Below are 576,716 nucleotides of genomic sequence, written 5' to 3'. Positions count from 1 at the left end.
GAACACTCCAACCAACAGCAGCCAAGTATATTTTCTTTTCTAGTACACACGGAACATTCTCTAGAATAGACCACATATTAGGTCATAAAGAAAGCCTTAGCAGAATCCAAAACATTGAAATATTACAAAGCATATTCTCCAACCATAAGGCCATAAAAGTGGAAAACAATAACGGGGAAAAGAAATCAAACACTTGGAAACTGAAAAATACCCTGCTCAAAAAAGACTGGATTAGAGAAGACATTAAAGATGCAATAAAGAAATTCAGAGAATCCAATGAGAATGAAAACACTGCCTATAAGAATCTTTGGGACATAGCAAAAACAGCGCTCAGAGGTCAATTTATATCAATAAATGCACACCTCCGAAGAGAAGAAAGGGCCGAAATCAAAGAATTATCCCTACAACTTGAACAAATAGAAAGAGCGCAATAAAAGAAACCCACAGGCACCAGAATAAAACAAATAATAAAAATTAGAGCTGAACTAAATGAAATAGAAAACAGAAAAAACAATTGAAAGAATTAACAGGGCCAAAAGCGGGTCCTTTTGAAAAAGTCAAGAAAATTGATAAAACTCTGGCCAAACTGACAAAAGAAAAACAGGAGAGGAAGCAAAAACCCAAATAAGAAATGAGATGGGCAATATTACAACAGACCCAACTGAAATTTAAAAAAATCACATCAGATTACTAAGAAAAATTGTACTCTAAGAAATTTGAAAACCTAGAAAAAATGGATGATTCCCTAGAAAAACACTATCTACCTAAACTAACACAATCAGAAATAGAACAACTAAATCAACCCGTGGCAAAAGAAGAGATTGAAAAAGAAATTGAAATACTCCCAACAACAACAACAAAAAAGCCTGGCCCAGAGGGCTTCACTGCAGAGTTGTACAAACTTTCAGAGAAGAGTTAACACCACTACTACTAAAGGTATTTCAGAGCACAGAAAAGGAAGGAATACTCCCAGACTCATTCTATGAAGCCAGCATATCCCTGATATCAAAACCAGGTAAAGACACCACAAAAAAAGACAATCATAGTCCTATAATCCTCATGAATTTAGATGCAAAAATCCTCAACAAAATTCTAGCCAATAGAATTCAACAACATATCAAAAAAATAATTCACCAAGAACAAGTGGGACTCATACCAGGTTGCAGGGATGGTTCAATATTAGAAAAACAATTAATATAATCCATCATATGAATTAAAAAAAAAAAAGAATCACATGATTTTATCAATTGATGCAGAAAAGGCATTTGACTGAGTTCAACATCCATTCATGATAAAAACTCTCAGCAAAATAGGGATAGAAGGAAAATTCCTCATCATAATAAAGGGCATTTCTACAAAGCCAATAGCCAACATCATCCTAAATGGAGAGAGCCTGAAAGAATTCCCCTTTAGATTGGGAACCAGATGCCCTTTATCACTGCTCTTATTCAACATTGTGCTAGAGGTCCTAGCCAGAGCAATTAGTATACATAAAGAAGTAAAGGGCATTCGGATTGGCAAGGAAGAAGTAAAATTATCTCTATTTGCAGATGACATGATCTTATACACAGAAAATCCTAAGGGATCCTCAAGAAAACTTCTGAAACTAATAGAAGAGTTTAGCAGAGTATCAGGATGCAAGATAAACGTACAAAAATCAGTTCGTTTCCTCTACACCAACAAAAAGAACATCGAAGAGGAAGTCACCAAATCAATACCATTTACAGTAGCCCCCAAGAAGATAAAATACATAGGAATAAATCTTACCAGAAATGTAAAAGACCTACACAAAGAAAGATACAAGACACTATTATAAGAAACCAAATGAGAGTTTCATAAGTGGAAAAACATACCTTACTCATGGATAGGAAGACTTAATATTGTAAAAATGCCTATTCTATCAAAAGTGATCTATAGATACAATGCAATTCCAATTCAAATTCCAAAGAATTTTTTTAATGAGATAGAAAAAGAAATTATAAACTTCACGTGGAAGGGAAAGAGGCCCCAGATAAGTAAAGCATTATTGAAAAAGAAGAACAAAGTGGGAGGCCTCACAATACCTGATTTTAGAACCTATTATACTGCCACAGTAGTCAAAACAGCTTGGTATTGGTACAACAACAGATACATAGACCAATGGAACAAAATTGATAATTCAGACATAAATCCATCCACCTATGAGCAGCTGATATTTGACAAAGGCCCAAAGTCTGTTAAATGGGGAAAAGACAGTCTTTTAACAAATGTTGTTGGCATAACTAGATATCTATCTGTAAAAAAATGAAACAAGACCCATACCTCACACTATGCACAGAAACTAACTTAAAAAGGATTGAAGGCCTAATTATAAAATCTAAAACCTTAAAGATCATGGAAGAAAAAAATAGGGATGATGCTAGGAGCCCTAATACATGGCATAAACATTATACAAATCATTACAAACAATGCACAAATACCAGAAGAGAAACTAAATAACCAAGAGCATCTAAATAAATAAAAAAAAAATATCAAACACATATGCTTATCCAAAGACTTCATCAAGAGAATAAAAAGATTACCTACAGAGTGGGAAAAAGCTTTTAGCTATGACATTTCCAAGTATCTAAATGATACTTCAAAAACTCAACAACAAAAGACAAATAACCCAATTAAAAAATGGGCAAAGGATATGAACACTGCAGATGACATTCAGGTAGCTAACAAATACATGAGGAAATGCTCTCGATCATTAACCATTAGAGAAATGCAAGTCAAAACTGCAATGAGATTCCATTTCATTCCAACAAGGCCGGCATTAATCCAAAAAAACACAAAATAATAAATGTTGGAGAGGTTGTGGAGAGACTAGAACACTTATACACTTCTGGTGGGAATGTCAAATGGTACAACCACTTTGGAAATCTATTAGGTGCATAGAAATAGGACTGCCATAGGAACCAGCAGCCCACTCCCTGGAATTATCTTATAGAAATAAGAGCATTTTCATGAACAGATGTATGTACACCCATGTTCATTACAACACTGTTTACAATAACAAAAAGATGAAAGTCACCAAGATGCCCATCAATGGATGAATGGATAAATAAGTTATGGTATGTTCACACAATGGAATACTATGCATCGATAAAAGAACAGCGATGAATCTGTGAAACATTTCATAACGTGGAGGAATCTGGAAGGCATTATGCTGAGTGAAATTAGTCAATTATTGAAAAATATTTGAAACAGAAGAAAATATTCTTTGATGGTTACTAGAGTGGGGAGGGAGGGAGAGGAGTATTCATTAATTAGATAGTAGACAAGAACTATTTTATGTATAGGAAAAGACAACACACAATACAGGACAGGTCAGCACAACTGGACTAAACCGAAAGTAAAGAAGTTTCCTGAATTAACCGAATGATTGGAAAGCCAGCATAGCAGGGGCAGGGGTTTGGGGACCATGGTGTCAGGGGACATCTAGGTCAATTTGCAAAATAAAATCTCTTAAGAAAACTTTCTTCATCCCACTTTGGAGAGTGGCGGCTAGGGTCTTAGAAGCTAGCAAGCAGCCATTTAAGATGCATCAGTTGGTCTCAACCCACATGGAGCAAAGGAGAATGAAGAACACCAAAGACACAAGTAATTATGATTCCAAAGGACAGAATTGGCTACATAAGTCAGAGACTGTATCAGCCTGAGACCAGAAGAACAAGATGGTGCCCAGTTATAGCCTATGACTGCTATGACAGGGAAGACAACAGAGAATCCCTGAGGGAGCAGGAGAGCAGTGGGATGCAGACCCCAAATTCTCCTAAAAAAGACCAGACTTCATGTCTGACTGAGACTAGAAGGACCTCAGAGATCATGGTCCCCAGTCCTTCTGTTAGCCCAAGACATGAACCATTCCAAAAGCCAACTATTCAGACAGGGATCATACCAGAGCATTGGATAGAAAATGATACTGGTGAGAAGTGAACTTCTTGGATCAAGTAGACTCATGAGACTATGTGGCAGCTCCTGTCTGGAGTGGGGAATGAGAAGGCAGAGGCGGACAGGAACTGGCTGAATGGGCACAGAAATACAGGGTGGAGAAAAGGAGTGTGCTGTCTCGTTACGGGGAGAGCAACTAGGAGTATATGTCAAGGTGTATATAAATTTTTGTATGACAGACTGACTTGATTTGCAAACTCACTTAAAATTACAAAAAAAAAAAAAAAACCTCAAAAACAAACAAAACTTATTATAAGCACTCATGATGGGTGATAGATGACAGTGTTCAAAGCTTTGGGCAAATCTGTATTTGTCATTGTGTCCATGTCCAGACTCACTGCTGCCCCCTTGGCCTTCACGTGAACAATGTTGTCAGGTTGATCAGCAAACAAGGGAATGCCCACCATAGGGATCCCGTGGTAGATAGCCTCACAGATGCCATTGGTCCCACCATGAGTTATAAAAGCTTTGGTCTTTGGATGACTTAGGAATGTGAGAAATTTGGCAAAACTGTTCATTATAATTCTTGGGAATAAAATGAGAAATGGGAAGTATAAGGAACTCAATGAGACAGTGATTTCTAAGAAACAGAGTATCTTGCCCATACAACTATATTTAAATTGTTTTTAGATTTCCGAGCAGGAAGCAAATAGGTGTACTGGAGTACTGATTGAGGGCTTCATGGGAGAAATGCTGTGTGTGGAGACTTGAAAAATGGATAGAAGATTGCCAGACGGAGGAATTGAAGGAGAATATTCTGGATAAAAGTAAAAACATGAGCAAAAGAAGGGGGACACATCAGAGCATATTCTTAGAGAAACTGTGAGAAAAAGATTGAGTCTGATATGTAGGGTGTGCAAAGCAGGAAGAAGTGTGATGATGGTTCTGCTAGACTCAGAAGAAGGGAAGGTGATCCTTTATCATGAAACATTTCATCAGTTCATGATAAAGATTTAGGATATTTTCCTATAGAAAATGGAGAGTCACTGGCTCTAAGGGATTGGCTGTTATTGTTTGTCTGCATTTAAACTATCTCTGAAGCAGTGGAAAGGATAGGTATGAGGTGGGAGTACTAGGGAAAAGAGCAACGCTCACGGAGGCTATTATAAAATTCCAAAAAAGAGGTGATTACCTCCGAAATAACAGATATCTTGCTTCTGGTGTTTAAGGATTATGATTGTGTATAATAAAATGCCAGTTATTATATTTCATCTGTTTTTTTCACTAGAAATTATGCTTCATATTTGAGTTTTTCAATAATAAATGCTGGAAAATTGATTTCCTGTTGAACTATTATCCCTCTGATTGGTTGTTACTCGTATTTTCAGTAATTGTTCTCTAACATAACCAAAGAGGTCAGTCTGGGAGACCCACATATAGAGTCGAGTATTGGGTCCTAGGATCTGATTTCTTGCCATCAAATCACCACAACACCAATTAAGATGAAGAAAATCCTTTATTCCATGAATATAACTTCAAAATTATGTTGTTGCTATTGTTAGATGTCGTCCAGTCAGTTCCAACTAGTAGCGAACCTATGCACAACAGACAAAACACTGCCTAGTCCTGAGCCATCCTCACAAATTTTGTTATGCTCGAGCACATTGTTGCAGCCATTGTGTCAGTCCAACTCACTGAGGGTCTTTCTCTTTTTCACTCATTCTCTACTTTACCAAGCATAATGTCTTTTTCCAGGGATTGAACCCTACTGATAACCTGTCCAAAGTATGTGAGACATAGTCTCGTCATCCTTGCTTCAAAGGAGCATCCTGGTTTTACTCCTTCCAAGCAGATTTGTTGGTTGTTCTTTTGGCAGATCATGATATATTCAATATTCTTTGCCAACACTGCAATTCAAAGACATCAATTCTTCTTCATTCTTCTTTATTCATTGTCCAGCTTTCACATGCATATGAGGTGACTGAAAACACCATGCCTTTGGTCAGGTGCACCTTAGTCTTCGAAATGACAACTTTGATTTTCAACACTTTAAAAAGATCTTTTGCTGCAGATTTGCCCAATGCAATTCTCTTGTTTTTTTTTTTTTCCTTTTTATTGTGCGTTAGGTGAAAGTTTACAGCTCAAGTTAATTTCTCGTACAAAAATGTATACACATGTTATGTAACACCAGTTGCAATCCCTGTAATGTGATGGCACAATCCCCCTTTCCACACTGGATTCCCAGTGTCTGTCCAACCAGCTTTTGTCCCTTCCTGCCTTCTCATCCTGCCTCCAGACAGGAGCCATCCATTTGGTCTCATACATCTGCTTGAACTAAGAAGTACACTGTTTGCCAACATCATTTTATGTTTTATAGTCCAGTCTAATCTTTGTCTGAAGAGTGGACTTTGGGAATGGTTTTAGTTCTGGGTTAACAGTGTCTTGGGACCACTGCTTCGAGGGTTCCGCCAGTCTTAGTCAGACCATTAAGTCATCTGTTTACACGAATTTGTGTTCTGCTCCACACTTTTTTCCTGCTCCTTCAGGGACCCTCTGTTGTGTTCCCTGTCAGGGCTGTCCTTGGTGGTAGTGGGGCACCACCTAGTTCTTCTGGTCTCTGGCTGATGAAGCCTCTGTTTTATGTGGCCCTTTTGTCTGTTGGGCTAATATTTTCCTTGTGTCTTTGGTGTTCTTCATTCTTTTATGCTCCAGGTGGGTTGGAAGCAATTGATGCATCTTAAATGGCTGCACAGTTGATTCGAAGACCCCAGGTGCCCCTCACCAAAGTAGGATGTAGGACGTTTTCTTTATGAACTATCTCAAGCCAGTTGAGCTAGATGTCCCCTGAGTCGATGGTCCCCAGCCTTCAGCCCAGTAATTCTGTCCTCCAGGGAGTTTGTATGTGTCCATGAAGCTTCTATGACCTTGACTTGGTCAAGTTGTGCTGACTCCCTTGGTATTGTGTACTGTCTTACCCTTCAACAAAGTTACCACTCATCTATTGTCTAGTAAGTGTTTTTCCTTCCCCATTCCTTCCCTCCCTCTTACCCATCAAAGAGTGATTCTTTTTGTTTGTAAACCTATCCACGAATTTTTATAATAGTGGTCTGAAATAGTATTTATCCTCTTGTGATAGGCTTATTTCACTAAGCATAATGTTCTCAAGTTTCATAAATGTTTTGAGACTTTTGGCAGATTTATCATTGTTCTTTATTGTTGCATAGCATTTCATTGTGTGTTTGTATCATAGTTTGTTTATCCATTCATTTGTTGATGGGCATATAGGTGGTAATGCTGTAAGGAACATGGGAGTGCATATGTCTGTTCATGTGTCTGCTCTTATTTCTGTAGGAAATATTCTTAGTAGGAAGGCTGTTGGGTGGTATGGTATTTATATTTCCAGCTTTTTAAGGAAGCAGCATGTCATTTGCCAAAATGGTTTTACCATTTTCCATTCCCACCAGCAGTGCATAAGAGTTCAAATTTGTTGGATTATAGTTTTTCATAGTTCTCTTTATGATCCCTCTTACTTCAGTTGGGTCTGTTGTAATATCCCCCATTTCATTTCTTATTTGGGCTTTTTCTTTCTCTCTTGCTTCTCTTTTGTCAGTTTGGCCAATGGTTTGTTGATTTTGTTGATCCTTTCAATGAATCAGTTTTTGGTTTTGTTGGTTCTTTGTATTATTTTTCAGTTCTCTAGATCAATTATCTCTGCTGTGATCTTTATTATTTCCTTTCTTCTGGTGGCTGTGGGCTTCTGCTGTTTTCTTTCTATTCGAGTTCTATAGCTAATGTTTCCATTTTTCCCTTTCTTCTTTTTTCATGTGTGCATCTACTCCTCTAAATTGACCTCTGAGCCCTGCCTTTGCTATGTTCCTTAGGTTTTGCTATGATCTATTTTCATTCTCATTTAGATCTTGGAATTTTCTGACTCTAACTTTGATTTCTTCTATTACACAGTGGTTTTTCAGCAAGATTTGATTCAGTTTCCTTGTGCGTGATTGTTTTTTCCTGGCTCTCCCTGTTATTTATTTCTACTTTTACAGTGTTGTGATATGAGAAGATGAATTGCATTATCTCAATGTTTTGGATTTGTCCAGGGTTGCTTTGTGGCCTAAGTTATGGTCAATTCTGGAGAACATTCCATGTGCATTGGCAAAGAATGTGCAATTTGCTGAGGTTGGGTGGAATGTTCTATATGCGTCAAGCTGATTGATTATGGCCTTTAGATCTTCTGTGCCTTTGTTGAGTTTCTTTTTAGATGTTCTGTCTTTTACCGAGAGTGGCAGGTTGAAGATTCCTACTATTATTGTGGAACTTTCAGTTTCTCTTTTTACTGTGTTAGAGTTTGTTTTATGTAGTTTGGAGCCCTGTCGTTGGGTGTGTAGATATTTATTTTTGTTATATCCTTATGGTGGATTGTCTCTTTCATCATTATATGAAGTCCTTTCTTGTCTTTTATGGTGGCTTTTCTTTTAAAGTCTATTTTATCTGAGATTAACGTTCCCAGTCCTGCTCTATTTTGGTTGCTGTCTGCTTTATATATATATATATATATATATATATATATACACGTATGAGGAAACCCTGGTGATGTAGTGGTTAAGTGCTAAGGCTGCTAACCAAAGAGTCAGCGCTTCGAATCTGCCAGGTGCTCCTTGGAAACTCTATGGGGCAGTTCTAGTCTGTTCTATGGGGTCTCTATGAGTTGGAATCTACTAGATGGCACTGGGTTTGGTTTTTAGGGATGTACTTACGTATTTTTTTTAATCTTTTGATTTTTAATAAGTTTATGTCTATTTTTCTAAGGCATGTCTCTTGTAGATGTCATGTTCCTGGGTCATTTTTTTTTTCCAGACATTCTTTCATTCTCCATCTCTTTATAGGCATATATAACCTGTATATATTCAGTGTGATTATTGATAGGTGTGAGTTTATCACTATCATTTTGTAGTGCTTCTTTTGTGGTGCTGATGTTTTCTTTGTTCCCCTTACTATCTTCAGTTGAATTCCTTTTGTTTCTGGATTTCTCTTTTATTTCTTTGGTATTTGTAGATTTTGTGTTTAATGAGACTGTATGACACTGAAGTAGCTGGCTGATGAGTGCAGCATGGACCCGGGGAGTTTGTGTGACAGTGGCTGTCTAGCCAAGCAGTCCTGTTAAGGAGGGATGGGGGCAGTGCACATGGCTAGGTGGGAAGGAGAAAGGAAGGAAGGAAGGGAGAGAGAGAGAGAAGGAACAGCAAAGAAAAAAAATGGCACTGTGAGAGCCAGGTGGTGGGCTTTGCACAGAACCAAAGAGGCTGGACTGGTGGCTCTCTACCTGAATAGTGCGGTACAGCCCTTCAAGAAGGAGCAAGGACTAGACACAGGGCTGGCTGGCCAGGAGAAAGGGAAGGAAGGAATGCAGAGTGAGAAAACAAACAAAAAATGTCCAAACAAAAACAAGAACCAAAAAAAAAAAAAAAAATGGTGCTGAATTTACTTGCCTGTGAGTGCAGGGTGCACCTAGGTGGCAGTGCACTGCTGTTTCTCTGGCTGAGTGGTGGTTGCCCGTAGGAAAGCAGTGGAGGCCAAGTAGAGGGAAGAAGTGCTACTATTTTCTGATAATGCCTGCAGTCAATATCGTGCCTTCAGGAATCCTGCAAGTAAGGGGAGCAAATGACAGGACAGGATCCAATGATTCCTGTACCTGGCTGCAACGTCATTATAATACCAAAACTTCACGCTGCAACTATTATATATGTGTATTTCTCATCACAAAGTTACTGCTAACATAGTTATCAGTTAAAAAGACCTTGTATTATTTTTACATCTAACACCAGAATTTTTGTTGTCAAACTTAAATTTGCGATCAATTGGAGCTATCATAATAGTTTACCTTCCTGCAGAGAATTTCCATAATCAGTCCCTTTACACAGTTGAACAGAGTAGTGAAGTAGTTGCTCACCATGAAGATACTTTATCTACATTTTGTGGAATCTGGGCAAAGTCGGATGCAAACATATGGACTCTTTCTTCTGTGATGTTACTGATCATTGACCCAAGAGAAAACATGAAACGCCATATTTTCCAGAGCTCTGGACAAACTCTTCTATTTCCTGTGAAGAAAGAAGTTTCTTCATCATGAAACAGCAACAAAATATTGAACAGTATTTATTGATTTGGTGACAAACAAGAGAAAAAGTCAAGTAGTGACAACCAAAACAAAACCTGTTGCCATAGCGTTGATTCTGACTCATGACAATCCTATGTGTTACAGGGTAGAACTGATTACCATATGATTTTTTAGCTGTAATCTTTATGGAAGTATCTATTAACCTTTCTTCTGAGTTCCATTGGTAGGCCAGATCTGTCAATATTTTGTTTTGTAGGTTTGTGCCACACAGGGTTCTTCAAGTATTGATAGAGAGAAATTATTAGAAGAGTGGCTGCTTCTTAACAAAAATAATCAGTCAGTTCCTTTGGAAGGAGATGAGTGTTAGGAGATCTGTGGGCTCTATTATGTATATTTGTGTAAACGTGTATAAGTGTTATGTGTGCTGGAAGCAAGAAATGAAATTAGGCTATTACACAGTAGTGAAAGGGACACTCAATTCTTCAATTACAGTTATTACTAATATAAATCCTTGGAAGGAAGTACCACAGCAAGATCTCAACTCAGCTTAATTCTGTATAGTTATATTTCTCCTGGAGTTCCAGAAAAACATGTTGCTGTCGAGTCAATTCTGACTCATAACAACCCTATAGTCAAATGAGTACAGTGCTCAGGTGCTAACCAAAAGATTAAAGTTGAAGTCCACCTAGAGATGCAAGAAAAGAAAGGCACAGAGGTCTATTTCTGAAAGATCAGTCAATGAAAACTCTACAGAGCACAGCTCTATTCTGATCACACGGGGTCACCCAGAGTTGGAATCGATACGACAGCACATGTTTGGTTATAGTTCTACTAAATCACATGTATTCATTCCAGCAGGTTTTCTGGAGAGTCCTTTCAGTTGGGAGTTACTGGAATTTTACATCCTGACAATGAACACTAAGGAAAACTTAGTTCTATTGGGGCTTATTGTATATCACCTTTATGTCTCACTTTAAACTTTCTCATAGTTTCCCAAATATCCCCCTAATATGCTCCCTAATGTGCAGAGGTTAAGAATTGCTAACATTCAAAATATTTTTGAGTTTGAAATGTCTGTGAAATAGTCATGCTCACTTACAATCAATGAATATACGTTTATAGTTACCTATTGAAATGCCCGTATTGTTTCTGCAATTTAAATAACAATTAGTATAAATACATTATTTTAACTATTATGCTACAATTCATTCTTCCTTTCCTCACCTTCCTAAGACTGTCATTTTCCTTTAATATGAATGGGAAAATTTTTTACAAATACAGTTAAATTGCATAAAATATTCATTAATCTTACTGAAGGCTTCGGATCCTACAAAGATATTATATATAGCTTAAATACTTTGCACTCAGAATAAATATTAAGTTTTAATCCTTGAATAGAATCTCAATTTTATGTGGTTGCCAATAAGATAGTAGACAAAATGGATCTCAATAGACTATAAAGTAGCACAGTAAAGAATGCTTACTTTTTAGTTATCTCTTAAAGGTGTATTACTAACTTAAAATAGATTCTTGCTTTCCTTCATAAGGTATATTTACTGTATGCTGACAGAATTTTTTTGTAATTTCAAATTAAGGGAAATTTCAGATACAATTGATAGAAATTATTTGATCTTTACTATGTATGCAGAATTTATTTCCCTTGTTACGTGGAATCCCAGGACACATAATTGTGTTCACGAGGAATTGTACACAGATGAAGAGGCAGTTGTTTGGACAGAACAAAGGGCTACTGCATGGTATCAGTCAGGAAAGGTGTGCATCAGGGTTGTATCCTTTCATTCTACCTATTCAGTCTGTACACTGAGCAAATAATCCGAGAAGCTGGACTATATGAAGAAGAACTGGGCATCAGGATTGGAGGAAGACTCATTAACAACCTGTGTTATGCAGATAACACAACATTGCTTGCTGAAAGTGAAGAGAACTTGAGTCACTTACTGAGGAAGATCAAAGACCACAGCCTACAGTATGGATTACACCTCAACATAAAGAAAACAAAAATCGTCACAACTGGACCAATGAGCAACATCATGATAAATGGAGAAAAGATTGAATTTATCAAGGATTTCGTTTTACTTGGAATCACAGTCAACACCCATGGAACCAGCAGTCAAGAAATCAAAAGACACTTTGATTGCATTGGGCAAATGTGCTGCAAAGCGCCTCTTTAAAGTTTTGAAAGCAAAAACATCACCTTGAAGACTAAAGTGTGCCTGATCCAAATCATGGTATTTTCAGGGGTATCATGTGAAAGCTTGACAATGAATAAGGAAGAACGAGACGAATTGACATCTTTGAATTGTGATGTTGGTGAAGAATATTAAATATATCATGGACTGCCAAAAGAATGAACAAGTCTGTCTTGGGAGAGGTACAACCAGAATGTTCACTAAAATCAAGGATGAAGAGACCACATCTTACATACTTTGGATATGTTGTCGGAGCGATGAGTCCTTGGAGAAGGACATAATGCTTGGTAAAGCATAGAGTCAGCTGAAAGGAGGAAGACCCTCAACAAGATGGATTGACACAGTGGCTACAACAAAGGTCGCAAACATAACAATGATTGTGAACATTGCGCAGGACTGGACAGTGTTTTCTGTTGGAACCACCTGGATGGCACCTAATAACCACAATAAAGTTGTAAAGGTAGCAGCTGCAGAAATGCAGATAACTGGAATTTGAACTCCCCAGTCAATTAATCCTACCATAGACATGGAAACACAGTCCCCAGAAGTACTCAGTCTAGTCCCTTAACACTCGGTTTTCCAACTAAACTTTGAGGTTTTTGTGAGTATGGCTCAATTTCTTGTATCAACTACTACATTTGGTTCAAGTTAAGAGCTGAATAATATGTTATTATTAAACAAAACTATTTGCAATTGACAACTGAAAACATTCTCATAAAGTATGGTAACAGAGAAAGGCACTCACTCCGAATTTAATACAGACTAACACCTCGCATGCCAACCCCCAACAACATGATAAGCCTGTAAGACGGATGATTTGTAAGCGCTTAGTGAAGAAATGTGTATTAGAAACCTCAAGCTTCACTACACAAAAGTTAGGCAGGATTTCATGATTTTGATTATGACTATTTGGTTAGCAGATTAATAAGTTATTGTAGGCACAAACTATAAGTTTTTGCATCTGGGATAGAGCCAGTATATCCCTCAACTGAGAAAGAATCGTCAGAAGTTAATAAGGAAACATATTTAACTAATAAATAAGAATAGTGAGCTAAGGAGAAGTGGTTTTTTCAATGCTACATACATAGTTTGCGCCCAGGTGGCACGATGCTTATGAGAGCCACTGCTAACCAAAAAGTCAGCTGGAAATCCAGCAGCTGCTCTTTGGAAATCCTATGGGGCAGTTCTTCTCTGTCCTATGAGTTGGAATCGACTGGACGGCAACTTGTTTTGGTTACAAAAACAGTTATGCTCGAAGGAGTGTGCCACTCTTCAATCTACGTGTCTATGACCATCCAGCCATTCACTGAGGTTTATAATGACATTTTAAAAAATAAAAATTACAATAAAATAGATAGGTAATTAAAGAAATTCTAAGTGTCTTAATTTTTGAGTTTCTGACTTTCTGGAGTCTGTTTTGATGTACCACCGGCTTCTTCCAACTGATTCTAAAAGAGGCCTCTCTATAATATTTGTGACACGGACAGGTCATTTCATATTTTCATTTCTTCTTTCACTAACAAAAAAGAAATTCATCTCTCTTTTTATTTACACAAACTCACCTTCGAAGACACAGGAAAAGTTAGGAATTCATTATATCAACTAAGAACATGACTTACCTAGTACTTTACTGTAAAACTGATCCCACTTCTCATTAAACGTCTGGAACCAACAGTCAGAATAAAGCTCATATATCATATTTTTTACCCTCTCCAAGACTGTCATTGGATCATGTTGTTCTGATATAACCATAGGTACATAGGAAGCAGGGATTAAAGTCCTCCCCTATACTTTTCAATTGTGTTGCCAGATGTGAACAAGATACTATACAAAAAGGGTATTTTATGTAGTTCAGCCAGCAACTCACCACAAGGACCAATGACATCTGCAAAAATGACATCAAACCTTGATTGTTGTAAATTCCTCTTTAGTTTCATGTTGAAAACTATGTCTTTACAGAGCCTTTGAATAAATAATATTCCCAAGAGATTTCTTGTGCTGCTGAAAAATATATTCAAAATGTATTTTTGGCAGATTATATGTCCATTTCCTGATCCATTTGCATGAAAATAAATTCAAAATCATCTTTAGTAAAAGAAGTAGGATAAACTTCAAATTTAATAGCAGGTTGTGTGTTAGGGACACTAAGAATGGAAGCTGAATATGTTAGAACAGTTACCTCACGGCCCCTCTGAATAAGTTCATCCAGTATTTTCTTTATATTGATCCAATATCTGTATTCTCTTGGCCACACAAGCACTTTTCCAGAAGTTTCAAGCTAAAGTAACAACTCACTTTTATTAGCAGAACTGAAATCCATTTCATAGACATTCTGTTTAAATGAATTCTTCTTTTTCAATTTCTGCTCCCTCTGACATTGCTCATGCATATGTCCCAGGAGAAATCAATCTCTTACAGGTCAAAATAAATATATTATATGAATAGTCAGAGCATGCCAAGTGGAAAAAGCAAAGAATAGATGACCCTGTGTTATTATGAGTGTACTTAATGTCCATTTTATCACGAATGCTATCACACAGCTAAGAGCCGATGACCTAACATTTGGGTGTCACCTTTGTTATATAGTAGATTTTAGAATAGTGTTGAGAACAGTGGCAAATGTGAAGCCTCTTGTGACTGTAGTCTCCTTGATACAAGAACTTAAGACAAAGTAATTATATTCTTCTGTCAGTATATTTATGAATATCATGTTTCATAGCTTTTTGTGTCTGGTAAAATCTTTATTAACACATCCCAAACAATTTATCAATTTGAAGTGTACCATTCAGTGACTGTTAGTATACACACAGAGTTGTGCAGCCACGACCATGATCATTTTAGAACATTTTAATCACTCCAAAAAAAGAAACTCTGTGTCCGTTACCCATCGCCCCTCAGTCTTCCCATTCTCTGTCTAACCCCAGTCCTAGAAAACTGCTAATCTACTTTTTGTATCTATAGTTTTCCTATTCAGGACATTTCATATAAATGAAATCATATAATATGTGTTTTTTTTTTTTTGTGACTAGCTTCTTTCACTTAGCATAATATTCAAGACTTATATATGTTATATTAAATGTAGGACATTATCTATTATTATTGCTAAATAATATTCCATTGTATGGATATACCACTTTTGCTCATCCATTCATCAATTGATAGACACTTGGGTTGTTTCAACTTTTTGACTATTATACTGTTTATGAATAACGCTGTTTATGAACATTCATTTGCAAGCTTTGTGTGGGCATGTGTTCATTTCTCTTGGAAACATACATAGAGGTAGAATGCCTTGATAATATAACTCTGTGTTCAACCTTACACCAGACTGCTTTCCCAAAAAGGCATGTATAAGTGTTCCAATTTATCCACATTATTTTTTTCCTAATGCTAATTCTTTTTAATAATATTTATTTTTGCTGAAAATACAGACAGAAAAAATATACACCCATTCAACAATTTCTACTTGTCATTCTTTCCGTTGTCATTATTTCACTATCTCTTCCCAAATCATTTCACCACCATCAACTTACATACTCTACATTCTTGACAACACTTAATTTTGTCTTGATTATAGTCAACCAAGTGAGTATGAAGTCATATGTCATTGTGCTTCTTACTTATATATATATATACATTTTTTAATAATTTTTATTGTGCTTTAATTGAAAGTTTACAAATCAAGTCAGTCTCTCACATACAAACATATACACCTTACTACATACTCCCATCTATTCTCCCCCTAATGAGTCAGCCTGCTCCCTCCTTCCAGCTTGTCCTTTCGTGACCGTTTTGCCAGTTTCTAACCCCCTCTACCCTCCCATATCCCCTCCAGACAGGAGATGCCAACATAGTCTCAAGTGTCCACCTGATGCAAGTAGCTCACTCCTCATCATGATCTCTCTCCAACCCATTGTCCAGTTCAATCCATGTCTGATGAGTTGATTTCCGGAATGGTTCCTGTCCTGGGCCAAAAGAAGGTTTGAGGACTGTGATCACCAAGATTCTTCTAGCCTTAGACCATTAAGTCTGGTTTTTTTATGAGAATTTGGGGTCTGCATCCCACCATTCTCCTGCTCCCTCAGGGGTTCTCTGTTGTGCTCCCTGTCAGGGCAGTCATCGGTTGTGGCTGGGCACCATCTAGTTCTTCGGCTCTCAGGATGATATAGTCTCTAGTTCATGCAGCCCTTTCTGTCTCTTGGGCTCATAATTACCTTGTGACCTTGGTGTTCTTCATTTTCCTTTGATCCAGGTGGGTCGAGACTCATTGATGCATCTTAGATGCCCAATTATTAGCTTTTAAGACCTCAGACACCACACTTCAAAGTGGGATGCAGAATGTTTTCTTAATAGAATTGGTTTTGCCAATTGACTTAGAAGTCCCCTTAAGCCATAGTCCCCAAACCCCCACTCTTGCTCCGCTAACCTTTGAAGCATTCAGTTTATTCAGGAAACTTCTTTGCTTTTGGTTGTGTTTGGTCTAGTCCAGTTGTGCTGACCTTCCCTGTATTGAATATTGTCCTTCCCTTCACCTAAAGTAGTTCTTATCTACTATCTAATCAGTAAATAACCCTCTCCTACTCTCCCTCCGTACCCACTCTCCTAACCACAAAAGAATGTGTTCTTTTCAGTTTAATCTATTTCTCAAGATCTTATAATAGTGGTCTTAGACAATATTTGTCCTTTTGCAACTAACTAATTTCACTCAGCATAATGCCTTCCAGGTTCCTCCATGTTATAAAATGTTTTACAAATTCATCACTGTTCTTTATCGATGTGTAGTATTCCATTGTGTGAATATACCATAGTTTATTTATCCATTCGTCTGTTGATGGACACCTTGGTTGCTTCCAGCTTTTTGCTATTGTTAACAGTGCTGCAATAAACGTGGGTGTGCATATATCTGTTCATGTAAAAGCTCTTATTTCTCTAGGATATATTCCAAGGAGTGGGATTTCTAGGTCATACGGTAGTTCTATTTCTAGCTTTTTTTTTTTTAATTAATTTTTATTAAGCTTCAAGTGAACATTTACCATTCCAATCAGTCTGTCACATGTAGGTTTACATACATCTTCCTCCCTTCTCCCAATTGCTCTCCCCCTATTGAGTCAGCCCTTTCAGTCTCTCATTTCGTGCCAATTTTGCCATCTTCCCTCTGTCTCTATCTTCCCATCCCCCCTCCAGTCAAGAGTTGCCAACACACTCTCCAGTGTCCACCTAATTTAATTGGCTCACTCTTCCTCAGCATCTCTCTCCCCCCCACTGACCAGTCCTTTTCATGCCTGATGAGTTGTCTTCGGGGATGGTTCCTGTCCTGTAGCCATCAGAAGTTCTGGGGAGCATTGTCTCTGGGATTACTCTAGTCGCATTCATATCATTAGGTATGGTCTTTTTATGAGAATTTGGGGTCTGTATCCCATTGGCCTCCTGCTCCCTCAGGAGTTCTCTGTTGTGCTCCCTAGCAGGGCAGACATCGATTGTGGCCAGGCACCAACTAGTTCTTCTGGTCTCAGGATAATATAGGTCTCTGGTACATGTGGCCCTTTCTGTCTCTTGGGTTCTTAGTTGTCGTGTGGCCTTGGTGTTCTTCCTTTGCCTTTGCTCCAGGTGGGTTGAGACCAATTGATGTATCTTAGATGGCCGCTTGTTGGCATTTAGGACCCCGGGTGCCACAATTCAAAGTGGGATGCAGAATGTTTTCATAATAGAATTATTTTGCCCGTTGACTTAGAAGTCTCCTCAAACCATGTTCCCCAGACCCCAGCCCCTGCTCCACTGACCTTTGAAGCTTTCATTTTATCCCGGAAACCTCTTTGCTTTTAGTCCAGTCCAATTAGGCTGACCTTCCTTGTATTGTGTGTTGTCTTTCCCTTCACCCAAAGCAGTTCTTATCTACTGATTGATCAATAAAAAACCCTCTCCCTCCCTCCCTTCCCCCTTTGTAACCACAAAAGTATGTCTTCTTCTCCGTTTTTTCTATTTCTCAAGATCTTATAATAGTGGTCTTATACAATATTTGTCTTTTTGCCTCTGACTCATTTCGCTCAGCATAATGTCTTCCAGATTCCTCCATGTTATGAAATGTTTCAGAGATTCGTCACTGTTCTTTATCGATGTGTAGTATTCCATTGTGTGAATATACCACAATTTATTTACCCATTCATCCGTTGACGGACATCTTGTTTGCTTCCAGCTTTTTGCTATTGTAAACAGAGCTGCAATAAACATGGGTGTGCATATGGCTGTTTGTGTGAAGGCTCTTGTATCTCTAGGGTATATTCCGAGGAGTGGGATTTCTGGGTTGTATGGTAGTTCTATTTCTAACTGTTTAAGATAACGCCAGATGGATTTCCAAAGTGGTTGTACCATTTTACATTCCCACCAGCAGTGTATGAGAGTTCCAGTCTCTCCGCAGCCTCTCCAACATTTATTATTTTGTGTTTTTTGGATTAATGCCAGTCTAGTTGGTGTGAGATGGAATCTCATCGTAGTTTTAATTTGTATTTCTCTAATGGCTAATGATCGGGAGCATTTTCTCATGTATCTGTTGGCTGCCCGAATATCTTCTTTAGTGAAATGTGTGTTCATATCCTTTGCCCACTTCTTGATTGGGTTACTTGTCTTTTTGTGGTTGAGTTTTGACAGAATCATGTAGATTTTAGAGATCAGGCGCTGGTCGGAGATGTCATAGCCGAATATTCTTTCCCAGTCTGTAGGTGGTCTTTTTACTCTTTTGGTGAAGTCTTTAGATGAGCATCGGTGTTTGATTTTTAGGAGGTCCCAGTTATCTGGTTTCTCTTCAACATTTTTGGTAATGTTTTCTATTCTGTTTATACCTTGTATTAGGGCTCCTAAGGTTGTCCCTATTTTTTCTTCCATGATCTTTATAGTTTTAGTCTTTATTTTTAGGTTTTTGATCCACTTCGAGTTAGTTTGTGTGCATGGTGTGAGGTATGGGTCCTGTTTCATTCTTTTGCATATGGATATCAAGTTATGCCAGCACCATTTGTTAAAAAGACTGTCATTTCCCCAATTGACAGACACTGGTCCTTTGTCAAATATCAGCTGCTCATACGTGGATGGATTTATATCTGGCTTCTCAATTCTGTTCCATTGGTCTATGTGCCTGTTGTTGTACCAGTGCCAGGCTGTTTTGACTACTGTAGCTGTATAATAGGTTCTGAAATCAGGTAGAGTGAGGCCTCCCACTTTCTTCTTCTTTTTAAGTAATGCTTTGCTTATCCGGGGGTTCTTTCCCTTCCATATGAAATTAGTGATTTGTTTCTCTATCCCCTTAAAATATGACATTGGTATTTGGATTGGAAGTGCGTTATATGTATAGATGGCTTTTGGTAGAATAGACATTTTTACTATATTAAGTCTTCCTATCCATGAGCAGGGTATGTTCTTCCACTTAAGTATGTCCTTTTGAATTTCTTGTAGCAGAGTTTTATAGTTTTCTTTGTATAGGTCTTTTACATCCTTGGTAAGATTTATTCCTAAGTATTTTATCTTCTTGGGGGCTACTGTGAATGGTATTGATTTGGTGATTTCCTCTTCGGTGTTCTTTTTGTTGATGTAGAGGAATCCAAGTGATTTTTGTATGTTTATTTTATAACCTGAGACTCTGCCAAACTCTTCTATTAGTTTCAGTAGTTTTCTGGAGGATTCCTTAGGGTTTTCCATGTATACAATCATGTCATCTGCAAATAGTGATAGCTTTAGTTCCTCCTTGCCAATCTGGATACACTTTATTTCTTTGTCTAGCCTAATTGCCCTGGCTAGGACTTCAAGTACGATGTTGAATAAGAGTGGTGATAAAGGGCATCCTTGTCTGGTTCCCGTTCTCAGGGGAAATGCTTTCAGGTTCTCTCCATTTAGAGTGATATTGGCTGTTGGCTTTGCATAGATGCCCTTTATTATGTTGAGGAATTTTCCTTCAATTCCTATTTTGGTAAGAGTTTTTATCACGAATGGGTGTTGAACTTTGTCAAATGCCTTTTCTGCATCTATTGATAAGATCATGTGGTTATTATCTTTTTTTTTATTTATGTGATGGATTACATTAATGGTTTTTCTGATATTAAACCAGCCTTGCATACCTGGTATAAATCCCACTTGATCAGGGTGAATTATTTTTTTGATGTGTTGTTGGATTCTATTGGCTAGAATTTTGTTGAGGATTTTTGCATCTATGTTCGTGAGGGATATGGATATAGGTCTAAAATTTTCTTTTTTTGTAATGTCTTTACCTGGTTTTGGTATCAGGGAGATGGTAGCTTCATAGAATGAGTTGGGTAGTATTCCGTCTTTTTCTATGCTTTGAAATACCTTCAGTAGTAGTGGTGTTAAGTCTTCTGTGAAGGTTTGGTAGAACTCTGCAGTGAAGCCATCTGGGCCAGGACTTTTTTTGTTGGAAGTTTTTTGATTACCGTTTCAATCTCTTTTTTTGTTATGGGTCTATTTAGTTGTTCTACTTCTGATTGTGTTAGTTTAGGTAGGTAGTATTTTTCCAAGAATTCATCCATTTCTTCTAGGTTTTCAAATTTGTTAGAGTACAATTTTTTGTAGTAATCTGAAATGATTCTTTTAATTTCATTTGGTTCTGTTGTGATGTGGTCCTTCTCGTTTCTTATTTGGGTTATTTGTTTCCTTTCCTGGTTTTCTTTAGTCAGCCTGGCCAATGGTTTATCAATTTTGTTAATTTTTTCAAAAAAACAGCTTTTGGCTTTGTTAATTTTTTCAATTGTTTTTCTGTTCTCTAATTCATTTAGTTCAGCTCTGATTTTTATTATTTGTTTTCTTCTGGTGCCTGATGGGTTCTTTTGTTGCTCACTTTCTATTTGTTCAAGTTGTCGGGACAGTTCTCTGATTTTGTCTCTTTCTTCTTTTTGTATGTTTGCATTTATCGATATAAATTGGCCTCTGAGCACTGCTTTTGCTGTGTCCCAGAGGTTTTGATAAGAAGTATTTTCATTCTCGTTGCTTTCTATGAATTTCCTTATTCCCTCCTTCATGTCTTCTATAACCCAGTCTTTTTTCAGGAGGGTATTGTTGATTTTCCAAGTATTTGATTTCTTTTCCCTAGTTTTTCTGTCATTGATTTCTAGCTTCATTGCCTTGTGGTCTGAGAAGATGCTTTGTAATATTTCGATGTTTTGGATTCTACCAAGATTTGTTTTGTGACCTAATATGTGGTCTATTCTAGAGAATGTTCCATGTGCACTAGAAAAAAAGTATATTTTGCAGCAGTTGGGTGGAGAGTTCTGTATAAGTCTATGAGGTCAAGTTGGTTGATTGTTGTAAGTCGGTCTTCCGTGTCTCTATTGAGCTTCTTACTGGATGTCCTGTCCTTCTCCGAAAGTGGTGTGTTGAAGTCTCCTACTATAAATGTGGAGGTGTCTATCTCGCTTTTCAATTCTGTTAAAATTTGATTTATGTATCTTGCAGCCCTGTCATTGGGTGCATAAATATTTAATATGGTTATGTCTTCCTGATCAATTGTCCCTTTTATCATTATATAGTGTCCTTCTTTATCCTTTGTGGTGGATTTAAGTCTAAAGTCTATTTTGTCAGAAATTAATATTGCTACTCCTCTTCTTTTTTGCTTATTGTTTGCTTGATATATTTTTTTCCATCCATTGAGTTTTAGTTTGTTTGTGTCTCTAAGTCTAAGGTGTGTCTCTTGTAGGCAGCATACAGATGGATTGTGTTTCTTTATCCAGACCGTGACTCTCTGTCTCTTCATTGGTGCATTTAGTCCATTTACATTCAGTGTAATTATAGATAAATAAGTTTTTAGTGCTGTCATTTTGATGCCTTTTCATGTGTGTTGTTGGTCATTTCATTTTTCCACATACTTTTTTGTGCTGAGACATTTTTCTTAGTCGATTGTGAGATCCTCATTTTCATAATGTTTAACTTTATGTTTGTTGAGTCGTTACGTTTTTCTTGAGTTATGGAATTGATATTCCTTTTTGTGGTTACCTTATTATTTACCCCTATTTTTCTAAGTAAAAACCTAACTTGTATCGTTCTATAGCGCCGTGTATCACTCTCCATCTGGCAGTTCAATGCCTCCTATATTTAGTCCCTCTTTTTGATTATTGTGATCGTTTATCTATTGATTTCCATGATTTCCTGTTATGTGTTTTATTTTGTTTATTTATTTATTTTTTAGGATTAATCTTGCTTTGTTTTTGTGCTTTCCCTATTTGAGTTGCATTGATATCAGGACATTCTGTTTTGTGACCTTGTATTGTGCTGGTACCTGATATTATTGGTCATCATGCCAAACAATCTCCTTAAGCATTTTTTGCAGTCTTGGTTTAGTTTTTGCAAATTCTCTAAACTTATGTTTATCTGTAAATATCTTAATTTCTCCTTCATATTTCAGAGAGAGTTTTGCTGGATATATGAACCTTGGTTGGCAGTTTTTCTCTTTCAGTGCTCTGTATACGTCGTCCCATTTCCTTCTTGCTTGCGTGGTTTCTGCTGAGTAGTCTGAACTTATTGATTCTCCCTTGAAGGAAACCTTTCTTTTCTCCCTGGCTGCTTTTAAAATTTTCTGTTTGTCTTTGGTTTTGGCAAGTTTGATGATAATATGTCTTGGTGTTTTTCTTTTTGGATCAATCTTAAATGGGGTTCGATGAGCATCTTGGATAGATATCCTTTCGTCTTTCATGATGTCAGGGAAGTTTTCTGTCAGGAGTTCTTCAACTATTTTCTCTGTGTTTTCTGTCCCCCCTCCCTGTTCTGGGACTCCAATCACTCGCAAGTTATCCTTTTTGTTAGAGTCCCACATGATTCTTAGGGTTTCCTCATTTTTTTTAATTCTTTTATCTGATTTTTTTTCAGCTATGTTGGAGTTGATTCCCTGGTCCTCCAGAAGTCCCAGTCTACATTCTAATTGCTCGAGTCTGCTCCTCTGACTTTCTATTGCTTTGTCTAATTCTGTATTTTATTGTTAATCTTTTGGATTTCTACATGCTGTCTCTCTATGGATTCTTGCAACTTATTAATTTTTCCACTATGTTCTTGAATAATCTTTTTGAGTTCTTCAACAGTTTTATCAGTGTGTTCCTTGGCTTTTTCTGCAGTTATCCTAATTTCATTTGTGATATCTTTAAGCATTCTGTAAATTAGTTTTTTATATTCTGTATCTGATAATTCCAGGATTGTATCTTCATTTGGGAAAGATTTTGATTCTTTTGTTTGGGGGGTTGGAGAAGCTGTCATGGTCTGTTTCTTTATGGGGTTTGATATGGACTGCTGTCTCTGAGCCATCACTGGGAAACTAGATTTTCCAGGTAATCAGCTAAAAAAAAATGCAGTCAGATCCCTATCTGAATTCTCCTTCTGGCTCAGGGTATTCGGATGTTAATGGAGCCGCCTGGGAAGGGTGGGGGAGGGATCAGAGAGCTAGGCGTGTAGCACCACAGAATATAGAGCTGATCCCTGTGTTCAAGCTCCGCCCCCTTCCACCAGAATCCCGGCAGGACGACTCCCCGGCTGGGACGCTACTCTCCCCGCTCCAAGATCTGTCACTTCCTCCCGGGGATTTCTCCCTCCGGTGTGCCGCACCGCTCACGCTAACTGGGTGGGCGTGGCCCTCACGAACAGCTGGGCTCGCCCCCGGGGTCTATTCAGGGGAATGCGCTCACACCCCGCCCACTCTCGCCAGGATCCCAGCGGGACGGCTCCCCGGCTGGGACGCTGCTCTCCCCGCTCCAAGACCTGTCACTTCCTCCCAGGGATTTCTCCCTCCGTTGCGCCGCACCGTTCACGGAACTGGGTGGGCGTGACCCTCACGAACGTCTGGGCGCCCTCCCCTGGGGTCGCTTTAGGGAAATATGGCTGATCCCCAAGCTCGCGCCTTGCCCGCTTCCCGCCAAACTCCTGGCGGGACGGCTCCCCGGCTGGGATGCTGCTCTCACCGCTCCAAGATCAGTCATTGCCTCCCAGGTGCTTCTCCCACCAGCTGCGCCGCTACGCCGCCCGTGCCAACCAGCTAGACTCCCTCCCAGGATGGGTTCGGGGGGGTAGGGCTGGGCCCCTTGTCTGTGCCATCTGCCCCCCTGGGCTCTGCCCCAGCCCGGGCTCCAAAGGTGACCTGCCTGGTACGCTGGCTCTTAGTTCTGAAAACGATCGGTCTGCCTGTATTTGTTCGTTCTCCGTCTCTAAATCTGTGTTTGTTGTTCAGAGTTCGTAGATTGTTATGTATGTGATCGATTCACTTGTTTTTCCGAGTCTTTGTTGCAAGAGGGATCCGCGGTAGCGTCAACCTAGTGAGCCATCTTGGCCCCGCCCTCCTATTTCTAGCTTTTTAAGGAAATGTCAGATCGATTTCCAAAGTGGTTGTACCATTTTACATTCCCACCAGTAGTGTATAAGTGTTGCAATCTCTCCACAGCTTCTTCAACATTTATTATTTTGTGTTTTTTGGATTAATGCCAGCCTTGTTGGAGTGAGATGGAATCTCATCGTAGTTCTAATTTGCATTTTTCTAATGGCTAATGATCGAGGGCATTTCCTCATGTATCTGTTAGCATCCTGAATATCTTCTTTAGTGAAGTGCGTGTTCATATCCTCTGCCCAATTTTTAATTGAATTCTTTGTCTTTTTGTGTTTGAGTTTTAGCAGAATCATATAGATTTTAGAGATCAGGCATTGGTCAGAGATGTCATAGCAGAAATTTTTTTCCCAGACTGTAGGTGGTCTTTTTATCCTTTTGATGAAATCTTTAGATTTTGGCTCTTCTTTATGTATGTGTGCATTTATCGATATAAATTGACTTGTGAGCACTGCTTTTGCTGTGTCCCAGAGCTTTTGATAGGAAGTGTTTTCATTCTTGTTGCATTCTATGAATTTCTTTATTCCCTCCTTAATGTCTTCTATAACCCAGTCTTATCTGAGCAGGGTATTGTTCAGTTTCCAGGTATTTCCTTTCTTTTCCCTGATTTTTCTGTTACTGATTTCTAATTTTATGGCCTTACGGTCTGAGAAGATGCTTTGTAATATTTTGATGTTTTGGATTCTGCAAAGGTTTGTTTTATGACCTAATATGTGATGTATTTTAGAGAATGTTCCATGCGCACTAGAAAAAAAAAGTATACTTTGCAGCTGTTGGGTGGAGTGATCTGTATAAGTCTATGAGGTCAAGTTGGTTGATTGTAGCAATTAGGTCTTCCGTGTCTCTGTTGAGCTTCTTCCTGGAAGTCCTATCCTTCTGCAAAAGTGGTGTGTTGAAGGCTCCCACTATAATTGTGGAGGTGTCTATCTCACTTTTCAGTTCTGTTAAAGTTTGTTTTACGTATCTTGCAGCCATGTCATTGGGTGCACAAATATTTAATATGGTTATATCTTCCTAGTAAGTTTTTCCTTTAATCATTGTTTAGTATCCTTCTTTATCCTTTGTGGTGGACTTAACTTTCAAGCCTATTTAGTCAGAAAATAATCTTGCCACTCCTGCTCATTTTGATTGTTGTTTGTTTGATGTATTTTTTCCATACTTTGAGTTTTAGTTTATGTCTCTAAGTCTAAGGTGTGTCTCTTGTAAGCAGCATATAGATGGATTGTGTTTTTTTATCCAGTCTGAGGCTCTCTGTCTCTTTATCGGTGCATTTAGTGCATTTACATTCAGTGTAATTATAGATAAGTTTTGATGCCTTTTTGTGTGTGTTGTTGACAATTTCATTTTTCCACTTACTTTTTTGTGCTGAGTTTTTCTTCGTAAACTTTGTGTTCATCATTTTCATAGTAGTTGAATTTACATTTCCTGAGTCATTATGTTTTTCTTGGTTTTTACTTTGAAGTGTGGAATTGTTAGACCTCTTTGTGGTTACCTTAATATTTACCCTTTTTTTTCTAAGTAATAACCTAACTTGTATAGTCGTATATCGCCTTGTTTTCCTCTCCATATGGAAGATCTATGCTTCCTGTATTTAGTCCCTCTTTTTTGATTATGGTAATCTTTTATATAACGAATTCAATAGTTTAATGTTTTGGGCCTTTTTTTCCTCTTTTAAATTAATCTCATTTTGTTTTTGTGATTTCCCCATTTGAGTTGATATCAGGGTGCTCTGTTCTGTGACCTTGTGTTGTGTTAGTGTCTGATATTATTGATTTTCTGACCAAAGAATTTCCTTTAATAATTCTTGTAGCTTTGGTTTGGTTTTTGCAAATTCTCTAAGCTTGTGTTTATTTGCAAATGTTTTAATTTCACCTTCATATTTGAGAGAGAGTTTTGCTGGATATATGATCTTTGGCTGGCAGTTTTTCTCCTTCAGTGCTCTATATATGTCATCCCATTGCCTTCTTGCCTGCATGGTTTCTGCTGAGTAGTCTGAACTTATTCTTATTGATTCTTCTTTCTAGGTGACTTTTCTTTTACCCCTGGCTGCTTTTAACATTTTCTCTTTATCTTTGGTTTTGGCAAGTTTGATGATGATATGTCTTGGTGATTTTCTTTTTGGATCAATCTTAAATGGGGTTTGATGAGCATCTTGGATAGATATCCTTTCATCTTTCACGATGCCAGGGAATTTTTCTGCCAACAGATCTTCAACTATTCTCTGTATTTTCTGTTATTCCTCCCTGTTATGGAACTCTAATCACAGAGAAGTTATTCTTCTTGTTAGAGTTCCACATGATTCTTAGGGTTTCTTCATGTTTTTTAGTTCTTTTATCTGATTTTTCAACTATATTGGTGTCAATTACCTTATCCTCCATCTCTCCCACTCTGCATTCCAATTCCTTGATTCTGCTCCTCTGACTTCCTATTGAGTTGTCTAATTCTGTAATTTTACTGTCAATCTTTTGGATTTCTGAATGCTGTCTCTGTATAGATTTTTACAGCTTCTTAATTTTTCCACTATGTTCTTGAATATCTTTTTGATTTCTTCAACTGCTTTATTAGTGTGTTCCTTGGCTTTTTCTGTAGATTGCCTTATTGCATTTCTGAGGTCATCCCTGATGTCTTGAAGCATTCTGTATATTAGTTTTTTATATTCTGCATCTGGCAATTCCAGGATTGTATATTCATTTGGGAAAGAATTTGATTCTTTAGCGTGGCGATTTGTAGAAGCAATCATGTTCTGCCTCTTTATGTGATTTGATATTATCTGCTGTCTCCGAGCCATCTATTAGATACTGTAATGATTTACTTTATTTTTGCTCACTGAGTCTTATCTTCTTGTTTTGTTTTGTTTCAATATACCCAGATGGGCTACTAGATTGCTCTGTCTTGATTGTTGTAGCCTTTGAATCACTAATGTTCTATTACCAGATGGTTTGAGCTGCTAACAGATATTTAAGCCTAAAAGTTCTTTCGCTATTCTTGAATAGAATCAGCTTGGGTGTCCTGATTTTGGATCACCAAGTGTGTGGTTTAGGCTAGCACCTATTAACGTAGAAGAGTAGTGGTGATAGTTATATTCACCAGATTCTAGTAGCAGCAGGGGGTCACACTCCACGGAGGACAGGATGCTGACAGCCTTCCCCCACGTGCCAATGAGGTAGGTGTGCCTCTATTCCTAGAGCACGTTGGTGGGTGGGCTCTGCAGCTGTACCTTAGGCACCCAATGCTTGTACCTCTAAAGATTGGTAGGCGTCACTATCCTCAGACCCCTTTAGCAGGTGGCTAGGTAGTTTGGGTGTAGCTTCAGCCCTCAGTTCCCTGCTGTGGATCAGTGAGGGCTCTGTTTAATAGGTAGAGAGGTATCGGACATGGAGAACTTGTATTTCCACTGTTCAGCTAAAACAATTACAGTCAGATCTCTATCAGAATTGCCTTTGCATTATAGCCAGCTTGTTGCCTGTAGGAATGAAAGCCAAAGACTGTGGATCTCTTATGCTTGGCTGGAGCTGGTTGTGTATTTTTATTCCAGTTTAGGGAAGTCAGGAAGGATTTTTCTCCTCTGGGTTGTTAATTGCTGCTTCTCTCAGGCCAGGAGAGTGGTTTAGGAAACCTCCCCCCAACCCCCCCAGAGCACTTCACTCCCTTGCCCAGGAAATTCCAACGCTAATGAAGCTGCCTGGGGCAGGGAGGAGAGCGATCAGATACATAGGAGAGAGTAGCTTAGCAATATAGACAAAGTTATCTTGCTTGGTGGTGACTGTTTTATTTGAGATTCCAGAGGGGTGTGTAGCCTGTGTGCCCTGGCTCGGTTGAGATTGCCCCCAAGGTTCAGGCCTGCATCCCCTGCTTGTGCCCTCTCAGGAAGCTGTGATCAGATCTTCTGCTCCTACTCCAAAGCCCAACGCCAAGGTTTTCTGGCTGGGATGCTGGCTTCAGGCTCTGAAAACAGTCCCTGGTTCCCTGTGGTTGCTCATTCTCTTGTCAGCCGCGTCAGTGTGCAGCCTGCTTGCGCTGGCTGAGTCTCTACCGAGGTTACTCCAGGGGCTTAGGAAATAGGGCTGTGTGCTGTGCTTACCCCATCTCAGTAAGCCACAATCAGCCTCACCACTCTGGCACCAGTCAACCACGAGCGCTTAAGGCTGTGGCACAGGACACCGGTTCCAGAAGTGGTTGCTGCTTCAGGGCGCAACTTTTTGGTCCACAGTCACTCAGGTCAATTCCTTAGTTCTGCGTTTGATGGTCAGGGTTTGTAGATTGTCATGTATGTGATCTGTTCACTTGTTTTTCCAAGTCTTTGTTGCAAGAGAGATCTGTGGTAGTTCTACCTAGTCAGCCATCTTGGCCCCACCCCTTAAATTTCTTTGATGATGAAGGATGGTGAGCTTTTTTTCATGTTCTCTTTGATCATTTTATATTTTCTTCAGAGAAATGTCTATTCAGATTATTTGTCCATTTTTTCTTTAGGTTATTTGTTTTTTTATTACTGAGTTGTAAATGAGTCGTTCTATGCACATTCATAATAAAAGTCCATTATCAGGTACATGATTTGCAAATGTTTTCTGCCATTTAGAGTGTTGTATTTTCACTTTCTTGATGATAATCTTTGAAGCACAAGTGTTTAATTTTGATCCACGGATTGAGGTAGAAATTCAGCTTCATTTAGTTGTATGTGAATAATCAGTTTCCCAGTACCACTTGTGAAAAATACTATTCTTTTCCCATTGAGTTGTTCCAGTATTCTTGTTGAAAATCAATTGGCCATAAATGTGTGGGTATATTTCTGCAATCATGATTCTATTCCATCATCTATAAATCTACCAGTTTGCCTGTACCACACTGTCATGATTACTGTAGATGGGCAGGTTTTGGATCAGAAAGTGTAAGTCTTTCAACTTTGTGTTTTCTTTTACAAGATTCTTTTGGCCATTTTGGATTCCTGAATTTTTATACTTTTATACAAGTTTACTTATATTTTTATTTTCCAAAGAAAGATTATCATATTATTTTTTAAACATTAAGTTTATGTCTTAAGTTACATTTGCTTATTAGTGAATTTTGTCAGTTCTTGAATGTTATTGGACATTTTTAAAAATAATTTTTATTGTACTTTAAGTGAACGTTTACAAATCAATTCAGTCTCTCTCACAAAAACCCATACACATCTTGCTACACACTCCCAATTACTCTCCCCCTAATGGGACAGCCTGCTCTCTCCCTCCACTCTCTCTTTTTGTGTCCTTTTTACCAGCTTCTAACCCCCTCCACCCTCACATTTCCCCTCCAGGTAGGAGATGCCAACATAGTCTCAAGTGTCCACCTGATCCAAGAAGCTCACTCCTCACCAGTATTCCTCTCCAAGCCATTGTCCAGTCCAATCCATGTCTGAAAAGTTGGCTTCGGGAATCTTTCCTGTCCTGGGGCAACAGAAGGTCTGGGGGCCATGACGACTGGGGTCCTTTCAGTCTCAGTCAGACCATTAAGTCTGGTCTTATGAGAATTTGGGGTCTGCATCCCACTGCTCTCCTGCTCCCTCAGGGATTCTCTGCTGTGTTCCCTGTCAGGGCAGTCATCAGTTGTAGCCAGGCACCATCTAGTTCTTCTGGTCTCAGGATGATGTAGTCTCTAGTTCACGCAGCCCTTTCTGTCTCTTGGGCTCGTAAATACCTTGTGTCCTTGGTGTTCTTCATTCTCCTTAGATCCAGGTGGATTGAGACCAATTGATGTATCTTAGATGGCTGCTTGCTAGCATTTAAGACCTCAGATGTCAGTCTTCAAAGTGGGATGCAGAATGTTTTCTTAATAGATTTTATTATGCCAATTGACTTAGATGTCCCCTGAAACCAGGGGTTATTGGACATTTTTACTTCTGTCACTGCCTATTCATATCCTTCATTTATTAATATTGGACTGTTTCTTGTTTAAGATTTGTAGTTTTTGCTAGACAATGCATAACACTCCTTTTTCTGTCAAATGTGTTGCAAGTTAGTTTGTGGAAATTTAACTCGGATTTTTATGTATGATTTAACAATATTACCTTCTGTGGCACTATATTCTGTTTTTTCTTTAAAATGTGTCAATTATCTAGATGAGTTGTATTGAAAAGTCTATTGTAAGCATTTCCGATCATTTCCCTAACATCAAAATTTCATTTAATTTTATATTTGTTCCTAATGGCTAGTGATTGCAAGCGTTTCCTCATATGTCTGTTAGCTCCTTGAACATCTTTGGTGAGGTATCTGTTCAAGCCCTTTGTTCATTTTTTAACTGGAGTATTTATCTTTTTTTTTTTTTTTTTTTTTTGCAGAGGTGTACTTCCTATAGATTTTAGAGAACAAAGCTCGGATATTTTATAGTCAATTTTTTTTTCTAATTCTGTAGGTTCTGTTTTTACTCTTTTGGTGAAGTCTTTTGATGAGCAAAAGCATTTAATTTTCAGAAGAAACCTTTATCTATCTTACCTTCTGGTGTGTGTGTGCTGTTAATTAACTTTTTTTATCCTGTTTATGTCTTATATTAGGGCCCCTAGTGTTGACTCAGTTTTTTCTTCCACGATATTTATAATTTTTGATGTTTTATTTAGGTCTTTGATCTATTTTGAATTAGTTTTTGTGTGTGGTGTGAGTTATGGGTCTTGTTTCATTTTTTTTTTCCAGACGGACATCCAGTTTTGCTGACACGATTTGTCAAACAGACTGTTTTTCCCAATTTAAGAAACTTTGGGCCTTAGCCAAAATCAGGTGGCTGTAGGTAGATCAATATACATCTTGGTTCTCAATTCTGTTTCATAGGACACTGTGTCTGTTGTTGTGCCAGCACCAGTCTGTTTTAACTACTCTAGCTGTATAGTAGGTTCTGAGATCAAGTAGTGTGACACTTCCTACTTTGTTCTTCCTTTTCTATAAGGATTTACTTATCTGGGGTCTCTTTCCTTTCCACATAAACTTAGTGACTAGTTTTTCCATCTCGTTAAAGAATGTTATTGGTATTTAGATCAGGACTGCATATTTTTTGTAGATTTCTTTTAGTAGAAATGACATTTTCACAATGTTGAGTCTACCTATCCATGAGCATGGGTATGTTTTTCCACTTATCTAGGCCTCTTGGTTTCTTGGAATAGTGATTTGCAGATTTCTTTGTAAAGGTCTTTACATCTGTGTTCATTTATTCCTAAGTGTCTTATTTTTTTTAGGGGCTGTCATAAACAATATTGCTTCCCTGGTTTCCTTTTTGTAGTTGTCTTTATTGGTGTATCGGAATCCAACTGAGTTTTCTACGTTTATCTTGTATCCTACCACTCTGGAGAATATTTTATTAGTTCCAGTGTCATGGATTGAATTGTGTCCCCCCAAAATAAGTGTCAACTTGGCTAGGTCGTGATTCCCAATATTGTGTGGTTGTCCTCCATTTTGTGAGTTTCCTATGTGTTATAAAGTATAATTTCTGCCTGTGGTTAAAGAGGAAACCCTACTGGTGCAGAGGTTAAATGCTATGGCTCTGAACCAAAAGGTAACCAGTTCGAATCCACCAGGTGCTCCTTGGAAACTCTATGGGGTAGTTCTACTCTGTCATATGGGGTCACTAGAGTCAGGATCCACTCAACGGCAAGGGATTTCATTCACAAGATTACATAGTATCTTAAGGCACTCTCGTTTGAGATATCAAAAAAGAAGGGAGCATAGAGACAGGGGAAATTCATATCACCAAGAAAGTAGTGCTGGGAGTAGAGCAAATCCTTTGGACCTGAGGTTCCTGCGCTAAGATGCTCCCAGACCAACGAAAGACTGATGCATGACACGGGCCTTACTCCACAGCCGGCAGGGAGAGAAAGCCTTCCCTTGTAACTGGCACCCTGAATTTGGACTACTAGCTTACTGGACTGTGAGAGAATAAATTTCTCTTTGTTGAAGCCATCCACTTGTGGTATTTCTGTTTAAGCAGCACTAGATGACTAAGACAGAATTAATCTCATTTGATTGTTGTGATGGTGTCAACTTAGCTTGGCTATGATTCTTGGTGTTTTGACAGTCATATAGTGTTGTGGTCACTTCCCTATTGAGATTGGATATATAGATTACTCCCATGATGGGATTTGCTGTGAGTGGTACAAGCAGGGGTGGGACCTATGGCAGCTCACCAACCCCTCAGCCTTCATCGCTGCACCCTCTGCTGCCTAGACATTCCTGGTCTCCTTGCTGGTGCTTCTTTTTGCTTGAAATCCTACAGCTGGTTTCTGTTCATCTGATCTCTGGTTCTTGAGACATGAGCTAGCAGCTTATCTGAGGTCTTGCCTGCCGATCTTGAGATTTGTTGATCTCCACAACATGTGAGCAGCAGCCCTGCTCTACTGCCTGTTGTTATTGGGTTTACCAGCCCCTGCAGCTATGTGAATTAGGAGAAGTCTCTTCCCTGCTCCATGGACTTGGGACATTCCAGCTTATAAAAACTGTGAGAGCTGTTTCCTTGATATAAATCTCTCTCTCTCTCTCTCTATTTATATGCTTTACTGGGTTTTGCTTCTCTAGAGAGCCCAGCCTAATACATTTGGTACCAAGAGTGGGGTGGTTCTAGAGAAAAAAAAAATTGTAAGGCTGAATTTTCTAAATTGATTAACAGGAGTGATTATTCTTAAGGATGTTGACAACTCTGCTTCCAGTAGTAAAGAGGGCACTGCTAATCCATGGTGTAAGGTGACAATTCAAATATGCAAACTATCACCACCTATATAGATCAGGTATTGGTGAAAGATGAGGTTCTGGGTGATTGCATGGATGATAGCTTTCTACAATTTTCTCAGAATTAGAAGTATGAAAAAGCTAGTTGCTTGGTCCAGCATTCACTAGATAAACAGGTGAAAGAATGAAATGAGCTCAGGGCTTCAGAGTCAAACTCAAGCAACACATAAACAACTTCAAATTTTCCACTTGTACCTTGAAAAAAGCCTTATTTCTTGTTGTAACAGAACTGATATTGCCAAAAACCAAACCCAGAGTCTTATTGTAAGAGTGGCTGAATTACAACACCAGCTCAACTGCCTTCGAAAGGCATTGATTGAGAAGAATTGGGAACCCAAAAGCTGAGATGGGGACATATGGGCAGATAATCAGGAAAGTGGAGACACTGAGTCTCTGAATTCCATTGAATCACTCTTACCAACACAACCATTAGCCCCTACACTCCCATCTAATGAGATTAACCCAGCTGTAACAAAAGTGTCTTTTCCTGAGTCATTGCTTTGGACATCGCCTGAGGCAGATGCTTTACATGACAATGTTGAATGTTCTCAAAACTTTTCCCCATTGATTTGGCTTCTAGATCTATAACTAGACTTAAGTCCCAGCGAGCTCCAAAAGGCGAAGTACAAAGTGTAACACAGGAGGAGGTATGCTACACAGTGAAAGAACTGCTTGACTTCTCTAATATGTACAAACAGAAACCAGGGGAATATGTATGGGAATGACTAATAAGGGTATGAGATCATGGTGCAAGGAATATAAAGATGGATCAGTCTGAGTTTACTGGTATGGGCTCATGAAGCACAGATTCTTTTTCAATGTTTTAGCTCTAGAAGTTAGGAAAGGATTTAATAGTTTATTTGGTTGGGTTGCTCAACCATGGATTATGTGATGGCCTACACTAAATCAAGGTGAAGTACCAGACCTCCCTTGGTGTACTGTAGAAGAAGGTATCCAAAGGCTTAGGGAAATTAGCATGCTAGAGTGGATTTATCAGGTTTGACCCACAAAACCAGATATGAAGTGACCAGAGGACATACCTATTACCACAATGATGAGGAAAAAAAAAATGTGTGAAGGGAACCTCAGCATCCTTGAAGAATGCTGTGATTGCTATTTTATGTAAGGCAGATATGACAGTGGGAATTGCCCTAACTGTATTAAGACACCTAACTACAATGGGGCTGATAGGAGCCCATGGTGGTAGGGGCCAAGTGACAGCACTCAGTAGTCAAAGACAAGATGGGCATGGTTACCACAATGGACAGCAGAGTCAAAGTAGTAATCATAACAATCCAACTCATATGGAACTATGGCATTGACTACTTCGTCATAGTGTCCCTAGGAGTGAAATATATAGGAAGCCTATTAAATATTTATCTAATCTGTACAAGTAGATGAATTCTAGGTCAAGAGAATAACAGTCTAACTTGAATCACCAGGATAGAGAGTCACAGTCCTGTAATCAATTCCCAGACTTGAGCCAGTTTACAAACTCACAACCATTGATTGGAGGAGAGGCTGGGTCCTCTTGAGGAAGGACTCCGATACACTGCCAAAAACTCAAGCTGTTGGTGTTTCTCCCAGCCTCCCCAAAGGGATCTACAGCCTTTTACAAGAGTGACTGTTCATTGGGGAAAAGGAAACAATCGGACTTTTCTGAGATTATTGGATACTGGCTCTGAACTGACACTCTTTCCAGGAGAAACAAAACATCATCATGGCCCACCAGTCAGAGTGGGGGCATATGGACGGCAGGCTATTAACGGAGCCTTGGCTCATGTCCATTTCACAGTAGGTGCAGTGTGTTCCCAAACCCATCCTGTAGTAATTTCCCCAGTTCCAGATTGCATAACTGGAATATATACACTCAGCAACCTGCAGAACCTGCACCCCCATTGGATCTCAGCCAAATGGATTAAGGGCTATTATGTTAGTAAAAGCCAAGCGGAAGCCATTAGAACTGCCCCTACCTAGAAAAGAGTAAACCAAAATATATACTGCATTCCTGGAGGGATTGTAGAGATTACTGTCACCAACAAGGATGCAGGGGTGATGATTCCCACCACATCCCCATTCAACTAGCCTATATGGCCTGTGGGGGGAGGGGGGAACACATGGATCTTGGAGAATGACAGTGGATTATTAAAAACTTAACCAGAAGATGACTCCAATTGCAATTGCTATCCAGGGGTAGTCTCCTTGATTAAATTAATATATCCCCAGGTGCCTGATATTCAGCAATTGATATGGCTAATGACTTTTTCTCCATACCTATTTTGAAGGACCATCAGAAGCAGTTTGGCTTTAGCTGGCAAGGCAAGCAATATACCTTCAGTCGCCTACATCAGAGCTACCTCAAATCTCCAGGCCTATGTCATCTTTATGTCCACAGGGACCTTGATCTCCTTTCCCTTCCACTAGACATTACACTGGTCCACTGCATTGATGACATTATGCTGTTTGGACCGAGTTAGGAAGAAGTGTCAATGACTCTGAAACTACTGGTAAAATGTTTGCATGCTGTGGTGTGGGAAATTAATCCCACAAATTTTCAGACACCTTCCACCTCAGTGAAATTTCTCGTGGGTCAGTGGTGTGGGGCATGTAGATATAGTCCTTCTAAAGTGAACGAAAAGTTATTGCATCTGTCTACTTCCACAACTAAAAAGAAGGCACAACACTTAGCGGGCCTCCTTGGATTTTGCAGGCAGCATATTCCTCTTCGGGTATGCTATTTTGACCTATTTACAAAGTGAATTGAACAGCTGTTAGTTTTGATTGGACACCAGAACAAGAGAAGGCTCTGCAACAGGTTTAGGCTGCTGTGCAAGCTGCTATGCCACTTGCACCATATGATGTGCCTGATTCAATGGTGCTTGAAGTGTACCTGACAGATAGCTATGTTGTTTGCGGTCTTTGGAAGGCACCTATTGGTGAATCACAGTCCCAAAACCCGTTGCTGTTGAGTCGATTCCAACTCATAGCGACCCTATAGGGCAGAGTAGAACTGCCCTATAGAGTTTCCAAGGAGCACCTGGTGGATACCGACTGCTGACCTTTTGGTTAGAAGCCGTAGCACTTAACCTCTATGCTACCAGGGTTTCCAAATCAAAGCACAGATCCTTAGAATTTTGGAGTAAAGAACTGTCAACCTCTGCAGATAACTACTTTCTTTTTGAGAAACAGCTTTAAGCTCCTTACTGGGGCTTGGTAGAGACTGAACACTTAATCGTGGAGCACCAAGTTACCAAGCAGCCTGAGGTTCCCATCACGAATTGGGTGCTGTCTGACCCACAGAATCATAAATCGTACACAGCAGCACTCCACCATTAAATCGAAGTGATATATATGAGACCTGACCTGAGCAGGACTTGAAGACTCAAGTAAGTTGCATGAAGAAGTGGCCTAAATGTCCATGGTCTCTACTCCTGTCACATTATCTTCTATCTCCCAGTCTACATCTATGGCCTGATGGGAGATTTCCTTATGATCGGTTGTTTGAAGAAGAGAAATCTCGTGTCTGGTTTACAGACGGTTCTGCGTGAAATGCAGGCACCACTCAAAAGTGGACAGCAGTAGCACTACATGCCCTTTCTGGGATATCCCTGAAGGACAGTGGTGAAAGGAAATCCTCTCAATAGGCAGAACTTTGCGCAGTGCACCTCGTTGTTCACTTTGCTTGGAAGGAGAAATGGCCAGATGTGCAATTGTATACCGACTCATGGACTGTAGTCAATAGTTTGACTGGATGGTCAGGGACTTGGTAGGAACATGATTTAAAAATTGGAGACAAGGATTTGTGATGAAGAAGTATGTAGATAGGCCTCTCTGAACGGGCCAAAGAAGTGGAGGTATTTATGTCTCATGTGAATGCTCACCAAAAGGTGACCTCAGCAGAGGACAATTTTAACAATCAAGTGGCTGGGATGACATGTTCTGTGGAAACCACTCATCCTCTTTCCCCTACTACCCCCATCATTGTTCAATGAGCTCATGAACAAAGTGGCCACGCTAGCAGGGATGGAGATTATGCTTGGGCCCAGCAACATGGACTTCCACTCATCATGGCTTCTTGGCTACGGCTACTGAGGGGTGCCGAGTCGGCCAGCAGTAGAGACCAACACAGAGTTCTCGATATGACACCATCCCTCGAGGTAGCCAGGAAGCAACCTGGTAGCAAATAGATTACACTGGACCATTTTGATCATGGAAAGGGCAGCATTTTGTTCTTACTGGAATGGACACTTACTCTGGATATGGATTTGCCTTCCCTGCATGCAATGCTTCTGCCAAAACTACCATTCATGGACTTACAGAATGCCTTATCCACCATCATGGTATCCCGCACAGCATTGTCTCAGATCAAAGAACTCACTTCACAGCAAACGAAGTGTGGCAGTGGGCCCATGCTCATGGGTCTATGCTCATGGAATTCATTGGTCTTACCATGTTTCCCATCATTCTGAAACAGCTGGCTATATAGAACGATGGGATGACCTCCTAAATACACAATTATAACACCAGCTAGGTGCAATACCTTGCAGGGTTGGGACAATGTGCTCCAGGAGGTTATATATGCTGTAAACCAGTGTCCATAATATGGTGTTGTATCTCTCATAGCCAGGATTCATTGATCCAGGAATCACGAGGGGGACACGAGAGTGGCACCTAGTGAGCCCCTCACAAGATTTTTGCTTCCTGTCCCCGCAACTTTATGCTCTGTAGGTCTAGAGGTCTTACTTCCAAACGGAGGAATGCTCCCACCTGGAGACACCTCACTGATTCCCTTGAATGAGAAGCTAAGAATGTCACGTGACCACGGTGTGCTCCTTTTGCCTTGGAGTCAACAGGCAAAGGAGGTAGTTGCCATACTGGCTGGTGTGACTTATCCTGATAACCAAGAGGACATTGGATTGACATTACATAATGGAGGTAAAAAAAGAGCATGTCTGGAATGCAGGAGATTCCTTAGTGCATGTCTTAGTACTACCATGCCCTGTGATTAAAATCCTTGGAAAATTACAGCAACCCAATTACTGACATGACTACTAATGGCCCAGATGCTTCAGGAATGGAGGTGTGGGTCACCTCACCAGGCAAAGAACCATGAGCAGCTGAGGTGCTTGCTGATGGCAAAGGGAATACAGAATCGGTGTTGAAAGAAGGTAAGTCTAAATAACAGTTATGGCAATGTGACCAGCTTTAGAAATGAAGACTATAATCGCTATGAGTATTTTTGCTTTGTATGTATGTGTGCATCAAATATTTTTTTTTCTTCACTAATAAAATATAAGATATAAACACGGCTATTGCATTTTCAGTTTTATATGTGTTCACTGCATCTTGTTGGGCCCAAGTATGACTTTGTAATTGTCTTTATTCAGAGATTATATATGGTCGGGGAGAGCTGTACAGGTAACAAGTTGACAAGAGGTGGACTATGATGGTTAAGATTGTGTGTCAGCTTGGCTGGCCCATAATTCTCCTGTTTTGGCAGTCATATAGTGTTGTGATTACTTCCCTGTTGAGATTTGATATATGATCACCCCCACGATGCGATCTGTTGTGAGTAATAATGGCAGGGGCTGGGCCTGTGGTACCTCACTGCCCCCTCAACCTTCATCTCTCCACCCTCCGCTGCCTAGTCCTTCCTGCTCTCCTGATACTGCAAATGGCTCCTGTCCCTCTAACCTCCAGTTCTTGGGACTTGAGCTAGCAGCTTACCTGTGTTCTTTCCTGCTTATCTTGAGATTTGTAGATCTGTACAACCTGTGAGCAACCGTTCAGATCTCCATCCTGCTGATCTTGGGTTCGCTAGCCCCTGTGGCTATGTGAATCAGGAGAAATTTCTTTCCTGCTCTTTGAACGTGGGACGTTATAATCTCTAATAACTGAGTGAGCCATTTCCTTGATAGAAATCTTTCTCTCTAAGTATATCCATATGCTTTACTGGTTTTGCTTCTCTGGAGAACCTAGCCCGTGATGTATTATTTTTTGTTCATGATTCTGCATTATCCTGACTAGAATTTTGTTGAGAATTTTTGAAGATATATTCATGAGAGACACTGGCTCGTAATGTTTTTCTTTTCTTTTTTTTGTGGTGTCTTTGCTTGGTTTTGGTATGAGGGTTACGCTGGATTCATAGAATGAAATTGGAGGTATTCCTTGATTTTCTATATTCTGAAATTATTTGTGTAGTACTGGTCTGTGTTCTTCTCTGAGTGTTTGGTGGAATTCTCCAGTGAAGCCCTCTGGGCCAGGCTTTTTTTTTTGGTGGGATTTTTTTTTTTTTTTAATTGAAAAATCTCTTATTTTGTTAGTGCTCTGTTCAAGTTTCTACCTCAGTTTGCGTTAGTTTAGGTAGGTAGTGTTTTTCTAGAAATTTGCCCATATTCTCCAAGTTTTCAAATTTATTGGAGTTTATTTTTTCTCAGTATTCTGTTATAATCCATTTTCTTTCAGTTGGGTCTGTTGTAATGTTTGCCATTTCATTTCTTTATGGATTATTTTCTTCCACTGTTTTTCCTTTATCAGTTTGTTCAATGGTTTGTGATTTTGTTGATCTTTTCAAAGAACCAGCATTTCATTATGTTGATTTTTTCTCTATTGTTTATTTCATTTACTTCTGCTCTGGTCTTTATTACTTCCTTTCCTCTGGTGGCTGTGGGCTTCTTTTGCTGTTCTTTTTCTATTTGTATGAATTGTGGCTAACATTTTGATTCTGGCCCTTCCTTCTTTTTTAAAGTGTGCGTCTATTGCTATAAATTGGCTTCTGAGCTCTGCCTTTGCTGTGTCCCAAAAGTTTTGATATGCTATGTTTTCTTTCTCATTTGATTCCAGAAATTTTTTCATTCCATCTTTGGTTTTATCTACTACCCAGTGGTTTTTAAGTACGTTGATATTCAGTTTCCATGTGTTTGATTTTTTCCCTTGCTTTTGGTCTTTCTATTATTAATTTCTACTTTTATGGCATTTCAATCACTGAAGACTTTTTGTACTTTCTCAATCTTTTGGATTTTGTTGAGGGTTGCTTTGTGGTCTATTCTGGGGAATGTTCCATGTGCATTGGAAAATAATATATACTTTACTGCTTTTGGGTGGAGCATTCTAAATATGTGTATGAGGTCAAGGTGGTTGATTATGAGCTTTAGATCTTTTTTTATCTTTGCTGAGTTTCTAGATATTCTGCCCTTTACTGAGAGTGGTGTGTTGAAATCTCCTACTGTTATTGTGGAACTGTCATTTTTTTTTCAGTGCTGTTAGCACTTGTTTTATGTATTTTGGAGACTTGTCACTGGGGGCATATATATATATATATATATATATATATATTATGGTTATGTCCTCATGATGGATTGTCCCTTTGTTCATTACATAATGTCCTTCCATGTCTTTTATGGTAGATTTTGAGGTAAAGTCTATTTTATCTGATATTTGTTTTACCAGTCCTGCTTTTTTTTTTTTTTGGTTGCTGTTTCCTTCGTATATTTTTGTCATCTTTTGATTTCTAATATATTTATATCTTTGTGTGAAAGGTGTGTCTCTTCTAGGCAGCACACTGATGGGTCATGTTTTAAAGTCCATTCTGTCACTTTCTGTCTTTTTACTAGTGCATTTAAGCCATTTACATTCACTGTGATTATTGATAGGTATGATTTTATTGATGTGAGATGGGTCTGGAGACAGTAGGGAAGGGTCTAGGGTCCACTCCAGCTTCTCTTGGGGTTGCGGGTGGCAGGGAAGAGGAAGGAGTTAGGAAGAGGGGAGAAGAAAGAGGGTAGAAGGGACTTTATGGAGGATGGAAATGGTATGTGTTGGTAGTTAGTTCTCAGTGATCGTGGTTGCCGGGATGGAATAGTTGTAGCTGGTGTTCAAAAGAGGGGTAGAGGTTGTAGGAGCCTGCTCCTGTGGTTACTGGGAGAGGGAGTCTGAGGTCCTCCTTGAGTTACAGCCAGTGAATGTGGTCTTCTTAGCCCTGGATGCATGCGCACTATGTCTTTTTCTCCTATTAGGAGTTCTTTGGAAGTGTCTTTCCGTGCGTAGGGTTGTTGTTTTACTCCATGATGGCCACACTGAGACATGTCACTAGGCCTGGAACCTCCACTCTGTATCCGTATTTCATCCTTGGTTTCTATCAGTTTTTCACTCCCCTCAGTGACTTCCAATCTAATATTTTATCTCTTCAATCCAGAATTGAAATTCGATCTGTTTTACTTGGTGTTTTGGGTCTCTGTTGCAGTGCGATGTCTTCGTGGGTCTGACTATTCTGCCATCTTGGCACTACCTCAAAATCTGCTGGCTTTGATTTAGGCTCAGAACAAGAGAAGGCTCTGGAACAGGTTCAGGCTGCTGTGCAAGCTGTCCTTCCACTTAGGCCACATGATCTGGCTGAAGCGTCAGTGGAAAATAGAGATATGTTTTGGAGTTTTTTAGGCTGTTACTGGTGTATCACAGTGTTGACCTTAAGGATTTTGGAACAAATCCCTGCCATCCTCTGCAGATAACTGTTCTCCTTTTGAGAAACAGCTTTTGGCTTGTTGCTGTGCCTTAGTAGAGACTGAATGCCTAACTATGGGCCACCAAGTCACTGCATGGACTGAGCTGCATATCATGAACTGGGTATTGTCTGACTCATGATGTCACAAATTTGGACATGCACAGCAGCACTCCATCATTAAATGGAATTAGTATACATGAGATGGGGCTCCAGCAGGACCTGAAGGCACAAGTGAGTTACCTGAGGAAGTGACTTAAATGCCCATGGTCTCCATTCCTGTCACATTGCCTTCTCCCTCCCTGTCTACAAGTATGCCCTGATAGGGAGTTCTTTATGAACAGCTTACTAAGGAAGAGAAAACTGGTGCCAAGTTTACAGATGATTCTGCATGATATGCAGGCACCACTCAAATGTAGACAGTAGCAGCACTGAAGCCCCTTTCTGGGACCTCTGTGAAGGACAGTGGGGAAGGCAAATCCTTCCAATGGAGAGAACTTCAAGTACTGCACCTGGTTGTTCACTCTACTTGGAAGGAGACATGACCAGGTGTGTGACTGTATACTGATTTCATGGCTGATGGCCAAAGATTTGGCTTGATGGTCAGGGACTTGGAGAGACTGCGATTGGAAAATTGGTGACAAGCGGGAATGGAGAAGAAGCATTTGGGTTGATCTCTCTGGAAGGGCTAAAGAAGTGAAAACATTTGTATCTCCTATGAATGACCACCAAAGGGTGACCTTGGCAGTGGAGAACTTTAACAATCAGTTGGATCATGCATTCTGTGGAAACCAGCTGTCGCCATTCCACAGCCACTCCATAGGCTAATGAACGATGTGATTATGGTGGCTGGGAAGGAGGTTATACACGTGTTCAATTTTGCATTTTTAAAAACTATGGTGGTCTTCACAAGGCCGGTATGTGCATACTCAAGGTGGGAGAAAAACATTTGTTTTCAAAATGTCCCATTACAGTGTCTTTGAAATAGCTCCTCTGCCCTTATCCATTCCTGTGGTTCAGAATGAATACGTTTCCTTTGTAGTTATATTTGGGGTGTGAACTTAGAAGATCCATACAAATTGTCTCTAAGAGTTTACAATTCTGTGATATGAAGTTGTTTAGGTGCTTCCTAGATTATCATGTAAACTGAGAGGATTTGAAAATGGAATACAGTAGCATCACTTAATGTACATATTACACGGAAAGAATTGAATGAATGGTAAGGAATGTTAAATTTTAATACCATAATAAAAATTTATCTATTTGATATACTAAAATGCTTGCCGTTGGAACAGTGCATTTAAAGAATCAATAATACCACGAAGTAGACAGGTAAGTTGGTTTCACCCTTGCTTGGTTTTGAATTACATCTTTGGAACTAGTTTATGAATTACCTGGATTTAATTTCACAAAGCTTTTTCCTATCAGATGATTTTCAGAAGTTTGCTGAGATGCATTTTAAATTGGGGGAAGCATTTTATTAAAATCAGGTTTTCTTTGTATCTTATCATCTGTGAATAGGGATAGTTTTACTCCTTCCTTACCAGTCTGTAGTTGTTGTTGTTAGGTGCCATTGAGTCTGTTCAGGCTCATAGAGACCCTATGAACAACAGAATGAAATACTTCCCAGTCCTGCACCATCATCACAGTCATTGTTATGGTTGTTGCCATTGTTGCAGCCACTGTGTCAATCCATCTCATTAATGGTCTTCCTATTTTGTGCTGCCCCTCTACTTTACCAAGCGTGATGTCCTTGTCCAGGGACTGGTCCAAAGTGTGTAAACTGAAGTTCACCATCCTTGTTTGTAATGAGTCTTCTAGCTGTATTTCTTCCAAGACAGATCTGTCTGTTCTTCTGACAGTCCATGATATATCCAATATTCTTTGCCAGCATCATAATACAAAAGCATCAATTCTTCTTTGGTCTTCCTTATTCATTGATCAGTTTTCACATGCATATGGGGCCATTGATCACTTCACGGCTTAGGTCAAGCACACCTTAGTCCTTAAAGTCCTTCTGTGGGTGTATTTTTAGTTATGTTTGGTTATCTTTTTATGCCATTTATTATGGCGCCATCATTGTCCCTATTTTTCTTCAGTACTATTTATAGTTTTTAGTTTTATATTTAGGTCTTTGATCAATTTTGAGTTAGTTTTTGTGTATGGTGTGAGTTATGAATCCTGTTTCATTTTTCTATAGGTAAATATTCAATTTTGCCAGCATCATTTGTTGGAGAGATAGTATCTTCCACATTCAATAACCTTTAGCCCTTTTTCAAATTTCGGCTGTACATAAGTGGATGGATTTACATCTGTATTCTCAATTCTGTTCCATTTGTCTACGTGTCCTTCATTGTTCCAGTACCAAGCTGTTTTAACTACGCTGGTTGTATAGTAGGCACTGAGATCAGGTAATGTGAGGCCTCCTTTGTTCTCCTATTTTAGTAAAGCTTTGCTTATTTAGGGACCCTTCCCCTTCCATATAAAGTTATTGATTAAATTTTTCCATCTCCATGAAGAATGCTATTGGGATTTAGATCCGGATTGCCTTATATCTATATATCACTTTTGGTAGTATTGACATTTTCACAATGTTATGTCTTCCTGTGCAAGAACATAGTATGTTTTTCCATTTATGTAGTCTCTTTTGGTTTCTTGAATTATTGTTTTGTGGTTTTCTTTGTATAAGCCTTTTTTATTCCTGGTTTGATTTATTGCTGAGTATTTTATCTTTTGGGGTCTATTTTAAATGATACTGTTTTCCTGATTTCCTTTTCATAGTTCTCTTAGTTGATGAATATGAATCCAACTGATTTTCGTGTGTTAATCTTGTATCCTGCCACTTTACAGAATGCTTCTATTAGTTCCAATAGCTTTCTTGTGGAGTCCTTAGTATTTTCTATGTATAGGACCGTATCGTTTGTGAATAGGGTTACCTTTACTTTTTCCTTACCAGTGCAGATGCTTTCAGGTTCTTTCCATTGAGGGTAATGTTGGCTGTTTTCACTAAAATCCTTTTATTATGTTGAGGTATTTCCCTGCTATTCCTATTTTGCTGAGAGTTTTTATCAGGAATGGGTGTTGGATTTTATCAAATGCCTTTTCATTATGAATTGATATGATCATGTGACTCTTTCCTTTGTTTTACTTATGTGGTGGGTTATATTGTTTGATTTTCTAGTGCTGAACCAAACTTCCGTGCCCGGTATGAATCCCACATGGCAGTGGTGTATTATTCTTTTTATGTGATGTTGAATTCTATTGACTAGAATACTGTTGAGAATTTTTGCATCTATTGTCATGAAGGATATTGGTTTGTAGTTTTCTTTTTCAGTGCTGTCCTTGCCTGGCTTTGGTGTTAGGGTTATGCTGGATTCATACAATGAATTTGGGAGTATTCTTCCCTTTTCTATGTTCTGAAATAGTCTGAGTAGAAGTGATGTCAACAATTCTTGGAATTTTTGGTTGACTTCTCCAGTCAAGCCCCCTGGACCAGGGCTTTTTCTTAGAAGTGTATTTTTATTTTTTTGACCCCTACAATTTCTTCCTTTCTAAGGGTCTGTTGAAATTTTCTACCCCAGTTTGTGTTAATTTAGGTAGGTAGTGAGTTTCTAGAAATTTGCCCATTTCTTTTAGGTTTTCATATTTGTTGGAGCACTGTTTTTCTTAGTATTCTGTTACAATCCTTTGTATTTCAGGTGTTTTTTTTGTAATGTCGCTCATATTATTTCTTTTTTAGGTTATTTGCATTTTCTCCTGTTTTTCTTCTGTCAATTTGGCCAGTGGTTTGTCAATTTCATTAATCCTATCAAAAAAGCAGCCTTTAGTCTTCTTGATTCTTTCTATAATTTTTTTGTTCTCTCTTTTGTTTTTTTCTCCTCTAATTTTTATTATTAATTTTTTTTTTTGTAGTGACTGGGCTTAATTGCTGCTCAGTTTCTAATTGTTCAAGTTTTAGGCTTAATGTTTTGATTTTTGTCCTTTCTTCATTTTTGATGTGTGCACTTATTCCTATAAATTACCTTTGAAAGCTAATGTGCTCTTTTCCAAATGTTTTGGTATGTCGTGTTTTCATTCTCATTTGATTTTAGGAATTTTTAATTTCATCTTTGTTTTCTTCTCTTACCTTGCGGCTCTTAAGCAGGATGTTTTTTAGTTTCCATTTATTAGTTTTTTTTTTTTTTTCTCACTCTTCCTGTTATTGATTTCTTCTTTTATAACCTTATGGTCAGTGAAGATGCTTTCCATTATTTTGATGTTTGCATTTGTCGATGCTTGCTTTGTGACCTAAAATGTGGTCTCTTCTGGAGAATGCCCCATGGGCATTGGAGAAGAATGTGTACTTCTCCGCATTTGAGTGATATGGTCTGAATGTGTCTGTGAAGTTAGTTGATTCTGGTATTAAGATCGTCTGTCTTTGTTGAGTTTCTTTCTAGGTGTTTTATCCTTTACTGAAAGTACTATTATTATGGAAGTGTCTATTTCTTTTTTCAGTGTTGTTGGAGTTTTATTTAATTTTATTTTTTTAATGTATTTTGGAGCTCTCTTTTTGGGTGCATATAAATTTATTATGGTTATATCCTCTTTGTGGTTTGACCCCTTAATCATTATATAATGTTCTTCCTTTTATACTAATTTTGCTTTAAAATCTGTTTTATCAGAGATTAATATGTCACTCCTGCTCTTTTTTGGTTACTGCTTGCTTGGTATTTCTTTTTCCACTCTTTAAGTTTTAGTTTTTTTATATCTTTGGGCTAAGGTATATCTTGTGGACAGAATATTGATGATCATATTTTTAATCGATTCTGTCACTCTGTATCTCTTTATTTGTGCATTTAGGCCATTTATATTCCATGTAATTATTGATATGCATGAATTTATTGCTGTCATTTTCTTAGCATTTTTGTGTGTGTGTGTGTGCAATGTTAACTGTTTCTTCATTCCACTTAATTTTCTGTGCTGATTTTTTTTTTTTTTTGTGGCTTATCTTTTCATTTCCTTCATTGGTTTTGCTTTTCTGTGTGCTGAATCTTCAAGATTTTCTTCTTTTATATGTTGATGAGTAGATTTGTCAAATTTATTTTTGTGGTTACCCTGAAATTTACATTTGTCTCCCTAAGTTTAAAGTAGTAATTTATGTCTTGTGTCACCTTGATTTCCTCCCCACATGGTATCTCTAAACCTATACCCTTTTTTCCTTCCTTACATTTTGAAGGGGGTCATCAGTTATAGATTGACAGTTCTGGTTCCCTGTTTTCCATCTTTTAGCTCTATTTTATTTTGAGAATTCTTTGTCTTGGTTGATATCCCAAGGTATTGTCATGCACTTTGTTTGGATTTTACAAATTCCTTTAATTTCTGTTTCTCTGGAAATGTCCTAATTTAGCCATCATATTTGAGGGATAATTTTGCTGGGTATATAATTCTTGTCTGTTTTTTTTTTTTTCCCCCCTTAGTTTTATCAATGTCTCTTTGTAGGGAATCTTTCATTTTTTTCCAAGCTGCTTTCAGGATTCTTTCTTTATCTTTGGCTTTGGAGAGTTTCATTTTGATGTATCTCAATGTTGTATTAGGATCTACCCTGTATGGGGTTCATTGTGCTTCTGGTACAGTTATCTTCTCATCTTTCATTTTGTTAAGGATGTTTTCTGTCAGCATATATTCAACAATTTTTTCTGTGCTTTTTGTTGACTCCTCCCCTTCTGTGTTTCCAGTCACACATAAGCCATTCCTCTTGATGGTGTCTTAGGCTTTCTTCATTATTTTTTTTAATTATTCCTTGAACAGGTTAGTATCAAGCAATTGGTCTTCCGTTCTCTGACTTTGTCTTAAATTGTTTCAAGTCTACTGCTATGACTTTCTGTTGAGTTGTCAATTTCTGCAACTTTATTGTAAATATTCTGGATTTTTAGTTGGTCTTCCTGTGTTGTTTCCATCTTTGTCATTTTGTTCTTGTATTGTTTTCCTGAATCCTTCTAGTGATTTGTCTGCGTTTGCTTTGGTTTTGTCTGTGTTTTTCATAGTTTTGTCTTTGTTTCCCTTGATTTCATTGAGAACCCTATACTTAAGGTTTTTAAATTCCTTATCAGGAAGCTCCATTACGTTTTCTTCTTCGGAGAGGATTTCTGGTTCTTTATTATGGTCTTTTTCTGGGTCCATCTTACCCTGCCTTCTTAGGTGGTATTCTATGGTCTGTTACTCCAAGAAAGACATTAAGGGATTATTGTATTTATTTTTAGTTTGTGTAATTTTTTGTTGGTTCCTGTTGCTTTTGTTGGGTGTTTCTTGGCAGGTGAGGCTGTAGTGGTGCTCTGGTTGCTGGATTGGTGTGCTAGAGCCCTCTCTACATGTGTTAGGGTGAGTGTATTGGTAAGTTGATGTGGGAGCTCTGGTCCCGGTTTACTAATGCTACAGGACAGCTGAGTGTGTGTTGGTTGGGCTTTGGCTTTTGTCTGTCTTCAGCATCACGGTCAAGAGTGGAAAATGAAGCTCTCTGTGCAGATGGAGCAGCTGATGTGGTGGGTGGGGTGGGCAAGTGGTGGTGTGCTTGCTACCTCTCCCTGTTTGAAAGGGGGGTGTGGGTGGTAGAGGCATTCACAAAAGTTCTTTACCTTCACCTCCTCCTGGGCAGGGGGAGGGAGGAAGTAACAGCAGGTGTATGTTCACTCAGTCTCACTACATCTGTGTGTCTTGGTCTGGAAGCAGGAGGAAGGTTTAGTGGATGGTTATGCAGGCACTCACTCATCTTCTGCCCTACACTGGGCAGGGGAAGAAGGAAAGGGCCTTAGGTTGAATGCTTGTGTAGTTGTAGCTCCTCTGCCCCTTGATGGGTGGGTTAAAGAATGGATTCGGGCCTTGCAGATTCAAGCACATTGATGTTACTTCCTGTCAGGTGAATGGAAGGAGGAAATGGCTGTGGGGGTTAGGGAATGGAGTTGAGCTTGGCAGATGCACACATGGAAGTGTTGCCTTGCATCAGGTGATGGGAGGGAGAAATTCACTGCAGGTGGGTATGTGTACAGTAACATCTCTGCCCCTTGTGGGGTGGGTTAAGGGGATGGAGTAGAGCCTGGCAGATTCATTCTCTATGGTGCCAACTCATGGCAGGTGGGGGGAGGGAGAAAGCTCAGCTTAAGGGACAGGGCTACATCTAGCAGGTACACAACCATAGGTGCTTCTTATTGTCAGGTGAGTGAAGGGAGGAAGGGTTGCTGGCAGATGCACAGGCAGTCACGTTTCTTTTCCCCTCATTGGCCAGGTTAATGGGTGTATGCTCACCTGGCAGTGCACACAGTGGTGACCCCTCACATCAGTTTGTGGAGGGGAGAGGAAGGAAGGAGCTGTGTTGTGATGTGGGTACAGTGACAGTTCCTCTACCCTCACTGGGTGGATTAAGGGAGAGAGTTGAGCCTAATAGATGAGAGCACAGTAATGCAATTTGCATCAGGTGGAGGGAGGGAGGAAGGGACTATAGGGGATGCAAACATAGTCACAGATCTTCTACCTTTCATTGGGAGGGTGAAGGGATGCAGTCGCACATGGTATACACACACTCAGAGGTGCTGCCTCATGCAAGTTGGGGGAAGGAAGAGGGAGAGGCAGATGAGCTCTGTCACTGTCCTGCTGCTGCTGCCCTCCACTGAGCCCTTGGGTGGGAGGGTAGGTGACAGATGGGCATATGCATGGGGACATGCGTACTTAAACTCTTTGGGTGGGCAAGGGGAAGTAGGGAATTGGGTTGGGTGACGTAGGGGTAAGAGTATAGGCCCGTGTTATGATCCCCCAATCAGGCAATGTGGTTGAGGTAGGGGACTCTCTACAGCCTCTGATGAGGATGGAGTGTGGGGGAGTGTGTTCCTCCAGCTTGGATATGTCATGCTATGGTACCTTGTGTCCACTGCATCCAGAAAGTGGGATGGGTCGTATTTTAATGGCAGAGTTTCTTGGCGGGGCTGCCCAGGGATCTGTTGATTGAGAGAGCTTCTGCTGACAGTCCATAAGTCCACTGTCTCATGCATGCACTCGCCCCTCAGTTCAAGGGCCATCACTCCTGAATATCTCCAGTTCTTGATCTGGCACCCTCCCTTTCTCTGCTACTTTCCAAGTGTGTCTATAGAGGTTTCCTGTCTCTTTTGGTAAAGTTGTGAAGTTGCCTTTCTGTTTTCTTCATCCAAGGTAGATGCTGGCTTTCTCCTAATTCAGCTGCAGCAAGCTAGAATGACTGGCTCAGCCTCTCTGCTCTGTGTTACTCCTGTTTCATAGGTTTCCTTATTCCTTCCAACTGGTGTTTGGTTCAGTCCTTAGACTTTCTTCATTGATATTCAGGATTTGTGGATTGTTAACTGCATCTGTGTTGCTTGGTTTTTTGTGTCTTTGGTTCAGGAGGATGCTGTGGTGTTTGTGGCAAAGTCACCATCTTGCCTCTGCCTCCTGGTAGATTCTTATCGAAGTCGTTCTCTTTTTTTTTTCTTAGCCCCCTTTTCCAGGAATGGAACAGCCTCCACATGATCCATAGTATCAGGTTCATGCTCCACCTCTTCAAGCCCATCCCTCTTATTCAAGTCATCACCCAGTACCACATGAGCCAAGAGATAAATGAGTAGTAAGTGCTTGAGCAGGCAAAAGTGTGAGGGAACTACTTATATAATTTAAATGTAGGAAAGCTCAGATTATGTTGAGTGGTGGACAATTTCATATCTTAATTCAGGCTGTTTTGGAGTAATTTACAACTTGTTTTTATTTAAAATGCTGGATCATGTCCCTTTGGATTATTTAGATAGACTATATTCGTTTTCCTGATCAAATGACAAACTTACTGCTTAAATTTAGGCAATTTATATAATTCCTATATATAACTCCTAGGTAAAGCTACATATATACTACCTACCATATTTTCTTTCTCTATTTTCTTCTCAAGTTACACATTCTCCTCATTTATCGACTACTGCATATCTGACTTTTTCCCTTTATGACAATAGTAAGAAATCTGATTATTTTGGGCATTAATGACATATGTCTGGCAGTAACAAAGGAGATGTGTGAGGTCAGGGTAACATCAGATTCATTGGTTAAAGTTATAGGTCAGCTTGGCTGGGTCACAATTCTCAGTGGTTTGGCAGTAACATAATGATGTAATATGGCAGTTATGTAATTATGTGGTTTGAACATTATGTATTCATGTAATCTGGCAGTTAATTGTAACAAAATAATGTAGCACTTATGTAATGATGTAGTCACCAGCCATTTTGTGATTTAATGTGGTTGCCCTCCATTTGTGCATTCACCAATTTTGCTTAATGATCTGGTCTTTAGAAACTTACCATGTCGATAAGTGAGGAGAGGGTGTATAATTATGTAATTAATATTGCTAATGGGTATTTTTAAGCTTTTTATATATTTTGACTCAGTTTACTTTCCTAGGGTAGATGATTCACATTGTTTGTTGACAAGTATTTTCCCAACTCATTTATTTATTCATATTTTTATGAAATTTTTTTGTAACTGGTAAACAACATGAATTTTTTCACCTCTCCTCTGCCTTTGGTTCTTATAATGATGCTAGGAAATGACAAACTGATGTTAAGAAATACAACAATCACTAGTCCGTGGTTTCTTGGTGTTAATCATACTAGTACAACAGAGTTTTTTAATTTTTTTTTAAATAGTACTTTATTTTAAATAGTTGAAACACTTTCCAGTTCTGCACCATTCTCACAACCATTGTTAAGCTTGAGCCCATTGTTGTAGCCACTTTATCCATCCGCCTTCTTGTGGGTCTTCCTCTCTTTTGCTGACCCACTTCTTTACCAAGCATGATGTCCTTCTCCAGGGACTGGTCCTTCCTGATAATGTGTCCAAAATATGTGAGGTGAAATATCCCCAACCTCATTTTTTTTCACATCTAAGGAGCATTCTGGCTATACTTCTTCCAAGACAAGCTTGTTCATTTTATTCAATATTCTTCACCAACACCATAATTCGAAGACGCCTTTCTTCTTTAGGCTTTATTCATTGTTCAGCTTTTGCATGCATATGAGGTAACTGAAATGCAACAGCTTGAGTCAGGTGCAACTTTGCCCTCAAAATCTCAAAGAAGAGATCTTTTGAGTCAGATTTGGTCAATGTAATACACCTTTGCCTTCCTGACTGCTGCTTCCTAAGTGTTGGTTGTGGATCCAAGTAAAATGAAACCCTTGACAACTTTAATATTTTCTCCATTATCACAATTTTGCTTATGAGTCAGTAACACTTACAGAAATTATAGAATAGTTCTACCCTGTCCTATACTGTAGCTATGAGTTGGAATTGTCCCTCTGGCAAGATGGGGGTTTATGTTAATGGGAGAGGAACAAATTGGAAAACCAGAGTGAGAATCATTGCACAACTTAAAGAATATAGTCGGTGTCACTGAATTGTAGGTGTAGAAAGTGTTGAAATGGTGTACTGTTGTGTGTATTCTAAACAATAACAACAAAAAAAATTAAAGGAAAAGGTAATACATGTTCTCTGAACACGTAATAAAAAATTAATAACAACATAAAGTAAATACGGTAGCCTCAATTTCCAATTATTTCCAGTGGGAACATGTCACCAGTTTGATGTTCATTATTACAAACTCTTTCCTCTATGTTTATGTAGTCTAATTTGTACACAATGTTTTAAAATTATTGATTTAGATAAATGTGGTTTATATATATATTTCTGCAATTTTTTTTTTGTACTCGATCATGTGTCAGGAACATATTTCTGAATCAATGCTCTTTGGCCTGGCTTTTCATCTTTTTAGTGCATCAATCTTTTCGTATGTACAGATGTACCAGAATGTCTTTATACAATCATTTATACTTGGACAGTTAGAGAGTTCCTAAAGTTTATTACTGCAACAGGTCCGCCGAGCTAGCCTCTATTCAAAAGGTCAGCAGTTCGAATCCACCAGCTGCTCCTTGAGAACCCTGTGGGGCAGTCTCGTCTGTCGTATACAGACACTATTAGTCAGAGCCAACTTGACGGCAAAGGGTTCGGTTTTTGGTTTTACATATATGACTATGAATTTTTTGTTCTGATAGGCGTTGTCAGTGTTCTCTACTAATCTGTATGTTATCTTTTAACTTTTTTTATGGCATCTTCCATATAAAAATTTAAATTTTTATACTGTTAAATTTTATACTGTTTTATAGTTAAATCTGTTAATTATTTATGGATTCTTAGTTTTGGGCCGTTTTATTCCCAAGATTCTAAAACATGTTCTTCTATATATATATATTTTTTAACAACTAAAGGTTTATTTTTTGGATTTAACTCTGGAATTCAATCTGAAATTTGTTTTTGTGACAATATGACATGGGGACCTCATTGTATAATTTTCCCTATACTATGTATGAATGAGTAATTGTGTCTAAATGATTTTAAATGTCCCCTTAATCATAAACTGAATTTCTACATACATCAGATCAATTTACCTGGACCTGTTTTGGATTCTAGCCTGTTCACTGATCTACACATCTGTTTCTACACCAGTGCCACAGTGTTTTAATAACTGAGACCCACTCTAATGTTTATTCTTTGTTTCAATTTTTTCTTATTGCTATGCATTTACTGTTCCAAAATATCCTGGTATAATATTTGTGTCTCTCCACAATATTTTCAGGATATTGAAATAAATGTACTGAATTCCTAGAGTTATTTAAAGACTATATTTTACTGTTGAGATTATTCACCAAGGTGCATAGCAGGTCTTTCTATCTTATCATGTCTTTTTTTATATTCTTTACTAAATGTTAATATTTTTATTTCTATAGGATTTAAAATTTTCTTGTTAAGATTAGGTTTATTTTATGATGTCTGTTGCTATTGTGATAAAATCTATAATGTATTTTATGATCGATTTTTACTGACAGAAAATCCATTGCTTTCTAATATTGCTATATTTGAACTTCTTACAGAACTTTTTAATAGTATATTATAATTTTTCAGTTACTACCTTAAAATTATCTCAGTAGACAACCATATTACACACAAGTGATGACAAATTCATTTCCTATGTTCTAAACTGTATTCTTTTCAGATGATTTTCTTGACTTACTGAATCCACGAGGACTTAGAGAACAATGCTGAATAGTAAACTTGACAGCTAAACATTGTTGTCAGTCTCTTGACTTTCATGATAAGTCATTAGAAAAAAGAAAACACAACTTAGCAAAATGTAAGTAATTCATACATGTGATTGAAAAGATCAATTACTATGTATGTGCTTTTGAGTTCAAAAACACAAATCTCCTTCTGACCTCAGCCTTATTTAATCATTTTTGTTTTTGTTTCTTTTGATGTTGATCACATTATACACTTTAGGTAAACAAATCAAGATAACCTGCCTTACATATGTGTATGTGTTTGTATATGGAGAGAGAAATGAAAGGATACACATGAGGTAATCAATACCAGTCATTGGATGGTGGGGTCCAGCCGTATGCTGGTTGGCCAGGAAATTGGAGGTAGGCCAAAAGACTGGTTGATTTAAAAAAGATAAAAGCATATTTGGTAGAATTATGATATCTCATTTATGTAAAATTAAATATCTGTGTGTATGCTGCAACAATGGGCTCAAAGATAGCAACAATTACGAGAACGGCACAGGACTGGGCAGTGATTCGTTCTGTTGTGAATAGGGTCACGATGAGTAGAAACCAACTCAATGGCACCTAACAACAACAATAACTACAAATATATTCACACAGAAAGATGTTATATGATATTATAATTATTACACAGTTAAGGGAGTTTACTGTGGATAGGTGGAAATTTAGGTGACATTATACTTTTTTGTATTCTCTAAATTATTACCTAGAATATGAATTATTTATATAATTGAAATAGGTGCAAAAGTAATTTTCAATGTAAAAGAAAAACAGACATAAACTTGGTAGTTGACATTTGACTCTGTCACAGTCTGATTTTTGCTATGATAAACTGTATATAACTTTTGTTCCCTATTAGATTTTAAGATCTTTGAGAGTAGATTCAATATCTTATTAATATTCACCATAATGCCTGACATGGTATGCTATACATAGCTGATAAGCTGCCTGTTATTGGATAAATGAATATTGAATAAGACTGGCTAAATAAAGTTGAAAAAGATTCAAAGCTCATTGCTTATTGATTCAGTAGGAAAACAGGAATCTTAGGTGTTATCTCATGATCTTGACCAAATTATTTGCAATGGGCAAATTAGTTTTCCAATTCTTGAACAAACTTAGATTCTGAAAGTAGGAACTCATGTAAAACTAGAGAAGGTTCTGGGTAGATTTGCTAAGAAAAGCTATTACACAGTTACTAGAGGCTCTTTTTAACTTGTTTCTACCTATCTTGTCTAGAAATAAATTCTGAGATTGGGTTCTGCTCCTGCGCTGGCAATCATTTTGTCTTTGTTTTTGGCACCAATATTTACCACTGCCTTATAAATTCTTCTATGTGTCACTTGGAATTACATTTTCTAGACTCTTTGTTTTAGGATCCTTCATGTGAGTCACCTTCTGTCAGTGAGATGCACTCTTTTAGGATTTAGACAGCACAAGAGAGAAAGAAGTCCTATTATCTTTCATCTAGCAGTAGTGGGAAGATGAACGGGCTTTAGCAGGTATGAGGTTTCCTAATGGCATGTGGCCTTTTCCATGACAACCACCCAAGGCTTTGGAGAAGCTGTGAAGCTTGATGGTGGAATCCTATGATTTCCTGATATAAACAGCAATTTAAGCACTACCCTGATTTTTTGAATCATGGGCAAATCTGAAACAGGTGATGATCCTTCTGGACTTTTGCTCTTCTAACACGCTGGAAAATGGTATTGTAAGCAACGAATTATTTGGTCTAAATTTGTTTTCCTGACTGAAACTTGAGTGATAGTGCCTCCAATAGGAATCACCTAAAGGCTCTAGGAATCATCAGATAATTGATTAAAATATAAAAGTTATTTACTAATATCTTACATTAGAGACCTCCTGATTACATGTCATACATCTCAAGCTTCTTTGCTTATAATTGTTTTCCTGGTTTTTATCTCCCATTCTGTACTTCATTGCAATATTTGTGGTCTTGTTCAATGCATTTGCACTGATTTTTATTTCATTCTATCCTGACCTTTGCACCCTGCACGTCCTCACTAGTATTGATCTACCCATCTCTGAAAGCTTATCTTCTTTAACCTAAGTTTTTTGATCAACTTTTTCCAAGCATACCTTACCTTTATTTATCTCGTTCATTTGCCAGTCATTTTGAGCCACTGTCATCCATGACATGGGATTCTAGACTTTTACAAATAAGAAATTTGCATTTTTAACCTACTTACACCATATAAGAGTCAGCAGAAGTCACCAAAATAAAACTTGACTTGGACAGAGAACAAAACACCTGAATGGATAATAAAGAGAAAATGATGGTTAACCAGGTTAATAATGAGGGATTTTCGAATTAAATCAATTAAATTTTCATATAGTTTTAATTGGTAAAATTAATACCCAGGATACAAAAACCCCATTGCTGTCCAATTGATTACAACTCATAACAATCCTATAGGACAGAGAAGAACTGCTCCATCAGGTTTCCGGTGAGCAAGTGGTGGATTTGAACTGCCAATCTTTTAGTCAGCGGCAGAACTCTTAACCACTATGCCACCAGGGCTCCACCCACCATAGGGGTGGCATCAAATCATTGGTCACTTCACTTCTGGTTTGCTGGGAGATGGTATAACACCAGCAGAATGGACTCTCTTGAACCAAGACTGATCTAGCTACTACTGTCACCCAAAATCCAACCTACCATTATTCTGATAATACATTTGGGAACCAGGGGTGGGACTTCAGACCCAACGGACCTACGATGACCTAACCTTTGTCATTAGGCTATTACTTGATCTTTATATACCTGTCATGGATTGGATTGTATCTATCCCCCAAAAATATGTGTATCAGTTTGGCTAGGCCATGATTCCCAGTATTCTGTGATTGTCCACCATTTTGTCATCTGATGTGATTTTCTTATGTATTGCAAATCCTACCTCTATGATGTTGATGAGATGGGATTAGCAGCAGTTATGTTAATAAGGCAGTAACCACTCTACAAGATTGGATTGTGTTTTGAGTAGATTTCTTTTGAGATATAAACTCAGAAGTGAGTAGAGAGATCTGAAGACCTCATACCACAAAGAAAGCAGTTCCAAGAGCAGAACACGTACTTTGGAGCCAGGGTTTCTTCATGGAAAAGCTCTTAGACCAACAGAAGATGGTGACAAGGACCTTCCTCCAGAGGCAACAGAGAGAGAAAGCCTTCCCTGGAGCCTGTATCCTGAATTTGGAATTCTAGTCTTCTAGGCTGCAAGGGAACAAATTTCTATTTTTCAAAGCCATCCACTTGTGGTATTTCTGTTATAGTGGCAGTAAATAACTAAGACAGAGAGTTTGGTACCAAGAGTGGGGTGATACTCTGACAGATACCTAAAATGTAGAAGTGGTTTTGAAATTGTGAATGGAGAGAGGCTGGAAGAGTTTTAAAATATCCAATAGTAAAAGCCCAGATTGCTTTGAAGAGAATGTTGGTGGAATTATGGACATCAGACAATTCTGGTGAGAACTCAGAAGGAAATAAGGAGTACTGTTTCACTGATTAAGATGCAGATGGCAAGAAACGGCATTAGAGAGCCAGCAGCAACAGAAACAGGAGACCAGTAAGAGACAACACTGTAGCTGACCCACGGAGCTAGAAAGCTGAGTGGTAGAGCTCAGGGGGCTTCCTGGTGGGGTGGGGTGCCTCCAGGCACTTTTTGGTAGAGCTACTGGGCTTTGGAACACTTGCCCCAAAGGGCAAATGCAGGCATCAAGCCTGAGGGCCGAGAGGCCAAGAAATTGGGAATCAGAAGCTGAAGAGACAAGATACACAGGAAGCCGAGCTGCCTCAGTCTCAAAGCGTATGGCCATGACGTCTGGGGTTTCAGAAGGGTGGAGCCATGGCCTCTGGTATTCCTAACAGTGGTGTCACCACTCAGATGGACTAGGAGAATGATGTGCCTAAAGCAGAGAGAGCACAGTTGCCATTCCAGTGGGCCTGGAAGGGAGAGCTGAAGCCCAGACAGGGGCCTCTATTCAGAATCCAGAGACTCTGGCCAATACCTAGAGTCTGGAGGGCAGGGCCATTGTGTAATTGGTCTCAGAAAACAGAGGATTATTTCCAGAGGCTTGAGGAGTAATGTAATATGTTCTGCTGACTTGCTTGGTACCTGTTATCCCTTCCTTCCCTCCAATATCTCTCATTTGTAATTGAAATGTCTAGCTTGTGACTGTTTTACCATTGTACATTGGAATCAGATAGCTTTTATCCTATATTTCACCAATGAAGAGGAATTTCTGGTTTTCGGAGTTCGAATTGTTTTGACTTTTAGTATGATATGATGGGTTAAATGTGTTTTACATGTGGCAAGAATATGAATTTTGGGGGCCAAAGGGTGTAATGTCATGGATTGAATTGTGTCTCCTAAAAATATGTGTATCTTTTTTGCTAGGCCATGATTCCCAGTGTTGTATATTTGTCCACCATTTTGTCATCTGATGTTATTTTCCTTTGTGTTATAAATCCTGTCTCTATGATGTTGACGAGATGGGATTAGTAGTAGTCTTGTTAATGAAATAGGACTCAATTTACAAGATTGGATTGTGTCTTTAGCCAATCTCTTTTGAGATATAAAGAGAGAAATGAGTAGAGAGACATGGGGACTTCATACCACTAACAAGGCAACACCGGGAGCAGAGCAGGTCTTTTGGATCCAGGGTTCCTGCATGGAGAAGCTCCTAGACCAAGGAAGATTGATGACAAAGACCTTCCTACAGAGCCAACAGAGAGAGAAAGACTTCTCCTGCAGCTGGTGCCCCGAATATGCACTTCTAGCCTTTTAAACTGTGAGAAAATGATTTTCTCTTTGTTAAAGCCATCTACTTATGATATTTCAGTTATAGTGATACCAGATAACTAAGACAATACCCTACTTTCACACATTTTGTTTTCTAAAGAAAGCCATGCCTCTCACACTTCTGAATCTTATCTTGATGCAGTGCCCAAAGGCAAACAACTTTTGGGATGTCAGCACAAGAGAAAAATTTAAATATTACCAGCTATGACAGTTTTTGAGTTATTGACTCTTAGCTCCAAACTCAGCTTTATGTTATTGAAGCGACTAGCAATGGGTTCATATATTGTTCTATATACATTAAGAACAGTATAGTAGTTTAACATAATTCTAATTACTCAATGAGTTGAATTGATCTAAATTATTCATTGCTTGTCTTAAAAATGACTTTTTTCAAAAATTCTTCCCAGGTAAGCGACATATGTAAATATAGGCATAGGTATAGTCATAGATAAAATGAGCCCTGGTGGTGCAACAGTAATTCACTTGGCTGCTAACCAAAAGGTTAGCACTTTGTACCCACCTAACAGTTCCCCAGGAGAAAGACCTGGTGATCTGCTCCTGTAAAGTTTATAGCCTAGAAAACCTTGAAAAGCAGTCTATAACATGGGGTCTCTATGAATCAAAATCAACTCAAAGAGCACTAAGAAAAATAACAATAGGTATTGATAGAGATAAATATAGAAAAATTCATATTAGATGATTGCTCTTTAAGTTCTATAGTCAGGATTCAATCAAGCAGGGAGAAAAAATCAAGTAAACATTCCCGTTAAAAAATGTTGCTTTCAGATGGCTTATTTTCTTCTGGTTATTCTGTATATTGTACACTAATGTCTATAACAAAATTAAGGCAAAACTGATTGGCCATGCAAAAGACACTGAAAGGAGTAATTTCATAAGACAAAATTATTGAAAAAAAGTATAAATTTAAGTGCAATTAAGAAAATACCCCAGCTTAAGTTCTGTTTAAAATAAACTAAAACTTCTTTATAACTATGTTTACTACACTGAAAGTGAGATGGTAGTTAGGTACTCCTCCTAATTACAAGATACTTTAGAAATGAAAGCAAACTTCTGCTTCTAGGCAAGGTGGAGAAGTAGGAAGTGGATGTACCCTTCTTCCGGAAACAAAGTACTGGACCAAATGTATGAAACAATGTCTTTGGAGAAATTGAAAATTGGGCAACAAAAGGACTGTAAACCCTGAGATGTAGGAAACAAACAAGTTGAATCTTATGACAGCCCCAGTTTACTGCCTTGAGAGAATCCCTATGCCATACTCAGGAAGAAAAACCCAGGCACAGATTGGAGGACACTCTGAATTAAGAAGATGGAACTGGAGGTCCAGGGAGACAAAGGCAAATAGAGAAAACTTCGAAGCCTACAGAAAGGACTCCTGGAGACTGTAGCTGAATAATGATATGTATTTGCAGGGGCAAATTACCCAGTAAACAAGTTAAACACGGGCTTACTTGTGCTTACTTACTAATCTGTAGGGTAAATCATGTGAAATTGTTCTTGATAGATTAGTAAATAGCACAAGTAAGCCTGTATTTAACTTGATTGCTGGGCAGTCTGTCCCCTTCAAGACTGTAATTTGAAAAGGGTCTTTGATTCAGTAGGAAGATGCTGTAGCTTTGGTAGAGACAGATGCCAGACATACCTACAAACAGAATCTTTGATGGTGAAAAAGTGGGAAAGTTTTCACTACAGGTGATCTGGTAAGCAAATTAAGCAACATGCTTACTTTGCCTACTGGGTAATCTGCCTCTGTGAATATGCATATGAGGCAACTCGCACAGGTTGGGGAAATCCCATTGGAAGAATAGGGAATAGTATCAGGTACACATACAGGGCTGGAGTAAGTGCCTATTCTCTTTAGCTAGATTGGAAAATCTCATTATTCACAAGCATTGGAGAGATTCCTCAGAAGGGTTTTACCTCAATAATGGGGAATAATTAGCTGTAGACTGAGCACAAAACCTAAATGTATGAAACTGTTATTTAGTAACTTAACTGTGACCTAGAAAAAAACTCAAGAATATTTATAGAAATATGAAAGTATACAGTGCCCAACAAAGAGAAATTCATAACACCTGCCATCCATTCAAAGGTAATTGAGCAGCATGTGACACACACAAGAATGAAATAATGAAAAGAAAACTCAATTGGTTAAAAACAATCTAGAAATGACACAGGTGTTGGAATTGCTGATAAAGACATTAAAACAGTCCTTATAAGTGTATTTGATATACTTAAAAAGTGGAGACACAATGAATATTTTTTAAAAATCCCAAATTGAACTTCTAGAGATGAAAAGTACAATACCTGAGATAAAAATATGCAGTTGAGTTTAATCATAAATCAGATATTGCAGACAGATTAATGCATTGAAGACAGCAATAGATGCTATACAAATACAATACTGAAAAAAGTAAATAAACTGAGTATCTGTGACCTATAGACAACTTCATGCCACCTAAGAGAGATGTAACTGGAGTCTCAGAAGGAGAGGAGGAGCAGAAAAAATACTTAAGAAATAATGGCCAAACATTTTCCATATTTAATTAAAATTATAAATCCACAAAACCAACAACACAGAAGTAAGAAAAATATGAGTGGGGGGAAAAAAAACGACACCAAGGTGATTCATTATTTTATTGCCCACAACCAATGATAAAGAAAAAAATAGTAGAAGCAGCCCAAGGGGGAAAGAAAAGACAGATTATATATAGAAGAACAAAGATAAGGATGACAGCAGATTTCCTAGGAAAAATAGAGTACAATTCAAGTGCTAATGAAAAGTGATGGATTTATTTCCCTTAAGTCCAGTCTTTTTTCTTACTGTATTATTGCGAAATGTGTCTTAATTTAAAGGAAGATTTGAAGTTCTATTTATCTCCAAACCTTCCACTAAAGGCTTTCCACCAAAGGCTTTTCTTGGTTTGTAATTGAGCCGGTTATTGCCCTTGTATTCTATGGCTTCGGGCCCCCCCAAAACACACTTTGCATTTAGGTCTCTGTGTGCTCAGTGTATTAAAGTCCAATATTTCTTAAGATGAAGTCACAGTGTCTTAGAAATAACATTAGTTATGTAGATTTTGATGTTTTATTATACTTATTTCTCCATGTTTTCAATGTCAGAAATATTGTCTTAATTATTTGTACAATCTGGCACAACAGTGAATTCCCTAAAAGACGGTTTTGGAAAAAATCTAAAGAAGGCTTATGGCTATTCCATGATCTATGCTTTTGCAAACAAGTGGGAAAATATTGAACAATTCTGAGGCAGGCCAGATGGAATTGTGATAGCCACTTACGCCAAATGAGGTGAGTTTACTGGACTGACAAATGCAGGCCTGACTTCCTCTTTTGTTTCCTGGTAATGGACTCCTCCATCACCATCAGCCTGAAAAAAAAAAGGAAAGTAAATATTCAGTGCAGTCATCTATTTCTAGTATATTGAAGTGGATATTTGGGACAAACAAAAAGAAGCTCTGTAGAATTCAGTTTTAATTAGAATGTATTAAGATGGTGGGCTTACAATTGGAATTTCTTCCTGCAGTTTTGGTTGATGGTTATAAAAATGTTTCCTCTGCCACAGGTACCACCTGGATTAGTAAGATTGTGAACATGCTTCTAAATGATGGAGATCTTGTAAACTGTAAGCAAGAATGTATTTCTGCTAACGTTCCATGCATGAAGAAAGCAAGAAGTCATTAAAAAGACAAGAAAGAAAGAAAAGACCAAAATGGATGTCAGAAGACGCTCTGAAACTTGCTCCTGAACATCAAGCAGCAAAAGCAAAAGGAGAAATGATGAAGTAAAAGTACTCAACAGATTTCAAAGGATTGCTCTGGAAGACAAAGTAAAGTATTATAATGACATGTGCAAAGAGCTGGAGATAGAAAACCAAAAGGGAAAAACATGCTCTGCATTTCTCAAGCTGAAAGAGCTGAAGCAAAAATTCAAGCTGTATGAGCTCCCGTCTGGAGAAGAGATGAGAGGGCAGAAAGGGTCAGAAGCTGGCAGAATGGACACAAAAACAGAGAGTGGAGGGAAGGATTGTGCTGTCTCTTTAGAGAGAGAGCAACAAGGACTATATAGCAAGGTATATATAAGTTTTTGTATGAGAGACTAACTTTTTTGTAAACTTTCACTTAAAGCACAATAAAAATTAAAAAAAAAAAAACAGAATGTTGCTGGTGTAACTTGTATGAACTTCCTACTTATAAAAGCGTTAAAAGTAATCTTTCCCCTCACCCTCGATGAACAGTCTTGGTGCCTGCAGCCCTGACTGACTCCTTTCCTTGTGCAACAAAATAAAAGTACCTTTCCACTCTTGAAAAATTTCAACCTTGAGTTGCAGTAGTGAAGGATTCTATGAGGAAAACATTAAATAATGCAGGAAGCATCAAAAGAAGATGGATGAAATACAGAGAGTCATTATACCAAAAAGAATTCGTCGATGCTCAACCATTTCAAGAGGTGTTAATGCCAGCCTTGTTGGGGTGAGATGGTATCTCTTTGTAGTTTTGATTTGTATTTCTCTAATATCTGATTGTCTTAGTCATCTAGTGCTGCTATAACGGAAATACCATAGGTGGATAGGTTTAACAAAGTGAAGTTTATTCTCTCACAGTCCAGTAAGCTAGAAGTCTGAATTCTGGTTGCCAACTCCAGAGGAAGGCTTTCTCTCTCTTTTGGCTCTGGAGGAAGGTCCCTGTCATCAGTCTTGCCTTGGCCTGAGAGCATCTCAGTGCAGTAACCTCTGGTCCAAAAGATGTGCTCTGCTCCTAGCACTGTTTTCTTGGTGGTGTTGAGGTTCCCATGTCTCTCTGCTCACTTGTCTCTTTATATCTCGAAATAGATTGGCTTAAAACAAGTCTAATCTTGTAGAGCTCATCAATATAAGTGTTGCTAATCCATCTTATTATTATTTTTTTTAATCCATCTTATTACATCATAGTGATGAGATTTACAACACAAAGGGAAATCACATCAAAAGATAAAATGACAATCATATAATCATACAAGGGAATCATGACCTAGCCAACTTAAAAGATGTTTTGGGGAGACAAAATTCAATCCATGATGCTAATGATCATGAGCATTTCCTCACATATCTGATAGCTGCCTGAACGTCTTCTTTGTGAAGTGCTTGTTTACATCCTTTGCCCATTTTTAATTGGGTTATTTGTCTTTTTGTTGTTGAGTTTGTGCAGTGTTGTGTAGATTTTAGAGATCAAATGCTGGTCAGAATTGTCAAAACCAAAATCTTTTTCCGAGTCTGCAGTTTGCCTTTTTAGTCTTTTGTTGAAGTCTTTGGATGAGCATAGGTGCTTGATTTTTAGGCACTCCCAGTTATCTAGTCTCTCTTCTGGTATTGGTTCATTGTTAGTAATGTTTTGTATACTGTTTATGCCATGTATTAGGGCTCCTAGCATTGTCCCTATTTCTTTTTCCATGATCTTTGTAACTTTAGATTTGATCATTAGGTTTCTGGTCCATTTTGAGTTAGTTTTTGTGCATGGTGTGAGGTATGGGACTGGTTTCATTTTTTTTTTTTGCTCTGTTTTGGCTATTTCCTTGATATATTTTTTCTATCCTTTGATCTTTAATATATTTATATCTTTGTGTCTAAGGTGTGTCTCTTATAGACAGCAGATTGGTGGGACTTTTTTTTTAATTCATTCTGTCATTCTCTGGGTGCATTTAAGTAATTTACATTCAGTGTGATTATAGGTATGAGTGTGTTCATTGTTGTGGAGAGGTCTGGAGATGGTGGGGAAGGGCCTGGGGTCTGGACTACTTCCCTTGGGGCCATGGGTGACAGGGATGAGGAGAGGCTAAGAATCGGGGGAGAAGGCAGAGGCACAGGGGACTTACACAGGAGGGCAATAATGTGGGTGGGTACTCTCGTTCCCTGCAGTCATGGTTGCCAGGGTGGGGACAGTTGCAGCTGGTGTTCACCAGAGGGGTAAGGGTTGTAGGATAATTCTCCTGGAGGAGTCTGTGCTCTTCCTTGAGGTACAGCCAGTAAATGTGGTCTTACTTAGCCCTGGATGTGTCTGCACTATACCTTTTCCCCTACAGGGAGTTCTGTAGAGGTGTTTTTCCGTGTGCAGGGTTATTGGTTTTATTCCAAGACAACCATACTGAGACATGCACCTTGGCCAGGAAAGTCTATTTTGTATCTCTATTTCATCCCTGATATCTGTTTCTTCTCCTCAGGGACTTCCGAACTTATACTTTATCCCTTCATTTAAGGTTCAGGGTTCCAGGATTGACATCTGTATCTGTTTTACTCGGTCATTTGGGTCTCTATTGCAGTGGGATGTCTTAGTGCTTCTGATTAGTCTGCCATCTTGGCTCTACCTCAAAATCTGTGGGTTTTGAGTGGGACTCAGAACAAGAGAAGGCTCTGAAACAGGTTCAGGCTGCCATGCAAGCCATCCTGCCCCTTAGGTCACATGATCTGGCTGATCCAGTGGGAGTTCACATGTTAGTGGCAGGTAGAGTTACATTTTGTAGTTTTTTAGGCCTCTATTGGTGAATCACAGTGCAGACCCTTAGGATTTTGGAGCAAATCCCCACCATCCTCTGCAGATAACTATTCTCCTTTTTAGAAATAGATTTTAGCTTGTTACAGTGCCTTAGTACAGCCTGAATGCCTAACCATGGGCCACCAAGTCACCACGCTGTATATCATCAATTGGGTGTTGTTTGACCCGTGAACTGCCTATCATGAACTGGGTATTGTCTGACCCATGAAGTGATAATTTTGGATGTGTACAGGAGCACTCCATCATGAAATGGAAGTGGTATACATGAGATTGGGCTCTAGCAGGACCTGAAGGCACAAGTAAGTTGCATGAGGAAGTGTCTTAAATGCCCATGGTCTCCATTGCTGTCATGGTACCTTCCTTCCCTTCCCCCCCAGTCTGCAAGAATGGACTGATGGGGAGTTCATTACGATCCGTTGACTGAAGAAGAGAATACTTGTGCCTGGTTTATAGACAGTTCCACATGCTATGCAAGCACCACTCAAATATGTCTAGTGGCAGCACTGGAGCCCCTATCTGGGACCTCCCTGAAGGAGAGTGTTGAAGGTAAATTCTTCCAATGGAGAAAACTTGGAGTAATGTACCTGGTTGTTCACTTTCCTTGAAGGAGAAGTGGCCAGATGTGAGATTATATACTGATTTCATGGGTGATGGCCACAGATTAGTTGAATGGTCAGGGACTTGGAAAGAACAAGATCAGAAAACTGGTGACAAACAGGTATGGAGAAGAGAAATTTGGATAGACCTCTCTGAAATGGCCAAAGAATTGAAAATATTTGTATCCTATGTGAATGATCACCAAAGGGTCACCTTGCAGAGGATGACTTTAACAATCAATTAGATTGGATCATACTTTCTGTGGAAACCCATTGTCTGGTTTCCTCAGCCACTCCTGTCGTTGCCCATAAGCTAGTGAACAATGTGGTCATAGTGGCTGGGATGGACGTTATGCATGGGCTCAGCAACATATATAACCACTCACCAAGACCAACCTGGCTACAGCCACTGCTGAGCTCCCAATCTACCAGCAGCAGAAACCAACACTGAGTCCCTCATAAGGCACTATTTCCTGAGGCAATCAGCCCACAACCTGGTGGCATGTTGCTTATATTTAGACCTCTTCCGTCTTGAAAAGGGCAGCGTTTCTTTCTTGCTGGGACAGACACTCTAGATACAGAATTGCCTTCTCTGCCTGCTATGCGTCTGCCAAAACTACTGTGTTTGGATTCACAGAATGTCTTATCCACCATCATGGTATCCTATACAGTATTGCTTTGGATCAAAGGATTCATTTTACAGCAAATGAAGCGTGGCAGTTGGCCCATGCTCTTAGGATTCAGTGGTCTTACCATGTTCCCTATTATCCTGAAGCAGCTGACTTCATAGAACAATAAAAAGACCTCTTAAAGACACAATTATTGTGCCAGCTATTTGGTAATACTTTGTGGGGTTGTACCATTGTTCTCTAGGGGGCTGTATCTGCTCTAAACCAATATTCAGTATATGGTGTTCTTTCTCCCATAACCAAGATTTGCAAGTCCAGGAATGCAGGGGTGGAAATGGAAGTGGCACCACTCACTCTTACCCCAAGTAACCCACTCACAAGATATTTGCTTCTTTTCTCAGTGATCCTATGTACCACAGGTCCCAAAGGTAGGAATGCTCCTAGCAGGAGACACAAAACTGATTCCATTTAACTGGAAGAATGCCACCTGGCTACTTTGGGCTTCACATGACTCTGGATCAACAAGCAGAGAACCAAAACCAAACCAAACCCACTGCCGTCAAGTCGATTCCGACTCATAGCGACCCTACAGGACAGAGTAGAACTCCCCCATAGAGTTTCCAAGGAGCACCTGGCAGATTTGAACTGTCTACCTCTTGGTTAGGAGCCATAGCACTTAACCACTACACCACAAAGGGTTTCCACAAGCAGAGAAGGGAGATACTATTTTGGGTGGTGTGAATGACCCTGATTTCCAGGTGGAAATGCGTAAATATTACACATTGGTGGTAAAAAAGAATATGTCTGGAATACAGAAGATCACTTAGGCTATCTCTTAGTGCCAATATGCACTGTGATTAAAGGCAATGGAAAACTACCGCCACCCAATTCTGATATGACTAATAATGGTCCACACTGTTCAGGAATGAAGGTGTGGCTCACCCCTCCAGGCATGTGGAAGTTATTGAACAATATCATTAATATCACATGTAAGTAAAAATTTACTGAAAATAATTCAAAAACAGCTACAGCAGTACATCCACAGGTATGTGCCAGAAATTCAAACCAGATTCAGAAGACGATGCAGAACAAGGAATATCATTGTTGATATCAGATGGATCCTGGGTAAAAGCAGAGAATATCAGAAAGATATTTACCTGTGTTTTATTGACTATGCAAAGGCTTTCGAATGTGTGGATTATAACAAATTATGGATAACATTGAGAAGCACAAGAATTCCAGAACACTTGATCACACTCATTCTGAACCTGCACATAGATCAAGAGGTAGTTGTTCAAATAGAACGAGGGGATACTACCCACTTAAAGTTAGTAAAGTTGTGTGTCAGGGTTGTATCCTTTCACCATACTTAATGTTTATGCTAAGCAAATAATTCCAGGAACTGCATTATATGAAGAAGAACATGGCATATGGATAGGAGGAAGACTCCTTAACAACCTTTGATATGCAGATGACACAACCTTCCTTCCTGAAAATGAAGAGGACATGAAGCACTTAGTGATTTAAATCAAACACTATAGCCTCAAGTATGCATTATACTTCAACATAAAGAAAACAAAAATCCTCACAACTGTACCCGTAAGCACCATTATGATAAATGTAAAATATGAAGTTGTCAAGCACTTCAGTCTACTTGGATTCACAATCAATGCCCGTAGAAGTAAAATAAAAAATAGCAGTTAACAAATCAAAGGACACATTGTATTAGGCAAATTTGCTGCAAGAGACCCCTTTAAGGTGTTAAAATGCAAGGTTGTGACCCTGAAGACTAATGCACACCTGACCCAAGCCATGGTGTTTTCAATCACATCATATGCATGTGAAAGCTGGATGATGAATACAGAAGACTGAAGTAGAATTTACGCCTTGAATTATGGTGTTGCTGAAGAATATTGAACATACTATGAACTGCGAAATGAATGAACAAATCTGTCCTGAAAGAAATATACCTAGAGTGCTCCTTAGAAGCAAGGATGGCGAGACTTCATCTAACATACTTGAGGCAGTTATCAGTAGGGATCCGTCCCTGGAGAAGGCCATCATGTTTAGTAAGGTAGACGGTCAGCAAAAAAGAGGTGTACTCTTGACAATATTGACATGGGCTTAAGCATAACAACGATTGTGAGGATGGCTCAGGACTAGTGTCTTGTTCTTTTGCGCAGAGGTTTGCTAATGTAAGTTGTAATCGACTTGATGACACCTAACAACAGCCACACAATGTGCAAAGCATTGTGTTTAGGTATATGGTGAAAGAAATGTACATCACGCCTGTCCTTGTGTGCTTACAATTTAGTGGAATAGCATCAACCTCATTAGAAGTGCTGAGAAGAAAAATTTACATAACACCTGAAGATGTTAGCACACCTGACAAAAAGTCAATCTCCTTGTAGGCAAGTGGATTCCGACTCATAGTGACTCCACAGAGCAGAATAGAACTGCCTCTATAGAGTTTCCAATAAATGGCTGGTGGATTCAAACTGCTGACATTTTGGTTAGCAGCCTGAGCTCTTAACCACTGCACCCCCAGTCTCCAAGGATAGTATATGCATTGCCCTTTGCTGTGAATTTGATTACAATTCATAGTGGCCCTATAGGACAGAGTAGAACTGTCCCATAGAGTTTCCAGGGATCACATGGAGTATTTGAACTCCTGATATTTTCTTCAGCAGCCATAGCGCTGAACCACTATGCTACCAGGGTTTCTGAAAGTTGGCATAGTGCCTGCTGATACATGTAAAATTATCTCTGAATTAAAATAAGCTTAATTAAGTTCTGATTTTTCCTAATTATTATTTTCTTTCTTTAAGAAAATGGAATGTTCTTAGAGGATATATACCTCAAAAAAAAAAAAAAAAAAAAGAAAAGAAAAAAACCAAACCTATTAAAAAAAAAAACAAACCTATTACTGTCCTGTTAATTCTGACTCAAAGCGACCCTATAGGTCAGAGTAGAACTGCCCCATAGAGTTTCCAAGGAGCGCCTGGTGGATATGAACTGCCAACCTTTGGTTAGCAGCCATAGCACCTAACCATTATGCAACCAGGGTTTCCAGATATACATATACATGCATATATATGTATTTGCTTCCCCTGCACTTAAAAAAAATTTTTTTTTAATTGTATGTTAGGTGAGGGATAACATTGCATATTCGCTTCCCATTTGATAGTTTGTACATAAGTATTCCAAGACATTGATTTCATTCCCCACAATGTGTCAGCCCCCTCCCCGTTTCCATTCATGTTCCCCCATTTCTTTTTGTTGTGATGTTCAACCCTTCCTTCCTTTTCATCTTTGCTTTTGATCTCCTATAGGTGGTTCTAAGGAGCGCTTTCGCCTTGGGTGTTATTGTTTACATTATAGGCCTATCTATGATTTGGCTGATAGGTGGTCTCTGGGAATGGTTTCAGTTCTAGTTCAGAAGGGTGTCTGTCTCAGGGACATAGTCTCTGGGATTCCTCCAGTCTCTGTTGGAAATGTGATTTTTTTACAGTTTTTCTCCACCTCTTTCGGGAACCCTGTGTTATAATCCCTGTGAGAACAGTAGGCAGTGGTAGCTGGGCACCGTCTTGTTCTTCTAGTCTCAGGGTCCTGTAGGTTGTGGTTCATGTGGTCCATTAGTCTTTTAGATTAATTGCTCTCTTGAGTCTTTGGTCTTTGGTTTTCTTCACTCTCCTTCTCTCAGGACAGTAAGAGACCAATGGTTGTATCTAAGCTGGCCACTCACAAGCTTTTAAGACCTCAAAAGCTTCTCACCAAAGCAGGATACAGAAATTTGTTTTAATGAGCTATGTTATGCCAATTGACATAGATGTCCCCTGAGACTACATTCCTTCACCTTAAGCCTAGGGACTTCATCCCACAATGTGTTTGATTGTGTCTAAGAAGTTGCCCCGACTGTGGCCCTTGTGTGTTCTACAGTTATGTATGTAGAAATAGCCATCACCAAACCTATATCTGCAGGTAGGTGTGTTCCCTTACACCTCTTGACATACCTATCTACCTAAGTATCAATTTGTGAATTAGTGTTTGTTAATACTATTGCTGCAGGATTCTCTATGCTATAGCAATCACCGATTACCATTGTTGTCTTTTGTACTTACATTCCTCTCAGTGTCCTCCTATACCTTAGTCATGTTTTTCTGACTTCCTCCATAATGTGTATTTCCTTTTCTTTCACCAATACTAATATGTGTCATCTATCTGTCTGGTAATTTTCTCTCCCTGTCTGTCCCGTTCCTGGCAACCATCAAAGAATTTTTTTCGTTTGTTTTTCTTCGGTGTATACCTTTTCTTGTTTCTTTACAAAAGTGGTCTCATATGCTATTTGTCCTTTTGTGATTGACTTATTTCACATAGCATAAAACCAAAAAAATTAAAAACAAACAAACCCATTGCTGTCAAGTCCATTCTGACTCATAGCAACTCTATAATGCCCTCCAAATTCAACCATGTTGTGAGATGTTTTGTAGATTTGTCATTATACTTTATTTTTTTTGTAGTATCCCATTGTTGTGTACATACCACAGTTTGTTAATTCATTCATCTGTTGATGGATGCTTGTTTTCATCTTTTTACTATTGTCAATAATGTTGCAGTGAACATGAGTATGCATATATCTATTCATTTAATGGTTCTTATTTCTCTTGGGTATATTCCTAGGAGAGGGATCGCTGGATCATATGGTATTTCTTATTTCTAGCTTCTTGAGGAAGCACCATAATTTTTCCATAGTGGTTATATCATTTTATATTCCCACCAGCAGTGTATAAGATTTCTAATTTCCCCACAATCTCTTCAACATTTATTTTCTGTTTTTTGATTAGTGTCAGTAGTTTTGGAGTGCCATGGTATCTCACTGTAGTTTTGATTTGCATCCCTCTATTTTTACAGGGTTGCTATGAGTTGGAATCAACTCCAAGGCAAAAGGTTTGGTTATTTTTTGTTTTAATGGCTAACGATTGGGAGCATTTCTTCATGTGCTTGTCAGCATCCTGAATGCATTCTTTGGAGAAGTGTCTGTTCAAATTCTTTGCTCATTTTTTAATTGGATTGTTTGTCTTTTTGTCTTTGAGTTGTTGAAATTTTTTATAAATTTTGTAGATTAGACCCTTGTCAGATATGTCATAGCCAAAATTAATTTCTCCAGTCTGTAGGTACTCTTCTTAATCTTTTGGAGAAGTCTTTCAATAAGCATGTTTAATTTTTAGGAGATATCATTAATCTAGTTCATCTTCTGCTATTTGTGCATTTTTAGTTATGTTTTGTATTTTCTTTATGCCATATATTAGGGTCATATCCCTACTGTTTCTTCCATGATCTTTATAGTTTTAGGTTTTATAGTTAGGATTTTGGTACATTTTGAGTTAGTTTTTGTGTATGATGTGAGATATGAGCATTGTTTTATTTTTTTTTTACAAATTGACATCCAGTTTTGCCAGCACAATTTGTCAAAGAGACTGTCTTTTCCCCATTAATGGACTCTGACCCATTGTCAAAGGTCAGCTGTCCACAGGTCAATGGATTTACACCTGGGATCTAAATTCTATTTCGTTTGTCTCTTGTACCAGTACCAGGCTTTCTTGACTACCGTGACTGTGTAGTAGCTTCTGAGATCACGTAGTGTGAGGCTTCTTACTTTTTTCTTCTTCAGTAATGCTTAAGTTCTCTGGAGTGTCTTCCCTTTTCATATAAAATGAGTGATTAGTTTTTCTATCTCATTAAAAAATGCTATTGGAATTTGGATGGGGATGGCATTAGAGTCACATTTCATTTAGAGTAGTATTGTCATTTTCACAATGTGTCTTCCTGTCCATGAGCATCTTATGTTCTTCCATTTTTGTTTGTCCCTTGGTTTCTTGGAGTAGTATTTTATAGTTCTCTTTGTATAGGTCTTTTATATGCTGGTTAGATTTATTCCCAAGTATTTTATCTCTTGAGGGGTTATAGTTCATTTTGGAAACCCTGGTGGCATAGTGGTTAATAGCTACAACTGCTAACCAAAAGGTCAGCAGTTCAAATTCACCAGGCACTCCTTGGAAACCCTATGGGGAAGTTCTACTCTGTCTTTTAGGGACTCTATCAGAATTGACTCAACAGCAATGGGTTATTATACTTAATGTTATTGTTTTTCTAACACCCTTTATGAGCACAATTTAGTGTTCTGGATTTCTCATTCTTTGCAATGTTACCCATAATTTGTTATGATTCACACAGTCAAATACCTTCCCATAGTCAATAAAACACAGGTAAACATCTTTCTGGTATTATCTGCTTTCAGCAAGGATCTACCTGACATCAGGAATGATATCCCTTGTTTGATGTCCTTTTCTGAATCTGGTTTGAATTTCTGGTAGTTTCCTGTCAATGTACTGCCGTAGCGGTTTTTGAATGATCTTCAGCAAAAGTTTACCTGTGCATTGTGTTAATGATATTGTTCTAAAATTTCAGCAATCTGTTGGATCACCTTTCTTTGAAATGGGTAAAAATATGGATCTCTTTTAGCCTGTTTTCCAGGTAGCTGTCTTTCAAATTTCTTGACATGGATTAGTGAACACATCCAGTGTTGCATCTGTTTGTTGAAACATCTCAAATGGTGGTCCATCAATTTCTGAAGCCTTGTTTTTTGCCAGTGCCTTCAGCCCAGCTTGGGGCTCTTCCTTTAGTACCATTGGTTCCTGATCATATGTTACCTCTTGAAATGGTTAAACATTGACCAATTCTTTTTGCTACGGTGACTTTGTGTATTCCTTCCACCTTCTTTTGATATGTCCTGTGTCATTTAATATTTTCCTTGTGGAATCCTTCAATATTCAACTTGAGGCTTTACTTTTTTCTCCAGTTCCTTCAACTTGAGTAATGCATAGGTGTTTTTTCAAATTTGGTTTATATTTCCAGGTCTTTGTACATTTCATTATAAAATTTTATTTTATCTTCTCGAGCCACTACTTGAAATCTTTTGCTCAGCTCTTTTACGTCATCGTTTCTTCATTTTGCTTCAGCTAGTGTACGTTCTGGATCAAATTTCAGAGTCTCTTTTGACATTCCTTAGGCCTTTTCTTTCTTTCTTGTCTTTTTAATGACCTCTTACTTTCTTCATGTCATTCCACAACTTGTCTGGTCCTCAGTCACTTGTATTCAATACATCAAATGTATTCTTGAGATGGTCCCTAAATTCAGGTGGGATAAGCTCATGTTCATAATTTGAATTTGTAGAGTTGTTCCAATTTTCTTCAAATTCAACTTGAACTTGCATATGAGCAATTGATGGTCTGTTCCACAGTCGGTCCTCGGCTGACTGGTGATATTGTGCTTTTCTATCGTCTCTTTCCACAGTGTATTTCGTTTGATTCCTGTGTATTCCACCTGGTGTGGTCCATACGTATAGTCACTCTTTTTGTTGTTAAATGGTATTTGTAATGAAGAAGTTGTTAGTCTTGCAAAATTCTATCATGTGATCTTTGGCTTTGTTTCTATCACTCAAGCCATATTTTCCTACTACTGATCCTTCTTTTTTTTTTTTTTCCAACTTTAGCATTCCAATCACCAGTAATTATCAAATCATCTTGCTTACATGTTTTATCAATTTCAGATGGAACAAGTTGGTAAATATCTTCAATTTGTTCATATTTGGCCTTCATGTTTGATACGTGACTTTGAATAATAGTCATATTAACTGGTCTTCCTTGTAAGTGTGTGGATATTATGCTGTCACTGACAGTGATGTGCTTCAGGATATATCTTGATATGCCCTTTTTGACGATTAGTGCAACACTATTCCTCTTCAATTTGTCATTCCTGGCATAGTAGGCCTTGTGATTTTTTGATTCAAAATGGCCAGTCCAACCAGGCCATTTCAGCTCACAAAGTCCTAGGATATTGATCTTTATGCATTTCATTTCATTTTTGTTCACTCCCAATTTTCCTAGCGTCTTACTCCCCACATTCCATGTTCCCATTATTAATGGATGTTTGCCACTCTTTTTTCTCATTTTGAGACATGCCACACCAGCAAATGAAGGTCCTGAAAGCTTGAATTCATCCACATCATTAAGATCAAGTCTACTTTGAGGGGACAGTTCTCCTCTAGTTTTATTTTGAGTACCTTCCAAATTGGGTGGCTCATCTTCCAACATTACATCAGACGATGTTCTGCTGCTATTCGTAAGGTTTTCACTGGCCAGTTTTTTTAGAAGTAGGATCCCAGATCTGTCTTCCAAGTCTATTTTAGTCTAGAAGCTCTGCTGAAACCTATTCACCTAGAATGACCCTGCTGGTATTTGTAATATGGGTGACAAAGCTTCCAGTATCACAGCAACCTGCAATCCACCACAGTATAACAAACTGACAGACATGTGGTGACCTTACCAATTTGGATGCCTTTTATTTCTTTTTCATGCCTTATTGCTCTAGCAAGGACTTGCAGCACAATGTGTAACAAGAGTGGTAATAAAAGGTATCCTTGTCTGATTTCTATTCTCAAGGGGAATGCTTTCAGTCACTTATAGTATATTTTTAGGCATTAGAGATAGTTGAAGTATTAATTCCCAAGAAATAAAAACTCAAGTTTAAGAAGTTTCATTGCAAGGTGAGGTAAGAAACTTAGGCATTAGTGAGTTTATATTAAGAAGACCTGATTGTTCAATGGGTTAAGTGTTTGGCTGCTAACCAAAAGGTGGGTTGTTCAAACCCACCAGTTGCTCTGTATGAGAAAGGTGTGGCAGTCTGCTTCTGTAAAGATTGCTATTGTTGTTAGCTGCCCTTGAGTTCTTTCTGACTCACAGAAACCCAATATACAACAGAACAAAACACTTCCTGGTTCTGCACCATCCTCACAATTGTTGCTAAGCTTGAGCCCATCATTTTAGTCACTGTGTCCATCCATCTCCCTGAGGGTCTTCCTCTCTTTTGGTGACCTGCTACTTAACAAGTATGATGTCTTTCTCCAGGGACATGTCCCTCCTGTTAACGTCCAAAGTTTGTCAGTTGATATCTTGCTATTCTCCCATTTAAGGAGCATTCTGGCTGTACTTCTTCCAAGACAGATTTGTTTGTTCTTCTGACAGTCCACGGTACATTCAATATTCTTCACCAAGACATCATAATTCAAAGGGATCATTCTTCTTCTGTCTTCCTTATTCATTGTTCTGCTTTTGCATGCATAGGAGACTATTGAAATACCGTGGTTTGGGTAAGGTGCACCTTGGTCTTCAAAGTGATATATTTGCTTTTTAACACTTAAAAGAGGTCCTTTGCAGCAAGTTTGCTCAAGGCAATACACTGTTTGATGTCTTGACTGCTGCTTCCATGGATGTTGGTTGAGGATCTAAGTAAAATGAAATCCTTGACAACTTCAATGTTTTCTCCATTTACCATGCTGTTGCTTATTGTTCAGTAAAGATTACAGTCTTGAAAACTATGGGTTGGTTCTATCCTGTCTTATAGGGTAGCTATGATTCAGAATCAACCCGACAACATTGGAGGGGATCTATGTTAATGGGGGAGTTTCTTAGTTATCTAGTGCTGCTATAACAGAAATGCCACAAGTGGATGACTTTAACAAAGAGAAATTTATTTTTTCACAGTCTAGTAGGTTAGTAGGCTAGAAGTCCAAAATTAGGGCATCAGCTCCAGGGGAAGGCTTTATCTCTCTGTTGCCTCTGGACAAAGGTTCTTGTAATCAATCTTCCCCTGGACTAGGAGATTTCTCATGCAGGAACTACAGGTACAAACAATGCGTTCTGCTCCCATCACTGATTTTTTGGTGGCATGAGGTCCCCTAGTCTCTCTGGTTGCTCATCTTTTTTGTATCCTAAAAGAAACTGACTCAAGACACAATCTAATCCTACAGATTGAGTCCTGCCTCATCAACACAACTGCTGCCCATCCCTCCTCATTAACATCATAAAGACAGGATTTACAACATATAGAAAAATCATATCAGATGACATAATGTTGGCCAATCACACAATACTGGAAATCATGGCCCAGCCAAATTTCTACACACACTTTTATGGTACACAATTCAGTCTAAGACAGGAAGGAACAAACTGGAAAAAGAGAGTGAGAATGGTTGCACAACTCTGAAGAAGGTGATCTGTGTCACTGAATTGTAGTTGTAGAAACTGCTGAAATGGTGTAAGGTTGTGTCTATTTTAAACAACAGCAACAGAAAATAAATTTTTTAAAAGTCAACATATATATGCAGATATTTAATTTTACCTAAACAAAGTATCATAATTCTATCAAATGCACTTTTTAAAAAATTACCTACTCTTTAGGCTTACCTCCAATTTCCTCCCTCCTCCTGTCCAACCAGCATGCAGTAGCACCTTAGAGTGACTGGAATTACCTCATTTGTATCCTTTCATTTCTTTCTCCATATGAAAAGACATAGGCATACGTGAGGTTCGTTATCACAATTTGTTTAACTGAAGTGTATGATGTGATTAACATCAGAAGAAATCAAAATTAAAATGATTAAATAAGGCTGAGGTCAGAAGGAGGTATTGGTTTTCAACTAAAAATACATACTTACTAATGTATTTGTTTAAGCACATGTTTGAATTACTTAAATTTGCTGAGGTTTGTTCTTTTTCCTAATGACTCATTATCATGAAAGTCCAGAACGTGACAACACTGTTTAGTTGACTGTCTTACTTTTCAGTATTGTATTGAAAGTACTGGCCAATTCCAAAGTCAAGAAATATATGAGAAAAGAATAAAATCTCGAACACAGGAGAATTTGTCATCACATGTGGATAATGTGGTTGTCTATTGAGAAAATTTAAAAGTAGCAACTGAAAAATTATAATATTCTATTAAAAGTTCTGTAAGAAGTTCAAATACAATAATATTGGAAGTCAATGGATTTCCTAAATGTCAGCAAAAATTAATCATAAAATATTATAGATTTTATCACAATAGCAACAGACATCATAAAATAAACAATCTTAAGAAACATTTAAATCCTATAGAAATAAATTTTTTTTTTATAGAAATAAAAATATTAACATATACGAAAAGGTTGTCAACCAAGTTAATAATGAGGGATTTGGCAATTGAATCTATGTGATACATTTTCATATACTTTGAACTGAAAAAAATAATACCACCATACAAAAAACCACTGGTGTCCTGTGCACTCCAACTCGTAGTGATCCTATAAGACAGAGTAGAACTGCTCCATAGGGCTTCCAGAGAGCAGCTGGTGGATTCAAACTGCCAACCTTTTCATTAGCAGCTGAACTCTTAACCACTATGCCACCAGGGCTCCACCCACCATAGGGATGACACCAAATCATTGGTCACTCTAGCTCTGGTTTGCTCAGTGTATGAACAGAGTGGTGATGGGATAGTATGAACAGAATGTACTCTCTTGGACCAAGACTGATCTAGCTACTATTGTCACCCAAACGCCAACCTATTATTATTATGATTATATATCTGGGGTCCACAGGTGGGACTGTAGACCCATGGGCCTACTATCAGCTAACCTTTTTCAGGAATGTATTACTTGATTTCTGTATACTCCACTTTCACACACTTTGTTTTCAAAGGGAAGCTATGCTTCTCACTCATCTGAACCTCACCATAATGCTGTGACCAAGGCACAAAAGTTTTTAAGATGTCAGTACATGAGAAAAATTTAAATATTGTCTGCTGTGCCAGTTTTGAGGTTATTGCATCTCAGCTCCAAATTCAGCATTATGCTGTTTAATTTGACCCTCAAAACATTTCTCTTTGCAAGTTTATTAAATGTTAAGCTTTATCAAGAGAAAGCACTGGAATGACATATTCTTGACAAGTTCCTTCCCCTCTTTATTATCTTTATTGAATGATGACTGTGATTATTGTTGGGTTTTAAGAATAAACATGAAACTTGTGATTAGTAAATTTGTATGACATATTCTTTAATAAATATTGCATTTTACGTAGAAATTAATTCAGGAAACCCTTGATCGTACTGTCGGTCTCCAACATAGACAGACTCAGTTTCCTGAATTCTTTTGAAGATTAAGGGCATAATCATTGATTTTTGTCTCCAACTACTGTGATGCTTGCCTATCCCTGTCTTTAAACAATAGATTTGAAATAAACAATACTAGCACAGAGATGGTAAAGGTGATGAACGTTACCTTCATTCTGTGATTCTAGCTGACTACTTGAAGTTTTTTTTTTGCGTTAGAATTTTTTTGACTGCTGAGAAATTTGAAAGCTGCTGGGACAATCCTGGGGAAACAACTACATGGAAAATACTGTAATTCATGGAATTTAATATATTGTGGGATTTTTATGACTTTCTGCCAAATGTACTGTCATGTTTATGGCTTTTCCTAACTATATGTATGTTGCTTTATGCCAAAAAAAAACTGTCAAAATTAAGATGGATAAAAGGAAACTTTAATCATCTATGAGTAGATATAGATTGATATATCTGGTATGTGGTCTAAGAATTGCAAGGAGAATCAATGTGGGCAGAGTCATTAACAAATGTGCCCAAGTTACTTCTTGAAAGCAGAAATAGATAGGAATGTAGCATAGGTAGTATACGTTGAGCTACATTATTGTCTCAGACTAATGTGCAGGCATAAGGTATGCTCCCACTTAAAAACAAAAAAGAAACCAACATTAATGTAATGAAAAATCATTAATGCATTACTTTTTTCTCTTTTGCAATGTGCTACTTATTTTTTTTCTTTGTAATGGCATGATTCAAAGTTTAATGAAAGATATAAGTTTAATAAAAGAAAATATTCATTGACCATTATTATCATAATTAATTTCATTTTCCTGTCCATTATTTTCATTTACTATTATTACTGAAAATATCTTTGTTACATAGAAACCAAAGCCCAAACCTAACTAGTTGCCATAGAGTAGAATCCAACTCACTGAGGCCCCAGATATGCAGAGTACTCCACAGAGTTTTCGAGGCTGTGATCTTTCAGAAACATTGCCAAATATTTCCTCCAAGACACCTCTAGATGGTTTCAAACCACAAACCTCTTAGTACTGAAATGCTTAATTGTGTCGTCCAGGGACCCCTAGCTTGTCATAGAAAAATTTTGTAAAAATTTTCAGGTATCAAAAATGCTAAATATGACTTTATTTCACCCAAATGTTTAAAATTCTCTTATCTGGCAGAAGAAATCACAAAGAAATGTTTTTTCTTCTCCTCTGTGGTTTGTTTGTTCTGCGTCCAAAGGTTCTGATTACTGATATTCAAAGAGAAGTTTGGAGACATTTTTTGCCATTTCAAATACTTTCTAATGGAAAGGTTGTAAAAATTGTTGCACATACAAAACATGGCTCTTTATTCTACCTGCAATTTACTTTTTCAATGGGATTGAGGGAAGAATCTATATAAAAGATTTGTATAGACTTCTGGTTTTTCTATCCTAAGTATCCTAGTTATTACAGTATGTGAATTGACAAGCTAAGGCCAAAACTGAGAGATCTTATTACAGGATGTTTTAACATTATAATCCAGAGGCATTGGACTAAACTTGTTGGGCCTCACCTATCATTCCTAATAAAGGGAACTACTCTCTCCTTTTATTTTGTGCCTTACTATCCAACTACAAAGGGTCATTCAATAAAGGGAGATCAATAACTCAAATATATTGAAGGCTGGTGGGGAAAATATCTTTAGACTTTCTATCTAAAGACTTCACAGACTTGCACAATTTTAAATAGGAAGCCAGTTGAAACCACTCAGACCTTCTGAAAGAAAAAAAATTTCATGAAGAAATACTTTATGGTTCATGAGGGATACATGTATTTCATATGAATGCACATTATATGTGCAGAAAATATTTCTGAAAATTCACAATGAAAATATCAGCATTCCTGATCTTTTCAAATGAATAACTTGAGGCTCAAGTGAGTTTTAGTTTGTGTCTCAGTTATGAAATTATACATAGGACATCACCAAAGTAGAATTTTTTCTGGATTTACAAAATAAAAATAATACCTTGAATATAATCCAGCTGATGAATGGAACTGCCCATTTAAAGAGGAATATTGAGGAGAAATTTATCAAAAAACACACAAGATTATTCTTCCTTAGGGAAGAATGGATTAACTAACATCTTAACAATTAATCAAGGGTGAAATTTCTGAGGAATGCAGAAAAGGCTCAGCTCTTGCAAAATGTGGGGGAGAATCTTTCTACAAGTTGAACCACAATGGTTGAGTTAAATGTAATGCTCTCGCTTATCATGCCTATTCGTCTTAGGCCTTAAAGAGGCCTACTCCTTCTTTTTCTTCTTTCCTGTCTTAAAAAACTTATGATAACCAAACAAGCAACACTTTAGGACAAGAGAAGTAACAATTGCCACACAAGCCAGTAGAAATCCAATCACATCTAAAGAGTGGTACTGGTACCAGGTGAGGCTGAGGGTGGCTGGACGAAGATGCTTGGCTCCTTTGTGGCACATGACAAACTTTATCTAGAAGATGGCTCAGTCCATGGGCTTAACATGTTGATGATGATGAATGACTGGTAACCTCACAGCATTCTCTTTATAACTGAAGAAAAATCAGACAGACGTCAACTTAGAGAATAAATCAGAATAGATAAATCCGTGAAATTTTCATGCAGGTGGTACAAATGTGTGCCACAGTAGACTGGAAGAAAAATATATTATTTTCCTCTGAGGTGATTTTAGAGATTTTAGTCTACGGGCTAGAATTTGCTAAATATATATGATTTCAATGTGAAAAAAATAAAGAAGTTTGGGGAGGATGTGTATTTTTAGGGCAGAGATTTGAAAGAGCTAAGTTTAAAGCAAAAAATGAAAAAGAAAAGAAAACAAAAAGACCATCATGTGGGAGAGGAGAGTTTGAATTATCCAGTAAGAAATTTTTAATGGACCAAGTGTACAAGATTAAAAATAGCACCATTATCCAGAAAGAGGAGGCAGGTATATCATGAGGTCCAGGCACATGCCCAGGCAGGACTGAGCAGGAGTTAGTGTTGGCCAGGAATTGGTATTGACCTTATGTCAGTGTTTGAGCAGTTAAATGAGTGAAAGTGGGTTGTCTAGGTTTCAATCTTGATTCTGACATGCACTTGCTGCCTGTTTTATACAAGTTACTTATTCTCTTTGATCCTCAGTTGTCTCTCTCTTAAAATGAAATAGACGGGATCAGTGTCTTTTTTATCTGATTATTGTGAAGAATAATGGATTGAGTCTCAGAATACTTAGAACTGTTTCTATCATGTAGTACACACGCAGTAAATGTTTGCTATCAGTATTTTTGTTTTTCCTGTTAGTATTGTTATTTTATATGTTGGATAGTGCTCAACATTTCACTTCGAATATTGCAGTTGTATTTGGTTGTATCTCTGTTGAAAATCATTATGATCACGGGAGAAGTGTGAATAAAGGCTTATGGTTTATGAACTCTGAATCCCAAACTGCTATGACATGACACTGTAGAAACAGCAAAACAGGTAACTTGCAAAAGCCACCCACCTGTATGCTTTAGGGAACAGGGACATGCTTGCCTCAGAGACACTGGGGGGATGGTTCTTAACCCCCTGTCTTGTTCAGAGCATGACCCTCAGCTTCAACCAGATACTGGTACCTACACCAAACACCCTTTCCCCTCTAAGACTGCAGGACAGAGCCTGTGCCACACACTTGATGTCCAGCTACCCAGACATCTGAGATGAAACCACACAAGAAAAGTGAATGTACTCATAAGCTCACAAACCTGGTAACAGCTGTAGCCATCTGGTGACAGGATGTCAGAGCTCCAAAGGTGAAAATAATCAAGCTAGCTCACTCAAGCAACCCATTTGGGTATATCAAAACAAAACAAAGCAAGAAACTAGGATACAGAAAGCAAACATAGACTAATACAATAACTTATGGATGGCTCGGAGACAACAGTTAATATCAAATCACATAAAGAAAGAGACGATGATTGCTTCAACAAGCTCTCAAAGGAGAGAACCAAAGGATCTTCTGGATGAAGGTGCCTTCCTGGAATTATCGGATGCAAAATTCAAAAGACTAATATACAGAACTCTTCAAGACATCAGGAAGGACATCATGCAATATGCAGAACAAGCCAAGGAACACACAGATAGAACAGTTGAAGAAATTAAAAAGGTTATTCGAGAACATAATGAAAAAGTTAATAAGGTACAAGAATCCATGGAGAGACAGCAATCAGAAATTCAGATGATTAACTATGAAATTACAGAATGAGACAACTCAATAGAAAGTCAGAGGAGCAGAATCAAGCAAGTGGAAGGCAGAATTTCTGAACTTGAAGGTAAAGCACTTGGCACTAATACATTTGAAGAAAAATCAGATAAAGGAATTAAAAAAAATGAAGACACAATAATGATGTGGTACTCTATCAATAGAAATAAACTCTGAGTGATTGGAGTACCAGAACAGAAAGGGATAACAGAAGATACAGAGAAAATTGTTGAAGATTTGTTGGCAGAAAACTTCCTTGATATCATGAAATATGAGAAGATATCTATATAACATGCTCATCAAACTCCACATGAGGTAGATGTTAAAAGAAAGTCGCTAAGAAATATTATAGACAAACTTTCCAAAACCAAAGATAAAGAGAGAATTGTAAGAGCAGCGAGGGGTAAACAAAAAGTCATTTGCAGAAAAGTCATTTGCAAAAAAGACAATAAAAATAAGCTGGGGCTACTTGGCAGAAACCGTGTAGGCAAGAAGACAATGGGGTGACTTATATAAAAAATTGAAGGAAAAAAATTGACAGCCAAGAATCTTATATCCAGCAAAACTGTCTCTCAAATATGAAGGTGAAATTAAGACATTTCCAGATAAACAGAGGATTAGGGAATTCATAAAAATTGAACCAAAACTACAAGAAATATTAAAGGGAGTTCTTTCGTTAGAGAATCAATAATATCAGGTATCCAAGATTCGAACAATGCACAGTATAATCAGATGTCAGCCCAAACAGGAAAATCACAAATTAAATCAAAAAAATAAAATGCTCAAAACAGGGATACAACAATGTCTTTATGGAAAAGAAGACAACATTAAAATAATAAAGAGGGACTAAGAAATGTAGTCATAGATCTTTAATATGGAGAGGAAGACAAGGCCATATAAAGAAATAAAAGTTAGGTTTAAACCTAGAAAAAAGGGGTAAACATTAAGGTAACCACATAGGAGACCAACTATCCTACTCATAAAAAGAAAATACAAGAAAATTATAGACACTCAGCAGAAAAACAACAATGCGTAAGAGGAAAAGACAATATACAAAGATAAACTACTCAGCACAAAAAATTAAGTGGGAAAAAGAAACTGTCAAAAACACACAAAAAAAAGACATCTAAATGGCAGCATGACACTCATACCTATCCATAATTATGTTGGATGTTCACGGACTAAATGCACTGGTAAAGAGACAGAGAGTGGGAGAATGGATAAAAAAAAGTGATCTCTCTATATGCTGCCTAGAAGAGACATGCCTTTGACTTAGAGAAACAAACAAAAACTCAAAGGATGGAAAAAAATATATCAAGCAAACAACAATCAAAAAAGAGCAGGAGTGGCAATATTAATTTCTGACAGAATAGACTTTAAATTTAAATCCATCACAAAGGATAAGGAAGAACACTATAAAATGATTAAAGGGACAATATACAAGGAGGATATAACCATATTCAGTATTTATGCACCCAATGACAGGGCCGTAAGATACATAAAACAAACGCTAACAGCATTGAAAAGTGAGATAGCTCCACAATTATAGTAGGAAGCTTCAACATAACACTTTCGATGATGGACAGAAAATCCAGATAGAAGCTTAATAAAGACATGGATGATCTAAATGCCACAATCAACCATCTCAACCTTGTAGACATGTATGGAACACTCCACCCTACAGCAGCCAAGTATACTTTCTTTTCTAGTGCACATGGAGCATTCTCTAGAATAGACCACATGCTAGGTCATAAAGCAAGCATTAGCAGAATCCAAAACATTGAAATATTACAAAGCATCTTTCTCTTACCACAAGGCCATAAAAGTGGAAATCAATAACAGAAAAACCAGGGAAAAGAAATCAAGCACTTGGAAACTGAACAATACCCTGCAGAAAAAAAGACTGTGTTATACAAGACATTAAGGATGGGTTAAGGAAATTCATAAAATCCAATGAGAATGAAAACACTTCCTACAGAACCATTGGGATACAGCCAAAGCAATTCTCCGAGGTGAATTTTTATCAATAAATGCACACATACAAAAAGAAGAAAGGGCCAAAATAAAGAAATATCCCTACAACTTGAAAAAACAGAAAGAGAGCACCAAAAGAAACCCTCAGGCACCAAAAGAAAACAAATAATAAAAATTAGAGCAGAACTAAATGAAATAAAAAAAAAAAAAAATGAAATAGAAAACAGAAAAACAATCAAAAGGGTTAACAAGACCAAAAGCTGGTTTTTTGAAAAAAATTAACAAAATTGATAAACCGTTGGCCAAACTGACAAAAGAAAAAGCAGGAAAGGAAGCAAATAACCTGAATAAGAAATGAGATGGGCAATATTAAAACAGACCTAACTGAAATTAAAAGAATCATATGAGATTACTACAAAAAACTGTACTCTAAAAGTTTGTAAACCTAGAATAAATGTATGAATTCCTAGAAACACACTACCTACCTAAACTAACACAAACAGAGGTAGAACACTTAATAGATGCATAACAAAAAAAGAGATTGAAAAGTTAATCAAAAAACTCTCAACAAAAAAAAAAAAGCCCTGGCTCTGATGGCTTCCCTATAGAATTCTACCAAACATTCAGAGAAGAATTAACACCACTACTGCTAAAGGTATTGCAGAACACAGAAAAGGGCAGAATACTCCCAAACTCAATGTCAGCATATCCTTAATACCAAAACCAGATAAAGACACCACAAAAAAAAAAAGAAAATTATAGACCTATATCCATTATGAACTTAGATGCACAAATCCTAAATGGAGAGAGTCAGAAAGCATTCCTCTTGAGAATGGAAACCAGACAAGGAGGCCCTTTATCACCACCCTTATTTAACATTGGGCTGAAGGTCCTAGCTAGAGCAATTAGGCTAAATATAGAAATAAAGGGCATCCAGATTGGTAAGGAAGGAATAAAAGTATCTCTATTTGCAGATGACATGATCTTATATACAGAAAAACCTAAGGAATCCTCAAAAAAACTACTGAAACTAATGAACGAGTTCATCAGTGTATCAAGATACAAGATAAATATACAAAAAATCAGTTGGATTCCTCCACAGCAAAATAAAGAACATAGAAGAGGAAATCACGAAATCAGAATCAATTACAGTAGCCCCCAAGAAGATAAAATACAGAGGTGTAAAAGACCTATACAAAAAAAAAGCTACGAGACTCTACTGCAAGAGACCCAAAGAAACCTGTATAAGTGGAAAAACATACCTTGCTCATGGATAGGAAGACTTAACATTGTAAAAATGTCTATTCTACTAAAAGCCATCTATAAATATAATGCAATTCCGATCCAAATTCTAATGACATTTTTAAATGAGATGGAGAAACAAATCACCAACTTCATATGGAAGGGAAAAAGGCCCTGGATAAGTAAAAAAAAAAAAAAAAAATTTTTTTTGATAAGTAAAGCATTACCGAAAAAGAAGAAGAAAGTGGGAGGCCACACTCTACCTAATTTCAGAAACTATTATACTGCCACAGAAGTCAAAACAGCCTGGTACTGGTACAATAACAGATACATAGACCAATGGAACAGAATTGCGAACCCAGATATAAACCCATCCACATATGAGCAGCTGAACTTTGACAAAGGCCCAAGTCAGTTAAATGGGGAAAAGGCAGCCTTTTAAACAAATAGTGCTGGCATAACTGTATATGCATCTGCAAAAAAACGAAACAAGACCCTTACCTCACACCATGCTCAAAAACTAAATCAAAATAGATCAAAGACCTAAGTATAAAATCTAAAACGATAAAGATCACGGAAGAAAAAATAGGGACAATGTTAGAAGCCCTAATACATGGCATAAACATTATATAGAACATTACTAACAATGCAGAAGAGAAACCAGATAACTGGGAACTCTTAAAAATCAAACACCTATGCTCGTCCAAAGACTCCACTAAAGAAGTAAAATGATTACCTATAGACTGGTAAAAAGTTTTTAGCTATAACATTTCTGATTAGTGTCTCTAAAATTTATATGATACTGTAAAAACTCAATTACAAAAAGACAAATAACCCAATTAAAAAATGGGCAATGGGTATAATAGACACTTCACTAAAGAAGGCATTCAGGTAGCTAACACATACATGAGGAAATGCTCTCGATCATTAGCCATTAGAGAAAAGCAAATCAAAACTACACTGAGAATCCATCTCACTCCAACAAGGCTGGCATTAATCCAAAAAACACAAAATAACAAATGTTGGAGAAGTTGTGCAGAAGCTAGAAGATTCATACTCTGCTGGTGGGAATGTAAAATGATATAACCACTTTGGGATTGATTTGGCGCTTCCTTAAGAAACTAGAAATAGAACTGCCATACGATCCAGCAATCCCACTCCTTGGAATGTAACCTAGAGATATAAGAGCCTTTACATTAACAGATATATGCACACCCATGTTCATTGCAGCAGTGTTCACAATAGCAAAAAAATAGAGGCAACCAATGTGCCCATCAATGGATGAATGGATAAATAAATTATGGCAAATTAACGCAAAGGAATATTATGCACCGATAAAGAACAATGATGAATCTGAAACATTTCATAACATGGAGGAATCTGGAAGGCGTTATATTGAGTGAAATTAGTCAGTTGCAAAAGGACAAATACCGTATAAGACCACTATTATAAGAACTCAACAAATACTTTAAACAGAGAAGAGAATATTCTTTGATAGTTATGAGAAGGAGGGAGGGAGGGAAAGGGATTTTCACTAATTAGATAGTAGATAAGAACTATTTTAGGTGAAGGGAAAGACAACACACAATACAGGAGAGGTCAGCACAAGCGGACTAAACCAAAAGCAGTTTCCTGATTAAACAACATTTTGAAGGCCAGTGTAGCAGGGGTAGGGATTTGGGGACCATGGTTTCAGGTGACATCTAAGTCAGTTGGCATAATAAAATCTATTAAGAGAACATTCTGCATCCCACTTTGGAGAGTGGTGTCTGGGTTCTTAAACGCTAGCAAGCGGCCATCTAAGATGCATCAATTGTTCTCATGCCACCTGGAGCAAAGGAGAATGAAGAACACCAAAGATACGAGGTAATTATGAGCCCAAGAGGCAGAAAGGGCCACATAAAGCACAGACTACATTAGCCTGAGACCAGAAGAACTAGATGGTGCCCGGCTATAACCAATGAGTGCCCTGACAGGGAATACAACAGAGAACCCCTGAGGGAGCAGGAGAGCAGTGGGATGCAGACCCCAGATTCTCGTAAAAAGACCAGACTTAATGGTCTGACTGAGACTAAAATGACCCCAGAGGTCATGGTCGCCAGACCTTCTGTTAGCCCAAGACAGGAACCATTCCCAAAGCCGACTCTTCACACAGGGATTGGGCTGGACTATGAGATAGGCAATGACACTGTTAAAGAATGAGCTTCTTGGATCAAGTAGACACATGAGACTATGTTGGCATCTCCTGTCTGAAGGGGAGATGAGAGGGTAGAGGGGGAAAGAAGCTGGCCGAATGGACATGAAAAGACAGAGTGGAGGGAAGGAGTGTGCTGTCTCATTAGGGGAAAAACAATTAGGAGTATATAGCAAGGTATTTATAAATTTTTGTATGACAGTCCACCTTGATTTGTAAACTTTCACTTAAAGCACAATAAAAATTAAAGAAACCAAATAATGTATTGCATTGGAGGAATTTGTTGCAAAAGATCTCTTTAAAGTGTCGAAAAACAAAAACATCACTTTGAAGACTAAGTTGTGCCTCATCCAAGCCATGGTATTTTCAATCGCCTCATATGCATGCAAAAACTATACAATGAATAAGGAAGACCGAATAAAGAATTGATGCCTTTCATTTATGGTATTGGCGAAGAATATTGAATATACCATGGACTGCCAGAAGAACAAACAAATCTGTCTTGGAAGAAGTACAGCCTGATTGCTCCTTAGAAGTGTGTATGGCGAAATTTCATCTCATATACTTTGGACAGGTTATCAGGAGGGACCAGTCCCTGGAGAAGGACATCATGCTTGGTAAATAAAAGGGTCAGTGAAAAATAGCAATATCCTCAATGAGATGGACTGACTCAGCGACTGCAACACTGGGCTCCAACATAGCAATGATTGTGAGGATGGAGCAGGATCAGGCAGTGTTTCCTTCTGTTGTGCAAAGGATAGCTATGAGTTGGAGCTGACTCTACAAAACCGGATGACAATTCCAACATGTGTCTTTCAAGTCAATTTTTCATTTTATACTTCTTCCAAATAAGACAAAAATAATCATAAACAGAAGAACTAAGGCTTTGCATACATTTATGGTGGCAATGGTTTTGGTTTCTGTCTTAGTCATCTAGTGCTGCTATAACAGAAATACCACAAGTGGATGGCTTTATCAAAGAGAAATTTATTCTCTCACAGTCTAAGACGTTACAAGTTCAAATTCAGGGTGTCAGCTCCAGGGAACGGCTTTCTTTGTTGCCTCTGGAGGAAAGTTTCCTTGTCATAAACCTTCCCCTGATTGAGAAGGTTCCCAGGCACAGGAACCCCAGGTCCAAAGGATATGCTCTTCTTTTGTCACCTCTTTCTTTGTGGAATGAGGTCCCCGCTCTCTGTTAGCTTAGAGATAAAAGGTGGTGCAGGCCACACCCAGAGAATCGCCCTTTACATTGGATCAGGGACGTGACGTGGTAAGGGTGTTACAGTCCCACCCTAGTCCTTTTCAAAATAAAATAACAATCTCACCCTAATCCTCTCTAACATAAAATTACAATCACAGATTACAGGACAACAACAAAATACGGGGAATCACAGCCCAGTCAAATTGATACATACATTTTTGGGTCAGGTGCACCTTAGTGTTCAAGGTGACATCTTTGCTTTTCAACACTTTTAAGAGGTCTTTTGCAGCAGATTTGCCCAACCCAATGCATCTTTTTTCTTTTTCTTTTTTTATTGTGCCTTAGGTGGCTGTTTACAGCTCAAGTTAATTTCTCATAGAAAAATCAATACACATATTGATACGTTACACTAGTTGCAATCTGTATAATTCCACCCCAGATTTCCCATGTCCATCCAACCAGCTCTTGTCCCTTCCTGCCTTCTCATCCTACCTCTGGACAGGAGCCATCCACTTGGTCTCTTGTATCTGCTTGAACTAAGAAGTGCACTGTTCACCAGTATTATTTTATGTTTTATAGTCTTGTCTAATCTTTGTCTGAAGAGTGGACTTTGGGAATGGTTTTAGTTCTGGGTTAACAGAGTGCCTGGGGGCCATGGCTTCGAGGGTTCCTCCAGTCTCAGTAAGACCCTTAAGTTGTCTACTTACAGGAATTCGAGCTCTGCTTCAAATATTTTTCCAACTCCTTCACGGACTCTCTGCTATGTTCCCAGTCAGGGTGTTTGTTGGTCGTAGCCGGGCACCCTCTAATTCTTCTGGTCTCGGGCTGACGAAGTCTCTGGTTTATGTGGCTCTTTTGTCTGTTGGGCTCATGTTTTCCTTGTGTCTTTGGTGTTCTTCATTCTCCTTTGCCCCAGCTGGGTTGGGGTCTGTTGAAGCATCTTAGGTGGTTGCTTGCAAGCCTCTAAGAACCCAAAGCCACTCACCAAAGTAGGATGTAGACCATTTTTTTTTATAAATTGCCTTATGCCAGTTGAGGTAGATATGCCCCAAAACTATGATACCCAGTCCTCAACCCAGTAATTCGGTCCTCCAGGAAGTTTGGTTATGTCTATAAAGCTTCCATGACCTTGACTTGGTCAAGATGTGCTGATTCCCCTGGTATTGTGTACCGTCTTACCCTTCACCAAAGTTACCACTTATCTACTTTCTAGTTAGTGTTTATCCCTTCCCATTCCTTTGCTCCTCCTTAACCATCAAAGATTGTTTCTTTTTCCATGTAAACCTTTCCATGATGTTTGTATAATAGTGGTCTCAAATAGTATTTGTCTGCTCATGATTGTCTTATTTCACTTAGCATAATGTCCTCCAGATTCCTACATGTTGTGAGATGTTTTGCAGATTTATCATTGTTCTTTATTGTTGCATAACATTCCACTGTGTGTATGTACCATAGTGTGTTCATCCATTCATCTGTTAATGGGTACATACATCGTAACATTGCAATGAACATGGGTGTGCCTATGTCTATTCAAGTGACAGCTCTTATTTCTGTTGGATAGTGGGGTTGTTCGATGGTATGGTATTTGTATTTCTAGGTCTTTAAGGAAGCTCCATATAGTTTCCCAAAATGGTTGTATCATTTTACATTGCCATCAGCAGTGTATAAGAGTTCAAATTCGCTGGATTACAGTTTTTCGTGGCGTTCTTTTATATTCCATTTTATTTCAGTTGGGTCTGTTTTAGTGTCCCCCATTTCATTTCTTATTTGGGCTGTTTACTTCCTCTCATTTTTCTTTTGTCTGTTTGGCCAATGGTTTGTTGATTTTGTTGATCCTTTCAAAGAACCAATTTTTGGTTTTGTTGATTCTTGGTATTGTTTTTTATTCTCTATATCAATTATTTCTGCTCTGATCTTTATTATTTCCTTTCTTCTGGTGGCTGCAGGCTTCTTTTGCTGTTTTCTATTTGTTCAAGTTGTATAGCTAACATTTTGATTTTTTCCATTTCTTCTTTTTTCATGTGTGCATCTACTCCTATAAATTGACCTCTGAGCAGTGCCTTTGCTGTGTCCCAAAATTTTTGCTATAATCTATTTTCATTCTTGTTTGATTCTAGGAATTTTTGATTCCATCTTTGTTTTCTTCTATTACCTAGTGGTTTTTCAGCAAGATGTTATTCAGTTTCCTTGTATGTGATTTTTTTTTTCCTGGCTCTTCCTGTTGTTAATTTCTACTTTTATGGTATTGAGATCAGAGACGATGATTTGTATTATCTCAATGTTTTGGATTTTGTTGAAGGTTGCTTTGTGGTCTAAAATATGGTCAATTTTGTAGAACGTTCCATGGGTGTTGGAAAAGAATGTGTACTTTGCTGCTGTTGGATGGAGTGTTCTGTGTATGTCTACAAGGTCCAGTTGATTGATTGTGGCCTTTACATCTTCTGTATCTTTGTTCAGTTTATTTCTTGATTTTCTGCCTTTTACCGAGAGTGGTGTGTTGAAGTCTCCTACTATTATTGAGAAGCTGTCAATTTTTCTTTTTAGTATGTTAGAGTTTGTTTTACATATTTTGAAGCCCTGTTGTTGGATGCATAGATATTTATTTTTGCTTATATCCTTATGGTAGATTGTCTGTTGCAATAATGTATAACATCCTTTCTTGTCTTTTATGATGGCTTTTGTTTTAAAGACTATTTTTATCTAAGATTAAGATTGCCAGTTCTACTCTTTTTTGGTTGCTCTTTGCTTTATATATATATACACACACACATATATATGTTTATATATTTAGCCTTTGATTATTAATATATTTATGTCTTCATGTCTAAGGTGTGTGTCTTGTAGACGGCGTATACCTGGGTCACGTTTTTTAATCCATTCTGTCACTCTCTGTCTCTTTACTGGTGCATTTAAGTCATTTATACCTAGTGTGATTATTGACAAGGGTGAGTTTATTGCTGTCATTTTATAGGGCTTTTTTTGTGTGTGTGGTGCTATTGTTTTCTTTGTTCCCCTTACTGTCCTGAGCTGAATTCCTTTGATTTCTGGATTTTTCTTTTACTTCTTTAATTTTAGTAGATTTTGTGTTTACTGAGATTTCATGTTTTTTTGCTTTATTTTTATGAGCAGATTTCTTAACCTACCTTTCTAAGTTTAAACCAGTCTTTTATTACTTGAATTGACTTCCTCTCCATTTGAAAGTTCTATATGTGCACCACTTGTTCTCTTTTTCATTGTTCTGATGTTGTTGTCATTTACAGATTGACCACTCTGTTTCCATGTTGTAAATATTTTAGTTTTGTTGTATTCTTGAGAGTTCATTACCCAGGTTGCTGTCTGACTGATGCTGTCCCATGTCCTAGATTCAAGTTGTTGTCTACTGTTGTTGATTCTCTAACTGAAGGAGTCCCTTTAACAATTCCTTTGAGTTTGGTTTGGTTTTTACATATTCCCTTAATTTCTGCTTTACTGGAATTGTCCTAAATTTGCCATCAGCTAGGTCAGTCACTCAGCTATAGTGTAACAGGGAATATCCAGCAAGTGAGGCTGGGAAGGGATGAGTCATTTATGGTTTAGGGCCCAAGGTTGGGGTGAATATGCTGGTGCCCCTCAGGCACACAGTGCTCAGCACACAGTGTACATAGGCAGCAAAGATTTTAGAGATCAGGTGCTAATTGGAAATTTCATAGCTAAAACCTTTTTCCCAGTTTGTAGGTAGGTAATCTGTTCAATCTTTCAGTGAAGTCTTTGGATGAGTATAGGTGTTTGATTTTTAGGAGCTCCCAGTTATCTAGTTTCTTTTCTGCATTTTTCATAATGTTTTGTATACCGTTTATGCCCTGTATTAGGGTTTCTAACGTTGTCCCTACTTTTTCTTCCATGATTTTTATCGTTTTAGATTTTACATTTAGGTCTTTGATCCATTTTGAGCTCGTTTTTCTGCATAGAGTGAGGTATGGGTCTTGTTTCATTTTTTTGCATATGTATATCCAGTTATGCCAGCGCCATTTGTGAAAAAGGCTCTCTTTTCACCCATTTAACTGTTTTGGGGCCTTTGTCAAATATCAACTACTCGCATGTGGATGGATTTATGCCTGGATTCTCAATTCTGTTCCACTGGTCTGTGTGTCTATTGTTGTACCAATACTAGGCTGTTTTGACTTCTGTGGCGGTATAATAGGTTCTTGAGGTAGAGTGAGGCCTCCCACTTTGTTCTTCTTTTTCAGTAATGCTTTACTTATCTGGGGCCTCTTTCCCTTCCATATGAAGTTGGTGATTTGTTTTTCCATCTCATTAAAAAATGTCTTTAGAATTTGGATTGGAATTGCATTGTATTTACAGATAGTTTTTAGTAGAATAGACATTTTTACAATGTTAAGTCTTCCTATCCATGAGCGAGGTATGTTTTTCCACTTAACGTAGGTTTCTTTTGGTTTCTTGCAGTAGTGTCTTGTAGTTTTCTTTGTATAGGTCTTTTACATCTCTGGTAAGATTTATTCCTAAGTATTTTACCTTCTTGGGGGCTACTGTGAATGGTATTGATTTGGTGATTTCCCCTTCCATGTTCTTTTTATATGTTTATCTTGTATCCTGATACTCTGCTGAACTCTTCTATTACTTTTAGTAGCTTTCTTGAGTGTTCCTTAGGGTTTTCTATGTATAAGATCATGTCATCTGCAAATAGAGATAATTTTACTTCTGCCTTGCCAATCTGGATGCCCTTTATTTTTTTATCTAGCCTAAGTGCTCTGAGTAGGACCTCCGGCACAATGTTGGATAACAGTGGTGATAAAGGGCATCCTTGTCTTGTTCCCGAAGTCAAGGGGAATGCTTTCAGGCTCTCTCCATTTCGGATGATGTTGGCTATTGGCCCTTTATTACACTGAGGAATTTTCCTTCTATTTCTATTTGGCTGAGAGTTTTTATCTTGACTAGGTTTTCTACTTTGTCATATACCTTTTCTGTGTCAATTGATAAAATCGTGTGATTCTCGTCTTCTGTTTTATTTATGTGACAGGTTGCATTAATTGTTTTTCTAATGTTGAACCATGCCTGCATACCTGGCTTGAATCCCACTTGGTCATGGTGAATTATTATTTTTTTTTTTTGATATGTTATTGAATTCTGTTGGCTAGAATTTTGTTGAGGATGTTTACATCTAAGTACATGAGGGATACAGGTCTGTAATTTTCTTTTTGGTGGCCTTTTTACCTCATTTTGGTATCAGGGATATGGAGGCCTCACAGAATGAGTTCGGGAGTATTACGTCCAGTTCTACACTCTGAAATACCTTTAGTAGTACTGGTGTCCCCCATGGGTGACCCTGCTGGTATGTGAATACCCATGGCATATCTTCCAGCATCACAGCAACAGGCAAGCCCCCAGAGTATGACAAATAGACAGATTAGGAAGAAGGACCCTGAAGTCTACTTCTGAAAAGCTTTACGCAGTGAAAACCTTATGAATAGCAGCAGAACATTGTCTGATACACTGCTGGAAGATGAGCCTCCCAGGTTGGAAGGCATAGAAAACATAACTGGGGAAGAGCTGCCTCCTCAAAGTAGAGTTGATCTTAATGGCATGGATGTAGTAAAGCTTTTGGGACCTTCGTTTGCTGATGTCGAGTGACCCAAAATGAGAAGAAACAGCTGCAAACATCCATTAATAATCAGAACCTGGAATGTACAAAGTATGAGTCTAGGAAAATTGGAAATCATCTAAAATGAAATGGAACACATAAACATAGATATACTAGGAATTAGTGAGCTGAAATGGACAGGTATTGGCAATTTCGAATCAGACAATCATATAGTCTACTATGCTGGGAATGACAACTTGAAGAGGAATGGTTTTCCATTCAACGTCAAAAAGAACATTTCAAGTTCTATCCTGAAGTACAATGCTGTCAGTGATAGGATAATATCCATATGCCTACAAGGAAGACCAGTTAATATGGCTATTATTCAAATTTAAGCACCAATCACTAGGGCCAAAGATGAAGAAAAAGAAGATTTTTATCAGCTGCTGCAATCCAAAATTGGTTGAACATGCAATCAAGATGCATTGATAATTACTGGCAATTGGAATGCGAAAGTTGGAAACAAAAAAGAAGGGTCCGTCATTGGAAAAAAATGGCCTTGGTGATAGAAACAATGCCGGAGATTGACTGATAGAAGTTTGCATGACCAACGACTTCTTCATTGCAAATACCTTCTTTCACCAACATAAATGACGACTATACAAATGGACTTCACCAGACGGAACACACAGAAATCAAATTGACTACATCTGTGGAAAGAGGCAATGGAAAAGCTCAATATCATCAGTCAGAACAAGGCCAGGGGCCGACTATGGAACAGACCATCAATTTCTCATATGCAAGTTCAAACTGAAACTGAAGAAAATCAGAGCAAGTCCACGAGAGCCAAAATATGACCTTGAGTTTTTCCCACCTGAATTTAGAGACCATCTGAAAAATAGATTTGACTCCTTGAACTCCAGTGACTGAAGACCAGACGAGATCTGGGATGCCATCAAGGACATCACACATGAAGAAATCAAGAGGTCATTGAAAAGACAGGAAAGAAAGGAAAGACCAAGATGGATGTGAGAGGAGACTCTGAAACTTGCCCTTGAGCGTTGAGCAGCTAAAGCAAAAGGAAGAACTGATGAAGTAAAAGAACTGAACAGAAGATTTCAAAGGGTGTCTCAAGAAGACAAAGTATTATAATGGCATGTGCAAAGAGCTAGAGATGGAAATCCAAAAGGGAAGGATATGCTTGGCATTTCTCAAGTTGAAAGAACTGAAGAAAAAATTCAAGCCTTGAGTTGCACTAGTGAAGGACTCCATGAGCAAAATATTAAATGAAGCAGAAAGCATCAAAAGAAGATGGAAAGAATACACAGAGTCATTATACCAAAAAGAATTAGTCGATGTTCAACCATTTCAAGAGGTGGCATAGGATTAGAAACCGATGGTACTGAAGGAAGAGGTCCAAGCTGCTGTGAAGACATTGGTGTAAAACAAGGCTCCAGGAATTGATGGAATATCAATTGAGATGTTTCAACAAACAAATGAAGCACTGGAGGTGCTCACTTGTCTATGCCAAGACATATGGAAGACAGCTTCCTGGCCAACTGACTGGAAGAGATCCATATTTATGCCTATTCCCAAGAAAGGTCATCCAATCAAATGTGGAAATTATAGAACAATATCATTAATTTCACAGGAAAGCAAAATCTTCTGAAGATCATTAAAAAATGGCTGCAGGAGTATATCGACAAGGAACTGCCAGAAATTCAGGCAGGTTTCAGAAGAGGACGTGGAACCAGGGATATCATTGCTGATGTCAGATGGATCCTGGCTGAAAGCAGAGAATAGCAGAAGGATGTTTACCTGTGTTTTATTGACTATGCAAAAGCATTCGACTCTGTGGTTCATAAGAAACTATGGATAACACTGAGAAGAATGGGAATTCCAGAAGACTTAATTGTGCTCATGAGGGACCTTTACATAGATCTAGAGGCAGTTGTTGGGACAGAACAATGGGATACTGATTGGCTTAAAGTCAGAAAAGGTGTGCGTCAGGTTGTATTCTTTCACCATACCTATTTAATCTGTATGCTGAGCAAATAATACTAGAAGGTGGACTATATGAAGAAGAACGGGGCATCAGGATTGGAGGAATATTGATTAACAACCTGCATTGTGCAGATGACATAACCTTGCTTGCTGAAAGTGAAGAGGACTTGAAGCACTTGCTAATGAAGATCAAAGACCACAGCCTTCAGTGTGGATTGCACCTCAACATAAAGAAAACAGAAATCCTCATCATGATAAATGGAGAAAAGATTGAAGTTGTCAAGGATTTCATTTTACTTGGATCCACAATCAACAGCCATGGAAGCAGCAGTCGAGAAATCAAGAGAAGCATTGCATTTGGTAAATCTGCTACAAAGGACCTCTTCAAAGTGTTGAAGAGCAAAGATGTCACTCTGAAAACTAAGGTGCGCCTGACCCAAGCCGTGGTATTTTCAGTTGCCTCATATGCATGTGAAAGCTGGACAATGAATAAGGAAGACCAAAGGAGAACTGATGCCTTTGAATTGTGGTGTTGGCAAAGAATATTGAACATACCGTGTATGGACTGCCAAAAGAATGAACAAATCTGTCTTGGAAGAAGTACAAGCAGAATGCTGCTTAGAGGCAAGGATGGTGTCTTACATCCTTTGGACATGTTGTCAGGAGGGATCACTCCCTGGAGAAAGACATCATGCTTGGCAGAGTACAGGGTCAGCGGAAAAGAGGGAGACCCTCAACGAGGTGGTTTGACACAGCAGCTGCAACAATGAGCTCAAGTGTAACAGCAATTGTAAGGACAGCCCAGGACCCAGTAGTGTTTCAGTCTGTTGTGCATAGGGTCGCTATGGGTTGGAACTGACTCGATGGCACCTAAGAACAACAACAGTAATGGTGTTAACTATTCCCTGAAATTTCGGTAGAACTCTGCCCTGAATTGTCCTGGGCAGGGCTTTTTTTTTATTGGGAGTTTTTTGATTACCTTTTCAATATCTTCTTTTGTTATGCGTCTATTTAGTTCTTCTGCTTCCATTTGTGTTAGTTCAGGTAGGTCGTGTGTTTCTAGGATTCATCCATTTCTTCTAGGTTTTCAAATTTGTTACAGTACAACTTTTCATAGTAATCTGATATGATGATTCTTTTAATTTCAGTTGGGTCTGTTGTAATATCGCCCATCTCATTTCTTATTTAGGTTATTTGCTTCCTCTCCTGTTTTTCTTTTGTCGGTTTGGCCAACGGTTTATCAATTTTTTTATTTTTTTAAAGAACCAGCTTTTGGTCTTGTTAATTCTTTCAATTCTTTTTCGTTTTCTATTTCACTTTATTCTGCTCTAATTTTTAGTGTTTGTTTTCATGTGTTGCCTGAGGGTTTCTTTTGACGCTCTTTTTCTATTTGATCAAGTTGTAGGGATTATTCTTTGGTTTCGGCCCTTTCTTCTTTTTGGATTTGTACATTTATTGATATAAATTGGCCTCTGAGCGCCACTTTCACTGTGTCCCAAATGTTCTGTTAGGAAGTGTTTTCATTCTCACTGGATTCTATGGATTTCTTTATTCCATTCTTAATGTTTCCTATATGCAGTCTTTTCTGAGCAGGGTATTTTTCAGCTTCCAAGTGTTTGATTATTTTCCCTGCTTTTCCTGTTATTGATTTTCACTTTTATGGCCTTATGGTCAGAGAAGATGCTTTGTAATATTCCAATGTTTTTGATTCTGCTAAGGCTTGCTCTATGACCTAATATGTGGCCTATTCTACAGAATGTTCCATGTGTACTAGAAAAAGAAAGTACAGTTGGTTGCTGTTGGTTGGAGTGTTCTGTATATGTCTATGAGGTCAAGTTGGTTGATTGGGACTTTTAGATCTTCTGTGTCTTTATTGAGCTTCTATCTGGATGTCCTGTCCTTCACCGAAAGTGGTGTGTTGAAGTCTCCTGCTATTATTGTGGAACTGTCTATCTCACTTTTCAATGCTGATAGAGTTTGTTTTATGTATCTTGTAGCCCTGTCATTGGGTGCATAAATATTTAATATGGTTATAGCTTCTTGGTATATTGTCCCTTTAATTATTATATAGTGTCCTTCCTTATCTTTTATGATGGATTTAACTTTAAAGTTTATTTTGTCAGAAAATGATATTGCCACTCCTGCTCTTTTTTGATTGTTGTTTGCTTGATATGTATTTTTCCATCCTTTGAGTTTTAGTTTGTTTTTGTCTCTAAATTCTTTTTTGTCTCTGAATTCTGAGATGGGGTTCTCTGTCTGTCTTGGAAGTTATCTGGTCTTCATTTTTGGCACTAGCATTGACCACTGTCTTCTATGTTCTCCCATGTTTCACTTGGGATTAAATTTTCTAGGGTCCTTGCTTTAGGGTCCTGGGTATGAGTCATAGTCTGTCAATGAGATGCACTCTTTTAGGATTGGGAAAATACAATAGAGAAAGAAGACATGTTATTCTTCATTGAGCAGTAGTGGGAAGATGAATGAGCTTTAGCAGACATGATGTTTTGCTATGCTACGTGGCATTTTCCCCAAGAATCACCCCGAGGCTGTGGAACAGCTGTGAACCATGATGGGGTTTCGTGACCTAAGCATCAGTAGTAGGAATATCCTAAATTCTGAACAGCAGGCAAACCCAAAATATGTGATGATCTTTCCAGACTTTTGTTCTAGCACACTGGAAAATGGTATTGTAAGCATCTAATTACTTATTTTAAATTTGTTCCTCTGGGTGAAACTTGACTGATAATCCCTCCTCTAGGAATCACCTGAAGGCTCTAGGAGTTGCCACATAATGGTTTAGTATATAAGTTGTTTGCTGACATCTTACATTAAGGCCCTCCTAACAACCTGCTATACTTCTAAAGCTCCTTTGCTTCTAAATGTTTTCCTGGTTTTAATCTTCCATTCTGTACTTCACTGCTGTATTTTTTACTTTAATCACCATGTTTGCCATGACTTTTATTTCATTGTATCCTGACTCCTGCAACCTGCATGTCCTCACTATAACTGATCTACTCATCTCTAAAATCTTATCTTCTGTGACCTCAGATTTTTAATATTTTTCCAGAGTTTACCTTACCTTTATTGATCTTGTGTCTTTGCCAGTCATTTTGAGCCACTGTTGTCCATGACCTGGGCTTCTAGGGTTTTACAAATAACAAATTTGCCTTTTGTAACCTCTGGACACCAAATAAGAGTCAGCAGAAAAACACCAAAATAAAACTGGAGTTCATACAGGACATAGAATAAAACACCTGAGTGGATAATAAACATACAAAAAAAAAAAAAAAAGATCAAGCAGTTTAATAGTGAAGGATTTCCCAATTAAACAAACGAGATACATTTCCATGCACCTTGAATTGGTAAAAATTATTACCCACCATAGGGAGGATGCTAAATCGTTGGTCACTGCAGTGCTGTTGCTGGATGCATGAACAGAGTGGTGATGGGATTGCCCAACAGAATGGACTGTAATGAGCCAAGTGATCTAGCTACTGCTGCCACCCACAATCCAATCTGCTAGTATTCTGATTATACATTTGGGGAACAGGGAATTGACCACGGGTGGGACTGCAGGCCTAACAGACCTTCTATAAGCTGACTTTTGTCAGGAATCTGTTACTTGATTTCTGTACACCCCACTTTCACATATTTGTTTCCAAAAGTAAACCATGCTTCTCACTCATCTGAATCTTATCAAAAGGCAGTGCTCAAAGGCACAAAAGCTTTTGGGATGTCAATACATGAGAAAAATTTGAATATCGTCTGCTGTGCTAGTTTTCGAGTTACTGTATCTCAGCTCCAAATTCAGCTCTTTGCTATTGATTCTGGACCTTCTAAACATTCTTCTTTGCTAGCTGGTTGGATGGTAAGCTTTATCAAAAAAAAAGCACCAGAATGACACATCATTTACAAAGTCCTTCCCTGCTTTATTATTATTACTGAGTAACGGCTGTGATTATTGCTGAATTTTGAGATTAAATATGAAAGTTCTGATTAGTATATTTGTATTACATGTCTTTAATAAATATTTCATTTTACATAGAAATTAATTCAGAAAACTCCTAATTATAATGTCAGTCTCCAACATAGGAATACTCAGCTCATTTTGTTCTTTTCAAGATTAAGTTCATAATCATTGATTTTTGTCTCCATCCACTGTGGTACTTCCATATGCCTGCCATTAAACATTAGATGGAAATAAGCAAAAGTAGCGCACAGATGGTAAAGGTGAAGAAAGTTGCTTTAATTCTGTCATTCTGTGTGTGGGATTTTTTTGGTTTTTACTATGAAATTGCAAAGGATCTTTCAATAAAGGGAAAACAATAACTCAAGCATATTCAAGGGCAGTGTGGAAAATATTTTTACTCTTTCCAATCAAAGACTTCATAGTATTACATACTTTTAGGAAGGAAACCACTTAAAACCACTCAGAATTTCTGAAAGAAAGAAAAATTTCAGGAAGAAATACTTTATGGTTCATGAGGCATACATATATTTGTATGAATGCACATCATTTATATAGAAAATGCTTCTGAAAATGCACAGTGAAAACATCAAGCTTCCTGATCTTTTACCATCAACAGGTTGCAGTTCCAGTGAGTTTCATGTTGTTTTCCGGTTATAAAAATGTGCATAACTCATCACAAACATAGAATTGTTTCACAATTTACCAGATGAGAATAATACCTTGAATATAATCCACCTGATGGCTGGAACTATTTCAAGAGGAATACTGAGTAGAAATTTATTTAAAATCACTCAAGATTATTCTTCCTTAGGGAAGAATTAACAAACACCAACCAGAACAATAAACCAAGAGTAACATATCTTCGGAAATCAGAAAAGGCTCAGCTCTTACAAAATATGGAGCAGAATCTTTCCACAACTTGAACCGTAATGGTTGAATGAAATATAATGCTCTCACTTATCATGCCTGTTAGTCTTTTGCTTAAAGAGGCCTACTCCCTCTTTTTCTTCTTTCCCATCTTAAAAAACTTTTGAAAACCAAACCAACAACATTTTATGACAAGAAAACTAACAATTGCCACACAAGCCAGTAGAAACCCAATCACATCCAAAGAGTGGTACTGGTACCAGGTGAGGCTGAGGGCAGCTGGGCGAAGGTGTTTGGCTCCTTTGTGGCGCATGACAAACTCGATCCAGAAGGTGGCTCTATCCAGGGGCTTAACAGGCTGATCATGCTGAATGGCTGATAACCTCATAGCGTTCGCTTTATAGCTGAAGAAAAATCAAATAGACACCAACTTAGAGAATAAATCAGAAAAGATCAGTAAGTAAAATTTTCATGAAGGTTGTAAAAATATGTGACTCGCAAGATCGGAAGAAAAATGCATTATTTTCCTCTGAGATGATGATAGACATTTTAGTATATGGGCTAGAATTTGTTGAATGCATATTATTTCAGGATGTAAAGAAAGAAAGAAGTTGGGGTAGGCCATGTATTTTTAAGATAGAGAATGGAAAGTGCTAAGTCTTAAGGACAAAAAAATTAAAAGAAAAGAAAAAATCATCATCTGAGTGTGCAGAGTTTGAATTATCCAGTGAGGAATTGTTAATGAATCTGGTGTACAAGGTTCAAAATAATATCATTATCTGAATACTGGAGGCAGATCCATGATGAGGTCCAGGGACATGTCCAGGCAAGGCTGGTCAGGAATTGGTATTGACTTTATATCAGTCATTGAGTGGTTAAAAGGGTGAAAGTGACTTGCCTCAGTTTGAACCCTGATTCTGAAACTCACTAGCTGTCTGCTTTCTGCAGTTATTTATTCTTTTTGTGCCCCAGTTGTCTCTTTGTGCCTCAGTTGTTTCTTTGCTAAAATGAACTAGCTGTGGATAGTGTTTTTTTAATCTGACTATTGTGAAGAATAATGGACGGAGTTTTAGAATACTTAGATTGTTCCAAACATATAGTAGACTCTCAGTAAATGTTTGCTATTATTATTGTTGTTGTTCTTGTTAGTTTTGTTATTTTAGAATCTGGAGAGTCCTCAACATTTCACTTTGAGGCATTGCAATTATATTTGTTTCATTCTTTTGCAAATGATTATGGTCAAGCAAGAAGAGTTGAAAAAAGGCATATGGTTTATGAACTCTGAATCCCAAAGTGCTATAGTATGACACTGTCTTCCTTTCATGTACTTAGCACATGTTATCAGAAGGGAAGTGTCCCTGGAGCAGGACGTCATGTTAGGTAGAGGGTCAGCAAAAAAGAGGAAGACCATCAGCGAGATGAGTTGATGCGGTGGCTGCAGCAATGGACTCTCACAGAGTGATGATTGTGGGGATGGTGCAGGACCGGGCAGTGTTTCTTTCTGTTGTACACAGGATTGCTATAAGTCGGAAGGGACACGGTGACACTTAACCACCACATTACAGTATTTATCTTCCAAATCAATTCCTTTTTAATTTTAAAACTCTTCCAAATATAATCAAGCTAATCACACTCAAAAGAACTAAGACTTTTCATACATTTATGACAGCAATGGGTTTGGTTTGATATCCTCATTTTTCATGGTTTCAATTGCATAAATTTTCAGCCCTAGTTGTTTAACGAAACCCTGGTGGTTAAGTGCTACTGCTGCTAACCAAAAGGCCTGCAGTTGGAATCTACCAGGCTCTCCCAGGAAACAATATGGGGCAGTTCTACTCTGTCCTATACGGTCAGTATGAGTCGGAATCGACTCCGTGGCAATGGGTTTGTTTGGTTTGGTTTTAGTTGTTTACCATTTCTGGTAATGGGATCTAAATATTAGGGTAGACATTTTGGAAAGCATTAAATGTAAAAGAAATTTGAGATTGATTATCTCTTGCTCATTTACTTAAAACAGTTTAGAAGAGTTTAAAAAGAATTAATGAGCCTCATACTGAGAGAAAGTTACAGGGCCTTGCAGAGTCCTATTGTTTTAACATTCATGGTCCCTTTTCAACTTTGTTCTCACCTTGTAATTCTTCCAGGTCCAACTTCAGTAATTCTTCTCATCCTCCTTACTGGCTTTTCAAAACTTCATCCTTGTTCTCAAACCTCTCATTGTCCTCAAACCTCTTACATATTATTTCTCCAGCATTGCCCTCCACGCCAAAAATAAACAACCGATTAAAACTACTCACGATGGGTCATAGATGACTGTCTTCAAAGCATTGAGCAAATCTGTACTTGTCATTGTGTCCATGTCCAGACTCACTGCTGCCCCCTTGACCTTCATGTGAGCAATGTTGTCAGGTTGATCAGCAAACAAGGGAATGCCCACCATAGGGACCCCATGGTAGATAGCCTCATAGATGCCATTGGCTCCACCATGAGTTATAAAAGCTTTGGTCTTTGGGTGACCTAGGAAGGGGTGAAATTTAGCAAAATTATTCATTATAATTCTTAGAAATAAAATGAGAAATATAGGGAGCTCAATGAGGCAGTGTTTTCTAAGAAACAGATGATCATGCCCATGAAACTCTGTTTAAATTTTTTTTAGATCTCTGAGCAGGAAGCAACTAGGCCTACTGAAATAGTAAATGAGGGCTTCATGAAAGAAATGATGTGTGCCTGGACACTTGAAAAGTGAATAGAAGATTGTCAGGTGTACAAGCTGAAGGAGAATATTCTGGATAAAAGTAACAAATGAACAAAAGAAGAGGACACATTAGAGTATATTGTCTTAGAGAAACAGTGAGAAAAAAGATGGAGTCTGATATGTGGCGTGTTCAAGGCAGGAGGAAGTGTGATGATGATGGTGCTGGACTCAGAAGAAGGGATGGTGATCCTTTATCATGAAACATTTCATCACTTCATGATAAAGATTGTGGATATTTTCCTATACAAAATGGGGGTGGGGATCACTGGTTGTAAAGGAGGTGCTCTTACCGTTAAGAAGCATTTGAAATACCGCTTCAGCAATGGAAAGAATAGGTATGAGGTGAGAGTATTAGGATGATGATACAGGAGGCTATTAAAAATCTTGTTTGAGTTGGGATTACATGTGAAATATAGATACATAAATTTAAATTTTTTTTTTTTTTACTTCTGGCCAAAAGGATTATGACTGTATATTATAAAATGCCAATTATTATATTTCATCTTTTCCCTCTAAAACTAGAAAATAAATATACAGAACTTATGCTTTAGTTTTTAAATTCTTCTATAATAACTGCTCAAGAATTGATTTTCTGTTTAACTTGTATCCCTCTGATTAGCTGTTACCCGTATTTTCATTATTTGTTCTCTGGTCTTACCAAGAAGGTCATTCTGGGGAATCCACTTGAAGAGTCGAGTATTGGGTCCTAAGGTATCTGGTTTCTTGCCATCAAATCGCCACAGCACCTATGAAGATGAAGAAAATACTTTATTCCATGAATAGAACTGAAAAGTTATAGCAAGTTAGAATTCTGTAAACATGAAAAGATCATCTAGCCAAACCCCTTCCTATGACAAAGGAACTGAGAACAAGAGATGCTAGAAATCAGAACTACTAAAACACCGAAGTAAGTAGGAATACTCAGGTTGAAGGAACTTATTTTTATATCAAAAAACAACACAAAGTTGAAGGAACTTATTTTTATATAAAAAAATAGCATCAGGTAATTCTCTAATAAGTAATTATGATGTTTCTCCCACGGTAGCTAAAAACATTGAGATTAGAAATGACAAATTCAAGCATCTGGGCATTGTTAAGCACTCATATATCTACTGTAAAAAACAGTGTGCATTCCCAATGATATACATATTTATGTTCTCATATCTATGTGTTACCCTGGCTTTCATTTCCTAAATTTCATTTTAACCTGTTTCTTTCTTATTTTTTGAATGACACGGAAGGGAGTTAACTTATGTTCACTTATTCCAGACTTTCAGAAGTAGATTGCTGGATCCTTGTTCCTAGTCTGTCTTAGTCTGGAAGTTCAGCTGAAAACTGTCTGCCATGCCTGACTCTGCTGGTATCTGAATATCGGTGGCGTAGCTTCCAGCATCACAGCAACACTCAAACCTCACAGTAGGACACACTGACAGACAAGTGGGGGACTATCATAATAGTTACAGAAAATTTCCATAATCATTAGACCCTGTACAGAGTTGAACAGACTAGCAAAGTAGTTGGTCACCATGATGGCACTTTATCTAACCTTTTGTGGAATCTGGGCAAGGGCTGATGCAATCGTATTGGCCCTTTCTTCTGTGATGTTACTGACCATTGACCCAAGAGTAAACACCACAACACCGTGTTTTTCAGAGCTCTGGACAAACTCTTCTATTTCCTGTGAAGACAGCATTTGCTTCATCATGAAACAGCAACGAAATATTGAACAACATTTAAAGATTTGGCCACAAACAACTTAAGAGAGAAAGTCAAGAACTGACAACTAAAACCAAACCCACTGCTGTAGAATCAATTCTGACTCGTGAACAAATCTCCACAGAATTTCTATTTCCACGGTAACATTTAAGGACGCATTTCTTCAGACTGGGATCTCCAGACCTTTCTTCCGTGGTGCCACTGTGAAGATTGGAACTGTGAAGGTGGAACCATTTGTGCTACCCAGGGATTTTCATTGACAGAGACAAATTATTAGAATAGCGGCTGCTTTTTTACAACACTAATCAGTCAGTTTGGAAGGCGATGTGTGATATGAGATCTATTGCCTTTATTAGGTATATTTGCGTAAATGTGGGAGGGGATGGGGTGTGATATAAGCATGAAATGAAATTAAGCAGTTACACAGTAGTGAGGAGGACACTCCCTCTTCATTTACAGTTATTAATTACTAGTATATATTCTTGGAAGGAGACACAATAGCAGGATCTTAACTCAGATTTAATTGTATGTAGTTCTATTTCTACTGCGGCACCAGATCAGTACAAATAATTGCTGTGCTTGGCTGCCAACCAATGTTTGGAAGTTCAAATCCATCTTGAGGTGCCCCAAAAGAAAGTCATGGTGATCTACTTTTGAAAAATCAGCCAATGAAAACTGTATGGCGCGTAGTTCTACTCTGATACACATGAGGACACCAGGAGTTGGAATCAACTAGACTGCACCTGTTTGGTTATAGTTCTACCAAAATCACATGTGTTTATTCCAGAAGGTTTTCTGGAGAGAGCTCTCAGTTGGTAGTTGTTAGTATTTTACTTCATGACTATGAACCCTAATGAAAAATTAGTTATGGTGGGGGATGATTGTATATTTCTCTCAGTTACATAACCCTTTATTCACACCTTAAACTTTCTCGTGGTTTCCCAAATATTCCTCTAATATACCATTTAATGCCCAGAGGTTAAGATTCTCTAACATTCAAAACAACTTTGAGATTAGAATTGCTTTGAAATAGTCATAAAATTTCCATTTTTAATCCATAAATACACATTTGTAATTACGTATCAGAATGTCCATATTTCTTGGTTTCTTCCTTGTGGTATTTCTTGACCTGAAGTCATATTATGAAACCGATGTACCTGTTGAATGTGCTGTGCAGAACTGTGGCTAAAAGAGGCCTTCATTATCATCTCACTGTGTCGTGGGGAGAGCACCGTCTCCCCAGTGGGAGAGGTACACCTGGTCTTTCTCCAGAAGGGATCTGGTCACCCACTTGAGCAGCTCACTTGGAACTGTATAGAGTTTCTGGTGAAGACATGTTCATCTGGAATTGTTTGAGAATTATTCTGACTTGTGCTCCCTTTGCTGTGCAAAATGGACCCTGATAGTTTTGTAGTAATACAATTTTTCTTTATAGATTAATCACTTACTTGAACTGGTTTGTTCCAAATTCTGTGATATCTTAATAAAAATAATACAAACACATTGCAAAACATTTTGGGTAAGAATGGAAAATGTAAAAAAGAAAGTTTCACCCATAAATTCCATCCTGAAAGTGTTTAAACTCTGTTCCCATTCATTCTAGTGTTTACATGATCCATATGCAGAAATGTATTTAAAAAAAAAACAAAAACCTGTTGCCGTAAAGTCAATTCCACTCATAGACACCATATTGGACAGAGTAGAAATGCCCCATAGAGTTTCCAAGGAGCGCCTAGTAGATTCAAACTGCCAATCTTTTGGTTAGCAGCCATAGCTCTTAACCACTATACCACTAGAGTTTCTGATGTATACATACGACATATATTTAGAAAACTGTAATCCCACTGTGTATACCTTTTTTGTATAATAAATTTGGCCTCAAATTGTTTTTAACAATTTGCCTCTTCATTTCCAACTCATATAATGATTGCTTTTGTGTAATCAAGCATTCTTTGATGAAGTGATTGCAATAGTGTGGATACACATCAGTTATTTAACCTCTCATAAATGTTGGAATTTAAATTATTGTCAATGTTTACTTTATAAATTACACTGCCATACAGATTGATTCTGCACCACTTATTTATTTATTTATTTTTGTCTGTGTAGGTTCATATAAGTATACAATGAGGTCCAAGGTTATAATTATTTGTAGATCTTTTGATGCATTTTGCCAAATGCTTTCTTTTCTTGATAAAAACTCAAATAAACTGAAAGTCTAACAATTAATGGAAAAGCAAGTGATATGGGGGACTTTTTATAATAATGAATAACAGTCTTCACATTATTGACTTTGATTCAAATCTTGTTTCTATGATGTCAATAACAACCACTGTAAATATTTATTTTAACTCTCACACTATTATTCATCCTCTCTTTCCTCCTCTCTTTCCTTCTGCTACTAAGACTGTCATTTTCCTTTAATATGAATGGGAAAATTCTCCATTAATAAGGTTAGACGGCAGAAAGTTATTAAACTTCCTGCAGCATTTGCACCCTTTGAAAGACATTATATGTATATAGTCTAAACAATTTACACTCAGAATAACTATTGAGTTTTAATCCTTGAAGAGGATTTCAGTTTCATGTTGCTGCCAATAAGAAGAGAGACTAAACAGATCTTTTAATAGATTATATACTAGTGCAATAAAGAATGCTTGTTTTTATTTATGTCTTAAAGCTGTAGGAGTAATTTAAAATCGATTCTTATTGTCCTTCATAAGGAATATTACCCTATATGCTGACAGAATTATTTTGTAAGTTCAGACTAATGGAAATTTTCAGATACAAGTAGCAGAAATTCTTTAGTCTTTATTATGTGTACAGAACTTTTTGTGTTCATTACATGCACAGGATACATTTTCTGTGTTCATTCTATCAGGCAGCTATGCTACAGACACGCATATACTCAAAGGGGAGCTGTGGTGCTGCAATGGCTAAATGTATGGCTGTTAAACAAAAGATCAGCAGTTGGAATTCACCAGCCCATCCTTGGAAATCCTGTGGAGTGAGTTTTTTTTTTTTTTTTCATACTCAAAGGGAGTTTTACTGTGATTTCCTGCAGGGTTGGTATACAGTAGAAAACAATTCATCTGGTAGGATAAACCATCCCTTTTATTCTCAAAGATGTTAAACTGTGAGGCTTCAAATGGTGAATGGTTTCAATGCTGTAAACTAAGGCTGCAAGCAAGCACACTGGGCTTTGGCTGCAAATATTGTTGGGAACACCCATTTATATTCGCCCATTTATAATGGTTAGGAATGGTCTTCCCCTTAGCTATAAAACAGATGAAGAGCCTAAATCCTTAAAACAAAATTTAAGCATTTTCACCTGCTCATCTGGTTGCTAAGACGTATACCTCCACTTGTAAAAACCTCAGAGGATATCTGCTCTTTAGGACTTTGCTAGAGAATATAATTTTGATCTACCAGAAAACCAGTTCCTATTAAATGAGAAGTATAAAGTGCCTGACACATATGAAATGATTAATAGTATTAGTAATAGTAACAAAAATAGCAATAATTACAATAGCTAATATTACTTTTGGATTACTTTGTGCCAGAGGCATTTGGAGTGTTTTATATATATTAACAAATATTTTCTTACAACAATCATATGAGGTTGGTAGTATTATAGGAATAGTGTTCACTCTATGACCATTCCAGTTTCACATCATCTGGTGCCTGATTGCCTGAAACAATCTCCTAAAAGGTCTACCATTCTAGTCTTGCTTTTTCAGAATCCAATCCAGTAACTGCATCTTGAGGGCTCTTTTGTAAAAGAAACCTGCTCATATCTCTCTCTGGCTTAATTCTTTCCACTGGCTCCCCAATCCCCTTAATAGATGCTTCAAACTCCTTCTGGATCCAACTAAGTTCTTCCACATCATCTGCCTCTTTACACCTCCTCTTCCTGCTCATTAGGAGATCTTGGGGACTGCCATTACTACTATAGCTGCTTTCATTTTGTCTTCTTTTTTCCCCCACCTTCTCTACCTATTCCTGCACACCCTTCACCTTAATTACCAATGACTCTGGTTTACTTTGTATGATCCCTGCTGGGTGTTCCCTTACCATTGTGGTCTTTCCTTACTATAACACTTTTCATGCTGTATGTTTACTACTTGCTTCGGTTCTATTTTTCCAACTGGAATATAAGATGTGTGTGTGTGAGGTGGGGCATGGGAGGGGGCAGGGACCATGTCTGTTTAGTTTCTGTTTATGTCAAACCAGCACTAGTTTACCTAGAATATGGTCGTCACTCTAAAAATAACCTCTCAGTGAATGACTGATACTTTCTTATGTGCTAAATAAAGAAGTCTTTAATTTGTTAGACTATTCTCAAAGTCTTATAGGTATTCCCCTTATTTCTGTCATGGTAATGATATTCAGATACTTCTGGTGGCATGGAAATATATGAATTTCTAATTTGTAGTTCACTTTAGCACACTTTTCACATCTTTCTTACTTAGACATTCTGAATGAAGAAAGTAGCATCATTTCAATTGAAAATACTAAACCAAGTGTAATAAGTTTACCTTAGGCAAGGGATTGGCAGGTTTGCAGTGGAGCCCTCCAACAAATTGAAAATGTGGCAAAAAAGGGCGAGGAAATTGAAAATCCCAATAGTTTCGAACGAGCCATATTTCAGCTTTCCCCATTGTCTCAGATAATGTAGTTGGTCTTCCTGCAAAGAAAAGAGAAAACAAAAAGTAGAGGAAACTTGAAAAAATTGACATCTGAATGTCCAAGTAATCTTCTGAGGGAAGCTTGCAAGAGTTGGCTAAAGATGCCTAAAAGTGTGAGAAAAAGAGGAGCCTTAAATTTCTAATGTCACATCAATACTTCCACCACCATAAACAGTTATTGAACCTAAGCCACTGTAGAATTAAATATGTATTTACATTATCTAAAGTTGCAAATGTAACAGGTCTACAGATGCAAACAACTGGAATTTGAACTCCCCAATCAATTAAGCCTCCCATAGCCACGGGAACACCTTTCCCAGAAGTACTCAGTCTAGTTTCTACAAATTAACAAACCAATCCTTGATATTCAGTTTCCCAACTAAAATTTGAGGTTTTTGTGAGTGTGGCTCAATTCCTTGTACCAACTAGGGCATTCAGTTCAAGTGAAGAGCTGAATTATATTCCATTATTAAGTAATACTATATGCAAGTAAATGCTGTAAATTTTCAAAAAATTATGAAGATAAATGTGCTCACTGTGGATTTTTTTAAAAAGAGAGAAATAGTTTACAAAAAATTCAGACTAATAACTTATATGCCAACCCCTCCATAACGTCAGAGACATGTAGGATAGATGATTTGTAAACAGTTAGTGAAGAAATGTGAAATCATTAGAAACCTCAGGGTCCACTAGGCACAACTTATATAGAATTAGACTATTTTGCTTATGGCTATTTGGCTAGCAGATTAATAAAATATTGTAGAAACAAATTATAAGTTTCGAATCTGGCTTAAAGCCAGTATATCTTTCAACTGAGAAGGAATCCTGAGAAGTTACTATGGAAAAATATTCTAGTTAATAAATAACAAAACTGAGCTACACAGGTATTTTTCCCAATGCTACATACATAGTTATGCTAGAAATATGTATCACTCTTCAATCGGCATGTCTGTTCATCCAGACATTCATGGAAATGCAAAATGAATTTTTTAAAGATAAAAACTACAATAAAATGGGTATGTAAATGATTAAAGAAATTCCAAGTGTCTTCATTTGGGCATTTCTGATTCTCGGGAGTCCCCTGTCCTAGAGATTAGCTACTGGGTTTTTGTAACTGATTCTGTAATAGAAGGTTCTCTATAAATATTTGTCAGTTAGATCATTTCATATTTTCATTTCATCTTTTACTTACAAAAAAAAAATTCCTCTGACTTTTTGTTTACACAAACACACCTTCAAAGGCACAGGAAAAGTTAGGACTTCCTTCGACCAACTAAAAACATAACTTACCTAGTGTTTCACTGTAAAACTGATTCCACTTCTTCTCATTAAATGTCTGGAACCAAAAGTCAAAATAAAGCACATATATCATATTTTTTACCCTCTCCATGAATGTCATTCGATCAGGTAATTCTGACATAACAATAGGTACGTAAGAAGGAGGGGATAAAAGTCCTCCACTGTACTTTTCAATTGTGTAGCCAAAAGTGAACCGGACACTATACACAAGGGGTATTTTAAGTAGCTCCGCCAACAGCTCACCACAAGGGCCAATAGCATCTGCAAGAACAACATCAAACCTTGATTCTTGTAGTTTCATCATAAGTTTCTTGTTAAAAACTACATCTTTACAAAGCCTTTCAAGGCAGTCAGAATATTCCCAAAAGATTTCTTGTAATACTGAAAAATATGTCCAAAATGTATCCTTTGGCATATCGTATGTCCATTTCCTGATCGCGTTCATGATAAGAAACTCAAAATCATCTTTAGTAAGAGATGTAGGATACACTTCAAATTTAATAGCAGATGGTTTGCTGGGATCAATAAGAATGGAAGCTGAAGATGTTAGAACAGTCACCTCATGACCCCTCTGAATAAGTTCATCCAGTATTGTCTTTATGTTCATCCAATGACTATATTCTGTTGGCCACACCAGCACTTTTCCACAAGTTCCACAGCTAAAGCAACAACTCAGTGGTATCAGCAGAAGAACTGAAATCCATTTTGTAGACATCTTGGTTAAATGAATATCTTTCTTTCAAAAAAATCTGTTCCCTTCTGCCATTGCTCATGCTTATATCCCAGGAGAAATCAATCAAGAAGTTAAAATATAACCCTTACACGTCAAAGTAAACACATAACATGAATAGTCAGAGCATGTGGATGCCAAGTGGAAAAAGCAAAGTGTAGATGACCTGTGGTTGCCTGAGGGTACTTAAGGTCCCTTTTATCATCAGTGTTATTACACAGCTAAGAATGGGTGACCTAATATTTCAGAGTTACGCATGTTATATGATTGATTTTAGAATAGTGTTAAGACCATTGGTGAGTGTGAGGCCACTTGTGATTGCAATCTCTTTGACACAGAACTAAAGACAAAGTAAGTACACATTTGCATCAACATTTTTTTGGATATCATGATTCAAGACTTTTTGTGTCTGGTAAAATCTTTATTGACATATAATTCACAAAGCAAACAATTCTTCAATTTTAATGTGTACCAATCTATGGTTTTTAGTACATGCACAGAGTTGTACAACCATCACCATGATTAATGTTAGAAAATTTTTGTCACTCCACATAGAAATCCTGTGCCCTTTGCCAATCACCCCTCACTCTTACCATCCTTTCCCTCCACATGTGTTCATGCATGAAGGTTCCATTTTCTCCACATTCTTTTTAAAAATATTTATTTTTCTGCTTCACCACCAGGGTTTCTGGAGAAAATATAGACACAGCAAATCATACACACATTCACAACTTATACATGTACAATACAGTGATCTTGGTTACATTGTGTCATCACTCTTGCTATCTCTACCCAAATTAATTTACCACTATCAGCTTGGATTCTCCACTTTCTTGACACTTTCCATTATTTGTCTTGATTATAGTCAACTAGGTGAGTGTGAAGTTGTATTTCCTAGTGATTTTACTTACACATTTTTGATGATGAATGGTAATGATTCTGTTTCATGTGTTCATTGGCCACTTGTACGCTTTCTTTGGGGAAATGTCTAGTCAGATTATTTGTCCATTTTTTCTTTTGGCTATTTGTCTTTATTATCAAGTTGTAAGTTATATATTCCTTTCAGAAGTCCCTTATCAGATACATGATTTGCAAATACTTCCCGCCTTTGAAGGGGTGTGCTTTCACTTTCTTGATTTTACTCTTTGAAACAACATGTTTAATTTTGATATATGGGTTGAGATAGGCAGTTGAACTTCATTATTTTGCAAGTAGATATTCAGGTTTCCGATCCCCCTTGTTAAAAAGACCGTTCTTTCCACACATTGAATTATTTTGGTACTCTTGTTGAAAAAAAAATTGACCATAAACATGTGGCTCTGTTTCTGCATTCTCTGTTCTAGTTCATAATCTGTACATCTGTGTATCCCTGTACCACATCGTCTTGATTAATAACTGTAGATTTGAAGGGTTTTGAAATTAGAAAATGTAACCATTTCAACTTTGTGTTTTCTTTTCAAGGTTGTTTTGGCCATTTTAGATCCCTTGAATTTCTATATGCTTATACAAGTTTACATACATTTCATTTTTTTCAAGAAAAAGATTATCATAGTATTGAAAATATTTCTGAAACTTTTTTTTACAAAGCAATATGATCTAGACAACATTCAGCAATATTGCCTGTAACCAACCTGCCTATTCTCTTTAAGGACTATATAATTTATCCCTTTCATTAGAGGCAAATGTGTTCTCTGATTGATACCCATTTAGGTACTGTAGGGAGCATCTTGCCATACATCTCATATATAATCATGTTCAAGTATTTCTGCAGCACAAGTTCCTACATGTAGAATTACTGGGTCAAACTAATTTCATTTGGACTGATTATTCCGTATTATACTCCTTCAAACATAGTTTTCTCAGATTCTTGTTTCACAAATCTCTGTGAAATTATTGTCTTAATTTTCATTTCCCTAATTATTATGGATGGAAAACCAAAACAGAAGAACACGCTGAGCATTTCTCAAGCTGGAAGAACCAAAGAAAAAATTCAAGCCTCGAGTTGTAATATTGAAGGATTCTATGGGGAAAATATTTTTTATGGGGAAAATATTACATGACTCAGGAAGCACCAAGTGAAGATGAAAGGAATACACACAGTCTCTATACCAAAAAGAATTGGTCGACATTAAACCTTTTCAGGAGGTACCATATGAGCAGGAACCAATGGTACTGAAGGAAGAATTCCAAGCTGCACTGAAGGCATTGGAGAAAAACAAGGCTCCAGGAATTGATGAAATACCGTTTGAGATGTTTCAACAAATGGATGCAGTGCTGAAAGCACTCACTTGGTCCATACCAATAAATGTGGAAGACAGCTTCCTGGCCAAATGACTAAAAGAGATCTACATTTATGCCTATTCCCAAGAAAAGTGATCCCACCAAATGTCGATATTACTGAACAATATCATTAATATCACTTGAAAGTAAAATTTTGCCGAAGATCATTCAAAAGCGACTGCAGTAGTATATCAACAGGAAACTACAAGAAATTCAGGCAGGATACAGAAGAGAATGTGGAACTAGGGATATCATAGCTGATATCAGATGGATTCTGGCTGAAAGCCAAGAATGCCAGAAAAATGTCTACCTGTGTTTTATTGACTATGCAAAGGCATTCTACTCTGTGGATCATAACAAATTATGATTAACATTGTGAAGACTGGGAATTCCCGAACACTTAATTGTGCTCATTAGGAAGCTGTACATAGATGAAGAGGCAGTCTTTCGAACAGAACAAGAGGATACTGCGTGGTTTAAAGTCAGGAAAGGTGTAGATTAGGGTTCTATTTTCTCACCATACCTGTTCAAACTGTATGCTCAGCAAATATTCTGAGGAGTTGGACTATTTGAAGAAGATCAGGGCATCAGCATTGGAGGAAGAGTCATTAACAACCTGTGTTATGCAGATGACACACCCTTGCTTGCTGAAAGTGAAGAGGACTTGAAGCACTTACTAATGAAGATCAAAGACCACAGCCTTCAGTATGTATTACACCTCAACATAAAGAAAAAAAAAAAAATCCTCACAACTGGACCAATAAGCTAATCGTTGCCAACCCTGAAAATAAATAAATCTTACCTTCATTTTGTAGATTGGGATTAAGATTCAGAAGCTGAAGGCCTATTCAAAGACACAAAGCAAGTGACTGGCAACAGTCAAATGGGCCTCGGTTTGCCCAACTCTACTCATTTGGCCTAGAGAAAATCCACTGTGGGCCAGATCCGAAGTCAAAAAAAATGTCCATTGTTTATCTTATTCAAGTAAAAGAGTTTACAGTTTGTAAGAAAATTTTTCTTTAAAGAAACATCTTGTAAAAATCTCAAGTTCCTCGTGCTAGAAAAATGTCAGAGAACGATGGACTGAGAAACAACATGAAAATAATGCAGCTTTGAAATACAGTCTAGTTATATCAGGGAAGTAGGTGTAACCAATTCAGGAACAAGCAGGGTATTAGTCCTAAATTAGCATTTACTCCTTGTAACCAGTGTGTGATGACAACTGCAGAATTCTGTGAGGAGAGGGCTAGGGGGTGGGGATGGGATGAAGGACTTAAGATAACCAATGTACCAGATACACTGAGACATGATTTAACAATTGTATTTACCTGAAAATATAAAAATTAGTATATAAAAGCCTTTAAAACTACACAGGAAAGAAACAATCAATTTTACATGGTTATAAATTTTAGTTTATATAACACCTCGAGTTCCCTACCCAAGTTGTGGCTAAGCCAATGAACCACAGGCTGTAATTTAAAATGTCTAAAATTGAATTTAAAGAAGGTTAATGAAACAGAAGAAAAAAGTGATAAAGAATGCCCCTCTTAGGAAGAATTAACTGACTTATCTGCCAGTAAAACTGAATGTTTCTTTTAATGTGAAAAGGCTATTTCTTTCATTTGTCCCACTTCAAGGATGTCCAGCTCTATCTGGGCCACTTTGGAGCCCAGCTACTAAAATATGTGTAGTAAGATATTCTACATTCTGGAAAGTGCCTTAGGGTGTTACGTGCTGTTGCATGCACTGCACATGTGTTTGTATGTGCCTGTGTGTGTGTCTGTACGTGCTTATGTAGGGGTGGAGGGAGGATAGAATCAGAAAAGTGAGGACTTATAACAGTGACCTTCTTTCCTTATGTGGCTTACACTTTCTTAAGAAGACCCCCAATCCTAAAGACTTCCTTTGAAATGAGACAAAGTGAAAGCAATCACTGAAAGTCTGAGAGATTGTGTATGGTATAAAGAATAACACTGAATTTCCTGAGGTAAAATTGTAATAATGCAAAAGACATTTAAATTACAAACATATTTTCAACACAGACTTCATTATAAGAAGTATAATACTCTGTGGATGCAAGACAGAAACTTCCAGAAAAGGGAAAAAAAAAAAAGCAAATTTTACCTCACAGATAATTCCCTTCTTCACTTCTTATTTTTAGTCATTAGTGTTGCTGCTGAAAGGAACCCAGGACCCAGCAGTAATACCAGAAGGGCAGACCAATGGATATTCAGATAGGCTTACTCCTGTGGCTGGGAAAAAACAAGTTAATGATTAGATCTGAACTTTGTAGTTAATGGCTTTACAGTTAGATATAAAACATTCGGTATCTTACAGTTAAGACATAAAAAGTTTGAAACTCACACACACATACACAGAGTTAGGCCCTGCTGTTTTAATGCCTGGTAGAGCCAGGAAATACTGAGAAGAAAATGGATTAGGTTGGCAGCCACAGATTACTCTGAGGATTTCCATAAGTTTCAGAGGATCCAAGAGAAATGCATATTGGAAAGAAACTTGCAGGGTCAGTGCTGTGTCAGCCTAATCATTTCCACAACCTCTCAGCTTGTTGTATGGGGAGTCACATATACATGGAATTGGAGTAAAGAAGCTACCAGTGTGTGGGAGAAAAAGAGCTGGCCCAGAAAACACCCCCTACCCTCCAGTCCCCCTACCTCAGGACCCTGTTAGATTCTCTTAGGTCCCAATTGCTCAAATCAATCCTTTTGCCAAGGGCACATATCTCAAATTGAGGTACAGCTATAACCACAAGCCCTAGGCCAGGGGATTATATCTGTTCAGGCCTGTGGAAGTCAGAAAGCCAAGGTGACAGCTAGTACATCCTCTTAGACCATTGGTTTCACTTGTAAATTTTTAGGGAAGCGTTTAAATCATGTCTGTGTGTTTAAAAGACGTTGCCAACAGATTTCTAATTTTGTCAGCCAGTATTGTTGTTGCTTTTATTTTTTTATTTGTGTGGGGAAAAACTATGTGAACCTGGCATAGTTGTCTTTTGTTGTGGTTATGAGTGGTCATTGACACAATAGCCAAAACAAGGACTCAAATAGACCAACGACCATGAAAATGGTGTAGGAACGGGCAGTGTTTTGTTATACTTAAGGTTGCGATGAACAGACTCAATTGCAATGAAAAACAATGACATAGCGGAGTCATAATCTTTATAAATGAATCAGACACACAGATCTGGAGACCATTGGAACCCATTACATTAATGCCAATATGATTTTCTTGTGCAGAGGTTCTGGGCTCTGTGATTTTTCCCCCCCTCACTTCCCTCTTCAGATTTGGAAAAGTCCCTTCTCTGAATACTGACATTCTAGTACACCTCTTGAATGAAGAAAAAGGATGCTGACTGTGAGGGGACATGATTGGATAAAGTAATATCTGAAAGAAATAAAAATTCTTGATATAAGGAATTAAATGGAAATATCCAAAAGTTGGTGAACAGAATCTGCATATTCCTTCCTTAGGTATCGTCATAAGCAAAGAAATCTACTTGCTCAGTACTAGTTCAAAATCCCTTGACGGCAACAACTTTGACTTATTCTTTTTCATAAAGTTAATGCCTTGAAAGTTTCCACTTAGGACACTGGGGGTTTTTTGCTGCAATGTGTGCGAATAGCATCTCTTGGGATTGTAAAGTGTACAACATGTACAACTCTACCTGCTGGTGCTGTATACTAGCACTGAGTTTAGCCCTTAGAATACACTTAATTAAGTTGCGATACATGAAACGCTTTGAGATTTATGTTAATAAGGTATATTGATAGGCATTTTTAGTCCTAGGTATAGAATACAGATTAATTTTATTTAGTTAGGTGTGCCTGACAAGTGTTGTTAGATACTGTCTAGTCAATTTTGATTCACAGTGACCCCTGTGACAGAGTAGAACTGCCCCATAGGTTTTCCTAGGCTACAATCTTTATAACGTATTTTGCTAAGCCTTTTCCCACGGAGTGGCAGAGTGGGTTCAAACTGCCAAACTTTCGATGAGCAATCAAGTGCTTAACAATTACAGCACCAGGACTCCGACCCTGATAAGCACTAGCTAACACATGATTAGTCTTGCAAACTCATAATTCGTAGTCATTACTTTTAACTAAAGTCCAGGTGATCAGCCTTCAACAGGAACATGTAAAGTAGTGATATCATGAACTTCACTGTCAGGAAGATACATCTGAGTTCAAATTCAGGTTTTCCAACTTATTCATTGAGTAAACATTGCTAGTGCCAAAATGAGCATGAATACTAAAGTCTCATGTACAACCAAACCACACTCACTGCCACTGAGTCAATTCCAACTCAGAGTGACCCTGTAAGACCCAGTAGAACTGCCCCATAGGGTTTCCAAGACTGTAAAGCTTTCTGGAATCAGATTGCCGCATCTTCCTCACATGGAGTGGCTTGTGGCTTCGATTCACTGACCCTGGGGTTAGCAGCCAAGCACTTTAACCACTGTGCCGCTAGGGTTCTTCATATATAACCACCGTCTACCAAAAACATTGGTGTTGTCTTCCTCAAGGAAGGGAGGTTTTTCGTTTAGGTAAGGCAAGGTTCTTGGGGCTGAAGACATGGGTACATGTTCTCTTTTTTCCTTACTGAATAATAGACAGTGATAGCTTTGTGCCAAAATTGTAATAGCTTTGGGTGCTCTCAAAAAAAAAAAAAACAACAACAAAAACACCATTGCCATAGAGTCAGTTCTGACTCACAACGATCCCATGTCTTACAAAGTAAAACTGAGCTCCATGGGGCATTCGTGCCTGTAATGTTTATGGAAGCAGATTGTCAGACCTTTCAAGGTGCTGCTAGGTGAGTTTGAACCATCAATCTTCTGATCAGTCACTGAGCGCAAACCATTTGTGTCACCCAGGGACCTTTGTGGTGTTATAAGAGTGCCTTATTTTTTCACCTGTGAAAGAAAGAATCCCTGCTTGAGAAGAGCTTTTTGTATATGCCATTGGCCTCTATCCTGCCCCTGGAGAAGGAAACATCAGAGTCTACTGCCTGCACACACACACTCACACCATCCCTTTCTAGGCGGCAAAAGAGAACAGGAAGTTGCTTTGCTGGGAATCAGACAGACCAACACACATACTCTGACTCACAAAAATACAGGAAGAGTGACCCATTCCTGTTCACCATTAGAGTTAACGGGCTAGAGGTGTGAGATCATCCCTTTTCTTTATGCTGAAGTGAGTGAAGAAGCAAGTGGAGATGCAAGTTGGGTTTTTCTTCCTTTTAGTAGTTTTGGGAAAGGTGTGTTGTCGCTTCTACTGCCCATACTTCTGCCTGTGATTTCCATTTCCTTCAAAAGAAAAAAAAGTTGTCTTAGGGAGTTTACCTTTGGCCTGTGACCTGATAAGCTGTCTCATCAAAAAGTAAAAATGATAATTTCTATAAGCATATAATTTGTCCTTTTTTACCCCTGACCTTTAGCCCATCATTCCTCCCTCCCTCCCTGAACTCTGCAGCATTGCAAATACTGGCCCTTATTTCATCTTCATCCAATATCATCCTGAGGAAGTGTCTGATTGGACAAGGATCCATGTTAAATACATTGCTTGGTGTAAGTTTTGAAAAAAAGAACGATTAATGGTTTTTTTTTTTTTTTTTTTTAGATAGTGTATATTTCTTTGTCCCTACCTCGACTAAAAAACAAAACAAAACAAAAAACAGCCTTTGTCATCAGGTCATTCCAACTGTTAACAACCCTATAGCATAGTGTAGAACTGCCCCAGCAGGTTTCTTAGGCTGCAATGCCAGGCATTCCTCCCAAGGAGTGGCTCTTGGGTTTGAACCGCCAACCTCCTTTCTGTTAACACCTGAGCTCTTAACCACTGTGCTACTAGGGCTCCTTTTTATATCTCAAATGAGTCAAAACACCATATAACCAATTTTTTAAAGTCACATCCTCAGAACTTTTTATTTCACATCTGAACAAGTCCTTACATAATTTTTCAGCTGGTTTTATCCACCTACCTTCTAGTTTTTTACCCAAATTGTTTTGCAAATCATTGCCATCATTCACTGCTTTAGAAGAAGTTGTATTCTTAATACTTTTGAAAATTTTGACTTATGAAGCTGGATATGATGAAAACATATCAAAGGTAGGTTTTCCTAAAATGATTGTTTTGTCATCATTTCAAGTACAGAGCAAATGAACACATTTATTTGTATGAAATAAAATGTATATTTTTCTCTTCAAAGATACAGTGACAATGTTTTCCTTTTGGTTGTAATACAATTTAGGGGTATTCTAGATAATCATTATTAAAGTGTCCAAAGTTTATATCAAGAGTAACTGGAGATCTGTGAGACCCTGTAATTTTTACTCTGTTCTAAGAAGGAGGAGCAAAGAGCTGGGTCTGGGGTTAACTTCATGTCACCTGGCTATACAGTATCTTATTTGATGTGCTGACCTTTAACAGGAAATAAACACAGGATGGTGATTGTGACTTCTGCAAATATAGGTGGCTCCAGTATCTGCTGTACTTGGTAGCATTTCTTACCTTCTCTGAAGAGCTGTAACTTCATGAGTGAGCCTGAAGAGACTGAAAAACCATAAAGGGATAAAGGAAACAAAGAAGCCTAAATTCTGTATTTCAACTAACTCCCCTACGCCAAGAACACCTTTCATGGACCCTTCTTTCTTTAATTATGTTTTGTATTATCAGGCCTTAATTTCTAAATCTCCTTCACTTTTTGGTTGGTATCAGTTTTGGATGATCCTGTTAAAAACTTATGGTTAGAGGTCAAAACTGAAGACACTTTCTAACCCGGTGTCTGCCCTTTGTTATCAGTACAGCCCGGGGAAAATTCCTTAATTTCTCCTGTATCAGCTTCTCTTCTGTCAAGCACTGCATTTGTTTGGGATGGCATAGGATTGTATAATGGAGCAGAATTGCCTAGGTTTAAATCATGGTTCTGTTGTACCTTGGGAGAGCTACATAGTATCTATGTATTTTGGTTTTATCCAATAAAAAATGGGTATAATATCATACCTAATTCACAGAGATGCTGTGTAAATTCAAAGAGATAATGTACATAAATCACACGGCACAGTGCCTCCTGAGTAATCACCACTATGTAATTTGGAAATTTATCATGATTATTCTGGAATCTCCTCTTTGATTCTAGAGGAGGAAAGGTGGGAACAATGGATATAGCTTATGGGCAGTGATGAGGCTGGGATGGGCTATTCAGTAAAACTCTTATGAGCCAGATGCAGTCATGCTCACAAAGAGCTTTGTTCACAACAGTAGTGACTTTACCCCCACAGAACTGGCATCAGAGTTGGCTTCCCTCTCAATGATGCTAATTCTGCTTTTCTTTAGAGGAGTTTTTCTTGTTCTTGTTTTTAGGTGCCTTTGAATTGATTGTTGACTTATAGCAAAGCCATGTGACACAGTAAAATTGCCCCACAGGGTTTTCTTGGCAGGAATTTTTATGGAGGTAGATCACCAGGTGTTTCTCTCACAAAGCAGCCAAGTACTTAACCACGTCCCTAGAAACCACATGTGAGTTTTCCATCTACTGCCTGGGTAGGCATCAGGATGGCCTATTGCTCTGACTTATCTCTATAAGTATATATTTCAAAGAGGATGCCGCCTGTCTGCTTTCTTCCACCTTTCTCTGGTTTTCTTTGCCATCTTCTTTTCTCATGACACCCCAACCCCAAACATTTGCACACTGTAAACACTCATAGGCTTCATTGTTCCCTGCATGTTCATATTTGTTCTTGGAAGTGTTGAAACCATTATAGTGCTTTGGACATAGAAGCTCTTACTGCAGAGTGCTCTTTCATTCCTCTCTCCCAGCACAAATACAGGAAGCAGTGAAGAAGACAGCCCCAAGATAAGCACAGAACCAAAACTACAAAATATGGAGAAAATTCAAAACCACAAGAGATATCAAATTCAACAGATGGAAAACCTTACTCTCAAGGAGATAGAGCATATGGAACAATTAGAGCAGGGCACAAAAACAGAGTTTTTTTTTATATTCTCAGAGACTTAAGGCAAACATAACATTTCTAGAAAGAAAAATAGTTAGTAGTTAAACCGGTGGTGCAAATGGTTAATGTGCTCAACTGCAAACTGAGAGAGTGGCAGTTCAAGTTCACCTAGAGGTGCCTTGGAAGAAAGGTCTGGCAATCTACTTCTGAAAAACCAGCCATTGGACACCCTGTGGAGCACACTTCTACTCTGACTGACACAAATGGGGTTACCATGAGTCCGTGTTAACTCATTGGTAACTATTTTTTGTTTCAAGTCAAGTCAGACTAGTGAGCCAATTTAGAAAACTCATCCTTATGTTTTTGATTCTCTAGAACCATTCTCAGTACCAAATGACTTTGGATGGGTCCTCTAGATAAGCGAAGCAAGCAAAGCATATGTATAGATACAGATAGAGAGTAGGGATTAATCTCAAGGAAATGGCTTACCCAGTTGTGGAGGCTTGCAATTCCAAAGTTCATGGGTCAGATGTTCGCTGGAAGATTTTCCTGACTCAGTGGTTGCAGGGGGTGACAAACCAAGAATTGGCAAGTAAGATCGCAGGCTGCTGGCCCATAGGGCTTTGGTAGCTGGCAAGTCCCAAATTTGGAAGGTTCGTCAACCAGCCGCTGGCTCAACTGCCAAGAATCAGAGCTGTAATGATGACAAGCTGGAAAGAGGATCTAGAGGAAGTAAACAACCTTTGCCAGAACACCTATGTATATAGATAGACATATAGGTAGGTAGGTAGGTAGACAGACAGACAGACAGACAGACAGATAGATAGATAGATAGATGATAGATAGATAGATGATAGATAGATAGAGAGATGATAGATAGATAGGGTGCAGGCCACACCCCCAAGGAGACATCCCTTACAACTGATTGGCTGATTGCATCAGATCATATCATGGAGGTGATTACATTATATTACTTATGTGAAATCACAAATGGAAGGATAATTACATCAAATCATAGAATGGAGGATGATTACATAATACTGAGAATCATGGCCTGGTCAAGTTGACACATGACATTAATCATCACAGACCTCATTGTAAGTTGATTACATCTGCAAAGACATTATTGCCAAATGAGGTCACATTCACAGGCAACAAGGTTTAAGACTTGAATATATTTTTCAGAGGGACACAATCCAACCCACAAAACTCTATTGTGCAATCAGCCTCAGCATCATTTCTCTCTTAAAAGACATTTGCCTTCTTTGAGTTTGTTATTTCCAAGTAGAATTTATGTGGAATTTAGTGGTGCAAGCATTAAGCACTGCACCACTAGCTGAAATGTTGACAGTTCACACCCACCCAGAGGTGCCTCGAAAGACAGGACTGGCAATCTGCTCCTGAAAGGTCCCAACCTTGAAAACTCTATAGTGCAGTTCTACTCTGCACACATGGGGTCACCATGAATCAGAATTGACATGACAGCAACTAACAACAAAGAAATATAACAGTTCCTACTTGCTCCCTACTATAAAGTTGAGGTATTTGGGAAATTCTTTGAATTCGGTAGCTGATTCTCTTTTCTTCATGACCCTTTGAAAAGGCTCCACTGTTTACTTTCACTCTCATTTTAACCCTTTGATAATGAAAGCACTGTCTCAATTTAAGTTATGATAATATTGAACCAGTATAATAACTGTACCGTGTGTTTCAAAACAAGACACAGCATCACTTAGCTGCCTTACAGATATGTTGTGAAATTCAACGTGTTTGTTGAACACAGACTGAAATTACGATTATTATTCCAAATAATAATACTTGAGATGAGCATATCTTATTCTTTCTCTCTTCCAAAACCCATTGTCCCATCCTTCCTACACTCCTAATATGGAACCATTGCATCCTCTGGCAGATGTGAAAATGATATCATAATCTTTTTCTTTTAGACCTAGGCAAACAATGACTGAGTTTAATCTGTAACAGCACAAAGAATACAAATTAAAATTTTATAGAAAAATGGGTAAAACAAACCACAAGTTCCCCTGAAGCTTACACATCAGGGAAATGCAATAGGATCAAAGCGGTCTAGGTTGAGAAAAACCTGAATGTATTTATTGGTCAGAAAAATCATATTGCAAATATTACAATAAGTTTTATATTATATAAATACAGGGCATTATTTTTTTTATTTTTGTCAAGCACTGTTTTTTTTTTTTTTTTTTTAATATCCTTTGTGTGGATATGCCACTTTTGTCTATTCAGTAATCAGTTTATAGACATTTGGGTTTTTCCACTTTTTGACTATTATGCTATTCATGAATAATGCTATTTATGAGCATTCATTTCCAAGGTTTGTGTGAATGCATGTATTCACTTCTCTTGGGAAAATACACAGAGGTAGAATTGGTGGATCATATGGTAACTTTAGGTTCAACTTTATGCCAGTCTGTTTTCCAGAATGGTATGTATAAGAGTTCCAATTTCTCCACATTCTTTTTTTCTAATACTAATTCTTTTTAAAAAGGTTTGTTTTTGCTGAAAATATAGACACAACAAAACACACACTCATTCAACAATTTCTACTTGTACATTTCAGTGACCTTGATTACATTCTTCACATTGGGTCATTATTTCACTATCTCTCCACAAATTATTTCACCACCATTACTTAGATTCTCCACATACTTGACAACACTTTTCATTATCTGTCTTGATTATAGTCAACCAAGTGAAAAGTAAAGATGTCACATTGAAACTAAGGTGGACCTGCCCCAAGCCATGGCATTATCAATCACAACATATGCATGTGAAAGCCGGAAAATGAATAAAGAAGACCGAAGAAGAATTGGCACCTTTCAATTGTGGTATTATGAAGAATATTGAATATACCATGGACTGCCAAAAGAACAAACAAATCTGTCTTGGAAGAGTACAACCAGACTGCTCCTTAGAGCAATCATGGTGAGACTGTGTTTTACATATTATGGACATGCTGTCAGGATAGATTAGTCTCTGGAGAAGGACATCATGTTTGGTAAAGTACACGGTCAGTGGAAAAGAGGAAGACCCTCAAATAGATGGATTTACACAGTGGCTGCAACAATGGGCTCAAGCATAACAATTGTGAGCATGGCACAGGATTGTGGCACATAGGGTAGCTATGAGTGGGAACTGACTCGATGGTACCTAACAACAACGACAACAATTTATATAACGTAGAAAAATCTTAAAACCTACTCACAAAAAAAAAGTATATGATTCCATTTATATGAAATGTCCAAAATAGAAAAATCTATAGAAACAGAAAGTAGATTAGCAATTTCCTAGGGCTAGATGGAGAAGGAGGCTGGGAAGACTGAGAGAAGATGGGTAAGGGGCACAGGAATCCTTTTTGGATGGGCTAAAATGTTCTAAAATTAATCATGGTGGTGTTTGTACAACTCTGTGCATATACTGACAACCATTGAATTGTACAATTAAATTGATGAATTTTTTGGTATATGAATTATATGTCAATAAAGATTTTGCCAGATACAAAAAGTCTTGAAGCATGATATCCAAAAATATATTAATGCAATCGTATAATTACTTTTTCTTTAGTTCTTGTGTCAAGGAGACTGCAGTCACATGTGGCTTCAAACTGCCACAGTTCTTAACACTATTTTAGAAACTATTATATAACACAGATGACACCCAAATGTTAGGTCCTCAACTCTTAGTTGTGTGATAGCACTTATAATAAAAAGGATGTTAAGTATCCGCATAAAACACAAGGTCATCTCCCCTTTGCTTTTTTTGATCTTGGTATGCTCTGGCTATTTATATGATGTGTCTACTTTGCCCTGTAAGACTTGTATTTTGGCTATTGATTGATTTCTCCTGGAATATAAGTATGAGCAATAGCAAAAGGGAACAGCAATTCGAAAAGAAGAATTCATTTGAACAGGATGTCTATGAAATGGATTTCACTTCTGCTAATACAACTGAGTTGTTGCTTTAACTGTGGAACTTGTGGAAAAGTGCTGGTGTGGCCATCAGAATATAGCCATTGGATCAATATAAAGACAATATTGGATGAACTTATTCAGAGGGGTCATGAGGTGACTGTTCTAACATCTTCAGCTTCCATTCTTATTGATCTCAGCACACCATCTGCTATTAAATTTGAAGTGTATCCTACATCTCTTACTAAAGATGATTTTGAGTTTCTTTTCATGAAATGGATCAGGAAATCGTCAAATGATCTGCTGAAAGATACATTTTGGACATATTTTTCAGTAGTCCAAGAAATCACTGGGGAATATTCTGATTATATTCAACAGCTCTTGAAAAATGTAGTTTTCATTAAGAAACTAATGATGAAATCACAACAATCAAGGGTTGATGTCATTCTTGCAGATGCCATTGGTCCTTGTGGGGAGCTGCTGGCAGAGCTACTTAAAATACCCTTTTTGAGGTGGGGCCAAGATGGCTGACTAGGTAGAAGCTACCTCGGATCTCTCTTGCAACAAAGGCTGGGAAAAAAATTGAACCGATCACATACATGACAATCTATGAACCCTGACCAGCAAACACAGAACTAAAGAGTTGACCTGAGTGACAGAGACTCAGCCAGCATTTGGACTAGGTGCAGGGGAGCTGAGCACAGCTTCCTGAGATGGCGCAAACACAGGACACAGCCCTAGCCTCCTGAAGGGACCTTGGGGGATGCCCAGTCAGTGCACGCAGGCAGCGCAGCAACGCGGCTGACAGGAGGAGAACTCACTGGGAGGCAGTGACTGGTTTTGGACCCTAGAGTGCGGCGTTCTAGCTGGGGAAACTTGGCACTGGGCTTTGGACTCGGAGCAGAGGAACTGACCACGGCTTCCAAGACAGCAGAAGCACAGGACGCAGGCCTGACCCTCGGAGAAAATCTCGACCCGGCCAACACACACAGGTTACACACCCCTCGAGAATCTCAGATAAAAGAGTCATCACCAAGCAAGATAAGTAACTTTGTCTATATTCCTGGGTGCTACTCTCTCCTATCTATCTGATCCCCACCCTCTTCTTCCTAGGCGGCTTCCTTAACATTGGAATTTACTGGGCCAGAGAGTGAAGTGCTCTGCAGTTTTTTGTTCTGTTTTTTTTTTTTTGGTCTTTTGCTAATCCATTCTCCTGACCTGAGAGAAGCAGCTACAAAAAAAAACAGGGATCAAAAATCCTTCCCTGACTTCCCAAAATTTGTCTAAAAATACAGAACCAGCTCCAGCCAAGCATATGAGATCCACAGTCTTGGGCTTTCATCCCTACAGGGAACAAGATGGCTATTATAATGCAAAGGCATTCTGATAGGGATCTGACTGTAACTGTTTTATCAGATTACTGGAAAGACAAGTTTCCCAGGTCTGATATCTCTACCTATTAAACAGAGCCCTCACAGACCCACAATAGGGAAGTGAGGGCTGAAGCTCCACCCAAACCAACTAGCCTCCTGCCATAGGGGTCTGAGGAGAGTGACTCCTACCAATCTGTAGAGGTACATGCATTGGGTGCCTAAGGTACAGCTGCAGAGCCCACCCACCAAAGTGCTTTAGGAATAGAGGCACACCTACCTCACTGGCACATGGGGGAAGCCTGTCAGCATCCTGTGCCCCAAGTGTGTACACAACTATCACCACTACTCCTCTAAGTGAACAGGTGACAGTCTACACCACACAATTCGTAACCCAAAATCAGATTCTCCTCAAGAATTGTGAATGCACTCTTAGGTTTATATATCTGGTAACTTTTTTTAACAGCCCAAACCACCTGGTAATAGGACATAAGTGATTCAACGGCTACAACAATCAAGACAGTGCAATCTAGTAGCCCATCTACGTATACTGAAAGAAAACAAAACAAGATAAGACTCAGTGAGTAAATATAAAATAAATCATTACAGTATCTTATAGATGGCTCAGAGACAGCAGTCGATATCAAACCACATAAAGAAGCAGACCATGATTGCTTCTACAACTCCCCAAATTAAAGAATCAAAATCTTTCCCAAATGAAGATACAATCCTGGAATTGCCAGATGCAGAATATGAGAAACTAATTTACAGAATGCTTCAAGACATCAGGGAAGACCTCAGAAATGAAATAAGGCAAATTACAGAAAAAGTCAAGGAACACACTGATAAAGCAGTTGAAGAAATCAAAAAGATTATTCAAGAACATAGTGGAAAAGTTAATAAGCTGCAAGAATCCATAAAGAGACAGCATTCAAAAATCCAAAAGATTAATAGTAAAATTACAGAATAAGACAACTCAATAGGAAGTCAGAGGAGCAGAATCGAGCAATTGGAATGCAAAGTGGGGGAGGTGGAGGATAAGGGAATTGACACCAATATAGTTGAAGGAAAATTAGATAAAAGAATTAAAAAACAAATGAAGAAACCCTAAGAGTCATGTGGGAATCCATCAAGAAGAATAACTTGCGTGCAATTGGAGTTCCAAAACAGGGAGGGATAATGGAAAACACAGAGAGAATAGTTGAAGATCTGTTGGAAGAAAACTTCCCTGACATCATGAAAGACAAAAGGATATCTATCCAAGATGTTCATCAAACGCCATATAAGATTGATCCAAAAAGAAAATCAGCAAGACCTATTATCATGCAACTTACCAAAAACCAAAGGTAAAGAGAAAATTTTAAAAGCAGCCAGGAATAAAAGAAAGCTGTCCTTCAATGGAGAATCAGTAAGAATAAGTTCAGACTACTCAGCAGAAACCATGCAGGCAAGAAGGCAATGGGAGGACATACATAGAGCACTGTAGCAGAAAAACTGCCAGCCAAGGATCATATATCCAGCAAAACTCTCTCTCAAATATGAAGATGAAATTAAAATATTTACAGATAAACACAAGCTTAGAGAATTTGCAAAAACCAAAGAAAAGCTACAAGTAAAACTAAAGGAAATTGGTCAGAAAATCAATAATATCAGATACCAACACAACACAAGGTCACAGAACAGAACATCCTGATACCACCTTTAACAGGGAAATCACAAAAGCATATTAAGATTAATTTTATAAAGAAAAAAATGCTCAAAACAGGGAATCATTGAAGTCATTAAGTAAAAGATCATGATAATCAAAAAGAGGGACTGAATACAGGAGGCATAGAACTGCCATATGAAGAGGAAAACAAGGTGATATAGGATGATACATGTTAGGTTTTTACTTAGAAAAATAGGAGTAAATATTAAGGTAACCACAAAGAGGTCTAAAAATTCCATAACTCAAAATAAAAACCACGAAAAACATAACGACCCAGGAAACATAAATTGAACTACTATGAAAATGAGGAACACACAGTTTACAAAGAAAAACGTCTCAGCACAAAAAACTAAGTGGAAAAATGAAATTGTCAACAACACACACATAAAGACACCAAAAGGACAGCACGAAACACATACTTGTCTATAATTACGCTGAATGTAAATGGACTAAATGCACCAATAAAGAGACAGAGAGTCTTAGACTGGATAAAGAAACATGGTCCTTCTATATGCTGCCTACAAGAGACACACCTTAGACTTAGAGAAGCAAACTAAAACTCAAAGGATGGAAAAAATTATATCAAGCAAACAACAATCAAAAAAGAGCAGGAGTGGCAATATTAATTTCTCACAAAATAGACTTTAAAGTTAAAGCCACCACAAAGGATAAGGAAGGACACTACGTAATGATTAAAAGGACAATTGGCCAGGAAGATATAACCATATTAAATATTTATGCACCCAATGACAGGGCCGCAAGATACATAAAACAAACTTTAACAGAACTGAAAAGTGAGATAGACACCTCCACAATTATAGTAGGAGACTTCAACACACCACTTTTGGAGAAAGATACGACTTCCAGTAAGAAGCTCAAAAGAGACACGGAAGACCTAATTGCTACAATCAACCAGCTTGACCTCATAGACTTATACAGAACACTCCACCCAACAGCTGCAAAGAATACTTTTATTTTCTAGTGCACACGGAGCATTCTCTAGAATAGATCACATATTAGATCATAAAACAAACCTTTGCAGAATCGAAAATATCGAAATATTACAAAGCAGCTTCACAGAACACAAGGCTATAAAAGTGGAAATCAATAACAGAAAAATTAGGGAAAAGATGGCAAACACTTTGAAACTGAACAATACCATGGTCAAAAAGACTGGGTTATAGAAGACATTAAGGAGGTAATAAAGAAATTCATAGAATGCAACGAGAATGAAAACACTTCCTATCAAAACCTTTGGGACAGAGCAAAAGCAGTGCTCAGAGGGGAATTTATATCGATAAATGCACACATACATAAAGAAGAAAGAGCCAAAATCAGAGAACTGTCCCTACAGCTTGAACAATTAGAAAGCAAGCAACAAAAGAATCCATCAGGCAACAGAAGAAAACAAATAATAAAAATTAGAGCTGAACTAAATGAATTAGAGAACAGAAAAACAATTGAAAGAATTAACAAAGCCAAAAGCTGATTCTTAGAAAAAAATTAACAAAATTGACAAACCATTGGCCAGACTGACTAAAGAAATACAGGAAAGGAAACAAATAACCCGAATAAGAAATGAGATGGACCATATCACAACAGACCCAACTGAAATTAAAAGAACCATATCAGATCATTACAAAAAATTGTACTCTAACAAATTTGCAAACCTACAAGAAATGGATGAATTCCTAGAAATACACTACCTACCTAAACTTACACAATCAGAAGTAGAACAACTAAATAGACCAATAACAAAAAAAGAGATTGAACAGTTAATCAATAAACTGCCAAGAAAAAAAAAAGCCCTGGCCTGGACAGCTTCACTGCAGAGTTCTACAAAACTTTCACAGAAGAGTTAATACCACTACTACTAAGGCTATTTCAAAGCATAGAAAATGATGGAATACTACCTAACTCATTCTATGAAGCCACCATATCCCTGATACCAAAACTAAGTAAAGACACCACAAAAAAAGAAAATTACAGACCTATATTCCTCATGAACATAGATGCAAAAATCCTCAACAAAATTCTAGCCCATAGAATTCAACAACATATCAAAAAATAATCCACCACCACCAAGTGGGGTTTATATCAGGTATGCAAGGTTGGTTTAATACTAGAAAAACTATTAATGTAATTCACCATATAAATAAAACAAAAGACAAAAACCACATGATCTTATCAATTGACGCAGAAAAGGCATTTGACAAAGTCCAACACCCATTCATGATAAAAACCCTCAGCAAAATAGGAATTCAGGGAAAATTCCTCAATGTAATAAAGGGCATCTATACAAAGCCAACAGCCAACATCACTCTAAATGGAGAGAGCCTGAAAGCATTTCCCTTTGAAAACGGGAACCAGACAAGGATGACCTTTATCACCACTCTTATTCAACATTGTGCTAGAGGTCCTAGACAAGGAAATAAAGGGCATCCGGATTGGCAAGGAAGAAGTAAAATTATCTCTATTTGGAGATGACATGATCTTATACACAGAAAACCCTAAGGAATCCTCCAGAAAACTACTGAAACTAATGGAAGAGTTTGGCAGAGTCTCAGGTTATAAGACAAAGATACAAAAATCACTTGGATTCCTCTACATCAACAAAAAGAACATCGAAGAGGAAATCACCAAGTCAATACCATTCACAGTAGTCCCCAAGAAGATAAAATACTTAGGAATAAATTTTACCAAAGATGTAAAAGACCTATACAAAGAAAACTACAAACTACTAGTGCAAGAAACTAAAAGGGACTTACATAAGTGGAAAAACACCTTGCTCATGGATAGCAAGACTTAACATAGTAAAAATGTCTATTCTACCAAAAGCCATCTATACATACAATGCACTTATCTATACATACAATGCACTTCCGATCCAAATTCCAATGACTTTTTTAATGTGATAGAGAAACAAATCACCAACTTCATATGGAAGGGAAAGAAGCCCTGGATAAGTAAAGCATTACTGAAAAAGAAGAAGAAAGTGGGAGGCCTCACTCTACCTGATTTCAGAAGCTATTCTACAGCCACAGTAGTCAAAACAGCCTGGTACTGGTACAACAACAGGCACATAGACCAATGGAACAGAATTGAGAACCCAGATATAAATCCATCCACATATGAGCAGCGTATATTTCACAAAGGCCCAGTGTCAGTAAATTGGGGAAAAGATAGTCTTTCTAACAAATGGTGCCGGCATAACCGGATGTCCATTTGCAAACAAATGAAACAGGACCCATACCTCCCACCATGCACAAAAACTAACTCCAAGTGGATCAAAGACCTAAACATAAAGACTAAAACAGGAAAAAAAAAAAAATAGGGAAAACGTTAGGAGCCCTAATACTAGGCATAAACAGAATACAAAACATTACTGAAAAAGACGAAGAGAAACCAGAAAACTGGAAGCTCCTAAAAATCAAACACCTATGCTCATCTAAAGACTTCACCAAAAGAGTAAAAAGACCAGCTACACATTGGGAAAAAGTTTTCAGCTATGACATCTCCGACCAGTGCCTCATCTCTAAAATCTATACGATTCTGTTAAAACTCAACCACAAAAAGACAAACAACCCAATCAAAAAGTGGGTAAAGGATATGAACACACACTTCACTAAAGAAGATATTCAGGTGGCTAACAGATACATGAGAAAATGCTCTCGATCATTAGCCATTAGAGAGACGCAAATTAAAACTACGATGAGATTCCATCTCACTCCAACAAGGCTGGCATTAATTCAAAAAACACAAAATAATAAATGTTGGTGAGGCTGCGGAGAGATTGGAACTCTTATACACTGGTGGTGGGAATGTAAAATGGTACAACCACTTTGGAAATCTATCTGGTGTTTTCTTAAAAAGTTAGAAATAAAACTACCATACAACCCAGAAATCCCACTCCTCGGAATATACCCTACAGACATAAGAGCCTTTACATGAACAGACATGTGCACACCCATGTTTATTGCAGCTCTGTTTTCAATAGCAAAAAGCTGGAAGTAATCAAGGTGTCCATCAATGGATGAATAGGTGAATAAATTATGGTATATTCACACAATGGAATACTACGCAGTGATGAAGAACAGTGATGAATCTGTGAAACATTTCATAACATGGAGGAACCTGGAAGACATTATGCTGAATGAAATTAGTCAGATGCAAAAGGACAAATACTGTATAAGACCACTATTATAAGATCTTGAGAAATAGTATAAACTGAGAACACATACTTTTGTGTTTACAAGGGGCGGGAGGGAAGGAGGGTGGGAGACGGTTAATTACTGATAAGTCAGTAGATAAGAAGTACTTTAGGTGAAGGGAAGGACAATACTCAATACATGGAAGGTCAGCTCAACTGGACTGGACCAAAAAGCAAAGAAGTTTCCAGGATAAACTGAATGCTTCGAAGGTCAGCAGAGCAAGGGCAGGAGTTTGGGGACTATGGCTTAAGGAGACTTCTAAGTCAATTGGCATAATAAATTCTATTATGAAAACATTCTGCATACCACTTTGAGGTATGGCTTCTGAGGTCTTAAATGTTAACAAGCGGCCATCTAAGATGCATCATTTGGTCTCAACCCACCTGGATCATAGGAGAATGAAGAACGCCAAGGTCGCACGATACCTATGAGCCCAAGAGACAGAGAGGGCCACATGAACTAGAGACTTACATCATCCTGAGACCAGAAGAACTAGATGGTGCCCGGTCACAACCAATGACTGCCCTGACAGGGAACAAAACAGAGAACCCCTGGGGGACCAGGAGAATAGTGGGATGCAGACCCCAAATTCTCGTAAAAAGACCAGACTTAATGGTCTGACTGAGACTAGAAGAATCCTGGCAGTCATGGTCCCCAAACCTTCTGTTGGCCCAGGACAGGAACCATTCCTGAAGACAACTCATCAGAAATGGAAGGGACTGGACAATGGGTTGGAGAGAGATGCTGATGAGGAGTGAGCTACTTGTGTCAGGTGGACACTTGAGACTGTGTTGGCATCTCCTGTCCGGAGGGGAGATGGGAGGGTAGAGAGGGTTAGAAACTGACAAAAGGGTCACAAAAAGAGAGAGTGGAAGGAGGGAGTGGGCTGACTCATTAGGGGGAGAGTAAATGGGAGTATGTAGTAAGGTCTATATAAGCTTATATGTGACAGACTGACTTGATTTGTAAACTTTCACTTAAAGCACAATAAAAATTATTTAAAGAAAAAAAATACCCTTTGTGTATTGTGTCCTGTTCACTATTGGCTACACATTTGAAAAGTACAGTGAAGAACTTTTAACCCCTCCTTCTTATGTACCTATTGTTATGTTAGAATTACAAGATGGAATGACATTCTTGGAGAGCATAAAAATATGATATATGTGCTTTATTTTGACTTTTTGTTCCAGACATTTAAGGAGAAGAAGTGGGATCAGTTTTACAGTGAAGTACTAGGTAAGTCATGTTTTTAGTTGATAGAATGAAATCTTAACTTTCCTTGTGTCTTTGAATTTGAGTTTGTGTAAATAAGAAGAGAGAGGAATTTGTTTTTTGTAAGTAAAAGATGAAATGATCTATCAATCTCACAAATATTTTAGAGAGGTTTCTATTACAGAGTCAGTTAGAAGAACCCAATGGCCCATCACAACGACAACAGACACCTGAAAGTTGGAAACTAAAAAATTAAGACACTTAGAATTTCTTTAATTAATTACATAACTAGTTTAATGTACTTTTATCTTTGAAAAGTCATTATAAACCTCAGTGAATGTCTGGATGATAATAGACATGTAGATTGAAGAGTGACACATGATTTCTAGCAAAACTGTCGATGTAACTAAAACCTGTTGCCACTGAGTGTATATTGACTCATAGAGATGCTATAGGACAAATTAGGACTACTCCATAGTATTTCCAAAGAGCTGCTGGTGGATTTCAACCACTGACCTTCTGGTTAGCAGCAGAGCTCTTAACCACTGTGCCGCCAGGGCTCAAACTATCTTTGTAGCATTGGAAAAATAACTTCTTCTATAGCTCAATTTTCTTATTCATTAATTGAAATATTTTTTCCATATTACCTTCTGAGGATTCCTTCTCAGTTGAGAGATAAAATGGCTCTACCCCAAATTCAAAAAATTTATACTTTTTGTCTACAACATTTTATTAATCTGCTAACCAAATAGCCGTAATCCAGATAATATAATTCTGCACAACTTGTTTCTAGTGAACCCTAACAATTCCACAATTTTTCACTAAGTGCTTACAACTCCTCTTTCTTACAGGCCCATCAAGCTTTTGAAGGGTTGACATACAAGTTATTAATCTGTATTCTTTGAAAACTATGTCTCTCTATTAAAAAATAAAAATCACATCTATTTCCATAATTTTATTGAAAATTTTCCAGTTGTTAATTGCCAAGAGTTTTATTTGTTAATAAAATTTTACTCAGCTCTGAACTTGAACCAGATATAGTAGTTGATACACAGAATTGAGCCATATTTACAAAACCTCACAGTTTAGTTGGAAAACTGAGTGTCCAGGGACTGACTTAGCAAATTGTAGAAACTAGACTTAGTACTTCGGGGAAAGGTGTTTCCATGGCTGTGGTAGGATTGATTGGGGAGCTCAAATTCTAGTTGTTTGCATTATTGCATGTGTTATTTTTGCAACTTTGTTGTTGTTGTTTTTGGGTGCTATCTAGTCAGTTCTGACTCATAGCGACTGTGTGTACAACAGAACAAAACACTACCTGGATCTGGGCCATCCTCATAATTGTTGTTATGCTTGAGCCCATTGTTGCAGCCACCATGTCACTCCATCTTGTTGAGGGCCTTCCTCTTTTCTTCTGACCCTGTACTCTGCCAAGTATGATGCCTTTCTCCAGGGACTGATCCCGCCTGATAACATGTCCAAAGTACTTGAAAGGTAGTCTCGCTTTCCTTATTTCTAAGGAGCATTCTGCTTGTATTTCTTCCAAGACAACTTTAGAGAAACCAAATGCATATTTAATTCTACAGTGCCTTAGGTTTAATAACTGTTTATGATGGTGAATATACTGATGTGGCATTAGAGATCTAAGTCTCCTCTCATACTTTTAAACAACTTTAGCTGCATTATTCCAAGCTCCCTTCTGAAAATTTCTGATACCCAGGTGACAATTTTCTGAAGTTGCCTCTACCTTTTGTTTCTCTCTTTTCAGGAAGACCCACTACATTATATGAGACAATGGGAAAGCTGAAATATGACTCATTCGAACTTACTGGGATTTTGAGTTTCCTCGCCCACTTTTGCCACATTTTGATTTTGTTGGAGGGCTCCAGTGCCAACCCGCCAATCCCTTGCCTAAGGTAAACCTCTTACTGTTGGTTTTGTATTTTCAATTGAAATGATTCTATGGAATTTTTAAAAGAGAATATATACATTTTGGCAAAGAGGTGAACCTGGATGAAATACTTAAATTTTGTTGTAAGGATTTAGGCTTTTCACCAGTATTGTAGCTTAGAGGCAGATCATTCCTAAACAATATAAATGGTTGAGCATAAATGGGTGCTCCCCAAAATATTTGCAGCCAACCCAAAGTGTTTTTCTTCAGTGCCTTGGTTTACAGCATTGAAACTACTCATCATTTGAAAACTCAGGGTTTTGCATCTTTGAGAATAAAAGGAATTGTTTAGCATATCTATCAAAGGAAGTGTTTTCTGCTGTATATCAGCCCTATAGTAAAACTCCGTTTCTGTATTAAAAAAAAAAAAGTTGCCTTTGAGTCGATTTCAACTCATAGCAACCCTATAGAACAGGGCAGAACTGCCCCACAGGGTTTCCAAGGAATGGTCGACCTTAGAACTGATTTGAACTGCCGACCTTTTGATTAGGAGTCGAATGTTGAACCACTGTGCCAGCAGAGCTCCACTGAGTATATAGGTATCTATATCATAGCTGCCTGATAAAATGAACAAAGAAAATGTATCCCGTGCATCTAATAAGGACAATAAATTCTGTATACATAATAAAGATCAACTAATTTCTACCAATTTTTTTCTGAAAATTCTTTGTTCAAAATTACAAAATAATTCTGTCAGCATATAGAATAACATACCTTAGGAAGGAAAGGAAGAAACTAATATATTTTAAATTAATATTACAACTTTAAGACATAAATAAAAAGCAATCATTTTTGCACTAGTAAGCAGTCTATTAAGAGATCCATTTTGTTTACCTTCTTATTGGCAGCAACATAAAACTGAGATCCTATTCAAGGATTAAAAGTCAAAACTTATCTCGAGTGCAAATTGTTTAGGCTATATGGAATATCTTTTGTAGAGTTCAAAAGTTATGGTATGATTAATGATAATTTTATCCAATCTAATCTTATTGGGGAAAAATTTTCCTATTCACATTAAAGGAAAATGACAGCGTTAGGAGGAGGAAGAAACAGAGGAGGAAAAGGACAATGAAGAGTATCACAATAGTTAAAATATTTATACCAAATTTTATTTAAATTGAAGAAACAATATGGACATTCCAATATGTAACTACAAATGTATATTCATGGTTTTTAAATGGAAGTCTTATGACTATTTCATAGAAATTCCAAACTCAAAGCTTTTTTTTTTTTAATATTAGAGATTCTTAATCTCTGGACAATAAGGGGTATATTAGGGGAATATTTGGGAAAGTAAGAGAAAGTTTAAGATGTGACATAGTAGGGTTATGTAACTTAGAGAAATATGGAAATACAATCATCACCACCATAACTAACTTTTCTTAGTGTTCATAGTTAGGAAATAAAATGCTAATGACTCCCAACTGAAAGAATTCTTCAGAAAACGTTCTGGAATAAAAACATGTGATATATGAGAACTATGACCAAAGAGGTGTCATTATGTTGATTCCAAATCATGGTGATCCCATGTGTATCAGAGTAGATCTGTGCTCCATAGGGTTTTCCTTGGCTGATTTTTCATAATAAGATCACTGTGCCTTTCTTTTGGTGCATCTCTAGGTGGACTTGAGCTTTCAGCATTTTGGTTAGCAGCTGAGCACAGTAATCATTTGCACTGTGCTGAGACTCCAGTAGAAATATAACTGTATGGAATTAAAACTGAGTTAAGACCCTGCTGTGATCCCTCCTTTCAAGAATGTATATTAGTAGTTAATAACTATAAATGAAGAGCCAGGATTCCTCTCACTACTGTGACGTAGCTTAATTTCATTACTAGCTTCCACAAGGCACATACATAAACAAATTTACACAAATATACATCATAGAGGCCATACATGGTATATCACACATCTCCTTCCAAAGGAATTGACTGATTAATTTTGTTAAAAAGCAGCCACTATTATGATAATTTCTATCAATACTTGAAGATCCCTGTGTGGTACAAACCTACAAAACAAAAGGCTGGCAGTTCCACCCTACCAATGGCACTCAGAAGAGAGGTCCAGAGATCTGCTTCCATAAAGATTACAGCCAAAAAATCCCATGGCACTCAGTTCTACCCTGTAACACATAGGGTTGTCGTGAGTAGGAATCGACTCTGCAGCAACAGCTTTGGTTTTGGTTGTCATTGTTTGATTTTTTTCTCTTAAGTTGTTTGTCAACAAATTGAAACATATTGTTCAATATTTTTTTGCTGTTTCATGATGAAGCAACTTCTTTCTTCATAGGAAATACAAGAATTTGTCCAGAGCTCTGGAGAATATGGTGTTGTAGTGTTAACTCCTGAGTCAATGGTCAGGAACATTACAGAAGAAAGGGCCCACACGATTGCATCAGCCCTTGCCCAGATTCCACAAAAGGTAGATAAAGTGTCTTAATGGTGAGCAATTACTTCCCTAGTCTCTTCAACTCTATAAAGTCTCTGATTATAGAAATTTTCTGCAGAAAGGTAAACTATCATGATAACAACTATTTATCTCAAATTTTAGTTTGAAAACAGAAATTTTGGTGATAGATGTTAATATGATGTCTTTTTAACTGATAATTACTTCAGCAATAACATTATAATGCGAAATACATATGTTTCATAGTTGCAGTGTGAAGTTTTGGCATTATAATGATGTGGTAGCCAGGTATACAGGAATCACTGAATTCTGTCCTGTCATTTGTTCCTCTTTCTTGCAGGATTCCTGAGGTCGCTATACTTACTGCAGACATTATCAGAAAAGAGTAGTAGAATTTTAATTTGGTTATTAGAATACTAGGTCAGATATAAAAGTAAAAAATATTTCACAAAACAATAAAGTCTGGGGAACATGACACTCTACACAGAAGCACCATACCATCCCTTTGCAGCAAAAACCTGAAAAACTAAGTAAAACAGATACAAACATCAATCCTGAAGCCCTAAGCATTGAAGACAAGATAAAGAACTTGATCAAGCACCAAATGCAATAAGAAGCTGACAGAGAAGAGAGAATTAGGAGAGTAATGGAGTGGAGGTCCCCTACCAGCTAACATGGTACTGACCTGTCACCTTGGACTATAGCCAGCAAGGAACACAGACAGGGAATACAGAAAGGCATCTTCATAGAACTCCTACCAGAAGACAGAGCACCTGGTAACCACGGATATGATCATCCACCTCCACACTTCTTCCTTCTAGTTGGCCTCTACAGCTTTTCTACAGGCCACTGTCACTCGACCAGAGAAACACCAGCTCACTTCCACCCAAGTCCACCCCGCCCTCACAGGTCAGCCCCTTCAGCACCATTTTTTGTTGTTGTTTTTTTGTTTGTTTGTTTTACCTTTCTTTGTTTGTTTTTTCTCTCACTCTTCCTTCCTTTCCCTTCTTCTGGCCAGCTGGCCCTGTGTGCAGTCCCCACCACTTCTTGAAGGGCTGTGCAACACTGTTCAGACAGAGAACCACCAGCCAGGCCTCTCCAGTTCTATGCCAGCTTCACCAGCCAAGTCTGTACCCTACTTTTTTTTTTTTTCAGTTTCTTCTCCTTTTCTCTTCCTTCCTTTCCTTTCTCCTGCCCACTTAATCCTGTACACTGCCCCGTCCCTTCTTAACAGGCAATGTTGCACTGCTTGGCTAGAGAGCCACTGGCACACTAACTCCCCAGGCCCATTCTGCCCCCAACAGCAAGCTCCTTTACTGCCATATTTTTGTTTGTTTTTTTCTTTTCTCTTACTCTCTTCCTCCCTTCCTTTCCTTCTCCCATCCACCTAGCCCTGAACACCACCCCCCCCCCTTTTTCGGGAGGCTATGCTGAACCTCTCAGCTAGAAAACCTCTGGCACATGGCCTCCAAGGGTCTACACCTCCCCCACAGGTCAGCTCCCTCAGCACCATATTTTATTTTTCTTTATTGTTCTTTTCTTTTTTCCTTCTCTCTCTCACCTAGGCCTTGTGCTACCCCCACCTCTTCCTGAAGGGCAGTGTCACTACACCCAGTAAGAGAGACATCAGTGAACTACCACCAACTTCCAAGGCACCTCTAATGGCCAACTGCCTCAGCAACATATTTATTTTTGTTGTTGTATTTGTATTATTGGGTTTTATTTTTTTGTTGTTTCTTCTCTCGCTTCCTCTTTTTCCCTTTCCTTTCTCCTGCTGACCTACACTGTACACCACCCATGCCCCTTCATGACAGTCCAAGCTACACCACTCAGCTAGAGGGCCACTGGCACATGGTCCCCCCAGGTATGCCCTACTCCATGCACCAAATCTTTCCACGACTCCATTTTATTTACTTTATTTTTGCTCTGTCTCTCTCTCTTCTTTCTGTCACACACTTAGCTCCACACATCATATCCTCTCCCTTCTTTGCTGCCTATCTACACTGTGTGCTGAGCACTGTGCACGTGATGGGCAGCAGCATATTCACCCGAACCTTGGCGCAAATACACATGCAGCCCTAGCCCCCTGAAGTGACCTTGGGAGAAGCCCAGACAGCGCATGCAGGCAGCACAACGATGCAGCTGACTGGAGGAGAAGTCACTGGGAGGCAGTGACTGGTTTTGGAGCATGGAGTGTGGCGTTCCAGCCGGGGAACCTCGGTGCTGGGCTTTGGACTGGGAGTGGAGGAGCTGCCATGGCTTCTGAGACAGCACAAGCACAGGACAGGGCCTGACACTCAGGGGCACTCTTGACCCACCCAGCACATACACACAGGCTACACGCCCCTCGGGAATCTCAGATAAAACAGTCATCACCAAGCAAGATAAGTAACTTTGTCTATATTGCTGGGTGCTATTCTCTCCTATCTATCTGATCCCTACCCTCCCTGCCCCAGGTGGCTTCATTAATGTTGGAATTTCCTGGGCCAGTAGTGAAGTGCTCCACAGTTTCTCTTTTTTTTTCTTTTCCTAACCCATTCTCCTGACCTGAGAGAAGCAGCTATTAAAAACCCAGGGACAAAAAATACTTCCCTGACTTCCCTAAATTGGACTAAAAATACAGAACCAGCTCCAGCCAAGAATACAAGATTCACAGTCTTTGGCTTTCATCCCCACAGGGAACAAGGTGGCTATTATAATGCAAAGGCAATTCTGATAGAGATCTGACTGTAATTGTTTCAGCAGATCACTGGAAAGACAGGTTTTCCAGGTCTGATGTCTCTACCTATTAAACCGACCCCTCACTGATCCATAACCGGGAACTGAGGGCTGAAGCTCCACCCAAACCATCTAGCCACCTGCCAAAGGGGTCTGAGGATACTGATACCTACCAGTCTTTAGAGGTACATGCATTGGGTGCCTAAGGTACAGCTGCAGAGTGCCAACAAAAGCACTTTAGGAATAGAGACACACCTACCTCACTGGCATGTGGGGGAAGGCTGTCAGCATCCTGCCCATCCCTGGAGTGTGAGCTCCTGCTGCTACTAGAATCTGGTGCACACAACTATTACCATTACTCCTCTAAGTTAATAGGTGACAGTCTACACCACACACTTGGTGACCCAAAATCAGAACACTTAAGCTGATTCTACTCAAGAATAGTGAATAGACTCTTAGGCTTATATATCTGGTAACAGCCCAAACCACCTGGTAATAGGACATAAGTGATTCAAAGGCTACAACAATCAAGACAGCACAATCTAGAAGCCCATCTATGTATATTGAAAGAAAACAAGACAAGAGAAGACTCAGTGAGCAAATACAAAATAAATCATTATAATATCTTATAGGTGGCTCAGAGACAGCAGTCGATATCAAACCACATAAAGAAGCAGACCATGATTGCTTCTACAACTCCCCAAATTAAAGAATCAAAATCTTTCCCAAATGAAGATACAATCCTGGAATTGCCAGATGCAGAATATAAGAAACTAATTTACAGAATGCTTCAAGACATCAGGGATGACCTCAGAAATGAAATAAGGCAAATTACAGAAAAAGTCAAGGAACACACTGATAAAGCAGTTGAAAAAAATCAAAAAGATTATTCAAGAACATAGTGGAAAAATTAATAAGCTGCCAGAATCTATAGAGAGACAGTATTCAGAAATCCAAAAGAAAACAGTAATATTACAGAATGAGACAACTCAATAGGAAGTCAGAGGAGCAGAATTGAGCAATTGGAATGCAGAGTGGGGGAGGTGGAGGATAAGGGAACGGACACCAATATAGTTGAAGAAAAATTAGATAAAAGAGTTTAAAAACAAATGAAGAAACCCTAAGAGTCATGTGGGAATCTATCAAGAAAAATAACTTGCGTGCGATTGGAGTTCCAGAACAGGGAGGGATAACAGAAAATACAGAGAGAATAGTTGAAGATCTATTGGGACAAAACTTCCCTGACATCATGAAAGACGAAAGGATATCTATCCAAGATGCTCATTGAACCCCATATAAGATTGATCCAAAAAGAAAATCACCAAGGTATATTATCATCAAAATTGCCAAAACCAAACATAAAGAGAAAATTTTAAAAGATCCAAGAATAAAATAAAAGCCACCCTCAAAGGAGAATCAATAAGTTCAGACTACTCAGCAGAAACCATGCAGTCAAGAAGACAATGGGATGACATATATAGAGCACTGAAGGAGAAAAACTGCCAGCCAAGGATCGTATATCCAGCAAACCTCTCTCAAATACATGAAGGTGAAATTAAAACATTTACAGATAAACACAAGCTTAGAGAATTTGCAAAAATGAAACCAAAACTACAAGGATTACCAAAGGGAATTGTTTGGTCAGAAAATAAATAATACCAGATACCAGCACAACACAAGGTCACAGAACAGAACATAGCCTGATATAAACTCAAATAGGGAAATCACAAAAACAAATTAAATAATTTTAAAAAGAAAAAAATGCTCAAACAGTGAATCATTGAACTTACAATGTAAAACATCACAGTAATCAAAAAGAGGGACTAAATACCGGAAGCTTAGATCTTCCATATGGAGAAGAAAACAAGGCGATATAGGATGATACAAGTTAGGTTTTCACTCAGAAAAATAGGGGTAAATATTAAGGTAACCACAAAGAGGTCTAACAATTCCATAATTCAAAATAAAAACCACGAAAAACGTAACGACTCAGGAAACATAAATTCAACTACTATGAAAATGAGGAACACATGATTTAAAAGAAAAATGTCTCAGCACAAAAAAACCAAGTGGAAAAATGAAATTGTCAACAACACACAGAAAAAGGCATCAAAAAGACATACTTATCTATAATTACGCAAAATGTAAATGGACTAAATGCACCAATAAAGAGACAGAGAGTCTCAGACTGAATAAAGAAACACTATCCATCTATATGCTGCCTACAAGAGACACACCTTAGACTTAGAGACACAAACAAACTAAAACTCAAAGGATGGAAAAAAATATATCAAGCAAACAACAATCAAAAAAGAGCAGGAGTGGCAATATTAATTTCTCACAAAATAGACTTTAAAGTTAAATCCACCACAAAGGATACAGAAGGATACTACATAATGTTTAAAGGGACAATTGACAAGGAAGATATAACCATATTAAATATTTATGCACCCAATGACAGGACTGCAAGATACATAAAAAAAAAAAAACTTGAACAGCACTGAAAAGTGAGATAGACACCTCCACAATTATAGTAGGAGACTTCAACACACCACTTTTGGAGAAGGATAGGACTTCCAGTAAGAAGTTCAATAGAGACACGGAAGACCTAATTACTACAATCAACCAACTTGACCTCAAAGACTTATACAGAACACTCCACCCAACAGCTGCAAAGTATACTTTTTTTTCTAGTGCACATGGAACATTCTCTAGAATACATCACATATTAGGTCATAAAACAAACCTTTGCAGAGTCCAAAACATCAAAAAATTACAAAGCATCATCTCAGACCACAAGGCGTTAAAAGTAGAAATTAATAACAGAAAAATCAGGGAAAAGAAATTAAATACTTGGAAACTGAACAATACCCTGCTGAAAAAAGTCTCAGTTATAGAAGACATTAAGGAGGGAATAAAGAAATTCAAAGAATGCACTGAGAATGAAAACGCTTCCTATCAAAACCTCTGGGACACAGGAAAAGAAGTGCCCAGAGGTCAATTTATATAGATAAATGTACATATACATAAAGAAGAAAGAGCTAAAATCAGAGAACTGTCCCTACAACTTGAACAAATAGAAAGCGAGCAACAAAAGAATCCATCGGGCACCAGAAAAAAACAAATAATAAAGATTAGAGCTGAACTAAATGAACTAGAGAACAGAGAAACAATTGAAAGAATTAACAAGGCCAGAAGCTGGTTCTTTGAAAGAATTAACAAAATTGATAAACCATTGGCCAGACTGACTAAAGAAATACAGGAAAGGAAACAAATGTCCCGAATAAGAAACGAGATGGGCCACATCACAACAGACCCAAGTGAAAGTAAAAGAATCATATCAGATTATTATGAAAAGTTGTACTCTAACAATTTGCAAACCTAGAAGAAATGAATGAATTCCTAGAAAAACACTACCTACCGAAACTAACACAATCAGAAGTAGAACAACTAAATAGACCAATAACAAAAAAAGAGATTGAAAAGGTAATCAAAAAACTCCCAACCAAAAAAAGCCCTGGCCCGGACAGCTTCACTGCAGAGTTCCACCAAACTTTCAGAGAAGAATTAACACCACTACTACTAAAGGTATTTCAAGGCGTAAAAAATGATGGAGTACTACCTGACTCATTCTATGAAGCCACCATATCCCTGATACCAAAACCAGGAAAAGACACCACAAAAAAAGAAAATTACAGACCTATATCTCTCATGAACATCGATGCAAAAATCCTCAACAAAATTCTAGCCAATAGAATTCAACAACATATCAAAAAAATAACCCACCATGACCGAGTGGGATTTATACCAGGTATATAAGGTTGGTTTAATATTAGAAAAACCATTAATGTAATCCCCCATATAAATAAAACAAAAGACAAAAACCACATGATCTTATCAATTGATGTCGAAAAGGCATTTGACAAAGTCCAACGCCCATTCATGATAAAAACTCTCAGCAAAATAGGAATTGAAGGAAAATTCCTCAACATAATAAAGGGCATCTATACAAAGCCAACAGCCAACATCACTCTAAATGGAGAGAGCCTGAAAGCATTTCCCTTGAGAACGGGAACCAGACAAGGATGCCCTTTACCACCGTACTTGTTCAACATTTTGCTAGAGGTCCTAGCCAGAGCAGTTAGGCTAGACAAAGAAATAAAGGGCATCCGGATTGGCAAGGAGGAAGTAAAATTATCTCTATTTGCAGATGACATGATCTTATACACAGAAAACCCTAAGGAATCCTCCAGAAAACTACTGAAACTAATAGAAGAGTTCGGCAGAGTCTCAGGTTACAAGATAAACATACGAAAATCACTTGTATTCCTCTACATCAACAAAAAGAACATCGAAGAGGAAATCACCAAATCAATACCATTCACAGTAGCCCCCAAGAAGATAAAATACTTAGGCAGAAATCTTACTAAAGATGTAAAAGACCTATACAAAGAAAACTACAAAGTACTAGTGCAAGAAACTAAAAAGGACCTACATAAATGGAAAAACATACCTTGCTCATGGATAGGAAGAATTCACATAGTAAAAAGGCCTATTCTACCAAAAGCCATCTATACATACAATGCACTTCCGATCCAAATTCCAATGACATTTTTTAATGTGATGGAGAAAAAAATCACCAACTTCATACAGAAGGGAAAGAAGCCCCGGATAAGTAATGCATTACTGAAAAAGAAGAAGAAAGTGGGAGGCCTCACTCTACCTGATTTCAGAACCTATTATACAGCCACAGTAGTCAGAACAGCCTGGTACTGGTACAACAACAGGCACATAGACCAATGGAACAGAACTGAGAACCCAGATATAAATCCATCCACATATAAGCAGCTAATATTTGACAAAGGCCCAGTGTTAGTTAATTGGGGAAAAGCTAGCCTTTTTAACAAATGGGGCTGGCATACCTGGATATCCATTTGCAAAAAAATGAAACAGGACCCATACCTCCCACCATGCACAAAAACTAACTCCAAGTGGATCAAAGACCTAAACATAAAGACTAAAACGATAAAGATCATGGAACAAAAAATAGAGACAAACTTAGGAGCCCTAACACAAGGCATAAACAGAATACAAAACATTACTGAAATGACGAAAAGAAACCAGATAACCGGGAGCTCCTAAAAATCAAACACCTATGCTCATCTAAAGACTTCACCAAAAGAGTAAAAAGACCAGCTACAGATTGGGAAAAAATTTTCAGCTATGACATCTCCGACCAGCGCCTCATCTCTAAAATCTATATGATTCTGTTAAAACTCAACCACAAAAAGACAAACAACGCAATCAAAAAGTGGGCAAAGGATAAGAATACGCACTTCACTAAAGAAGATATTCAGGTGGCTAACAGATACATGAGAAAATGCTCTCGATCATTAGCCATTAGAGAAATGCAAATTAAAACTCCGATGAGATTCCATCTCACTCCAACAAGGCTGGAATTAATCTAAAAAACACAAAATAATAAATGTTGGAGGGGCTGCGGAGAGATTGGAACTCTTGTACACTGCTGGTGGGAATGTAAAATGGTACAACCAGTTTGGAAATCTATCTGGCATTTTCTTAAGCAGTTAGAAATAGAACTACCATACAACCCAGAAATCCCATTCCCTGGAATATAAAAAAAAAAAAAAAAGAGAAATAAGAACCTTCACAAGAACAGATATATGCACACCCATGTTTATTGCAGCTCTGTTTCCAATAGCAAAAAGCTGGAAGCAACCAAGGTGTCCATCAAGGGATGAATGGGTAAATAAATTATGATATATGCACACAACGGAATACTAAATAATGATGAAGAACAGTGACGAATCTATGAAACATTTCATAACAGGGAGGAACCTGGAAGCCATTATGCTGAGTGAAATTAGTCAGAGGCAAAAGGGCAAATATTGTATAAGACCACTCTTATAAGATCTTGAGAAAAAGGATAAACTGAAAAGAACACATACTTTTGTGGGTATAAGAGGGGGAGGTGGGGGGGTGGGAGAGGGTTATTTACTGATTAGTTAGTAGATAAGAACTACTTTAGGTGAAGGGAAGCACAATACTCAATACAGGGAAGATCAGCTCAACTGGACTGGACCAAAAGCAAAGAAGTTTCTGGGATAAACTGAATGCTTCAAAGGTCAGCGGAGCAAGGGCGGGGGTTTGGGGACTATGGTTTAAGGGGACTTCTAAGTCAATTGGCAAAATAATTCTATTATGAAAACATTCTGCATCCCACTTCGAAGTGTGACGTCTAGGGTCTTAAATGCTAACAAGCGGCCATCTAAGATGCATCAATCGGTCTCAACCCACCTAGATCAAAGGAGAATGAAGAACACCAAGGTCACACAATAACTATGAGCCCAAGAGACAGAAAGGGCCACATGAACTAGAGACTTACATCATCCTGAGGCCAGAAGAACCAGATGGTGCCCGGCCACAACCAATGACTGCCCTGACAGGGAGCACAACAGAGAGCCCCGGAGGGAGCAGGAGAACAGTGAGATGCAGACCCCAAATACTCATAAAAACACCATACTTAATGGTCTGACTGAGACTAGAAGAATCCCGGCGGTCATGGTCCCCAAACCTTCTGTTGGTCCAGGACAGGAACCATTCCTGAAGACAACTCATCCGGCATGGAAGGGTTGGACAATGGGTTGGAGAGAGATGCTGATGAAGAGTGAGCTACTTGTATCAGTTGGACACTTGAGACTGTGTCGGCATCTCCTGTCTGGAGGGGAGATAGGAGGGTATAGAGGGTTAGAAACTGGCAAAAGGGTCACAAAAAGAGAGACTGGAAGGAGGGAGTGGGCTGACTCATTAGGGGGAGAGTAAGTGGGAATTTTTAGTAAGGTGTATGTAAGCTTGTATGTGACTGACTTGATTTGTAAACTTTCACTTAAAGCACAATAAAAATTATTAAAAAAATAAAAATACCGTGGCCTGGGTGAGGCACAACTTAGTCTTCAAGTTGATGTCTTTGTTTTTCAACACTTTAAACAGAACTTTTGCAACAAATTCGCCCAGTGCAATACATTATTTGGTTTCTTTTTTTTTTTTTTAATTTTTATTGTGCTTCAAGTGAAAGTTTACAAATCAAGTCAGACTCTCATACAAAAATTTATAAATATCTTACTATACACTCCTAATTGCTCTTCCCCTAATGAGACAGCACACTCCTTCCCTCCACTCTCTCTTTTCATGTTCATTCGGCCAGCTTCTGACCCACTCTACCCTCTATCTCCCCTTCAGACAGGAGATGTCGACATAGTCTCATGTGTCTACTTGACCCAAGAAGCTCATTCTTTACCAGTGTCATTGTATTTCCCATAGTCCAGTCCAATCCCTCTGTGAAGAGTTGGCTTTGGGAATGGTTCCTGTCTTGGGCTAAAAGGAGTCTGGGGACCATGACCTCTGGGGTCATTTTAGTCTCAGTAAGACCATTAAATCTGGTCTTTTTACAAGAATCTGAGGTCTGCATCCCACTGCTGTCCTGCTCCCTCAGGGGTTCTCTGTTGTATTCCCTGTCAGGGCAGTCATCAGTTATAGCCGGGCACCATCTAGTTCTTCTGGTCTCAGGCTAACGTAGTCTCCGCTTTATGTGGCCCTTTCTGCCTCTTGGGCTTATAATTACCTTTTATCGTTGGTGTTCTTCATTGTCCTTTGCTCCAGGTGGGATGAGAACAATTGATGCAAATAAGATGGACGCTTGCTAGTGTTTAAAAATCCAGACACCACTCTCCAAAGTGGGATGCAGAATGTTCTCTTAATAGATTTTGTTATGCCAATTGACTTAGATGTCACCTGAAACCATGGTCCCCAAACCCCCACCCGGCTACGCTGGCCTTCAAAATGTTCAGTTTATTCAGGAAACTTCTTTGCTTTTGGTTTAGTCGACTTGTGCTGACCTCTCCTGTATTGTGTGTTGTCTTTCCCTTCACCTAAATGAGTCTACTGTCTAATTAGTGAAAATCCCTTTCCCTCCCTTCCTCCCTCTCCTAACCATCAAAGAATATTTTCTTCTCTGATTAAACCATTTCCTGAGGTCTTATATTAGTGGCCTTATACAGTATTTGTCCTTTTGCAACAGACTAATTTCACTCAGCATAATGCCTTCCAGGTTCCTCCATGTTATGAAAAGTTTCACAGATTCGTCATTGTTCTTTATCGGTGTGTAATATTTCATTGCATTAATTTGCCATAATTTATTTATCCATTCTTCCATTGATGGGCACCGTGGTTGCCTCTATCTTTTTGCTATTGTAAACACTGCTGCAGTGAACATGGGTGTGCATATATCTGTTGGTGTAAAGGCTCTTATATCTCTAGGTTATATTCCAAGGAGTGGGATTGCTGGATGGTATGGTAGCTCTATTTCTAGCTTTTTAAGGAAGCGCCAAATCACTTTCCAAAGTGGTTGTATCATTTTACATTCCCACCAGCAGTGTATAAATCTTCCAGTCTCTCCACAACCTCTCCAAGATTTTCATTTTGTGTTTTTTGGATTAATGCCAGCCTTGTTGGAGTGAGATGGAATGTCACCGTAGTTTTAATTTGCATTTCTCTAATGGCTAATGATCGTGAGCATTTCCTCATGTATGTGTTAGCTACCTGAATGTCTTCTTTAGTGAAGTGTCTATCATATCTATTGCCCATTTTTTAATTGGGTTGTCTTTTTGTAATTGAGTTTTCGCAGTATCATGTAAATTTTAGAGACGCTAATCAGAAATGGCATAGCTAAAAACTTTTTATCAGTCAATAGGTAATCTTTTTATTCTTTTGCTGAAGTCCTTGGATGAGCATAGGTGTTTGATTTTTAGGAGTTCCCAGTCATCCAGTTTCTCTTCTGCATTGTTAGTAATGTTTTGTATACTGTTTATGCCATGTATTAGGGCTCCTAACATTGTCCCTATATTTTCTTCTATGATCTTTATTCTTTTAGATTTTATATTTAGGTCTTTGATCCCTTTTGAGTTAGTTTTGGTGCATGGCGTGATATAAGGGTCTTGTTTCATTTCTTGCAGATGGATATGCAGTTAAGCCAGCACTATTTGTTAAAAAGACTTTTCCCCATTTAACTGACTTGGGCCTTTTCAAAGATCAGCTGCTTATAGGTGGATGGATTCATGTCTGGATTCTCAATTCTGTTCCATTGGTCTATGTATCTGTTGATGTACCAGTACCAGGCTGTTCTGACTACTGTGGTGGTATAATAGCTTCTAAAATCAGGTAGAGTGAGGTCTCCCACTTTCTTCTTTTTCAGTAATGCTTTACTTATCCAGGGCCTCTTTCCCTTCCATATGAAGTTGGTGATTTGTTTCTCCATCTTATTAAAAAAATGTCTTTGGAAATTGGATCAGAATTGCATTGTATTTATTAATGGCTTCTGGTAAGATTTATTCCTAAATATTTTATCTTCTTGGGGCTACTGTAAATGATATTGATTTGGTGATTTCCTCTTCGATGTTCTTTTTTTTTTTTGCTGTAGAGGAATCCAACTGATTTTTTATATGTTTATCTTGTATCTTGATACACTGATGAACTCTTTCATTAGTTTCAGTAGTTTTCTTGAGGATTCCTTAGGTTTTTCTGTGTATAAGATCATGTCATCTACAAATAGAGATACTTTTATTCCTTCCTTACCAATCTGGATGCCCTTTATTTCCATATGTAGCCTAATTGCTCTACCGAGGATCTCCAACCCAGTGTTGAATAGGAGTGGTGATAAAGGACCTCCTTGTCTGGTTTCCATTCTCAAGAGGAATGCTTTCTGACTCTCTCCCTTTAGGATTTTTGCATCTAAGTTCATAATGGATATAGGTGTATAATTTTTTTTGTGTGTGTGCTGTCTTTATCTGGTTTTGGTATCAAGGATATGCTGGTGTCATACGTTGAGTTTGGGAGTATTCTGCCCTTTTCTGTGTTCTGCAATACCTTTAGCAGTAGTGGTGTTAATTCTTCTCTGAATGTTTGGTAGACTTCTGCAGGGAAGCCACCAGGGCCAGGGCTTTTTTTTGTTGTTGTTGAGAGCTTTTTGATTAACTTTTCAATCTCTTATTTTGTTATGCACCTATTTAGTTGTTCAACGTCCGTTTGTGTTAGTTTAGGTAGGTAGCGTGTTTCTAGGAATTCATCCATTTCTTCTAGGTTTACAAATTGTTAGAATACAATTTTTTGTAGTAATCTGATATGATTCTTTTAATTTCAGTTAGGTCTGTTTTAATATCGCCCATCTCATTTCTTATTCAGGTTGTTTGCTTCCTCTCCTGTGTTTTCTTTTGTCAGTTTGGCCAATGGTTTATCAATTTTGTTAATTTTTTTAAAAGAACCAGCTTTTGGGCTTGTTAACTCTTTCAATTGTTCTTCTTGTTTTCTATTTCATTTAGTTCTGCTCTAATTTTTATTATTTGCTTTCTTCTGGTGCCTGAGGGTTTCTTTTGTTGCTCTCTTTCTATTTTTTCAAATTGTATTGACAATTCTTTGCTTCCGGCCCTTCTTTTTGTATGAGTGCATTTATTGATATAAATTGACCTCTGAGCACTGCTTTCTCTGTATCCCAAAAGTTCTGATAAGAAGTGTTTTCATTCTCTTTGGATTCTATGAATTCCTTTATCCCATCCTTAATGTCTTGTATAACCCAGTCTTTTTTGAGCAGGGTATTTTATTATTCAGTTTCCAAGTGCTTGATTTCTTTACCCTGGTTTTTCTCTTATTGATTTGTGCTTTTATGACCTTATGGTCAGAGAAGATGCTTTGTAATATTTCAATGTTTTGGATTCTGCTTATGCTTGCTATATGCCCTAATACGTGGTCTATTCTAGAGAATGCTCCATGTGCACTAGAAAAGAAAGTATAATTGGCTGCTGTAGGGTGGAGTGTTCTGTACATGTCTATAAGGTTGAGATGGTTGATTGTGGTATTTAGATCTTCCGTGTCTTTACTGAACTTCTATCTGGATGTCGTGTCCTTCACCGAAAGTGGTGTGTTTCACTTTTCAATGCTGTTAGAGTTTGTTTTATGTACGTTACAACCCTGTCATTGGGTGCATAAATATTTAATATGGTTTTATCCTTCTGATATATTGTCCCGTTAATCATTGTTTTTTTTTTTTTATAGTGTCCTCCCTTATCCTTTGTGATGGATTTAACTTTAAAGTCTATTTTGTCAGAAATTAATATTGCCACGCCTGTTCCTTTTTGATTGTTGTTTGCTTGATATATATTTTTCCATCCTTTGGGTTTTAGTTTGTTTGTGTGTCTAAGTCTAAGGCGTGTCTCTTGTAGGCAGCATATAGACGGATCATGTTTCTTTATCCAGTCTGAGACTCTCTCTCTTTATTGGTGCACTTAGGCCATTAACATTCAGCGTAATTATGCATAGGTATGAGTTTAATGCTGTCATTTTAATATCTTTTTTTTCTGTGTTCTTGACAGTTTCTTTTTCACACTTAGTTTTTTGTGCTGAGTAGTTTATCTTTGTATATTGTCTTTTCCTCTTACTCGTTGTTGTTTTTTTTTTTTCTGCTGAGTCTCTATATTTTTCTTGCATTTTATTTTTATGAGTAGGATAGATCGTCTCCTGAGTAGTTTCCTTAATATTTACCCCATTTTTGTAACTTTCAACCTAACTTTTATATCTTTGTATGGCCTTGTCTTCCTCTCCATATTAAAGATCTATGACTACACTTCTTCCTTTCTCTTTATTATTTTAATTTTGTCTTCTTTTCCACAATGACATTGTTGATTTCCTCTTTTGAGCATTTTATTTTCTTGATTTAATTTGTGATTTTCCCTGTCTGGGTTAACATCTGATTGTACTGTCCAGTGTCTGAGTCTTGGACACCTGATATTAATGATTTTCTAACCAAAGTATTCCTTGTATTTTTGGTTTGATTATTACAAATTCCCTATGCTTCTGTTTATCTGGAAATGTCTTAATTTCACCTTCATGTTTGAGAGACTGTTTTGCTGGATATAAGATTCTTGGCTGTGAATTTTTTTCCTTCAATTTTTTATATGTCATCCCATTGTCTTCTTACCTGCATGGTTTCTGACAGATAGTCCGAGCATATTTTTATTGGCAATCTTTTGCAGATGACTTTTCGTTTACCCCTCGCTGCTCTTAAAATTCTCTATCTTTGGTTTTGGGAAGTTTGATTATAATCTGTCTTGGTGACTTTCTTTTAACATCTACCTCATGTGGAGTTCGATGAGCATCTTGTATAGATATCTTCTCATATTTCACGATATCAGGAAAGTTTTCTGCTGACAAACCTTCAAGAAGTTTCTCTATATATTCTGTTATTCCTTCTTGTTCTGGTACTCCAAACACTCATAGTTTATTTCTATTGATATAATCCCACATGATTCTTCAGGTTTCTTCTTTTTTTTTAATTCTTTTTTCCTGATTTTCTTCAAATATATTAGTGCCAAGTGCTTTACCTTCAAGTTCAGAAATTCTGCCTTCCACTTGCTTGATTCTGCTCCTCTGACTTTCTATTGAGCTGTCTCATTCTGTAATTTTATAGTTAATCTTCTGAATTTCTGATTGCAGTCTCTCCATGGATTCTTGCACCTTATTAACTTTTTTGTTATGTTCTCGAATAACCTTTTAAATTTCTTCAACTGTTCTATCTGTGTGTTCCTTGGCTTGTTCTGCATATTGCATGATGTCCTTCCTGATGTCTTGAAGAATTCTGTATATTAGGCTTTTGAATTTTGCATCTGGTAATTCCAGGAAGGCACCTTCATCCAGAAGATCCTTTGATTCTCTCCTTTGAGAGCTTGTTGAAGCAATCATCGTCTCTTTCTTTATGTGATTTAATATTAACTGTTGTCTCTGAGCCATCCATAAGTTATTGTATTAGTTGATGTTTGCTTTCTGTATCCTAGTTTCTTGCTTTGTTTTGTTTTGATATACCCAAATGGGTTGCTTGAGTGAGCTAGCTTGATTATTTTCACCTTTGGCGCTCTGACATCCTGTCACCAGATGGCTAGAGATGTTATCATGTTTGTGAGCTTATGAGTTCATTCACTTTTCTTGTGTGGATTTAGCTCAGGTGTTCAGGTAGCTGGTCAGCAAGTGTGTGGCACAGGCTCTGTCCCGCAGTCTTAGAGGGGCAAGGGTGTTTGATGTAGGCACCAGTATCTGGTTGAAGCTGGGGGTCACGCTCTAAACAAGGCAGGGGGCTGAGAACCATCCCCCCAGCATCTCTGAGGAAAGCACTTCCTTGTTCCAAAAAGCATACAGGTGGGTGGCTTTTGAAAGTTACCTGTTTTGCTGTTTCTACAGTGTCATGTCATAGCACTTTGGGATTCAGAGTTCAGAAACCATATGTCTTTATTCACACTTCTCCCTTGATCATAATGATTTTCAACAGTGAAACAACCAAATACAACTGCAATGCCTCAAAGTGAAATGTTGAGCACTATCCAACATGTAAAATAACAATACTAACAAGGAAAACAAAAATAGTAATAACAAACATTTACTGAGATTCTACTACATGATAGAAACAGTTCTAAGTATTCTACGACTCAATCTATTATTCTTCACAACAATCAGATGAAAGGGGCACTTATCCCATCTATTCCATTTTAACAAAGAGACAACTGAGGCATAGAGAGAACAAATAAATTGTACAAAACAGAGGCAGGGCCAAGATGGCAGACTAGGTGGACGCTACCGTGGATCCCTCTTGCAACAAAGACTCGGAAAAACAAGTGAATCGAACACATGCATAACAATCTATGAACCCTGAACAACAAACACAGATTTAAAGATGGAGAACAAACAGATACGGGGAGGCAGCGATTGGTTTCAGAGCCTGGAGCCAGCATATCTGTCAGGTGACCTTCGGCGCCCAATTTGGGGCAGAGCCCGGGGGGCAGACGGCACAAACAAGGGGCCCAGCCCTGGCCCCCGAACTCATTCCGGGAGGGGACCCAGCCAGTTCGCGCGGGCGGCTTGGTGGCGCAGCCAGTGGGAGAAGTCCCTGGGAGGCAGTGACAGGTCTTGGAGCAGGGAGAGCAGCGTCCCAGCCGGGGAGCCGTCCCGCCAGGATTTTGGCGGGGCGTGGGCAGTGCATAAGCGCGGGGAGCTGCTCCACCCCCCGAACTAACCCCGGAAGGGGGACAAGCCGGTGGGCGAGGTCCCCGGGGGGGCAGAGACTGGTCTTGGAGCCAGGAGAGCAGCGTCCCAGCCGGGACGCATGGTCGTGGCGCAGGCGCGGGGAGCTGCTATGCTGGCCTGAGCTGGCCCCGGGGGGGGGGCCCAGCTGGTTCGCAGGGGCGGCGCGGCGACGCGGCTGTCCGGAGAGGGAGTCCCTGGGAGGCAGTGACTGATTTTGGACTCAGGAGTGCACCGTTCCAGTAGGGCAACCTTGACATTGGGCGTGGGGCTGGCAGCGGAGGATCTGACCGTGACTCCAGCAGGCCAGATCCCCCGGGGGCAATCTCCACACAGCCAGCACACATAGGCGATGTGCCCCTCTGAAATCTCAGATATAATAGTCATTCAAAGCAAGACAAGCAACTCTGGCTATATTCTGAGGTGCTACTCTCCTATCTCTCTGATCCTTCCCCCACCCTCCCCAGGCAGCTTCATTAACATCCAAATTGCCTGAGCCAGAAGGAGAACTCTGATAGGAATCGGACTGCATTTTTTCTTCACGGATTTTCTGGAAAAACTAGCTTCCAAGTGATGGCTCAGAGACAGCAGTCCATATCAAACCACATAAAGAAGCAGACCATGACAGCTTCTCCAACCCCCCAAACAAAAGAATCAAAATCTTTCCCAAATGAAGATACAATCCTGGAATTATCAGATACAGAATATAAAAAACTAATTTACAGAATGCTTCAAGACATCACAAACGAAATAAGGCAAACTGCAGAAAAAGCCAAGGAACACACTGATAAAACTGTTGAAGAACTCAAAAAGATTATTCAAGAACATAATGGAAAAATTAATAAGTTGCAAGAATCCATAGAGAGAGAGCATGTAGAAATCCAAAAGATTAACAATAAAATTACAGAATTAGACAACACAATAGGAAGTCACAGAAGCAGACTCAAGCAATGAGAATGCAGACGGGGACATTTGGAGGACCAGGGAATTAACACCAACATAGCCGACAAAAAATCAGATAAAAGAATTAAAAAAAATGAAGAAACCCTAAGAATCATGTGGGACTCTATCAAGAAGGATAACCTGCGGGTGATTGGAGTCCCAGAACAGGGAGGGGGGACAGAAAACACAGAGAAAATAGTTGAAGAACTCCTGACAGAAAACTTCCCTGACATCATGAAAGACGAAAGGATATCTATCCAAGATGCTCATCGAACCCCATTTAAGATTGATCCAAAAAGAAAAACACCAAGATATATTATCATCAAACTCGCCAAAACCAAGGATAAAGAGAAAATTTTAAAAGCAGCCAGGGAGAAAAGAAAGGTTTCCTTCAAGGGAGAATCAATAAGAATAAGTTCAGACTACTCAGCAGAAACCATGCAGGCAAGAAGGGAATGGGATGACATATACAGAGTACTGAAGGAGAAAAACTGCCAGCCAAGGATCATATATCCAACAAAACTCTCTCTGAAATATGAAGGCGAAATTAAGATATTTACAGACAAACACAAGCTTAGAGAATTTGCAAAAACCAAACCAAAGCTACAAGAAATACTAAAGGATATTGTTTGGCCAGAAAACCAATAATATCAGGTACCAGCACAACACAAGGTCACAAAACAGAACGTCCTGATATCAACTCAAATAGGGAAATCACAAAAACAAACAAATTAAGATTAATTAAAATATATATATATATATATAATACACCTAACAGGGAATCATGGAAGTCAATAGGTAAAAGATAATAAAAAGAGGGACTAAATACAGGAGGCATTGAACTGCAGATGGAGAGTGATACAAGGCGATATAGAACGATACAAGTTAGGTTTTTACTTAGAAAAATAGGGGCAAATAATAAGGTAACCACAAAAAGGTATAACTCCATAACTCAAGATAAAAGCCAAGAAAAAGGTAACGACGCAACTAACATAAAGTCAAACACTATGAAAATGAGGATCTCACAATTTACTAAGAAAAACGTCTCAGCACAAAAAAGTATGTGGAAAAATGAAATTGTCATCAACACACATGAAAAGGCATCAAAATGACAGCACTAAAAACTTATTTATCTATAATTACGCTGAATGTAAATGGACTAAATGCACCAATAAAGAGACAGAGAGTCATGGACTGGATAAAGAAACACGATCCATCTATATGCTACCTACAAGAGACACACCTTAGACTTAGAGACACAAACAAACTAAAACTCAAAGGATGGGAAAAAAATATATCAAGCAAACAATAAGCAAAAAAGAAGAGGAGTAGCAATATTAATTTCTGACAAAATTGACTTTAGACTTAAATCCACCACAAAGCATAAAGAAGGACACTACATAATGATAAAAGGGACAATTGATCAGGAAGACATAACCATATTAAATATTTATGCACCCAATGACAGGGCTGCAAGATACATAAAATCAAATTTTAACAGAATTGAAAAGTGAGATAGACACCTCCACAATTATAGTAGGAGATTCAACACACCACTTTCGGAGAAGGACAGGACATCCACTAAGAAGCTCAACAGAGACATGGAAGACCTACTTACAACAATCAACCAACTTGACCTCATTGACTTATACAGAACTCTCCACCCAACTGCTGCAAAGTATACTTTTTTTTCTAGCTGACATGGAACATTCCCTAGAATAGACCACATATTAGGTCATAAAACAAACCTTTGCAGAGTCCAAAACATCGAAATATTAAAAAGCATCTTCTCAGACCACAAGGCAATAAAACTAGAAATCAATAACAGAAAAACTAGGGAAAAGAAATCAAATACTTGGAAACTGAAAAATACCCTCCTGAAAAAAGACTGGGTTATAGAAGACATCAAGGAGGGAATGAGGAAATTCATAGAATGCAACTAGAATGAAAATACTTCCTATCAAAACCTCTGGGACACAGCAAAAGCAGTGCTCAGAGGCCAACTTATATCGATAAATGCACACATACAAAAAGAAGAAGGAGCCAAAATCAGAGAACTGTCCCTACAACTTGAACAAATAGAAAGTGAGCAACAAAAGAATCCATCAGGCACCAGAAGAAAACAAATAATAAAAATTAGAGCTGAACTAAATGAATTAGAGAACAGAAAAACAATTGAAAGAATTCACAAAGCCAAAAGCTGGTTCTTTGAAAAAATTAACAAATTTGATAAACCATTGGCTAGACTGACTACAGAAATACAGGAAAGGAAACAAATAACCCGAATAAGAAACGAGAAGGACCACATCACAACAGAACCAAATGAAATTAAAAGAATCATTTCAGATTACTACGAAAAATTGTACTCTAACAAATTTGAAAACCTAGAAGAAATGGATGAATTCCTGGAAAAACACTACCTCCCTAAACTAACACATTCAGAAGTAGAACAACTAAATAGACCCATAACAAAAAAAGAGATTGAAACGGTAATCAAAAAACTTCCAACAAAAAAAAGCCCTGGCTTCACTGCAGAGTTCTACCAAACCTTCAGAGAAGAGTTAACACCACTACTACTGAAGGTATTTCGAAGCATAGAAAATGACGGAATACTACCCAACTCATTCTATGAAGCTACTATTTCCCTGATACCAAAACCAGGTAAAGACATTACAAAAAAAGAAAATTATAGACCTATATCCCTCATGAACATAGATGCAAAAAACCTCAAGAAAATTCTAGCCAATAGAATCCAACAACATATCAAAAAAATAATTCACCCTGATCAAGTGGGATTTATACCAGGTATGCAAGGCTGGTTTAATATCAGAAAAACCATTAATGTAATCCATCACATAAATAAAACAAAAGATAAAAACCACATGATCTTATCAATTGATGCAGGAAAGGCATTTGACAAAGTCCAACACCCATTTATGATAAAAACTCTTACCAAAATAGCAGTTGAAGGAAAATTCCCCAACATAATAAAGGGCATCTATGCAAAGCCAACAGCCAATATCACTCTAAATGGAGAGAACTTGAAAGCATTTGCCTTGAGAACGGGAACCAGACAAGGATGCCCTTTATCACTGCTCTTATTCAACATCGTATTTGAAGTCCTAGCCAGGGCAATTAGGCTAGACAAAGAAATAAAGGGTACCTGGATTGGCAAAGAGGAAGTAAAGTTATCACTATTTGCAGATGACATGATCTTATACACAGAAAACCCTAAGAAATCCTCCAGAAAACTACTGAAACTAATAGAAGAGTTTGGCAGTGTCTCAGGTTATAAAGTAAACATACAAAAATTACTTGGATTCCTCTAAATCAACAAAATGAACACCGAAGAGGAAATAACCAAATCAATACCATTCACAGTAGTCCCCAAGAAGATAAGATACTTAGGAATAAATCTTACCAAGGATGTAAAAGACCTATACAAAGAAAACTACAAAGCTCTACTACAAGAAATTCAAAAGGACCTACTTAAGTGGAAAAACATACCTTGCTCATGGATAGGAAGACTTAACATAGTAAAAATGTCTATTCTACCAAAAGCCATCTATACATATAACGCACTCCCGATCCAAATTCCAATGTCATATTTTAAGGGGATAGAGAAACAAATCACCAATTTCATATGGAAGGGAAAGAAGCCCCGGATAAGCAAAGCATTACTGAAAAAGAAGAAGAAAGTGGGAGGCCTCACTCTACCTGATTTCAGAAGCTATTCTACAGCCACAGTAGTCAAAACAGCCTGGTACTGGTACAACAACAGGCATATAGAACAATGGAACAGAATTGAGAACCCAGATATAAATCCATCCACGTATGAGCAGCTGATATTGGACAAAGGACCAGTGTCAGTTAATTGGGGAAAAGATAGTCTTTTTAACAAATGGTGCTGGCATAACTGGATATTCATTTGCAGTTCATTCATTCATTCAGAAAAATGAAACAGGACCCATACCTCACACCATGCACAAAAACTAACTCCAAGTGGATCAAAGACCTAAACATAAAGACTAAAACGATAAAGATCATGGAAGAAAAAATAGGGACAACCCTAGGAGCCCTAATACAAGGCATAAACAGAATACAAAACATTACCAAAAATGATGAAGAGAAACCCGATAACTGGGAGCTCCTAAAAATCAGACACCTATGCTCATCTAAAGACTTCACCAAAAGAGTAAAAAGACTACCTACAGACTGGGAAAGAATTTTCAGCTATGACATCTCCGACCAGCGCCTGATCTCTAAAATCTACATGATGCTGTCAAAACTCAACCCCAGAAGAGAAACAACCCAATCAAGAAGTGGGCAAAGGATATGAACACACATTTCACTAAAGAAGATATTCAGGCAGCCAACAGATACATGAGAAAATGCTCTCCATCATTAGTCATTAGAGAAATGCAAATTAAAACTACAATGAGATTCCATCTCACACCAACAAGGCTGACATTAATCCAAAAAACACAAAATAATAAATGCTGGAGAGGCTGCGGAGAGATTGGAACTCTTATACACTGGTGGTGGGAATGTAAAATGGTACAACCACTTTGGAAATCTATCTGGCATTATCTTAAACAGTTAGAAATAGAACTACCACACAACCCAGAAATCCCACTCCTTGGAATATACCCTAGAGATACAAGAGCCTTCACACAAACAGATATATGCACACCCATGTTTATTGCAGCTCTGCTTACAATAGCAAAAAGTTGGAAGCAACCAAGGTGTCCATCAACGGATGAATGGGTAAATAAGTTGTGGTATATTCACACAATGGAATACTACGCATCGATAAAGAACAGTGACGAATCTCTGAAACATTTCACAACATGGAGGAACCTGGAAGGCATTATGCTGAACGAAATGAGTCAGAGGCAAAAGGACAAATATTGTATAAGACCACTCTTATAAGATCTTGAGAAATAGTAAAAACTGAGGAGAACACATACTTTTGTGGTTACGAAGGGGGGAGGGAGGGAGAGGGTTTTTTTATTGATTAATCAGTAGATAAGAACTGCTTTGGGTGAAGGGAAGGACAACACTCAATACATGGAAGGTCAGCTCAATTTGACTGGACCAAAAGCAAAGAAGTTTCCGGGATAAAATGAAAGCTTCAAAGGTCAGCGGAGCAGGGGCGGGGGTCTGGGGAACATGTTTTAAGTGGACTTCTAAGTCAATTGGCAAAATAATTCTATTATGAAAACATTCTTCATCCCACTATGAAATGTGGCGTCTGGGGTCTTAAATGCTAACAAGCGGCCATCTAAGATGCATCAATTGGTCTCAACCCACCTGGAGCAAAGGAAAATGAAGAACACCAAGGTCACATGATAACTAAGAGCCCAAGAGACAGAAAGGGCCACATGAACCGGAGACCTACATCATCCTGAGACCAGAAGAACTAGTTGGTGCCCGGCCACAATCGATGACTGCCCTGACAGGGAGCACTACAGAGAACTCCTGAGGGAACAGGAGATCAGTGGAATGCAGACCCCAAATTCTCATAAAAAGACCATACTTAATGGTCTGGCTGAGACTAGAGGAATCCTGGAGGCCATGCTCCCCAGACCTTCTGTTGGCACAGGACAGGAACCATCCCCAAAGACAACTCATCAGACATGAAAGGGACTGGTCAGCGGGTGGGAGAGAGATGCTGATGAAGAGTGATCTAATTATATCTGGTGGACACTTGAGAGTGTGTTGGCAACTCTTGTCTGGAGGGGGGATGGGCGGATAGAGAGAGAGGGAAGCTGGCAAAATTGTCACGAATGGAGAGACTGAAAGGGCTGAATGAATAGGGGGAGAGCAAGTGGGAGTATGGAGTAAGATGTATGTAAACTTATATGTGACAGACTGATTGGATTTGTAAACGTTCACTTGAAGCTTAATAAAAGTTAATAAAAAAAATGTACAAAACAGGCAGCAAGTGAGTGTCAGAATCAAGATTCAAACCCAGACAACCCACTTGCACTCATTTAACTGCTCAAACACTGACATAAGGTCAATACTAATTCCTGGCAAGCACTAACTCCTGATCAGCCCTGCCTGGACATGTGCCTAGACCTCATGATAGACCTGCCTCCTATTTCTGCATAATGGTGTTATTTTTAATCTTGTACACCTGGTCCATTAACAATTTCTTCCTGGATAATTCAAACTCTCCACTCTCACATGATGGTCTTTTGCTTTTCTTTTCTTTTCCATTTTTTGCTTTAAACTTAGCTCTTTCAAATCTCTATCCTGAAAATACATGTCCTCCCCAAACTTCTGTATTTCTTTACACATTGAAATCATACATATTTAGCAAATTCTAGCCTGTAAACTAAAATCTCTAAAATCATCTCAGAGGAAAATAACATATTTTTTCTCCCAGTCTAATTTGGCACACATTTTTACCACCTGCATGAAAATTTCACTTATTTATCTTTTCTGATTTATTCTCTAAGTTGTTGCCTATTTGATTTTTCTTTAGCTATAAAGAGAATGCTACTAGGTTATCAGCCATTTGTCATGATCAGCCTTTTAAGCCCCTGGACCGAGCCATCTGCTGTATCCAGTTTTTCATGCTCCACAAAGGAACCAAGCATCTTCGTCCAGCCACCCTCAGCCTCACCTGGTACCAGTACCATTCTTTAGATATGATTGGGTTTCTACTGGCTTGTGTGGGAATCGTTACTTTTCTTGTCCTAAAATGTTGCTTGTTTGGTTATCGTAAGTTTTTTAAGGCAGGAAAGAAGAAAAAGAAGGAGTAGGCCTCTTTAAGGCCTAAGGCTAATAGGCATGATAAGTGAGAGCATTAGATTTAATTCAACCATTGTGGTTCAACTTGTGGAAAGATTTTCCCCCACATTTTGCAAGAGCTGAGGCTTTTCTGCATTCCTCAGAAAATTTATCCTTGATTAATTGTTAAGATGTTAGTTAATCCATTCTTCCCTAAGGAGGAATAATCCTGTGTGTTTTTTGATGAATTCCTCCTCAATATTCCTCTTTAAATGGGCAGTTCCATTCATTAGTTGGATTATAACCATGGTATTATTTTCATTTTGTAAATCCAGAAAAAAATTCTACTTTGGTGATGTCCTATGTATAATTTCATAACTGGGACACAAACTAAAACTCACTTGAGCCTGAACTTATTGATTTGAAAAGATCAGGAAGCCTGATGTTTTCACTGTGAATTTTCAGAATTATTTTCTACATATATAATGTGCATTCATAGGAAATGCATATGTCCATCATGAATCATAAAGTATTTCTTCACGAAATTTTTTCTTTCAGAAGACCTGATTAGTTTCAACTGGCTTCCTACCTAAAATTGTTCAATTCTGTGAAGTCTTTATTTAGAAAGTCTTAAGGTATTTTTCCCATCATCCTTGACTATATTTGAGTTATTATTCTCCCTTTATTGAATGACGCTTTGTAATTGGATAGTAAGGCACAAAATAAAAGGAGAGAGCAGTTCCTGTTATTGGGAATGATAGGTGAGGACCAACAAATTTATTTCAGTGCCTCTGGATTACAATGTAAAAGACCATGTAATAAGATCTTTCAGTTTTGGCCTTAACTTGTCAATTCACATATTTAATACCTCGAATACTTAGCATACAAAAACCAGAAATCTATACAAATCTTTTGTATAGATTCTTCCCTCAACCCCATTGAAAAAGTAAATTACAGATAGAAAAAAGAGCCATGTTTTGTACGTGCAACAATTTTTACAACCTTTGCATTAGAAAGTATTTGAAATGGCAAAAAAGTTCGCCAAACTTCTGTTTGAATATCAGTAGTCAGAGCCTTTGAATGCAGAACAAACCACGGAGAAGAAAAAAACATTTCTTCGTGATTTCTTCTGCCAGATAAGAGAATTTTAAACATTTGGGTGGAATAAAGTCATGTTTAGCATTTTTGATACCTGAAAATTTTTATAAAATTCTTCTATGACAAGCTAGGGGTCCCTGGATGGCACAGTTAAGCATTTGAGTACTAAGAGGTTTGTGGTTTGAAACCATCCAGCGGTGCCTTGGAGGAAATATTTGGCAATGTTTCTGAAAGATCACAGCCTTGAAAACTCTGTGGAGTGCTCTGCATAGCTGTTGCCTCAGTGAGTTGGATTCTACTCTATGGCAACTAGTTAGGTTTGGGCTTTGGTTTCTATATAACATAGATATTTTCAGTAATAATAGTAAATGAAAATAATGGACAGGAAAATGAAATTAATTATAATGATAATGGTAAATGAATATTTTCTTTTATTAAAATTATCTCTTTCATTAAATTTTGAATCATGCCATTACAAAGAAAAAAATAAGTATCACATTACAAAAGAGAAAAAATAATGCATTAATGACTTTTCATTACATTAATGTTGGTTTCTTTTTTGTTTTTAAGTGGGAGGATATCTTATGCCTGCACATTAGTCTGAGACAATAATGTAGCTCAACCTATACTACCTATGCTAAATTCCTATCTATTTCTGCTTTCAAGAAGTAACTTGTGCACATTTGTTAATGACTCTGCCCACATTGATTGTCTTTGTAATTCTTAGACCACATACCAAATATATCAATCTATATCTACTCATAGATGATTAAAGATTCCTTTTATCTATCTTAATTTTGACAGTTTTTTTTTTCACATAAGGCAACATACATATAGTTAGGAAAAGCCTTAAGCATGAAGGTACATTTGGCAGAAAGTCATAAAAATCCCACAATATATTACATTCCATGAATTACAATATTTTCCAGGCAGTTGTTTCCTCAGGATTCTCGCAGCAGCTTTCAAATTTCTCAGCAGTCAAAAAAATTTTGACGCAAATAAAAACTTCAGATAGTCAGCTAGAATCACAGAATGAAGGTAATGTTCATCACCTTTACTATCTCTGTGCTAGTATTGTTTATTTCAAATCTATTGTTTAAAGACAGGAATATGCAAGCATCACAGTGGTTGGAGACAGATATCAATGATTATGCCCTTAATCTTCAAAAGAATACAGGAAGCTGAGTCTGCCCATGTTGGAGACTGACAGTAAGATCAAGAGTTTTCTGAATTAATTTCCAAGTAAAATGCAATATTTATTAAAGGATATTGTCATACAAATTTACTAATCACAAGTTTCATGTTTATTCTTAAAACCCAACAATAATCACAGTAATCATTCAATAACAATAATAAAGAGGGGAAGGAACTTGGCAGGAATATGGCATTCCAGTGCTTTCTCTTGATAAAGCTTAACATTCAATAAGCTGGCAAAGAGAAATGTTTTGAGGGTCCAAATTAAACAACATAAAGCTGAATTTGGAGCTGAGACACGATAAACCCAAAACTAGCACAGCAGACAATATTTAAATTTTTCTCGTGTACTGACATCTTAAAAACTTTTGTGCCTTTGGTCACAGCATTATGATGAGGTTCAGATGAGTGAGAAGCATAGCTTCCCTTTGAAAACAAAGTGCGTGAAAGTGGGGTATATAGAGATCAAGTAATAGATTCCTGAAAAAGTTTAGCTGATAGTAGGCCCATGGGTCTACAGTCCCATCCATGGGTCTACAGTCCCATCCATGGTCCCCGAACATATAATCAAAATAAAATAGATTGGCGTTCAGGTGACAATAGTAGCTAGATCAGTCGTGATCCAAGAGAGCACATTCTGTTCGTTTTATCCCATCACCACTCTGTTCATACACCGAGCAAACCAGAGCTAGAGTGCACAATGATTTGGTGCCATCCCTATGGTGGGTGGAGCCCTGGTGGCATAGTGGTTCATAGTTCAGCTGCTAATGAAAAGGTTGCAGTTTTAATCCACCAGCTGCTCTCTAGAAGCCCTATGGAGGGGTTCTACTCTGTCTTATAGGATCACTAGGAGTTGGAATCCACAGGACAACAGTGGGTTTTTTGTATGGTGGTATTAATTTTTCCTGTTCAAAGTATATGAAAATGTATCACATAGATTCATTTCCCAAATCCCTCATTATTAACTTGGTTGACAATCTTTTTGTATATTGTAATATTTTTATTTCTATAGGATTTAAATATTTCTCATTAAGATTGGTTATTTTATGATGTCTGTTGCTATTGTGATAAAATCTGTATAATATCCATACACCTACAAGGAAGACCAGTTAATATGATTGTTGTTCAAAGTCACATATCAAACATGAAGGCCAAATATGAACAAATTGAAGATATTTAACAACTTGTTCCATCTGAAATTGATCAAATATGTAAGCAAGATGATTTGATAGTTACTGGTGATTGGAATGCTAAAGTTGGAAAAAAAGAAGGATCAGTAGTTGGAAAATATGGCTTGGGTGATAGAAACAAAGCCAAAGATCACATGATAGAATTTTGCAAGACCAACAACTACTTCATTCCAAATACCATTTAACAGCAAAAACAGTGACTATACATGTGGACCACACCAGATGGAAAGCACAGAAATCAAACCAACTACACTGTGAGAAGAGAGAATAGAAAAGCTCATATCAAGAGCCAACTGTGGAAGAGACCATCAATTGCTCATATGCAAATTCAAATTGAAGAAAATTAGAACAACTCTACAATATTCAAATTATGACCATGAGCTTAACCCACCTGAATTTAGGGACCATCTCAAGAATAGATTTGCTGTATTGAATACTAGTGACTGAGGACCAGACAAGTTGTGGGATGACATCAAGGACATTATACATGAAGAAAGTAACAGGTCATTAAAAAGACAAGAAAGAAAGAAATACCAAAGGAATGTCAAAAGGGACTCTGAAGTTTGCTTCTGAAAGTACAGTAGCTGAAGCAAAAGGAAGAAATTATGACATAAAAGAGCTGAGCAAAGGATTTCAAGTAGTGGCTCGAGAAGATGAGGTAAAATATTATAATGAAACGTGCAAAGACCTGCATATAGAAACCAAATTTGAGAGAACACCTAGGCATTTCTCAAGTTGAAGGAACTGAAGAAAAAAATTAAAGCCTTGAGTTGAATACTGAAGGATTCCACAGGGAAAATATTAAATAAGGCAGGAAACATCAAAAGAAGGTAGAAGGAATACACAAAGTCACGATACAAAAAAGGATTGGTCAATGTTTAACCATTTCAAGACATAGCATATGATCAAGAACCAACGGTAATTAAGGAAGAGGCCCAAGCAGGGCTGAAGGCATTGGCAAAAAACAAGGCTTCCGAAATTGATGGACTACCATTTGAGATGTTTCAAAAAACACATGCAGCACTGGAGGTGCTCACAAGTCCATGTCAAGAAATTTGAAAGACAGCTACCTGGAAAACAGGCTAGAAGAGATTCATATTTTCACCCATTTCAAAGAAACGTGATTCAACAGAGTGTTGAAACTTTAGAACAGTATCATTAACACAACACACAGGTAAAATTTTGCTGAAGGTCATTCAAAAACAGCTATAGCAGTGCATTGACAGGAAAATACCCGATTTTCAAACCACATTCAGAAGAGGACATGGAACAAGGGATATCATTCCTGATGTCAGATGGATCCTGGTTGAAAGCAGAGACTACCAGAAAAATGTTTACCTGTGTTTTATTGACTATGCAAAGATATTTGACTGTGTGGATCATAACAAATTAATGGTAACTTGCAAAGAATGGGAAATCCAGAACACTTAATTGTGCTCATGAGGAACCTGTATCTTGACCAGAAGGCATTCCTTCTAACAGAGCAAGATCAATATACAAAAATTGCACTGATACTTCCATACCAACAAACAGAAATTCATAAAGGGTGTTAGAAAAACAATACCATTAACTATAATAACCCATTGCTGTCGAGTCAATTCTGACTCATAGCAACCATAAAGGACAGAGTAGAACTGCCCCATAGTGTTCCCAAGGGGTGCCTGGTGGATTCGAACTGCTGATCTTTTGGTTAGGAGTTGTAGCTATTAACCACTACACCACCAGGCTTTCCAAAATTAACTATAGCCCATAAAAGATAAAATACTTAGGAATAAATCTAACCAGGATATAAAAGACCTACACAAAGAAATCTACAAAATACTACTCCAAGAAACCAAGGCGCAAACAAAAATGGAAAAACGTACTATGCTCATGGACAGGAAGACACAACATTGTGAAAATGACAATACTCCCGTAAATGAAGTACAGCTCTAATGCAATCCCAATCAAATTCCAACAGCATTTTTTAATGAGATACAAAAGCTAATGACTGATTTTATAAGAAAAGGGAAGACACTCCAGAGAAATAAAGCATTTTTGAAGAAGGACTAAGTAAGAAGCCTCACACTATGTGATCTCAGAAGCTACTATATAGTCACGGTAGTCAAGAAAGCCTGGTACTGGTACAACAACATACAAATGAAAAAGAATTTAAGACCCAGGTATAAATCATTCCACCTATGAACAGCTGATCTTTGACAAAGGGTCAAAGTCCATTAATGGGGAAAAGACAATCTCTTTGACAAATGGTGCTGGCAAAACTGGGTGTCCATTTGTAAAAAAAATAAAACTATACCCATACCTCACACCATACACAAAAACTAACTCGAAATGTATCAAAACCCTAACTATAATGCCTAAAACTATAAAGATCAAGGAAGAAACAATAGGGATAATGCTAGGAAGCCTAATATATGGCATAGATAAAATGCAAAACATAACTAAAAATGCACAAAGAGCAGAAGATGAACTAGATAAATGAGATGTCCTAAAAATTGAACACTCAAGCTTATTGAAAGACTTCTTCAAAAGATTAAAAAGAGTAACTACAGACTGGAGAAGTAAGTTTTGCCTATCACATATCTGATAAGGGTCTAATCTCTAAAATTTATAGAAAACTTCAGCAACTCATAGCAGAAAGACAAACAATGTAATTAAAAAATGGGGAAAGAGGGGCGGAGCCAAGATGGCGGACTAGGCAGACGCTACCTCGGATCCCTCTTACAACAAAGACACGGAAAAACAAGTGAATCGATCACATACATAACAATCTACGAACCCTGAACAACAAACACAGATTTAGAGACAGAGAACAAACTAATACGGGGAAGCAGCGATTGTTTCCAGAGCCTGGAGCCAGCGTACCAGTCAGGTACCGCACAAGCACAGAGAGCTGCTCCACCCCCCTGAACTAACCCCAGGAGGGAGACCAGCCGGTTCCGCAGGTGGCGTGGGATGCAGCCGGTAGGAGAAGTCCCCGGGAGGCAGTGACTGGTCTCGGAGCAGGAAGAGCAGCGTCCGAGCCGGGGAACCTTCCCGCAGGGATTTGGACTGGACGCAGGTACGGCATAAGCACAGAGAGTTGCTCCACCCCCCTGAACTAACCCTGGGAAGGGGACCAGCCGGGTTGCGCGGGTGGCGTGGGACGCAGCTGGTAGGAGAAGTCCCCGGGAGGCAGCTACTGGAATTGGAGCGGGGAGAACAGCGTCCCAGCCGGGACACTCGGTCACGGCACAAGCACGGGGAGCTGCTCCACCCATCTGAACTAACCCCGGGAGGAGGCCCAACTAGCTCTCGGGTGCTGCACGGCCACGCGGCTGGAGGGACGAGAAGTCCCCAGGAGGCAGCGACTGATTTTGGAGTCGAGAGTGCACCGTCCCAGTAGGGGAGCCTTGATTTTGGGCGTGGGGCTGGAAGCGGAGGATCTGACATTGACTCCAGCGGGCCAGACCCCCCGGGGGTAATCTCCACACAGCCAGCACACATAGGCGACGCGCCCCGTGGGAATCTCAGATATAATAGTCATTCTAAGCAAGACAAGCAACTCTGGCTATATTATGAGGTGCTACTCTCCTATCTCTCTGTTCCCTCCCCCACCCTCTCCAGGCGGCTTCATTAACATCCGAATAGCCTAAGCCAGAGGGAGAACTCTGATAGGGATCTGACTGCATTGTTTTTTTAGTGGATTTTCTGGAAAAACTAGTTTCCCAGTGATGGCTCGGAGAAAACAATCCATATCAAACTACTTAAAGAAGCAGACCATGACAGCTTCTACAACCCCCCAAACAAAAGAATCAAAATCTTTCCCAAATGAAGACACAATCCTGGAATTATCAGATACAGAATATAAAAAACTAATTTACAGAATGCTTCAAGACATCACAAATGAAATAAGGCAAACTGCAGAAAAAGCCAAGGAACACACTGATAAAACTGTTGAAGAACTCAAAAAGATTATTCAAGAACATAGTGGAAAAATTAATAAGTTGCAAGAATCCATAGAGAGACAGCATGTAGAAATCCAAAAGATTAACAATAAAATTGCAGAATTAGACAACGCAATAGGAAGTCAGAGGAGCAGACTTGAGCGATTAAAATGCAGACGGGGACATCTGGAGGAACAGGGAATCAACACCAACATAGCTGAAAAAAAATCAGATAAAAGAATTAAATAAAATGAAGAAACCCTAAGAATCATGTGGGACTCTATCAAGAAGGATAACTTGCAGGTGATTGGAGTCCCAGAACAGGGAGGGAGGACAGAAAACACAGAGAAAATAGTTGAAGAACTCCTGACAGAAAACTTCCCTGACATCATGAAAGACGAAAGGATATCTATCCAAGATGCTCATCAAACCCCATTTAAGATTGATCCAAAAAGAAAAACACCAAGACATATTATCATCAAACTCGCCAAAACCAAGGATAAACAGAAAATTTTAAAAGCAGCCAGGGAGAAAAGAAAGGTTTCCTTCAAGGGAGAATCAATAAGAATAAGTTCAGACTACTCAGCAGAAACCATGCAGGCAAGAAGGGAATGGGATGAAATATACAGAACACTGAAGGAGAAAAACTACCAGCCAAGGATTATATATCCAGCAAAACTCTCTCTGAAATATGAAGGCGAAATTAAGATATTTACAGATAAACACAAGTTTAGAGAATTTGCAAAAACCAGACCAAAGCTACAAGAAATACTAAAGGATATTGTTTGGTCAGAGAACCAATAATATCAGATACCAGCACAACACAAGGTCACAAAACAGAACGTCCTGATATCAACTCAAATAGGGAAATCACAAAAACAAACAAATTAAGATTAATTAAAAAAAAAATACACCTAACAGGGAATCATGGAAGTCAATAGGTAAAAGATCACAATAATCAAAAAGAGGGACTAAATACAGGAGGCATTGAACTGCCAGATGGAGAGTGATACAGGGCAATATAGAACAATAGAAGTTAGGTTTTTACTTAGAAAAATAGGGGTAAATAATAAGGTAACCACAAAAAGGTATAACAACTCTATAACTCAAGATAAAAGCCAAGAAAAACGTAACGACTCAACAAACATAAAGTCAAACACTATGAAAATGAGGATCTCACAATTTACTAAGAAAAACTCCTCAGCACAAAAAAGTATGTGGAAAAATGAAATTGTCAACAACACACATAAAAAGGCATCAAAATGACAGCACTAAAAACTTATTTATCTATAATTACCCTGAATGTAAATGGACTAAATGCACCAATAAAGAGACAGAGAGTCACAGACTGGATAAAGAAACACGATCCATCTATATGCTACCTACAAGAGACACACCTTAGACTTAGAGACACAAACAAACTAAAACTCAAAGGATGGAAAAAAATATATCAAGCAAACAATAAGCAAAAAAGAAGAGGAGTAGCAATATTAATTTCTGACAAAATAGACTTTAGACTTAAGTCCACCACAAAGGATAAAGAAGGACACTATATAATGATAAAAGGGACAATTGATCAGGAAGACATAACCATATTAAATATTTATGCACCCAATGACAGGGCTGCAAGATACATAAATCAAATTTTAACAGAATTGAAAAGTGAGATAGATACCTCCACAATTATAGTAGGAGACTTCAACACACCACTTTCGGAGAAGGACAGGACATCCACTAAGAAGCTCAATAGAGACACGGAAGATCTAATTACAACAATCAACCAACTGGACCTCATTGACTTATACAGAACTGTCCACCCAACTGCTGCAAAATATACTTTTTTTTCTAGCGCACATGGAACATTCTCTAGAATAGACCACATATTAGGTCATAAAACAAACCCTTGCAGAGTCCAAAACATCGAAATATTACAAAGCATCTTCTCGGACCACAAGGCAATAAAACTAGAGATCAATAACAGAAAAACTAGGGAAAAGAAATCAAATACTTGGAAACTGAAAAATACCCTCCTGAAAAAAGACTGGGTTATAGAAGACATCATGGAGGGAATAAGGAAATTCTTAGAAAGCAACGAGAATGAAAATACGTCCTATCAAATCTTCTGGGACACAGCAAAAGCAGTGCTCAGAGGCCAGTTTATATCGATAAATGCACACATACAAAAAGAAGAAAGAGCCAAAATCAGAGAACTGTCCCTACAACTTGAACAAATAGAAAGTGAGCAACAAAAGAATCCATCAGGCAGCAGAAGAAAACAAATAATAAAAATTAGAGCTGAACTAAATGAATTAGAGAACAGAAAAACAATTGAAAGAATTAACAAAACCAAAAGCTGGTTCTTTGAAAAAATTAACAAAATTGGTAAACCATTGGCTAGACTGACTAAAGAAATACAGGAAAGGAAACAACCCGAATAAGAAACGAGAAGGACCACATCACAACAGAACCAAATGAAATTAAAAGAATCATTTCAGATTATTATGAAAAATTGTACTCTAACAAATTTGAAAACCTAGAAGAAATGGATGAATTCCTGGAAAAACACTACCTACCTAAACTAACACATTCAGAAGTAGAACAACTAAATAGACCCATAACAAAAAAAGAGATTGAAACAGTAATCAAAAAACTCCCAAGAAAAAAAAGCCCGGGCCCGGACAGCTTCACTGCAGAGTTCTACCAAACTTTCAGAGAAGAGTTAACACCACTACTTCTGAAAGTATTTCAAAGCATAGAAAATGACGGAATACTACCCAACTCATTCTATGAAGCCACCATCTCCCTGATACCAAAACCAGGTAAAGACATTACAAAAAAAGAAAATTATAGACCTATATCCCTCATGAACATCGATGCAAAAATCCTCAACAAAATTCTAGCCAATAGAATCCAACAACACATCAAAAAAATAATTCACCCTGATCAAGTGGGATTTATACCAGGTATGCAAGGCTGGTTTAATATCAGAAAAACCATTAATGTAATCCATCACATAAATAAAACAAAAGACAAAAACCACATGATCTTATCAATTGATGCAGAAAAGGCATTTGACAAAGTCCAACACCAATTTATGAGAAAAACTCTTACCAAAATAGCAGTTGAAGGAAAATTCCCCAACATAATAAAGGGCATCTATGCAAAGCCAACAGCCAATATCACTCTAAATGGAGAGAACCTGAAAGCATTTCCCTTCAGAACGGGAACCAGACAAGGATGTCCTTTATCACCGCTCTTATTCAACATCATTTTTATGCAAAGCCAACAGCCAATATCACTCTAAATGGAGAGAACCTGAAAGCATTTCCCTTCAGAACGGGAACCAGACAAGGATGCCCTTTATCACTGCTCTTATTCAACATCGTGCTAGAAGTCCTAGCCAGGACAATTAGGCTAGACAAAGAAATAAAAGGTATCCGGATTGGCAAGGAAGAAGTAAAGTTATCACTATTTGCAGATGACATGATTATATACACAGAAAACCCTAAGGAATCCTCCAGAAAACTACTGAAACTAATAGAAGAGTTTGGCAGAGTCTCAGGTTATAAAATAAACATACAAAAATCACTTGGATTCGTCAACAAAAAGAACACCGAAGAGGAAATAACCAAATCAATACCATTCACAGTAGCCCCCAAGAAGATAAGATACTTAGGAATAAATCTTACCAAGGATGTAAAGACCTATACAAAGAAAACTACAAAGCTCTACTAAAAGAAATTAAAAAGGACATACTTAAGTGGAAAAACATACCTTGCTCATGGATAGGAAGACTTAACATAGTAAAAATGTCTATTCTACCAAAACCATCTATACATACAATGCACTTCCGATTCAAATTCCCATGTCATTTTTTAAGGTGATAGAGAAACAAATCACCAACTTCACATGGAAGGGAAAGAAGCCCCGGATAAGCAAAGCACTACTGAAAAAGAAGAAGAAAGTGGGAGGCCTCACTTTACCTGATTTCAGAAGCTATTCTACAGCCACGGTAGTCAAAACAGCCTGGTACTGGTACAAGAACAGGCACATAGACCAATGGAACAGAATTGAGAACCCAGACATAGATCCATCCACGTATGAGCAGCTGATATTTGACAAAGGACCAGTGTCAATTAATTGGGGAAAAGAAAGCCTTTTTAACAAATGGTGCTGGCATAACTGGATATTCATTTGCAAAAAAATGAAACAGGACCCATACCTTACACCATGCACAAAAACTAACTCCAAGTGGATCAAAGACCTAAACATAAAGACTAAAACGATAAAGATCATGGAAGAAAAAATAAGGACAACCCTAGGAGCCCTAATACAAGGCACAAACAGAATACAAAACATTACCAAAAATGATGAAGAGAAACCCGATAACCGGGATCTTCTAAAAATCAAACACCTATGCTCATCTAAAGACTTCACCAAAAGAGTAAAAAGACCACCTACAGACTGGGAAAGAATTTTCAGCTATGACATCTCCGACCAGCACCTGATCTCTAAAATCTACATGATTCTGTCAAAACTCAACCACAAAAAGACAAACAACCCAATCAAAAAGTGGGCAAAGGATATGAACACACATTTCACTAAAGAAGATATTCAGGCAGCCAACAGATACATTAGAAAATGCTCACAATTATTAGCCATTAGAGAAATGGAAATTAAAACTACGATGAGATTCCATCTCACACCAGCAAGGCTGGCATTAATCCAAAAAGCACAAAATAATAAATGTTGGAGAGGCTGTGGAGAGATTGGAACTCTTATACACTGCTGGTGGGAATGTAAAATGGTACAACCACTTTGGAAATCTATCTGGCGTTATCTTCTAACAGTTAGAAATAGAACTACCATACAACCCAGAAATCCCACTCCTCGGAATATACCCTAGAGATACAAGAGCCTACATACAAACAGATATATGCACACCCATGTTTATTGCAGCTCTGTTTACAATAGCAAAAAGTTGGAAGCAACCAAGGTGTCCATCAACGGATGAATGGGTAAATAAATTGTGGTATATTCACACAATGGAATACTATGCATTGATAAAGAACAGTGACGAATCTCTGAAACATTTCATAACATGGAGGAACCTGGAAGGCATTATGCTGAGCGAAATGAGTCAGAGGCAAAAGGACAAATATTGTATAAGACCACTATTATAAGATCTTGAGTAATAGTAAACCTGAGAAGAACACATACTTTTGTGGTTACGAGGGGGGGGGAGGGAGGGAGGGTGGTAGAGGGTTTTTTTATTGATTAATCAGTAGATAAGAAATGCTTTAGGTGAAGGGAAAGACAACACTCAATACATGGAAGGTCAGCTCAATTGGAAGGGACCAAAAGCAAAGAAGTTTCCGGGAAAAAATGAATGCTTCAAAGGTCAGCGGAGCAAGTGCGGGGGTCTGGGGAACATGGTTTGCGGGGACTTCTAAGTCAATTGGCAAAATAATTCTGTTATGAAGTCATTCTGCATCCCACTTTGAAATGTGGCGTCTGGGGTCTTAAATGCTAACAAGCGGCCATCTAAGATGCATCAATTGGCCTCAACCCACCTGGAGCAAAGGAAAATGAAGAACACCAAGGTCACACGACAACTAAGAGCCCAAGAGACAGAAAGGGCCACATGAACCAGAGACCTACATCATCCTGAGACCAGGAGAACTAGTTGGTGCCCGGCCACAATCGATGACTGCCCTGACAGGGAGCACAGCAGAGGACCCCTGAGGGAGCAGGAGATCAGTGGGATACAGACCCCAAATTCTCATAAAAAGACCAAACTTAATGGTCTGACTGAGACTAGAGGAATCCCGGCGGCCATGCTCCCCAGACCTTCTGTTGGCACAGGACAGGAACCATCCCCAAAGACAACTCATCAGACATGAAAGGGACTGGTCAGCGGGTGGGAGAGAGACGCTGATGAAGAGTGAGCTAATTATATCAGGTGGACACTTGAGATTGTGTTGGCAACTATTGTCTGGAGGGGGGATGGGAGGATAGAGAGAGAGAGAAGCAGGCAAAATTGTCACGAAAGGAGAGACTGAAAGGGCTGACTCAAGAAGGGGAGAGCAAGTGGGAGTAGGGAGTGAGATGTATGTAAACTTATATGTGACAGACTGATTAGATTTGTAAACGTTCACTTGAAGCTTAATAAAAGTTAATAAAAAAAAAATGGGGAAAGAATATGAACAGACACTTCACCAAAGAATGCATTCAGGCTGCTTACAAGCACATGAAGAAATGCTCCCCATCATTAGCCATTAAAAAAAAAAATAACCAAGCCTGTTGCCTTGGAGTCGATTCCAACTCATAGCAACCCTACAGAGAGATGCAAATCAAAACTACAATGAGATACTATGTCACTTCAAAACTACTGACACTAATCAAAAAACAGAAAATAACAAACATTGAAGAGATTGTGGGGATATTGGAAATCTTATACACTGCTGGTGGGTATATAAAATGGTATAACCACTATGGAAAAATTTTGGTGCTTCCTCAAGAAGCTGGAAAAAAGAAATACCATATGATCCAGCAATCCCACTCCTAGGAATATACCCAAGAGAAATAAGAGCCATTACAGGAATAGATATATACATACCCATGTTCACTGCAACTTTATTCACAATAGTAAAAAATGGAAACAAATAAGCATCCATCAACAGATGAATGAATTAACAAACTCTGGTCTATACACAACAATGGAATACTACAAAGCAATAAAGAAAAATGACAAATCTACAAAACATCTGACAACATGGTTGAATTTGGAGAGCATTATAGGGTCGCTATGAGTCAGAATCAACTTGACAGCAATGTTCATTTGTTTTAATTTTTTTTTTGTTTAATGCTAAGTGAAATAAGTCAATCACAAAAGGACAAATATCCTATGAGACCACTATTGTAAAAAAACAAGAAAAGGTTTACACAGAAGAAAAACAAAAATTCTTTGATGGTTACCAGGAATGGGACAGACAGGGAGGGAAAATTACCAGACAGATAGATGCCATGTATTAGTATTGGTGAAGAAAAAGGCAATACACAGTATGGAGGAAGTCAGAAAAATATGACTAAGGCATAGGAGGACACTGAGAGGAACGCAAGTACAGAAGGCAACAACAGTAATTGGTGATTACTACAGCATAGAGAATCCTGCAGCAATATTATTAACAAACACTAATTTACAAATTGATACTTAGGTAGATAACTATGTCAAAAGGTATGGGAGGATATAAGGGAACACACCTGCCTGCAGATTTAGGTTTGGTGGTGGATATTTGTACATATATAACTGTAGAACACACAAGGGCCACAGTCAGGGCAATTTCTTAGACATAACCAAACATGTTGTGAGATGAAGTTCCTAGGCTTAAGGTGAAGGAATATAGGCTCAGGGGACATCTACATCAATTGGCATAGTATAGCTCTTAAAGACAAAGTTCTGCATCCTGCTTTGGTGAGAAGCTTTTGAGGTCTTAAAAGCTTGTGAGTGGCCAGCTTAGATACAACCATTGGTCTATTACTGTCCTGAGAGAAGGAGAGTGAAGAAAACCAAAGACCAAAGACTCAAGAGAGCAATTAATCTAAAAGACTAAGGGACCACATGAACCACAACCTATATGACCCTGAGACTAGAACAACAAGATGGTGCCCGGCTACCACTACCTACTGTTTTGACAGGGATTATAACACAGGGTTCCTGAAAGAAGTGGGGAAAAATTGTAAAAAAGCACATACACAAAAAAGACCAGATTACAGGTCCAACAGAGACTGGAGGAATCCCAGAGACTGTGTTCCTGAGACAGATACCCTTCTGAACTAGAATTGAAACCATTCCCAGAGACCACCTATCAGCCAAATCATAGATAGGCCTATAATGTAAACAATAACACCCAAGAGGAAAGTGCTTCTTAGAACAATCTATAGGAGATCAAATGCAAAGATGAAAAGGAAGGAAGGGTTGAACATCACAACAAAAAGAAATGGGAAAGCATGGACAGAAATGGGGAGGGGGTTGACACGTTGTGTGGAATGAAATCAACGTCATGGAACACTTATGTACAAACTATCAAATGGGAAGCTAATTTGTTCTGTTAACCCTCCTAACGCACAGTAAAAAAAATAAATAAATAAAGGTGCAGGGGAAGCAAATACATATATGTGTACTTATATGTATATCTGGAAACCCTGGTTACACAATGCTTAGGTGCTACGGCTGCTAACCCAAAAGCTGGCAGCTTAAATCCACCAGGCGCTCCTTGGAAACTCTGTGGGGCAGTTCTACTCTGTCCTACAGGGTTGCTTTGAGTTAGAATTGACTCTATGGCAATGGGTTTGGTTTTTTCTTTTTTTTTTTTTTGATGTATATATACTCTAAGAACATTCCATTTTCTTAAAGAAAGGAAATAATAATTAGGAAAAACCAGAACTTAATTAAGCTTACTTTAAATTCAGAGATAATTTTACATGTATCAGCAGGCACTACGCTAACTTTTAGAAACACTGGTGCCATAGCGGTTAAATGCTATGGCTGCTAACGAAAATGTTGGCAGTTCAAATACTCCAGGTGATCCCTGGAAACTCTACGGGGCAGTTCTTCTCTGTCCTATAGGGCCACTATGAATTGTAACCAAATCCACAGCAAAGGGCAATAGGCATGCTATCCTTGGAGACTGGGGGGTGTAGTGGTTAAGAGCTCAGGCTGCTAACCAAAATGTCAGTAGTCTGAATCCACTATCCGTTTACTGGAAACTCTATACAGGCAGTTCTATTCTGCTCTATGGGGTCACTATGAGTAGGAATCCACCTGGCTTCAACAAGATTGGGTTTTTGTCAGGTATGCTAATATCTACAGTTATTATGTAAATTTTTCTTCTGAACACTTCTAATGAGGTTGATGCTATTCCATTAAATTGTAAGCACACACGGACAGGCATGATGTACATTTCTTTCACCACTATATACCTAAAAACAATGCTTTGCACATTGCGTGGTTGTTGTTAGGTGCCATCAAGTCGATTCCAACTTACGTTAGCGAATCTCTGCACAAAAGAACAAAGCACTTTCTGGTCCTGAGCCATCTTCACAATCGTTGTTATGCTTAAGCCCATTGTTGTAACCGCCATGTCAATATCATCAAGGGTGTACCTCTTTTCGCGACCATCTACTTTACCAAACATAATGGCCTTCTCCAGGGATCGGTCCCTCCTGGTAATTGTCTCAAGTGTGTAAGACAAAGTCTCGCCATCCTTGCTTCTAAGGAGAACTCTAGGTATATTTCCTCCAAGACAGATTTGTTCATTCACTTGGCAGTTCATAGTATATTCAATATTCTTCAGCAACGCCAAAATTCAAAGGTGACTATTCTACTTCAGTCTTCCTTATTCATCACCTAACTTTCACATGCATATGAGGCGATTGAAAACACCATGGCTTGGGGCAGGTGTGTATTAGTCTTCAAGGTCACAACTTTGCATTTTAACACTTTAAAGAGGTCTCTTGCAGCAAATTTACCCAATAAATGCGTCCTTTGATTCGTTGACTGCTACTTCTACGGGCAATGATTGTGAATCCAAGTAGACTGAAGTGCTTGACAACTTCATATTTTACATTTATCATAATGGTGCTTGCTGGTACAGTTGTGAGGATTTTTGTTTTCTTTATGTTGAAGTGTAATGCATACTTGAGGCTATAGTCTTTGATTTAAATCACTAAGTGCTTCAAGTCCTCTTCATTTTCAGCAAGGAAGGTTGTGTCATCTGCATATCAAAGGTTGTTAAGGAGTCTTCCTCCTAGCCTGATGCCATGTTCTTCTTCACATAGTGCAGTTCCTGGAATTCTTTACTCAGCATACAGATTAAGTATGGTGAAAGGATACAACCCTGACGCACAACTTTACTAACTTTAAGTGAGTAGTATACCCTCGTTCTGTTTGCACAACTGCCTCTTGATCTACATACAGGTTCAGAATGAGTGTGATTAAGTGTTCTGGAATTCTCAATATTATTCATAATTTGTTATGATCCTCACAGTCGAATGCCTTTGCATAGTCAATAAAACACAGGTAAACATCTTTCTGGTGTTCTCTGCTTTCACCCAGGATCCATCTGATATCAACAATGATATTCCTTGTTCTGCATCCTCTTCTGAATCTGGTTTGAATTTCTGGCACATACCTGTGGATGTACTGCTGTAGCTGTTTTTGAATTATTTTCAGCAAATTTTTACTTACATGTGATATTAATGATGTTGTTCAATAACTTCCAAATGCCTAGAGGGGTGAGCCACACCTTCATTCCTGAACAGTCTGGACCATTATTAGTCATGTCAGAATTGGGTGGCTGTAGTTCTCCATTGCCTTTAATCACAGTACATGTTAACACTAAGAGATACCCTTAGTGATCTCCTGTATTAGAGACATATTCTTTTTTGCCACCATTGTGTAATATTTATGCATTTCAACCTGGATATCAGGATCATTCATAACACCCAAAATAGTATCTCCCTTCTCTGCTTGTTGATCCAAAGGCACGAGAAACCCAAAGTAGCCAGGTGGCATTCTTCCAGTTAAACGGAATCAGTTTTGTATCTCCTGCCAGGAGCATTCCTACCTTTGGGATGAAGATCGCTGGACCTGTAGTGCATAGAGTCACTGGGACAAGAAGCAAATATCTTGTGAGTGGGTCACTTAGGGTAATAGTGAGTGGTGCCACTTCCACTTCCACCTCTGCATTCCTGGACTTGCGAATCTTGGTTATGGGAGAAAGAACACCATGTATTGAACACTGGTTTAGAGCAGATACAGCTCCCTAGAGAACAATGGCACAACCCTGAAAAGTATTACCAACTAGCTGGCAACATAATTCTGTCTCTAAGAGGCTTTTGTATCTTTCTATGAAGCCAGCTGCTTCAGGATAATAGGCAACATGGTAAGACCAGTGAATTCCAAGAGCATGGGCCAACTGCCACACTTCATTTGCTGTGAAAATGAATCCCTTGACCCAAAGCAATGCTGAATGGGATACCATGATTGTGGAAAAGACATTCTGTGAGTCCACACACAGTAGTTTTGGCAGAAGTATTGCATGCAGAGAAGGCAATTCTGTATCTGGAGTAAGTGTCTGTCCCAATAAGAAAAAAATGCTGCTCTTTTCAAGATGGAAGAGGTCTAATATAATCAACATGCTACCAGGTTGTGGGCTCATTGCCTCAAGAAATAGTGCCTTATCAGGGACTCAGAGTTGGTTTCTCCTGCTGGTAGATTGGGGGCTCAGCAGTGGCTGTAGCCAAGTTAGTCTTGGTGAGTGGATATACATGTTACTGAGGCCATGCATAACCTCCATCCCCGCCACCATAGCCACATTGTTCAATAGCTTATGGGCAATGACAGGAGTGGCCGAGGAAAGTAGACAATTGGTTTCCATGGAAGGCATGATCCAATCCAATTGATTGTTAAAGTCATCCTCTGCGAGGTGATCCTTTGGTGATCATTCACATAAGATACAAATATTTTCAGTTCTTTGGCCCTTTCAGAGAGGTCTATCCAAATCTCTCTTCTCTATACCTGTTTGTCACTAATTTTCCAAACATGTTCTTTCCAAGTCCCTGACCATTCAGCTAATCTTTGGCCATCGCCCATGAAATCAGTATATAATCTTACATCTGGCCACATCTCCTTCACAGCAAAGTGAACAACCAGGTGCATTACTCCAAGTTCTCTCCATTGGAAGAATTTCCCTTCAACACTCTCCTTCAGGGAGGTCCCAAATAGGGGCTCCAGTGCTGCCACTGGACATATTTGAGTGGTGCTTGCATAGCATGTGGAACTATCTGTAAACCAGGCACAAGTATTCTCTTCTTCAGTCAACTGATCATAATGAACTCCCCATCAGTCCATTCTTGCAGACTGGGGGGGAAGGGAAGGAAGGTACCATGACAGGAATGGAGACTATGGGCATTTAAGACACTTCCGCATGCAACTTACTTGTGCCTTCAGGTCCTGCTAGAGCCCAATCTCATGTATACCACTTCCATTTCATGATGGAGTGCTCCTGTACACATCTGACATTATCACTTCATGGATCAGACAATACCCAGTTCATGATAGGCAGTTCGTGGTTCAGACAGCACCCAATTGATGATAGACAGCGTGGTGACTTGGTGGCCCATGGTTAGGCATTCAGGCTGTACTAAGGCACTGTAACAAGCTAAAATCTATTTCTAAAAGGGAGAATAGTTACCTGCAGAGGATGGTGGGGATTTGCCACAAAATCCTAAGGGTCTGCACTGTGATTCACCAATAGAGGCCTGAAAAACTACAAAATGTAACTCTACCTGCCACTAACATGTGAATTCCCACTGGATCAGCCAGACCATGTGATCTAAGGGGCAGGATGGCTTGCATGGCAGCCTGAACCTGTTTCAGAGCCTTCTCTTGTTCTGAGTCCCGCTCAAAACCCACAGCTTTTGAAGTAGAGCCAAGATGGCAGACTAGTCAGAAGTGCTAAGATATCCCAATGCAATAGAGATACAAATCACTGAGTAAAACAGATACGGATGTCAATCCCGGAACCCTGAACCTTAAATGAAGGGATAAAGTATTAGTTCAGAAGTCACTGAGATGGAGAAACAGACAGATATCAGGAATGAAATAGAGATACAGAGTGGACTTTCCTGGCCAAGAGGCATGTCTCAGTATGGTCATCTAGGAATAAAACCAACAATCCTGTACACGGAAAGGCACCTGCACAAAACCCCCAGTAGGAGAAAAAAGTACAGTGCAGATACATCCAGGGCTAAGTAAGACCACATTTACTGGCTGTACCTCAAGGAAGAGCTCAGACTCCTCTAGGAGAATGTTCCTACAACACTTACCTCTCTGGTGAATACCAGCTGCAATTGTCCCACCCCGGCAACCACGAATGCCAGGAATGAGAGTACCAGCCCACATTGTTGCTCTCCTCTGTAAGTCCCCTGTGCCTCTGCCTTCTCCCGCCTTATTAATCTTTCCTCCTTCCTGTCACCCAGACCCCAGACCCTTCCCCACCATCTCCAGACCTCTCCACGACAATAAACACACTCTTCCCGATAATTACACTGACTGTAAATTGCTTAAATGCACCCATAAAAAGACAGAGAAGGACAGAATGGATTTTAAAAAAAAAAGACCCATCAATACGCTGTCTACAAGAGACACACCTTAGACACAAAGACATAAATATATTAAAGATCAAAGGATAGAAAAAATATACCAAGCAAACTGCAGCCGAAACAGAGCAAAAAAAAATGAAACAAGACCCATACCTCACACCATGCACAAAAACTAACTCAAAATGGATCAAAAACCTAAATATAAAATCTAAAATTATAAAGTTCATGGAAAAAACAAATAGGGACAATGCTAGGAGCCCTAATACATGGCATAAACAGTACAGAAAACATTACTAACAACGCACAAACACCAGAAGAGAGACTAGATAACTGGGAGTGCCTAAAAATCAAACACGTGTGCTCATCCAAAGGCTTCACCAAAAGACTAAAAAGGCAACCTACAGACATGGTAAAAGATTTTGGCTTTGACAATTCCGACCAGCATTTAAACTCTAAAATCTACATGACACTACACAAACTCAACAATAAAAAGACAAATAACCCAATTAAAAATTTGCAAAGGATGTGAACAGACACTTCACCAAAGAAGACATTCAGGCGGCTATCAGATACATGAGGACATGCTCATGACCATTAGTGTCATGGATTGAATTTTGTCCCCCCAAACTATCTGTCAGATTGGCTAGGTCTTGATTCCTTTGTATGATTATCTATTATTTTATCTTCTGATGTGATTTCCCTGTGTCGAAAATCCCATCACTATGATGTAATAAGATGGATTAGCAACAATTATATTTATGAGGTCTACAAGATTAGGTATGTCTTAAGCCAATCTATTTTGAGATATAGAAAGAGAAGTGAGCAGAGAGACATGGGAACCTCACACCACCAAGAAAGCAGTGTTAGGAGCAGAGCACGTCCTTTGGACCTGAGGTTACTGCACTGAGATGCTCTCAGGCCAAGGCAAGATTGATGACAGGGACCTTCCTCTAGAGCCAAAAGAGAGAGAAAGCCTTCCCCTGGATTTGGCAACCAGAATTTGGACTTCTAGTCTACTGGACTGTAAGAGAATAAACTTCACTTTGTTAAACCTATCCACCTGTGGTATTTCTGTTATAGCAGCACTAGATGACTAAGACAATCAGCCATTAGAGAAATACAAGTCAAAACTACAAAGAGATACCATCTCACCCCAACAAGGCTGACATTAACACCTCTTGAAATGGTTGAACATCCACCAATTCTTTTTGGTATAATGCCTCTCTGTATTTTATCCATCTTCTTTTGATGCTTCCTCCATTATTTAATGTTTTCCCCATAGAATCCTTCACTATTGCAACTCAAGTTTGAATTTTTTTCCCGAGAGTGGAACGGTACTTTTATTTTGTTGCACAAGGAAAGGAGACAGTCAGGGCTGCGAGCACCAAGACTGTTCATCAAGGGAGAGAGGAAAGCTTAGTTTTAAGACTTTTATAAGTAGGAAGCTCATGCAAGTTACATCAGCAACATTCAGCACAATCCTTCTCTCCACTCTCTATTTTTTTGTCCATTCTGCCAGGTTCTGACCACTTCTGTAGGAAAATATTCCAGTTGGAAGCCCACCATCTATAGAGCCTCTTTTTGTTTGTCCCAAACGTCCACTTCAATATAGTAGAAATAGATGACTGCACTGAATATTTACTTTCCTTAGGCTGATGGTGATGGAGGAGTCCATTACCAGGAAACAAAAGAGGAAGTCAGGCCTGCATTTGTCAGTCCAGTAAACTCACCTCATTTGGCATAAGTGGCTATCACGATTTCATCTGGCCTGCCTCAGAATTGTTCAATAGTTTCCCACTTGTTTGCAAAAACATAGATCATGGAAGAGCCATAAGCCTCCTTTAGATTTTTTCCAAAACCATCTTTTGGGGAATTCACTGTTGTACCAGATTGTACAAATAATTAAGACAATATTTCTGACATTGAAAACATGGAGAAATAAGTATAATAAAACATCAAAATCGACATAAGTAATGTTATTTCTAAGACATTGTGACTTCATTTTAAGAAATATTGGACTTTAATAGACTGAGCACACAGAGACCTAAATGCAAAGTGTATTTTGGGGGACTGAAGCTGTAGAATACAAGGGCAGTAACTGGCTCAATTACAAACCAAGAAAAGACTTTAGTGGAAAGCCTTTAGTGGAAGGTTTGGAGATAAATAGAACTTCAAATTTTCCTTTAAATTAAGACACATTTCACAATAATACAGTAAGAAAAAAGACTGGACTTAAGGAAAGTAAATCCATCCCTTTTCATTAGCACTTGAGTTGTACTCTGTTTTTCCTAGGAAATCTGCTGTCACCTTTATCTTTGTTCTTCTGTATATAATGCGTCTTTTCTTTCCCTCTTGGGCTGCTTCTACTAATTTTTCTTTATCATTGGTTGTGGGCAATAAAATAATGAATCACCTTGGTGTTGTTTCCCCCCGCCCCCTCATATTTTTCTTAGTCTTGTGTTGCGTTCATTGAGCTTCTTGGTTTTGTGGATTTATAGTTTTAATCACATATGGAAAATGCTTGGCCATTATTTCTTAAGTATTTTTTCTCTTCTCCCTCTCCTTCTGAGACTCAAGTTACACCTATCTCTCTTAGGTGGCATGACGTTGTCTATAGGTCACGGACACTCTGTTCATTTTTTTTTTTTCAGGATTGTATTTGAAAGCATCTATTGCTGTCTTCAATGCATTAATCTTTGTCCTGCAATATCTGATTTATGATTAAACCCAACTGCATATTTTTATCTCAGACAATGTACTTTTCATCTCTGAAAGTTCAATTTGGGATTTTTAAAAAATATTCTTTATGTCTCCACTTCTTGAGCATATCGAATACAGTTGTAAGGACTGTTTTAATGTCTTTATCTGCAATTCCAGCACCTGTGTCAGTTATAGATTGTTTTTAGCTGATTAAGTTTTCTTTTCATTATTTCATTCTTCTGTGTGTTAGCACGCTGCTTAATTATTTTTGATTGGATGACAGGTGTTATGAATTTTTCTTTGTTGGATACTGTATACTTTCATATTTCTATAAATATTCTTGGGTTTTTTTTTAGGTCACAGTAAAGTTACAAAATAATAGTTTCATACATTTAGGTTTTGTGCTCAGTCTACAGCTAATTATTCCCCCTTATTGAGGTAAAACTCTTCTGAGTAATCTCTCCAATGCCCGTGAATAATGAGATTTTCCAATCTAGCTAAGGAGAAAAGGTACTTTCTCCAGCCCTGTATGTTTACCTGACACTAGTCCCTATTCTTCCAAAGGAATTCCCCCAGCCTGCACTAGTTTCTTCATATGCATATTCACAGAGGCGGATTATCCAATAGGCAATGCAAACATGTTGCTTAACTTGCTTACCAGATCACCTGTAGTGAAAAATTTCTCACTTTTTCACCATCAAAGAACCTGCTTGTAGGTATGTCTGGCATCTGTCCCTACCAACCCTACAGCATCTTCCTACAGAATCAAAGAACCTTTTCAAATTACAATCTTGAAGGGGACAGATTGCCCAGCAAGCAAGGTAAATACGGGCTTACTTGTGCTATTTACTAATCTGTCAAGAACAATTTCACATGAGTCACCCTACAGATTAGTAAATAAGCACAAGTAAGCCCATGTTTAACTTGCTTACTGGGTAATTTGTCCCTGCAAATACATATCATTACTCAGCTACAGTCTCCAGGAGTCCTTCCTGTAGACTTTGAAGTTTTCTCTATTCGCCTTTGTCTCCCTGGACTGCTGGCTCCATCTTCTTAATTCAGAGTCCCCAAACTATGCCTGAGTTTTTCTTCTGAGTATGGCCTAGGAATTCTCTCAAAGTAGTAAACTGGGGCTGTCATAAGACACAAGTTGTTTGTTTCCTACTTCTCAGGGTTTACAGTCTTTTTGTTGCCCAATTTTCAATTTCTCCAAAGACATTGATTCATACACTTGGTCCACTACTTTAACTGTTTCAGGAAGAAGGGTACATCCACTTCCTACTTCTCCACCTTACCTAGAAGCAGAAGTCTGCTATCATTTCTAAAGTATCTGGTAATTAGCAGTGGTATCTAACTGCCATCTCACTTGCAGCGTAGTAAACATAGTTATAAACAAGTTTTAGTTTATTTTAAACTTAACTTAAGCTAGGGTATTTTCTTAACTGCACTTAAGTTTATACTTTTTTGCAATACTTTTGTCTCAAGAAATTACTCCTTTCAGTGTCCTTTGCATGGAGAGTTTTGCTTTAATTTTGGTGTAGACATTAGTGTACAATATGCAGAATAACTAGCAGAAAACAAGCCAACTGAAAGCAACGTTTTTTAAAGGGAATGTTTACTTGATTTTTCTCCCTTCTTGGTAGTTGAATCCTGACTATGGAACTTAAGTAGCAATCATCTAATATGATTTTTTCTATATTTATCTCTATCAATAAAAAAAAAAAACTTTTTTTTTTATCAATGCCTATTGTTATTTCTCTTAGTACTCATTGAGTTGATTTTGATTCATAGGGACGCATGTTATAGACTGCTTTTCAAGGTTTTCTAGGCTGTAATTTTTACAGGAGCAGATCACCAGGTCTTTCTCCTGGGAAACTGCTTGGTGGGTTCAAACTGCAAACCATTTGGTTAGCAACCAAGTGCACTACAGTTGCACCACCAGGACTCATTTCATCTATAACTATACCTATGCCTATATTTATTTATGTAGCATACCTGGAGAGAAATTTTTGAAAAAAGTCATTTTTAAGACAAGCAATGGATAATTTAGATCAATTCAACTCGTTGAGTAATTAGAATTACATTATAGTACTATACTGTTGTTAATGTATATATTGCAATATATGAACCCGTTACTGGTAGCTTCAATACCATAAAGCTGTTTGGAGCTGAGAGACAACAATGCAAAAACTGTCACAGCTGGCAATATTTAAATTTTCCCCTTATACTGACATTCCAAAAGTTGTTTGCCTTGGGCAGTACATCAAGTTAAGACTCTGACGTGTGAAAGGCATGCCTTTCTTTAGAAAACAAAATGTGTGAAAGCAGGGTACTAGTTATCTGGTATCACTATAACTGAAATATCATAAGTGGTTGGCTTTAACAAAGAGAAAATTATTCCCTTACAGTCTAAAAGGCTAGAAGTCCATATTCAGGGCACCAGCTCCAAGAGAAGTCTTTCTCTCTCTGTTGGCTTTGAAGGAAGGTCTTTGTCATCAATCTTTCCTTGGTCTAGGAGCTTCTCCATGCATGAACCCTGGATCCAAAAGACCTGCTCTGCTGCCCGTGTTGCCTTGTTAGTGGTATGAAGCCCCCACCTCTCTCTACTCACTTCTCTCTTTATATCTCAAAAGATATTGGCTGAAGACACAATCCAATCTTGTAGATTGAGCCCTGCCTCATTAACTAAACTGCTACTAATCCCGTCTCATCAACGTCGTAGAGATAGGATTTACAACACATAGGAAAATCACATCAGATGACAAAATGGTAGACAAATACACAACACTGGGAATCATGGCCTAGTAAAAATGATACACATATTTTTAGGAGACACAATTCAACGCATGACATTATACCCTTTGCCCCCCAAAATTCATGTCCTTGCCACATGTAAAACACATTCACCCCATCATATCATGCTAAAAGTCTTAAAACAATTCCAACTCTAAAATCCAAAGATTCCTCTTTATCTGTGAAATCTAGAATAAAAGCTATCTGCTTCCAAAGTACAATGGTGAGACAGTCACAAGCTAGACATTTCGATTACAAATGAGAGATGTTGGAGGGAAAGAAGGGATAACAGGCACCAAGCAAGTTGGCAGAACACATTACATTAGCCGCCAAGCCTTTGAAAATAATCCTCTGTTCTCTGAGACCAATTACACAATGGCTCTGCCCTCCAGACCCTAGGTATTGGCCACGGTCTCTGGATTCTGAATGGAGGCCTTTGGTCTGAGCTTCACCTCTCCCTTCCAGGCCCACTGGAATGGCAACTCTGCTCCCTTGGCTTTAGGCACATCATTCTCCTAGTCCATGTGAGTGGTGACACCACCCTTAGGAATACCAGAGGCCATGGCTCCACCCTTTTGAGACCCCAGACTTTGTGACCATACCCTTTGAGACTGAGGCAGCTCAGCTTCCTGTATATCTTGTCTCTTCAGCTTCTGATTCCCAGTTTCTTGGCCTCTCAGCCCTAAGGCTTGATGCCTGCATCTGCCCTTTGGGACAAGTGTTCCAAAGCCCAGTAGCTCCACACAAAAATGTCCGGAGGCACCCCTCTCCACCAGTTTCCTTTAGCCGGAAGGTGCTCAAATCTCTTGCTACATGGGTAGCAAGCCTAATGCTATCAATAAGTGCCCAGAGGCACCACACTCCACGAGGAAGCCTTCTGGACTCTGCCACTCAACTCTCTAGCTCTGTGGGTCAACTCCAGTGCTGTCTCTTACTGGTCTCCTGTTTCTGCTGCTGCTGGTTTTCTAATGCTGTTTCTTGCCATCTGCATCTTCACCAGTGAGACAGCTCTCCTTATTTCCTTCTGACTTCTCACCAGAATTGTCTGATGTCCATAATTCCATGAACAGTCTCTTTAAGGCAATCTAAGCTTTTACTATTGGGCATCTTAAAACTCTTCCAGCCTCTCTCCATTCACAATTTCAAAACCACTTCTACATTTTAGGTATTTGTCAGAGTATCACCCCATTCTTGGTACCAAACTCTCTGTCTTAGTTATCTACTGCCACTATAACAGAAATACCACAAGTGGATGGCTTTGAAAAATAGAAACTTATTCCCTTGCAGTCTAGAAGGCTAGAATTCCAAATTCAGGATACGGGCACCAGGGGAAGTCTTTCTCTCTCTGTTGCCTCTGGAGGAAGGTCCTTGTCACCATCTTCTCTTGGTCGAAGAGTTTTCCATGCAGGAACCCTGGCTCCAAAGTACATGTTCTGCTCCTAGAGCTGCTTTCTTCATGGTATGAGTTCCCAAGATCTCTCTACTCACTTCTGTCTTTTATATCTCAGAAGAGATTGACTCAAGACACAATTCAATCTTGTAGAGTGATTACTGCCTCATGAACATAACTGCTGCTAATCCCATCTCATCAACATCATAGAGGTAGGATTTACAACACATAGGAAAATCACATCAGATTACAAAATGGTGGACAATCACAGAATACTGGGAATCATGGCCTAGCCAAATTGATGCACATATTTTTTGAGGGTACAATTCAATCCGTGACAGCTATATAGAGATCAAGTAATAGAGTAATGACAAAGGTTAACTCATCGTAGGTCCGTTGGGTCTGAAGTCCCACCCATGGTTCCCAAATGTATAATCAGAATAAATAGCAAGTTGGATTTTGGGTGACAGTAGTAGCTAGATCAGTCTTGGTTCAAGAGAGTCCATTCTGTTGGTGTAATACCATCTCCCGCAAACCAGAAGTGAAATGACCAATGATTTCATGCCACCCCTATGGTGGGTGCAGCCCTGGCGGCATAGTGGCTAAGAGTTCTGCTGCTGACCAAGAGATTGGCCGTTCAAGTCCACCACTTGCTCACTGGAAACCTGATGGAGCAGTTTTTCTCTGTCCTATAGGATAGATATGAGTTGTAATCAACTGGATAGCAATGGAATTTTTGTATAATGGGTATTAATTTTACCATTTCAAAGTATATGAAAATGGATCATATTGATTTAATTGGAAAAGCTCTCATTATTAACCTGGTTAACCATCTTTTTCTCTTTATTATCCATTCAGGTGTTTTGTTCTCTGTCCAAGTCAAGTTTTATTTTGGTGATTTCTGCTGACTCTTATATGGTGTAGGTTGGTTTAAAATGCAAATCTGTTATTTGTAAAAGCCTAGAATCCCACGTCACGGATGACAGTGGTTCAAAATGACTGGCAAATAAACGAGATAAATAAAGGTAAGTTAAGCCCTGGAAAAAATTGATCAAAAAACTTAGGTCAAAGAAGATAAGCTTTCAGAGATGGGTAGATCAATGATAGTGAGGAAGTGCAGGGTGCAAAGGTCAGGATAGAATGAAATAAAAATCAATGCAAATGCATTGAACAAGACCACAAGTATTGCAATGAAGTACAAAACTGGAGATAAAAACCAGGAAAACAATTGGAAGCAAAGGATCTTTAGATGTACAACTTGTAATAAGGAGGTCTCTAATTTAAGATATTAGCAGATAACATTTATATTTTAAACCATTATCTGACGATTCCTAGAGCCTTTAGGTGATTCCTAGTGGATGCACTATTACTCAAGTTTCAGTCATGAAACAAGTTTAGACCAAATAATTCGTTGCTTACAGTACCATTTTCCAGTGTGCTAGAAGAGCAAAAGTCCAGAAGGATCGTCACCTATTTCAGATTTGCCTGTTGATCAGAAAAATGAGGACGTTGATTAAATTGCTGTTTATGTCAGGAAATCATAGTATTCCACCATCAAGCTTCACAGCTACTCCAAAGCCTTGGGGTGTTTGTCATGAAAAAGGCCACATGCCATTAGGAAACCTCATATCTGCTAAAGCCCATTCATCTTCCCACTACTGCTAGATGAAAGATAATAGAACTTCTTTCTCTATTGCGCTGTCCGAATCCTAAAAGAGTGTATGTCATTGACAGAACATAACTCACATGAAGGACCCTAAACCGAGGAGTCTAGAAAATGTACTTCCATGTGACACATAGGAGGACTTATAAGGCAGTGGTAAATATTGGTGCCAAAAACAGAGACAAAATGTTTTCCAACACAGGAGCAGAACCCAATCTCAGAATTTATTTCCAGACAAGATCGGTAGAACAAGTTAAAAAGAGCCTCTAGTAACAATGTATCAACTTTTCTTAGCAGATCTACCCAGAACCTTCTCTAGTTTTATATGAGTTCCTACTTTCAGAATCTAAGTTTGTTCAAGAATTGGAAAACTAACTTGCCCATAGCAAATAATTTGGTCAAGGTCATGAGATAACAGCTAAAATTCCTATTTTCTTACTCAATCAATAAGCGATGATCTTTGAATCTTTTTCAACTTGATTTAGCCAGTCTTACTCTTTTTGCTCAAAGTTCATTTATCCAATAACAGACAGCTTATCAGTTATGTATAGGATACCATGTCAGGCATTATAGTGAATATTAATAAGATACTGAATCTACTCTCAAAGATCTTAAAATCTAATAGGGAACAAAAGGTATATACAGTTAAAAAAAAAAACAGTTTAGCATAGCAAAAATCAGAATGTGACAGTGTCAAATGTCAACTATCAAGTTTATGTCTTTTTTTACATCGAAAATTGCTTTTGCACCTATTTTATTTATATAAATAACTCATATTCTAGGTAATAATTTAGAGAATACAAAAAAGTATAAATAACGCCACCAAAATTTCCATGTATCCGTGGTAAACTTCCTTAACTCTGTAATGATTATAATATCATATAACATCTTTCTGTGTAAATATATTTGCAGTTATTGTTGTTATTAGGTGCCTTTTTTTTTTACTCATAGTGACCCTATTCACAACAGAACAAATCACTGCCCAGTCCTGTGCTATCTCGCAATTGTTGCTATGCTTGAACCCATTGTTGCATCACACACACAGATATTTAATTTTACATAAACGAGATTTCATAATTCTACCAAATATGCTTTTTAAAAAAATCACCCACTCTTTGGTCTACCTCCAATTTCCTGGCCAAACAGCATGCAGCAGCACCCCACCATCCAATGACTGGTATTGATTACCTCATGTGTGTCCTTTCATTTCTCTCTCCATATACAAACACATACACATATGTAAGGCAGGTTACCTTGATCTGTTTAACTAAAGTGTATGATCAACATCAGAAGAAACAAAAACAAAAATGATTAAATAAGGCTGAGGTCTGAAGGAGATTTGTGTTTTTTAACTCAAAAGCACATATATACTAATTGATCTGTTCTATTTTTTTATCACATGTATGAATTATTTACATTTTGCTAAGGTTTGTTTTCTTTTTCCTAATGACTTATTATCATCAAAGTCAAGAAACTGACAACAATGCTTAGCTGTCAATTTTACTAATCAGCATTGTTCTCTAAGTCCTCGCAAATTCAGTAAGTCAAGAAAAACATGTGAAAAGAATACAGTTTAGAACATAGGAAATGAATTTGTCATCACTTGTGTATAATATGGCTGTCTATTGAGATAATTTTAAGGTAGCAACTGAAAAATTATAGTATTGAAAAGTTCTGTAAGAAGTTCAAATATAGCAATATTAGAAATCAATGGATTTCCTAAGTGTCTGCAAAAATCTATCATAAGATATATTATAGATATTATCACAATAGCAACAGACATCATAAAATAAACATAATCTTAACAAGAAAATTTTAAATCCTATAGAAATGAAAATACTAACATTTAGTGAGGAATATAAAAAAAGACATGATAAGATAGAAAGACCTGCTATGCACCTTGGTGAATAATCTCAACATTAAATTATACTCTTTAAATAACTCTAGGAATTCAGTACATTTATTTCGATATCCTGAAAATATTTTGGAGAAAGACACAAATATTACACTAGGTTATTCTGGAACAGTAAATGCACAGCAATAAGAAAAAATTGAAACAAAGAGTCCACACTAGAGTGGGTCACAGTTATTAAAACACTATGGGACTGGGTTAGAAACAGATATGTAGATCGGTGAAGAGGCTAGAATCCAAAACAGATCCAGGTAAGCTGATCTGATGTATGTAGAAATTCAGTGTATGAAAAAATGGACATTTAAAATCATTTAGACACAATTACTCATTCATACATGGTATAGGGAAAATTATACAATGAGGTCCCCATGTCATATTGTCACAAAAACAAATTTCGGATTGAATTACAGAGTTAAACCCCAAAAATAAACCTTTAGTGTTTAAAAAATATATATATACAGTAGAACATGTTTTAGTATCTTGGGAATAAAATGGCCCAAAACTAAGAATCCATAAATAATTAACAGATTTAACTGTATAAAACCGTATAAAATTTAACAGTATAAAAATTTAAATTTTTATATGGAAGATGCCATAAAAAAAAGTTAAAAGATAACCTATAGATTAGTAGAGAATACTGACAACACCTATCAGAACAAATAATTCGGGTCATATACGTAAAACCAAAAACATAACCCTTTGCCATCAGGTTGACTCCAACTCATAGTGTCCCTTTATGACAGACCAGAACTGCCCCACAGGGTTCTCAAGGAGCAGGTGGTAGATTCAAACTGCTGACATTTTGGTTAGCAGGCTAGCTCTACAGCCCAGTTGCAGTAATAAACTTTAGGAACGCTCTAACTGTCCAAGTATAAATGATTGTATAAAGACATTTTGGTACATCTGTACATATGAAAAGATGAATGCATTAAAAAGATGAAAAGACAGACCAAAAAGCATTGATTCAGAAATATGTTCCTGACACATGATAGAGTAGAAAAAAAAATTGCACAAATATATATATATATCACATTTATCTAAATCAATAATTTTAAAACATTGTGTACAAATTAGACTACATAAACATAGAGGAAAGAGTCTGTAATAATGGACGTGAAACTGGTGACATGTTCCCACTGGAAATAATTGGAAAGTGAGGCTACCGTATTTACTTTATATACTCATTATTTTTTTATTACTTGTTCAGAGAACACGTATTACCTTTTCTTTTAATTTTTTTGTTCTTATTGTTTAGAATACACACAACAGTACACCATTTCAACAGTTTCTACACCTACAATTCAGTGACACTGACTATATTCTTCAAGTTGTGCAATAATTCTCACTCTTCTTTTCCAATTTGTTCCTCCCCCATTAATATAAACCCCCACTCACTGCCGTAGGGTCAATTCCAACCCATAGCTACAGTACAGGACAGGGTAGAACCATTCCATAATTTCTGTAATTGTTACTGACTAATAAGTAACATCGTGATAAATGGAGAAAATACTGAAGTTGTCAAGGATTTCATTTTACTTGGATCCACCACCAACATGCATGGAAGCAGTAGTCAGGAAGTCAAAGGGTTTATTACATTGAGCAAATCTGATGCAAAAGATCTCATTTTTGAGATTTTGAGGACAAAGGTACACCTGACTCAAGCTGTAGCATTTCAGTTGTCTTATATGCATGCAAAAGCTTAACATGAATTAAAACTGAAGAAGAATGATGTCTTTGAACTATGGTGTTGGTGACGAATATTGAATATCCCGTTGACTGCCAAAAGAACAAACAAACCTGTCTTGGAAGAAGTACAGCCAGAATATTCCATAGATGTGAGGATGGTGAAATATTGCCTCACATATTTTGGACACGTTATCAGGAGGGACCAGTTCCGGGAGAAGGACATCATGCTTGGTAAAGAAGAGGGTCAGATAAAGAGAGGAAGACCCTCAAGAAGGCGGATGGATACAGTGGCTACATCAATGGCCTCAAGCTTAACAATGATTGTGAGAATGGTACAGAACTGGAAAGTGTTCTGTTTTGTTGTACATTGGGCTATCAGTCTGAACAATCTCAATGGCACCTAACAACAACAACAATCTTTAAGGAAGCAGATTGCCACACCTTTCTCATGCCGAGCAACTGGTGGGTATGAACCACCAACTTTTTGGTCAGCAGCCAAACACTTAACCCACTGCACCACCAGAGCTTCTTCATATAAACTCATTAACCCCTAAGTTTCTTATCTCACCTTTCAAGTTGCTGTTGTCAATTTCATCCCGTATAGATAGATCTTAAAAGAGCATAATGCCCAAGGCACAGTTTCTTGATTAATTAAGCTAAAAGTATTGTTTGGTTTTAAGAAGACTTCAGGGGATATTTTTGATTTAAGGTTGAAAGATTATCTCAGAACAGTTTCAGGGTTTCATCCAGCCTCCATGGCTCCAGAAAGTCTGGATTCCATGAGAATCTGAAATTCTGGTTTGCATTTTTCCTCTTTTTGTTCAGGATTCTTCTGTAGAATCTTTAATCAAAATATTCAGAATTGGTAGCCAGGCACAATCCAGTTCTGGTCTCCTGACAAAGGAGGCACCTGTTCATGGAGGCAATTAGCCATACATTCCATTTCCTCCTCTTATTCCTGACTCCTCTTCTTCTTCTTCTGATGCTGCAGACGATTAGAAGCCAATTTTGTGCCTTGGATGGTCACTTGTAATCTATTAAGACCCCAGGAGCCACACAATGAACTAGGATATAGCACAGAAGCCCTAAATGTGTTATTAGGACAATAAACTGAGGTGCTCCTAAAATGGAAATATGAACCTAAACCTCGAAACCAAGAAATCAAATTCCATGAGGTGTTTGGTTGCACATAGCAGTCTCAGCAGCTATTTTTTTTTTTTTAAATCATTACAAATCTATCAGTCACAAGATGCATTGACACAGCAGTTGCAACAATAGACTCAAACATAGCATCTATTGTGGGGATGATGCTGGACCAAGTAGGGTCACTATGAGTTGAAAATGACACAATAACCTAAAGAAAACAACAACTTCCTATTTCATATACCTGACATGCCTGAGGACTCATCATTTTCAATGATATGACAAAGTAAGTTCAGTAAGCACTCTCAGAAGAGTGACCATGATGTTCTATGGCCAGGTGAAAACATAACCAGGAGCAAAATTTACTTCAGGAAGGAAACTACATTGACAAAGTATTGTGGTCAGTCAGAGACATTCGGGTGTACGTTTTATATAATACCATGCATATATTGTCTATCCCTTTCATTTAGGAACTGTTCTTACTGATAAACTTCAGTGGAGCTGACCATGAGAGCCCATGTCCTTCTTGCCTCCCAGCTGACTAGTCAGACAATCCCATTTCCCTGGACACACAGATAAAACCAGGCATGGCACAATAAAACTATCATCGCTATTCAGTCCTTTTGAGGAATTGATAGAGACACTGGATGGAGATAAAGGCTCTCTCCTTTTGCTACTGAGACATATATGGATAATGAAAGCCTAGAGATGGTGGACCATTTTCAGAACATTTACAGTATGCCTGAGAATAAAGCCATCATAGAATAAAGCAAAGTCAAAAGAGAATAGTTATACACCTGAGTTCAAATTCACCCCCTTGAACTTTTACTCTAGCCAATAAAATCAGTGATTTTCTAAACTCCAAATGACTGAATTTTCTTTTTCTCCTAAATTATGTTTGCAATATACTTTTAGAATCACAGAACTTTAGAGTCCATAGAAGAAACCATGCCTTTCACAGTGAGAGTCTATAATAAATGTCTGATTAAAAATCCACATCTAGTTACTCAATAATATTTTGACTTCCCTGTGCAGAAAACAATAATTTGGTAATCTTTCACATAATGTTCCTTTGTTAGATTTTTCATCTAAAAAATTGGGAGCAGAGAAATGAGTTACTGTGAGTATTAAATGAGCAACTCAAGCATTCACAATAAGGCCTGATGCTTGTTAAAGAATAAAGGCCAAACTTTTTAAGATTAACTGTATATTTAGCTCTTTAATATCCAAGATACAAAGCCTAAGTTGATATTTCAATGATTGGACTCCTTAGGACAGCCCTTTGCTTAATGAGGAAATGTGAACGTTTTATGTTTAATGTCTCCAGCAAAATTTAGCAGCATTTACATTTATTATTCTATGTTGTTTTTTTTTTTTTGCCTCCGAAATGGTGAAGTGGCTTCTTAGGAAAAAGTAAATTGAATAAAGACATGTTATTTAATGAAATCTGTATCTTTATTTGTAAATCTAGGATAGACACTAAAGCTTACAACATGATGTTTTCACAATTATGGACAAAGATGACTATATCTCAGTTGCCCTAGTTGCCTCCTGATTAGTCTTAAGACACCTTATCTGTGTCTTAATCTGTGTCCAGCATCCACTGATTCAAACAACCACAGATGGAAAATATTTGAAAAGGAAAAAAAGAAAGAAGTTTCTAGAAGCAAAATTGAATTTGCTGCACACCAAGCAATAGGCAAGGAAGTGATGTGCAAGCATATATCCTGCTCTAGCCTCATGCCATTTCACAGATCTTCAGTCTCTAGTCAACACGTGGTATTTAAGCATTGTTTGCTTGCTGTCTTGTTAATTCACTACTTGTGTTGGGTGCACACATTGTTCGCTAAATTTGTTCGTTACTTGTGTTGTCTGCACCCTTTGTTTCTATGAAAAAATGGCTCCTAAAAACCAATTAAGTGGTCAGAGGGTTAGTTTTTAAGTCTGTTTTAAAAGTAAATTAGAAAATATCTGCAAAGTAGTACACTTAGAAAAGGTGGAAAACAGTGGGCCGAAAATCTAAAATTAATAGGAAAAAACTTTCTGTGACCAGTTGACACTGAAAAATATTATGAAACAAATCTAATCCAAAATACCAACATAACATATTTTTATGCAAATAATCCATGACTTCTAAGATTGTTTGCCAACTGCTCCATTTCCCTAAGGTGTTCTCATTAGCACTGTTGTGGCATTTTTTAAATAAGATGTTGTTGTAAAAAAAAAAAAAAAAATTAGCATAGCTCTCTTACAAAATACCTTGGTGGTAGAGGGAGCTTTGGCAAAGGTAGAAGGTCCGTATTATTTTCATAAAAATACAGTAAATCAATTGTATACCATCAGTTCTTACAATAAAATTAGAAATAAGCTTTCAATAGCATTGGCTTAGGTTGCTTTAGGAAAAAGGGGCAATTGGGATTATTAAAATTCTTACCAAAAAACTTTCATTTATGTCTACTTATGCCAAATTCAAAAAGATAAAAACAAAAATAACAGAAAAGTGTGGCTCTTTCCAATTTATTTTCTATGAAACAACAGCAATGTAGAATATGGGAAACTTCTCCCAACACACAAGTTGTGAACGTTCCAAGCCAATGTATACTGTTTGGAGGGGAAGGCTAAACAATAGCAACAACCATACTACTGAATGTAAGGCATTTTTGCTTTTCAAGATGATCTAAAATTAGATAGCAATGTCTTCTCAATATTGTCCTCATCATTGACGACTGAAGGAAAATAATGAGTAACATTATAAGTTTTAAAAAAGAGGGAAGGAAGGGAGAAACTAAGAGGCTTCCACAACACTGCCATACAGTCAAACCATCATACTCCAACATTTGCTTACTTGATAGCAGACTTATTTGCTGAACTACATGTAGAAATACGTCAAAGCAAAATGTCCAGGCAGTTATAAATCAAGATCCAAAAGAAAGAAAACAAACAATAACCATAGCATGAACATCTATAAGTAAATGCACATTTACAAAAGAATGAATCAATACCTACATTCTTGGACTGTTTCCATTCAGCCCGATAAGTGTCAATTGCCAACTGTGAATTTTTGGTGGACTAGAGTTCTTCCAGTTCTTAGTAAACTGCATTTTTGGAACAGAGAGGGTCATAATAAATCCTTCTACACATGAACTTTAAGTGGACAGCTGAAAATAAATTTATTACTTGTAAACACACACCAAAAAAAAAAAAAAGTTTTTTAAAATCTTTAATCAGTGCTTCCAAAAGTGCTTGTCTTCAATATCAGACTCTCTTCCCTCAGTCTCTGTTCCCATCACATAATCCACACAATCACTCTTTTGCTGTTTCTCTTTATCCTCCTTCATCTTGCTCTCTATCTCTTCTGTTATCTGTGGGGCAGTCTCCATCTCCAATAGCACACTATTTCACAGGGTCTGCTCCTCAGGGTATGAGTCGGAAGTGGGTTTTCTTTTTACTCCTCAGGCCACTGACAGCTGCTTGGGTGTGATGAAGGAAATCATCCACCCTCATGCCATAACCATACTTGAAAACAGAAGACACAGGTTAGGCACGTCAAAAATTTCAAATGGAATTGGAGTTGCTGCATCATAGTTATTATTTAGTAGACAAAAAACTACAGAAATGCAGTTATTAGGTCACAGAATGTAATTTTGGCATTGCTAAGAAGAAGGATTTTGATGCCTCAGTAATCAAATACGTATAACAGAGGATTATTCAAATCTCATTAAAAATCACCTCAACCATGAGGTGTCCTATTTAAATTTAATGACTTTTCCATTCAGTCTCTTTAGTAAGATTAATGTATGAATGATTTTCTGCAACAGGTTAACTGAACTTTTTCCTTCCTTCAATTCTAGAAATGAATATGAGCCAACTCTGTTCCCTTAAGGTGAAATTAGGAATTTTTATGTTCCAGGTTTTCTTTCAAACTAAACTGTTGTTAATAAAAGAGTTATGGAATTTGAAGGAAATGTAAGGAAACGTGTACTTCATTAAGAATGTCAAGTCTATTCTACAGGAAACCAACAATGCACAAAAGACGAAGGAAGACAAGGAAGGGTAAGAAGAGCAACTGTGTACCTGAGGGCAAGGGAAGGCTGTAATGGTGGCTACTTCTAAGCATGACCACTGCTCTAATTTAATCTTTCTATTCTTTGTTCACTGCTCACCTTTAATTACTAAACTTTCTCCTTTTTCAAGACAGCTTGAATAAATGCACAGACATAAGGCTCAAAAACACAGCTACACACTATTATATATAAAGAATATGTGAATTTTATATAAGCATGAAATATATATATACTAAGCAAAAAAAAATACTACACAAAGGTCAAAGAAATAGTCGAGCTTTTTAAAAAGGACAAGTATCCTTAGTAAAGGAATATTGGAATTAAATCCTATTTTGAAAAGCATCATCCATAAAAGACATTTTTTGAAAAAACATGACAAGCATTTTGTCAACTGTGATTTCATTCGACATAAATGTGTAATTCCTTCTTGTGTGACTAACTGGGAAAAACTACTAAATTTATTTTTAATAGTCATTTCAGAAGAAAGGCCTGGTGATTTACTTCTGAAAAATCATCCATGGAAATGCAATGGAACACAGTTCTATTCTGCCACATGTGGGTCACCATCAGTCGAGTTGATTCTGGGTCATTGAAACCCTAGGTCTCAGAGTAAAACTGTGTTCCATACAGTTTCCAATGAAAGTAGATCATGAGGCCTTTCTTCCTAGGCACTTCTGGGTGGAATCGAATCACCAAACTTTTTGTTAGTACCTGAACAGATTAACCATCTGCACTACTCAAGGACTCCATTAAAGAAAATTAGTCGGTTAAATTCCAAAAAAAAAAAAAAAAAAACCAAACCCGTTGATCTCCATTGAGTCAATTCTGACTTACAGGAACACTATAGGATAGAGTAGAAATGCCTCATGAGGTTCCCAAAGATATAATCTTTATGGGAGCATAATTCATAACTTTCTCCTGAGGAGCGGTGTTTAGGTTCAGTCAAGTGACCTGTGGTTAGCAGCCAAGGTATTGCCCTCTGTGCCACCAGGGCTCCTCATTAGTCAGTTAGGATCTTCAAATTGTTTTATTGGGTGTAACATGTCCTAATATGATTTTATTTTGAAGCATCAATTTTTTTATGAGGATAAGGAAATAAATGAAAACATATAAAAATATTCCAGAGATAAGGTAGGTAACCATTGCTTTAATCAGCCCTCTCAAATATGTATGTTCTTTATCTTAGCAGGAACATAAAAGAATGCTTACTTGACTCAGGACACATTCAAGAGAGGAAAACAAACTTCCAACATTTTAGATGGAACTTTAACAACCAAACTACCTGTCCAAAGCTATCAAACTAATATGTACATGAATTAGTCTTTCAACAAGTGCCAGGGGACAATTTCTACTATTTAAAATAAAATACTATTTAAAAAAGATTAATAAAAAAAACTCTGTTCTACTAGTATAATTAACACCAAGAAACCACAAACTAGAAATTGTTGTATTTCTTAACATCAGTTTGCCATTTCCTCGCATCATTATAAGAACCAGAGTTAGAGGAGAGGTGAAACAATTCATGTAGTTACCCGTTACAACAAAATTTGATAAAAATATAAATAAATTAATGAGTTGGGAAAATATCTGTCAACAAACTTAATGTGAATCATCTACCCTATGAAAGTTAATTGAGTCACAATATATAAAAAGCTTAGAAATACCCATTAGCAATATCAATTACAGAGTTATACACCCTCTCCTCACTCATCGACATGGTAAGTTTCTAAAGACCAGATCATTAAGCAAAATTGGTGAATGCAAAAATGGAGGAAAACCACATTAAATCACAAAATGGCTGGTAACTGCATCATTACATAACTGCCACATTATATTGTTACAATTAACTGCCAAATGACATCAATACATAATCTTCAAACCACATAACTACATAACTTACATTAAGTTACTGCCAAACCACTGAGAATTGTGACCCAGCCAAGATAACCTATAACTTTAACCAATGAATCCAGTGTTACCCTGACCTGGCATATCTCCTTTGTTGCTGCCAGACATATGTCATTAATGCCCAAAATAATCAGATTTTTTACTATTGTCATAAATGGAAAAAGTCAGATATGTGGTAGTTAACAAATGAGGAGAACGTGTAACGAGAGATGAAAATAGAGAATGAAAATATGCTAGGTAGTACATATCTAGCTTTAACCAGGAGTTATATATAGGAATTACATAAATTGCCTAAACATAAGCTGGAAACCCTGGTGGCGTAGTGGTTAAGTGCTACGGCTGCTAACAAAACGGTCGGCAGTTTGAATCCACCAGGCGCTCCTTGGAAACTCTATGGGGCAGTTCTACTCTGTCCTACAGGGTCGCTATGAGTCTGAATTGACTCGATGGCACTGGGTTTTAAACTTAAGCAGTAAGTTTGTCATTTGATCAGTAAAACAAACATAGTCTGTCTAAATAACCCAAAGGGCCATGATCAGGAATTTTAAATAAAAACAAGTTGTAAATTACACCAAAACAGCCTGAATTAAGATATGAAATGGTCCACCACTCCACATAATCTGAGATTTCCTACATTTAAATTACATAAGTAGTTCGCTCCCACTTTTGCCTCCTCAAGCACTTACTACTCATTTATCTCTTGGTTCACGTGGTACTGGATGAAGATTTGAGTAAGACGGATGCGCTTGAAGAGGTGGAGCATGAAGCTGATGCTATGGATGATGTGGAGGCTGTTCCATTCCTGGAAAAGGAAGCTAAAAAAAAAAAAAAGAAGAGAATCACTTCAATAAGAGTCTACCAGGAGGCAGAGGAAAAATGGTGACTTTGTCACACACACCATAGCATCTTCCTGCACCAAAGACCCAAAAAGCCAGGCAAAACAGATGCACATAACAATCCAAAAATGCTGAATAACAAAAAAGAAAGTCTAAGGACTGAACCGATCACCAGTTGGAAGGAATAAGGAAACCGATGAAAGAGGAGTGACACAGAATGGAGAGGCTCAGCCAGTCATCCTACCCTGCTGCAGCTGAATTAGAAGAAAGACAGCATTTACCTTGGATGAAGAAAACAAAAAGGCAACTTCACAACTTTACCAAAAGGGGCAGAGAACCTCTATAGACACACTTGGAAAGTAGCAGAGAAAGGGAGGGTGCCAGCTCAAGAACTGGAGATACTCAGGAGTGGCAGTCCTTGAACTCAGGGGTGAGTGCATGCATGAGACAGTGGACTCACGGACTGTCAGCAGAAGCTCTCTCACTCAACACATCCCTGGGCAGCCCGCCCCGAAACTTTGCCGTTAAAATATGACACATCTCACTTTCTGGCTGCAGTGGACACAAGGTGCCCTAGCACCCGCATAACCAAGCTGGACGAACACAGTCCCCCACACTCCATCCTGATCAGAGGCTATAGAGACAGTCCCCGACCTCAACCACCTTGCCTGATTGGGGGATCATAACACGAGCCTATGCTCTTCCCCCTATCTCACCCAACCCCATCCACTACTTCCCCTTTCCCACACAAACAGTTGAAGTAGGCATGCCCCTGTGCATGTGTCCATCTGCCACCTACTCCCCACCCAAGAGCTCAGTGGAGGGCAGCAGCAGCAGGACGGTGACAGAGCTCACCCACCTCTTCCTCCTCCTCCCCCCAACCGGCATAAGACAGCACCTCTGAGTGTGCATATGCCAAGTGCAACTGCACCCCTTAACCCACCCAATGAAGGGTAGAAGTGCTGTGACTATGCTTGCATCCCCCATAGCCCCTTCCTACCTCCCTCCACCTGATGCAGATTACACTACTGTGCTTTCATCCATTCGGCTCAACTCTCTCCTCTAACCCACCCAGTGAGGGCAGAGGAACTGTAACTGTACCCACATCACAACACAGCCCCTTCCTTCCTCTCCCCTCCACAAACTGATGTGAGGTGTCACCATTGTGTGCACTGCCAGGTGAGCCTCCATCCATTAACCTGGCCAATGAGGGGCAAAGGAAATATGACTGCATGTGCATCCACCAGCAGCCTCTTCCTCCCTTCCCTCACCTGACAAGAGCAAGCACCCCTGGTCACGTATCCGCTAGATGCAACCCTATCCATTAAGCTGAGCTTTCTTCCTCCCCCCACCTGACATGAGTTGGCACCATAGTGCATGAAGCTGCCAGGCTCTACTTCATTCCCTTAACCCACCCAGCAAATGGCAGAGATGTTACTGTACACATATCCACCTGCAGTGAATTCCTCCCTCCCATCACCTGATGCAAGACAGCACCTCTGTGTGCGCATCTGCCAAGTTCAACTCCATTCCCTAACCCCCACAGCCATTTCCTCCCTCCATTCACCTGACAGGAAGTAACACCACTGTGCTTGCATCTGCAAGGCCCGAATCCATTCCTTAACCCACCCAACAAGGGGCAGAAGAGCTACAACTACACAAGCATTCAACCTAAGGCCCTTTCCTTCTTCCCCTGCCCAGTGCAAGGCAGAAGATGAGTGAGTGCCTGCATACCCATCCACTAAACCGTCCTCCTGCTTCCAGACCCAGACCCACAGATGTAGTGAGACTGAGTGAACATACACCTGCTGTTACTTCTTCCCTCCCCCTGCCCAGGAGGAGGTGAAGGTACAGTACTTATGTGAATGTCTCTACCACCCACACCCCTCTTTCAAACAGGGAGAGGTAACAAGCACACCACCACTTGCCCACCCCACCCACCACATCACCTGCTTCATCTGCACAGAGAAGTTCAATTTTCACTTTTGACCATGACACTGAAGACAGACAGAAGCCAAAGCCCAACCAACCCACACTCAGCTATCCTGCAAGATCAGTAAACAGGGACCAAAGCTCCCACATGTACTTACCAATCCACTCACCCAAGCACACATAAAGAGGGCTCTAGCATGCCATTCCAGCAACCAGAGCACCATTACAGCCTCACATGCCAAGAAACACCAAAAAAAAAAAAAAAAAGCAACAGGTACCAACAAACAATTATACAAATTAAAAATAAATACAATAATCCCTTAAAGTCTTTCTTGGAGTAACAGACCGTAGAATACCACCTAAGAAGGCAGGGTAAGATGGCCCCAGAAAAAGTGTATATTAAAGAACCAGAAATCCTCCCTGAAAAAGAAAATGTAATGGAGCTTCCTGATAAGAAATTTAAAAAACTTACGGATAGGGTTTGCAAAGAAATCAAGGGAAACAAAGACAAAACTATGAAAAACACAGACAAAACCAAAGAAAATACAGACAAATCACTAGAAGGATTCAGGAAAACAATACAAGAACAAAATGACAAAAAGATGGAAACAACGCTGAAAGAGCAACTAAAATCCAGAATATTTGCAATAACACTGCAGAAATTGACAACTCAATGGAAAGTCATAGGAGTAGACTTGAAACAATGGATGACAAAGTCAGAGAATGGAAGACCAATTCCTTGATACTAACCTGTTCAAAGAACAATTAAAAAAAAATAATGAAGAAAGCCTAAGACACCATCAAGAGGAATAGCTTATGTGTGACTGGAAACACAGAAGGGGAGGAGTCAAAAAAAGCACACAGAAAATTGTTGAAGACATGCTGACAGAAAACATCCTTAACAAAATGAAAGATGAGAAGATAACTGTACCAAAGCACAATGAACCCCATACAGGGTAGATCCTAATAGAACATTGAGATACATCAAAATGAAACTTTCCAAAACCAAAGATAAAGAAAGAATCCTGAAAACAGCTTGGAAAAAATGAAAGATTCCCTACAAAGGGACATTGTAAAACTAAGGAAAAAAAACAACAACAAAAAAACACCAGACAAGAATTATATACCCAGCAAAATTATCCCTCAAATATGATGGCTAAATTAGGACATTTCCAGAGAAGCAGAAATTAAAGGAATTTGTAAAATCCAAACCAGCTCTACAGGAAATATTACAAGGAGTCCTTCAGAAAGAAAATTAACAACACAGTAGACAACAACCTGAGATTAAAGTGGATGACAATATCTTGGGATATCAACCCAGATAAAGAATTCTCAAAAACAAAATAGAGCTAAAAGTTGGAAAACAGGGAACCAGGACTGTCAGTCTATAACTGCTGACCACTTCAAAATATGCAGAAGAAAAAAAAGGTATAGGTTTAGAGCTACCATGTGAGGAGGAAATCAAGGTGACACAAGACATAAATTACTACATTAAACTTAGGACGACAAAGGTAAATTTCAGGGTAACCACAAAAAAAAATTAACAAACCTACCCATCAACATATAAAAGAAGAAAATCATAAAGATTCAGCACACAGAAAAGCAAAAACAATGAAGGAAATGAAAAGACAAGCCACAGTAAAAACAACAAAAAAAATCAGCACAGAAAATTAAGTTGAATGAAGAAGCAGTTAACATCACACACACACACAAATCCTAAGAAAACGACAGCAATTAATTCATGCCTATCAATAATTACAAGGAATATAAATGGCCTAATTGCACAAGTAAAGAGATATAGAGTGACAGAATGGATTAAAAATATGACCATCAATATGCTGTCTGCAAGATATACCTTAGCCCAAAGATATAAAAAATCTAAAACTTAAAGAGTGGAAAAAGAAATACCAAGCAAGCAATAACCAAAGAAGAGCAGGAGTGACAATATTATCTCTGATAAAGTAGATTTTAAAGCAAAATTACTATAAAAGGAAGAACATTATATAATGATTAAAGGGTCAAACCACAAAGAGGATATAACCATAACAAACATAAATGCACCCAAAAAGAGAGCTCCAAAACACATTAAAAAAAAAAAAAAACTCCAACAGCACTGAAAAGTGACACAGACACTTCTACAATAATACTCGGAGACATTAACACATCACTTTCAGTAAAGGATAAAACACCTAGAAAGAAAACTCAACAAAGACATAGAAGATCGTAATACCACAATCAACTAACTTCACAGACATATTCAGACCATATCACCCAAATGTGGAAAAGTACACATTCTTCTCCAATGCCCATGGGCCATTCTCCAGAACAGACCACATTTTAGGTCACAAAGCAAGCATCAACACACACAAACATCAAAATAATGGAAAGCATCTTCACTAACCACAGTGCTATAAAAGAAGAAATCAATAACAGGGAGAGTGAGGAAAAAAAACAAAAACAAAACTAATAAATGCAAACTAACATCCTGCTTAGAAACCACAAGATAAGAGAAGAAAACAAAGATGAAATTAAAAATTCCTGAAATCAAAGGAGAATGAAAACACGACATACCAAAACATTTGGAAAAGAGCACATTAGCTTTCAAAGGTCAATTTATAGGAATAAATGCACTCATCAAAAAAGAAAGGACAAAAATCAGAACATTAAACTTAAAACTCGGACGATTAGAAACCGAGCAGCAAATAAAGCCCACAGTCACCACAAAAAAAAAAAAAAAAAAAAAAATTCATAATAAAAATTAGAGGAGAAAAAATAAAAGAGAAAACAGAAAAAGTATAGAAACAATCAAGAAGACTAAAAGCTGCTTTTTTGATAGGATTAAGAAAATTGACAAACCACTGGCCAAACTGACTGAAAAAAAAAACAGGAGAAAATGCAAATAACCTAAAAAAGAAATTATTTGGGCGACATTACAACAAAACGAACTCAAATACAAAGGATCGTAACAGAATACTAAGATAAACTGTGACGCAACAAATTTGAAAACCTAAAAGAAATGGGCAAATTTCTAGAAACTCACTACCTGCCTAAATTAACACAAACTGGGGTAGACGGTTTCACCAGACCCTTACAAAAGAAGTAGCTGTAGGGGTTATAACAAATGAAAAATAAAGCCCTGGTCCAGGAGGCTTGAGTGGAAAATTCCACCAAAAATTCCAAGAAGTGTTGACACCAATTCTACTCAACTATTTCAGAACATAGAAAAGGGAAGAATAGTCCCAAATTCATTGTATGAATCCAGCATAACCCTAATACCAAAGCCAGGCAAGGACACCACTAAAAAAAGAAAACTACAGACCAATATCCTTCATGAGAATAGATGCAAAAATTCTCAACAAAACTCTAGTCAAGAGAATTCAACATCACATAAAAAGAATAATACACCACTGCCATGTGGGATTCATACCGGGCATGGAAGTTTGGTTCAGCACTAGAAAATCGATCAACATAACCCACCACGTAAGTAAAACAAAGGAAAGAGTCACATGATCATATCAATCGATAATGAAAAGGCATTTGGTAAAATCCAACACCCATTCCTGATAAAAACTCTTAGCAACATAGAAATAGAAGGGAAATACCTCAACATAATAAAAGAAATTTAGTCAAAACAAACAGCCAACATTATCCTCAATGGAAAGAATCTGAAAGCATCTACGCTGGCAAGGAAAAAGAAAAAGTAACCCTATTCACAAATGACATGATCCTATACATAGAAAATACTAAAGACTCCACAAGAAAGCTATTGGAAGTAATAGAAGCATTCTGTAAAGTGGCAGGATACAAGATTAACACACAAAAATCAGCTGGATTCATATTCATCAACAAAGAGAATTGTGAAAAGGAAATCAGGAAAACACTATCATTTACAATAGACCCCAAAAGATAAAATACTCAAGAATAAATGTAACCAGGGATAAAAAAGACTTATACAAAGAAATATTTCAAGAAACCAAAAGAGACTACATAAATGGAAAAACATACTATATTCTTGCACAGAAAGACTTAACCTTGTGAAAATATCAATGCTGCCAAAAGTATATATAGATATAAGGCAATCTGGATCTAAATTCCAATAGCATTCTTCATGGAAATGGAAAAAATTAATCAATAACTTTTTATGGAAGAGAAAGAGTTCCTTAATAAGTAAATCTTTACTAAAATAGGAGAACAAAGTAGGAGGCCTCACATTACCTGATCTCAGTACTTACTATACAACCAGGGTAGTAAAAACAGCTTGGTACTGGAACAATAAGAGACACGTAGACAAATGGAACAGAATTGAGAAGCCAGATGTAAATGGACAGCCGAACTTCAAAAAAGACTAAAGGTTATTGAATGTGGAAGATACTGTCTCTCCAACAAATCATGCTGACAAAATTGAATGTTTACCCATACAAAAATGAAACAGGATTCATAACTCACAGCATAAACAAAAAATAACTCAAAATTGATCAAAGACCTAAATATAAAACCAAAAACTATATATATTACTGAAGAAAAATAGGGACATTGATGGAGCCATAATAAATGGCATAAAAAGATTACCTAACATTACTAAAAATGCACCCACAGAAAAGGATGAACTAGATAAATGGAACTTCCTAAAAATTAAAAACAAATTTATGCTCAACAAAAACCGTTGAAAAAGGAAATAGAGAACACACAGACCAGAAAAAAAAATTCAGCTACAACATACCCAACAATGGTCTAATCTCTAAAATTTATGGAAAATTTTAACACCTCAACAAAGAAGACAAATAATGCAATTTAAAAATGGGCAAATGATATGAACGGACACTTCACCAAAGAAGATGCTCAAGCTACTAACAAACATATGAAGAAATGCTCGAGATCATTAGCAATTAGAAAGATGCAAGAAAAACCACAAGTAGATACCATCTCACCCAACATTACTAGCACCAACCAAAAAGCAGAAAATAACAAATGTTGGTAAGGATGTGAGGAGATTGCAACTCTTATAACATTGCTGGTGGGAATGTAAAAAGATACAACCACTATGGAAAATGGTATGGTACTTCCTCAAAAAGCTAGAAATAGAAATATTATATGATCCAGAAATCCCACACATAAATATATACAATAAATAAGAGCCATGACCCAAATAGACATATGCACACCCATATTCATTGCATCATTATCCACAATAGCAAAAAGGTAGAAGCAAACTAAGTGCCCATCAACAGATGAATAGATTAACAAATTGCTACATACATGGGAATAATGGAACACTAAGTGATGGTAAAGAATAATGATGAATCCATGAAACATCTGACAACACGAATGAATCTGGAGGGCATTATGCTGAGTGAAATAAGACAATCACAAAAAGACAAATAATGTATGAGACCACTTTTATAAAGTAAAAAAAAAAAATGTTTACAAACAGGAAAAAAAAAAAAAGACTTTCATAACCATCAAAGGGATGGCAGCAGGGGTGAAAATTTACAAAGATAGTAGACAGGAGTTAATATCAGTGAAAGGAAAGACAATGGACAATATGGGAGAAGTCAGTAGAACATGACAAAGGTAAGAGAGGACACTGAGAAGAACGTAGAAATAATGGACAACTATGGTAACTATTATAACATAGACAATCCTGTAAAAAAAAATCAAAAAACAATAATCTACAAATGGATACACAGAAAGATGATAGAGAGATAGATATGCCAAGAGATAAGGGATGGGGTAAGAAACCACACTCACCAGCACATACAGGTTCATTGATGGAAATTTCTAAACACATGACCGTAGGTGTTCCTCATATATTAATGTAGACAATACAGCACCCAAGTGGTGCCGTCAGGGAAACTTCTTAGATATAACCAAACACCTCTCAGGATGTATTTCCCAGGCTCAAAGTCAAAGGATCATAGAGTCACAGGAAATCTTGGTCAATTGGCACAACGCAGTCCTTGAAGACAATGTTCCGCATCCTCTTTGGTGAGGAGTGACTGGGGGTCATAAAAGCTTGCCAACTGCCATCTAAGTTTCAACTATTGGTCTCTTCTAGTCCTGAGTGAAGTAGAGGGGGAAAAAAAAAAAAACTAAACTCAAGGGAGCAATTAGTCCAAAAGACTAACAAACCACATGAACCACAGTCTCCAAGACAAGAACAAAATGGGACCCATATGCCACTACCAACTGCTTTGACTGGGATTACAACAGAGGACCCCAGACAGAGCAAGAGAAAAATCTAGAAAAAATGATCAAATTCACAAAAAAAGGCCAGACCTTCCAGTCTGACAGAGAATAGAGAGACCCCAGGACTATGGCCCCCAGACATCTAACTGAAGCCGCACCCAAAGTTTGCCTTTCAGGGAGGCCTATAAGACAAATGCTGGTGGCATAGTGGTTAAAAGCTATGGCTGCTAAACAAAACGTCGGCAGTTTGAATTCACCAGGTGCTTCTTGGAAACTCCATGGGGCAGTTCTACTCTGTCCTATATAGGATCACTATGAGTCAGAATCAACTCGACAGCAATGGGTCTGTTTTTTTTTCTTTTTTATAAGCAAAACCATAATACAAGTGAGAAATGAGCTAATTGGAGCAATCAGGTATACAAGATCGAATGGGTAACACCTACCCAGGAACAAAGATGAGGAGGTGGGAAGGGACAGGAAATGGGAAGAATGGCCATAGCAAACCTGGGGTGCAAAGGGAAAGGGGGTGAGTGCTGACACAATGCGGAATTCTAATGAATGCTACAAAAGAATTTGTGTATACATTTTTGAAGGAGAAACTAATTTGCTCTGTAAACTTTCACCTAAATCACAATTAAGGAAAAAAAGAATTTACATAGTATTCCTGTAAACAGACAATTCATAGAATCTCCACACCCAAAACGCATCCTAAGCAAATTATTCTGAAATAGCCATTCACTTAGATGACATTAAGTTACTTCAAAATGCTCTGTTTATTTCATTGCAAAAGGTATACCGTGTGTAATAAATGCTCCAATTTCATGTTATTAAGATTTCACATGTTTACACTGTTCTACCCATATAATTTGACTAAGAGAAATAGCAAACGCATAGTGCTTACTATTAGCTAGGCACTGACATAAACATTTTACAGGTCTCATTTAGTTCTCACAGCAAACCTATGAGATAGATACTATTATTCCTAGTTTACTAAACAGAAAACTGAGGCATCGACTGGTAAAGTAACTTGGTTTAGATCACATTACTAGTAGTAGGTAGACACAGAATACAGCGGCAGACATTCTGGCTCTAGAATCCATTATCTTCACCACTTTGCACAATTCTATTCCTAAAAAAATAAAAATTAAAAATATATGGAATCTAATAAACTTTTAAATGTCATTATAAAATGGATGAAGGACAAATCAAAGATTACTTTCTTAGCTTCACATCATACAAGGTAATGAACAATACACGATAATGTAAAAGTATACGTTACTTAAACTTCATTGGATCTAAAGAAATCTTATATGTTGTATACAGTGGTATAAAACTATATGCCGCCTTAAGTAAAAGAAGAGTCAAATAAAAATGCTACATTGGAGGCGGGGCCAAGATGGCTGACTAGGTAGATGATACCTCCAATCCCTCATGCAACAAAGACTCAGAAAAACAAGTGAATCGATCACATGCATGACAATCTACGAACCCTGACCAACAAACACAGATTTAAAGAGTTGACCTGAGTGACAGAGACTGAGAACGAACAACCATGGGGAAGCATGGACTGTTTTCAGAGCCTGGAGCCAGCGTCCCAGTCAGGAAACCTTGGCGCCAGGCTTTGGGCTGGTCACAGCCCCAGCCCCCTGAACTGACCTCGGGGGAAGCCCAGCCAATGCCCGCAGGCAGCGCAGCGATGCTGCTGACAGGAGGAGAAGTCACCGGGAGGCAACGACTGGTTTTGGAGCCGGGAGTGCAGCGTCCCAGCCAGGGAACCTTGGCGCTGGGCTTTGGACTGGGAGCGGAGGAACTAACTGCGGCTTTTGAGACAGCGCAAGCACGGGACGTGGGCCTGACCCTCGGGGGCAATCTCTACCCAGCCAGAGCACACAGTGGACGCGCCCCTCAGGTATCTCAGATAAAAGTCATCCCAAGCAAGATAAGTAACTTTGTCTATATTCTGGGGTGCTACTCTCTCCTATTTATTTGAACCCTCCCCTCCCCTTCCCAGGCGGTTTCATTAACATTGGAATTTCCTGAGCCAGAGGGAGAGCTGCTCTGCGGTTTTTCTTTTTTTGGTCTTTTCCTAACCCATTCTCCTGGCCTGAGAGAAGCAACTACAAAAAACCCAGGGACCAAAAATCCTTCCCTAATTGGACTAAAAACACAGAACCAGCTCCAGCCAAGCATATGTGATCCACAGTCTTGGGCTTTCATCCCTACAGGGAAAAAGGGGGCTATTATAATGCAAAGGCAGTTCTGATAGGGATCTGACTGCAATTGTTTTAGTAGATTTACTAGAAAGACAAGTTTCCCAGGTCTGACAACTCTGCAAATTCTACAGAGCCCTCACTGACCCACAACAGGGAACTGAGGGCTGAAGCTCCCCCCAGACCACCTAGCCTCCTACCTTAGGGTTGTAAGGGGGGTGACACCTACCAATCTGTAGAGGTACTTGCATTGGGGGTCTAAGGTACAGCTGCAGAGCCCACCCACCAAGTTGCTTTAGGAATAGAGACACACCTACCTCACTGACACTTGGGGGAAACCTGTCAACATCCTGCCCCCCCACCGGAGTGTGAAGCCCATCTGCTTCTCGAATCTGGTGCACACAACTATCACCACTACTTCTCTAGGTGGATAGGTGACCGTCTGCATCACACACTTGATGACCCAAAACCAGATTCTACTCAAGAATAGTGAATGGACTCAGGCTTATATACCTGGTAACAGCCCAAATCAACTGGTAATAGGATATAAGTGAGTCAACGGCTACAATAATCAAGACAGTGCAATCTAGTAGAGCATTTACGTATATTGAAAGAAAACAAAACAAGATAAGACTCAGTGAGCAAAGATAGAATAAATCACTACAATATCTTAGTGATGGCTCGGAGACAGCAGTCGATATCAAACCACATAAAGAAGCAGACCATGACTGCTTCTACAATTCCCCAAACTAAAAAATCAAAATCTTTCCCAACTGAAGATACAATCCTGGAATTGCCAGATACAGAATATAAAAAACTGATTTACAGAATGCTTCAAGACATCAGGGATGACCTCAGAAATGAAATAAGGCAATCTACAGAAAACGTCAAGGAACACACTGATAAAGCAGTTGAAGAACTCAAACAGATTATTCAAGAGTATAGTGGAAAAATTAATAAGTTGCAAGAATCCATAGAGAAAGACCATTCAGAAGTCCAAAAGATTAAAAATAAAATTACAGAATTAGACAACGCAATAGGAAGTCAGAGGAGCAGACTCGAGCAATTAGAATGCAGAGTGGGAAATCTGGAGGACCAGGGAATTAACACCAACATAGCTGAAGAAAATCAGATAAAAGAATTAAAAAACATGAAGAAACCCTAAGAATCATGTGGGACTGTATCAAGAAGAATAACTTGCATGCGATTGGAGTCCCAGAACAGGGAGGGATAACAGAAAAAACAGAGAGAATAGTTAAAGATCTGTTGGCAGAAAACTTCCCTGACATCATGAAAGACGAAAGGATATCTATCCAAGATGCTCATCGAACCCCTTTTAAGATTGATCCAAAAAGAAAAACACCAAGACATATTATCATCAAACTTGCCAAAACCAAAGATAAAGAGAAAATTTTAAAAGCAGCCAGGGATAAAAGAAAGGTCTACTACAAGGGAGAATCAATAAGAATAAGTTGAGACTACTCAGCAGAAGCCATGCAGGCAAGAAGGCAATGGGATGACATATACAGAGCACTGAAGGAGAAAAACTGCCACCCAAGGATCATATATCCAGCAAAACTCTCTCTGAAATATGAAGGCAAAATTAAGACATTTACAAATAAACACAAGCTTAGAGAATTTGCAAAAGCCAAACCAAAGCTACAAGAAATTCTAAAGGAAATTGGTCAGAAAACCAATAATATCAGATACCAGCACAACACAAGGTCACAGAACAGAACATCCTGATAGCAACTCAAATAGGGAAATCACAAAAACGAATTAAGATTAATTTAAAAAAAAAAAAAGCTCAAAACAGGAATCATTGAAGTCAATGCATAAAAGATCACAATAATCAAAAAGAGGGACTAAATACAGGTGGCAGAGAACCACCATATGGAGAGGGATACAAGGCGATATAGGACAATACAAGTTAGGTTTTGACCTGGTAAAATAGGGGTAAATATTAAGGTAACCACAAAGCGGTATAACAACTCTATAACTCAAAATAAAAACCAAGAAAAGCATAACTACTAAGCAAACATAAAGTCAACAACTATGAAAATGAGAAACACACTATTTACAAAGAAAAATGTCTCAGACCAAAAAAGTAAGTGGAAGAATGAAATTGTCAACAACACACATAAAAAGGCATCAAAATGACAGCACGAAACACATACTTATCTATAATTACGCTGAATGTAAATGGATTAAAAGCACCAAAAAAGAGACAGAGAGTCTCAGGCTGGATAAAATAACACAATCCGTCTATATGCTGCCTACAAGAAACACACCTTAGACTTAGAGACACAAACAAACTAAAACTCAAAGGATGAAAAAAAAATATCAAGCAAACAATAAGCAAAAAAGAAGAGGAGTAGCAATATGAATTTCTGACAAAATAGACTTCAAAGTTAAATCCACCACAAAAGATAAAGAAGGAAAGTACATAATGATTAAACGGACAACTGACCAGGAAGATATAACCATATGAAATATTTATGCACCCAATGACAGGACTGCAAGATACATAAAACAAATTTTAACAGAACTGAAAAGTGAGATAGACACCTCCACAATTATAGTAGGAGACTTCAACACACCACTTTCGGAGAAGGACAGGACATCCAGTAAGAAGCTCAATAGACACACGGAAGACCTAATTACAACAATCAACCAACTTGACCTCATTGACTTACACGGAACTCTCCACCCAACTGCTGCAAGATATACTTTTTTTCCTAGCGCACATGGAACATTCTCTAGAATAGATCACATATTAGGTCATAAAACAAACCTTTGCAGAATCCAAAACATCGAGATATTACAAAGCATCTTCTCAGACCACAAGGCCATAAAAGTGGAAATCAATAACAGAAAAAACAGGGAAAAGAAATCAAATACTTGGAAACTGAACAATACCCTGCTGAAAAAAGACTGGGTTATAGAAGACATTAAGGAGGGAATAAAGAAATTCATAGAATGCAATGAGAATGAAAATATTTCCTATCAAAACCTCTGGGACACAGCAAAGGAGTGCTTAGAGGCCAATTTATATCAATAAATGCACACATACAAAAAGAAGAAAGAGCCAAAATCAGAGAACTGTCCCTACAACTTGAACAAATAGAAAGTGAGCAACAAAAGAATCCATCAGGCACCAGAAGAAAACAAATAATAAAAATTAGAGAGGAACTAAATGAATTAGAGAACAGAAAAACAATTGAAAGAATTAACAGAGCCAAAAGCTGGTTCTTTGAAAAAATTAACAAAATTGATAAACCATTGGCCAGACTGACTAAAGAAATACAGGAAAGGAAACAAATAACCAGAATAAGAAACAAGAAGGGCCACATCTCAACAGACCCAACTGAAATTAAAAGAATCATATCAGATTATTACAAAAAATTGTACTCTAGCAAATTTGCAAACCTAGAAGAAATGAATGAATTCCTGGAAAAACACTACCTACCTAAACTAACACAATCAAAAGTAGAACAACTAAACAGACCCATAACAAAAAAAGGGATTGAAACAGTAATCACAAAACTCCCAACAACAACAAAAAAAAAAGCCCTAACCCGGACGGCTTCACTGCAGAGTTCTACCAAACTTTCAGAGAAGAGTTAACACCACTAATACTAAAGGTATTTCAAATCATAGAGAATGACAGAATAATGCCTAACTGATTCTATGAAGCCACCATATCCCTGATACCAAAACCAGGTAAAGACATCCCCAAAAAAAGAAAATTACAGACCTATATCCCTCATGAACATAGATGCAAAACATCCTGAACAAAATTCTAGCCAATAGAATTCAACAACATATCAAAAACAATAATCGACAATGACCAAGTGAGATTTGTGCCAAGTATGCAGGCTGGTTTAATATTAGAAAAACCATTAATGTAATTTTTTTTTACCATATAAATAAAACAAAAGACAAAAACCACATGATCTTATCAATTGATGCAGAAAAGGCACTTGACAAAGGCCAACACCCATTTATGAAAAAACTCTCACCAAAATAGAAATTGAAGGAAAATTCCTCAACATAATAAAGGGCATAAAAAAACTTTTTTTTTTTTTTTTTATACAAAGCCAACAGCCAACATCACTCTAAATGGAGAGAGCCTGAAAGCACTTCCCTTGAGAATGGGAACCAGACAAAGATGTCCTTTATCACCGCTCTTATTCGACATTGTGCTAGAGATCCTAGCCAGAACAATTAGGCTAGACAAAGAAATAAAGGGCATCTGGATTGGCAAGGAAGAAGTAAAATTATCTCTATTTGCAGATGACATGATCTTATACACAGAAAACCCTAAGGAATCCTCCAGAAAACTACTCAAACTAATAGAAGAGTTTGGCAGAGTCTCAGGTTATAAGATAAACATACAAAAATCACTTGGATTCCTCTACATCAACAAAAAGAACATCGAAGAGGAAATCACCAAATCCATACCATTCACAGTACCCCCAAGAAGATAAAATACTTAGGAATAAATCTTACCAAACATGTAAAAGACCTATATAAAGAAAACTACAAAGTACTACTACAAGAAACTGAAAAGGACCACTTAATCGGAAAAACATACCTTGCGCATGGATAGGAAGGCAACATAGTAAAAATGTCTATTCTACCAAAAGACATCTGTACATACAATGCAATTCCAATTCAAATTCCAATGACATTTTTTAAGGTGATGGAGAAACAAATCACCAACTTCATATGGAAGGGAAAGAAGCCTCAGATGAGTAAAGTATTACTGAAAAAGTAGAAGAAAGTGAGAGGCCTCACTCCACCTGATTTTAGAAGATATTATACAGCCACAGTAGTCAAAACAGCCTGGTACTGGTACAACAACAGGCACATAGACCAATGGAACAGAATTGAGAACCCAGATATAGATCTATCCACGTATGAGCAGCTGATATTTGACAAAGGCCCAGTGTCAGTTAATTGGGGTAAAGACAGTCTTTTTAACAAATGGTGCTGGCATAACTGGATATCCATTAGCAAAAAAATGAAACAGGACCCATGCCTCACACCATGCACAAAAACTAACTCCAAGTGGATCAAAGACCTAAACATAAAGACTAAAACGATAAAGATCATGGAAGAAAAAATAGGGACAACCTTAGGAGCCCTAATACAGGGCAAAAACAGAACACAAAACATTACCAACAATGACGAAGAGAAACCAGATAACTGGGAGCTCCTAAAAATCAAACACCTATGCTCATCTAAAGAGTTCATCAAAAGAGTAAAAAGACCACCTACAGACGGGGAAAGAATTTTCAGCTATGACATCTCCGACCAGCGCCTGATCTCTAAAATCTATATGATTCTGTTAAAACTCAACCACAAAAAGACAAACAACCCAATCAAGAAGTGGGCAAAGGATATGAACACACACTTCACTAAAGAAGATATTCAGGCAGCTAACAGATACATGAGAAAATGTTCTCAATCATTAGCCATTAGAGAAACGCAAATTAAAACTATGATGAGATTCCATGTCACTCCAACAAGGCTGGCATTAATCCAAAAAACACAAAATAACAAATGTTGGAGAGGCTGCGGAGAGATTGGAACTCTTATACACTGCTGGTGGGAATGTAAAATGGTACAACCCCTTTGGAAATCTATCTGGCATTTTCTTAAAAAGTTAGAAATAGAACTACCATACAACCCAGAAATCCCACTCCTCGGAATATACCCTAGAGAAATAAGAGCCTTTACACGAACAGATATGTGCACACCCATGTTTATTGCAGCTCTGTTTACAATAGCAAAAAGCTGGAAGCAACCAAGGTGTCCATCAATGGATGAATGGCTAAATAAATTATGATACATTCACACAATGGAATACTACGCATCGATAAAGAACAGGGACGAATCTGTGAAACATTTCATGACATGGAGGAACCTGGAAGGCATTATGCTGAGTGAAATTAGTCATAGCCAAAAGGACAAATATTGTATAAGACCACTATTGTAAGATCTTGAGAAATAGTATAAACTGAGAAGAACACATACTTTTGTGGTTACGAAGGGGAGAGGGAGGGAGGGTGGGAGAGGGTTTTTTACTGATTAATTAGTAGATAAGAACTACTTTAGTTGAAGGGAAGGACAATACTCAATACACGGAAGGTCAGCTCAACTGGACTGGACCAAAAGCAGAGAAGTTTCCGGGATAAACTGAATGCTTCAAAGGTCAGCTGAGCAAGAGCGGGGGTTTGGGGACTATGGCTTAAGGGGACTTCTAAGTCAATTGGCAAAATAATTCTATTAGGAATACATTCTGCATCCCACTTTGAAATGTGGCATCTGGGGTCTTAAATGCTAACAAGTGGCCATCTAAGATGCATCAATTGGTCTCAACCCACCTGGATCAAAGGGGAATGAAGAACTCCAAGGTCACACGATAACTATGAGCCCAAGAGGCAGAAAGGGCCACATAAAGCAGAGACTACATTAGTCTGAGACCAGAAGAAGTGGATGGTGCCCGGCTATAACCGATGACTGCCCTGACAGGAAGCACAACAGAGAACCCCTTAGGGAACAGGAAAACAGTGAGATTCAGACCCCAAATTCTCATAAAAAGACCAGAGTTAATGGTCTGACTGAGACTAGAGGAATTCTGGTGGTCATGGGTCCCCAAACCTTCCGTTGGCCCAGGACAGGAACCATACCCGAAGACAACTCATCAGACATGGAAAGGACTGGACAATGGGTTGGAGAGAGATGCTGATGAAGAGTGAGCTGCTTATATCAGGTGGACACTTGAGAGTGTGTTGGCATCTCCTGTCTGGAGGGGAGATAGGAGGGTAGAGAGGGATAGAAACTCGTGAAATTGTCACGAAAGGAGAGACTGGAAGGGCTGACTCATTAGGGGGAAAGTAAGTGGGAGTATGGAGTAAGGTGTATATGGGCTTATATGTGACAGACTGACTTGATTTGTAAACGTTCACTAAAAGCTCAATAAAAATTACTATTAAAAATGCTACATTAAAGACAGCATTAAAAAAAATTAAGAAACAGCTACTTAAACTTCTGAGTTTTTATTTCTTGGAAGTTAATACTTCAACTATCTCCAGTACCTTAAAATACACTTACTAAGTTATTGAAAGCATTCCCCTTGAGAACAGAAACCAGACAAAGATGCCTTTATCACCACTCTTATTCAACATTTTACTGGAAGGACTGGCTACAGCAATAATGGAAGGAAAAGAAATGAAGTGCATCCAAACTGATAAGGCCACCATGTGTCTGTCAGTTTGTCATACTGTGGTGGCTTGCATGTTGCTGTGATACTGGCAGTTTTGCAACTGGTATTTCAAATACCAGCAGGGTCACACTTGGTGAATAGCTTTCAAAAAGCTTCCAGATGAAGACTGACTAGGAAGAAGGACATTGCAATATACTTCTGAATAAACTGACCAGTGCTGACCAGTGAAAACCTTACAAATAGCAGCGGCACATTGTCTGATGTAATGCCGGAAGATGTGCCCTTCATATTGGAAGGCACTCAAAGTACAACTGAGGAAGAGCTCCTCCTAAAAGTAGAGTCACACTTAATGACATGGGTGGAGTCAAGCTTTCAGGACCTTGATTTGCTGATGTGGCATATGTATAAATTAGAAAAAACAGCTGTAAACATCCATTAATAATAAGATCATAAAAGGTAGCAAGTATGAATCTAGGAAAATAGTAAGTCCTCAAAAATGAAATGCATAAAGATCAATATCCTAGGAATCTGAAAGCTGAAAAGGACTGGTATTGGCCGCTGTAAATCAGCAATCATGTGGCCTACTATGCCTGGAATAACAAATTGAAGAAGAATGGTGTTGCTTTCATCAAAAGGAGCATTTCTAAATATATCCCAAAGGACAATGCTGTCAGTGATAGGGTAATATCCATACGTCTACAAGAAGACCAGTTCATATGACTATTATTCAAATTTACACACAAACCATGAAAACAAAAGATGAAGAAATTCAAGATTCTAACAACTTCTGCAGTCTGAATTCAACAAACATGTAAGCAAGATGCATTGTTAATTACTGGTGATTGGAATTTGAAAGTTGGAAAAGAAGAAGGATTGGCAGTTGGAAAATATAGCCTGGGAGAGAGAAATGGTGCCAGGGTCGCATGATAGAATTTTGCAGGACCAAAAACTTCTTCATTCAAAAAACCTTTTTACAACATAAATGGTGACTATACACATGGATTTCACTAGACGGAATACACAGGAATTGAACAAAGTACATCAGTGGAAAAGATGATGGAAAAGCTCAACATCATCGGTCAGAACAAGGCCGTGGGCTGACTGTGGTACAGACCATCAATCGATCCCATGCAAGTTCAAGTTGAAGAAAACTAGAAGAAGTCCATGAGATCCAAATTATGACCTTGAGCTTCTCCCACCTGAATTTAGGGACCATCTCAATAATAGATTTGATGCATTGAACACTAGTGATCTAAGACAAGATGAGTTGTGGAATGACACCAAGGCCATCATACGTGATGAAAGTAAGAGGACATTAAAAAGACAGGAAAGAAACAGAAGACCAGAGGAATGTCAGAAGGGACTCTGAAACTTGGTCTTGAACATAGAGGTGCTAAAATGAAAGAAAAAAATTACAAAGTGAAACAGCTAAACAGAAGATTTCAAGTGGCGGCTGGAGAAGATACAGTAAAATATTATAATGAAATGTAAAAAGACCTAGAGGTAGAAACCAAATGGGAGAAAACCCCAGGCACTTCTCAAGCTGAAAGAACAGAAGAAAAAATTCAACCCTCAAGTTGCAGTCTGAAACATTCCATGGGGGGGAAAATTAAATAGTGCAGGAAACATGAAAAGAAGATGGAAGGAATACCCAAAGTCACTGTACCCAAAATAATTGGTCAGCTTTCAACTGTTTCAGGATGTAGCATATGATCAAGAACCAAAGGTACTGAAGGAAGAGGTCCAAACTGCACTGAAAGCATTGGCAAAAAACAAGACTCCAGGAATTGACGAAATACCACTTGAGATGTTTCAGTAAACAGATACAGGGCTGGATGTGCTGACTAGTCTATGTCAAGAAATTTGGAAGACAGCTGCCTGGCCAACAGACTGAAAGAGATCTGTATTTTTACCCATTCCAAAGAAAGATGAACCAACAGAGTGCAAAAATTATCATTGATACCACACACAAGTAAAAGATTGCTGAAGATCATTAAAAAGTAATTATGGAAGCACATCATCAGAAAACTGCCAGAAATTCAAGCTGGATTCAGAAGAGGATGTAGAACAAGAGATATCATTACTGATGTCAGAAGGATCCCGGCTGAAAGAAGGGAATACCAGAAAGATGTTTACCTGTGATTCACTGACTATGCAAATGCATCGGCTGTGTGAATCATAAAACATTATGGATAAAATTGTGAAGAATGGGAATTCCAGAACACTTACTTATGCTCATGAGGAACCCATACATAGACCAAGAGGTAGTCGTTCCATCAGAACAAGTGGATACCGAGTGGTTTAAAGCCAGGAAAGGTATGCATTAAGGTTGTATTATTTCACCACACTTATTCAAACTGTGTGCTGAGCAAATAATCCAAGAAGTTGGATTATATACAGAAGAACGAGGCATCAGGACTGGAGGAAGACTCATTAACAGCCTGCAATATGCAGATGATACAACCCTGCTTTCTGAATGTGAAGAGGACTTGAAGCACTTACTGATGAAGATGAAACAGCACTGCCTGCAGGATGGATCACAACAGGACACACACACACACAAAAAAAAAACCTTCAAAACTGGAGCAGTAAGCATGACAATGATAAGTGCAGAAAAGATTTAAGTTATCAAGGATTTCATTTTATTTGGATTCACAATTAACACCCATTAAAGCAGTGGTCAAGAAATCAAACTATGCATAGCATTGGGCAAATTGCTGCAAAAGACCTCTTTAAAGTGTTCAAAAGCAAAGATGCCACTTTAAGGACAAAGGTGTGCCGGACCTAAGCCATGAAGTGTTCAATGGCCCCATAAGCATGTGAAAAATGAAAAATGAATAAGGAAGACCAAAGAAGAATTGATACTTTTGTATTATGATGCTGGCAAAGAATATTGGATATATCACTGACTGCCAGAAGAACAAACAAATCTCTCTTGGAGAAATACAGCCAGAAGACTCATTACAAACAAGGATGGTGAACTTCAATTTACATACTTTGGACTAATCTCTGGGAAGGACATCATGCTTGGTAAACTAGAGGGGCAGCACAAAATAGGAAGACCATTAATGAGATGGATTGACACAGTGGATGCAACAATGAGAACAACCGTAACAATGATTGTGATGATGGTGCAGGACTGGGAAGTATTTCATTCTGTTGTTCATAGGATCACTATGAGTCCAAACTGACTCAACGGCACCTAACAACAACTACAAATTGGTAAGAAAGAGGTAAATCTATGTCTATTCGCAGATGATAAGATACAGAGAAAACCTGATTTTATGTACAGTTTTTTCCCCCAATTTAAAATGCATCTCAGCAAACTTCTGAAAATCATCTGATAGGAAAAAGCTTTGTGAAGTAAAATCCAGATAATTCATAAACTAGTTCCAAAGATGTAATTCAAAACCAAACAAGGGTGAAACCAACCTAGCTGTCTACTTCATGGTATTATTGATCCTTTAAATGCACTATTCCAACAGCAAGCATTTTAGTATATCAAATAGATCAATTTTTATTTTGGTATTAAAATTTAACCTTCCTTACCATTCATTCAATTCTTTCCATGTAATATGTACATTAAGTGATGCTATTGTATTCCATTTTCAGATCTTCTTCTCAGTTTACATGATAATCTAGGAAGCACCTAAATAACTTCATATCACAGAACTGTAAACTCTTAGGGACAATTTGTATGGATCTTCTAAGTTCACACCCCAAATATACATACAAAGACAACGTATTAATTCTGAACCACAGGAATGGATAAGGGCAGAGGGGCTATTTCAAAGACACTGTAATGGGACATTTTTAAAACAAATGTTTTTCTCCCACCCTGAGTATGCACATACGGGCCTTGCTAAGACCATCATAGTTCTTAAAAATGCAAAATTGAAGCCATGTATAACCTCCTTCCCAGCCACCATAATCACATCATTCATTAGCCTATGGAGTGGCTGTGGAATGGGGACAGTTGGTTTCCACAGAATGCATGATCCAATCCAACTGATTGTTAAAGTCCTCCTGTGCTGAGGTCACCCTTTGGTGATCATTCACAGGAGATACAAATATTTTCACCTCTTTAGCCGTTTTAGAGAGGTCAACCCAAATGCTTCTTCTCCATTCCTGCTTGTCACCAATTCTCCAGTCGTGGTCTCTCCAAGTCCCCGACCATCAAGCCAAATCTTTGGCCATCACCCATGAATTCAGTACACAGTCACACATCTGGTCATGTCTCCTTCCAAGTAGAGTGAACAACCAGGTGCAGTACTTGAAGTTCTCTCCATTGGAAGGATTTGCCTTCACCACTGTCCTTCAGGGAGGTCCCAGAAAGGGGCTTCAGTGCTGCCACTGTCTACATTTGAGTGGTGCCTGCATATCATGCAGAACCATCTGTAAACTTGGCATCAGTTTTCTCTTCCTGAGTCAGCTGTTCATAAAAAACTCCCTATCAGGGCATACTTGTATACAAGGAGGGAGAAGGTAATATGAGAGGAATGGAGACCATGGGTATTTAAGTCACTTCCTCAGGCAACTCACTTGTGCCTTCAGGTCCTGCTGGAGCCCCATCTCATGTATACTTATTCCATTTAATGATGGAGTGCTGCTGTGCATGTCCAAATTTGTGACATCAAGGGTCTGACAATACCCAGTTCATGATATGCAGCTCAGTCCATGCAGTGACTTGGTGGCCCATGGTTAGGCATTCAGTCTCTACTAAGGCACAGTAACAAGCCAAAAGCTGTTTCTCAAAAGGAGAATAGTTGTCTGCAGAGGATGGCAGGGATTTGTTCCAAAATCCTTAAGGTCTACACTGTGATTCACCAATAACGGCCTGAAAAACTCCAAAATGTATCTCTGTTTTCCACTGACGCATCATTCAGATCACATGGCCTAAGTGGCAGGACAGCTTACACGGCAGCCAGAACCTGTTCCAGAGCCTTCTCTTGTTTTGAGCCTCACTTAAAGCCAGCAGATTTTGAGGCAGTGCCAAGATGGCAGGAGAGTCAGACCCACGAAGACATCGCACTGCAACAGAGGCCCAAAATACCAAGTAAAACAGACCAAATGTCAATTCTGGATTGAAGAGATAAAATATTAGATTGGAAGTCACTGAGGAGAATAAAAAACTGATAGAAACCAAGGATGAAATACAGATACAGAGTGGAGGTTCCAGGCCTAATGACATGTCTCAGTGTGGCCATCTTGGAGTAAAACAGCAACACTACGCGCGGAAAGTCATTTCCAAAGAACTCCTATAGGAGAAAAAGACACGGTGCCAATGCATCCAGCACGAAGAAGACTACATTTACTGGCTGCACCTCAAGGAGGAGTTCAGACTCCCTCTCCCAGTAACCACAGGAGCATGCTCCTACAACCCCTACCCCTCTAGTGAACACCAGCTACAACTATTCCATCCCGGCAACCATGATTGCTGAGAACTAACTACCAACACATACCACTGCCCTCCTCCATAAAGCCTCCTCTACCCTCTTTCTTCTCCTCTCTTCCTAACTCCCCCCCTTCCCTGCCACCCAAGGGAAGCTGGAGTGGACCCTAGACCCTTCCCTAATGCCTCCAGACCCATCTCACATTAATAAAATCATACCTATCAATAATCACAGTGAATGTAAATGGCTTAAATGCACTAGTAAAAAGACAGAAAGTGACAGAATGGACTTTAAAACATGACCCATCAATATGCTGTCTAGAAGAGACAAACCTTTCACACAAAGATATAAATATATTAAAAATCAAAAGATGAAAAAAATATATCAAGGAAACAGCAACCAAAAGAAAAAGAGCAGGACTGGTAAAACTAATATCAGATAAAATAGACTTTAAGTCAAAATCTACCATAAAAGACATGGAAGGATATTATGTAATGAATAAAGGGACAATCCACCTTGATAACATAACCATAATACATATATATGCCCCAGCAACAAGTCTCCAAAATACATAAAACAAGTTCGTACAGCACTGAAAAAAATGACGGTTCCACAATAATAGTAGGAGGCCTCAAGACACCACTCTCAGTAAAGGGCAGAATATCTAGAAAGAAAGTCAGCAAAGATTAAAAAAAAAAAAAAAGATCTAAAGGTCATAATCACCCACCTTGACCTCATACACATATTAAGAACACTCCGCACAAAAGCAGCAAAGCATATACTGTTTTCCAATGCACATGGAACGGTCTCCAGAATAGACCACAAAGCAACCCTCACCAAAATCCAAAAGATTGAGTAAGTACAAAAAGTCTTCACTATTTGCAATGCCATAAAAGTAGAAATTAATAATAGAAAGAGCATGGGAAAAAAATCAAACACATGGAAACTGAATATCAACTTACTTAAAAACCACTGGGTAATAGATAAAATCAAAGACGGACTGAAAATGTTTGTGGAAACAAATGAGAAAGAAAACACAGCATACCAAAACTTTTGGGACACAGCAAAGGCTGAGCTCAGAGGCCAATTTATAGCAATAGACCCACACATTAAAAAAAGAAGAAAGGGCCAGAATCATAATGTTAGCCACACAACTCACACAAATAGAAAAAGAATAGAAAAAGGAGCCCACAGCCACCAGAGGAAAGGAAGTAATAAAGATCAGAGCAGATGTAAATGAAATAAACAATAGAGAAAAAATCACCGTAATGAAATATTGCTTCTTTGAAAAGATCAACAAAATGACAAACCAGGGGGGCCAAGATGGCTAACTAGGCAGACGCTACCTCGGATCCCTCTTGCAACAAAGACTCGGAAAAACAAGTGAATCGATCACATACATAACAATCTACCAACCCTGAACAACAAACACAGATTTAAAGAGTTGACCTGAGTGACAGAGACAGAAAACGAACAACTACAGGGAAGCAGTGACTGTTTTTGGAGCCTGGAGCCAGCGTTCCAGTCAGGTAACCTTGGCGCCGGGCTTAGGACTGGGCCAAGGGGACCTGAACACAACATCTTGTGATGGCACAAACAAGGGGCGGAGCCCTATCCCACTGAACTGACCCCGGGAGGGGGCCCAGCTCGTCCGCGCGGGCAGCGTGGTGACGCGGCTGGTGGGAGAAGTCCCCAGAAGGCAGTGACTGGTTTTGGAGCCAGGAGTACAGCGTCCCAGCCGGGGAACCTTGGCGCCAAGCTTTGGACTGGGCACAGGGGAGCTGGACACTGCATCTGGTCACGGCGTAAAGAAGGGGTGCAGCCCTACTCACCTGAACTAACCCCGGGAGGGGGCCCAGCCGGTCCGCGGAGGTGGCGCGGCCACATGGCTGGCAGGACGAGAAGTCCCCGGGAGGCAGCGACTGATTTTGGAGCCGGGAGTACAGCATCCCAGCAGGGGAACCTTGACGCTGGGCTTTGGACTGGCAGCAGAGGATCTGACCGTGGCTTCTGCGGTCCAGACCCTCGGGGGCAATCTCCACACAGCCAGCACACATAGGTGACACGCCCCTCAGGAATCTCAGATAAAATAGTCATCCCAAGTAAGATAAGCAACTTTGGCTATATTCCGGGGTGCTACTCTCCTGTTTTTCTGAACCCTCCCCTCCCCTTCCCAGGCGGCTTCATTAACTTTGGAATTTCCTGAGACAGAGGGAGAACGGCTCTGGCTCCGCAGCTTTGCTTTTCCCTTTTTTTTTTTTTTGGTCTTTTCCTAACCCATTCTTTCGGCCTGAGAGAAGCAACCACAAAAAACCCAGGGACCAAAAATCCTTCCCTAATTGGACTAAAAACACAGAACCAGCTCCAGCCAAGCATATATGTTCCAAATCTCGGACTTTCATCCTTACAGGGAACAAGGTGGCTGTTATAATGCAAAGGCAGTTTGGATAGGGATCTGACTGCATTTTTTTTTTTAGCGGATTTACTGGAAAAACAAGTTTCCCAGGTCTGATATCTCTGCTTATTCAACAGAGCCCTCACTGACCCACAACAGGGAACTGAGGGCTGAAGCTACCCCCAAACCACCTAGCCTCTTGCCTTAGGGGTCTAAGGAGGATGACACCTACCAATCAGTAGGGGTACTTGCATTGGGGGCCTAAGGTACAGCTGCAGAGCCCGCCCACCAAGGTGCTATAGGAATAGAGACACACCTACCTCACTGACATTTGGGGGAAGCCTGTCAGCATCCTGCCCCCCCCCGGAGTGTGAACCCCAGCTGCTAATAGAATCTGGTGCATACAACTATCACCACTACATCTCGAGGTGGATAGGTGTTAGGGTGCATCACACACTTGATGACCCAAAATCAGATTCTACTCAAGAATAGTGAATAGACTCAGGCATATATATCTGGCAACAGCCCAAACCAGCTGGTAATAGGTCATAAGTAAGTCAAGGGCTACAACAAACAAGACAGCACAATCTAGTAGCCCATCCACGTATATTGAAAGAAAACAAAACAAGATAAGACTCAGTGAGCAATTATAGAATAAACCACTACTATATCTTAGTGATGGCTCGGAGACAGCAGTCAATATCAAACCACATAAAGAAGCAGACCATGACAGCTTCTACAACCTCCCGAACAAAAGAATCAAAATCTTTCTCAAATGAAGATACAATCCTGGGATTATCAGATACAGAATATAAAAAACTAATTTACAGAATGCTTCAAGACATCAGGGATGACCTCAGAAATGAAATAAGGCAAACTGCAGAAAAAGCCAAGGAACACACTGATAAAACAGTTGAAGAACTCAAAAAGATTATTCAAGAACATGGTAGAAAAATTAATAAGTTGCGAGAATCCATAGAGAGACAGCATGCAGAAATCCAAAAGAGTAACAATAAAATTACAGAATTAGACGACACAATAGGAAGTCAGAGGAGCAGACTCAAGCAATTACAAGGCAGAGTGGGAAATCTGGAGGGCCAGGGAATTAACACCAACACAGCTGAAAAAAAATCAGATAAAAGAATTAAAAAAAATGAAGAAACCCTAAGAATCATGTGGGACTGTATCAAGAAGGATAACTTGCATGTGATTGGAGTCCCAGAACAGGGAGGGAGGACAGAAAACACAGAGAAAACAGTTGAAAATCTGCTGACAGAAAACTTCCCTGAGATCATGAAAGACGAAAGGATATCTATCCAAGATGCTCATCGAACCCCTTTTAAGATTGATCCAAAAAGAAAAACACCAAGACATATTATCATCAAACTTGCCAAAACCAAAGATAAAGAGAAAATTTTAAAAGCAGCCAGGGATAAAAGAAAGGTCTACTACAAGGGAGAATCAATAAGAATAAGTTGAGACTACTCAGCAGAAGCCATGCAGGCAAGAAGGCAATGGGATGAAATATACAGAGCACTGAAGGAGAAAAACTGCCACCCAAGGATCATATATCCAGCAAAATTCTCTCTGAAATATGAAGGTAAAATTAAGATATTTACAGATAAACACAAGCTTAGAGAATTTGCAAAAACCAAACCAAAGCTACAAGAAATACTAAAGGAAATTGGTCAGAAAACCAATAATATCAAATACCAGCACAACACAAGGTCACAGAACAGAACATCCTGATAGCAACTCAAATAGGGAAATCACAAAAACAAATTAACATTAATTAAAACAAAAAAGCTCAAAACAGGAATCATTGAAGTCAATATGTAAAAGATCACAATAATCAAAAAGAGGGACTAAATACAGGTGCATAGAACTGCCATATGGAGAGGGATACAAGGCGATATAGGACAATACAAGTTAGGTTTTTACTTAGAAAAATAGTGGTAAATATTAAGGTGACCACAAAGAGGTATAACAAATCCATAACTCAAAATAAAAGCCAAGAAAAATGTAATGACTCAACAAACATAGAGTCAAATACTATGAAGATGAGGAACACACCATTTACAAAGAAAAATGTCTCAGCACAAAAAAGTAAGTGGAAAAATGAAATTGTCAACAACACACATAAGAAGGCATCAAAATGACAACACTAAACACGTACTTATCTATAATTACGCTCAATGTAAATGGACTAAATACACCAATAAAGATACAGAGAGTCTCAGACTGGGTAAAGAAACACGATCCGTCTATATGCTGCCTACAAGAGACACACCTTAGACTTACAGACACAAACTAAAACTCAAAGGATGGAAAAAAATATATCAAGCAAATAATAAGTAAAAAAGAGCAGGAGTAGCAATATTAATTTCTGACAAAATAGACTTTAAACTTAAATCCACCACAAAGGATAAAGAAGGACACTACATAATGACAAAAGGGACAATTGATCAGGAAGACATAACCATATTAAATATTTTTGCACCCAATGGTAGGGCTGCAAGATACATAAATCAAATTTTAACAGAACTGAAAAGTGAGATAGACACCTCCACAATTATAGTAGGAGACTTCAACACACCACTTTCGGAAAAGGACAGGACATCCAGTAAGAAGCTCAATAGAGACATGGAAGACCTAATTACAACAATCAACCAACTTGACCTCATTGACTTATACAGAACTCTCCACCCAACTGCTGCAAAGAATACTTTTTTTCTAGCTCACATGGAACATTCTCTAGAATAGATTACATATTAGGTCATAAAACAAACCTTTCAGAATCCAAAACTTCGAAATATTACAAAACATCTTCTCAGACCACAAGGCCATAAAAGTGGAAATCAATAACAGAAAAACCAGGGAAAAGAAATCAAATACTTGGAAAATGAACAATACCCTCCTGAAAAAAGACTGGGTTATAGAAGACATCAAGGAGGGAATAAGGAAATTCATAGAATGCAACCAGAAAGAAAATACTTCCTATCAAAACAGCTGGGGCACAGCAAAAGCAGTGCTCAGAGGCCAATTTATATCAATAAATGCACACACACATAAAGAAGAAAGAGCCAAAATCAGAGAACTGTCCCTACAACTTGAACAAATAGAAAGTGAGCAACAAAAGAATCCATCAGGCACCAGAAGAAAACAAATAATAAAAAATAAAGCTGAACTAAATGAATTAGAGAACAGAAAAACAATTGAAAGAATTAACAACGCCAAAAGCTGGTTCTTTGAAAAAATTAACAAAATTGATAAACCATTGGCTAGACTGACTAAAGAAATACAGGAAAGGAAACAAATAACCCAAATAAGAAACGAGAAGGGCCACATCTCAACAGACCCAACTGAAATTAAAAGAATCATATCAGATTATTACGAAAAATTGTACTCTAACAAATTTGCAAACCTAGAAGAAATGGAAGAATTCTTGGAAAAACACTACCTATCTAAACTAACACAAACAGAAGTAGAACAACTAAATAGACCCATAACAAAAAAAGATACTGAAACAGTAATCACAAAACTCCCAATAAAAAAAAAGCCCTGGCCCGGATGGCTATACTGCAGAGTTCTACCAAACTTTCAGAGAAGAGATAACTTCACTACTACTAAAGGTATTTCAAAGCACAGAAAATGATGGAATACTACCCAACTTATTCTATGAAGCCACCATCTCCCTGATACCAAAACCAGGTAAAGACATCACAAAAAAAGAAAATTTATAGACCTATATCCCTCATGAACATAGATGCAAAAATCCTCAACAAAATTCTAGCCAATAGAATTCAACAACATATCAAAAAAATAATTCACCACGACGAAGTGGGATTTATAACAGGTATGCCAAAAAAAAAAAATTTTTTTTTTTTTATGCAAGGCTGGCTTAATATTAGAAAAACCATTAATGTAATGCACCATATAAATAAAAGACAAAACCACATGATCTAATCAATTGATGCAGAAAAGGCATTTGACAAAGTCCAACACCCATTTGTGATAAAAACTCTCACCACAATAGGAATTGAAGGAAAATTCCTCAAAGTAATAAAGGGCTATTTTTATGCAAAGCCAACAGCCATCATCACTCTAAATGGAGAGAGCCTGAAAGCATTTTCCTTGAGAATGGGACCCAGACAAGGATGCCCTTTATTACTCTTATTCAACATTGTGCTAGAAGTCCTAGCCAGAGCAATTAGGCTAGACAAAGAAATAAAGGGGATCTGGATTGGCAAAGAGGAAGTAAAATTATCTCTATTTGCAGATGACATGATCTTATACACAGAAAACCCTAAGGAATCCTCCAGAAAACTACTGAAACTAATAGAAGTTTGGCAGAGTCTCAGGTTATAAGATAAACATACAAAAATCACTTGGATTCCTCTACATCAACAAAAAGAACATTGAAGAGGAAATAACCAAATCAATACCATTCACAGTAGCCCCCAAGAAGATAAAATACTTAGGAATAAATCTTACCAAGGATGTAAAAGACCTATACAAAGAAAACTACAAAGCACTACTGCAAGAAACTAAAAAGGACCTAATTAAGTTGAAAAACATACCTTGCTCATGGATAGGAAGACTTAACATAGTAAAAATGTCTATTCTACCAAAAGCCATCTGTACATACAATGCACTTCCGATTCAAATTCCAATGTCATTTTTTAAGGTGATAGAGAAACAAATCACCAACTTCATATGGAAGGGAAAGAAGCCTCGGATAAGCAAAGCATTACTGAAAAAGAAGAAGAAAGTGGGAGGCCTCACTCTACCTGATTTCGGAAGCTATTATACAGCCACAGTAGTCAAAACAGCCTGGTACTGGTACAACAACAGGCACATAGACCCATGGAACAGAATTGAGAACCCAGGTATAGATCCATCCACGTATGAGCAGCTGATATTTGACAAAGTCCCAGTGTCAGTTAATTGGGGAAAAGACAGTGTTTTTAACAAATGGTGCTGGCATAACTGGATATCCATTTGCAAAAAAATGAAACAGGACCCATACCTCACACCATGCACAAAAACTAACTCCAAGTGGATCAAAGACCTAAACATAAAGACTAAAACGATAAAGATCATGGAAGAAAAAATAGGGACAACCTTAGGAGCCCTAATACAAGGCATAAACAGAATACAAAACATTACCAAAAATGACAAAGAGAAACCACATAACTTGGAGCTCCTAAAAATCAAACATCTATGCTCATCTAAGGACTTCACCAAAAGAATAAAAAGACCACCTACAGACTGGGAAAGAATTTTCAGCTATGACATCTCCGACCAGCGCCTGATCTCTAAAATCTATGTGATTCTGTCAAAACTCAACCACTAAAAGACAAACAACCCAATCAAGAAGTGGGCAAAGGATATGAACACACACTTCACTTAAGAAGATATTCAGGCAGCTAACAGGTACATGAGAAAATGCTCTCGATCATTAGCCATTAGAGAAATGCAAATTAAAACTACGATGAGATTCCATCTCACTCCAACAAGGCTGGCATTAATCCAAAAAACACAAAATAATAAATGTTGGAGAGGCTGCGGAGAGATTGGAACTCTTATACACTGCAGGTGGGAATGTCAAATGGTACAACCACTTTGGAAATCTATCTGGCGTTATCTTAAACAGTTAGAAATAGAACTACCATTCAACCTAGAAATCCCACTCCTCGAAATAAACCCTAGAGAAATAAGAGCCTTCACACAAACAGATACATGCACACCCATGTTTATTGCAGCTCTGTTTACAATAGCAAAAGGCTGGAAGCAACCAAGGTGTCCATCAACGGATGAATGGTTAAATAAATAGTGGTATATTCACACAATGGAATACTATGCATCGATAAAGAACAGGGACGAATCTGTGAAACATTTCATAACATGGAGGAATCTGGAAGGCATTATGCTGAGCGAAATTAGTCAGAGGCAAAAGGACAAATATTGTATAAGACCACTATTATAAGATCTTGAGAAATAATATAAACTGAGAAGAACACATACTTTTGTGGTTACAAGGGGGGGAGGGAGGGAAGGTGGGAAAGGGTTTTTTATGGATTAATTAGCAGATAAGAACTACTTTAGGTGAAGGGAAGGACAATACTGAATACATGGAAGGTCAGCTCAAGTGGACTGGACCAAAAGCAAAGAAGTTTCCAGGATAAACTGAATGCTTCAAAGGTCAGCGGAGCAATGGCAGGGGTTTGGGGACCATGGTTTAAGGGGACTTCTAAGTCAATTGGCAAAATAATTCTATTATGAAAACATTCTGCATCCTACTTTGAAATGTGGCATCTGGGGTCTTAAATGCTAACAAACGGCCATCTAAGATGCATCAATTGATCTCAACCCACCTGGAGCAAAGGAGAATGAAGAACACCAAGGTCACACGACAACTAAGAGCCCAAGAGACAGAAAGGGCCACATGAACCAGAGACCTACATCATCCTGAGACCAGAAGAACTAGTTGGTGCCCGGCCACAATCGATGACTGCCCTGACAGGGAGCACAACAGAGAACCCCTGAGGGATGGGGCAGAAGCAGGAGATCAGTGGGATGCAGACCCCAAATTCTCATAAAAAGACCATAATTAATGGTCTGACTGAGACTAGAGGAATCCCGATAGTCATGGCCCCCAAACCTTCTGTTGTCACAGGACAGGAACCATTCCCAAAGACAACTCAGCAGACATGAAAGGGACTGGACAATGGGTAGGAGAGAGATGCTGATGAAGAGTGAGCTAATTATATCAGGTGGACACTTGAGACTGTTGGCACCTCCTGTCTGGAGGTGGTACGGGAGGATAGAGAGAGTTGGAAGCTGGCAAAATTGTCATGAAAGGAGAGACTGGAAGGGCTGATTCATTAGGGGAAGAGCAAGTGGGAGTTCGGAGTAAGGTGTATATAAACATATGTGACCGTCTGACTTGATTTGTAAACGTTCACATGAAGCTCAATAAAAGTTAATAAAAAATAATAATAATACAGGTGAGGAGTGTGTTTCTTAGGTCAGTCAGATACAGGAGACCAAATGGGCGGCTTCTGTCTGGAAGTAGGATGAGAAGGCAGAAAGGGACATAAACTGGTTGAGTGGAAACAAGGAACCCAGGTGGAAAGGGGGAGTATGCTATCACGTTGTGGGGATTGCAACTAATGTCACAAAACAATATGTGTATAAATTTTTGTATGAGAAATTAACTTGAGCTGTAAACTTTCACCTAAAGCAGAATTTAAAAAAAAAGGCAGTTACTTGGAATGATGTATTAAAAATCCTTCAGTAACACATAAAATTAGAAAACATATCCTTTTATTTCAACCATTTGAATGGCCTAAATCACTAACTAGGCTTGAAATCAAGCATAATGAATAGGTCATCAGGCAGGAAATGACTGCTTACATATCAAATTGTAACATAGTTGCTAAGTTAGAATATATATGAAGATTTTTCATAATTGTGTCATGGGCTTCTATGAGTGCGTAGATAAGTTGACCTGATTGAATCAGCCCTTGCCAAGATTCCACAGAAAAAAAAAAAGGTATGCTAAATTGTCTATGTGCTGAATAATTACTTGAATGAACCTCTTTAAGGTCATAAAAGATGGCCCATTAAAATGGTTTCCACAAAGGGAAGATAATTTCAAAATACAATTAGGTAAAAATGATCTCATATTCCCATTTTTCTTTTTTGTTTAGATTCTGAAAGAGTACAAAGGGGGACTCGTTTGCTTACATAGTCCACATTGAGTTTTATGTTGCTCTCAGAAATATTTACGTATTAGAGTATGTGTGTGATGTCTTGATGCGATTATGATATTATGACCAGGAACATAAGAATGCCCAAATTTTACCCTGCAATTTAAAGGGTTTCCCTAAGAGGGACTCTGGAAGTTATGAGCAGCACCAGAGAGGAATCAAGGTACAATTAAATTAGTCACTGCACAAGAACTCAATATTAAAAATAGAATTTGATAAAAGGATGAGTTGGGCATTAAAATTCAGACCGAGGTGAAATTAGAACTCCTTCTTCCTGCTCTGGCCCCTTCTTCTCCCAAGGTGAAAATAATGTGTATCTTAAAACCGGCTCTGTATGTGGAGACCCAGAAAAAATCCTGTGGAATCCTGGAGAAGAATTGCAGAGGCACCTGCCCCAGGGGACCAGGCTTTGCATCCTATGAAAGCAGTAAAGGGCAATGTTAAGGAAGGGGCACAGGGTTTTGACTTTAAGGTCTCTTTAGCCCTGCCAAGTAAAATTTTGCTAAAGATAATTCAAAAGTGGTTGCAGCAGTACATCGGCAGAGAACTTTCAGCAATTCAAGCTGGATTCGGAAAAGGATGTGGAACAAGGGATATCATTGCTGATATCAGATGGATCATGTTTGAAAGCATAGAATATCAGAAAGATGTTTACCTGTGTTTTCCTGAATATGCAAGGGCATTTGACTTTGTGGATCCTAACAAATTATGCATAACATTGTAGACAATGGAATTCCAGAACACTTAATTATGCTCATGAGGAACCTGTCCATAGACCAAGAGGCAGCTGTTTGAACTAAGCAACGGGTACTGCATGGTTTAAAATCAAGATAGGTGTGCCTCAGGGTGGCTTCCTTTCACCATACTTATTCAGTCTGTGTATTGAGCAAATAATCCCAGAACTAGACTACATGAAGAAAAATGGGGAATGAGGACTGGAGGAAAACTCATTAAGAACTTGCGATACGCAGATGACACAACCTTGCTTGCGAAATGAAGAGGACGTGAAGCACTTACTGATGAAGATTAAAGGCCATAGCCATCCATATGCATTATACTTCAACATAAAGAAAACAAAAGTCCACACAGCTGGAGCAAAAAGGAACATCATGATAAATGGAGAAAATTTTGAAGTTATCAAGAATTTCATTTATATGGATCCACAATCAACACCCATGGAAGCGGCAATCAAGAAATCAAACGATGTATTTCACTGGGCAAATCTGCTGCAACAGACCTCCTCCATGTGCTAAAAAGGAAAGATGTCACTTTAAGGAACCTGACCCAAGCCAAGATGCTTTCAATTGTCTCATATGCCTGTGAAAGCTGGACAACGACTAAGGAAGACCGAAGAAGTACTGTTGCCTTTGAATTACGGTGTTGGTGAAGAATGTTGAATATACCATGGACTGACAGAAGGAACAAACTGTCTTGGAAGAAGTACGAGGATGACAAGACTTCATCTCACATACCTTGGACATTTTATCAGGAGGGGCCAGTCCCTGGAAAAGGACATCATTCTTTGTAAAGTAGAGGATCAGCTAAAAAAAGGAAGACCCTCAATAAGATTTATTGACACAGTGGCTACAACAATGGGCTCAAGCATAATAACAATTATGAGGATGGCACAGGAATGGGCTATTTCATTCTGTTGTACATGAAGTGGCTATGAGTCGGAAACAACTCGACAGCCCCTAATAATAACATTCGTAACTGTGGTCTAATCGATATAACTGTTCTGGTCAATCAGAATAACAACAGTTAATTTCTCAGGGTTTAGGGCAAAAGATGAGAGGCAATCAGTGAAAAGCACTGGGTAGAGTCAGATCAGATGGAAGAACAAAAGATCTTCTGGTAAAGTCCTATTTTTAATTTTCTGGTAGTATCAATCTGAGCTGTCTCACTGAGAAAAAAGTACTTGGCACCTTCATGTCTGATTGAAACCATTTCCAAGTAACCCATACTATATTTGCTCTAAGGAACTGAAATTAGGCTGAAACTAGATTGACAGATTATAGACAGGACACCTGCCACAGAAAAGATTGCTCTAATAACCTAGGCTTCCTTGAGATTTTATTTGATTGAGAAGAGGCAGTGGTGGCATTAGGTACTACTTTGAGCTAGATGTAGCACCTTAAATACATGAGGCATTCCAAATTAGGTTGTTCTGGTACATAAAGTGGAAACCCTGGCAGTGTAGTGGTTAAGAGTTTGGCTGCTAACCAGAAGATCCCCCCCCCCAAAAAAAAACCCAGAAGATAGGCAGTTGGAATCCACAAGGCACTCCTTGGAAACCCCATGAGGCAGTTCTACTCTGACCTATAGGGGCACTATGAGTCAGAATCGACTAAGAAGCTATGGGTTTGGCTTTTTCTTTCTAGTCTATGAAGTGCAACTAGGTAACTTAATAGCAGAAACTGCTAATTTTCGTATTTGAGGTTATTATGATGCCTTTGAATTATGGTTTTGGTGAAGAATATTGAAGGTACTATGGACTGCCAGAAGAATGAACAAGCCTGTCTGGGAAGAAATACAGCCAGAATGCTCCCTGGGAGCAAGGATGGCAAGACTTTGTCTCATATACTTTGGACACGTTATCAGGAGGGACCAGTCCCTGCAGAAGGATATCATGCACAATAAATTAGAAAGTCAGTGAAAAAGAGGAAAACCCTTTGTCATGGATTGAATTGTGTCCTCCAAAAATACGTGTCAACATGGTTAGACCATGATTCCCAGTATTGTGTGGATTGTCCTCCATTTTGTGATTGCAACTTTATGTTAAAGAGGATTAGGGTGGGATTGTAACACCCTTACTAAGGTCGCATCCCAGATGCAATGTAAAGGCAGTTTTGCTGGGGTGTGCCCTGTACCACCTTTTGCCTCTTAAAAAGGAGAGTGATGGGAACAGAGAGCGGAGGGTCTCATACCACCAAGAAAGCAGTGCCAGGAGCAGAGCAGGTCCTTTGGACCTGGGGTCCCTACACAAAGAAGCTCCCAGTCAGGGTGAAGATTGAAGAGAAGACCAACGGAGAGAGAAATCCTTTCCTTGGAGCTGAAGCCCTGAATTTGGACTTTTAGCCTACTTTACTATGAAGACATAAATTTCTGTTTGTTCAAGCCATCCTCTTATGGTATTTCTGTTACAGCAGCACTAGATGACCAAGACACCCTCTATGAGATGGATTGACACAGTGGCTGCAACAACAGGCTCAAACTGCAACGATTGTAAGGATGGTGCAGGACTAGCCATGTTTCCTTTCATTGTACAATGAGTCAAAACCAACTCGAAGTCACCTAACAATAACAACGTGGCCAATAACTACTACAGATGATACATCTTTGCTTGCCAAAAATGAAAAAAAAAACAAACTTTAATCACTTAGTGTTGAAGGTAAAAGACTAGAACCTTCACTGTGGCTTACACCTGAACACGAAGAAAACTAGACCAATAGATAACATCACAGTAAATAAAGAAAACACTGAAGTAATTAATGATTTCATTCCACTTGCATCAACAATCAAAATCCATAGAAGCAACAGTCAAGATTTCAAATGGCATGTTACATTGGGAAAAACCAAACCAAACCTATTACCGTCAAGTTGATACCAACTCATAGCAACCCTATATGACAGAGCAGATCTGACCCATAGGGTTTCCAAGGATAGGCTGGTGGATTTGTACTGCTGACCTTTTGATTAGCAGCCATAGCTCTTAAGGACTGTGCCACCAGGGCTCCTGAATTAGGAAAGCTGCTGCAAATGATCTCTTTAAAGTTTTAAAAAGGAAAGGTGCCACTTTAATGACTAAGGTGTGCCTGACTCAAGGAATGGTCTCTTCAGTTGTCTCATGTGTGCGTAAAAGCTGGACAATGGGATAAGAAGACTGAAGAAGAATTGATGCTTTTGAATTGTGGTATTGCAAAGAATATTGAATACACTGTGGACTGCCAAAAGAAAAAAAAATGATTTAGAAGAAATAGAATGAGGATGTTTCTCAGTAGTAAGGATGGCAAGTTTTCAGCTCACTTATTTTGGACGCATCATCAGGGAAGACTAATCACTAGCAAAGAACATTATGTTTGGTAAAATAGACAGTCAGCAAAATCCTCAAGGAGATGAATTGAAACAATAGCCACAGCAATGAACTAAAAAATGATTGTGAAGATAGTGCGGTATCAGTTACATGATCCATTCTGTAATACTTAAGGTCGCCATGAGCCAGAGTCCACTTGACAGCAACCAACAATAAAAACAACAAAAAAGTCAATGAGAATAATGTGGAAATGTCAACTAGTTTTTATTTTAATACCCGCCATATTATTGTTTCTGGAATTCCTAGCTGATTCATAACATGTTACCATACAATGACAATTCCACTACTAATGCCTCACTGGGGAAAAAAAAAAAAACTAGATTGTGCCTTCAGCAAATTTCTGTTAAAAAAATTGAAAGTAGCAGTGTTCTTCCAGTACTTAATCAAAAATAATTCATATTCTATGCGTAAGGAAAAGAAATTATTTTCCCCAAGTAGAATAGAATATAATATTATTGACAATTATTAGAATATAATATACTTTACTGGTTTTATACTTTCTACTTTGTTATAAATATATAACTCTTCATCAAAATGCTTTATGAAAAAGTAAACGTAAGCAAATTCTCACCTATTTTCCTCAGAAAATGCTACAGCAAGAAAAGATTTTTCCATAGTTAAACCAGGTGATTTGTTATATGAGATGGCCCCAGGAGGTAAATCTGTGGGAATTTCAGTTAACTTTGTGTTTTAAACACTACAGTTCTGATTGATTCTTGAACACGTCTTAAATACTATAGTTCTTCGTTTACAATCTAGTTGCCTTCAGCTCTTCACAACAAATAATAGCATTTTATATTAAACGCTACAAAAAATACATGATAGATGAGTACTTAGATATATGGTGCTTTAATTTGTTTTAACTATTGGTCAATACTCATTATTTAACATTTCTGGGCAGAAGATAGCCTCTCTGCTCATTAGATGAAGCAAGGCAAGATGACTTCTTAGTATCCTTTAATTTATGAAAAATAATATCAATCCGTTATCTTACAGAAAAAAGCATTCACTTCATCTTTAATACGTTGAGTGGAGATTCGATAGCAAGACACCAGACATATTGGGACCTAATACTTGGCTGTATGAGTGGATTCCCCAGAATGATCTTCTTGGTAAGGCTGTGAGAAACAAGTACTAAAATTCTGAATAAGAGGCTTTTTAAGGAATAATAGTTCACAGCAACCAAATCCAACTTCTGCTTTGAAAACATTGGCAATCAGGTGCTAATTACCTCTGATCTATAAATTTTCAATAACTTATGCATTGTCTGTCTTTCTTGCCTCCAGGATTTCCTACCTCAAATCTATCTTCCCCAGTAATGCTATAGTTCTTTATCTAAGGTGTTATAGGAAAACAACACTATTTTCCTTTGAATTTTCAGTGGCTCACACTGCCTACAAAGTAAAGTGCAAACCTAATAGGACACAAAATACTTTGTAATCAGCAAAAATCTACCATTTCCCTTCTATTTCCAAACATCCCCTGAGATACTGCATATACCAAAGAATCATTTTCTTTACTCTTAAGAGATAATGTTCCTTCATGCTTCTGTGATTTTGAACATGGAGTTGTTTGGATCTAGGTTTCTCCCACACTTTTCTAACTGACAAATCAACTGGACACCAAATCTTTCTTCCGTTTCCTCCTACAATGTCCTCTGGTAATAATTTCAAGGTGTATATGTGATGCCTTGAGTACATTAATCCTGTGCAGAAAATATTGCCTTCTGTATTGCCTTATACTATCCATTTCTACTTTTGATTAAGGGACTCAGAACTTTTTTTTTTTTTTTAATTTGTTTCTTAGGTCATCAAAAAACCAAAGCTTTTATCACTCTTCGTGGAACCAATGGCATCTAAGAAGCCATTTACCTTGGAATTCCCATGGTGGGACTCCCCATGTTTATTGATCAACCTGATAACTTCACTCGCATGGAGGCCAAGGGAGCAGATGTCCACTTGAATTTGAACACAATGTCAAGCACAGATTTGGTCAATGCATTGAACAGTTATTAATGACACTTCATGAAAATAACATATATTTTTGCTAGGTAGTGTTTATAGATAGCTTCTATTATCAACAGCGAGTTTGAATATCATCTCAGTTTAAAAAGGATAACTTGAAATTCACTTTTATTTTCAAGCAGTAATTTCAAAGTTGTATTTTAATTCCACAAATTTAATTGCAAAACAATTTGTGCAACAATTCCATTTTTTTTAAATTAAAAAATATACAAATATTAAGTAGGTAATGTCAAAAACCTAAATGCTTAGAGAAACACCAAAAATTAGTGTGACAGAATGCATTTATTGTGAGCAAATACTATTCAAATTAGGCAGAGGCAACCCTAAGGTATTGGGAAGGTGGCCCAAAGAGGGCACAAGGAAATCAGGTTATATAGGTCATTGTTATGCTAATTTCCCAAGAGATAACATCAAACTATGTGCAGGGTTCCAGGCAGTTGAAGACACAGAGTCACTAATGATAACACTATGCATTTTCCAGTCAGATGCTGGGGTTCCTAATTCTCCAAAAAAGCTCAATGCCTAAGATAAAATGATCTCCTCTAAACTGCTTACCAGGCTATTGTATGACTTGAAGAAGACTTTAAGAAAATATTTCCTTAAAGGTCAAGGTTTAACAGGACACCTAAGGGCAGGTGGCTTGGATGGATCACCCCAATTCTGTGAACCCAGAAATCTGGATTCCAGGAGAATCAGAACAATTTTGTCTATAATTGTAAGAAGTACAGTTTTTTAATATGATAGACTTCACAGAAGGGAAGATATCTGACACATAAAATATTTCAATACAGCTAATGTAATTTAATTATCAACCCCCCCAAAAAAATACAGACATTAAATTACTGAAGAAAAAGCATTTTATAAAATTCAACATTTATTCATGATATTTTAAAAAAATATTTGCCAATCATAAATATTAAAGGAAATTCCTTAATCAGATAAAGGTTACCTACAAAATATCTATAGGAAATATTACACTTAATGGCAAAATAGATAAAACTTTCCCCATTAGTCATCAGAAAAATGTAACATCAAGCTTGATTGCTATACCACTACGAAAGCATCAAAATATCTATAATTTGAAGAGGCTGACAATACCTATTACTGGCAAGGATGTGGAGAAACATGAACTCATGGACACTACTGATGGTAATATAAATTAATAAATCACTTTAGAAAACTATTTAGTAATATCAATGACACTCAAATATGCATGCACCTTTCATCCATCAATAAACTCAACAAGCAGAAATCTAATAGCAACATATAAGCATGTGCGCCAAAAGACATATGCAAGAATATTTATAGCGATAATATTAGTAAGAGCCAAAAAATTAATAACTCAAATGTGCATTATTCCTAAAATGAACATGTTAATTATGGTATTCTCATACAGTGGAATACTATACAGCAGTGGAATTAGCAGACAACTGCTATACAAAAAAATAGACACAAACAAGTACATACCCTATGGGAATGGTGACTGGAAGTTTCCATGAGATGAGGCGTGCTTCTGAGGACCTCGTAAAGCTCTGCATCTTGATTTTGGTAGTAGTTACACTGGTGTTTTCAATTTGTGATACCTTATTTTTTTATCTAGCTGTTTACTTATGACATGCATTTTTCTTATTTACTTTACACTTGAATTAACGGTTTATCACAGAAAATATAATGTATTTAAAATTATAGGAATCAAATAGCAAGACATACATAAAACAATGGAGAAAGTACATAGGTGTGCTATCGTAGTGTGCCAGGAAATTTCTGAGGGGTGATATTTAACCAAAACCTCAATCAAAAGGTAAATATGAGTCTTGGGATGTTGCAAGGAAAACTGTTCCAGGAAAGAGTGGAAAGGTGTTGTGGTAGGAACAAGTTTAGTATGTTCAAGAAACAACAAGAAAGCCAATGTGCTTATTGGAGGCTGTGCATGGGACAAAGTGATGCAAGTTGTTGCCAAAAGTCTGATCATGCAGAGTTCTGTAGTCCAAAGAACAGATTTGTATTTTATTCTAAATGTGATGAGAAGCCAATTAGAAGTTTTTAGTAGGTTAGTGTCTTAATCTGATGTATATTTCAAAAAACTCACTCTGGCTACTAGGGGTAAAACAGACAGTTGAGGGTACAAAAGAAAAATGGAAGCAGAGAGACTATTAAGAGGCATTTTATTGAAGGCAGAAAGAAGGAGGCAGAATAGAAAGATGCTTCCTGCGAGGCCTTTTTACAGCAAATGCCCCCCCCAAAAAACCAAGTGAAACGAGTATATTTATGACAAGCTGGGATCCCTGAGCAACAAAAGCAAGCTTAGAAAATGAACTGAGGGGGAGGTGGAGGAAGTGACGGTTCAGAAGTGAAGAGGAGTTACTGGACAAGAATCACGAGGAGCCCTCAGGGACCATTGTTGGGAGCAGCAGCAGCGGGCTCGTACTAGAGTTCAATAGCAGTTTCCTCACAGAGAAGCACCAAGCCACACAGCCTACTCAAACCTCGAGAACCAGAGAAGAACTGTGCTCTATGCAAAAGCTAAGTACTTGCATATAATTTACCACGCCCCCCTTCTCCCAAGCTGGCTTCGGTGGCTGACTTCCATGGGTCTGATCTAGGCCCTGATGAGTGCCTAGAGCCATTCTCCCATCCTTGGAGAAGCAATAAATTTGAAATTGGGGGAGAAGAAAATTTGCCAGCTCCACTAACTGGGGGAGCGCAGGACAGAAGCGGCTCCTGTCCAGGCATAAATAGTCTGTGGACTTTGAGTACTTTTCCCCTCTACATGGACCTGTGTGGGCCTATTTTAGGACAATAGGCCCTTGTTGGCAGACTTCAACTGCTTCAACTGTGCGGCGAAGAGGTGAGAGTTTGATGTTTGACATTGCTTTCGCTATTAAACAGGGTCCTCGCCTACCCACATCAGGGGCCTAAGGACTGGTAGCTCCATTCAGATCATCCAGCCACCTGTGACAGGGGTCCAAGGATAACTGGTACCTCCCTGTCCTTACAACCAAAAACATTGGATGCCCATGGTCCGTCGGTAGAACCCACCCACCTGTATCCTCTAAGAAACATGGACATGCTTTCCTCAGAGACACATGGGGGACGATTCTCAGCCCCCAGCCTTGTTCAGAGTGTGACCCCCTGCTGCAACCACATACTGGTACCTATACCAATCACCCCTGCCTTTCTAAGACTATAGGACAGAGGCTGTACCACCCACTTGATGATCAGCTACCTGGATACCTGAGCTGAATTCATACAAGAAAAGTGAATGGACTTCTAGACTGAAATGCCTGATAACACCTCTAGCCATCTGGTGACAGGACATCAGAGCTCCAGAGGCAAAAATAATCAAGCTAGCTCATTCAAGCAACCGATTTGGGCATATCAAAACAGAACAAAACAAAGCAAGAAGCTACAACACAGTAAACAAACATAAAATAAACTGATACAATAACTTATAGATGGCCTGGAGACAGCAGTCAATATCAAGTCACATGAAGAAACATACCCTGATCCCCTGAACAAGCTCTCAAAACAAAGAATCAAGGGATCTTCTAGACGAAAGTGCATTCCTGGAATTACTAGAGGCAGAATACAAGAGATTAGTATACTGAACCCTTCAAGACATCAGGAAGGAAATGAGGTAATACACAGAACAAGCAAAGGAACACACAGATAAAGCAATTGAAGAAATTAGAAAGATTATTCAGGAACATAATGGAAAATTTAATAAGCTGGAAAAATCCATAGACAGACAGCAATCAGAAATTCAGAAGATTAACAATAAAATTACAGAAGTAGACATTTTGAAAGAAAGAGTAACAAATTGAGCTAATGGAAGGCAGAATTTCTGCAATTGCAGATAAAGCACTTGGCATTAACAAATTTGAAGAAACATCAGATAAAAGAATTTTTGAAAAATGAAGAAATCTTAAGAATCATGTGAGGCTCTATCAAGAGAAATAATCTACGACTGACTGGAATATCAGAACAGGGAGGGATAACAGAAAATACAGAGAATTACTGAAGATTTGTTGGCAGAAAGCTTCCCTAATATCATTGAAGATGAGAAAATATCTATGCAAGATGCTCATCAAACTCCACATAAGGTAGATGTTAAAAGAAAGTCACCAAGACATATTATAATCAAACTTGCCAAAACCAAAGATAAAGAGAGACTATTAAGAGCAGCTAGGGATTTTTTTTTTTTTTTTAGGGATAAACGAAAAGTCACCTACAATGGAGAGCCAATAAGAATAAGCTGGACAACTCAGCAGAAACCATGCAGGAAAGAAGGCAATGAGATGAGTTACATAAAAAATGGAAGGAAAAAATTGCCTGCCAAGAATCATATATCCAGCAAAACTTTCTCTGAGATATGAACATGAAATTAGGACATTTCCAGATAAACAAAAGTTTAGGGAATTCAAAAAAAACCAAAACAAAACTACAAGAATAAAGGGAGTTCTTTGGTTAGAAAATCAATAATACCAAGTATCAACCCAAGACTACAACAGTGGACAGAGCAATCACACGTCAACCCAGACAGGAAAATCACAAAAATAAATCAAGATAAAAAAGAAGCTCAAAGCAGGGTAACAGCGATGTTATTATGTAAAAGAAGAAAACATCAAAACAATAAAGAGAGACTAAGAAATGTAGTCATGGATCTTCCATATGGAGAGGAAGATAAGGCGATACAAAGAAATAAAAGTTAGGCTTAAATTCAGAAAAATAGGGATAAATATTAAAATAACCACAAAGAAGGCAAACTATCCTACACATCAAAATACAAGAAAAAATAGAAACTCAGCAGAAACAAAATCAACAACAAATATGAGGAAAGGACAATATATAAAGATAATCTACTCAGCATATAAAATTTAGTGGTAAAAAGAAACTGTCAGCAACACACAAAAACAGACATCAAAATGATAGCACTAAATCCATACATATCCATAATTACAAGGAATGTAAATGTACTAAATGCACCAATAACGAGACAGAAAGTGGCAGAATGTATTAAAGAACACGATCTGTCTATACGCTACGTACAAGAGACACACCTTAGACTTAGAGACAAAAACAAACTAAATCTCAAAAGATGGGAAAAATATATCAAGCAAACAACAATCAAAAAAGAGCCGGAGTGGCAATATTAATTTCTGACAAAATAGACTTTAAAGTTAAATCCATCAGAAAGAATAGGAAAGGACACTATATAATGATTAAAGAAACAATATACCAAGAAGATATAACCATATTAAATATTTATGCACCCAATTAAAGGGCTGCAAGATACATAAAATAAACTCTGTCAGCATTGAAAAGTAAGATAGACAGCTTCTCAATCAATACGAGACTTCAACACACCACTTTGGGTGATGGACAGGACATCCAGAAAGAAGCTCAATAAAGACACAGAAGCTCTAAATGCCACAATCAACCAACTGGACCTCATAGACAGATACAGAACACTCCACCTAACAGCATCCAAATACACTTTCTTTTCAAGTGCACACAGAACATTCCCTAGAATAGACCACGTATTAGGTTATAAAGCAAGCCTTAGCAGAATCCAAAACATTGAAATATTACAAAGCATCTTCTCCAACCATAAAGCCATAAAAGTGGAAATCAATAACAAATAGCAGGGAAAATAAATTAAACACTTGGAAACTGAATAATACCCTGCTCAAAAAAGACTGGACTATAGAAGACAATAAGGATGGAATAAAGAAATTCATAGAATCCAGTGAGAATGAAAACACTTCCTGTCAAAAACTTTGGGACACAGCGAAAACTGTGCTCAGAGGTCAATTTATATCAATAAATGCACACATACAAAGTGCAGAAAGGGCCAAAATCAAAGAATTATCCCTACAACTTGAATAAATAGAAAGAGAGCGACAAAAGAAACCCTCAGGCACCAGAAGAAAGCAAATAACAAAAATTAGAGTGGAACTAAATGAAATAGGAAACAGAAAAATGATTGAAAGAATTAACAAGACCAAAAGCCAGTTCATTGAAAAAGTCAACGAAATTTATAAACCATGGACCAAGCTGACAAAAGAAAAACGGGAGAGGAAGGAAATAACCCAAACTTACAACAGACCCAACTGAAATTAAAAAAATCATATCATATTACTATGAAAAATTGTACTCTAACAAATTTGAAAACCTAGAAGAAATGGATGAATTCCCACAAACACATCACCTACCTAAACTAACACAAAGAGCGGTAGAACAACTAACTAGACCCACAACAAAAGAAGAGATTGAAAAAGTAATCAAAATACTCCCAACAAAAAAAAAAGCCCTGGCCGGACTGCTTCAGTGCAGAATTCTACCAAACTTTCAGAGAAGAGTTAACACTACTACTACTTAAGATATTTCAGAGCATAGGAAATAACGGACTATTCCCAAACTCATTCTATGAAGCCACCATATCCCTGATACCAAAACCAGGTAAAGACACCACAAAAAAAAAAAAAAAAAGAAAGAAAATTACAGTCCTATTTCCCTCATGAACTTAGATGCAAAAATCCTCAACAAAATTCTAACCAATAGAATTCAACAACATATCTAAAAAATAATTCTGCAGGACCAAGTGGGGTTCATACCAGTTACAAGGGATGGTTCACCTTTAGAAAAACAATTAATGCAATCCATCAAATAAATAAAACAAAAGATAAGAATAACATGATTTTATCAATTGATTCAGAAAAGGCATTTGAAAAAGTTGAAAACCCAGTCATGATAAAAACTGTCAGCAAAATAGAAGTAGGAGGAAAATCCCTCAGCATAATAAAGGGCATTTATACAAAGCCAATAACCAACATCATCCTAAATGGAGGGAGCCCGAAAGCATTCCCCCTGAAATCGGGAACCAGACAAGGATGCCCTTCATCACTGCTGTTATCCAACATTGTGCTGGAGGTCCTAGCCAGAGCAATTAGGTAGATAAAAAAATAAAGGACATCCAGATTGGCAAGGAAGAAGTAAAATTACCTCTATTTGTAGAAGACAGGATCTTATACACAGAAAACCCTAAGAAATCCTCAGGAAAACTACTGAAACTAGTAGAAGAGTTCAGCAGAGTATTGGGATACAAGATAAACATTCAAAAATCAGTGGAATTCCTCTACATCAACAAAAAGAACATGGAAGAGGAAATCATCCAATCAACACCATTTACAGTAGCCCCCAAGAAGATAAAATACATAGGAATAAATCTTACCAGAGATATAAAGGAATTATACAAAGAAAGCTGCAAGACACTAGAATAAGAAACCAAAATAGACCTACGTAAGTGGAAAAACATACCTTACTCATGGATAGGAACACTTAACATTGCAAAAATATCTATTCAATCAAAAGCAATCTATAGATACAATGCAATTCCAATCCAAATTCCAAAGACATTTTTTAATGAGATGGAAAAACAAATTACCAACTTCATATGGACGGGAAAGAACCTCTGGATAAAGAAAGCATTACTGAAAAAGAAGAACAAAGTGGGAGGCCCAACACTACCTGATTTTAGAACATATTTCCCACCACAGTAGTCAAAACAGCCTGGTACTAGTACAACAACAGATACATAGACCAACGGAACAGAATTGAGAATTCAGACATAAATCCATTTACCTATGAGCAGCTGATATCTGACAAAGGCCCAAAGTCAGTAAAATGGGGACAAGACATCTCTTTAACAAATGGTGCTAGTATAGCTAGACACCCATCTGCAAAAAAATGAAATAAGACCCATACCTCACACTATGCATGGAAACTAACTCAAAAAGGAATGAAGACCTAATTATAAAATCTAAAACGGTAAAGATTATGGAAAAAAAAAAATAGGGACAAAGCTAGGAGCCCTAATACATGGCATAAACAGTATACAAAACATTACTAACAATGCACAAACACCAGAAGAGAAACTAGATAACTGGGAGCTCCTAAAAATCAAACACTTATGCTCATCCAAAGACCTTGCCAAGAGAGTAAAAAGATTACCTACAGACTGGGAAAAAGATTTTAGCTATGACATTTCCAATCAGCGTCTGAGCTCTAAAATCTAAATGATACTTCAAAAAGTCATCAACAAAAAGACAAATAACCCAATTAAAAAATGGGCAGAGGATATAAACAGGCACTTTACTAAAGATGACATTCAGGTAGCTTACAGATACATGAGTAAATGCTCAGGATCACTAGACGTTAGAGAAATGCAAGTCAAAACTACCGTGAGATTCCATTTCACTCCAGCAAGGCTCACATTAATTCAAAAAACACAAAATAATAAATGTTGGAGAGGTTGTGGAGAGACTGGAACGCTTAAACACTGCTTGTGGGAATGTAAAACGGTACAGTCTCTTTGGAAATACATTTGGCGCTTCCTTAAAGAACCAGAATTAGGACTGCCAAAAAAAAAAATTTTTTTTTTTTTTTTATACGATCCAACAATCCCACTCTCTGGAATATACCTTAGAAAAATAAGAGCCTTTCATGAACAGGTATATGCACACTCATGTTCTTCGCAGTACTGTTTACAATAGCAAAAAGATGGAAGTCACCAAGGTACCCATCAGTGAATGAATGGATAAATAAATTATGGTATATACACATAATGGAATACTACGCACCGATAAAGAACAATGATGAACCTGTGAAAAATTTCATAATATGGAGGAATCTGGAAGGCATTAGTTGCAAAAGGACAAATACTGTATGAGACCACCATTATAAGAACTTGAAAAATAGTTGAAACAGAGAAGAAAATATTCTTTGATGGTTATGAGAGTGGGGAGGGAGGGAGGGAGAGGAGTATTCACTAATTAGATAGTAGACATGGACTATTTTAGGTAAAGGGAAAGACAACACACAATACAGGAGATGTCAGTACAACTGGACTAAACCAAAAGCGAAGTTTCCTGAATAAAGTGGATGCTTTGAAAGCCAGTGTAGCAGGGGCGAGGGTTTGGGACCATGGTTTCACGGGACATCTAGGTCAATTGGCATAATAAAATCTCTTAAGAAAACATTCTGCATCCCACTTTGGAGAGTGGCATTTGGGGTCTTAAAACCTAGCAAGTGGCCATTTAAGATACATCAATTGGTCTCAACCCACATGGAGCAAAGGGGACTGAAGAACACCAAAGACACAAGGTAATTATGAGTCCAAAAACCAAACCACACCCAACCCAGTGCCATCGAGTAGATTCCAACTCATAGCGACCCTACAGGACAGAGTAGAACTACCCCATAGAGTTTCCAAGGAGCACCTGGCAGATTCGAACTGTTGACTCTTTGGTTTGCAGCCATAGCACTTAACTACTACGCCACCAGGATTTCCATTATGAGTCCAAGGGACAGAAATGGCCACATAAGTTAGAGGCTACATCAGCTTGAGACCAGAACTAAATGTTGCCCAGTTATAAGCAATGACTGCCATGACAGGGAACACGACAGAGAACCCCTGAGGGAGCAGGAGAGCAGTGGGATGCAGACCCCAAATTCCTGTAAAAATACCAGCCCTAATCATCCTACTGAGACTACAAAGACGCCAGAGGTCATGATCCACAGGCCTACTGTTAGCCCAAGACAGGAACCATTCCCAAAGTCAGGGATTGGAGTGGAGTATAGGATAGAAAATGATACTGGTGAGGAGTGAGCTTCTTGGATCAAGTTAGACACATGACACTATGTGGCAGCTTCTGTCTGGAGCAGAGATGAGAAGGCAGAGGGGGACAGGAGCTGGTTGAAGGGGCACGGAAATACAGGGTGGAGAGGAGTATACGGTCTCATCACAGGCAGAGCATCTAGGAGTGTATGGCAAAGCATATATAAATTTTTGTATGACAGGCTGACTTGATTGTAAACTTTTACTTAAAGCACTATAAAAATTAAAAAAAAAAAAACCCTCAAAAACAAACAAAATTATTATACCACTCATGATGGGTGATAGAGCACCACCTTAAAGCTTTGAGCAAATCTGTACTTGTCATTGTGTCCATGTTCAGACTCACTGCTGCCCCCTTGGCCTTCGTGTGAGCAATGTTAACAGGCTGATCAGCAAACAAGGGAATGCCCACCATAGGGATCCCATGGTAGATAGCCTCATAGATGCCATTGGTCCCACCATCAGTTATAAAAGCTTTGATCTTTGGATGACCTTGGAATGGGTGAAATTTGGCAAAACTGTTCATTATAATTCTTGGGAGTAAAATGAGAAATGGGAAATATAAAGAACTCAGTGAGATAGTGATTTCTAATAAATTGTCTTGTCCATAAAACTATACTTAAATTGTTTTTAGATTTCTGAGCAGGAAGCAAGTAGGTGTACTGGAGTAGTAAGTGAGGGCTTCATGGAAGAAGTGCCTGGAGTCTTGAAAAAGGAATAGAAGATTGCCAGGTGAATAAGTTGAAGGAGAATATTCTGGATAAAAGTAACAACATGAGCAAAAAAAAAGGGAATACATCAGAGCATATTCTCTTAGAGAAACAGAGAGTAGAAGACTGAGTGTGATGTAGGGTGTGCAAGGCAGGAGGAAGTATGATGATGGTGGTGCTAGACTCAGAAGGAGGGATGGCCATCCTTTATCATAAAATGCTTCATCAGTTCATGATAAAGATTTTGGATATTTTCCTATAGAAAATGGGGAGTCACTGGTTCTAAAGGAGGGGCTGTTATTGTTCGTCTGCATTTGAACTCTCTCTGTAGCCATGGAAGGATAGGTATGAGTTGGGAGTATTCGGGGACAGAGCGATGAGCCAGGAGGCTATTATAAAATTCCAAACAAGAGGTGATTACCTCCGAAATAACAGATATCTTGCTTCTGGCTTTAAGGATTACGACTGTGTATAATAAAATGCCAGTTATTATATTTCAACTGTTTTTTTCCACCAGAACTTATGCTTTATATTTGAGTTTTTCAATAATAAATGCTGAAAAATTGATTTTCTGCTGAACTATTATCCCTGTGATAGGCTGTTACAAATATTTTCAGTAATTGTTCTCTAATCTTACCAAGGAGGTCATTCTGGGGGATCCACATATAGAGTATTGGGTCCTAAGGTCTGGTTTCTTGCCATCAAATCACCACAGCACCTATTAAGATGAAGAAAATCCTTTATTCCATGAATAAAAACTGCAAAATTATGTTGTTGCTGTTGTTGGATGCGGTCCAATCAGTTCCAACTAGAAGCAACCCTATACACAACAGAACAAAACACGGCCTATTCCCAAGCCATGCTCACCATCTTTGTTATGCTTGAGCGCCTTGTTGCAGCCATTGTATCAGTCCATCTTGTTGGGGGTCTTTCTCTTTTTCACTCATCCTCTACTTTACCAAGCATGATGTCCTTTTCCAGGGACTGATCCCTCCTGATAACATGTCCAAAGTATGTGAGACGTAGTCTCGTCATCCCTACTTCAAAGGAACATCCTGGTTGTACTCCTTCCAAGCAGATTTGTTCATTGTTCTTTTGGCAGTTCATGATATATTCAATATTCTTCTCCAACACTGCAATTCAAAGGCATCAATTCTTCACTCTACGTTTTTCATTGTCTAGCTTTCACATGCATATGAAGTGACTGAAAACACCATGCCTTCAGTCAGGTGCAGCTTAGTCTTCAAGGTGACAACTTTGCTTTTTAACACTTTAAAGAGGTCTTTTGCAGCAGATTTGCCCAATACAATCCTCTGGATTTCTTTACCTTTTTTGTTGTTGTTGTTGTGCTTCAGGTGAAAGTTTACAGCTGAAGTTAATTTCTCATACAAAAATGTATACACATGTTATGTGACACGAGTTGCAATTCCTGTAATGTCATGGCACACTCCTCCTTTCTACCCCCTATTCACCATGTCCATCCAACCAGCTCCTGTCCCTTCCTGCCTTCTTATTCGGCCTCCAGACAGAAGCCATCCATTTTGTCTCATGTATCTGCTTGAACTAAGAAGTACACCATTCAGCAATATTATTTTATGTTTTATAGTCCAGTCTAATCTTTGTCTGAAGAGTAGACTTTGGGAATGGTTTTGGTTTTGTTTTAACAGTGTCTTGGGACCACGGCTTCGAGGGTTCCTCCAGTCTTAGTCAGACCATTAAGTCATCTGTTTACATGAATTCGTGTTCTGCTCCACACTTTTTTCCTGCTCCTTCAGGGACCCTCTGTTGTGTTCCCTGTCAGGACTGTCCTTGGTGGTAACAGGGCACCATCTAGTTCTTCTGGTCTCTGGATGATGAAGTCTGGTTTATGTGGCTCTTTTGTCTGGTGGGCTAATATTTTCCTTGTGTCTTTGTTGTTCTTCATTCTCCTTTGCTCCAGGTGGGTTGGGAGCAATTGATGCATCTTAGATGCCTACACAGTTGATTTGAAAACCCCAGATGCCCCTCACCAAAGTAAGATGTAGAACATTTTCTTTATAAACTGCTCGTGCCAATTGAGCTAGATGTCCCCCGAGACAATGATCCCCAGCCCTCAGCCCAGTAATTCTGTCCTTAGGGAGTTTGGATGTGTCCACGAAGCTTCCATGACCTCGGCTTGGTCAAGTTGTGCTGACTCCCCCAGTTTTGTGTACTGTTTTACCCTTCAACAAAGTTACCACTTATCTATTGTCTAGATAGTGTTTTTCCCTCCCCATTCCTTCCCTCCCTTACCCATTCCTTACCCATCAAAGATTGATTCTTTTTGTTTGTAAACCTTTTCATGAATTTTTTCATAGTGGTCTTAAATAATATTTGTCCTCTTGTGATTGACTTATTTCACTGAGCATAATGTCCTCAAGTTTCATACAGGTTGTGAGATGTTTTACAGATTTATCACTGTTCTTTATTGTTGCACAGCATTTCATTGTGTGCATGTATCATAGTTTGCTTATCCATTCGTCGATGGGCACATAGGTTGTAATGTTGTAAGGAAAATGGGTGTGAATATGTGTATTCATCTGACTGCTCTTAGTTCTGAAGGATATATTCTTAGAAGTGGGGCTGCTGGGTGTATGGTGCTTGTATTTCTAGCTTTTTAAGGAAGCAGTATGTCATTTGCCAAAATGGTTTTACCATTTTACGTTCCCACCAGCAGTGCATAAGGGTTCAAATTTGTTGGATTATAGTTTTTCATAATTCTCTTTATTATCCCTTTTATTTTGGTTGCATCTGTTGTAATATCCCCCATTTCATTTCTTATTTGGGCTTTTTCTTTTTCTAGCTTTTCTTTTGTCAGTTTGGCTAATGGTTTGTTGATTTTGTTGATCCTTTCAAAGAATCAATTTTTGGTTTTGTTGATACTTTGTATTGTTTCCCTGTTCTCTAGGTCAGTTATTTCTGCTCTGATCTTTATTATTTCCTTTCTTCTGGTGGCTATAGGCTTCTCTTGCTGTTTTCTTTCTATTTGTTAGAGTTGTTTAGCTAATGTTTTGATTTTTCCCTTTCTTCTTTTTCATGCATGCATCTGCTCCTGTAAATTGACCTCTGAGCGCTGCCTTTGCTATGTCCCTTAGGTTTTGCTATGATCTGTTTTCATTCTCATGTAGTTCTAGGAATTTTCTGACTCCAACTTTGATTTCTTCTATTACACAGTGGTTTTTCAGCAAGATTTTATTCAGTTTCCTTGTATGTGATTTTTTTCCCTGTGTCTCCCTGTTGTTAATTTCTACTCTTACGGTGTTGTGATCTGAGAAGGTGATTTGCATTATCTCAACATTTTGAATTTGTTGAGGGTTGCTTTGTGGCCTAAGGTATGGTCAATTCTGGAGAACATTCCATGTGCCTTGGAAAAGAATGTGCACTTGCTGATGTTGGGTGGGGTGTTCTATATATGTCTAGAAGGTCAAGTTGATTGATTGTGGCCTTTAGATCTTCTGTATCTTTGTTGAGTTTCTTTCTAGATGTTCTGTCTTTTACTGAGAGTGGTGTGTTGAAGTTTCGTACAATTATTGTGGAACCATCAGTTTCTCTTTTTACTGTGTTAGAGTTTGTTTTATGTATTTTGCAGCCATATTGTTGGGGGCATAGGTATTTATTTTTGTTATATCCTTATGGTGGATTGTCTCTTTTATCATTATATAAAGTCCTTTCTTGTCTTTTATGGTGGCTTTTCTTTTAAAGTCTGTTTCTACCCGAGATTAAGGTTACCAGTCCTGCTCTATTTTGGTTGCTGTCTGCTTTATATATACCAAACCAAAACCAAACCCAGTACCATTGAGTTGATTCCGACTGATAGCGACCCTTTAGGACAGAGTAGAACTGCCCCATAGAGTTTCCAAGGAGCACCTGGCAGATTCAAACTGCTGACCCTTTGGTTAGCGCCTGTAGCACTTAATCACTACAACACCAGGGTGTCGGAATTATAAATATATATATATATATACACAAATCTTGATTTTTATTATGTTTACGTGTATTTTTTCTAAGGCGTGTCTCTTGTAGATGTCATGTTCCTGGGTCTTTTTTTTTTTTTTTTTTTTAATCCATTCTGTCACTCTCTGTCTCCTAGGGTACATATAAGCCATTTATATTCAACGTAATTATTGATAGGTGTGAGTTTATCACTCTCATTCTGTAGTGCTTCTTTTGTGGTGCTGTTTTCTTTGTTCCCCTTACTCTCCTGAGTTGAATTCCTTTTGTTTCTGGGTTTGTCTTTTATTTCTTTAGTATTTGTAGATTTTGTGTTTAATTGAAACTGTATATTTTTCTTCTTTATTTTTGTGAGAAGGTATGTTAACTTTCTTTGTGGTTATCTTCAAATTTGCCCCATCTTGCTAAGTTTAAATCAATCTTTTATTACTTTATATTGCCTTGACTTCCTCTCCATTTGAAATTTCTATACCTACACTTCTTGTTCCCCATTTTATTGTCCTGATGTTGTTGTCATTTACAGATTGACCTCTCTGTTTCCATGTTGTAAATATTTAAGTTTTGTTGTATCCTTGAGAGTTCATTACCCAGGTTGGTATCTGGTTGATGCTATCCTGTGTCCTAGTTTCAGGTTGTTGTCTGATGTTGTTGATTCTCTAACTGATGGACTCCCTTTAATAATTATTGTCAGTTTGGTTTGGTTTTTACATATTCGCTTAATTCCTATTTAAGTGGAATTGTCCTAAAGTCACCATCAGCAGGGTCAGTCTCTCAGCTGTAGTGTAGCAGGACCTGTCCAGCAGGAGAGGCAGGGAGGGGATGGGTCATTTGCGGGGTTGGGCCCAAGGGTCCAGGGGTATATGCCATTGCTGCTTGTAGACTTAGCACTCAGCGCACAATGTAGATAGGCAGCAGAGAAGGGAGAGTATATGACATATGGAGCTACGTGTGTAAGAGAAGGAAGAGAGAGAAACATAAGCCAAAAAATAAAAAAGGTAAATAAAATGCTGGCATGGAAAGATCCATTAGGTGGGGTAGGGCAGACCTGGTGAGACCCTGTGCCAGTGATCCCCGACCTGAGCAGTATAGCTTGGTCTGCTTTGAAAGAGGTGTGGGCAGTGTACAGTGTTGGTAGGTGGGAGAAAGGAAAGGAAATAAGGGAAAGAGACAGAAGAAAAAACAAACAAAAATACAAATACAACAGCAACAAAAATAAATATGGTGATGAGGCAGTCAGCCATTGGATGCCTCAAGGATTTGTGGTGGTGGTGCACTGATGTGTCTCTCTTTGGGTGGTGTGACATGGCCCTTGTCCCTTGAGGAGGAAGTAGAGGCAGTGTAGGCTCTAGGTGGGAGAGAAAACGAAAAGGGAGAAGGAGAACAATAAATAAAAAAAAAAAAAAACAGCATTGTGCTGAAAGAGTCTGCCTGTGGGGCAGGCATAGACACATGGAGGCCAGGTGCCAGAGACTCTCTAGCTGACTGGTGCAACATAGCCCGTTGAGAATGGGGAGTTGCTCAGGGCTTGGTGGATGGAAGAAAGGAAAATAAGGGAGAGGGAGAATAAACAAAAAGCATGCAAAGAAAACAAAACAGAATATGGCACTAAGGCCGTTGGCTGGTGAGGGCAGCATGGACCTGGGAAATTCGTATGACAGTGGCTCTCTAGCCAAGCAGTACAACACTGCTGTTAAGAAGGGATAGGGGCAGTGCACAGGGCTAAGTGGGAAGTAGAAAGGAAAGGAAGGGAGAGAGAGTAGAAACTGCCAAAAAAAATGGGGCTGAGAGACCCAGTTGGTGAAAGAAGGAATGGAGAGTGAGAAAACAAAGGGAAAAGTCAAAGCAACAATGACAACAAAAATGGCGTTGAAGGTCCTGGTCTGTGAGCGTGGGGTGGACCTGGGTGGCTGTGCACTGGTGTTTGGCTCAGTGATGGTGGCCCGTAAGAAAGCAGTGGAGGCCAAGTGGAGGGAAGAAGTGTGGGTATGGAAGATTGTATCCGTTTTTACCAGGTGCTCTGTCTCCTGGTGGGAGCTCAGTGAATTTGTCTTCCCTGTGTTCCTCAGTGGCTGTAGTTCAAGATGGCAGATCAGTACCAAGTTAGCTGGTAGGGGATCTCCACTCCATAGCTCTCCTTATTTCGTGTTCTCTGTCAGTTTCTTATTCCATTCAGTGCTTGATCAAGTTCTTTATCTTGTCTTTGATGCTTATGGCTCCAGGCTTGAAGTTTGTATCTCTTTTCCTTATTTTTTCAGGGTTTTGCTTCAAAGGGGTGGCATGGTGCTTTTGTCTAGAGTGCCATATTTTTACTTTTCTGTTTGTTTTCTCAGTCTCCATTCCTTCTTTCACCTCTCTGAATGGGCCAAAGAATTGGAGGTATTTGCGTCTCATGTGAATGCTCAATGAAAGGTGGCTCAGCAGAGGGGAATTTTAACATTCAAGTGGCTGGGATGACATGTTTTGTGGAAACCACTCATCCTCTTTCCCCTAATACTCCCATCATTGTTCAATGAGCTCATGAACAAAGTGGCCATGCTGGCAGGGATGGAGATTATGCTTGGGCCCAGCAACATAGACTTCGACTCATCATGGCGTCTTGGCTACAGCTACTGCGGCGTGACAAATCGGCCAGCAGCAGAGACCAACACAGAGTTCTCGATATGTCACCATTCCTCCAGGTAATCAGGAAGCAACCTGGTGCCAAATAGATTACACTGGAACAATTCGAACATGGAAAGGCCAGCATTTTGTTCTTACTGGAATGGACACTTACTCTGGATATGGATTTGCCTTCCCTGCATGCCACGCTTCTGCCAAAACTACCATTCATGGACTTACAGAATGCCTTATCCACCATCATGGTATCCCACACAGCATTGTCTCAGATCAAAGAACTCACTTCACAGCAAATGAAGTGTGGCAATGGGCCCATGCTCATGGAATTCATTGGTCTTACCATGTTTCCCATCATTCTGAAGCAGCTGGCTTGATAGAACGATGGAATGACCTCCTAAATACCAAATTATAACACCAGCTAGGTGGCAATACCTTGCAGGGTTGGGACAATGTGCTCCAGGAGGCTGTATACGCTCTAAACCAGTGTCCATAATATGGTGCTGTATCTCTCATAGACAGGATTCATGGATCCAGGAATCACAAGGGGGACACAAGAGTGGCACCTAGTGAGCCCCTCACAAGATTTTTGCTTTCTGTCCCTGCAACTTTATGCTCTGTAGACCTAGAGGTCTTACTTCCAAAGGGAGGAATGCTCCCACCTGGAGATGCCTCACTGATTCCCATGAATGGGAAGCTAAGAATGTCACATGGCCACTTTGGGCTCCTTTTGCCTTTGAATCAACAGGCAAAGGAGGTAGTTGCCATACTGGCTGGTGTGTGACTTATCCTGATTACCAAGAGGAAATTAGATTGACATTACATAATGGAGGTAAAAAAGAGCATGTCTGGAATGCAAGAGATTCCTTAGCGCATCTCTTAGTACTACCATGGCCTGTGATTAAAGTCATTGGAAAACTACAGCAACCCAATTCTGACATGACTATGAACGGCCCAGATGCTTCAGGAATGAAGGTTTGGGTCACCCCACCAGGCAAAGAACCATGACCAGCTGAGGTGCTTGCTGATGGCAAAGGGAATACAGAATGAGTGTTGGAAGAAGGTAAGTCTAAATACAGTTATGGCAATGTGACCAGCTTTAGAAATGAAGACTGTAATTACTATGAGTATTTTTGCTTTGTATGTGTGCATCAAATATTTCTACCTTAGTTTCTGTTAGTTTAGGTAGGTAGTGTGTTTCTAGGAATTTGTCCATATTCTCCAAGTTTTCAAATTTATAGTATTCTGTTCTAATCCTTTTTCTTTCAGTTGGGTCTGTTGTAATGTTTGCCATTTCATTTCTTTACGGGTTATTTTCTTCCTCTGTTTTTCCTTTATCAAGTTGTTCAGTGGTTTGTCTTTTTATTGATCTTTTCAAAGAAGCAACATTTCATTACGTTCATGTTTTTCTCTATTGTTTATTTCATTTACTTCTGCTCTGATCTTTATTCCTTCCTTTCCTCTGGTGGCTGTGGGCTCCTTTTACTGTTCTTTTTCTATTTGTGTGAGTTGTGTGGCTAACATTATGCTTCTGGCCCTTTCTTCTTTTTTAATGTGTGTGCCTATGGCTATAAATTGGCCTCTGAGCTCTGCCTTTGCTGAGTCCCAAAAGTTTTGGTATGCTGTGTTTTCTTTCTCATTTGTTTCCACAAACGTTTTCAGTCCGTCTTTGATTTTATCTATTACCCAGTGGTTTTTAAGTAAGTTGATATTCAGTTTCCATGTGTTTGATTTTTTTCCCTTGCTCTTTCTATTATTAATTTCTACTTTTATGGCATTGCAAATAGTGAAGACTTTTTGTACTTTCTCAATCTTTTGGATTTTGGTGAGGGTTGCTTTGTGGTCTATTCTGGAGAATGTTCCACGTGCGCTGGAAAATAATATATACTTTGCTGCTTTTGGGCGGAGTGTTCTTAATATGTGTATGAGGTCAAGGTGGTTGATTATGACCTTTAGACCTTTTTTTTACCTTAGCTGAGTTTCTTTCTAGATATTCTGCCCTTTACTGAGAGTGGTGTGTTGTAGCCTCCTACTATTATTGTGGAACCGTCATTTTTTTTCAGTGCTGTTAAAACTTGTTTTATGTATTTTGGAGACTTGTTGCTGGGGCATATATATGTATTATGGTTATGTTATCAAGGTGGATTGTCCCTTTTTTCTTTACCTAATGTCCTTCCATGTCTTTTATGGTAGATTTTGACATAAAGTCTATTTTATCTGATATTAGTTTTACCAGTCCTGCTCTTTTTCTTTTGGTTGTTGTTTCCTTGATGTATTTATCTTTTGATTTTTAATATATTTATATCTTTGTGTGAAAGGTGTGTCTCTTCTAGACAGCATATTGCTGGGTCGTGTTTTAAAGTCCATTCTGTCACTTTCTGTCTTTTTACTAGTGCATTTAAGCCATTTAAATTCACTATGATTATTGATAGGTATGATTTTATTGATGTAGGATGGGTCTGGAGGCATTAGGGAAGGGTCTAGGGTCCACTCCAGCTTCCCTTGGGGCTGCGGGTAGCAGGGAAGAGGAGGGAGTTAGGAAGAGGGGAGAAGAAAGAAGGTAGAGGAGGCTTTATGGAGGAGGGCAGTGGTATGTGTTGGAAGTTAGTTCTCAGCAATCGTGGTTGCCTGGATGGAATAGTTGTAGCTGCTGTTCACTAGAGGGGTAGGTGTTGTAGGAGTCTGCTTCTGTGGTTACTGGGAGAGGGAGTCTGAACTGCTCCTTGAGGTGCAGCCAGTAAATGTGGTCTTCTTCGTGCTGGATGCATCTGCACCGTGTCTTTTTCTCCTATAGGAGTTCTTTGGAAATGACTTTCCGCGCGTAGGGTTGCTGTTTTACTCCAAGATGGCCACACTGAGACATGTCATTAGGCCTGGAACCTCCACTCTGTATCTGTATTTCATCTTTGGTTTCTATCAGTTTTTTATTCTCCTCAGTGACTTCCAATCTAATATTTTATCTCTTCAATCCAGAATTGACATTTGATCTGTTTTACTTGGTGTTTTTGGTCTCTGTTGCAGTGCGATGTCTTCGTGGATCTGACTCTTCTGCCGTCTTGGCACTGCCTCAAAATCTGCTGGCTTTGAGTGAGGCTCAGAACAAGAGAAGGCTCTGGAACAGGTTCAGACTGCTGTGTAAGCTGTCCTGCCACTTAGGCCACGTGATCTGAATGATGTGTCAGTGGAAAACAGAGATACATTTTGGAGATTTTCAGGCCGTTATTGGTGAATCACAGCTTATACCTTAAGGATTTTGGAGCAAATCCCTGCCATCCTCTGCAGATAACTATTCTCCTTTTGAGAAACAGCTTTTGGCTTGTTACCGTGCCTTAGTAGAGACTGAATACCTAACCATGGGCCACCAAGTCACTGCATGGACTGAGCTGCATATCATGAACTGGGTATTGTCAGACCCTTGATGTCACAAATTTGGACATGCACAGCAGCACTCCATCATTAAATGGAATAAGTATACATGAGATGGGGCTCCAGCAGGACCTGAAGGCACAAGTGAGTTGCCTGAGGAAGTGACTTAAATGCCCATGGTCTCCATTCCTGTCACGTTATGTTCTCCCTCCTTGTCTACAAGTATGGCTGGGTAGGGAGTTCTTTATGAACAGCTGACTAAGGAAGAGAAAACTGGTGCCTAGTTTACAGATGGTTCTGCATGATATGCAGGCACCACTCAAATGTAGACAGTGGCAGCACTGAAGCCCCTTTCTGGGACCTCCCTGAAGGACAGTGGGGAAGGCAAATCCTTCAAGTACTGCACCTGGTTGTTCACTCTACTTGGAAGGAGACATGACCAGATGTGTGACTGCATACCGATTTCATGGGAGATGGCCAAAGATTTGGCTTGATGGTCGGCGACTTGGAGAGAACACGATTGGAAAATTGGTGACAAGCAGGAATGGAGAAGAAGCATTTGGGTTGACCTCTCTGAAAGGGCTAAAGAAGTGAAAACATTTGTATTTCCTGTGAATGAACACCAAAGGGTGACCTTGGCAGAGGAGGATTTAACAATCAGTTGGATTGGATCTTGCATTCTGTGGAAACCAGCTGTCACCATTCCACAGCTGCACCATAGGCTAATGAACGATGTGATTGTGGTGGCTGGAAAGGAGGGTATATATGTGTTCAATTTTCCATTTTTGAAAACTATGGTGGTAGTAAGGCCTGTATGTGCATACTCAAGGTGGGAGAAAAACATTTGTTTTAAAAATGTCCTGTTACAGTGTCTTTGAAATAGCTCCTCTGCCCTTATCCATTCCTGTGGTTCAGAATGAATACGTTGTCTTTGTAGGTATATTTGGGGTGTGAACTTAGAAGATCCATACAAATTGTCTCTTAAGAGTTAACAATTCTGTGATACGAAGTTATTTAGGTGCTTCCTAGATTATCATGTAAACTGAGAAGATTTGAAAATGGAATACAGTAGCATCACTTAACGTACATATTACATGGAAAGAATTGAATGAATGGTAAGGAAGGTTAAATTTTAATACCATGATAAAAATTTATCTATTTGATATACTAAAATGCTTGCTGTTGGAACAGTGTATTTAAAGGATCAATAATACCACGAAGTAGACAGGTAAGTTGGTTTCACCCTTGTTTGGTTTTGAATTACATCTGTGGAACTAGTTTATGAATTACCTGTATTTAATTTCACAAAGCTTTTTCCTATCAGATGATTTTCAGAAGTTTGTTGAGATACATTTTAAATTGGGGGAAGCATTTTATTTTATAGATATACTGAACCTAAAATCAGGTTTTCTCTGTATCTTATCATCTGCGAATAGGGATAGTTTTACTTCTTCCTTACCAACCTGTAGTTGTTGTTGTTAGGTGCCATTGAGTCTGTTCAGGCTCATAGTGACCCTATGAACAACAGAATGAAATACTTCCCAGTCCTGCACCATCATCACCGTCATTGTTACAGTTGTTCCCATTGTTGCAGCCACTGTGTCAATCCATCTCATTAATGGTCTTCCTATTTTGTGCTGCCCCTCTACTTTACCAAGCATAATGTCCTTCTCCAGGGACTGGTCCAAAGTGTGTAAACTGAAGTTCACCATCCTTGTTTGTAATGAGTCTTCTAGCTGTATTTCTTCCAAGACAGATCTGTTTGTTCTTCTGACAGTCCATGATATATCCGATATTTTTTGCCAACATCATAATACAAAAGCATCAATTCTTCTTTGGTCTTCCTTATTCATTGATCAGTTTTCACATGCATATGGGGCCATTGCTCACTTCATGGCCTTTTAGGTCAGGCACACCTTAGTCCTTAAAGTCCTTCTGTGGGTGCATTTTTAGTTATGTTTGGTGATCTTTTTATGCCATTTTTATGCCATTTATTATGGCTCCATCATTGTCCCTATTTTTCTTCAGTATTATTTATAGTTTTTGGTTTTATATTGAGGTCTTTGATCAATTTTGAGTTAGTTTTTGTGTATGGTGTGAGTTATGAATCCTGTTTCGTTTTTCTATAGGTAAATATTCAATTTTGCCAGCATCATTTGTTAGAGAGATAGTATCTTCCACATTCAATAACCTTTAGCCCTGTTTTGAAATTCGGCTGTACATAGGTGGATGGATTTACATCTGGCTTCTTAATTCTGTTCCATTTGTCTACGTGTCCTTTATTGTTCCAGTACCAAGCTGTTTTAACTACCCTGGTTGTATAGTAGGCACTGAGATCAGGTAATATGAGGCCTCCTTTGTTCTCCTATTTTAGTAAAGCTTTACTTATTAAGGGACCCTTCCCCTTCCATTTAAAGTTATTGATTAAATTTTTCCATCTCCATGAAGAATGCTATTGGGATTTAGATCTGGATTGCCTTATATCTATATATTGCTTTTGGTAGTATTGACATTTTCACAATGTTAAGTCTTCCTGTGCAAGAACATAGTATGTTTTTCCATTTATGTAGTCTCTTTTGGTTTCTTGAATTATTGTCTTGTGGTTTTCTTTGTATAAGCCTTTTTTATTCCTGATTTGATTTATTGCTGAGTATTTTATCTTTTGGGGTCTATTTTAAATGATACTGTTTTCCTGATTTCCTTTTCATAGTTCTCTTAGTTGATGAATATGAATCCAACTGATTTTCGTGTGTTAATCTTGTATCCTGCCACTTTACAGAATGCTTCTATTAGTTCCAATAGCTTTCTTGTGGAGTCCTTAGTATTTTCTATGTATAGGACCGTATCGTTTGTGAATAGGGTTACCTTTACTTTTTCCTTACCAGCGCAGATGCTTTCAGGTTCTTTCCATTGAGGGTAATGTTGGCTGTTTGTTTTGACTAAATTCCTTTTATTATGTTGAGGTATTTCCCTGTTATTCCTATTTTACTGAGAGTTTTTATCAGGAATGGGTGTTGGATTTTATCAAATGCCTTTTCATTATGAATTGATATGATCATGTGATTCTTTCCTTTGTTTTACTTATGTGGGGGATTATGTTGTTTGATTTTCTAGTGCTGAACCAAACTTCCATGCCCGGTATGACCCCACGTGGCAGTGGTGTATTACTCTTCTTATGTGATGTTGAAATCTCTTGACTTGAATACTGTTGAGAATTTTTGCATCTATTTTCATGAAGGATATTGGTCTGTAGTTTTCTTTTTTAGTGGTGTTATTGCCTGACTTTGGTATTAGGGTTATGCTGGATTCATACAATGAATTTGGGAGTATTCTTCCCTTTTCTATGTTCTGAAATAGTTTGAGTAGAAGTGATGTCAACAATTCTTGGAATTTTTGTTGGAATTCTCCAGTTAAGACCCCTGGACCAGGGCTTTTTCTTAGAAGTTTTTTTTTTTTTTTTTGACCCCTACAATTTCTTCCTTTCTAAGGGTCTGTTGAAATTTTCTACCCCAGTTTGTGTTAATTTAGGTAGGTAGTGAGTTTCTAGAAATTTGCCCATTTCTTTTAGGTTTTCATATTTGTTGGAGCACTGTTTTTCTCAGTATTCTGTTACAATCCTTTGTATTTCAGTTGGTTTTGTTGTAATGTCGCCCATATTATTTCTTTTTTAGGTTATTTGCATTTTCTCCTGTTTTTCTTCTGTCAATTTGGCCAGTGGTTTGTCAATTTTATTAATCCTATCAGAAAAGCAGCTTTTAGTCTTCTTGATTGTTTCTATACTTTTTCTGTTTTCTCTTTTATTTTTTTCTCCTCTAATTTTTATTATCAATTTTTTTGTGTGTGTGGTGACTGGGCTTAATTGCTGCTTGGTTTCTGATTGTTCAAGTTTTAGGTTTAATGTTTTGATTTTTGTCCTTTCTTCTTTTTTCATGTGTGCACTTATTCCTATAAATTACCTTTGAAAGCTAATGTGCTCTTGTCCAAATGTTTTGGTGTGTCGTATTTTCATTCTCATTTGATTTTAGGAATTTTTAATTTCATCTTTGTTTTCTTCTGTTACCTTGTGGCTTTTAAAAAAGAAAACAAAAATTTCAGGATGTTCTTTAGCTTCCATTTATTAGTTTTTTTTTTTTTTTTTTCCTCCCTCTTCCTGTTATTGATTTCTTCTTTTATAGCCTTGTGGTCAGTGAAGATGCTTTCCATTATTTTGATGTTTGCATTTGTCGATGCTTGCTTTGTGACCTAAAATGTGGTCTATTCTGGAGAATGGCCCATGGGCATTGGAGAAGAATGTGTACTTCTCCGCATTTGAGTGATATGGTCTGAATGTGTCTGTGAAGTTAGTTGATTCTGGTATTAAGATCGTCTGTCTTTGTTGAGTTTCTTTCTAGGTGTTTTATCCTTTACTGAAACTGGTGTGTTAAAGTCTCCTAGTATTATCGTGGAAGTGTCTATTTCTTTTTTCAGTGCTGTTGGAGTTCTTTTTTTTTTTTTATGTATTATGGAGCTCTCTTTTTGGGTGCATATATATTTATTATGGTTATATCCTCTTTGTGGTTTGACCCTTTAATCATTGTATAATATTCTTCCTTTTCTTTTATAGTAATTTTGCTTTAAAATCTGTTTTATCAGAGATTAATATTGTCACTCCTGCTCTTTTTTGGTTATTGCTTGCTTGGTATTTCTTTTTCCACTCTTTAAGTTTTAGTTTTTTTATATCTTTGGGCTGAGGTATATCTTGCAGACAGCATATTGATGGTCATATTTTTAATCCATTCTTTCACGCTGTATCTCTTTACTTGTGCATTTAGGCCATTTATATTCCATGTAATTATTGATAGGCATGAACTTATTGCTGTAATTTTCTTAGGATTTTTGAGTGTGTGTGTGCGTGATGTTAACTGTTTCTTCATTCAAGTTAATCTTCTGTGCTGATTTTTTTGTTGTTGTTTGTTTTTACTGTGGCTTGTCTTTTCATTTCCTTCATTGTTTTTGCTTTTCTGTGTGCTGAATCTTTATGATTTTCTTCTTTTATATGTTGATGAGTAGGTTTGTTACATTTTTTTTTTTGTGGTTACCCTGAAATTTACCTTTGTCTTCCTAAGTTTAAAGTAGTAATTTATGTCTTGTGTCACCTTGATTTCCTCCCCACATGGTAGCTCTAAACCTATACCCTTTTTTCCTTCCTTATATTTTGAAGGGGTCATCAGTTATAGATTGACAGTCCTGGTTCCCTGTTTTCCAACTTTTAGCTCTATTTTATTTTTGAGAATTCTTTGTCTGGGTTGATATCCCAAGATATTGCCATGCACTTTAATCTCAGGTTGTTGTCTACTGTGTTGTTAATTTTCTTTCTGAAGGACTCCCTGTAATATCTCCTGTAGAGCTGGTTTGGCTTTTACAAATTCCTTTAATTTCTGTTTCTCTGGAAATGTCCTAATTTAGCCATCATATTTGAGGGATAATTTTGCTGGGTATATAATTCTTGTCTGGTGTTTTTTTGTTGTTGTTGTTGTTTTTCCCTTTGTTTTATTAATGTCCCTTTGCAGGGAATCTTTCATTTTTTCCAAGCTGCTTTCAGGATTCTTTCTTTATCTTTGGTTTTGGAAAGTTTCATTTTGATGTATCTCAATGTTCTATTAGGATCTACCCTGTATGGGGTTCATTGTGCTTTGGTACAGTTATCTTCTCATCTTTCATTTTGTTAAGGATGTTTTCTGTCAGCATACCTTCAACAATTTTCTGTGTGCTTTTTGTTGACTCCTCCCCTTCCGTGTTTCCAGTCACACATAAACTATTCCTCTTGATGGTGTCTTAGGCTTTCCTCATTATTTATTTTTTTTAGTTGTTCCTTGAACAGGTTAGTTTCAAGCAATTGGTTTTCCATTCTCTGGCTTTGTCTTATATTGTTTCAAGTCTACTCCTATGACTTTCCATTGAGTTGTCAATTTCTGCAACTTTAGTGTAAATATTCTGGATTTTTAGTTGCTTTTTCTGTGTTGTTTCCATTTTTTTGGCATTTTGTTCTTGTATTGTTTTCCTGAATCCTTCTAGTGTTTTGTCTGTGTTTTCTTTGGTTTTGTTTGTGTTTTTCAAAGTTTTCTCTTTGTTTTCCTTGATTTCTTTGTGAACCGTATACATAAGGTTTTTAAATTCCTTATCAGGAATCTCCATTACGTTTTCTTCTTCAGGGAGGATTTCTGGTTCTTTATTATGGTTTTTTTCTGGGGCCATCTTACCCTGCCTTCTTAGGTGGTATTCTATGGTCTGTTACTCCAAGAAAGACATTAAGGGGTTATTGTATTTATTTCTAGTTTCTGTAATTTTTTGTTGGTTCCTGTTGCTTTTGTTGGGTGTTTCTTGGCATGTGAGGCTGTAGTGGTGCTCTGGTTGCTGGACTGGCAAGTGTTTCCGTGAGTGGATTGGTAAGTTGATGTGGGAGTTCTGGCCCCTGTTTACTAATGGTACAGGATAGCTGAGTGTGTGTTGGTTGGGCTTTGGCTTCTGTCTGTCTTCAGTGTCATGGTCAAGAGTGGAAAATGAAGCTCTCTGTGCAGATAAAGTAGCTGATGTGGTGGGTGGGGTGGGCAAGTGGTGGTGTGCTTGCTACCTCTCCCTGTTTGAAAGGGAGGTGTGGGTGGTAGAGGCATTCACATAAGTTCTTTACCTTTACCTCCTCCTGGGCAGGGGGAGGGAGGGAGTAACAGCAGGTGTATGTTCACTCAGTCTCACTACATCTGTGTGTCTGGGTCTGGAAGCAGGAGAAAGTTTAGTGGATGGGTATGCAGGCACTCACTCATCTTCTGCCCTGCACTGGGCAGGGGAAGAGGGAAAGGGCCTTAGGTTGAGTGCTTATGCAGTTGTAGCTCTTCTGCCCCTCCCTGGATGGGTTAAAGAATGGATTCAGGCCCTGCAGATGCAAGCACATTGGTGTTACTTCCTGTCAGGTGAATGGAAGGAGGAAATGGCTGTGGGGGTTAGGGAATGCAGTTGAGTTTGGTAAATGCACACATGGAGGTGCTGCCTTGCATCAGGTGATGGGAGGGAGGAATTCACTGCTGGTGGGTTGTATACAGTGACATCTCTGCCCCTTGTGGGGTGGGTTAAGGGGATGGAGTAGAGCCTGGCAGATTCATGCAGTATGGTGCCAACTCATGTCAGGTGGGGGGAGGGAGAAAGCTCAGCTTAAGGGACAGGGCTACATCTAGCAGGTACACAACCATAGGTGCTTCCTCTTGTCAGGTGAGGGAAGGGAGGAAGGCTTGCTGGCAGATGCACACGCAGTCATGTTTCTTTTCCCCTCATTGGCCAGGATAATGGATGGATGCTCCCCTGGCAGTGCACACAGTGGTGACACCTCACATCAGTTTGTGGAGGGGAGAGGTAGGAAGGAGCTGTGTTGTGATATGGGTACAGTGACAGTTCCTCTGCCCTCACTGGGTGGATTAAGGGAGAGAGCTGAGCCTAATGGATGAGAGCACAGTAATGCAATTTGCATCAGGTGGAGGGAGGGAGGAAAGGGCTATAGGGGATGCAAGCATAGTCACAGATCTTCTATTCTTCATTGGGTGGGTTAACGGATGCAGTCGCACTTGGCATATGCACACTCAGAGGTGCTGCCTCATGCAAGTTGGGGGAAGGAAGAGGGAGAGGTGGATGAGCTCTGTCACTGTCCTGCTGCTGCTGCCCTCCACTGAGCCCTTGGGTAGGGGAGTAGGTGGCAGATGGGCATATGCATGGGGGCATGCATACTTAAACTCTTTGGGTGGGCAAGGGGAAGTAGGGAATTGGGTTGGGTGACGTAGGGGTAAGAGTATAGGCTCGTGTTATGATCCCCCAATCAGGCAATGTGGTTGAGGTAGGGGACTCTCTACAGCCTCTGATCAGGATGGAGTATGGGGGAGTGTGTTCCTCCAGCTTGGATATGCAGGTGCTATGGTACCTTGTGTCCATTGCATCCAGAAAGTGGGATGCATCGTATTTTAATGGCAAAGTTTCTGGGCGGGGCTACCCAGGGATCTGTTGATTGAGAGAGCTTCTGCTAACAGTCCGTGAGTCCACTGTCTCGTGCGTGCACTCATCCCTGACTTCAAGGGCCGTCACTCCTGAATTTCTCCATTTCTTGATCTGGCACCCTCCCTTTCTCTGCTACTTTCCAAGTGTGTCTATAGAAGTTTCCTGTCTCTTTTGGTAAAGTTGTGGAGTTGCCTTTCTGTTTTCTTCATCCAAGTTAGATGCTGGCTTTCTCCTAATTCAGCTGCAGCAAGCTAGGATGACTGGCTCAGCCTCTCTGCTCTGTGTTACTCCTGTTTCATAGGTTTCCTTATTCTTTCCAACTGGTGTTTGGTTCAGTAGTTAGACTTTCTTCATTGATATTCAGGATTTGTGGATTGTTAACTACGTCTGTTTTGCTTGTTTTTTTGTGTCTTTGGTTCAGGAGGATGCTGTGGTGTTTGTGGCAAAGTCACCATTTTGCCTCCGCCTCCTGGTAGATTCTTATCGAAGTGGTTCTCTGTTTTTTTCTTAGCCCCTTTTTCCAGGAATGGAACAGCCTCCACATCATGCATAGCATCAGGTTCATGCTCCACCTCTTCAAACCCATCCCTCTCATTCAAGTCATCACCCAGTACCACATGAGCCAAGAGATAAATGAGTAGTAAGTGCTTGAGGAGGCAAAAGTGTGAGGAAACTACTTATATAATTTAAATGTAGGAAAGCTCAGATTATGTTGAGTGGTGGACCATTTCATATCTTAATTCAGGCTGTTTTGGAGTAATTTACAACTTGTTTTTATTTAAAATGCTAGATCATGTCCCTTTGGATTATTTAGATAGACTATATTCGTTTTACTAATCAAATTACAAACTTACTGCTTAAATTTAGGCAATTTATATAATTCCTATATATAACTCCTAGGTAAAGCTAGATATATACTGCCTAGCATATTTTCTTTCTCTGTTTTCATCTCCAGTTACACATTCTCCTCATTTATCAACTACTGCATATCTGACTTTTTCCCTTTATGACAATAGTAAGAAATCTGATTATTTGGGGCATTAATGACATATGCCTGGCAGTGACAAAGGAGATTGTGAGGTCAGGGTAACATCAGATTCATTGGTTAAGGTTATAGGTCATCTTGGCTGGGTCACAATTCTCAGTGGTTTGGCAGTAAAGTAATGATGTAATATGGCAATTATGTAATTATTTGGTTTGAACATTATGTATTCATGTAATTTGGCAGTTAATTGTAACAATATAATGAAGCTCTTATGTAATGATGTACTCACCAGCCATTTTGTGATTTAATGTGGTTGCCCTCCATTTCTGCATTCACCAATTTTGCTTAATGATCTGGTCTTTAGAAACTTACCGTGTCGACAAGTGACGAGAGGGTGTTTAACTATGTAATTAAAATTGCTAATGGGTATTTCTAAGCTTTTTGTATATTGTGACTCAATTAACTTTCATAGGGTAAATGATTCACATTAAGTTTGTTGACAGGTATTTTCCCAACTCATTTATTTATTTATCAAATTTTGTTGTAACTGGTAAACAACATGAATTTTTTCACCTTTTCTCTGCCTCTGGTTCTTATAATGATGCTAGGAAATGACAAACTGATGTTAAGAAATACAACAATCTCTAGTCTGTGGTTTCTTGGTGTTAATTATGTTAGTACAACAGAGTTTTTTTTTTAATTTTTTTTAAATAGTACTTTGTTTTAAATAGCTGAAACACTTTCTAGTTCTGTACCATTCTCACAATCATTGTTAAGCTTGAGCCCATTGTTGTAGCCACTTTATCTATCTGCCTTGAGCGTCTTCCTCTCTTTAGCTGACCCACTTCTTTACCAAGCATGATGTCCTTCTCCAGGGACTGGTCCTTCCTGATAATGTGTCCAAAATATGTGAGGTGAAATATCCCCAACCTCACATCTAAGGAGCATTCTGGCTATACTTCTTCCAAGACAAGTTTGTTTGTTCTTCTTGCAGTTCATGGTATATTCAATATTCTTCACGAACACCGTAATTCGAAGACATCATTCTTCTTCAAGCTTTATTCATTGTTCAGCTTTTGCATGCATATGAGGTAACTGAAATGCAACAGCTTGAGTCAGGTGCAACTTTGTCCTCAAAATCTCAAAGAAGAGATCTTTTGTGTCAGATTTGTTCAATGTAATACACCTTTGACTTCCTGATTGCTGCTTCCATGAATGTTGGTTGTGGATCCACGTAAAATGAAATCCTAGACAATTTTAATATTTTCTCTTTTATCACAATTTTCCTTATTAGTCAGTAAGAAACTATGGAGTGGTTCTACCCTGTCCTATACTGTAGCTATGAGTTGGAATTGTCCCTCCGGCAATGGGTGGGGGTTTATGTTAATGGAAGAGGAACAAATTGGAAAAGGAGAGTGAGAATCCTTGCACAACTTGAAGAATATAGTCAGTGTCACTGAATTGTAGGTGTAGAAACTGTTGAAATGGTGTACTGTTGTGTGTATTCTAAACAATAACAACAAAAAAAATTAAAAGAAAAGGTAATACATGTTCTCTGAACATATAATAAAAAATTAATAAGAACATAAAGTAAATACGGTAGCCTCATTTTCCAATTATTTCCAGTGGGAACATGTCACCACTTTGATGTTCATTATTACAGACTCTTTCCTCTATGTTTATGTAGTCTAATTTGTACACAATGTTTTAAAATTATTGATTTAGATAAATGTGGTTTATATATATATTTCTGCAATTTTTTTTTTCTACTCTATTGTGTGTCAGGAACATATTTCTGAATCAATGCTTTTTGGCCTGGCTTTTCATCTTTTTAGTGCATTCAACCTTTTGTATGTACAGATGTACCAAAGTGTCTTTATACAATCATTTATACTTGGACAGTTAGAGACTTCTTAAGGTTTATTACTGCAATGGTGTCGTCGAGCTGGCCTGCTATTCAAAAGGTCAGCAGTTCGAATCCACCAGCTGCTCCTTGAGAATCCGGTGGGGCAGACTGGTCTGTCATATACAGACACTCTTATTCAGAGCCAACTTGATGGCAAAGGGTTCGGTTTTTGGTTTTACATATATCACTAAGAATTTTTTTTTTCTGATAGGTGTTGTCAGTGTTCCCTACTAATCTATAGGTTATCTTTTAACTTTTTTTATGGCATCTTCCATATAAAAATTTAAATTTTTTTACTGTTAAATTTTATACTCTTAAATCTGTTAATTATTTATGGAGTCTTAGTTTTGTGCCATTTTATTCCCAAGATTCTAAAACATGTTCTTCTACATATTTTTTTTTAACAACTAAAGGTTTATTTTTTTGGATTTAACTCTGTAGTTCAATCTGAAATTAGTTTTTGTGACAATATGACATGGGGACCTCATTGTATAATTTTCCCTATACCATGTATGAATGAGTAATTGTGTCTAAATGATTTTAAATGTCCCCTTTATCATACACTGAATTTCTACATACATCAGATCAATTTATCTGGACCTGTTTTGGATTCCAGCCTGCTCACTGATCTACATATCTGTTTCTATACCAGTGCCACAGTGTTTTAATAACTGAGACCCACTCTAGTGTGTATTCTTTGTTTCAATTTTTTCTTATTGCTGTGCATTTACTGTTCCAAAATATTCTGATATAATATTGTGTTTTTCTCCAAAATATTTTCAGGATATTGAAATAAATGTACTGAATTCCTAGAGTTATTTAAAGAGTATAATTTAATGTTGAGATTATTCACCAAGGTGCATAGCAGGTCTTTCTATCTTATCATGTCTTTTTTTATATTTGTCACTAAATGTTAGTATTTTCATTTCTATAGGATTTAAATTTTTCTTGTTAAGATTATGTTTATTTTATGATGTCTGTTGCTATTGTGATAAAATCTATAATATATCTTATGATTGATTTTTGCAGACACTTAGGAAATCCATTGATTTCTAATATTGCTATATTTGACCTTCTTACAGAACTTTTTAATTGTATATTATAATTTTTCAGTTGCTACCTTAAAATTATCTCAATAGACAACCATATTATACACAAGTGATGACAAATTCATTTCCTATGTTCTAAACTGTATTCTTTTCACATGTTTTTCTTGACTTACTGAATTCGCGAGGACTTAGAGAACAATGCTGATTAGTAAAATTGACAGCTAAGCATTGTTGTCAGTTTCTTGACTTTCATGATAATAAGTCATTAGGAAAAAGAAAACAAACCTTAGCAAAATGTAAATAATTCATACATGTGATAAAAAAAATGGAACAGATCAATTAGTATATATGTGCTTTTGAGTTAAAAAACAAATCTCCTTCAGACCTCAGCCTTATTTAATCATTTTTGTTTTTGTTTCTTCTGATGTTGATCATACACTTTAGTTAAACAGATCAAGGTAACCTGCCTTACATATGTGTATGTGTTTGTATATGGAGAGAGAAATGAAAGGACACACATGAGGTATTCAATACCAGTCATTGGATGGTGGGGTGCTGCTGCATGCTGGTTGGCCAGGAAATTGGAGGCGGGCCAAAAGAGTGGGTGATTTTTTTAAAAAAGCATATTTGGTAGAATTATGAAATCTCGTTTATGTAAAATTAAATATCTGTGTGTATGATGCAACAATGGGCTCAAGCATAGCAACAATTGCAAGAATCGCACAGGACTGGGCAGTGATTTGTTCTGTTGTGAATAGGGTCAATATGAGTAGAAACCAACTCAAAGGCACCTAACAACAACAATAACTGCAAATATATTTACACAGAATGATGTTATATGATATTATAATCATTATAGAGTTAAGGAAGTTTATCACGGATACATGGAAATTTTGGTGGCATTATTTATACTTTTTTGCATTCTCTAAATTATTACCTAGAATATGAGTTATTTATATAATAGAAATAGGTGCAAAAGCAATTTTCAATGTAAAAAAAAGACATAAACTTGACAGTTGACATTTGACAGTGTCACATTCTGATTTTTGCTATGCTAAACTGTTTTTTTTTTTTAAGCTGTATATACCTTTTGTTCCCTATTAGATTTTAAGATCTTTGAGAGTAGATTCAGTATCTTATTAATATTCACTATAATGCCTGACATGGTATCCTATACATAACTGATAAGCTGTCTGTTTTTGGATAAATGAACTTTGAGCAAAAAGAGTAAGACTGGCTAAATAAAGTTGACAAAGATTCAAAGATCATTGCTTATTGATTGAGTAGGAAAATAGGAATTTTAGCTGTTATCTCATGATCTTCACCAAATTATTTGCAATGGGCAAATTAGTTTTCCAATTCTTGAACAAACTTAGATTCTGAAAGTAGGAACTCATATAAAACTAGAGAAGGTTCTGGGTAGATCTGCTAAGAAAAGTTGATACACTGTAACTAGAGGCTATTTTGAACTTGTTCTACTGATCTTGTCTGGAAATAAATTCTGAGATTGGGTTCTGCTCCTCTGTTGGAAAACATTTTGTCTCTGTTTTTGGCACCAATATTTACCACTGCCTTATAAGTCCTCCTATGTGTCACATGGAATTACATTTTCTAGACTCCTCGGTTTAGGGTCCTTCATGTGAGTTATGTTCTGTCAATGACATACACTCTTTTAGGATTCAGACAGCACAATAGAGAAAGAAGTCCTATTATATTTCATCTAGCAGTAGTGGGAAGATGAATGGGCTTTAGCAGATAATGAGGTTTCCTAATGGCATGTGGCCTTTTCCATGACAAACGCCCCAAGGCTTTGGAGTAGCTGTGAAGCTTGATGGTGGAATACTATGATTTCCTGACATAAACAGCAATTTAACCAACATCCTCATTTTTCTGACCTATAGGCAAATCTGAAATAGGTGACGATCCTTCTGGACTTTTGCTCTTCTAGCACACTGGAAAATGGTACTGTAAGCAACGAATTATTTGGTCTAAACTTGTTTTCCTGACTGAAACTTGAGTGATAGTGCATCCAATAGGAATCACCTAAAGGCTCTAGGAATCGTCAGATAATGGTTTAAAATATAAATGTTATTTGCTAATATCTTAAATTAAAAAAAAAATTAGAGACCTCCTTATTACAAGTTGTACATCTAAAGATCCTTTGCTTCTAATTGTTTTCCTGGTTTTTATCTCCAGTTTTGCACTTCATTGCAATACTTGTGGTCTTGTTCAATGCATTTGCATTGATTTTTATTTCATTCTATCCTGACCTTTGCACCCTGCACTTCCTCACTATCATTGATCTACCCATCTCTGAAAGCTTATCTTCTTTGACCTAAGTTTTTGATCAATTTTTTCCAGGGCTTCCCTTACCTTTATTTATCTCGTTTATTTGCCAGTCATTTTGAACCACTGTCATCCATGACGTGGGCTTCTAGACTTTTACAAATAACAGATTTGCATTTTAAACCAACCTACACCATATAAGAGTCAGCAGAAATCACCAAAATAAAACTTGAGTTGGACAGAGAACAAAACACCTGAATGGATAATAAAGAGAAAAAGATGGTTAACCAGGTTAATAATGAGAGGTTTTCCAATTAAATCAATATGATCCATTTTCATATACTTTGAAATGGTAAAATTAATACCCATTATACAAAAAAATCCATTGCTATCCAGTTGATTACAACTCATATGGATCCTGTAGGACAGAGAAAAACTGCTCCATCAGGTTTCCAGTGATCAAGTGGTGGACTTGAAAGGCCAATCTCTTGGTCAGCAGCAGAACTCTTAGCCACTATGCCGCCAGGGCTGCACCCACCATAGGGGTGACATCAAATCATTGGTTACTTCACTTCTGGTTTGCAGGAGATGGTATTACACCAACAGAATGGACTCTCTTGAACCAAGACTGATCTAGCTACTACTGTCACCCAAAATCCAACTTGCTATTTATTCTGATTATACATTTGGGAACCATGGATGGGACTTCAGACCCAACGGACCTATGATGAGCTAACCTTTGACATTACTCTATTACTTGATCTCTATATAGCTGTCACGGATTGAATTGTATCCTCAAAAAATATGTGCATCAATTTGGCTAGGCCATGATTCCCAGTATTCTGTGATTGTCCACCATTTTGTCATCTGATTTTGTCATCTCATGTGCTTTCCCTATGTGTTGTAAATCCTACTTCTATGATGTTGATGAGATGGGATTAGCAGTAGTTATGTTAATGAGGCAGTAATCACTCTACAAGATTGGATTGTGTCTTGAGTCAATCTCTTTAGAGATATAAAAGACAGAAGTGAGTAGAGAGATCTTGGGACCTCATACCATGAAGAAAGCAGCTCCCGGAGCAGAACATGTACTTTGGAGCCAGGGTTTCTGCATGGAAAACTCTTTGACCAAGAGAAGATTGTGACAAGGACCTTCCTCCAGAGTCAACAGAGAGAGAAAGCCGTCCCCTGGAGCCTGTATCCTGAACTTGGAATTCTAGCCTTTTAGGCTGCAAGGAAATAAATTTCTATTTTTCAAAGCCATCCACTTGTAGTGTTTCTGTTATAGTGGCAGTAGATAACTAAGACAGAGAGTTTGGTACCAAGAGTGGGGTGATACTCTGACAAATACCTAAAATGTAGAAGTGGTTTTGAAATTGTGAATGGAGAGAGGCTGGAAGAGTTTTAAAATATCTAACAGTAAAAGCCCAGATTGCTTTGAAGAGAATGTTGGTGGAATTACGGACATCAGACAATTCTGGTGAGAACTCAGAACGAAATAAGGAGAGCTGTTTCACTGATTAAGATGCAGATGGCAAGAAACAGCATTAGAGAGCCAGCAGCGCCAGAAACAGGAGACCAGTAAGAGACAGCACTTGAGCTGACCCATGGAGCTAGAGAGCTGAGTGGTAGAGCTCAGGGGACTTCCTGGTGGGGTGGGGTGCCTCCAGGCACTTTTTGTTAGAGCTTCTGGGCTTTGGGTCACTTGCCCCAAAAGACAGATGCAGGCATCAAACCTGAGGGCCGAGAGGCCAAGAAACTGGGAATCAGAAGCTGAAGAAACAAGATACAGAGGAAGCTGAGCTGCCTCAGTCTCTAAAGGTATGGCCATGACATCTGGGGTTTCAGAATGGTGGAGCCATGGCCTCTGGTATTCCTAAGGGTGGTGTCACCACTCAGATGGACTAGGAGAATGAAGTGCTTAAAGCCGAGGGAGCAGAGTTGCCATTCCAGTGGGCCTGGAAGGGAGAGCTGAAGCTCAAACCAGGGGCCTCTACTCAGAATCCAGAGACTCTGTCTGGTCAATACCTAGAGTCTGGCGGGCAGAGGATTATTTCCAAAGGCTTGAGGTGTAATGTAATATGTCCTGTTGACTTGCTTGGTGCCTGTTATCCCTTCTTTCCCTCCAGTATCTCTCATTTGTAATTGAAATGTCTAGTTTGTGACTGTTTTACCTTTGTACTTTGGAAGCAGATAGATTTTATTCTATATTTCACAGATGAAGAGGAATTTTTGGTTTTTGGAGCTGGAATTGTTTTGACTTTTAGTATGATATGATGGGTTGAATGTGTTTTACATGTGGCAAGGATATGAATTTTGGGGGTCCAAAGGGTTAATGTCATGGATTGAATTGTGTCTCCTAAAAATATGCATAACATTTTTGCTAGGCCATGATTCCCAGTGTTGTGTATTTGTCTACCATTTTGTCACCTGATGTGATTTTCCTATGTGTTGTAAATCCTGTCTCTATGATGTTGACGAGATGGGATTAGTAGTAGTTATGTTAATGAAGCAGGACTCAATCTACAAGATTGGATTGTGTCTTCAGCCCATCTCTTTTGAGATATAAAGAGAGAAACGAGTAGAGAGATGTGGGGACTTCATACCACTAACAAGGCAACACTGGGAGCAGAGCAGGTCTTTTGGATCCAGGGTTCCTGCATGGAGAAGCTCCTAGACCAAGGAAGATTGATGACAAAGACCTTCCTACAGAGCCAACAGAGAGAGAAAGACTTCTCCTGTAGCTGGTGCCCTCAATATGGACTTCTAGCCTTTTAAACTGTGAGAGAATAATTTTTTCTTTGTTAAAGCCATCCACTTATGATATTTTGGTTATAGTGATACCAGATAACTAAGACAATACCCTACTTTCACACATTTTGTTTTCTAAAGAAAGTCATGTCTGTCACGCTTCTGAATCTTATCTTGATGCAGTGCCCAAAGGCAAACAATTTTTGGGATGTCAGCACAAGAGAAAAATTTAAATATTGCCAGCTGTGACAGTTTCTGAGTTATTGTCTCTCAGCTCCAAACTCAGCTTTACGTTATTGAAGCTACTAACAATGGGTTCATATATTGTTATATATACATTAAGAACAGTATAGTAGTTTAACATAATTCTAATTACTCAGTGAGTTGAATTGATCTAAATTATCCATTGCTTGCCTTAAAAAATGACTTTTTTCAAAAATTCCTCCCAGGTAAGCGACATATATAAATATAGGTATAGGTATCGTTATAGGTAAAATGAGCCCTGATGGTGCAACAGTCATTCACTTGGCTGCTAGCCAAAAGGTTAGCACTTTGTACCCACCTAACACTTCCCCAGGAAAAAGACGTGGTGATCTGCTCCTGTAAAGGTTATAGGCTAGAAAACCTTGAAAACAGTCTATAACATGGGGTCTCTATGAATCAAAATCAACTCAAAGAGCACTAAGAAAAATAACAATAGGTATTGATAGAGATAAATATAGAAAAATTCATATTAGATGATCACTACTTAAGTTCTATAGTCAGGATTCAACCAAGCAGGCAGAAAAAAAATCAAGTAAACTTTCCCATTAAAAAACGTTGCTTTTAGATGGCTTGTTTTCTTCTGGTTGTTCTGTATATTGTACACTAATGTCTATACCAAAATCAAGCAAAACTGATTGGCCATGCAAAAGACACTGAAAGGAGTAGTTTCATAAGACAAAATTATTGAAAAAAAGTATAAATTTAGGTGCAATTAAGAAAATACCCCAGCTTAAGTTCTGTTTAAAATAAACTAAAACTTCTTTATAACTATGTTTACTACACCGAAAGTGAGATGGTAGTTAGGTACCCCTGCTAATTACCAGATACTTTAGAAATGATAGCCGACTTCTGCTTCCAGGCAAGGTGGAGAAATAGGAACTGGATGTACCCTTCTCCCTGAAACAGTCAAAGTACTGGACCAAATGTATGAAACAATGTCTTTGAAGAAATTGAAAATTGGGCAACAAAAGGACTGTAAACCCCGAGAAATGGGAAACAAACAAGTTGAATCTTATGACAGCCCCAGTTCACTGCCTTGAGAAAATCCCTAGGCCATACTCAGGAAGAAAAACCCAGGCAAAGTTTGGGGGACACCTGAATTAAGAAGATGTAGCTGGCGGTCCAGGGAGACAAAGGCAAATAGAGAAAACTTCGAAGTCTACAGAAAGGACTCCTGGAGACTGTAGCTGAGTAAGGATATGTATTTGCAGGGGCAAATTACCCAATAAACACGTTAAACACGGGCTTACTTGTGCTTACTTACTAATCTGTAGGGTGACTCATGTGATATTGTCCTTGACAGATAAGTAAATAGCACAAGTAAGCCCGTGTTTACCTTGCTTGTTAGGCAATCTGTCCCCTTCAAGACTGTAATGTGAAAAGGGTCTTTGATGCAGTAGGAAGATGCTGTAGGGTTGGTAGAGAGACAGATGCCAGACATACCTACAAGCAGAATCTTTGATGGTGAAAAAGTGGGAAAGTTTTCACTACAGGTGATCTGGTAAGCAAGTTAAGCAACACGCTTACATCGCCTATTGGATAATCTGCCTCTGTGAATATGCATATGAGGAAACTCGCACAGGTTGGGGAAATCCCATTGGAAGAATAGGGAATAGTGTCAGGTACACATACAGGGCTGGAGAAAGTGCCTATTCTCTTTAGCTAGATTGGAAAATCTCATTATTCACAGGCATTGGAGAGATTCCTCAGAAGGGTTTTACCTCAATAATGCAGAATAATTAGCTGTAGACTGAGCACAAAACCTAAATGTATGAAACTGTTATTTAGTAACTTAACTGTGACCTAGAAAAAAACTCAAGAATATTTATAGAAATATGAAAGTATACAGTACCCAACAAAGACAAATTCATAACACCTGGTATCCATTCAAAGGTAATTGAGCAGCATGTGACACACACAAGAATGAAATAATGAAAAGAAAACTCAATAAGTTAAAAACAATCTAGAAATGACACAGGTGTTGGAATTGCTGATAAAGACATTATAACAGTTGTTATAACTGTATTCGATATACTCAAAAAGTGGAGACACAAGAAATATTTTTTAAAAATCCCAAATGGAACTTCTAGAGATGAAAAGTACAATGCCTGAGATAAAAACATGCATTTGAGTTTAATCATAAATCAGATATTGCAGAAACAAAGATTAATGCATTGAAGACAGCAATAAATGCTATGCAAATATGATACAGAAAAACATAAATAAACTGAGTATCTGTGACCTATAAACAACTTCATGCCACCTAAGAGAGATGTAACTGGAGCCTCAGAAGGAGAGGAGGAGCAGAAAAAATACTTAAGAAATCATGGCCATTTTCCATATTTAATTAAAACTATAAATCCACAAAACCAACAACGCAGGACTAAGAAAAATATGAGGGGGTGGGGAGAAACAACACCAAGGTGATTCATTATTTTATTGCCCACAACCAACGATAAAGAAAAAATAGTAGAAGCAGCCCAAGGGGGGAAGAAAAGACACATTATATACAGAAGATCAAAGATAAAGGTGACAGCAGATTTCCCAGGAAAAATAGAGTACAACTCAAGTGCTAATGAAAAGTGATGGATTTATTTTCCTTAAGTCCAGACTTTTTTCTTACTGTATTCTTGTGAAACGTGTCTTAATTTAAAGGAAGATTTGAAGTTCTATTTATTTCCAAACCTTCCACTGAAGGCTTTCCACTAAAGGCTTTTCTTGGTTTGTAATTGAGCCAGTTACTGACCTTGTATTCTATGGCTTCAGGCCCCCCAAAATACACTTTGCATTTAGGTCTCTGTGTGCTCAGTGTATTAAAGTCCAATATTTCTTAAGATGAAGTCACAATGTCTTAGAAATAACATTAGTTATGTCGATTTTGATGTTTTATTATACTTATTTCTCCATGTTTTCAATGTCAGAAATATTGTCTTAATTATTTGTACAATCTGGTACAACAGTGAATTCCCCAAAAGATGGTTTTGGAAAAAATCTAAAGGAGGCTTATGGCTCTTCCATGATCTATGTTTTTGCAAACAAGTGGGAAACTATTGAACAATTCTGAGGCAGGCCAGATGAAATCGTGATAGCCACTTATGCCAAATGAGGTGAGTTTACTGGACTGACAAATGCAGGCCTGACTTCCTCTTTTGTTTCCTGGTAATGGACTCCTCCATCACCATCAGCCTAAGGAAAGTAAATATTCAGTGCAGTCATCTGCTTCTACTATATTGAAGTGGACATTTGGGACAAACAAAAAGAGGCTCTGTAGAGTTCAGTTTTAATTAGAAAGTATTAAGACGGTGGGCTTCCAATTGGAATTTTTTCCTGCAGTTTTGGTTGCTGGTTATTAAAAATGTTCCCTCTGCCTCAGGTACCACCTGGATTAGTAAGATTGTGGACATGATTCTAAATGATGGAGATCTTTTAAAATGTAAGCAAGAATGTATCTCTGCTAACGTTCCATGCATGAAGAAAGCAAGAAGTCATTAAAAAGAAAAGAAAGAAAGAAAAGACCAAAATGGATGTCAGAAGAGGCTGTGAAACTTGTTCTTGAATATCAAGCAGCAAAAGCAAAAGGAGAAATGATGAAGTAAAAGTACTCAACATAAGATTTCAAAGGGTTGCTCTGGAAGACAAAGTAAAGTATTATAATGACACTTGCAAAGAGCTGGAGATAGAAAACCAAAAGGGAAGAACACGCTCAGCATTTCTCAAGCTGAAAGAGCTGAAGAAAAAATTCAAGCCTTATGAGCTCCTGTCTGGAGAAGAGATGAGAGGGCAGAATTGGTCAGAAGCTGGCAGAATGGACACAAAAATAGAGAGTGGAGGGAAGGATTGTGCTGTCTCTTTAGAGGGAGAGCAACAAGGACTATATAGCAAGGTATATATAAGTTTTTGTATGAGAGACTGACTTTTTTGTAAACTTTCACTTAAAGCACAATAAAATTTTTTTTTTTTTTAAAAAAAAGAACAGAATGTTGCTGATGTAACTTGTATGAACTTCCTACTTATAAATGCTTTAAAAGTAATCTTTCCCCTCACCTTCAATGAACAGTCTTGGTGCCTGCAGCCCTGACTGTCTCCTTTCCTTGTACAACAAAATAAAAGTACCTTTCCACTCTTGAAAAATTTCAACCTTGAGTTGCAGTAATGAAGGATTCTATGAGAAAAACGTTAAATAATGCAGGAAGCATCAAAAGAAGATGGATGAAATACAGAGAGTCATTATACCACAAAGAATTCGTCGATGTTCAACCAATTCAAGAGGTGTTAATGCCAGCCTTGTTGGGGTGAGATGGTATCTCTTTGTAGTTTTGATTTGTATTTCTCTAATATATGATTGTCTTAGTCATCTAGTGCTGCTATAACAGAAATACCACAGGTGGATGGGTTTAACAAAGCGAAGTTTATTCTCTCACAGTCCAGTAAGCTAGAAGTCTGAATTCTGGTTGCCAACTCCAGAGGAAGGCTTTCTCTCTCTTTTGGCTCTGGAGGAAGGTCCCTGTCATCAGTCTTGCCTTGGCCTGAGAGCATCTCAGTGCAGTAACCTCTGGTCCAAAGGACGTGCTCTGCTCCTAGCACTGTTTTCTTGGTGGTGTTGAGGTTCCCATGTCTCTCTGCTCACTTGTCTCTTTATATCTCAAAATAGATTGGGTTAGAACATATCTAATCTTGTAGACCTCATCAATATAACTGTTGCTAATCCATCTTATTACATCATAGTGATGAGATTTTCGACACATAGGGAAATCACATCAAAAGATAAAATGACAATCATACAATCATACAAGGGAATCATGACCAAGCCAAGTTGAAAGACGTTTTGGGGAGACAAAATTCAATCCATGATACTAATGATCATGAGCATTTCCTCATGTATCTGATAGCCGCCTGAACGTCTTCTTTGTGAAGTGCTTGTTTACATCCTTTGCCCATTTTTAATTGGGTTATTTGTCTTTTTGTTGTTGAGTTTGTGCAGTGTTGTGTAGATTTTAGAGATCAAATGCTGGTCGGAATTGTCAAAGCCAAAATCCTTTTCCGAGTCTGCAGGTTGCCTTTTTAGTCTTTTGTTGAAGTCTTTGGATAAGCATAGGTGTTTGATTTTTAGGCACTCCGTTATCTAGTCTTTCTTCTGGTATTGGTTCATTGTTAGTAATATTTTGTATACTGTTTATGCCATGTATTAGGGCTCCTAGCATTGTCCCTGTTTATTTTTCCATGATCTTTGTAACTTTAGATTTGATGTTTAGGTTTTTGTTCCATTTTGAGTTAGTTTTTGGGCATGGTGTGAGGTATGGATCTTGTTTCATTTTTTTTTTTTTTTTGCTCTGTTTCAGCTGCTGTTTCCTTGATATATTTTTTCTATCCTTTGATCTTTAATTTATTTATGTCTTTGTGTCTAAGGTGTGTCTCTTATAGACAACATATTGATGGGACTTTTTTTTAAATCCATTCTGTCCTTCTCTGTCTTTTTATGGGTGCATTTAAGCAATTTACATTCAGTGCGATTATTGGTATGAGTGTGTTTATTGTTGTGGAGAGGTCTAGAGATGGTGGGGAAGGGCCTGGGGTCTGGGCTACTTCCCTTGGGGCCAGTGGTGACAGGGACTAGGGGAGGCTAAGAAGGGGGGAGAAGGCAGGGGCACAGAGGACTTACACAGGAGGGCAATAATGTGGGTTGGTACTCTCGTTCCTGGCAGTCATGGTTGCCGGGGTGGGCAGTTGCAGCTGGTGTTCACCAGAGGGGTAAGTGTTGTAGGAACATTCTCCTGGAGGAGTCTGAGCTCTTCCTTGCGGTGCAGCCAGTAAATGTGTTCTTACTTAGCCCTGGATGTGTCTGCACTGTACCTTTTCCCCTACAGGGAGTTCTGTAGAGGTGCCTTTCTGTGTGCAGGATTATTGGTTTTATTCCAAGACAACCATACTGAGACATGCCAGGAAAGTCCACTCTGTATCTCTATTTCATCCCCTATACCTGTTTCTTCTCCTCAGTGACTTCTGAACTAATACTTTATCCCTTCATTTAAGGATCAGGGTTCCAGGATTGACATCTGTATCTGTTTTACTCGGTGATTTGGGTCTCTATTGCAGTGAGATGTCTTAGTGCTTCTGATTAGTCTGCCATATTGGCTCTACCACAAAAGCTGTGGGTTTTGAGTGGGACTCAGAACAAGAGAAGGCTCTGAAACAGGTTCAGGCTGCCATGCAAGCCATCCTGTCCCTTAGGTCACATGATCTGGCTGATTCAGTGAGAATTCACATGTTAGTGGCAGATAGGGATACATTTTGTAGTTTTTCAGGTCTCTATTGGTGAATCACAGTGCAGACCCTTAGGATTTTGGAGCAAATCCCCACCAACCTCTGCAGATAACTATTCTCCTTTTTAGAAATAGCTTTTGGCTTGTTACAGTGCCTTAGTACAGCCTGAATGCCTAACCATGGGCCACCAAGACACCACGCTGTCTATCATCAATTGACTGTTGTCTGACCCATGAACTGTCTATCAGGAACTGGGTATTGTCTGACCCATGAAGTCATAATGTTGGATGTGCACAGGAGCACTTAGTCATGAAATGGAAGTGGTATACATGAGATTGGGCTTGAGCAAGACCTGAAGGCACAAGTAAGTTGCATGAGGAAGTGGCTTAAAAGCCCATCGTCTCCATTCCTGTCACATTACCTTCTCCTCCCACCAGGCTGCAAGAATGGACTGATGGGGAGTTCATTATGATCAGTTGTCCGAGGAAGAGAAAACTTGTGCCTGGTTTACAGATAGTTCTACATGATATGAAAGCACCACTTAAACACGTCTAGTGGAAGCACTGCAGCCCCTATCTGGGACCTTCCTAAAGGACGGTGGTGAAAGGAAATCCTTCCAATGGAGAGAACTTCGAATACTGCACCTGGTTGTTCACTTTGCTTGGAAGAAAAAATGGCCAGATGTGAGATTATGTACTGATTTCATGGGTGACGGCCAAAGGTTAGCTGAATGGTCAGGGACTTGGAAAGAACATGATCAGAAAACAGGTGACAAACAGGTATGCAAAGGAGAAATTTGGATAGACCTCTCTGAAATGGCCAAAGCACTGAAAATATTTGTGTCTTATGTGAATGATCACCAAAGGGTCACCTTGCAGAGGATGACTTTAACCATCAAATAGATTGGATCATACTTTCTGTGGAAACCCATTGGCTGGTTTCCTCATCCACTCCTGTCATTGCCCATAGGCTAATGAACAATGTGGTTATGGTGGCTGGCATGGAGGTTATGCATGGGCTCAGCAATATATATAACCACTCACCAAGACCAACTTGGCTACAGTCACTGCTGAGCCCCCAATCTACCAGCAGCAGAAACCAACACTGAGTCCCTGATAAGGCACTATTTCCTGAGGCAATCAGCCCACAACCTGGTGGCATGTTGATTATGTTAGACCTCTTTCATCTTGAAAGGGCAGCATTTCTTTCTTGCGAGGACAAACGCTCTGGATAGAGAATTGCCTTCTCTGCATACAATGCTTCTGCCAAAACTACTGTGTTTGGACTCACGGAATGTCTTATCCACCATCATGGTATCCCATACAGCATTGCTTTGGATCTAAGGATTCATTTCACAGTAAATGAAGTGTGGCAGTTGGCCCATGCTCTTGGGATTTGGTGGTCTTACCATGTTCCCTATTATCCTGAAGCAGCTGGCTTCACAGAACGATAGAAAGACCTCTTAAAGACACAATTACGCTGCCAGCTATTTGGTAATATTTTTCAGGGTTGTACCATTGTTCTCAAGGGGGCTGTATCTGCTCTAAACCAATATTCAGTATATGGTGTTCTTTCTTTCATAACCAGGATTTGCAAGTCCAGGAATGCAGGCGTGGAAATGGAAGTGGCACCACTCACTTTTATCCCAAGTGACCCACTCACAAGATATTTGCTGTTTTTCTCATTGATCCTATGTACTACAGGTCCCAAAGGTAGGAATGCTCCTAGTAGGAGACACAAAACTAATTCCATTTAACTGGAAGAATGCCACCTGGCTTCTCATGCCTCTGGATCAACAAGCAGAGAACCAAAACCAGATCAAACCCACTGCTGTCGAGTCAATTCTGACTCATTGCGACCCTATAGGACAGAGTAGAACTCCCCCGTAGAGTTTCCAAGGAGCGCCTGGTGGATTTGAACTGCCAACCTCTTGGTTAGCAGCCATAGCACTTAATCACTACACCACCAGGGTTTCCACAAGCAGAGAAGGGAGATACTATTTTGGGTGGTGTGAATGATCCTGATTTCCAGGTGGAAATGCATAAATATTACACAATGGTGGTAAAAAAAGAATATGCCTGGAATACAGAAGATCTCTTAGGCTTTCTCTTAGTGCTGAGATGCACTGTGATTAAAGGCAATGGAAAACTACAGCCACCCAATTCTGATATGACTAATAATGGTCCAGACTGTTCAGGAATGAAGGTTTGGGTCACCCCTCCAGGCATGTGGAAGTTATTGAACAATATCATTAATATCACACAGAAGTTAAAATTTGCTGGAAATAATTCAAAAACAGCTACAGCAGTACATCCACAAGTATGTGCCAGAATTCCAACCAGATTCAGAAGAGTATGCAGAACAAAGAATATCATTGTTGATATCAGATAGACCCTGGGTGAAAGCAGAGAATATCAGAAAGATGTTTGCCTGTGTTTTATTGACTATGCAAAGGCATTTGACTGTGTGAATTATAACAAATTATGGATAATATGAGAAGAATGAGAATTCCAGAACACTTAATCACACTCATTCTGAACCTGTACATAGATCAAGAGGTAGCTGTTAGAACAGAACAAGGGTATACTACTCACTTAAAGTTAGTAAATTTGTGTGTCAGGGTTGTATCCTTTCACCATATTTACTCAATGTGTATGCTGAGCAAATAATTCCAGGAACTGCATTATATGAAGAAGAACATGGCATATGGATAGGAGGAAGACTCCTTAACAACCTTTGATATGCAGATGACACAACTTTCCTTGCTGAAAATGAAGAGGACTTGAAGCACTTAGTGATTTAAATCAAAGACTATAGCCTCAAGTATGGATTATACTTCAACAAAAAGAAAACAAAAATCCTCACAACTGTACCAGTAAACACCATTATGATAAATGTAAAATATGAAGTTCTCAAGCACTTGTCTACTTGGATTCACAATCAATGTCCTTAGAAGTAGCAGTTAACAAATCAAAGTATGCATCGTATTAGGCAAATTTGCTGCAAGAGACCTCTTTAAGGTGTTAAAATGCAAAGTTGTGACCGTGAAGACTAATGCACACCTGACCCAAGCCAGGGTGTTTTCAATCACCTCATATGCATGTGAAAGCTAGATGATGAAGACAGAAGACTGAAGTAGAATTTACACCTTGAATTATGTTGCTGCAGAAGAATATTGAATATACTATGAACTGTGAAATGAATGAACAAATCTGTCTTGGAAGAAATATACCTAGAGTGCTCGTTAAAAGCAAGAATGGCAAGACTTCGTCTTACATACTTGAGACAATTATCAGGAGGGATCAGTCCCTGGAGAAGGCCATCATGTTTGGTAAAGTAGACAGTCAGCGAAAAAGAGGTGCACTCTTGACAATATTGAGATGGGCTTAAGCATAACAACAATTGTGAGGATGGCTCAGGACCAGTGTCTTGTTCTTTTGTGCAGAGGTTCGCTAATGTAAGTTGGAATCCACTTGATGACACCTAACAACAACCACACAATGTACAAAGCATTGTGTTTACTCTAGGTATATAGTGGTGAAAGAAATGCACATCATGCCTGTCCTTGTGTGCTTACAATTTAGTAAAATTGCATCAGCCTCATTAGAAGTGTTGAGAAGAAAAATTTACATAATACCTGAAGATGTTAGCACACCTGACAAAAAACCAAACTCCTTGTAGGCGAGTGGATTCCTACTCATAGTGACCCCATAGAGCAGAATAGAACTGCCTGTATAGAGTTTCCAAAAAATGGCTGGTGGATTCAAACTGCTGGCATTCGGGTTAGCAGCCTGAGCTTTTAACCACTGTACCCCCCCAGTCTCCAAAGATAGTATACGCATTGCCCTTTGCTGTGGATTCGATTACAATTCATAGTGGCCCTATAGGACAGAGTAGAACTGTCTCATAGCTCTTCCAGGGATCACATGGAGTATTTGAACTCCCGATATTTTCGTTAGCAGCCATAGCGCTGAACCGCTATGCTACCAGGGTTTCTAAAAGTTAGCATAGTGCCTGCTGATACATGTAAAATTATCTCTGAATTAAAATAAGCTTAATTAAGTTCTGGTTTTTACTAATTATTATTTTCTTTCTTTAAGAAAATGGAATGTTCTTAGAGTATGTATACATCAAAAAAAGAAAAAAACAAAGCCATTACCGTCCTGTCAATTCTGACTCAAAGCGACCCTATAGGTCAGAGTAGAACTGCGCCATAGAGTTTCCAAGGAGTGCCTGGTAGATATGAACTGCCAGCCTTTGGTTAGCAGCCATAGCACCTAACCATTATGCAACCAGGGTTTCCAGATATACATATACATGCATATATATGTATTTGCTTCCCCTGGACCTTTAAAAAAAAAAAAAATTATTGTATGTTAGGTGAGGGTTAACATTGCATATTTGCTTCCCGTTTGATAGTTTGTTCATAAGTGTGCCATGACATTGATTTCATTCCACACAATCTGTCAGCCCCCTCCCCATTTCCATCCATGTTCCCCCATTTCTTTTTGTTGTGATGTTCAACCCTTCCTTCCTTTTCATCTTTGCTTTTGATCTCCTATAGGTGGTTCTAAGGAGTGCTTTCCTCTTGGGTGTTATTGTTTACATTATAGGCCTATCTATGATTTGGCTGATAGGTGGTCTCTGGGAATGGTTTCAATTCTAGTTCAGAAGGGTATCTGTCTCAGGGACATAGTCTCTGGGATTCCTCCAGTCTCTGTTGGAAATGTGATTTTTTTTACAATTTTTCTCCGCCTCTTTCGGGAACCCTGCGTTATAATCTCTGTGAGAACAGTAGGTAGTGGTAGCTGGGCACCGTCTTGTTCTTCTGATCTCAGGGTCCTGTAGGTTGTGGTTCATGTGGTCCATTAGTCTTTTAGATTAATTGCTCTCTTGAGTCTTTGGTCTTTGGTTTTCTTCACTCTCCTTCTCTCCAGACGGTAAGAGATCAGTGGTTGCATCTAAGATGGCCACTCACAAGCTTTTCAGACCTCAAAAGCTTCTCACCAAAGCAGGATGCAGAAATTTGTTTTAATGAGCTATGTTATGCCAATTGACGTAGATGTCCCCTGAGCCTATATTCCTTCACCTTAAGCCGAGGAACTTCATTCCACAGCGTGTTTGGTTATGTCTAAGAAGTTGCCCCGACTGTGGCCCTTGTGTTTTCTACAGTTATGTATGTAGAAATATCCACCACCAAACCTATATCTGCAGGCAGGTGTGTTCCCTTATACCCTCCCACACCTCTTGACATACCTATCTACCTAAGTATCAATTTGTAAACTAGTGTTTGTCAATACTATTGCTGCAGGATTCTCTATGCTATAGTAATTACCAATTATCATTGTTGCCCTTTGTACTTGCGTTCCTCTCACTGTCCTCCTGTGCTTTAGTCATATTTTTCTGACTTCCTCCATACTGTGTATTGCCTTTTCTTTCACCAATACTAATATGTGTCATCTATCTGTCAGGTAATTTTCTCTCCCTGTCTGTCCCATTCCTGGCAATTATCAAAGAATTTTGTTTGTTTGTTTTTCTTCTGTGTAAACCTTTTCTTGTTTCTTTACAAAAGTGGTCTCATATGCTATTTGTCCTTTTGTGATTGACTTATTTCACATAGCAGGAAACCAATAAATAAATAAATAAAAACAAATAAACAAACCCATTGCTATCAAGTTGATTCTGACTCATAGCAACCCTATAATGCCCTCCAATTCAACCATGTTGTGAGATGTTTTGTAGATTTGTCATTAGTAGTATCCCAGTGTTGTGTACATACCACAGTTTGTTAATTCATTCATCTGTTGATGGATGCTTATTTGTTTTCATCTTTTTATTATTGTGAATAATGTTGCAGTGAACATGAGTATGCATATATCTATTCATTTAATGGCTCTTATTTCTCTTGGGTATATTCCTAGGAGTGGGATTGCTGGATCATATGGTATTTCTTATTTCTAGCTTCTTGAGGAAGCACCGTAATTTTTCCATAGTGGTTATACCATTTTATATTCCCACCAGCAGTGTATAAGATTTCCAATATCCCCACAATCTCTTTGACATTTATTATTTTCTGTTTTTTGATTAGTGTCAGTAGTTTTGGAGTTACAGGGTATCTCATTGTAGTTTTGATTTGCATCTCTCTATTTTTATAGGGTTGCTATGAGTTGGAATCAACTCCAAGGCAAAAGGTTTGGTTATTTTTTGTTTTAATGGCTAAAGATTGGGAGCATTTCTTCATGTGCTTGTCAGCAGCCTGAATGCACTCTTTGGAGAAGTGTCTGTTCAAATTCTTTGCCCATATTTTAATTGGATTTTTTGTCTTTTTGTCTTTGAGTTGTTGAAATTTTTTATAAATTTTGTAGATTAGACCCTTGTCAGATATGTCATAGCCAAAATTAATTTCTCCAGTCTGTAGGTACTCTTTTTAATCTTTTGGAGAAGTCTTTTGATAAGCGTGTTTAATTTTTAGGAGATATCATTAATCTAGTTCATCATCTGCTATTTGTGCATTTTTAGTTATGCTTTGTATTTTATTTACGCCATATATTAGAGTCCCTAGCATTATCCCTACTGTTTCTTCCATGATCTTTATAGTTTTAGATTTTATAGTTAGGATTTTGATACATTTTGAGTTAGTTTTTGTGTATGATGTGAGGTATGGGTATTGTTTAATTTTTTTTTACAAATTGACATCCAGTTTTGCCAGCACTATTTGTCAAAGAGACTGTCTTTTCCCCATTAATGGACTCTGACCCATTGTCAAAGGTCAGCTGTCCACAGGTGGATGGATTTACACCTGGGTTCTAAATTCTATTCCGTTTGTCTGTTGTACCAGTACCAGGCTTTCTTGACTACTGTGACTGTGTAGTAGCTTCTGAGGTCACATAGTGTGAGGCTTCTTACTTTGTTCTTCTTCAATAATGCTTTAGTTCTCTGGAGTGTCTTCCCTTTTCATATAAAATGAGTGATTAGTTTTTCTATCTCCTTAAAAAATGCTATTAGAATTTGAATGGGGATCGCATTAGAGTCATACTTCATTTAGAGTAGTATTGTCATTTTCACAATGCTGTGTCTTCCTGCCCATGAGCATGCTATGTTTTTCCATTTTTGTTTGTCCCTTGGTTTCTTGGAGCAGTATTTTGTAGTTTTCTTTGTATAGGTCTTTCATATCCTGGTTAGATTTATTCCCAAGTATTTTATCTTTTGAGGGGTTATAGTTCATATTGGAAACCCTGGTGGCATAGTGGTTAATAGCTACAACTGCTAACCAAAAGGTCAGCAGTTCAAATCCACCAGACACTCCTTGGAAACCCTATGGGGCAGTTCTACTCTGTCTTTTAGGGTCTGTATGAGTCAGAATTGACTTGACAGCAATGGGTTATTATACTTAATGGTATTGTTTTTCTAAAACCCTTTATGAATTTTTCTTTGTTGGTATAGAAGTATCCGTGCAATTTTTGTATATTGATCTTGCTCTGTTAGTAGAAATTCCTCTTTGTCAAGGTACAGGTTCCTCATGAGCACAATTTAGCGTTCTAGATTTCCCATTCTTTGCAAAGTTACCCATAATTTGTTATGATTCACACAGTCAAATACCTTTGCATAGTCAATAAAACACAGGTAAACATCTTTCCGGTATTATTTGCTTTCAGCCAGGATCCGTCTGACATCAGGAATGATATCCCCTGTTTGATGTCCTCTTCTGAATCTGGTTTGAATATCTAGTAGTTTCCTGTCAATGTACTGCTGTAGCAGTTTTTGAATGATCTTCAGCAAAATTTTACCTGTGCATTGTGTTAATGATATTGAATGGGTAAAAATATGAATCTCTTCTACCCTGTTACCCAGGTAGCTGTCTTTCAAATTTCTTGACATGGATTAGTGAGCACATCCAGTGCTGCATCTGTTTGTTGAAACACCTCAAATGGTGGTCCATCAATTTCTGAAGCCTTGTTTTTTGCCAGTGACTTCAGCCCAGCTTGGGGCGCTTCCTTGAGTACCAATGGTTCTTGATCATACGTTACCTCTTGAAATGGTTAAACGTTGACCAATTCTTTTTGGTATGGTGACTTTATGTATTCCTTCCACCTTCTTTTGATGTGTCCTGTGTCATTTAATATTTTCCTTGTAGAATCCTTCAGCTTTCAACTCGAGGCTTTAATTTTTCCTCCAGTTCCTTCAACTTGAGAAATGCATAGGTGTTTTCTCAAATTTGGTTTCTATTTCCAGGTCTTTGCCCATTTCATTATAAAATCTTACTTTATCTCCTTGAGCCGCTTCTTGAAATCTTTCGCTTAGCTCTTTTACGTTATCATTTCTTCATTTTGCTTCAGCTAGTGTACATTCCGGAGCAAATTTCAGAGTCCCTTTTGACATTCCTTAGGCCTTTTCTTTCTTTTTTGTCTTCTTAATGACCTCTTACTTTCTTCATGTATAATGTTCTTGATGTCATTCCACAACTTGTCTGGTCCTCAGTCACTAGTATTCAATATATCAAATCTATTCTTGAGATGGTCCCTAAATTTAGGTGGGATAAGCTCATGTTCATAATTTGAATTTGTAGAGTTGTTCCAATTTTCTCCAACTTCAACTTGAACTTGCATATGAGCAATTGATGGTCTGTTCCACAGTCGGTCCTTGGCTGACTGGTGATATTGAGCTTTTCTATCGTCTCTTTCCACAGTGTAGTTGGTTTGATTCCTTTGTATTCCATCTGGTGTGGTCCATATGTATATTCACTGTTTTTGTTGTTAAATGGTATTTGGACTGAAGAAGTTGTTAGTCTTGCAAAATTCTATCCTGTGATCTTTGGTTTTGTTTCTATCACCGAAGCCATATTTGCCAACTACTGATCCTTCTTATTTTTTTCCAACTTTCACATTCCAATCACCAGTAATTATCAATACATCTTGCTTACATGTTTGATCAATTTCAGATGGAACAAGTTGGTAAATATCTTCAATTTGTTCATATTTGGCCTTCAAGTTTGATATGTGAATTTGAATAATAGTCATATTAACTGGTCTTCCTTGTAAGTGTATGGATATTATGCTGTCACTGACAGTGATGTACTTCAGGATATATCTTGAAATGTCCTTTTTGATGATTAGTGCAACGCTATTCCTCTTCAATTTGTCATTCCTGGCACAGTAGGCCATGTGATTGTTAGACTCAAAATGGCCAGTCCAGCCAGGCCATTTCAGCTTACAAAGTCCTAGGATATTGATCTTTATGCATTTCTGATCACTTCCAATTTTCCTACAGTCTTACTCCCCACATTCCATGTTCCCTTTATTAATGGATGTTTGCCGCTCTTTTTTCTCATTTTGAGACATGCCACACCAGCAAATGAAGGTCCTGAAAGCTTGAATTCATCCACATCATTAAGGTCGAGTCTACTTTGAGGGGACAGCTCTTCTCTAGTTGTATTTTGAGTGCCTTCCAAATTGAGCTGCTCATCTTCCAGCATTATATCAGAGAATGTTCCGCTGCTATTCGTAAGGTTTTCACTGGCCAGTTTTTTCAGAAGTAGGCTGTCAGTTCCGTCTTCCAAGTCTATTTTAGTCTAGAAGCTCTGCTGAAACCTATTCACCTAGAATGACCCTGCTGGTATTTCTAATATGGGTGACAAAACTTCCAGAATCACAGCAACCTGCAAGCCACCACAGTATAACAAACTGACAGACACGTGGTGACCTTACCAATTTGGTTGCCCTTTATTTCTTTTTCTTGCCTTATTGTTCTAGCTAGGGCTTTCAGCACAATGTGTAACAAGAGTGGTAATAAAAGGCATCCTTGTCTGATTTCTACTCTCAGAGGGAATGCTTTCAGTCACTTATAGTACATTTTTAGGCATTAGAGATAGTTGAAGTATTAATTTCCAAGAAATAAAAACTCAAGTTTAAGAAGTTTCATTGAAAGGTGAGTTAAGAAACTTAGGAGTCAGTGAGTTTATATTAAGAAGACCTGATTGTTCAATGTGTTAAGTGTTCAGCTGCTAACCAAAAGGTGGGTTGTTCAAACCCACCAGTTGCTCTGTATGAGAAAGGTGTGGCAGTCTGCTTCTGTAAAGATTGCTATTGCTGTTAGCTGCCCTTGAGTTGTTTCTGACTCACAGCAACCCAATATACAACAGAACAAAACACTTCCTGGTTCTGCACCATCCTCACAATTGTTGTTAAGCTTGAGCCCATCATTTTAGTCACTGTGTCCATCCATCTCCCTGAGCGTCTTCCTCTCTTTTGGTGACCTGCTACTTGACAAGTATGATGTCTTTCTCCAGGGACTTGTCCCTCCTATTAACGTCCAAAGTTTCTCAGTTGATATCTTGCCATTCTCCCACTTAAGGAGCATCCTGGCTGTACTTCTTCCAAGACAGATTTGTTTGTTCTTCTGACAGTCCACAGTACATTCAATATTCTTCACCAACATTTCATAATTCAAAGGGATCATTCTCCTTTGGTCCTCCTTATTCATTGTCCTGCTTTTGCATGCATAGGAGACTATTGAAATACCATGGTTTGGGTAAGGTGCACCTTGGTCTTCAAAGTGATATATTTGCTTTTTAACACTTAAAAGAGGTCCTTTGCAGCAGGGTTGCTCAATGCAATACGCTGTTTGATGTCTTGACTGCTCCTTCCACGGGTATTTGTTGTAGATCTAAGTAAAATGAAATCCTTGAAAACTTCAATGTTTTCTCCATTTACCTTGATGTTGCTTATTGTTCAGTAAAGATTACAGTCTTGAAAGCTATGGGTTGGTTCTACCCTGTCTTATAGGGTAGCTATGATTCAGAATCAACCTGACAGCACTGGGGGGGAATCTATGTTAATGGGGGAGTGTCTTAGTTATCTAGTGCTGCTATAACAGAAATGCCACAAGTGGATGACTTTAACAAAGAGAATTTTTTTTTTCACAGTCTAGTAGGCTGGAAGTCCAAATTTAGGGCATCAGCTCCAGGGGAAGGCTTTATCTCTCTGTTGCCTCTGGACAAAGGTTCTTGTAATCAATCTTCCCCTGGACTAGGAGATTTCTCATGCAGGAACTACAGGTACAAACAATGCATTCTGCTCCCTTCACTGCTTTTTTGATGGCATGAGGTCCCGTAGTCTCTCTGGTCGCTCGTCTTTTTTATATCCTAAAAGAAACTGACTCAAGACACAATCTAATCCCACAGGTTGAGTCCTGCCTCATCAACACAACTGCTGCCCATCCCTCCTCATTAACATTGTAGAGACAAGATTTACAACACATAGGAAAATCATATCAGATGACATAATGTTGGCCAATCGCACAATACTGGAAATCATGGCCCAGCCAATTTTCTACACACACTTTTGTGGTACACAATTCAATCTAAGACAGGAAGGAACAAACTGGAAAAGGACAGTGAGAATGGTTGCACAACTCGAAGAGGGTGATCTGTGTTACTGAATTGTAGTTGTAGAAGCTGTTGAAATGGTGTAGTTGTGTCTATTTTAAACAAGAGCAGCACAAAATAAATTTTTAAAAAGTCAACATATACATGCAGATATTTAATTTTACCTAAACAAAGTATCATAATTCTATCAAATGCACTTTAAAAAAAATTACCTACTCTTTAGACTTACCTCCAATTTCCTGCCTCTCCCTGTCCAACCAGCATGCAGTAGCACCTTCCAGTGACTGGAATTACCTCATGAGTATCCTTTCATTTCTTTCTCCATATGAAAAGATATAGGCATAGGTAAGGTTGGTAACCATGATTTGTTTAACTGAGGTGTATGATGTGATTAACATCAGAAGAAATCAAAATTAAAATGATTAAATAAGGCTGAGGTCAGAAGGAGATATGTGTTTTCAACTAAAAAGACATACATACTAATTGATCTGTTTAAGCACATGTGAATTACTTAAAATTTGCTGAGGTTTGTTCTTTTTCCTAATGACTTATTATCATGAAAGTGAAGAACATGACAACAGTGTTTAGTTGACTGTCTTACTTTTCAGTATTGTACTGAAAGTACTGGCCAATTCCAAAGTCAAGAAATATATGAGAAAAGAATAAAATCTAGAACACAGGAGAATTTGTCATCACCAGTGGATATATACATTTTTTTTTTTTTTTCTGGGTGGATATGTGGTTGTCTGTTGAGAAAATTAAAAGTAGCAACTGAAAAATTATAATATTCTATTAAAAGTTCTGTAAGAAGTTCAAATACAATAATATTGGAAGTCAACGGATTTCCTACATGTCAGCAAAAATTATTCATAAAATATTATAGATTTTATCACAATAGCAACAGACATCATAAAATAAACAATCTTAACAAGAGATATTTAAATCCTATAGAAATAAAAATATTAACATATACAAAAAGGTGGCCAACCAAGTGAATAATGAGGGATTTGGCAATTGAATCTATGTGATGCGTTTTCATATATTTTGAACTGAAAAAATTAATACCACCATACAAAAAACCCACTGGTGTCCTGTGCATTCCAACTCATAGTGATCCTATAAGATAGAGTAGAACTGCTCCATAGGGCTTCCAGAGAGCAGCTGGTAGATTCAAACTGCCAACCTTTTTGTTAGCAGCTGAACTCTTAACCACTATGCCACCAGGGTTCCACCCACCATAGGGATGGCACCAAATCATTGATCACTATAGTTCTGGTTTGCTAGGTATATGAACAGAGTGGTGATGGGATAGTGCAAACAGAATGTACTCTCTTGGACCAAGACTGATCTAGCTACTATTGTCACCCAAACGCCAACCTATTATTATTCTGATTATATATCTGGGGACCATGGGTGGGACAGTAGACCCATGGGCCTACTATCAGCTAACCTTTGTCAGGAATCTATTACTTGATCTCTGTATACCCCACTTTCACACACTTTGTTTTCAAAGGGAAGCTATGCTTCTCACTCATCTGAACCTCACCATAATGCTGTGGCCAAAGGCACAAAAGTTTTTAAGATGTCAGTAGATGAAAAAATTTAAATATTGTCTGCTGTGCCAGTTTTGAGGTTATTGCATCTCAGCACCTAATTCAGCATTATGTTGTTTAATTTGACCTTCAAAATATTACTCTTTGCAAGTTTATTGAATGTTAAGCTTTATCAAGAGAAAGCACTGGAATGACATATTCCTGCCAAGTTCCTTCCCCTCTTTCTTATTGTTATTGAATGATTACTGTGATTACTGTGGGGTTTTAAGAATAAACATGAAACTTGTGATTAGTAAATTTGTATGACATATCCTTTAATAAATATTGCATTTTAGGTGGAAATTAATTCAGGAAACACTTTTTTTTTTAATAATTTTTATTGTGCTTTAATTGAAAGTTTACAAATCAAGTCAGTCTGTCACATGTATGCTTATATACACCTTACTACATACTCCCATTTACTCTCCCCCTAATGAGTCAGCCCTCTCCCTTCTTCCAGTCTCTCCTTTCCTGACCCTTTTGCCAGTTTCTAACCCTCTCTACCCTCCCATCTCCCCTTCAGACAGGAGACGCCAGTACAGTCTCAAGTGTCCACCTGATACAAGTAGCTCACTCTTCATCAGCATCTCTCTCCAGTCCATTGTCCAGTCCCTTCCATGTCTGATGAGTAGTCTTCAGGAATGGTTCCTGTCCTGGGCCAACAGAAGGTTTGGGGACCCTGACTGCCAGGATTCTTCTAGTCTCAGTCAGACCATTAAGTCTGGTCTTTTTATGAGTATTTGGAGTCTGCATCTCACTGTTGTCCTGCTCCCTCAGGGGTTCTCTGTTGTGCTCCCTATAAGGGCAGTCATTGGTTGTGGCCAGGCACCATCTAGTTCTTCTGGTCTCAGGATGATGTAAGTCTCTGGTTCATGTGGCCCTTTCTGTCTCTTGGGCTCATAGTTATTGTGTGACCTTGGTGTTCTTCATTCTCCTTTGATGTAGGTGGATTGAGACCGATTGATGCATCTTAGATGCTGGTTGTTAACATTTAAGACCCCAGACGCCACACTTCAAAGTGGGATGCAGAATGTTTTCATAATAGAATTATTTTGCCAATTGACTTAGAAGTCCCCTTAAGCCATAGTCCCCAAACCCCCACCCTTGCTCCGCTGACCTTCGAAGCATTCAGTTCATCCCAGAAACTTCTTTGCTTTTGGTCTGGTCCAGTTGAGCTGACCTTCCCTGTATTGAGTACTGTCTTTCCCTTCACCTAAAGTAGTTCTTAACTACTAACTAATCAGTAAATAACCCTCTCCCGCCCTCCCTCCCTCCCCCTCTTGTAACCACGAAAGAATGTGTTCTCAGTTTATACTATTTCTCAAGAACTTATAATAGTGGTATTTGTTCTTTTGCATCTGACTAATTTCACTCAGCATAATGCCTTCCAGGTTCCTCCATGTTATGAAATGTTTCACAGATTCGTCACTGTTCTTTATTGATGTGTAGTGTTCCATTGTGTAAATATACCATAATTTATTTACCCATTCATCTATTGATGGATACCTTGGTTGCTTCCAGCTTTTTGCTATCATAAACAGTGCTGCAATAAACATGGGTATGCATATATCTGCTCATGTAAAGGCTCTTATTTCTCTAGGGTATATTCCAAGGAGCGGGATTTCTGGGTTGTATGGTAGTTCTATTTCTAACTTTTTAAGGAAATGCCAGATAGATTTCCAAAGTGGTTGTACCATTTGACATTCCCACCACCAGTCTATAAGAGCTTCAATCTCTCCGCATCCTCACCAACATTTATTATTTTGTGTTTTTTGAGTTAATGCCACCCTTGTTGGAGTGAGATGGAATCTCACTGAAGTTTTAATTTGCATTTCTCTAATGGCTAATGATCGAGAGCATTTTCTCATGTATCTGTTAGCTGCCTGAATATCTTCTTTAGTGAAGTGTGTGTTCATTTCCTTTGCCCACTTCTTGATAGGGTTGTTTGTCTTTTTGTGGTTGAGTTTTAACAGAATCATATAGATTTTAGAGATGAGGTGCTGGTCAGAAATGTCATAGCTGAAAATTTTTTCCCAATGTGTAGGTGGTCTTTTTACTCTTTTGGTGAAGTCTTTAGATGAGCATAGGTGTTTGATTTTTAGGAGCTCCCAGTTATCGGGTTTCTCTTCATCATTTTTAGTAATGTTTTGTATTCTGTTTATGCCTTGTATTAGGGCTCCTAAGGTTGTCCCTATTTTTTGTCCCATGATCTTTATCGTTTTAGTCTTTATGTTTAGGTCTTTGATCCACTTGGAGTTAGTTTTTGTGCATGGTGTAAGGTATGGGTCCTGTTTCATTTTTTGGCAAATGGATATCCAGTTATGCCAGCACCATTTATTAAAAAGACTATCTTTTCCCGAATTAACTGACACTGGGCCTTTGTCAAATATCAGCTGCTCATATGTGGATGGATTTATACCTGGGTTCTCAATTCTGTTCCATTGGTCTATGTATCTGCTGTTGTACCAGTACCAGGCTGTTTTGACTACTGTGGCTGTATAATATGTTCCAAAATCAGGTAGAGTGTGGCCTCCCACTTTGATCTTTTTCAGTGATGCTTTACTTATCCGGGGCTTCTTTCCCTTCCATATGAAGTTGATGATTTGTTTCTCCATCACATTAAAAAATGTCATTGGAATTTGGATCAGAAGTGCATTGTATGTATAGATGGCTTTTGGTAGAACAGACATTTTTACTATGTTAACTCTTCCTATCCATGAGCAAGGTATGTTTTTCCAATTATGTAGGTCCCTTTTAGTTTCTTGCACTAGTTCTTTGTAGTTTTCTTTGTATAGGTCTTTTACATCTTTGGTAAGATTTATTCCTAAGTATTTTCTCTTCTTGGGGGCTACTGTGAATGGTATTGATTTGGTGATTTCCTCTTCAATGTTCTTTTTGATGATGTAGAGGAATCCAAGTGATTTTTGTATGTTTATCTTATAACCTAAGACTCTGCCAAACTCTTCTATTAGTTTCAGTAGTTTTCTGGAGGATTCCTTAGGGTTTTCTGTGTATAAGATCATGTCATCTGCAAATAGAGATAATTTTACTTCTTCCCTGCCAATCCGAATGCCCTTTATTTCTTTGTCTAGCCTAATTGTTCTGGCTAAGACCTCTAGCACAATGTTGAATAAGAGCGGTGATAAAGGGCCTCCTTATCTGGTTTCTGTTCTCAAGGGAAATGCTTTCAGGCTCTCTCCATTTAGAGTGATGTTGGCTGTTGGCTTTGTATAATGCCCTTTATTATGTTGAGGAATTTTCCTTCCATTCCTATTTTGCTGAGAGTTTTTATCATAAATGGGTGTTGGACTTTGTCAAATGCCTTTTCTGCATCAATTGATAAGATCATGTGTTTTTTTTCTTTTTTTTTAATTTATATGGTGGATTACATTAATGGTTTTTCTAATAATAAACCAATTTTGCGTACCTGGTATAAATCGCACTTGGTCGTGGTGGATTATTTTTTTGATATGTTGTTGAATTTTACTGGCTAGAATTTTGTTGAGGATTTTTGCATCTATGTTCATGAGGGATATAGGTCTGTAATTTTCTTTTTTTGTGATGTCTTTACCTGGTTTTGGCAACAGGGATATGGTAGCTTCATAGAATGAGTTAGGTCGTATTCCATCATGTTCTGTGCTTTGAAATACCTTTAGTAGTAGTGGTGTTAACTCTTCTCTGAAAGTTTGGTAGAACTCTGCAGTGAAGCTGTCTGGACCAGGGTTTTTTTTTTTGGGAGTTTTTTGATTACCTTTTCAATCTCTTTTTTTGTTATGCGTCTATTTAGTTGTTCTATTTCTGATTGTGTTAGTTTAGGTAGGTGGTGTTTTTCTAGGAATTCATCCATTTCTTCTAGGTTTGCAAATTTGTTAGAGTACAATGTTTAGTAATAATCTGATATGATTCTTTTAATTTGAGTTGGGTTTGTTTTGATACGGCCCATCTCGTTTCTTATTCGGGTTATTTGTTTCGTTTCCTGTATTTCTTTAGTCAGTCTGGCCAATGGTCTATCAATTTTTTTAATTTGTCAAAGTACCAGCTTTTGGCTTTGGGAATTCTTTCAATTGTTTTTCTGTTCTCTGTTTCATTTAGTTCAGCTCTAATTTTTACTATTTGTTTTCTTCTGGTGCCTGATAGATTCTTTTGTTGCTCGCTTTCTATTTGTTCAAATTGTAGGGACAGTTCTCTGATTTTGGCTCTTTGTTCTTTTTGTATGTGTGCATTTATCAATATAAATAGGCCTCTGAGCACTGCTTTTGCTGTGTCCCAGAGGTTTGATAGGAAGTGTGTTCATTCTCGTTGCATTCTATGAATTTCTTTTTTCCCTCCTTTATGTCTTCTATAGCCCAATATTTTTTGAGCAGGGTATTGTTCAGTTTCCAAGTATTTGATATCTTTTCTCTGATTTTTCTGTTATTGATTTCCACTTTTATTGCCTTGTGGTCTGAGAAGATGCTTTGTAATATTACAATGTTTTGGATTCTGCAAAGGTTTGTTTTATGACCTAATATGTGATCTCTTCTAGAGAATGGTCCATGTGCACTAGAAAAAAAGTATACTTTGCAGCTCTTGGGTGAAATGTTCTGTATAGGCCTCTGAGGTCAAGTTGGTTGATTGTAGCAATTAGGTCTTCCCTGTCTCTGTTGAGCTTCTTACTGGAAGTCCTGTCCTTCTCCAAAAGTGGTGTGTAGAAGTCTCCTACTATAATTGTGGAGATGTCTATCTCGCTTTTCAGTTCTGTTAAAGTTTGTTTTATGTATCTTGCAGCCCTGTCACTGGGTCCATAAATATTTAATATGGTTATATCTTCCTGGTCAATTGTCCCTTTAATCATTATGTAGTTTCCTTCTTTATCCTTTGTGGTGGATTTAACTTTGAAGTCTAGTTTGTCAGAAATTAACAGTGCTACTCATGCTCCTTAATGCTTATTTTTTGCTTGATATTTTTTTTCCATCCTTTGAGTTTTAGTTTGTTTGTTTCTCTAAGTCTAAGGTGTGTCTCTTGTAGGCAGCATATAGATGGATCGTGTTTCTTTATCCAGTCTGAGACTCTCTGTCTCTGTATTGGTGCATTTAGTCCTTTTCCATTCAGTGTAGTTATAGATAAGAATGTGTTTCGTGCTGTCATTTTGATGCCTTTTTGTGTGTGTTGTTGACAATTTCATTTTTCCACTTACTTTTTTGTGCTGAGATATTTTTCTTTGTAAATCGTGTGTTCCTCATTTTCATTGAAGTCGAATTTATGTTTGCTGAGTCTTTATGTTTTTCTTGATTTTTATTGAGTTATGGGATTGTTAGACCTCTTTGCATTTACCTTAATATTTGCCCCCATTTTTCTAAGTAAATACCTATCTTGTATCGTCCTATATCGCCTTGTTTTCCTCTCCATATGGCAGTTCTATGCCTCCTGTATTTAGTCCGGCTTTTGGATTATTGTGATCTTTTACGTAATGACTTCAATGATTCCCTGTTTTGAGCATTTTTTTCTTTTTAAATTAATTCTCATTGGTTTTTGTGATTTCCTTGTTTGAGTTGATATCCAGATGTTCTGTTCTGTGACCTTGTATTGTGTTATCTGATGTTATTGGTTTTCTGACCAAATAATTTCCCTCAGTATTTCTTGTAGCTCTGGTTTGGTTTTTGCAAATTCTCTAAGCTTGTGTTTATCTGTAAATGTTTTAATTTAACCTTCATATTTGAGAGAGAGTTTGGCTGGATAAGTGATCCTTGGCTGGCAGTTTTTCTCCTTCAGTGCTCTATGTATATCATCCCATTGCCTTCTTGACCTCATGGTTTCTGCTGAGTAGTCTGAACTTATTCTAATTGATTCTCCTTTGTAGGAGACCTTTCTTTTATCCCTGGCTGCTTTTAAAATTTTCTCTTTACCTTTGGTTTTTGCATGTTTGATGATAATATGTCTTGGTGATTTTTCTTTTTGAATCAATCTTAAATGGGGTTCGATGAGCATCTTGGATAGATATCCTTTTGTCTTTCATGATGTCAGGGAAGTTTTCTGCCAACAGATCTTCAACTCTTCTCTCTGTATTTTCTGTTATCCCTCCTTGTTCTGGAACACCAGTCACATGCAAGTTATTCTTCTTGATAGAGCCCCACATGATTCTTAGCGTTTCTTCATTTTTTTAAATTATTTTGTCTGATTTTTCTTCAGCTATATTGTTGTCAATTACTTTATCCTCCAGCTGCCCCACTCTGCGTTCCAATTCCTCCATTCTGCTCCTCTGACTTCCTATCGAGTTGTCTAATTCTGTAATTTTACTGTTAATCTTTTGGATTTCTGAATGTTGTCTCTCTATTGATTCTTGCAGCTTATTAATTTTTCCATTATGTTCTTGAATGATCTTTTTGATTTCTTCAACTGCTTTATCAGTGTATTCCTTGGCTTTTTCTGTAGATTGCCTTATTTCATTTCTGAGGTCATCCCTGATATCTTGAAGCATCCTGTGAATTAGTTTTTTATATTCTGCATCTGGCAATTCCAGGATTGTATCTTCATTTGTGAAAGATTTTGATTCTTTAATTTGGGGAGTTGTAGAAGCAATCATGGCCTGCTTCTGTATGTGGTTTGATATCGACTGTTGTCTCCGAGCCATCTATAAGATATTGTAGTGGTTTATTTTATATTTGCTTACTGAGACTTATCTTCTTTTGTTTTCTTTCAAGGTATGTAGATGGGCTACTAGATTAGGCTGTCTTGATTGTTGTAGGCTTTGAATCACTTATGTTCTCTTACCAGCCTGTTTGGGCCATTACCAGAAATATAAGCCTATGAGTCCATTCACTCTTCTTGAGTAGAATCTGATTTTGGGTCACTAGGTGTGTGGGGTAGACTGTCACCTATTCGCTTAGAGGAGTAGTCATGATAGTTGTGTGCACCAGATTCTAGTAGGGGGTCACATCCCGGGGTGGGGGGCCACAGGGTGCTGACAGACTTCCCCCCAAGTGCCAGTGAGGTAGGTGAGTCTGTATTCCTAAAGCACTTTGGTGGGTGGGCTGTGCAGTTTTACCTTAGGCACCCAATGCATGTACCTCTACAGATTGGTAGGTGTCACTATCCTCAGACCCCTATGGCAGGAGGTTAGGTGGTTTGGGTGGAGCTTCAGCCCTCAGCTCCCCATTGTGGATCAGTAAGGGCTCTGTTAAATAGGTAGAGATATCAGACCTTGGAAACTTGTCTTTCCAGTAATTTCCTAAAACAATTACAGTCAGATCCCTATCTGAATTGCCTTTGCATTATAATAGCCACCTGTTCCCTGTAAGAATGAAAGCCCAAGACTGTGGGTCTCAAATGCTTGGCTGGAGCTGGTTCTGTATTTTTAGTCCAATTTTGGGAAGTCAGGGAAGAATTCTTGGTCCCTGGGTGTTTTGTAGCTCCTTCTCTCAAGCCAGGAGAATGGATTAGGAAAAGATCAAACAAACAAACAAAGAAAAAAAAGATGCAGAGCACTTCACTCTCTGGCCCAGGAAATTCCAATTTTAATGAAGCCTCCTCGGAAGGGAGGGGAGGGATCAGATAGATTGGAGAGAGTAGCACCCCGGAATTTAGACACAGTTACTTATCTTGCTTGGTGATGACTGTTTTATCTGAGATTCCCGAGGGGCACGTTGACTGTGTGCACTGGCTGGGTACAGATTGTCCCCGAGGGTCAGACCCGTGTCCCGTGCTTGCACTGTCTCAGAAGCCGTGGTTAGTTCCTCTGCTCCAAGTCCAAAGCCCAGCGCCAAGGTTCCCTGGCTGAGACACGCACTCCCGGCTCCAAAACCAGTTGTTGCATCCCAGTGACTTCTCCTCCTGTCAGCCGCATCGCTGCGCTGCCTGTGTGCACTGTCTGGGCTTCCCCTTAGGTCACTTCTTGGGGTTAGGTCTGTGTTCCATGTTTGCTCCGTTTCAGGATGCGGTGCTCAGCTCCCCTGTGCCCAGTCCAAAGCCTGGCGCCAAGGTTTTCTGACTGGAACGCTGGCTACAGGCTCCAAAAACAGTCGCTGCTTCCCTGTGGTTGCTCGTTCTCTCGTTAGCCCCGTCAGTGTGCAGCCTGCTTGCGCTGGCTGAGTCTCCAGGGAGGTTACCCCAGGGGGCTAGGGGTTAGATCTGTGTCCCATGCCTGCCCCACCTCAGCAAGCCACAATCAGCCCTACCACTCGGCACCAGGTTACCGCTGGGGCTCAAGGCTGTGGGATGGGTCGCGGGTCCTAGAAGCAGTGGCTGGTTCAGGACGCAGCTTTTCACTCACCTGTCACTCAGATCAACTCTTTAGATCTGTGTTTGATGGTCAGGGTTTGTAGATTGTCATGTATGTGATTGATTCACTTGTTACAAGAGGGATCCAAGGCAGCGTCTGCCTAGTCAGACATCTTGGCCCCCTCTAATCCAGGAAACTCTTGATTGTACTGTCAGTCTCCAACATAGACAGACTCAGTTTCCTGTATTCTTTTGAAGATTAAGGGCATAACCATTGATTTTTATCTCCAACCACTGTGATGCTTGCATATTCCTGTCTTTAAACAATAGATTTGAAATAAACAATACTAGCACAGAGATGGTAAAAGTGACGAAAGTTACCTGCATCCTGTGATTCTAGCTGACTATCTGAAGTTTTTATTTGCATTAAAATTTTTTTGACTGCTGAGAATTTTGAAAGCTGCTGGGACAATCCTGAGGAAACAACTGCATGGAAAATATTGTAATTCATGGAATTTAATATATTGTGGGATTTTTATGACTTCCTGCCAAATGTACATTCTTGTTCGTGGCTTTTCCTAACTATATGTATGTTGCTGTATGTGAAAAAAAACTGTCAAAATTAAGATGGATAAAAGGAAACTTTAATCATCTTTGAATAGATATAGATTGATATATCTGGTATGTGGTCTAAGAATTGCAAAGACAGTCAATGTGGGCAGAGTCATTAACAAATGCACACAAGTTACTTCTTGAGAGCAGAAATAGATAGGAATTTAGCATAGTTTAGTATACGTTGAGCTACATTAGTGTCTCAGACTAATGTGTAGGCATAAGGTATCCTCCCACTTAAAAACAAAAAAGAAACCAGCATTAATGTAATGAAAAATCATTAATGCATTACTTTTTTCTCTTTTATAATGTGATATTTTTTTTCTTTGCAATGGCATGATTCAAAGTTCAATGAAAGATATAAGTTTAATAAAAGAAAATTTTCATTGACCATTATTATCATAATTAATTTCATTTTTCTGTCCATTATTTTCATTTACTATTATTACTGAAAATATCTTTGTTATATAGAAACCAAAGCCCAAACCTAACTAGTTGCTGTAGAGTAGAATCCAACTCATTGAGGCCCCAAATATGCACAGTACTGCACAGAGTTTTCGAGGCTGTGATCTTTCAGAAACATTGCCAAATATTTCCTCCAAGGCACCTCTGGATGGTTTCAAACCACAAGCTTCTTAGTACTCAGATGCTTAACTGTGCCATCCAAGGACCCCTAGCTTATCATAGAAGAATTTTGTAAAACTTTTCAGGTATCAAAAATGCTAAATATGACTTTATTCCACCCAAGTATTTAAAATTCTCTTATCTGGCAGAAGAAATCATGAAGAAATGTTTTTTCTTCTCCTCTGTGGTTTGTTTGTTCTGCGTCCAAAGGTTCTGATTACTGATATTCAAAGAGAAGTTTGGAGACCTTTTTTGCCATTTCAAATACTTTCTAGTGGAAAGGTTGTAAAAATTGTTGCACATACAAAACATGGCTCTTTATTCTACCTGCAATTTACTTTTTTAATGGGGTTGAAGGAAGAATTTATATAAAAGATTTGTATAGACTTCTGGTTTTTCTATCCTAAGTATCCTAGGTATTAAAGTATGTGAATTGACAAGCTAAGGCCAAAACTGAGTGATCTTAGTACAGGATATTTTAACATTATAATCCATAGGCATTGGACTAAACCTGCTGGGCCCCACCTATGATTCCTAATAAAGGGAACTACTCTCACCTTTTATTTTGTGCCTTACTATACAACTACAAAGGGTCATTCAATAAAGGGAGAACAATAACTCAAATATATTAAAGGCTGGTGGGGAGAATATCTTTAGACTTTCTCTCTAAAGACTTCACAGACTTGCACAATTTTAAGTAGGAAACCAGTTGAAACCACTCAGACCTTCTGAAAGAAAAAAAATTTCGTGAAGAAATACTTTATGGTTCATGAGGGATACGTGTATTTCATATGAATGCACATTATATGTGCAGAAAATATTTCTGAAAATTCACAATGAAAATACCAGCCTTCCTGATCTTTTCAAATCAATAAGTTGAGGCTCAAGTGAGTTTTAGTTTGTGTCTCAGTTATGAAATTATACATAAAAAAAACAAAAGTAGAATTTTTTCTGGATTTACAAAATAAAAATAATACCTTGAATATAATCCAACTGATGAATGGAACTGTCCATTTAAAGAGGAATATTGAGGAGGAATTCATCAAAAAACACACAGGATTATTCTTCCTTAGGGAAGAATGGATTAACTAACATCTTAACAATTAATCAAGGGTGAAATTTCTGAGGAATGCACAAAAGGCTCAGCTCTGGCAAAATGTGGGGGAGAATCTTTCTACAAGTTGAACCACAATGGTTGAATTAAATGTAATGCTCTCACTTATCCTGCCTATTAGTCTTAGGCTTTAAAGAGGCCTACTCCTTCTTTTTCTTCTTTCCTGTCTTAAAAAACTTTTGATAACCAAACAAGCAACATTTTAGGACAAGAGAAGTAACAATTGCCACCCAAGCCAGTAGAAATCCAATCACATCTAAAGAGTGGTACTGGTACCAGGTGAGGCTGAGGGCGCTGGACGAAGATGCTTGGCTCCTCTGTGGTGCATGACAAACTCGATCTAGAAGATGGCTCAGGCCATGGGCTTAACATGTTGATCATGATGAATGACTGGTAACCTCATAGCATTCTCTTTATAGCTGAAGAAAAATCCAACAGACATCAACTTATAGAATAAATCAGAAAAGATAAATATCTGAAATTTTCATGCAGGTGGTAAAAATGTGTGCCACATTAGACTGGAAGAAAAATATATTATTTTCCTCTGAGGTGATTTTAGAGATTTTAGTCTACAGGCTAGAATTTGCTAAATATATATGATTTCAAAGTGTAAAAAATACAGAAGTTTGGGGAGGACGTGTATTTTCAGGACAGAGATTTGAAAGAGCTAAGTTTAAAGCAAAGAATGAAAAAGAAAAGAAAAGCAAAAGACCATCATGTGAGAGTGGAGAGTTTGAATTATCCAGTAAGAAATTGTTAATGGACCAGGTGTACAAGATTAAAAATAACACCATTATCCAGAAATAGGAGGCAGGTCTATCATGAGATCCAGGCATATGTCCAGGCAGGGCTGATCAGGACTTAGTGTTGGCCAGGAATTGGTATTGACCTTACGTCAGTGTTTGAGCAGTTAAATGAGTGAAAGTGGGTTGTCTTGGTTTGAATCTTGATTCTGACACTTGCTGCCTGTTTTAAACAAGTTATTTATTCTCTTTGTGCCTCAGTTGTCTCTCTGTTAAAATGAAATAGATGGGATCAGTGTCTCTTTTATCTGATTATTCTGAAGAATAATGGATTGAGTTTCAGAATACCTAGAACTGTTTCTACCATGTAGTAGACACACAGTAAATGTTTGCTATCACTATTTTTGTTTTTCCTGTTAGTATTGTTATTTTATATGATGGATGGTGCTCAACATTTCACTTCAAGTATTGCAGTTGTATTTGGTTGTTTCTCTTTTGAAAATCATTTTGATCAAGGGAGAAGTGGGAATAAAGGCTTATGGTTTCTGAACTCTGAATCCCAAAGTGCTATGACATGACACTGTAGAAACAGCAAAACAGGTAACTTGCAAAACCCACCCACCTGTATGCTTTAAGGAACAGGGACATTCTTTCCTCAGAGACGCTGGGGGGATGGTTCTCAGCACCCTGTCTTGTTCAGAGCATGCCCCTCAGCTTCAACCAGATACTGGTACCTACACCAAACACCCTTGCCCCTCTAAGACTTCAGGACAGAGCCTGTGCCACACGCTTGATGTCCAGCTACCTGATCATCTGAGATGAACCCACACAAGAAAAGTGAATGCACTCATAAGCTCACAAATCTGGTAACAGCTCTAGCCATCTGGTGACAGAATGTCAGAGCTCCAAAGGTGAAAATAATTAAGCTAGCTCACTCAAGCAACCCATTTGGGTATATCAAAACAAAACAAAGCAAGAAACTAGGATATAGAAAGCAAACATCAACTAATACGATAACTTACGGATGGCTCAGAGACAACAGTTAGCATCAAATCACATAAAGAAAGAGACGATGATTGTTTCAACAAGCTCTCAAAAAAGAGAATCAAAGGATCTTCTGGATGAAGGTGTCTTCCTGGAATTACTGGATGCAAAATTCAAAAGACTAATATACAGAACTCTTCAAGATATCAGGAAGGAGATCATGCAATATGCAGAACAAGCCAAAGAACAAACAGATAGAACAGTTGAAGAAATTAAAAAGGTTTTTCGAGAACATAATGAAAAAGTTAATAAGGTACAAGAATCCATGGAGAGACAGCAATCAGAAATTCAGAAGATTAACTATAAAATTACAGAATGAGACAACTCAGTCGAAAGTCAGAGGATCAGAATCAAGCAAGTGGAAGGCAGAATTTCTGAACATGAAGGTAAAGCACTCAGCACTAATACATTTGAAGAAAAATCAGATAAAGGAATTAAAAAAAATGAAGAAACAATAATGATGTGGTATTCTATTAAAAGAAATAAACTCTGAGTGATTGGAGTACCAGAACAGAAAGGGATAACAGAAAATACAGAGAAAATTATTGAAGATTTGTCAGCAGAAAACTTCCTTGATATCATGAAATATGAGAAGATATCTGTACAAGATGCTCATCAAACTCCACATGAGGTAGATGTTAAAAGAAAGTCGCTAAGATATATTATAGTCAAACTTTCCAAAACCAAAGATAAAGAGAGAATTGTAAGAGCAGCGAGGGGTAAATGAAAAGTCATCTGCAAAAGAGAGTAAATAAAAATAAGCTGAGGCTACTTGGCAGAAACCCTGTAGGCAAGAAGACAATGGGATGACTTATATAAAAAATTGAAGGAAAAAAATTGACAGCCAAGAATCTTATATCCAGCAAAACTCTCTCAAATATGAAGGTGAAATTAAGACATTTCCAGATAAACAGAGGATTAGGGAATTCATAATAATTGAACCAAAACTGCAAGAAATACTAAAGGGACTTCTTTCATTAGAGAATCAATAATATCAGGTATCCAAGGTTCGAACACTGCACACTATAATCAGACGGTAACCCAAACAGGGAATTCACAAATTAGATCAAGAAAATAAAATGCTCAAAACAGGGAAACAACAATGTCTTTATGGAAAAGAAGGCAACATTAAAATAATAAAGAGGGACTAAGATAATGAAGTCATAGATCTTTAATATGGAGAGGAAGACAAGGCCATATAAAGAAATAAAAGTTAGGTTTAAACCTAGAAAAAAGGGGTAAATATTAAGGCAACCACATAGGAGACTAACTATCCTACTCATAAAAATAAAACACAAGAAAATTATAGACACTCAGCAGAAAAACAACATCAACAATGAGTAAGAGGAAAAGACAAAATACAAAGATAAACTACTCAGCACAAAAAATTAATTGGGGAAAAAAAACTGTCAACAACACACAAAAAAAAGACATCAAAATGGCAGCATGACACTCATACCTATCCATAATTATACTGGATGTTCATGAACTAAATGCACTGGTAAAGAGACAGAGAGTGGGAGAATGGATAAAAAAAAAAAATGCTCTCTCCATATGCTGCCTAGAAGAGACATGCCTTAGACTTAGAGAAACAAACAAACTAAAACTCAAAGGATGGAAAAAATATATCAAGCAAACAACAATCAAAAAAGAGCAGGAGTGGCAATATTAATTTCCGACAGAATAGGCTTTAAAGTTAAATCCAACACAAAGGATAAGGAAGGACACTATAAAATGAATAAAGAGACAATATACAAGGAGGATATAACCATATTCAGTATTTATGCACCCAATGACAGGGCTGTAAGATACATAAAACAAACTCTAACAGCATGGAAAAGTGAGATAGACAGCTCCACAATTACAGTAGGAAGCTTCAACATACCACTTTCGATGAAGGACAGGACAACCAGAGAGAAGCTCAATAAAGACATGGATAATCTAAATGCCACAATCAACCATCTCAACCTTATAGACATGTACAGAACACTCCACCCAACAGCAGCCAAGTATACTTTCTTTTCTACTGCACATGGAGCATTCCCTAGAATAGACCACATACTAGGTCATAAAGCAAGCATTAGCAGAATCCAAAACATTGAAATATTACAAAGCATCTTCTCTGACCATAAGGCCATAAAAGTGGAAATCAATAACGGAAAAATCAGGGAAAAGAAATCAAGCACTTGGAAACTGAACAATACCCTGCACAAAAAAAGACTGCGTTAAACAAGACATTAAGGATGGGATAAGGAAATTCATAGACTCCAATGAGAATGAAGACACTTCCTATCAGAACCTTTGGGATACAACCAAAGCAATTCTCCGAGGTGAATTTATATCAATAAATGCATACATACAAAAAGAAGAAAGGGCCAAAATAAAGAAATATCCCTACAACTTGAAAAAACAGAAAGAGAGCACCAAAAGAAATCCTCAGGCACCAAAAGAAAACAAATAATAAAAATTAGAGCAGAACTAAATGAAATAGAAAACAGAAAAACAATCAAAAGACTTAACAAGACCAAAAGCTGGTTCTTTGAAAAAAATTAACAAAATTGATAAACCATTGGCCAAACTGACAAAAGAAAGAGCAGGAGAGGAAGCAAATAACCTGAATAAGAAATGAGATGGGCAATATTAAAACAGACCTAACTGAAATTAAAAGAATCATATCAGATTACTATAAAAAAAATTGTACTATAAAAATTTGTAAACCTAGAAGAAATGGACGATTTCCTAGAAACACACTAAGTACCTAAACTAACACAAACAGAGGTAGAACAATTAATAGACGCATAACAAAAGAAGAGATTGAAAAGTTAATCAAAAAATTCTCAACAAAAAAACCGTGGCCCTGATAGCTTCCCTGCAGAATTCTACCAAACATTCAGAGAAGAATTCACGCCACTACTACTAAAGGTGTTGTGGAACACAGAAAAGGGCAGAATACTCCCAAACTCAACGTATGACACCAGCATATCCTTGATACCAAAACCAGATAAAGACACCACAAAAAAAAAAAAAAAATTATAGACCTATATCCATTATGAACTTAGATGCAAAAATCCTAAATGGAGAGAGTCAGAAAGCATTCCTCTTGAGAATGGAAACCAGACAAGGAGGTCCTTTACCACCACTCTTATTCAACATTGGGTTGGAGATCCTCGGTAGAGCAATTAGGCTACATATAGAAATAAAGGGCATCGAGATTGGTAATGAAGGAATAAAAGTATCTCTATTTGCAGGTGACAAAATCTTATACACAGGAAAATCTAAGGAATTCTCAAGAAAACTAGTGAAACTAATGAAAGAGTTCATCAGTGTATCAAGATACAAGATAAATATACAAAAAATCAGTTGCATTCCTCTACAGCATAAAAAAGAACATCGAAGAGGAAATCACGAAATCAGAATCAATTACAGTGCCCCCAAGAAGATAAAATACAGAGATGTAAAAGACCTATACAAAAAAAAGCTACAAGACTCTACTGCAAGAGACCCAAAGAAACTGTATTAGTGGAAAAACATACCTTGCTTATGGATAGGAAGGTTTAACATTGTAAAAATGTCTATTCTACTAAAAAAAGCCACCTATAAATATAATGCAATTCCGATCCAAATTCTAACAACATTTTTTAATGAGATGGAGAAACAAATCACCAACTTCATATGGAAGGGAAAGAGGCCCTGGATAAGTAAAGCATTACTGAAAAAGAAGAAGAAAGTGGGAGGCCACACTCTACCTGATTTTAGAAACTATTATACCACCACAGAAGTCAAAACGGCCTGGTACTGGTACAACGACAGACACATAGACCAACGGAACAGAATTGCGAACCCAGATATAAAGCCATCCACATATGAGCAGCTGAACTTTGACAAAGGCCCAAGTCAGTTAAAGGGGGAAAAGGAAGCCTTTTAAGCAAATAGTGCTGGCATAACTGTATATGCATCTGCAAAAAAATGAAACAAGACCCTTACATCTTGCCATGCTCAAAAACTAAATCAAAATAGATGAAAGACCTAAATATAAAATCTAAAACGATAAAGATCATGGAAGAAAAAGTAGGGACAATGTTAGAAGCCCTAATACTTGGCATAAACATTATACAAAACATTACTAACAATGCAGAAGAGACACCAGATAAATAGGAACTCTTAAAAATCAAACACCTATGCTCATCCAAAGACTCCACCAAAAGAGTAAAATGATTACCTATAGACTGGTAAAAAGTTTTTAGCTGTAACATTTCTAATTAGTGTCTCTAAAATTTACATGACACTGCAAAAACTCAACTACAAAAAGACAAATAACCCAATTAAAAAATGGGCAATGGATATGATAGACACTTCACTAAAGAAGGCATTCAGGAAGCTAACACATACATGAGGAAATGCTCACGATCATTAGCCATTAGAGAAAAGCAAATCAAAACTACACTGAGAATCCATCTCATTCCAACAAGGCTGGCATTAATCCAAGAAACACAAAATAACAAATGTTGGAGAAGTTGTGGAGAGACTGGAAGATTCATACTTTGCTGGTGGGAATGTAAAATGACATAACCACTTTGGAATTGCTTTGGCGCTTCCTTAAGAAGCTAGAAATAGAACTGCCATACGATCCAGCAATCCCACTCCTTGGAATGTAGCCTAGAGACATAAGAGCCTTTACATTAACAGATATATGCACACCCATGTTTATTGCAGCACTGTTTACAATAGCAAAAAGATAGAGGCAACCAAGGTGCCCATCAATGGATGAATGGATAAATAAATTATGGTAAATTAACGCAAAGGAATATTATGCACCGATAAAGAACAATGATGAATCTGAAACATTTCATAACATGGGGGAATCTGGAAGGCATTATACTGAGTGAAATTAGTCAGTTGCAAAAGGACAAATACTGTATAAGACCACTATTATAAGAACTCAACAAATACTTTAAACAGAGAAGAGAATATTCTTTGATAGTTATGAGACGGAGGGAGGGAGGGAGGCAAAGGGATTTTCACTAATTAGATAGTAGATAAGAACTATTTTAGGTGAAGGGGAAGGCAACACACAATACAGGAGAGGTCAGTGCAAGTGGACTAAACCAAAAGCAAAGAAGTTCCCTGATTAAAGTGAACATTTTGAAGGCCAGTGTAGCAAGGGTGGGGATTTGGGGACCATGGTTTCAGGTGACATCTAAGTCAGTTGGCATAATAAAATCTGTTAAGACTACATTCTGCATCCCACTTTGGAGAGTGGTGTCTGGGTTCCTAAACGCTAGCAAGCGGCCATCTAAGATGCATCAATTGTTCTCACGCCACCTGGAGCAAAGGAGAATGAAGAACACCAAAGATACGAGGTAATTATGAGCCCAAGAGGCAGAAAGGGCCACATAAAGCAGAGACTACATTAGCCTGAGACCAGAAGAAGTAGATAGTGCCCGGCTATAACCAATGACTGTCCTGACAGGGAATACAACAGAGAACCTCTGAGGGAGCAGGAGAGCAGTGGGATGCAGACCCCAGATTCTCGTAAAAAGACCAGACTTAATTGTCTGATTGAGACTAAAATGACCCCAGAGGTCATGGTCCCCCAACCTTCTGTTAGCCCAAGACAGGAGCCATTCCCAAAGCCGACTCTTCACACAGGGATTGGACTGGACTATGAGATAGGCAATGACACTGTTAAAGAATGAGCTTCTTGGATCAAGTAGACACATGAGACTATGTTGGCATCTCCTGTCTGAAGGGGAGATGAGAGGGTAGAGGGGGAAAGAAGCTGGCCGAATGGACATGAAAAGACAGAGTGGAGGGAAGGAGTGTGCTGTCTCATTAGGGGAAAAACAATTAGGAGTATATAGCAAGGTGTTTGTTTGTTTGTTTGTTTGTTTGTTTTTATAAATTTTTGTATGAGAGTCTGACTTGGTTTGTAAACTTTCACTTAAAGCACAATAAAAATTAAAAAAATTAAAGAAACCAAATAATGTATGGCACTGGAGGAATTTGTTGCAAAAGATCTCTTTAAAGTGTCGAAAAACAAAAACATCACTTTGAAGCCTAAGTTGTGCCTCATCCAATCCATGGTATTTTGAATCACCTCATATGAGTGCAAAAACTATACAATGAATAAGGAAGACCGAATAAAGAATTGATGCCTTTGATTTATGGTCTTGGCGAAGAACATTGAATATACCATGGACTGCCAGAAGAACAGACAAATCTGTCTTGGAAGAAGTACAGCCTGAATCCTCCTTAGAAGTGTGTATGGCGAAATTTCATCTCATATACTTTGGACAGGTTATCAGGAGGGACCAGTCCCTGGAAGACATCGTGCTTGGTAAATAAAAGGATCAGTGAAAAATAGCAATATCCTCAATGAGATGGACTGACTCAGCGACTGCAACATTGGGCTCCAACATAGCAATGATTGTGAGGATGGAGCAGGATCAGGCAGTGTTTCCTTCTGCTGTGCAAAGGATAGCTATGAGTTGGAACTGACTCTACAAAACCAGATAACAATTCCAGTATGTGTCTTTCAAGTCAATTTTTCATTTTATACTTCTTCCAAATAAGACAAAAATAATCATAAACAGAAGAACTAAGGCTTTGCATACATTTATGGTGGCAATGGTTTTGGTTTCTGTCTTAGTCATCTAGTGCTGCTATAACAGAAATACCACAAGTGGATGGCTTTATCAAAGAGAAATTTATTCTCTCACAGTCTAAGACGTTACAAGTTCAAATTCAGGGTGTCAGCTCCAGGGAACGGCTTTCTTTGTTGCCTCTGGAGAAAAGTTTCCTTGTCATAAACCTTCCCCTGATTGAGAAGGTTCCCAGGCACAGGGACCCCAGGTCTAAAGGACATGCTCTGCTCTTTTCACCTCTTTCTTTGTGGAATGAGCTCCCCACTCTCTGTTAGCTTAGAGATAAAAGGTGGTGCAGGCCACACCCAGAGAATCGCCCTTTACATTGGATCAGGGATGTGACATTGTAAGGGTGTTACAGCCCAACCCTAGTCCTTTTTAAAATAAAATAACAATTCCACCCTAATCCTCTCTAACATAAAATTACAATCACAGATTACAGGACAACAACAAAATACGGGGAATCATGGCCCATGGCCCAGTCAAATTGATACATACATTTTTGGGTCAGGTGCACCTTAGTGTTCAAGGTGACATCTTTGCTTTTCAACACTTTTAAGAGGTCTTTTGCAGCAGATTTGCCCAACCCAATGCATCTTTTTTCTTTTTCTTTTTTTATTGTGCCTTAGGTGGCTGTTTACAGCTCAAGTTAATTTCTCATACAAAAATCAATACACATATTGATATGTTACACTAGTTACAATCTGTATAATTCCACGCCAGATTTCCCATGTCCATCCACCCAGCTCTTGTCCCTTCCTGGCTTCTCATCCTACCCCCGGACAGGAGCCATCCACTTGGTCTCTTGTATCTGCTTGAACTAAGAAGTGCACTGTTCACCAGTATTATTTTATATTTTACAGTCCTGTCTAATCTTTGTCTGAAGAGTGGACTTTGGGAATGGTTTTAGTTCTGGGTTAACAGAGTGCCTGGGGGCCATGGCTTCGAGGGTTCCTCCAGTCTCAGTAAGACCCTTAAGTTGTCTACTTACAGAAATTCGAGCTCTGCTTCAAACATTTTCCCAACTCCTTCACGGACTCTCTGCTATGTTCCCAGTCAGGGTGTTTGTTGGTCATAGCTGGGCACCATCTAATTCTTCTGGTCTCAGGCTGATGAAGTCTCTGGTTTATGTGGCTCTTTTGTCTGTTGGGCTCATGTTTTCCTTGTGTCTTTGGTGTTCTTCATTCTCCTTTGCCCCAGCTGGGTTGGGATCTGTTGAAGCATCTTAGATGGTTGCTCACAAGCCTCTAAGAACCCAATGCCACTCACCAAAGTAGAATGTAGATCATTTTTTTAATAAACTGTCTTATGCCAATTGAGCTAGATGTGCCCCAAAACTATGGTACCCAGCCCTCAACCCAGTAATTCGGTCCTCCAGGGAGTTTGGTTATGTCTATAAAGCTTCCATGACCTTGACGTGGTCAAGATGTGCTGATTTCCCTGGTATTGTGTACCGTCTTACCCTTCACCAAAGTTAGCACTTATCTACTTTCTAGTTAGTGTTTTTCCCTTCTCATTCCTTCCCTCCTCCTTAACCATCAAAGATTGTTTCTTTTTCCATGTAAACCTTTCCATGTGTTTGTATAATAGTGGTCTCAAATAGTATTTGTCTGCTCATGATTGTCTTATTTCACTTAGCATAATGTCCTCCAGATTCCTACATGTTGTGAGATGTTTTGCAGATTTATCATTGTTCTTTATTGTTGCATAACATTCCACTGTGTGTATGTACCATAGTGTGTTCATCCATTCATCTGTTAATGGGTACATACATTGTAATGTTGCAATGAACATGGGTGTGCATATGTCTATTCAAGTGACAGCTCTTATTTCTGTTGGATAGTGGGGTTGTTCGATGGTATGGTATTTGTATTTCTAGGTTTTTAAGGAAGCTCCATATAGTTTCCCAAAATGGTTGTATCATTTTACATTGCCATCAGCAGTGCATAGGAGTTCAAATTCGCTGGATTACAGTTTTTCGTGGAGTTCTTTTATATTCCATTTTATTTCAGTTGGGTCTGTTTTAGTGTCCCCCATTTCATTTCTTATTTGGGCTGTTTGCTTCCTCTCATTTTTCTTTTGTCTGTTTGGCCAATGGTTTGTTGATTTTGTTGATCCTTTCAAAGAACCAATTTTGGGTTTTGCTGATTCTTGGTATTGTTTTTTTATTCTCTTTATATCACTTATTTCTGCTCTGATCTTTATTATTTCCTTTCTTCTGGTGGCTGCAGGCTTCTTTTGCTGTTTTCTATTTGTTCAAGTTGTATAGCTAACGTTTTGATTTTTTCCATTTCTTCTTTTTCATGTGTGCATCTCCTCCTATAAATTGACCTCTGAGCAGTGCCTTTGCTGTGTCCCAAAATTTTTGCTATAATCTATTTTCATTGTTGTTTGATTCTAGGAATTTTTGATTCCATCTTTGTTTTCTTCTGTTACCTAGTGGTTTTTCAGCAAGATGTTATTCAGTTTCCTTGTATGTGATTTTTTTTTTCCTGGCTCTTCCTGTTATTAATTTCTACTTTTATGGTATTGAGACAGAGAAGATGATTTGTATTATCTCAATGTTTTGGATTTTGTTGAAGGTTGCTTTGTGGTCTAAAATATGGTCAATTTTGTAGAACGTTCCATGGGTGTTGGAAAAGAATGTGTACTTTGCTGCTGTTGGATGGAGTGTTCTGTGTATGTCTACAAGGCCCAGTTGAATGATTGTGGCCTTTACATCTTCTGTATCTTTGTTCAGTTTATTTCTTGATTTTCTGCCTTTTACCGAGAGTGGTGTGTTGAAGTCTCCTACTATTATTGAGGAGCTGTCAATTTCTCTTTTTAGTATGTTAGTTTGTTTTACATATTCTGAAGCCCTGTTGTTGGATGCATAGATATTTATTTTTGCTTATATCCTTATGGTAGATTGTCTGTTTCAATAATGTATAACATCCTTTCTTGTCTTTTATGATGGCTTTTGTTTAAAAGCCTATTTTTATCTAAGATTAAGATTGCCAGTTCTACTCTTTTTTGGTTGCTATTTGCTTTATATATATTCACACACACACATATATATGTATATATATTTTTATATATTTAGCCTTTGATTATTAATATATTTATATCTTCGTGTCTAAGGCGTGTGTCTTGTAGACGGCGTATACCTGGGTCATGTTTTTTAATCCATTCTGTCACTCTCTGTCTCTTTACTGGTGCATTTAAGCCATTTATACCTAGTGTGATTATCGACGAGGGTGAGTTTATTGCTGTCATTTTATAGGGCTTTTTTTTTGGTGTGTGGTGCTATTGTTTTCTTTGTTCCCCTTACTGTCCTGAGCTGAATTCCTTTGATTTCTGGATTTTTCTTTTCCTTCTTTAGTTTTTGTAGATTTTGTGTTTACTGAGACTTCATGTTTTTCTGCTTTATTTTTATGAGCAGATTTCTTAACTTTCTTTTTGGTTATCTTCAAATTTACTCCTACCTTCCGAAGTTTAAACCAGTCTTTTATTACTTGAATTGCCTTGACTTCCTCTCCATTTGAAAGTTCTATATGTGCACTGCTTGTTCTCTTTTTCATTGTTCTGATGTTGTTGTCATTTACAGATTGACCACTCTGGCTCCATGTTGTAAATATTTTAGTTTTGTTGTATTCTTGAGAGTTCATTACCCAGGTTGCTGTCTGACTGATGTGGTCCCATGTCCTAGATTCAAGTTGTTGTCTGCTGTTTTTGATTCTCTAACTGAAGGAGTCCCTTTAATAATTCTTGTGAGTTTGGTTTGGTTTTTACATATTCCCTTAATGTCTGCTTTACTGGAATTGTCCTAAATTTGCCATCAGCTGGGTCAGTCACTCAGCTATAGTGTAACAGGGAATATCCAGCAAGTGAGGCTGGGAAGGGATGAGTCATTTATGGTTTAGGGCCCAAGGTTTGGGTGAATATGCTGGTGCCCCTCAGGCACACAGTGCTCAGCACACAGTGCAGATAGGCAGCAAAGATTTTAGAGATCAGGTGGTAATTGGAAATTTCATAGCTAAAACCTTTTTCCCAGTTTGTAGGTAGGTAATCTGTTCAATCTTTTGGTGAAGTCTTCAGATGAGTATAGGTGTTTGATTTTTAGGAGCTCCCAGTTATCTAGTTTCTTTTCTGCATTTTTCATAATGTTTTGTATACCGTTTATGCCCTGTATTAGGGTTTCTAACATTGTCCCTACTTTTTCTTCCATGATCTTTATCATTTTAGATTTTATATTTAGGTTTTTGATCCATTTTGAGCTCGTTTTTGTGCATAGAGTGAGGTATGGGTCTTGTTTGATTTTTTTGCAGACGTATATCCAGTTATGCCAGTTATGCCAGCGCCATTTGTGAAAAAGGCTCTCTTTTCACCCATTTAACTGTTTTGGGGCCTTTGTCAAATATCAACTACTAATATGTGGATGGATTTATGCCTGGATTCTCAATTCTGTTCCATTGGTCTGTGTATCTGTTGTTGTACCAATACTAGGCTGTTTTGACTTCTCTGGCGGTATAATGGGTTCTTAAATGAGGTAGAGTGAGGCCTCCCACTTTGTTCTTCTTTTTCAATAATGCTTTACTTATCTGGGGCCTCTTTCCCTTCTATATGAAGTTGGTGATTTGTTTTTCCATCTCATTAAAAAATGTCTTTAGAATTTGGATTGGAATTGCATTGTATTTACAGACAGTTTTTAGTAGAATAGACATTTTTACAATGTTAAGTCTTCCTATCCATGAGCGAGGTATGTTTTTCCACTTATGTAGGTTTTTTTTGGTTTCTTGCAGTAGTGTCTTGTAGTTTTCTTTGTATAGGTCTTTTACATCTTTGGTAAGATTTATTCCTAAGTATTTTACCTCCTTGGGGGCTACTGTGAATGGTGTTGATTTGTTGATTTCCCCTTCCATGTTCTTTTTATATGTTTACCTTGTATCCTGATACTCTGCTGAACTCTTCTATTACTTTTAGTAGCTTTCTTGAGTGTTCTTTAGGGTTTTCTATGTATAAGATCATGTCACCTGCAAATAGACATAATTTAACTTCTGCCTTGCCAATCTGGATGCCCTTTATTTTTTTATCTAGCCTAAGTGCTCTGAGTAGGACCTCCTGCACAATGTTGGAAAACAGTGGTGATAAAGGGCATCCTTGTCTTGTTCCCGATGTCAAGGGGAATGCTTTCAGGCTCTCTCCATTTCGGATGATGTTGACTATTGGCCTTTTACTACACTGAGGAATTTTCCTTCTATTTCTATTTGGCTGAGAGTTTTTATCTTGACTAGGTTTTCAACTTTGTCATATACCTTTTCTGTGTCAATTGATAAAATGGTGTGATTCTTGTCTTCTGTTTTATTTATGTGATGGATTGCATTAATTGTTTTTCTAATGTGGATTTTCTTCTTTTTTTTTTTTTTTATAATGTTGAACCATGCCTGCATACCTGGCTTGAATCCCACTTGGTCATGGTGAATTATTTTTTTGATATGTTGTTGAATTCTATTGGCTAGAATTTTGTTGAGGATTTTTGCATCTAAGTACATGAGGGATATAGGTCTGTAATTTTCTTTTTTGTGGTGTTTTTACCTGGTTTTGGTATCAGGGATATGGAGGCCTCACAGAATGAGTGCGGGAGTATTATATGCAGTTCTACACTCTGAAATACCTTTAGTAGTAGTGGTGTCCCCCATGAGTGACCCTGCTGGTATCTGAATACCCATGGCATATCTTCCAGCATCACAGCAACAGGCAAGCCCCCAGAGTATGACAAATAGACAGATTAGGAAGAAGGACCCTGAAGTCTACTTCTGAAAAGCTTTACGCAGTGAAAACCTTATGAATAGCAGCAGAACATTGTCTGATACACTGCTGGAAGATGAGCCCCCCAGGTTGGAAGGCATAGAAAAGATAACTGGGGAAGATCTGCCTCCTCAAAGTAGAGTTGATCTTAATGACGTGGATGTAGTAAAGCTTTCGGGACCTTCGTTTGCTGACGTCGAGTGACCCAAAATGAGAACAAACACCTGCAAACATCCATTAATAATCAGAACCTGGAATGTACAAAGTATGAATCTAGGAAAATTGGAAATCATCTAAAATGAAATGGAATACATAAACATCGATATACTAGGAATTAGTGAGCTGAAATGGACTGGTATTGGCCATTTTGAATCAGACAATCATATAGTCCACTATGCTGGGAATGACAACTTGAAGAGGAATGGTTTTGCATTCATCATCAAAAAGAACATTTCAAGTTCTATCCTGAAGTACAATGCTGTCAGTGACAGGAGAATATCCATATGCTTACAAGGAAGACCAGTTAATATGACTATTATTCAAATTTAAGCACCAATCCCTAGGGCCAAAGATAAAGAAATAGAAGATTTTTATTAGCTGCTACCATCTGAAATTGATTGAACATGCAATCAAGATGCATTGATAATTACTGGCGATTGGAATGCGAAAGTTGGAAACAAAAAGGGTCAGTCATTGGAAAAAAATGGCCTTGGTGATAGAAACAATGCCGGAGATTGACTGATAGAAGTTTGCATGACCAACGACTTCTTCATTGCAAATACCTTCTTTCACCAACATAAATGACGACTATACAAATGGACCTCACCAGACGGAACACACAGAAATCAAATTGACTACATCTGTGGAAAGAGACGATGGAAAAGCTCAATATCATCAGTCAGAACAAGGCCAGGGGCCGACTATAGAACAGACCATCAATTTCTCATATGCAAGTTCAAGCTGAAACTGAAGAAAATCAGGGCAAGTCCACGAGAGCCAAAATATGACCTTGAGTTTTTCCCACCTGAATTTAGAGACCATCTGAAAAATAGATTTGACTCCTTGAACTCCAGTGACTGAAGACCAGACGAGATCTGGGATGACATCAAGGACATCACACATGAAGAAATCAAGAGGTCATTGAAAAGACAGGAAAGAAAGGAAAGACCAAGATGGATGTGAGAGGAGATTCTGAAACTTGCCCTTGAGCGTTGAGCAGCTAAAGCAAAAGGAAGAGCTTATGAAGTAAAAGAACCGAACAGAAGATTTCAAAGGGTGTCTCAAGAAGACAAAGTATTACAATGACATGTGCAAAGAGCTGGAGATGGAAATCCAAAAGGGAAGAACATGCTCGGCGTTTCTCAAGTTGAAAGAACTGAAGAAAAAATTCAAGCCTTGAGTTGCACTAGTGAAGGACTCCATGAGGAAAATATTAAATGAAGCAGAAAGCATCAAAAGAAGATGGAAAGAATACACAGAGTCTTTATACCGAAAAGAATTAGTCAATGTTCAACCATTTCAAGAGGTGGCATAGGATTAGAAACCGATGGTACTGAAGGAAGAGGTCCAAGCTGCTCTGAAGACATTGGTGTAAAACAAGGCTCCAGGAATTGATGGAATATCAATTGAAATGTTTCAACAAACAAATGAAGCACTGGAGGTGCTCACTCGTCTACGTCAAGACATATGGAAGACAGCTCCTGGCCAACTGACTGGAAGAGATCCATATTTATGCCTATTCCCGAGAAAGGTCATCCAACCAAATGTGGAAATTATAGAACAATATCATTAATTTCACAGGAAAGCGAAATCTTGCTGAAGATCATTCAAAAATGGCTGCAGCAGTATCTCGACAGGGAACTGCCAGAAATTCAGGCAGGTTTCGGAAGAGGACATGGAACCAGGGATATCATTGCTGATGTCAGATGGATCCTGGCTGAAAGCAGAGAATACCAGAAGGATGTTTACCTGTGTTTTATTAACTATGCAAAAGCATTCAACTATGTGGATCATAACAAAGTATGGATAACACTGAGAAGAATGGGAATTCCAGAACACTTAATTGTGCTCATGAGGAACCTTTACATAGATCTAGAGGCAGTTGTTCAGACAGAGCAATGGGATACTGATTGGCGTAAAGTCAGAAAAGGTGTGCGTCAGGTTGTATTCTTTCACCATACCTATTTAATCTGTATGCTGAGCAAATAATACTAGAAGGTGGACTATATGAAGAAGAACGGGGCATCAGGATTGGAGGAAGATTCATTAACAACCTGCATTGTGCAGATGACACAACCTTGCTTGCTGAAAGTGAAGAGGACTTGAAGCACTTACTAATGAAGATCAAAGACCACAACCTTCAGTGTGGATTGCACCTCAAGGTAAAGAAAACAAAAATCCTCATCATGATAAATGGAGAAAAGATTGAAGTTTTCAAGGATTTCATTTTACTTGGATCCACAATCAACAGCCATGGAAGCAGCAGTTGAGAAATCAAGAGAAGCATTGCATTTGGTAAATCTGCTGCAAAGGACCTCTTCAAAGTGTTGAAGAGCAAAGATGTCACCCTGAAAACTAAGGTGCTCCTGATCCAAGCCGTGGTATTTTCAGTTGCCTCATATGCATGTGAAAGCTGGACAACGAATAAGGAAGACCAAAGGAGAAATGATGCCTTTGAATTGTGGTGTTGGCAAAGAATATTGAACATACCATGTATGGACTGCCAAAAGAATGAACAAATCTGTCTTGGAAGAAGTACAACCAGAATGCTGCTTAGAGGCAAGGGTGGTGAGACTGCATCTTACATCCTTTGGACATGTTGTCAGGAGGGATCACTCCCTGGAGAAAGACATCATGCTTGGCAGAGTACAGGGTCAGCGGAAAAGAGGAAGCCCTCAACGAGGTGGATTGACACAGCAGCTGCAACAATGAGCTCAAGTGTAACAGCAATTGTAAGGATGGCCCAGGACCAGGTGGTGTTTCATTCTGTTGTGCATAGGGTCGCTATGGGTCGGAACCGACTCGGCGGCACCTAACAGCAACAACAGTAATGGTGTTAACTATTCCCTGAAATTTCGGTAGAACTCTGCACTGAATTGTCCTGGGCAGGGCTTTTTTTTATTGGGAGTTTTTTGATTACCTTTTCAATCTCTTCTTTTGTTATGTGTCTATTTAGTTCTACTTCCATTTGTGTTAGTTCAGGTAGGTCGTGTGTTTCTAGGATTCATCCATTTCTTCTAGGTTTTCAAATTTGTTACAGTACAACTTTTCATAGTAATCTGATATGATGATTCTTTTAATTTCAGTTGGGTCTGTTGTAATATCGCCCATCTCATTTCTTATTCAGGTTATTTGCTTCCTCTCCTGTTTTTCTTTTGTCAGTTTGGCCAACGGTTTATCAATTTTTTTATTTTTTCAGAGAACCAGCTTTTGGTCTTGTTAATTCTTTCAATTGTTTTTCGTTTTCTATTTCACTTTATTCTGCTCTAATTTTTAGTATTTGTTTTCATGTGTTGTCTGAGGGTTTCTTTTGATGCTCTTTTTCTATTTGATGAAGTTGTAGGGATAATTCTTTGGTTTCGGCCCTTTCTTCTTTTTGGATTTGTGCATTTATTGATATAAATTGGCCTCTGAGCACCACTTTCACTGTGTCCCAAATGTTCTGATAGGAAGTGTTGTCATTCTGATTGGATTCTATGAATTTCTTTATTCCATTCTTAATGTTTCCTATATGCAGTCCTTTTTGAGCAGGGTATTGTTCAGTTTCCAAGTGTTTGATTATTTTCCCTGCTTTTCCTGTTATTGATTTTCATTTTTATGGCCTTATGGCCAGAGAAGATGCTTTGTTATATTTCAATGTTTTTGATTCTGCTAAGGCTTGCTCTATGACCTAATATGTGGCCTATTCTTCAGAATGTTCCATGTACAGAAAAAGAAAGTACAGTTGGTTGCTGTTGGTTGGAGTGTTCTGTATATGTCTGTGAGGTCAAGTTGGTTGATTGGGACTTTTAGATCTTCTGTGTCTTTATTGAGCTTCTATCTGGATGTCCTGTCCTTCACAGAAAGTGGTGTGTTGAAGTCTCCTACTATTATTGTGGAACTGTCTATCTCACTTTTCAATGCCGGTAGAGTTTGTTTTATGTATCTTGTAGCCCTGTCATTGGGTGCATAAATATTTAATATGGTTATAGCTTCTCCATATATTGTCCCTTTAATTATTATATAGTGTCCTTCCTTATCTTTTATGATGGATTTAACTTTAAAGTCTATTTTGTCAGAAAATGATATTGCCACTCCTGCTCTTTTTTGATTGTTGTTTGCTTGATATGTATTTTTCCATCCTTTGAGTTTTAGTTTGTCTTTGTCTCTAAATTTTTTTTTTTTGTCTCTGAATTCTGAGATGGGGTTCTCTGTCTGTCTTGGAAGTTATCTGGTCTTCATTTTTGGCACTAGCATTGACCACTGTCTTCTATGTTCTCCCATGTTTCACTTGGGATTAAATTTTCTAGGGTCCTTGCTTTAGGGTCCTGGGTATGAGTCATAGTCTGTCAATGAGATGCACTCTTTTAGGATTGGGAAAATACAATAGAGAAAGAAGACATATTATTCTTCACTGAGCAGTAGTGGGAAGATGAATGAGCTTTAGCAGACATGATGTTTTGCTATGCTACGTGGCATTTTCCCCAAGAATCACCCCTAGGCTGTGGAACAGCCGTGAACCATGATGGGGTTTCGTGACCTAAGCATCGGTAGTAGAAATATCCTAAATGTTGAACAGCAGGCAAACCCAAAATATGTGATGATCTTTCCAGACTTTTGTTCTTCTAGCACACTGGAAAATGGTATTGTAAGCATCTAATTACTTATTTTAAATTTGTTCTTCTGGGTGAAACTTGACTGATAATCCCTCCTCTAGGAATCACCTGAAGGCTCTAGGAGTTGCCACATAATGGTTTAGTATATAAGTTATTTGCTGACATCTTACATTAAGGCCCTCCTAACAACCTGCTATACTTCTAAAGCTCCTTTGCTTCTAAAGGTTTTCCTGGTTTTAATCTTCCATTCTGTACTTCACTGCTGTATTTTTTACTTTAATCACCATGTTTGCCATGACTTTTATTTCATTGTATCCTGACTCCTGCAACCTGCATGTCCTCACTATAACTGATCTACTCATCTCTAAAATCTTATCTTCTGTGACCTCAGATTTTTAATATTTTTCCAGAGCTTACCTTACCTTTATTGATCTTGTGTCTTTGCCAGTCATTTTGAGCCACTGTTATCCATGACCTGGGCTTCTAGGGTTTTACAAATAACAAATTTGCCTTTTGTAACCTCTGGACACCAAATAAGAGTCAGCAGAAAAACACCAAAATAAAACTGGAGTGCATAAAGGACATAGAGTAAAACACCTGAATGGATAATAAACATACAAAAAAAAAAAAAAAAAAAGGATCAAGCAGTTTAATAGTGAAGGATTTCCCAATTAAACAAATGAGATATATTTCCATACACCTTGAATTGGTAAAAAGTATTACCCACCATAGGGAGGATGCTAAATCGTTGATCAATGCAGTGCTGGTTTGCTGGGTGCATGAACAGAGTGGTGATGGGATTGCCCAACAGAATGGACTCTCATGAACCAAGTGATGTAGCTACTGCTGCCACCCACAATTCAATCTGCTAGTATTCTGACTCTACCTTTGGAGAACAGGTAACTGACCACGGGTGGGACTGCAGGCCTAACAGACCTTCTATAAGCTGACTTTTGTCAGGACTCTGTTACTTGATTTCTATACACCCCACTTTCACATATTTGTTTCCAAAAGTAAACCATGCTTCTCACTCATTGAATCTTATCAAAAGGCAGTACTCAAAGGCACAAAAGCTCTTGGGATGTCAATACATGAGAAAAACTTGAATATCATCTGCTGTGCTAGTTTTCGAGTTACTGTATCTCAGCTCCAAATTCAGCTCTGTGTTATTGATTCTGGACCGTCTAAACATTCTTCTTTGTTAGCTGGTTGGATGGTAAGCTTTATCAAAAAAAAAAAGCACCAGAATGACATATCATTTACAAAGTCCTTTCCAGCTTTATTATTATTATTGAGTAATGGCTGTGATTATTGTTGAATTTTAAGATTAAATATGAAAGTTCTGATTAGTATATTTGTATTACATGTCTTTAATAAATATTTCATTTTACATGGAAATTAATTCAGAAAACTCCTAGTTATATTGTCAGTCTCCAACATAGGAATACTCAACTCCTTTTGTTCTTGTCAAGATTAAGTTCATAATCATTGATTTTTGTCTCCATCCACTGTGGTGCTTCCATATGCCTGCCATTAAACATTAGATGGAAATAAGCAAAAGTAGCACACAGATGGTAAAGGTGAAGAAAGTTGCTTTAATTCTGTCATTCTGTGTGTGGGATTTTTTTGGTTTTTACTATAAAATTGCAAAGGATCGTTCAATAAAGGGAAAACAATAACACAAGCATATTTAAGTGCAGCGTGGAAAATATTTTTACTCTTTCCAATCAAAGACTTCATAGTATTATGTAATTTTAGGGAGGAAACCACTTAAAACCACTCAGAACTTCTGAAATAAAGAAAAATTTCAGGAAGAAATACTTTATGGTTCATGAGGCATACATATATTTGTATGAATGCACATCATTTATATAGAAAATGTTTCTGAAAATGCACAGTGAAAACATCAAGCTCCCTGATCTTTTCTCATCAGCAGGTTGCAGGTTCCAGTGAGTTTCATGTTGTTTTCCGGTTATAAAAATGTACATAACTCATCACAAACATAGAATTTTTTCACAATTTACCAGATGAGAATGATACCTTGAATATAATCCATCTGATGACTGGAACTATTTCAAGAGGAATACTGAGTAGAAATTTATTTAAAATCACTCAAGATTATTCTTCCTTAGGGAAGAATTAACAAACACCACAACAATAAACCAATAGTAACATATCTTCGGAAATCAGAAAAGACTCAGCTCTTACAAAATATGGAGCAGAATCTTTCCACAACTTGAACCATAATGGTTGAAGGAAATATAATGCTCTCAGTTATCATGCCTGTTAGTCTTTTGCTTAAAGAGGCCTACTCCCTCTTTTTCTTCTTTCCTGCCTTAAAAAACTTTTGAAAACCAAACAAACAACATTTTATGACAAGAAAACTAACAATTGCCACACAAGCCAGTAGAAACCCAATCACATCCAAAGAGTGGTACTGGTACCAGGTGAGGCTGAGGGCGGCTGGGCGAAGGTGTTTGGCTCCTTTGTGGCGCATGACAAACTCGATCCAGAAGGCGGCTAGATCCAGGGGCTTAACAGGCTGATCGTGATGAATGGCTGATAACCTCATAGCATTCTCTTTATAGCTGAAGAAAATTCAAATAGACACCAACTTAGAGAATAAGTCAGAAAAGATCAGTAAGTAAAATTTGCATGAAGGTCATAAAAATATGCGCCATGTAAGATGGGAAGAAAAATGCATTATTTTCCTCTGAGATGATGATAGACATTTTAGTATACGGGTTAGAATTTGTTGAATGCATATTATTTCAGGATGTAAAGAAAGAAAGAAGTTGGGGTAGGCCATGTATTTTTAGGATAGAGAATGGAAAGTGCTAAGTCTTAAGGACAAAAAAATTAAAAGAAAAGAAAAACATCACCATCTGAGTGTGCAGAGTTTGAATTATCCAGTGAGGAATTGTCAATGAATCTGGTGCACAAGGTTCAAAATAATATCATTATCTGAATATTGGAGGCAGATCCATGATGAGGTCCAGGGACATGTCCAGGCAAGGCTGGTCAGGAATTGGTATTGACTTTATATCAGTCATTGAGTGGTTAAAAGTGTGAAAGCGAATTGCCTCAGTTTGAACCTGATTCTGAAACTCACTAGCTGTCTGCTTTCTGCAGTTATTTATTCTTTTTGTGCCCCAGTTGTCTCTTTGTGCCTCAGTTGTTTCTTTGCTAAAATGAACTAGCTGTGGATAGTGTTTTTTTAATCTGACTATTGTGAAGAATAATGGACGGAGTTTTAGAATACTTAGATTGTTCCAAACATATAGTAGACTCTCAGTAAATGTTTGCTATTATTATTGTTGTTGTTCTTGTTAGTTTTGTTATTTTAGAATCTGGAGAGTCCTCAACATTTCACTTTGAGGCATTGCAATTATATTTGTTTCATTCTTTTGCAAATGATTATGGTCAAGCAAGAAGAGTTGAAAAAAGGCATATGGTTTATGAACTCTGAATCCCAAAGTGCTATAGTATGACACTGTCTTTCTTTCATGTACTTAGCACATGTTATCAGAAGGGAAGTGTCCCTGGAGCGGGACGTCGTGTTTGGTAGAGGGTCAGCAAAAAACAGGAAGACCCTCAGCGAGATGAATTGATGCAGTGGCTGCAAGAACGGACTCGCACAGAGTGATGATTGTGGGGATGGTGCAGGACTGGGCAGTGTTTCTTTCTGTTGTACACAGGATTGCTATAAGTTGGAAGGGAAACGATGACACTTAACAACCACCACATTACAGTGATTATCTTCCAAATCCATTCCTTTTTAATTTTAAAAATCTTCCAAATATAATCAAAATAATCACACCCAAAAGAACTAAGACTTTTCATACATTTATGACAGCAATGGGTTTGGTTTGATATCCTCATTTTTCCTGGTTTCAATTGCATACATTTTCAGCCCTAGTTTTTTAACGAAACCCTGGTGGTTAAGTGCTACTGCTGCTAACCAAAAGGCCTGCAGTTGCAATCTACCAGGCTGTCCTAGGAAACAGTATGGGGCAGTTCTACTCTGTCCTATAGGGTCAGTATGAGTCGGAATCGACTCCGTGGCAATGGGTTTGTTTGGTTTGGTTTTTGTTGTTTACCATTTCTGGTAATGGGATCTAAATATTAGGGTAGACATTTTGGAAAGCATTAAATGTAAAAGAAATTTGAGATTGATTGTCTCTTGCTGATTTACTTAAAACAGTTTAGAATAGTTTAAAAGAATTAATGAGCCTCATGCTGAGAGAAAGTTCCAGGGCCTTGCAGAGTCGTATTGTTTTAACATTCATGGTCCCTTTTCAACTTTGTTCTCACCTTGTAATTCTTCCAGGTCCAACTTCAGTAATTCTTCTCATCATCCTACTGGCTTTTTCAAAACTTCATCCTTGTTCTCAAACCTCTCATTGTCCTCAAACCTCTTACATATTATTTCCCCAGCATCGCCCTCCAAGCCAAAAATAAACAACCTATTATAACTACTCACAATGGGTCATAGATGACTGTCTTGAAAGCATTGAGCAAATCTATATTTGTCATTGTGTCCATGTCCAGACTCACTGCTGCCCCCTTGACCTTCATGTGAGCAATATTGTCAGGTTGATCAGCAAACAAGGGAATGCCCACCATAGGGATCCCATGGTAGATAGCTTCATAGATGCCATTGGCTCCACCATGAGTTATAAAAGCTTTGGTCTTTGGGTGACCTAGGAAGTGGTGAAATTTAGCAAAATTATTCATTATAATTCTTAGAAATAAAATGGGAAATATAGGGAGCTCAATGAGGCAGTGTTTTCTAAGAAACAGATGATCATGCCCATGAAACTCTATTTAAGTTGTTTTTAGATCTTTGAGCAGGAAGCAACTAGGCCTACTGCAGTAGTAAATGAGGGCTTCATGAACGAAATGATGTGTGCCTGGACACATGAAAAGTGAATAGAAGATTGTCAGGTGTACAAGCTGAAGGAGATATTCTAGATAAAAGTAACAAATGAACAAAAGAAGAGGACACATTAGAGTATGTTGTCTTAGAGAAGCAGTGAGAAAAAAAGATGCAGTCTGATATGTGGTGTGTTCAAGCAGGAGGAAGTGTGATGATGGTGGTGCTGGACTCAGAAGAAGGGATGGTGATCCTTTATCATGAAACATTTCATCACTTCATGATGAAGATTGTGGATATTTTCCTATACAAAATGGGGGTGGGGCTCACTGGTTCTAAAGGAGGTGCTCTTATCGTTCAGAAGCATTTGAAATACCATTTCAGCAATGGAAAGAATAGGTATGAGGTGAGAGTATTAGGATGATGATACAGGAGGCTATTAAAAATCTTGTTTGAGTCATCATTACATGTGAAATATAGATACATAAATTTAAAAAAATTTTTTTTTTTTTTATTTCTGGCCAAAAGGATTATGACTGTGTATTATAACTTGCCAATTATTATATTTCATCTTTTTCCCTCTAGAACTAGAAAATAAATATATAGAACTTATGCTTTAGTTTTTAAATTCTTCTATAATAAATGCTCAAGAATTGATTTTCTGTTTAACCTTTATCCGTCTGATTAGCTGCTACCCATATTTTCATTATTTGTTTTCTGGTCTTACCAAGAAGGTCATTCTGGGGAATCCACTTGAAGAGTCGAGTATTGGGTCCTAAGGTATCTGGTTTCTTGCCATCAAATCGCCACAGCACCTATGAAGATGAAGAAAATACTTTATTCCATGAATAGAACTGAAAAGTTATAGCAAGTTAGAATTTTGTAAACATGAAAAGGTCACCTAGCCAAACCCCTTCCTATGACAGAGGAAATGAGAACAAGAGATGCTAGAAATCAGAACTACTAAAACACTGAAGTAAGCAGGAATACTCAGGTTGAAGGAACTTATTTTTATATCAAAAAACAACACAAAGTTGAAGGAACTTGGTAATTCTCTAATAAGTAATTATGATGTTTTTCCCATGGTAGCCGAAAACATTGAGATTAGAGATGACAAATTCAAGCATCTGGGCATTGTCAGGCACTCATATACCTAGTGTAAAAAACAGTGTGCATTCCCAATGATATACATATTTATGTTCTCATATCTATGTGTTACCCTGGCTCTCACTTCCTAAATTTCATTTTAACCTGTTTCTTTCTTATTTTTTGAATGACATGGAAGGGAGTTAACTTATGTTCACTTATTCCAGACTTTCAGAAGTAGATTGCTGGATCCTTCTTCCTAGTCAGTCTTAGTCTGGAAACTCAGCTGAAACCTGTCTGCCACGCGTGACCCTGCTGGTACCTGAATATCAGTGGCGTAGCTTCCAGCAACACAGCAACACTCAAGCCCCACTGTAGGGACACACTGACAAACAAATGGGGGGCTATCAAAATAGTCACAGAAAATTTCCATAATCATTAGAACCTTTACAGAGTTGAACAGACTAGAGAAGTAGTTGGTCACCATCATTATCTAACCTTTTGTGGAATCTGGGCAAGGGCTGATGCAATCGTATTGGCCCTTTCTTCTGTGATGTTAGTGACCATTGACCCAAGAGTAAACACCACAACACCGTGTTTTCCAGAGCTCTCGACAAACTCTTCTATTTCCTGTGAAGATAGCATTTGCTTCATCATGGACCAGCAACAAAACACTGAACAACATTTAAAGATTTGGCCAGAAACAACTTAAGAGAGAAAATCAAGAACTGACAACTAAAACCAAACCCACTGCTGTAGAATCAATTCTGACTCGTGAACTCCACAGAATTTCCATTTCCACAGTAACATTTAAGGACGCATATCTCCAGACTGGGATCTCCAGACCGTTCTTCCGTGGTGCCACTGTGAAGATTGGAACTGCGAATCTTTTGATTAGTACACAAGGTGGAACCATTTGTGCTACCCAGGGATTTTCATTGACAGAGACAAATTATTAGAATAAAAAAAATGCTTTTTTACACCACTAATCAGTCAGTTCCTCTGGAAGGCGATGTGTGATATGAGATCTATGGCCTTTATTAGGTATATTTGTGTAAATGTGTGGGGGGGGATGGGGTGTGATATAAGCACGAAATGAAATTAAGCAGTTATGCAATACTGAGAAGGACACTTCCTCTTCACGTACAGTTATTAATTACTAGTATATATTCTTGGAAGGAGACACAATAGCAGGATCTTAACTCAGCTTTAATTGTATATAGTTCTATTTCTACTGGAGCACCAGATCAGTACAAATAATTGCTGTGCTTGGCTGCCAACCAATGTTTGGAAGTTCAAATCCATCTTGAGGTGCCCCAAAAGAAAGCCATGGTGATCTATTTTTGAAAAATCAGCCAAAGAAAACTGTATGGTGCATAGTTCTACTCTGATACACATGAGGTCACCATGAGTTGGAATCAACTAGACTGCACCTGTTTGGTTATAGTTCTACCAAAATCACATGTGTTTATTCCAGAAGGTTTTCTGGAGAGATCTCTCAGTTGGTAGTCATTAGTATTTTACTTCATGACCGTGAAACCTAATGAAAAATTAGTTATGGTGGGGGGTGATTGTATATTTCTCTCAGTTACATAATCCTTTATTCACACCTTAAACTTACTCGTAGTTTCCCAAATATTCCTCTAATATACCATTTAATGCCCAGAGGTTAAGATTCTCTAACATTCAAAAATCTTTGAGTTTAGAATTGCTGTGAAATAGTCATAAAATTTCCATTTTTAATCCGTAAATACACATTTGTAATTACATATCAGAATGTCCATATTTCTCGGCTTCTTCCTTGTGATATTTCTTGACCTGAAGTCATATTATGAAACCGATGTACCTGTTGAATGTGCTGTGCAGAACTGTGGCTAAAAGAGACCTTCATTATCATCTCACTGTGTCCTGGGAGAGCACTCTCTCCCCAGTGGGAGAGGTACGCCTGGCCTTTCTCCAGGAGGGATCTGGTTACCCACTTGAGCAGCTCACTTGGAACTGTATAGAGTTTCTGGTGAAGACATGTTCATCTGGAATCGTTTGAGAATTATTCTGACTTGTGCTCCCTTTGCTGCACAAGACGGACCCTGATAGTTTCATAGTAATAAAATTTTTCTTTATAGATTAATCACTTACTTGTACTGGTTCATTCCAAATTTTGTGATATCTGAATAAAAATAAGACAAACACATTGCAAAACATTTTGGGTAAGAATGGAAAATGTAAAAGAGAAAGTAAGCTTTGCCCATAAATTCCATCCTGAAAGTGTTTAAACTCTGTTCCCATTCATTCTAGTGTTTATATTATCCATATGCAGAAATGTATTTAAAAACAAACAAAAAAACCTGTTGCTGTAAAGTGAATTCCACTCATAGACACCATATAGGACAGAGTAGAACTGCCCCATAGAGTTTCCAAGGAGCGCCTAGTAGATGCAAACTGCCAATCTTTTGGTTAGCATCCATAGTTCTTAACCACTATACTACTAGGGTTTCTGATGTATACATATGACATATATTTAGAAAACTGTAATCCCACTGTATATACCTTTTTTCTATAATAAATTTGGCCTCATATTGTTTTTAACAATTTGCCTCTTCATTTCCAACTCATCTTGTATAATGATTGTTTTTGTGTAATCAAGCATTCTTTGATGAAGTGATTGCAATAGTGTGGATACTCATAAGTTATTTAACCTCTCATAAATGTTCAATTTAAATTACTGTCAGTTTACTTTTATAAATTACACTTCCATACAGATTGATTCTGCACCACTTATTTTTTTTTTTGTCTGTGTAGGTTCATATAAGTATATAATGACGTCAAAGGCTATAATTATTTGTATATCGTTTGATGCATTTTGCCAAATGCTTTCTTTTCTTGATAAAAACTCAAATAATCTGAGAGTCTAATAATTAATGGAAAAGCAAGTGATATGGGGGACTTTTTATAATAATGGATAACAGTCTTCACATCATTGACTTCGATTCAAATCTTGTTTCTACAATGTAAATAATAACCACTGTAAATATTTATTTTAACTTTCACACTATTGTTCATCCTCTCTTTCCTCCTCTCTTTCCTTCTTCTACTAAGACTCTCATTTTCCTTTCATATGAATGGGAAAATTCTCCATGAATAAGGTTAGAACGCAGAAACAGTTATTAATCTTACTGCAGCATTTGCACCCTTTGAAAGACATTTTATATATATAGTCTAAACAATTTACACTCAAAATAACTATTGAGTTTTAATCCTTGAAGAAGATTTCAGTTTCATGTTGCTGCCAATAAGAAGAGAGACAAAACAGATCTTTTAATAGATTACATACTAGTGCAATGAAGAATGCTTGCTTTTTATTTATGTCTTAAAGGTGTAGGAGTAATTTAAAATCTATTCTTGCTGTCCTTCATAAGGAATATTACCCTATATGCTGACAGAATTATTTTGTAAGTTCAGACTAATGGAAATTTTCAGATACAAGTAGCAGAAATTCTTTAGTCTTTGTTATGTGTACAGAACTTTTTTATACTCATTACATGCACAGGGTACATTTTCTGTGTTCATTCTATCACGCAGCTATGCTACAGACACGCATATACTCAAAGGGGAGCTGTGGTGCTGCAATGGCTAAATGTATGGCTGTTAAACAAAAGATCAGCAGCTGGAATCCACTAGCCCATCCTTGGAAATCCCGTGGAGTGAGTTTTTTTTTTTTTTTTTTTAAATACCCAAAGGGAGTTTTACTGTGGTTTCCTTCAGGGTTGGTATACGGTAGAAAACAATTCCTCTGATAGGCTAAACCATCCCTTTTATTCTCAAAGATGTAAAACTGTGAGGCTTCAAATGGTGAATGGTTTCAATGCTGTAAACTAAGGGTGCAAGTAAACACACTGGGCTTTGGCTGCAAATATTGTTGGGAACACCCATTTATATTCACCCATTTATAATGGTTAGGAATGGTCTTCCCCTTAGCTATAAAACAGATGAAGAGCCTAAATCCTTAAAACAGAATTTAAGCATTTTCATCTGCTCATCTGTTTGCTAAGATGTATACATCCACTTTTAAAATCATCACAGGATATCTGTTCTTTAGGACTTTGCTAGAGAATATAATTTTGATCTACTGGAAAACCAAATCCTATTAAATGAGAAGTATATTTAAAGTGCCTGACATATGAAATGATTAATAGTATTAGTAGTAGTAACAAAAATAGCAATAACTACAGTAGCCAATAGCACTTTTGGATTACTTTGTGCCAGAGGCATTTGGAGTGTTTTATATGTATTAATGAATATTTTCTTACAACAATCATATGAGGTTGGTAGTATCATAGGAATAGTGTTCACTCTGTGACCATTCTAGTTTCCCATCATCTGGTGCCTGATTGCCTGAAACAATCTCCTAAAAGGTCCACCATTCTAGTCTTGGTTCTTCACAATCCAATCCAGTAACTGCATCTTGAGGGCTCTTTTGTAAGAGAAACCTGGCTCATATCTCTCTCTTGCTTAATTCTTTCCACTGGCTCCCCAATCCCCTTAATAGATGCTTCAAACTCTTTCTGGATCCAACTAAGTTCTTCCACATCATCTGCCTCTTTACACCTCCTCTTTCTGCTCATTAGGAGATCTTGGGGACTGCCATTACTATTATACCTGCTTTAATTTTGTCTTCCTTTTTCCCCCACCTTCTCTACCTATTCCTGCACACCCTTCACCTTAATTATCAATGACTCTGGTTTACTTTGTATGATCCCTGCTGGGTGTTCCCTTACCATTGTGGTCTTTCCTTACTATAACACTTTTCATGCTGTATGTTTACTATTTGCTTCGGTTCTATTTTTCCAACTGGAATATAAGATGTGTGTGCATGAGGTGGGGTGTGGGAGGGAGCAGGGACCATGTCTGTTTAGTTTCTGTTTCTATCCAACCAGCACTAGTTTACCTGGAATATGGTCGTCACTCTAAAAATAATCTCTCAGTGAATGACTGATACTTTCTTATGTGCTAAATAAAGAAGGCTTTAATTTATTAGACTATTCTCAAAGTCTCATAGGCATCCCACTTATTTCTGCCATTGTAATGATATTCAGATACTTCTGCTGGCATGGAAATATATGAATTTCTAATTTGTAGTTCACTTTAGCACACTTCTCACATCTTTCTTACTTAGTCAAACATTCTCAATGAAGAAAGTAGAATCATTTCAACTGAAAATACTAAACCAAGTGTAATAAGTTTACCTTAGGCAAGGGATTAGCAGGTTTGCAGTGGAGCCCTCCAACGAAGTGAAAATGTGGCAAGAAAGGGCGTGGAAATTGAAAATCCCAATAGTTTCGAACGAGCCATATTTCAGCTTTCCCCATTGTCTCAGATAATGTAGTTGGTCTTCCTGCAAAGAAAAGAAAAAACAAAAAGTAGAGGAAACTTGAAAAAATTGACACCTGAATGTCCAAGTAATCTTCTCAGGGAAGCTTGCAATAGTTGGCTAAAGATGTTTAAAAGTGTGAGAGGAGACTTAACATCTCTAATGTCACATCAATACTTCCACCACCATAAACGGTTATTAAACCTAAGCCAATGTAGAGTTAAATATGTATTTACATTATCTAAAGCTGCAAATGTAACAGGTCTACAGATGCAAACAAGTGGAATTTGAACTCCCCAATCAATTAAGTCTCCCATAGCCACGGAAACACCTTTCCCAGAAGTACTCAGTCTAGTTTCTACAAATTAACAAACCAGTCCTTGACATTCAGTTTCCCAACTAAAATTTGAGGTTTTTGTGAGTGTGGCTCAATTCCTTGTACCAACTAGGGCATTCAGTTCAAGTGAAGAGCTGAACTGTATTTCATTATTAAATAGAACTGTATGCAAGTAAATTCCGTAAATTTTCAAAAAATTATGAAGATAAGTGTGCTCACTGTGGATTCTTCTAAACAGAGACATAGTTTACAAAAAATTCAGACTGATAACTTATATGCCAACCCCTCCACAACATTAGAGACATGTAAGACAGGTGATTTGTAAACAGTTAGTGAGGAAATGTGAAATCCCTAGAAACCTCAGGGTCCACTAGGCACAAGTTATATAGAATTATATTATTATGATTATGGCTATTTGGCTAGCAGATTAAAAAATATTGTAGAAACAAATTATAAGTTTCGACTCTGGCATAAAGCCAGTATATCTTTCAACTGAGAAGGAATCCTGAGACGTTACTATGGAAAAATATTCTAGTTAATAAATAACAAAACTGAGCTACACAAGTATTTTTCCCAATGCTACATACGTAGTTATACTAGAAATATGTATCACTCTTCAATCTGCATGTCTGTTCATCCAGACATTCATGGAAATACAAAATGAATTTTTTAAAGATAAAAACTACAATAAAATGGGTATGTAAATGATTAAAGAAATTCCAAGTGTCTTAATTTGGACATTTCTGATTCTCGGGAGTCCTCTGTCCTAGAGATTAGCTACTGGGTTTTTGTAACTGATTCCGTAATAGAAGGCTCTCTATAAATATTTGTCAGTTAGATAGATCATTTCATATTTTCATTTCATCTTTTACTTACAAAAAAATTTTTTCTTCTGGCTTTTTGTTTACACAAACACACCTTCAAAGGCACAGGAAAAGTTAGGACTTCCTTCGACCAACTAAAAACATAACTTACCTAGTATTTCACTGTAAAACTGATTCCACTTCTTCTCATTAAATGTCTGGAACCAAAAGTCAAAATAAAGCACATATATCATATTTTTTACCCTCTCCATGAATGTCATTCGATCAGGTAATTCTGACATAACAACAGGTACGTAAGAAGGAGGGGATAAAAGTCCTCCACTGTACTTTTCAATTGTATAGCCAAAGGTGAACCGGACACTATACACAAGGGGTATTTTAAGTAACTCCGCCAACAGCTCACCACAAGGGAAAACAGCATCTGCAAGAACGACATCAAACCTTGATTCTTGTAGTTTCATCATAAGTTTCTTGTTAAAAACTACATCTTTACAAAGCCTTTCAAGGCAGTCAGAATATTCCCAAATGGTTTCTTGTAATGCTGAAAAATGTGTCCAAAATGTATCTTTTGGCAGATCATATGTCAATTTCCTGATCAAGTTCATGAAAAGAAACTCAAAATCATCTTTAGTAAGAGATGTAGGATACACTTCAAATTTAATAGCAGATGGTTTGCTGGGATCAATAAGAATAGAAGCTGAAGATGTTAGAACAGTCACCTCATGACCCCTCTGAATAAGTTCATCCAGTATTGTCTTTATATTCATCCAATGGCTATATTCTGGTGGCCACACCAGCACTTTTCCACAAGTTCCACAGCTAAAGTAACAACTCAGTTGTATCAGCAGAAGAACTGAAATCCATTTTGTAGCCATCTTGGTTAAATGAATATCTTTCTTTCAAAAAAATCTGTTCCCTTCTGCCATTGCTCATGCTTATATCCCAGGAGAAATCAATCAAGAAGTTAAAATATAACCCTTACACGTCAAAGTAAACACATAACATGAATAGTCAGAGCATGTGGATGCCAAGTGGAAAAAGCAAAGTGTAGATGACCTTGTGGTTGCCTGAGGGTACTTAAGGTCCCTTTTATCATCAGTGTTATTACACAGCTAAGAAAGGATGACCTAATATTTCAGAGTCACCCATGTGATATGATTGATTTTAGAATAGCGTTAAGAACGTTGGCGAGTGTGAGGCCACTTGTGATTGAAATCTCTTTGACACAGAACTATAAGACAAAGTAAGTACACATTTGCATCAACATTTTTTTGGATATCATGATTCAAGGCTTTTTGTGTCTGGTAAAATCTTTATTGACATATAATTCACAAAGCAAACAATTCTTCAATTTAATGTGTCCCATTCTATGGTTTTTGGTACATGCACAGAGTTGTACAACCATCACCATGATTAATGTTAGAACATTTTTGTCACTCCACAAATAAATCCTGTGCCCCTTGCCAATCACCCCTCACTCTTACCATCCTTTCCCTCCACATGTGTTCATGCATGAAGGTTCCATTTTCTCCACATTTTTTTTTTTTTTCTAATTCTTTTTAAAAATATTTATTTTTCTGCTTCACCACCAGGGGTTCTGGAGAAAATATAGACACAGCAAATCATACACACATTCACAACTTATACATGTACAGTTCAGTGATCTTGGTTACATTGTGTCATCACTCTTGCTATCTCTACCCAAATTAATTTACCACTATTACCTTAGATTCTCCACTTTCTTGACACTTTCCATTATTTGTCTTGATTATAGTCAACTAGGTGAGTGTGAAGTTGTATTTCCTAGTGATTTTACTTACACATTTTTAACGATGAATGGTAATGATTCTGTTTCATGTGTTCATTGTCCACTTGTATGCTTTCTTTGGGGAAATGTCGAGTCAGATTATTTGTCCATTTTTTCTTTTGGCTATTTGTCTTTATTATCAAGTTGTAAGATATATATTCTTTTCAGAAGTCCCTTATCAGATACATGATTTGCAAATACTTCCCCCCTTTGAAGGGGTGTGCTTTCACTTTCTTGATTTTACTCTTTGAAACAACATGTTTAATTTTGATATATGGGTTGAGATAGGCAGTTGAACTTCATTGTTTTGCAAGTAGATATTCAGGTTTCCAATCCCCCGTGTTAAAAAGACCGTTCTTTCCCCACATTGAATTATTTTGGTACTCTTGTTGAAAAAACAATTGACCATAAAAGTGTGGCTGTGTTTCTGCATTCTCTGTTCGAGTTCATAATCTGTACATCTGTGTATCCCTGTACCACATTGTCTTGGTTAATAACTGTAGATTTGTAGGTTTTGAAATTAGAAAATGTAACCATTTCAACTTTGTGTTTTCTTTTCAAGGTTGTTTTGGCCATTTTGGATCCCTTGAATTTCTATATGTTTATACAAGTTTGCATACATTTCATTTTTTCAAGAAAAAGATTATCACAGTATTTAAAATATTTCTGAAACTTTTTTTTACAAAGCAATATGATCTAGACAACATTCAGCAATATTGTCTGTAACCAACCTGCCTATTCTCTTTAAGGACTATATAATTTATCCCTTTCATTAGAGGTAAATGTGTCCTCTGATTGACACCTATTTAGGTACTGTAGGGAGCATCTTGCCATGCATCTCATATATACTCATGTTCAAGTATTTCTGCAGCACAAGTTCCTACATGTAGAATTACTGGGTCAAACTAATTTCATTCCGATTGATTATTCCATATTATACTCCTTCAAACATAGTTTTCTCAGATTCTTGTTTCACAAATCTCTGTGAAATTATTGTCTTAATTTTCATTTCCCTAATTATTAGGGATGGAAAACCAAAACAGAAGAACACGCTGAGCATTTCTCAAGCTAGAAGAACCAAAGAAAAAATTCAAGCCTCGAGTTGTAATATTGAAGGATTCTATGGGGAAAATATTACATGACTCAGGAAGCACCAAGTGAAGATGAAAGGAATACACACCGTCTCTATACCAAAAAGAATTGGTCGACATTAAACCTTTTCAGGAGGTACCGTATGAGCAGGAACCAATGGTACTGAAGGAAGAATTCCAAGCTGCACTGAAGGCATTGGAGACAAACAAAGCTCCAGGAAATGATGAAATACCATTTGAAATGTTTCAACAAATGGATGCAGTGCTGAATGTACTCACTTGGTCCATACCAAGAAATGTGGAAGACAGTTTCCTGACCAAATGACTAAAAGAGATCTACATTTATGCCTATTCCCAAGAAAAGTGATCCCACCAAATGTCGATATTACTGAACAATATCATTAATATCACTTGAAAGTAAAATTTTGCCGAAGATCATTCAAAAGCGACTGCAGCAGTATATCAACAGGAAACTACAAGAAATCCAGGCCGGATACAGAAGAGAATGCAGAACTAGGGATATCATAGCTGATATCAGATGGATTCTGGCTGAAAGCCAAGAATACCAGAAAAATGTCTACCTGTGTTTTATTGACTATGCAAAAGCATTCTACTCTGTGGATCATAACAAATTATGATTAACATTGTGAAGACTGGGAATTCCAGAACACTTAATTGTGCTCATTAGGAACCTGTACATAGATCAAGAGGCAGTCTTTCAAACGGAACAAGAGAATATTGCGTGGTTTAAAGTCAGGAAAGGTGTAGATTAGGGTTCTATTTTCTCACCATACCTGTTCAAACCGTATACTCAGCAAATATTCTGAGGAGCTGGACTATTTGAAGAAGATCAGGGCATCAGCATTGGAGGAAGAGTCATTAACAACCTGTGTTATGCAGATGACACACCCTTGCTTGCTGAAAGTGAAGAGGACTTGAAGCACTTACTAATGAAGATCAAAGACCACAGCCTTCAGTATGTATTACACCTCAACATAAAGGAAACAAAAATCCTCACAACCGGACCAATAAGCTAATCATTGCCAATCCCGAAAATAAATAAATCTTACCTTCATTTTGTAGATTGGGATTAAGATTCAGAAGCTGAAGGCCTATTCAAAGACACAAAGCAAGTGACTGGCAACAGTCGAATGGGCCTCAGTTTGCCCAACTCTACTCATTTGGCCAAGAGAAAATCCACTGTGGGCCAGATCCGAAGTAAAAAAAAATGTCCATAATTTATTTTATTCAAGTTAGAGAGTTTATAGTTTGAAAGAAAATTTTTCTTTAAGGAAACATCTTGTAAAAATCTCAAGTTCCTCGTGCTAGAAAAATGTCAGAGAATGATGGACTGAGAAACAACATGAAAATAATGCAGCTTTGAAATACAGTCTAGTTATATCAGGGAAGTAGGTGTAACCAATTCAGGAACAAGCAGGGTATTAGTCCTAAATTAGCATTTACTCCTTGTAACCAGTGTGTGATGACAACTGCAGAATTCTGTGAGGAGAGGGCTAGGGGGTGGGGATGGGATGAAGGACTTAAGATAACCAATGTACCAGATACACTGAGACATGATTTAATAATTATATTTACCTGAAAATATAAAGATTAGTACATAAAAGCCTTTAAAACTACACAGGAAAGAAACAAGCAATTTTACATGGTTTTAAATTTTAGTTTATATAACACCTCGAGTTCCCTATCCAAGTTGTGGCTAAGTCAATGAACCACAAGCTGTAATTTAAAATGTCTGAAGTTGAATTTAAAGAAGGTTAATGAAACAGAAGAAAAAACTGATAAAGAATGCCCCTCTTAGGAAGAATTAACTGACTTATCTGCCAGTAAAACTGAATGTTTCTTTTAATGTGAAAAGGTTATTTATTTCATTTGTCCCACTTCAATGATGTCCAGCTCTATCTGGGCCACTTTGAAGCCCAGCTACTAAAATATGTGTAGTAAGATATTCTACATTCTGGAAAGTGCCTTAGGGTGTTACGTGCTCTTGCATGCACTGCACACGTGTTTGTATGTGCCTGTGTGTGTGTCTATACGTGCTTATGTAGGGGTGGAGGGAGGATAGAATCAGAAAAGTGAGGACTTATGACAGTGACCTTCTTTCCTTATGTGGCTTACACTTTCTTAAGAAGACCCCCAATCCTAAAGGCTTCCTTTGAAATGAGACAAAGTGAAAGCAATCACTGAAAGTCTGAGAGATTGTGTATGGTATAAAGAATAACACTGAATTTCCTGTGGTAAAATTGTAATAATGCAAAAGGCATTTAAATTACAAACATATTTTCAACACAGACTTCATTAAAAGAAGTATAATACTCTGTGGATGCAAGACAGAAACTTCCAGAAAGGCGGGGGGGGGAAGCAAATTTTACCTCACAGATAATTCCCTTCTTCACTTCTTATTTTTAGTCATTAGTGTTGCTGCTGAAAGGAACCCAGGACCCAGCAGTAATACCAGAAGGGCAGACCAATGGGTATTCAGATAGGCTTACTCCTGTGGCTGGGAAAAAACAAGTTAAGGATTAGATCTGAATTTTGTAGTTAATGGCTTTACAGTTAGATATAAAACATTCGATATCTTACAGTTAAGACATAAAAAGTTTGAAACTCACACACACACACACAGAGTTAGCCCCTACTGTTTTAATGCCTGGTAGAGCCAGGAAATACTGAGAAGAAAATGGATTAGGTTGGCAGCCATAGGTTACTTTGAGGATTTCCACAAGTTTCAGAGGATCCAAGAGAAATGCATATTGGAAAGAAACTAGGAGGGTCAGTGCTGTGTCAGCCTAATCATTTCCACAACCTCTCAGCTTGTTGTATGGAGAGTCACATATACATGGAATTGGAGTAAAGAAGCTACCAGTGTGTGGGAGAAAAAGAGCTGGCCCAGAAAACACCCCCTACCCTCCAGTCCCCCTACCTCAGGACCCTGTTAGATTCTCTTAGGTCCCAATTGCTCAAATCAATCCTTTTGCCAAGGGCACATATCTCAAATTGAGGTACAGCTATAACCACAAGCCCTAGGCCAGGGGATTATATCTGTTCAGGCCTGTGGAAGTCAGAAAGCCAAGGTGACAGCTAGTACATCCTCTTAGACCATTGGTTTCACTTGTAAATTTTTAGGGAAGCTTTTCAATCATGTCTGTGTGTTTAAAAGACGTTGCCAACAGATTTCTAATTTTGTCAGCCAGTATTGTTGTTGCTTTTATTTTTTTATTTGTGTGGGGAAAAACTATGTGAACCTGGCATAGTTGTCTTTTGTTGTGGTTATGAGTGGCCATTGACACAATAGCCAAAACAAGAACTCAAATAGACCTACGATCTTGAAAACGGTGTAGGAATGGGCAGTGTTTTGTTATACTTAAGGTTGCTGTGAACAGACTCAGTTGCAATGAAAAACAATGACATAGGGGAGCCATAATCCTTATAAATGAATCAGACACACAGATCTGGAGACCATTGGAACCCATTACATTAATGCCAATATGATTTTCTTGTGCAGAGGTTCTGGGCTCTGTTATTTTTTTCCCCCCTCACTTCCCTCTTCAGATTTGGAAAAGTCCCTTCTCTGAATATTGACATTCTAGTACACCTCTTGAATGAAGAAGAAGAATGCTGACTGTGAGGGGACATGATTGGATAAAGTAATATCTGAAAGAAATAAAAATCCTTGATATAAGGAATTAAATGGAAATATCCAAAAGTTGGTGAACAGAATCTGCATATTCCTTCCTTAGGTATCTTCATAAGCAAAGAAATCTACTTGCTCAGTACTAGTTCAAAATCCCTTGACGGCAACAACTTTGACTTACTCTTTTTCATAAAGTTAATGCCTTGAAAGTTTCCACTTAGGGACACTGGGTTTTTTTGCTGCAACGTGTGCGAATAGCATCTCTTGAGATTGTAGTGTACAACATGTACAACTCTACCTGCTGGTGCTGTAGGCTAGCACTGAGTTTAGCCCTTAGAATACACTTAGTTAAGTTGTGATACATAAAAGGCTTTGAGATTTATGTTAATAAGATATATTAATAGGCATTTTTAGTCCTAAATACAGAATACAGATTAATTTTATTTAGTTAGGTGTGCCTGACAAGTGTTGTTAGATACTGTCGAGTCAATTTTGATTCACAGTGACCCCTGTGACAGAGTAGAACTGCCTCATAGTGTTTCCTAGGCTACAATCTTTATAATGTATTTTGCTAAGCCTTTTCCCATGGAGTGGCTGAGTGGGTTCAAACTGCCAACTTTTCGATTAGCAATCAAGTGCTTAACAATTACAGCACCAGGACTCCGACCCTGATAAGCACTAGCTAACACATGATTAGTCTTGCAAACTCATAATTCGTAGTCATTACTTTTAACTAAAGTCCAGGTGATCAGCCTTCAACAGGAACATGTAAAGTAGTGATATCATGAACTTCACTGTCAGGAAGATACATCTGAGTTCAAATTCAGGTTTTCCAACTTATTCATTGAGTAAACATTGCTAGTGCCAAAATGAGCATGAATACTAAAGTCTCATGTCTAACCAAAGCAAACTCACTGCCACTGAGTCAATTCCAACTCAGAGTGACCCTATAAGACCCAGTAGAACTGCCCCATAGGGTTTCCAAGACTGTAAAGCTTTCTGGAATCAGATTGCCGCATCTTCCTCACATGGAGTGGCTTGTGGCTTCGATTCACTGACCCTGGGGTTAGCAGCCAAGCACTTTAACCACTGTGCCACTAGGGTTCCTTCATATATAACCACCGTCTACCAAAAACATTGGTGTTGTCTTCCTCAAGGAAGGGAGGTTTTTCGTTTAGGTAAGGCAAGGTTCTTGGGGCTAAAGACATGGGTACACTTCCTCTTTTTTCCTTACTGAATAATAGACAGTGATAGCTTTGTGCCAAAATTGTAATAGCTTTGGGTGCTCTCAAAAAAAAAAAAAAACAACAAAAACACCATTGCCATAGAGTCAGTTCTGACTCACAACGATCCCATGTCTTACAAAGTAAAACTGAGCTCCATGGGGCATTCGTGGCTGTAATGTTTATGGAAGCAGATTGTCAGACCTTTCAAGGTGCTGCTAGGTGAGTTTGAACCATCAATCTTCTGATTAGTCACTGAGCGCAAACCATTTGTGTCACCCAGGGACCTTCGTGGTGTTACAATAGTGCCTTATTTTTTCACCTGTGAAAGAAAGAATCCCTGCTTGAGAAGAGCTTTTTGTATATGCCATTGGCCTCTATCCTGCCCCTGGAGAAGGAAACATCAAAGTCTACTGCCTGCACACACACACTCACACCATCCCTTTCTAGGCAGCAAAAGAGAACAAGAAGTTGCTTTGCTGGGAATCAGACCAACACAAATACTCTGACTCACAAAAATACAGGAAGGGTGACCCATTCCTGTTCATCATTAGAGTTAACAGGCCAGAGGTGTGAGACCATCCCTTTTCTTTATGCTGAAGTGGGTGAAGAAGCAAGTGGAGATGGAAGTTGGGTTTTTCTTCCTTTTAGTGGTTTTGGGAAAGGAGTGTTGTTGCTTCTACTGCCCATACTTCTGCCTGTGATTTCTATTTCCTTCAAAAGAAAAAAAAGTTGTCTTAGGGAGTTTACCTTTGGCCTGCGACTTGATAAGCTGCCTCATCAAAAAGTAAAAATGATAATTTCTATAAGCATATAATTTGTCCTTTTTTACCCCTGACCTTTAGTCCACCATTCCTCCCTTCCTGAACTCTGCAGCACTGCATATAAAAAAAATACTGGCCCTTATTTCATCTTCATCCAATATCAGCCTGAGGAAGTGTCTGATTGGACAAGGATCCATGTTAAATACATTGCTTGGTGTAAGTTTTGAAAAAAAGAACGATTAATGGTTTTTTTTTTTTTTTTTTTTTAGATAGTGTATATTTCTTTTTCCCTACCTCGACTAAAAAACAAAACAAAACAAAAAACAGCCTTTGTCATCAGGTCATTCCAACTGTTAACAACCCTATAGCATAGTGTAGAACTGCCCCAGCAGGTTTCTTAGGCTGCAATGCCAGGTATTCCTCCCAAGGAGTGGCTCTTGGGTTTGAACCGCCAACCTCCTTTCTGTTAACACCTGAGCTCTTAACCACTGTGCTACTAGGGCTCCTTTTTATATCTCAAATGAGTCAAAACACCATATAACCAATTTTTTAAAGTCACATCCTCAGAACTTTTTATTTCACATCTGAACAAGTCCTTACATAATTTTTCAGCTGGTTTTATCCACCTACCTTCTAGTTTTTTACCCAAATTGTTTTGCAAATCATTGCCATCATTCACTGCTTTAGAAGAAGTTGTATTCTAAATACTTTTGAAAATTTTGACTTATGAAGCTGGATACGATGAAAACATATCAAAGATAGGTTTTCCTAAAATGATTGTTTTGTCATCATTTCAAGTGCAGAGCAAATAAACACATTTATTTGTATGAAATAAAATGTATATTTTTCTCTTAAAAGATATAGTGACAATGTTTTCCTTTTGGTTGTAATACAATTTAGGGGTATTCTAGATAATCATTATTAAAGTGTCCGAAGTTTATATCAAGAGTAACTGGAGATCTGTGAGACCCTGTAATTTTTACTATGTTCTAATAAGGAGCAAAGAGCTGGTTCTGGGGTTAACTTCATGTCACCTGGCTATACAGTATCTTATTTGATGTGCTGACCTTTATCAGGAAATAAACACAGGATGGTGATTCTGACTTCTGCAAATATAGGTGGCTCCAGTATCTGCTACACTTGGTAGCATTTCTTACCTTCTCTGAAGAGCTGTAACTTCATGAGTGAGCCTGAAGAGACTGAAAAACCATAAAGGGATACAGGGAAAAAAAAAAAAAGCCTAAATTCTGTATTTCAACTAACTCCCTTACGCCAAGAACACCTTTCATGGGCCCTTCTTTCTTTAACTATGTTTTGTATTATCAGGCCTTAATTTCTAAATCTCCTTCACTTTTTGGTTGGTATCAGTTTTGGACGATCCTGTTAAAAACTTAGGGTTAGAGGTCAAAACTGAAGACACTTTCTAACCTGGTGTCTGCCCTTTGTTATCAGTACAGCCTGGGGAAAATTCCTTAATTTCTCCTGTATCAGCTTCTCTTCTGTCAAGCACTGCATTTGTTTGGGATGGCATAGGATTGTATAATGGAGCAGAATTGCCTAGGTTTAAATCATGGTTCTGTTGGACCTGGGGAGAGCTACATAGTATCTACGTATTTTGGTTTTATCCAATAAAAAGTGGGTATAATATCATACCTAATTCACAGAGATGCTGTGTAAATTCAAAGAGATAATGTACATAAATCACACGGCACAGTGCCTCCTGAGTAATCACCATGATTATTCTGGAATCTCCTCTTTGATTCTAGAGGAGGAAAGGTGGGAACAATGGATATAGCTTATGGGCAATGATGAGGCTGGGATGGGTTATTCAGTAAAACTCTTATGAGCCAGATGCAGTCATGCTCACAAAGAGCTTTGTTCACAACAGTAGTGACTTTACCCCCACAGAACTGGCATCAGAGTTGGCTTCTCTCTCAATGATGCTAATTCTGCTTTTCTTTAGAGGAGTTTTTCTTGTTCTTGTTTTTAGGTGCCTTTGAATGGATTGTTGACTTATAGCAAAGCCATGTGACACAGTAAAATTGCCCCACAGGGTTTTCTTGGCAGTAATTTTTATGGAGGTAGATCACCAGGTCTTTCACAAAGCAGCCAAGTACTTAACCATGTCCCTAGAAACCACATGTGAGTTTTCCATCTACTGCCTGGGTAGGCATCAGGATGGCGTATTACTCTGACTTATCTCTATAGGTATATATTTCAAAGAGGATGCCACCTGTCTGCTTTCTTCCACCTTTCTCTGGTTTTCTTTACCATCTTCTTTTCTCATGACACCCCAACCCCAAACATTTGCACACTGTAAACACTCATAGGCTTCATTGTTCCCTGCATGTTCATATTTGTTCTTGGAAGTGTTGAAACCATTATAGTGCTTTGGACATAGAAGCTCTTACTGCAGAGTGCTCTTTCATTCCTCTCTCCCAGCACAAATACAGGAAGCAGTGAAGAAGACAGCCCCAAGATAAGCACAGAACCAAAACTACAAAATATGGAGAAAATTCAAAACCACAAGAGATATCAAATTCAACAGATGGAAAACCTTACTCTCAAAGAGATAGAGCATATGGAACAATTAGAGCAGGGCACAGAAACAGAGTTTTTTAAATTCTCAGAGACTTAAGGCAAACATAACATTTCTAGAAAAAAAAATACTTAGTAGTTAAACTGGTGGTGCAAATGGTTAATGTGCTCAACTGCGAACTGAAAGAGTGGCAGTTCAAGTTCACCTAGAGGTGCCTTGGAAGAAAGGTCTGGCAATCTACTTCTGAAAAACCAGCCATTGAACACCCTGTGGAGCACATTTCTACTCTGACTGACACAAATGGGGTTACCATGAGTCCGTGTTGACTCATTGGTAACTATTTTTTGTTTCAAGTCAAGTCAGACTAGTGAGTTAATTTAGAAAACTCATCCTTATGTTTTTGATTCTCTAGAACCATTCTCAGTACCAAATGACTTTGGATGGGTCCCCTAGATAAGCGAAACAAGCAAAGCATATGTATAGATACAGATAGAGAGAGAGAGTAGGGATTAATCTCAAGGAAATGGCTCACCCAGTTGTGGAGGCTTGCAGTTCCAAAGTTCATGGGTCAGATGTTCGCTGGAAGATTTTCCTGACTCAGTGGTTGCAGGGGGTGACAAACCAAGAATTGGCAAGTCAGATCACAGGCTGCTGGCCCATAGGGCTTTGGTAGCTGGCAAGTCCCAAATTTGGAAGGTTCGTCAACCAGCCACTGGCTCAACTGCCAAGAATCAGAGCTCTAATGATGACAAGCTAGAAACAGGATCTAGAGCAAGTAAACAACCTTTGCCAGAACACCTATGTATTTAGATAGATATATAGGTTGGTAGGTAGGTAGGTAGACAGACAGATAGACAGACAGAGAGACAGATAGATAGATGATAGATAGATAGATAGGTAGATAGATAGATAGATAGATAGATAGATAGATAGATAGATAGATAGATGATAGATAGATAGATAGATAGATAGATAGATAGATAGATAGATAGATAGATAGATAGATAGATAGATAGATAGATAGATAGATGATAGATAGATAGATAGATAGATGATAGATAGATAGATGATAGATAGATGATAGATAGATAGATAGATAGATAGATGATAGATAGATAGATAGATAGATAGATAGATAGATAGATAGATAGATAGATAGATAGATAGATAGATAGATAGATAGATAGATAGATAGATAGATAGATAGATAGATAGATAGTCAGATGATAGATAGGGTGCAAGCCACACCCCCAAGGAGACATCCCTTACAACTGATTGGCTGATTGCATCAGATCATATCATGGAGGTGATTACATTATATTACTTATGCAAAATCACAAATGGAAGGATAATTACATCAAATCATAGAATGGAGGATGATTACATAATACTGAGAATCATGGTCTGGTCAAGTTGACACATGACATTAATCATCACAGACCTCATTGTAAGTTGATTACATCTGCAAAGACATTATTGCCAAATGAGGTCATATTCACAGGCAACAAGGTTTAAGACTTGAATATATTTTTCAGAGGGACACAATCCAACCCACAAAACTCTATTGTGCAATCAGTTTGAGTCATTTCCAAGTAGAATTTATGTGGAATTTAGTGGTGCAAGCATTAAGCACTGCACCACTAGCTGAAAGGTTGGCAGTTCACACCCACCCAGAGGTGCCTCGAAAGACAGGACTGGCAATCTGCTCCTGAAAGGTCCCAACCTTGAAAATTCTATAGTGCAGTTCTACTCTGCACACATGGGGTCACCATGAATCAGAATCGACATGACAGCAACTAACAACAAAGAAATATAACAGTTCTTACTTGCTCCCCACTATAAAGTTGAGGTATTTGGGAAATTCTTTGAATTCGGTAGCTAATTCTCTTTTCTTCATGACCCTTTGAAAAGGCTCCACTGTTTACTTTCACTCTCATTTTAACCCTTTGATAATGAAAGCACTGTCTCAATTTAAGTTATGATAATATTGAACCAGTTTAATAACTGTACCGTGTGTTTCAAAACAAGACACAGCATCACTTAGCTGCCTTACAGATATGTTGTGAAATTCAACGTGTTTGTTGAACACAGATTGAAATTATGATTATTATTCCAAATAATAATACTTGAGATGAGCATATCTTATTCTTTCTCTCTTCCGAAACCCATTGTCCCATCCTTCCTACCCTCCTAATATGGAACTATTGCATCCTCTGGCAGATGTGAAAATGATATCATAATCTTTTTCTTTTAGACCTAGGCAAACAATGACTGAGTTTAATCTGTAACAGCACAAAGAATACAAATTAAAATTTTATAGAAAATGGGTAAAACAAACCACAAGTTCCCCTGAAGCTTACACATCAGGGAAATGCAATAGGATCAAAGTGGTCTAGGTTGAGAAAAACCTAAATGTATTTATTGATCAGAAAGATCATATTGCAAATCTTACAATAGGTTGTATGTTATATAAATACAGGGCATTATTTTTTAATTTTTGTCTAGCACAGGTTTTTTTTTTTTTAATATCCTTTGTGTGGATATGCCACTTTTGTGTATTCAGTAATCAGTTTATAGACATTTGGGTTTTTCCACTTTTTGACTATTATGCTATTCATGGATAATGCTTTTTATGAGCATTGATTTCCAAGGTTTGTGTGAATGCATGTATTCATTTCTCTTGGGAAAATACACAGAGGTAGAATTGGTGGATCATATGGTAACTTTATGCCAGACTGTTTTCCAGAATGGTATGTATAAGGGTTCCAATTTCTCCACATTCTTTTTTTCTAATACTAATTCTTTTTAAAAAGGTTTGTTTTTGCTGAAAATATAGACACAACAAAACACACACTCATTCAACAATTTCTACTTGTACATTTCAGTGACCTTGATTACATTCTTCACATTGGGTCATTATTTCACTATCTCTCCACAAATTATTTCACCACCATTACTTAGATTCTCCACATACTTGACAACACTTTTCATTATCTGTCTTGATTATAGTCAACCAAGTGAAAAGTAAAGATGTCACTTTGAAAACTAAGGTGGACCTGACCCAAGCCATGGCATTATCAATCGCAACATATGCATGTGAATGCCGGAAAATGAATAAAGAAGACCGAAGAAGAATTGGCACCTTTCAATTGTGGTATTATGAAGAATATTGAATATACCATGGACTGCCAAAAGAACAAAGAAATCTGTCTTGGAAGAGTACAACCAGACTGCTCCTTAGAGCAATGATGGTGAGACTGTGTTTTACATACTATGGACATGTTGTCAGGACAGATTAGTCCCTGGAGAAGGACATCATGTTTGGTAAAGTACAGGGTCAGTGGAAAAGAGGAAGACCCTCAAATAGATAGACTGACATAGTGGCTGCAACAATGGGCTCAAGCATAACAATTGTGAGCATGGCACAGGATTGTGGCACATAGGGTCGCTATGAGTGGGAACTGACTCGATGGTACCTAACAACAATGACAACAATTTATATAACATAGAAAAATCTTAAAACCTACTCACAAAAAAAAAAAAGTATATGATTCCATTTATATGAAATGTCCAAAATAGAAAAATCTATAGAAACAGAAAGTAGATTAGCAATTTCCTAGGGCTAGATGGAGAAGGAGGCTGGGAAGACTGAGAGAAGATGGGTAAGGGACACAGGATTCCTTTTTGGACGTGCTAAAATGTTCTAAAATTAATCGTGGTGGTGTTTGTACAACTCTGTGCATATACTAACAACCATTGAATTGTACAATTAAATTGATGAATTTTTTGGTATATGAATTATATGTCAATAAAGATTTTGCTAGATACAAAAAGTCTTGAACCATGATATCCAAAAATATCTTAATGCAATTGTATAATTACTTTTTCTTTAGTTCTTGTGTCAAGGAGACTGCAGTCACATGTGGCTTCAAACTGCCACAGTTCTTAACACTATTTTAGAAACTATTATATAACACAGATGACACCCAAATGTTAGGTCCTCGACTCTTAGCTGTGTGATAGCACTTACGATAAAAAGGATGTTAAGTACCCGCATAAAACACAAGGTCATCCCCCCTTTGCTTTTTTTGATCTTGGTATGCTCTGGCTATTTATATGATGTGTCTACTTTGCCTGTAAGACTTGTATTTTGACTATTGATTGATTTCTCCTGGAATATAAGTATGAGCAATAGCAAAAGGGAACAGCAATTCGAAAAGAAGAATTCATTTGAACAGGATGTCTATGAAATGGATGTCACTTCTGCTAATACAACTGAGTTGTTGCTTTAACTGTGGAACTTGTGGAAAAGTGCTGGTGTGGCCATCAGAATATAGCCATTGGATCAATATAAAGACAATATTGGATGAACTTATTCAGAGGGGTCATGAGGTGACTGTTCTAACATCTTCAGCTTCCATTCTTATTGATCCCAACACACCATCTGCTATTAAATTTGAAGTTTATCCTACATCTCTCACTAAAGATGATTTTGAGTTTCTTTTCATGAAATGGACCAGGAAATCGTCAAATGATCTGCCAAAAGACATATTTTGGGCATATTTTTCAGTAGTCCAAGAAATCACTGGGGAATATTCTGATTGTATTCAACAGCTCTTGAAAAATCTAGTTTTCATTAAGAAACTAATGATGAAATCACAACAATCAAGGGTTGATGTCATTCTTGCAGATGCCATTGGTCCCTGTGGTAAGCTGCTGGCAGAGCTACTTAAAATACCCTTTTTGAGGCGGTGCCAAGATGGCTGACTAGGTAGAAGCTACCTCGGATCCCTCTTGCAACAAAGGCTTGGAAAAAAAGTGAACCGATCACATACATGACAATCTATGGACCCTGACCATCAAACACAGATCTAAAGAGTTGACCTGAGTGACAGCGACTCAGCCAGCACAAACAGGCTGCACAATTATGCGGCAAATGAGAGAACGAGCAACCACGTGGGAGCAGCGACTGTTTTCGGAGCATGGAGCCAGAATCCCAGTCATAAAACCTTGGCGCCGGGCTTTGGACTAGGTGCAGGGGAGCTGAGCACAGCTTCCTGAGATGGCGCAAACACAGGACACAGCCCTAGCCTCCTGAAGGGACCTTGGGGGATGCCCAGCCAGTGCACGCAGGCAGCGCAGCAACGCGGCTGACATGAGGAGAACTCACTGGGAGGCAGTGACTGGTCTTGGACCCTGGAGTGCGGCATTCTAGCCAGGGAAACTTGGCGCTGGGTTTTGGACTGGGAACAGAGGAACTGACCACGGCTTCTGAGACAGCAGAAGCACAGGACGCAGGCCTGACCCTCGGAGAAAATCTCGACCCGGGCAACACACACAGGCTACACACCCCTCGAGAATCTCAGATGAAAGAGTCATCACCAAGCAAGATAAGTAACTTTGTCTATATTCCTGGGTGCTACTCTCTCCTATCTATCTGATCCCCACCCTCCTCTTCCCAGGCGGCTTCCTTAACATTGGAATTTCCTGGGCCAGAGAGTGAAGTGCTCTGCCATTTTTTGTTCTGTTTTTTTTTTTTTTGGTCTTTTGCTAACCCATTCTCCTGACCTGAGAGAAGCAGCTACAAAAAAACCAGGGATCGAAAATCCTTCCCTGACTTCCCAAAATTTGTCTAAAAATACAGAACCAGCTCCAGCCAAGCATATGAGATCCACCGTCTTGGGCTTTCATCCCTACAGGGAACAAGATGGCTATTATAATGCAAAGGCATTCTGATAGGGATCTGATTGTAACTGTTTTATCAGATTACTGGAAAGACAAGTTTCCCAGGTCTGAAATCTCTACCTATTAAACACAGCCCTCACTGACCCACAATAGGGAAGTGAGGGCTGAAGCTCCACCCAAACCAACTAGCCTCCTGCCATAGGGGTCTGAGGAGAGTGACACCTACCAATCTGTAGAGGTACACGCATTGGGTTCCTAAGGTACAGCTGCAAAGCCCACCCACCAAAGTGCTTTAGGAATAGAGACACACCTACCTCACTGGCACATGGGGGAAGCCTGTCAGCATCCTGTGCCCCAAGTGTGTACACAACTATCACCACTACTCCTCTAAGTGAACAGCTGACAGTATACACCACACAATTCGTAACCCAAAATCAGATTCTCCTCAAGAATTGTGAATGCACTCTTAGGTTTATATATCTGGTAACAGCCCAAACCACCTGGTAATAGGACATAAGTGATTCAACGGCTACAACAATCAAGACAGCACAATCTAGTAGCCCATCTACGTATACTGAAAGAAAACAAAACAAGAAAAGACTCAGTGAGTAAATATAAAATAAATCATTACAGTATCTTATAGATGGCTCGGGGACAGCAGACGATATCAAACTACATAAAGAAGCAGACCATGATTGCTTCTACAACTCCCCAAATTAAAGAATCAAAATCTTTCCCAAATGAAGATACAATCCTGGAATTGCCAGATGCAGAATAAAAAAACTAATTTACAGAATGCTTCAAGACATCAGGGATGACCTCAGAAATGAAATAAGGCAAATTACAGAAAAAGCCAAGGAACACACTGATAAAGCAGTTGAAGAAATCAAAAAGATTATTCAAGAACATAGTGGAAAAGTTAATAAGCTGCAAGAATCCATAGAGAGACAGCATGTAGAAATCCAAAAGATTAACAGTAAAATTACAGAATTAGACAACTCAATACGAAGTCAGAGGAGCAGAATCGAGCAATTGGAATGAAAAGTGGGGGAGGTGGAGGATAAGGGAATTGACACCAATATAGTTGAAGGAAAATTAGATAAAAGAATTAAAAAAAAAAAAATGAAGAAACCCTAATAAGAGTCATGTGGGAATCTATCAAGAGGAATAACTTGCGTGTGATTGGAGTTCCAAAACAGGGAGGGATAACAGAAAACACAGAATAGTTGAAGATCTGTTGGCAGAAAACTTCCCTGACATCATGAAAGACAAAAGGATATCTATCCAAGATGCTCGTCAAACGCCATATAAAATTCATCCAAAAAGAAAATCAGCAAGACCTATTATCATCAAACTTACCAAAACCAAAGGTAAAGAGGAAATTTTAAAAGCAGTCAGGAATAAAAGAAAGCTCTCCTACAATGGAGAATCAGTAAGAATAAGTTCAGACTACTCAACAGAAACCATGCAGTCAAGAAGGCAATGGGAGGACATACATAGAGCAGTGTAGCAGAAAAACTGCCAGCCAAGGATCATATATCCAGCAAAACTCTCTCTCAAATATGAAGATGAAATTCAAATATTTACAGATAAACACAACCTTAGAGAATTTGCAAAAACCAAAGAAAAGCTACAAGTAAAACTAAAGGAAATTGGTCAGAAAATCAATAATATCAGATACCAACACAACACAAGGCCACAGAACAGAACATCCTGATATCAACTTAAACAGGGAAATCACAAAAGCATATTAAGATTAATTTTATAAAGAAAAAAATGCTCAAAACAGGGAATCATTGAAGTCATTAAGTAAAAGATCATGATAATCAAAAGAAGGGACTGAATACAGGAGGCATAGAACTGCCATATGAAGAGGAAAACAAGGTGATATAGGATGATACATGTTATGTTTTTACTTAGAAAAATAGGAGTAAATATTAAGGTAACCACAAAGAGGTCTAAAAATTCCGTAACTCAAAATAAAAACCATGAAAAACATAACGACTCAGGAAACATAAATTCAACTACTATGAAAATGAGGAACACATAATTTACAAAGAAAAACGCCTCAGCACAAAAAACTAAGTGGAAAAATGAAATTGTCAACAACACACACATAAAGACATCAAAATGACAGCATGAAACACATACTTATCCATAATTACGCTGAATGTAAATGGACTAAATGCACCAATAGAGAGACGGAGAGTCTTAGACTGGATAAAGAAACACGGTCCGTCTACATGCTGCCTACAAGAGACACACCTTAGACTTAGAGAAGCAAACTAAAACTCAAAGGATGGAAAAAATTATAACAAGCAAACAACAATCAAAAAAGAGCAGGAGTGGCAAAATTAATTTCTCACAAAATAGACTTTAAAGTTAAAGCCACCACAAAGGATAAGGAAGGACACTAAGTAATGATTAAAAGGACAATTGACCAGGAAGATATAACCATATTAAATATTTATGCACCTAATGACAGGGCTAAAAGATACATAAAACAAACTTTAACAGAACTGAAAAGTGAGACAGACACCTCCACAATTATAATAGGAGACTTCAACACACCACTTCTGAAGAAGGATAGGACTTCCAGTAAGAAGCTCAATGGAGACACGGAAGACCTAATTGCTACAATCAACCAGCTTGACCTCATAGACTTATACAGAACACTCCACCCAACAGCTGCAAAGAATACTATTATTTTCTAGTGCACACGGAACATTCTCTAGAATAGATCACATATTAGATCATAAAACAAACCTTTGCAGAATCCAAAATATCAAAATATTACAAAGCATCTTCTCAGAACACAAGGCTATAAAAGTGGAAATCAATAATAGAAAAATTAGGGAAAAGATATCAAACACTTCGAAACTGAACAATACCATGCTCAAAAAAGACTGAGTTATAGAAGACATTAAGGAGGTAATAAAGAAATTCATAGAATGCAACGAGAATGAAAACACTTCCTATCAAAACCTTTGGGACAGAGCAAAAGCAGTGCTCAGAGGGGAATTTATATTGATAAATGCACACATACATAAAGAAGAAAGAGCCAAAATCAGAGAACTGTCCCTACAACTTGAACAAATAGAAAGCGAGCAACAAAAGAATCCATCAGGCAACAGAAGAAAACAAATAATAAAAATTAGAGTTGAACTAAACGAATTAGAGAACAGAAAAACATTTGAAAGAATTAACAAAGCCAAAAGGTGATTCTTAGAAAAAAATTAACAAAATTGACAAACCATTGGCCAGACTGACTAAAGAAATACAGGAAAGGAAACAAATAACCCGAATAAGAAATGAGATGGACCATATCACAACAGACCCAACTGAAATTAAAAGAACCATATCAGATCATTACAAAAAATTGTACTCTAACAAATTTGCAAAACTACAAGAAATGGATGAATTCTTAGAAATACACTACCTACCTAAACTAACACAATCAGAAGTAGAACAACTAAATAGACCAATAACAAAAAAAGAGATTGAACAGTTAATCAATAAACTGCCAAGAAAAAAAAAGCCCTGGCCTGGACGCCTTCACTGCAGAGTTCTACAAAACTTTCACAGAAGAGTTAATACCACTAATACTAAGGCTGTTTCAAAGCATAGAAAATGATGGAATACTACCTAACTCATTCTATGAAGCCACCATATCCCTGATACCAAAACTAAGTAAAGACACCACAAAAAAAAGAAAATTACAGACCTATATTCCTCATGAATATAGATGCAAAAATCCTCAACAAAATTCTAGCCAATAGAATTCAACAGCATATCAAAAAATAATCCACCGCCACCAAGTGGGGTTTATACCAGGTATGCAAGGTTGGTTTAATACTAGAAAAACTATTAATGTAATCCACCATGTAAATAAAACAAAAGACAAAAACCACATGATTTAATCAATTGATGAAGAAAAGGCATTTGACAAAGTCCAACACCCATTCGTAATAAAAACTCTCAGCAAAATAGGAATTCAAGGAAAATTCCTCAACGTAATAAAGGGCATCTATACAAAGCCAACACGAACATCATTCTAAATGGAGAGAGCCTGAAAGCATTTCCCTTGAGAATGGGAACCAGACAAGGATGCCCTTTATCACCGCTCTTATTCAACATTATGCTAGAGGTCCTAGACAAAGAAATAAAGGGCATCCGGATTGGCAAGGAAGAAGTAAAATTATCTCTATTTGGAGATGACATGATCTTATACACAGAAAACCCTAAGGAATCCCCCAGAAAACTACTGAAACTAATAGAAGAGTTTGGCAGAGTCTCAGGTTATAAGATAAACATACAAAAATCACTTGGATTCCTCTACATCAACAAAAAGAACATCAAAGAGGAAATCACCAAGTCAATACCATTCACAGTACCCCCAAGAAGATAAAATACTTAGGAATAAATCTTACCAAAGATGTAAAAGACCTATTCAAAGAAAACTACAAAGTACTAGTGCAAGAAACTAAAAGGGACCTACATAAGTGGAAAAACACCTTGCTCATGGATAGCAAGACTTAACATTGTAAAAATGTCTATTCTACCAGAAGCCATCTATACATACAATGCACTTCCGATCCAAATTCCAATGACTTTTTTAATGTGATGGAGAAACAAATCACCAACTTCATATGGAAGGGAAAGAAGCCCTGGATAAGTAAAGTATTACTGAAAAAGAAGAAGAAAGTGGGAGGCCTCACTATACCTGATTTCAGAACCTATTATACAGCCACAGTAGTCAAAACAGCCTGGTACTGGTACAACAACAGGCACATAGACCAATGGAACAGAATTGAGAACCCAGATATAAATCCATCCACATATGAGCAGCTTGTATTTGACAAAGGCCCAGTGTCAGTAAATTGGGGAAAAGATAGTCTTTTTAACAAATGGTGCTGGCATAACTGGATATCCATTTGCAAAAAAATGAAACAGGACCCATACCTCCCACCATGCACAAAAACTAACTCCAAGAGGATCAAAGACCTAAACATAAACACTAAAACAGGAAAAAAAAAAAATAGGGACAACGTTAGGAGCCCTAATACTAGGCATAAACAGAATACAAAACATTACTGAAAAAGACGAAGAGAAACCAGAAAACTGGAAGCTCCTAAAAATCAAACACCTATGCTCATCTAAAGACTTCACCAAAAGAGTAAAAAGACCAGCTACACATTGGGAAAAAGTTTTCAGCTATGACATCTCCGACCAGCACCTCGTCTCTAAAATCTATACGATTCTGTTAAAACTCAACCACAAAAAGACAAACAACCCAATCAAAAAGTGGGTAAAGGATATGAACACACACTTCACTAAAGAAGATATTCAGGCAGCTAACAGATACATGAGAAAATGCTCTCGATCATTAGCCATTAGAGAAATGCAAATTAAAAGTACAATGAGATTCCATCTCACTCCAACAAGGCTGGTGGGAATGTAAAATGGTACAACCACTTTGGAAATCTATCTGGTGTTTTCTTAAAAACTTAGAAATAGAAGTACCATACAACTCAGAAATCCCACTCCTCGGAATATACCCTGGAGAAATAAGAGCCTTTATATGAACAGATATGTGCACACCCATGTTTATTGCAGCTCTGTTTTCAATAGCAAAAAGCTTGAAGTAACCAAGGTGTCCATCAATGGATGAAAGGGGGAATAAATTATGGTATATTCACACAACGGAATACCACGCAGTGATGAAGAACAGTGACGAATCTGTGAAACATTTCATAACATGGAGGAACCTGGAAGACATTATGCTGAATGAAATTAGTCAGATGAAAAAGGACAAATATTGTATAAGACCACTATTACAAGATCTTGAGAAATAGTATAAACTGAGAAGAACACATACTTTTGTGGTTACGAGGGGTGGGATGGAGGGAGGGTGGGAGACAGTTATTTACTGATAAGTCAGTAGATAAGAAGTACTTTAGGTGAAGGGAAGGACAATACTCAATACATGGAAGGTCAGCTCAACTGGACTGGACTGAAAGCAAAGAAGTTTCCAAGATAAACTGAATGCTTCGAAGGTCAGCAAAGCAAGGGCAGGGGTTTGGGGACTATGGCTTAAGGGGACTTCTAAGTCAATTAGCATAATATATTCTATTATGAAAACATTCTGCATCCCACTTTGAGGTATGGCGTCTGGGGTCTTAAATGCTAACAAGCGGTCATCTAAGATGCATCAATCGGTCTCAACCCACCTGGATCAAAGGAGAATGAAGAATGCCAAGGTCGCACGATACCTATGAGCCCAAGAGACAGAAAGGGCCACATGAACTAGAAACTTACATCATCCTGAGACCAGAAGAACTAGATGGTGCCCGGCCACAACCAATGACTGCCCTGACAGGGAACACAACAGAGAACCCCTGGGGGAGCAGGAGAACAGTGGGATGCAGACGCCAAATTCTCATAAAAAGACCAGTCTTAATGGTGTGACTGAGACTAGAAGAATCCCAGCAGTCATGGTCCCCAAACCTTCTGTTGGCCCAGGACAGGAACCATTCCTGAAGACAACTCATCAGAAATGGAAGGGACTGGACAATGGGTTGGAAAGAGATGCTGATGAGGAGTGAGCTACTTGTGTCAGGTGGACACTTGAGACTGTGTTGGCATCTCCTGTCTGGAGGGGAGATGGGAGGCTATAGAGTGTTAGAAACTGGCAAAAGGGTCACAAAAAGAGAGACTGGAAAGAGGGAGTGGGCTGACTCATTAGGGGGAGAGTAAATGGGAGTATGTAGTAAGGTGTATATAAGCTTATATGTGACAGACTGACTTGTTTTGTAAACTTTCACTTAAAGCACAATAAAAATTATTTAAAGAAAAAAAATACCCTTTGTGTATTGTGTCATGTTCACTATTGGCTACACATTTGAAAAGTACAGTGAAGGACTTTTAACCCCTCCTTCTTATGTACCTATTGTTATGTTAGAATTACAAGATGGAATGACATTCTTGGAGAGCATAAAAATATGATATATGTGCTTTACTTTGACTTTTTGTTCCAGATATCTGAGAAGAAGAAGTGGGATCAGTTTTACAGTGAAGTACTAGGTAGGTCATGTTTTTAGTTGATAGAATGAAATCTTAACTTTCCTTGTGTCTTTGATTTTGAGTTTGTGTAAATAAGAAGAGAGAGGAATTTGACTTTTGTAAGTAAAAAATGAAATGATCTATCAATCTCACAAATATTTTAGAGAGGTTTCTATTACAGAGTCAGTTGGAGGAACCCGATAGACCATCACAAAGACAACAGACACCTGAAAGTCAGAAACTCAAAAATTAAGACACTTAGAATTTCTTTAATTAATTGCATATCTATTTTAATGTACTTTTATCTTTGAAAAGTCATTATAAACCTCAGTGAATGTCTGGATGATAACAGAAATGTAGATTGAAGAGTGACACATGGTTTCTAGAAAAACTGTCGATGTAACAAAAACCTGTTGCCGATGAGTCTATATTGACTCATAGAGATGCTATAGGACAAATTAGGACTACTCCATAGTATTTCCAAAGAGCTGCTGGTGGATTTCAACCACTGACCTTCTGGTTGGCAGCAGAGCTCTTAACCACTGTGCCGCCAGGGCTCAAACTATCTATGTAGCATTGGAAAAATAACTTCTTCTATAGCTCAGTTTTCTTATTCATTAATTGAAATATTTTTTCCATATTACCTTCTGAGGATTCCTTCTCAGTTGAGAGATAAAATGGCTCTATCCCAAATTTAAAAAATTTATACTTTTTGTCTACAACATTTTATTAATCTGCTAACCAAATAGCCATAGTCCAGATAATATAATTCTGCACAACTTGTTTCTAGCGAACCCTAACGATTCCACAATTTTTCACTAAGTGCTTACAACTCATCTTTCTTACAGGCCCATCAAGCTTTTGAAGGGTTGACATACAAGTTATTAATCTGTATTCTTTGGAAACTATGTGTCTCTATTAAAAAATAAAAATCACATCTATTTCCATAATTTTATTGAAAAATTTCCAGTTGTTAATTGCCAAGAGTTTTATTTGTTAATAAAATTTTATTCAGCTCTGAACTTGAACCAGATGTAGTAGTTGATACAAGGAACTGAGCCATACTTACAAAACCTCACAGTTTAGTTGGAAAACTGAGCGTCAAGGGACTGACTTAGTAAATTGTAGAAACTAGACTTAGTACTTCGGGAAAAGGTGTTTCCATGTCTGTGGTAGGATTGATTGGGGAGCTCGAATTCTAGTTGTTTGCATTATTGCATGTGTTATTTTTGCAACTTTGTTGTTGTTGTTTTTGGGTGCTATCTAGTCAGTTCTGAGTCATAGCGACTGTGTGTACAACAGAACAAAACACTACCTGGATCTGGGCCGTCCTCATAATTGTTGTTATGCTTGAGCCCATTGTTGCAGCCACTGTGTCAGTACATCTTGTTGAGGGCCTTCCTCTTTTCTTCTGACCCTGTACTCTGCCAAGCATGATGTCTTTCTCCAGGGACTGATCCCACCTGATAACATGTCCAAAGTACTCAAAAGGTAGTCTCGCTTTCCTTATTTCTAAGGAGCATTCTGGTTGTATTTCTTCCAAGACAACTTTAGAGAAACCAAATGCATATTTAATTCTGGTTGTATTTCTTCCAAGACAACTTTAGAGAAACCAAATGCATATTTAATTCTACAGTGCCTTAGGTTTAATAACTGTTTATGATGGTGAATATACTGATGTGGCATTAGAGATCTAAGTCTCCTCTCATACTTTTAAACAACTTTAGCTGCATTATTCCAAGCTCCCTTCTGAAAATTTCTGATACCTGGGTGACAATTTTCTGAAGTTGCCTCTACCTTTTGTTTCTCTCTTTTCAGGAAGACCCACTACATTATGTGAGACAATGGGAAAGCTGAAATATGACTCATTCGAACTTACTGGGATTTTGAGTTTCTTCGCCCACTTTTGCCACATTTTGATTTTGTTGGAGGGCTCCAGTGCCAACCCGCCAATCCCTTGCCTAAGGTAAACCTGTTACTGTCGGTTTTGTATTTTCAATTGAAATAGTTCTACGGAATTTTAAAAAGAGAATATATACATTTTGGCAAAGAGGTGAACCTGGATGAAACACTTAAATTTTGTTGTAAGGATTTAGGCTTTTCACCAGTATTGTAGCTTAGAGGAAGACCATTCCTAAACAATATAAATGGGTGAGCATAAATGGGTGCTCCCAACAATATTTGCAGCCAACCCAAAGTGTTTTTCTTCAGTGCCTTGGTTTACAGCATTGAAACTATTCATCATTTGAAAACTCAGGGTTTTACATCTTTGAGAATAAAAGGAATTGTTTAGTGTATCTATGAAAGGAAGTGTTTTCTGCTGTATATCAGCCCTATAGTAAAACTCCGTTTCTGTATTAAAAAAAAAAAAAGTTGCCTTTGAGTCGATTTCAACTCATAACAACCCTATAGAACAGGGCAGAACTGCCCCACAGGGTTTCCAAGGAGTGGTCGACCTTGGAACTGATTTGAACTGCAGACCTTTTGATTAGGAGTCGAATGTTGAACCACTGTGCCAGCAGAGCTCCACTGAGTATATAGGTATCTACATCATAGCTGCCTGATAAAATGAACAAAGAAAATGTATCCCGTGCATCTAATAAGGACAATAAATTCTGTATACATAATAAAAATCAACTAATTCTACCAATTTTTTCTGAAAATTCTCTTTGTTCAAAATTACAAAATCATTCTGTCAGCATATAGAATAATATACCTTATGAAGGAAAGGAAGAAACTAATATATTTTAAATTAATATTACAACTTTAAGACATAAGTAAAAAGCAATCATTTTTGCACTAGTAAGCAGTCTATTAAGAGATCCATTTTGTCTACCTTCTTATTGGCAGCAACATAAAACTGAGATCCTATTCAAGGACTAAAAGTCAAAACTTATCTCGAGTGCAAATTGTTTAGGCTATATGGAATATCTTTTGTAGAGTTCAAAAGTTGTGGTATGATTAATGATAATTTTATCCAATCGAATCTTATTGGGGAAAAATTTTCCTATTCACGTTAAAGGAAAATGACAGTGTTAGGAGGAGGAAGAAACAGAGGACGTAAAGGACAATGAAGAGTACCACAATAGTTAAAATATTTATAGTAAATTTTATTTAAATTGAAGAAACAATATGGACATTCCAATATGTAACTACAAACGTATATTCATGGTTTTTAAATGGAAGTCTTATGACTATTTCATAGAAATTCCAAACTCAAAGCTTTTTTTTTAATATTAGAGATTCTTAACCTCTGGACAATAAGGGGTATATTAGGGGAATATTTGGGAAACTAAGAGAAAGTTTAAGATGTGACATAGTAGGGTTACGTAACTTAGAGAAATATGGAAATACAATCATCACCACCATAACTAACTTTTCTTAGTGTTCATAGTTAGGAAGTAAAATGCTAATGACTCCCAACTGAAAGAATTCTTCAGAAAACGTTCTGGAATAAAAACATGTGATGTATTAGAACTATGATCAAAGAGGTGTCATTATGTTGATTCCAAATCATGGTGATCCCATGTGTATCAGAGTAGATCTGTGCTCCATAGGGTTTTCCTTGGCTGATTTTTTCAGAATAAGATCACTGTGCCTTTCTTTTGGCGCATCTCTAGGTGGACTTGAGCTTTTAGCCTTTTGGTTAGCAGCTGAGCACAGTAATCATTTGCACTGTGCTGAGACTCCAGTAGAAATATAACTGTATGGAATTAAAACTGAGTTAAGACCCTGCTGTGATCCCTCCTTTCAAGAATGTATAATAGTAGTTAACAACTATAAATGAAGAGTCAGGATTCCTCTCACTACTGTGTAGTAGCTTAATTTCATTTCTAGCTTCCACAAGGCACATACATAAACAAATTTACACAAATATACATCATAGAGGCCATAGATTGCATATCACACATCTCCTTCCAAAGGAACTGATTGATTAATTATGTTAAAAAGCAGCCACTATTATGATAATTTCTATCAATACTTGAAGATCCCTCTGTGGCGCAAACCTACAAAACAAAAGGCTGGCAGTTCCACCCTACCAATGGCACTCGGAAGAGAGGTCCAGAGATCTGCTTCCATAAAGATTACAGCCAAAAAATCCCATGGCACTCAGTTCTACCCTGTAACACATAGGGTTGTCGTGAGTAGGAATCGACTCTGCAGCAACAGCTTTGGTTTTGTTTGTCATTGTTTGATTTTTTCTCTTAAGTTGTTTGTCAACAAATTGAAACATATTGTTCAATGTTTTTTTGCTGTTTCATGATGAAGCAATTTCTTTCTTCATAGGAAATACAAGAATTTGTCCAGAGCTCTGGAGAATATGGTGTTGTGGTGTTTACTCTTGGGTCAATGGTCAGGAACATTACAGAAGAAAGGGCCCACATGATTGCATCAGCCCTTGCCCAGATTCCACAAAAGGTAGATAAAGTGTCTTAATGGTGAGCAACTACTTCCCTAGTCTCTTCAACTCTATAAAGTCTCTGATTATAGAAATTGACTGCAGAAAGGTAAACTATCATGATAACAACTATTTATCTCAAATTTTAGTTTGAAAACAGAAATTTTGGTGATAGATGTTAATATGATGTCTTTTTAACTGATAATTACTTCAGCAATAACATTATAATGCGAAATACATGTTTCATAGTTGCAGTGTGAAGTTTTGGCATTATAATGATGTTGTGGCCAGGTATACAGGAATCACTGAATTCTGTCCTGTCATTTGCTCCTCTTTCTTGCAGGATTCCTGAGGTCGCTATACTTACTGCAGACATTATCAGAAAAGAGTACTAGAATTTTAATTTGGTTGTTAGAATACTAGGTCACATATAAAAGTAAAAAATATTTCACAAAACAATAAAGTCTGGGGAACATGACACTCTAGACAGAAGCACCATGCCATCCCTTTGCAGCAAAAACCTGAAAAACTAAGTAAAACAGATACAAACATCAATCCTGAAGTCCTAAGCATTGAAGACAAGATAAAGAACTTGATCAAGCACCAGATGCAATAAGAAGCAGACAGAGAAGGGAGAATTAGGACAGTTATGGAGTGGAGGTCCCCTACCAGCTAACATGGTACTGACTTGTCACCTTGGACTATAGCCAGCAAGGAACACAGACAGGGAATACGGAAAGGCAACTTCATAGAACTCCTACCAGAAGACAGAGCACCCAGTAACCAGGGATATGATCATCCACCTCCACACTTCTTCCTTCTAGTTGGCCTCTACAGCTTTTCTACAGGCCACTGTCACTCGACCAGAGAAACACCAGCTCACTTCCACCCAAGTCTACCCCGCCCTCACAGGTCAGCACCTTCAGCACCATTTTTTGTTGTTGTTTTTTTTTTGTTTGTTTTACCTTTCTTTGTTTTTTCTCTCACTCTTCCTTCCTTTCCCTTCTTCTGGCCAGCTGGCCCTGTGTGCAGTCCCCACCACTTCTTGAAGGGCTGTGCAACGCTGTTCAGACAGAGAGCCACCGGCCAGGCCTCTCCAGTTCTATGCCAGATTCACCAGCCAAGTCTGTAACGTACTTTTTTTTTTCAGTTTCTTCTCCTTTTCTCTTTCTTCCTTTCCTTTCTCCTGCCCACTTAACCCTGTACACTGCCCCTGTCCCTTCTTAACAGGCAATGTTGCACTGCTTGGCTAGAGAGCCACTGGCACACTAACTCCCCAGGCCCATTCTGCCCCCAACAGCAAGCTCCTTTACTGCCATATTTTTGTTTGTTTCTTTCTTTTCTCTCATTCTCTTCCTCCCTTCCTTTCCTTCTCCCATCCACCTAGCCCTGAACACTACCCCCCCCTTTTTTGAGAGGCTATGCTGAACCTCTCAGCTAGAAAACCTCTGGCACACAGCCTCCAAGGGTCTACACCTCCCCCACAGGTAAGCTCCCTCAGCACCATATTTTATTTTTCTTTATTGTTCTCTTCCTTTTTCCTTCTCTCTCTCACCTAGGCCTTATGCTACCCCCACCTCTTCCTGAAGGGCCATGTCACTACACCCAGTAAGAGAGACATCAGTGAACTGCCACCAACTTCCAAGGCACCTCTAATGGCCAACTGCCTCAGCAACATATTTCTATTTGTTGTTGTATTTGTATTATTGGTTTTATTTTTTTTGTTTGTTTCATCTCTCGCTTCCTCTTTTTCCCTTTCCTTTCTCCTGCTGACCTACACTGTACACCACCCGTGCCCCTTCAGGACAGTCCAAGCTACACCACTCAGCTAGAGGGCCACTGGCACATGGTCCCCCCAGGTATGCCCTACTCCATGCACCAAATCTTTCCACGACTCCATTTTATTTACTTTATTTTTGCTCTGTCTCTCTCTCTTCTTTCTGTCACACACTTAGCTCCACACATCATATCCTCTCCCGTCTTTGCTGCCTATCTACACTGTGTGCTGAGCACTGTGCACGTGACAGGCAGCAGCATATTCACCCTAACCTTGGTGCATATACACATGCAGCCCTCGTCCCCTGAAGTGACCTTGGGAGAAGCCCAGCCAGTGCATGCAGGCAGCACAATGATGCAGCTGACTGGAGGAGAAGTCACCGGGAGGCAGTGACTGGTTTTGGAGCATGGAGTGTGGCGTTCCAGCCGTGGAACCTCAGCACTGGGCTTTGGACTGGGAGTGGAGGAGCTGCCACAGCTTCTGAGACAGCACAAGCACAGGACAGGGCCTGACACTCAGGGGCAATCTTGACCCACCCAGCACACATACACAGGCTACACGCCCCGCGGGAATCTCAGATAAAACAGTCATCACCAAGCAAGATAAGTAACTTTGTCTATATTGCTGGGTGCTACTCTCTCCTATCTATCTGATCCCTACCTTCCCTGCCCCAGGTGGCTTCATTAACATTGGAATTTCCTGGGCCAGTAGTGAAGTGCTCCACAGTTTCTCTCTCTCTCTCTTTTTTTTTTTTTTTTTCCTTTTCCTAACCCGTTCTCCTGACCTGAGAGAAGCAGCTATTAAAAACCCAGGGACAAAAAATACTTCCCTGACTTCCCTAAATTGGACTAAAAATACAGAACCAGCTCCAGCTAAGAATACAAGATCCACAGTCTTTGGCTTTCATCCCCACAGGGAACAAGGTGGCTATTATAATGCAAAGGAAATTCTGATAGAGATCTGACTGTAATTGTTTTAGCAGATCACTGGAAAGACAAGTTTTCCAGGTCTGATATCTCTACCTATTAAACAGACCCCTCACTGATCCACAACCAGGAACTGAGGGCTGAAGCTCCACCCAAACCATCTAGCCACCTGCCAAAGGGGTCTGAGGATACTGATACCTACCAGTCTTTAGAGGTACATCCATTGGGTGCCTAAGGTACAGCTGCAGAGTGCCAACAAAAGCACTTTAGGAAGAGAGACACACCTACCTCACTGGCATGTGGGGGAAGGCTGTCAGCATCCTGCCCATTCCTGGAGTGTGAGCTTCTGCTGCTACTAGAATCTAGTGCACACAACTATTACCATTACTCCTCTAAGTTAATAGGTGACAGTCTACACCACACACTTGGTGACCCAAAATCAGAACACTTAAGCTGATTCTACTCAAGAATAGTGAATAGACTCTTAGGCTTATATATCTGGTAACAGCCCAAACCACCTGGTAATAGGACATAAGTGATTCAAAGGCTACAACAATCAAGATAGCACAATCTAGAAGCCCATCTGTGTATATTGAAAGAAAACAAGACAAGAGAAGACTCAGTGAGCAAATACAAAATAAAGCATTATAATATCTTATAGGTGGCTCAGAGACAGCAGTTAATATTAAACCACATAAAGAAGCAGACCATGATTGCTTCTACAACTCCCCAAATTAAAGAATCAAAATCTTTCCCAAATGAAGATACAATCCTGGAATTGTCCGATGCAGAATATAAAAAAACTAATTTACAGAATGCTTCAAGACATCAGGGATGACCTCAGAAATGAAATAAGGCAAATTACAGAAAAAGTCAAGGAACACACTGATAAAGCAGTTGAAAAAATCAAAAAGATTATTCAAGAACATAGTGGAAAAATTAATAAGCTGCCAGAATCTATAGAGAGACAGTATTCAGAAATCCAAAAGAAAACAGTAAAATTACAGAATTAGATAACTCAATAGGAAGTCAGAGGAGCAGAATCGAGCAATTGGAATGCAGAGTGGGGGAGGTGGAGGATAAGGCAATTGACACCAATATAGTTAAAGAAAAATTAGGTAAAAGAGTTTAAAAAAAAATGAAGAAACCCTAAGAGTCATGTGGGAATCTATCAAGAAAAATAACTTGCGTGCGATTGGAGTTCCAGAACAGGAGTGATAACAGAAAACACAGAGAGAATAGATGAAGATCTATTGGGACAAAACTTCCCTGACATCATGAAAGACGAAAGGATATCTATCCAAGATGCTCATTGAACCCCATATAAGATTGATCCAAAAAGAAAATCACCAAGGTATATTATCACCAAAATTGCCAAAACTATACATAAAGAGAAAATTTTAAGAGCCAAGAATAAAATAAAAGCCACCCTCAAAGGAGAATCAATAAGTTCAGACTACTCAGCAGAAACCACGCAGTCAAGAAGACAATGGGATGACATATATAGAGCATTGAAGGAGAAAAACTGCCAGCCAAGGATCGTATATCCAGCAAACCTCTCTCAAATATATGAAGGTGAAATTAAAACATTTACAGATAAACACAAGCTTAGAGAATTTGCAAAAATGAAACCAAAGCTACAAGGATTACTAAAGGGAATTGTTTGGTCAGAAAATAAATAATACCAGATACCAGCACAACACAAGGTCACAGAACAGAACATAGCCTGATATCAACTCAAATAGGGAAATCACAAAAACAAACTAAATAATTTTAAAAAGAAAAAAATGCTCAAACAGTGAATCATTGAACTTACAATGTAAAACATCACAGTAATCAAAAAGAGGGACTAAATACAGGAAGCTTAGATCTTCCATATGGAGAAGAAAACAAGGCGATATAGGACGATACAAGTTAGGTTTTTACTCAGAAAAATAGGGGTAAATATTAAGGTAACCACAAAGAGGTCTAACAATTCCATAATTCAAAACAAAAACCACGAAAAACATAACGACTCAGCAAACATAAATTCAACTACTATGAAAATGAGGAAAACACAATTTACAAAGAAAAACGTCTCAGCACAAAAAAACCAAGTGGAAAAATGAAATTGTCATCAACACACATAAAAAGGCATCAAAAAGACAACACTAAACTCATACTTATCTATAATTATGCTGAATGTAAATGGACTAAATGCACCAATAAAGAGACAGAGAGACTCAGACTGGATAAAGAAACACGATCCATCTATATGCTGCCTACAAGAGACACACCTTAGACTTAGAGACACAAACAAACTAAAACTCAAAGGATGCAAAAAAATATATCAAGCAAACAACAATCAAAAAAGAGCAGGAGTGGCAATATTAATTTCTCACAAAACAGACATTAAAATTAAATCCACCACAAAGGATACAGAAGGATACTACATAATGTTTAAAGGGAAAATTGACCAGGAAGATATAACCATATTAAATATTTATGTGCCCAATGACAGGACTGCAATATACATAAAAAAAAACTTGAAAAGAGAGATAGACACCTCCACAATTATACTAGGAGACTTCAACACACCACTTTTGGAGAAGGATAGGACTTCCAGTAAGAAGTTCAATAGAGACACAGAAGACCTAATTACTACAATCAAACAACTTGACCTCATAGACTTATACAGTACACTCCACCCAACAGCTACAAAGTATACTTTTTTTTTCTAGTGCACATGGAACATTCTCTAGAATAGATCACATATTAGGTCATAAAACAAACCTTTGCAGAGTCTAAAACATAAAATATTACAAAGCATCATCTCAGACCACAAGGCCTTAAAAATAGAAATTAATAACAGAAAAATCAGGGAAAAGAAATTAAATACTTGGAAGCTGAACAATACCCTGCTGAAAAAAGTCTCAGTTATAGAAGAAATTAAGGAGGGAATAAAGAAATTCAAAGAATGCAATGAGAATGAAAACGCCTCCTATCAAAACCTCTGGGACACAGGAAAAGAAGTGCCCAGAGGTCAATTTATATAGATAAATGTACATATACATAAAGAAGAAAGAGCAAAAATCAGAGAACTGTCCTTACAACTTGAACAAACAGAAAGCGAACAACAAAAGAATCCATTGGGCACCAGAAAAAAACAAATAATAAAAATTAGGGCTGAACTAAATGAATTAGAGAAGAGAGAAACAATTGAAAGAATTAACAAGGCCAGAAGCTGGTTCTTTGAAAAAATTAACAAAATTGATAAACCATTGGCCAGACTGACTAAAGAAATACAGGAAAGGAAACAAATTACCCGAATAAGAAACGTGATGGGCCACATCACAACAGACCCAAGTGAAAGTAAAAGAATCATACCAGATTACTATGAAAAGTTGTACTGTAACCATTTGCAAACCTAGAAGAAATGGATGAATTCCTAGAAAAACACTACCTACCTAAACTAACACAATCAGAAGTAGAACAACTAAATAGACCCATAACAAAAAAAGAGATTGAAGAGGTAATCAAAAAACTCCCAACAAAAAAAAAAACCCTGGCCCGGACAGCTTCACTGCAGAGTTCTACCAAACTTTCAGAGAAGAATTAACACCACTACTACTAAAGGTATTTCAAAGCGTAAAAAATGATGGAATACTACCTGACTCATTCTATGAAGCCACCATATTCCTGATACCAAAACCAGGAAAAGATACCACAAAAAAAGAAAATTACACACCTATATCTCTCATGAACATCGATGCAAAAATCCTCCACAAAATTATAGCCAATAGAATTCAACAACATATCAAAAAAATAACCCACCATGACCGAGTGGGATTTATACCAGGTATACAAGGATGGTTTAATATTAGAAAAACCATGAATGTAATCCACCATATAAATAAAACAAAGGACAAAAACCACATGAATTTATCCATTGATGCAGAAAAGGCATTTGACAAAGTCCAACGCCCATTCATGATAAAAACTCTCAGCAAAATAGGAATTGAAGGAAAATTCCTCAACATAATAAAGGGCATCTTTACAAAGCCAACAGCCAACATCACTCTAAATGGCGAGAGCCTGAAAGCATTTCCCTTGAGAACGGGAACCAGACAAGGATGCCCTTTATCAACGTACTTATTCAACATTTTTCTAGAGGTCCTAGCCAGAGCAATTAGGCTAGACAAAGAAATAAAGGGCATCCAGATTGGTAAGGAGGAATTAAAATTATCTCTATTTGCAGATGACATGATCTTGTACACAGAAAACCCTAAGGAATCCTCCAGAAAACTACTGAAACTAATAGAAGAGTTCGGCAGAGTCTCGGGTTATAAGATAAACATACGAAAATCACTTGGATTCCTCTACATCAACAAAAAGAACATTGAAGAGGAAATAACCAAATCAATACCATTCACAGTAGCCCCCAAGAAGATAAAATACTTAGGCAGAAATCTTACTAAAGATGTAAAAGACCTATACAAAGAAAACTACAAAGTACTAGTGCAAGAAACTAAAAAGGACCTACATAAATGGAAAAACATACCTTGCTCATGGATAGGAAGAATTCACATAGTAAAAAGGCCTATTCTACCAAAAGCCATCTATACATACAAGGCACTTCCGATCCAAATTCCAATGACATTTTTTAATGTGATGGAGAAACAAATCACCAACTTCATATAGAAGGGAAAGAAGCCCCGGATAAGTAATGCATTACTGAAAAAGAAGAAGAAAGTGGGAGGCCTCACTCTACCTGATTTCAGAACCTATTATACAGCCACAGTAGTCAGAACAGCCTGGTACTGGTACAACAGGCACATAGACCAATGGAACAGAATTGAGAACCCAGATATAAATCCATCCACATATGAGCAGCTGATATTTGACAAAGGCCCAGTGTTAGTTAATTGGGGAAAAGATAGCCTTTTTAACAAATGGTGCTGGCATAACTGGATATCCATTTGCAAAAAAATGAAACAGGACCCATACCTCACACCATGCACAAAAACTAACTCCAAGTGGATCAAAGACCTAAACATAAAGACTAAAACGATAAAGATCATGGAACAAAAAATAGAGACAACCTTAGGAGCCCTAATACAAGGCATAAACAGAATACAAAACATTACTGAAATGATGAAAAGAAACCAGATAACTGGGAGGTCATAAAAATCAAACACGTATGCTCATCTAAAGACTTCACCAAAAGAGTAAAAAGACCAGCTACAGATTGGGAAAAAATTTTCAGCTATGACATCTCTGACCAGCGCCTCATCTCTAAAATTTCTATGATTCTGTTAAAACTCAACCACAAAAAGACAAACAATACAATGAAAAAGTGGGCAAAGGATATGAACACCGACTTCACTAAAGAAGATATTCAGGTGGCTAGCAGATACATGAGAAAATGCTCTGGATCATTAGCCATTAGAGAAATGCAGATTAAAACTATGATGAGATTCCATCTGACTCCAACAAGGCTGGAATTAATCCAAAAAGCACAAAATAATAAATGTTGGAGGGGCTGCAGAGAGATTGGAACTCTTGTACACTACTGGTGGGAATGTAAAATGGTACTACCAGTTTGGAAATCTATCTGGCATTTTCTTAAAAAGTTAGAAATAGAACTACCATACAACCTAGAAATCCCACTCCCTGGAATATACCCTAGAGAATTAAGAGCCTTCACACAAACAGATATATGCACACCCATGTTTATTGCAGCTCTGTTTCCAATAGCAAAAAGCTGGAAGCAACCAAGGTGTCCATCAATGGATGAATGGGTAAATAAATTATGATATATGCACACAACACAATACTACGTAATGATGAAGAACAGTGACGAATCTGTGAAACATTTCATAACATGGAGGAACCTGGGAGCCATTACGCTGAGCGAAATTAGTCAGAGGCAAAAGGACAAATATTGTATAAGACCACTATTATAAGATCTTGAGAAATAGTATAAACTGAGAAGAACACATACTTTTGTGGTTACAAAGGGGGAGGTGGGGGGGTGGGAGAGGGTTATTTACTGATTAGTTAGTAGATAAGAACTGCTTTAGGTGAAGGGAAGCGCAATACTCAATACAGGGAAGGTCAGCTCAACTGGACCGGACCAAAAGCAAAGAAGTTTCCGGGATAATCTGAATGCTTCGAAGGTCAGCGGAGCAAGGGTGGGGGTTTGGGGACTATGGCTTAAGGGGACTTCTAAGTCAATTGGCAAAATAATTCTATTATGAAAACATTCTGCATCCCACTTCGAAGTGTGGCGTCTAGGGTCTTAAATGCTAACAAGCGGCCATCTGAGATGCATCAATCGGTCTCAACCCACCTAGATCAAAGGAGAATGAAGAACCCCAAGGTCACACAATAACTATGAGCCCAAGAGACAGAAGGGGCCACATGAACCAGAGACTTACATCATCCTGAGACCAGAAGAACTAGATGGTGCCCGGCCACAACCAATGACTGCCCTGACAGGGAGCACAACAGAGAGCCCCTGAGGGAGCAGGAGAACAGTGAGATGAAGACCCCAAATACTCATAAAAACTCCATACTTAATGGTCTGACTGAGACTAGAAGAATCCCGGCAGTCATGGTCCCCAAACCTTCTGTTGGCCCAGGACAGGAACCATTCCTGAAGACAACTCATCAGACATGGAAGGGACTGGACAATGGGTTGGAGAGAGATGCTGATGAAGAGTGAGCTACTTGTATCAGGTGGACACTTGAGACTGTGTCAGCATCTCCTGTCTGGAAGGGAGATAGGAGGGTATAGAGGGTTAGAAACTGGCAAAATCATCATGAAAGGAGAGACTGGAAGGAGGCAGCGGGCTGACTCATTAGGGGGAGAGTAAGTGGGAGTTTGTAGTAAGGTGTATGTAAGCTTGTATGTGACAGACTGACTTGATTTGTAACCTTTCACTTAAAGCACAATAAAAATTATTAAAAAAAAAAAATACCGTGGTCTGGGTGAGGCACAACTTAGTCTTCAAGTTGATGTCTTTGTTTTTCAACACTTTAAACAGAACTTTTGCAACAAATTCGCCCAGTGCAATACATTATTTGGTTTCTTTTTTTTTCTTTTTAATTTTTATTGTGCTTCAAGTGAAAGTTTACAAATCAAGTCAGACTCTCATACAAAAACTTATAAATATCTTACTGTACACTCCTAATTGCTCTTCCCCTAATGAGACAGCACACTCCTTCCCTCCACTCTCTCTTTTCATGTTTATTTGGCCAGCTTCTGACCCACTCTACCCTCTATCTCCCCTTCAGACAGGAGATGTCAACATAGTCTCATGTGTCTACTTGACCCAAGAAGCTCATTCTTTACCAGTGTCATTGTATTTCCCATAGTCCAGTCCAATCCCTCTGTGAAGAGTTGGCTTTGGGAATGGTTCCTGTCTTGGGCTAACAGGAGTGTGGGGACCATGACCTCTGGGGTCATTTTAGTCTCAGTAAGACCATTAAATCTGGTCTTTTTACAAGAATCTGAGGTCTGCATCCCACTGCTGTCCTGCTCCCTCAGGGGTTCTCTGTTGTATTCCCTGTCAGGGCAGTCATCAGTTATAGCTGGGCACCATCTAGTTCTTCTGGTCTCAGGCTAACGTAGTCTCCGCTTTATGTGGCCCTTTCTGCCTCTTGGGCTTATAATTACCTTTTATCTTTGGTGTTCTTCATTGTCCTTTGCTCCAGGTGGGATGAGAACAATTGATGCAAATAAGATGGACGCTTGCTAGTGTTTAAAAATCCAGACACCACTCTCCAAAGTGGGATGCAGAATGTTCTCTTAATAGATTTTGTTATGCCAATTGACTTAGATGTCACCTGAAACCATGGTCCTCAAACCCCCACCCGGCTATGCTGGCCTTCAAAATGTTCAGTTTATTCAGGAAACTGCTTTTGGTTTAGTCCACTTGTGCTGACCTCTCCTGTATTGTGTGTTGTCTTTCCCTTCACATAAATGAGTCTACTGTCTAATTAGTGAAAATCCCTTTCCCTCCCTTCCTCCCTCTCCTAACCATCAAAGAATATTTTCTTCTCTGATTAAACTATTTCTTGAATTCTTATATTAGTGGCCTTATACAGTATTTGTCCTTTTGCATCTGACTAATTTCACTCAGCATAATGCCTTCCAGGTTCCTCCATGTTATAAAGTTTCACAGATTCATCATTGTTCTTTATCGGTGTGTAATATTCCATTGCATTAATTTGCCATAATTTATTTATCCATTCTTCCATTGATGGGCACCGTGGTTGCCTCTATCTTTTTGCTATTGTAAACACTGCTGCAATGAACATGGGTGTGCATATATCTGTTGGTGTAAAGGCTTTTATATCTCTAGGTTATATTCCAAGGAGTGGGATTGCTGGATGGTATGGTGGTTTTATTTCTAGCTCTTTAAGGAAGCGCCAAATCACTTTCCAAAGTGGTTGTATCATTTTACATTCCCACCAGTAGTGTATAAATCTTCCAGTCTCTCCACAACCTCTCCAAGATTTGTTATTTTGTGTTTTTTGGATTAATGCCAGCCTTGTTGGAGTGAGATGGAATGTCACTGTAGTTTTGATTTGCATTTCTCTAATGGCTAATGATTGTGAGCATTTCCTCATGTATGTGTTAGCTACCTGAATGTCTTCTTTAGTGAAGTGTCTATCATATCTATTGCCCATTTTTTAATTGGGTTGTCTTTTTGTAATTGAGTTTTCGCAGTATCAAGTAAATTTTAGAGATGCCAATCAGAAATGTCATAGCTAAAAACTTTTTATCAGTCAATCGGTAATCTTCTTATTCTTTTGATGAAGTCCTTGGATGAGCATAGGTGTTTGATTTTTAGGAGTTCCCAGTCATCCAGTTTCTCTTCTGCATTGTTAGTAATGTTTTGTATACTATTTATGCCATGTATTAGGGCTGCTAACATTGTCCCTGTATTTTCTTCTATGATCTTTATTCTTTTAGATTTTATATTTAGGTCTTTGATCCCTTTTGAGTTAGCTTTGGTGCATGGCGTGATGTAAGGGTCTTGTTTAATTTCTTGCAGATGGATATGCAGTTAAGCCAGCACTATTTGTTAAAAAGACTTTTCCCCATTTAACTGACTTGGGCCTTTTCAAAGATCAGCTGCTTATAGGTAGATGGATTCATGTCTGGATTCTTAATTCTGTTCCATTGGTCTATGTATCTGTTGATGTACCAGTACCAGGCTGTTCTGACTACTGTAATGGTATAATAGCTTCTAAAATCAGGTAGAGTGAGGCCTCCCACGTTCTTCTTTTTCAGTAATGCTTTACTTATCCAGGGCCTCTTTCCCTTCCATATGAAGTTGATGATTTGTTTCTCCATCTTATTAAAAAAATGTCTTTGGAAATTGGATCAGAATTGCATTGTATTTATTGATGGCTTTTTTGATAGAATAGACATTTTAACAACGTTAAATCTTCCTATCCATAAGCAAGGTGTGTATTTCCACTTGCAGTAGTGTCTTGTATTTTTTTTTTTTTTTTTGTATAGGTCTTTTACAATCTGGTAAGATTTATTCCTAAATATTTTATCTTCTTGGGGCTACTGTAAATGATATTGATTTGGTGATTTCCTCTTCGATGTTCTTTTTTTTGCTGTAGAGGAATCCAACTGATTTTTTGTACGTTTATCTTGTATCTTGATACACTGATGAACTCCTTCACTAGTTTCAGTAGTTTTCTTGAGGATTCCTTAGGTTTTTCTGTGTATAAGATCATGTCATCTGCAAATAGAGATACTGTTATTCCTTCCTTACCAATCTGGATGCCCTTTATTTCCATATGTAGCCTAATTGCTCTACCGAGGATCTCCAACCCAATGTTGAATAAGAGTGGTGGTAAAGGACCTCCTTGTCTGGTTTCCATTCTCAAGAGGAATGCTTTCTGACTCTCTCCATTTAGGATTTTTGCATCTAAGTTCAAAATGGATATAGGTGTATAATTTTTTTTGTTTTTTTTTGTGGTGTCTTTATATGGTTTTGGTATCAAGGATATGCTGGTGTCATACGTTGAGTTTGGGAGTATTCTGCCCTTTTCTGTGTTCTGCAATACCTTTAGCAGTAGTGGTGTTAATTCTTCTCTGAATGTTTGATAGAATTCTGCAGGGAAGCCACCAGGGCCAGGGCTTTTTTTTGTTGTTGTTGAGAGCTTTTTGATTAACTTTTCAATCTCTTATTTTGTTATGCACCTATTTAGTTGTTCAACTTCTGTTTGTGTTAGTTTAGGTAGGTAGCGTGTTTCTAGGAATTCATCCATTTCTTCTAGATTTACAAATTGTTAGAATACAATTTTTTGTAGTAATCTGATATGATTCTTTTAATTTCAGTTAGGTCTGTTTTAATATCGCCCATCTCATTTCTTATTCAGGTTATTTGCTTCCTCTCCTGTGTTTTCTTTTGTCAGTTTGGCCAATCGTTTATCAATTTTGTTAATTTTTTTAAAAGAATCAGCTTTTGGTCTTGTTAACTCTTTCAATTGTTCTTCTGTTTTCTATTTCATTTAGTTCTGCTCTAATTTTTATTATTTGCTTTCTTCTGGTGCCTAAGGGTTTCTTTTGTTGCTCTCTATTTTTTCAAATTGTATTGACAATTCTTTGCTTTCGGCCCTTCTTTTTGTATGCGTGCATTTATTGATATAAATTGACCTCTGAGCACTGCTTTCTCTGTATTCCAAAAGTTCTGATAAGAAGTGTTTTCATTCTCTTTGGATTCTATGAATTTCTTTATCCCATCCTTAATGTCTTGTATAACCCAGTCTTTTTTAAGCAGGGTATTTTATTGTTCAGTTTCCAAGTGCTTGATTTCTTTACCCTGGTTTTTCTCTTATTGATTTGTGCTTTTATGGCCTTATGGTCAGAGAAGATGCTTTGTAATATTTCAATGTTTTGGATTCTGCTTATGCTTGCTATATGACCTAATATGTGGTCTATTCTAGAGAATGCTCCATGTGCACTAGAAAAGAAAGTATAATTGGCTGCTGTTGGGTGGAGTGTTCTGTACATGTCTATAAGGTTGAGATGGTTGATTGTGGTATTTAGATCTTCCGTGTCTTTATTGAGCTTCTATCTGGATGTCCTGTCCTTCACCGAAAGTGGTGTGTTTCACTTTTCAATGCTGTTAGAGTTTGTTTTATGTACCTTACAGCCCTGTCATTGGGTGCATAAATATTTAATAGGGTTTTATCCTTCTGGTATATTGTCCCTTTAATCATTGTATAGTGTCCTCCCTTATCCTTTGTGGTGGATTTAACTTTAAAGTCTATTTTGTCAGAAATTAATATTGCCACGCCTGTTCTTTTTTGATTGTTGTTTGCTTGATATATATTTTTCCATTCTTTGGGTTTTAGTTTGTTTGTGTGTCTAAGTCTAAGGCGTGTCTCTTGTAGGCAGCATATAGACGGATCATGTTTCTTTATCCAGTCTGAGACTCTCTCTCTTTATTGGTGCACTTAGGCCATTAACATTCAGCGTAATTATGCATAGGTATGAGTTTAATGCTGTCATTTTAATATCTTTTTTTTCTGTGTTCTTGACAGTTTCTTTTTCACACTTAGTTTTTTGTGCTGAGTAGTTTATCTTTGTATATTGTCTTTTCCTCTTACTCGTTGTTTTTGTTTCTCTGCTGAGTCTCTATATTTTTCTTGTATTTTATTTTTATGAGTAGGATAGATCATCTCCTGTGTAGTTTCCTTAATATTTACCCCATTTTTGTAACTTTCAGCCTAACTTTTATATCTTTATATGGCCTTGTCTTCCTCTCCATATTAAAGATCTATGACTACACTTCTTCCTTCCTCTTTATTATTTTAATTTTGTCTTCTTTTCCATAATGACATGGTTGATTTCCTCTTTTGAGCATTTTATTTTCTTGATTTAATTTGTGATTTCCCTGTCTGGGTTAACATCTGATTGTACTGTCCAGTGTTTGAGTCTTGGGCACCTGATATTAATGATTTTCTAACCAAAGTATTCCTTGTATTTTTGGTTTGATTATTACAAATTCCCTATTCTTCTGTTTATCTGGAAATGTCCTAATTTCACCTTCATTTTTGAGAGACTGTTTTGCTGGATATAAGATTCTTGGCTGTGAATTTTTTTCCTTCAATTTTTTATATGTCATCCCATCGCCTTCTTACCTGCATGGTTTCTGCCAAGTAGTCCAAGCATATTTTTATTGACAATCTTTTGCAGATGACTTTTCGTTTACCCCTCGCTGCTCTTAAAATTCTCTCTTTATCTTTGGTTTTGGGAAGTTTGATTATAATCTGTCTTGGTGACTTTCTTTTAACATCTACCTCATGTGGAGTTCGATGAGCATCTTGTATAGATATCTTCACATATTTCACGATATCAGGGAAGTTTTCTGCTGACAAACCTTCAAGAAGTTTCTCCATATATTCTGTTATTCCTTCCTGTTCTGATATTCCAATCACTCATAGTTTATTTCTATTGATACAATCCCACATGATTCTTCAGGTTTCTTCATTTTTTTTAATTCTTTTTTTCTGATTTTCTTCAAATATATTAGTGCCAAGTGCTTTACCTTCAAGTTCAGAAATTCTGCCTTCCACTTGCTTGATTCTGCTCCTCTGACTTTCTATTGAGTTGTCTCATTCTGTAATTTTATAGTTAGTCTTCTGAATTTCTGATTGCTGTCTCTCCATGGATTCTTTCACCTTATTAACTTTTTTGTTATGTTCTCGAATAACCTTTTTAATTTCTTCAACTGTTCTATCTGTGTGTTCCTTGGCTTGTTCTGCATATTACATGATGTCCTTCCTGATGTCTTGAAGAGTTCTGTATATTAGGCTTTTGAATTTTGCATCTGGTAATTCCAGGAAGGCACCTTCATCCAGAAGATCCTTTGATTCTCTCCTTTGAGAGCTTGTTGAAGCAATCATCGTCTCTTTCTTTATGTGATTTGATATTAACTGTTGTCTCTGAGCCATCCATAAGTTATTGTATTAGTTGATGTTTGCTTTCTGTATCCTAGTTTCTTGCTTTGTTTTGTTTTGATATACCCAAATGGGTTGTTTGAGTGAGCTAGCTTGATTATTTTCACCTTTGGAGCTCTGATGTCTTGTCACCAGATGGCTAGAGATGTTATCAGGTTTGTTAGCTTATGAGTTCATTCACTTTTCTTGTATGGATTCAGCTCAGGTGTTCAGGTAGCTGGTCAGCAAGTGTGTGGCACAGGCTCTGTCCTGCAGTCTTAGAGGGACAAGGGTGTTTGGTGTAGGTACCAGTATCTGGTTGAAGCTGGGGTCACGCTCTAAACAAGGCAGGGGGCTGAGAACCATCCCCCCAGCATCTCTGAGGAAAGCACTTCCTTGTTCCAAAAAGCATACAGGTGGGTGGCTTTTGCAAGTTACCTGTTTTGCTGTTTCCACAGTGTCATGTCATAGCACTTTGGGATTCAGAGTTCAGAAACCATATGCATTTATTCACACTTCTCCCTTGATCATAATGATTTTCAACAGTGAAACAACCAAATACAACTGCAATGCCTCAAAGTGAAATGTTGAGCACTATCCAACATGTAAAATAACAATACTAACAAGAAAAACAAAAATAGTAATAACAAACATGTACTGAGTGTCTACTATATGATAGAAACAGTTCTAAGTATTCTAAGACTCAATCCATTATTCTTCACAACAATCAGATGAAAGAGGCACTTATCCCATCTATTCCATTTTAACAAAGAGACAACTAAGGCATGGAGAGAACAAATAAATCGTACAAAACAGAGGCGGGGCCAAGATGGCGGACTAGGTGGACGCTACTGTGGATCCCTCTTGCAACAAAGACTCGGAAAAACAAGTGAATCGATCACATACATAACAATCTACGAACCCTGAACAACAAACACAGATTTAGAGACAGAGAACAAACAAATACGGGGAGGCAGTGATTGTTTTCAGAGCCTGAAGCCAGCATACCAGTCAGGTGACCTTCGGCGCCCGATTTGGGGCAGAGCCCAGGGGGGCAGATGGCATAAACAAGGGGCCCAGCCCTGGCCCCCGAATTCATTCCGGGAGAGGGCCCAGCCAGTTCACGTGGGTGGCGTGGCAGCACAGCCGGTGGGAGAAGTCCCTGGGAGGCAGTGACTGGTCTTGGAGCAGGCAGAGCAGCTTCCCAGGTGGGGATCCGTCCCGCTGGGATTTTGGCGGGACATGGGCACGGCATAAGCACAGGGAGCTGCTCCACCCCCCCAACTAACCCAGGAAGGGGGCCCAGCCGATCCGCGTGGGCGGCGTGGCGACGCTGCCAGTGGGGAAGTCCTGGGGGGCAGCGACTGGTCTTGGAGCTGGGAGACCGGTGTCCCATTCGGGACGCAAGATCGCGACGCAGGCACGGGGAGCTGCTCTGCTCTCCTGAGCTGACCCTGGGGGGGGGTCCCAGCCGATTCGCGGAAGCGGTGCGGCAACGCGGCTGGCGGGACTGGGAGTCGCCAGGAGGCAGTGACTGATTTTGGAGTCGGGAGTGCACCGTCCCAGTAGGGCAACCTTGACATTGGGCGTGGGGCTGGCAGCGGAGGATCTGACCATGACTCCAGCAGCCAGACCGCCCGGGGGCAATCTCCACACAGCCAGCACACATAGGCGACGTGCCCCACGGAAATCTCAGATATAATAGTCATTCCAAGCAAGACAAGCAACTCTGGCTATATTCTGATGTGCTAATCTCCTATCTCTCTGATCCCTCCCCCACCCTCCGCAGGCGGCTTCATTAACATCTGAATAGCCTGAGCCAGAGGGAGAACTCTGATAGGGATCTGACTGCATTTTTTTTTTTTAGCGGATTTTCTGGAAAAACTAGTTTCCCAGTGATGGCTCGGAGACAGCAGTCCATATCAAACCACATAAAGAAGCAGACCATGACAGCTTCTACAACCCCCCAAACAAAAGAATCAAAATCTTTCCCAAATGAAGATACAATCCTGGAATTATCAGATACAGAATATAAAAAACTAATTTACAGAAGGCTTCAAGACATCACAAACAAAATAAGGCAAACTGCAGAAAAAGCCAAGGAACACACTGATAAAACTGTTGAAGAACTCAAAAAGATTATTCAAGAACATAGTGGAAAAATTAATAAGTTGCAAGAATCCATAGAGAGACAGCATGTAGAAATCCAAAAGATTAACAATAAAATTGCAGAATTAGACAACGCAATAGGAAGTCAGAGAAGCAGACTCGAGCAATTAGAATGCAGACTGGGACATCTGGAGGACCAGGGAATCAACACCAACATAGCTGAAAAAAATCAGATAAAAGAATTAAATAAAATGAAGAAACCCTAAGAATCATGTGGGACTCTATCAAGAAGGATAACTTGCAGGTGATTGGAGTCCCAGAACAGGGAGGGGGACAGAAAACACAGAGAAAATAGTTGAAGAACTCCTGACACAAAACTTCCCTGACATCATGAAAGACGAAAGGATATCTATCCAAGATGCTTATCAAACCCCATTTAAGATTGATCCAAAAAGAAAAACACCAAGACATATTATCATCAAACTTGCCCAAACCAAAGATAAACAGAAAATTTTAAAAGCAGCCAGGGAGAAAAGAAAGGTTTCCTTCAAGGGAGAATCAATAAGAATAAGTTCAGACTACTCAGCAGAAACCATGCAGGCAAGAAGGGACTGGGACGACATATACAGAACACTGAAGGAGAAAAACTGCCAGCCAAGGATCATATATCCAACAAAACTCTCTCTGAAATATGGAGGCGAAATTAAGATATTTAAAGATAAACACAAGTTTAGAGAATTTGCAAAAACCAAACCAAAGCTACAAGAAATACTAAAGGATATTGTTTGGTCAGAGAACCAATAATATCAGATATCAGCACAACACAAGGTCACAAAACAGAACATCCTGATATCAACTCAAATAGGGAAATCACAAAAACAAACAAATTAAGATTAATTAAAAAAAAATATAATACACATAACAGGGAATCATGGAAGTCAATAGGTAAAAGATCACAATAATCAAAAAGAGGGACTAAATACAGGAGGCATTGAACTGCCAGATGGAGAGTGATACAAGGCGATATAGAACAATACAAGTTAGGTTTTTACTTAGAAAAATAGGGGTAAATAATAAGGTAATCACAAAAAGGTATAACAACTCCATAACTCAAGATAAAAGCCAAGAAAAACGTAATGACTCAACAAACATAAAGTGAAACACTATGAAAATGAGGATCTCACAATTTACTAAGAAAAATGTCTCAGCACAAAAAAGTATGTGGAAATTTGAAATTGCCAACAACACACGTGAAAAGGCATCAAAAAGACAGCACTAAAAACTTATTTATCTATAATTACGCTGAATGTAAATGGGCTAAATGCACCAATAAAGAGACAGAGAGTCGTGGACTGGATAAAGAAACACGATCCATCTATATGCTGCCTACAAGAGACACACCTTAGACTTAGAGACACAAACAAACTAAAACTCAAAGAATGGGAAAAAAATATATCAAGCAAACAATAAGCAAAAAAGAAGAGGAGTAGCAATATTAATTTCTGACAAAATAGACTTTAAACTTAAATCCACCACAAAGGATAAAGAAGGACACTACATAATGACAAAAGGGAAATTGATCAGGAAGACATAACCATATGAAATATTGATGCACCCAGTGACAGGGATGCAAGATACATAAATCAAATTTTAACAGAATTGAAAAGTAAGATAGACACCTCCACAATTATAGTAGGAGACTTCAACACACCACTTTCGGAGAAGGACAGGACATCCAGTAAGAAGCTCAATAGAGACAACGGAAGACATACTTACAACAATCAACCAACTTGGCCTCATTGACTTATACAGAACTCTCCACCCAACTGCTGCAAAGTATACTTTTTTTTCTAGTGCACATGGAACATTCTCTAGAATAGACCACATATTAGGTCATGAAACAAACCTCTGCAGAGTCCAAAACATCGAAATATTACAAAGCATCTTCTCAGACCACAAGGCCATAAAAGTGGAAATCAATAACAGAAAAACTAGGGAAAAGAAATCAAATACTTGGAAACTGAACAATACCCTCCTGAAAAAAGTCTGGGTTATAGAAGACATCAAGGAGGGAATAAGGAAATTCATAGAATGCAACGAGAATGAAAATACTTCCTATCAAAACCTCTGGGACACAGCAAAAGCAGTGCTCAGAGGCCAATTTATATCAATAAATGCACACATACAAAAAGAAGAAAGAGCCAAAATCAGAGAACTGTCCCTACAACTTGAACAAATAGAAAGTGAGAAACAAAAGAACCCATCAGGCACCAGAAGAAAAAAAATAATGAAAATTAGAGCTGAACTAAATGAATTAGAGAACAGAAAAACAATTGAAAGAATTAACAAAGCCAAAAGCTGGTTCTTTGAAAAATTAACAAAATTCATAAACCATTGGCCAGACTGACTAAAGAAACACAGGAAAGGAAACAAATTACCCGAATAAGAAACGAGATGGGCCACATCACAACAGACCCAACTGAAATTAAAAGAATCAGATTATTACGAAAAATTGTACTCTAACAAATTTGCAAACCTAGAAGAAATGGATGAATTCCTGGAAAAACACTACCTACCTAAACTAACACAATCAGAAGTAGAACAACTAAATAGACCCATAACAAAAAAAGAGATTGAAACGGTAATCCAAAAACTCCCAACAGAAAAAGCCCTGGCCCGGACGACTTTACTGCAGAGCTCTACCAAACTTTCAGAGAAGAGTTAACACCACTACTACTAAAGGTATTTCAAAGCATAGAAAATGACAGAATACTGCCTAACTCATTCTATGAAGCCACCATATCCCTGATACCAAAACCAGGTAAAGGCATCACAAAAAAAGAAAATTATAGACCTATATCCCTCATGAACATAGACGCAAAAATCCTCAACTAAATTCTAGCTAATAGAATTCAACAACACATCAAAAAAATAATTCACCATGATCAAGTGGGATTTACACCAGGTATGCAAGGCTGGTTTAATATCAGAAAAACCATTAATGTAATCCATCACATAAATAAAACAAAAGATAAAAACCACATGATCTTATCAATTGATGCAGAAAAGGCATTTGACAAAGTCCAACACCCATTTATGATAAAAACTCTTACCAAAATAGGAATTGAAGGAAAATTCCTCAACATAATAAAGGGCATCTAAGCAAAGCCAACGGCCAATATCACTCTAAATGGAGAGAACTTGAAAGCATTTCCCTTGAGAACGGGAACCAGACAAGGATGCCCTTTATCACCGCTCTTATTCAATATTGTACTTGAAGTCCTAGCCAGGGCAATTAGGCTAGACAAACAAATAAAGGGTATTCGGATTGGCAAGGAGGAAGTAAAGTTATCACTATTTGCAGATGACATGATCTTATACACAGAAAACCCTAAGAAATCCTCCAGAAAACTACTGAAACTAATAGAAGAGTTTGGCAGAGTCTCAGGTTATAAAATAAACATACAAAAATCACTTGGATTCCTCTACATCAACAAAAAGAACACCGAAGAGGAAATTACCAAATCAATACCATTCACAGTAGTCCCCAAGAAGATAAAATACTTAGGAATGAATCTTACCAAGGATGTAAAAGACCTATACAAAGAAAACTACAAAGCTCTACTACAAGAAATTCAAAAGGACATACTTAAGTGGAAAAACATACCTTGCTCATGGATAGGAAGACTTAACATAGTAAAAATGTCTATTCTACCAAAAGCCATCTATACATATAACGCACTTCCGATCCAAATTCCAATGTCATATTTTAAGGGGATAGAGAAACAAATCACCAATCTCATATGGAAGGGAAAGAAGCCCTGGATAAGCAAAGCATTACTGAAAAAGAAGAAGAAAGTCGAGGCCTCACTCTACCTAATTTCAGAACCTATTATACAGCCACAGTAGTCAAAACAGCCTGGTACTGGTACAACAACAGGCACATAGACCAATGGAACAGAATTGAGAACCCAGATAGAAATCCATCCACACATGAGCAGCTGATATTGGACAAAGGACCAATGTCAGTTAATTGGGGAAAAGATAGTCTTTTTAACAAATGGTGCTGGCATAACTGGATATCCATTTGCAAAAAAATGAAACAGGACCCATACCTCACAAGATGCACAAAAACTAACTCCAAGTAGATCAAAGACCTAAACATAAAGACTAAAACGATAAAGATCGTGGAAGAAAAAATAGGGACAACCCTAGGAGCCCTAATACAAGGCATAAACAGAATACAAAACATTACCAAAAATGATGAAGAGAAACCTGATAACTGGGAGCTTCTAAAAATCAAACACCTCTGCTCATCTAAAGACTTCACCAAAAGAGTAAAAAGACCACCTACAGACTGGGAAAGAATTTTCAGCTATGACATCTCCGACCAGCACCTGATCTCTAAAATCTACATGATTCTGTCAAAACTCAACCACAAAAAGACAAACAACCCAATCAAGAAGTGGGCAAAGGATATGAACACACACTTCACTAAAGAAGATATTCAGGCAGCCAACAGTTACAGGAGAAAATGCTCTCGATCATTAGCCATTAGAGAAATGCAAATTAAAACTACAATGAGATTCCATCTCACACCAACAAGGCTGGCATTAATCCAAAAAAGACAAAATAATAAATGTTGGAGAGGCTGCGGAGAGATTGGAACTCTTATACACTGCTGGTGGGAATGTCAAATGGTACATCCACTTTGGAAATCTATCTGGCGTTATCTTAAACAGTTAGAAATAGAACTACCACACAACCCAGAAATTCCACTCCTCGGAATATACCCTAGAGATACAAGAGCCTTCACACAAACAGATATATGCACACCCATGTTTATTGCAGCTCTGTTTACAATAGCAAAAAGCTGGAAGCAAACAAGGTGTCCATCAACGGAGGAATGGGTAAATAAATAAATTGTGGTATATTCACACAATGGAATACTACGCATCGATAAAGAACAGTGACGAATCTGTGAAACATTTCATAACATGGAGGAACCTGGAAGGCATTATGCTGAGCGAAATTAGTCAGAGGCAAAAGGACAAATATTGTATAAGACCACTATTATAAAAAAGATCTTGAGAAATAGTAAAAACTGAGAAGAACACATACATTTGTGGTTACAAAGGGGGGAGGGAGGGAGGGAGGGAGGGAGAGGGTTTTTTATTGATTAATCAGTAGATAAGAACTGCTTTGGGTGAAGGGAAAGACAACACTCAATACATGGAAGGTCAGCTCAATTGGACTGGACCAAAAGCAGTTTCTGGGATAAAATGAATGCTTCAAAGGTCAGCAGAGCAGAGGCGGGGGTCTGGGGAACATGTTTTAAGGGGACTTCTAAGTCAATTGGCAAAATAATTCTATTATGAAAACATTCTGCATCCCACTTTGAAATGTGGCATCTAGGGTCTTAAATGTTAACAAGCGGCCATCTAAGATGCATCAATTGGTCGCAACCCACCTGAAGCAAAGGAAAATGAAGAACACCAAGGTCACACGACAACTAAGAGCCCAAGAGACAGAAAGGGCCACATGAACCGGAGACCTACATCATTCTGAGACCAGAAGAACTAGTTGGTGCCGGGCCACAATGGATGACTGCCCTCACAGGGAGCACAACAGAGAACTCCTGAGGGAACAGGAAATCAGTGGGATGCAGACCCCAAATTCTCATAAAAAGACCATACTTAATGGTCTGACTGAGACTAGAGGAATCCCGGCGGCCATGCTCCCCAGACCTTCTGTTGGCACAGGACAGGAACCATCCCTGAGGACAACTCATCAGACATGAAAGGGACTGGTCAACGGGTGGGAGAGAGACACTGATGAAGAGTGAGCTAATTATATCAGGTGGACACTTGAGAGTGTGTTGGCAACTCTTGTCTGGAGGGGGGATGGGAGGATAGAGAGAGAGGGAAGCTGGCAAAATTGTCAAGAAAGGAGAGACTGAAAGGGCTGACTCAATAGGTGGAGAGCAAGTGGGAGTATGGAGTAAGATGTATGTAAACTTATATGTGACAGACTGATTGGATTTGCAAACGTTCACTTGAAGCTTAATAAAAGTTAATAAAAAAAAATTGTACAAAACAGGCAGCAAGTGAGTGTCAGAATCAAGATTCAAACCAAGACTACCCACTTGCACTCATTTAACTGCTCAAACACTGCCATAAGGTCAATACTAATTCCTGGCAAGCACTAACTCCTGATCAGCCCTGCCTGGACATGTACCTAGACCTCATGATAGACCTGCCTCCTATTTCTGCATAATGGTGATATTTTTAAACTTGTACACCTGGTCCATTAACAATTTCTTCCTGGATAATTCAAACTCTCCACTCTCACATGATGGTCTTTTGCTTTTCTTTTCTTTTCCATTTTTTGCTTTAAACTTAGCTCTTTCAAATCTCTACCCTGAAATACATGTCCTCCCCAAACTTCTGTATTTCTTTACACATTGAAATCATACATATTTAGCAAATTCTAGCCTGTAAACTAAAATCTCTAAAATCATCTCAGAGGAAAATAACATATTTTTTCTTCCAGTCTAATGTGGCACACATTTTTACCACCTGCATGAAAATTTCACTTATTTATCTTTTCTGATTTATTCTCTAAGTTGTTGCCTATTTGATTTTTCTTTAGCTATAAAGAGAATGCTATTAGGTTATCAGCCATTCGTCATGAGCAGCCTTTTAAGCCCCTGGACCAAGCCATCTGCTGTATCCAGTTTTTCATGCTCCACAAAGGAACCAAGCATCTTCGTCCAGCCACCCTCAGCCTCACCTGGTACCAGTACCATTCTTTAGATATGATTGGGTTTCTACTGGCTTGTGTGGGAATCGTCACATTTCTTGTCCTAAAATGTTGCTTATTTGGTTACCGTAAGTTTTTTAAGGCAGGAAAGAAGAAAAAGAAGGAGTAGGCCTCTTTAAGGCCTAAGACTAATAGGCATGATAAGTGAGAGCATTAGATTTAATTCAACCATTGTGGTTCAACTTGTGGAAAGATTTTCCCCCACATTTTGCAAGAGCTGAGCCTTTTCTGCATTCCTCAGAAAATTTATCCTTGATTAATTGTTAAGATGTTAGTTAATCCATTCTTCCCTAAGGAGGAATAATCTTGTGTGTTTTTTTGATGAATTCCTCCTCAATATTCCTCTTTAAATGGGCAGTTCCATTCATTAGTTGGATTATAATCATGGTATCATTTTCATTTTGTAAATCCAGAAAAAAATTCTACTTTGGTGATGTCCTATGTATAATTTCATAACTGGGACACAAACTAAAACTCACTTGAGCGTCAACTTATTGATTTGAAAAGATCAGGAAGCCTGATGTTTTCACTGTGAATTTTCAGAATTATTTTCTACATATATAATGTGCATTCATAGGAAATGCATATGTCCATCATGAATCATAAAGTATTTGTTCACGAAATTTTTTCTTTCAGAAGACCTGATTAGTTTCAACTGGCTTCCTACCTAAAATTGTTCAGTTCTGTGAAGTCTTTATTTAGAAAGTCTTAAGGTATTTTTCCCACCAGCCTTGACTATATTTGAGTTATTATTCTCCCTTTATTGAATGACCCTTTGTAGTTGGAGAGTAAGGCACAAAATAAAAGGAGAGAGTAGTTCCCGTTATTGGGAATAATAGGTGAGGACCAACAAATTTATTTCAATGCCTCTGGATTACAATGTTAAAAGACCATGTAATAAGATCTTTCAGTTTTGGCCTTAACTTGTCAATTCACATATTTAATACCTCGAATACTTAGCATACAAAAACCAGAACTCTATACAAATCTTTTGTATAGATTCTTCCCTCAACCTCATTGAAAAAGTAAATTGCAGATAGAATAAAGAGCCACGTTTTGTATGTGGAACAACTTTTACAACCTTTGCATTAGAAAGTATTTGAAATGGCAAAAAAAAGTCTCCAAACTTCTCTTTGAATATCAGTAGTCAGAGCCTTTGAATGCAGAAGAAACAAACCACAGAGGAGAAGAAAAAACATTTCTTTGTGATTTCTTCTGCCAGATAAGAGAATTTTAAACAATTGAGTGGAATAAAGTCATGTTTAGCATTTTTGATGCCTGAAAATTTTTATAAAATTCTTCTATGATAAGCTAGGGGTCCTGGATGGCACAGTTAAGCATTTGAGTACTAAGAGGTTTGTGGTTTGAAATCATCCAGAGGTGCCTTGGAGGAAATATTTGGCAATGTTTCTGAAAGATCACAGCCTTGAAAACTCTGTGCAGTACTCTGTATATCTGGGGCCTCAGTGAGTTGGATTCTACTCTATGGCAACCAGTTAGGTTTGGGCTTTGGTTTCTATATAACAAAGATATTTTCAGTAATAATAGTAAATGAAAATAATGGACAGGAAAATGAAATTAATTATAATGATAATGGTAAATGAATATTTTCTTTTATTAAACTTATCTCTTTCATTAAACTTTGAATCATGCCATTGCAAAGAAAAAAATATAAGTATCATATTACAAAAGAGAAAAAATAATGCATTAATGATTTTTCATTACATTAATGTTGGTTTCTTTTTTATTTTTCAGTGGGAGGATATCTTATGCCTGCACATTAGTCTGAGACAATAATGTAGCTCAACCTATACTACCTATGCTAAATTCCTATCTGTTTCTGCTTTCAAGAAGTAACTTGTGCACGTTTGTTAATGACTCTGCCCACATTGATTGTCTTTGCAATTCTTAGACCACATACCAAATATATCAATCTATATCTACTCATAGATGATTAAAGATTCCTTTTATCTATCTTAATTTTGACAGTTTTTTTTTTTTTTCACATAAGGCAACATACATATTGTTAGGAAAAGCCTTAAGCATGAAGGTACATTTGGCAGAAAGTCATAAAAATCCCACAATATATTAAATTCCACGAATTACAATATTTTCCACGCAGTTGTTTCCTCAGGATTCTCCCAGCAGCTTTCAAATTTCTCAGCAGTCAAAAAAATTTTAACGCAAATAAAAACTTCAGATAGTCAGCTAGAATCACAGAATGAAGGTAACGTTCATCACCTTTACCATCTCTGTGCTAGTATTGTTTATTTCAAATCTATTGTTTAAAGACAGGAATATGCAAGCATCACAGTGGTTGGAGACAGATATCAATGATTATGCCCTTAATCTTCAAAAGAATACAGGAAGCTGAGTCTGCCTATGTTGGAGACTGATAGTAAGATCAAGAGTTTTCTGAATTAATTTCCAAGTAAAATGCAATATTTATTAAAGGATATTGTCATACAAATTTGCTAATCATGAGTTTCATGTTTATTCTTCAAACCCAACAATAATCACAGTAATCATTCAATAACAATAATAAAGAGGGGAAGGAACTTGGCAGGAATATGTCATTCCAGTGCTTTCTCATGATAAAGCTTAACATTCAATAGGCTGGCAAAGAGAAATGTTTCGAGGGTCCAAATTAAACAACATAAAGCTGAATTTGGAGCTGAGACACGATAAACCCAAAACTAGCACAGCAGACAATATTTAAATTTTTCTCGTGTACTGACATCTTAACAACTTTTGTGCCTTTGGTCACAGCATTATGGTGAGGTTCAGATGAGTGAGAAGCATAGCTTCCCTTTGGAAACAAAGTGTGTGAAAGTGGGGTATATAGAGATCAAGTAATAGATTCCTGAAAAAGGTTAGCTGATAGAAGGCCCATGGGTCTACAGTCCCATCCATGGTCCCCGAACATATAATCAAAATAAAATAGATTGGCGTTCAGGTGACAATAGTAGCTAGATCAGTCGTGATCCAAGAGAGCACAATCTGTTCGTTTTATCCCATCACCACTCTGTTCGTACACTGAGCAAACCAGAGCTAGAGTGCACAATGATTTGGTGCCATCCCTATGGTGGGTGGAGCCCTGGTGGCATAGTGGTTAAGAGTTCAGCTGCTAACAAAAAGGTTGCAGTTTGAATCCACCAGCTACTCTCTAGAAGCCCTATGGAGGGGTTCTACTCTGTCTTATAGGATCACTAGGAGTTGGAATCCACAGGACAGCAGTGGGTTTTTTGTATGGTGGTATTAATTTTTCCTGTTCAAAGTATATGAAAATGTATCACATAGATTCATTTCCCAAATTCCTCATTATTAACTTGGTTGACAATCTTTTTGTATATTGTAATATTTTTATTTCTATAGGATTTAAATATTTCTCATTAAGATTGGTTATTTTATGATGTCTGTTGCTATTGTGATAAAATCTGTATAATATCCATACACCTACAAGGAAGACCAGTTAATATGACTGTTGTTCAAAGTCACATATCAAACATGAAGGCCAAATATGAACAAATTGAAGATATTTAACAACTTGTTCCATCTGAAATTGATCAAATATGTAAGCAAGATGATTTGAAAATTACTGGTGATTGGAATGCTAAAGTTGGAAAAAAAGAAGGATCATTAGTTGGAAAATATGGCTTGGGCGATAGAAACAAAGCCAAAGATCACATGATAGAATTTTGCAAGACCAACAACTTCTTCATTCCAAATACCATTTAACAGCAAAAACAGTGACTATACATGTGGACCACACCAGATGGAAAGCACAGAAATCAAACCAACTACACTGTGACAAGAGACAAAAGAAAAGCTCATATCAAGAGCCAACTGTGGAAGAGACCATGAATTGCTTACATGCAAATTCAAATTGAAGAAAATTAGAACAACTCTACAATATTCAAATTATGACCATGAGCTTAACCCACCTGAATTTAGGGACCATCTCAAGAATAGATTTGTTGTATTGAATACTAGTGACTGAGGACCAGACAAGTTGTGGGATGACATCAAGGACATTATACATGAAGAAAGTAAGAGGTCATTAAAAACGTAAGAAAGAAAGAAATACCAAAGGAATGTCAAAAGGGACTCTGAAGTTTGCTTCTGAAAGTACAGTAGCTGAAGCAAAAGGAAGAAATTATGACATAAAAGAGCTGAGCAAAGGATTTCAATAGTGGCTCGAGAAGATAAGGTAAAATATTATAATGAAACGTGCAAAGACCTGGATATAGAAACCAAATTTGAGAGAACACCTAGGCATGTCTCAAGTTGAAGGAACTGAAGAAAAAAATTAAAGCCTTGAGTTGAATACTGAAGGATTCCACAGGGAAAATATTAAATAAGGCAGGAAACATCAAAAGAAGGTAGAAGGAATACACACAGTCACGATACAAAAAAGAATTGGTCAATGTTTAACCATTTCAAGACATAGCATATGATCAAGAACCAACGGTAATTAAGGAAGAGGCCCAAGCAGGGCTGAAGGCATTGGCAAAAAACAAGGCTTCAGAAATTGATGGACTACCATTTGAGATGTTTCAAAAAACACATGCAGCACTGGAGGTGCTCACAAGTCCATGTCAAGAAATTTGAAAGACAGCTACCTGGAAAACAGGCTAGAAGAGATTCATATTTTCACCCATTTCAAAGAAACGTGATTCAACAGAGTGTTGAAACTTTAGAACAGTATCATTAACACAACACACAGGTAAAATTTTGCTGAAGGTCATTCAAAAACAGCTGTAGCAGTACATTGACAGGAAAATACCCGATTTTCAAACCACATTCAGAAGAGGACATGGAACAAGGGATATCATTCCTGATGTCAGATGGATCCTGGCTGAAAGCAGAGACTACCAGAAAAATGTTTACCTGTGTTTTATTGACTATGCAAAGGTTTTTGACTGTGTGGATCATAACAAATTAATGGCAACTTGCAAAGAATGGGAAATCCAGAACACTTAATTGTGCTCATGAGGAACCTGTACCTTGACCAGAAGGCATTCCTTCTAACAGAGCAAGATCAATATACAAAAATTGCACTGATACTTCTATACCAACAAACAGAAATTCATAAAGGGTGTTAGAAAAACAATACCATTAAGTATAATAACCCATTGCTGTCGAGTCAATTCTGACTCATAGCAACCACAAAGGACAGAGTAGAACTGCCCCATAGTGTTCCCAAGGGGTGCCTGGTGGATTCGAACTGCTGATCTTTTGGTTAGGAGTTGTAGCTATTAACCACTACACCACCAGGCTTTCCAAAATTAACTATAGCCCATAAAAGATAAAATACTTAGGAATAAATCTAACCAGGATATAAAAGACCTACACAAAGAAATCTACAAAATACTACTCCAAGAAACCAAGGCACAAACAAAAATGGAAAAACATACCATGCTCATGGACAGGAAGACACAACATTGTGAAAATGACAATACTCCCCTAAATGAAGTACAGCTCTAATGCAATCCCAATCAAATTCCAACAGCATTTTTTAATGAGATACAAAAGCTAATGACTGATTTTATATGGAAAGGGAAGACACTTCAGAGAACTAAAGCATTTTTGAAGAAGGACTAATTAAGAAGCCTCACACTACTTGGTCTCAGAAGCTACTATAGAGTCACGGTAGTCAAGAAAGCCTGGTACTGGTACAACAACATACAAATGAAAAAGAATTTAAGACCCAGGTATAAATCATTCCACCTATGGACAGCTGATCTTTGACAAAGGGTCAAAGTCCATTAATGGGGAAAAGACAATCTCTTTGACAAATGGTGCTGGCAAAACTGGGTGTCCATTTGTAAAAAAAATAAAACTATACCCATACCTCACACCATACACAAAAACTAACTCGAAATGTATCAAAATCCTAACTATAATGCCTAAAACTATAAAGATCAAGGAAGAAACAATAGGGATAATGCTAGGAAGCCTAATATATGGCATAGATAAAATGCAAAACATAACTAAACATGCACAAAGAGCAGAAGATGAACTAGATAAATGAGATGTCCTAAAAATTAAACACTTAAGCTTATTGAAAGACTTCTCCAAAAGATTAAAAAGAGTAACTACAGACTGGAGAAGTAAATTTTGCCTATCACATATCTGATAAGGGTCTAATCTCTAAAATTTATAGAAAACTTCAGCAACTCATAGCAGAAAGACAAACAATGTAATTAAAAAATGGGGAAAGAATATGAACAGACACTTCACCAAAGAATGCATTCAGGCTGCTTACAAGCACATGAAGAAATGCTCCCCATCATTAGCCATTAAAAAAAAAAAAAATAACCAAGCCTGTTGCCTTGGAGTCGATTCCAACTCATAGCAACCCTATAGAGAGATGCAAATCAAAACTACAATGAGATACCGTTTCATGCAAATACTACTGACACTAATGAAAATACAGAAGTTAACAAATGTTGAAGAGATTGTGGGGATATTGGAAATCTTATGCACTGCTGGTGGGTATATAAAATGGTATAACCACTACGGAAAAATTATAGTGCTTCCTCAAGAAGCTGGAAATAAGAAATACCATATGATCCAGCAATCCCACTCCTAGGAATATACCCAAGAGAAATAAGAGCCATTACAGGAATAGATATATACATACCCATGTTCACTGCAACTTTATTCACAATAGTAAAAAATGGAAACAAATAAGCATCCATCAACAGATGAATGAATTAACAAACTCTGGTCTATACACAACAATGGAATACTACAAAGCAGTAAAGAAAAATGACAAATCTCCAAAACATCTCACAACATGGTTGAATTTGGAGAGCATTATAGGGTCACTATGAGTCAGAATCAACTTGACAGCAATGTTCATTTGTTTTGATTTTGTTTTGTTTAATGCTAAGTGAAATAAGTCAATCACAAAAGGACAAATATCCTATGAGACCACTATTGTAAAAAAACAAGAAAAGGTTTACACAGAAGAAAAACAAACAAAAAAATTTCTTTGATGCTTACCAGGAATGGGACAGACAGGGAGGGAAAATTACCAGACAGATAGATGCCACGTATTAGTATTGGTGAAGAAAAAGGCAATACACAGTATGGAGGAAGTCAGAAAAATATGACTAAGGCATAGGAGGACACTGAGAGGAACACAAGTACAAAAGGCAACAACAGTAATTGGTGATTACTATAGCATAGAGAATCCTGCAGCAATATTATTAACAAACACTAATTTACAAATTGATACTTAGGTAGATAAGTATGTCAAAAGGTATGGGAGGATATAAGGGAACACGCCTGCTGGCAGATTTAGGTTTGGTGGTGGATATTTGTATATATATAACTGTAGAACACACAAGGGCCACAGTCCGGGCAATTTCTTAGACATAACCAAACATGTTGTGGGATGAAGTTCCTAGGCTTAAGGTGAAGGAATATAGGCTCAGGGGACATCTACATCAATTGGCATAGCAGAGCTCATAAAGACAAAGTTCTGCATCCTGCTTTGGTGAGAAGCTTTTGAGGTCTTAAACGCTTGTGAGTGGCCAGCTTAGATACAACCATTGGTCTCTTACTGTCCTGAGAGAAGGAGAGTGAAGAAAACCAAAGACCAAAGACTCAAGAGAGCAATTAATCTAAAAGACTAAGGGACCACATGAACCACAACCTACATGACCCTGAAACTAGAACAACAACATGGTGCCCGGCTACCACTACCTACTGTTCTGACAGGGATTATAACACAGGGTTCCTGAAAGAAGTGGGGAAAAATTGTAAAAAAGCACATACACAAAAAAGACCAGATTACAGGTCCAACAGAGACTGGAGGAATCCCAGAGACTATGTCCCTGAGACAGATACCCTTCTGAACTAGAATTGAAACCATTCCCAGAGACCACCTATCAGCCAAATCATAAAAAAAAATAGATAGGCCTATAATGTAAACAATAACACCCAAGAGGAAAGTGCTCCTTAGAACAATCTATAGGAGATCAAATGCAAAGATGAAAAGGAAGGAAGGGTTGAACATCACAACAAAAAGAAATGGGAAAGCATGGACAGAAATGGGGAGGGGGCTGACACATTGTGTGGAATGAAATCAATGTCATGGAACACTTATGTACAAACTATCAAATGGGAAGCTAATTTGTTCTGCTAACCTTCCTAACGCACAGTAAAAAAAAAAAAAAAATTAAAGGTGCGGGGGAAGCAAATACATACATGTGTACTTATATGTATATCTGGAAACCCTGGTTACACAATGCTTAGGTGCTACGGCTGCTAACCCAAAGGCTGGCAGCTTAAATCCACCAGGCGCTCCTTGGAAACGCTATGGGACAGTTCTACTCTGTCCTACAGGGTGGCTTTGAGTTAGAATTGACTCTATGGCAATGGGTTTGGTTTTTTTCTTTTTTTTGATGTATATATACTCTAAGAACATTCCATTTTCTTAAAGAAAGGAAATAATTATTAGGAAAAACCGGAACTTAATTAAGCTTAGTTTAAATTCAGAGATAATTTTACATGTATCAGCAGGCACTATGCTAACTTTTAGAAACACTGGTGCCATAGAGGTTAAATGCTATCGCTGCTAACAAAAATGTCTGCAGTTCAAATACTCCAGGTGATCCCTGGAAACTCTACGGGGCAGTTCTTCTGTGTCCTATAGGGCCACTATGAATTGTAACCAAATCCACAGCAAAGGGCAATGGGCATGCTATCCTTGGAGACTGGGGGGTGCAGTGGTTAAGAGCTCAGGCTGCTAACCAAAATGTCAGCAGTTTGAATCCACTATCCGTTTATTGGAAACTCTATACAGGCAGTTCTATTCTGCTCTATGGGGTCACTATGAGTAGGAATCCACCTGGCTTCAACAAGTTTGGGTTTTTGTCAGGTATGCTAATACCTACAGTTATTACATAAATGTTTCTTCTGAGCACTTCTAATGAGGTTGATGCTATTCCATTAAATTGTAAGCACACACGGACAGGCACGATGTACATTTCTTTCACCACTATATACCTAAACACAATGCTTTGCACATTGCGTGGTTGTTGTTAGGTGCCATCAAGTCGATTCCAATTTACATTAGCGAATCTCTGCACAAAAGAACAAAACACTATCTGGTCCTGAGCCATCTTCACAATCGTTGTTATGCTTAAGCCCATTGTTGTAACCGCCATGTCAATATCATCAGGGGTGTACCTCTTTTCGCGACCATCTACTTTACCAAACATAATGGCCTTCTCCAGGGATCGGTCCCTCCTGGTAATTTTCTCAAGTGCATCTCTAGGTGGACTTGAACTTTCAGCCTTTTGGTTAGCAGCTGAGCACAGTAATCATTTGCACTGTGCTGAGACTCCAGTAGAAATATAACTGTATGGAATTAAAACTGAGTTAAGACCCTGCTGTGATCCCTCCTTCCAAGAATGTATATTAGCTATTAATAACCGTAAATGAAGAGTCAGGATTCCTCTCACTACTGTGACGTAGCTTAATTTCATTTCTAGCTTCACAAGGCACATACATAAACAAATTTACACAAATATACATCATAGAGACCATAGATAGCATATCACACATCTCCTTCCAAGGGAATTGACTGATTAATTTTGTTAAAAAGCAGCCACTATTATGATAATTTCTATCAATACTTGAAGATCCCTGTGTGGTGCAAACCTACAAAACAAAAGGTTGGCAGTTCCACCCTACCAATGGCACTCAGAAGAGAGGTCCAGAGATCTGCTTCCATAAAGATTACAACCAAAAAATCCCATGGCACTCTCTTCTACCCTGTAACACGTAGAGTTGTCATGAGTCTTAATCGACTCTGCAGCAACAGTTTTGGCTTTGGTTGTCATTGTTTGATTTTTTCTCTTAAGTTGTTTGTCAACAAATTGAAACATATTGTTCAATATTTTTTTGCTGTTTCATGATGAAGCAACTTCTTTCTTCATAGGAAATACAAGAATTTGTCCAGAGCTCTGGAGAATATGGTGTTGTAGTGTTTACTCTCGGGACAATGGTCAGGAACATTACAGAAGAAAGGGCCCACACGATTGCATCAGCCCTTGCCCAGATTCCACAAAAGGTAGATAAAGTGTCTTAATCGTGAGCAACTACTTCCCCAGTCTCTTCAACTCTATAAAGTCTCTGATTATAGAAATTTTCTGCAGAAAGGTAAACTATCATGATAACAACTATTTATCTCAAATTTTAGTTTGAAAACAGAAATTTTGGTGATGTTAATATGATGTCTTTTACTTCAGCAATAACGTTATATTGCAAAATACATATGTTTCATAGTTGCAGTGTGAAATTTTGGCATTATAATGATGTTGTAGCCAGGTATACAGGAATCACTGAATTCTGTCCTGTCATTTGCTCCTCTTTCTTGCAGGATTCCTGAGGTTGCTATACTTACTGCAGACATTATCAGAAAAGAGTAGTAGAATTTTAATTTGGTTATTAGAATACTAGGTCAGGTATAAAAGTAAAAAATATTTCACAAAACAATAAAGGCTGGGGAACATGACACTGTAGACTGAAGCACCATGCCATCCCTTTGCAGCAAAAACCTGAAAAAAATAAGTAAAACAGATACAAACATCAATCCTGAAGCCCTAAGCATTGAAGACAAGATAAAGAACTTGATCAAGCACCAGATGCAATAAGAAGCTGAGAGAGAAGAGAGAATTAGGAGAGTTATGGAGTGGAGGTCCCCTACCAGCTAACATGGTACTGACTTGTCACCTTGGACTGTAGCCAGCAAGGAACACAGATAGGGAATACGGAAAGGCAACGTCATAGAACTCCTACCAGAAGACAGAGCACCCGGTAACCAGGGATACGATCATCCACCTCCACACTTCTTTCTTCTAGTTGGCCTCTACAGCTTTTCTACAGGCCACTGTCACTCGTCCAGAGAAACACCAGCTCACTTCCACCCAAGTCCACCCTGCCCTCACAGGTCAGCACCTTCAGCACCATTTTATGTTGTTTTTTGTTTGTTTGTTTTAGCTTTCTTTGTTTGTTTTTTCTCTCACTCTTCCTTCCTTTCCCTTCTCCTGGCCAGCTGGCCCTGTGTGCAGTCCTCGCCACTTCTTGAAGGGCTGTGCAACACTGTTCAGACAGAGAACCACTAGCCAGTGCCTGCATCTGCCCTTTGGGACAAGTGTTCCAAAGCCCAGTAGCTCCACACAAAAGTGCCCGGAGGCACCCCTCTCCACCAGTTTCCTTTAGCCGGAAGGTGCTCAGCTCTCTTGCTACATGGGTAGCAAGCCTAATGCTATCAATAAGTGCCCAGAGGCACCACACTCCACGAGGAAGCCTTCTGGACTCTGCCACTCAACTCTCTACCTCTGTGGGTCAACTCCAGTGCTGTCTCTTACTGGTCTCCTGTTTCTGCTGCTGCTGGTTTTCTAATGCTGTTTCTTGCCATCTGCATCTTAATCAGTGAGACAGCTCTCCTTATTTCCTTCTGACTTCTCACCAGAATTGTCTGATGTCCATAATTCCACCAACATTCTCTTCAAAGCAATCTAAGCTTTTACTATTAGGCATCTTAAAACTCTTCAAGCCTCTCTCCATTCACAATTTCAAAACCACTTCTACATTTTAGGTATCTGTCAGAGTATCACCCCATTCTTGGTACCAAATTCTCTGTCTTAGTTATCTACTGCCACTATAACAGAAATACCACAAGTGGATGGCTTTGAAAAATAGAAATTTATTCCCTTGCAGTCTAGAAGGCTAGAATTCCAAATTCAGGATACAGGCTCCAGGGGAAGGCTTTCTCTCTCTGTTGACTCTGGAGGAAGGTCCTTGTCACCATCTTCTCTTGGTCGAAGAGTTTTCCATGCAGAAACCCTGGCTCCAAAGTACATGTTCTGCTCCTGGAGCTGCTTTCTTCATGGTATGAGTTCCCAAGATCTCTCTACTCACTTCTGTCTTTTATATCTCAAAAGAGATTGACTCAAGACACAATTCAATCTTGTAGAGTGATTACTGCCTCACGAACATAACTGCTGCTAATCCCATCTCATCAACATCATAGAGGTAGGATTTACAACACATAGGAAAATCACATCAGATGACAAAATGGTGGACAATCACAGAATACTGGGAATCATGGCCTAACCAAATTGATGCACATATTTTTTGAGGATACAATTCAATCCGTGACAGCTATATAGAGGTCAAGTAATAGAGTAATGTCAAAGGTTAGCTCATCGTAGGTCCGTTGGGTCTGAAGTCCCACCCATGGTTCCCAAATGTATAATCAGAATAAATAGCAAGTTGGATTTTGGGTGACAGTAGTAGCTAGATCAGTCTTGGTTCAAGAGAGTCCATTCTGTTGGTGTAATACCATCTCCCGCAAACCAGAAGTGAAATGACCAATGATTTCATGCCACCCCTATGGTGGGTGCAGCCCTGGCGGCATAGTGGCTAAGAGTTCTGCTGCTGACCAAGAGATTGGCCGTTCAAGTCCACCACTTGCTCACTGGAAACCTGATGGAGCAGTTTTTCTCTGTCCTATAGGATAGATATGAGTTGTAATCAACTGGATAGCAATGGAATTTTTGTATAATGGGTATTAATTTTACCATTTCAAAGTATATGAAAATGGATCATATTGATTTAATTGGAAAGCCTCTCATTATTAACCTGGTTAACCATCTTTTTCTCTTTATTATCCATTCAGGTGTTTTGTTCTCTGTCCAACTCAAGTTTTATTTTGGTGATTTCTGCTGACTCTTATATGGTGTAGGTTGGTTTAAAATGCAAATCTGTTATTTGTAAAAGTCTAGAAGCCCACGTCATGGATGACAGTGGTTCAAAATGACTGGCAAATAAACGAGATAAATAAAGGTAAGGTAAGCCCTGGAAAAAATTGATCAAAAACTTAGGTGAAAGAAGATAAGCTTTCAGAGATGGGTAGATCAATGATAGTGAGGAAGTGCAGGGTGCAAAGGTCAGGATAGAATGAAATAAAAATCAATGCAAATGCATTGAACAAGACCACAAGTATTGCAATGAAGTACAAAACTGGAGATAAAAACCAGGAAAACAATTAGAAGCAAAGGATCTTTAGATGTACAACTTGTAATAAGGAGGTCTCTAATTTAAGATATTAGCAGATAACATTTATATTTTAAACCATTATCTGACGATTCCTAGAGCCTTTAGGTGATTCCTATTGGATGCACTATTACTCAAGTTTCAGTCAGGAAACAAGTTTAGACCAAATAATTCGTTGCTTACAGTACCATTTTCCAGTGTGCTAGAAGAGCAAAAGTCCAGAAGGATCGTCACCTATTTCAGATTTGCCTGTAGGTCAGAAAAATGAGGATGTTGATTAAATTGCTGTTTATGTCAGGAAATCATAGTATTCCACCATCAAGCTTCACAGCTACTCCAAAGCCTTGGGGTATTTGTCATGGAGAAGGCCACATGCCATTAGGAAACCTCATATCTGCTAAAGCCCATTCATCTTCCCACTACTGCTAGATGAAAGATAATAGAACTTCTTTCTCTATTGTGCTGTCTGAATCCTAAAAGAGTGTATGTCATTGACAGAACATAACTCACATGAAGGACCCTAAACCGAGGAGTCTAGAAAATGTAATTCCATGTGACACATAGGAGGACTTATAAGGCAGTGGTAAATATTGGTGCCAAAAACAGAGACAAAATGTTTTCCAACAGAGGAGCAGAACCCAATCTCAGAATTTATTTCCAGACAAGATCGGTAGAACAAGTTAAAAATAGCCTCTAGTTACAGTGTATCAACTTTTCTTAGCAGATCTACCCAGAACCTTCTCTAGTTTTATATGAGTTCCTACTTTCAGAATCTAAGTTTGTTCAAGAATTGGAATGAGATAACAGCTAAAATTCCTATTTTCCTACTCAATCAATAAGCAATGATCTTTGAATCTTTGTCAACTTTATTTAGCCAGTCTTACTCTTTTTGCTCAAAGTTCATTTATCCAATAACAGACAGCTTATCAGTTATGTATAGGATACCATGTCAGGCATTATAGTGAATATTAATAAGATACTGAATCTACTCTCAAAGATCTTAAAATCTAATAGGGAACAAAAGGCATATACAGTTTAAAAAAAAAAACAGTTTAGCATAGCAAAAATCAGAATGTGACAGTGTCAAATGTCAACTATCAAGTTTATGCCTTTTTTTACATTGAAAATTGCTTTTGCACCTATTTCAATTATATAAATAACTCATATTCTAGGTAATAATTTAGAGAATGCAAAAAAGTATAAATAATGCCACCAAAATTTCCATGTATCCGTGATAAACTTCCTTAACTCTGTAATGATTATAATATCACATAACATCATTCTGTGTAAATATATTTGCAGTTATTGTTGTTATTAGGTGCCTTTGAGTTGGTTTCTACTCATATTGACCCTATTCACAACAGAAAAAATCACTGCCCAGTCCTGTGCGATTCTTGCAATTGTTGCTATGCTTGAGTCCATTGTTGCGTCACACACACAGATATTTAATTTTACATAAACGAGATTTCATAATTCTACCAAATATGCTTTTTTAAAAAAATCACCCACTCTTTTGGCCTACCTCCAATTTCCTGGCCAACCAGCATGCAGCAGCACCCCACCATCCAATGACTGGTATTGAATACCTCATGTGTGTCCTTTCATTTCTCTCTCCATATACAAACACATACACATATGTAAGGCAGGTTACCTTGATCTGTTTAACTAAAGTGTATGATCAACATCAGAAGAAACAAAAACAAAAATGATTAAATAAGGCTGAGGCCTGAAGGAGATTTGTGTTTTTTAACTCAAAAGCACATATATACTAATTGATCTGTTCTATTTTTTTTATCACATGTATGAATTATTTACATTTTGCTAAGGTTTGTTTTCTTTTTCCTAATGACTTATTATCATCAAAGTCAAGAAACTGACAACAATGCTTAGCTGTCAATTTTACTAATCAGCATTGTTCTCTAAGTCCTCGCAAATTCAGTAAGTCAAGAAAAACATGTGAAAAGAATACAGTTTAGAACATAGGAAATGAATTTGTCATCACTTGTGTATAATATGGCTGTCTATTGAGATAATTTTAAGGTAGCAACTGAAAAATTATAGTATTGAAAAGTTCTGTAAGAAGTTCAAATATAGCAATATTAGAAATCAATGGATTTCCTAAGTGTCTGCAAAAATCTATCATAAGATATATTATAGATATTATCACAATAGCAACAGACATCATAAAATAAACATAATCTTAACAAGAAAATTTTAAATCCTATAGAAATAAAAATACTAACATTTAGTGAGGAATATAAAAAAAGACATGATAAGATAGAAAGACCTGCTATGCACCTTGGTGAATAATCTCAACATTAAATTATACTCTTTAAATAACTCTAGGAATTCAGTACATTTATTTCAATACCCTGAAAATATTTTGGAGAAAGCCACAAATATTACACTAGGTTATTCTGGAAGAGTAAATGCACAGCAATAAGAAAAAATTGAAACAAAGAGTCCACACTAGAGTGGGTCACAGTTATTAAAACACTATGGGACTGGGTTAGAAACAGATATGTAGATCGGTGAAGAGGCTAGAATCCAAAACAGATCCAGGTAAGCTGATCTGATGTATGTAGAGATTCAGTGTATGATAAAGGGGACGTTTAAAATCATTTAGACACAATTACTCATTCATACACAATTACTCATTCATACATGGTATAGGGAAAATTATACAATGAGGTCCCCATGTCATATTGTCACAAAAACAAATTTCGGATTGAATTACAGAGTTAAACCCCAAAAATAAACCTTTAGTGTTTAAAAAATATATATATACAGTAGAACATGTTTTAGAATCTTGGGAATAAAATGGCCCAAAACTAAGAATCCATAAATAATTAACAGATTTAACTGTATAAAACCATATAAAATTTAACAGTGTAAAAATTTAAATTTTTATATGGAAGATGCCATAAAAAAAAGTTAAAAGATAACCTATAGATTAGTAGAGAAAACTGACAACACCTATCAGAACAAATAATTCGGGTCATATACGTAAAACCAAAAGCATAACCCTTTGCCATCAGGTTGACTCCAACTCATAGTGTCCCTTTATGACAGACCAGAACTGCCCCACAGGGTTCTCAAGGAGCAGGTGGTGGATTCAAACTGCTGACATTTTGGTTAGCAGGCTAGCTCTACAGCCCAGTTGCAGTAATAAACTTTAGGAACTCTCTAACTGTCCAAGTATAAATGATTGTATAAAGACATTTTGGTACATCTGTACATATGAAAAGATGAATTCATTAAAAAGATGAAAAGCCAGACCAAAAAGCATTGATTCAGAAATATGTTCCTGACACATGATAGAGCAGAAAAAAAAATTGCACAAATATATATATATCACATTTATCTAAATCAATAATTTTAAAACATTGTGTACAAATTAGACTACATAAACATAGAGGAAAGAGTCTGAAATAATGGACATCAAACTGGTGACATGTTCCCACTGGAAATAATTGGAAAGTGAGACTACTGTATTTACTTTATGTTCTTATTAATTTTTTATTACATGTTCAGAAAACACGTATTACCTTTTCTTTTAATTTTTTTTTGTTGTTCTTGTTTAGAATACACACAACAGCACACCATTTCAATGGTTTCTACACCTATAATTCAGTGACACTGACTATATTCTTCAAGTTGTGCAATAATTCTCACTCTCCTTTTCCAATTGTTCCTCTCCCATTAATATAAGCCCCCATTCACTGCTGTAGGGTCAATTCCAACCCATAGCTACAGTACAGGACAGGGTAGAACCATTCCATAATTTCTGTAATTGTTACTAATAAGTAACATCGTGATAAATGGAGAAAATACTGAAGTTGTCAAGGATTTCATTTTACTTGGATCCACAACCAACATGTATGGAAGCAGTAGTCAGGAAGTCAAAGGGTTTATTACATTGAGCAAATCTGATGCAAAAGATCTCATTTTTGAGATTTTGAGGACAAAGGTACACCTGACTCAAGCTGTAGCATTTCATTTGTCTTATATGCATGCAAAAGCTTAACATGAATTAAGACTGAAGAAGAATGATGTCCTTGAACTATGGTGTTGGTGAAGAATATTGAATATCCCGTGGATTGCCAAAAGAACAAACAAACCTGTCTTGGAAGAAGTACAACCAGAGTATTCCATAGATGTAAGGATGGTGAAATATTGCCTCACATATTTTGGACACATTATCAGGAGGGACCAGTCCCTGGAGAAGGACATCATGCTTGGTAAAGAAGAGGGTCAGATAAAGAGAGGAAGACCCTGAAGAAGGTGGATGGATACAGTGGCTACAACAATGGCCTCAAGCTTAACAATGATTATGAGAATGGTACAGAACTGGAAAGTGTTTTGTTTTGTTGTACATTGGGCTATCAGTCCGAACAATCTAAATGGCACCTAACAACAACAACAATCTTTAAGGAAGCAGACTGCCACACCTTTCTCATGCCGAGCAACTGGTGGGTATGAACCACCAACTTTTTGGTCAGCAGCCAAACACTTAACCCACTGCACCACCAGGGCTTCTTGTTATAAACTCATTAACCCCTAAGTTTCTTATCTCACCTTTCAAGTTGCTGTTGTCAATTTGATCCCGGATAGATAGATCTTAAAAGAGCATAATGCCCAAGGCACAGTTTCTTGATTAAATTAAGCTAAAAGTATTGTTTGGTTTTAAGAAGACTTCAGGGGATATTTTTGATTTAAGGTTGAAAGATTACCTCATAAAAGTTCCAGGGTTTCATCCAGCCTCCATGGCTCCAGAAAGTCTGGAATCCATGAGAATCTGAAATTCTGGTTTGCATTTTTCCTCTTTTTGTTCAGGATTCTTCTGTAGAATCTTTAATCAAAATATTCAGAATTGGTAGCCAGGCACAATCCAGTTCTGGTCTCCTGACAAAGGAGGCATCTGTTCATGGAGGCAATTAGCCATACATTCCATTTCCTCCTCTTATTCCTGACTCCTCTTCTTCTTCTGATGCTGCAGACGATTAGACACCAATTTTGTGCCTTGGATGGTCACTTATAATCTATTAAGACCCCAGGAGCCACACAATGAACTAGGATGTAGCACAGAAGCCCTAAATGTGTCATTAGGACAATAAACTGAGGTGCTCCTAAAATGGAAATATGAACCTAAACCTCGAAACCAAGAAATCAAATTCCATGAGGTGTTTGGTTGCACATAGCAGTCTCAGCAGATATTCTTTTTTTTTTTTTAAATCATTACAAATCTATCAGTTACAAGATGCATTGACACAGTGGTTGCAACAATAGACTCAAACATAGCATCTATTGTGGGTATGATGCTGGACCAAGTAGGGTCACTATGAGTTGAAAATAACACAATAACCTAAAGAAAACAACAACTTCCTATTTCATATACCTGACATGCCTGAGGACTCATCATTTTCAATGATATGAAAAAGTAAGTTCAGTAAGCACTTCAGAAGAGAGACCATGATGTTCTATGGCCAGGTGAAAACATAACCAGGAGCAAAATTTACTTCAGGAAGGAAACTACATTGACAAAGTATTGTGGTAAGTCAGAGACATTCTGGTGTAGGTTTTATATAATACCATGCATATATTGTCTATCCCTTTCATTTGGGAACTGTTCTTACTGATAAACTTCAGTGGAGCTGACCATGAGAGCCCACGTCCTTCTTGGGTCCCAGCTGGCTAGTCAGACAATCCCATTTCCCTGGACACACTGATAAAACCAGACATGGCACAATAAAACTATCATGGCTATTCAGTCCTTTTGAGGAATTGATAGAGACACTGGATGGAGATAAAGGCTCTCTCCTTTTGCTACTGAGACATATATGGATAATGAAAGCCTGGAGATGGTGGGCCATTTTCAGAACATTTACAGTATGCCTGAGAATAAAGCCATCATAGAATAAAGCAAAGTCAAAAGAGAATAGTTATACACCTGAGTTCAAATTCACCCCCTTGAACTTTTACTCTAGCCAATAAAATCAGTGATTTTCTAAACTCCAAATGACCGAATTTTCTTTTTCTCCTAAATTATGTTTGCAATATACTTTTAGAATCACAGAACTTTAGAGTCCATAGAAGAAACCATGCCTTTCACAGTGAGAGTCTATAATAAATGTCTGATTAAAAATCCACATCTAGTTACTCAATAATATTTTGACTTCCTTGTGCAGAAAACAATAATTTGGTAATCTTTCACATAATGTTCCTTTGTTAGATTTTTCATCTAAAAAATTGGGAGCAGGGAAATGAGTTACTGTGAGTATTAAATGAGCAACTCAAGCATTCACAATAAGGCCTGATGCTTGGTAAAGAATAAAGGCTAAAGTTTTTAAGATTAACTGTATATTTAGCTCTTTAATATCCAAGATACAAAGCCTGAGTTGATATTTCAATGATTGGACTCCTTAGGACAGCCCTTTGCTTAATGAGGAAATGTGAACGTTTTATGTTTAATGTCTCCAGCAAAATTTAGCAGCATTTACATTTATTATTCTATGTTGTTTTTTTTCGCCCCCGAAATGGTGAAGTGGCTTCTTAGGAAAAAGTAAACTGAATAAAGACATGTTATTTAATGAAATCTGTATCTTTATTTGTAAATCTAGGATAGACACTAAGGCTTACAACATGATATTTTCACAATTATGGACAAAGATGACTATATCTCAGTTGCCCTAGTTGCCTCCCGATTAGTCTTAAGACACCTTATCTGTGTCTTAATCTGTGTTCAGCATCCACTGATTCAAACAACCACAGATGGAAAATATTTGAAAAGGAAAAAAAGAAAGAAGTTTCTAGAAGCAAAATTGAATTTGCTGCACACCAAGCAATAGGCAAGGAAGTGATGTGCAAGCATATATCCTGCTCTAGCCTCATGCCATTTCACAGATCTTCAGTCTCTAGTCAACACGTGGTATTTAAGCATTGTTTGCTTGCTGTCTCGTTAATTCACTACTTGTGTTGGGTGCACACATTGTTCGCTAAATTTGTTCGTTACTTGTATTGTCTGCACCCTTTGTTTCTGTGAAAAAATGGCTCCTAAAAACCAATTAAGTGGTCAGAGGGTTAGTTGTTAAGTCTATTTTAAAAGTAAATTAGAAAATACCTGCAAAGTGGTACACTTAGAAAAGGTGGAAAACAGTAGGCAGAAAATCTAAAATTAATAGGAAAAAACTTTCTGTGACCAGTTGACACTGAAAAATATTATGAAACAAATCTAATCCAAAATACCAACATAGCATATTTTTATGCAAATAACCCATGCCTTCTAAGATTGTTTGCCAACTGCTCCATTTCCCTAAGGTGTTCTCATTAGCACTGTTATGGCATTTTTTAAATAAGATGTTGCTGTAAAAAAAAAAAAAAATAGCATAGCTCTCTTACAAAATACCTTGGTGGCAGAGGGAGCTTTGGCAAAGGTAGAAGGTCCACATTATTTCCATAAAAATACAGTAAATCAATTGTATACCATCAGTTCTTACAATAAAATTAGAAATAAGCTTTCAATAGCATTGGTTTAGGTTGCTTTAGGAAAAAGGGGCAATTGGGATTATTAAAATTCTTACCAAAAAACTTTCATTTATGTCTACTTATGCCCAGCACATAAAATTCAAAAAGATAAAAACAAAAATAACAGAAAAGTGTGGCTCTTTCCAATTTATTTTCTATGAAACAACAGCAATGTAGCATATGGGAAACTTCTCCCAACACACAAGTTGTGAACGTTCCAAGCCAATGTATACTGTTTGGAGGGGAAGGCTAAACAATAGCAACAACCATGCTACTGAATGTAAGGCATTTTTGCTTTTCAAGATGATCTAAAATTAGACAGCAATGTCTTCTTAATATTGTCCTCATCATTGAAGACTGAAGGAAAATAATGAGTAACATTATAAGTTTTAAAAAAGAGGGAAGGAAGGGAGAAACTAAGAGGCTTCCACAACACTGCCATACAGTCAAACCATCACACTCCAACATTTGCTTACTTGATAGCAGACTTATTTGCTGAACTACATGTAGAAATACGTCAAAGCAAAATGTCAAGGCAGTTATAAATCAAGATCCAAAAGAAAGAAAACAAACCATAACCATAGCATGAACATGTGTAAGTAAATGCACATTTACAAAAGAATGAATCAATACCTACATTCTTGGACTGTTTCCATTCAGCCCGATAAGTGTCAGTTGCCAACTGTGAATTTTTGGTGGACTAGAGTTCTTCCGGTTCTTAGTAAACTGCATTTTTGGAACAGAAAGGGTCATAATAAATTCTTCTACACATGAACTTTAAGTGGACAGCTGAAAATAAATTTATTACTTGTAAACACACACCAAAAAAAAAAAAAGGTTTTTTAAAATCTTTAAAAAATCAGTGCTTCCAAAAGTGCTTGTCTTCAATATCAGACTCTCTTCCCTCAGTCTCTGTTCCCATCACATAATCCACACAATCGCTCTTTTGCTGTTTCTCTTTATCCTCCTTTATTTTGCTATTTCTTCTGTTATCTGTGGGGCAGTCTCCATCTCCAATAGCACACTATTTCACAGGGTCTGCTCCTCAGGGTATGAGTCAGAAGTGGGTTTTCTTTTTAATCCTCAGGCCACTGATAGCTGCTTGGGTGTGATGAAGGAAATCATCCACCCTCATGCCATAACCATACTTGAAAACAGAAGACACAGGTTAGGCACGTCAAAAATTTCAAATGGAATTGGAGTCGCTGCATCATAGTTATTATTTAGTAGACAAAAAAATCTACAGAAATGCAGTTATTAGGTCACAGAATGTAATTTTGGCATTGCTAAGAAGAAGGATTTTGATGCCTCAGTAATCAAATACGTATAACAGAGGATTATTCAAATCTCATTAAAAATCACCTCAACCATGAGGTGTCCTATTTAAAGTTAATGACTTTTCCATTCAGTCTCTTTAGTAAGATTAATGTATAAATGATTTTCTGCAACAGGTTAACTGAACTTTTTCCTTCCTTCAATTCTAGAAATGAATATGAACCAACTCTGTTCCCTTAAGGTGAAATTAGGAATTTTTATGTTCCAGGTTTTCTTTCAAACTAAACTGTTGTTAATAAAGAGTTATGGAATTTGAAGGAAATGTAAGAAAACGTGTACTTCATTAAGAATGTCAAGTCTATTCTACAGAAAACCAACAATGCACAAAAGACAAAGGAAGACAAGGAAGGGTAAGAAGAGCAACTGTGTACCTGAGGGCAAGGGAAGGCTGTAATGGTGGCTACTTCTAAGCATGACCACTGCTCTAATTTAATCTTTCTATTCTTAGTTCGCTGCTCACCTTTACTTACTTAACCTTCTCCTTTTTCAAGACAGCTTGAATAAATGCACAGACATAAGGCTCAAAAACACAACTACACACTATTATATATAAAGAATATGTGAATTTTATATAAGCATGAAATACATATACTAAGCAAAAAAATTACAACACAAAGGGCAAAGAAATAGTAGAGCTTATTAAAAAGGGCAAGTATCCTTAGTAAAGGAATATTGGAATTAAATCCTATTTTGAAAAGCATCATCCATAAAAGACAGTTTTAAAAAAAACATGACAAGCATTTTGTCAACTGTGATTTCATTCGACATAAATGTGTAATTCCTTCTTGTGTGACTAACTGGGAAAAACTACTAAATTTATTTTTAATAGTCATTTCAGAAGAAAGGCCTGGTGGTTTACTTCTGAAAAATCATCCATGGAAATGCTATGGAACACAGTTCCATTCTGCCACATGTGGGTCACCATCAGTCGAGTCGATTCTGGGTCATTGAGACCCTAGGTGTCAGAGTAAAACTGTGTTCCATACAGTTTCCAATGAAAGTAGATCATGAGGCCTTTCTTCCTAGGCACTTCTGGGTGGACTCGAATCACCAAACTTTTTGTTAGTACCTGAACAGATTAACCATCTGCACTACCCAGGGACTCCATTAAAAAAATTAGTCAGTTAAATTCCAAAAAAAAAAAAAAAAAAAACAAACCCATTGATCTCCATTGAGTCAATTCTGACTTACAGGAACACTATAGGATAGAGTAGAAATGCCTCATGAGGTTCCCAAGGATATAATCTTTATGGGAGCATAATTCATAACTTTCTCCAGAGGAGTGGTGTTTGGGTTCAGTCAAGTGACCTGTGGTTAGCAGCCAAGGTATTGCCCTCTGTGCCACCAGGACTCCTCAATAGTCAGTTAGGATCTTCAATTGTTTTATTGGGTGTAACATGTCCTAATATGATTTTATTTTGAAGCATCAATTTTTTATGAGGATAAGGAAATAAATGAAAACACATAAAAATATTCCAGAGATAAGGTAGGTAACCATTGCTTTAATCAACCCTCTCAAATATGTATGTTCTTTTATCTTAGCAAGAACATAAAAGAATGCTTACTTGACTCAGGACACATTCAAGAGAGGAAAACAAACTTCCAACATTTTAGATGGAACTTTAACAACCAAACTATCTGTCCAAAGCTATCAAACTAATATGTATGTGAATTAGTCTTTCAACAAGTGCCAGGGGACAATTTCTACTATTTAAAATAAAATACTATTTAAAAAAATTAATACAAAAAACTCTGTTCTACTAGGATAATTAACACCAAGAAACCACAAACTAGAAATTGTTGTAATTCTTAACATCAGTTTGCCATTTCCTAGCATCATTAGAAGAACCAGAGGCAGAGGAGAGGTGAAACAATTCATGTGGTTACCAGTTACAACAAAATTTGATAAAAATATAAATAAATTAATGAGTTGGGAAAATATCTGTCAACAAACTTAATGTGAATCATCTATCCTATGAAAGTTAATTGAGTCACAATATATAAAAAGCTTAGAAATACCCATTAGCAATATCAGTTACAGAGTTATACACCCTCTCCTCACTTATCGACATGGTAAGTTTCTAAAGACCAGATCATTAAGCAAAATTGGTGAATGCAAAAATGGAGGAAAACCACATTAAATCACAAAATGGCTGGTAACTGCATCATTACATAACTGCCACATTATATTGTTACAATTAACTGCCAAATTACATCGATACATAATCTTCAAACCACGTAACTACATAACTTACATTAAGTTACTGCCAAAACACTCAGAATTGTGACCCAGCCAAGATAACCTATGACTTTAACCATTGAATCCAGTGTTACCCTGACCTGGCATATCTCCTTTGTTGCTGCCAGACTTATGTCATTAATGCCCAAAATAATCAGATTTTTTACTATTGTCATAAATGGAAAAAGTCAGATATGTGGTAGTTAACAAATGAGGAGAACGTGTAACGAGAGATGAAAATATATCTAGCTTTAACTAGGAGTTATATATAGGAATTATATAAATTGCCTAAACTTAAGCTGGAAACCCTGGTGTCGTAGTGGTTAAGTGCTACGGCTGCTAACAAAATGGTCGGCAGTTTGAATCCACCAGGCGCTCCTTGGAAACTCTATGGGGCAGTTCTACTCTGTCCTACAGGGTCGCTAAGAGTCGGAATTGACTCGATGGCACTGGGTTTTAAACTTAAGCAGGAACTTTGTCATTTGATCAGTAAAACAAATATAGTCTATCTAAATAACCCAAAGGGCCATGATCAGGAATTTTAAATAAAAACAAGTTGTGAATTACACCAAAACAGCCTGAATTAAGATATGAAATGGTCCACCACTCCACATAATCTGAGATTTCCTACATTTAAACTACTTAAGTAGTTCGCTCCCACTTTTGCCGCCTCAAGCACTTACTACTCATTTATCTCTTGGTTCACGTGGTACTGGATGAAGATTTGAGTAAGATGGATGCGCTTGAAGAGGTGGAGCATGAAGCTGATACTATGGATGATGTGGAGGCTGTTCCATTCCTGGAAAGGAGGCTAAAAAAAAAAAAGAGAGAACCACTTCAATAAGAGTCTACCAGGAGGCAGAGGAAAAATGGTGACTTTGTCACACACACCATAGCATCTTCCTGCACCAAAGATCCAAAAAGCCAGGCAAAACAGATGCACATAACAATCCAAAAATGCTGAATAACAAAAAAAGAAAGTCTAAGGACTGAACCGATCACCAGTTGGAAGGAATAAGGAAACCGATGAAAGAGGAGTGACACAGAATGGAGAGGTTCAGCCAGTCATCCTACCCTGCTGCAGCTGAATTAGGAGAAAGCCAGCATTTACCTTGGATGAAGAAAACAAAAAGGCAACTTCACAACTTTACCAAAAGGGGCAGAGAACCTCTATAGACACACTTGGAAAGTAGCAGAGAAAGGGAGGGTGCCAGATCAAGAACTGGAGATACTCAGGAGTGGCAGCCCTTGAACTCAGGGGTGAGTGCATGCATGAGACAGTGGACTCACAGACTGTCACCAGAAGCTCTCTCACTCAACACATCCCTGGGCAGCCCGCCCCGAAACTTTGCCCTTAAAATATGACACATCCCACTTTCTGGCTGCAGTGGACACAAGGTGCCCTAGCACCTGCATAACCAAGCTGGACGAACACAGTCCCCCACACTCCATCCTGATCAGAGGCTATAGAGACAGTCCCCGACCTCAACCACCTTGCCTGATTGGGGGATCATAACACGAGCCTATGCTCTTCCCCCTATCTCACCCAACCCCATCCACTACTTCCCCTTGCCCACACAAACAGTTGAAGTACGCATGCCCCTGTGCATATGTCCATCTGCCACCTACTCCCCACCCAAGGGCTCAGTGGAGGGCAGCAGCAGCAGGACGGTGACAGAGCTCACCCACCTCTTCTTCTTCCTTCCCCCAACTGGCATAAGACAGCACCTCTGAGTGTGCATATGCCAAGTGCAACTGCACCCCTTAACCCACCCAATGAAGGGTAGAAGTGCTGTGACTATGCTTGCATCACCCATAGCCCCTTCCTACCTCCCTCCACCTGATGTAGATTACACTACTGTGCTTTCATCCATTAGGCTCAACTCTCTCCCTTAACCCACCCTGTGAGGGCAGAGGAACTGTAACTGTACCCACATCACAACACAGCCCCTTCCTTCCTCTCCCCTCCACAAACTGATGTGAGGTGTCACCATTGTGTGCACTGCCAGGTGAGCCTCCATCCATTAACCTGGCCAATGAGGGGCAAAGGAAATATGACTGCATGTGCATCCACCAGCAGCCTCTTCCTCCCTTCCCTCACCTGACAAGAAGAAGCACCCCTGGTCATGTATCTGCTAGATGTAACCCTATCCATTAAGCTGAGCCTTCTTCCTCCCCCACCTGATGTGAGAAGCACCCCTGGTCATGTATGTGCTAGATATAACCCTATCCATTAAGCTGAGCTTTCTTCCTCCCCCCACCTGACATGAGTTGGCACCATAGTGCATGAAGCTGCCAGGCTCTACTCCATTCCCTTAACCCACCCAGCAAACGGCAGAGATGTTACTGTACACATATCCACCTGCAGTGAATTCCTCCCTCCCATCACCTGATGCAAGACAGCACCTCTGTGTGTGCATCTGCCAAGTTCAACTCCATTCCCTAACCCCCACAGCCATTTCCTCCCTCCATTCACCTGACAGGAAGTAACACCACTGTGCTTGCATCTGCAAGGCCCAAATCCATTCCTTAACCCACCCAACAAGGGGCAGAAGAGCTACAACTACACAAGCATTCAACCTAAGGCCCTTTCCTTCTTCCCCTGCCCAGTGCAAGGCAGAAGATGAGTGAGTGCCTGCATACCCATCCACTAAACCGTCCTCCTGCTTCCAGACCCAGACCCACAGATGTAGTGAGACTGAGTGAACATACACCTGCTGTTACTTCTTCCCTCCCCCTGCCCAGGAGGAGGTGAAGGTAGAGTACTTATGCGAATGCCTCTACCACCCACACCCCTCTTTCAAACAGGGAGAGGTAACAAGCACACCACCACTTGCCCACCCCACCCACCACATCACCTGCTTCATCTGCACAGAGAAGTTCAATTTTCACTTTTGACCATGACACTGAAGACAGACAGAAGCCAAAGCCCAACCAACCCACACTCAGCTATCCTGCAAGATCAGTAAACAGGGACCAAAGCTCCCACATGTACTTACCAATCCACTCACCCAAGCATACATAAAGAGGGCTCTAGCATGCCAGTCCAGCAACCAGAGCACCATTACAGCCTCACATGCCAAGAAACACCAAAAAAAAAAAAAAAAAAAGCAACAGGTACAAACAAACAATTATACAAGTTAAAAATAAATACAATAATCCCTTAAAGTCTTTCTTGGAGTAACAGACCATAGAATACCACCTAAGAAGGCAAGGTAAGATGGCCCCAGAAAAAGTCCATATTAAAGAACCAGAAATCCTCCCTGAAAAAGAAACTGTAATGGAGCTTCCTGATAAGGATTTTTTTTATGTATAGGGTTCTCATAGAAATCAAGGGGAACAAAGACAAAACTATGAAAAACACAGACAAAACCAAAGAAAATACAGACATATCACTAGAAGGATTCAGGAAAACAATACAAGAACAAAATGACAAAAAGATGGAAACAACACAAAGAGCAACTAAGAATCCAGAATATTTACAATAAAATTGCAGAAATTGACAACTCAGTGGAAAGTCAAAGGAGTAGACTTGAAACAATGGATGACAAAGTCAGAGAATGGAAGACCAATTGCTTGATACTAACCTGTTCAAGGAACAATTAAAAAAAAAATGAAGAAAGCCTAAGACACCATCAAGAGGAATGGCTTATGTGTGACTGGAAAGACGGAAGGGGAGGAGTCAAAAAAAAAAAAAAAAGCACACAGAAAATTGTTGAAGATATGCTGACAGAAAACATCCTTAACAAAATGAAAGATGAGAAGGTAACTGTACCAGAAGCACAATGAACCCCATACAGGGTAGATCCTATTAGAACACTGAGATACATCAAAATGAAACTTTCCAAAACCAAAGATAAAGAAAGAATCCTGAAAACAGCTTGGAAAAAATGAAAGATTCCCTACAAAGGGACATTGATAAAACTAAGGAAAAAAAAAAAAAAAAACAAAAACACCTGACAAGAATTATATACCCAGCAAAATTATCCCTCAAATATGGTGGCTAAATTAGGACATTTCCAGAGAAGCAGAAATTAAAGGAATTTGTAAAAGCCAAACCAGCTCTACAGGAAATATTACAAGGAGTCCTTCAGAAAGAAAATTAACAACACAGTAGACAACAACCTGAGATTAAAGTGGATGACAATATCTTGGGATATCAACCCAGATAAAGAATTCTCAAAAACAAAATAGAGCTAAAAGTTGGAAAACAGGGAACCAGGACTGTCAGTCTATAACTGCTGACCACTTCAAAATATGCAGAAGAAAAAAAAGGTATAGGTTTAGAGCTACCATGTGAGGAGGAAATCAAGGTGACACAAGACATAAATTACTACATTAAACTTAGGACGACAAAGGTAAATTTCAGGGTAACCACAAAAAAAAATTAACAAACCTACCCATCAACATATAAAAGAAGAAAATCATAAAGATTCAGCACACAGAAAAGCAAAAACAATGAAGGAAATGAAAAGACAAGCCACAGTAAAAACAACAAAAAAAATCAGCACAGAAAATTAAGTTGAATGAAGAAGCAGTTAACATCACACACACACACAAATCCTAAGAAAACGACAGCAATTAATTCATGCCTATCAATAATTACAAGGAATATAAATGGCCTAATTGCACAAGTAAAGAGATATAGAGTGACAGAATGGATTAAAAATATGACCATCAATATGCTGTCTGCAAGATATACCTTAGCCCAAAGATATAAAAAATCTAAAACTTAAAGAGTGGAAAAAGAAATACCAAGCAAGCAATAACCAAAGAAGAGCAGGAGTGACAATATTATCTCTGATAAAGTAGATTTTAAAGCAAAATTACTATAAAAGGAAGAACATTATATAATGATTAAAGGGTCAAACCACAAAGAGGATATAACCATAACAAACATAAATGCACCCAAAAAGAGAGCTCCAAAACACATTAAAAAAAAAAAAAAAACTCCAACAGCACTGAAAAGTGACACAGACACTTCTACAATAATACTCGGAGACATTAACACATCACTTTCAGTAAAGGATAAAACACCTAGAAAGAAAACTCAACAAAGACATAGAAGATCGTAATACCACAATCAACTAACTTCACAGACATATTCAGACCATATCACCCAAATGTGGAAAAGTACACATTCTTCTCCAATGCCCATGGGCCATTCTCCAGAACAGACCACATTTTAGGTCACAAAGCAAGCATCAACACACACAAACATCAAAATAATGGAAAGCATCTTCACTAACCACAGTGCTATAAAAGAAGAAATCAATAACAGGGAGAGTGAGGAAAAAAAACAAAAACAAAACTAATAAATGCAAACTAACATCCTGCTTAGAAACCACAAGATAAGAGAAGAAAACAAAGATGAAATTAAAAATTCCTGAAATCAAAGGAGAATGAAAACACGACATACCAAAACATTTGGAAAAGAGCACATTAGCTTTCAAAGGTCAATTTATAGGAATAAATGCACTCATCAAAAAAGAAAGGACAAAAATCAGAACATTAAACTTAAAACTCGGACGATTAGAAACTGAGCAGCAAATAAAGCCCACAGTCATGACAAAAAAAAAATAATAATAGTAAAAATTAGAGGAGAAAAAAATAAAAGAGAAAACAGAAAAAGTATAGAAACAATCGAGAAGACTAAAAGCTGCTTTTTTGATAGGATTAATAAAATTGACAAACCACTGGCCAAACTGACAGAAGAAAAACAGGAGAAAATGCAAATAACCTAAAAAAGAAATTATTTGGGCGACATTACAACAAAACGAACTCAAATACAAAGGATCATAACAGAATACTAAGATAAACTGTGACGCAACAAATTTGAAAACCTAAAAGAAATGGGCAAATTTCTAGAAACTCACTACCTGCCTAAATTAACACAAACTGGGGCAGACAATTTCAACAGACCCTTACAAAAGAAGTAGTTGCAGGGGTTATAACAAATGAAAAATAAAGCCCTGGTCCAGAGGGCTTGAGTGGAGAATTCCACCAAAAATTCCAAGAAGTGTTGACACCAATTCTACTCAACTATTTCAGAACATAGAAAAGGGAAGAATCCTCCCAAATTCATTGTATGACTCCAGCATAACCCTAATACCAAAGCCAGGCAAGGACACCACTAAAAAAAGAAAACTACAGACCAATATCCTTCATGAAAATAGATGCAAAAATTCTCAACAAAACTCTAGTCAAGAGAATTCAACATTACATAAAAAAGAATAATACACCACTGCCATGTGGGATTCATACCGGGCATGGAAGTTTGGCTCAGCACTAGAAAATCAAACAACATAATCCACCACATAAGTAAAACAAAGGAAAGAGTCACATGATCATATCAATCGATAATGAAAAGGCATTTGATAAAATCCAACACCCATTCCTGATAAAAACTCTTAGCAAAATAGGAATAGAAGGGAAATACCTCAACGCAGTAAAAGAAATTTAGTCAAAACAAACAGCCAACATTATCCTCAATGGAAAGAATCTGAAAGCATCTACGCTGGCAAGGAAAAAGAGAAAGTAACCCTATTCACAAATGACATGATCCTATACATAGAAAATACTAAAGACTCCACAAGAAAGCTATTGGAACTAATAGAAGCATTCTGTAAAGTGGCAGGATACAAGATTAACACAAAAAAATCAGCTGGATTCGTATTCATCAACAAAGAGAATTGTGAAAAGGAAATCAGGAAAACACTATCATTTACAATAGACCCAAAAGATAAAATACTCAAGAATAAATCTAACCAGGAATAAAAAAGATGTATACAAAGAAATATTTCAAGAAACCAAAAGAGACTACATAAATGGAAAAACATACTATGTTCTTGCACAGAAAGACTTAACATTGTGAAAATGTCAATACTACCAAAAGTGATATATAGATATAAGGCAATCTGGATCTAAATTCCAATAGCATTCTTCATGGAGATGGAAAAAATTAATCAATAACTTTTTATGGAAGGGAAAGAGTTCCTTAATAAGTAAATCTTTACTAAAATAGGAGAACAAAGTAGGAGGCCTCACATTACCTGATCTCAGTGCCTACTATACAACCAGGGTAGTTAAAACAGCTTGGTACTGGAACAATAAGAGACATGTAGACAAATGGAACAGAATTGAGAAGCCAGATGTAAATGGACAGCCAAACTTCGAAAAAGACTAAAGGTTATTGAATGCGGAAGATACTGTCTCTCCAACAAATGATGCTGACAAAATTGAATGTTTACCTATAAAAAAATGAAAAAGGATTCATAAATCACACCATACACAAAACTAACTCAAAATTGATCAAAGACCTAAATGTAAAACCAAAAATTATAAAATATTACTGAAGAAAAATAAGGACATTGATGGAGCCATAATAAAGGGCATAAAAAGATTACCTAACATTACTAAAAATGCACCCACAGAAAAGGATGAACTAGATAAATGGAACTTCCTAAAAATTAAAAACAAATTTATGCTCAACAAAAACCTTTCCAAAAAGGAAATAGAGAACACACAGACCAGAAAAAAAAATTCAGCTACAACATACCCAACAATGGTCTAATCTCTAAAATTTATGGAAAATTTTAACACCTCAACCAAAAAAGACAAATAATGCAATTAAAAAATGGGCAAATGATATGAACAGACACTTCACCAAAGAAGATGCTCAAGCTACTAACAAACATATGAAGAAATGCTCGAGATCATTAGCAATTAGAAAGATGCAAGAAAAACCACAAGTAGATACCATCTCACCCAACATTACTAGCACCAACCAAAAAGCAGAAAATAACAAATGTTGGTAAGGATGTGAGGAGATTGCACCTCTTATAACATTGCTGGTGGGAATGTAAAAAAATACAGCCACTATGGAAAATGGTATGGTACTTCCTCAAAAAGCTAGAAATAGAAATATTATATGATCCAGAAATCCCACACATACGTATATACAATAAATAAGAGCCATGACCCAAATAGACATATGTACACCCATATTCATTGCATCAGTATCCACAATAGCAAAAAGGTAGAAGCAAACTAAGTGCCCATCAACAGATGAATAGATTAACAAATTGCTACATACATGGGAATAATGGAATACTAAGTGATGGTAAAGAATAATGATGAATCCATGAAACATCTGACAACATGAATGAATCTGGAGGGCATTATGCTGAGTGAAATAAGACAATCACAAAAAGACAAATAATGTATGAGACCACTTTTATAAAGTAACAACAAAAAAAGGTTTACAAACAGAAAAAAAAAAAGACTTTCATAACTATCAAAGGGATGGGAGTAGGGGTGAAAATTAACAAAGAGATAGTAGACACGAGTTAATATCAGTGAAAGGAAAGACAATGGACAATATGGGAGAAGTCAGGACAACAAAGGTAAGAGAGGACACTGAGAAGAAAGTAGAAATAATGGACAACTATGGTAACCATTATAGCATAGACAATCCTGTAAAAATAAAATCAAAAAACAATAATGTACAAGTGGATACATAGAAAGATGATAGAGAGATGGATATGCCAAGAGGTAAGGGATGGGGTAAGAAACCACACTCACCAGCACATACAGGTTCATTGATGGAAATTTCTAAACACATGACCGCAGGTGCTCCTCATATATTAATGTAGACGATAGAGCACGCAAGTGGTGCAGTCGGGGAAACTTCTTAGATATAACCAAACACCTCTCAGGATGTATTTCCCAGGCTCAAAGTCAAAGGATCATAGAGTCACAGGAAATCTAGGTCAAAAGGCCCAACACAGTCCTTGAAGACAATGTTCTGCATCCTCTTTGGTGAGGAGCGACTGGGGTCATAAAAGCTTGCCAACTGCTATCTAAGGTTCAACTATCGGTCTCTTCTAGTCCTGAGCGAAGTAGAGGGAAAAAAAAAAAACTAGACTCACAGGAGCAATTAGTCCAAAAGACTAACGAACCACATGAACCGCAGTCTCCAAGACAAGAACAAAATGGGGCCCATATGCCACTACCAACTGCTTTGACTGAGATTACAACAGAGGATCCCAGACAGAGCAAGAGAAAAATCTAGAACAAATGATCAAATTCACAAAAAAAGACCAGACATTCCAGTCTGACAGAGATTAGAGAGACCCCAGGACTACGGCCCCTTCTAACTGAAGCCGCATCCAAAGTTTGCCTTTCAGGCAGGCCTAAAAGACAAATGGTGGTGGCATAGTGGTTAAAAGCTATGGCTGCTAAACAAAACGTCGGCTGTTTGAATTCACCAGGTGCTTCTTGGAAACTCCATGGAGCAGTTCTACTCTGTCTTATATAGGATCACTATGAGTCAGAATCAACTCCACAGTAATGGGTCTGTTTTTTTTTCTTTTTTATAAGCAAAACCATAATACAAGTGAGAAATGAGCTACTTGGAGCAATCAGGTATACAAGATTGAATGGGTAACACCTACCCAGGAACAAAGATGAGGAGGTGGGAAGGGACAGGAAATGGGAAGAATGGCCATAGCAAACCTGGGGTGCAAAGGGAAAGGGGGTGAGTGCTGACACAATGCGGGATTCTAATGAATGCTACAAAACAATTTGTGTATACATTTTTGAAGGAGAAACTAATTTGCTCTGTAAACTTTCACCTAAATCACAATTAAGGAAAAAAAGAATTTACATAGTATTCCTGTAAACAGACCATTCATAGAATCTCCACACCCAAAACGCATCCTAAGCAAATTATTCTGAATTAGCCATTCACTTAGATGACATTAAGTTACTTCAAAATGCTCTGTTTAAGCAACTCTGGCTATATTCTGAGGTGCTACTCTCCTATCTCTCTGTTCCCTCCCCCACCCTCCCCAGGCGGCTTCATTAACATCTGAATAGCCTGAGCCAGAGGGAGAACTCTGATAGGGATCTGACTGCAGTTTTTTTTTAGCGGATTTTCTGGAAAAACTAGTTTCCCAGTGATGGCTCGGAGACAACAATCCATATCAAACCACTTAAAGAAGCAGACCGTGACAGCTTCTCCAACTCCCCAAACAAAAGAATCAAAATCTTTCCCAAATGAAGATACAATTTTGGAATTATCAGATACAGAATATAAAAAACTAATTTACAGAATGCTTAATGATATCACAAATGAAATTAGGATATCTGCAGAAAAAGCCAAGGAACACACTGATAAAACTGTTGAAGAACTCAAAAAGATTATTCAAGAACATACTGGAAAAATTAATAAGTTGCAAGAATCCATAGAGAGACAACATGTAGAAATCCAAAAGATTAACAATAAAATAACAGAATTAGACAACACACTAGGAAGTCAGAGGAGCAGACTCGAGCAATTAGAATGCAGACTAGGACATCTGGAGGACCAGGGAATCAACACCAACATAGCTGAAAAAAAATCAGATAAAAGAATTAAAAAAAATGAAGAAACCCTAAGAATTATGTGGGACTCTATCAAGAAGGATAACCTGCGGGTGATTGGAGTCCCAGAACAGGGAGGGGGGACAGAAAACACAGAGAAAATAGTTGAAGAACTTCTGACAGAAAACTTCCCTGACATCATGAAAGACGAAAGGATATCTATCCAAGATGCTCATCGAACCCCATTTAAGATTGATCCAAAAAGAAAAACACCAAGACATATTATCATCAAACTCACCAAAACCAAAGATAAACAGAAAATTTTAAAAGCAGCCAGGGAGAAAAGAAAGGTTTCCTTCAAGGGAGAATCAATAAGAATATGTTCTGACTACTCAGCAGAAACCATGCAGGCAAGAAGGGAATGGGACGACATATACAGAACACTGAAGGAGAAGAACTGCCAACCAAGGATCATATATCCAGCAAAACTCTCTCTGAAATATGAAGGCGAAATTAAGATATTTACAGACAAACACAAGTTTAGAGAATTTGCAAAAACCAAACCAAAGCTACAAGAAATACTAAAGGATATTGTTTGGTCAGAGAACCAATAATATCAGATATCAGCACAACACAAGGTCACAAAACAGAACGTCCTGATATCAACTCAAATAGGGAAATCACAAAAACAAACAAATTAAGATTAATTAAAAAAAAATACACATAACAGGGAATCATGGAAGTCAATAGGTAAAAGATCACAATAATCAAAAAGAGGGACTAAATACAGGAGGCATTGAACTGCCATATGGAGAGTGATACAAGGCGATATAGAACAATACAAGTTAGGTTTTTACTTAGAAAAATAGGGGTATATAATGAGGTAACCACAAAAAGGTATAACAACTCTATAACTCAAGACAAAAACCAAGAAAAACGTAACGACTCAACTAACATAAAGTCAAACACTATGAAAGTGAGGATCTCACAATTTACTAAGAAAAACGCCTCAGCACAAAAAAGTATGTGGAAAAATGAAATTGTCAACAACACACATAAAAAGGCATCAAAATGACAGCACTAAAAACTTATTTATCTATAATTACCCTGAATGTAAATGGACTAAATGCACCAATAAAGAGACAGAGAGTCACAGACTGGATAAAGAAACACGATCCATCTATATGCTGCCTACAAGAGACACACCTTAGACTTAGAGACACAAACAAACTAAAACTCAAAGGATGGAAAAAAGTATATCAAGCAAACAATAAGCAAAAAAGAAGAGGAGTAGCAATATTAATTTCTGACAAAATAGACTTTAGACTTAAATCCACCACAAAGGATAAAGAAGGACACTATATAATGATAAAAGGGACAATTGATCAGGAAGACATAACCATATTAAATATTTACGCACCCAATGACAGGGCTGCAAGATATATAAATCAAATTTTAACAGAACTGAAAAGCGAGATAGATACCTCCACAATTATAGTAGGAGACTTCAACACACCCCTTTCGGAGAAGGACAGGACATCCAGTAAGAAGCTCAACAGAGACACGGAAGATCTAATTACAACAATCAACCAACTTGACCTCATTGACTTATACAGAACTCTCCACCCAACTGCTGCAAAATATACTTTTTTTTCTAGCGCACATGGAACATTCTCTAGAATAGACCACATATTAGGTCATAAAACAAACCTTTGCAGAGTCCAAAACATCGAAATATTACAAAGCATCTTCTCAGACCACAAGGCAATAAAACTAGAGATCAATAACAGAAGAACGAGGGAAAAGAAATCAAATACTTGGAAAATGAACAATACCCTCCTGAAAAAAGACTGGGTTATAGAAGACATCAAGGAGGGAATAAGGAAATTCATAGACAGCAACGAGAATGAAAATACTTCCTATCAAAACCTCTGGGACACAGCAAAAGCAGTGCTCAGAGGTCAATTTATATCAATAAATGCACACATACAAAAAGAAGAAAGAGCCAAAATCAGAGAACTGTCCCTACAACTTGAACAAATAGAAAGTGAGCAACAAAAGAATCCATCAGGCACCAGAAGAAAACAAATCATAAAAATTAGAGCTGAACTAAATGAATTAGAGAACAGAAAAACAATTGAAAGAATTAACAAAGCCAAAAGCTGGTTCTTTGAAAAAATTAACAAAATTGATAAACCATTGGCTAGACTGACTAAAGAAATACAGGAAAGGAAACAAATAACCCGAATAAGAAACGAGAAGGACCACATCACAACAGAACCAAATGAAATTAAAAGAATCATTTCAGATTATTATGAAAAAGTGTACTCTAACAAATTTGAAAACCTAGAAGAAATGGATGAATTCCTTGAAAAACACTACCTACCTAAACTAACACATTCAGAAGCAGAACAACTAAATAGACCCATAACAAAAAAAGAGATTGAAACGGTAATCAAAAAACTCCCAACAAAAAAAAGTCCTGGCCCGGACGGCTTCACTGCAGAGTTCTACCAAATTTTCAGAGAAGAGTTAACACCACTACTACTAAAGGTATTCCAAAGCATAGAAAATGACGGAATACTACCCAACTCATTCTATGAAGCCACCATCTCCCTGATACCAAAACCAGGTAAAGACATTACAAAAAAAGAAAATTATAGACCTATATCCCTCATGAACATTGATGCAAAAATCCTCAACAAAATTCTAGCCAATAGAATCCAACAACACATCAAAAAAATAATTCACCCTGATCAAGTGGGATTTATACCAGGTATGCAAGGCTGGTTTAATATCAGAAAAACCATTAATGTAATCCATCACATAAATAAAACAAAAGACAAAAACCACATGATCTTATCAATTGATGCAGAAAAGGCATTTGACAAAGTCCAACACCCATTTATGATAAAAACTCTTACCAAAATAGGAATTGAAGGAAAATTCCTCAACATAATAAAGGGCATCTATGCAAAGCCAACAGCCAATATCACTCTAAATGGAGAGAACCTGAAAGCATTTCCCTTGAGAACGGGAACCAGACAAGGATGCCCTTTATCACCGCTCTTATTCAACATCGTGTTGGAAGTCTTAGCCAGGGCAATCAGGCTAGACAAAGAAATAAAAGGTATCCGGATTGGCAAGGAAGAAGTAAAGTTATCACTATTTGCAGATGACATGATTATATACACAGAAAACCCTAAGGAATCCTCCAGAAAACTACTGAAACTAATAGAAGAGTTTGGCAGAGTCTCAGGTTATAAAATAAACATACAAAAATCACTTGGATTCCTCTACATCAACAAAAAGAACACCGAAGAGGAAATAACCAAATCAATACCATTCACGGTAGCCCCCAAGAAGATAAGATACTTAGGAATAAATCTTACCAAGGATGTAAAAGACCTATACAAAGAAAACTACAAAGCTCTACTACAAGAAATTCAAAAGGACATACTTAAGTGGAAAAACATACCTTGCTCATGGATAGGAAGACTTAACAGAGTAAAAATGTCTATTCTACCAAAAGCCATCTATACATTTAATGCACTTCCGATCCAAATTCCAATGTCATATTTTAAGGGGATAGAGAAACAAATCACCAATTTCATATGGAAGGGAAAAAAGCCCCGGATAAGCAAAGCACTACTGAAAAAGAAGAAGAAAGTGGGAGGCCTCACCTTACCTGACTTCAGAACCTATTATACAGCCACAGTAGTCAAAACAGCCTGGTATTGGTACAACAACAGACACATAGACCAATGGAACAGAATTGAGAACCCAGACATAGATCCATCCACGTATGAGCAGCTGATATTTGACAAAGGACCAGTGTCAATTAACTGGGGAAAAGACAGCCTTTTTAACAAATGGTGCTGGCATAACTGGATATCCATTTGCAAAAAAATGAAACAGGACCCATACCTCACACCATGCACAAAAACTAACTCCAAGTGGATCAAAGACCTAAACATAAAGACTAAAACGATAAAGATCATGGAAGAAAAAATTGGGACAACCCTAGGAGCCCTAATACAAGGTATAAACAGAATACAAAACATTACCAAAAATGATGAAGAGAAACCCGATAACTGGGAGCTCCTAAAAATCAAACACCTATGCTCATCTAAAGACTTCACCAAAAGAGTAAAAAGACCACCTACAGATTGGGAAAGAATTTTCAGCTATGACATCTCCGACCAGCGCCTGATCTCTAAAATCTACATGATTCTGTCAAAACTCAACCACAAAAAGACAAACAACCCAATCAAGAAGTGGGCAAAGGATATGAACACACATTTCTCTAAAGAAGATATTCAGGCAGCCAACAGATACATGAGAAAATGCTCTCGATCATTAGCCATTAGAGAAATGCAAATTAAAACTACGATGAGATTCCATCTCACACCAGCAAGGCTGGCATTAATCCAAAAAACACAAAATAATAAATGTTGGAGAGGCTGCGGAGAGATTGGAACTCTCATACACTGCTGGTGGGAATGTAAAATGGTACAACCACTTTGGAAATCTATCTGGCGTTATCTTAAACAGTTAGAAATAGAACTACCATACAACCCAGAAATCCCACTCCTCGGAATATACCCTAGAGATACAAGAGCCTTCATACAAACAGATATATGCACACCCATGTTTATTGCAGCTCTGTTTACAATAGCAAAAAGTTGGAAGCAACCAAGGTGTCCATCAACGGATGAATGGGTAAATAAATTGTGGTATATTCACACAATGGAATACTACGCATCGATAAAGAACAGTGACGAATCTCTGAAACATTTCATAACATGGAGGAACCTGGAAGGCATTATGCTGAGCGAAATTAGTCAGAGGCAAAAGGACAAATACTGTATAAGACCACTATTATAAGATCTTGAGAAATAGTAAACCTGAGAAGAACACATACTTTTGTGGTTACGAGGGGGGGAGGGAGGGAGGGTGGGAGAGGGTTTTTTTATTGATTAATCAGTAGATAAGAACTGCTTTAGGTGAAGGGAAAGACAACACTCAATACATGGAAGGTCAGCTCAATTGGACTGGACCAAAAGCAAAGAAGTTTCCGGGATAAAATGAATGCTTCAAAGGTCAGCGGAGCAAGCGCGGGGGTCTGGGGAACATGGTTTGCGGGGACTTCTAAGTCAATTGGCAAAATAATTCTATTATGAAATCATTCTGCATCCCACTTTGAAATGTGGCATCTGGGGTCTTAAATGCTAACAAGCAGCCATCTAAGATGCAGCAATTGGTCTCAACCCACCTGGAGCAAAGGAAAATGAAGAACACCAAGCCCACATGACAACTAAGAGCCCAAGAGACAGAAAGGGCCACATGAACCAGAGACCTACATCATCCTGAGACCAGAAGAACTAGTTGGTGCCCGGCCACAATCGATGACTGCCCTGACAGGGAGCTCAGCAGAGGACCCCTGAGGGAGCAGGAGAGCAGTGGGATGCAGACCCCAAATTCTCATAAGAAGACCAAACTTAATGGTCTGACTGAGACTGGAGGAATCCCGGCGGTCATGCTCTCCAGACCTTCTGTTGACACAGGACAGGAACCATCCCTGAAGACAACTCATCAGACATGAAAGGGACTGGTCAGCGGGTGGGAGAGAGACGCTGATGAAGAGTGAGCTAATTATATCAGGTGTACACTTGAGATTGTGTTGGCAACTCTTGTCTGGAGGGGGGATGGGAGGATAGAGAGAGAGGGAAGCCGGCAAAATTGTCAAGAAAGGAGAGACTGAAAGGGCTGACTCAAGACGGGGAGAGTAAGTGGGAGTAGGGAGTGAGATGTATGTAAACTTATATGTGACAGACTGATTGGATTTGTAAACGTTCACTTGAAGCTTAATAAAAGTTATTATAAAAAAAAAAAAAAATGCTCTGTTTATTTCAATGCAAAAGGTATACTGTGTGTAATAAATGCTCCAATTTCCTATTAAGATTTCACATATTTATGCTGTTCTACCCAAATTGTTTGACTAAGAGAAAAAGTAAATGCATAGTGCTTACTATTAGCTAGCCACTGACATAAACACTTTATGGGTCTCATTTAGTTCTCACAGCAAGCCTATGAGATAGATACTATTATTCCTAGTTTACTAAACAGAAAACTGAGGCATCAACTGGTAAAATAACTTGGTTTAGATCACATTACTAGTAGTAGGTAGACACAGAATACAGCGGCAGACATTCTGGCTCTAGAATCCATTATCTTCACCACTATGCACAATTCTATTCCTAAAAAAATAAAAATTAAAAATATATGGAATCTAATAAACTTTTAAATGTCATTATAAAATGGATGAAGGACAAATCAAAGATTACCTTCTTAGCTTCACATCATACAAGGTAATGAACAATACAAGATAATGTAAAAAAATACATTACTTAAACTTCATTGGATCTAAAGAAATCTTATAAGTTGTATACAGTGGTATAAAAACTATATGCTGCCTTAAGTAAAATAAGAGTCAGATAAAAATGCTACATTGGAGGCAGGGCCAAGATGGCTGACTAGGTAGATGATACCTCGGATCCCTCAGGCAACAAAGACTTGGAAAAACAAGTGAATCGATCACATACATGACAATCTACGAACGCTGACCAACAAACACAGATTTAAAGAGTTGACCTGAGTGACAGAGACTGAGAATGAACAACCACGGGGAAGCAGTGACTGTTTTCAGAGCCTGGAGCCAGCATCCCAGTCAGGAAAGCTTGGCGCCGGGCTTTGGGCAGGGTGCAGGGGAGCTGAGCACGGCATCCTGAGATGGCGCAAAAATGGGGAGCAGCCCTAGCCCCCTGAACTGACCTCGGGGGAAGCCCAGCTAGTACACGCAGGCAGCGAAGTGACGCGGCTGACAGGAGGAGAACTCACCGGGAGGCAGCGACTGGTTTTGGAGTCGGGAGTGCAGCGTCCCAGCCAGGGAATCTTGGTGCTGGGCTTTGGACTGGGAGCTGAGGAACTAACCGCAACTTCTGAGACAGCGCAAGCATGGAAGGTGGGCCTGACCCTCGGGGGCAATCTCTACCCAGCCAGCGCACACAGTGGACGCGCCCCTCGGGAATCTCAGATAAGACAGTCATCCCAAGCAAGATAAGTAACTTTGTCTACATTCTGGGGTGCTACTCTCTCCTATTTATCTGAACCCTCCCCTCCCCTTCCCAGGCCACTTCATTAACATTGGAATTTCCTGAGCCAGAGGGAGAGCTGCTCTGCAGTTTTTCTTTTCCTTTTTTTTTTTTTTTTTTGGTCTTTTCCTAACCCATTCTCCTGGCCTAAGAGAAGCAACTACAAAAAACCCAGGGACCAAAAATCCTTCCCTAATTGGACTAAAAACACAGAACCAGCTCCAGCCAAGCATATGTGATCCACAGTCTTGGGCTTTCATCCCTACAGGGAACAAGGTGGCTATTATAATGCAAAGGTATTTCTGATAAGGACCTGACTGCAATTGTTTTAGCAGATTTACTAGAAAGACAAGTTTCTCAGGTCTGACATGTCTGCAAATTCAACAGAGCCCTCACTAACCAAAAACAGGGAACTGAGGGCTGAAGCTCCCCCCAGACCACCTAGCCTCCTACCTTAGGGGTGTAAGGAGGGTGACACCTACCAATCTGTAGAGGTACTTGCACTGGGGGCCTAAGGTACAGCTGCAGAGCCCACCCACAAAGGTGCTTTAGGAATAGAGACACACCTACCTCACTGACACTTGGGGGAAGCCTGTCAACATCCTGCCCCCCCCAACCAGAGTGTGAACCCCATCTGCTTCTCGAATCTGGTGCACACAACTATCACCACTACTTCTCTAGGTGGATAGCTGACAGTCTGCATCACACACTTGATGACCCAAAATCAAATTCTATTCAAGAATAGTGAATGGACTCAGGCTTATATATCTGGTAACAGCCCAAACCAACTGGTAATAGGACATAAGTGAGTCAAGGGCTACAACAATCAAGACAGCACATTCTAGTAGCCCATCTACGTTTATTGAAAGAAAACAAAACAAGATAAGACTCAGTGAGCAAAGATAGAATAAATCACTACAATATCTTAGTGATGGCTTGGAGACAGCAGTCGATATCAAACCACATAAAGAAGCAGACCATGAGTGCTTCTACAACTCCCCAAACTAAAGAATCAAAATCTTTCCCAAATGAAGATACAATCCTGGAATTATCAGATACAGAATTTAAAAAACTAATGTACAGAATGCTTCAATACATCAGGGATGACCTCAGAAATGAAATAAGGCAAACTGCAGAAAAAGCCAAGGAACACACTGATAAAACTGTTGAAGAACTCAAAAAGATTATTCAAGAACATAGTGGAAAAATTAATAAGTTGCAAGAATCCATAGAGAGACAGCATGTAGAAATCCAAAAGATTAACAATAAAATTACAGAATTAGACAACGCAATAGGAAGTCAGAGGAGTGGACTCGAGCAATTAGAATGCAGAGTGGGAAATCTGGAGGACCAGGGAATTAACACTAATATATCTGAAAAAAAAATCAGATAAAAGAATTAAAAAACATAAAGAAACCCTAAGAATCATGTGGGACTCTATCAAGAAGAATAACTTGCATGTGATTGGAGTCCCAGAACAGGGAGGGATAACAGAAAACACAGAGAGAATATTTGAAGATCTGTTGGCAGAAAACTTCCCTGACATCAGGAAAGACGAAAAGATATCTATCCAAGATGCTCATCGAACCCCATTTCAGACTGATCCAAAAAGAAAATCACCAAGACATATTATCATCAAACTTGCCAAAACCAAAGATAAACAGAAAATTTCAAAAGCAGCCAAGGAGAAAAGAAAGGTTTCCTTCAAGGGAGAATCAGTAAGAATAAGTTCAGACTACTCAGCAGAACCCATGCAGGCAAGAAGGGAATGGGACGACATATACAGAGCACTGAAGGAGAAAAACTGGCAGCCAAGGATCATATACCCAGCAAAACTCTCTCTCAAATATGAAGACAAAATTAAGACATTTACAGATAAACACAAGCTTAGAGAATTTGCAAAAAAACAAACCAAGGCTACAAGAAATACTAAAGGAAATTGTTTGGTCAGAAAACCAATAATACCAGCACAACACAAGGTCACATAACAGAGCATCTTGATATCAACTCAAATAGGGAAACCACAAAAACAAATTAAGATTAATTTAAAAAAAAAAAAAAACGCTCAAAACAGGGAATCATTGAAGTCAATATGTAAAAGATCACAATAATCAAAAAGAGGGACTAAATACAGGTGGCATAGAACTGCCATATGGAGAGGGATACAAGGCGATATAGGACAATAAAACTTAAGTTTTTACCTGGAAAAATAGGGGTAAATATTAAGGTAACCACAAAGAGGTATAACAACTCTATAACTCAAAATAAAAACCAAGAAAAACGTAACGTCTCAGCAAACATAAAGTCAACTACGATGAAAATGAGGAACACACAATTTACAAAGAAAAACGACTCAGCACAAAAAAGTAAGTGGAAAAATGAAATTGTCAACAACACACATAAAAATGCATCAAAATGACAGCAATAAACACATACTTATCTATAATTACGCTGAATGTAAATGGACTAAAAACACGAATAAAGAAACAGTCTCAGACTGGATAAAGAAACACAATCCGTCTTTATGCTGCCTACAAGAGACACACCTTAGACTTAGAGACACAAACTAAAACTCAAAGGACCGAAAAAAATATTTCAAGCAAACAACAAGCAAAAAAGAGCAGGAGTAACAATATTAATTTCTGACAAAATAGACTTCAAAGTTAAATCCACCACAAAGGATAAAGAAGGAAACTACATAATGATAAAAGGGACAATTGAACAGAAAGATATAGCTATATTAAATATTTATGCACCCAATGACAGGGCTGCAAGAGACATAAAAAAAATTTTAACAGAACTGAAAAGTGAGATAGACACCTCCACAATTATAGTAGGAGACTTCAACACACCACTTTCGGAAAAGGACAGGACATCCAGTAAGAAGCTCAATAGAGACACGGAAGACCTAATTACAACAATCAACCAACTTGACCTAATTGACTTATACACAACTCTCCACCCAACTGCTACAAAGTATACTTTTTTTTCTAGTGCGCATGGAACATTCTCTAGAATAGATCACATATTAGGTCATAAAACAAACCTTTGCAGAATTCAAAACATAGAGATATTACAAAGCATCTTCTCAGACCACAAGGCCATAAAAGTGGAAATCAATAACAGAAAAATGAGGGAAAAGAAATCAAACATTTGGAAACTGAACAATACCCTGCTGAAAAAAGTCTGGGTTATAGAAGACATTATGGAGGGAATAAAGAAATCCATAGAATGCAATGAGAATGAAAATACTTCCTATCAAAACCTCTGGGACACAGCAAAAGCAGTGCTCAGAGGCCAATTTATATCAATAAATGCACACATACAAAAAGAATAAAGAGCCAAAATCAACTTGAACAAACAGAAAGTGAGCAACAAAAGAATCCATCAACTTGAACAAATAGAAAGTGAGCAATAAAAGAATCCATCAGGCACCAGAAGAAACTTGAACAAATAGAAAGTGAGCAACAAAAGAATCCATCAGGCTCCAGAAGAAAACAAATAATAAAAATAAGAGCTGAACTAAATGAATTAGAGAATGGAAAAACAATTGAAAGAATTAACAAAGCCAAAAGCTGGTTCTTTGAAAAATTAACAAAATTCATAAACCATTGGCCAGACTGACTAAAGAAATACAGGAAAGGAAACAAATAACCCGAATAAGAAACGAGATGGGCCACATCACAAGAGACCCAACTGAAATTAAAAGAATCAGATTATTACGAAAAATTGTACTCTAACAAATTTGCAAACCTAGAAGAAATGGATGAATTCCTGGAAAAACACTACCTACCTAAACTAACACAATCAGAAGTAGAACAACTAAATAGACCCATAACAAAAAAAGAGATTGAAACGGTAATCCAAAAACTCCCAACAAAAAAAGCCCTGACCCGGACAACTTTACTGCAGAGCTCTACCAAACTTTCAGAGAAGAGTTAACACCACTACTACTAAAGGTATTTCAAAGCATAGAAAATGACAGAATACTGCCTAACTCATTCTATGAAGCCACCATATCCCTGATACCAAAACCAGGTAAAGGCATCACAAAAAAAGAAAATTACAGACCTATATTCTTCATGAACATAGATGCAAAAATCCTCAACAAAATTCTAGCCAATAGAATTCAACAACATATCAAAAAAATAATCCACCACGACCAAGTGGGATTTATACCAGGTATGCAAGGCTGGTTTAATATTAGAAAAACCATTAATGTAATCCACCATATAAATAAAACAAAAGAAAAAAACCACATGATCTTATCAATTGATGCAGAAAAGTCATTTGACAAAGTCCAACACCCATTTATGATAAAAACTCTCACCAAAATAGGAATTGAAGGAAAATTCCTCAACATAATAAAGGGCATCTATGCAAAGCCAACAGCCAACATCACTCTAAATGGAGAGAGCCTGAAAGCATTTCCCTTGAGAACGGGAACCAGACAAGGATGCCCTTTATCACCGCTCTTATTCAACATTGTGCTAAAGGTCCTAGCCAGAACAATTAGGGTAGATAAAGAAATAAAGGGTATCCGGGTTGGCAAGGAGGAAGTAAAATTATCTCTATTTGTAGATGACATGGTCTTATACACAGAAAACCCTAAGGAATCCTCCAGAAAACTACTGAAACTAATAGAAGAGTTTGGCAGAGTCTCAGGTTATAAGATAAACATACAAAAATCACTTGGATTCCTCTACATCAACAAAAAGAACATCGAAGAGGAAATCACCAAATCAATAGCCCCCAAGAAGATAAAATACTTAGGAATAAATCTTACCAAAGATGTAAAAGACCGATACAAAGAAAACTATAAAGTACTACAACAAGAAATTAAAAAGGACCAGCTTACGTGGAAAAACATACCTTGCTCATGGATAGGAAGACTTAACATAGTAAAAATGTCTATTTTACCAAAAGCCGTCTATACATACAATGCACTTCCGATCCAAATTCCAATGACATTTTTTAACGAGATGGAGAAACAAATCACCAACTTCATATGGAAGGGAAAGAAGCCTCGGATAAGTAAAGCATTACTGAAAAAGAAGAAGAAAGTGAGAGGCCTCACTCTACCTGATTTTAGAACCTATTATACAGTCACAGTAGTCAAAATAGCCTGGTACTGGTACAACAACAGGCACATAGACCAATGGAACAGAATTGAGAACCCAGATATAAATCCATCCATATATGAGCAGCTGATATTTGACAAAGGCCCAGTGTCAGTTAATTGGGGAAAAGATAGTCTTTTTAACTAACGGTGCTGGCATAACTGGATATCCATTTGCAAAAAAATGAAACAGGACCTATACCTCACACGAAGCACAAAACTAACTCCAAGTGGATCAAAGACCTAAACATAAAGACTAAGACGATAAAGATCATGGAAGAAAAAATAGGGACAACGTTAGGAGCCCTATAACAAGGTATAAACAGAATACAAGACATTACAAAAATTACGAAAAGAAACCAGATAACTGGGAACTCCTAAAAATCAAACACCTATGCTCATGTAAACACTTCACCAAAAGAGTAAAAAGACCACCTACAGACTGGGAAAGAATTTTCAGCTATGACATCTCCGACCAGCTCCTGATCTCTAAAATCTATGTGATTCTGTCAAAACTCAACCACAAAAAGACAAACAACAAATCAAAAAGTGGGCAAAGGATATGAACCTGCACTTCACTAAAGAAGATATTCAGGCAGCCAACAGATACATGAGAAAATGCTCTCGATCATTAGCCATTAGAGAAATGCAAATTAAAACTATGATGAGATTCCATCTCACTCCAACAAGGCTGGCATTAATCCAAAAAACACAAAATAATAAATGTTGGAGAGGCTGCGGGGAGATTGGAACTCTTATACACTGCTGGTGGGAATGTCAAATGGTACAACCACTTTGGAAATCTATCTGGCGTTATCTTAAACAGTTAGAAATAGAACTACCATACAACCCAGAAATCCCACTCCTTGGAATATACCCTAGAGAAATAAGAGCCTTCACACAAACAGATATATGCACACCCATGTTTATTGCAGCTCTGTTTACAATAGCAAAAAGCTGGAAGCAACCAAGTTGTCCATCAATGGATGAGTGGTTAAATAAATTGTGGCATATTCACACAATGGAATACTACTCATCGATAAAGAACAGTGGCGAATCTGTGAAACATTTCATAACATGGAGGAACCTGGAAGGCATTATGCTGAGTGAAATTAGTCAGAGGCAAAAGGACAAATATTGTATAAGACCACTATTATAAGATCTTGAGAAATAGTATAAACTGAGAAGAACACATACTTTTGTGGTTACGAGAGGGAGAGGGAGGGAGGGTGGGAGACGGTTATTTACTGATAAGTCAGTAGATAAGAACTACTTTAGGTGAAGGGAAGGACAATACTCAATACACGGAAGGTCAGCTCAACTGGACTGGACCAAAAGCAAAGAAATTTCCGAGATACACTGAATGCTTCAAGGTCAGCAGAGCAAGGGCGGGGGTTAGGGGACTATGGCTTAAGGGGACTACTAAGTCAATTGGCAAAATAATTCTACTATGAAAACATTCTGCATCCCACTTTGAAATGTGGCGTCTGGGGTCTTAAATGCTAACAAGCGGCCATCTAAGATGCATCAATTGTTCTCAACACACCTGGATCAAAGGAGAATGAAGAACACCAAGGTCACACGATAACTAAGAGCCCAAGAGTCAGAAGAGACCACATGAACCAGAGACTTACATCATCCTGAGACCAGAAGAACTAGATGGTGCCTGGCCACAACTGATGACTGCCCTGACAGCAGAACAGAAAGCCCCTTAGGGAGCAGGAGATCAGTGGGGTGCAGACCCCATATTCTCATAAAAAGACCATACTTAATGGTCTGACTGAGACTAGAGGAATCCTGGTGGTCATGGTCCCCAAACCTTCTGTTGGCCCAGGACAGGAACCACTCCCGAAGACAACTCATCAGACATGGAAGGGACTGGACAATGGGTTGGAGAGAGATGCTGATGAAGAGTGAGCTACTTGTATCAGGTGGACACTTGAGACTGTGTTGGCATCTCCTGTCTGGAGGGGAGATAGGAGGGTAGAGAGGATTAGAAACTCGCGAAATTCTCACAAAGGAGAGACTGGAAGTGCTGACTCATTAGGGGGAGAGTAAGTGGGGAGTGTGGAGTAAGGTGTATATAGGCTTATATGTGACAGACTGACTTGATTTGTAAACATTCACTTAAAGCTCAATAAAAATTATTATAAGAAAAAAATGCTACATTAAAGACAGCATTAAAAAAAATTGAGAAACTGCTACTTAAACTTCTGAGTTTTTATTTCTTGAAAGTTAATACTTGAACTATCTCCAGTACCTTAAGATACACTCACTAAGTTACTGAAAGCGTTCCCCTTGAGAACAGAAACCAGACAAAGATGCCTTTATCACCACTCTTGTTCAACATTGTCCTGGAAGTCCTGGCTACAACAATAAGGCAAGGAAAAGAAGTGAAGGGCATCCAAATTGATAAGGCCACCATGTGTCTGTCAGTTTGTCATACTGTGGTGGATTGCATGTTGCTGTGATACTGGCAGTTTTGCAACTGGTATTTCAAATACCAGCAGGGTCACCCTTGGTGAATAACTTTCAACAAGCTTCCAGATGAACACTGACTAGGAAGAAAGACATGCAATTTATTTCTGAATAAAGTGACCAGTGCTGACCAGTGAAAACCTTACAAATAGCAGCGGCACATTGTCTGATGTATTGCCGGAAGATGTGCCCTTCATATTGGAAGGCATTCAAAGTACAACTGAGGAAGAGCTCCTCCTAAAAGTAGAGTTGTACTTAATGACATGGGCGGAGTCAAGCTTTCAGGACCTTGATTTGCTGATGTGGCATGTGTGAAAATTAGAAAAAACAGCTGCAAACATCCATTAATAATAAGACCATAAGAGGCAGCAAGTATGAATCTAGGAAAATAGTAAGTCCTCAAAAATGAAATGCATAAAGATCAATATCCTGGGAATCTGAAAGCTGAAAAGGACTGGTATTGGCCACTGTAAATCAGGCAATCATGTGGCCTACTATGCCTGGAATGACAATTGAAGAAGAATCGTGTTGCTTTCGTCAAAAGGAGCATTTCTAAATATATCCCAAAGGACAACGCTGTCAGTGACAGGGTAACATCCGTACGTCTACAAGAAGACCAGTTTATATGACTATTATTCAAATTTACACACAAACCATGAAAACAAAAGATGAAGAAATTCAAGATTCTAACAACTTCTGCAGTCTCAATTGAGCAAATATGTAAGCAAGATGCATTGTTAATTACTGGTGATTCGAATTTGAAAGTTGGAAATGAAGAAGGATCAGTAGTTGGAAAATATAGCCTGGGAGAGAGAAATGGTGCCAGGTTCGCATGATAGAATTTTGCAAGACCAAAAACTTCTTCATTCAAAAAACCTTTTTACAACATAAATGGTGACTAATTATACACATGGATCTCCCTAGACGGAATACACAGGAATTGAACAAAGTACATCAGTGGAAAAGATGATGGACAAGCTCAACATCATCGGTCAGAACAAGGCCGTGGGCTGACTGTGGTACAAACCATCAATCGATCCCATGCAAGTTCAAGTTGAAGAAAACTAGAAGTCCATGAGATCCAAATTATGACCTTGAGCTTCTCCCACCTGAATTTAGGGACCATCTCAATAACAGATTTGATGCATTGAACACTAGTGATCTAAGACAAGATGAGTTGTGGAATGACACCAAGGCCATCATACGTGAAGAAAGTAAGAGGATATTAAAAAGACAGGAAAGAAACAGAAGACCAGAGGGATGTCAGAAGGGACTCTGAAACTTGGTCTTGAACATAGAGGTGCTAAAACGAAAGAAAAAAATTACAAAGTGAAAGAGCTGAACAGAAGATTTCAAGTGTCGGCTGGAGAAGATACAGTAAAATATTATAATGAAATGTGCAAAGACCTAGAGGTAGATACCAAATGGGAGAAAACCCCAGGCACTTCTCAAGCTGAAAGAACAGAAGAAAAAATTCAACCCTCAAGTTGCAGTGTGAAACATTCCATGGGGGAAAAAATTAAATAGTGCAGGAAACATGAAAAGAAGATAGAAGGAATACACAAAGTCACTGTACCCAAAATAATTGGTCAGCTTTCAACTGTTTCAGGATGTAGCATATGATCAAGAACCAAAGGTACTGAAGGAAGAGGTCCAAACTGCACTGAAAGCATTGGCAAAAAACAAGACTCCAGGAATTGACGAAATACCATTTGAGATGTTTCAGTAAACAGATACAGGGCTGGATGTGCTCACTAGTCTATGTCAAGAAATTTGGAAGACAGCTGCCTGGCCAACAGACTGAAAGAGATCTGTATTTTTACCCATTCCAAAGAAAGATGAACCAATAGATTGCAAAAATTATCATTTATACCACACACAAGTAAAAGATTGCTGAAGATCATTAGAATGTAATTATGGCAGCACATCATCAGAAAACTGCCAGAAATTCAAGCTGGATTCAGAAGAGGATGTAGAACAAGGGATATCATTACTGATATCAGATGGATTCTGGCTGAAAGAAGGGAATACCAGAAAGATGTTTACCTGTGATTTACTGACTATGCAAATGCCTCGGCTGTGTGAATCATAAAAAATTATGGATAAGATTGTGAAGAATGGGAATTCCAGAACACTTACTTATGCTCATGAGGAACCCATACATAGACCAAGAGGTAGTCATTCCATCAGAACAAGTGGATACCGAGTGGTTTAAAGCCAGGAAAGGTATGCATTAAGGTTGTATTGTTTCACCACACTTATTCAAACTGTGTGCTGAGCAAATAATCCAAGAAGTTGGATTAAATGCAGAAGAACGAGGCATCAGGACTGGAGGAAGACTCATTAACAGCTTGCAATATGCAGATGATACAGCCCTGCTCTCTGAATGTGAAGAGAACTTGAAGCACTTACTGATGAATATCAAACACCATTGCCTGCAGGACGGATCACAACACGACACACACACACACACAAAACCCTTCAAACCTGGACCAGTACGCATGACAATGGTAAGTGGAGAAAAGATTTAAGTTATCAAGGATTTCATTTTACTTGGATCCACCATTAGCACCCATTAAAGCAGTGGTCAAGAAATCAAACTACGCATAAAAATAGCATTGGGCAAATTGCTGCAAAAAACCTCTTTAAAGTGTTCAAAAGCAAAGATGCCACTTTAAGGACAAAGGTGTGCCTGACCTAAGCCATGAAGTGTTCAATGGCCCCATATGAATGTGAAAACTGAACAATGAATAAGGAAGACCAAAGAAGAGTTGATGCATTTGTATTGCGATGCTGGCAAAGAATATTGGATATATCACTGACTGTCAGAAGAACAAACAAATCTCTCTTGGAGAAATACAGCCAGAAGACTTATTACAAACAAGGATGGTGAACTTCAGTTTACATACTTTGGACTAGTCCCTGGGAAGGACATCATGCTTGGTAAACTAGAGGGGCAGCACAAAATAGGAAGACCATTAATGAGATGGATTGACACAGTGGATGCAACAATGAGAACAACCGTAACAATGATTGTGATGATGGTGCAGGACTGGGAAGTATTTCATTCTGTTGTTCATAGGGTCACTATGAGTCCAAACCGACACAACAGCACCTAACAACAACAACTACAAATTGGTAAGAAAGAAGTAAAACTATGCCTATTCGCAGATGATAAGATACAGAGAAAACCTGATCTTATGTACAGTATATCTATAAAATAAAATGCTTCCCCCAATTTAAAATGCATCTCAGGAAACTTCTGAAAATCATCTGATAGGAAAAAGCTTTGTGAAGTTAAATCCAGGTAATTCATAAACTAGTTCCAAAGATGTAATTCAAAACCAAACAAGGGTGAAACCAAATTACCTGTCTACTTCGTGGTATTATTGATCCTTTAGATACACTGGTCCAACAGCAAGCATTTTAGTATATCAAATAGATAAATTTTTCTTTTGGTATTAAAATTTAACCTTCCTTACCATTCATTGAATTCTTTCCATGTAATATGTACATTAAGTGACACTATTGTATTCCATTTTCATATCTTCTTCTCAGTTTACATGATAATCTAGGAAGCACCTAAATAGCTCCATATCACAGAACTGTAAACTCTTAGAGACAATTTGTATGAATCTTCTAAGTTCACACCCCAAATATACCTACAAAGACAACGTATTCATTCTGAACCACGGGAATGGATAAGGGCAGAGGGGCTATTTCAAAGACACTGTAAAGGGACATTTTTAAAACAAATGTTTTTCTCCCACCCTGAGTATGCACAAACGGGCCTTGCTAAGACCATCATAGTTTTTTATTTTTTTTTATTAACTTTTATTGAGCTTCAAGTGAACTTTTACAAATCAAGTCAGACTGTCACATATAAGTTTATATACACCTTACTCCATACTCCCACTTGCTCTCCCCCTAATGAGTCAGCACTTCCAGTCTCTCCTTTCATGACAATTTTGCCAGCTTCCAACTTTCTCTATCCTCCCATTCCCCCTGCAGATAGGAGATGCCAACACAGTCTTAAGTTTCCACCTGAAATAATTAGCTCACTCTTCATCAGCATCTCTCTCCTACCCACTGTCCAGTCCCTTTCATCTCTGATGAGTTGTCTTCGCGAATGGTTCCTCTCCTGGGCCAACAGAAAGTTTGGGGACCATGACCACCAGGATTCCTCTAGTCTCAGTCAGACCATTAAGTATGGTCTTTTTGTGAGAATTTGGGGTCTGCATCCCACTGATCTCCTGCTCCCTAAGGGGTTCTCTGTTGTGCTCCCTGTCAGGGCAGTCATCGATTGTGGCCGAGCACCAACTCTTTCTTCTGGTCTCAGGATGATGTAGGTCTCTGGTTCATGTGGCCCTTTCTGTCTCTTGGGCTCTTAGTAATCGTGTGACCTTGGTGTTCTTCATTCTCCTTTGATCCAGGTGGGTTGAGAGCAACAGATGCATCTTAGATGGCTGCTTGTTAGCCTTTAAGACCCCAGACACCACATTTCAAAGTGGGATGCAGAATGTTTTCATAATAGAATTATTTTGCCAATTGACTTAGAAGTCCCCTTAAACCATGGTTTCCAAACCCCCGCCCTTGCTCCGCTGACCTTTGAAGCATTCATTTTATCCTGGAAACTTCTTTGCTTTTGGTCCAGTCCAGTTGAGCTGAACTTCCATGTATGGAGTACTGTCCTTCCCCTCACCTAAAGCAGTTCTTATCTACTAATTAATCAGTAAAAAACCCTCTCCCACCCTCCCTCCCTCTCCCCTTCGTAACCACAAAAGTATGTGTTCTTCTCAGTTTATACTATTTCTCAAGATCTTACAATAGTGGTCTTATACAATATTTGTCCTTTTGCCTCTGACTAATTTCACTCAGCATAATGCCTTCCAGGTTCCTCCATGTTATGAAATGTTTCACAGATTAGTCACTTTTTTAACAATGTGTAGTATTCCATTGTATGGATATACCACAATTTATTTAACCATTCATCCGTTGATGGACAACTTGGTTGCTTCCAGCTTTTTGCTACTGTAAACAGAGCTGCAATAAACATGGGTGTGCATATATCTGTTTGTGTGAAGGCTCTTATTTCTCTAGGGTATATTCCAAGGAGTGGGATTTCTGGGTTGTATGGTAGTTCTATTTCTAACTGTTTAAGATAACGCCAGATAGATTTCCAAAGTGGTTGTACCATTTTACATTCCCACCAGCAGTGTATAAGAGTTCCAATCTCCCCGCAGCCTCTCCAACATTTATTATTTTGTGTTTTTTGGAATAATGCCTGCCTTGTTGGAGTGAGATGGAATCTCATCATAGTTTTAATTTGCATTTCTCTAATGGCTAATGATCGAGAGCATTTTCTCATGTATCTGTTGGCTGCCTGAATATCTTCTTTAGTGAAGTGCAGGTTCATATCCTTTGCCCACTTCTTGATTGGGTTGTTTGTCTTTTTGTGGTTGAGTTTTAATAGAATCACATAGATTTTAGAGATCAGGCGCTGGTTGGAGATGTCAGAGCTGAAAATTCTTTCCCAGTCTGTAGGTGGTCTTTTTATTCTTTTGGTGAAGTCTTTAGATGAGCATAGGTGTTTGATTTTTAGGAGCTCCCAGTTATCTGGTTTCTCTTCATCATTTTTGGTAATGTTTTGTGTTCTGTTTATGCCTTGTATTAGGGCTCCTAACATTGTCCCTATTTTTTCTTCCATGATCTTTATCGTTTTAGTCTTTATGTTTAGGTCTTTGATCCACTTGGAGTTAGTTTTTGTGCATGGTGTGAGGTATGGGTCCTGTTTCATTTTTTTGCAAATGGATATCCAGTTATGCCAGCACCATTTGTTAAAAAGACTGTCTTTTCCCCAATTAACTGGCACTGGGCCTTTGTCAAATATCAGCTGCTCATATGTGGATGGATTTATGTCTGGGTTCTCAATTCTGTTCCACTGGTCTATGTGTCTGTTGTTGTACCAGTACCAGGCTGTTTTGACTACTGTGGCTGTATAATACTTTCTGAAATCAGGTAGAGCGAGGCCTCCCACTTTCTTCTTCTTTTTCAGTAATGCTTTGCTTATCCGAGGCTTCTTTCCCTTCCATATGAAGTTGGTGATTTGTTTCTCTATCACATTAAAAAATGACATTGGAATTTGGATCGGAAGTGCATTGTATGTATAGATGGCTTTTGGTAGAATAGACATTTTTACTATGTTAAGTCTTCCTATCCATGAGCAAGGTATGTTTTTCCACGTAAGTAGGTCCTTTTTAATTTCTTGCACTAGTACTTTGTAGTTTTCTTTGTATAGGTCTTTTACATCTTTGGTAAGATTTATTCCTAAGTATTTTATCTTCTTGGGGGCTACTGTGAATGGTATTGATCTGGTGATTTCCTCTTCGATGTTCTTTTTGTTGATGTGGAGGAATCCAAGTGATTTTTGTATGTTCATCTTATAACCCGAGACTCTGCCAAACTCTTCTATTGGTTTCAGTAGTTTTCTGGAGGATTCCTTAGGGTTTTCTGTGTATAAGATCATGTCATCTGCAAATAGAGATAATTTCACTTCCTCTTTGCCAATCCTGATGCCCTTTATTTCTTTGTCTAGCCTAATTGCTCTGGCTAGGACTTCTAGCACAATGTTGAATAAGAGCGGTGATAAAGGACATCCTTGTCTGGTTCCCGTTCTCAAGGGAAATGTTTTCAGGCTCTCTCCATTTAGAGTGATGTTGGCTGTTGGCTTTGCATAGATGCCCTTTATTATGTTGAGGAATTTACCTTCAATTCCTATTTTGGTGAGAGTTTTTATCATAAATGGGTGTTGGACTTTGTCAAATGACTTTTCTGCATCAATTCATAAGATCTTGTGGTTTTTGTCTTTTCTTTTATTTATATGGTGGATTACGTTAATGGTTTTTCTAATATTAAACCAGCCTTGCATACCTGGTATAAATCCCACTTGGTCGTGGTGAATTATTTTTTTGATATGTTGTTGAGTTCTATTGGCTAGAATTTTGTTGAGGATTTTTGCATTTATGTTCACGAGGGATATAGGTCTGTAATTTTCTTTTTTTGTGATGTCTTTACCTGGTTTTGGTATCAGAGATATGGTAGCTTCATAAAATGAGTTAGGTAGTATTCCGTCATTTTCTATGCTTTGAAATACCTTTAGTAGTAGTGGTGTTAACTCTTCTCTGAAAGTTTGGTAGAACTCTGCAGGATAGCCATCCGGGCCAGGGTTTTTTTTGTTGGAAGTTTTTTGGTTACCGTTTCAATCTCTTTTTTTGTTATGGGTCTATTTAGTTGTTCTACTTCTGATTGTGTTAGTTTAGGTAGGTAGTGTTTTTCCAGGAATTCATCCATTTCTTCTAGGTTTGCAAATTTGTTAGAGTACAATTTTTCGTAATAATCTGATATGATTCTTTTAATTTCAGTTGGGTCTGTTGTGATGTGGCCCTTCTCATTTCTCATTCGGGTTATTTGTTTCCTTTCCTGTTTTTCTTTAGTCAGTCTAGCCAATGGTTTATCAATTTTGTTAATTTTTTCAAAGAACCAGCTTTTGGCTTTGTTAATTCTTTCAATTGTTTTTCCATTCTCTAATTCATTTAGTTCAGCTCTCATTTTTATTATTTGTTTTCTTCTGGTGCCTGATGGATTCTTTTGTTGCTCACTTTCTATTTGTTCAAGTTGTAGGGACAGTTCTCTGATTTTGGCTCTTTCTTCTTTTTGTATGTGTGCATTTATCGATATAAATTGGCCTCTGAGCACTGCTTTTGCTGTGTCCCAGAGGTTTTGATAGGAAGTATTTTCATTCTCGTTGCATTCTATGAATTTCCTTATTCCCTCCTTAATGTCTTCTATAACCCAGTCTTTTTTCAGGAGGGTATTGTTCGGTTTCCAAGTATTTGATTTCTTTTCCCTAGTTTTTTCTGTTATTGATTTCCACTTTTATGGCCTTGTGGTCTGAGAAGATGCTTTGTAATATTTCGATGTTTTGGATTCTGCAAAGGTTTGTTTTATGACCTAATATGTGGTCTATTCTAGAGAATGTTCCACTTGTGCTAGAAAAAAAAGTATAATTTGCAGCAGTTGAGTGGAGAGTTCTGTATAAGTCAATGAGGTCAAGTTGGTTGATGGTTGTAAGTAGGTCTTCCGTGTCTCTATTGAGCTTCTTACTGGATGTCCTGTCCTTCTCCGAAAGTGGTGTGTTGAAGTCTCCTACTATAATTGTGGAGGTGTCTATCTCACTTTTCAGTTCTGTTAAAAATTGTTTTATGTATCTTGCATCCCTGTCACTGGGTGCATAAATGTGTAATATGATTATATCTTCCTGATCAGTTGTCCCTTTTATCATTATGTAGTGTCCTTCTTTATCCTTTGTGGTGGATTTAACTTTGAAGTCTATTTTGTCAGAAATTAATATTGCTACTCCTCTTGTTTTTTGCTTATTGTTTGCTTGATATATTTTTTTCCATCCTTTGAGTTTTAGTTTGTTTGTGTCTCTAAGTCTAAGGTGTGTCTCTTGTAGGCAGCATATAGACGGATCGTGTTTCTTTATCCAGTCCGAGACTCTCTGTCTCTTTATTGGTGCATTTAGTTCATTTACATTCAGCGTAATTATACATAAATAAGTGCTTAGCGTTGTCATTTTGATGCCTTTTTATGTGTGTTGCTGACAATTTCATTTTTCCACTTACTTTTTTGTGCTGAGTCATTTTTCTTTGTAAATTGTGAGATTCTCATTTTCATAGTAATCGACTTTATGTTTGTTGAGTCGTTACATTTTTCTTGGCTTTTATTTTGAGTTATGGAGTTGTTATACCTCTTTGGGGTTACCTTAATATTTACCCCTATTTTTCTAAGTAAAAACCTAACTTGTATTGTCCTGTATCGCCTTGTATCCCTCTCCATATGACAGTTCTAGGCCACCTGTATTTAGTCCCTCTTTTTGATTATTGTGATCTTTTACATATTGACTTCAATGATTCCCTGTTTTGAGCTTTTTTTTTTAATTAATCTTAATTTGTTTTTATGATTTCCCTATTTGAGTTGATATCAGGATGTTCTGTTCTGTGAACTTGTGTTGTGCTGGTATTTGATATTATTGGTTTTCTGACCAAACAATTTCCTTTAGTATTTTTTGTAGCCTTGGTTTGGCTTTTGCAAATTCTCTAAGCTTGTGTTTATCTGTAAATACCTTAATTTCGCCTTCATATTTCAGAGAGAGTTTTGCTGGATATATGATCCTTTCCTGCCAGTTTTTCTCCTTCAGTGCTCTGTATATGTCATCCCATTGCCTTCTTGCCTGCATGGTTTCTGCTGAGTAGTCTGAACTTATTCGTATTGATTCTCCCTTGAAGGAGACCTTTCTTTTCTCCCTGGCTGCTTTTAAAATTTTCTGATTATCTTTGGTTTTGGCAAGTTTAATGATAATATGTTTTGGTGTTTTTCTTTTTGGATCAATCTTAAATGGGTTTCGATGAGTATCTTGGATAGATATCCTTTCGTCTTTCATGATGTCAGGGAAGTTTTCTGTCAGCAGGTCTTCAACTATTTTCTCTGTGTTTTCTGTCCTCCCTCCCTGTTCTGGGACTCCAATCACACGCAAGTTATCCTCCTTGATAAAGTCCCACATGATTCTTAGGGTTTCTTCATTTTTTTAATTCTTTTATCTGATTTTTTTTCAGCTATGTTGGTGTTAATTCCCTGGTCCTCCAGATTTCCCACTCTGCATTCTAATTGCTCGAGTCCACTCCTCTGACTTCCTATTGCGTTGTCTAATTCTGTAATTTTATTGTTAATCTTTTGGATTTCTACATGCTGTCTCTCTATGGATTCTTGCAACTTATTAATTTTTCCACTATGTTCTTGAATAATCTTTTTGAGTTCTTCAACAGTTTTATCAGTGTGTTCCTTGGCTTTTTCTGCAGTTTGCCTTATTTCATTTCTGAGGTCATCCCTGATGTCTTGAAGCATTCTGTCAATTAGTTTTTTATGTTCTGTATCTGATAATTCCAGGATTGTATCTTCATTTGGGAAAGATTTTGATTGTTTTGTTTGGGTGGTTGTAGAAGCACTCATGGTCTGCTTCTTTATGTGGTTTGGTATCAACTGCTGTCTCTGAGCCATCACTAAGATATACTAGTGATTTATTCTATCTTTGCTCACTGAGTCTTATCTTGTTTTGTTTTCTTTCAATATACGTGGACGGGCTACTAGATTGGGCTGTATTTTTGTTGTAGCCCTTGACTTACTTATGACCTATTACCAGTTGGTTTGGGCTGTTGCCAGATATATATGCCTGAGTCTATTCACTATTCTTGAGTAGAATCTGATTTTGGGTCATCAAGTGTGTGCTGCACCCTAACACCTATCCACCTCAAGAAGTAGTGGTGATAATTGTGTGCACCAGATTGTATTAGCAGCTGGGGTTCACACTCCAGGGGGCGCAGGATGCTGACAGGCTTCCCCCAAGTGTCAGTGAGGTAGGTGTGTCTCTATTCCTAAAGCACCTTGGTGGGAGGGCTCTGCAGCTGTACCTTGGGCTCCCAATGCAAGTACCTCTACTAATTGGTAGGTGTCACCCTTCTTAGACCCCTAAGGCAAGAGGCTAGGTGTTCTGGGGGTAGCTTCAGCCCTCAGTTCCCTGTTGTGGGTCAGTTAGGGCTCTGTTGAATAAGCAGAGATATCAGACCTGGGAAACTTGTTTTTCCAGTAAATCCGCTAAAAACAAATGCAGTCAGATCTCTATCAGAACTGCCTTTGCATTATAACAGCCACCTTGTTCCCTGTAAGGATGAAAGCCAGAGATTTAGATCATATATGCTTGGCTGGAGCTGGTTCTGTGTTTTTAGTCCAATTAGGCAAGGATTTTTTGTCCCTGGGTTTTTTGTGGTTGTTTTCAGGCCGGAAGAATGGATTAGGAAAAGACCAAAAAAAAAACAAAAGGGAAAAGCAAAGCTGCGGAGCCGGAGCCGTTCTCCCTCTGGCTCAGGAAATTCCTATGTTAATGAATCCGCCTGGGAAGGGGAGGGGAGGGTCCAGAAAAACAGGAGAGAGTAGCACCCCGGAATATAGCCAAAGTTGCTTATCTTGCTTGGGATGACTCTTTTATCTGAGATTCCTGAGGGGCATGCCACCTATGTGTGCTGGCTGTGTGGAGATTGCCCCCGAGGGTCTGGCCTGCTGAAGTCGTGGTCAGATCCTCCGCTGCCAGTCCAAAGCCCAGGGTCAATGTTCCCCTGCTGGGACGCAACACTCTCAGCTCCAAAATCAGTAGCTGCCTCTCGGGGACTTCCCGTCCCATCAGCCACTTTGCTGTGCTGCCTCGTAGACTGGCTGGGCCCCCTCCCGGGATTAGTTCAGGGGAGTAGGGCTGCGCTCCGTGTTTGCGCTGTGACTGGATGCCGTGTTCAGCTGTCCTGTGCCCAGTCCAAAGCCTGGCTCCGAGGTGCCCCAGCTGGGATGGTGCACTCCCAGCTCCCAAACCAGTCACTGCCTCCCGGGGACTTCTCCCACCAGCTGTGTCGCCACGCCGCCAGCGTGGTGGGGCTGGGCCCACTACTGGGGTCAGTTCAGGGGGGTAGGGCTGCTCCCCGTGTTTGCGCCATCACAAGATGTTGTGTTCAGCTTCCCTGCACCCAGTCCTAAGACTGGCGCCAAGGTTACCTGAGTGGGACGCTGGCTCCAGGCTCTGAAAACAGTTGCTGCTTCGCCGTAGTTGTTCGTTCTCCATCTCTGTCACTCAGGTCAACTCTTTAAATCTGTGTTTGTTGTTCAGGGTTGGTAGATTGTCATGTATGTGATCAATTCACTTGTTTTTCCGAGTCTTTGTTGCAAGAGGGATCCGAGGTAGCATCTACCTAGTCAGCCATGTTGGCCCCTTCCCCCTCCACCATAGTTTTTAAAAATGCAAAATTGAACACGTATATAACCTCCTTCCCAGCCACCATAATCACATCATTCATTAGCCTATGGAGTGGTTGTGGAATGGGGACAGTTGGTTTCCACAGAATGCATGATCCAATTAAACTGAGTGTTAAAGTCCTCCTCTGCCGAGGTCACCCTTTGGTGATAATTCACAGGAGATACAAATATTTTCACTTCTTTAGCCCTTTTAGAGACATCAACCCAAATGCTCCTTCTCCATTCCTGCTTGTCACCAATTTTCCAATCCTGGTCTCTCCAAGTCCCCGACCTTCAAGCCAAATCTTTGGCCATCACCCATGAAATCAGTATACAGTCACACATCTGGTCATGTCTCCTTCCAAGTAGAGTGAACAACCAGGTGCAGCACTCAAAGTTTTCTCCTTTGGAAGGATTTGCCTTCACCACTGTCCTTCAGGAAGGTCCCAGAAAGGGGCTTCAGTGCTGCCACTGTCTACATTTGAGTGGTGCCTTCATATCATGCAGAACCATCTGTAAACTAGGCACCAGTTTTCTCTTCCTTAGTCAGCTGTTCATAAAGAACTCCCTACCCAGCCATACTTGTAGACAAGGAGGGAGAACATAACGTGACAGGAATGGAGACCATGGGCATTTAAGTCACTTCCTCAGGCAATTCGCTTGTGCCTTCAGATCCTGCTGGAGCCCCATCTCATGTATACTTATTCCATTTAGTGATGGAGTGCTGCCGTGCAGGTCCAAATTTGTGATATCATGGGTCAGACAATACCCAGTTCATGATATGCAGCTCAGTCCATGCAGTGACTTGGTGGCCCACATTTAGGCATTCAGTCTCTATTAAGGCACGGTAACAAGCCAAAAGCTGTTTCTCAAAAGGAGAACAGTTTTCTACAGAGGTTGGCAGGGATTTGCTGCAAAATCCTTAAGGTCTACACTGTGATTCACCAATAACGGCCTGAAAATCTCCAAAATGTATCCCTGTTTTCCACTGACACATCATTCAGATCACGTGGCCTGAGTGGCAGGACAGCTTCAACAGCAGCCTGAACCTGTTCCAGAGCCTTCTCTTGTTCTGAGCCTCACTCAAAGCCAGCAGATTTTGAGGCAGTGCCAAGATGGCAGAATAGTCAGACCCACGAAGACATCGCACTGCAACAGAGACCCAAAACACCAAGCAAAACAGATTAAATGCCAATTCTGGATTGAAGAGATAAAATATTAGATTGGAAGTCACTGAGGAGAATAAAAAACTGATAGAAACCAGGGATGAAATACAGATACAGAGTGGAGGTTCCAGGCCTAATGACATGTCTCAGTGTGGCCATCTTGGAGTAAAATCAACAACCCTACGCACGGAAAGTCATTTCCAAAGAACTCCTACAGGAGAAAAAGATACAGTGCAGATGCATCCAGGGCTAAGAAGACCATATTTACTGGCTGCACCTCAAGGAGGAGTTCAGACTCCCTCTCCCAGTAACCACAGGAGCAGGCTCCTACAACCCCTCCCCCTCTAGTGAACACCAGCTACAACTATTCCATCCTGGCAACCACGACTGCTGAGAACTAACTACCAACACATACCATTGCCCTCCTCCGTAAAGCCTCCTCTACCCTCTTTCTTCTCCCCTCTTCCTAACTCCTTCCTCTTCCCTGCCATCCACAGCCCCAAGGGAAGCTGGAGTGGACCCTAGACCCTTCTCTACTTTCTCCAGACCCATCCCACATTAATAAAATCATACCTATCAATAATCACAGTGAATGTAAATGGCTTAAATGCACTAGTAAAAAGACAGAAAGTGAAAGAATGGACTTTAAAACATAACCCATCAATATGCTCTCTAGAAGAGACAAACCTTACACACAAAGATATAAATATATTAAAAACCAAAAGATGAAAAAAATATATCAAGGAAACAGCAACCAAAAGAAAAAGAGCAGGACTGGTAAAACTAATATCAGATAAAATAGACTTTAACTCATAACCTACCATAAAAGACATGGAAGGACATTATGTAATCAATAAAGGGACAATCCACCTTGGTAACATAACCATAATACATATATATGCCCCAGCAACAAGTCTCCAAAATACATAAAACAAGTTAGAACAGCACTGAAAAAAATGACGCTTCCACAATAATAGTAGGAGGCTTCAACGCACCACTCTCAGTAAAGGGCAGAATATCTAGAAAGAAACTCAGCAAAGATAAAAAAAAAAAAAAGATCTAAAGGTCATAATCAACCACCTTGACCTCATACACATATTAAGAACACTCCGCCCAAAAGCAGCAAAGTATATACTGTTTTCCAATGCACACGGAACGGTCTCCAGAATAGACCACAAAGCAACCTTCAACAAATCCAAAAGATTGAGAAAGTACAAAAAGTCTTCACTATTTGCAATGCCATAAAAGTAGAAATTAATAACAGAAAGAGCAAGGGAAAAAAATCAAACACCTGGAAACTGAATATCAACTTACCTAAAAACCACTGGGTAATAGATAAAATCAAAGATGGACTGAAAATGTTTCTGGAAACAAATGAGAAAGAAAACATAGCGTATCAAAACTTTTGGAACACAGCAAAGGCAGAGCTCAGAGGCCAATTTATAGCAATAGACACACACATTAAAAAAAGAAGAAAAGGCCAGAATCATAATGTTAGCCCCACAACTCACACAAATAGAAAAAGAACAGCAAAAGGAGCCCACAGCCACCAGAGGAAAGGAAATAATAAAGATCAGAGCAGAAGTAAATGAAATAAACAATAGAGAAAAAAATCACCGTAATGAAATATTGCTTCTTTGAAAAGATCAACAAAATAACAAACCACTGAACTACTTGATAAAGGAAAAACAGAGGAAGAAAATAACCCATAAAGAAATGAAATGGCAAACATTGCAACAGACCCAACTGAAAGAAAAAGGATTATAACAGAATACTATAAATTTGAAAACTTGAAGAATATGGACAAATTCCTAGAAACACACTACCTTCTTAAACTAAAACAAACTAACACAAATATTTGATGCACACATACAAAGCAAAAAAACTTCTAGCAATTGCAGTCTTCATTTCTAAAGCTGGTCACATTGCCATAACTGCTATTTAGACTTACCTTCTTCCAACACCCATTCTGCATTCCCTTTGCCATCAGCAAACATCTCAGCTGGTCATGGTTCTTTCCCTGGTGGGGTGAACCAAACCTTCATTTCTGAAGCATCTGGGCCGTTACTAGTCATGTCAGAATTGGGTTGCTGCAGTTTTCCAATGACTTTGATCACTGGGCATGGTAGTATTAAGAAATGCTCTAAGAAATCTCCTGCATTCCAGACATGCTCTTTTTTACCTCCATTATGTAATGTCAATCCAATTTCCTCTTGGAAATCAGGATAAGTCACACACCAGCCAGTATGGCAACTCCCTCCTTTGCCTGTTGATTCAAAGGCAAAAGGAGCCCAAAGTGGCCACGTGACATTCTTAGCTTCCCATTCAAGGGAAATCAGTGAGGCATCTCCAGGTGGGAGCATTCCTCCCTTTGGAAGTAAGACCTCTAGGCCTACAGAGCATAAAGTTGCAGGGATAGGAAGCAAAAATCTTGTGAGGGCCTCACTAGGTGCTACTCTCATGTCCCCCTCGTGACACCTGGATCCATGAATCCTGGCTATGAGAGATACAGCACCATATTATGGACACTGGTTTAGAGCATATACAACCTCCTGGAGCACATTGTCCCAAACCTGCAAGGTATTGCCACCTAGCTGGTGTTATAATTTTGAATTTAGGAGGTCATTCCATTGTTCTATCAAGCCAGCTGCTTCAGAATGATGGGAAACGTGGTAAGACCAATGAATTTCATGAGCATGGGCCCACTGCCACACTTCATTTGCTGTGAAGTGAGTTCTTTGATCTGAAACAATGCTGTGTGGGATACCATGATGGTGGCTAAGGCATTCTGTAAGTCCATGAATGGTAATTTTGGCAGAAGCATGGCATGCAGGGAAGGCAAATCCATATCCAAAGTAAGTGTCCATTTCAGTAAGAACAAAATGCTGGCCTTTCCATGATCAAAGTGTTCCAGTGTAATCTATTTGGCACCAGGTTGCTTCCTGATTACCTCGAGGGATGGTGACATATTGAGAACTCTGTGTTGGTCTCTGCTGCTGGCCGATTTGGCAAGCTGCAGTAGCTGTAGCCAAGACTCCATGAGTGGAAGTCTATGCTGCTGGGCCCAAGCATAATCTCCATCCCTGCCAGCATGGCCACTTTGTTCATGAGCTCATTGAACAATGATGGGAGTAGTAGGGGAAAGAGGGTGAGTGGTTTCCACAGAACATGTCATCCCAGCCACTTGATTGTTAAAAGTCCCCTCTGCTGAGCCTCCTTTTGGTGAGCATTCACAAGACACAAATACCTCCACTTCTTTGGCCCATTGAGAGAGGTCTATTCACATACCTCTGCATTACAAATCCTTGTCTCCAGTTTTCCAATCATGTTCCTACCAAGTCCCTGACCATCCAGTCAAACTATTGGCTACAGCCCATGAGTCGGTTTACAATTGCACATCTGGCCATTTCTCCTTCCAAGCAAAGTGAACAACGAGGTGCACTGCTCAAAGGTCTGCCTATTGGAAGAATTTCCTTTCACCACTGTCCTTCAGGGATATCCCAGAAAGGGCATGTAGTGCTGCTGCTGTCCACTTTTGAGTGGTACCAGCATTTCACACAGAAATATGAGATTTCTCTTCTTCGAACAACTGATTATAAGGAAATCCCCCATCGGGCCATAGATGTAGACTGGGAGATAGAAGATAATGAGACAGGAGTAGAGACCATGGGCATTTAGGCCACTTCCTCATGCAACTTACTTAGGTCTTCAATGAGGAATTTACAGCAATCAAGGTTTGATGTCATTTTTGCAGATGCCTTTGGTCCTTGTGGTGAGCTGCTGGCTGAACTGCATAAAATATCCTTTTTGTATAGTATCTTGTTCACATCTGGTTACACAATTGAAAAGTATAGTGGAGGACTTTTAATCCCTCCTTCCTATGTACCTATGGTTACATCAGAATAACGTGATCCAATGACAGCCTTCAAGAGGGTAAAAAATATGATATATGGGCTTTATTTTGACTTTTGGTTCCAGACTTTTAACGAGAAGTGGAATCAGTTCTACAGTAAAGTACTAGGTAAGTCATGTTTTTAGATGATATAATGAATTCCTAACTCTCCCTGTGTCTTTGAAGATGAGTTTGTGTAAATGAAAAGAGAGATGAATTTCTTTTTTGTAAGTGAAAGATGAAAATATGAAGCGACCTGTGAATCTCACAAATATGATAGAGAGGCCTGTGTTAGAATCAGTTAGAAGAACTTGGTGGCGCATCAAGACAGACTTCAGAAAGTCAGAAACTAAAAAATTAAGACACTAAGAATTTCTGTAATTACTCACATAACTATTTTTTGTACTTTTTATCTTTAAAAAGTCCTCATAAACCTCAGTGAATGTCTGAATGGCCATAGACATGTAGACTGAAGAGTGACGCACTGTTCCTTGCATAACTGCCTAGGTAACCAAAATCTGTTGCCATCCAGTTGATTCTGACTCATAGGACAGAGTAGAATTGCCCCATAGGATTTTCAAAGAGCAGCTGGTAGATGTCAACTGCTGCTCTTCTGGTTAGCAGTGGTTCTCATAACAATTTCGCCACCAGGGCTCAAACTATCTATATATGTAGCATTGAAACAATCACTTCTTTTCTAGCTCAGTATTCTTATTTATTAGTTAAATATGTTTCCATACTAACTTCTGACGATTCTTTCTCAGTTGAGGGATATACTGCTTCTATCCCAGACTAAAAAACTTATAGTTTGCATCTACGATATCAAATAGTCATACTCAAAATCATAAAATTCTGCCTAACTTATGCCTAGTGAAGCTTGACATTTCTAATGATTCCACATTTCTTCACTACATGCTTACAAACCACCTCTCTTATAGGCTTATCACGTCGTTGGAGGTTTGGCATGCGAGGTGTTAGTCTGTATTAAATTCAGAGTGAGTGCATCTCTCTATTACCATACTTTATGAAAATTTTTTCAGTCGTCAATTGCAAATAGTTTTGTTTAATAATAACATATTATTCAGCTCTTAACTTGAACCAAATATAGTAGTTGGTACAAGAAATTGAACAATACTCACAAAAACCTCAAAGTTTAGTTGGAAAAGCAAGTGTTAAGGGACTAGACTGAGTACTTCTGGAGAATGTGTTTCCATGTGTATGGTAGGATTAATTGATTGGGGAGCTCAAATTCCAGTTATCTGCATTTCTGCATCTGCTACCTTTGCAACTTTGTTGTTGTCATTAGGTGCCATCTAGGTGGTTCCAACTCAGAGTAATCTTACATACAACGGAACGAAACACTGCCCAGTCCTGCACCACGTTCACAATCGTTGCTTTGCCTGAGACCTTTGTTGTAGCCACTGTGTCAATCCGTCTTGCTGAGGGTCTTCCTCCTTCCTGCTGACTCTGTACTTTACCAAGCATGATGTCCTTCTCCATGGACTCATCCCTCCTGAAAATGTATCCAAATTATGTTAGACTCAGTCTCACCATCTTTGCTTCTAGGGAGCATTCTGGTTGTACTTCTTCCTAGACAGATTTGTTCATTCTTTTGGCAGTCCATGGTATATTTAATATTCTTCGCCAACATCACAATTCACAAGTGTCAGTTCTTCTTTGGTCTTCCTTATTCATTGTCAAGCTTTCACATGATGCTACTGAAAAAATCATGTCTTGGATCAAGCTCACTTTAGTCTGCAAGTTGACATCTTTGTTTTCAAAACTTTAAAGGGGGCCTTCGCAGCAGATTTGCCCAATGCAATCAATACGTCTTTTGATTTCTTGATTGCTGCTTCCATGGGTGTTGACTACGGATCCAAGGAAAACGAAATCCTTGACAACTCCAATCTCTTCTCCATTTTTCATGATGTTGCTTATTGGTTCGGTTGTGAGGATTTTTGTTTTCTTTATGTTGATGAAGAATCCATACTGAAGGCTGTGGTCTTTGATCTTCATCAGTAAGTTTCTCAAGTCGTCTTCACTCTCAGCAAGCAAGGTTGTGTTATCTGCATAACGCAGGTTGTTAATGAGTCTTCCTCCCATCCTGGTGCCCGGTTCTTTTTCCTATAGTCCAGGTTCTCGGATTATTTGCTCAGCATACAGATTGAATAGGTAGGATGAAAGGATACAATCTGATGCACACCTTTCCTGACTTGAACCATGCAGTACTCCCTTGTTCTGTTCAAACTATCACCTCTTGATCTGTGTACAATTCCTCATGAGCACAGTTATTTGTCCTGGAATTCCACGTAATAAGGGCAATAAATTCTGTGTGCATAATAAAGATCAAATAATTTCTATCAATTGTATCTGAAATTTCCCTTAATTTGAAATTACAAAAAAATTCTTTCAGCATATAGTATATATTCCTTATGAAGGAAAGCAAGAATCTAAGTTAAAAATATGCCTTTAAGACATAAATAAAAAACAAGCATTCTTTATTGCACTAGTATATAATCTATGGAGATCCATTTTGTCTACTTTCTTATTGGCAGCCACATAAAACTGAGATTTTATTCAAGGATTAAAACTTAATATTTATTTTGAGTGCCAATTGTTTAAACTATATATAACATCTTTGTAGGGTTCAAAACCTTCGGTAAGAATAATGAATATTTTATGCAATCTAATTGTATCTGGGAAAAATTCTTCCATTCATATTAAAGGAAAATGACAGACTTAGGAGGACGAGTAAAAGAAGAATGAATGGTAGCATAATAGTTAAAATAACGTATTCATAGTAATTGTTATTTAAATTAAAGAGACCATGTGGGCATTCCAATAAAAAAATTTTTTTTTCAATAGGTAACTAGAAATACATATTCAAGGATTGTAAATGAAACATGACTATTTCAAAGACATTTCAAACTCAAAAATATTTTGAATGTTCGAGATTCTTAACCTCTGGACATTAGGGAGTATATTAGGGGGATATTTGGGAAACTGAGAAAGTTTAAGGTGGGGCATAAGGATGATTTACAATCATCCCCAACCAAACTCAGTTTTCCTTAGTGTTCATCGTCAGGAAGTAAAAGTCTAATACTCCCAACTGAAAGGACTCTCCAGAAAACCGGCTGGAATGAATACATGTGACTTAGTAGAACTATAACCAAATATGTGCCGTTGAGTTGATTCCAACTCTGGATGACCCCGTGTGATCAGAATAGAACTGAGCTCTGTAGAGTTTTTATTGAGTGATCTTTCAGAAATAGATCTCTGTGCCTTTCTTTTCGTGCATCTCTAGGTGGACTTGAACTTTCAATCTTTTGGTTAGCAGCTAAGCACAGTAATCGTTTGCACTATACGGTCATTATGAGTTGGAAGTGACTCTACGGCAACATGGTTTTCTGGAACTCCAGGAGAAATATAACTATACAGAATTAAGCTGAGTTGAGATCCTGCTGTGGTCCCTCTTTCCAAGAATTGATATTAGTAGTTAATAACTGTAAATGAAGAGTGAGTGTCCCTCTCACTACTATGTAATAGCCTCAATTCATTTCTTGCTTCCACCACACATACACATACACACATTTGCACAAATATACAGAATAGAGGCCATAGATCTCCCAACACTCATCTCCTTCCAAAGGAACTGACTGATTATTTTTGTTGAAAAGCAGCCACTCTTCTAATAATTTCTCTCTATCAATACTTGATGATCTCTGTGTGGCGCAAACCTAGAAAACAAAAGGTTGGCAGTTCCGCCCTACCAATGGAACTCAGAAGAAAGGTTTAATAGATCTGCTCCCATAAAGGTAACAGCCAAAAACTAATATGGTGCTCAGTTCCACCCTGTAACACATAGGATTCTCATGAGTCAGAATCAAAGCTATGGCAACAGGTTTTGTTTTGGTTGTCACTACTTGATTTTTTCTCTTGTTTGTCACCAAATCAATAGATACTGTTCAATATTTTCCTGCTGTTTCATGATGAAGCAACTTCTTTCTTCATAGGAAATAGAAGAGTTTGTCCAGAGCTCTGGAACATATGGAGTTTGATGTTCACTCTTGGGTCAATGATCAGTAACATCACAGAAGAAGGGGTCCATAGGATTGCATAAGCCCTTGCCCAGATTCCACGAAATGTAGATGAAGTGTCTTCATGGTGACCAAGTACTTCACTAGTCTGTTCAACTCTGTGAAGAGACTGATTATGAAATACTCTGTAGGAAGGTAAACTATTATGATAGCTCCAACTGATCTCAAATTTAAGCTTGAAAACAGAAATTCTGGTGTTAGATGTGAAAATAATACAAGGTCTTTTTAACTGATAACTACATTAGCAGTAACACAGTGATGAGAAATACACATATTTAATAGTTGCAGTGTGAAGTTTTGGTATTTTAATGACGTTGTAGCTAGGTATGCAGGAATCATTGAATTCTGTCCTGTCACTTACTCCTCTTACTTGCAGGATTCCTGAGGGCACTATACTCACTGCAGACATTATCAGACAAGAGTAGAATTTTAATCTGGTAATTAAAACAGTAGGTCAGGTAGGAAAATAACAACAACAACAAAATTTCACAAAACAACAAGGTCTAGGGAACATGACACTCTAGACAAAAGCACCATGCCACCCCTTTGAAGCAAAACCCTGAAAAAATAAGGAAAAGAGATACAAACTTCAAGCCTGGAGCCCTAAGCATCAAAGACAATATGAAGAACTTGATCAAGCACTGAATAGAATAAGAAACTGACAGAGAACACGAAATAAGGAGAGCTATGGAGGTCCCCTACCAGCTAAATTGGTACTGATCTGCCATCTTGGACTATAGCCACTGAGGAACACAGGGAAGACAAATTCACTAAGTTCCCACCAGGAGACAGAGCACCCGGTAAAAACAGATAGAAGCTTCCATCCCCATGCTTCTTCCCTCTACTTGGCCTCCACTGCTTTCCTAGAGGCCACCATCACTAAACCAAACACCAGTGCACAGTCACCCATGTCCACACCGTGCTCACAGACCAGGACCTTCCGTGCCATTTTTTGTTGTTGTTGATGTTTTGACTTTTCTGCCTGTTTTCTCACTCTCCATTCCTTCTTTCACTTTCTCCTGGCCAGCTAGTCCTGTGTGCAGTCCCCTCCCCTTCTTGAAGAGCTGTACCACACTGTTCAGCTAGTGAGCCACAAACCCAGCCTCTCCGGCTCTGTGGAAACCCCACCAACTGGGTCTCTCAGCTCCATTTTTTTTTTTTTTGCAGTTTCTTCTCTCTCTCCCTTCCTTCCTTTCCTTTCTCCTTCCTACATAGCCCTGTGCACTGCCCCCATTCATTCTTAACAGGCAGTGTTGCACTGCTTGGCTAGAGAGCCACTGTCATACGAACTCCCCAGGTCCATGCTGCCCTCACCAGCCAACTGCTTCAGTGCCATATTCTGTTTTATTTTGTTTGCATGCTTTTTGTTTATTCTCCCTCTCCCTTACTTTCCTTTCTTCCAGCCACCTAGCCCTGAGCAACTCCCCATTCTCAATGGGCTATGCTGCATCAGATAGCTAGAGAGCCTCTGGCACCTGGCCTCCATGTGTCTATGCCTGCCCCACGGGCTGACTCTTTCAGCACAATGCTTTTTTTTTTTTTTTTTATTGTTCTCCTTCTCCCTTTTCCTTTTCTCTCCCACCTAGAGCCTGCGCTGCCTCTACTTCTTCCTCGATGGCCATGTCACACCACCCAAAGAGAGAGACGTCAGCGCACCACCACCACAAATCTTTGAGGCATGCAATGACTGACTGCCCATCACCATATTTATTTTTGTTGTTGTTGTATTTGTATTTGTCTTTGTTTTTTCATGTCTCCCACTTATTTCCCTTCCTTTCTCTCACCTACCAACACTGTACACTGCCTACACATCTTTCACAGCAGGCCAAGCTATACCTCTCAGCTTGGGGATCACTGGGACAGGGTCTCCCCAGGTCTTCCCTGCCCCACCTAATGAATCTTTCCATGCCAGCATTTTATTTACGTTTTTATTTTTTGGCTTATGTTTCTCTCTCTTCCCTCCCTCACACACTTAGCTCCATATGTCATCTCCTCTCCCTTCTCTGCTGCCTATCTACATTGTGCTCTGAGTGCTGAGCCTACAAGCAGCAATGGCATATACCCCTGGATCCTTGGGCCCAACCCTGCAAATGACTCATCCCCTCCCTGCCTCTCCTGATGGAACTGACCTGCTACACTACAGCTGAGAGACTGACCCTGCTGATGGTGAATTTAGGACAATTCCAGTTAAAAAGGAATTAAGCAAATATGTAAAAACCAAACCAAACTGACAATAATTATTAAAGGGAGTTCTTCAGTTAGAGAATCAACAACATCAGACAACAACCTGGAACTAGGACACAGGACAGCATCAGTCAGATACCAACCTGAGTAATGAACTCTCAAGGATACAACAAAATTAAAGTATTTACAACATGGAAGCAGAGAGGACAATCTGTAAATGACAACCACATCAGGACAATAAAAGGGGGGACAAGCACTGTAGGTATAGAAATTTCAAATGGAGAGGAAGTCAAGGTGATATAAAATAATAAAAGACTGATTTAAACTTAGCAAGATGGGGCAAATTTGAAGATAACCACAAAGAAAGTTAACATACCTTCTCATAAAAATAAAGAAGAAAAACATACAGTCTCATTAAACACAAAATCTACAAATACTAAAGGAATAAAAGACAAATCCAGAAACAAAAGGAATTCAACTCAGGAGAGAAAGGGGAACAAAGAAAACAACACCACAAAAGAAGCACTACAAAATGATAGTGATAAACTCACACCTATCAATAATCACGTTGAATATAAATGGCTTATATGTACCCATAAAGAGACAGAGAGTGACAGAATGGATTAAAAAAAAAAAAAAAAAACCCAGGAACATGACCTCTACAAGAGACATGCCTTAGAAAAAATACACGTATACATATTAAATATCAAAAGATTAATATATATATATTTATAATGTGGAAACCCTGGTGTTGTAGTGGTTAAGTGCCGACCAAAGGGTCGGCAGTTTGAATCTGCCAGGTGCTCCTTGGAAATTCTATGGGGCAGTTCTACTCTCTCCTAAAGGGTCGATATGAGTCAGAATTGACTCAACGGCACTGAGTTTGGTTTTGGTTTGGTATATATAAAGCAGACAGCAAACAAAATACAGCAGGACTGGAACCTTAATCTCAGGTATAAACAGACTTTAAGAGAAAAGCCACCAAAAAAGACAAGAAAGGACTTTATATAATGATGAAAGAGACAATCCACCATAAGGATATAACAAAAATAAACACCTATGCACCCAACAATATGGCTGCAAAATACATAAAAACAAACTCTAACGCACTGAAAAGAGAAAGTGACGGTTCCACAATAATTGTACGAAACTTCAACACATCACTCTTGGTAAAAGACAGAACATCTAGAAAGAAAGTCAACAAAAATACAGAATATCTAAAGACACAATCAACTTGACCTCCTAGACATATATAGAACACCCCACCCAACATCAGCAAGTGCACATTCTTTTCCAAGGCACATGGAATGTTCTCCAGAATTGACCATACCTTAGGCCACAAAGCAACCCTCAATAAATCCAAAATGTTGAGATAATGCAAATCATCTTCTCAGATCACAACACCGTAGGAGTGGAAATTAACAACAGAGAGACCCAGGAAAAAAATCACATACAAGGAAACTGAAAAAAATCTTGCTGAAAAACCACTGTGTAATAGAAGAAATCAAAGTCGGAGTCAGAAAATTCCTAGAACTACATGAGAATGAAAACAGATCATAGCAAAACCTAAGAGACATAGCAAAGGCAGTGCTCAGAGGTCAATTTTCAGAAGCAGATGCATGCATGAAAAAGGAGAAAGGGAAAAAACAAAACATTAGCTATACAACTCTAACAAATGGAAAGAAAACAGCAAAAGAAGCCCATAGCCACCAGAAGAAAGGAAATAATAAAGATCAGAGCAGAGATAACTGACCTAGAGAACAGGAAAACAATACAAAGTATCAACAAAACCAAAAATTGATTCTTTGAAAGGATCAACAAAATCAACAAAGCATTGGCCAAACTGACAAAAGAAAAGCAAGAGAGAAAGAAAAAGCCTAAATGAGAAATGAAATGGGGAATATTACAACAGACCCAACTGAAATAAAAGGGATCATAAACAGAACTATGAAAAACTATAATCCAACAAATTTGAACCCTTATGTGCTGCTGGTGGGAATTGTAAACCCATTTTGGCAAATGGTATACTGCTTCCTTAAAAAGCTAGAAATACAAGCACCATACCACCCAGCAGCCCCACTTCTAAGACTATATCCTTCAGAACTAAGAGCTGTCACATGAATAGACATATTCACACCCATGTTCCTTACAGCATTACAACCTATGTGCCCATCGACGAATGAATGGATAAACAAACTATGATACATGCACACAATGAAATGCTATGCAACAATAAAGAACAGTGATAAATCTGTAAAACATCTCACAACATGTATGAAACTTGAGGACATTATGCTGAGTGAAATAAGTCAATCACAAGAGGACAAATACTATTTAAGACCACTATTATAAAAATTCATGAAAAGGTTTACAAACAAAAAGAATCACTCTTTGATGGGTAAGGAATGGGTAAGGGAGGGAAGGAACGGGGAGGGAAAAACACTAACTAGACAATAGATAAGTGGTAACTTTGTTGAAGGAGAAGACAGTATACAATCCTGGGGGAGTCAGCACAACTTGACCAAGTCGAGGTCATGGAAGCTTCGTGGACACATCCAAACTCCCTAAGGACAGAATTACTGGGCTGAGGGCTGGGGATCATTGTCTTGGGGCACATCTAGCTCAATCGGCAAGAGCAGTTGATAAAGAAAATGTTCTACATCTCACTTTGGTGAGGGGCATCTGGGGTTTTCAAATCAACTGTGTAGGCATCTAAGATGCATCAATTGCTCCCAGCCCACCTGGAGCAAAGGAGAATGAAGAACACCAAAGACACAAGGAAAATATTAGCCCACCAGACAAAAGAGCCACATAAACCAGAGGCTTCATCATCATCCAGGGACCAGAAGAACTAGATGGTGCCCTGCTACCACCAAGGACAGCCCTGACAGGGAACACAACAGAGGGTCCCTGAAGGAGCAGGAAAAAAGTGTGGAGCAGAACACGAATTCATGTAAACAGATGACTTAATGGTCTGACTAAGACTGGATTAACTCTCGAAGCCGTGGTCCCAAGACACTGTTAAAACAGAACCCAAACCACTCCCAAAGTCCACTCCTCAGACAAAGATTAGACTGGACTATAAAACATAAAATAATATTGGTGAACAGTGTACTTCTTAGTTCAAGCAGATACATGAGACCAAATGAATGGCTCCTGCCTGGAGGCCGAATGAGAAGGCAGGAAGGGACAGGAGCTGGTTGGATGGACATGGTGAATCGGGGGTAGAAAGGAGGAGTGTGCCATCACGCTACAGGGATTGCAACTCAAATACTCGACTATAAGTAGATTCCCCGGAATGACCACCTTGGTAAGATTAGAGAACAATTACTGAAAATATGAGTAACAGCCAATCAGAGGAATAATAGTTCAGTAGGAAACCGATATTTCAACCTTACTGAAAAACTCAAATAATCCTTAAGGCCAAAAGTAAGATATCTGTTATTTTGTTGGTAATTACCTCTTTTTTGGAATTTTATAATCGTCTCCTTGAACATTGCTCTGTTCCCTAGTACTCCCATCTCATACCTATCCTTTCCACAACTTCAGAGATGTTTCAAATGCAGATGAACAATAATAACCCCTTCTTTAGAACCAGTGACTCCCCATTTTCTATAGGAAAATATCCAAAATCTTTATCATGAACTGATGAAATGTTTCAGGATAAAGGATTGCCTTCCCTTCTTCTGAGTCTAGCACCGCCTTTTTCACACTTCTTCCTGCTTTGCACATCCTACGTATCAGGCTCAATCTTTTTCTCACTGTTTCTCTAAGAGAATATGCTCTGATGTGTCCCCCTTTTTTTGCTCATGATGTTACTTTTATCCAGAATATTCTCTTTCAATTCATTCACCTGGCAATCTTCTATTCATTTTACAAGTCCCCAGGCATTTCTCCCATGAAGCCCTCACTTACTACTCCAGTACAACTACTTGCTTCCTGCTCAGAAATCTAAAACAATTTAAATATAGTTTTATGGGCAAGCTAATCTGTTTCTTAGAAATCACTGCCTCATTGAGTTCCTTATAGTTCCCAATTCTCATTTTATTCCTAAGAATTATAATGAAGAGTTTTGCCAAATCTCACCCATTCCTAGGACATCCAAAGACCAAAGCTTTTATAACTCATGGTGGGACCAATGGCATCTATGAGGCTATCTACCGTGGGATCCTATGGTGGGCATTCCCTTGTTTGCTGATCAACCTGATAACATTGCTCGTATGAAGGCCAAGGGGGCAGCAGTGAGTCTGGACATGGACACAATGACAAGGGCAGATTTGCTCAATGCTTTGAAGACTGTCATCAATCACTCATTCTGAGTGGTTAGAATACGTTTTGTTTGTTTTTGAGGTTTTTTTTTTTTTATAATTCTTATTGTGCTTTAAGTGAAAGTTTACAAATCAAGTCTGTCTGTCATACAAAAATTTATATACACCTTGCCATATACTCCTAGTTGCTCTCCCGAAATGAGACATCACACTCCTTCTCCCCACCCTGTATTTTCAAGCCCGTTCAATCAGCTCCTGTCCTCCTCTGCTTTCTCATCTCCCCTCCAGAGAGGAGCTGGCACATAGTCTCATGTGTCTACAGGATCCAAGAAGTTCACTCCTCACCAGTATCTTTGTCTATCTGATACTCCAGTCCAACCTTGTCTGAAGATTTGGCTTTGGGAATGGATCCTGTCTTGGGCTAACAGAAAGTCTGGGGACCATGACTTCTGGGGTCCTTCTAGTCTCAGTCAGACTAAGTCTGGTCTCTTTACTAGAATTTGAGGTCTGCATCCCGCTGCTGTCTTGCTCCCTCAGGGATTCTCTGTTGTGTTCTCTGTCACAGCAGTCATTGATTTTAACTGGGCACCCTCTGGTTCTTCTGGTCTGAGGCGGATGTAGTCTCTGACTTCTGTGGCTCTTTCTGTCAGTTGGACTCATAATTACCTTGTAACTTTGGTGTTCTTCATTCTCCTTTGCTCCATGTGGTTTGAGACCAATTGATGCATCTTAGAAGGTCACTTGCTAGCGTTTAAGAACCCAGACACCACTCTCCAAAGTGGAATGCAGAATGTTTTCTTAATAGATTTTATTATACCAATTGATATAGATATACCCTGAAACCATGGTCCCTAATCCCCAGCCCTTGCTATGCTGGCCTTCAAAGCTTTCGGTTTATTCAGGAAACTTCTTTGGTTTTGGTTTAGTCCACTTGTGCTGACCTCTCCTGTATTGTGTGTTGTCTTTCCCTTCACCTAAAATAGTTCTTATCCTCGATCTAATTAGTGAAAAACCCTCACCCTCCCTACCTCCCCACTCTCATAACCATCAAAGAATATTTTCTTCTGTGTTTAAGCTATTTCTCTAGTTCTTATAATAGTGGCCTCACACAATATTTGTCCTTTTGCAACTGACTGCTTTCACTAAGCATAATGCCTTCCAGATTCCTCCACGTTATGAAAAGTTTCGTGTATTAATTATAGTTCTTTACTGACACATAGTATTCCATTGGGTGAATATACCATAATTTATATATCCATTCATCTGTTGATGAACACCTTAGTGACTTCCATCTTTTTGCTATTGTAAACTGTGCTGCAATGAATTGGGTGTGGATATATCTGTTCATAAAAAGGCTCTTATTTCTCTAAGATATATATATTCCAAAGACTGGGATTGCTGGATAATTAAAAAAAAAATTTTTTTTTTTTAATAGAGCAGTTATATTTCTAGCTTTTTAAGGAAGCACCAAATTGGTTTCCAAAGTGGTTGTACCATTTTATATTCCCACCAGCGATGTTTAAGTGTTTCGGTCTCCCCACAATCTCTCCAACATTTTTTATTTTGTGTTTTTTGGATTAATGCCAGCCTTGCTAGAGTAAAATGGAATCTAATTGTAGTTTTGATTTACATTTATCTAATGGCTAATGATCCTGAGCATTCCCTCATGTATCTGTAAGCTACCTGTATGCCATCTTTAGTGAAGTTCCTGTTCATATCCTTTGCCCATTTTTTAATTGGGTTATTTGTCTTTTTGTTGTTGAGTTTTTCAAGTATCACTTAGATTTTAGAGCTCAGGCGCTGATGAGAAATGTTATAGCTAAAAACTTTTTCCCAGTCTGTAGGTAATCTTTTTACTCTTTTGGTGAAGTCTTTGGATGAGCATAGGCGTTTGATTTTTAGGAGCTCCCAGTTATCTAGTTTCTCTTCTAGTGTTTGTTAGTAATGTTTTGTATACTGTTTATGACATGTATTAAGGCTCCTACATTATCCCTATTTTTTCTTCCATGATCTTTACTGTTTTGGATTTTATAATTAGGTCTTTGATCTTTTTTGAATTAGTTTTTGTGCATAGTGTGAGGTATGATTCTTGTTTCATTTTTTTTCAAATGGATATCCAGTTATGCCAGCACGATTTGTTAAAGAGACTGTCTTTTCCCCTTTTAAGTGACTTTTTGCCTTTGTCAAATATCAGCTGCTGATAGGTAGATGGATTTATGTCTGAATTCTCAATTCTGTTCCATTGGTCTATGTATCTGTTGTACCAGTACGAGGCTGTTTTAACTACTGTGGCAGTATAATACATTCTAAAATCAGGTAGTGTGAGGCCTCCTACTTTATTCTTCTTTTTCAGTAAAGCTTTACTTATCCAGGGTCTCTTTCTTTCCATATGAAGTTGGTAATTTGTTTTTCCATCTCGTTAAAAAATGTCATTGGAATTTGGATTGGAATTACATTGCACCTAAAGATTGCTTTTGGTAGAATAGACATTTTTACAATGTTAATCTTCCTATCCATAAGCAAGGTATGTTTTTTCACTTATGTAGGTCTCTTTTCTTTTCTTGTAGTAGTGTCTCGTAGCTTTCTTTGTATAGGTCTTTTACATCTCTGGTAAAATTTATTCCTATGTATTTTATCTTCATAGTGGCTACTGTGAATGGTATTGATTTTGTGATTTCCTCTTTGATGTTCTTTTTGTTGGTGTAATGGAATCCAACTGACTTTTTTAATGTTTTTCTTGTATCCTGATAATCTGCTGAACTCTTCTATTTGTTTCAGTAGTTTTCTGGAGGATTCTTTAGGGTTTTCTGTGTATAAGATCTTGTCATCTGCAAATAGAGGTAATTTTATTTCCTCCTTACCATTCTGGATGTCCTTTATTTCTTTATCTAGCCTAATTGCTCTGGCTAGTACCCCCAGCGCAATGTCGAATAAGAGTGTTGATAAAGGCCATCCTTGTCTGGTTCTTGTTCTCCAGGGAAATGCTTTCATACTCTTTCCATTTAGGGTGATGCTGGCTGTTAGCTTTGTATAAATGCACTTTATTATATTGAGGAATTTACTCCTATTCCTATTTTGCTGAGAGTTTTTATCATTTTTGGGTGTTGGACACTGTCAAATGCCTTTTCTGCATCAATTGATAAGATCTTGTGGCTTTTTTTTTGGTTTGTTTTATTTATGTGATGGATTGCATTAATTGTTTTTCTTATGTTGAGCTATCCCTGCATAGCTGGTATGAATCCCACTTAGTCATGATGAATTATTATTTTTTTTAATATGTTGAATTCTATGGGCTAGAATTTTGTTGAGCAAGTCCACAAGAGACAAAATATGACCTTGAGTAGATCCCACCTGAATTTAGAGACCATCTCAAGAATAGATTTGACACATTGAACAATAGTGACCAAAGACCAGAAGAGTTGTGGAATGACATCAAGGACATCATCCATGAAGAAAGCAAGAGGTCACTGAAAAGACAAGAAAGAAAGAAAAGACCAAGATGGATGTCAGAGGAGACTCTGAAACTTGCTCTTGAGCGTCAAGCAGCTAAAGCAAAAGGAAGAATTCATGAAGTAAAAGAACTGAACAGAAGATTTCAAAGGGCCTCTTGAGAAGAACAAAGTAAACTATTATAATGATATGTGCAAAGAGCTGGAGATGGAAAACCAAAAGGGAGGAACACGCTCGGCATTTCTCAAGCTAAAAGAACTGAAGAAAAAATTCAAGCCTCGAGTTGCAATAGTGAATGATTCCATGGGGAAAATATTAAACGACGCAGGAAGCATCAAAAGAAGATGGAAGGAATACACGGAGTCATTATACCAAAAAGAATTAGTCGATATTCAGCCATTTCAACAGGTGGCATTTGATAAGGAACTGACTGTACTGAAGTTAGAAGTCCAAGCTGCTCTGAAGGCACTGATGAAAAACAAGGCTCCAGGAATTGATGGAATATCAACTGAGATGTTTCAACAAACAGATGCAGCGCTGGAGGTGCTCACTCATCTATGACAAGAAATATGGAAGACAGCTTCCTCGCCAACTGACTGGAAGAGATCCATATTTATGCCTATTCCCAAGAAAGGTGATCCAACTGAATGTGGAAATTATAGAACAATATCATTAATATCACATGCAAGCAAAATTTTGCTGAAGATAATTAAAAAATGGCTGCAGCAGTATATCGACAGGGAACTGCCAGAAATTCAGGCTGGATTCAGAAGAGGACATGGAACCAGGGATATCATTGCTGATGTCAGATGGATCCTGGCTGAAAGCAGAGAATACCAGAAGGATGTTTACCTGTGTTTTATTGACTATGCAAAGGCATTCGACTGTGTGCATCATAACAAACTATGGATAACACTGCGAAGAATGGGAATACCAGAACACTTAATTGTGCTCATGAGGAACCTTTACATAGATCAAGAGGCAGTTGTTCGGACAGAACAAGGGGATACTGATTGGTGTAAAGTCAGGAAAGTTGTGCATCAGGGTTGTATTATTTCACCATAGCTATTTAATCTGTATGCTGAACAAATAATATGAGAAGCTGGACTATATGAAGAAGAACGGGGCATCAGGATTGGAGGAAGACTCATTAACAACCTGCGTTATGCAGATAACACAGTCTTGGTTGCTGAAAGTGAAGAGGACTTGAAGCACTTACTAATGAAGATCAAAGACCACAGCCTTCAGTATGGATTACACCTCAACCTAAAGAAAACAAAAATCTTCTCAACTGGACCACTGAGCAACATCATGATAAATGGAGAAAAGATTGAAGTTGTCAAGGATTTCATTTTACTTGGATCCACAATCAAGAGCCATGGAGGCAGCATTCAAGAAATCAAAAGACGCATTGCATTGGGCAAATCTGCTGCAAAGGGCCTCTTCAAAGCGTTAAAGAGCAAAGATGTCACCCTGAAGACTAAGATGGGCCTGACCCAAGCCATGGTATTTTCAATCACATCACATGCACGTGAAAGCCAGACAACGAATAAGGAAGACTGAAGAAGAGTTGATACCTTTGAATTGCGGTGTTGGCAAAGAGTATTGAATATACCATGGACTGCCAAAAGAACGAACAAATCTGTCTTGGAAGAAGTGCGGCGAGAATGCTCCTTAGAGGCAAGGATGGCAAAACTGCATCTTACATACCTTGGACGTGTTGTCAGGAGGGATCAGTCCTTGGAGAAGGACATCATGCTTGGCAGAGTACAGGGTCAGCAGAAAAGAGGAAGACCCTCAACGAAGTGGGTTGACACAGTGGCTGCAACAATGAGCTCAACCATAACAACGGTGGTAAGGATGGCTCAGGACCAAGCAGTGTTTCGTTCTGTTGTGCATAGGGTGTCTATGAGTCGGAAACAACTCAACGGCACCTAACAACAACAACAAGTTCAAGAGGGAGATAGGGATATAATTTTCTTTTTTTTTTTTTTTTTGTGGTGTCTTTACCTGGTTTTGGTATCAGGGATAAGCTGGCTTTATAGAATTAGTTTGGGAGCATTCCATCCTTTTCTATGCTCTGAAATACCTGTAGGAGTAGTAGTGTTACCTCTTCTCTGAAAGTTTGGTGGAACTCTCCATTGAAGCCTTATGTGTCAGGGCTTTTTCTGTTGAAAGTTTTTAAATTGACTTTTCAATCTCTTCTTTTGTTATGGATTTATTTAGTTGTTCTACCTCTGTTTGTGTTAGTTTAGGTAGGTAGTGTGTTTCTAAAAATTCATCCATTTCTTCTCAGTTTTCAAGTTTGATAAACTACAATTTTTTGTAGTAGTCTGATATGATTCTTTTAATTTCAGTTGGGGTTTTGTGATATCACCCACCTCATTTCTTATTCGGATTATTTGCTTCCTCTCGTGTTTTTTTTTTTTTTTTTTTTTTTGGTTCGGCCAAAGGTTTATCAATTTTTTCAAAGAACCAGCTTTTGGTCTTGTTTACATTTTTAATTGTTTGTCTGTTCTCTATTTCATTTAATTCTCCCCTAGTTTTTATTATTTGCTTTGTTCTGTTGCCTGGGGGTTTCTTTTGTTGCTCTCTTTCTATTTGTTCAAGTTGTAGGGATAATTCTTTGATTTGGGCCCTTTCTTCCTTTAGTTTGTGTGTATTTATCGATATAAATTGACCTCTGAGCACCGCTTTTGCTGTGTCCCGAAGATTCTGATAGGAAGTGTTTTCATTCTCATTTGATTGTATGGGTTTCTTTGTCCCATTCTCACAATTTTTGCAATGTTTGAGCCCAGTGTTACTGTCACTGTCTCAACCCATCTTGCTGGGGGTATTGCTATTTTTCACTGACCCCCTTCTTTATCAAGCATGATGTCCTTCTCCAGGGACTGATCCATCCTGATAACGTGTCCAAAGTATGTGAGATGATATCTCACCATACTCACTTCTAAGGAGCGTCCCGTCTGTACTTCCTCCAAGGCAGATTTGTTTATTCTCCTTGTAGTCTGTGGTATAATTTAATGTTCTTTGTCAATACCATAAATCCAAGGCATCAATTCTTCTTCAGTCTTCCTTATTTCATTGTAAAACTTGTGCATGCATATGAGTTGATTTAAGATACCATGGCTTCAGTGAGGCACAACTTAGTCCTCAAAGTGACATCTTGGCTTTTCAACACTTGAAAGAGGTCTTTTGCGGCAGATTCGCCCAATGCAAAACGTTGTTTGATTTCTTGACTGCTGCTTCCATGGACTTTGATTGTGGATCCAGGTAAAATGAAATCTTTGAAAATGTCAATATTTTCTCTGTTTATCATGACATTGCTTATTGGTCCAGTTGTGAAGATTTTGTTTTCTTTATCTTGAAGTGTAATACATACTTTGACCATCATCAGTTGGAATGTTAGAATGTTGCCGGTTCAAAAGTGTAAATTTATGGAACTAGAAATATTTGTTGTTCAAATTATCTGCAGACATTCATTAATTTCATTTAATTACTGCTATTATTATCATCATAATTATTCTGTACATATTTTCACCTTTTCATTCATATTGACTCTAAAAGGAAATAAAACATTTTGAGACTTTATTGATAATACTAGTACCATGGACATTTACATTTTAAGAGCAACATTATTTGAATTTTAGTACACCTATTGCTCATTTAGGAAGCCTGGTGGTATAGCAGTTAAGAGCTATGGCTGCTAACCCAAAGGTTGGCTGTTCGAATCCACCAGGAGGGCCTTAGAAACCATATGGGGCAGTTCTATTCTGTCCTATACAGTCACTGTGAGTTGGAATTGGCTCAAAGACAACAGGTTTTTTTGGTATTGCTCAATCTAAATGATTACCGTGTTAAGGATATTTTATTTTTTATTATTTTAAAAGGAATATACCTCTCATTTGGTGAGTTCATATAAAAGTGTATCTCTCTAGTATAGATGTCTTTATACAATTTTAATTTTTAATAAATATAATGGTGGTGTTGAAACATGAAGGGAGTTTATTAGCTTATATCTATTGAATGCTTATCACATGCAAGGTGTTTTTGTTAAGTTCTTCACTTGTATTAAGTGAAGTCTTCATTATATTCTATCTCTATTATATTCCAAAAATGCTTCAGGAGTAGTGGCTCTTCCATGGTGTTTTTTAAGTAACAGAGAGCCAAGTTATCTCCATTGCTGTTGCTACACTGTCATTTTACAGCACTTTGGAATTCAGAGTTCATAAACCATATGCCTTTATTCACAGTTTTCCCTTGATCATAATGATTTTCAACAGAGCAAAAAACAAATACAACTGCAATGCCTTAAAGTAAAATGTTGAGCAATATCCACAATCTAAAATAACAATGCTAACAAGAAAATAAAAAATAAAAACAGTAAACATTTACTGTCTATGATAAGAACAATTCTAAGTATTCTAAGACTCAAACCATTATTCCTTACAATAATCAGATAAAAGAGTCACTATCCCCATCCCATTTTAACAAAAAGATATCTGAGGCACAAAGAGAATAAATAACTTCTGCAAAACAGGCAGCAAGTGTCAGAATCAAGATTCAAAACAGGACAACCCACTTTCACACATTTAATACTCAGTCCCTGATATAAAGTCAATACTAATTCCTGGCCAGCACCAAGCCTTGACCAGTCCTGCTTAGACACGTGCCAGGACCTCATGATAGACCTGCTTCCTATTTCTGGATAATGGTATTAGTACTATGTAGATGAAAAATGAAAAAATGAACAGTTAGAATGCAGTATTCACCACCTACTTAGAAAATTATAAAGAAATATTGGCACAGAAATAAAAATCTATCAGCGTGAAGTTGCAATACATGAAAAAAAAAGAATCTTTAATGAACATTTGAATCTACAATGCTTGCAGAGGTGGAGTTTCTGCTTAGACATGTAAGTCTCTGGCTCGCATGGGTTTTTTTCTTTGTTGTTTCTTTTAGTTCATATGTCTGTTTTAATTTTCAACACCAACATATTTTGAACATCTTGACATACAGAGATCTGAAACTTATTCCTGTTTTCTAAGAAAAGTGAATATGAGTGGCAATATTTAAGAATATATACATTTCCCTGTTCCTATTTTATTTTCAGGAATATCACTACAATGTATGAATTGATGGGGAAAGCTGATACATGGCTGATACGAACATACTGGGATTTTGAATTTCCTTTTTTTTTTTTTTTTTTCCCCATTCTTACTTACTTTTGATTTGTGGGAGGACTCTACAACAAACCTGCCAAACCTTTGCCTAAGGTAAAACTATGGCCTCTCAAAAAGTGTTTTCCACTCCCAGTCCAGATGTCTTGTGAAAAACACACATGAAAACATCTAACATTTCATCACTACATTCCCTCACACGTCATGAGTTTCATTTATTATTGTCACAACAAGTTTGTAGGTTACATTAGAGTTGTGGAGAAGGTTAAGAGAAAGGTCAGATCATGTACGTACAGCCATTTTTAAAGTGTTTTTCAAGGCCCAACATATAAGAAAATAATTTTTCCACGCAGTGTATTCTGTGTCAAATTCTAGATGCCAAATTCTCTACTCACAACTGGAGAGGGAGCAGTGAAAAAAAGAGACAGAGTCCCGGCCCTCTGGAAGCTCACAGACTAGATGGCAAGATAAGCCATAAACATTAAACAAGTATATGCATTTATATACAATAAAGCACAGATAATATTATGATAGGTAAGACTGAGATAGTGTAGCAGTTCTCTCCAATTTTAATTGAGAAAATTGCAATCAAAATTAAAAAAAAAGACTAATAATGTCATATCAAAAGTGAAAATATGTGTCTATATTCAAAGTCCATGCTAGAGATAAGATGGGATATGGGGTGATGATATGTGATTTTATGATAGCAGCACATTCAGAAAGACTCCAATTCTACCCAAACCTGTAATACCATCTGTATAAAAATATAGGGGTGCACAGGAGAAAAAGGCAGACAAAATTAAAGGAAAAAAAGGTTTTATTTAATTTTATCTAAACTTGTGCTTATACTCCAAAGTGCAGCATTTTCTATTAAAATACAGCTCTGTGTATATCTTTGGATCAAGCATAAGGCAGTTCTTATTCCCCTACATGTGACCCTTACAAGAACTTGTTATCAGAGATTTAGGCTCTGGAATGCATGCATGCGTGCAGAGAGGACAGCAGAATGAGGGTAAACACTTGACACCACAGAAATGCAAGGCAGGGCAAAGTGCCAGATCCTTGTGAGTGGCATTTGTGGACATACTTTCTGATAAAGAGAAAAGTGCATGAATTTGGGGAAAGTAGAGAGAGAATTTCTTATTTCTCATGGTATAATTGACTAGGTAAGTTACAACATAAATACAAATATACGACTGATTCTGTGCTGCTTTCCAACTATGTGACTGTGGACAAGTAACTTAGCTTTCTATGCCTCAGCATCCTTATCTCTAAAATAAGGACACTAATAGCTTGTATCTCATTGGACTGGTATGAGAATAAAATGGCCTACTTTGTGTAAAGTCTTACAGAGAACGAAGCACATAGTTATGCTTAACAAATGTTAACTATTGTGATTACAACTTTGGTTTGTGCCCCCATCAACAAAAGGATTTAAAAGGATTTGTGAAGAAAGTGGACTCCACAAGATTAAAAAAGGGAAAAGAGCTAGCAAGAAATAAAACAAGGCAAAAATAAGGCCAAAACTTGTCACAGGTTTTACATTAAACACGTGATAATAAAACTTCTAGAAACAACTGACTTCTGAGGATAATCAGAGTTACACTAGCTAGATGTACTAGCAAAAAACCAAAAAATCTAAATTCTCTTAGAAGCTTTAATATCTGATCATTTATCTATACCAGAGGGTTTCCTTCTGACATTTTTAGAAATGTGTATTAGAATAAATACTGGCAAACACATAACTTTCTTCCCCCAAGACGTTTCTGGATGCACTCCAGCGTTTGATTCAGTCTGATTTGACATCACAGAGTTTCACAGAATAAAACAAAGCAGAGATCGTTGTAACCTGATAAGACCATTTCTGGGAAAAAGCTTCTCTCAGAAGTAACTTGGAACTAGACTTAATGCTCTGAGAGACTGGAGGACCCTCTGAAACTATGACCCCTGGACGCTCTGTTAACCCATAATTAAAACCACTCCCGAAGCCCACCCCTCAGACAAAGATTAGAATGGACTATAAAATAATAATAATAATACAGGTGAAGAGTGTGCTTCTTAGGTCAGTCAGATACAGGAGACCAAATGGACGGCTTCTGTCTGGAAGTGGGATGAGAAGGCAGGAAGGGACAGAAACTGATTGAATGGAAACAAGGAACCCAGGTGGAAAGGGGGAGTATGCTGTCACATTGTGGGGATTGCAACTAATGTCACAAAACAATATGTGTATAAATTTTTGTATGAGAAATTAACTTGAGCTGTAAACTTTCACCTAAAGCAGAATTTTAAAAAAAGGAAGTTACTTGCAATGATGTATTAAAAATCATTCAGTAATGCATAAAATTAGAAAACATATCCTTTTATTTCAACCATTTGAATGGCCTAAATCACTAGCTAGGCTTGACATCAAGTATAATGAGTAGATCATCAGGCAGGAAATGACTGCTTACATATCAAATTGTAACATAGTTGCTAAGTTAGAATATATATGAAGATTTTTCATAATTGTGTCATGGGCTTCTATGAGTACATAGATAAGTTGACCTGATTGAATCAACCCTTGCCAAGATTGCACAGAAAGTATGCTAAATTGTCTATATGCTGAACAATTACTTGAATGAACCTATTTAAGGTCATAAAAGAGGGCCCTTTAAAATGGTTTCCACAAAGGGAAGACAATTTCAAAATACAATTAGGTAAAAATGATCTCAGATTCCCATTTTTCTTTTTTGTTTACATTCTGAAAGAGTACAAAGGGGGACTCATTTGCTTACATAGTCCACATTGAGTTTTATGTTGCTCTCAGAAACATTTATATATTAGAGTATGTGTGTGATGTCTTGATGCGATTATGATATTATGACCAGGAACATAAGAATGCCCAAATTTTTCCCTGCAATTTAAAGGGTTTCCCTAAGAGGGACTCTGGAAGTTATGAGCAGCACCAGAGAGGAATAGGTACAATTAAATTAGTTGCTGCACAGGAACTCAATATTAAAAATAGAATTTGATAAAATGATGAGTTGGACATTAAAATTCAGACCGAGGTGAAATTAGAACTCCTTCTTCCTGCTCTGGCCCCTTCTTCTCCCAAGGTGAAAATAATGTGTATCTTAAAATCAGCCCTCTATTTAGAGACCCAGAAAAAATCCTGTGGAATCCTGGAGAAGAATTGCAGAGGCACCTGACCCAGGGGACCAGGCTTTGCATCCTATGAAAGCAGTAAAGGGCAATGTTAAGGAAGGGGCACAGGTTTTTGACTTTAAGGTCTCCTTAGCCCTGCCAAGCAAAATTTTGCTAAAGATAATTCAAAAGTGGTTGCAGCAGTACATCGGCAGAGAACTGTCAGCAATTCAAGCTGGATTCAGAAAAGGATGTGGAACAAGGGATGTCATTGCTGATATCAGATGGATTATGTTTGAAAGCATAGAGTATCAGAAAGATGTTTACCTGTGTTTTCCTGAATATGCAAAGGCATTTGACTGTGTGGATCCTAACAAATTATGGGTAACATTGCAAACAATGGAATTCCAGAACACTTAATTGTGCTCATGAGGAACCTGTCCATAGACCAAGAGGCAGTTGTTTGAACTAAGCAAGGGGATACTGCACGGTTTAAAACCAAGAAAGGTTTGCCTCAGGGTGGCTTCCGTTCACCATACGTATTCAGTCTGTATATTGAGCAAATAATCCCAGAAGCTGGACTATATGAAGAAAAATGGGGAATGAGGACTGGAGGAAAACTCATTAACAACTTGCGATATGCAGATGACACAACCTTGCTTGCAAAATGAAGAGGACATGAAGCACTTATTGATGAAGATTAAAGGCCATAACCATCAATATGCATTACACTTTAGCATAAAGAAAACAAAAGTCCACACAGCTGGAGCAAAAAGCAACATCATGATAAATGGAGAAAATTTTGAAGTTATCAAGAATTTCATTTATATGGATCCACAATCAACACCCATGGAAGCGGCAATCAAGAAATCAAACGACGTATTTCACCGGGCAAATCTGCTGCAACAGACCTCCTCCAAGTACTAAAAAGGACCTGACCCAAGCCATGGTGCTTTCAATTGTCTCACATGCCTCTGAAGACTGGACAATGACTAAGAAAGACCAAAGAAGAATGCTGAATATACGATGGACTGCCAGAAGAAGGAACATACTGTCTTGGAAGAAGTACGAGGATGACAAGACTTCATATCACATACCTTGGACACTTTATCAGGAGGGGCCAGTCACTGGAAAAGGACATCATTCTTTGTAAAGTAGAGGATCAGCTAAAAAAAGGAAGACCCTCAATAAGATTTATTGACACAGTGGCTACAAAAATGGGCTCAAGCATAATAACAATTATGAGGATGGCACAGGAATGGGCTGTTTCATTCTGTTGTACATGAAGTGGCTATGAGTCGGAACCAACTCGACAACACCTAATAATAACAACATTAGTAACTGTGGCCTAATCGATATAACTGTTCTGGTCAATCAGAATAACAACAGTTAATTTCTCAGGGTTTAGGGCAAAACATGAGAAGCAATCACTGAAAAGCACTGGGTAGAGTCAGACAGATGGAAGAACAAAAGATCTCTTTCTGGTAAAGTCCTATTTTTAATTTTCTGGTAATATCAATCTGAGCTGTCTTACTGGGAAAAAAGTACTTGGCACCTTCATGTCTGATTGAAACTGTTTCCAAATAACCCATACTATATTTGCTCTAAGGAACTGGAATTAGGCTGAAACCAGATTGACAGATTATAGACAGGAAACCTGCCACAAAAAAGATTGCTCTAATGACCTAGGCTTCCTTGAGATTTTATTTGATTGAGAAGAGGCAGTGGTGGCATTAGGTACTACTTTGAGCTAGATGTAGCACCTTTGATACATGAGGCATTCCAAATTAGGTTGTTCTGGTACATAAAGTGGAAACCCTGGTAGTGTAGTGGCTAAGAGTTTGGCTGCTAACCAGAAGATAGGCAGTTGGAATCCACCAGGCACTCCTTGGAAACCCTATGAGGCAGTTCTACTCTGACCTATAGGGGCACTATGAGTCAGAATCGACTAAGAAGCTATGGGTTTGGCTTTTTCTTTCTAGTCTGTGAAGTGCAACTAGGTAACTTAATAGCAGAAACTGCTAATTTTCTTATTTGAGGTTATTATGATGCCTTTGAATTATGGTTTTGGTGAAGAATATTGAAGGTACTATGGACTGCCAGAAGAATGAACAAGCCTGTCTTGGAAAAAATACAGCCAGAATGCTCCTTGGGAGCAAGGATGGCAAGACTTTGTCTCATATACTTTGGACATGTTATCAGGAGGGACCAGTCCCTGCAGAAGGATATCATGCACGATAAATTAGAAAGTCAGTGAAAAAGAGGAAAACCCTTTGTCATGGATTGAATTGTGTCCTCCAAAAATACCTGTCAACATGGTTAGGCCCTGATTCCCAGTATTGTGTGGATTGTCCTCCATTTTGTGATTGCAATTTTATGGTCAAGAGGATTAGGGTGGGATTGTAACACCCTTACTGAGGTCGCATCCCTGATCCAACGTAAAGGCAGTTTTTCTGGGGTGTGCCCTGTACCACCTTTTGCCTCTTAAAAAGGAGAGGGACAGGCACAGAGAGCGGAGGACCTCATACCGCCAAGAAAGCAGTGCCAGGAGCAGAGTGGGTCCTTTGGACCTGGGGTCCCTACACAAAGAAGCTCCCAGTCAGGGTGAAGATTGAAGAGAAGACCAATGGAGAGAGAAATCCTTTCCTTGGAGCTGAAGCCCTGACTTTGGACTTTTAGCCTACTTTACTATGAAGAAATAAATTTCTCTTTGTTAAAGCCATGCTCTAGTGGTATTTCTGTTATAGCAGCACTAGATGACTAACACATCCTCTATGAGATGGATTGACACAGTGGCTGCAACAACGGGCTCAAACTGCAACGATTGTAAGGATGGCGCAGGACCAGCCATGTTTCCTTTCATTGTACAATGAGTCTTTACGAGTCAAAACCAACTCGAAGTCAACTAACAATAACAACATGGTCAATAACTACTACAGATGACACACCTTTGCTTGCCAAAAACGAAAAAAAAAAACTTGAATCACTTAGCGTTGAAGGTAAAAGACTAGAACCTTCACTGTGGCTTACACCTGAACATGAAGAAAACTAGACCAATAGATAACATCACAGTAAATGAAGAAAACACTGAAGTAATTAATGATTTCATTCCACTTGCATCAAAAATCAAAATCCATGGAAGCAACAGTCAAGATTTCAAACAGCATATTAAATTGGGAAAAGCCAAACCAAACCTATTACTGTCAAGTTGATACCAACTCATAGCAACCCTATACGACAGAGCAGGTCTGACCCATAGGGTTTCCAAGGATAGGTTGGTGGATTGGAATTGCTGACCTTTTGATTAGCAGCCACAGCTCTTAAGCACTGTGCCACCAGGGCTCCTGAATTAGGAAAGGTGTTGCAAAAGACCTCTTTAAAGTTTTAAAAAGGAAAGGTGCCACTTTAATGACTAAGGTTCGCCTGACCTAAGGAATGATCTCTTCAACTGTCTCATGTGTGTGTAAAAGCTGGACAATGGGAAAGGAAGACTGAAGAAGAACTGATGCTTTTGGATTGTGGTATTGCAAAGCATGTTGAATACACTGTGGACTGCCAAAAGAAAAAAAAAATGATTTAGAAGAAAGAGAATGAGGATGCTTCTCAGTAGTAAGGATGGCAAGATTTCAGCTCAATTATTTTGGACGCATCATCAGGGAAGACCAATCACTAGCAAAGAACATTATGTTTGGTAAAATAGGCAGTCAGCAAAATCCTCAAGGAGATGAATTGAAACAACAGCCACAACAATGAACAACAAATAATGATTGTGAAGATAGTGCGGTATCAGTTACATGATCCATTCTGTAATACTTAAGGTCGCCATGAGCCAGAGTCCACTTGACAGCAACCGACAATAAAAACAACAAAATAGTCAATGACAATAACGTGGCAATGTCAGCTAGTTTTTATTTTAATACCCGCCATATTATTGTTTCTGGAATTCCTAGCTGATTCATAACATGTTACCATATAATGACAATTCCACTACTAATGCCTCACTAGGGAAAAAAAAAAGTGAGATTGTGCCTTCAGCAAATTTCTGTTAAAAAGAATGAAAGTAGCAGTGTTCTTCCAGTACTTAATCAAAAATAATTTATATTCTATGCATAAGGAAAAGAAAATTTATTACCCCCAAGTAGAATAAAGTATAATATTATTGACAATTATTATAATATAATATACTTCACTATACTTCCTACTTTGTTATAAATATATAACTCTTCACCAGAATTCTTTATGAAAAAGTAAACATAAGCAAATTCTCAACTATTTTCCTCAGAAAATGCTACAGCAAGAAAAGATTTTTCCATAGTTAAACCAGGTGTTTGCTATATGAGATGGGCCCAGGAGATAAATCTGTGGGAATTTCAGTTAATTTTGTGTTTTAAACACTACAGTTCTGATTGATTCTTGAACACGTCTTAAATACTATAGTTCTTCACTTACAGTCTAGTTGCCTTCAGCTCTTCACAACAAATAATAGCATTTTATAGTAAACACTCTAAAAAATACATGATAAATGAGTACTTAGATATGTGGTACTTTATTTTTTTTTAACTATTGGTCAATACTCGTTATTTAACATTTCTGGGCAGAAGATAGCCTCTCTGTTCATTAGATGAAGCAAGGCAAGATGACTTCTTAGTATCCTTTAATTTATGAAAAATAATATCAATCTGTTATCTTAGTCATAGAAAAAAGCATTCACTTCGTCTTTAATAGGTTGAGTGGAGATTCGATAGCAAGACACCAGATATACTGGGACCTAATACTTGGCTGTATGAGTGGATTCCCCAGAATGATCTTCTTGGTAAGGCTGTGAGAAACAAGTACTAAAAATCTGAATAAGAGGCTATTTAAGGAATAATTGTTCACAGCAACCAAATCCAACTTCTGCTTTGAAAGCATTGGCAATCAGGCACTAATTACCTCTGATCTATAAATTTTCAATAACTTATGGATTGTCTGTCTTTCTTGCCTCCAGGATTTCCTACCTCAAATCTATCTTCCCCAGTATCTAAGGCATTATAGGAAAACAACACTATTTTCCTTTGAATTTTCAGTGGCTCACACTGCCTACAAAGTAAAGTGCGAACCTAATAGGACACAAAATACTTTGTGATCAGCATAAATCTACCATTTTCCTTCTATTTCCAAACATCCCCTGAGATACTGCATATACCAAAGAATCATTTTCTTTACTCTTAAGAGATAATGTTCCTTCACGCTTCTGCGATTTAAGCATGGAAAATTGTTTGGATCTAGGTTCCTCCCACACTTTTCTAACTGACAAATCAACTGGACACCAAAGCTTTCTTTCGTTTCCTCCTACAGTGTCCTCTGGTAATAATCTTAAGGTGTATATGTGACACCTTGAGTACATTAATCCTGGGCAGAAAACATTGCCTTCTGTATTGCCTTACACTATCCATTTCCGCTTTTGATTAAGGGACTCAGAACTTTTTTTTTTAATTTTAACTTCTTTCTTAGGTCATCAAAAAACCAAAGCTTTTATCACTCGTTGTGGAACCAATGGCATCTATGAAGCCATTTACCTTGGAATTCCCATGGTGGAACTCCGCATGTTTATTGATCAACCTGATAACTTCACTCACATGGAGGCCAAGGGAGCAGATGTCCACTTAAACTTGAACACAATGTCAAGCACAGATTTGGTCAATGCACTGAACAGTCATTAATCACACTTCATGAAAATAACATATTTTTGCTAGGTAGTGTTTATAGATAGTTTCTATTATCAACAGCAAGTATGAATATCATCTCAGTTTAAAAAGGATAACTTGAAATTCACTTTTATTTTCAAGCAGTAATTTCAAAGTCATATTTTAATTCCACAAATTTAATTGCAAAACAATTTGTGCAACAATTCCATTTTTTTTAAATTCAAAAATATACAAATATTAAGTAGGTAATGTCAAAAACCTAAATGCTTAGAGAAACACCAAAAATTAGTGCGACAGAATATATTTATTGTGAGCAGATACTATTCAAATTGGGCAGAAGCAACCCCAAGGTATTGGGAAGGTGGCCCAAAGAGGACACAGGGAAATCCAGTTATATAGGTCATTGTTATGCTAATTTCCCAAGAGATAACATCAAACTATGTGCAGGATTCCAGGCAGTTGAAGACACAGAGTCACTAATGATAATACTATGCATTTTTCAGTCAGATGCTGGGGTTCCTAATTCTCCAAAAAGCTCAATGTCTAAGACAAAATGATCTCCTCTAAACTGCTTACCGGGCTGTTGTATGACTTGATGGAGACATTAAGAAAATAGTTCCTTAAAGGTCAAGGTTTAACAGGACACCTAAGGGCAGATGGCTTGGATGGATCACCCCAATTCTGTGAACCCAGAAATCTGGATTCCAGGAGAATCAGAACAATTTTGTCTATAATTGTAAGAAGTACGTTTTTTTTAATATGATAGAATTCACAGAAGGGAAGATATCTGACACATAAAATATTTCAATACAGCTAATGTAATTTAATTATCAACCTAAACGAAAAAAATACAAACATTAATTGACTGAAGAAAAAGCATTTTATAAAATTCAACATTTATTCATGATATTTTAAAAAATATTTGCCAATCATAAATAAATATTAAAGGAAATTTCTTGATCAGATAAAGGTTACCTACAAAATATCTTTAGGAAATATTACACTTAATGGCAAAATAGATAAAACTTTCCCCATTAGTCATCAGAAAAATGTAACATCAAGCCTGAATGCTATACCACTATGAAACCATCAAAATATCTATAGCTTGAAGAGACTGACAATACCTATTACTGGCAAGGATGTGGAGAAATATGAACTCATGGACACTACTGATGGTAATGTAAATTAATAAATCACTTTAGAAAACTATTTAGTAATATCAATGACACTCAAATATGCATGTACCTTTCATCCATCAATAAACTCAAGAAGCAGAAATCTAATAGCAACATATAAGCATGTGCACCAAAAGACATATGCAAGAATATTTATAGCAATAATATTAGTAATAGCCAAAAAAATTAATAACTCAAATGTCCATTATTCCTAAAATGAACATGTTAATTATGGTATTCTCATACAGTGGAATACTATAAGCAATGGAATTAGCAGACAACTGCTATACGAAAAAATAGACACAAACAAGTACATACCCTATGGGAGTGGTGACTGGAAGTTTCCATGAGATGAGGCGTGCTTCTGAGAACCTTGTAAAGCTCTGCATCTTGATTTTGGTAGTAGTAACACTGGTGTTTTCAATTTGTGATACCTTATTTAGCTGTTTACTTATGCTGTGCATTTTTCTTATTTATTTTATGCTTGAATTAACGGTTTATTACAGAAAATATAATGTATTTAAAATTATAGGAATCAAATAGCAAAACATACATAGAACAATGGAGAAAGTACATAGGTGTGCTATTGTAGTGTGGCAGGAAAGGTCTGAGGGGTGATATTTAGCCAAAACCTCAATCAAAAGGTAAATGTGAGTCTTGGTATGTTGCAAGGAAAAGTGTTCCAGGAAAGAGTGGAAAGATGTTGTGGTGGGAACAAGTTTGGCATGTTCAAGAAACAACAGGAAAGCCAATGTGCCTATTGGAGCCTGTGCATGGGACAAAATGATGCAAGTTGTTGCCAAAAGCCTCATCATGTAGAGTTCTGTAGTCGGGAGAACAGATTTTTATTTTATTCTAAATGTCATGAGAAGCCAATTAAAAGTTTTTAGTAGGTTAGTGTCTTAATCTGATGTATATTTCAAAAAACTCACTCTGGCTACTGGGGGAAAACAGACAGTTGAGGGTACAAAAGAAAAATGGAAGCAGAGAGACCATTAAGAGGCATTTTATCGAAGGCAGAAGCAAGATGGCAGAATAGAAAGATGCTTCCTGTGAGCCCTTTTTACAGCAAACACCCCCCCAAAAACCAAGTGAAACGAGTATATTTATGACAAGCTGGGATCTCTGAGCAACAAAGGCAAGCTTAGAAAATGAACTGAGGGGAAGGCCAAGGAAGAGACAGTTCAGAAGTGGAGAGGAGTTACTGGACCTGAATCACGAGGAGCCCTCAGGCACCATTCCTGGGAGCCACAGCAGCGGGCTTGTACTAGCGTTCAACAGCAGTTTCCTCAGGGAGAAGCAGCCTACTCACACCTCGAGAACCAGAGAAGAACGGTGCTCTTGGCAAAAGCTAAGTACTTGCATATAATTTACCATGCCCCCCTTCTCCCAAGCTGGTTTCAGTGGCTGACTTCCGTGGGCCTGATCTAGGTTCCGTTGAGTACCTAGAGCCATTCTTCCAACCTTAGAGAAGAAATAAATTTGAAATTGGGGGAGAAGATAATTTGCCAGCTCCACTAACTGGGGGAGCTCAGGACAGAAGCGGCTCCTGTCCAGGCATAAATGGCCCATGGACTTTAAGTACATTTCCCCTCTGCATGGACCTGTGTGGGCCTATTTTCGGCAATAGGCTCTTGTTGCAGACTTCAACTGTTTCAACTGTGCAGTGAGGAGGTGAGCGTTTGATGTTTGACATTGCTTTTGCTATTAAACAGGGTCCTCACCTACCCACATCAGGGGCCTAAGGACTGGTAGCTCCATTCAGGTCACCCAGCCACCTGTGACAGGGGTCCAAGGATAACTGGTACCTTCCTGTCCTTACAACCAAAAACACTGGGTGCTCATGGTCAGTTGGTAGAACCCACCCACCTGTACCCTTTAAGAAACAGGGACACGCTTTCCTCAGAGACACATGGGGGACGATTCTCAGCCCCCAGCCTTGTTCAGAGTGTGAACCCCTGCTGCAATCACATACTGGTACCTACACCAATCACCCCTGCCTTTCTAAGACTGTAGGACAGAGGCTGTACCACCCACTTGATGATCAGCTACCTGGACACCTGAGCTGAATTCATTCAAGAAAAGCGAATGGACTTCTAGACTGAAATACCTGATAACAGCTCTAGCCATCTGGTGACAGGACGTCAGAGTTCCAGAGCTAAAATAATCAAGCCAGCTCACTCAAGCAACCCATTTGGGCATATCAAAACAAAACAAAGCAAGAAGCTACAACACAGTAAGCAAACATAAAACAAACTGATACAATAACTTATAGATGGCCCGGAGACAACAGTCAATATCAAGTGACATAAACAGACCACGATAGCCTTAACAAGCTCTCAAAACAAAGAATCAAGGGATCTTCTAGATAAAAGTGCATTCCTGGAATTACCAGAGGCAGAATACAAAAGATTAATATACCGAACCTTTCAAGACATCAGGAAGGAAATGAGGCAATACACACAACAAGCCAAGGAACACACGGATAAAGCAATTGAAGAAACTAGAAAGATTATTCAGGAACACAATGGAAAATTTAATAAGCTGGAAAAATCCACAGACAGACAGCAATCAGAAATTCAGAAGATTAACAATAAAATTACAGAAGTAGACATTTTGAAAGAAAGAGTAACAAATTGAGCAAATGGAAGGCAGAATTTCTGAAATTGAACATAAAGCACTTAAGCACTAATAAATTTGAAGAAAAATCAGATAAAAGAATTATTTGAAAAATGAAGAAATCTTAAGAATCATGTGAGACTCTATCAAGAGAAATAATCTACAAGTGACTGGAGTCTCAGAACAGGGAGGAATAACAGAAAACACAGAGAATTGTTGAAGATTTGTTGGCAGAAAGCTTCTCTGATATTGTGAAAGATGAGAAGATATCTATGCAAGATGCTCATCAAACTCCACATAAGGTAGATGTTAAAAGAAAGTCACCAAGACATATTACAATCAAACTTGCCAAAACCACAGATAAAGAGAGAGTTTTAAGAGCAGGTAGGGATAAATGAAAAGTCACCTATAATGGAGAGCCAATAAGAATAAGCTTGGACAACTCAGCAGAAACCATGCAGGAAAGGAGGCAATGGGATGAGTTATATAAAAAATTGAAAGACAAAATTGCCAGCCAAGAATCATATATCCAGCAAAACTTTCTCTGAGATATGAACATGAAATTAGGACATTTTCAGATAAACAGAAGTTTAGGGAATTCATAAAAACCAAAACAAAACTACAAGAAATACTAAAGGGAGTTCTTTGGTTAGAAAAACAGTAATATCAAGTATCAACCCAAGACTACAACAGTGGGCAGAGCAATCATATGTCAACCCAGAGAGGGAAATCACAAAAATAAATCAAGATAAAAAAGAAGTTCAAAGCAGGGTAACAGAGATGTTATTATGTAAAAGAAGAAAACATTAAAACAATAAAGAGGGACTAAGAAATGTAGTCATGGATCTTCCATATGGAGAGGAAGATAAGGCAATACAAAGAAATAAAAGTTAGGCTTAATTTCAGAAAAATAGGAATAAATATTAAAGTAACCACAAAGAAGACAAACTATCCTACACATCAAAATAAAATACAAGAAAAAATAGAGACTCAGCAGAAACAAAATCAACAATGAATATGAGGAAGGACAATATATAAAGATAATCCACTTAGCACATAAAATTTAGTGGTAAAAAGAAGCTGTCAACAACACACAAAAAAAGACATCAAAATGATAGCACTAAATTCATACATATCCATAGTTACAAGGAATGTAAATGGACTAAATGTACCAATAACGAGACAGAAAGTGGCAGAATGTATTAAAAAACACGATCTGTCTATATGCTACGTACAAGAGACACACCTTAGACTTAGAGATACAAACTAAAACTCATAAGATGCGAAAAATATATCAAGCAAACAATCAAAAAAGAGCAGGAGTGGCAATATTAATTTCTGACAAAATAGACTTTAAAGTTAAATCCATCAGAAAGGATAAGGAAGGACACTATAGAATGATTAAAGGGACAATATACCAAGAAGATATAACCATATTAAATATTTATGCACCCAATGACAGGGCTGCAAGATACATAAAACAAACTCTGTCAGCATTGAAAAGCGAGATAGACAGCTCCACAATCAGTACGAGACTTCAACACACCACTTTTGGTGATGGACAGGACATCCAGAAAGAAGCTCAATAAAGACACGGAAGACCTAAATGCCACAATCAACCAACTTTACTTCGTAGACTTATACAGAACACTCCACCCAACAGCAACCAAGTATACTTTGTTTTCTAGTGTACATGGAACATTCCCTAGAATAGACCACGTATTAGGTCATAAAGCAAGCCTTAGCAGAATTCAAAACGTTGAAATATTGCAAAGCATCTTCTCTGACCATAAAGCCATAAAAGTGGAAATCAATAACAAATAGCAGGGAAAATAAATTAAACACTTGGAAACTGAATAATACCCTGCTCGAAAAAGACTGGATTATAGAAGACAATAAGGATGGAATAAAGAAATTCATAGAATCCAATGAGAATGAAAACACTTCCTGTCAAAAACTTTGGGACACAGTGAAAACTGTGTTCAGAGGTCAATTTATATCAATAAATGCACACATACAAAGAGAAGAAAGGACCAAAATCAAAGAATTATCCCTACTACTTGAACAAATAGAAAGAGAGCAACAAAAGAAACCCTCAGGCACCAGAAGAAAGCAAATAATAAAAATTAGAACTGAACTAAATGAAATAGGAAACAGAAAAACGATTGAAAGAATTAACAAGACCAAAAGCTGGTTCATTGAAAAAGTCAACAAAATTGATAAACCATGGGCCAAACTGACAAAAGAGAAACAGGAAAGGAAGGAAATAACCCAAATAATAAATGAGATGGGCGATATTACAACAGACCCAACTGAAATTAAAAAAAAAAATCATATCATATTACTGTGAAAAATTGTACTCTAACAAATTTGAAAACCTAGAAGAAATGGATGAATTCCTAGAAACACATCACCTACCTAAACCAACACAAAGAGAGGTAGAACAACTAAATGGACCCATAACAAAAGAAGAGATTGAAAAGGTAATCGAAATACTCCCCCCGCCCCCAAAAAAAGCCCTGGCCCGGACTGCTTCAGTGCAGAGTTCTACCAAACTTTCAGAGAAGAGTTAACACTACTACTACTTAAGGTATTTCAGAGGATAGGAAATAACGGACTATTCCCAGACTCATTCTATGAAGCCACCATATCCCTGATACCAAAACCAAGTAAAGACACCACAAAAAAAAGAAAATTACAGTCTTATTTCCCTCATGAACTTAGATACAAAAATCCTCAACAAAACTCTAACCAATAGAATTCAACAACATATCAAAAAAATAATTCACCACGACCAAGTGGGGTTCATACCAGGTACACAGGGATGGTTCACCATTAGAAAAACAATTAATGTAATCCATCATATACATAAAAGACAAGAATAACATGATTTTATCAGTTGATTCAGAAAAGGCATTTGAAAAAGTTGAAAACCCAGTCATGATAAAAACTGTCAGCAAAATAGGAATAGGAGGAAAATTCCTCAGCATAATAAAGGGCATTTATACAAAGCCAATAACCAACATCATCCTAAATAGAGGGAGCCTGAAAGCATTCTCCCTGAGATCGGGAACCAGACAAGGATGCCCTTCCTCACCGCTGTTATCCAGCATTGTGCTGGAGGTCCTAGCCAGAGCAATTAGGAGATTAAAAAAATAATGGGCATCCAGATTGACAAGGAAGAAGTAAAATTATCTCTATTTGTAGGTGACATGATCTTATACACAGAAAACCCTAAGGAATCCTCCAGAAAACTACTGAAACTAATAGAAGAGTTCAGCAGAGTATTGGGATACAAGATAAACATACAAAACTCGGTGGAATTCCTCTACATCAACAAAAAGAACATGGAAGAGGAAATCACCCAATCAACACCATTTACAGTAGCCCCCAAGAAGATAAAATACATAGGGATAAATCTTACCAGAGATATAAAGGACCTATACAAAGAAAGCGACAAGACACTAGTATAAAAAAACCAAAATAGACCTACGTAAGTGGAAAAATATACCTTACTCATGGATAGGAACACTTAACATTACAAAAATGTCTATTCTGTCAAAAGCAATGTATAGATACAATGCAATTGCAATCCAAATTCCAAACACATTTTTTAATGAGATGGAAAAACAAATTACCGACTTCATATGGAAGAGAAAGAACCTCTGGATAAAGAAAGCATTACTGAAAAAGAAGAACAAAGTGGGAGGCCGGACACTACCTGAGTTTAGAACACATTTCCCACCACAGTAGTCAAAACAGCCTGGTACTGGTACAACAACAGATACATAGACCAACGGAACAGAATTGAGAATTCAGACATAAATCCATTTATCTATGAGCAGCTGATATTTGACAAAGGCCCAAAGTCAGTTAAAGGGGGACAAGACAGTCTCTTTAACAAATGGTGCTGGCATAACTAGACATCCATCTGCAAAAAAATGAAATAAGACCCATACCTCACACTATGCAGAGAAACTAAGTCAAAAAGGACTGAAGACTTAATTATAAAATCTAAAACTGTAAAGATCATGGAACAAAAAAATAGGGATAATGCTAGGAGCCCTAATACATGGCATAAACAGTACACAAACCATTACTGACAATGCAGAAACACCAGATGAGAAACTAGATAACTGGGAGCTCCTAAAAATCAAACACTTATGCTCATCCAAAGACCTTGCCAAGAGAGTAAAAAGATTGCCTAAAGACTGGGAAAAAAATTTTAGCTATGACATGTCCAATCAGCGTCTGAGCTCTAAGATCTAAATGATACTTCAAAAAGTCGACAACAAAAAGACAAAAAACCCAATTAAAAAATGTGCAGAGGATATGAACAGGCACTTTACTAAAGATGACATTCAGTTAGCTTACAGATACATGAGGAAATGCTCAGGATCATTAGCCATTAGAGAAATGCAAGTCAAAATTACCATGAGATTCCATTTCACTACAGCAAGGCTGGCATTAATCCAAAAAGTACAAAATAATAAATATTGGAGAGGTTGTGGAGACACTGGAACACTTAAACACTACTGGTGGGAATGTAAAATGGTACAATCTCTTTGGAAATCAATTTGGCACTTCCTTAAAAAACTAGAATTAGGACTGCCATTGGATCCGACAATCCTACTCTTCGGAATATATCTTAGAGAAATAAGAGCCTTTTCATGCACACCCATGTTCTTTGCAGCACTGTTTACAACAGCAAAAAGATGGAAGTCACCAAGGTACCCATCAGTGAATGAATGGATAAATAAATTATGCTATATACACATAATGGAATACTACGTATCGATAAAGAACAATGATGAATCTATGAAAAATTTCATAATATGGAGGAATCTGGAAGGCATTAGCTGCAAAAGGACAAATATTGTATGAGACCACCGTTACAAGAACTTGAAAAATAGTTGAAACAGAGAAGAAAATATTCTTTGATGGTTATGAGAGTGGGGAGGGAGGGAGGGAGAGGAGTATTCAGTAATTAGATAGTAGACAAGAACTATTTTAGGAGAAGGGAAGGACAACACACAATACAAGAGAGGTCAGTACAACTGGACTAAACTAAAAGCAGAGTTTCCTGAATAAAGTGAATGCTTCAAAAGCCAGTGTAGCAGGGGCGAGGGTTTGGGACCATGGTTTCAGGGGACATCTAGGTCAATTAGCATAGTAAAATCTCTTAAGAAAACATTCTGCATCCCACTTTGGAGAGTGGCATTTGGGGTCTTAAAACCTAGCAAGCGGCCATTTAAGATACATCAATTGGTCTCAACTCACATGGAGCAAAGGAGACTGAAGAACACCAAAGACACAAGGTAATTATGAGTCCCAAAACCAAACCACACCCAACCCAGTGCCGTCGAGTAGATTCCAACTCATAGCGACCCTATAGGACAGAGTAGAACTACCCCATAGAGTTTCCAAGGAGCGCCTGGCAGATTCGAACTGTTGACTCTTTGATTAGCAGCCGTAGCACTTAACTATTATGCCACCAGGGTTTCCATTTTGAGGCCAAGGGACAGAAATGGCCACATAAGTTAGAGGCTACATCAGCTTGAGACCAGAAGAACTAGATGTTGCCCAGTTACATGGCAATGACTGCCATGACAGGGAACACGACAGAGAATCCCTGAGGGAGCAGAAGAGCAGTGGGATGCAGACCCCAAATTCCTGTAAAAACACCAGACTTAATCGTCCTACTGAGACTAGAAGGACCCCAGAGGTCATGGCCCACAGACCTACTGTTAGCCCAAGACAGAAACCATTCCAAAAGCCAATTCTTCAGACAGGGATTGGACTGGAGTATAGGATAGAAAATGATACTGGTGAGGAGTGAGCTTGACACTATGACACTATGTGGCAGCTCCTGTCTGGAGCGGAGATGAGAAGGCAGAGGGGTACAGGAGCTGGTTGAATGGGCACGGAAATACAGGGTGGAGAGGAGTATACTGTCTCATCACAGGCAGAGCACCTAGGAGTATATGGCAAGGCGTATATAAATTTTTGCATGACAGGCTGACTTGATTGTAAACTTTCACTTAAAGCACAATAAAAATTAAAAAAAAAAAAAACTCAAGAACAAACAAAACTTATTATACCACTCACAATGGGTGATAGAGCGCCACCTTAGAGCTTTGAGCAAATCTGTACTTGTCATTGTGTCCATTTTCAGACTCACGGCTGTCCCCTTGGCCTTCATGTGAGCAATGTTAACAGGTTGATCAGCAAACAAAGGAATGCCCACCATAGATGCCATTGGTCCCACCATGAGTTATAAAAGCTTTCATCTTTAGATGGCCTTGGAGTGGGTGAAATTTGGCAAAACTGTTCATTATAATTCTTAGGAGTAAAATGAGAAAATGGGAAATATAAGGAACTCAGTAAGATAGTGATTTCTAATAAATTATTTTGCCCATAACACTATACTTAAATTGTTTTTAGATTTCTGAGTGAGGGCTTCATCGGAGAAGCACCTGAAGACTTGAAAAATGAATAGAAGATTGCCAGGTGGATAAATTGAAGGAAAGTATTCTGGATAAAAGTAACAACATGAGCAAAAAAAGGGGGATACATCAGAGTATATTTTCTTAGAGAAACAGTGAGTAGAAGACTGAGTGTGATGTAGGGTGTGCAAGGCAGGAGGAAGTATGATGATGGTGGTGCTAGAAGGAGGGATGGCTATCCTTTATGACAAAGATTTTGGATATTTTCCTATAGAAAATGGGGAGTCACTGGTTCTAAAGGAGGGGCTGTTATTGTTCGTCTACATTTGAACTCTCTCTTTAGCCATGGAAGGATAGGTATGAGTTGGGAGTATTCGGGGACAGAGCGATGAGTCAGGAGGCTATTATAAAATTCCAAACAAGAGGTGATTACCTCCGAAATAACAGATATCTTGCTTCTGGCTTTAGGGATTATGACTGTGTATAATAAAATGCCAGTTATCATATTTCAACTGTTTTTTTCCACCAGAACTTATGCTTTATATTTGAGTTTTTCAATAATAAATGCTGAAAAATTGATTTTCTACTGAACTATTATCCCTGTGATAGGCTGTTACTCATATATTTAGTAATTGTTCTCTAATCTTACCAAGGAGGTCATTCTGGGGGATCCACATATAGAGTATTGGGTCCTAAGGTCTGGTTTCTTGCCATCAAATCACCACAGCACCTATTAAGATGAATAAAATCCTTTATTCCACGAATAGAACTGCAAAATTATGTTGTTGCTGTTGTTGGATGATGTCCAGTCAGTTCCAACTAGAAGCAACCCTATGCACAACAAAACAAAACACTGCCTATTCCCGAGTCATGCTCACAATCCTTGTTATGCTTGAGCACCTTGTTGCAGCCATTGTATCAGTCTATCTTGTTGAGCGTCTTTCTCTTTTTCACTCATCCTCTACTTTACCAAGCATGATGTCCTTTTCCAGGGACTGATCCCTCCTGATAACATGTCCAAAGTATGTGAGACATAGTCTCGTCATCCTTGCTTCAAAGGAGCATCCTGGTTGTACTCCTTCTAAGCAGATTTGTTCATTGTCTTTGGCAGTTCATGATATATTCAATATTCTTCTGCAACGCTGCAATTCAAAGGCATCAATTCTTCTTCACTCTTCTGTATTCATCGTCCAGCTTTCACATGCATATGAGGCGACTGAAAACATCATGCCTTCAGTCAGGTGCACCTTAGTCTTCAAGGTGAAAACTTTGCTTTTGAACACTTTAAAGAGGTCTTTTGCCACAGATTTGCCCAATACAATCCTCTTGATTTTTTTACCTTTTTTTTGTTGTTGTTGTGCTTCAGGTGAAAGTTTACAGCTGAAGTTAATTTCTCATACAAAAATGTATACACATGTTGTTATATGACACGAGTTGCAATCCCTGTAATGTGATGGCACACTCCTTTCTACCCCCGATTCACTGTGTCCATCCAACCAGCTCCTGTCCCTTCCTGCCTTCTCATTCAGCCTCCAGATGGGAGCCATCCATTTGGTCTCATGTATCTGCTTGAACTAAGAAGTACACCGTTCACCGATATTATTTTATGTTTTATAGTCCAGTCTAATCTTTGTCTGAAGAGTGGACTTTGGGAATGGTTTTGGTTCTGTTTTAACAGTGTCTTGGGACCACGGCTTCGAGAGTTCCTCCAGTCTTAGTCAGACCATTAAGTCATCTGTTTACATGAATTCGTGTTCTGCTCCACACTTTTTTCCTGCTCCTTCAGGGACCCTCTGTTGTGTTCCCTGTCAGGGCTGTCCTTGGTGGTAGCAGGGCACCATCTAGTTCTTCTGGTCTCTGGATGATGAAGTTTCTGGTTTATGTGGCTCTTTTGTCTGGTGGGCTAATATTTTCCTCGTGTCTTTGGTGTTCTTCATTCTCCTTTGCTCCAGGTGGGTTCGGAGCAATTGATGCATCTTAGATGCCTACACAGTTGATTTGAAAACCCCAGATGCCCCTCACCAAAGTAAGATGTAGAACATTTTCTTTATCAACTGCTCTTGCCAATTGAGCTAGATGTGCCCCAAGACAATGATCCCCAGCCCTCAGCCCAGTAATTCTGTCCTTAGGGAGTTTGGATGTGTCCACGAAGCTTCCATGACCTTGACTTGGTCAAGTTGTGCTGACTCCCCCAGGATTGTATACTGTCTTCTCCTTCAACAAAGTTACCACTTATCTATTGTCTAGTTAGTGTTTTTCCCTCCCCATTCCTTCCCTCCCTTACCCATTCCTTACCCATCAAAGAGTGATTCTTTTTGTTTGTAAATCTTTTCATGAATTTTTATAATAGTGGTCTTAAATAGTATTTGTCCTCTTGTGATTGACTTATTTCACTCAGCATAATGTCCTCAAGTTTCATACAGGTTGTGAGATGTTTTACAGATTTATCACTGTTCTTTATTGTTGCATAGCATTTCATTGTGTGCATGTATCATAGTTTGTTTATCCATTCATTTGTCATTGGGCACGTAGGTTGTAATGCTGTAAGGAACATGGGTGTGAATATGTCTATTCATGTGACAGCTCTTAGTTCTGAAGGATATATTCTTAGAAGTGGGCTGCTGGCTAGTATGGTGCTTGTACTTCTAGCTTTTTAAGGAAGCAGTATACCATTTGCCAAAATGGTTTTATCATTTCCACCAGCAGCACATAAGGGTTCAAATTTGTTGGATTATAGTTTTTCATAGTTCTGTTTATGATCGCTTTTATTTCAGTTGGGTCTGTTGTAATATTCCCCATTTCATTTCTCATTTAGGCTTTTTCTTTCTCTCTTGCTTTTCTTTTGTCAGTTTGGCCAATGGTTTGTTGATTTTGTTGATCCTTTCAAACAATCAATTTTTGGTTTTGTTGATATTTTGTATTGTTTTCCTGTTCTCTAGGTCAGTTATTTCTGCTGTGATCTTTATTATTTCCTTTCTTCTGGTGGCTATGGGCTTCTTTTGCTGTTTTCTTTCCATTTGTTAGAGTTGTTTAGCTAATGTTTTCATTTTTCCCTTTCTTCTTTTTTCATGCATGCACCTGCTTCTGTAAATTGAACTCTGAGCACTGCCTTTGCTATGTCCCTTAGGTTTTGCTATGATCTGTTTTCATTCTCATGTAGTTCTAGGAATTTTCTGACTCCAACTTTGATTTCTTCTATTACACAGTGGTTTTTCAGCAAGATTTTTTTCAGTTCCCTTGTATGTGATTTTTTTTTTCCTGGCTCTCCCTGTTGTTAATTTCTACTCTTACGGTGTTGTGATCTGAGAAGATGATTTGCATTATCTCAACATTTTGCATTTGTTGAGGGTTGCTTTGTGGCCTAAGGTATGGTCAATTCTGGAGAACATTCCATGTGCCTTGGAAAAGAATGTGCACTTGCTGATGTTGGGTGGGGTGTTCTATATATGTCTAGAAGGTCAAGTTGATTGTGTCTTTAGATCTTCTGTATCTTTGTTGACTTCCTTTCTAGATGTTCTGTCTTTTACCAAGAGTGATGTGTTGAAGTTTCGTACAATTATTGTGGAACCGTCAGTTTCTTTTTTTAGCAAGTTAGAGTTTGTTTTTATGTATTTTGCAGGCATATTGTTGGGTGCATAGGTATTTATTTTTGTTATATCCTTATGGTGGATTGTCTCTTTCATCATTATATAAAGTCCTTTCTTGTCTTTTATGGTGGCTTTTCTTTTAAAGTCTGTTTCTACCTGAGATTAAGGTTCCAGTCCTGCTCTATTTTGTTTGCTGTCTGCTTTATATATACCAAACCAAAACCAAACCCAATGCCGTTGAGTCGATTCTGACTCATAACGACCCCTTAGGACAGATTAGAACTGCCCCATAGAGTTTCCAAGGAGCACCTGGCAGATTGAAACTGCCGACCCTTTGGTCGGCACTTAACCACTACAACACCAGGGTTTTGCGTTATAAATATATATATATATATATTAATCTTTTGATTTTTAATATGTTTACATGTATTTTTTCTAAGGCATGTCTCTTGTAGATGTCATGTTCCTGGGTCTTTTTTTTTTTAATCCATTCTGTCACTCTCTGTCTCTGTATGGGTACATATAAGCCATTTATATTCAACGTGATTATTGATAGGTGTGAGTTTATCACTATCATTTTGTAGTGCTTCTTTTGTGGTGTTGTTTTCTTTGTTCCCCTTTCTCTCCTGAGTTGAATTCGTTTTGTTTCTGGATTTGTCTTTTATTCCTTTAGTATTTGTAGATTTTGTGTTTAATGAGACTATATGTTTTTCTTCTTTATTTTTATGAGAAGGTATGTTAACTTTCTTTGTGGTTATCTTCAAATTTGCCCCATCTTGCTATGTTTAAATCAGTCTTTTATTATTTTATATCACCTTGACTTCCTCTCCATTTGAAATTTCTATACCTACAGTGCTTGTCCCCCCTTTTATTGTCCTGATGTGGTTGTCATTTACAGATTGTCCTCTCTGCTTCCATGTTGTAAATATTTTAATTTTGTTGTTCCTTGAGAGTTCTTTACTCAGGTTGGTATCTGGCTGATGCTGTTCTGTGTCCTAGTTCCAGGTTGTTGTCTGATGTTGTTGATTCTCTAACTGAAGGACTCCCTTTAATAATTATTGTCAGTTTGGTTTGGTTTTTACATATTCGCTTAATTCCTATTTAACTGGAATTGTCCTAAATTCACCATCAGCAGGGTCAGTCTCTCAGCTGTAGTGTAGCAGGTCAGTTCCATCAGGAGAGGCAGGGAGGGGATGAGTCCTTTGCTGGGTTGGGTCCAAGGGTCCAGGGGTATATGCCATTGCTGCTTGTAGACTTAGCACTCAGCACACAATGTAGACAGGCAGCAGAGAAGGGAGAGGATATGACATGTGGACCTAAATGTGTGAGAGAAGGAAGAGAGAGAAACATAAGCCAAAAACAAAAAGGTAAATAAAATGCTGGTACGGAAAGATTCATTAGATGGGGCAGGGCAGACCTGGGGAGACCCAGTGCCAGTGATCCCCGAGCTGAGCGGTATAGCTTGGCTTGCTGTGAAAGAGGTGTGGGCAGTGTACAGTGTTGGTAGGTGGGAGAAAGGAAGGGAAATAAGGGAAGGTGACAGAAGAAAAAAGAAACAAAAATACAAATACAACAGCAACAAAAATAAATATGGTGATGAGGCAGTCGGCCATTGGATGCCTCAAGGATTTGTGGTGGTGGTGCACTGATGTCTCTCTCTTTGGGCGGTGTGACAAGGCCGTCAAGGAAGAAGTAGAGGCAGTGCAGGCTTTAGGTGTGAGAGAAAAGAAAAAGGGAGAAGAATGATTAAAAAAAACAACAACATTGTGCTGAAAGTGTCAGCCTGTGGGGCACACATAGACACATGGACGCCAGGTGCCAGAAGCTCTCTAGCTGACCTGTGCAGCATAGCCCATTGAGAATGGGGAGTTGCTCAGGGCTAGGTGGGTGGAAGAAAGGAAAGTAAGGAAGAGGGAGAATAAACAAAAAGCAAGGAAACAAAACAGAACAGAATATGGCACTGAAGTAGTTGGCTGGTGAGAACAGCGTGGACCTGGGGAGTTCGTGTGACAGTAGCTCTCTAGCCAAAAAGTGCAATACTGCCTGTTAAGAAGGGATGGGGTCAGTGCACAGGGCTAGGTGGGAAGGAGAAAGGAAAGGAAGGAAAGGAGAGAGAGAAGAAACTGCAAAAAAAAAAAAAAAAATGGAGCTGAGAGACCAAGCTGGTAGGGCTTCCACAGAGCCAGAGAGGCTGCGTTGGTGGTTCTTTAGCTGAACAGTGTGGTACAGCTCTTCAAGAAGGGGGAGGGGACTGCACACAGGACTAGCTGGCCAGGAGAAAGTGAAAGAAGGAATGGAGAGTGAGAAAACAAACAGAAAAGTCAAAACAACAACAACAAAAAAATGGCGCTAAATGTCATGGTCTGTGAGCGTGAGGTTGATGTGGACGGCCGTGCACTGGTGTTTCTCTGGCTCAGTGATGGTGGCCCATAGGAAAGCAGTGGAGGCCAAGTAGAGGGCAGAAGTGTGGGGATGGAAGCTTGTATCTGTTTTTACCAGGTGCTCTGTCTCCTGGTGGGAACTTAGTGAATTTGTCTTCCCTGTGTTCCTCAGTGGCTATAGTCCAAGATGGCAGGTTAGTGCCAAGTTAGCTGGTAGGGGGCCCCCACTCCACTCCATAGCTCTCCTTATTTCGTGTTCTCTGTCAGTTTCTTATTCTATTCAGTGTTTGATCAAGTTCTTTATCTTGTCTTTGATGCTTAGGGCTCCGGGCTTGAATTTTGTATCTCTTTTCCTTATTTTTTCAGGATTTTGCTTCAAAGGGGTGGCATGGTGCTTTTGTCTAGAGTGCCATGTTCCCTAGACCTTGTTGTTTTGTGAAATTTTTTTTTTGTTTATTTTTCTACCTGACCTAAAGTTTTAATCACCAGATTAAAATTCTACTCTTGTCTGATAATGTCTGCAGTGAGTATAGTGCCCTCAGGAATCCTGCAAGTAAGAGGAGTAAGTGAAAGGACAGAATTCAATGATTCCTGTATACCTGGCAACAACGTCATTAAAATACCAAAACTTCACACTGCATCTACTAAATATGTGTATTTCTCATCACTGTGTTACTGCTAACGTAGTTATCAGTTAAAAAGACCTTGTATTATTTTCACATCTAACACCAAAATTTCTGTTTTCAAGCTTAAATTTGAGATCAGTTGGAGCTATCGTAATAGTTTACCTTCCTGCAGAGAATTTCATAATCAGTCCCTTTATAGAGTTGAGCAGACTAGTGAAGTACTTGGTCACCATGAAGACGCTTCATCTACATTTCGTGGAATCTGGGCAAGGGCTGATGCAATCCTATGGACCCTTTCTTCTGTGATGTTACTGATCATTGACCCAAGAGTGAACATCAAACTCCATATGTTCCAGAGCTCTGGACAAACTCTTCTATTTCTTGTGAAGAAAGAAGTTGCTTCATCATGAAACAGCAAGAAAATATTGAACAGTATCTATTGATTTGGTGACAAACAAGAGAAAAAATCAGGTAGTGACAACCAGAACAAAACCTCTTGCCATAGCTTTGATTCTGACTCATGAGAATCCTATGTGTTACAGGGTGGAACTGAGCACCATATTAGTTTTTGGCTGTTACCTTTATGAAAGCAAATTTATTAACCTTTCTTCTGAGTTCCATTGGTAGGGCAGAACTGCCAACCTTTTGTTTTGTAGGTTTGCGTGACACAGGGATCTTCAAGTATTGACAGCGAGAAATTACTAGAAGAGTGGCTGCTTTTCAACAAAAATAATCGGTCAGTTTCTTTGGAAGGAAATGAGTGTTAGGAGATCTATGGCCTCTATTTTATATATTTGTGTAAATGTATGTATGTGTATGTGTGGTGGAAGCAAGAAATGAATTTAGTCTATTACATAGTAGTGAGAGGGACACTCACTCTTCATTTACAGTTATTAACTACTAATATAAATTCTTGGAAGGAGGTACCACAGCAGGATCTCAACTCAGCTTAATTCTGTATGGTTCTATTTCTCCTGGAGTTCCAGAAAACCATGTTGCCGTAGAGTCAATTCCAACTCATAACGACTGTATAGGGCAAACGATTACTGTGCTCGGCTGCTAACCAAAAGATTGAAAGTTCAAGTCGACCTAGAGATGCACAAAAAGAAAGGCACAGAGATCGATTTCTGAAAGATCACTCAATGAAAACTCTACAGAGCTCAGTTCTATTCTGATCATACGGGGTCACCCAGAGTTGCAATCAACTCAATGGCACATGTTTGGTTATAGTCCTACTAAGTCACATGTATTCATTCCAGCAGGTTTTCTGGAGAGTTCTTTCAGTTGAAAGTATTAGACTTTTACTTCCTGATGATGAACACTAAGGAAAACTTGGTTCTATTGGGGATGATCGTATATCATCTTTATGTCCCACCTTAAACTTTCTCATAGTTCCCCAAGTATCCCCCTAATATACTCCCTAATGTCCAGAGGTTAAGAATCTCTAACATTCAAAATATTTTTGAGTTTGAAATATCTGTGAAATAGTCATTTCTAGTTACCTATTGGAATGCCCATATGGTCTCTTTAATTTAAATAACAATTACTATGAATACGTTATTTTAACTATTATGCTACCATTGTTTCTTCTTTTCCTCCGCCTCGAAGACTGTCATATTCCTTTCATACGAATGGGAAAATTTTTCCCAGGTACACTTAGATTGCATAAAATGTTCATTAATCTTACCAAAGGTTTTGGACCCTACAAAGATATTATATGTAGCTTAAACAATTTGCACTCAAAATAAATATTAAGTTTTAATCCTTGAATAGAATCTCAGTTTTATGTGGCTGCCAATAAGAAAGTAGACAAAATGGATCTCAATAGACTATAAACTAGTGCAATAAAGAATGTCTTAAAGGTATATTTTTAACTTAAAATATATTCTTGCTTTCCTTCATAAGGAATATTTACTACATGCAGAAAGAATTTTTTTGCAATTTGAAATTAAGGGAAATTTCAGATACAATTGATAGAAATTATTTGATCTTTATTATGCACACAGAATTTATTGCCTTTATTACGTGGAATTCCAGGACAAATAACTGTACTCATGAGGAATTGTACACAGATCAAGAGGCAATTGTTTGAACAGAGCAGGGGGCTGCTGCATGGTTCAAGTCAGGAAAGGTGTGCATCAGATTGTATCCTTTCATCCTACCTATTCAATCTGTATGCTGAGCAAATAGGAAAAGAACCGGGCATCAGGATGGGAGGAAGACTCATTAACAACCTGCGTTATGCAGATAACACAACCTTGCTTGCTGAGAGTGAAGAGGACTTGAGAAACTTACTGATGAAGATTAAAGACCACAGCCTTCAGTATGGATTCTTCATCAACATAAAGAAAACAAAAATCCTCACAACCGAACCAATAAGCAACATCATGAAAAATGGAGAAGAGATTGGAGTTGTCAAGGATTTCGTTTTCCTTGGATCCGTAGTCAACACCCATGGAAGCAGCAATCAAGAAATCAAAAGACGTATTGATTGCATTGGGCAAATCTGCTGTGAAGGACCTCTTTAAAGTTTTGAAAACAAAGATGTCAACTTGCAGACTAAAGTGAGCTTGATCCAAGACATGATTTTTTCAGTAGCATCATGTGAAAGCTTGACAATGAATAAGGAAGACCAAAGAAGAACTGACACTTGTGAATTGTGATGTTGGCGAAGAATATTAAATATACCATGGACTGCCAAAAGAATGAACAAATCTGTCTAGGAAGAAGTACAACCAGAATGCTCCCTAGAAGCAAAGATGGTGAGACTGAGTCTAACATAATTTGGATACATTTTCAGGAGGGATGAGTCCATGGAGAAGGACATCATGCTTGGTAAAGTACAGGGTCAGCAGGAAGGAGGAAGACCCTCAGCAAGATGGATTGACACAGTGGCTACAACAAAGGTCTCAGGCAAAGCAATGATTGTGAACGTGGTGCAGGACTGGGCAGTGTTTCGTTCTGTTGTATGTAAGATTACTATGAGTTGGAACCACCTAGATGGCACCTAATGACAACAACAAAGTTGCAAAGGTAGCAGATGCAGAAATGCAGATAACTGGAATTTGAGCTCCCCAGTCAATTAATCCTACCATAGACATGGAAACACATTCTCCAGAAGTGCTCAGTCTAGTCCCTTAACACTTGCTTTTCCAACTAAACATTGAGGTTTTTGTGAGTATTGTTCAATTTCTTGTACCAACTACTATATTTGGTTCAAGATAAGAGCTGAATAATATGTTATTATTAAACAAAACTATTTGCAATTGACGACTGAAAAAATTTTCATAAAGTATGGTAATAGAGAGATGCACTCACTCTGAATTTAATACAGACTAATACCTCGCATGCCAAACCTCCAACGACATGATAAGCCTATAAGAGAGGTTGTTTGTAAGCATGTAGTGAAGAAATGTGGAATCATTAGAAATGTCAAGCTTCACTAGGCATAAGTTAGGCAGAATTTTATGATTTTGAGTATGACTATTTGATATCGTAGATGCAAACTATAAGTTTTTGAGTCTGGGATAGAAGCAGTATATCCCTCAACTGAGAAAGAATCGTCAGAATTTAATATGGAAACATATTTAACTAATAAATAAGAATACTGAGCTAGAGAAGAAGTGATTGTTTCAATGCTACATATATATAGATAGTTTGAGCCATGCTCGTGAAATTGTGACAAGAACCACTGCTAACCAGAAGAGTAGCAGTTGACATCTACCAGCTGCTCTTTGGAAATCCTACAGGGCAATTCTACTCTGTCCTATGAGTCGGAATCAACTGGATGGCAACAGGTTTTGGTTACATACGCAGTTATGCTAGGAAGAGTGTGTCACTCTTCAATTTACATGTCTATGGCCATTCAGACATTCACTGAGGTTTATGAGGACTTTTTAAAGATAAAAAGTACAAAAAATAGATATGTGACTAATTACAGAAATTCTTAGTGTCTTAATTTTTCAGTTTCTGACTTTCTGAAGTCTGTCTTGATGCGTCACCAGATTCGTCTAAGTGATTCTAACAGAGGCCTCTCTATAATATTTGTGAGATTCACAGGTCACTTCATATTTTCGTCTTTCACTTGCAAAAAAGAAATTCATCTCTCTTTTCATTTACACAAACTCATCTTCAAAGACACAGGGAGAGTTAGGAATTCATTATATCATCTAAAAACATGACTTACCTAGAACTTTACTGTAGAACTGATTCCACTTCTCGTTAAAAGTCTGGAACCAAAAGTCAAAATAAAGCCCACATATCATATTTTTTACCCTCTCGAAGACTGTCATTGGATCATGTTATTCTGATGTAACGATAGGTATACAGGAAGGAGGGATTAAAAGTCCTCCACTATACTTTTCAATTGTGTAGCCAGATGTTAACAAGACACTATATCAAAAGGATATTTTATGTTGTTCAGCCAGCAGCTCACCACAAGGACCAATGGCATCTGCAAAAATGACATCAAACCTTGATTGCTGTAAATTCGTCATTGAAGACCTAAGTAAGTTGCATGAGGAAGTGGCCTAAATGCCCATGGTCTCTACTCCTGTCACGTTATCTTCTATCTCCCAGTCTACATCTATGGCCCGATGGGGGATTTCCTTATAAGCAGTTGTTCGAAGAAGAGAAATCTCACGGTTCTGTGTGAAATGCGGGCACCACTCAAAAGTGGACAGCAGCAGCACTACATGCCCTTTCTGGGATATCCCTGAAGGACAGTTGTGAAAGGATATCCTTCCAATAGGCAGACCTCGTTGCTCACTTTGCTTGGAAGGAGAAATGGCCAGACGTGCAATTGTATACCGACTCATGGGCTGTAGCCAATAGTTTGACTGGATGGTCAGGGACTTGGTAGGAACATGATTGGAAAATTGGAGACAAGGATTTGTAATGCAGAGGTATGTGAATAGACCTCTCTGAATGGACCAAAGAAGTGGTGGTATTTGTGGCTCATGTGAATGCTCACCAAAAGGTGGCTCAGCAGAGGGGACTTTTAACAACTGAGAGGCTGGGATGACATGTTCTGTGGAAACCACTCATCCTCTTTCCCCTACTACCCCCATCATTGTTCAATGAGCTCATGAACAAAGTGGCCATGCTGGCAGGGATGGAGATTATGCTTGGGCCCAGCGGCATGGACTTCCACTCATCATGACATCTTGGCTACGGCTACTGCAGCGTGCCAAATTGGCCAGCAGCAGAGACCAACACAGAGTTCTTGATATGTCACCATCCCTCGAGGTAATCAGGAAGCAACCTGTTGGCAAATAGATTATACTGGAACACTTTGATCATGGAAAGGCCAGCATTTTGTTCTTACTGGAATGGACACTTACTCTGGATATGGATTTGCCTTCCCTGCATGCAATGCTTCCGCCAAAACTACCATTCATGGACTTACAGAATGCCTTATCTACCATCATGGTATCCCGCACAGCATTGTCTCAGATCAAAGAACTCACTTCACAGCAAATGAAGTGTGGCTTTGGGCCCATGCTCCTGAATTCATTGGTCTTACCATGTTTTCCATCATTCTGAAGCAGCTGGCTTAATAGAACGATGGAATGACCTCCTAAATACAAAATTATAACACCAGCTAGGTGGCAATACCTTGCAGGTTTGGGACAATGTGCTCCAGGAGGTTGTATACGTTCTAAACCCGTGTCCATAATATGGTGCTGTATCTCTCATAGTCAGGATTCATGGATCCAGGAATCACGAGGGGGACACGAGAGTGGCACCTAGTGAGCCCCTCACAAGATTTTTGCTTCCTATCCCCGCAACTTTATGTCTGACAAGACAGCCACATCCCCGCAACTTTATGCTCTGTAGGTCTAGACGTCTTACTTCCAAAGGGAGGAATGTTCCCACCTGGAGACACCTCACTGATTCCCTTGAATGGGAAGCTAAGAATGTCACGTGGCCACTTTGGGCTCCTTTTGCCTTTGAATCAACAGGCAAAGGAGGGGGTTGCCATACTGGCTGATGCGTAACTTATCCTGATTACCAAGAGGAAATTGGATTGACATTACATAATGGAGGTAAAAAAGAGCATGTCTGGAATGCAAGAGATTCCTTAGTGTATCTCTTAATACTACCATGCCCTGTGATTAAAGTCACTGGAAAACTGCAGCAACCCAATTCTGACATGATTACAAATGACCCAGATGCTTCAGGAATGAAGGTTTGGGTCACCCCACCAGGCAAAGAACCATGACCAGCTGAGGTGCTTGCTGATGGCAAAGGGAATACAGAATGAGTGTTGGAAGAAGGTAAGTCTAAATACAGTTATGGCAATGTGACCAGCTTTAGAAATGAAGACTGTAATTACTATGAGTATTTTTGCTTTGTATGTGTGCATCAAATATTTCTACCTTAGTTTCTGTTAGTTTAGGTAGGTAGTGTGTTTCTAGGAATTTGTCCATATTCTCCAAGTTTTCAAATTTATAGTATTCTGTTCTAATCCTTTTTCTTTCAGTTGGGTCTGTTGTAATGTTTGCCATTTCATTTCTTTACGGGTTATTTTCTTCCTCTGTTTTTCCTTTATCAAGTTGTTCAGTGGTTTGTCTTTTTATTGATCTTTTCAAAGAAGCAACATTTCATTACGTTCATGTTTTTCTCTATTGTTTATTTCATTTACTTCTGCTCTGGTCTTTATTCCTTCCTTTCCTCTGGTGGCTGTGGGCTCCTTTTACTGTTCTTTTTCTATTTGTGTGAGTTGTGTGGCTAACATTATGCTTCTGGCCCTTTCTTCTTTTTTAATGTGTGTGCCTATGGCTATAAATTGGCCTCTGAGCTCTGCCTTTGCTGAGTCCCAAAAGTTTTGATATGCTGTGTTGTCTTTCTCATTTGTTTCCAGAATCTTTTTCATTCCATCTTTGATTTTATCTATTACCCAGTGGTTTTTAAGTAAGTTGATATTCAGTTTCCATGTGTTTGATTTTTTTCCCTTGCTCTTTCTATTATTAGTTTTTACTTTTATGGCATTGCAAATACTGAAGACTTTTTATACTTTCTCAATCTTTTGGATTTTGTTGGGGGTTGCTTTGTCATCTCTTCTGGAGAAAGTTCCATGTGCACTGGAAAACAATATATACTTTGCTGCTTTTGTATGGAGTGTTCTTAATATATGTATGAGGTCAAGGTGATTGATTATGACCTTTAGGTCTTTTTTTTTTTTTTTTATCTTAGCTGAGTTTCTTTCTAGATATTCTGCCTTTACTGAGGCTGGTATGTTATTTTGGAACAGTCATTTTTTTTCAGTGGTGTTAGAACTTATTTTATGTATTTTGGAGACATGTTGCTGGGGGCATATATATCTATTATGGTTATGTTATCAAGGTTGATTGTCTCTTTATTTATTACATAATGACCTTCCATGTCTTTTATGGTAGATTTTGACTTAAAGTCTATTTTATCTGGTATTAGTTTTACCAGTCCTGCTATTTTTTTTTTTTTTTTTGCTGTTTCCTTGATATATTTTTTCATCTTTTGATTTTTAATATAGTTATACCTTTGTGTGAAAAGTTTGTCTCTTGTAGACAGCATATTGCTGGGTCATGTTTTAAAGTCAATTCTCTCACTTTCTTTTTACTAGTGCATTTAAGCCATTTACCTTCACTGTGATTATTGATAGGTATGATTTTATTGATGTGGGATGGGTCTGGAGACAGTAGGGAAGGGTCTAGGGTCCACTCCAGCTTTCCTTGGGTGGCAGGGAAGAGGAGAGAGTTAGGAAGGGGGGAGAAGAAAGAGGGTAGAGGAGGCTTTATAGAGGAGGGCAGTGGTATGTGTTGGTAGTTAGTTCTCAGCAATCGTGGTTGCCTGGATGGAATAGTTGTAGCTGCTGTTCACTAGAGGGGTAGGGGTTGTAGGAGCCTGCTCCTGTGGTTACTGGGAGAGGAAGTCTGAGCTTCTCGTTGAGGTTCAGCCAGTAAATGTGGTCTTCTTAGACCTGGATGTGTCCGCACCGTATCTTTTTCTCCTATTAGGAGTTCTTTGGAAGTGCCTTTCCGTGCGCAGGGTTATTGTTTTACTCCAAGATGGCCACACTGAGACATGTCATTAGGCCTGGAAACTCCACTCTGTATCTGTATTTCATCCCTGGTTTCTATCCGTTTTTTATTCTCCTCAGTGACTTCCAATCTAATATTTTATCTCTTGAACGCAGAATTGACATTCGACCTGTTTTACTTGGTGTTTTGGGTCTCTGTTGCAGTACAATGTCTTCATGGGTCTGACTATTCTGCCATCTTGGCTCTGCCTCAAAATCTGCTGGCTTTGAATGAGGCTCAGAACAAGAGAAGGCTCTGGAACAGGTTCAGGCTGCTGTTGAAGCTGTCCTGCCACTTAGGCCACGTGATCTGAATGATGTGTCAGTGGAAAACAGAGATACATTTTGGAGTTTTTCAGGCCATTATTGGTGAATCACAGCATAGACCTTAAGGATTTTGGAGCAAATCTCTGCCATCCTCTGCAGATAACTGTTCTCCTTTTGAGAAACAGCTTTTGGTTTGTTACCGTGCCTTAGTAGAGACTGAATGCCTAAAGGTGGGCCACCAAGTCACTGCATGGACTGAGCTGCATATCATGAACTGGGTATTGTCGAACCCATGATGTCACAAATTTGGACATGCACAGAAGCACTCCATCATTAAAGGGAATAAGTATACATAAGATTGGGTTCAGGCAGGACCTGAAGGCACAAGTGAGTTGCCTGAGGAAGTGACTTAAATGCCCATGGTCTCCATTCCTGTCACATTACCTTCTCCCTGCTTGTCTACAAGTATGGCCTGATAGGGAGTTCTTTATGAACAGCTAACTAAGGAAGAGAAAACTGGTGCCTAGTTTACAGATGGTTCTGCATGATATGCAGACACCACTCAAATGTAGACAGTGACAGCACTGAAGCCCCTTTCTGGGACCTCCCTGAAGGACAATGGTGAAGGCAAATCTTTCCAACGGAGAGAACTTCGAGTACTGTACCTGGTTGTTCACTCTACTTGGAAGGAGACATGACCAGATGTGTGACTGTATACTGATTTCATGGCTGATGGCCAAGCATTTGGTTTGATGGTCGGGGACTTGGAGAGACCACGACTGGAAAATTGGTGACAAGCAGAAATGGAGAAGAAGCATTTGGGTTGACCTCTCTGAAAGGGCTAAAGAAGTGAAAACATTTGTATCTCCTGTGAATGACCAGCAATGGGTGACCTTGGCAGAGGAGGACTTTAACAATCAGTTGGATTGGATCATGCATTCTGTGGAAACCAGCTGTCACCATTCCACAGCCACACCATAGGCTAATGAAAAATGTGATTATGGTGGCTGGAAAGGAGGTTATATATGTGTTCAATTTTGCATTTTTAAAAACTGTGGTGGTCTTAGCAAGGCAGATATGTGCATACTCAAGGTGGGAGAAAAATATTTGTTTTAAAAATGTCCCATTACAGTGTCTTTGAAATAGCTCCTCTGCCCTTATCCATTCCTGTGGTTCAGAATGAATACGTTTCCTTTGTAGTTATATTTGGGGTGTGAACTTAGAAGATCCATACAGATTGTCTCTAAGAGTTAACAATTCTGTGATATGAAGTTATTTAGGTGTTTCCTAGATTATTATGTAAACTGAGAAAATTTGAAAATGGAATACAGTAGCATCACTTAATGTACATATTACATGGAAAGAATTGAATGGTAAGGAAGATTAAATTTTAATACCAAAATAGAAATTTATCTATTTGATATACTAAAATGCTTGCCGTTGGAAGAGTGTATTTAAAGGATCAATAATACCACGAAGTAGACAGGTAAGTTGGTTTCACCCTTGCTTGGTTTTGAATTACATCTTTGGAACTAGTTTATGAACTACCTGGATTTAATTTCACAAAGCTTTTTCCTATCAGATGATTTTCAGAAGTTTGCTGAGATGCATTTTAAATTGTGGGAAGCATTTTATTTTATACATATACTGTACATAAAATTAGGTTTTCTCTGTATCTTATCATCTGCAAATAGGGATAGTTTTACTTCTTCCTTGCCAGTCTGTAGTTGTTGTTGTTAGGTGCCATTGAGTCTGTTCAGGCTCATAGTGACCCTATGAACAACAGAATGAAATACTTCCCAGTCTTGCACCATCATCACAGTCATTGTTATGGTTGTTGCCATTGTTGCAGCCACTGTGTCAATGCATCTCATTAATGGTCTTCCTATTTTGTGCTGCCCCTCTACTTTACCAAGCATGATGTCCTTGTCCAGGGACTGGTCCAAAGTATGTAAACTGAAGTTCACCATCCTTGTTTGTAATGAGTCTTCTGGCTGTATTTCTTCCAAGACAGATCTGTCTGTTCTTCTGACAGTCCATGATATATCCAATATTCTTTGCCAGCATCATAATACAAAAGCATCAATTCTTCTTTGGTCTTTGTTATTCATTGATCAGTTTTCACATTCATATGGGGCCATTGATCACTTCATGGCTTAGGTCAAGCGTACCTTAGTCCTCAAAGTCCTTCTGTGGCTGCATTTTTAGTTATGTTTGGTTATCTTTTTATGCCATTTTTATGCCATTTATTATGGCTCCATCACTGTCCCTATTTTTCTTCAGTAATATTTATAGCTTTTGGTTTTATATTTAGGTCTTTGGTCAATTTTGAGTTAGTTTTTGTGTATGGTGTGAGTTATGAATCTTTTTCATTTTTCTATAGGTAAATATTCAATTCTGCCAGCATCATTTGTTGGAGAGATAGTATCTTCCACATTCAATAACCTTTAGCCCTTTTTCAAAATTCGGCTGTACATAGGTGGATGGATTTACATCTGCATTTTCAATTCTGTTCCATTTGTCTACGTGTTCTTTATTGTTCCAGTACCAAGCTGTTTTAACTACCCTGGTTGTATAGTAGGCACTGAGATCAGGTAATGTGAGGCCTCCTTCATTCTCCTATTTTAGTAAAGCTTTACTTATTAAGGGACACTTCCCCTTCCATATAAAGTTATTGATTAAATTTTTCCATCTCCATGAAGAATGCTATTGGGATTTAGATCCAGATTGCCTTATATCTATATATCACTTTTGGTAGTATTGACATTTTCACAATCTTAAGTCTTCCTGTGCAAGAACATAGTGTGTTTTTCCATTTATGTAGTCTCTTTTGGTTTCTCGAATTATTGTTTTGTGGTTTTCTTTGTATAAGACTTTTTTATTCCTGGTTAGATTTATTCCTGAGTATTTTATCTTTTGGGGTCTATTTTAAATGGTATTGTTTTCCTGATTTCCTTTTCATAGTTCTCTTAGTTGATGAATATGAATCCAACTGATTTTTGTGTGTTAATCTTGCATCCTGCCACTTTACAGAATGCTTCTTTTAGTCCCAATAGGTTTCTTTTTTTTTTATCAATAAAATTTGATTTATTTTAATTAATTATTAATTTAATGGGCATGTGGGTAAATACATCAAAATGAGTAAAGGGTTATCATGAACAGTATGATAACTGACCATGTTATTCAATCATTTTCAGCAAGGCAGACCAAGGTTTAAGATATCAGAATCAATCTCGTCACTCTCCCTTCCTCTCCCGCCACCTTCCTCTCTCCCTCCTTTTCTCCATTTCCATAGATACATCAATAGATACATACACACATACACAGACATGCACACTCTTACAAATACATATGAACACATACATACTACTCATTGTTGTCAATTTCTACTCATAGCCACCCTATAAGACAGGGTGGACTACCCCCTAGGCTTTCCAAGGCTCTAAATCTTTAAGGAAACAGACTGGTGAGTTGAACTGCCCAACATTTGGTTAGCAGCAGAGCGCTTAATCACTGCCATTAAGGCTCCTACACGTACACTAGAAAAAAAAAAAATAGTTGGATTTCCTGCACGTAAATAAATAACAGACTATCTGCTGCAAAAGAGAATCCCCAGAGTGGGAACACAGTTCATAAACTTTTTTTTTTTTTTTTTTAACTTTTATTAAGCTTCAAGTGAACGTTTACAAATCCAATCAGTCTGTCACATATAAGTTTACATACATCTTACTCCGTACTCCCACTTGCTCTCCCCCTGTTGAGTCAGCCCTTTCAGTCTCTCCTTTCGTGACAATTTTGCCGGCTTCCCTCTCTCTCTATCCTCCCATCCCCCCTCCAGACAAGAGTTGCCATCACACTCTCAAGTGACCACCTGATATAATTAGCTCACTCTTCATCAGCATCTCTCTCCCACCCGCTGACCAGTCCCTTTCATGTCTGATGAGTTGTCTTCGGGGATGGTTCCCGTCCTGTGCCAACAGAAGGTCTGAGGAGCATGGCCGCCGGGATTCCTCTAGTCTCAGTCAGACCATTAAATATGGTCTTTTTATGAGAATTTGGGGTCTGCATCCCACTGATCTCCCGCTCCATCAGGAGTTCTCTGTTGTGCTCCCTGTCAGGGCAGTCATCGATTGTGGCCGGGCACCAACTAGTTCTTCTGGTCTCAGGATGATGTAGGTCTCGGGTTCAGGTGGCCCTTTCTGTCTCTTGGGCTCTTAGTTGTCGTGTGGCCTTGGTGTTCTTCATTTTCCTTTGCTCCAGGTGTGTTGAGACCAATTGATGCATCTTAGATGGCCGCTTGTTAGCGTTTAAGACCCCAGACGCCACATTTCAAAGTGGGATGCAGAATGATTTCATAATAGAATTATTTTGCCAATTGACTTAGAAGTCCCTGCAAACCATGTTCCCCAGACCCCCGCCCTTGCTCCGCTGACCTTTGAAGCATTCATTTTATCCCGGAAACTTCTTGGCTTTTGGTCCAGTCCAATTGAGCTGACCTTCCATGTTTTGAGTGTTCTCTTTCCCTTCACCTAAAGCAGTTCTTATCTACTGATTAATCAATAAAAAACCCTCTCCCACCCTCCCTCCCTCCCCGCCTCGTAACCACAAAAGTATGTGTTCTTCTCAGGTTTACTATTTCTCAAGATCTTATAATAGTGGTCTTATACAATATTTGTCCTTTTGCCTCTGACTCATTTCGCTCAGCATAATGCCTTCCAGGTTCCTCCATGTTATGAAATGTTTCACAGATTTGTCACTGTTCTTTATCGATGCGTAGTATTCCATTGTGTGAATATACCACAATTTATTTACCCATTCCTCCGTTGATGGACACCTTGGTTGCTTCCAACTTTTTGCTATTGTAAACAGAGCTGCAATAAACATGGGTGTGCATATATCTGTTCGTGTAAAGGCTCTTGTATCTCTAGGGTATATTCCGAGGAGTGGGATTTCTGGGTTGTATGGTAGTTCTAATTGTTTAAGATAACGCCAGATAGATTTCCAAAGTCTTTGTACCATTTTACATTCCCACCAGCAGTGTATAAGAGTTCCAATCTCTCCGCAGCCTCTCCAACATTTATTATTTTGTGTTTTTTGGATTAATGCCAGCCTTGCTGGTGTGAGATGCCATCTCATCGTAGTTTTAATTTGCATTTCTCTACTGGCTAATGATCGAGAGCATTTTCTCATGTATCTGTTGGCTGCCTGAATATCTTCTTTAGTGAAATGTGTGTTCATATCCTTTGCCCACTTCTTGATTGGGTTGTTTGTCTTTTTGTGGTTGAGTTTTGACAGAATCATGTAGATTTTAGAGATCAGGTGCTGGTCGGAGATGTCATAGCTGAAAATTCTTTCCCAGTCTGTAGGTGGTCTTTTTACTCTTTTGGCGAAGTCTTTAGATGAGCATAGGTGTTTGATTTTTAGGAGCTTCCAGTTATCGGGTTTGTCTTCATCATTTTTGGTAATGTTTTGTATTCTGTTTATGCCTTGTATTAGGGCTCCTAGAGTTTTCCCAATTTTTTCTTCCATGATCTTTATCGGTTTAGTCTTTATGTTTAGGTCTTTGATCCACTTGGAGTTAGTTTTTGTGCATGGTGTGAGGTATGGGTCCTGTTTCATTTTTTTGCAAATGGATATCCAGTTATGCCAGCACCATTTGTTAAAAAAACTATCTTTTCCCCAATTAATTGACACTGGGCCATTGTCAAATATCAGCTGCTCATACGTGGATGGATCTATGTCTGGGTTCTCAATTCTGTTCCATTGGTCTATGTGCCTGTTGTTGTACCAGTACCAGGCTGTTTGGACTACTGTGGCTGTATAATAGGTTCTGAAATCAGGTAGAGTGAGGCCTCCCACTTTCTTCTTCTTTTTCAGTAGTGCTTTGCTTATCCGGGGCTTCTTTCCCTTCCATATGAAATTGGTGATTTGTTTCTCTATCCCCTTAAAATATGACATTGGAATTTGGATCGGAAGTGCGTTAAATGTATAGATGGCTTTCGGTAGAATAGACATTTTTACTATGTTAAGTCTTCCTATCCATGAGCAGGGTATGTTTTTCCACTTAAGTATGTCCTTTTGAATTTCTTGTAGTAGAGCTTTGTAGTTTTCTTTGTATAGGTCTTTTACATCCTTGGTAAGATTTATTCCTAAGTATCTTATCTTCTTGGGGGCTACTGTGAATGGTATTGATTTGGTTATTTCCTCTTCGATGTTCTTTTTGTTGATGTAGAGGAATCCAAGTGATTTTTTATGTTTATTTTATAACCTGAGACTCTGCCAAACTCTTCTATTAGTTTGAGTAGTTTTCTGGAGGATTCCTTAGGGTTTTCTGTGTATAAGATCATGTCATCTGCAAATAGTGATTACTTTACTTCCTTCTTGCCAATCCGGATACCTTTTATTTCTTTCTCTAGCCTAATTGCCCTGGCTAGGACTTCAAGTACGATGTTGAATAAGAGCAGTGATAAAGGGCATCCTTGTCTGGTTCCTGTTCTCAAGGGAAATGCTTTCAGGTTCTCTCCATTTAGAGTGATATTGGCTGTTGGCTTTGCATAGATGCCCTTTATTATGCTGAGGAATTTTCCTTCAATTCCTATTTTGGTAAGAGTTTTTATCATAAATGGGTGTTGGACTTTGTCAAATGCCTTTTCTGCATCAATTGATAAGATCATGTGGTTTTTGTCTTTTGTTTTATTTATGTGATGGATTACATTAACGGTTTTTCTGATATTAAACCAGCCTTGCATACCTGGTATAAATCCCACTTGATCATGGTGAATTATTTTTTTGATGTGTTGTTGGATTCTATTGGCTAGAATTTTGTTGAGGATTTTTGCATCTATGTTCATGAGGGATATAGGTCTGTCATTTTCTTTTTTTGTAATGTCTTTACCTGATTTTGGTATCAGGGAGATGGTGGCTTCATAGAATGAGTTGGGTAGTATTCCGTCATTTTGTATGCTTTGGAATACCTTCAGAAGTAATGGTGTTAACTCTTCTCTGAAAGTTTGGTAGAATTCTGCAGTGAAGCGTCCGGGCCAGGACTTTTTTTTGTTGGGAGTTTTTTGATTACCGTTTCAATCTCTTTTTTTGTTATGGGTCTATTTAGTTTTTCTACTTCTGGATGTGTTAGCTTAGGTAGGTAGTGTTTCTCCAAGAATTCATCCATTTCTTCTAGGTTTTCAAATTTGTTAGAGTACAATTTTTCGTAGTAATCAGAAATGATTCTTTTAATTTCATTTGGCTCTGTTGTGATGTGGTCCTTCTCGTTTCTTATTCGGGTTATTTGTTTCCTTTCCTGTTTTTCTTTAGTCAGTCTAGCCCATAGTTTATCAATTTTTTCAAAGAACCAGCTTTTGGCTTTGTTAATTCTTTCAATTGTTTTTCTGTTCTCTAATTCATTTTTTTTTTTTTTAATTCATTTAGTTCAGCTCTAATTTTTATTTTTTGTTTTCTTCTGGTGCCTGATGGATTCTTTTGTTGCTCACTTTCTATTTGTTCAAGTTGTAGGGACAGTTCTCTGATTTGGGTTCTTTCTTCTTTTTGTATGTGTGCATTTATCGATATAAATTGGCCTCTGAGCACTGCTTTTGCTGTGTCCCAGAGGTTTTGATAGGAAGTATTTTCATTCTCGTTGCTTTCTGTGAATTTCCTTATTCCCTCCTTGATGTCTTCTATAACCCAGTCTTTTTTCAGGAGGGTATTGTTCAGTTTCCAAGTGTTTGATTTCTTTTCCCTAGTTTTTCTGTTATTGATTTCTAGTTTTATAGCCTTGTGGTCTGAGAAGATGCTTTGTAATATTTCGATGTTTTGGACTCTGCAAAGGTTTGTTTTATGACCTAATATGTGGTCTATTCTGGAGAATGTTCCATGTGCGCTAGAAAAATAGTATATTTTGCAGCAGTTGGGTGGAGAGTTCTGTATAAGTCAATGAGGTCAAGTTGGTTGATTGTTGTAAGTAGGTCTTCCGTGTCTCTATTGAGCTTCTTACTGGATGTCCTGTCCTTCTCCGAAAGTGGTGTGTTGAAGTCTCCTACTATAATTGTGGAGGTATCTATCTCACTTTTCAATTCTGTTAAAATTTGATTTATGTATCTTGCAGCCCTGTCATTGGGTGCATAAATATTTAATATGGTTATGTCTTCCTGATCAATTGTCCCTTTTATCATTATATAGTGTCCTTCTTTATCCTTTGTGGTGGATTTAAGTCTAAAGTCTATTTTGTCAGAAATTAATATTGCTACTCCTCTTCTTTTTTGCTTATTGTTTGCTTGATATATTTTTTCCATCCTTTGAGTTTTAGTTTGTTTGTGTCTCTAAGTCTAAGGTGTGTCTCTTGTAGGCAGCGTATAGATGGATCGTGTTTCTTTATCCAGTCTGTGACTCTCTGTCTCTTTATTGGTGCATTTAGTCCATTTCCATTCAGGGTAATTATAGATAAATAAGTTCTTAGTGCTGTCATTTTGATGCCTTTTTATGTGCGTGGTTGGCAATTTCATTTTTCCACATACTTTTTTGTGCGGAGTCGTTTTTCTTTGTAAATTGTGAGATCCTCATTTTCATAGTGTTTGACTTTATGTTAGTTGAGTCGTTACGTTTTTCTTGGCTTTTATTTTGAGTTATAGAGTTGTTATACCTTTTTGTGGTTACCTTATTATTTACCCCTATTTTTCTAAGTAAAAACCTAACTTGTATTGTTCTATATCGCCTTGTATCACTCTCCATATGGCAGTTCAATACCTCCTGTATTTAGTCCCTCTTTTTGATTATTGTGATCTTTTACCTATTGACTTCCATGATTCCCTGTTATGTGTTTTTTTTTTTAATTAATCTCAATTTGTTTGTGTTTGTGATTTCCCTATTTGAGTTGATATCAGGACGTTCTGTTTTGTGACCTTGTGTTGTGCTGATATCTGATATTATTGGTTCTCTGACCAAACAATTTCCTTTAGTATTTCTTGTAGCTTTGGTTTGGTTTTTGCAAATTCTCTAAACTTCCGTTTATCTGTAAATATCTTAATTTCGCCTTCATATTTCAGAGAGAGTTTTGTTGGATATACGATCCTTGGCTGGCAGTTTTTCTCCTTCAGTGTTCTGTATATGTCGTCGCATTCCCTTCTTGCTTGCATGGTTTCTGCTGAGTAGTCTGAACTTAATCTTATTGATTCTCCCTTGAAGGAAACCTTTCTTTTCTCCCTGGCTGCTTTTAAAATTTTCTGTTTATCTTTGGTTTGGGCAAGTTTGATGATAATATGTCTTGGTGTTTTTCTTTTTGGATCAATATTAAATGTGATTTGATAAGCATCTTGGATAGATATCCTTTTGTCTTTCATGATGTCAGGGAAGTTTTGTGTCAGGAGTTCTTCAAGTATTTTCTCTGTGTTTTCTGTCCCCCCTCCCTGTTCTGGGACTCCAATCACTCGCAAGTTATCCTTCTGGATAGAGTCCCACATGATTCTTAGGGTTTCTTCATTTTTTTTAATTCTTTTATCTGATTTTTTTCAGCTATGTTGGTGTTGATTCCCTGGTCCTCCACATGTCCCGGTCTGCATTCTAATTGCTCGAGTCTGCTCCTCTGACTTCCTATTGTGTTGTCTAATTCTGTAATTTTATTGTTAATCTTTTGGATTTCTACATGCTGTCTCTCTATGGAATCTTGCAACTTATTAATTTTTCCACTATGTTCTTGAATAATGTTTTTGAGTTCTTCAACTGTTTTATCAGTGTGTTCCTTGGCTTTTTCTGCGGTTTGCCTTATTTCATTTGTGATGTCTTGAAGCATTCTGTAAATTAGTTTTTTATATTCTGTATCTGATAATTCCAGGATTGTATCTTCATTTGGGAAAGATTTTGATTCTTTTGTTTGGGGTTTGAAGAAGCTGTCATGGTCTGCTTCTTTAAGTGGTTTGATATGGATTGCTGTCCGCGAGCCATCACTGGGAAACTAGTTTTTCCAGAAAATCCGCTAAAAAAAAAAATGCAGTCAGATCCCTATCAGAGTTCTCCCTCTGGCTCAGGCTATTCGGATGTTAATGAAGCCGCCTGGGGAGTGTGGGGGAGGAATCAGAGAGATTGGAGAGTAGCACCTCAGAATATAGCCAGAGTTGCTTGTCTTGCTTGGAATGACTATTATATCTGAGATTCCCGTGGGGTATGTCGCCTATGTGTGCTGGCTGTGTGGAGATTGCCCCCGGGGGGTCTGGTCGGCTGGAGTCATGGTCAGATCATCCGCTTCCAGCCCCATGCCCATCGTCAAGGCTCCCCTACTGGGACAGTGCACTCTCCACTCGAAAATCAGTCGCTGCCTCCCGGGGACTTCTCGTCCCTCCAGCCGCCTTGCCGTGCACTGTGCCGCCCCCGCGAACTGGTTGGGCCCCCTCCCGGGGTTAGTTCAGGTGGGTGGAGCAGCTCCCCGTGCTTGTGCCGTGACCGAGTGTCCTGGCTGGGATGCTGTTCTCCCCGCTCCAATACCAGTCGCTGCCTCCTGGGGACTTCTCTTACCGGCTGCGTCCCACGCCGCCCATGCGAACCGGCTGGTCCCCCTCCCGGGGTTAATTCAGGGGGGTGGAGCAGCTGTCTGTGCTTGTGCCGTACCTGACTGGTACGCTGGCTCCAGGCTCTGAAAATAATCGCTGCTTCCCCGTATTAGTTCGTTCTCCGTCTCTAAATCTGTGTTTGTTGTTCAGGGTTAGTAGATTGTTATGTATGTGATCGATTCACTTGTTTTTCCGTGTCTTTGTTGTAAGAGGGATCCGAGGTAGCGTCTGCCTAGTCCGCCATCTTGGCTCCGCAACCTCCAATAAGTTTCTTGTGGAGCCCTTAGTATTTTCTATGTATAGGATCATATCATTTGTGAATCGGGTTACCTTTACTTTTTCCTTACCAATGCGGATGCTTTGAGGTTCTTTCCATTGAGGGTAATGTTGGTGTTTGTTTTGACTAAATTCCTTTTATTATGTTGAGGTATTTCCCTGTTATTCCTATTTTGCTTAGAGTTTTTATCAGGAATGTGTGTTGGATTTTATCAAATGCCTTTTCATTATGAATTGATAACATCATGTGATTCTTTCCTTTGTTTTACTTATGTGGGGGATTATGTCGACCTATTTTCTAATGCTGAACTAGACTTCCACGCCCGGTATGAATCCCACATGGCAGTGGTGTATTATTCTTTTTATGTGATGTTGAATTCTATTGACTAGAATACTGTTGAGAATTTTTGCGTCTATTCTCATGAAGGAAGTTGGTCTGTAGTTTTCTTTTTTAGTGGTGTTCTTGCCTGGCTTTGGTATTAGGGTTATGCTGGATTCATACAATGAATTTGGGAGTATTCTTCCCTTTTCTATGTTCTGAAATAGTTTGAGTAGAAGTGATGTCAACAATTCTTGGAATTTTTGGTGTAATTCTCCAGTCAAGACCCCTGGACCAGGGCTTTTTCTTAGAAGTTTATTTTTATTTTTTGACCCCTACAATTTCTTCTTTTGTAAGTGTCTGTTGTAATTTTCTACCCCAGTTTGTGCTAATTTAGGTAGGTAGTGAGATTCTAGAAATTTGCCCATTTCTTTTAGGTTTTCGTATTTGTTGGGGCACTGTTTTTCTCAGTGTTCTGTTACAATCCTTTGTATTTCAGTTGGTTTTGTTGTAATGTCGCCCATATTATTTCTTTTTTAGGTTATTTGCATTTTCTCCTGTTTTTCTTCTGTCAATTTGGCCAGTGGTTTGTCAATTTTATTAATCCTATCAAAAAAGCAGCTTTTAGTCTTCTTGATTCTTTCTATAATTTTTTTGTTCTCTCTTTTATTTTTTTCTCCTCTAATTTTTATTATATAAATATATATATATTTTTTGTAGTGACTGGGCTTAATTGCTGCTCTGTTTCTAATTGTTCAAGTTTTAGGTTTAATGTTTTGATTTTTGTCCTTTCTTCTTTTTTGATGTGTGCACTTATTCCTATAAATGGCCTTTGAAAGCTAATGTGCTCTTTTCCAAATGTTTTGGTATGTCGTGTTTTCATTCTCATTTGATTTTAGAAATTTTTAATTTCATCTTTGTTTTCTTCTGTTACCTTGTGGCTCTTAAGCAGGATGTTATTTAGTTTCCATTTATTAGTTTTTTTTTTTTTTTCTCACTCTTCCTGTTATTGATTTCTTCTTTTATAACCTTATGGTCAGTGAAGATGCTTTCCATTATTTTGATGTTTGCATTTGTCGATGCTTGCTTTGTGACCTAAAATGTGGTTTATTCTGGAGAATGCCCCATGGGCATTGGAGAAGAATGTGTACTTCTCCGCATTTGAGTGATTTGGTCTGAATATGCCTGTGAAGTTAGTTGCTTTTGGTATTAAGATCGTCCGTCTTTGTTGAGTTTCTTTCTAGGTGTTTTATCCTTTACTGAAAGTGGTGTGTTAAAGTCTAGTATTATCGTGGAAGTGTCTATTTCTTTTTTCAGTGCTGTTGGAGTTTTTTTTTTTTAATGTATTTTGGAGCTCTCTTTTTGGGTGCATATATATTTATTATGGTCATATCCTCTTTGTGGTTTGACCCTTTAGTCATTGTATAATATTCTTCCTTTTCTTTTATGGTAATTTTGCTTTAAAATCTGTTTCATCAGAGATTAATATTGTCACTCCTGCTCTTTTTTGGTTATTGTTTGCTTCGTATTTCTTTTTCCACTCTTTAAGTTTTTTTTAAGTTTTAGTTTTTTTATATCTTTGGGCTAAGGTATATCTTGCAGACAGCATATTGATGGTCATATTTTTAATCCATTATGTCACTCTGTATCTCTTTACTTGCACATTTAGGCCATTTATATTCCATGTAATTATTGATAGGCATGAATTTATCGCTGTCATTTTCTTAGCATTTTTGTGTGTGTGTGCATGATGTTAAATATTTCTTCATCAACTTAATTTTCTGTGCTGATATTTTTTTTTGTTTTTACTGTGGCTTGTCTTTTCATTTCCTTCATTGTTTTTGCTTTTCTGTGTGCTGAATCTTTATGATTTTCTTCTTTTATATGTTGATGAGTAGGTTTGTTACATTTTTTTTGTGGTTACCCTGAAATTTACCTTTGTCTTCCTAAGTTTAAAGAAGTAATTTATGTCTTGTGTCACCTTGATTTCCTCCCCACATGGTAGCTCTAAACCTATACCCTTTTTTCCTTCCTTATATTTTGAAGGGGTCATCAGTTATAGATTGACAGTTCTGGTTCCCTGTTTTCCATCTTTTAGCTCTATTTTATTTTGAGAATTCTTTGTCTGGGTTGATATCCCAATATATTGTCATGCACTTTAATCTCAGGTTGTTGTCTACTGTGTTGTTAATTTTCTTTCTGAAGGACTCCTTGTAATATTTCCTGTATTGCTGATTTCGCTTTTGCAAATTCCTTTAATTTCTGTTTCTCTGGAACTGTCCTAATTTAGCCATCATATTTGAGGGATAATTTTGCTGGGTATATAATTCTTGTCAGGTGTTTTTTGTTTTTTTTTTTCCCTTAGTTTTATCAATGTCCTTTGTAGGGAATCTTTCATTTTTTCGAAGCTGCTTTCAGGATTCTTTCTTTATCTTTGGATTTGGAAAGTTTCATTTTGATGTATCTCAATGTTCTATTAGGATCTACCCTGTATGGGGTTCATTGTGCTTCTGATACTGTTATCTTCTCATTTTTCATTTTGTTAAGGATGTTTTCTGTCAGCATATCTTCAACAATTTTCTGTGTGCTTTTTGTTGACTCCTCCCATTCTGTGTTTCCAGTCACACATAAGCTATTCCTCTTGATGGTGTCTTAGGCTTTCTTCATTTTTTTTTTTAATTGTTCCTTGAACAGGTTAGTATCAAGCAATTGGTCTTCCATTCTCTGACTTTGTCTTAACTACTTTCAAGTCCACTGCTATGATTTTCCATTCATTTGTCAATTTCTACAACTTTATAATAAATATTCTGGATTTTTAGTTGTTCTTTCTGTGTTGTTTCCATCTTTTTGTCATTTTGTTCTTGTATTGTTTTCCTGAATCCTTCTAGTGTTTTGTCTGTGTTTTCTTTGGTTTTGTCTGTATTTTTCAAAGTTTTCTCTTTGTTTTCCTTGATTTCTTTATGAACCCTATACAGAAGGTTTTTAAATTCCTCATCAGGAAGCTACATTATGTTTTCTTCTTCAGGGTGGATTTCTCGTTCTTTATTATGGTCTTATTCTGGGGCCATCTTACCCTGCCTTCTTAGTTGCTATTCTATGGTCTGTTACTCCAAGAAAGACATTAAGGGGTTATTGTAATTATTTTTATTTTGTGTAATTTTTTGTTGGTTCCCATTGTTTTTTGGGGGTGTTTCTTGTCAGGTGAGGCTGTAGTGGTGCTCTGGTTGCTGGACTGGCATGCTAAAGCCCTCTGTACATGTGTTTGGGTGAGTGGATTGGTAAGTTGATGTGGGAGGTCTGGCCCTTGTTTACTAATGGTACAGGATAGCTGAGTGTGTGTTGGTTGGGCTTTGGCTTCTGTCTGTCTTCAGTGTCATAGTCAAGAGTGGAAAATGAAGCTCTCTGTGCAGATGGAGCAGCTGATGTGGTGGGTGGGGTGGGCAAGTGGTGGTGTGCTTGCTACATCTCCCCGTTTGAAAGGGTGGTGTGGGAGGTAGAGGCATTCACATAAGCTCTTTACCTTCACCTCCTCCTGGGCAGGGGGAGGGAGGAAACAACAGCAGGTGTATGTTCACTCAGTCTCACTACATCTGTGTGTCTGGGTCTGGAAGCAGGAGGAAGGTTTAGTGGTTGGGTATGCAGGCACTCACTCATCTTCTGCCCTGCACTGGGCAGGGGAAGAAGGAAAGGGCCTTAGGTTGAATGCTTGTTTAGTTGTAGCTCCTCTTCCACTTGCTGGTTGGGTTAAAGAATGGATTCAGGCCTTGCAGATGCAAGCTCATTGGTGTTACTTCCTGTCAGGTGAATGGAAGAAGGAAATAGCTGTGGGGGTTAGGGAATGGAGTCGAGCTTGGCAGATGCACACATGGAGGTGCTGCCTTGCATCAGGTGATGGGAGGGAGGAATTCACTGCAGGTGGGTTGTGTACAGTAACATCTCTGCCCCTTGTGGGGTGGGTTAAGAGGAAGGAGTAGAGCCTGGCAGATTCATGCACTATGGTGCCAACTCATGGCAGGTGGGAGGAGGGAGAAAGCTCAGCTTAAGGGACAGGACTACATCTAGCAGATACACGACCATAGGTGCTTCCTCTTGTCAGGTGAGGGAAAGGAGGAAGGCTTGCTGGCAGATGCACATGCAGTCATGTTTCTTTTCCCCTCATTGGCCAGGTTAATGGATGGATGTTTACCTCGCAGTGCACACAGTGGTGACACCTCACATCAGTTTGTGGAGGGGAGAGGAAGGAAGGAGCTGTGTTGTGATATGGGTACAGTGACAGTTCCTCTGCCCTCACTGGGTGGATTAAGGGAGAGAGTTGAGCCTAATGGATAAGAGCACAGTAATGCAATTTGCATCAGGTGGAGGGAGGGAGGAAGGCGCTATAACGGATGCAAGCATAGCCACAGATCTTCTACGCTTCATTGGGTGGGTGAACGGATGCAGTCGCACTCGGCATATGCACACTCAGAGGTGCTGCCTCATGCAAGTTGGGGGAAGGAAGAGGGAGAGGCGGATGAACTCTGTGACTGTCCTGTTGCTGCTGCCCTCGACTGAACCCTTGGGTGGAGAAGTAGGTGGCAGATGGGCATATGCATGGGGGCATGCATACTTAAACTCTTTGGGTGGGCAAGGGGACATAGGGAATTGGGTTGGGTGAGGTAGGGGTAGGAGTATAGGCTCATGTTATGATCCCCCAATCAGGCAATGTGGTTGAGGTAGGGGACTCTCTACGGCCTCTGATCAGGATGGAGTGTGGGGGAGTGTGTTCCTCCAGCTTGGGTATGCGGGTGCTAGGGCATCTTGTGTCCACTACAGCCAGAAAGTGGGATGCATTATATTTTAATGGCAAAGTTTCTTGGCGGGGCTACCCAGGGATCTGTTGAGTGAGAGAGCTTCTGCTGAGAGTCCATGAGTCCACTGTCTCATGCAGGCACTCACCCCTGAATTCAAGGGCCGTCACTCCTGAATATCTCCAGTTCTTGATCTGGCACCCCCCCCCCTTTCTCTGCTACTTTCCAAGTGTGTCTATAGAGGTTTCCTGTCTCTTTTGGTAAAGTTGTGAAGTTGCCTTTCTGTTTTCTTCATCCAAGGTAGATGCTGGCTTTCTCCTAATTAGGCTGCAGCAAGCTAGGATGACTGGCTCAGCCTCTGTGCTCTGTGTTACTCCCGTTTCATAGGTTTCCTTATTCCTTCTAACTGGTGTTTGGTTCAGTCCTTAGACTTTCTTCGTTGATATTCAGGATTTGTGGATTGTTAACTGCATCTGTGTTGCTTGGTTTTTTGTGTCTTTGGTTCAGGAGGATGCTGTGGTGTTTGTGGCAAAGTCACCATTTTGCCTCTGCCTCCTGGTAGATTCTTATCGAAGTGGTTCTCTGTTTTTTTTCTTAGCCCCCTTTTCCAGGAATGGAACAGCCTCCACATGATCCATAGTATCAGCTTCATGCTCCACCTCTTCAAGCCCATTCCTCTTATCCAAGTTATCAGCCAGTACCACATGAGCCAAGAGATAAATGAGTAGTAAGTGCTTCAGGAGGCAAAAGTGTGAGGGAACTACTTATATAATTTAAATGTAGGAAAGCTCAGATTATGCTGAGTGGTAGACCATTTCATATCTTAATTCAGGCTGTTTTGGAGTAATTTACAACTTTTTTTTATTTAAAATGCTGGATCATGTCCCTTTGGATTATTTAGATAGACTATATTCGTTTTACTGATCAAATGACAAACTTACTGCTTAAATTTAGGCAATTTATATAATTCCTATATATAACTCCTAGGTAAAGCTAGATATATACTACCTAGCACATTTTCTTTCTCTATTTTCATCTCCAGTTACACATTCTCCTCATTTATTGACTACTGCATGTCTGACTTTTTCCCTTTATGACAATAGTAAGAAATCTGATTATTTTGGGCATTAATGACATATATCTGTCAGTAACAAAGGAGATGTGTGAGGTCAGGGTAACATCAGATTCATTGGTTAAAGTTATAGGTCATCTGGGCTGGGTCACAATTCTCAGTGGTTTGGCAGTAATGTAATGATGTAATATGGCAGTTATGTAATTATGTGGTTTGAACATTACGTGTTCATGTAATTTGGCAGTTAATTGTTACAATACAATGAAGCACTTATGTAATGATGTAGTCACCAGCCATTTTGTGATTTAATGTGGTTGCCCTCCATTTCTGCATTCACCAATTTTGCTTAATGATCTGGTCTTTAGAAACTTACCAGGTCGATAAGTGAGGAGAGGGTGTATAACTATGTAATTAAAATTGCTAATGGGTATTTCTAAGCTTTTTGTATATTGTGACTCAATTAACTTTCATAGGGTAGATAATTCACATTGTTGACAGGTATTTTCCCAACTCATTTATTTATTTATATTTTTATCAAAGCTGTAACCTGTAAACAACATGAATTGTTTCACCTCTCCTCTGCCTCTGGTTCTTCTAATGATGCTAGGAAATTAAAAACTGATGTTAAGAAATACAATGGGGGGCGGCAAGATGGCTGACTAGGTAGACACTACCTGGGATCCCTCTTGCAACAAAGACTCGGAAAAACAAGTGAATCCATCACATACATGACAGTCTACGAACCCTGAACAACAAACACAGATTTAAAGAGTTGACCTGAGTGACAGAGACGGAGAACGAAAAACTACAGGGAAGCAGCGACTATTTTCGGAGCCTGGAGCCAGCGTCCCAGTCAGGTAACCTTGGCGCCGGGTTTAGCACAGGGGAGCTGAACACGGCATCCATTCACGGGGCAAACACGGGGCACAGCCCTACTCCCCTGAACTAACCCAGGGAGGTGGTCCAGCTGGTCTGCGGGGGTGGCTTGGTGACGCGGCTGGCGGGACGAGAAGTCCCCGGGAGGCAGCGACTGATTTTGGAGCCGGGAGTGCAGAGTCCCAGCAGGGGAACCTTTGGATTGGCAGCTGATGATCTGACCACGGCTTCAGCGGGCCAGATCCTCGGGGACAATCTCCACACAGCCAGCACACATAGGCGACATGCCCCTCAGGAATCTCAGATAAAATAGTCATCTCAAGCAAGATAAGCAACTTTGGGTATATTCTGGGGTGCTACTCTCTCCTGTTTTTCTGAACCCTCCCCTCCCCTTTCCAGGTGGATTCATTAACATTGGAATTTCCTGAGCCAGAGGGAGAATGGCTCTGGCTCCTCGGCTTTGCTTTTCCCTTTTTTTTTTTTTTGGTCATTTCCTAACCCATTCTTCTGGCCTGAGAGAAGCAACCACAAAAATCCTTCCCTAACTGGACTAAAAACACAGAACCAGCTCCAGCCAAGCATATATGACCCACATCTCGGGCTTTCATCCTTGCAGGGAACAAGGTGGCTGTTATAAAGCAAAGGCAGTTCTGATAGGGATCTGACTGCATTTTTTTTAGTGGATTTACTGGAAACACAAGTTTCCCAGGTCTGATATCTCTGCTTATTCAACAGAGCCCTAACTGACCCACAACAGGGAACTGAGGGCTGAAGCTTCCCCCAGACCACCTAGCCTCTTGCCTTAGGGGTCTAAGGAGGGTGACACCTACCAATCAGTAGAGGTGCTTGCATTGGGGGACTAAGGTACAGCTGCAGAGCCCTCCCACCAAGGTGCTATAGGAATAGAGACACACCTACCTCACTGACACTCGGGGGAAGCCTGTCAGCATCCTGCCCCCACTGGAGTGTGAACCCCAGCTGCTACTAGAATCTGGTGCACACAAGTATCATGACTACCTCTCGAGGTGGATAGGTGTTAGGGTGCAGCACACACTTGATGACCCAAAATCAGATTCTACTCAAGAATAGTGAATAAACTAAGGCATATATATCTGGCAACAGCCCAAACCAGCTGGTAATAGGTCATAAGTAAGTCAAGGGCTACAACAAAAAAACAGCACAATCTTGTAGCCCATCCACGTATATTGAAAGAAAACAAAACAAGATAAGACTCAGTGAGCAATTATAAAATAAATCACTACTATATCTTAGTGATGGCTCGGAGACAGCAGTCGATATCAAACCACATAAAGAAGCAGACCATGACAGCTTCTACAACCCCCCAAACAAAAGAATCAAAATCTTTCCCAAATGAAGATACAATCCTGGAATTATCAGATACAGAATATAAAAAAACTAATTTACAGAATGCTTTTTTTTTTTCAAGACATCAGGGATGACCTCAGAAGTGAAATAAGGCAAACTGCAGAAAAAGCCAAGGAACACACTGATAAAACAGTTGAAGAACTCAAAAAGATTATTCAAGAACATAGTGGAAAAATAATAAGTTGCAAGAATCCATAGAGAGACAGCATGCAGAAATCCAAAAGATTAACAATAAAATTACAGAATTAGGCAGTGCAAGAGGAAGTCAGAGGAGCAGACTCGAGCAATTAGAATGCAGACTGGGAAAACTGGAGGACCAGGGAATTAACACCAACATAGCTGAAAAAAATCAGGTAAAAGAATTTAAAAAAATGAAGAAACCCTAAGAATCATGTGGGACTCTATCAAGAAGGATAACTTGCGTGTGATTGCAGTCCCAGAACAGGGAGGGAGGACAGAAAATACAGAGAGAATAGTTGAAGATCTCCTGACAGAAAACTTCCTTGACATCATGAAAGATGAAAGGATATCTATCCAAGATGCTCATCGAACCCCATTTAAGATTGATCCAAAAAGAAAAACACCAAGACATATTATCATCAAACTTGCCAAAACCAAAGATAATCAGAAAATTTTAAAAGCAACCAGGGGTAAAAGAAAGGTCTCCTACAAAGGAGAATCAATAAGAATAAGTTCAGACTACTCAGCAGAAACCATGCAGGCAAGAAGGCAATGGGATGACATATACAGAGCACTGAAGGAGAAAAACTGCCAGCCAAGGATCATATATCCAGCAAAACTCTCTCTGAAATATGAAGGCGAAATTAAGGTATTTACAGATAAACACAAGCTTAGAGAATTTGCAAAAACCAAACCAAAGCTACAAGAAATACTAAAGGAAATTGTTTAGTCAGAAAACCAATAATATGGATACCAGCACAACACAAGGTCACAGAACAGAACATCCTGATATCAACTCAAATAGGGAAATCACAAAAACAAATTGAGATTAATTAAAAAAAAAAAATCAAAACAGGGAATCTTTGAAGTCAGTATGTAAAAGATCACAATAATCAAAAAGAGGGACTAAATACAGGTGGCATAGAATTGCCATATGGAGTGGGATACAAGGCGATATAGGACAATACAAGTTAGGTTTTTACTTAGAAAAATAGGGGTAAATATTAAGGTAACCACAAAGAGGTATAACAACTCCATAACTCAAAATAAAAACCAAGAAAAACATAATGACTCAACAAACATAAAGTCAAATACTATGAAAATGAGGATCTCACAATTTACAAAGAAAAAAATCTCCGCACAAAAAAGTAAGTGGAAAAATGAAATTGTCAACAACACACATAAAAAGGCATCAAAATGACAACACTAAACACTTATCTATAATTACGCTGAATGTAAATGGACTAAATGCACAAATGAAGACACAGAGAGTCTCAGACTGGATAAAGAAACACGATCGGTCTATATGCTGCCTACAAGAGACACACCTTAGACTTAGAGACACAAACAAACTAAAACTCAAAGGATGGAAAAAATACATCAAGCAAACAATAAGCAAAAAAGAAGAGGAGTAGCAATATTAATTTCTGACAAAATAGACTTTAAACTTAAATCCACCAGAAAGGATAAAAAAGGATACTACATAATGATAAAAGGCACAATTGATCAGGAAGATATAACCATGTTAAATATTAATGCACCCAGTGACAGTGCTCCAAGATACATAAATCACATTTTAGCAGAACTCAAAAGTGAGATAGACACCTCCACAATTATAGTAGGAGACTTCAACACACCACTTTCGGAGAAGGACAGGACATCCAGTAAGAAGCTCAATAGAGACACGGAAGACCTAATTACAACAATCAACCAACTTGACCTCTACTCTTTTTTGGTTGCTGTTTGCTTTATATATATGTATATGTATACACACATATATATTTTATATATTTAGCCTTTGATTATTAATATAAAAAAATTTTTTTTATTAATATATTTATGTCTTCATGTCTAAGGTGTGTGTCTTGTGGATGGCATATGCCTGGGTCAAGTTTTTTAATCCATTCTGTCACTCTCTGTCTCTTCACTGGTGCATTTAAGCCATTTATATTTAGCATGATTATCAACAAGTGTGAACTTATTGCTGTCATTTTATAGGGCTTTTTTTTGTGTGTGTGTGTGGTGCTATTGTTTCTTTGTTCCCCTTACTGTCCTGAGCTGAATTCCTTTGATTTCTGGATTTTTCTTTTCCTTCTTTAGTTTTTATAGATTTTGTGTTTACTGAGACTTCATGTTTTTCTGCTTTATTTTTATGAGCAGATTTCTTAACTTTCTTTTTGGTTATCTTCAAATTTACTCCTAACTTCCGAAGTTTAAACCAGTCTTTTATTACTTGAATTGCCTTGACTTCCTCTCCATTTGAAAGTTCCATATGTACACTGCTTCTTCTCTTTTTCATTGTTCTGATGTTGTTGTCATTTACAGATTGACCACTCTGGTTCCATGTTGTAAATATTTTAGTTTTGTTGTATTCTTGAGAATTCATTACCCAGGTTGCTGTCTGACTGATGCTGTCCCATGTCCTAGATTCAAGTTGTTGTCTGCTGTTGTTGATTCTCTAAATGAAGGAGTCGCTTTAATAATTCTTGTGAGTTTGGTTTGGTTTTTACATATTCCCTTAATTTCTCCTTTACTGGAATTGTCCTAAATTTGCCATCAGCTGGGTCAGTCACTCAGCTATAGTGTAACAGGGCATACCCAGCAGAAGAGGCTGGGAAGGGATGAGTCATTTATAGGTTAGGGCCCAAGGTTGGGGTGAATATGCTGGTGCTCCTCAGGCACACAGTGCTCAGCGTACAGTGTAGATAGTCACCAAAGATTTTAGAGATCAAGTGCTAACTGGAAATTTCATAGCTAAAACCTTTTTCCCAGTCTGTAGGTAGGTAATCTTTTTACTCTTTTGGGAAAGTCTTTGGATGAATATAGGTGTTTGATTTTTAGGAGCTCCCAGTTATCTAGTTTCTTTTCTGCATTTTTCATAATGTTTTGTATACCGTTTATTCCCTGTATTAGGGTTTCTAACATTGTCCCTACTTTTTCTTCCATGATCTTTATCATTTTAGATTTTATATTTAGATCTTTGATCCATTTTGAGGTCATTTTTGTGCACAGAGTGAGGTAAGGGTCTTGTTTCATTTTTTTTTTGCAGATGTATATCCAGTTATGCCAGCACCATTTGTAACAAAAAGGCTCTCTTTTCACCCATTTAACCGTTTTGGGGCCTTTGTCAAATATCAACTACTCATATGTGGATGGATTTATGCCTGGATTCTCAATTCTGTTCCATTGGTCTGTGTATCTGTTGTTGTACCAATATTAGGCTGTTTTGACTTCTGTGGCCATATAATAGGTTGTTAAATGAGGTAGAGCGAGGCCTCCCACTTTGTTCTTCTGTTTCAATAATACTTTACTTATCTGGGGCCTCTTTCCCTTCTATATGATGTTGGTGATTTGTTTTTCCATTTCATTAAAAAATGTCTTTGGAATTTGGATTGGAATTGCATTGTATTTACAGACGGTTTTTAGTAGAATAGACATTTTTACAATGTTAAGTCTTCCTATCCATGAGCAAGGTATGTTTTTTCACTTACATAGGTTTCTTTTGATTTCTTGCAGTGGTGTCTTGTAGTTTTCTTTGTATAGGTCTTTTACATCTCTGGTAAGATTTATTCCTAAGTATTTTACCTTCATGGGGGCTACTGTAAATGGTATTGATTTGGTGATTTCCCCTTCCATGTTCTTTTTGTTGGTGTAGAGGAATCCAACTGATTTTTGTATGTTTATTTTGTATCCCAGTATTCTGCTGAACTCTTCTATTTGTATCAGGACTTTTCTGGAAGATTCCTTAGGGTTTTCTGTGTATAAGGTCACGTCATCTGCAAATAGAGATAATTTTACTTCTTCCTTGCCGATCTGGATGCACTTTATTTTTTTATTTAGCCTAATTGCTCTGAGTAGGACCTCCAGCAAAATCTTGGATAACAGTGGTCATAAAGGGCATCCTTGTCTGGTTCCCGATGTCAAGGGGAATGCTTTCAGGCTCTCTCCATTTAGGATGATGTTGGCTATTGTCCCTTTATTATGTTGAGGAATTTTCCTTCTATTTCTATTTTCTTGAGAGATTTTACCTTGACTGGGTTTTCAACTTTGTTGAATACCTTTTCTGTGTCAATTGATAAAATCGAGTGGTTCTTCTCTTCTGTTTTATTTATGTGATGGATTGCATTAATTGTTTTTCTAATGTTGAACCATGCCTGCTGACCTGGTTTGAATCCTACTTGGTCATGGCGAATTACTTTTTGATATGTTGTTGAATTCTATTGGCTAGAATTTTGTTGAAGATTTTTGCATGTAAGTACATGAGGGATATAGGTCTGTAATTTTCTTTTTTTGTGGTGTTTTTACCTGGTTTTGGTATCAGGGATATGGAAGACTCATAGAATGAGTTTGGGAGTATTACATCGATTTCTGTGCTCTGAAATACCTTTAGAAGTAGTGGTGTCCCCCGTGGGTGACCCTGCTGGTATCTGAATACCCGTGGCATATCTTCCAGCATCACAGCAACAGGCAAGCCCCCATAGTATGACGAACTGACAGATTAGGAAGAAGGACCCTGAAGTCTACTTCTGAAAAGCTTTAGGCAGTGAAAACCTTATGAATAGCAGCAGAACATTGTCTGATATAGTGCTGGAATATGAGCCCCCCAGGTTGGAAGGCACAGAAAAGATGACTGGGGAAGAGCTGCCTCCTCAAAGTAGAGTTGATCTTAATGATGTGGATGTAGTAAAGCTTTCGGGCCTTCGTTTGCTGATGTTGAGTGACTCAAAATGAGGAGAAACAGCTGCAAACATCCATTAATAATCAGAACCTAGAATGTACAAAATAGGAATCTAGGAAAATTGGAAATCATCTAAAATGAAATGGAACACATAAACATCGATATCCTAGGCATTAGTGAACTGAAATGAACTGGTATTGGCCATTTTGAATCAGACAATCATATAGTCCACTATGCTGGGAATGACAACTTGAAGAGGAATGGTTTTGCATTCATCATCAAAAAGAACATTTCAAGGTCTATCCTGAAGTACAATGCTGTCAGTGATAGGATAATATCCATACGCATACAAGGAAGACCAGTTAATATGACTATTATTCAAATTTAAGCACCAACCACTAGGGCCAAAGATGAAGAAATAGAAGATTTTTATCAGCTGCTGCAGTCTGAAATTGATTGAACACACAATCAAGATGCATTGATAATTACTGGCGATTGGAATGCAAAAGTTGGAAACAAAAAAGAAGGGTCCGTCATTGGAAAAAATGGCCTTGGTGATAGAAACAATGACGGAGGTCAACTGATAGAATTTTGCATGACCAATGACTTCTTCATTGTAAATACCCTCTTTCACCAACATAAATGACGACTATACAAATGGACCTCGCCAAATGGAACACACAGGACTCAAATTGACTACATCTGTGTAAAGAGATGATGGAAAAGCTCAGAACAAGGCCAGTGGCTGACTATGGAACTGACCTTCAATTTCTCATATGCAAGTTCAAGCTGAAAGTGAAGACAATCAGAGCAAGTCCATGAGAGCCAAAATATGACCTTGAGTTTATCCCACCTGAATTTACAGAGCATCTGAAAAATAGATTTGACTCCTTGAACACTAGTGACTGAAGACCAGACGAGTTCTGGAATGGCATCAAGGACATCATACATGAAGAAATCAAGAGGTCATTAAAAAGACAGGAAAGAAAGGAAAGACCAATATGGATGTGAGAGGAGACTCTGAAACTTGATCTTGAGCGTCGAGCAGCTAAAGCAAAAATTGATGAAGTAAAAACTGAACAGAAGATTTCAAAGGGTATCTCAAGAAGACAAAGTATTATAATTACATGTGCAAAGAGCTGGAGATGGAAATCTAAAAGGGAAGAACACGCTCAACGTTTCTCAAGTTGAAACAACTGAAGAAAAAATTCAAGCTTTGAGTTGCAATAGTGAAGGACTCCATGGGAAAAGTATTAAATGAAGCAGAAAGCATCAAAAGAAGATGGAAAGAATGCACAGAGTCATTAAACCAAAAAGAATTAGCCGATGTTCAACCATTTCAAGAGGTGGCATAGGATTAGAAACCAATGGTACTAAAGGAAGAGGTCCAAGCTGCTCTGAAGGCATTGGTGAAAAACAAGGCTCCAGGAATTGATGGAATATCAATTGAAATGTTTCAACAAACAGATGCAGCGCTGGAGGTGCTCTATGCCAAGAAATATGGAAGACAGCTTCCTGGCCAACTGAAGAGATCCATATTTAGGCTTATTCCCAAGAAAGGTGATCCAACCGAATGTGGAAATTATAGAATCATATCATTAATTTCACATGAAAGCAAAATTTTGCTGAAGATCATTCAAAAATGGCTGCAGCAGTATATCGACAGGGAACTGCCAGATAGTCAGGCTGGTTTCAGAAAATGACGTGGAACCAGGGATATCATTGCTGATGTCAGATGGATCCTGGCTGAAAGCAGAGAATACCAGAAGGATGTTTACCTGTGTTTTATTGACTATGCAAAAGCATTCGACTATGTGGATCATAACAAACTATGGATAACACTGTGAAGAATGGGAATTCCAGAACACTTAACTGTGCTCATGAGGGACCTTTACATAGATCAAGAGGCAGTTGTTCGGACAGAACAACAGGATACCGATTGGTTTAAAGTCAGGAAAGGTGTGCATCAGGGTTGTATTCTTTCACCATACCTATTCAATCTGTATGCTGAGCAAATAATACTAGAAGCTGGACTATATGAAGAAGAACGGGGCATCAGGATTGGAGGAAGATTGATTAACAACCTGCATTATGCAGATGACACAACCTTGCTTGCTGAAAGTGAAGTGGACTTGAAGCACTTACTAATGAAGATCAAAGACCACAGCCTTCAGTGTGGATTGCACCTCAACATTAAGAAAACAAAAAACCTCTTCATGATAAATGGAAAAAAGATTGAAGTTGTCAAGGATTTCGTTTTACTTGGATCCACAATCAACAGCCATGGAAGCAGCAGTCGAGAAATCAAGAGACGCTTTGCTTTGGGTAAATCTGCTACAAAGGACCTCTTCAAAGTGTTGAAGAGCAAAGATGTCATCCTGAAAACTAAGGTGTGCCTCACCCAAGCCGCGGTGTTTTCAGTCGCCTCATATGCATGTGAAAGCTGGACAATGAATAAGGAAGACCAAAGGAGAACTGATGCCTTTGAATTGTGGTGTTGGCAAAGAATATTGAACATTCCATGTATGGACTGCCAAAAGAATGAACAAATCTGTCTTGGAAGAAGTACAACCAGAATGCTGCTTAGAGGCAAGGATGGTGAGACTGTGTCTTACATCCTTTGGACATGTTCTCAGGAGGGCTCAGTCCCTGGAGAAAGACATCATGCTTGGCAGAGTACAGGGTCGGCGGAAAAGAGGAAGACCCTCAACGAGGTGGTTTGACACAGCAGCTGCAACAATGAGCTCAAGTGTAACAGCAATTGTAAGGACGGCCCAGGACCCAGTAGTGTTTCATTCTGTTGTGCATAGGGTCGCTATGGGTCAGAACCGACTTGACAGCACCTAACAACAACAACAGTAATGGTGTTAACTATTCCCTGAAATTTCGGTAGAACTCTGCGCTGAATTGTCCAGGGCAGGGCTTTTTTTTTATTGGGAGTTTTTTGATTACCCTTTCAATCTCTTCTTTTGTTATGCGTCTATTTAGTTGTTCTACTTCTGTTTGTGTTAGTTCAGGTAGGTCGTGTGTTTCTAGGATTCATCCATTTCTTCCAGGTTTTCAAATTTGTTACAGTACAATTTTTCATAGTAATCTGATATGATGATTCTTTTAATTTCAGTTACGTCTGTTGTAATATCACCCATCTCATTTCTTATTCAGGTTATTTGCTTTCTCTCCTGTTTTTCTTTTGTCGGTTTGGCCAATGGTTTATCAGTTTTTTTATTTTTTCAAAGAACCAGCTTTTGGTCTTGTTAATTCTTTCAATTGTTTTTCGTTTTCCATTTCACTTTGTTCTGCTCTAATTTTTATTATTTGTTTTCTTCTGTTGCCTGAGGGTTTCTTTTGATGCTCTTTTTCTATTTGATCCAGTTGTAGGGATAATTCTTTGGTTTTGGTCCTTTCTTCTTTTTGGATGTGTGCATTTATTGATATAAGTTGGCCTCTGGGCACCGCTTTCACTGTGTCCCAAATGTTCTCATAGGAAGTGTTTTCATTCTCACTGGATTCTATGGATTTCTTTATTCCATTCTTAATGTTTCCTATATGCAGTCTTTTTTGAGCAGGGTATTTTTCAGCTTCCAAGTGTTTGATTATTTTCCCTGCTTTTCCTGTTATTGATTTCCACTTTTATGGCCTTATGGCCAGAGAAGATGCTTTGTAATTTTTCAATGTTTTTGATTCTGCTAAGGCTTGCTTTATGACCTAATATGTGGTCTATTCTAGAGAATGTTCCATGTGCACTAGAAAAAGAAAGTATACTTGGCTGCTGTTCGTTGGAGTGTTCTGTATATATCTATGAGGTCAAGTTGGTTGATTTGGACTTTTAGATCTTCTGTGCCTTTATTGAGCTTCCATCTGGATGTCCTGTCCTTCACAGAAAGTGGTGTGTTGAAGTCTCCTACTATTATTGTGGAGCTGTCTATCTCACTTTTCAAGGCCGATAGAGTTTGTTTTATGTATCTTGCAGCCCTGTCATTGGGTGCATAAATATTTAATATGGTTATAGCTTCTTGGTATATTGTCCCTTTAATTATTATATAGTGTCCTTCCTTATCTTTTATGATAGATTTAACTTTAAAGTCTCTTTTGTCAGAAATTGATACTGTCACTCCTGCTCTTTTTTGATTGTTGTTTGCTTGATATATATTTTTCCATCCTTTGAGTTTTAGTTTGTTTTTGTCTCTAAATCTTTTTTTGTCTCTGAATTCTGAGATGGGGTTCCGTGTCTGTCTTGGAAGTTATTTGGTCTTCATTTTTGGCACCAGCTTTGATCACTCTCTTCTATGTTCTCCCGTGTTTCACTTGGGATTAAATTTTCTAGGGTCCTTGCTTTAGGGTCCTAGGTATAAGTCATAGTTTGTCAATGAGATGCACTCTTTTAGGATTGGGAAAATACAATAGAGAAAGAAGACAGATTATTCTTCATTGAGCAGTAGTGAGAAGATGAATGAGCTTTAGCAGACATGATGTTTCGCTATGCTACGTGGCATTTTCCCCGAGAATCATCCCTAGGCTGTGGAACAGCTGTGAACCATTATGGGGTTTTTTGACCTAGGCATCATTAGTAGAAATATCCTAAATTTTGAACAGCAGGCAAACCCAAAATATGTGATGATCTTTCCAGACTTTTGTTCTAGCACACTGGAAAATGGTATTGTAAGCATCTAATTACTTATTTTAAATTTGTTCTGGGTGAAACTTGACTGAAAATCCCTCCTCTAGGAATCACCTGAAGGCTCTAGGAGTTGCCACATAATGGTTTAGTATATAAGTTATTTGCTAACATCTTCCATTAGGGCCCTCCTAACAACCTGCTGTACTTCTAAAGCTCCTTTGCTTCTAATTGTTTTCCTGGTTTTAATCTCCCTTTCTGTACTTCACTGCTGTATTTTTTACTTTATTCAACATGTTTGCCATGACTTTTATTTCATTGTATCCAGACTCCTGCAACCTGCATGTCCTCACTATAACTGATCTACTCATCTCTAAAATCTTATCTTCTGTGACCTCAGATTTTTAATATTTTTCCAGAGTTTACCTTACCTTTATTGATCTTGTGTCTTTGCCAGTCATTTTGAGCCACTGTTATCCATGACCTGGGCTTCTAGGGTTTTACAAATAACAAATTTGCCTTTTCTAACCTCTGGACACCAAATAAGAGTCAGCAGAAAAACACCAAAATAAAACCGGAGTGCATAAAGGACATAGAATAAAACACCTGAATGGATAATAAACATACAAAAAAAAAAAAAAAGATCAACCAGTTTAATAGTGAAGGATTTCCCAATTAAACAAATGAGATACATTTTCATACACCTTGAATTGGTAAAAATTATTACCCACCATAGGGAGGATGCTAAATCGTTGGTCACTGCAGTGCTGGTTTGCTGGGTGCATGAACAGAGTGGTGATGGGATTGCCCAACAGAATGGACTGTCATGAGCCAAGTGATGTAGCTCCTGCTGCCACCCACAATCCAATCTGCTAGTATTCTGATTATACGTTTGGGGAACAGGTAACTGACCACGGGTGGGACTGCAGGCCTAACGGACCTTCTATAAGCTGACTTTTGTCAGGACTCTGTTACTTGATTTCTATACACCCCACTTTCACATATTTGTTTCCAAAAGAAAACCATGCCTCTCACTCATCTGAATCTTATCAAAATGCAGTGCTCAAAGGCACAAAAGCTTTTGGGATGTCAATACATGAGAAAAATTTGAATATCGTCTGCTGTGCTGGTTTTCGAGTTACTGTATCTCAGCTCCAAATTCAGCTCTGTGTTATTGATTCTGGACCTTCTAAGCATTCCTCTTTGCTAGCTGGTTGGATGGTAAGCTTTAGCAAAAGAAAGCACCAGAATGACATACCCTTTACAAAGTCCTTCCCTGCTTTATTATTATGACTAACAGCTGTGATTATTGTTGAATTTTAATATTAAATATGAAAGTTCTGATTAGTATATTTCTATTACATATCTTTAATAAATATTTAATTTTACATGGAAATTAATTCAGAAAACTCCTAATTATATTGTCAGTCTCCAACACAGGAATACTCAGCTCCTTGGGTTCTTTTCAAGGTTAAGTTCTAATCATTGATTTTGGTCTCCATCCACTGTGGTACTTGCATATGCCTGCCATTAAACATTAGATGCGAAATAAACAAAAGTAGCACACAGATGGTAAAGGTGAAGAAAGTTACTTTAATTCTGTCATTCTGTGTGTGGAATTTTTTTGTTTTTTACTATAAAATTGCAAAGGGTCAATTAATAAAGGGAAAACAATAACTCAAGCATATTCAAGGGCAGTGCAGAAAATATTTTTACTCTTTCCAATCAAAGACTTCATAGTATTATGTAATTTTAGAGAGGAAGCCACTTAAAACCACTCAGAACTTCTGAGAGAAAGAAAAATTTCAGGAAGAAATACTTTATGTTTCATGAGGCATACATATATTTGTATGAATGCACGTCATTTATACAGAAAATGTTTCTGAAAATGCACAGTGAAAACATCGTGATCTTTTCACATCAACAGGTTGGGGTTCCAGTGAGTTTCATGTTTTCCGGTTATACAAATGTACATAACTCATCACAAACATAGAATTTTTTCACAATTTACCAAATGAGAATAATACCTTGAATATAATCCACCTGATGACTGGAACTATTTCAAGAGGAATAATGAGGAGAAATTTATTTAAAAACACTCAAGATTATTCTTCCTAAGGGAAGAATTAGCTAACACCAGAACAATAAACCAAGAGTAACATATCTTCGGAAATCAGAAAAGGCTCAGCTCTTACAAAGTATGGAGGAGAATCTTTCCACAGCTTGAACCATAATGGCTGAATGAAATATAATGCTCTCACTCATCATGCCTGTTAGTCTTTTGGTTAAAGAGGCCTACTCCCTCTTTTTCTTCTTTCCTGTCTTGTAAAACTTTTGAAAACCAAACAAACAACATTTTATGACAAGAAAACTAACAATTGCCACACAAGCCAGTAGAAACCCAATCACATCCAAAGAGTGGTACTGGTACCAGGTGAGGCTGAGGGCAGCTGGGCGAAGGTGTTTGGCTCCTTTGTGGCGCATGACAAACTCGATCCAGAAGGTGGCTAGATCCAGGGGCTTAACAGGCTGATCATGATGAATGGCTGATAACCTCATAGCGTTCTCTTTATAGCTGAAGAAAAATCAAATAGACACCAACTTAGAGAATAAATCAGAAAAGATCAGTAAGTAAAATTTGCATGAAGATCGTAAAAATATGTGCCACGTAAGATCAGAAGAAAAATACATTATTTTCCTCTGAGATGATGATAGACATTTTAATGTATGGGCCAGAATTTGTTGAATGCATATTATTTCAGGATGTAAAGAAAGAAAGAAGTCGGGGTAGGCCATGTATTTTGAGGGTAGAGAATGGAAAGTGCTAATTCTTAAGGACAAAAAAATTAAAAGAAAAGAAAAACTTCATCATCTGAGTGCACAGAGTTAGAATTATCCAGTAAGGAATTGTTAGTGAATCTGGTGTACAAGGTTCAAAATAATATCATTTTCTGAAAATTGGAGGCAGGTCCATGATGAGGTCCAGGGACATTTCCAGGCAAGGCTGGTCAGGAATTGGTATAGACTTTATATCAGTCATTGAGTGGTTAAAAGTGTGAAAGTGAATTGCCTTGGTTTGAATCCTGATTCTGAAACTTACTAGCTGTCTGCTTTCTGCAAGTTATTTATTCTCTTTGTGCCCCAGTTGTCTCTTTGTGCCTCAGTTCTCTCTTTGCTAAAATGAACTGGATGTGGATAGTGTTTTTTAATCTATTGTGAAGAATAATGGACAGAGTTTTAGAATACTTAGATTGTCCCTAACATATAGTAGACTCTCAGTAAATGTTTGCTATTATTATTGTTGTTGTTGTTGCTAGCTTTGTTATTTTAGAATCTGGAGAGTCCTCAGCATTTCACTTTGAGGCATTGCAATTATATTTGTTTCATTCTTTTGCAAATGATTATGGTCAAGCAAGAAGACATGAAAAAATGCATATGGTTTATGAACTCTGAGTCCCAAAGTGCTATAGTATGACACTGTCTTCCTTTCATGTACTTAGTACATGTTATCAGAAGGGAAGTGTCCCTGGAGCAGGACGTCATGTTTGGTAGAGGGTCAGAGAAAAAGAGGAAGAATGTCAGCGAGATGAATTGACGCAGTGGCTGCAACAATGGGCTCTCACAGAGTGATGATTGTGGGGATGGTGCAGAACCGGGCAGTGTTTCTTTTTGTTCTACACAGGATTGCTATAAGTCAGAATGGATGCGATGACACTTAACAACCACCACATTACAGTATTTATCTTCCAAATCAATTCCTTTTTAATTTTAAAACTCTTCCAAATATAATCAAAATAATCACACCCAAAAGGACTAAGACTTTTCATACATTTATGACAGCAATGGGTTTGGTTTGATATCCTCATTTTTCATGGTTTCAATTGCATAAATTTTCAGCCCTAGGTGTTTAACGAAACCCTGGTGGTTAAGTGCTACTGCTGCTAACCAAAAGGCCTGCAGTTCGAATCTACCAGGCTCTCCTAGGAAACGGTATGGGGCAGGTCTTCTCTGTCCTATAGGGTCAGTATGAGTCGGAATCGACTCCGTGGCAACGGGTTTGTTTTGTTTGGTTTTAGTTGTTTATCATTTCTGGTAATGGGATCTAAATATTAGGATGGATATTTTGGAAAGCATTAAATGTAAAAGAAATTTGAGATTGATTATCTCTTGCTGATTTACTTAAAACAGCTTAGAATAGTTTAAAAGAATTAATGAGCCTCATGCTGAGAGAAAGTTCCAGGGCCTTGCAGAGTCCTATTGTTTTAACATTCATGGTCTCTTTTCAACTTTGTTCTCATCTTGTAATTCTTCCAGGTCCAACTTCAGTAATTCTTCTCATCCTCCTTACTGGCTTTTTCAAAACTTCATCCTTGTTCTCAAACCTTTCATTGTCCTCAAACCTCTTACATATCATTTCTCCAGCATCACCCTCCACGTCAAAAATAAACAACCGAATATAACTACTCACGATGGGTCATAGATGACTGTCTTCAAAGCATTGAACAAATCTGTACTTGTCATTGTGTCCATGTCCAGACTCACTGCTGCCCCCTTGACCTTCATGTGAGCAATGTTGTCAGGTTGATCAGCAAACAAGGGAATGCCCACCATAGGGATCCCATGGTAGATAGCCTCATAGATGCCATTGGCTCCACCATGAGTTATAAAAGCTTTGGTCTTTGGATGACCTAGGAAGGGGTGAAATTTAGCAAAATTATTCATTATAATTCTTAGAAATAAAATGGGAAATATAAGAAGCTCAATGAGGCAGTGTTTTCTAGAAAACAGATTATCATGCCCACAAAACTCTATTTAAAGTGTTTTTAGATCTCTGAGCAGGAAGCAACTAGGCCTACTGCAGTAGTAAATGAAGGCTTCATGAAAGAAATGATGTGTGCCTGGACACTTGAGAAGCTAATAGAAGATTGTCAGGTGTACAAGCTGAAGGAAAATATTCTGGATAAAATATTTCATTCTGGACAAATGAACAAAAGAAGAGGACACATTAGAGTATATTGTCTCAGAGAAACAGTGAGAAAAAAGATGGAGTTTGATATGTGGTGTGTTCAAGGCAGGAAGAGGTGTGATGATGGTGGTGCTGGACTCAGAAGAAGGGGTGGTGATCCACTTCAGCAATGGAAAGAATAGGCATGAGGTGAGAGTATTAGGATGATGATCCAGGAGGCTATTAAAAATGTTGTTTGAGTCGTGATTACATGTGAAATATAGATACCTTACTTCTGGCCAAAAGAATTATGACTGTATATTATAAAATGCCAATTATTGTATTTCATCTTTTTCCCTCTAGAACTAGAAAATAAATGTACGGAACTTATGCTTTAGTTTTTAAATTCTTCTATAATAAATGCTCAAGAATTGATTTTCTGTTTAACTTTTATCCCTCTGATTAGCAGTTACCCATATTTTCATTATTTGTTCTCTGGTCTTACCAAGAAGGTCGTTCTGGGGAATCCCCTTGTAGAGCTGAGTATTGGGTCCCAAGTTATCTGGTTTCTTGCCATCAAATCGCCACAGCACCTATGAAGATGAAGAAAATGCTTTATTCCATGAATAGAACTGAAAAGTTATACCAAGTTAGAATTTTGTAAACATGAAAAGATCATCTAGCCAAACCCCTTCCTATGACAGAGGAAATGAGAACAAGAGATGCTAGAAATCATACTACTAAAACACTGAAGTAAGTAGGAATACTCAGGTTGAAGGAACTTATTTTTATATCAAAAAACAACACAAAGTTGAAGGAACTTATTTTTATATAAAAAAATAGCATCAGATAATTCTCTAATAAGTAATTATGGTGTTTCTCCCATGGTAGCTAAAAACATTGAGATTAGAAATGACAAATTCAAGCATCTGGGCATTGTTAAGCACTCATACATCTAGTGTAAAAAACAGTGTGCATTCCCAATGATATACATATTTATGTTCTCATATCTATGTGTTACCCTGGCTCTTGTTTCCTAAATTTCATTTTAACCTGTTTCTTTCTTATTTTTTGAATGACATGGAAGGGAGTTAACTTATGTTCACTTATTCCAGACTTTCAGAAGTAGATTGCTGGATCCTTGTTCCTGGTCTGTCTTAGTCTGGAAGCTCAGCTGAAAACTGTCTGCCATGCATGACCCTGCTGGTACCTGAATATCAGTGGCGTAGCTTTCAGCATCACAGCAACACTCAAGCCCCACAGTAGGACACACTGGCAAACAAGTGGGGGGCTATCATAATAGTTACAGAAAATTTCCATAATCATTAGAACCTTTACAGAGTTGAACAGACTAGTGAGATAGTTGGTCACCATGATGGCACTTTATCTAACCTTTTGTGGAATCTGGGCAAGGGCTGATGCAATCGTATTGGCCCTTTCTTCTGTGATGTTACTGACCATTGACCCAAGAGTAAACACCACAACACCGTGTTTTCCAGAGCTCTGGACAAACTCTTCTATTTCCTGTGAAGACAGAATTTGCTTCATCATGAAACAGCAACAAAATATTGAACAATATTTAAAGATTTGGCCAGAAACAACTTAAGAGAGAAAATCAAGAACTGACAACTAAAACCAAACCCACTGCTGTAGAATCAGTTCTGACTCGTGAACAAATCTCCACAGAATTTCTATTTCCACGGTAACATTTAAGGACGCATTTCTCCAGACTGGGATCTCCAGACCGTTCTTCCATGGTGCCACTGAGTAGATTGGAACTGTGAATCTTTTGCTTAGTACACAAGGTGGAACCATTTGTGCTACCCAGGGATTTTCATTGACAGAGACAAATTATTAGAATAGCGGCTGCTTTTTTACAACACTAATCAGTCAGTTCCTTTGGAAGGCGATGTGTGATATGAGATCTATTGCCTTTATTAGGTATATTTGAGTAAATGTGTGTGGGGGGGATGGGGTGCAATACAAGCAGGAAATGAAATTAAGCAGTTACGCGGTAGTGAGAAGGACACTCCCTCTTCATTTACAGTTATTAACTACTAGTATATATTCTTGGAAGGAGACACAATAGCAGGATCTTAACTCAGCTTTAATTGTATATTGTTCTATTTCTACTGGAGCATCAGATCAGTACAAAAAATTTTGGATAAGAATGGAAAATGTAAAAGAGAAAGTAAGTTTCACCCATAAATTCCATCCTGGAAGTTTTTAAACTCTGTAACCATTCATTCTAGTGTTTATATTATCCACATGCAGAAATGTATTTAAAAAAAAAAACAAACTGTTGCCATAAAGTCAATTCCACTCATAGACACCATATAGGACAGAGTAGAACTGCCCCATAGAGTTTCCAAGGAGCGCCTAGTAGATTCAAACTGCCAATCTTTTGGTTAGCATCCATAGCTCTTAACCACTATACCACTAGGGTTTCTGATGTATACATATGACATATATTTAGAAAACTGTAATCCCACTGTATATACCTTTTTTCTATAATAAATTTGGCCTCATATTGTTTTTAACAATTTGCCTCTTCATTTCCAACTCATATAATGATTGTTTTTGTGTAATCAAGCATTCTTTGATGAAATGATTGCAATAGTTTGGATACACATAAGTTATTTAACCACTCATAAATGTTGGAATTTAAATTACTGTCAGTTTACTTTTATAAATTACTTCTATAAATTACACTGCCAAGCAGATTGATTCTGCACTACTTTTTTTTTTTCTGTGTAGGTTCATATAAGTATACAATGAGGTCAAAGGCTATAATTATTTGTAGATCTTTTGATGCATTTTGCCAAATGCTTTCTTTTCTTATTAAAAACTCAAATAATCTGAGAGTCTAACAATTAATGGAAAAGCAAGTGATATGGGGGACTTTTTATAATAATGGATAACAGTCTTCACATCATTGACTTAGATTCAAATCTTGTTTCTATGATGCAAATAACAACCACTGTAAATATTTATTTTAACTCTCACACTATTATTCATCCTCTCTTTCCTTCTCCTACTAAGACTGTCATTTTCCTTTAATATGAATGGGAAAATTCTCCATGAATAAGGTTAGATTGCAGAAAGAGTCATTAATCTTACTGCAGCATTTGCACCCTTTGAAAGACATTATATGTATATAGTCTAAGCAATTTACACTCAGAATAACTATTGAGTTTTAATCCTTGAAGAGGATTTCAGTTTCATGTTGCTGCCAGTAAGAAGAGAGACAAAACAGATCTTTTAATAGATTACATACTAGTGCAATAAAGAATGCTTGCTTTTTATTTATGTCTTAAAGGTGTAGGAGTAATTTAAAATCGATTCTTGCTGTCCTTCATAAGGAATATTATCCTATATGCTGACAGAATGATTTTGTAAGTTCAAACTAATGGAAATTTTCGGATACAAGTAGCAGAAATTCTTTAGTCTTTATTATGTGTACAGAACTTTTTTGTGTTCATTATATGCACAGGATACATTTTCTGTGTTCATTCTATCACGCAGCTATGCTACAGACACGCATATACTCAAAGGGGAGCTGTGGTGCTGCAATGGCTAAATGTATGGCTGTTAAACAAAAGATCAGCAGTTGGAATCCACCAGCCCATCCTTGGAAATCCCGTGGAGTGAGTTTGGTTTTATTTATTTATTTTTTAATACTCAAAGGGAGTTTTACCTTGGTTTCCTGCAGGGTTGGTATATGGTAGAAAACAATTCCTCTGATAGGTTAAACCATCCCTTTTATTCTCAAAGATGTAAAACTGTGAGGCTTCAAATGATGAATGGTTTTAATGCTGTAAACTAAGGTTTCAAGCAAGCACACTGGGCTTTGTCTACAAATGTTGGAAGCACCCATTTATATTCGCCCATTTATAATGGTTAGGAATGGTCTTCCCCTTAGCTATAAAACAGATGAAGAGCCTAAATCCTTAAAACAAAATTTAAGCATTTTCGCCTGCTCATCTGGTTGCTAAGACATATACATCTACTTTTAAAATCGTCACAGGATATCTGTTCTTTAGGACTTTGCTAGAGAATATAATTTTGATCTACTGGAAAACCAATTCCTATTAAATGAGAAGTATATTTAAAGTGTCTGACACATATGAAATGATTAATAGTATTAGTAGTAGTAACAAAAATAGCAATAACTACAGTAGCCAATAGCACTTTTGGATTACTTTGTGCCAGAGGCATTTGGAGTGTTTTTTATATATTAATGAATATTTTCTTACAACAATCATATGAGGTTGGTAGTATCATAGGAATAGTGTTCACTCTATGACCATTCTAGTTTCCCATCATCTGGTGCCTTATTGCCTGAAACAATCTCCTAAAAGATCCACCATTCTAGTCTTGGTTCTTCACAATAAAATCCAGTAACTGCATCTTGAGGGCTCTTTTGTAAAAGAAACCTGTTCATATCTCTCTCTGGCTTAATTCTTTCCACTGGCTCCCCAATGCCCTTAATAGATGCTTCAAACTCCTTCTGGATCCAACTAAGTTCTTCCACATCATCTGCCTCTTTACACCTCCTCTTCCTGCTCATTAGGAGATCTTTGGGACCACCGTTACTACTATAGCTGCTTTCATTTTGTCTTCCTTTTCCCCCCACCTTCTCTACCTATTCCTGTACACCCTTCACCTTAATTATCAATGACTCTGGGTTACTTTCTATGATCCCTGCTGGGTGTTCCCTTAGCGTTGTGGTATTTCCTTACTATAACACTTTTCATGCTGTATGTTTACTACTTGCTTTGGTTCTATTTTTCCAACTGGAATATAAGATGTGAGTGCATGAGGTGGGGTATGGGAGGGGCCAGGGACCATGTCTGTTTAGTTTCTCTGTATATCCAACCAGCACTAGTTTATCTGGACTATGGTCTTCACTCTAAAAATAATCTCTGAATGAATGACTGATACTTTCTTATGTGCTAAATAAAGAAGGCTTTAATTTATTAGACTATTCTCAAAGTCTCATAGGTATCCCACTTATTTCTGTCATTGTAACGATATTCAGATACTTCTGGTGGCATGGAAATATATGAATTTCTAATTTGTAGTTCACTTTAGCACACTGCTCACATCTTTCTTACTTAGTCAACCATTCTCAATGAAGAAAGTAGAATCATTTCAATTGAAAATACTAAACCAAGTGTAATAAGTTTACCTTAGGCAAGGGATTGGCAGGTTTGCAGTGGAGCCCTCCAACAAAGTGAAAATGTGGCAAGAAAGGGCGCGGAAATTGAAAATCCCAATAGTTTCGAACTAGCCATATTTCAGCTTTCCCCATTGTCTCAGATAATGTAGTTGGTCTTCCTGCAAAGAAAAGAGAAAACAAAAAGTAGAGGAAACTTGAAAAAATTGACATCTGAATGTCCAAGTAATCTTCTGAGGGAAGCTTGCAATAACTGGCTAAAGATGTTTAAAAGTGTGAGAGGAGCCTTCCATCTCTAATGTCACATCAGTACGTCCACCACCAAAAGCAGTTATTAAACCTAAGCTGCTGTAGAGTTAAATATGTATTTACATTATCTAAAGTTGCAAATGTAACAGGTCTACAGATGCAAACAGCTCGAATTTGAACTCCCCAATCAATTAAGCCTCCCATAGCCACAGAAACACCTTTCCCAGAAGTACTCAGTCTAGTTTCTACAAATTTACAAACCAATCCTTGACATTCAGTTTCCCAACTAAAATTTGAGGTTTTTGTGAGTGTGGCTCAATTCCTTGTACCAGCTACGGCATTCAGTTCAAGTGAAGAGCTGAACTGTATTTCATTATTAAATAATAGTATATGCAAGTAAATGCTGTAAATTTTCCAAAAATTATGAAGATAAATGTGCTCACTGTGGATTTTTTTATAAAGAGAGAAATAGTCTACAAAAAATTCAGACTAATAACTTATATGCCAACCCCTCCACAACAACAGAGACATGTAAGACAGGTGATTTGTAAACAATTAGTGAAGAAATGTGAAATCATTAGAAATCTCAGGGTCCACTAGGCACAACTTATATAGAACTATATTATTTTGATTATGGCTATTTGGCTAGCAGAATAATAAAATATTATAGAAACAAATTATAATTTTCAACTCTGGCGTAAAGCCAGTATATTTTTTAACTGAGAAGGAATCCTGAGAAGTTACTATGGAAAAATATTCTAGTTAATAAATAACAAAACTGAGCTACACAAGTATTTTTCCCAATACTACATACATAGTTATGCTAGAAATATGTACCACTCTTCAATCGGCATGTCTATGTTCATCCAGACATTCATGGAAATACAAAATGAATTTTTTAAAGATAAAAACTACAATAAAATGGGTATGTAAATGATTAAAGAAATTCCAAGTGTCTTCATTTGCGCATTTCTGATTCTCGGGAGTCCCCTGTCCTAGAGATTAGCTACTGGGTTTTTGTAACTGATTCTGTAATAGAAGGCTCTCTATAAATATTTGTCAGTTAGCTAGATCATTTCATATTTTCATTTCAGCTTTTACTTACAAAAAAAAAAAATTCCTCTGACTTTTTGTTTACACAAACACACCTTCAAAGGCACAGGAAAAGTTAGGACTTCCTTCGACCAACTAAAAACATAACTTACCTAGTACGTCACTGTAAAACTGATTCCACTTCTTCTCATTAAATGTCTGGAACCAAAAGTCAAAATAAAGCACATATATCATATTTTTTACCCTCTCCATGAATGTCATTCGATCAGGTAATTCTGACATAACAATAGGTACGTAAGAAGTGGGGGATAAAAGTCCTCCACTGTACTTTTCAATTGTGTAGCCAAAAGTGAACCGGACACTATACACAAGGGGTATTTTAAGTAGCTCCGCCAACAGCTCACCACAAGGGCCAATAGCATCTGCAAGAACAACATCAAACCTTGATTCTTGTAGTTTCATCATAAGTTTCTTGTTAAAAACTACATCTTTACAAAGCCTTTCAAGGCAGTCAGAATATTCCCAAATGATTTCTTGTAATACTGAAAAATATGTCCAAAAGGTATCTTTTGGCAGATCATATGTCATTTTCCTGATCGAGTTCATGAAAAGAGACTCAAAATCATCTTTAGTAAGAGATGTAGGATAAACTTCAAATTTAATAGCAGACGGTTTGCTGGGATCAATAAGAATAGAAGCTGAAGATGTTAGAACAGTCACCTCATGACCCCTCTGAGTAAGTTCATCCAGTATTGTCTTTATATTCATCCAATGGCTATATTCTGTTGGCCACACCAGCACTTTTCCACAAGTTCCACAGCTAAAGTAACAACTCAGTTGTATCAGCAGAAGAACTGAAATCCATTTCATGGACATCTTGGTATAAATGAATATCTTTCTTTCAAAAAAATCTGTTCCCTTATTGCCATTGCTCATGCTTATATCTCTGGAGAAATCAATCAAGAAGTTAAAATATAACTCTTACACATCAGAGTAAACACATAACATGAATAGTCAGAACACGTGGATGCCAAGTGGAAAAAGCAAAGTGTAGATGACCTGTGGTTGCCTGAGGGTACTTATGTCCCTTTTATCATCAGTGTTATTACACAGCTAAGTATGGATGACCTAATATTTCAGAGTCACCCATGTTATATGATTGATTTTAGAATAGTGTTAAGAACACTGGAGAGTGTGAGGCCACTTGTGGTTGCAATCTTTCTGACACAAGAACTAAAAACAAAGTAATTACACATTTGCATCAATATATTTTTGGATATCATGATTCAAGGTTTTTATGTCTGGTAAAATCTTTATTGACATATTCACAAAGCAAACAATTCTTCAATTTAATGTGTACCATTCTATGGTTTTTCGTAGATGCACAGAATTGTACAATCATCACCACGATTAATGTTAGAACATTTTTGTCACTCCACAAAGAAATCCTGTGCCCCTTACCTATCACTTCTCACTCTTACGACCCTTTGTCTCCACATGTGTTCATACATGAAGGCTCCATTTTCTCCACATTCTTTTTTTTTTTCTAATTCTTTTTAAAAATATTTATTTTTCCACCTCACCACCAGGGGTTCTGGTGAAAATATAGACACAGCAAATCATACACACATTCACAACTTATACTTGTACAATTCATTGATCTTGGTTACATTCTTTACATTGTGTCATCACTCTTGCTATCTCTACCCAAATTAATTTACCACTATTAGCTTAGATTCTCCACTTTCTTGACACTTTCCATTATTTGTCTTGATTATAGTCAACTAGGTGAGTGTGAAGTTGTATTTCCCAGTGATTTTACTTACACATTTTTGATGATGAATGGTAATGATTCTATTTCATGTGTTCATTGTCGACTTGTATGCTTTCTTTGGGGAAATGTTGAGTCAGATTATTTGTCCATTTTTTCTTTTGGCTATTTGTCTTTATTATCAAGTGTAAGTTATATATTCTTTTCAGAAGTCCCTTATCAGATATATGATTTGCAAATACTTTCCCCCCTTTGAAGGGGTGTGCTTTCACTTTCTTGATTTTACTCTTTGAAACAACATGTTTAATTTTGATATATGGGTTGAGATAAGCAGTTGAACTTCATTACCTTGCAAGTAGATATTCAATTTTCCAATCCCCCTTGTTAAAAAGACCATTCTTTCCCTCATTGAATTATTTTGGTACTCTTGTTGAAAAAACAATTGGCCATAAAAGCGTGGCTGTGTTTCTGCATTCTCTGTTCTAGTTCATAACCTGTACATCTCTCTGTATGCTTGTACCACATCGTCTTGATTAATAACTGTGGATTTGTAGGTTTTGAAATTAGAAAATGTAACCCTTTCAACTTTGTGTTTTCTTTTCAAGGTTGTTTTGGCCATTTTGGATCCCTTGAATTTCTATATGTTTATACAAGTTTGCATACATTTCATTTTTTTCAAGAAAAAGAATTTCATAGTATTATTTAAAATATTTCTGAAACTTTTTTTTACAAAGCAATATGATCTAGGCAACATTCAGCAATATTGCCTGTAACCAACTTGCCTATTCTTTTCAAGGACTATATAATTTATGCCTTTCATTAGAGGTAAGTGTGTTCTCTGATTGACACCCACTTAGGTACTGTAGGGAGTGTCTTTCCATACATCTCATATATACTCATGTTCAAGTATTTCTGAAGCACAGAATTACTTCTGAAGCACAAATGCAGAATTACTGGGTCAAACCAACGTCATTTGGATTGATTATTCCATATTATACTCCTTCAAACATAGTTTTCTCAGATTCTTGTTTCACAAATCTGTGCCAAATTAGTTTATTGCCTTAATTCTCATTTCCCTAATTATTAGGGAGGGAAAACCAAAACAGAAGAACATGCTGAGCATTTCTCAAGCTGGAAAAACTAAAGAAAAAATTCAAGCCTCGAGTTGTAATATTGAAGGATTCTATGGGGAAAATATTACATGACTCAGGAAGCACCAAGTGAAGATGAAAGAAATACACACAGTCTCTATACCAAAAAGAATTGGTCGACATTAAACCTTTTCAGGAGGTACCATATGAGCAGGAACCAATGGTACTGAAGGAAGAATTCCAAGCTGCACCGAAGGCATTGGAGAAAAATAAGGCTCCAGGAATTGGTGAAATACCATTTGAGATGTTTCAACAGATGGATGCAGTGCTGAAAGTACTCACTCGGCCTATACCAAGAAATGTGGAAGACAGCTCCCTAGCCAACTGACTGGAAGAGATCTATATTTATGCCTATTCCCAATAAAAGTGATCCCACCAAATGTTGATATTATTGGACAGTATCGTTATATCACATGCAAGTAAAATTTTGCTGAAGATCATTCAAAAGTGAGTGCAGCATTATATCAACAGGAAACAACAAGAAATTCAGGCCACATACAGAAGAGAATGTGGAACTAGGGATATCATAGCTGATATCAGATGGAGTCTGGCTGAAAGCAGAGAATACCAGAAAAATGTTTACCTGTGTTTTATTGACTATGTAAAGGCATTCTACTCTGTGGATCATAACAAATTATGATTAACATTGTGAAGACTGGGAATTCCAGAACACTTAATTGTGCTCATTAGGAACCTGTACATAGATCACGAGGCAGTCTTTTGAACTGAACAAGAGGATACTGCATGGTTTAAAGTCAGGAAAGGTGTAGATTAGGGCTCTATCTTTTCACCGTACCTGTTCAACCTGTATGCTCAGCAAATATTCTGAGAAGCTGGACTATTTGAAGAAGATGAGGGCATCAGCATTGGAGGAAGAGTCATTAACAACCTGCATTATGCAGATGACACACCCTTGCTTGTTGAAAGTGAAGAGGACTTGAAGCACTTACTAATGAAGACCAAGGCCACAGCCTTCAGTATGGATTGCACCTCAACATAAAGAAACAAAAATCCTCACAACTGGTCCAATAAGCTAATCATTGCCAACCCTGAAAATAAATAAATCTTACCTTCATTTTGTAGATTGGGATTAAGATTCAGAAGTTGAAGGTCTATTCAAAGACACAAAGCAAGTGACTGGCAACAGTGGAATAGGCCTAAGTTTGCCCAACTCTACTCATTTGGCTACAGAGAAAATCCATGGTGGAAGGGACCCAGAGTCAAAAAATGTCCAAAATTTATCTTATGCAAGTAAGAGAGTTTATACTTCGTAAGAAAATTTTTCTTTAAGGAAACATCTTGTAAAAATCTCAAGTTCCTCATGCTAGAAAAATGTCAGAGAAGGATGGGCCAAGAAACAACATGAAAATAATGCAGCTTTGAAATACAGACTTTTTATATCAGGGAAGTAGGTGTAACCAATTCAGGAACAAGCAGGGTATTAGTCCTAAATTAGCATTTCCTCCTTGTAACCAGTGTGTGATGACAACTGTAGAATTCTATGAGGAGAGGGCTAGGGGGCAGGGATGGGATGAAGGACTTAAGATAACCAATGTACCAGGTACACTGAGACATGTTTTAACAATTACATTTACCTGAAAATATAAAGATTAGTACATAAAAAGCCTTTAAAACCACACAGGAAAGAAACAAGCAATTTTACATGGTTATAAATTTTAGTTTATATAACACCTCGAGTTCCCTATCCAAGTTGTGGCTAAGCCAATGAACCAGAAGATGTAATTTAAAATGTTTAAAATTGAATTTAAAGAAGGTTAATGAAACAGAAGAAAAAAATGATAAAGAATGCCCCTCTTAGGAAGAATTAACTGACTTATCTGCCAGGAAAACTGAATGTTTCTTTTAATGTGAAAAGGCTATTTCTTTCATTTGTCCCACTTCAAGGATGTCCAGCTCTATCTGGGCCACTTTGGAGTCCAGCTACTAAAATATGTGTAGTAAGATATTCTACATTCCAGAAAGTGCCTTAGGGTGTTACGTGCTCTTGCATGCACTGCACATGTGTTTGTATGTGCCTGTGTGTGTCTGTGTGTGTGTTTATATGTGCTTATGTAGGGGTGGAGGGAGGATAGAATCAGAAAAGTGAGGACTTATAACAGTGACCTTCTTTCCTTATGTGGCTTACACTTTCTTAAGAAGACCCCCAATCCTAAAGACTTCCTTTGAAATGAGACAAAGTAAAAGCAATCACTGAAAGTCTGAGAGATTGTGTATGGTATAAAGAACAGCACCGAATTTCCTGTGGTAAAATTGCAATAATGCAAAACACATTTAAATTACAAACATATTTTCAACACAGACTTCATTATAAGAACTATAATACTCTGTGGATGCAAAACAGAAACTTCCAGAAAAGGGGAAAAAAAAAAATTTTACCTCACAGATAATTCCCTTCTTCACTTCTTCTTTTTAGTCATTAGTTTTGCTGCTGAAAGGAACCCAGGATCCAGCAGTAATACCGGAAGAGCAGACTAATGGATATTCAGATAGGCTCGCTCCTGTGGCTGGGAAAAAACAAATTAAGGATTAGATCTGAACTTTGTAGTTAATGGCTTTACAGATAGATATAAAACATTCGGTATCTTACAGTTAAGACATAAAAAGTTTGAAACTCACACACACATACACAGAGTTAGGCCCTACTGCTTTAATGCCTGGTAGAGCCAGGAAATACTGAGAAGAAAATGGGTTAGGTTGGCAGCCATAGATTGCTTTGAGGATTTCCACAATTTTCAGAGGATCCGAGAGAAATGCATATTGGAAAGAAACTTGCAGGGTCAGTGCTGTGTCAGCCTAATCATTTCCACAACCTCTCAGCTTGTTGTCTGGGGAGTCACATATACATGGAGTTGGAGTAAAGAAGCTACCAGTGTGTGGGAGAAAAAGAGCTGGCCCAGAAAACACCCCCTACCCTCCAGTCTCACTACCTCAGAACCCTGTTAGATTCTCTTAGGTCCCAATTGTTCAAATCAATCCTTTTGCCAAGGGCACATATCTCAAATTGAGGTACAGCTATAACCACAAGCCCTAGGCCAGGGGATTATATCTGTTCAGGCCTGTGGAAGTCAGAAAGCCAAGGAGACAGCTAGTACATCCTCTTAGACCATTGGTTTCACTTGTAAATTTTTAGGGAAGCGTTTAAATCATGTCTGTGTTTTTAAAAGGCATTGCCAACAGATTTCTAATTTTGTCAGCTAGTATTGTTGTTGCTTTTATTTTTTTATTTGTGTAGGGAAAAACTAGTGAACCTGGCATAGTTGTCTTTTGTGGTGGTTATGAGTGGCCATTGACACAATAGCCAAAACAAGAACTCAAAGAGACCAAGGATCATGAAAACGGTGTAGGAATGGGCAGTGTTTTGTTATACTTAAGGTTGCTATGAACAGACTCAATTGCAATGAAAAACAATGACATAGGGGAGCCATAATCCTTATAAATGAATCAGACACACAAATCTGGAGACCACTGGAACCCATTACATTAATGCCAATATGATTTTCTTGTGCAGAGATTCTGGGCTCTGTGATTTTTTTTCCCCCACTCACTTCCCTCTTCAGATTTAGAGAAGTCCCTTCTCTGAATATTGATATTCTAGTACACCTCTTGAATGAAGAAAAAGGATGCTAACTGTGAGGGGACATGATTGGATAAAGTAATATCTGAAAGAAATAAAAATTCTTGATATAAGGGATTAAATGGAAATATCCAAAAGTTGGTGAGCAGAATCTGGATATTCCTTCCTTAGGTATCTTCATAAGCAAAGAAATCTACTTGCTCCGTACTAGTTCAAAATCTCTTGACGGCAACAACTTTGACTTATTCTTTTTCATAAAGTTAATGCCTTGAAAGTTTCCACTTAGGGACACTGGGGTTTTTTGCTGCAACGTGTGCAAATAGCATCTCTTGGGATTGTAAAGTGTACAACATGTACAACTCTACCTGCTGGTGCTGTAGGCTAGCACTGAGTTTAGCCCTTAGAATGCTCTCAGTTAAGCTGTGATACATGAAAGGCTTTGAGATTTATGTTAATAAGATATATTAATAGGCATTTTTAGTCCTAAATATTGAATACAGATTAATTTTATTTAGTCAGGTGTGCCTGTCGTTAGATACTGTCGAGTCAATTTTGACTCACAGTCACCCCTGTGACAGAGTAGAACTGCCCCATAGGGTTTCCTAGGCTATAATCTTTATAAAGTATTTTGCCAAGCCTTTTCCCACAGAGTGGCTGAGTGGGTTCAAACTGCCAACGTTTCGATTAGCAATCAAGTGCTTAACAATTACAGCACCAGGACTCCATCCCTGATAAGCACTAGCTAAAAAAAAAAAAAAAAAACACATAATTAATCTTGCAAACTCATAATTCGTAGTCATTACTTTGAACCAAAGTCCAGGTGATCAGCCTTCAACAGGAACATGTGAAGTGGTGATATCATGAACTTCACTGTCAGGAAGATACATCTGAGTTCAAATTCAAGTTTTCCAACTTATTCATTGAGTAAACACTGCTAATGCCAAAATGAGCATGAATACTAAAGTCTCATGTCTAACCAAACCAAGCTCACTGCCACTGAGTCAATTCCAACCCAGAGCGACCCTGTAAGACCCAGTAGAACTGCCCCATAGGATTTCCAAGACTGTAGAGCTTTCTGGAACCAGACTGCCACAACTTCTTCCCACGGAGTGGCTTGTGGCTTCGATTCACTGACCCTTGGGTTAGCAGCCAAGCACTTTAACCACTGTGCCACTAGGCTTCCTTCATCTACCAAAAACATTGGTGTTTTCCTCCTCAAGGAAGGGAGGTTTTTCATTTAGGTAAGGCAAGGTTCTTGGGGCTGAAGAAATGGGTACATGTCCTCTTTTTTCCTCACTGAATAATAGATAGTGATAGGCTTTGTGCCAAAATTGTAATAGCCTTGGGTGCTATCAAAAAAAAAAAAAAAAAAACATAGGCGTGGGGCCAAGATGGCTGACTAGGTAGTTGCTACCTTGGATCCCTCTTGCAACAAAGACCCAGAAAAACAAGTGAATCGATCACATACATGACAATCTACGAGCCCTGAACAACAAACACAGATTTAGAGTTGACCTGAGTGACAGAGATGGAGAATGAACAACTACGGGGAAACAGCGATTGTTTTCCGAGCCTGGAGCCAGCGTCCCAGTCAGGTAACCTTGGCGCCGGGCTTTGGACTGGCCACAGGGGAGCTGAGCACGGCATCCGGTCACAGCGCAAACAAGGAGCGCAGTCCTCCCCCCCCGACTGACCTGGGGAGGGGGCCCAGCCGGTCTGCACAGGCGGCATGGTGACGCGGCTGGCGGGAGAAGTTCCCGGGAGGCAGCAACTGATTTTGGAGCCAGGAGTGCAGCGTCCTAGCAGGGGAACCTTGACGCTGAGCTTTGGACTGGCAGCGGAGGATCTGACTGCTGCTTCAGCCGGCCAGACCCTCAGGGGCAATCTCCACACAGCCAGCACACATACGCAACACCCCCCTCGGGAATCTCAGATAAAATAGTCATCCCAAGCAAGATAAGCAACTTTGTCTATATTCCGGGGTGCTACTCTCTCCTGTTTTCTGAACTCTCCCCTCCCCTTCCCAGGCGGGTTCATTAACATTGGAATTTCCTGAGACAGAGGGAGTATGGTTCCGGCTCCTCGGTGTTGCTTTTCCCTTTTTTCTTTTTTGGTCTTTTCCTAACCCATTCTTCCAGCCTGAGAGAAGCAACCACAAAAAACCCATGGACCAAAAATCCTTGCCTAATTGGACTAAAAACACAGAACCAGCTCCAGCCAAGCATATATGATCCATATCTCGGGCTTCCCTCCTTACAGGGAACAAGGTGGCTGTTATAATGCAAAGGCAGTTCTGATAGGGATCTGAATGCATTTTTTCTAGCGGATTTACTGGAAAAAAAAATTCCCAGGTCTGATATCTCTGCTTATTCAACAGAGCCCTAACTGACCCACAACAGGGAACTGAGGGCTGAAGCTCCCCCCAGACCACCTAGCCTCTTGCCTTAGGGGTCTAAGGAGGGTGACACCTACCAATCAGTAGAGGTGCTTGCATTGGGGGCCTAAGGTACAGCTGCAGAGCCCTCCCACTGAGATGCTATAGGAATAGAGACATACCTACCTCACTGACACTTGGAGGAAGCCTGTCAGCATCCTGCCCCCACTGGAGTGTGAACCCCAGCTGCTACTGGAATCCGGTGCACACAACTATCACAACTACTTCTCGAGGTGGATAGGTGTTAGGGTACAGCACACACTTGATGACCCAAAATCAGATTCTACTCAAGAATAGTAAATAGACTCAGGCATAAATATCTGGCAAAAGCTCAAACCAGCTGGTAATAGGTCATAAGTAAGTCAAGGGTTACAACAAACAAGAGAGCACAACCTAGTAGCCCATCCACGTATATTGAAAGAAAACAAAACAAGATAAGACTCAGTGAGCAATTATAAAATAAATCACTACTATATCTTAGTGATGGCTCGGAGACAGCAGTCAATATCAAACCACATAAAGAAGCAGACCATGACAGCTTCTACAACCCCCCAAACAAGAGAATCAAAATCTTTCCCAAATGAAGATACAATCCTGGAATTATCAGATACAGAATATAAAAAACTAATTTACAGAATGCTTCAATACATCAGGGATGACCTCAGAAATGAAATAAGGCAAACTGCAGAAAAAGCCAAGGAACACACTGATAAAACAGTTGAAGAACTCAAAAAGATTATTCAAGAACATAGCGGAAAAATAATAAGTTTCAAGAATCCATAGAGAGACAGCATGCAGAAATCCAAAAGATTAACAATAAAATTACAGAATTAGAAAACGCAATAAGAAGTCAGAGGAACAGACTCGAGCAATTAGAATGCAGAGTGGGAAATCTGGAGGACCAGGGAATTAATACCAACATAGCTGAAAAAAATCAGATAAAAGAATTTGAAAAAATGAAGAAACCCTAAGAATCATGTGGGACTCCATCAAGAAGGATAACTTGCGTGTGATTGGAGTCCCAGAACAGGGAGGGAGGACAGAAAACACAGAGAAAATAGTTGAAGATCTGCTGACAGAAAACTTCCCTGACATCATGAAAGACGAAAGGATATCTATCCAAGATGCTCATCGAACCCCATTTAAGATTGATCCAAAAAGAAAAACACCAAAACATATTATCATCAAACTTGCCAAAACCGAAGATAAAGAGAAAATTTTAAAAGCAGCCAGGGAGAAAAGAAAGGTCACCTTCAAGGGAGAATCAAAAAGTTCAGACTACTCAGCAGAAACCATGCAGGCAAGAAGGCAATGGAATGACATATACAGAGCACCAAAGGAGAAAAAACTGCCAGCCAAGGATCATATATCCAGCAAAACTCTCTCTCAAATATGAAGGCGAAATTAAGATATTTACAGATAAACACAAGCTTAGAGAATTAGCAAAACCAAACCAAAGCTACAAGAAATACTAAAGGAAATTGTTTGGTCAGAAAACCAATAATATCAGATACCAGCACAACACAAGGTCACAGAACAGAACATCCTGATATCAACTCAAATAGGGAAATCACAAAAACAAATTGAGATTAATTAAAAAAAAAAAAAAAAAAACTCAAAACAGGGAATCACTGAAGTCAATACGTAAAAGATCACAATAATCAAAAAGAGGGACTAAACACAGGTGGCATAGAACTGCCGTATGGAGAGGGATACAAGGCGATATAGGACAATACAAGTTAGGTTTTTACTTAGAAAAATAGGGGTAAATATTAAGGTAACCACAAAGAGGTATAACAACTCCATAACTCAAAATAAAGGCCAAGAAAAACATAACGACTCAGCAAACATAAAGTCAAATACTATGAAAATGAGGATCTCACAATTTACTAAGAAAAACGCCTCAGCACAAAAAAGTAAGTGGAAAAATGAAATTATCAAGAACACACGTAAAAAGGCATCAAAATGACAACACTAAACACTTATCTATAATTACGCTGAATGTAAATGGACTAAATGCACCAATAAAGAGACAGAGAGTCTCAGACTGGATAAAGAAACACGATCCGTCTATATGCTGCCTACAAGAGACACACCTTAGACTTAGAGACACAAACAAACTAAAACTCAAAAGATGGAAAAAAATATATCAAGCAAACAATAAGCAAAAAAGAGCAGGAGTAGAAATATTAATTTCTGACAAAATAGACCTTAAACTTAAATCCACCACAAAGGATAAAGAAGGACACTACATAATGATAAAAGGGACAATTGATCAGGAAGATATAACCATATTAAATATTTATGCACCCAATGACAGGACTCCAAGATACATAAATCAAATTTTAACACAACTGAAAAGTGAGATAGACACCTCCACAATTATAGTAGGAGACTTCAACACACCACTTTCGGAGAAGGATAGGACATCCAGTAAGAAGCTCAATAGAGACCCTGAAGACCTAATTGCAAAAATAAACCAACTTGACCTCATTCACTTATGCAGAACTCTCCACCCAACTGCTGCAAAGTACAGTTTTTATTCTAGCACACATGGAACATTCTCTAGAATAGACCACATATTAGGTCATAAAACAAACCTTTCCAGAATCCAAAACATCGAAATATTACAAAGCATCTTCTCAGACCACAAGGCCATAAAAGTGGAACTCAATAACAGAAAAATTAGGGAAAAGAAATCAAATACTTGGAAACTGAACAATACCCTCCTGAAAAAAGACTGGGTTATAGGAGACATTCAGGAGGGAATAAGGAAATTCGTAGAATGCAACGAGAATGAAAATACTTCCTATCAAAACGTCTGGGACACAGCAAAAGCAGTGCTCAGAGGCCAATTTATATCGATAAATGCACACATACAAAAAGAAGAAAGAACCCAAATCAGAGAACTGTCCCTACAACTTGAACAAATAGAAAGTGAGCAACAAAAGAATCCATCAGGCACCAGAAGAAAACAAAAAATAAAGATTAGAGCTGAACTAAATGAATTAGAGAACAGAAAAACAATTGAAAGAATTAGCAAAGCCAAAAGCTGGTTCTTTGAAAAAATTAACAAAATTGATAAACCACTGGCTAGACTGACTAAAGAAATACAGGAAAGGAAACAAATAACCCAAATAAGAAACAAGAAGGGCAACATCACAACAGACCCAACGAAATTAAAAGAATCATATCAGATTGTTACGAAAAATTGTACTCTAACAAATTTGAAAACCTAGAAGAAATGGATGAATTCCTGGAAAAACACTACCTACCTAAACTAACACATTCAGAAGTAGAACAACTAAATAGACCCATAACAAAAAAAGATTGAAACGGTATTCAAAAAACTCCCAACAAAAAAAAGTCCTGGCCCGGACGGCTTCACTGCAGAGTTCTACCAAACTTTCAGAGAGCAGTTAACACCACTACTACTAAAGGTATTTCAAAGCATAGAAAATGACGGAATACTACCCAACTCGTTCTATGAAGCCACCATCTCCCTGATACCAAAACCAGGTAAAGACATTACAAAGAAAATGACAGACCTATATCCCTCATGAACATAGATGCAAAAATCCTCAACAAAATTCTAGCCAATAAAATTCAACACCATATCAAAAAAATAATTCGCCACGATCAAGTGGGATTTATACCAGGTATGCAAGGCTGGTTTAATATTAGAAAAACCATTAATGTAATCCCCCACATAAATAAAACAAAAGACAAAAACCATGTGATCTTATCAATTGATGCAGAAAAGGCATTTGACAAAGTCCAACACCCACTTATGATAAAAACTCTCACCAAAATAGGAATTGAAGGAAAATTCCCCAACATAATAAAGGGCATATATGCAAAGCCAACAGCCAACATCACTCTAAATGGAGAAAGCCTGAAAGCATTTCCCTTGAGAACAGGAACCAGACAAGGATGTCCTTTATCACCGCTCTTATTCAACATCGTGCTAGAAGTCCTAACCAGAGCAATTAGGCTGGACAAAGAAATTAAGGGCATCCGGGTTGGCAAAGAGGAAGTAAAATTATCTCTATTTGCAGATGACATGATCTTCTACACAGAAAACCCTAAGGAATCCTCCAGAAAACTACTGAAACTAATAGAAGAGTTTGGCAGAGTGTCAGGTTATAAGATAAACATACAAAAATCACTTGGATTCCTCTACATCAACAAAAAGAACATCGAAGAGGAAATAACCAAATCAATACCATTCACAGTAGCCCCCAAGAAGATAAAATACTTAGGAATAAATCTTACCAAGGATGTAAAAGACCTATACAAAGAAAACTACAAAGCTCTACTACAAGAAATTCAAAAGGATATACTTAAGTGGAAAAACATACCTTGCTCATGGATAGGAAGACTTACCATAGTAAAAATGTCTATTCTACCAAAAGCCATCTATACATACAATGCACTTCCAATCCAAATTCCAAAGTCATTTTTTAATGTGATAGAGAAACAAATCACCAACTTCATATGGAAGGGAAAGAAGCCTCGGATAAGCAAAGCATTACTGAAAAAGAAGAAGAAAGTGGGAGGCCTCACTCTACCTGATTTCAGAACCTATTATACAGCCACAGTAGTCAAAACAGTCTGGTACTTGTACAACAACAGACACATAGACCAGTGGAACAGAATTGAGAACCCAGATATAAATCCATCCACATATGAGCAGCTGATATTTGACAATGGCCCAGTGTCAGTTAATTGGGGAAAGATAGTCTTTTTAACAAATGGTGCTGGCATAACTGGATAACCATTTGCAAAAAAATGAAACAGGACCCATACCTCACACCATGCACAAAAACTAACTCCAAGTGGATCAAAGACCTAAACATAAAGACTAAAACGATAAAGATCATGGAAGAAAAAATAGGGACAACGTTAGGAGCCCTAATACAAGGCATAAACAGAATACAAAACATTACCAAAAATGATGAAGAGAAACCAGATAACTGGCAGCTCCTAAAAATCAAATATCTATGCTCATCTAAAGATGTCACCAAAACAGTAAAAAGACCACCTACAGACTGGGAAAGAATTTTCAGCTATGACATCTCCGACCAGCGCCTCATCTCTAAAATCTATATGATTCTGTCAAAACTCAACCAGAAAAAGACAAACAACCCAATCAAGAAGTGGGAAAAGGAAATGAACACACACTTCACTAAAGAAGATATTCAGGCAGCTAACAGATACATGAGAAAATGCTCTCAATCATTAGCCATTAGAGAAATGCAAATTAAAACTACGATGAGATTCCATCTCATTCCAACAAGGCTGGCATTAATCCAAAAAACACAAAATAATAAATGCTGGAGAGGCTGCAGAGAGATTGGAACTCTTATACGCTGGTGGTGGGAATGTAAAATGGTACAACCACTTTGGAAATCTATCTGGCGTTATCTTAAACAGGTAGAAATAGAACTGCCATACAACCCAGAAATCCCACTCCTTGGAATATACCCTAGAGAAACAAGAGCCTTCACACAAACAGATATATGCACACCCATGTTTATTGCAGCTCTGTTTACAATAGCAAAAAGCTGGAAGCAACCAAGGTGTCCATCAACGGATGAATGGTTAAATAAATTGTGGTATATTCACACAATGGAATACTACGCATCGATAAAGAACAGTGACGAATCTGTGAAACATTTCATAACATGGAGGAACCTGGAAGGCATTATGCTGAGCGAAATCAGTCAGAGGCAAAAGGACAAATATTGTATAAGACCACTATTATAAGATCTTGAGAAACAGTATAAACTGAGAAGAACACATACTTTTGTGGTTACAAGGGGGAGTAGGAGGGAGGTTGGGAGAGGGTTTTTTACTGAATAATTAGTAGATAAGAACTGCTTTAGGTGAAGGGAAGGACAGTACTCAATACGTGGAAGGTCAGCTCAACTGGACTGGACTGAACCAAAAGCCAAGAAGTTTCCGGGATAAACTGAATGCTTCAAAGGTCAGCGGAGCAAGGGCGGGGGTTTGGGGACCATGATTTAAGTGGACTTCTAAGTCAATTGGCAAAATAATTCTATTATGAAAACATTCTGCATCCCACTTTGAAATGTGGCGTCTGGGGTCTTAAATGCTAACAAGCGGCCATCTAAGATGCACCAATTGCTCTCAACCCACCTGGATCAAAGGAGAATGAAGAACACCAAGGTCACACGATAACTAAGAGCCCAAGAGACAGAAAGGGCCACATGAACCAGAGACCTACATCATCCTGAGACCAGAAGAACTAGTTGGTGCACGGCCAGAACTGATGACTGCCCTGACAGGGAGCACAACAGAGAACCCCTGAGGCAGCAGGAGATCAGTGGGATGCAGACCCCAAATTCTCACAAAAAGACCATACTTAATGGTCTGACTGAGACTAGAGGAATCCCGGCAGTCATGGTCCCCAAACCTTCTGTTGGCCCAGGACAGGAACCATTCCCGAAGACAACTCATCAGACATGAAAAGGACTGGACGGTGGGTAGGAGAGAGATGCTGATGAAGAGTGAGCTAATTATATCAGGTGGACACTTGAGACTTTATTGGCGTCTCCTGTCTGGAGGGGGGATGGGAAGATAGAGAGAGTTGGAAGCTCGCAAAATTGTCACGAAAGGAGAGACTGGAAGGGCTGACTCATTAGGGGGAGAGCAAGTGGGAGTAAGGAGTAAGATGTATATAAACTTATATGTGACAGACTGACTTGATTTGTAAACGTTCACTTGAAGCTCAATAAAAGTTAATTAAAAAAAAAAAAAACCCTATGGAGCACAGTTCTTCTCTGATACCCGTGGGGTCCCCATGAGTTGGAATTGATGCCACAGTAAATGGTTTTTTATGTCCTGGCCCATAATCTTGCTCTGGAGAGACACACCTTCAACCCAGGCCTGTATAGCCTGGGAACAGTGTTGGGATTCTCCTTGAGAGATGGGAGGATCTCAAGAAGGAACTTTAAGTAACAAAAAGCCTGTCTCAAAGCTTTTCCTGTATCCTTTCTTGTTTTAGTGGTATCTTGCTAAGGACCCCAGGGCCTATGCTCAGCGCTGTTCCCAAGTTGAGAGGCAGAGTCAGGTCTAGAAGCCAGGGCTCCACCTACATGATATATCCTCAATGCCAGGGTCCAGGAGCTCCCATAGGCAGAGCCCTGGATTAAGTCCTCTGCAGGGTCCTCTATAGGGTTTCATTGGAAGACACCCAGATGAGGAATTTCAATCACCTGTTGAGTATGCAATAGGAACTGAATGCGTACACACGTGAGGCTTTCAAAAAAACCAATGAAGGAGTTCAGTCAGGGGAGGCTTCTCAGCAGAGACACATCTACACTAGGTTTGGAGAGGGGAAGAGCAACCACAGGGCAGAGGAGATTGAGGCTTGCTATTGACACTGCTTCTTCCTGGCTGTGTGTCCTTACCAGGCTTCCCTTCCCCAAGCCTCTGCATTCCCATCTAAGGTCTCCTCAAAAGCTAAGTTTCTGTGTCAGGCTCAAGGGACAGAAGAAGGAGAGGGTTCCAGCTCTGAGGCAGGGGGCAGCTGGGGAGCCCAGAAGGAGCTAAGGGCCAGTGACAGACTGAGGCAACTCTTGGAAAGCTTGGACTTGAGGCCTTTGTTCTGTCTGAGGAACTCCATTTCCTCATCACCTGTCAGCCTCTAACACATTGCAAATTGGCCTTGGCCCCAGCACACTGCTGAAACTGCTTGTTCTGTGGTTACTGATGACCCAGGCGCCAATGCCCTATCTTGGTCTTCATTCCCCTTGTTCTTTCTGGAACAGCTGACATTGTTGCTCACTATGTCCGCTGGCCTGAGTCCAGACCCTTCTGCTTCACACAATCCTCTTGTGGCTACCAGGTTATTCTTCCTAATGTGCAAATAGAAAATTCCATCCCAAAGCTCAAAAACCTGCAATGGCTCCCCAGCTGGCCACTGGTTTAAGTACAAACTCATCACCCAGGCATGCAAGGCTTTTTACAATTACGAAGGTTAATTTTTTGTGTCATCTTGGCTAGGCTATGGCTCCCAGTGGTTTGGCCAAACGTCAGACTAACTACTGTACCATAATGTAATCTAAAGCAATGTAATATAATCACCATCCATAATGTAATCAAATGTAATAAAATCAGTCCATTGAAAAAAAAAAAAAACAACAAAAATGCCATTGCCATGGAGTCAGCTCTGACTCACAACGATCACATGTGTTACAAAGTAAAACTGAGCTCCACAGGGCATTCGCGGCTGTAATGTTTATGGAAGCAGATTGTCAGACCTTTCAAAGTGCCATTAGGTGAGTTTGAACCACCAATCTTCTGATTAGTCACTGAGCGCATACTATTTGTGTCACCCAGGGACCTTTGGGGTGTTACAAGAGTGTCTTATTTTTTTACCTGTGAAAGAAAGAATCCCTGCTTGAGAAGAGCTTTTTGTATATGCCATTGGCCTCTATCCTGCCCCCGGAGAAAGAAACATCAAAGTCTACTGCCTGCACACACACACTCACACCATCCCTTTCTAGGCAGCAAAAGAGAACAAGAAGTTGCTTTGCTGGGAATCAGACCAACACAAATACTCTGACTCACAAAAATACAGGAAGGGTGACCCATACCTGTTCACCATTAGAGTTAATGGGCTAGAGGTGTGAGACTGTCCCTTTTCTTTATGCTGAAGTGGGTGAAGAAGCAGGTGGAGATGCAAGTTGGGTTTTTCTTCCTTTTAGTTGTTTTGGGAAAGGGGTGTTGTTGCTTCTACTGCCCATACTTCTGCCTGTGATTCCCATTTTGTCCCAAAGAAAAAAAAAGTTGTCTTAGGGAGTTTGCATCTGGCCTGCAACCTGATAAGCTGCCTCATCAAAAAGTAAAAATGATAATTTCTATCAGCATATAATTTGTCCTTTTTTACCCCTGTCTTTTAGCCCACCATTCCTCCCTTCCTGAACTCTGCAGCATTGCAAATACTGGCCCTTATTTCATCTTCATCCAATATCAGCCTGAGGAAGTGTCTGATTGGACAAGGATCCATGGTAAATACATTGCTTGGTGTCAGTTTTGAAAAAAAGAACTATTAAAGTTTTTTTTTTTTTTTTTTTTTAGGTAGTGTATATTTCTTTGTCCCTGCCTCGACTAAAAAATAAAACAAAACAAAAAAAACAGCCTTTGTCATCAGGTCATTCCAACTGTTAACAACCCTATAGCATAGTGTAGAACTGCCCCAGCAAGTTTCTTAGGCTGCAATGCCAGGTATTCCTCCCAAGGAGTGGCTAGTGGGTTTGAACCGCCAACCTCCTTTCTGTAAGCACCTGAGCTCTTAACCACTGTGCTACTAGGGTTCCTTTTTATACCTCAAATGAGTCAAAACACCATATAACCAATTTTTTAAAGTCACATCCTCAGAACTTATTATTTCATATCTGAACAAGTCCTTACATGATTTTTCAGCTGGTTTTATCCACCCACCTTCTAGTTTTTTACCCAAATTGTTTTGCAAATCATTGCCATCATTTACTGCTTTAGAAGAAGTTGTATTCTTAATACTTTTGAAAATTTTGACTTATGAAGCTGGATAAGATGAAAACATATCAAAGATAGGTTTTCCTAAAATGATTGTTTTGTCATCATTTCAAGTACAGAGCAAATGAACACATTTACTTGCATGAAATAAAATGTATATTTTTCTTTTAAAAGATACAGTGACAATGTTTTCCTTTTGGTTGTAATACAATTAAGGGGTATTCTAGATAATCATTATTAAAGTGTCCAAAGTTTATATCAAGAGTAACTTGAGATCTGTGAGACCCTGTAATTTTTACTATGTTCTAAGAAGGAGCAAAGAGCTGGGTCTGGGGTTAACTTCATGTCACCTGGCTATACAGTATCTTATTTGATGTGCTGACCTTTATCAGGAAATAAACACAGAATGCTGGTTCTGACTTCTGCAAATATAGGTGGCTCCATTATCTGCTATACTTGGTAGCATTTCTTACCTTCTCTCTGAAGAGCTGTAACTTCATGAGTGAGCCTGAATGGACTGAAAATCCATAAAGGGATAAAGGAAAAAAAAAGCATAAACTTCTGTATTTCAACTCAGTCCCTTACGCCATGAACACCTTTCATGGGCCCTTCTTTCTTTAACTAATGTTGTGTATTATCAGGCCTTAATTTCTAAAGCTCCTTCACTTTTTGGTTTGTGTAAGTTTTGGCCAATCCTGTTAAAACTTAGGGTTAGAGGTCAAAATTGAAGACACTTTCTAACCTGGTGTCTGCCCTTTGTTATCAGTACACCTTGGAGAAAATTCCTTAATTTCTCCTGTATCAGCTTCTCTTCTGTCAAGCACTGCATTTGTTTGGGATGGCATAGGATTGTATAGCAAAGCAGAATTGCTTAGGTTTAAATCATGGTTCTGTTGGACCTTGGGAGAGCTACATAGCATCTATGTATTTTGATTTTATCCAATAAAAAATGGGTATAATATCATACCTAATTCACAGAGATGCTGTGTAAATTCAGAGAGATAAAGTACATAAATCACACGGCACAGTGCCTCCTGAGTAATCACCACTATGTAATTTGGAAATTTATCATGATTATTCTGGAATCCCCTCTTTGATTCTAGAGGAGGAAAGGTGGGAACAATGGATATAGCTTATGGGCAGTGATGAGGCTGGGATGGGCTATTCAGTAAAACTCTTATGAGCCAGATGCAGTCATGCTCACAAATAGCTTTGTTCACAACAGTAGTGACTTTACCCCTACAGAACTGGCATCGCAGTTGGCTTCCCTCTCAACAATGCTAATTCTGCTTTTCTTTAGAGGAGTTTTTCTTGTTGTTTTTAGTTGTTGACTTATAGCAAAGCCATGTGACACAATAAAATTGCCACACAGGGTTTTCTTGGCAGTAATTTTTATGGAGGTAGATCCCAGGTCTTTCTCTCACAAAGCAGCCAAGTACTTAACCACATCCCTAGAAACCACATGCAAATTTTCCATCTACTGTCTGGGTAGGCATCAGGATGGCCTATTACTCTGACTTATCTCTATAGGTATATATTTCAAAAAGGATCCCGTCTGTCGGCATTCTTCCACCTTTCTCTGGTTTTCTTTACCATCTTCTTTTCTCATGACACCCCAGCCCCAAACATTTGCACACTGTAAACACTCATGGGCTTCATTGTTCCCTACACTGTTCATATTTGTTCTTGGAAGTGTTGAAACCATTATAGTGCTTTGGACATAGAAGCTCTTACTGCAGAGTGCTCTTTCATTCCTCTCTCCCAGCACAAATAGGGGAAGCAGTGAAGAAGAGAGCCCCAAGATAAGCACAGAACCAAAACCACAAAATATAGAGAAAATTCAAAACAACAAGAGATATCCAATTCAACAGATGGAAAACCTTACTCTCAAGGAGATAGAGCATATGGAACAATTAGAGCAGGGCACAGAAACAGAGCTTTTTAAATTCCCAGAGACTTAAGGCAAACATAACATTTCTAGAAAGAAAAATAGTTAGTAGTTAAACTGGTGGTGCAAATGGTTAACGTGCTCAACTGCGAACTGAAAGAGTGGCAGTTCAAGTTCACCTACAGATGCCTTGGAAGAAAGGTCTGGCAATCTACTTCTGAAAAACCAGCCATTGAAAACCCTGTGGAGCACACTTCTACTCTGACTGACACAAATGGGGTTACCATGAGTCCGTGTTGACTCATTGGTAACTATTTTTTGTTTTAAGTCAAGTCAGACTAGTGAGCCAATTTAGAAAACTCATCCTTATGTTTTTGATTCTCTAGAACCATTCTCTGTACCAAATGACTTTGGATGGGTTCTCTAGATAAGCAAAACAAGCAAAGCGTATATATAGATACAGATAGAGAGAGAGAGTAGGGATTTATCTGAAGGAAATGGCTCACCCAGTTGTGTGGGCTTGCAATTCCAAAGTTCATGGGTCATGTGTCTGCTAGAAGATTT

General features: G+C 38.2%; 5 protein-coding genes and 1 pseudogene across 17 annotated transcripts; 3 read left to right on the top strand and 3 right to left on the bottom strand.

Annotated features, from left to right (window-relative positions):
- Positions 1-101,961: 101,961 nt before the first annotated feature.
- Positions 101,962-113,013, bottom strand: LOC126077117 (UDP-glucuronosyltransferase 2B4-like). Of its 5 annotated transcripts, XM_049886133.1 has the most exons (7): positions 112,678-113,010; positions 112,287-112,332; positions 110,847-110,995; positions 106,139-106,270; positions 105,251-105,338; positions 104,135-104,354; positions 101,962-102,241 (listed from the first exon to the last, which is right to left on the bottom strand). In XM_049886133.1, exons 1-7 carry the CDS (start codon positions 113,008-113,010, stop codon positions 101,962-101,964), a joined length of 1,248 nt encoding a protein of 415 aa, XP_049742090.1. The 5 variants fall into 5 exon arrangements, with proteins under 5 accessions (XP_049742090.1, XP_049742091.1, XP_049742087.1 ...); XM_049886134.1 differs by having other exon boundaries at positions 112,287-113,013; XM_049886130.1 differs by having other exon boundaries at positions 110,847-110,991; positions 112,283-113,010.
- Positions 113,014-127,230: 14,217 nt separating this feature from the next.
- On the top strand, positions 127,231-396,351 carry LOC126077127 (UDP-glucuronosyltransferase 2B31-like; annotated as a pseudogene).
- Positions 333,250-344,307, bottom strand: LOC126077113 (UDP-glucuronosyltransferase 2B4-like). 5 transcript variants are annotated; one of them, XM_049886124.1, is made up of 7 exons: positions 343,995-344,307; positions 343,584-343,643; positions 342,147-342,295; positions 337,402-337,533; positions 336,545-336,632; positions 335,425-335,644; positions 333,250-333,529 (listed from the first exon to the last, which is right to left on the bottom strand). In XM_049886124.1, exons 1-7 carry the CDS (start codon positions 344,305-344,307, stop codon positions 333,250-333,252), a joined length of 1,242 nt encoding a protein of 413 aa, XP_049742081.1. The 5 variants fall into 5 exon arrangements, with proteins under 5 accessions (XP_049742081.1, XP_049742078.1, XP_049742076.1 ...); XM_049886121.1 differs by having other exon boundaries at positions 342,147-342,291; positions 343,580-344,307; XM_049886119.1 differs by having other exon boundaries at positions 343,584-344,307.
- LOC126077141 (UDP-glucuronosyltransferase 2B31-like) lies at positions 358,748-367,198 on the top strand. The gene is made up of 2 exons (XM_049886180.1): positions 358,748-359,259; positions 367,045-367,198. Exons 1-2 carry the CDS (start codon positions 358,748-358,750, stop codon positions 367,196-367,198), a joined length of 666 nt encoding a protein of 221 aa, XP_049742137.1.
- Positions 396,352-461,685: 65,334 nt separating the features above from the next.
- On the top strand, positions 461,686-490,490 carry LOC126076729 (UDP-glucuronosyltransferase 2B18-like). The gene is made up of 5 exons (XM_049885293.1): positions 461,686-461,742; positions 462,573-462,615; positions 484,205-484,245; positions 489,514-489,601; positions 490,282-490,490. The coding sequence occupies exons 1-5, from the start codon at positions 461,686-461,688 to the stop codon at positions 490,488-490,490; spliced, it is 438 nt and encodes a 145-aa protein (XP_049741250.1).
- Positions 490,491-546,657: 56,167 nt separating this feature from the next.
- On the bottom strand, positions 546,658-556,664 carry LOC126077114 (UDP-glucuronosyltransferase 2B4-like). 5 transcript variants are annotated; one of them, XM_049886129.1, is made up of 7 exons: positions 556,332-556,664; positions 555,941-555,986; positions 554,499-554,647; positions 550,700-550,831; positions 549,813-549,900; positions 548,831-549,050; positions 546,658-546,937 (listed from the first exon to the last, which is right to left on the bottom strand). In XM_049886129.1, exons 1-7 carry the CDS (start codon positions 556,662-556,664, stop codon positions 546,658-546,660), a joined length of 1,248 nt encoding a protein of 415 aa, XP_049742086.1. The 5 variants fall into 5 exon arrangements, with proteins under 5 accessions (XP_049742086.1, XP_049742083.1, XP_049742082.1 ...); XM_049886126.1 differs by having other exon boundaries at positions 554,499-554,643; positions 555,937-556,664; XM_049886125.1 differs by having other exon boundaries at positions 555,941-556,664.
- Positions 556,665-576,716: the final 20,052 nt, after the last annotated feature.

This window comes from Elephas maximus, chromosome 5 (genome assembly GCF_024166365.1).
Source record: "Elephas maximus indicus isolate mEleMax1 chromosome 5, mEleMax1 primary haplotype, whole genome shotgun sequence".
Lineage (NCBI taxonomy): Eukaryota > Metazoa > Chordata > Mammalia > Proboscidea > Elephantidae > Elephas > Elephas maximus.
This window is presented reverse-complemented; position numbering and strand designations above follow the sequence as displayed.

Excerpts from the sequence above, each read along its gene's own strand:
- LOC126077117 (XM_049886134.1), bottom strand. The coding sequence starts at position 113,010 with ATGTCTACAAAATGGATTTCAGTTCTTCTGCTGATACCACTGAGTTGT. Across the intron at positions 110,996-112,286 it reads GTTTTACAGTGAAACACTAG|GAAGACCAACTACATTATCT; the intron begins GTAAGTTATGTT and ends TTTTCTTTGCAG. Across the intron at positions 104,355-105,250 it reads TCCCCAGAATGACCTTCTTG|GTCACCCAAAGACCAAAGCT; the intron begins GTAAGACCAGAG and ends ACCCCTTCCTAG.
- LOC126077114 (XM_049886126.1), bottom strand. The coding sequence starts at position 556,664 with ATGTCCATGAAATGGATTTCAGTTCTTCTGCTGATACAACTGAGTTGT. Across the intron at positions 550,832-554,498 it reads CTGCCAATCCCTTGCCTAAG|GAAATAGAAGAGTTTGTCCA; the intron begins GTAAACTTATTA and ends CTGTCTTCACAG. Across the intron at positions 549,901-550,699 it reads TTGCCCAGATTCCACAAAAG|GTGCTGTGGCGATTTGATGG; the intron begins GTTAGATAAAGT and ends TCATCTTCATAG.
- LOC126077141 (XM_049886180.1), top strand. The coding sequence starts at position 358,748 with ATGTCTATGAAATGGATGTCACTTCTGCTAATACAACTGAGTTGTTGC. Across the intron at positions 359,260-367,044 it reads AAAATACCCTTTTTGAGGCG|AAAAAAAATACCCTTTGTGT; the intron begins GTGCCAAGATGG and ends AATTATTTAAAG.
- LOC126076729 (XM_049885293.1), top strand. The coding sequence starts at position 461,686 with ATGGCCACTTTGTTCATGAGCTCATTGAACAATGATGGGAGTAGTAGG. Across the intron at positions 461,743-462,572 it reads GGAGTAGTAGGGGAAAGAGG|ACTTTTAACGAGAAGTGGAA; the intron begins GTGAGTGGTTTC and ends TTTTGGTTCCAG. Across the intron at positions 489,602-490,281 it reads TCCCCAGAATGATCTTCTTG|GTCATCAAAAAACCAAAGCT; the intron begins GTAAGGCTGTGA and ends CTTCTTTCTTAG.
- LOC126077113 (XM_049886121.1), bottom strand. The coding sequence starts at position 344,307 with ATGGCTACAAAATGGATTTCAGTTCTTCTGCTGATACAACTGAGTTGT. Across the intron at positions 342,292-343,579 it reads TACAGTGAAATACTAGGTAA|ACCAACTACATTATCTGAGA; the intron begins GTTATGTTTTTA and ends CTTTGCAGGAAG. Across the intron at positions 333,530-335,424 it reads ACAGTCATCTATGACCCATT|CTATAAAGAGAATGCTATGA; the intron begins GTGAGTAGTTAT and ends AATTTTCTTCAG.